The 536,285-nt window shown below is 39.5% G+C and overlaps 11 protein-coding genes and 1 pseudogene across 11 annotated transcripts; 8 read left to right on the top strand and 4 right to left on the bottom strand.

Moving 5' to 3' along the window:
- The first annotated feature begins 12,564 nt into the window (after positions 1-12,564).
- LOC135702452 (angiotensin-converting enzyme-like) lies at positions 12,565-15,369 on the top strand. The gene is made up of 9 exons (XM_065223489.1): positions 12,565-12,647; positions 12,781-13,071; positions 13,182-13,545; positions 13,612-13,832; positions 13,890-14,032; positions 14,090-14,441; positions 14,505-14,860; positions 14,928-15,100; positions 15,162-15,369. Exons 2-9 carry the CDS (start codon positions 12,808-12,810, stop codon positions 15,203-15,205), a joined length of 1,917 nt encoding a protein of 638 aa, XP_065079561.1. The 5' UTR covers positions 12,565-12,647; positions 12,781-12,807; the 3' UTR covers positions 15,206-15,369.
- A 10,959-nt stretch (positions 15,370-26,328) lies between these two features.
- On the top strand, positions 26,329-39,009 carry LOC135702464 (angiotensin-converting enzyme-like). The gene is made up of 5 exons (XM_065223499.1): positions 26,329-26,586; positions 37,151-37,514; positions 37,576-37,939; positions 37,999-38,879; positions 38,946-39,009. Exons 1-5 carry the CDS (start codon positions 26,347-26,349, stop codon positions 38,960-38,962), a joined length of 1,866 nt encoding a protein of 621 aa, XP_065079571.1. The 5' UTR covers positions 26,329-26,346; the 3' UTR covers positions 38,963-39,009.
- A 5,971-nt stretch (positions 39,010-44,980) lies between these two features.
- On the top strand, positions 44,981-51,154 carry LOC135702348 (uncharacterized). Its single transcript, XM_065223372.1, has one exon. It carries the CDS (start codon positions 44,981-44,983, stop codon positions 51,152-51,154), a length of 6,174 nt encoding a protein of 2,057 aa, XP_065079444.1.
- Positions 51,155-64,437: 13,283 nt separating this feature from the next.
- Ance-3 lies at positions 64,438-444,299 on the top strand. Its single transcript, XM_065223479.1, has 11 exons — positions 64,438-64,467; positions 80,499-81,224; positions 81,327-81,848; positions 88,979-89,137; positions 89,202-89,309; positions 89,374-89,506; positions 89,568-90,152; positions 90,234-90,477; positions 90,579-90,677; positions 436,326-436,466; positions 443,926-444,299. Exons 2-11 carry the CDS (start codon positions 80,895-80,897, stop codon positions 444,248-444,250), a joined length of 2,646 nt encoding a protein of 881 aa, XP_065079551.1. The 5' UTR covers positions 64,438-64,467; positions 80,499-80,894; the 3' UTR covers positions 444,251-444,299.
- Vajk1 lies at positions 103,796-109,178 on the bottom strand. The gene is made up of 2 exons (XM_065223157.1): positions 109,129-109,178; positions 103,796-105,106 (listed from the first exon to the last, which is right to left on the bottom strand). Exons 1-2 carry the CDS (start codon positions 109,138-109,140, stop codon positions 104,042-104,044), a joined length of 1,077 nt encoding a protein of 358 aa, XP_065079229.1. The 5' UTR covers positions 109,141-109,178; the 3' UTR covers positions 103,796-104,041.
- Positions 192,630-194,849, bottom strand: LOC135702148 (uncharacterized). The gene is made up of 2 exons (XM_065223141.1): positions 194,768-194,849; positions 192,630-194,294 (listed from the first exon to the last, which is right to left on the bottom strand). The coding sequence occupies exons 1-2, from the start codon at positions 194,777-194,779 to the stop codon at positions 193,200-193,202; spliced, it is 1,107 nt and encodes a 368-aa protein (XP_065079213.1). The 5' UTR covers positions 194,780-194,849; the 3' UTR covers positions 192,630-193,199.
- On the bottom strand, positions 330,551-343,820 carry LOC135702493 (uncharacterized). Its single transcript, XM_065223552.1, has 3 exons — positions 343,743-343,820; positions 342,588-343,553; positions 330,551-331,040 (listed from the first exon to the last, which is right to left on the bottom strand). The coding sequence occupies exons 1-3, from the start codon at positions 343,779-343,781 to the stop codon at positions 330,792-330,794; spliced, it is 1,254 nt and encodes a 417-aa protein (XP_065079624.1). The 5' UTR covers positions 343,782-343,820; the 3' UTR covers positions 330,551-330,791.
- On the top strand, positions 410,422-411,780 carry LOC135702142 (serine protease snake-like). The gene is made up of 4 exons (XM_065223138.1): positions 410,422-410,529; positions 410,590-410,628; positions 410,691-411,212; positions 411,271-411,780. The coding sequence occupies exons 1-4, from the start codon at positions 410,475-410,477 to the stop codon at positions 411,603-411,605; spliced, it is 951 nt and encodes a 316-aa protein (XP_065079210.1). The 5' UTR covers positions 410,422-410,474; the 3' UTR covers positions 411,606-411,780.
- A 667-nt stretch (positions 444,300-444,966) lies between the features above and the next one.
- On the top strand, positions 444,967-477,084 carry NimA (Nimrod A). The gene is made up of 6 exons (XM_065223512.1): positions 444,967-445,499; positions 456,307-456,433; positions 475,431-475,629; positions 475,684-475,801; positions 475,864-476,708; positions 476,768-477,084. The coding sequence occupies exons 1-6, from the start codon at positions 445,333-445,335 to the stop codon at positions 477,055-477,057; spliced, it is 1,746 nt and encodes a 581-aa protein (XP_065079584.1). The 5' UTR covers positions 444,967-445,332; the 3' UTR covers positions 477,058-477,084.
- Positions 458,768-472,631, top strand: LOC135702118 (multiple C2 and transmembrane domain-containing protein-like; annotated as a pseudogene).
- A 1,000-nt stretch (positions 477,085-478,084) lies between the features above and the next one.
- LOC135702337 (uncharacterized) lies at positions 478,085-517,711 on the top strand. Its single transcript, XM_065223365.1, has 9 exons — positions 478,085-478,500; positions 478,564-479,054; positions 490,746-490,931; positions 490,989-491,112; positions 502,403-502,601; positions 502,688-502,919; positions 514,551-514,736; positions 514,794-517,103; positions 517,164-517,711. The coding sequence occupies exons 1-9, from the start codon at positions 478,192-478,194 to the stop codon at positions 517,462-517,464; spliced, it is 4,338 nt and encodes a 1,445-aa protein (XP_065079437.1). The 5' UTR covers positions 478,085-478,191; the 3' UTR covers positions 517,465-517,711.
- Positions 517,603-533,965, bottom strand: LOC135702382 (fibrillin-1-like). Its single transcript, XM_065223420.1, has 8 exons — positions 533,783-533,965; positions 533,597-533,717; positions 533,359-533,519; positions 533,019-533,293; positions 520,249-520,851; positions 520,056-520,181; positions 517,789-519,991; positions 517,603-517,726 (listed from the first exon to the last, which is right to left on the bottom strand). Exons 1-7 carry the CDS (start codon positions 533,872-533,874, stop codon positions 517,824-517,826), a joined length of 3,546 nt encoding a protein of 1,181 aa, XP_065079492.1. The 5' UTR covers positions 533,875-533,965; the 3' UTR covers positions 517,603-517,726; positions 517,789-517,823.
- Positions 533,966-536,285: the final 2,320 nt, after the last annotated feature.

Here is a 536,285-nt window from a genome sequence, read left to right as displayed (position 1 = left end):
CCACTCAGCAGCAGCATTCCAATAATGGGCCAGTAGTTACACAATCCTTTCCTAAATATTATTGTTTTGCTGTTACACGAATAGATTGGTCCTTCCTGCTGCCAGAAGGATATTCTTTTCCTTGATGCACTATTCTCACTTGTAGGGCTTTCTTCGCGGAGTGACCTCAAAAATACACCGAAAACTCGCTCCTCCCGAAGGAAGACAACATGATCCAAAAGCGAAAACCTCTTCGACGAACTACTCGGCACAATCCAAAACTCTCCGCTTCCGTCACCCTTCTTGCACCTTCCTGTAACTCAAGACGATGTAATGCGGGGCTCGTCTTCCCTCTCGCTTTCGCTCACACACAATTTGCTTCACCTGTGGTGCGCTCGCTCTCCTACAACACAACAACAGCACCCGCTAACTTCTCGCTTCTTCCCTCTTTTTTCCCGATGAGAAAAGCCTACACCAACATCTTCGCCTTCAGAAAAATGCTCTTTTTCAGCTCACCAAAATCACCACCGAAGGAAAATCGGAAAGAACACTCTTCTTCCTCTCGACGGTGGAACCGTAATTCGATCAGAAATCAAACGCAAATTGCACACGTTTGACATACATTTCCGATTTTCTGCTGACCATCTTTTACCATTAATATTTTCACCGATTAAAACACAAAACAACGACGACGACGACGCGTTTGATGACACACGAAACGACGGGAGCCTTGTTTTCCGCTGGTAGTTGATTTAATTTTTTGGTCTGAAATGCTACCTTCGCTACAATTTCCACTCTCGCACGAACGATTGCACTGCACTGACTGACTGGCTGACGAACTGGAGGACCGCAAAAACCCGAACCGAGAGATACACATCCGAAGCAAGTGGTGACTCCGCTTTCGATGTGTGCGAGAACCGTAAGTTCCACTTTGGCCCCAGCGACTGTAGCGAAGTGGCAGTGGTGCCAATAATGTATGCAATGGCTTTACCAACAAAATAATGAAATTAATTTCTAAAGCAATATCATTTTCATCATTTTCTTGCAAACAATGTACTATGCAATAGCTTTAGGATTTGGCCTAAATAACAATAAGCTTTAGTAAATTGGGTAAAATTAAATAAAGACTAAATAAATTACAATTTCAATTAAATGTATTTATATGTAATTTGCATATGATTGGGCAACCCTAATAAAAAATAACCATAAAAGAGAGCTTAACCACGAGTTCGGGATATCATCCAAACCATTTATGGGTTAGTTTACCCATTCGGAATATAGTTCGTTTGTGGTATTTGCTTATTAGGGAAGGAAAAGTAAACACACTAATCCAGCATTTAGTTGCTCTATTGTTTAAACTAGGCTTGCACCATAAAACTTCAGATTTACTGAAATTTTAGTTCAAATCTGGTAAATAATTGACGTTGCCTAAAATACAAACTGAAAATCCAGGGAAACATTGAGATTTGGGCGTAATTGATTTTGTAAAAAACACGTCAATCACCGATTTCTCGTGAATAAAAGAACATTCTCGCAAACAAACTATACCAAATGATAGAGAAATCATTCCTCTACCTGTTTGCGTTGTTAGTTTTTTAGATTGAGCTTTAATTCGCGAGGAATCGGCAAATGACGTGTTTGTTTACAAAAGCAATTACGCCCTAATGTCGAAGTTCTCCGGAAATACTTTACACAAAATATATATCTTTAATTTCCAAATTTTTGGGCTTTCACTAGGGGCACCCCATTCTAGACTTTTGTTCTAATATCAATAAAATATTTTTAAGTATCCTTAAATATATTGAAGTATTTTTTAATCAGATTCTTGCCTTATTATCATCAGAGTGACCGGTTGCTAGTGTAGTTGTTTGTTGTTGTTGTATGCTCTGTCGATTTATTACTTTTCGTCGCGTATAAATTTAACAAAATGGCCACAACCTAACCAAACGACAAGTTGCAGGAGAATGAAAAGGGCAAGCTCATCATTATGGTCACATTAGGCTAGGATATCGTGGCTAGGATGGTGAATTACAGGTGGGCAACGATGTTTGAAGCGTTACTGGATAGATAGTTGGGTGAAAATTCTTAGTAGTCCTAACCAATGGATTCTTTAAAATTTAATATGTGTTTTTCACTTTAAGATTTTAAGAGATGAACTAGCCTATGGCTAAAAATCTCTTTAATAAAGGAGAAAAAAAAACTTTAAGGTTTCAGAACATCCATGGACCAGATGATGATTCTGTCCCATAGCGGAAACCAGACGAAACACGCGACACAGAGAAGGGAACCCAAGACTACCAAGACGAATCATATTTAGCATTGTCCCAATACGATTTTTTTTTAGGAAAGTGTTTATACTAAGTGTTTATCAATTTTCTAAACCACATTAATAAACAACCTAAAACATAACTATTAAAAATAGTTGATAAAATGAATGAGAATGTAGTTCCATAATAAAATAAAAGGATTCCTTTCGTATTTGCGATATTTTGCTTATAAAATCGTTTAGCAAAAGAGCGTTGAAAATTCCGAATTCGAGGATGTTTTGTCAACTTCTTGTTAAACACGTTAGACTGAAGCGAAAGTCCTTCAAATATATGGCTCAGTTTCGATCAGCATAAATAATTTCGGTTATCGACGCATGATCAATATCTGACTGAAAATAAGACAACGATCGAATTCAAATTGAACGAGCAATAGGTGGGATGATCTCGTGACTTATTACAGTAACTTGGCACGGTTAGGGAAATGTTTGAAAGAACAAACAAGATAAAAAATCATCGAACCACACAAATCGTAGCCATAATTGACGAAACATTCCCTACAGGCACTGTTGAGGCACACGTCCTAACACACTAATGGAATACAAGGAATAAAAATGAGAAACGAACTAAGTATAAAAGTTTTCTGGAAAAGGGCATCAAAATATTCACCCTAAATCCCAGACAACATCGGGTAAACAAAAAAAATTGTCTAGCAACGATGATAACGAACTAACGCTAAGTATTTTAAAGTATTTCTAGGTATCTTAGATATCAGTAGGGAGTTTTTGTGGACAATACAGTAAATGCACAGTTTAGAGTGGGATGCCCCTAGGGCTTTCGCGAAAGTCAGTAGAAATAATTACTGTTCACAAAGAAGTCTTTATTTTTTTGCCGACAGGTCAGCAAAATGGTCACCTTATTTTACTCACCACGAATTATAAACAAATTGGATGTTTGAATTGTTTGCATACACTGTCGCCACTCTTTTCCGGGTACGTCAAGGGATTAAGTCAGGGGATTTCGTGGAAGAACTTAATTATTCCTTTGCAATAGAATATCTTGAAATGTATGTAGAAATTCTGTGTAGTCCTTAAGTAAGTTTTTAAGACGGTGGAAAACATAACTATAAGGGCGAAAAGCTTTTTGGTATTATATATTGGTGGTTGCTGTTATTTTCTATCAATCTTGAAAAAATAAGAAAAATGTGATGCAAAAAGCTTTGAAACAAATGATTTTCTTCATGTGCATCTTATTATGTTTAAAATTAAATAAGCATTTTTCTTCTAAAAAAACTTTCAATATAACTGTAACACGGTACAAGAATGAACAAAATAACTGTCTTGTCAGTTAAATTTCAGCTATACAAACAAACAAACTTACTGGGTTTTCCAGTTAACATTGCTGAACGCAACCGAATGACGAGTTATTTTTGACAGATTGACTTTACGGATGTGATATTCAGACATGTGTAGGTGACGAGTCTTGGGTACAGAATGATTTATTTAACGTTCTCTCTTGATCGTGTATGTATGTGTGTCAATTGTAAAAGCAAGATGTTTATAAAGGTTATCTGGAATACACGTTAAACAAATGTTATACTACTTCCGTCACAACGGACAGTTTGTTAATGCAAATTATTGTAGTTATGATTACTGGGCGACCCGCTCAAAAACCCAGTAGAATTTTACTGACTCCAATAATCTTAATTGTGAAGTTTTGTATTCAAGTCAAATGTAATGAGAGAGAGAAGGATTAGTAATTTCCATTTAATTCCACTACCTTATTTGCTTATCCTTGACGGATACGCGTATTTCAGACTTCTTCAATGTCTTGTACTAATACTCGGCTATTAGTACAAGACACTGAAGAAGTCTGCACATTGTAGATTAAATACGCGTATCTGTCAAGGATAAGCAAATAAGGTAGTGGAATTAAATGAAAATTACTAATCCTTCTCTCTCTCATTATACAGGCATTCCACTAAGACGCCCACATTCATCAGGATGTGAAATGTGTTTTCCTACATTAATTTGATATAATAATGATCTAAATATAACTAGCTCACTGTAATGCTATAACTTATTATGTTTTCATTACTTCATGCGTACAGATAACGATTTACATAGTTGAAGATGCTTAACATCAATATTAGACTTGAAGTGAACAATTTATACGATAAATGAGGAGATGAGAGTATAGGCCTTTTCAATGCATTAGCAATGTAGAGGGCACAAGACGAGTTCGAGAGGAAACGTCAACCAAACCGTTTGTTTACATCATAATAAGGATTTTCACATCGCAAATTAAAGCATTTTTCATTAAACATCTTCCCAATTTCCATCGGTAGTTGTCTTATTTTACGATTTTCCACCGATCTGAACTAATTTCTACCTCAACTTCACACTCAATAAATTCGGAATATCATATCATGCAAAGGCACTATTTTAATTTTAAATTTTTCTCCACAAAAACATTTCTGAACATAAGCAGGATCCTTGCTTAAACGATAAAGAATTAAGTTTTCCAACTGTAGAGCAAGTTTTGGAGCATTTCAGATGAATTAATTTATCAGGAAAAGTGAAAAAGTGTCCCGCTTCCTATGTGATCACGGCAAAAGTTTCTGCTCATTACACTTTTTTTGATGTTCTCACATTCACCACCAGAACCTGCATCTATCGTTGATTTTGTATTAAAATGGCGTCTAAAATAGGCTCTTTTGATGCACCATCAATGTAGAGTGTGCTAGGCGATTTAGAGAGAAAATTTTATCCAAACCGTTTGTTTACATCATAACGACGATTATTAAAACTCAAAACAATGTATATTATATTGCACATCTTGCAAATTTCCATCGGAAGAGGGCTTATTTTTCGATTATCTACAGATCTGAACTGATTCACAGCTCGAATAACCATACATTAAAAATCCTGAAGATAATAACCGCTGGGACAGTTTTATAAATCTTCATTTTTCTCTTCAAAAATATATGGAAGCACCATCAAGGATCATTGCAAAATTGATACAGAACACAAAATATTCCACGTGGATGACGATTTCAAGTGGATAAATTAATCAGTAAAGGTGAAAATGTTTCCTATACTCCACGGTGAAAATTTTCCCCTCATCACTCTTTTGAGGGTTTCCTTATACACCACCAGAGGCTGAATTGATCGCTCAATTTCTATTGGACTCGCCTATTGATAGTTCCAGATAGAGCATAGACTGTGGTCTCGACTGTGGTAGAGGAAAAAAAAAAAGTTATAATTTTAAAACCATCGACAAGATGGTATCGTTACTGTTCTCACCCCAGCAGGCCTGGGTTCAATCCCAGTCGGTGCCGCCGGGATGTTCTGAGGCATAACATCTCTGATCACGCCTTCCTTCGGATGGGAAGTAAAGCCGTTGGTCCCCGGTTCATGAGTTGATGGGTCGATAAGTAGGGTCCAGGTGTGGGAGCTGCCTTCCTGGCACGTCGGTAGCATTGGTGCTCAGCACGGAAAACAAGATCGACGGAAAAAACAAACCAAAGGAAAAAAAAGGTGGTTACGTCAGGTGGCGACTTGAGAGTGTAAAAATCGATAGAACCGTTCCATCATTCCTTTTGCTAGTGGTGGCGGGGGGAAACCCCCCTCCCCCCTTCTCATCAACGGATAAATGAGAATGCTCGATCTGTTTCGTACACTCCTCAAAATCGTCCTTTACTCGTTTTCTGCTTTCTACACACAAACCAAAAATGTATTACAATGTATGTTAGTTCCATTTCCTATCATCCTCTGTTCATGAACATCGCAGCGAATGTTAGAAATTGACCTTGTACATCAATGGTTTTTTATCTTTTTTATTTCGTGTTCTATCTACGCTTTCGATTATACCAGAAAGCTTTTTATTTTTGACATTGTAGAACGACGCACTCATTTACCTTCAATCTCTCCAGCAGAAAAAGCATACGAAGTCGAGTATGAAAGGAAAGGAGCACTTCTTTTTTGCTTTTAGGCTATCCATATTCAGAAGTGACCGATTCCTTTTTTTGCCGTTCGACGACGACGGATGTGCTTTCGAGAGAGTGACGTTTATTTGATCCGTTTCTTTGCACGGGTGTGTTTTTTTTTGTAACTAGCGTAAGTGTGCCTGCGATTTGCATTGAGTGTCAGAGATTGTAAGTAATTTGAAGGATGCCTCGCTGGATACGCCCAAGACTGGACGGGCAGTAGCTGGTGGCTGTGAACGGTTCCTGGGGAAAGCACTAGATGCGACCATCCTCCCAGATGACCATGGCAATACAGGAAGTATTGGTATTGGAAGGTAATTGCTATTATATATTTTGCAAACAGTGACAGATAGCGGACATGAAGAACCAGTGGAGGTGCCGGGCAAAGGTGTTTATCCTAGACAAATGGTAAGTTACAAATTCGCTGTTGTCGTTGTCGTAGGCGGCGTCGTAGTCGCTGTCGTAATCACCGTCGTAGTTGTAGGCAGTACCGTTAGTATATTTAAAATTAACCACCAACCGCTGAAAATATGAATTATCTCGTATTTCTGTTGTTCATTACATGCCAAGTGAAATTCGAGAACGTAATTTCATTTGAATAGCTTGTTCAACCAGGTCTTAAACAATTGTCACGTCGGTCATAGCTTGTTATGATAACCTGAACCATGCGTAAAGAGAAAATCGAAACATTTAACGTTGCGTGAAAATGGATCTTAATGAAGGCCTCTTTCGTAGCTTTTAGTTTAAGGATTTCAAAGATCGTCGGTTTCAGTGGCTTGCTTACTGAGCAGAAAAACGCGGTCCCAGATCCTTTCATATTAAAAATGTATGGGTAGATCGCTTGTTTATCGTGTATTTCGTAAAACTTTTCATCGTCGTCGGTGCCGGGTCTGAATAGTCATAAAAACTTGAGTAACGCTATAATGTGATATGAGGGGCTCGGTGGCCTAAGCACAACCGGTTTTGCTTACTGAGCAGAACATCATGAGTCTAATCTCAAGCCCATCCACATTCAAGATTCGTCAATCGTTTTATTTGTTAACATGACTACATGGTAATAACAGCAACTCGATGATTAAAAGGAGCTCGTCTGCCTAGTGGCAAACGTTTTTGCTTACTGAGCAGAAGACCGTGGGTTCAATCCCAAGCTTCTTCGCGATATATGATTGTTAGGACATCAATTCAGCTTATCGTTTACCAAAACGAACCCTGCTGCAAACCCAATCCTATTACCCAATATCCCAGTGATTCCTCGTGGAAGTGCAGAGCTGTTCTCGGCTTCCATCAAAGCGAGTGTCACGTCAACACATTCCTACCCATTCCTTTCTTGACCTGTTTTCGGGCGCGGCCGGCGCTGGTATTGCCTAATTCGAGATCACCAGTATTTACACATTGAGAATGATTACTAGTCCCAAGCATCGTCTATTGGTTCTCTGTGTAATTACAGCTGGTCTGGCAATAACAGAGTAGCAACCGTGGGCGGTCAATCATGCTCATGCTCATGCTCATGCTTTAGGCTATCCATATTCAGAAGCATGAAGAGAGAAGTGGTAAAGCACAGGTCTGATAATCACAACGTTCGTGGTTCGAGTCCCTCGGTCCAGCATGATTCATTTCACTCAATGATACATTTAACATTTTTCTCTTTCCATTTTCTTCCATTGGAACGCAGCTAGGTATATCGCATCCTCGGTTCAAGTGGTCTCCACTTACATCCTCTGATGATGAATCCCACATAATTTTAAGCGAATCTCACATCCCCCGGTTGGGTGTATATACAATTTTCACACTACCGTACTATAACGGAACTATCAATGAATCATATCGTTAGGCCATCTTACACATAGATGGCACTGTTTCACTGGTAGGAAATTATAGAAATCTCCCTATAGAAATTGAGAGAAGTGGAAATAATTCGCTTACGATACATATTCCGGTCAAAAAGTGAACGGCAACCTAAAGAAATAAGTCATTGTCAGACTTTGTCGTTAAGTTTTTTTCCCGGATATTACTTAAAGTAATTAATGCGTTTTGAAGTAGTACTGACGTAAATAAAATTATCTTTCCGTAATTAATGGAGTTAAAAAGTAGTTAAAGTTCTACATTGTGTAATTAATGCTAAGCAGTAGTTAATGGAATTAATTTAATTACAGCCGTTGCCTGCGTTGGACTTAAAGGTAATTGCGTGCCCACGTAGTACTCTGATTGAATCAGTAAATATGTTTAAGTAAAACATATCTTAACTAAGTGAGTTTCAAAAACCGGGCGAGTTCCGAACGCCACGTGAAACAGCAGAAAAAAACAGCTTATTACTTAAAGAGTAACACCAAAATAAATGTGATAGCCTTTGTTGGCAAGTTGATACATGTTGGTTTCCTCCTTGAATATTCTACTAACTATACTATAGAGATTCTAAGATTTCACGTCCGTACCGACTAAATTCCAAAAACATACATAAACCCAGATCGTGTTTGCAAACCCTAATAAAAAATACCATAAACGAACGATAACTCAAATTGTCGAACTTTTCCACAAATGGTTTGGATGATACTCCAAACACGTCGTTAAGCAAAATAACCATACAAATTTTATTAGGGAAGCTCTATCGAATTGCGCACTACGAAAGCTCGTTCGCGATCAAAATGCACTTGATATAGAAAAAAAAACTTAGTGAAATACTACCATAGAATCAAAGCAAGATTAACTCTCCTCCCCAAATTGTTCGGGTAAGATAAAAAAAACTTCTCTTGATTAGTTTCGAAGTGTATATTTCTCTCTAAAACTTAATCAAACTATCCAGAATAAAATAAAAGTGACTCGCGGCCTATCCCACTCAAATTTATGGTTCAAATTTAATTTGAATCAATCTTCATTTAAAATTCCTAAAATTAAGGTGTATTAAATCTCCAATTGGAAGATTGGCGCAAAAGCTCAACGCAGATGTCGCAACTGCATGATGATGATAGTGTTGACAGACTGCATATAAAATTCGTGAACGTTAGCATTAAATCATAATTTTCATCAAGCCTGCGTGAAATCCTTCCAATATAACATTCGAATTGAAGAAGAAAACGTTTTTACAATCAGACTGATGTGCATCTTTGACTTTTCCAGGTGAACTTTCATAAGATATATTAATTTCATTTCACGGCTCCATCAATGCTGCATCGTAAATATTATGGTAAACAGAAGTAAAATGCTCAATTACTCAAAATAAAGATGATTTGTCATCTTGTTATCACTTTGAATACCATCTAGCACCATTTTATAGCATGGTGCGTGTTGAGTAAATCAAGTTCCGGTGCGTTTTCCGTCGAAAATTGTGAGTATCAATATGTTTGCTTAAAAAAGGCCAAAATGATCATTTATTGGATATTGGCGTCCTATACAACCAATTCTCTATTACCACCAGCATGATACAACCTTTCCTAAGTAAATTCATTTAATTTCAACTTTCATCTTAGTGAAAATCGCACATATTTACCATTTTCTGAAAAATGCAGCTGCGCAGGAGGTAGCCTCTCCCTGTGGGTGCAAACTTGTTATGCATAATTTGCCATGAAAACATCTCCGATCCATACCGAAATAATAACAAATAGTTTTCAAACACGTTTTCTTACACGATTCAAGCAAAAGTTTCCACCGGAAATTATTACTTTTTCTTTATAAACCAATTTGCCAGACGCTTTACTTGGAAAATTTGGAAACTATACTCCTTCTAGTAGTTCTCACTTCGAAATGTAGGTGGCGAAAGCTTGGAAAAGTTTCACTGCAAGACGCCAATATTGATAAACAATATTGGATCAATTAATTGCTACTCTGAAACATTCAATCCGGCCGAGATGGAAAATGACTCGCAATCCGGCAACCCTTCCGCAAACACCAACATTGCGCGCGATGGATGAAAAAAGCATGCAAACATGCAATGAGAAACGAGTAGCGAACATGATTGTGTTGTTTTATTTGTACATACAACCTCATCATCCTGAATGTACACACAGCATAGCTGTTATGTCGATCGAAAGCCGAAATCCATTCGTAGAAAACGGGACCTGGTTGCGAGGGTGTGGGAGCAAACTCCGTCCGTACAGGTTGATGTGTGGGTGTGATTCGCCGAAAATCAAAACAGCAGCAGCAGCAGCAGTGTGTGATGGAATGGCACTTACACAAATGCGAATCGTGGGCATGAATGAATGCACTACTACAGTGACGGCGAGGAATCAAAATAAAAGTATAATGAAAATACGGCGAGGGGCGACTGGAAGTGGTGATGTTTTTTGCGGATGTCACGCGCGCGTTGTAGCGTGACTTGTGGTGTGAAGCGTTATAGCGAAGCGGAATTCCGAAGTGGTGAGATGACGCTGTCTCGTTTGGGGTGAATTTGGAAACGAATACGTGCTGTTCAATTTAACGGTTGAAAACATGAGCTGTAAAATATCAATTTGTAATCAGGGTGCCTTCCATTCATTTTGACTAGAACAATGTTGTATGGAATTATGGGATCATCAGATATTATGATGATATTTTGTTTGTGTAATGCCGCGGATACACTTGGGTGACAAACTATGAGCATGAACATTATTTGTATAATAATTATGAGCACTATACAACAACTATACAAAAACTATACAAGTGTCACCATGGATATACTCATAATATATTATACACATAATAATCATGTTCATAGTTTGTCTTTCAAGTGTATCCGAGGCAAAAGTAACAAGAAAATTTTGTAAAGTTTGTGTTTGACACATAAACCTGACAAAATCCCTTATTGCGACTCTTATGTAGCTAAATTGGCAGGTATTATTTGTCAAACACAAACATTACAATCTTTTCTTGTTGCTTACACAAACAACATATGATCGCAGACAAACAAACGTAACACTTAATTGTGGGACATCGTTCACGCGTTTAACGATTGATTTGAATATTATCAATTTATCATTTGCGAAACTTCTCACCGCAGCGCTGGCATCGGAACTTTGACGTTTCCATATATTCTGTTTATCTTGTATGTAACATTGTTAGCGACATAGCGAGCAAGCTTATTTTCCGCGAGAAGCCCGAGAGATGTCGTTACTGATGGCCTATTTATTGAGGTACAATGTTTTCAAGAAAAACTTATTCAAAGAGTTACGTCTGTTTGTCTGTGATATCATCATAATATCTTAGTATTCCTTAATATCATAAAACATATGTTTAGCCAAAATGAATGGAAGGCACCCTGTTTGTAATTTGTATTTTGTATATTTAGGAAGCGGTTTCTGGACAAAAACATAACTGGATATTTAAATAAACAACACAAATTAAGTAGATTAAAATAATTAGAAGCAACTAGTTACTGGAAGCGGTACCGATGGTGTGATTACCTCTCACCCTAGCAGGCCTGGGTTCAATCCCAGTCGGCGCCACCGGGATGTTCTGAGGCTAAGGAAGGGAAGTAAAGCCGTTGGTCCCCGGTTCATGAGTTGATGGGTCGATAGGTAGGGTCCAGGTGCGGGAGCTGCCTCCCTGGCGTCGGTAGCATTGGTGCTCAGTACGGAAAACAAGATCGACGGAAAACAAATCACGGAAAAAAAGTTACTGGAAACTACTCTGCCTATAATCGCATATAAATTTACTGTGGTTTTTCAAATATATTTACTTGGGAATCGCACTTCGTAGCTTCGACTGCCATTTTCTCAATGTCTACTTTTTCCATATGAGACTGTATGGAAAGTATGGAATTACAATTATTCCGACTAGATTTTTAGTGTAACATCTGAAAGAAGCTAATGTTGGTTTCTGCTAGGCATCGATTAGTAGGCCATTTCAGCAAGTGGCTCCGTAAACCAGTACACTTTTTCCATTGAAGGTTGTGTGCAAGGAATGATGAAACGAGCGAGTTCGCTGCAGCTTCCCGCGTTGTAGATGTGGCTGGATGTATGCAGATAGATCTCCACAGTAGGCCTGTCTTATGAAGCTGCATATTCTCGGGCGGTAGTTGGATGGTAGATCGATGCAGTTCTGAACAGCTACAGTTGGATCGCCATACCGCCTGATATCATGCTTGCTAAGAATGTCAGTGTCGGAAGGGAAATTCAACGCTGAAGCAATATCTACTATAATATCAACTGACATTAGTTGATCTTCATAATTCATTTTATGTAATTTTGTTTTCAAAGAAATGACGTGACAGTAATGAACTACACAGTTGAAGTACTAAACTATGGTAATCTGTAATGGTAATAAATGAAAATTGAGAGTAGTTTATTCGTCACTAGATCACAATTTCTCCAAAATGAACACCCAGTTCGAAGAGGATCGAAAACATCGAATTGTTTTATACTGTTGCGGACCATGTACTCGATTGATCGATCAGTTCACATCCAGCATCCAAGTAAATCGCATCGTTAAGTGTTACAGTGGCAAGCGTAAGCATTATTTAAATAAAAAGAATTCAGTTGATAAGAGGAGTAGGAGTGTCAAGTATTATGCAACAGATAACCAGACTTCATGTCACTATCACTTTCTCGTGTTTGTCAACAAATTTAGTTCTAATTTCAGAGCACATCATCCAATGACCGCAAGAAGATGCCATCCAACTGCATCTCCATTTTGATCGTGTTGCTCACGATCGGCGTCCTCCATGCTGCAATTGTACGCCGAGCAACGTCCAACGACCTTCTGCCAAAAAATGAATCCAAAGCCCTGCAAGCTTTGGGGCGATGCGAAAGGCGCTTCCAGGAATCGCTGGCCAAGCAAACCCACGCAGCTTGGGCGTTTGGATCCAATTTGACCGAATATAACCAACGAAAAAAGATCGAAGCGGCAACCGAACATGCCGCGGTGGCAAAGGTAATTACTGACGATGATAATGATGGCGTGTGAGGTTGTTTGTGCTATCGATCTATTGATCAATCGTTTCATGACCTTTTGTGTTTTGATGTTTCGTTTTTGTTCGCTAGTCGGTAGCTCTGGAGCTGCAACAGTACGATTATCAGTCGTTTCGTAATGAGGACCTGAAGCGGCGCTTCAAGAAGTTGACGATGCTGGAAAAAGCGGCGCTACCGGAGGATAAGTTTACGGAGCTTTTCGAAGCGGTCGCCAGCATGGAGGCTAACTATGCGAAGGTCAAGCTCTGCTCGTACAAGGACAAGACCAATTGTAGGCTCACTTTGGATCCGGAAATCACGGAGGTAATGGCTACCAGTCGTGATCCGGAGGAGCTGAAGTACTACTGGACTGAATGGTTTGACAAGGCCGGAAAACCGACGAAGCCAGCTTTCCAGAAGTATCTGGATTTGACCAAGGAGCTTGCGAGACTGAATGGTAATCGATTTGCGTTAAGATGGAGATTTAAGGGAGTGATAAGAGATTTGACTTTTTGATTGAAAGGTTTCGATAACGGTGCCGAGCTTTGGTTGAAAGAGTACGATGATCGCACCTTTGAACAACAAGTCGAGAATGTGATCGTGCAGATCAGACCTCTGTATGAACAGATCCACGCCTACGTTCGGTTTAAGCTGCGAGAGAAATACGGACCGGATGTCGTTTCAGAGAAGGGACCAATTCCGATGCACTTACTTGGAAATATGTGGGGACAAGTTTGGGAAAATGTAGGTTTGACCCAGTTGATCGTTGTTCTGTATTTTGATCAAGTTTTTCCGTTGAAGATCGCCGACTTTACGACACCGTTCCCGGAAAGGAAGTTACTGGACGTGACCGGAGAGATGATTAAGCAGGGCTACACTCCACTCAAGATGTTCCACATGGGCGATGACTTCTTCCAATCCCTCAACATGACTAAACTACCTCAGTTCGTAGATTTTCAAGCGCTTTAAACTTCGCTCACTAATTTCTGCCATGATTTCAGGGACTTTTGGGACAAGAGCATCTTGGAGAAGCCAACCGATGGCCGTAATTTGGTATGCCACGCCAGCGCTTGGGACTTTTTCGCCACGGATGACGTCCGAATCAAGCAGTGTACTCGGGTTAACATGCGCGAGTTCTCCGTCGTTCACCATGAACTAGGACACATCCAGTACTATCTGCAGTATCAGCACCAACCGGTCGAGTACCGTCGAGGTGCCAATCCGGGATTCCACGAAGCCGTTGGTGATCTGTTGTCGCTGTCGGTTTCCACGCCAAAGCATTTGAAAAATATCGGACTGCTCAAGGACTACGAAGAGGATGAACATATGAAGATCAACCAATTTTATCGATCGGTATGCGAATGGTCAATTTTGCTACAAGATCTTCATACTGATCAGCGATTCAATTGATTTCAGGGTGTCACCAAGTTCGTCTTCCTGCCGTTTGCCTACACGATGGACAAGTATCGCTGGAGTCTGTTCCGCGGAGAAGTCGAACCGCACCAGTACAACTGTCGATTCTGGCAGCTGCGGAGCCAGTTTAGCGGAGTGGAACCACCGGTCCGGCGTACCGAGGAGGACTTTGACCCGCCGGCCAAGTACCACGTGTCAGCCGACGTTGAGTATCTGCGGTACTTTGTGTCGTACGTGATTCAGTTCCAGTTTCACAGGGCGGCTTGTCGGTTGGCTGGGCAGTACGTGCCGGGGGATGCAGAGAAGACGCTGAACAATTGCGACATCTACCAGAGCGTTGAGGCCGGAAATAAGATCAAGTGATTTTTGTTTGTTCGCAGAAAGCGAATTAGTGAGAAGTAGTTAATGTTTGATTTGAATTTCTAGGGAGATGCTATCGTTGGGTTCATCGAAGCAATGGCCGGATGCGATGGAGGTTTTGACCGGAGAGCGAGAGATGAGTGCCGACGCCATTTTGGAGTACTTCCAACCGCTGCACGATTGGTTGGTCGAGGAGAATAAACGTCTGGGGGCACACATTGGCTGGACTGCGTCTGATAGTTAGTATGCGAATTGATAGATTGAATTGGGATTATGATTGTTTTGTTTTTCTTTCCACAGAATGCGGAGGGACGAACTTTGACTTTATGCCGTCCAAGAAGTGAAGGTTTCATTGTTTTTGCTGATTTTAATCGTTGATTTTCTGTGCTTTTCTTTTTATAATTATAATTGAACAATGAGCTTCAGAAAACATGTCATTTTTGTCAATAAAATAGGGATGTAATTGAGGTTTAAACAGGTGTGAAATTCAATAAGGACGTTATTTCCAATTTACTCTTAGCACCGAATTTTGATGTATTAAACACGCAACAAGCAAAACCATAATGTTTAAAAATTATCTACAGAAAGTGATTCACTCTTATAGACAAGCCTGCAATTTTGACTTTTTCACAAATCTACTGCTGACCTTATAGAGAAGTTCCAGGCCAAATAGCGAAAAAATTTATTTATTTATTTATTTTAGATTTTACCTCTCAGAATTTCAATGAAGGTTCCGAGGGGGGGACTTTATCTAAGATGCAGGAATTTTTTTGCATTGCTGTTGTGAGATGCACTCGTGCTTAATAGATAGAAACATGATTGATTATGATTTTGAAGATTTCCTGCAAAAAGGTGGAGAGCGATGCGAGTAGATGGGTTTAGATAATAGAGCTAATATACTACAGAGGAAGAATAGCGCTGGTGTTCCCTTTGTTCCGATGTTGAATAATACCGGGTACAGAACTGTCAAACTGCGTAGTTATTTCTCGCTTTGACAGTTGTGTCCCTATTGGATGTAAGGAAAAGATGTTTCGACAGCGACGGCAGCGCTATTCTTCCTCTATAGTTTATTAGCTCTATTGTTTAGATGCAAGAGATGAAAAAAGATTTTTCGTAAATTGATTCGCTAGTGTGAGATTTTTCGACCATTTAAAAACGAGATTTAGATTGTCACACCCCTCGGAAGGTTCGCATAATTGTTCGCTAAGGGGTATGAACCAAGTAAATTAGAGCTGGAATTTTGACATGTTAACTAACGCCGAATTTTTTCAGAACGGCGTATTCGATATTTTTCAATAGATCAAGCATTTATGTGGCTCAACTAATCGAAAAGCAGTCTAAAACAAAGCTGTAGGAAACTGGAGCTTTTACAGACAAATAGATCAATATGTAAGCGTAAGTCCATTATGCCAATTATCTCAAGAACGAGTGATGATTTCGTAAAATAGACAAAATTTTCACCATACAGGGTCACAAAGTCACGTGGAAGAAGCATATGTTTTATTTGGAAAAGCTCATCGTTAGACATTTTGAACTTTGACCCTTTGCGCAACCTCTAAATGTCAAAGAAAGAAGATCAATTTTTGATATGTTACTTAATTAGTCTCAACAATCATTTTCCAGATGCGAAAATATAAGCTCTTGTGATCACAGGTACCTGCATTTCCAAAGGAATTAAGGAATTTTATAATGTCAATTTACACTAGGCACTATCAAAGAGTAAACATTATTGCAGCACCTCTAATCATAATTAAAAAAAAAAAAAAACAGTTGGTCGGTTGCAAATGTTTTTTACGTGGATCTTCAGGACAGTTTAAAAATTTCAGGAAAATTTCAGGAATTTAAAAGAAATTCTAAGAAATTTAGGGAAGTCCAGAAAAAAAAATCAGGGCATTAGGAGATTATAAGAGCAACTTCGAAATCTTTAGGGGTGTTCCATGAACTTTAGGGAATATCCAAAACATTCAGAGAAATATTAACAAGGTAACAGGTAAGTTCCGAGTACTAAAAAAAGTTCAGAACTAAGGGAAAATTCCGAAAACTGTAGGGCAGTTAAATGAACTTCAGGAAAATTTCGTAAACTGAGATGAAGAACAGAGAACTTTGCGACATTCTCATTAACTTAATAAAAATTTTAGGAACTTTTGAATTAATGGAACTTTGAGGAACTTCCGAAAACTTCGAAAAAATTTAAAACTTAAGGATCGTTCAATTAACTTCCGAATAAAATGCGGGAATTTTACAAATGTTCGGGATTCTTAATGAGGTTCCGAGAGCTTTAGGAAAATTTAGAAAACTTTATGTTAGTCGCACTAACATCAGGAAAAATGAGAATTTCTTGAATTTTCTAAGAATTTAAGGTAAGTTTCGAAACCTTGAGGGTAATCCCAAAAATTTCAAGAACGTCGAGAACTATGAGCAAGTTCAGATTAGTTCCGATAGCTTCAGGGCTGTTCGTTAGATTTCAGAAAAAAATATAAAAATTTAATGAAAATTAAAGAGTCACAGGGCAGTTCCATTAGCTTCAGGAAAGTTACAGAAACACAGAACAGAATATGCCACAACTTAAGTTGAGTTTAAAGATCTTAATGGGAGTTACGTAGCATCCAGCAGTGATTATCAGGGAAATTGCGGGATATTTAGCAAAGATCCAAGAGCTACAGGTAAATTTCGAGAACCTCAAGCACCAAGAAAGTTTAGGGAACTTGTGAAAAATTTTGAAAGCTTCACTGAAGTTGCGAGAAATTCACGGAGATTCAGACAACGTCGCACAGATGGACATGGCAATTTGGGACGAAACTATTGAGTGTAGCATTTTGATGTCTTCTAGAATGTTTCTTCAAGTTTTAAATACTTTATTGCAGTGGCTAAATCTTTAGCTAAAGGGGGCTATACACTAAGATAAAAAAAATAACTTTTTTATGTCTTGTTGAAATTGATGATTATCCATAGGAACATTGTAGATGAGATCATTTTAAGGAACTTTGTCCAAGACGTCGATTTTCCATCTCTCAAGTGGACGAAGCTATAGGGTTAAAATGGAGTACAAACGGTAGGACCCCCTTAAAAACCGGTTTTTTTATCATAACTTTTTAGTATGAATTTTACAATTTTTTCAATGTTTAACAAAGTAGTAAGTGATTTAAAACTACACATTTTTGCTGCAAAAATCAAATCGCTATCTCTTTGCTTTAAGGATTTGAGTCCCTTTTTATATTTTTTATGATATATGTAAAGGGGTGCATCTTGCATGTTAGCAGGTATTGGCAGCTAATCTCAACGTTATTTTGTTCAGCATCTTCTAGCTTACTGTTACATATAAAATTCATATGGGGATCCAAGCGGATGCCCATTGAATTTTCTTAAAAGGACCTCTGTTTTTTTGTTTTCATTAACATCTTTCCAAGTGGAGTTTCCCACTACTCTTACAATGCTTATTCTGGTCCCCAAAAACTGGGCAAAATTTGAACCAAATTAGTTATAATCTCGATATGCGGGAGAATTTTAAATTTTGTATGGTCAACGGAACGATCCTATTCATTTGCTTACCAAAAATCCAAACATTGCTCAAGTTTTACCAAACCTCGGACTTAGATTAAGAACACTATACCAAACAACTTTGTCGAAGCTACAACCCACTCTAATGTACATACTTTGAAAAATGGTCATGAAAACAGCCAAACGTAACAAAACATTGAGGTATTTTTTAGATAATTCATTAGGCATCCCCTTGGATTCCCCTATGAATTGTATATGTAACAGTAGGGTATAAGTTAATGAACGAAATTTCGTCGCTGTTAGTTAGTGTTGACAAATTATAAATACGTATGTAAATCCTTTACATGAAGAGATAGCGATTTGTTTCATTGAGCAAAAATGTGCATTTTTAGAGAACTAACAACTTTGTAGAACATTGAAAAAAATGAAAAATTCAAACTAAAAAGTTATGGTAAAAAAGGTTTTTAAGGGGGTACTAGCTTTAGTACTCCATTTTTACCCTATAACTTCGTCCACTTGACAGATAAAAAAATTGACGTTTTCGTCAAAGTTTCTTGAAACAACTTCATCTACAATGTTTCTATAGATGTTCATCAATTTCAACAAGACTTAAAAAGTATTTTGTTTTATCTTAGTGTATACCCCCCTTAATCAAAAATGTTTACTTCTCAATTAAAGTACTCAAAAAATGAAGTAACATTCTAAAAGACATCAAAATGCTACACTCAATAGTTTCGTATCAAATAGCCATGTCCCACTATTTTTGATTTCGTCCCACTGTGCGTCGGGAAGCTTAAAGACCTTTAGGGCAGTTTTAATAATTTCAGTGCAATTCCAGGAATATGATCAGAAGAGTAGCGAGAACTCCAGGAAAGATAAGAGAACTTAAAGAAGGTTCACAAAAGTTGTAATAAGAGGGTTCGAGAAATGAATGAAAATACCGAAGAACATGAACAGACTGCGGGATAATAAGGGTACTTCTGATTTTTTTTGGGTACATCAGTTTCAACTTCAAGGTGGAGCTATCAGCTTCAAGGAAACTGCAATAACTTTTATGACATTCTATGACTTCAGGGATATCCAGAAAACTTCAGAGATGTCAAAAAATCATCTGAGGAGAAGTCTGCAGAACTTTGGGAGAGTTGTGGAAACTTTCAAGAAAGCTAGCTCTAGAGATCTCCAGGGATGCTCAGAGATCTCAAGTTTTTGAGAGAGAATACTAAGTAGTACCAACATCTGTAAATGTAAAGTTCTATAAATTTAGGACAGCACCATGAGCTTCAGGAAAATTTGGAGAAACTGTAAGAAGTACCCGAAATTTCAGGTTAGTCCGGAGAACTGCCGTTTAATAATTTTCAGGGGAGTTCGAGTATTCTGATGATTAATTGCAGGAACATTCTAGAAGTACCGAGAATTTCAGAAATGTTCGAAAAGCTTCATGAGGACTGTGGGGTCTTCAGAGTAGTTCATATAAAATCTTGACAATATAGGAATGAAATCTTCAGACAAGTCCAAAGAAGCTCAGCTAATTTTATAGAGTTTTAAAGGAAGTATAGGGGAAATGGGTGTAATGTCGGCCTAAATGCCCCTAATTTGGGCCCATGCACAAATTCAGCAATAGACTAAATTTTCAATTGCGACCAAAAATATCCATTAGTATCCATTCATCTTGATAAAATTGCAAATTTTTTACGTTGGGCCCAATGTTAGATCCATAGGTCAACATTAGAGCCTATGGATTTATCCAATAAAATCGGGAGACCCAACATGGACCGAAAAATGTCAAGGCAGTTCAATTAACTTCAGTAAAATTGTGGGAACTTTAAAAAGTTCTGAGGAATTCAGGGATGTCTAGAGAACTTTATTGAAGACAGTTCGCTCTTAGCAGTCGGTACAAACAGCTGTGTGTTTTTTTTTATCGGTGCGTGTTACGCGATAGTCTGCTTTTCGATAGCAACTCATTGTTACAGTGCTTGCTCATTGTTTGAAGTTCGTTAGCTTTGCCGTTGCCCCATTGAAATCAAAAAAACTAGTGGATGCCGTAGGAAATAAAACTGACGATGAGATAAAGGTTCGCACTTACAACTGGGAAGCCATCTATCGAAGAAATGACGAATTTTGTGAAATCGCTGGACGTGGATCCCACTCAGATGATCGCGGTATCACATAGTGCACTTCAAACTAGAAGATTCGATGCTTCATTGTCTGCTGCACAACCGCGAACAATGAATTTTCCATTATGCCGATGGGAAGTCAGTCCAGGTATGACCTCCCAACAGAAGTCCCGGATAGCGATCTAGCACTGGTGCTAGGGAACACGGTGATGTGAAGCGAGTAGTTCGGGAGAAATTTCCTGCTGCCTTGGGCCTCGATATGCTTACAGGTGTGCGGAATCTATATGCAGCCATTTCCTAGCGAAACGATTTAGTGGGTTTCAGAATTTCGTAAAAATTGATAGGTTTGTTCCTTATTTCAAATTATTAGCCCCATATTATATTTTTCGATTTTTTTTTTCAAAATGTTTTATGATTTGAACCACTGAGGCGATTTCAAAGATCAAAATATCAAATGAAATACGTTTTAGAAAAAAAAAAAAGTAATGATATTCAAAAATTGGGCTTTTGTAATGAAGAACACTGATTGAATTGGTTTTTTTTTATGGATTTCATGGTTTGTACACACTGGGCGCAATATGTTTGTTTTATATTTCCTTGAAAATTTAGGCTTTTTTACACAACATATAAAAATATCAGCCATGTACTTGGTTTTCGTTCTTGAGTTATATTTTTTCGAAACTATCAAGTTTTGGGTTGTCGCTCAATACTCCTATGTGACTAGAAAATGGGAATAGATTATTGGAGTACGTTAGCTGAATGGAGTCACATGGTAGGTTCACTTGACATTTTGGTGTTTGAAGTCGGCCAGTGGTTCAAAAGTTATGAAGTCTTTTTGAGCAAAAACATTTTTTGGACCACCCTTACATGGAAATGACGAAATAAAAAAATATGGGTCTAATACTTTGCGATAACGAACAAAACTACCAATTTTTCCGAAATTCGGAGAACCACTATATCGTTTTGCTATCGAATGGCTGTATTGTGGGATATTTTGCCCTTACAGCCCTTCCCAACATTCGAAGTAGAATAAGAGCTTATTCAGTCAAAAATATGCTTCGTCAGCTAAAAGATTGATGATTCAGCTTTTAATCAGCACAAATTGTTTGTTGGGTTAAAGCACAGACAAACAGACATAACACTCACAATCACATTCATCGCAAATAATGTTTTAGTTGGGAATGCGCTTGCATTTGTCATGGTGGCGCCACTGAAGCATTGAGCAAGACACCACATTTCAAACTTATCAGTGATGCCTGTTCTTTTATACGTCTAGTTAGTAGATGTCAGCTCTTAAAAATGATAAGTGGTCAAGGCATCTCACTGGAGACACATACCACATCTGACAAATACAGAAAAAACATTGTTGAATATTACATCAAAACTGCTGTAACTGCATTAGTAATTCCCTTCCTAATATTACGCTGTACAATGTACACAGAATTCGAGAACAAATCAATTGGATGACTGTAATATTCTATCAACTTTTACCAGTTACTGATGTTCAATACTTCACCATGAATGACATTGATTGATACATATTATACTTTTTTGCTGTGTACACATTAAAGTGATAAGCGGTGGTAGAAAGGGCACTACTTAGTAACGAATAACCTCGTTTAAAAACTTGTTTCCAGCAAAAGAAAAAGCACACTAAACAAACAAAACAAATCCCTTAAAAAAAGTCTGAGCTTCTGTGAATTTTTCCTACGGATCCATATTTCAACAGAATTCAATCAATTCTATAGATCTACGGAAAATTTCGTAGAACCGACATCACCGACTTCCATCTGTTTTGTTTTTATTCAACGCGTTGACAGAACGAGGGAAAAGTAACTAGTGAAAAAAATGCATGAACGAGCGATGCTCCGGTTGCAAAACAATGCTTGGGAATGTGGATGATAGATGGTGCTAGTGCGCATGCAAAATACACTTGACGATATTTTTCGAAGAATTTTCTTCTAAGAGTTATGTCTGTTTGTCTGTGGTTAAAGCTTACATAGGAAGTTCATGTGTACACTAGTGCCACGTAGTGAGGAAGTTCTGTACTAATATGGCCACCATCTGAAAGAACATGTTCACCTGAACTACTTTTTTTTTTAATCTAGTTCCAATTAAGCTTCAATCGCGTTATCTTTACGGAGCCAATAATTCATTGTTAATTGTATAAGAAATTTCCATTTAATTCCTCTACCATATACTTGACAAATGCGCGTATTTCGTCTACAGTGTACAGTCTTCAACAAAGTTGTTTTGTATAGTAATTTTAATCTAAGTCAGAGATTTTGTGAAATTTATGCAATATTTCCCGAGTAGCACACTTTCACCACAATAAGTTACAGCAACTTGTTTATGACTGAAATAAATCGTATATAAGTTTCTACAATTGATTTGTGACAAGCGTGCTACTAGGGTTGGATTTTTGGCAAGCAAACGAATAGGATCGTTCCTTTTCCCATACATTCTCTCATACAAAATTCCCGTAAATCGAGATTAAACTAAATTTGTTTTATCTAGCTCGTTTATTTGGAAGGCTCAATCACGTTAGCTTTCCGGAGCCGATAATTCATTGTTCATTGTTTTTAACAAATTTCACTTATATCTACGTCTAGTAGGAGTTGGGCCGAATACTCGTGGTTTACCCGAGGTTAGAGGGGTTCATTGTTGAAGGATAGGATCAGGGGAGGAGCTTGAGAGTGGAGTTTCGTTGTCTCATCCGAGCGTTTAGTTAGTTTTATTTATTTTATAACGGGAGTGCGGTTCTAGCTTCGACTGGAGTTCGACCGGGTATGGTGACCTGTGAGCGACGATGAGACTCATCGAGACGGTGGGACAAGACAGACAAAAACGAATAAAGAGAGACAAAATACAAAGGAATTAAATTCTTATACTAGACATTTGTAGAAACACATTAACCGACTGCATATAGCAGATCGTGAACAACTTTGCTGAAGATAGTAACTTTTTAAATGGCATGGATCTCGAGATACAGCTTATACAAAAAGTTCATGTGTACATTGAAGCCACGTTGGGAGAGCAATCTGAACTAATAAGGGCAACATCTGAAAGAACTTGGTCAACTGAAAATTTTTGCTGATGATAGTAACCTTCTTTATGGCAAAGATCCCGCGATACAGCTTATACAGAAAGTCAATGTGCACACTAGCGCTGAACAACTTTGCTGACGACAGTAACCTTACATATGGCAAGGATCTCGAGATACAGCTTGTACAGGAAGTTCAACAGCACATTTACGCTGCTTAGTGAGCAAATTCTGAACTACTGTTCACCAACCCTTGGCCTAGATCCACTGAACAACTTTGTCCAAGACAGATATTCCAGGATCACGATGTATTTCATGTTGGAACCAATTAAGCCAAATCCCATATGGTACGCAGATTCCATATAGGGGAAGTGCATCAGTATTGGTCATAGGTTCCTATTTTGGCCTCACCTTAGATAACTGATCAAATTACAATATTCGTGCATTTTGTGGTTGAAATGTTTATGAACACGGGTGAATATGATTTGTGCCAACAAACTGAACGCAACTGAACGTATCAAAATCAGAGTCTAGCATTATGAGGGGCTTTATAACCTGAAAATTTTCTCGAAGATCTTATCTTATTACGCAGTCATTGATTTATAGCGACTGTAACATGATCACGACGCATGGTAGTCTAGTCGCATAGGAGTTTTGAGCGAAAACCCAAAACTTGATAACTTCAAAGAAAATATAACTCGAAAACGAAAAAAAAAATACATCACATCACTGATTTTTTATGCTATTCGCTAAAAAAGCCTAAATTTTCAAGGGAAAATATAAAAACATATTGCACAATCAATGAAAACTATAAAAAAAAAACAAATACATTCAATGTTTTTCAAAACAAAATCCAAATTTTTGAAACAAATCAGTTTTTTGGACCACCCTAACATGGAAATGGTAAAAACAGGTGTAATATTTTGCGATAAGGAATAAAACTACCAATTTTTACGAAATTCTGGGAACCACTATATCGTTTTGCTATGGAATGACTGAATACTGGTGTACCTATAGTTGCGGTATAGGGGTTCCCAAGCAACACACATGTTCTATAGCAGTTTATGTAACCTTTATATGACTGGTGTTGGTTGTAAAGCAGTTTACTCAACATATTTCTATGAATTTGTGTTACTTGGGTTATGCCGGAATAATGGTGGAAAACCAAATATATTTACATAGTTGGAGATGCTTAACGTCAGATATCTTAAAGATAGATGAGGAGATGAAAGTATAGAGTTGATAGTTCTGTTAGAGTACGGCAGTATATGTAGAGAGTAGAAAGCGAGCAAAGGTCAATTTTGAGGAAGGTTACGAATCGGGTTGATCATCTCCTTTACCAACACCTCTGTTGGGGAGGGATTGTGAGAGGTATCTCCCCCCCGCCACCACTGGCAAAAGAGATTATCGCCGAGGGGGAGTTTTTTAAAGGAGATGATCAACCCGATTTGTTTCTTCCTGAAAATTGACCTTTGCGTACTTTCTACTCTCTGTATTCAATTTTCACACTGCCGTACTATAATGGATCCATCAACTCTATGCTCTCATTTCCTCATCTGTCGTATATAATGACCACTTTAAGTTTGATATCTGACGATAAGCATCTCCAACTATGTAAATCGTTAACTTCACGCATGGAGTAATACAAACATGATTATTTAACACAGATAAATTTATTTTCATCGGTGATTCTGCAAAAATAAAGTACATTTGCATATTTTAAACTTTAAATTAGCCCAACACTTACAGAAAAACCATTAATCTTTCTTACGATGTTTACTCCATTCCACCTGTAGTGTTCCTATAATAGTGGAATCCATTAAAATCCAATACGTTCCACTATTATAGGAATCAATGTTAGCAACTACTGAAACAGTGTTCTTATTAAGGTGAATGTGACCAAGTAAGTAAATTAAAATTTCAAAAATGGTTTTCTCTGAGACATAATTTCAGATTGCAAAAAGCTCTCATCGATGTTTTCCTTTTATTATTAAACACAAAAAAACGAGAACTTTTTCCAATCTGAAGTGATGTCTCAGATAAAAACACGTTTGAAATTTTTATTTACTCACTAGGTCACTTTCACCTTAATGGAAGGCTAGTTAAAAAAGATGTTTACAATTTAATCGCATTGTAATATTTTTCTAGCTAAACAGAGATTGGAAACTATGGATTGACGTAAACAAATTGAATGCAGATCGGTTATTTATTTTTAAATATTTCCATTTCAGGGAAATGCTATTGAAGCTGATAATCTAACGGCAAAATATAAACTGTATCAGTTCCTTCACTACTGGCTCACCTACCCTACTGTAGGAATTAGGCATTCATTTTAATTATATAATCATATATAGAAAGAAATCCTACACCTGCATCGGGCGCAAAAAAATGGAATACAAAGATGGCCATTTTCTCGTCTTGATTATCATTTTTTTTTCATCTGTCACCACTCGTTTTTATCGGCTGTCACTGGTCCGTTATTGTTAACTAAACAATTCGCCCGAAAATAAGCTGCAAAGAAAGAAAAAAATCCTCATTAGCATACATGAGCCACCCCCGCACCTGCAGCAATCAATGACCCGCGAATACGACGACCAAGCAGAATCTCTCACAGGTACAAAGTTTGATGCCATCGCTCGTAAAGATACCAAACCAACTGCGCTGCTGAGACCGGTCTATCGTCCCTCGGTCTCTCAGAGATTGCGTTCTCTCATCGGCCACAGCAGGCGGAAGGCTATAAAAAACGGGCGGCACCGGGGCAGCGGCGTTTAGTACCGTGTCGATCGCGGTCCGGTGTGTTTAGCTCTTTCGATAACCTGCCCAAGTCGCCATGTTGTGGCACTTTCTAGTGCTGGTGCTGGCAGCCATCATCGCGGTGGCTGGTGCTGCCAATCAGGAGCTGGAGGAGAGCGAACTTGCCGCCCTCAAGTACGTCAACGATCTGGAACGGGAGATTCTGGCCAGGAACTATGAAGCCACCGAGGCTTCCTGGGCGTACGAGTCCAATCTGATCGAGGAAAATCTGAAGCAGCGCAACGAGATCCAGACGCGCAATGCCAACTATTTCAAGGTAGGTCGTGGTAGTTGAGATCGTGAGTGGGATGAGGGAAGTTCTAATTAATAATTGACCGATCGATACCAGAATACTTTAAGAGAACAAAGTGAACAAGTGCGCGCGTAATTAGCATTATGGAGAGGATGATTGAGCCGGTTCAATCGAATAATAGAGTTTTCCGTCGGGTGGAATTTTAAAGAGAATGCTGAGGAGAAGGATTTGACCTGTTAGTGGGTTGGTGTTGGATGTTGCTACCCAACTGGAAAGGAAGCAAGAAGGAAGATGAACCTGAATTTCTGGTTTTCTGAGATTAAATGAAATTTCGTTGCTTTAGTGTTTCGTTGCGGTGCAAGCGCGAGTGCGGTAATTGTTCTGGATGTTGCGAATTGGGTTGTACTTATACGGTTCGTTGGGCAGTGCTTGTTTGGGAGGAATTGAAAATAAATGTGGATATGTTCGCAGGAAATGGGTTGACGTACTAAATACTTGTAATATAGTAGGTATAATAGTGTATGCTAATACGGTATAATCAGTTCAACGGCAACAACTCAACAGCACTAATTGATTGGTTCAACTGGGCGGCTCTGTTTTGCTGTTTTCTCTCCCATGCCGCTAATGGAGTAAACTTCATCAATACCAGTATTCGGCGCGAGTTACTTGTACATTGTTTTCTTTACTATTTCCTATTTGCAGCTTCAAGCTTTATTTTGACTTTTTCTAACGGGTGAACGTGAGGCAGGCGTTGATTGTTCTTTTTTTTACTTTCCATGTGAGATAGGCAATAGTTTGTACTTAGTTAGGGGATCTGTGGAATTCATAGGGGATAATTTAGGTTTGTGCTGAAAAAATAGCAATAATTATCAATTAGAATGAATTGGCAGAAGTACCATTGTTTGATATATTCACCAAAATTTTGTAATTTTCTTTTGATCTTTTGTAAATGTGTATCCCTCTAAGTATACGATCATTTATTCACTCTTTGAAGTGAGTGAGTTGTATGTATCAGATGTTCAAGTAGTACGTAAAAAGAGTTGATGGGTTTTCAATCGACCAATAGACCTATTAAAAAACCAATCTTGATTAATCCTTTAAATTTGTCGAACCTCTTAACGGAATTCCTTTATGAAGAGCTTTGAGTGGGTTGGTTTATTTCCTTTTAATTCCGTTATAATTGCTTATCTTTTGACAGATACGCGTATTTCGTCTACTACTTTCAGACTTCATCAGTGCCAAGTACCCAACACCAACAGTGGTGTTGAGTACTTGGCACTGATGAAGTCTGCAAGTAGTAGACGAAATACGCGTATCTGTCAAAAGATAAGCAATTATAACGGAATTAAAAGGAAATAAACCAACCCACTCAAAGCTCTTCACAATCTTGATTTGTAAGCTCATTTCCCGGAAATTTTTGGCTACCTTGGAATCGGGAAATAACTGATGGCTGATGGGAATTCCTGGGCATCGGGGAATAATTTTGACCCGTGACCAGATCCCACTGCACGAGCTGAGTCAGATATCAAAATATTATTAAAATTGTATCAAATTATGTTTTTAAGATAATGTTGATAACAAATTTTGATAATATTTTTTTAAATTAAGGTTGAATTCATAATTTAATAATATTTCACTGTTTCTTAAAATTATATTGAAAACATAATTTGGTATTTGATGAAAAGAACATTTACACTTCGCACTAAAAGCTACTATTTTAAACTTTTACTTTCTTTTGAGTCAGAATAAACTTGTTATCTAATCAATTCTAGTAGTTACGACATAATGCAGTGAATTTTGTTAAAATAATAGCTCTGTGGATGTAAATCAGGATGCTTGCTGCTTATTTCATAAACATCACAAAGACAGTTATGATTTTTGCAGTAATTTTAAAACATTTTTTTATTATCGTTGATATTAATCTACCTGCGAGTTGAATTTACAAATTGATATAACATTGATGTCACCCTGTTCGTCTTTATTACTTTTACTAATGCATTGTCGAATATTGTTATTTATGTTGCGTAGGCTTGGTCGATTTCTCAGCTCATATTTAAACATGTTGTATTAAAACTTTTCAACATTCAGTTGTCTCTTAACATTGTCATTAATGTCTGTTAAAATATGTTCGATGCGAATATACAAACTTAGAAAAAAACACCGACTTCGGTAATTCATTTACCGAATTCTCAACAGCTTAACGGCCGGTAATGTTTTCGGTAATCGAGAACATTACCGAAAAATCTGTAAACTGGATGTACCGAACGATCGGTAACGTTTACCGATGTGCATTGCTCGATTTTTAGTCAACTTTACCCGAGAACTGTAATTTTGAGGACGATATGCAAATCGAAAATTACCGAGAGATATGTAATTTTTAAAAAAGGTTAACCGACTCAACTGTAATTTGCTTTAATATTGTCTCAAGGTGGCGGTCACTGCAACCCATGCAAAAATTTGGCTGCCGTCGGGATAAATGTGTTAGTGTTGCAAATTGCTCCACCAATGAACAAAAACAAGTTTTTGTCGGATGGATTCGGCGATACACTGAAAACAGGGAAGCATTGGATGAAGATTCCAAATGCTGTTTTCAGATCGTCGCCAACGGGAATGGAACTTGGACCGACAGAAAAAAACAAGCAACAACATCGGCCATCTGTAATTGGTATTTATTTAGATAACAAAAATTAATTACTTACGGAAAATATCTACGATTCGCTCATCTTGGTGTTGCATAACAGCCTCCATACTTTCACCTTTTTATTTTTCACAAACACGAACGTTTTCAAAGTCGATCGAAAATCACAATATGGTGGATTAGGCGTTTACCGAGACCGTTACCGAACTCAGTAATGGAACGCTTTGTTTACCGAAACTTCAGTAAAATATTTTACCAATGTCAGTGATGAAGCTGATTTACAGACCTGCCGGTAAAAATGTTTACCGTTTTTACTAAATTGAAATGAAATTACCGATATCCGATCATTTCATTTACAGTTTTCAGCAATAAAGCGAGAAAATATCGAAACATCTGTAATTTTTAGCATTACCGATCTAAAACGGATTTTTTTACCGAACTCAGGGTCTCTGTTTAAGTGTGTAGTAGAAATTTTTAATTTAGCAAATTATTAGATAGGAATAATAGTGTGCCCGGCCAGCCTCGGGATTCAATATTAGCTTGAATTTATGCGCCAATTAAAAATAAAGCATGCTATATTGTACGTACCCTCCCCCCCCCCTCTTATCTAAGTGGCTACCTCTTATGACCTATGACCTCCACATGCCAAATTTGGTTCCATTTGCTTGATTAGTTCTCGAGTTATGCAGAAATTTGTTTCATTTGCATAGGAGGTCGTCGTTTGCATAGGGGGTGTCGAACCATCATTGGGACCCTGTCCCAAAAACCCCTGCATACAAATTTTCACGCCGATCGGTTCAGTAGTTTCCGAATCTATAAGGGTCAGACAGACAGACAGACAGACAGACAGAAAGAAATTAATTTTTATATAGGGGAAATGGATGTAATGTCGGCCTAAATGTCCCTAATTTGGGCCCATACATAAATTCAGCAGTCGACTAAATTTTCAATAGCGATCAAAATTAAGTACCGTCCCTATGACGCGTTCATCTAGATAAATTTCATAAATAGTAGATTTTTAGCGATGAGCTTAGATCCATAGGCCAACATTAGAGCCATTTCCCCTATATAGATATTAAAATAATAGAGTTGGTTGGGAAATGCTAACATGAAGCTTTAGTGTGATAATTTATTAGCTAGAGGATGATCTTTTTTAGAAGAGGGTAGGTGGATAGTTCCGTTAGAGTACGGCAGTATGAAAATTAAATAGAAGTTGAAAATGAGCGAAAGGCCATTAATGCGACAGTTTTTAAAGATAGACGCACATTTTTGCCTAACCCGTACGATGTACGCGGAGACTTGAAGTATGGAGACAAGTCTACAGGCAAAAATGTGCGTCCCTCTTTTGCTCATAAACTGACTGCGGCTGTGGAATATTTCTAGCGACTTTTTCATCACTACCTAAAGCCCCACGTTGCGAGAGCATTTCCAGTTGATGGTGTGTTATAATGTAATTCTTCTTTACCCAACTATTGTGTTGCTCCTCTCGTCATGACCAACTTGGTCATCTCAGAGAGAAGGCAGTAGGGTGGTTGTTGCGTGCTGTACCATCATCAGCATTGTTGACGGTTACTTCCACCTAGAGTTGTTACATTCAAAGTGTTGTTATGTTACTTCATACGCGAAGTTAGCGATTTTCAGAGTTGGTTGGAAAATGCTAACATGAAGCTTTAGTGTGATAATTTATTAGCTAGAGAATGATCTTTTTTAGAAGAGGGTAGGTGGATAGTTCCGTTAGAGTACGGTAGTATGAAAATTTAATAGAAGTTGAAAATGTTTGTTTTTTGTGTGTTTCCTGCCATAGGAATATCGATTTCTTATATTTTTTATTACCACCGAAAATACTAATATCAATACGCAGACATTGATTTGTTATATTTTTTTTTATTCTTTATATAACATTTACATCTCCTTTTGTTATTATCTAGATTCTTATCTAGATTATCTAGAGTACTTATCTCGACCACACGATTAACTCGACCACACGGTTGTCAAAACATGCTATCAAGAACACTTAATAACACAAATTATCAAATTCTGTTTTAAGTTGGTTTCATTCTCTGCTCGGGTGTCTACTCATTTTGATGAATACAATTATCTGAGCTTTCCAGGTTTTGCTGGTCTACAACTGTAAATTTTCAGAATTTTCCGGGATGAAATGTAAAATTAACTGGTTATATAGGGCCTCCTTCAGCTGTTGGTAAAGACGCAACTACAAAGCAAGAGATGAGGTGTCTGCGTTCACTTCCCGGTCCGGTCTAGGAATTTTTCGGGTTGGAAAATTTCTCGACTTTCCTGGGCATAGAGTATGATTGTACTTGCCACACAATTAAACTAATGCAAAAATGGTACAGGCATCGAAAGTTCTCAATTGTGGAATGCTTATAGGCATTCGCTAAGCGCTCTTTCGAAGTTCCCATGAAGTTATCCTCCTTGAAATGCTCCTCTAAAGCCCCTTGAAACTCTCCTATTAATGCTCTTAAAATTATCACCGGAATTGCGTTGGAATACATCTAGGAATTCCGAAGTATTTTCTTTAAATTTTTCTTAAAATTTTATTCCCTTGAAATTTTCCGTGGAATTCCCATGAAAATGTCCTCAACATTTCGTTGAAATCATCCTCACAATGTTCATCGAATTCTTTTAAAAATTTCCTTCTTCTTCTTCCCTTGTAAGTACAGTCAAAACTATCTTGGGGTTTCCCCGTAGTTCTCCTCACAAATTCCTTACAATTTTCCTCAAAATAAGTTTAAAATTCTAGTCACAACTCTTCTCCGAATTCCTTTGAAGTACTCCTGGAACTCTTCTTACAAGTGTAAGTGATCTTCCTTAAGGATCCCTAAGGATTCTCCGAAAAATTCAAACGGCTGCTGAATCCAAAGCGTGATTACCTCTCACCCCAGCAGGCCTGGGTTCAATCCCAGTCGACGCCGCCGGGATGTTCTGAGGCATAACATCTCTGTTCACGCCTAGCTTCGGAAGGATAGTGAAGCCGTTGGTCCCCGGTTCATGAGTTGATGGGTCGATAGGTAGGGTCCAGGTGTGGGAACTGCCTCCCTGGCGTCGGTCGCATTGGTGCTCAGCACGGAAAACAAGATCGACGGAAAAGATATCAAAGGAAAAAAAAAGTTATAAAATACGTGTGTGTGAAAAATTTTTCGAAAAAAAATTGAGGGCACCACACAGGGGCTGAAATCGTAATTTTCGTGTGCCTAATTAGTAGCTCCTTTATTATGGCATTTAGAGATATGGTATCTTCAGTGAAGTTTTTCAATATGCTACTACGCTTCTTTGGAAAATTTATTTTTCAACTATTGAATATACTGGGTTGGTGTCTTCGACAAAGTTGTAGAAAATGCCTTTGCCAAAGACGCCTAATTGATACCTTTTTTATTTTTCAAATTAGGGGAAATGGATGTAATGTCGGCCTAAATGCCCCTAATTTGGGCCCATACATAAATTCAGCAATCGACTAAATTTTCAATAGCGACCAAAGATATCCATTAGCATTCATTAGTCCTAATGACGCGATAAAATTGATAAATAGCCAACAGTACCTCAAAAAATGGTTTTCTCATCAACTTTTTGGTCTCCATTTTACGGCTTTGCCATGTTCTAGTAAGTTTAACATAGTGACAAAATACACAATATTACAGTATCTTTTGTAGAAAAAAAGTTATTGAATTTTGTGTAGGCTTTTAGACCATAATTTACGAACTTGTAACTTAGCAATGGGAAAAATTGGGCACCAGGCGTAAATTTGAAAGTATAAGAAATTTACTTCAAAATTAAAAACTATATTTCATATTTATTCCTTCCTAGCCGTACAGAGCAGTACTTAGTATTTTTGTTCAGGGTGTGAACCCTCAGTATTGCGCCCCTCCCCTTGGCTCTTTCACATTCCATAAGGGTAGCGTAAAAGATAAAAAGAAATCTAGATAAACATTTCAAAAGCTCCTATCTGCATTGATTGATTCTCTTCATCGATTTCCTCTTTCGTTGATAACTCAGAAGCAAAACATTTTCCTGTTGTATTTGACGTTTTGGACGATAGATTAGAACCTCCTTTATCAAACTTCACACTTAGAAATACCTAATATTACACGTGACGGAATCCATCTTTGACATAAAGGATGAGACGTAAACAAACATGTCATGTAAAATTAAGTGCTCCGAGACTGAAAAGTTCGAAAGTACGTTTGATAGAGCTGAATTTCGCGTCTGTTATGACTCAATTTTATGTCAAAATTGACGCTCGTATATGTCAGTCTCAGAGCACTTAAATTTACATCAATTTTTATAAGTGTGTATGTGGTTAAAATAGCACGAAATCTGTTTGCATAGCAGTGGTTATCAAGAGAGAAAGTCGATGAAGAGAATCAATCAAATCGAGGAATCACAACAAAATTCTCACTAAATATTATACCCGTTTCTTCGGCTTGAAGTGGAAGTTATTCAACCCAGATATACCAGGTGTATTTAGAAAAAATCTTCACCTAAATCGACGAGATTTGGGCGGGAGAAGATGTTCAACATTACAGATTTGTAAAACTGAGTCTTCCCAGAAGGTCAGAGACCTTCTACGAAGTCTTGCTCTTGGCTTTTTTTTTCTTATCATAGTCACTTTAACGCTCTTGGGTCATTCGTGACTTGTCTGTGCATGTGAGGTAGCATCTATACCTCGCACGCCCAGACAAGTCACGAATGACCCACTACGCCGAGATCGTTCCAAAGAGCAATTCGTAAAAGTTATTAAAACTTCGTAGAAGCTCGGGGAACTTGTTAAAAGTAAAGAGAACTTTGTGGAATTTAAAAGAACTTCATGGATCTTCAATAATACTCGTGATACTTTTTAGTAGACATTCATTGAAGTTTATAGAATTTCTGAAAATTTACTAGAAGTGGCCGCATTTTATAGAAGTTTAGGCAAACTTTGTAAACGCTTCGCAAACTTTGCAAAAGCTCAGTGAACTTCATAGAGCTTCAAAGAATTGTGTGTTCAGAGCGTTCAGAGAATTAGTAGATCTTCATCAAACATTGTTGGAAATTATGGAACTTTAGAGAGATTTAGCAAATTTTGTAGAAATTCGAAGAGTTTCAAGGATTTTTCTTTAACTTCATTAAATTTTTTAAAACTTCAGAGGCTTTGCAGATGTTTAGGGGACATCGCAGGAATTTAGAAACTTCAATATAAATTTGGAGAAACTCGTAGAGCTTCAGAAAATTTCGTAGAATGGGGAACGTTAGTTTGCGAGACTTAGCTGAAGTTAATGGAAGTTTGTTTAATTTTTTTGAAATTTAATAAAAGTTTTTCTTGTGGCCAAGCATGGGGAAAATCGTTTCATTTTGCATTTAATACTCACCCACACGCATACAACATCAGAAACGAACAGCAGCTTGTGCGAGCCGCACTGATTTCGTTCGTATTCGCATTGCTTCTATTTTCTTCGATGAACGCAGAATTGAGCAAAACAGACAGCTGAGCTTAACATGAATTATTCTGAGTGTAGTAGTGTGGCTGATTTCTCACTTATTATTTTTTTCATGCTGAGTATTTTACGATTGCATTCTGATGAGTGAGCTAAATGAGAATTTTGCAGAAAGAATCACTTTTTATTTTCTAGCTTTAAACATAGGGAAAATGGCTCTAATGTTGGCCTATGGATCAGTTTTATCTAGCTGAACGAGTCATTGTGACGGTACTAATGGATATTTTTGGTCTCAATTGAAAATTTATTCCATTGCTGAATTTATGTACGGGCCCAAATTAGGGGCATTCGGGCCGACATTACATTCATTTCCCCTACATATACAAATTTTAATTTGCTATCAATATGGAGAAAACTGTTATCACATATATATAAGAGTCACGCAAATACCGTAAAACTCCTGTGGCCAATTCAACTGATTTAAATCAGTGAGCCAAAAACTATCAGACTCGGCTTTTTAAATAGTTAGCATTCGGATTTTACGCATTCAATATAATAGGGTTTCGTAGAACATTAGAAAAGATTTTCAAAAACGGGGCTGACAAAGTCGGGTTATTATTGTATTTCCACCAGGATCAGGCCCCATCTGCTACTGTAGCCAAAGATAATTCTGCGAAATAATTTTTGTGTATTCTGCATCAATATTTTCGTTCTCAATATTTGCATCAATATACGATATCAATATTTGCATTAATATTAATGCATCAAATTTACTGAGTGCTAGAGTAAATAGAGAATCGTAGCCAAAAAAACCCCAAAATACGAAACATTGACCGCTCTATTCATAGTAAACTGGTACACCGACATGGATGAGCGAAATTTGGAATGAACGAAATCTGCACATCGCTCTTATTTGCTGGAAATGGCATCCGAGTGACCCAGAGCGCCAATTTTGTATTCAAATTTATTCAAGATGTTCCATTTCTCAACAGACTGCGCAGCTAAGTTTCAAATGTATTATGTATGGCATGAAAACAAATGATATGGCATAACTCCCATCTTCTCCGATTGCCTAACATTTCCAATCAATCAAAAGACATTGACCAAATAGTTCTATTTTCGATGAAAGCCAATTGTTCTTGATTGTTGTTTACAATAAATAAGCCATCTTATCGATGTTTACGACATCGCAATTGTCTCCTCTCGAGTGGGCTATTTTTTTTTCAATCATCTGTCGCATATCACAATCGCTCAGTTAAAATAACGACGACTATCTGGATCTCACCTTGCATCCATCAAACTGGATTCACCTCAAACCGAAAGTGGTCGTGGTCATCACGTAGGTATATCTACAGTTTTGATCCGTATCTTAAAACCCGCAAATTAATAATTCAAACCGAGTGCACGTAAGCTCTGGGGCTACCAAGGCACGTTCCGGCGTGATTACTTTTGCGGAACTCTAAATCTTTCCCAAGATTTACCGCCGTGCGATAGTGCAACGGTCGGACGTCCCGGAAAGTCATCGTTCTTCATCCGAAGTGAGGAGCGTGTTCATGTTTACGACTTAATGCATGAGGCTGCAGCGAATTACAAATTAAGTGCGGGTGGGTTGCCGGTGCATGCAGATTAGGGGTTCACCTCGACTCAGCAATGCTCGTTTGGTTCCTACGCGATTGTTCTAAGCTCGGGACCATGCCGGTTGATATGTAATTTTGTTTGTTCTATTAGTAAGTTGTTAACTCATTCATGATCAGCATTTTCCCATAGCTTGACGGCACTGGTGGTTGTGTGGTATGAGTGAATGTGCTTAACTACCATAGGTGTGGGTTCAATCCCAGTCGTTGGAGCGATGGTAAAACATCTATCTGAAGGGGAAGCTGGTCACCACATAATTTCCCCTCGTCATTAGTTGTCCACAAGATAGCCGGGAGGTCGATTCAAGTATCTATTTGCTATTTGAAGTCAGCTTTCGATTGCATCGATTCCAAACAGAAGAGCCTCCCTCTCTTTCAAAACAGCACCGTCTGTAATATTTACCCTAATCCGCTATGTTTGAATAAGTTTTCGCACCGTGGGAGATTGCACTGTAGGTAGCCGTGATGATCAGTCGAATTCGTCAGTCATCGTTGAGATTTGGTCGTGTGAGCCCACCAAAAAGGAGCATGTGATCTTCAGGCTGTGATATTATTGATTAGGTTTTTTGTTTCTTCGGAGGCGATGAATCGATTATTGCTAGTGATATTGGTACTCTGCCATACGGCATTTGTGGCACCGTGGAATGTGAGATACGCGCAATTGAATGCGGCTGCCTTTCTAGACTCGGTGGAGCCGTTGGTAGTGCAGCGTACGAGTGATGAGAACGAGGCTGCCTGGAATTACGAATCCGATATCAATGACTATACTGCTCAAAGATCAGAGCAAGTGTCCGAAGACAATGCTCGGTTTTGGAAGGTTCATTCGGGGCTTAATTAAGCACAAACTGCATTAGCGCCTAATTAATTTCTCATTTTTCAATTCGCAGGAGGTCGCCCGTGAACTGCGAAAGTTCGACTACAAGAGTTTCAAGGATGCTGACCTGAAGCGCAAGATCGAAAAGATGACTGACCTGGGTTACGCTGCACTGTCCGAGGAGAAGTTCTCCCAGCTGTTGGATGCCATTTCAGGCATGTCGGAGAACTACGCCATGGCAAAGGTTTGTGATTACAAGATCCGCGAGAAGTGTGATCTCTCGTTGGAGCCGGAGTTGACCGAGATTCTTGCCACAAGCCGTGACCCGGAGGAACTGAAGCACTACTGGATCGAGTGGTACAATGCTGCTGGAGCTCCAACCCGAGAGGATTTCCAGAAGTACGTGTCACTGAATAAGGAGGCTGCTGAGTTGAACAGTTGAGTATTCTAGTACGCAGTTTTCCACATAATTCCCTCTAACCCACGTTCCATTTACAGACTTCACCTCCGGAGCTGAAGCCTGGTTGCATGCGTACGAGGATGAAAGTTTTGAGGAACAGGTTGATGCTGCTATCGAAGAAATCCGCCCACTGTACGAGCAGATCCATGCCTACGTTCGCCACAGGCTTCGGGAACGCTACGGAGAGGACGTAGTATCGGAGAAGGGACCCATCCCGATGCACCTGTTGGGTAACATGTGGGCTCAGACCTGGGATAACGTAGCGGACATCACTACTCCCTTCCCGGATAGCCGTCAGCTGGACGTCACCGAAGAGATGGTCCGCCAGGGCTACAACCCGATTCAGATGTTTGAGATGGGTGATGAGTTCTTCGTTTCGTTGAATATGACCAAGCTGCCTGAGTAAGTCCAAGTCACATTTCCTCCAATCCAAAAACCTCCAATCACCGCAACCTTTCCAGATCCTTCTGGCAGAAGAGCATCCTGGAGAAGCCAACCGACGGTCGCGAGCTGGTCTGCCACGCTAGTGCCTGGGACTTCTACCGCACGGACGATGTCCGCATCAAGCAGTGCAGCCGCGTCAACATGGAAGACTTCTTCACCGTTCACCACGAACTCGGACACATCCAGTACTTCCTCCAGTACCAACACCAACCGAGCATGTACCGCGAGGGAGCCAACCCCGGATTCCATGAAGCCGTCGGCGATGTTTTGTCTCTGTCCGTTTCGACTCCGAAGCACTTGCAAACCATCGGTCTCCTCAAGGACTTCACCCTGGACGAAGATGCCAAGGTCAACCAGTTCTACCGATCGGGCCTGTCCAAGTTGGTCTTCCTGCCATTTGCCTACACCATCGACAAGTACCGCTGGGGAATCTTCCGCGGCGAAATTCAACCCCACGAATACAACTGCAAGTTCTGGGAAATGCGCACCAAGTTCTCCGGTATTGAACCCCCGGTAGTCCGTACCGAGAAGGACTTTGACGCCCCGGCCAAGTACCACGTGTCGTCCGATGTTGAATACCTGCGCTACCTGGTTTCCTACATCGTCCAGTTCCAGTTCCACCGATCGGCTTGCGAGCTGGCCGGAGAGTACGTCAAGGGTGATCCGGAGAAGACGCTGAACAACTGTGATATCTACCAGAGTGTGAATGCTGGCAATGCAATCAAGGAGATGCTGGCCATGGGATCGTCCAAGCCGTGGCCCGATGCGATGGAGGTGCTGACCGGACAGCGCAAGATGAGTGCCAACGCCTTGCTGGAGTACTTCCAACCGCTGTATGATTGGCTGGTGGTGGAGAACAAGCGGATCGGTGCTTACATCGGCTGGAAGTCGTCCGATAGTGAGTTTTCCCGGGGAGTGGGAGTGTGTTGAATTTTGTCTAATACAAGTTTTCTCTTTTTTTCAGAATGCAAGCCCGAATAGGATGGATCCGTGTTTGGAAATTGAACGTTGATTTGACTCTTGAAAAATACTATTTTTAGAAATTTGTAAACTCTTTGTTTTTATTTATCCGAAAGTCTAGTTTAGTATTTTTTGAATCATTGAGACTAACACTTACATATAGGATTGAAGTAGCTTCTACCGATTATTTTTTAACATAAACTCGATTGAATGAGAAACCTTGCTTTGGTCTAAAAATTGAGAATCTGACAAAAATAGGGATTTTTTAAATAAATCTAACGGATTTCTCGTAGGTGCCCAATTCCATGTCATTGAGAACCATTTTTACTCTTACACCACCGATAGACATGATTGCACTTGCGCTTTATTCCTTTAATTTAGTACCTCGATTGAGGTACTAGCGAAAAGAAGTACAACCGCAGTACAATCATGACTGTCGATGGTTTTATAAGAGGATATGTGTACGCTTTCAAAAGATGAGTTACTTTTCAATCATTAAAGGGGTTACTCGTTTTTAGCGTGTACAGATACGGAAAACAGTTGAGTGAAATCTACCTTTAGGAGAATGTGAAACTTAGTAAATTGCACGGAAAGCTTCGTTCAAAAAGCGCACTTTTAATTATCTGATTGATTGCACATACCACCAGTAGGTACTTACCAGTTCAAGTCGGTTGGCTGCCAGAAAAATCAACTTCCTAGCTGTAGGTTAGAAATTCAAGATTTGACACAGCATGTGAGAAATCAATTTAATTTTGAAATCTACATGGAATTGAAAACAAAAATTAATTCAAACAAACTAAAATCCAGCCACAATTCAAACCAAATCCTGTGGACATTCATTCGAAATCCAGTCAAAATGCAGTCAACATTAAATTAAAATCATGTCAAATGCCAGTTGAAATCGTATCAGAATCATAATCCAGAAAAAAACCAGCTCCAATTTAGGCTAAATCCAGTCATAGTTCAATGAAAATTCAATAAAAATTAGAGTCCTGTCTAAATCTAGTGAGAAACTAGTAAAAATTCAGTCAAACTCATGTAAAATCCCAATCAAGCTCCTGTGTTAGTGCTGGATCGCGCTTTGCGGCTGGGTGATTTTTGGAAGCACTCATAGACAGGTCTCTAATGACCAAGATTTCAAGTTAATATCGGTGGAGAAGACACCCCAAGTATCGACATTCATGAAAACTTCTTCAAGCTCTTCACTTTATTAATAAATAACCCTTCTTTATTATCAGACAGCAGGGCTTGTCAAGCTGAATATAATAATCGTACGATGTGTTTGTAGGCATTTCAATTTTAATTTCTTCATGAAATATCGCAGCGCAATGCCGTTAAATTCCAGCCAAAATCTTGAACAATTCCAGTCAACAGATGCTTTCCATGGAAACTATGATAGTGAGGGGTTGATTTCCGAAGAAATTGTTGTTCTATAGCCGGTTATTCATTAACTATCATCAGTATCAGTAAATTCAATGGTTTAAATCTTTAGAAACCGTAGAAACGTATTTCGGGTTTTAAAAAAATGGTCACCAAAAATTATATTAAAAATGGATATTAATTTAATTCAAATTATAATTAAATCCGCAGAATCCAATCAAAAATCTGCCAAAATCCAAAACTAGTGAACTAGAGAACTAGCGAAAAACATGTCAAAATTCAAAATTAAAATCTCAGTCAATTAATCCTAAATAATTTCAAAATTCATCCGTAGCTCAATCAAAACCCAATACAGTCAACTTTCTCTAACTGGAAATTTAATGGGCTATTGAGTTAGGGTCGATATTGAATTACAGAAATAAACTTTGGAGTTTTGTATAGAAAAGCGGTCTACGTTGCCTGAATTTCATTCGAATTATAGAAAATATCGAGTTATGGAGAGATCGAGTAAGGGACAGATGACTGTCCAGTTAAAATATAGTCAAAATTTAGTTGAATCTCAGTTAAAATCTTGCTCATATCGTATGAAAATCCAATCAGAATCAAGCTTACACACTTAGAAATTATTTCCGACTCCGGTAAATTTTAGCTAAAATTTTAAAAGGTGAAGGTTTGTAAATTTTTGACATTGATTACAAAAGCTGTTACACTAAATTTTAATTTAAAAACACTGTTGCCCTTGTTTAAGTAATTGAGTTTTGCCATTGTGGTGAAGTTTTCCTTGTTTTGATGCTTTAGAACTGATTATACTATGTCTGATTTTTACTGAACAGTTCAGCTGTTGAAAGGTCGCTAAAAATGACCGAGGTCGGTAATCATTTCTAAGTGCGTAAATTAATTAAAATTCCAAGTATACTGAGTTTTACTTAAGTATAATCAAAAGTTACTGAATATCCCGTGTTTATTGTTAGTCCACCAAAAATGTGTTCAACTCCAGTGGAAATCCAGCCAAAAATTCATTACACTACAGTAACAATTCAGTGAAAATCCAGTAAAAATGTGTTAAAAAATCAGTGAATCAAATCCCAGTCCAACCTAAGCCAACGTTCAGTTACAATTTCATCAAAATCCTATCAAAAGATCTAATAATAAACTAGTCAGATTCTAGTCAAAACTCAGTCGAAATTCAATCAAAATTCACAACAAACCAATTCAATGGTCAAAAAATAGTTTTACAGGCTTCTACTATGATCCTTTCGATTGGTTTCCTGTAACTGTCCTAATAAAAAAAAATCAGTGAAAATCTGATAAAAGCCAGGTCAAATCCAGTCAAACCTTTGTAAAACTCATTTATTATTTTATCAACAAAACAGCGATAAGATTAATTGAATAACTAGTCAACATCAAGTCGACACCCAGTGGAAATTTGGTCAAAATTCAATTGATTTTCTATTCAATTGTTATTTAGTTTAAATCTAGTCAAATGCGGTCCATATCGGAGTCGGAGTCCAATTAACATTCAGTCAAAATGCAGCCTAAATTGAATCAAAATTAGCTGTAACTCTTTCCAAAATCTATTCAAAATTCAGTGAAGATTCAATTTAAAATAAGTAAAAATTCAGCTTTTAAAAGTGATAATCCAGATACAAATCTGTTCAAATTCAGTGCAAAGCAAGTGGGAAGAAAATTAATCAAAATCCAATAAAAAGTCAATGAAAATCTAGTAGTAATCCAGATAGGTTTATTCATAACCTATTCAAAAGGTCAAATGAAAAACTAGTCAACATTTTATCAAAACAAAGTCAAAATCCATTCAAAATTGTGTCAAAATCTCCAAAATGCAGTGAAAGCTCAGTCAAAGGATGTTTCTAATGGTTACTAAGATAGTTCTTTAATTAATTCCTACGGAATTATTATTCTATGATCAATGATTCTTTAACACGATGGTCTGTATATGATTAACCGTATATGATTTAAATTGAAAATTAAAATGCAAAAATGTATGATTCTTAAAGTTAAAGTAAAAACTAAAATAAATCAAACAAAATCAACAACAAATTAAGGAAAACTCGCACGAAACCCTAGCCAACATTTAGTCTAAATCCACTTGAATACAAAATAAAATCATAAACCAGTTAAAATCCAGGCAGAATCTGGTAAAAAACAACTCTAAAGACTAAATATGTATATCAGTCCAAAATCTGGTCGAAATCTATTGAAACCTATTCAAAAACTTAGCCAAACCCCAATCAAAAGCATATTGGTATTGACTAAAATTAAGTCAATATCAATTAAAAACTTGATAAGAATCAAATCTAGTCTAAATCTACTCAAAATCATGACACAATCAAGCAAAAATCTAATCAACGTCTAATCCATTTTGTGTTAAAATCCAATCCAAATTCTGTTAAAATCCAACCTAACTTCAGTCAAAATACAGTGTAAATCCGATTGAAATTCAGGGAAAATCCGGCGTAAATACAGTAAAAGCATTAAAACTCCAGTCGTTTGATCTTAGTGAAACATCAATCACAATTAAGTCACATGATCTGGTGAAAAACTAGTAAAAATCTGGCCAATTTTAAATTCTAAATCTAAACGTAAAAATCTACTTATTGTTAGTTTAGCAAATATGGTTTTCAAAAATTAAATTGAAAGCAAAAATCAAACCATATTCAATCAGCAAAAAATTTAGCAAAACACCAAACCAGCAAGTCCTGTAAAATTTGAATAAATCTTTTTGAACATTGAGTGAAAAACAAGTCTTAATTCTAGTGAAAATCTCAGCTAACATCTTGTTAAAACCCAATCAAAATCTTGTTCAAAAAAACTAATCTATATTGTGTTAAAATCTTATCTTAATCAAGTTAAAATAAAATCCATATTGTCGTGTAGAAACACACTCAAGAACCAATCAATATCCAGCCTAAATTGAGTCAAAATCTTATCAAAATACAGTCATACTTACCTTACCATTCCTGAAGATAGTACACCTCGGGTCTATCCTCGCTCTTCTGATCATACATTCCAAAGCAATGTAAACAACTTACCCTCTTCGAGATTCAAAGCGACTCGAGATTCCCCGACTTTCGTACAACGCAAATCACTCGATTCATTGTTGCCCTGACCAACCACGTCAGTTCATTTGAATGATAATTTACCAAAGCTGTTATAGAAATTCAGTCTTAAATCAGTGAAAATTCAGTCAGAATCTAGCGAAGTCCGGTGATGGCCTAGGCAAAATTTCTGTTCATGTCCAGTGAACATGTTGTATTTTTTTTAACCCGTTAAAAATTTAGTTAAAATCCAGTAAAAATCTGTGCAAGTCCAGTTCAAACCCATTCAAAACCATAGTCAAATTTCTGCCAAAATTTAATTGTAATCCAGTTAAAGGAAACCCCAGTCGAAACCCATTTAAATCCATTTAAATCCATTTTCATTTGTAATATCCGGGAAAATCCAAAAACTCCACCTTAAATTTCCGGAAACATATTACACCCCTAATTTTTCGATATTTTTTTTATTTTGTTCATTTAATCATAAACTTTACCAATAACGTTAATAAAATTCTGAGATGCGTCGGCCCAAACCTGACCGATAGCATAAAAAAATCACTAAAATTCAAACATAGATCGCTCAAAAGCTGTGTCTTCTTCAAGGTTTGATTAAAATGCTTTCTATGGAATTGATTTTCTATAATCTCTAAATCTACAAATCGATAGTCGAAAATATTTAGTTGAGGCTGTGTTGGCCGCACTGGCCTGAGCGCACCTACCGTGTCAGAACATCCCTGCAGTGGGTTTGACAGCGAAGTGACAGGTACCGATCTGACACCGGGGTGAGTAAGGAAGAGGATAAAAAGATAGAGCCAGACGATTGGAATCGAAAATTATAACATTCTCAGTCCTAAATGTTTCTTATGCATCTATTATTAAATTGAACTTAAATTAATCTTAAACTAGTGAACCTAGGTGCTAAATATTAAAATTAACCGTGAAATTGTTTGAGCCGGTAAGCTGAGATCACTTAAAACTATCTTAAACGAAACTTAATTGCTATTAGTTATAACTAGGTTACCCACAACAATAACACCAGCTTTGCAGTAGTGCCGCAATTCTATTAGACACTACAATCGGTGAGAAACTTAAACTACAGTGTTTCCTCGAAAATTACTATTAATCTACTTAATTATGTAGGATATTGCCGTCAATTGCGTTTCAAAGGTCACGAGAGGATTAAACCATATTAATCTTACCATACGAAAGCCAATCGGTAAGGTCATACATAGGTACAGTAATAAACACAACAAACGCTAAACTCTATTACCATTAGGACAACCACAATAATCAGGTCGAGAACCCACTTAAATCCCAGCCGGGAGTTATATGCTAAAGGAACTAAACGTAAGTCTTACCGGCTAAAATTACAATCTAAACTTACATCTATAAAGCACAAATACTGAATTTAATTGATACTTTTATGAAACACAAAATTGATAACTAATATTGATCACAAATGTCCTGCATCTTACAGGAAAATTATATTCTCCCAAAACCGAATATTGCGTTTTATTGCCGTCGGTGGAGAATTATAACATCGGAAAATTCCTATTGAAACGATTTTCAACAACATATAATTTTCGTTTATTGAAGTTATGTTATGTCGCGAAGTGGTAGTAAATCCGATGCAACGGATGCCTTTCGAAGTGGATCTAATGAAAGTGGAGTGATGAAAGGAGTAAATGCTACTGGTGGTGATGGTGGTGGTAATCCGGATGTGGTGACATTGGAGGAAACTGTGGAAGGACATACCTGCAGAACGTGTCAAGGTTCTGATACCGACGAAATGGTCCAGTGCGACGTATGTGATGGATGGCACCACTTTTCATGTGTAGGCGTATCGGAGGAAGTTGCCGACAAGAGCTGGAGTTGTACAAACTGCGTGACTGCGAAATGGATCCAGCGAACTAAGGCAGCTTCGGATGGAGCACCTATAAGGGATGACGTCATTCAACATCGGAGATCGCTGCAAGATCTAAGCATCGGGAAGATCGTGACAAGTACCCGTGGCAATCCAGTGATTCCTTCAGTTTCAGCATCACAAAAGTCAGCTAAGTCGTTGACAGTTCCGTCAACCAGTCAGCAGCCAGCGCCTTTAGACTCAGTGTTTTGTCAACCAAAGCAGAAGTCATCGTTGCCTGGCGTAGATGTGCCAGTAATCGTTGCAGAGGAGGCGTTTTCCGAGATTTCCATATCCTCTTCACAAAAATCTGCGAGAAACCACGCCAAGCTTCAGCTGATGAGATTGCAGGAAGAACGAGCATTTCAGCAGCAGCAAGAAGAGCGCCGAAGACTCGCTGAGGAAAAGGCAGCCCAGGAGTATAAGGAATATCTGGACAACAAGTATAAAATTCTGGAGGACCTGGCGAGCGAAAAAGGATCGAGTCGGAGCTCTAACTCCTCTCGTCGTCGGGTTGAAGAATGGGTGCAAACAACTAACCCTGCACCCTTAGAGATAGCCAAACCCGTCACTCAGGAACAAGCCCGTGAACATGACGGCTTGCAAGAACAGCTACGTCAAGAGCAGCTTCAGGAGAAACAACAGCACCAGGAAACAGCCTTTCAAGAGCAACAACGGCAACAACGGTCGCACGCAGAACAGCTACGAAAGCAGCAACAGAAGCAGTTGGAGAGAGAGCAAAAATTTCGGCAGTTTCAACAGCATCAGCGGCAGGAGCAAATACGCCAGGAGAATCTTTTGCGACAGCAACAGGAAGAGTTAAAGAAGGAAGCGGATGCCATCAATCGAATGTGGGAACAGCAGTTGGAAAAGGAGAAAATTCTACGCGATCAACAACAACAGCTAGCGGATGGTCAAAGGGTCATGCGACGACCGGGAAATATAATTCTGTCCAACCAGATGCCAGATCCACAACTCAACCCCCCACCGGAGAATCTGGAAGAAGGGTTCTGCAGAGAGTCGATACGTGGGCATCCTGGTCAATTCCTACCAGATGCCCTACCACAGTCGACGCAGCTTCATCCGATAGAATTGGATTACCCGCATAGGTCAGCTGCGAATCCTATCGATAGACAGAGTAGGAGGCATTCAATAAACTCTTCTATTGTGGATGATGATGACCAGTTCCAGCTTTCCCGCTCTCAAGTTGCAGCACGACAAGCAGTCTCCAAAGATTTACCTACGTTTTCGGGCGATCCCGAGGAGTGGCCAGTTTTCATATCCATGTACAATCGAACGACTACGATGTGCGGATTTACGGAGGATGAAAACATAGTTCGACTACAGAAAAGCCTGAAAGGAAGAGCTTATGATGCTGTCAAAAGTCGGCTGATGCATTCCGGAAACGTTCCTGGCATTTTATCAACATTGAAGATGCTGTTTGGTCAGCCCGAAGTAATCATACAATCGCTGATTCGTAAGGTGGGCTCTTTATCGCCAATCCGGGAAGACAAGCTGGAAACGCTAGTGGACTTTGCGGTGAACGTTCAAAACTTCTGTGCCTTTGTAGACGCGTGTGGACTGCAGGAGTACATGTATAATGTTACTTTACTACACCAGCTTGTCGGAAAGCTACCACCGTCGCTTAAACTCAACTGGGCACAGCATCGTCGAACACTGTCAACGGTCAACCTGGCGACCTTCAGTGAGTGGATTTATGGCTTGGCGGAAGCAGCGAGTGTTGTTGTATTCCCCTTGGCGGTTCAAGACGAGAAGCCAACTCGAAATGCACACGGGAATAAGAAAGGAAACACGTACCTTAACGCCCATTCTGAAACCTTTCATCCTAAAAAGAATTACAGCAGCGACTTCGAAGAACCACCAACGGCAGAATCAACATCGTACCAGGAAGCCTGCCCAATCTGCAGGAGAAGTTGCAAGTCGGCTGATAAGTGCAATCGTTTTCTGGAGCTCTCTAGAGAATCGCGCTGGGCCGCCGTAAGGGAATTTGGCTACTGCCGTACATGTCTGCGCATCCATAAAGGATACTGCAAAGCGAAACCGTGTGGCAAAGACGGATGCACCTACCGGCACCACGAGCTGCTGCACAACGATTCGAAGGACAAGCCGAAAAGCACCGAAACTACGGCCAGGCGTGAGCAATCTCCGCAACCCAGCACTAGCAAGTCTGGATGCAACACCCATCAGACAACCGTCAGCTCAGTATTGTTCCGTTATCTCCCAGTAGTGTTGTACGGAAACAAGAGAGCAATACGCACGTATGCATTCTTAGATGAAGGTTCTGCATTAACGCTGCTCGATCAGGAGCTTGCTAACGAGCTTCAGCTTGATGGCACTGTAAGCCCTCTGTGTCTCCGGTGGACTGGAGGAACTGAACGACACGAGGCGGATTCTCGCATCTACAATCTTCACATTGGTGGTGTTAAGAACGAAAGCAAGAAATTCCTCTTGAGTGACGTGAGGACGGTGAAAGAGCTACTGTTGCCCCAGCAAACGATGGACATGGCTGAGTTGTCACAGTTGTATCCACACCTCCAAGATCTGCCGATCGAATCTTATCGCGACGCTCGTCCACGCATTCTTATAGGGATGAAGCACGCCCAGCTCAGTCTTGGCCTGAAAAATCGTGAAGGGGGAATCGGTCAACCAATCGCTATAAAGACACGCCTCGGATGGACGGTATGCGGAGGATGGGGTTCCGGGAGCGACGCCAACCTACACCATTACACCTTCCACGTTTGCCCCTGTAGTGTGAAGTCAGACGAGGACTTGCATCAGGCTATGAAGGACTACTTTTCATTAGACAGTCTCGGGGTGGCTAAACCGGAGAAGGTGCTTTTATCCGTTGAAGATGAACGAGCATTTTTATTGCTTCAGTCGCTGACCCGTCGTAAAGATAATCGATACGAGTCCGGATTGCTGTGGCGATACGATGACACCCGATTGCCAGACAGTCGATCAATGGCGCTGCGTCGATTGCAGTGCCTAAAGAAACGGATGGAGAAAGACCCGGAAATGTCAAAGATCCTGCAATCAAAGATAACCGAGTATGTGGAGAAGGAGTACATCCGGAAGCTTACAGACGAAGAAATCAACCAGAAGATTCCACGACGCTGGTATTTGCCAATTTTTCCCGTAACCAACCCAAACAAACCTGGGAAGGTGCGAATTGTGTGGGACGCAGCAGCTATCGCTCACGGCATGTCCTTGAACTCAGCGCTGGTAAAAGGACCGGATCTGTTGAGCTCACTTCTCGCAATTCTACTTCAGTTTCGGGAACGCCGCATCGGACTGACTGGTGATATCCGTGAAATGTTCCACCAGGTACTGATCCGAGCCGAAGACCAGTTATGTCAGTGTTTCTTCTGGATAGACGACCATGGAGCCATAGTAGTGTACGTGATGCAGGTTATGACATTCGGGGCTTGCTGCTCCCCAAGCACTGCACAGTTCGTGAAAAATACCAATGCGGAAAGATTCGCGAACAAATATCCAGCTGCATGCGAAGCTATCATGAAGTCTCATTACGTAGATGACATGCTCGTCAGTGTGGATACAGAAGAGCAAGCGATCCAGTTGGCGAAAGACGTTAAGCATGTACACGAGCAGGGTGGCTTTGAGATCCGAAATTGGGTAAGTAACTCGAGAAAAGTACTTTCATCGCTACAGGAGGCAAACACCGACGAAAAATGTCTCGACTTATCTCCAGAGCTGGCCACTGAGAAGGTGTTAGGCATGTGGTGGAACACGAGCGACGACGTCTTTACCTACAAAGTCGGATGGAGCCGCTACGACCCGGCTCTGCTAGAAGGCCAACGACGTCCGACGAAGCGGGAAGTGCTGCGTGTTCTAATGACCATTTTCGATCCGCTCGGCTTGATTTCCCACTTTCTATCGTTCCTGAAGATCCTGCTCCAGCAAATCTGGCGGTCCGGTGTGCAATGGGACGAAGAAATCGACGACAATGCAAACGAAAAATGGAACACATGGCTGCAAGTTCTACCTAGAGTTGAACAGGTTCAAATCCCTCGATGCTATAACTCCAAATACCCCGCGGAAGAAGCCGACGATATCCAACTCCACACGATGGTGGATGCCAGCGAAAATGGCATGGCCGCCGTTTGCTATTTGCGTTTCGTCAAGACCGGAACGATCATCTGCTCCATCGTCGCCGCAAAAACAAGAGTCGCACCGCTTAAGTTTACGTCGATCCCAAGGATGGAACTAGCAGCTGCTGTCCTTGGCGCCCGTTTGGCTCGCGCTGTCGAAGGATCGCTGTCCATCCAGATCTGCAGGAAGGTGTACTGGTCAGATTCCCGAGACGTCCTATGCTGGATCAACTCGGACCATCGCCGCTATAGTCAATACGTTGGTCACAGGATCAGTGATATTGTAGAGATTTCGGAAGCACGTGAATGGCGGTGGGTCCCGAGCAAGCTAAACTGCGCTGACGACGCTACCAAGTGGAGTAGCCTACCAGATATGTCATCAGATCATAGATGGTTCAAAGGAGCAGACTTTCTCTGGCACGCTGAAGAAGATTGGCCGCCATCGCCAACACTTAGTGGATCTACCGAGACCGAACTTCGCCCTTCCTTTCTGGGTCATCACGCACCGTCGGAACCCGTCATCAGTGTCTGCAAATACTCAAGCTGGAAGAGGCTGGTTAAAGTTGCAGCACTCGTTCATCGTTTCGCGAATAACTGTCGCCTAAAGCACGCCAGGAGATCGATTAACACGGCACCACTTACAGCAAATGACATGCTGATCGCCGAGAGTTCGCTGATACGACTCGCGCAACGGGAAACGTATCCCGACGAAGTTGCTGCTCTTCAGAAAGCCAAAGCCGATTCTTCCACAAGTACTGTCCCTAAAACCAGCTCTCTATACCAGTTATCGCCATGGTTGGACGAATGTGGAGTCCTGCGCATGCGAACGCGGATTGCTGCTTGTCACTACGCCACCGATGATGCGAAGCAGCCAATCATTCTCAATCGAAATCACCACACCACCACCCTGATCGTAGCATACTACCACCACAAATACCACCACCAAAACCACGAAACCGTTATCAATGAAATACGGCAGAAGTTTCACATCCCTCATCTACGCGCCTGTTACGAGCGAGTACGGAAGGATTGCCAGTGGTGCAAGAACCAGCACACAACACCTAGCCCACCATATATGGCCGATCTTCCGCCAGCCCGCCTCGCTGCATTTTCACGACCATTTACGCATGTCGGAGTTGACTATTTCGGGCCGGTTGAAGTTGTCGTCGGAAGAAGGGTTGAGAAGCGGTGGGCAATGTTAGCCACTTGTCTGACGGTGCGGGCAATCCACATTGAAGTTGTACATTCGCTTAGCACAAGCTCCTGCATCATGGCGATCCGTAACTTCATTGCACGGCGTGGCACTCCCCAGAAGATTTACAGTGACCGTGGTACGAACTTCATCGGTGCAAATCGGGAACTGAAGCAAGCCAACGAAGCAGTAAACCAACACGAACTGATGAGAGAGTTCACGAGCTCTGGGATTGAGTGGGTGTTCAACCCACCTCTGTCACCACACATGAGCGGTAGCTGGGAGCGATTGATTCGCACCGTCAAGAACAACTTGATGGTTGTTTGTTCGTCGAAGAAGACGTCCGATGAAGTATTCCGCAATCTACTAACTGAAGTGGAGAATACAGTCAACTCGCGTCCACTAACTCACGTGCCGATTGATGAGGATTCGGCCCCAGCGTTGACTCCGAATCACTTTCTGCTTGGATCGTCCAGTGGTTCGAAACCGATCACAAGCCTCGATGATAGCGGCGCAGCCCTGAGACAGAACTGGTGTACGTCGCAAATTTAAGCGAACCAATATTGGAAGCGTTGGGTGTCGGACTACCTTCCAGAAATCACTCGCCGAACCAAGTGGTTTCGTCATACAAAACCGATCGCCGTGGGCGATATTGTAGTCATCGCTGATTGCAACATGCCCCGCAATTGTTGGCCGAAGGGTAAAGTCATCAGCACCAAAGTCAGCCAGGATGACCAGGTTCGGTCCGCAACCGTGAGGACAGCGAGTGGCGTATACGATCGCCCGGCGACGAAGCTTGCTGTTCTAGACATATGGTGCGACGGAGAGTAAGCCAACCAGGGGTTGTCGTACCCTGGGGGGAGTGTTGGCCGCACTGGCCTGAGCGCACCTACCGTGTCAGAACATCCCTGCAGTGGGTTTGACAGCGAAGTGACAGGTACCGATCTGACACCGGGGTGAGTAAGGAAGAGGATAAAAAGATAGAGCCAGACGATTGGAATCGAAAATTATAACATTCTCAGTCCTAAATGTTTCTTATGCATCTATTATTAAATTGAACTTAAATTAATCTTAAACTAGTGAACCTAGGTGCTAAATATTAAAATTAACCGTGAAATTGTTTGAGCCGGTAAGCTGAGATCACTTAAAACTATCTTAAACGAAACTTAATTGCTATTAGTTATAACTAGGTTACCCACAACAATAACACCAGCTTTGCAGTAGTGCCGCAATTCTATTAGACACTACAATCGGTGAGAAACTTAAACTACAGTGTTTCCTCGAAAATTACTATTAATCTACTTAATTATGTAGGATATTGCCGTCAATTGCGTTTCAAAGGTCACGAGAGGATTAAACCATATTAATCTTACCATACGAAAGCCAATCGGTAAGGTCATACATAGGTACAGTAATAAACACAACAAACGCTAAACTCTATTACCATTAGGACAACCACAATAATCAGGTCGAGAACCCACTTAAATCCCAGCCGGGAGTTATATGCTAAAGGAACTAAACGTAAGTCTTACCGGCTAAAATTACAATCTAAACTTACATCTATAAAGCACAAATACTGAATTTAATTGATACTTTTATGAAACACAAAATTGATAACTAATATTGATCACAAATGTCCTGCATCTTACAGGAAAATTATATTCTCCCAAAACCGAATATTGCGTTTTATTGCCGTCGGTGGAGAATTATAACATCGGAAAATTCCTATTGAAACGATTGGTATATATATGGATATATTTTAGATTCCAAATGAATATGTGAAAAATCTCAATGATTCGTTTTCATGTTAAGAAATGATAATAAACAAAAATAAAATACAAAAAATAATCAAATCATATCAAATCATCAATAAATCAAACTAAAATTCAATTAAAATCGTATCGAAAATCAGTAAAAATCTTATTCCAAAACCACAGCACTAATACAATCAATATTAATCAAAATCTTAAGAAAATTTGATTAAATTTTAGTTTGGATCTAGTTAGGATCTAGTCGCAATCTAGTTTGAACCCAGTAAAAATTCATTTGAAATCTTTTCAGAATGCAGTTAATATCCGGTAAAATATATCTTAAATCTAAGTCAAAATTCAATTTGCACTGGATTTTTTAAATGTTTTAAGACTCTCAATAACTTTCACAGATTATACTCATCACATCACATTCACATCACACCAGTCGGAGTCGGAAAGTGAGTGAGACTCCAATGAAACTCGAGTGTAGCAATGAATATCCCGACCAAATTCAGTTGTAAATCCAAACAAAAACCTGTAAATATCCAGTCAAAAGCTTGGAAAATCCCAGTAATATCCAGACAAAATCTTTTAAAAATTCAATTAAAATTCATTTAAACTCTTGTCAGGATGCAGTTTGAATCCAGTAAAAATATATCTTAAATCCAGTGAAAATTTAGTTTGCACTGTTTATATATTTTTTATTTATTTTTGGACTCTCATTAGGTTGGTTTTTAACATCACATTCACATCACATTCACAAATAGATTAAAATACATTAAAGACTCAGTGAAAATCCAGTAAAAACCAGTCGAAATCCAGTGAAAATCGAGTGAGACTCCATTGAAACTCGAGTGAAACAGCAGTGAAAACCTCTTTAAAAATTTAGTTGATAATCGAAATAAAAACCTATTCATATCCATTCTAAAACATGGGAAATTCCAGCGAAATCCAATCAAGATCTATTAATAATCCCGTTAAAATTAATTTAAAATCTAGTCAGAAGGCACTTAGGCCGTAACAAATTAAAAAAAAATATATGTATATGTCACCCCTTTCAAACCTGTCGGGAAATATCAAGAGACACAAAACATATTTATTTTCAAGTTTTCTATCGAAAAATTTCCTCGCTAAAACCAACAATACTCCTAAGTCACCTACAAAAGCTGTGGAAAAAGTGTCCGAAAGGGCTGCCAAAGAAAATCTAAAGTTAAATTTCATTAATTGAAGTGTATGTTTCAAAACCATCTAATAAACAAAACATGAATTCTTTGTTTTTGTTTCGATTTTTTTTGTAGTTTTTGCCCACCTCCCTTCATATGGTTTGTAGTGATAGGATATATCTTTTTTTTAAATATTTGTTACGGTCTTGAAATCCAGTGAAAATTATCTGAAATCCAGTGTATGTAACTTTCAATAGCATTGATTTTTTAGACTCTCATTAATTTTCAAAGATTTCATACACATTTTCATTACATTCACATAACATTTACACATGGATTCAAATGCATAAATAAAAATCATTGAAAATCCAGTTGAAATCCAGTGAATATCCTATGAAAATCGAGTAAAACACTAGTGAAAATCCTGTTAAAATCCTGTTATAAATCCAATCAAAATCCTGCTCAAATCCAGGGAAATCCCATTGAAAATCCTGTAATTGAAAATCCGAGCGAAAATTAGTTTACATTCTGCGAAAAATCAGAGCAAATCCCCAACAGGGATGCAAAATATCATGACACTCACTCGACACTCGTCAACGCATCAACCGACTATCACTGACAGAACGTTTTGTCACGCAGTTTGAGGTAGAGCCATGGCAAACAACAATCACCAGTGATGGTCGTTGCTCACAGGCAAAACGTAAGATGAATAAGAATTATTTTGTAGACAAACAACTTATCGAAAATTCAATCGAAGTGCAATTCAGAGAAAAAAATGAATTTGGCGTCAGATTATTTGACAACCGCAGCATTAATAACATGCTGCGGTTGTCAGTTTCGTTGAAACCTTTTCCCTGAAATGACAATATTTTTTCATCAAAGGCCCAAACGCAATGTGGGTGGAAGCGGAACTGAAACGGCAAGTTTGACATCTGTCACAAATGATAGCAAGTTGCCTAGCAGAAGTCGATTTGATTCTAACTAGTTTTCAATTTTGACAAGTAGGCTTACTCAGATCGGGCTTTTCCGCTGCCGCTTCTGCTATCAATGCGCTTGGGTCTTAAGGAAAATGCAGCTTCGTCCATACATTTACCTATTATCGTCAGGGGAGTAAATGAAGTCCATAAGCGCTTATTTTTGCAAGAAAATGCATTAGATGCTAATTATAGGATACTATTTACTCCTCTGATGATAATAGGTAAAGGTATTAACGAAATTGGCATTATTCAAAGCAAGAAGAAGTGTCGATTGTTAAACAAAAATCCGTCTGTATATTGAACAGGATTTCGTTGAACTTATAGAACATCAAGATTTGAACCCTAGGACGATTAGGAGAATCATAAATGTTTTTACTGGGACCAGAGAAAAGGAGCTTATTTAAAATCTTTTTTTCCTCAAATATGTCGCCTTCTGGAATGAACACCGGGTCCATTTTTTTGCCATCGGAAGCCACCAATCCAAACACCATAACGCTAGCAGGATGCTTGGTCAGATACACGTTCTTGTGCTCGTCGGCCACGTCTTTTACCGGAAGAGAACTAATATACCGGTCGGTTCTGGTATTTGATACGGGATTGACGGTAAACATGCTCTCGTCGGTAAACAGGATTATCGGATTTTTTCGCTTAAGGAAGTTCAAGATTTTCTGGCATCGTTCGACTCGTAGCTCCCGGATTTTTCCGTGCCCTCGACATCGCCCCGCAATCTTCCTTTACGATCTTCCGTGCCGTAAAGTCACTGATCCCGTGTTCCTTTGCCATTTTCCTTATTGAACGCACTGGATTCACCCGAATCTTCCTTTTGATAGCAGCGATAACCCTCGGAACCCGAGCTGACCTCGGACGACCTGTGGCCACCTTCGCGGATAGTTGTCCTTTCTTTTCTCGGTCTAAAACCCTTTTGACGGTCCACCGGGACACTTCCACGGCGATTGAAATGTCTTTTTGCGACATTTTCACGTGGGACAAATCGCGAATACGCTGCCACTTCGTCATGATGCAACTGTCAAACTAAGTAAATCATTTTCTTTTATACACAGCCTACTACGGTATGAGCTATAGGTTACGTGCATGCAAAGAAAACCAAGGCATTGTATGCACAGGTGAAACGGGAACCTTATTTGTACGATGGTGCAAACACTATACCATCACGCATACGGTAGTTTACAACGATCTTCATATCTAGGGAGATTATAGGGATCATGCCAAGGCAAACGCCGAAGAGCAAAGCGGACAAACTTATGTTGGATAGCTTCTACTAGCTGTGTGCTGTTTTGATAGCAAGGAGCCCAGACCAAAACTGCCTAATCCAATGTAGAGCGAACTAAGAAACAATACAGGGTCTTCAAACAGTGAATATCCGAGAATAATGTTGTGAAAAAATAAAGCCCAGGTATTTAGATATTAGATATGTGTAGATATATTAGAGCATGCACTTTAAACGTAAGATTCGAATCTAAGAGAATACTCAAAGGCTTAGCAGTATTTGCAATGGTGTAATCAAATGAAATGACAGAGCGTTTACGTCCAAAGGAAATTGCTGAGCATTTGTTGGCATTCAAACTCATGTGGAAAAAAAGGTTAAGTTCTTTCTGAAGGAAATGGCCTCACATGAGATTATGGGTCTTCATAAAGCTATAGGGTTCAGAAATTTAATCGGGAAATCCAGTAATGCTTTGTTCAACCTATATAGCTGAAATGAGTATTTGCATCCTTAGATCTTCAACATATTAGCTCCTGGATGATTTTAGGAACTTATGATATCACGTTTCTTCGGCTCAGGTCTGTTGAATTGAGATGTTCGAAAATACATTTGAGGTTGGTCATTTGAAGATTTTTTTTTTTGAATTTTGGCGAGTTCATAATGTGATGAGGTATTGGATCCAGGTTATCAACGAGTTCATGAAAATTGTAGAACAGTTATGACGAAGATAGTGTAAGTTTATCCCTAAGCGGTGAATTTTCGACAGTTGAGTTCGTGTAAGGGTCATGAACCTATGGGATCAAGTCGGTTAAAACACCAAAACAGTCTAACGAATTAAACATATAAGGCAATGAATCGTAGACATTTTTTACATCAAATGCCAACATCTCCTCAAAAAATTGTCTTGAAGCATCTAAAAGGCCTTAAAATGGTGAATATGGTTTATTTATTAGTTTACATAAACAGGCTGAGTGTAGCCCCAATAATGATGTTTAAGTGAATAACATTAAAATACATAGTCCAGCTTACTAAAATACACAATACAACAAAATACATGGTCATGCAACGGTTTACTGCGTCAGAGAAAATACGGGAAAAGCGCCGGCGTAGCATCTCTCGTGTCAGGTTGAAATCGAACACTGAAGAAACTCGATTGAACACACGTTGAAGGCCGTCTATAGCACCGTTCATGCTATAGTTAGTGCGATGCTGAGGCAATCTTAACATAGCGTTATTTCGCAGCGCTCGGGTTTGGACGTTCCAGGATTGTAGAACAATCAATTCTACCCTGTAAACTATCCGCGATGAGCAGGGCCCGCGAAATGTCTCTCCGAGTACGTAGAAGCTACAGATCAATCAGATGACATCGACTTTCATAACTGGGTAGACAAAAATTGTTTCTCCAAGGCAGCTTACTCAGAGCAAATCGAAGAAATCGACGCTGAACGGACTCAACTCTTGCAGCACCATTGTTATAGCTTGGGTTCCATACTGCAGAGCAATATTCCAGGGTGGACCGCACCAGGGAACAGTATAGCGATTTGAGACAATATATATCGGAAAAATTCTTTGCAATCCTGAAAATGAATCCCAAAGATCTTGACGCCTTGTCGACAATGAACGAGATGTGTTGCTTATTCGTTAACTGGGAATCCAGATAATCCCAGGTATTTTACGTGGTTGACACGGCTGATAGTTGTTTCTTGAAGTACATAATTGAACATGATCGGTTCCTTCTTGCGAGAGAAGGTGATAACTGAACACTTCGCGGAGTTGACCTCCATTCGGTTCAAGTTGCACCAGTTAGCAAACGCTTCGAGCTGGCATTGGAGAAAGTGACAGTCATCGATAGAACGGATCCGGATATAGATTTTAAGATCATCTGCATACGATAGAAAAGGGCCTTCGAGGACCAGTTTCACATCGTTAAAGTACAACAGGAAAATTAACGGGCCTAGGTGACTTCCTTGAGGTATCCCTGACGTGGCTGGGTAAGTAGCAGACTGACATTCACCAACGGTTACCATCAGCTGGCGATCACTGAGACAAGAGCGAAACCATCGCAGGAGGTTGTCATTTACCCCGAGTCTATCTAACTCAGTCTTCAAGGTGCAGCATCGCGCTTGTAGCAAATAGGTTTTCGTACTCACAAGAACATTCATTGTGTGCTCACGCATGCACCCAGCCAAATGAACATGAGCCCGAGCGTATGTTTAAAGTTCATGTGCGCACTTCGTTTTCTTCAGCGCTCGAACATCAATGTTTGCACCCAAGCGCAGACGCTGGTTTCTTTTTCAACATTTTGTTTTCGAGTAAACGTATGGTGTGTGTGACGAACGCGAAATATTTTAGTGGTGATTTAGTAGCGTTACCTATTCAGATATCCTTTAAATTTGTCGAACCTCTTAACGGAATCCCTTTATGAAGAGCTTTGAGTAGGTTGGTTTATTTCCTTTAAATTGCTTATATTTTGACAGATACGCGTATTTTGTCTACTACTTGCTGACTTCATCAGTGCCAAGTACTTAACAACAGTGGTGTTGAGTACTTGGCACTGATGAAGTCCGCAAGTAGTAGACGAAATACGCGCATCTGTCAAAAGATAAGCAATTATAACGGAATTTAAGTAATCGTTGGTAAGTAAGACTGTTAAGTTAAAAAAATATATGTTTCAGCAGAAGCATATTTAGTGTAGTGATCCGTGCACTACGTCGTATGGCAGCCATTTCCATCCAAAAATTCTCAAAGTAAATTGCAACTAAAAAAAAAGTTTTGTGTTGTATTGTTCGCACAATTTCTTGATGGGGGTGATTTCTGTAAGAATGCTTATTTATATAAGAAAGCTCTTTATAGGTCGTATTTGTATTTTGGTCAGACTTATTTGAAATTCACTATATATTTCTTGTGTGAATGGATATACTTATTTTAATGACATATACAACCATCGAGGTACGTAGGAACATCGATTTACGGAGGCAAACAGATAACATTCTTATGCGATACCAGTTGGGACACAGTGACTGCAGGGGCCTCAGATAGCCTAGTATTATTCTAAATGTTTTCAGCACCTGCTTACTTGTTTCCTTAGTTATAATTAATTTTACACTATATACGTTATGTTTATTTTATGGAAAGAACAGCATGTTATTTTAAGTTGCAAAAATTCTCGAAATGTTAGTGGGACTGGCATCTAAACCTCAAAATTAATAACTATAAAAATGCATCTAGAACACTAGGTTGCTTGGAATGCGAAAAAGAAGAAGAATTGTATGCACTATCAATGATTGTATTGTCCGCATCAGCTACGCAAGTTTCAGTTGAGCGGTGCTTCTCGACAATCAAGCTGGAGCAACATTGGCTGCGAATGTCCTCACAAATGCTGTTGATTCGGTTCAGTCGTTATTTGTTATTTTGATTTTCAATTGATAGATTCGATTTGTTGTTCTATTGTTTATGTGGTGAAATAAATAGAAACTATAAAATGAGCATATTACTTAGCAATAATAGAAAAAAAAAAAAACCCATCAACCATTTTACAAATTTGTGTGCAGCTTTTGTACGACATTCCTTTATTTCGGAATACTGCATCCACTTCCTTTATCAATCAATTTATTACTAAATTAAAATTGAATTGCATTATAAACATTGCGCAATGCTTGACTGACTTTACGTCTTTTAAAAGCAATCTTTAATTAATGGAATTACTGGCAACTGCGCGCAGTCAGAAAGATATTGGTGTTGACGATTGTCGCAAAACCGGACAAAATCTCTATTTAAATTACACACGTTAAACCCCAATTAACATCTAGTCACTCGCCAACACCAACCAACTATTCACGTAAAACCTCCGAGTGCAACCTCGATGTTCGAGCACAGGCGCAGGCACGAAACATCAAGCCTGAGTTCATTTACGCTGCGCTCATCCCCAGGTGTTGTTCATTTCTCTCAAGTTCGATGTGCGTGTGTAAACATGAGCCTGAGAGAGAACACGCGCTCTAAATGAACTTGTACTTCTGAAATTTGAACTCATCTAATGAAGACTGATCTAACTTAGCAATCGCAATTGCATGGTTCAGTTTATCGAATGCAACCGACAAGTCGGTGTAAATTACGTCTGTTTGAGCCCGTTCTGTCATGCTTTCTGTGACATACGATGTCAGACAAAGTAGATTAGTGGTAGTAAGGCTTGTACTCGAAAAAAATGCACCATTTTTATCCGTGTGTAACTTTTTTATCCGTGGGTAAAAATTGATGAAAATCTGCGTATAACTAGTTTGGAGTGAACTGGTTACATGTGCAAAATTTCATAACAATCGGTTCATTGGTTATTGAGATGTCATCGAAACAAGAAGAAAATCGCCGGAGAATTTTGCGCGCCGTCATGGAAAATCCGACTGCGACCATGAGATGGATCGGAAGACAACTGGGAATCACCCATACAACTGTGTCTCGGGTAGTAAAATCGTTTAAGGAGTCCTAGACGACCGAGCGGTAGGCTGGAAGTGGAAGAAAATCGAAGACAGCTGACCCTGTGAAGGCCCGGAAGGTGTTGAATTATTTCAAGCGTAATCCGAACCTTACGATTCGCGACGTGGCTCTGAAGGCAAAGTGTTCCGCCTGGTTCATTCAGCAAACCATGAAACGAGCTGAGCTTCGTGTATTCAAGGTCCGAAAGGCACCGAACCGGCGTGATCAACAAAACACGGCGGCCAAATCCCGCGCAAGGAAGCTGTATCGAGAGTGGTTAACAAAACCGATGTGTGTGGTTATGGATGACGAAACCTACATCAAGGCAGACGCAAAGCAGATACCGGGGCTGGAGTTCTACGTTCCCAAATCACGGTTTGATGTTCCGGAAGACATAAGGAAGAAGAAAGTGGACACATTCGCCAAAAAATACTTGCTCTGGCAGGCCATATGCCAATGCGGTAAACTGAGTAAACCGTACATCACAATGGGTATCATCAACAGCGAAATTTACCGCATCGAGTGTCTCCAGAAGCGTCTGTTGCCCTTCCTGCGGTTCCACGGAGGCGAAACATTATTTTGGCCAGACCTGGCATCAAGCCATTACGCGCGATCGACGTTGGATTGGTACAGAGACAATAACGTTGTTTTTGTACCAAAAACCGCCAACCCCCCAAATTCACCAGAGATTCGTTCGGTGGAAATATTTTGGGCAATAATAAAGGCCAAAGTTCGAAAATCGTCGAAGGTGTTTAAAAACGAGCTGGAGTTGAAGAAAGAATGGATGAAAGTGACCAAAAAGGTCGGCTCCACCATTGCACAAAATGTAATGAGGGGTCTTAAGGGAAAGGTGCGGGTTTTCAGCGATGAAAAGGAAATTGAATAAAGTACATTCAAAGTGTTTTTTATGTTACTTCATACGCGAAGTTAACGATTTTCAGAGTTGGTTGGAAATGCTAACATGAAGCTTTAGTGTGATGATTTATTAGCTAGAGAATGATCTTTAGAAGAATGTAGGTGGATAGTTCCGTTAGAGTACGGCAGTATGAAAATTGAATAGAAGTTGAAAATGAGCGAAGGGCCATTAAAGCGACAGTTTTCAAGATGACGCACATTTTTGCCTAGCCCGTACGATGTACGGGCCCTACTGCTTTCTCTCTGAGATGATCACGTTGGTCATGACGAGAGGAGCAACACAATAGTTGGGTAAAGAAGAACTGCATTATAACACACCATCGACTGGAAATGCTCTCGCGACGTGGGGCTTTAGGTAGTGATGAAAACATCGCTAGAACTATTCCACAGCCGCAGTCAGTTTATGAGCAACAAGAGGGACGCACATTTTTGCCTGTGGACTTGGAGACATACTTCAAGTCCCCGCGTACATCGTACGGGCTAGGCAAAAATGTGCGTCATCTTGAAAACTGTCGCTTTAATGGCCCTTCGCTCATTTTCAACTTCTATTCAATTTTCATACTGCCGTACTCTAACGGAACTATCCACCTACATTCTTCTAAAGATCATTCTCTAGCTAATAAATCATCACACTAAAGCTTCATGTTAGCATTTCCAACCAACTCTGAATAAAGTAATTATGCCGAAACATAATCCATACGTATTAGTTCATTCCCTAAAAGTTTCAAGAAAATCCGACTTAAAATAAATTTTTGGCGAACACTTTTGTCTGGTGCATTTTTTTTCGAGTACAGGCCTTAGAACGACCGGAAACGAAGCCGTGTTGATTACTACTTAGATACTGTTTACAATGAGAGAGGAGGGGCTCCATGATGAATAACTCGAATAACTTCGAAACTGAGCTCAACGATGTGATTCCACGGTAATTATCCACGTCCCGTTTGTTTCCCTTTTTGTGAACAGGAAAAATATGTGCAAATTTCCAACAAGATGGAAATATACCACTCGAGATGGACATGCGGAATAGATGCTGCAACAGTGTCAGCAAGCTGGCGATATGCTTCTTCAGAAATACTGATGGGACACCTTAAGTTGTTGTGCGGCAGTGGAAATCATCTCGACGCCGATGTCAATTGCACCCAACGCTTGACCGGAGAGTGGTACAAAAATGCATTGAACTATTTTCCCTAAGACTACACAACTGGTCTGGGTGTTTTTTTTATTATTCGAAAAAAAAAATTAAATTTTACACAAGTTTACAAGAGTTTATGATTAATGAACGAAAAAAAAGGGAGTGGTTAATTTTCCCGGCAAATTTTAGTTAAAGTCTACGAATTTTCCCGGACCTCACGGTTATGTGGAACATAATTTTATAATCATCAACATTGCTCTAAGAACACTAAATAAAAGGCAGTTGATGCCTGCCTGATGATTCCAAAGATTTAAACACCTTGCAAGATAATATTGAAGCAATTTGCGTGGTAGTTTTAGAAGAATTCATTTATATAATTACAGCATCATCATCGTCAATTCCTATGCAAATACCACTAATTGCACCGTCTACGAAAGTGACTCGCTCCGAAACTGTTACATTTTGCACGTGATCCATCAGCGATCACAGCTGCTAGGGCTAAACCAGAATGGTGATTCACTTTCATTCAGCGTGTGCAGTTCGTTTGGTTTAGACATCGTAGACAAATAGTGTGACGATAATCTTAGATTGTAGCTATAATTAGATGGATCGGTTCCCACGGTTTTGAGACGAATTTCCTTGATTTCATAACAATAGCCAATTTATGTCGAATGGAATCCGTCGGTATGGACCAACAATTTGCTCAGGATCTGTCATCCTTGAATGCTTGCGATTGTCCTAACCAATTATTTACCTAACGGAATTTTATGACCACCAGCGATGTGCCTCCCATTTCTGCGACACAATTGAAAGAAGGTCATAAAATAGGCAAACGTTATGTGACATATCGCACAAATGTCACATTATGCAGATGAATCCACGTGGTGATCACAAAACACGTAATATAGGTAAGGGTTGACAATGCGGAGAGCAGACAGCGTCGTGCGCCTCTGGTCAGAAAGAATCGCATTGTTTCGGTTTTGTGACTGGCTACCAATTTGAAGGAGTAGATATCGTGGTTTGCATGCCTAACCGTGTGAAGGTAGTAGGTAGGTAAGCAGCAGAAAGCATGTGACTTTGACTCATACCGAGTGGTATGAGTACTTATGAATGGCAGTTTAATTTTCATCAACCTGCTAAGTACGTGAATGCTTCTATTCTTAGCGCGTTGAAGTCTCTCCGGTGTGTTTTGCCGGACGAGGGGTCCGTCAAGTGCAATAATTTGATAGGGACTTCAATAGTTGCCTCGTGCTTAACGGTAAACTTATTAAGCTTAATGAATTTTTAATTTTCATCTTCTAGCCCCTCGCTTGGGAAAACCATCCATCCCCTTCGACAATCAACGAATACCAACCGGCGTGGTCTTTCTAGTGGCAGGCCATTTTGCCGAGGGAAAAACCGCGTCGTTCAAACACTTTCAATTGTAATTGTGATATGTTTTGATAAACGTAAGAAAAACATGTAACTTGTTGTTACTTGCACTTTGGGCTGCCCATTGCGGTTCCTTCCTACTAACCATATTTTGAGAGAGCCCCGGGTGTGTAAGTGAACTTGACTGCTGTGACTACGCTGGACGGATTCGTTGTTATATCTCTCTCTCTCTTACTCGCTGACACCGGGGTTAATTTGAATGTTTTTAACGCGGCCGGTGGCTCGGTGGACAGAGCGTTTTTGTTCCCGGGCCTAATCAACAACAACGGTTCACACATGTGCTGTAGGTTGTAGGTACGTCAAGTACCCGCATCTCTTTCTCTCTTTGCTGCTTCAGCAGTAGGTTAGAAGTTTTACATATGTGTATTATCTGTCTGCTGTACGATATGAGTTGATGATTGTTGGAAGCTAGGTAGAGTGTCTTAGTCACCAGGCAGCTAGCCCCCCCTGAGGCCGGAACCGATTCCCAGTTTACCTCGGAAGCTCGTCGCGAACGGTTACGAAAGTTTTGCGCCAAGATCCCGCGGGTTGATTGTTAAGTGAATTGTGAGAGCTTGGGTGCGGTATACAGAATGGACTAGGGATTGTCAAATTTGGAAGAATTCTAAGCGCATTGTTAAGTAAATTTAGTGAGGTGAAGAGAATTACTCTTGATGTGAAATAATTGTCGAAACAGTTTAACAGTGATATAGTGGAATAAGTGTTGGATAGATTAAACGTATGTTTTCGAATTGGAATTATGACTCATAGAATTCATCAGTTAAAGTCTCAACAGTCTCGAATAGTTTTACCTGCCCATGATAAGTGCGGTGCCTTCGCCTCCGGACATTTCGAACACTAACAGATTCAAATATATTAAATTTGTTAGACGATTAGAGGAACAAAGAGGTGAACAAATACCACGCTCCATAGCTCAGTTTGCATATTGAGAAGACGACTTTCTCCCCAAAATGCGGTGTTTTGGAGATGATAATTGAACTTGAAGGATGTCAAGTTCAAGTGTTTTCAGGGAGAGTGGACCTGCTTTGAACCTACACACTAAGATTATTTTACAGATTTCTGTAAAATTTTACCGAAATCTCAACAGCTGAACGTTCGGTAAACAATGTTACAGTTTTGCTGTAATTATTTACAGATATCTGTGAAAAATTCACAGATATTTGTGAAAAATTACAGGTAATCTGCGAAACTGTTTACCGAACGTTCAGCTGTTGAGATTTCGGTAAAATTTTACAGATTTCTGTAAAAATTCCTAAGTGTGTACCTATGGATTATCGACTAAGCAATATGACCGCCATCTGTCTTAATCTTCTTCTTGATTCCTTTATTTAACGTCGGTCTCTGTTTCTCAGTCGACGGACATCGATTGCCATCTATTGACGGCTTCCACACCTGGGTAGATATCGCACCCATCACCACATGGGCTGGGACCAACGACTTTACTTTCCTTCCGAAGGAAGACGTGGCCAGTGATTTTTTTTTTGCCTCAGAAAAATCCCAACGACCTCGGCTGGGATTGAACCCAGACCGAGATGGATGGATTGGAACGGCTAGAAGCCATACACCCTGGGGTGAGAAAGCAGTCACGCTTACCACTACACCATCGGCGCCCTAGGAGCTTCATTAAAGGTGACACACAAGGAAGAAGTGTTAGTTTGTTTACTAAAATGAACTATGCCCATTTTGTTATGGCAATTTTTACTATAAAAAATGCTACTCGTGTTTATTAGCGAAATTCACATCAAAGGTTGATTAATTGCGTAGGAAATCAGTTTGGCACGGCATTTGTGACCAGCATACACCTTTCAGTCGTATAAAACAGGTCAAAAACTGAGCAAATCCGCCCATACAATTTTTTGTTTTGAATTTCTGTATGGCAAAATAATGAACTTTTCGTGAACATTAACGGCAAAGAACTCACCAACATTGGGAGACCGTGAGCTCCTGCCCACCTGTCATAAAACCATCTCGATCGGCGCCGTCAGTCATCCACCTTTACATTCACTGCCTCATGAGAATCTGAATGATTGGGAAGTAAACATGTCACTCAGTCACTCATTCGGTAGCTCAATCAGCACATTTATTCTTCAGTGTTGCTATCCACTCTTTATTTTTATTGACTGAACATAGATTCTTTATAAGCGTCTAAATTTTTTTTTTCTTGATTTGTTTTCCGTCGATCTTGTTTTTCCGTACTGAGTACCAGTGCTACCAAAGCAGCTCCCACACCGGGACTCTACCTATCGGCCCGTCAACTCATGGACTGGGGAACAACGGGTTTGATAAGAGATTTTGTGTCTCAGAAAATCCCGACGGTGCCAACTGGGATTGAACCCAGGCTCTTTGGAGTGCGAGACAGTTACGCTTACTCGAAGTCTACCTATTTGAACCACTTTCATCAAACATAAAAAAAAACTTAAATATTTAATGTAATACGTCGTGCACATGAGTTCTTATCCACCGTAGAATCCTCAAAAAAATATAATAAAAGCTTCTGCTCTGATGTCAATTTTATCAAATATACCGTTTTCAAGTTAAGATTTTTTGAAAGTATAAAACCCACTTTTTACATACGCTCTAATAAAAATTTAGTCTCGAAAAATTGCAATTTTTAAAAAGAAAATTCCACCCAATCAATTTCGTTGAAAATATATATTTAATTTATAATAGCTATAAAATGAAAATGTCGTTAATGCAAATATGAGTGTTAAGAAAAAACGGCTCAAGGCTGGATCGAACTAGATCATATCAAATTCTGGGAATGACGTTAGACACATAGACGTTTGGCGTAAAAACGTTTTGTCGAATGAACGTTTGGTCGAAAATTATATTGACACATGTTTGTTATTCTGGTTTCTCGGTTATTTCTGAGATTTCTCGGAACTCGTCGAGAGCTTCCAGACGAAGTGATTTTTCAAGATTTTCAACACTTAAATATGTTTTCCAGACAAGTTAGACTTGGAAAAAGTGTTGAGGAAAAAGTGAAATATTTAAGAGTTCGTATGATTTGCAGTATTCTTGGAATAGATAAATATGATATGATATGACCCTGAGCTTTGGAAGATTCAGGTTGGTAATAGTTAAAATTTTGTTAATTTTTCCCAGAAAGAAATTATTTTTCTCTACTACTTTGTTTCAGACTTCATTGCGATCGGAAATGCCATTTCCGAGCTATAAATTTGTGAAAAGTTTCAAGGACGCCATTTTGAAAATTTGAGCAGATCCAAAATGGCTCCATTTAAGCAAAAATGAGAATGATTACCCATAACAAAAAATTACGCAAAGTTTCATACAAAGTAGAGCAGCTGCTCTATGGGTATTAGGGAGGTTCAAAATATCCATTCTGCTCCATCAGGCTCAATCAATTATAAATCAGGTCCTGACCCGAAATTTGAGTTTATTTGGATGCGAACTCATATTGAGAGGTCCAAGTTTTATTTTCTTTATTAAAGAGGCTTTCAGCCAGAGGCTGGTTCACTTCTTTAAAAAAGAACCAAGTTTGCATGGGAATTACTATGGGGAAAGTGAACATTATGTTCTCAACGTTCTAGCACATTACCATAATGATTTACGGAAAAGCTATATATCTGCTCTTGTGTGAAATATTTTTATTAGGATTCAAGGTAATTAGATATTAATTGACTTCGACGCCGATAAGTCTGATATGATTAATTGACTGTTTTCAGGGCTTCTTGCAAAATGACATAGTAGGCTGCATTTTTCAACCTATTCGAAGAACGATACAAGTACAAGTACATCAATTTTGCCTGCTGAGTAATTGATGGAGCATGTCAAAAAACACCTTCTTCGTAATCAATTAACGACTAATTACGCTGGAGTACAAAATGTGGTCTTGGCAAGGGGTAATTAACTCTGCAAACTGTGCCGAAACATATCGTGGCACACTCATCGGCACGTCATGTCACACGATGACAAGTATGCCACAAAATATAATTTAATACGGCATCACTGTGTTGATATTTTGCCACTCGTTGCTAAGGTTTACTTCTTTGATTACTTCAAAGTAAGCGGGAAAGGGAATTTTTTGTCGGTTCCAATTTTCCGGCGAAATTGTCCCCAATTATTGACGAGACTCTCTTTGCCTTAATGCCTTCTTGGAGATGAACCTCTACAAAAGTCCACATGGCTTTTGAGAGATGTCCATAGTTTCAAGGAAGTTCAAACTCCGGACCGAGAGTCAATCGCAGCTGTTTCTCCCACAGAATCACTCGGTACGATTGATGGTTCACCAATAAGTCATATGGACTAAACTCGGATTCAATTGAATGTGGAGGCTGGTGGAGTCAGTGGATCCCGTATTACCAGTTTGCAGCATCTCTACGCTCTTTCGCAACTGACTAGCACTGACGGCAATAGCAATATTAAGGAAGATACTGCTAACACGATTGTGAAGGTAACCACACCGGAAGTATCGAGATCCTGGGTCGAAATTTGGGTAATGTTGAAAATTATTCCATAGAATTTGAGAATATTGAGAAAGAAGTGGGGCCCAATGGTTTCTGGGTAGCCTGTTTATTTATTAAGTTTCAATTTACTTTGATGCATTTTTAAAAAATTCAAAAGCAGTTTTTTTCGACGCATTATTTTAGATCGAAAAAAAACTCGCGTCATTATGTGTAAAATATCAAAAGGAATCGAATAGTTCGAGCTTTTTGCAATCTGAAATAATGCGTCGGAAAAAACTGCTTTTGAAATTTTCCTAAAAGCATCAAAGTAAATTGAATCTTAAGGTATTCACATGTTCTGAACCATGGACGAAGTAGTTTGACCTCCCCCCATTAAAAAGGGGAGGCCAGTTAGACGGATTTAGTACCTAACCACTACTGCTGACATTGGAAAGCTACTGCTGGTCTAGCATTGCCCAAGTAGCATGATGATAATGCAGACAAGATGCATCTTCCACTGAACTGTATTCTATGATGATGATTCTTCTGGATGGACAACTATCAGTGACTCTTGGATGGACAGCTATCAGTGACCCTTCTCCTACTCGCGGAGGGGCTAAACATCGAGTACCACTTCCTTGAAGCGGATGACCGGTAACAAGCTCGTTGTATATTATCTTAGAATTGAGTTTCACAACTTTTTCCGTCCTTGACTTGATTACATTTTCACACACAATATCAAAAGTAATAAGTGCAGGGTTGCCAAGCTCATGGATTACTGAGACTGATACCTTGACTGCCACAGTTCGGCACGTTCGGCACAACGCTTGACCTAGCTTTCGGCACAGATAAAGTACTCGACACAGATTGGGATGTGCAGAGTTGAACACCCTTGGGCCTTGAGCAAAGTTGTAGCTGGGAATATTATACATTTGTACATACATGGAGTGATGAGTTTGCCTCATGTTTTCCAGGTTTGTCCAGGAAGAACTTCACGAATTTGAGAAATGTAAAGATTGGATTCACTCAGTCTATTGGTTCTACTCCTAGACTGAGTAAAATGTTTGAATATTTTCCTCATTTTCCGGCAGATTTTTTAGGTTTTCCACAGGAAACCATGGGGCAAATTTACTCATCGCTGAGTTCTTGCACTTTTGGCGATTATTAGTGAACTAAACTCAAATTTGGGTCGTTCTCATTCGCTGTGTACAGCAAACTTTTCCGGTTTTCCATTACGGTTAAGGGCTAGAACGATGCGAACAAAAAGTTCACCTTTCCCATAGTAATTCCCATATAAACTTCGGAGGACCAGTGTAGCATGAGTTCGCACCCAAATGAGCTCAAATTGTGGGAGAGTTACCAGCACCTGATTTGATTCGATCTCATTCATTCGATTGAGATCGGTGTGGCAATATTGATATGTTGAACCCCTCTTATAGGTTTTCCTCATGTAGGATGGGTGCAGCATTTTTAATGCCACCGTTTTATTCTTTGATTAATTTGTGAATTTTTGAAACAAGTTCTATTTAATTTGGTTTTAATTTGAGATTACTCGATCCAAAAAAAAAGCGAGAAAAAATAATATAAAAGCAGAATTGAGTGTAGTTGAATTTATTTCATACAATATTTGTATTAATTAAATATGAGCAAATGATTCAAAATATGAACAGTACAGAGCTTCTTTACAGAGTCAAAAGATGCTGAAAATGCAAATGAGCTAAATATGTATTGATAATAAAAAAATCAAAAATCCTTTTTTGTTATATTGTATGAAATTAACGATTAAAAATTGTTCATGTCAAATTGAGGTGTTGAAAAAATCTGCTAAACATCTATTAGGTCAATTGCCTTTATGTCAAAAGTACATTCGGCCAAGCTTTCGTATGCCAAACGAGGTTTAATCATACATTCCTGGAGGCCAAGGACCAAAACTATAATTTGGAGCAGCTGAAGATTGATCATGTAAACATGACGTAAAACACGTAAATGTGCTCTAAACGCCAAAAGGCTACAAGTCGCATAATGGCCTAAATACCGCCAAAATCATTGAACGCCAAAAGTTGCCAAAAATGCCACCACCTAAAAATATTTCTATTTTCCATCCAAATAATTATTACAGCTTGGAAAAAAACACTTCTTGCTTCATCCACAAGGCCGGAAATGACAAAAACAATAGAACTTGAAAGAACTGCTCATGTTTAAATAATGAACAAGGAAAAACATCAAATTTGGTTGGAATAAATTCAAATAAAAAAGCGAGCAGCTTTTGAAACAAGGAAAAAGAATATCTAAGCGAACTTTTAAATCCATGATTTAAAAAGTGATCACAATTAGAACGAATCTCGGAAGAGGGCTCAGGTTTAAAAGAAAGTTCAAAATCATAAGTAATTATATGTCATAAGATCTAGCAGCTTCTAAAATCTTAAAAATAAAAATATTATTTAATTGCAAGAATAGTAAATTTCGAACGAAATTTCATAAAATCAATCAATTTTGATTGAATAATTTAAAGAAAAGAACGGGCTGCTTTAAAAAAATTGGAAAAATAATCTTTTAAAACTGACAAATTCTGGGTCTCAAAAGGAATAGTAAATTTAGGAATAACTGCTCTTGTGAGGAAAAACTTGCAACGTGAAATTTCTCATGTAAGTCATCTTCTAGAGACTTTTAAAACTCTTTAAGACGAATGTTTTATAGCGAAATTTGTGGTCTATATCTCTTCTAATATAAAAGATATACCCAAATATAGTAAAAAAGATAAGGGTTGTGTCCAAAGCACGACCGCATTGTTGACGTAGAACTACGAGATTTTTTTAAGCTCCATTCCATAATATATTAATAACAAAATAAATGGTTTAGAAACTTAACTCCAAAATGAACAATTTATTATTCAATTTTTTTTAAACTGGGCGGTAATTGAAAAAAATCTAAAATTAGGATTACCTTTGGCCGCTTTCTTGTTGGCTCGACAAATTCGAACGCGTTCAGCAACGGTCCGCGTCTGTTTCACAGCTTTCCTTGCCTCCTACCCTAATAAACAAATACCATATACGAACTGTATCCCGGATGGGTAAACTATCCCACAAATGGTTTGGAGTAGTTTTTGCTATCAAGTAGCGACACTCTCCTTTTGCGTAGTTTGCCAATGTAAATACCTTGAAAGCAAAGTACGATTGAAGAGTTATTAACGAAAGATGAAAAGAATCGATGAAAATCATTTGCACCCCTGCCTCTAAGTTTGGTTACTAGATTACAACTTGTAGTAGATAGAGTTAATGTGGAATAGAAATGAGTAGAATCTAGTGAGCGTGAACAGTGATAGACCGTATGTAAACGGAATCTGATTGGTTCGGGAATTTTGATACAGCTAGAGGTATAAATATGAGGTACCTAAGCTCGTTGACGGCATCATTCGCTGCCAGACTGTTGAGCAGTTCAGTCGATTTGAATTCTCTCTAGTTTCGTTCGTTCGTTCGCAAGTCGAATTAGCTCCGCGTTGTATAGTGACGCTCTCGCTGACCCAACCATGGGTAAGAAATCGCGCGGTAACGCGAGTGCCGGCTTACCGGGAAAACAGACTCTCCCAGGAGACGGCGCGACCACCGAGCCAGCTCAGAAGAAGCAGAAGAAAACCCCATTGCCCGTCCCGACAGGCGTTGCGGACCCGCAGCCGGGGCCTCCCGGAACTAAACGACCCAGACCTGAAGACATCAGCGCCACCGCATCGGCAGCAAAAAAGCTGCTGAGCAACAATCCGTTCTCCGCCCTGCAGAACGGAGCCCAGCCGCAGTCGGACCCTGAGACGGTGCCTAAAAAAGTTAAGTTGCCACCCTTCTATGTGAAGGGCTTCCCTCCCGGGCTATGGGAGCAGCTGGATTTCTACATTAAGCAGGGCCTTCGCTGCACCATTCAACGGTGCACGGAAGGCTACAAACTGATGGTCTCGGCCGAAAATCACTACAACGCAGTCCAGGCCCTCTTGGACAGGATGAAGCTGGAGTACTTCTCCCACGACGTCGAGGCCACCAAGCCGCTGAAAGTGGTGCTGCGCGGGCTCCACGACATGGACACCACCACCTTAATGGACGAGATTAAGGCGAACGGCCTCAAGCCGGTCGAAATCCACAAGATGACCCGCAGCAAGGCCATCAAGTATCGTGACCAGCTCTACTTGGTCCATCTGCAGAAGAACTCCACAACCGTGAAGGATCTCCATACGACACGCACACTGTTCCACATCGTAGTGAAGTGGGAGCGGTATAAGCCAACCCACCGTGGCGTCACTCAGTGCTCGAACTGCCTATTGTTCGGGCACGGCACCAGGAACTGCCGCATGGCCAGCCGCTGCATCAAATGCGGCAAAAACCACAAGATCGACGACTGCGACAGCATCGAGGAAGCCGCTCCCACATGCGCCAACTGCGGTGCTGCCCACAAGGCCACGAGTAAGGCCTGTCCGAAGCGGGCCGAATACGCCGAGATCCGGAAGAAGGCCTCGTCCAACAACCAGCCCGGTCGCAAGAAGGTCCCGGAAAACAACGCGCAGAACTTTCCTCCGTTATCACCGGTCCAACCACGGCCAATTCCAGTGTTGGCGCCGCTCCCGCTCAACCAACAGTTGGCTGCTGCCCAGTCGGCTGCCGCTGCAGTACCCAGTCAAGCCTCCGGCCCATCGACGGATCCCCCTGCTCCGGGATTGGCCGGTACAACCGGTGAAGCTACAGAAGATTCTCCGCTGTCAACGGATGAGATCGTCACACTGTTGGCCCAGGCCATCATCATCAAGCGCACCTGCGCAACAAGAACACAACAGCTCCAAGCTATCATCTCCTTCGTCGCTAATTATGGACCGTGAACCCATAAAGATCGCCAACTGGAACGCTCGCTCCGTAGGGGCGAAAAACATTGAGCTTGCAGACTTCCTCCGCAAGCACGACATCGACGTGGGCCTTCTCACCGAGACTCACCTCAAGACCGGTGACAGCTTCTGGCTGCCCGACCACAGCATTGTCCGGCTTGATCGCACCAGCTCCAGGGGGGGCGGTGTCGCGGTCATCATCAAGAAAGGCATCAAGTACTGCACCCTACCCCACTACCGCACTTCCATCATCGAGGCCGTTGGCGTAGAGGTGGAAACATCGACCGGAAACGTCCGGTTCATCGCCGCCTACTGCCCCCGGCAATGTACCGTTAGCAATGGTACAGCACAGCAGTTCAAGAACGACCTTGCCATCATAACCCACACCAATGCCCGCTTTGTAATCGGAGGGGACCTGAACGCCCGGCACGAGGCCTGGCGGAACTACCAGCAGAACCAGAACGGCCGCCTGCTATTCGACCATTCCCAGCATGGTCTCTATTCCGTCTGGTTTCCGGACGAACCAACCTTCACATCACCGACGGGCAACCCATCGACGCTGGACCTGTTCTTGGCAAACACCAGATTAGCCAAGCCGGTTGCCGTCAACGACCTGAGTTCGGACCACCAACCGGTGCTGACCGAGCTGGGCTACAACGTGGCCCCTGCACCGTGCCAGCGGAAGGACTACCATCGAGTCAACTGGGTCCAGTTTCGACGCGTGGTCGACCGCCACATCGACGACAACCCACCGCTCGACACAGTGGATGACATCGACCGGGCCCTGGAGGGTCTGCATCAAGCCATATCCGTGGCTGACGAAGAGTGCGTTCGACGAGTTCCTGTGAGGGGTAAGTTTCAAGCAATTGATTCCCACACCAAACTCTTGATTCGGCTCAGAAATGTTCGTAGACGCCAGTTTCAGCGGACTGGGGATCTGCAGCGTAAATACGAAATGGTCGATCTGAATCGGCAGATCGCTTCCAGAATGGTCTCAATCCGGAACGAGAGTTTCGGGCGGCTCGTTCAGAACCTGGACGACCGTTCCAGACCATTCTGGAAGGTTGCCAAGGTGCTGAAGTCTCACCCCAAGCCCATTCCACCACTTAGAGTCAATGACGAACGGCTTATCACCAACGAAGAGAAGGCCAATGCGATTGGGGAGCACATTGCCCAGTCGCATTTGCTTGGCTCTAAAATCCCAAGTCCACTCGAGAACCAGGTTGCGCAGTGCGTCCTGACGTTAGATGCCTCCCCTTGTGCCGTCCCTCCAGAAGAACGGATTACAGAGGAACAAATTTGCTCAGCGCTGAAATACAGTAAGAACATGAAGGCTCCCGGGTTTGACGGAATATTCAACCTAGCGTTGAAAAATCTCAGCCCGAGGGTGCACTCGCTGCTAGCTGCCACCTTCAACAGATGCTTGGAGCTGCACTACTTTCCAAGCATCTGGAAGGTGGCAAAAATAATCCCGATCCGCAAACCTGGGAAAGACCCTTCACTACCGTCAAGCTACAGACCGATTAGCCTGCTCTCAGCGCTGAGCAAGCTGTTCGAAAAATTGATCTTCAGCCGACTAAACAAGTTTGTGGAGGAACATGACATTCTTCTTCCGGAACAGTTCGGGTTCCGTAAGGGGCATTCCACCAATCATCAGCTAGTGCGGGTGATGAATAACATCCGGAGTAACAAAGCTGTATCCAAGTCCACAGCCATGGCCTTGTTAGACGTCGAAAAGGCGTTTGACAATGTCTGGCACGACGGACTTATATACAAGCTTTGTAACTCCAACTTTCCACCATACCTTGTGAAAATCACCCGTAACTATCTCCAGCAAAGGTCGTTCAGGGTGTCGTTGAATAGTTCCCTTTCGGGACAATTTCCGATCCCAGCAGGTGTTCCGCAAGGGAGTCTGCTGGGACCACTGCTTTACAGCATCTACACGTCAGACATTCCTCCTCTAGGAGACGGTTGCGTGTTCTTTCTGTTTGCAGATGACACCGCGATAGCCGTCAAGGGTAGGATGCCTCGTGAAATTACGAACAAGCTCCAACGATGCCTTGACACCTTTACTGATTATGCCACCACGTGGAAAATCAAAATCAACGCCTCGAAAACCCAAGCGATCATGTTCCTTCACAGACAATCATTAAAACTTAAACCGTCTCCCTCCTGTACCGTAATAATGGATGGTACAAGGGTCGAGTGGTCCACTGATGTTACTTATCTCGGGATGTTGTTCGATGAGAAGCTCCTGTTCCGCTCGCACATAGAGAAAACCCTAGTTAAGTGCTCCGCCTTGGTTAGGTGTTTGTATCCGCTCATTTGCCGCAGATCCCGCCTCTCAAGGCAAAACAAACTGGCTGTTTACAAACAGATCATAGCCCCCGCGATCTTCTATGCCGCCCCGGTGTGGGAATCGTGCGCTCAGACCCACAGGAACAAAATCCAGGTTGCACAGAATAGAGTGTTGAGGATGATCCTAGATCGTCCATTCGACACAAGAATAGCAGACCTCCATCAAGAAGCAGAAATTCCCAAAGTAGATTCCAAAATTGAGGATATGACAACCAAATTTATCCAAAAATGCAATCTTTCTGAACATGCTTTAATAAGCAATTTGTACATAGCAGGTTAAGTGTATATAGTAGAGTAGGTTAGTTTTAAGCTGTAAATAGTAGTATTAAGTAGTTTCTCTTCAAATTCTAAAAACAAAACAAACCAATCCCACCAAGGTGGTCGACCGTGTACTAAGTCTAGGACTAATTCTGTAAAACAAATTTTGAATTTTGCCCATACCTAAAGATGAAGAAAGCAATTAAATCACTTAGTAAAAATTTATATGGTAATCGTCCAAGTTAAACTAAAATAAAGATCATTTAAACAAAAAAAAAAACTCGTTGACGGCATTCTTATGACGGACTGTGGAGAGTGCGAAAGACCAGCAAAGGACCACCAGCAAAAGGGATAGCGGCACTAGCTGACCAACAGAGGGAGCAGCAGATTCGTGGAACCGCTAGGCTGGAAACCTCGGTCCAGTCACGACACAACTCTGGGGAGCATTTTGTGTGGTCGTTGGGGGCGTGTGATTCTGAATATGAACAAACAGGCAGATAAATTCTATTCCTACTTTTTACTGTAATAAGCTTGGGACTTTGAAAAGGGCCGTTTTGTTGCCAAAGTTGGTGATGATTTAACCTCCGAATCCATACAGAGTGCGTCTCTTTCGCTTCAAAGCGTAGATGACATCTATGGCCGCTTACGTGCTCAGTGTAGGTGACAGCATCACGGATCACATTTTCCAGGAACACCTTCAGCACACCTCGTAGATCAGACCGGAGATACGTTTGACACCGCCACGGCAAGCCAGACGACGGATGGCGGTTATCACGAAGAACCTTGCGATGACGCTTGGCGCCTTCTTTACCAAGACCTTTTCCTCCTTTGCCACTACCACTCACTGTTGCTTTTTAGGTAGAAGAGTGGACCACCTAACCTGCAATTTGTATGTTGGACATTACCACTTTTTCAATAGTTTTTTTTTGTTGAAAATCAACAATTGGAAGCATTGCTATAGATACTTAGAAATTCTTTTGATCGATTGGTGATGAAATTATTGAAATTGGTCCAGGGGCAGCTGAGTTATTAATGTTCAAAATCTTTCATAATTTTGTTACATGTTCCATTTTCGGTTTTCACAAAGTGTACCCCCATATAGAAATCACAGACATAGTCCTACGTCAAAATATGTATAATTGATTTTATACGAGTTTTAAAAATAACATACCTCCAATTTTTCATATTATTGAGCATAACATACGCCCTTTCGAATGCTGTTTAAAAAACTTGATTATTAACCAGAGATATTAACATTTGAAAAGGGATATTTAAAAAACTTCAAAAAAATTTGCGCCTTATAAAGATCTAAGAGTTATTTGAAGACACCTTTGCCGAGAAATTTGAAATAAGAAAACTAGAGCAAAACAACTGTTTTGTTAGAGACACCCTAACTCAATTCAAGAAAATAACTCTTAATCGGTCAATTTAAGAGATATAAAAAAGTTTTTTCATACAAAGTTGCTTGAAATTAGCTAAGCTATACTTTTGCCGAAGAATGTATATCATAGTTTATTCAAACAAAAAAGTTAGAGTTTTGATTTTAATGATAATAAAAACCACCCTAGAGTTCATTGTCATAAAAATAAGGACCTAACTATTAGGAAAAACTTTGTAGAAGAGACTTTTAGTCTAAAGTTTCAATTTCAGGCTCAAAACATATCATTCTACCTAAATCTGCATTCTGACCACTGTGCATTGTGTAAAAAATTAGCTTGACAAGAAGTATTTTTGGTGTGCGAAATATCCTTCGGTGAAATGACCTATTCGGTGAATAATTTTTCGGCGAAATGACCTTTGGTGAAATATGCGTTTCCCTCGTTGGAGGAAACCTCAATTAGCATAAAGTCGTTTGACATAATGACGATTGGCATAAGGTAATTTGGCATTATATTTTTTTCCAAATAGCAAAGTCAATTGGCGTAACCCCGAAAAACAACAATATTAAATTAATGGCAAGTATCATTTGGTATAATGGTCATTTGGCATAATGAAGGTGGAGACCGTAGTAAACACGTCTGACAGGGGTGGGCTAATTTTACTTGCGCTACATATCAAGTATAAGAGCCCATTGGACGTTCATCCTGCTTTTAAACATTAGCAGCTCGTTAGAGTTTTAATGCTCAAACTATTCTTCACACTGGACAAAATAATCACAGACAAACAGACAAAGCACTGGGAACATTATTGATTTTAAAACATCCCATAAAAACTATTGCCATTAGGTAACCACCCTGTGGAGGGCACTGTGCTCAACAGATGGCGGTAGAGTGCAAACGCAGATAGCAGATGACTATGAGAGCCAAATAACCAAATTTTAAACCAACCGTCAAATGGGTGAATGATGAACAGCAAGTTATTGCCGTTGGTCCCGGCCCATGTGTGTTGAATGGGTGCGATATCCTACGCAGGTGTGGAAGCTGCCTTCCTGCACATTCGGTTGCCGTCAATGGATGGCAATCGATGTCCGTCGGTGATTGGCACTAGATTGCGGAACAGAGACCGACGTTAAATAAAGGAAAAGAAGAAAGAAAAGAAGAAGAACAGCAAGTTAAGCTTTATGTCTGTTTGTCTGTGAAATAATCACTTATCAGGTGTGTTTCCTTCATTTAATTATGAGCTGGTCTGTTTTTTTCTTTGAAGAATAGAAAATGTCAAAAATTAGTAATATTGTGTTTTTTAATATGATCATGATGGAATGAAGGAAAAATATTATTTATTGAAAATTTTCGCTGTTCATTAAGAAAAAATATTCACTTCATTATTTAAAATAAAAAAAAACCCTTCACTATAATAAAAATTTAATATATACCCCCCAAAGAATGTTTAATATATTCCTGCTATTTTTAGCATATTCCTATTGCAAATACTAAGAAACAGACGACAGTTAAACCAAATTGCATTTTATGTAGTTCAAGCTTTTGAGCAGTTCCAGATAGAGAAAAACAATGAATTGTTGAGTCGACCTTCTCTGATTTGCATGAAACTTTGCATAACTGATTTTATAGGCAATAACTCAGTCAATAACTCAGATTTTTGCTAACATTCGACCATTTTGAATCTTGTCAAATTTTTAAAAGGGCACCCTGGAAAGCTTTCAAAAAAAAAAAAAAATAGTTCAGAAACGGTACTTCTGTTCGAAATGACGTCTGAGACAAAATTGTAGTTAAACATAGTGAAAAAATAGACAAAAATATGTTAAAACCCCAAATATCTCAATGTCTTACAAAAACAATTAAAATGCTTGAATGGCTTGAACACATAATCGAAAAAATTGAATAGCAAAGTAAACTCTGAATGGCATTTAAACGATGAAAATGGTTTAAATCACTCAGAAATTGCTTAAAACAGGAGCTCCAAAATAACTTTAAATTCGCAAAAAACGAAAAAAAATAACCTTATAACTCCAAAAAAGTCTATGATCGCAAATTTAGTCTAAAAATGGCCAAAGTGATTCTAAAACGTCATAAAAGATCGGGTTCATACTGATTAGCTGATACATTTATTCATGTATTTGTTTATTTGGATGCAAATTGGCAGAAACGTTCCTTCTGCTGAAAAATGCCATTTTTCATCTTCAAATCGTAATTTTGAATCAAACCTTATTTTTAAAAAGGGCCTATAGAAAACATTAAGCTTATCTTCGGAAAACTGTTACTCGAAAATGGTTTGTCTGATCGGTTGGTGCCTTGAGCAATGACTGGGACAATTTGAAAAAAAAAAAGAAATATTTTCACTCTAAAAAAATGCACCATATAAAAATATCATCTACAAATATCTAATGATTTTTTAAAGAGCTGAAGTGTTTTGAAAAGTACCGAAAACATGGTCCAATTTTCCGTTCAATTTTATATAATGAAAAAACATAAAAATTTAAAATAAAAAAGTAACGGCGCCGGTGGTGTAGTGGTAAGCGTGATTACCTCTCACCCCAGCAGGCCTGGGTTCAATACCAGTCGGCGCCGCCGGGATGTTCTGAGGCATAACATCTCTGATCACGCCTTCCTTCGGATGGGTAGTAAAGCCGTTGGTCCCCGGTTCATGAGTTGATGGGTCGATAGGTAGGGTCCAGGTGTGGGAGCTGCCTTCCTGGCACGTCGGTAGCATTGGTGCTCAGCAAAACAAGATCGACGGAAAAAAACAAACCAAAGGAAAAAAAAAATAAAAAAGCGCTTGCATAACATATTTTTAAGTGGCACAATTTGGAGATGTAGTGGGTTGAATGGTATTTATTTTTTAATGTTGATAATATTTGGCACTCTTCGAATGTATTTCACGATTCTCCAGTTCCAAGAATATTTGTTTCCGAAAGATCAAACACCCCTTTTTGAGAAAAATGATTTATTTTTATATGGTGTAATTTTATGTAGTATACATTTTTTTTTCAAATAGTCTCAGCTATTACCTTCAACATTATCCTAGGCACCAAACCGATCGGAAAATCAATTTCGAGTAACAGTTTTTTGAAGATAAGCTTGATATTTTCCATAGGTTCTTGTCAAAAATAAGGCTTGATTCAAAACTGTGGTTTGATGACGAAAAATGGCACTTTTGGACAAAAGGAACATTTCTGCAAATTTTCATCCAAATTTAAAAAAAAAAATACAAGAAGAAATGGATCAATCAGCGAAGGAACTGCTCAAAATGGCTCCATTAAGCCAAGAATGGCCTTCGACTTCTTCCATTGCTTGCTCAGCTACCGTTTAGTTGGGAGGGTTAATCGTGTTGACATACATACTGCATATTGCATCCCTAATATTTCGATATGGATTTATCGATATAGAATTAAACTCGTCACCTAGCGTTTTTTGGTGATCTCAAAACTAACATTAGATAGATCTTCATCATAATCGAAAGCATCTTGATAGCATTCATTGTAGAATATATATTGAGATTAATTGATAAATTCTATGACAAGTAGTGAGAACTCTTAGAGTAACGCCAATTCATCTAAGACTTGAGCAGGAAGCTCATACGCCAATTAGTGAAAGCCATCGTCGGCCGTTTCGGCGCATGATCCAAAGAAAACAAGCAGAAAAAAGAATATTCAAAATTTGCAACATACACTACATGGATAAAACATCCGACCACCGGCAAATGAAAGTGAAACTGTAACAACAAGCATTCAAAACGGAAATAGTAGTGTCTCTGCGAAAAGTGAAACCATTCATCCGTTTGCTCGCGTTGAAAAACAAAAATGTTACCAAATATGAAATGACCCACATAGAATTTGCATAATTTCCGAAAGTGAGAGTTTCCCTGCAGACAGCAACAGTGCCGTGCAGTGTGTGTGTGGGTGCGTGTTACGTGATCTTCGACATCTGTCATAAAAGATCTGTTTCGGTTACGAAATGTCTGCGTCAGCAGCAACTGGTGCCCTTCTGAGGGCGGTATTGTGCGTGGTAGTGATTTCAAAGCATGTGTCGGCCGAAGCCGAGCCTCAGTTGAATTTGCCTCCGTTTGGACAGGTGGGACCCACCAGTAGACCACAGGTATTACCGAACAGCTATACGGGTCCTACGGGTGCAGGGTTGCAAAACGGCGATCCTCGAAAAGAAGGGGACAATTTTGATCAAAGCAGAAGCCAACGATTCGGACCACCGTATGATGATGGTGATGTCGATGAAGAAAATTACCCTCAAGGAAGGAACAATGACGACCGACAGGATCGGCAGAATAGGGTGAGTTTGACTATACAGCGAATGAGAATGACCCAAATTTGAGTTTAGTTAACTCATAAATCACAAAATTAACTAAAACACATTCAATTCTAACCATTCCAGCCATTTTCCTACGACGACCGGAACCAGTACAACAACGAAGACTACCGGAACCGGAATCAAAATCCATACGACCGGGATCGGAACCGGAACCGGTTCGTTTCCGATGTCGACAATCCGGAGCTCTACCAAAACCGTCAACCGTACAACCCGAACCAGGATGATCGTTTGCGCAATAATCCGGACGATGGTCGGTACGATCCGAACCGCCGCCCGTTCGTCAGCGATGTAGACAATCCAAATCTCTACCAGAATCGCAACCGGAACCAGAATGACGATCGCCTTGATCCGAATCGTAGACCACAGTTCGGACCTCTGAACGAGAACGACGATCGACCGAGGGATTCCCTCTTCCAAGGACCGTTCCGCAGTGCCGAAGAAGAACGTCGCTTTCGGGCGGAAACGGAGAAACTTCGCTCCTTTCTGGCCGATATCGATCGGAAAAGTTCGCTCGAGTGTTCGCTCAACGTCGGTGCCCAGTGGAACTTCGAGACGAACGTGAACGAGGCAACGCAGGTGGAAGCGGTAAGACTGTTTGAGACTTAATTTGTGGTTTCTTATTCTGAATTTAAGTTCACCGGTCGCCGCGGTATGTGTATGGCATGATAACATAGATTGGACCCTTCGAGATAATGACGCGCGGTGGCACAATTGTGGGAATTTTTTGCGGTGGGTTCGTGTATGGTTGTTTGACATTGACCCGCACGTCGCCGGGAAAGACTTGTGGGTTCTGGGTGGTTAGAATCGTATTGGATCTTTGTACCGAAGGCACGCATAAAAACTGAAATCTTCTTGTTTCGGATCGACTGCGGGTGGTGGGTTGGAAAATTAGCGTTTAGCAGTAGCAGCAGAATGGCTCGGCTTTGGTAACAACAATGAGTGCTTGGTTCGTGGAAGGTGATGAATAAGCCGTAAAAGTCAACGCTAAAAGACGGGGGGACGGGCGATTTTCATGACTGTGGGAAAAAAGGCGTGCTTTCGGTTTTTGTGACATGAACTGTTTTTCTTGAGCTACCACCATGGCCGGCGGTGTAGATGACAGCAACGGTTGAAATCGTATTAACATTGAACTTTGTCCCAGACACGAAGAAGACATTACCCAATTTTTTCGCTTGACATTGGGGTATTGAGTTTGTTTTTCGATTGTTTGTCGGGCTGCTGAACGTTCATTGAATAAGCTTATCGCGTGCCAAACATCACAGGAAGCTATTATTTAATATGATGATGTTTTAAAGTTAAGTGGTATTTATGCTTTATTCATCATTCTTGAATCGTTTTAAATTGATTTGTCATTTCTTGTGGTAAAATATCTTTAACCAATATATTTTCCTCATTACTTCTAGCTTATTTGTATTTATTTTTGTATGTGTTTAGTTTTCTTTTGTTCACGCTTTTTTTATTGTTATTTTTTGAGAGGTAATCACGCTTACCACTACACCACCGGCGCCACTATTGATTTCTATTCATGGCTGTATTATTTTCAATTGTTTTCGATGTCCTCGCTTATAAAGCAAGAGCTTATAGAAAGGGTTTATCAAAATAGATAATGAAAATGAAAGACATTGTGGGTTTTTACTCGCCCTTTTTCTCTCTCTCTCTTCATTACTTCTCATACATGACATATGCTTGTTTACAGGCAGCACAGTAGAGATGGGCAGAAGAGCTCATCTTACAGAGCGGATCTGACCCGTTCAGGTGAACTCATTCTTTGGAACAGCTCATCAGCTCATTTTAAAACAATGAACGCACTGAAAAAGAATTCGTAATGGCATTTGTGGTTCTGATCATGAGTGCAATAAAATTGGAAATTATGACATCCCTAGGAAGATTTTTTCGACTTCTCTACGCAGCTTATTATTGCTTCGTAAAAAGTCCATCGGTTTCCGGCCCCGTTGAATAAGTTTTTCGAGGTGCTTTCCAAAAGTAAATCATTAGTAAATTTCCCGGAAAATGTATGTTCAGCATAACTTCTTTAATCCAATCTTATATAATCTAATACAAACGTAGCCAGTACGAGAAAGCATCCTGGAAAATGATTAGGTTTGATAAGAACTAATCATTTTTCTTGTCATCATTGATGTTTGCAGCATATCTGAGATATGCCACAACCATCAATACGGCCAGGCCTACTGCGTTGCATTTACCGCAAATATGATTCTGTGAAATGATTCGAGTTTAAATAAATATATTTAAACAGCGATGCATTTCAAGAATCTTCAGGGATGGAAGAATGCGTGGACATCCCTAACAAACGCTCCAAGTTAGCTTAAGAGTGAATGTAACAGTAATATGTGATATAATGAATGGTATATAATATATAGTATAATGGAAGGATCTCACCAAATGCCTCCAATGTTAACCGAATTCCCGATTTGCATTTGACGTTTGTCAGCTGCAAGTTTCTGGCATTTGAAACACTTGAATGAAGTCCTTCCTCGACAACATGATCGCGCTAAACGATGGGACGATGAGGGTTCGGTGGCTTCAGGAACGAGTTATGGGATATTGCAGAGACGTAGAGGTTTTAGGTCCTGCGCACCTTCGATGTACGCGCATTCGCTGATATCCAAATGGAATGGCCATTTGCGCCAAGAATTGAGCTGCTCGTGAAAAATAACACCCTGAAGTTCGGTTTTGGTGGCGATCCAGAACCGGGAAATCCTATCCAGGTATGGTAGTTGTTGACCGAATCAACACCCAAGTTTAAATACAACATCGAACAACGCCATTTGATTTAAACAGAATTACAGGTCATCACTGGAACTTCGAATCGCGAAGAATGTGCTCCAATCACAAGACACATAAATTCTAGACCAACAAATGAAATAGGCGGAACAACCAAACCTAAACAATGGCTTTAAACACAAAATTATCGAGAATTAAACAATCTCACACAAACTAACAATGCCATTCTATAAAGGAAGTTTGTTCTATCAGATGATGGTATTAGATTGCTTGGATGTGCATTGATTCTCGTGGAATTTGCGTTTAAAGCCATTGTCTACGTTTGATTGTTCCACATATTTCAATTGTTGGTCTAGAATTATGCATATAAAATTTTCCAAAATTTTCAAACATTACAGAAAAAACAAACGTCACGTCCGTACGAATGCACAGCCTACTTTTTCGCATAACTTTTGTAAAAAAAGGTTTTTCGGGGAATCAAGCTAGTTTTCCTGGAATCACGAAATGAGAATTTTGGTGAATTTCAAGGTAGCCGGAAAAATTTTCATGATGCCTAGCCATTCACAAAATGGCTAGAAATTCTATCACCTTATAATGCGACACAAAAAATCATATGTTCACTTTCTAATTTTGGTTCAAAACTCATCATGCGACACATCAAATCAAATGAGAACTTTAAACTAAGATCATTACTCAAGTAACAATTTTGGTTTTATAAGGGTTCTGTAAACCCTGATTTAGACTTGTAGAATGCTATAAAACCTGTATAAATCTTGCAATGTTACTTTGGTGGTGGTCATATTGAGTAGAACCACATTGGTCACACCCAAAATTGTTCCGGATTACTGGAAGCGGTCAGTTTCAGACGTGGGCCAAATCAAAGTATGCAACGCTTCAAAACATATGAGCAGTATCAAGATCATGGGTGGCAAAATTATGAATCCTGGTTTACAAGAGTCACCCATTAACATACTCCGGGTACTCCAACGAAAGTGATTAGAAACTGACGAAATATTCGTAAGAAATGTATTTTCTTTTGTGGTGTATCATGATAAATTTTAGCACAAGTCAAAAATTGGCCACCTCCTTCGAGATACCCGGATCCGGATGTGGTCAATGGGTTCTTGGATACTTAATATGACCAACAAAAATCATATAAATTCGAGATTTTTTTTCTAGCGTCCTGGAGAAACCTTACCTTAATTCGTGATTCTGATTAATTGACAAGGTCTTGTGGTATTCGGTCATTGCGAGAACTTTTATGTACGTACCATTTCAATTCAATTATGTTTCGCTGGATACATTATCAAAGAGCATTGGGGGTGACATGTCTGGCAGAAAGGCGAGTGAACGTTCAATGAAAATTATCTCTTAAACAACAATAATTTATGGTGGTCTTGTAAAAAAACCGTTTTGACGTGATGGTTGAGTAATGCTGAGCTATTAGGGTGTTCAACACGGATCAGGCTGGCGAGCTGTATGTTGTTTGGATCGGGGGTGACGCGCTTGGCATAGATGGTCTATAGCGGATCACGACGAGCAACTGAATCCGATCAGTAGCGGCGTGGCTTCTTTCTCCTTCTTCGGTGAAAGAACGCTCATGTAGGCTGCAGCTCGTTGCTTGCGGGTAGCCTTTCGTTGTGTACTGGAGAACAATGATCAACGCCACGCACTGAAACTGGGCACCACCATACACGGTGATTGAGTAACCACCGTTCGGCGAGACGGGATGGTATTCGATTTTGAAATCTATGTTAGGGAAAGCGCTTTTTGCAGGTAATCGACGATAATTTTTATTACGATTTCAACCGTTGGAAATTTGTGTAATTTACAATAGTAACCTATTAAAAATTGATAAAATGTTCATTTTAGTAAATTTGTAGAAACATTTACAATCGATTGGCTTGTTTAGAATTAAAATCCATCCGCTATTGACAGATTTATAAGTGGTCAAAACCTGACCACTTTTCGTAACGCGGTAGATTTTGGTTTTCTTAAATTGCACCCCCAATATGTTGCCAAAAGACGTAATCCTACGTCAAAAACTTGTTATCAAAAAGTTCAATAATGTGACCAATAGTCAAGGGGTGCGACACATCTAAATATCGATTTTAAATGGTTGGAAAAATCTCACACTAGCGAATCAATCTACGAAAAAAAAAAAATTTCATCTCTTGCAGGAAATCTTCAAAATCATAATCAATCGTGTTTCTATCTATTAAGCGCGAGTGCATCTCACAACAGCAAAGCAAAAAAAAATCCTGAATCTTAGATAGAGTCGCTCCCCTCGCCAAAAGTTTTTGTTCTATGATTTTCTTAAATTTTTAAACATTCCAAAAGTTTGCCTTTTTCCTAGGGGTGAGCCAGCTTTTGATAATGAGTAATATTGGAGTAAATTTTGAGTAACTCTGAGTAACTCGAGTTGCTCAATATTCAATGCACGGTGACATAGCAACCTGTTAGTTCTGAGTGCATTCCACGATTGTCAAGCAAAGATGTTTGATGAGGAAAATCTACGTTCTCATTTAACAACATTACATACAGGATTGCCATCCGTGTCGCAGCCTGCAAAATCTGTGTATGCTTATCATTGGTTGACGATGATAATAATTGGATTTTCAAGTGAATATGGAGTTAACATAATTTAACGTATTTTGTTTATGCACATTTTGGCTGATTGCATAACCAAGATTAAAAATGTGTCAGTGCCTCTTACAAGTTTCACTGCACGTGGCATTAAAAACTACTGCTTTGTGATTCCAGGACTGTATTGCTGAATGAAAACTGAAGTTTTTGATGGCAGTTTTCCTCTTCCTTTGTATCGCGTTTCACTGACAACTTTGGAGAGAAATAATCATCGAGGAGTTGCAGTTTTCACAGTCACATATAACATATAAAAATTTACTGCTCTATCAGAACAATTCAAACTAGAATTCGCAACTCATTTTAACTGATTTATATAAGATGCTTAAATTAAATCACACATTTGAAGTGGATTAAACTCTTAATCGTCATTGATTGGTCAAATCTTGAACAGGTTTAAAACTAGGAATAGGTCTAATCAGAACTTTTCCAATGTATGATCATTATAAGAGCCAATGCCAGAACTGCTAATAGCTAAATGCTTAATTAACCATCGACAGAACACACCCTTTGCAACCCGTAATAAAGCACGCCAAATAACGGGTTCGTTTCTCCGGATCATATCGGAAATATCTTTTCCTGATTTGTAAACTTTATTGCCAACAATAGTAGAGACCACGCATATAATAGTAATTCATACTGAAAAGAAGTACACACGGATTAATGAGTATTTGATGCAAGAATACAAAAATAAAATACTGTTAGGATCACTCTGACACTCTGACATGTATGTATGTTTATACTGATATAATTTTTAATTTCTTGACGAATGTGGAACTACTTTGATCACTTTTTAGTAAATATGACTAACTCAAATTTGCTCGCTGTGAAAATATTAACTCTGAGTACAGCCGTCTAGCCCCTAGCCTTTTTCTTAAGCTTTAAAAAAAATGTGAACGTTTTGAGATTTTTATCATTTGTTTTTAACTTGTACTTGGAATTACTAAAAACAACTTTGTCTAAGACGTCATTTCTGTCAGAGATGCCGCTTCCATGCTACAATTAAAAAAAAATTTCGATGTCGCCATTTTGAAAGTTTTACAAGATCCAAAATGGTGGAATTTGAACAAAAATGTGAATCATTGCGCATAACAAACATTTATGTAAAATTCCATGCAAACCAGAAAAGGTCGAGTTTTCCGATTCTTTATTTGGCGTGAAGCTGCTAGAATGTGTCCTTAGTTTGACGTCAAAATTGTGTACATATTTTTCACGCAATATTTACTTTATTGGAGCATAGGAAACGATTTTCTGGACAGTTGAAAAAATCTGCTTAAAAAAACTTATATAAAAAAAGTTTAAAATGTATTCTGAAAGTTGATGTTTTTCGTTTTTGGTTAATTTGACAGTGTCCAGTGTGTTCAATATCTGAATAGTTAGAATTTTTCATATGCTCTCAAATAAACATAAGTTTAAAGATCTTAAAAAAATCACGTTTTTTGTTATTAAAGAAGTTTTTTTTTTACGAAAAATTGCGATTTTTTTTTCAGTGTGTATTGCTTTTAAGAAAAGAAAATATAGTTTCCTACTACTTTGTCGCAAACATCATTTCGATTAGATGAGTGTGCTATGATTTATGATAAATATTGGATACGCCATTTTGAAAAAAAAAAATAGGTGGGTGTCAAAATGGCTGAATTTAATGATGATGATGATATGCAACTACCACTCACAGTAACAAGACAACTGTCGGTAGACTGTAAACTATCCTCACAGTTCGACTTGATCAAGTTTATTAACCTCTAATTGTACTCAACCTGCCATTGTATGAAGGGCCAAAAACGGTTTGGGTGAATCCGTGGGCAACCTCGCAACGCATCGTAATCCAATAACAGGATTATACAACCTGTCAAAAAACAGGCCATCCAACAGAAGGATGTCCCAATAAGTGGGAAGAAGAGCCCGCCCTCTATTCACGAAATGTTGGCGTGGGAGTTGGCATTTCCACTCTGTGGAGGTCAAAATGACTGAATTTCAGAACAAACCTCACATCTTGTTTCATATTCTATTGCTTAACATTTGATGAAAAACACCGAGGTTCATGCAGATTCGATAATATTTAAGTTTCAATACACCGTGGGGCTTAAGCCATTCGTATCCCTTTACATTTTCAAAGCTTTTTTGTGTGTGTCTGGATTCTCTAAATGTTTAAGTGTCGAATTTTTAATTTTTCAGCATTAAATGTGATCAACCAACAATTTACCAATCATGATCCTTTCCCAGTGAATATTATAATCTATAGATAAAAATCTGCCTTCGTTGTTTGAAAATACTTTTCCCAGGTTGTTAAAACATCGTATATTCAAAAAACTTCTCTTTTCTCCCAGATTGCAGCCCAACAGCGTTACAATGACTTTCAGCGGCTCCTGTGGGACCAGATGAGTCGAGTCGATCAGTCCAAGATCTTCGACGAAAAACTGTACCGCCAAGTCCGGTTGATGTCCACCATCGGTCCCAGCGCACTGCCACCGGATCAGATCGATCGGGTAAGTACACTTAACACACATTAATTAGCCTATGATGATAACATCTATTCCAATTGCAAAACAGTACAACCGGATTGTGAACGACATGCTGGCAATCTTCAACGGAGCTGATATTTGTGCCTTCGAACGACCATTCGAGTGCGGTTTGCGGCTGCAGCCACATCTGAAAGATGTAAGGATTTATAACGGTTCAATTAATTTTTGCGGTTTGCTTACATGTGATTGATTTTGTTTAGATAATGGCCAAAAGCAGGGATTGGAATGAGCTTCAGTACACGTGGTTGGAGTGGCGACGCAAATCCGGTAGAATAATGCGCGAGCTGTTCGAACAGTTGGTAGATCTAACCAATGATGCTGCACAGGTTAACAGTGAGTATCTATTTGAATATGTGAAGACTTTATGGAGTTATCATTCCATTATTTACCACAGATTTTACCAATGCCGCTGCCTACTGGCAATTCCCGTACGAATCACGAAATTTCCGTGAAGAGATGGAACAAGTCTGGAATGAGATACTTCCGCTCTACGAAATGATTCATGCCTATGTCCGTCGAAAGCTCCGCGAGTTCTACGGTCCGGATAAGATCAACCGGAATGCTCCCCTCCCAGATCACATCCTGGGCGATATGTACGGTCAAAGTTGGAACAACATCCTGGACATTGTCATCCCCTACCCGGGTCGTAGCTTTCTGGAAGTCACACCGGAAATGAACAAACAAGGCTACAATCCGTTGGTGATGTTCCAGATCGCGGAGGAATTCTTCGTTTCAATGAACATGAGTGCACTTCCGCCGGACTTTTGGCTGACGTCGATCTTCACGCAACCCCCCGATAGGCCCGTGCTGTGCCAACCTTCCGCATGGGACTTTTGCAACGGAAAGGACTACCGCATCAAAATGTGCACCTCGGTGAACCACAAGGACTTTATTACCGTACATCACGAACTCGCTCACGTGCATTACTTCCTGAACTATCGCAACAATCCTAAAGTGTTCCGCGATGGTGCCAATCCGGGTACGAATGGCAACCCTCCAAATTAAGCGAAATCAATTAAGGATTGGTAACACTTTCCATTTTTTTTTATTTTTTCAACAGGATTTCACGAAGCCATCGGCGATGCCGTAACGCTGTCGGTTGCCTCACCGAAGCACCTGCAAAATCTCGGCCTGGTGCAGAAAAACGTGGACGACACGGCGCATGACATAAATTTCCTGTTTTCTCTGGCATTGGAAAAAGTGGTTTTCCTACCGTTTGCCCTTGCCCTTGAGGCCTGGCGGTACGACATCTTCGACAAGCGGGTCCGGAAGGAGCAGTACAACTGCCACTGGTGGCTGCTGAGGTACGGTGAATGGGTTTTCTGTTTTTGCTCTTTTGAGCCACTCATAATGGGGAGGTGGTTTGTTTTGATTGAGGTAATTCATGTTTGATTTTTTTTTGTAGGGAGCAATACGGAGGTGTAAAGCCACCGGTATTGAGATCCGAACTTGACTTTGACCCCGGAGCAAAGTACCACGTGGCGGCTAACATTCCGTATGTCAAGTAAGTGCAATTTTTGGGTTTGATTGTTAATTGCCTTTTCTTATATAACCTAATATTAAAAAAATGCATGCCGATGAAATTTTTTAGTTTGATTTTAAAGTTGACTTTAATAAACTGCGCTTGATTAGTTAATCAGGCCCACATATTTTTTTATTGGGTGAAATAATTTTGAATGGTCTACCGGTTTAAAAACCTTAGTCAAATTCTTCATTGATGTAATGCACCCAGAAATTCACTGAAATTCTTTGAAAACATCCTAGTAAATAGCTTCAGCATTCTCTGAAAATTCCCTAGGAACGCTCCCAGAAGTTCTATGATATTATTCTTTGAAATTGCTCAAACGTCATTTAGCACATGGAATGGAGAAAAGCGAAATCGATGCGAAACGGACAGCAGAACCAAAACAAAACAGCGAATGAGCCTATCAGAAACTCACTTTTCTGATGGTCATAGAGTTACTAGAAGTTCATATTAAAAAAATGATATGCCCCAAGCATCGTTCAGATTAACGGGGGTTCACGGTACTCCTTTTACATTGTTTTTGAAATTCTGTGAAGACTTTTATTTTCCGCAAACACAACACTGATATGCACAAGAATTTAAAATTTTGTATGGAAAATGATGGGAAACGAAGCGAACCTTTTAATTTGCTTTCCAAATGTCCAAATAGTACTCACCAAATCTCGGACTTAGATTGAGAATACTATACAAAACAACTTGTCCAAGACTACAAATCTCTTTGATCTTTGTACAAAAAGTTACTAATCTTTCTATTTATACCAAGCGTTCCACACGTACCTACAAGCTCATATATACGTCTGTAGGTTGCGCGAAGCATTATGCCTAAATTAATATAATAATAACTCTTTTCTCAGTAGTCTAATCGATTTGCATATTTAGTATTCTCAATCTATTTCCGATATTTGGTGAAAATTTAGCAATATATGAATTTTTGGCAAACAAATCAATAGTTTCGAAGAATAGATTCAGCCTTTTGACAACTGTAAACAATAGGATGCTGGATGATACATCTTTGGCAAGGGTCAGTCTCTTTCAATTAGCAAACGTTTACTGTAAAGCAGCTTCTTGGATATGGTAATTATTAACAAAGGCGTAACAAGAATTAAAATAGAAAAGACACAATTTCAAATGAAGTGATCATATTTCAAAGGAAGAGAAATCTACTTCAAAAAATCATTCATAGTCTTGAAGTCTTGAACAAAAATCTTCTAGTCTTCTAAAATATCAAAGTGCAACAGTTCTAAAATGCTAAGAAGCCTTTGTTTATTTTAATTTAGCATTGTTATACAGTCCAGCATTTCAAATATTTCGCTTAATCAATTAGTCGGAAGTTATCCTAAGTCTCAGAATCTAGTGTTTTTCCAAGTCAGATTTATTTTGGAACCCTTTACATGATTTATTTAGGATTTGTTCAAGAATTTATAAAAAAACCATGGTAAAACGCACATAATTGTCTTCAAACACTCTGGAAATTTTCTGCAGAAGACTATTGAAATTCACTCTGAACGTCGAATTTCTAATAATTGCAGTGGAACCTACTACTAAAAACTATTCAGAAAACATTTGATTCTTTTGAAATTATCTTTATCATTTTCACAGAATTCTTTCGAAACTTCAATGGAATTATTTCTTAAATTAGTTTTGAATTCTACTCGAGAATTCCTTAAAATATACATCAGAATTTTCATTGAATTTGGAATTCCTCCTTAGAATTCCCTTGCAAATCTCTTCAGAGATGCTTTGAAATACATCTTAGAATCATCGCGGAACTATGCTCAGAACTTCCATAGAATTCTCTACATAATTCACATGAAATTGTAGTCAGAACTCCTTTTACAATTCTCCTTAGAATTCACCTGTAATTTTCGTCACAATTCCTATTCAATATTCCAAGAAATTCCCAATGTTTTATCCTTAAGTTCGCGAAGAATCATACTTAGATCTCCCTTTGAATTTGTACTCAGAATTCTCTTAGAATGTTCTCATAATTCCTTAGGAATTATTCACACTTTTGCTTAGTAATTATGGTCAAACAATCTTCAATCACCTTGGAATTCTCCTGAGAATTAAATTGAAGCTCTTCTCGTTTGAATTCTCCTCCGAACTATCTAGGAATTTTTCTCCAAACTCCTCTGGAAATCTCCTGAGCATTTAGCAGGAAGAGAAGGTTCTTAGAACCACCCCGGAAACATTACATGGATTTGGCTTGCAGTGCTTCTCAAAACTAAACTAGAATTCCAGTCTGATCTCTCTTAGAATACGCCTCAGATTTTCTTTGGTGTTATCCTTTTTTTTCCTTGATTTGTTTTCCGTCGATCTTGTTTTTCGAAGGAAGGCGTAATCAGAGATGTTATGCCTCAGAACATCCCGGCTGTGCCGACTGGGATTGAACCCAGGCCTGCTGGGGTGAAAGGTAAGCACGCTTACCACTACACCATCGGCGCCGGTAGTGTTAACCTTAGAATTCCCTTTATGTTCGCTTGAAAATTCTTCAGAATTTCTAAAATTAATGCCACGAAATGCTGGAATCTTTAACGTTTTCTCCAGTCCGCATTGTTCTCTCATTATGCGGAGCTATTTGCTTTTTGCTGAAGGAAGTGTTTCTGCTACCAACAGCTACAACAAATTTAAACAGTACTTTCCTGTGCTCAATATTACGTAAAATTTCTACCTTCTTTGACTCTTATTGCTCTTCGATCCTTGTTTGGACCCTACCCGAGGTAATCCTGCTTGGTCGTCGACTCGAAAAATTCCTCTTCGATCCTTCGGATTCTGTCTGATAGTAATCTGCTTGGAAATCGATTTGGAAAAACGTTTTCCTGCCTCCATGGCGCCTAAACGCAAAAGAAAAGGGCAATCTCTGGGAAATTCGAAGAACTTCTGTATAATTCCTAGAACTTATGAAAAATTCGTAGAGCTTCTGAAGAGCTGGGAGAAATAAAAAATTGTAGATTTTAGAAAAAAAAAAATTGAACTGCTGGAAAGTTTTTAGAAATTCTTGGAAGCTTTTATTAGAGCTTCTGAATAATTAGTAGAACGTTTATGAATTTTGGGAATTACGTGGGAAATGACGGAAGTTCGCAGAGCTTCTGGGAAAATCGTTTAACGTCTGGGAAGTTCGTAAAACTTCTGAAAATATCATAAAACTTTTGAAAAAATAGAACTGTTGGGAAAAGTGAGAAAAATCTTGAAAGTTTGTAGAACTTCGGAGAACATCATTAAACTTCAGAGAAATATGCAGAGTTTTAGAGAAGTTCGCAAGGATGTTTTTTTTCGTAGACATTTAGAAAAATTTGCAGAACTTCAGGAAAATTCGTAGAGTTTCAGAGAAGTTCGTAGATCTTCATATAAATTTGTATAACTTCAGGGAGGTTCGTTAATCTTCAAAGGAATTTTAAGAATTTTTGGGAAGTTTGAGAATCATTATATACATTTTCAGAGCTGCAGGGAAGTCCGTATACCTTTAAAGATATTTGAAGGAAAGTTCATAGGCAAGATTGAAGAAGTTTACAGAACTTCTATGAAAATTGCGGAATTTCAGAGAAGCTGGCAGGGAAGTTTATAGATATTCAGAGAAATTTTAGGAACTTCAGGGAAATTCATACGACTTCAGAGAAATTTGAAGAACTTCAGGGAAGTCCGATAATCTTCAGGCAAATTTTCAGAACTTCAGGGAAATTCTCAGATTTCAGATAAAATTGCTGAACGTCAGGAAAGTTCATATGCAAGTTCGTAGAACTTCAGATAAATTAGTAGAACTTAAGAGAAGGCCATAGGGAAGGTAGTAGGTCTTCTGAGAAACTTTAGGGTAGTCTGTGAATTTTCAAAGAAATTTGACGAACTTCAGGGAAGTTTGTATCTCGAGAGAAGTTGGCAGAACTTCACTGCCCATAAATGAATATCTGTCCTATCCGGGAAACAGCAAGCCGACAAAAACCCTGTTGAAAATTTATGTATCCTTAGACTAGGTCAACCAAGTTTTGGTATTTTTCACCATATTCTCCTTTCAAAGGTAAGGGAGCACATGAGTTTGCTGGTCGAAAGATCATATATGATTACCTTTGTATGGGTCCCCTCACATTGCTCAATCCCAGGCAATGAGAAGACAGACTCTCTCGGAAAGGTGGGCGCACAACAAGGCGAGATTTATGATAGCAGAATAACAGATGATGATTTTTGCCCATTAGTACGTCAGAACTCTATTCTAAGTTGGCAAAACGATTGAACAAGTAATTCTCTTCGGCGGTGGTTACATTCCATTACTCCAAATGTTTCTTCGAGAGCGTGGTTCAAAGGTCTGGATGTAAGTTGGGGATTTATTCGCGTGATGTCAAGACTTTTGTCCAACCACTACTCACTAGACGCACATCTCTACAGAATAAACCTCGTTGACAGCAATATATGTAGGTGCAGAACCGGTTATGATGCCATCGATCACACAGTTTGGCATTGCCCGGGTAATGACGCCTCCAGAGCACGACTATTGGATACAGTAGTGGCCCGAGGTATACAACCCTTCCGTGAAGTAAGAGATGTATTGGGAACCCGTGATCTTCCCTACATGCAGGAAGCGATCTACGAATTCCTTTTTTTGTCTCATGTTAGAGTTTGATGTGACCATCCCCTCCTTTCCAAACAATTCCCAGCCATTGTACTCAGTTTTATTATTCTCCTGTTTCTGTACTACTTGCCCCTGCCCAGCCAGTATTTGGTCAAACATTCGAGAGTAGTATCTGAAGGAGGCTTCAGAAAACAGTTTCCTACCTAGCTCCTTCCAATCGAAATTGTTATCCATTAACCTCGAGCCCGCCACGAGTAATTGGCACCCAATACTAACCTAGATTTACTGCTGTTTAAGACGTAGGAAGGAATGTAACTTTGATCCAAATATTCCTTTGCAAAACAAAGATGATGTTAATTATGCTCTTGAATCTCTGATTACTTCTATAGATGAAGCAAGAACTGCCTCAGTACCAAAATACGTGGTTAAATTCGATTCAATTAAAATAGACGATGATCTTCAGCTCTTGACCCGTCTGAAAAATGTCCGTAGGAGGCAATATCAAAGAACACGCGATCATGCCATGAAAGTTATGTGGCGAGATTTGCAAAAACAAATTAAAAAGCGATTCTCTGTCCAGAGGAAAAAAAAACTTTTGTTAATAATGTTACGAAATTAGACCCAAGTTCCAAACCCTTTTGGAAGCTCTCAAAAATTTTGAAAAAAAAAACTCAATAGCCTATTCCAGTGCTTAAAGAAGGTGATAAACTGTTGATCACAAATTAAAAAAAAAAGCTCAGAAACTTGCTAAACAATTCGAGAATTCCCATAATTTCAGTTATGAGAATAATTTTTTTATTTCATAATGAGAATAAGGTTGCTCGGGATTATCGGAATATTTTCATTCAGGAAATTTTTTTGATGATCCGTGGGGAACTGATTTGGATAAAATAAGATCTATAACTAATTTTTTTTAAATGTGAAAGCTCCAGGTGATGATGGAATCTTCTATATCCTCATGAGTTATAGTGAGTCTCAGAATTTCATGAAAATTGGTATAGTTCTTCCTTATCAAAACATATTAGACTCGTATTTTTTATTCCGCCATTAAGGTGACCATTTCCGTGTTAGGGTGGTCTGAAAAATATATTTTTTTCAAAAATGCCTTTTTTCAAATAATTTATAACTTCTGAACCTATTGACCGATTTTTACGATTGACCCTTCAAATGAAAGATGTTTTAATGCTATTTTAAGAAAAATTATTAAACACTCAGAGATATTTGATTTTGTAGGAAAAAAAAACGTTACAAATGCTTTTTCTTGATTTTCACTGCTTCTTAGTTTAGTATGTTTAATTGAAAGATCATTTAATTTTACATTAGCATTAGCAGAATTCAGCATATCCAGGTTCTCCTTCATCCCAGACTACGTCGACGTACAGCTCCACTGTTTCGCTGACGCCTCCGATCTTGCGTACGGAGCCTGCTTATATGTGCGTTCCATGGATCAACAGGGCAACGTACGCATTGAGCTTTTGTCCTCGAAATCTCGGGTCGCTCCCTTAAAACGATTGACGATCCCGAGATTAGAACTATGCGCAGCTAGAGAAGCTGCGCATCTATATCAGACTGTTATTGGGGCCCTCGCACTAGATAGAGTGCAGGCATTTTACTGATCGGAATCAACTGTTGTTCTGCATTGGTTGAAAGCTCCGCCAAATTCGTGGAAAACCTTCATCGCAAACCGTGTTTCGATTATACAAACAACCACCTATGGACACCCATGGCTACATGTATCCGGTAAGGAGAATCCCGCAGATCTGGTTTCACGTGGAAAGACCATTGAGGATTTCTTGGAAAGTGATCGTTGGAAGCACGGACCGTCATGGTTGAAGTTGGCGCCGAAAGAATGGCTGACGGAATGTCCTGGATCCGTACCTGAAGAAGTAGATCTGGAACCCCGAGTCGTCGTTCAAGCAACCGCTGCCTCGAAAGAACCCAACATCTTCTTCATTCTTCGATCTTCTTTTCTACCGTTAGTCAGAATAGTCGCATTATGCTTACGGTTTGCTGCCAACTGCCGAAAATCCACCCAAAGAAACACTTCGTTATTTTTGAGTGTCCATGAGATAAACTCTGCAAAAATGGCCCTCGTGCGGCTGGTTCAAGAAGAATGTTTCTTGGAAGAAATCAAATCCTTGAAAAGGCGCTATCAAGTTCCACATAAATCACCGTTAAAGCTTTTATGTCCTTTCCTAGACAAGGGTGGCATTATCAGAGTTGGCGGACGACTACGACACTCGCTGGAGAACTATGCGACAATGCATCCAGCGGTATTACCAACATCACATGTCTTCACTCGCCTACTCATCGAATACTATCATTTTCAAACCCACCACGGAGGACATCAAGCTACGCTCGCTGCTACAAGGCAGGAATTCTGGCCAATTCATGGCAAAAGAGTCAGTTCTGTACTTCGAATGTGCCATTGGTGCTTCCGGTCGAGCCCCACATCGATTGAACAACCGATGGGACAGCTTCCATCTACGCGAGTACGCCCAGCTCGGCCGTTTATCATAACTGGCGTGGACTTTTGTGGACCCTTCTATTTAAAGCCCCCTCACCGTCGAGCAGCCCCACCGAAATGTTACATTGCAGTTTTCATATGCTTTACGACCAAAGCGATAGACCTGGAACTAGTCATGGACCTGTCAACTGCTGGATTCTTATTTGCACTTCGCCTTCACCTTCCATCGCAGATCCATTCAGATAACGCTACAAATTTCCAAAGCTCCAAGCACGAATTGTACGAGCTGTACAAGAGCATCAACAGCAAAGCTGCCCAACAAGCTATTGGATCTGAAATGTCACAGCAAGGAATATCCTGGCATTTAATTCCACCCCGTGCCCCCAATTTCGGTGGCTTGTGGGAGATTGCAGTACGCTCCGCCAAAAGCTGCCTGAAATGGAAGTCGGTATGAACCAATTGAGTCATGAAAACTTCTGCACCCTGCTCGTATAAATATCGGTCGCCCTTAACTCTAGACCTCTAGCCCCATTATCAGACAACCCTAGAGACCTACAAATAATGACGAGGTCGAAGAAAAATAAGTAAAACATAAAGCATTTATTTTCTTTAATTACAATTTCACACATTTTTTCTTCCGTTTGACAATAATATACTTTTCGTTTTGAGGCTTAAAAATATGGAATGACTGTGTCCCCGAAATTTGGTTCACACGTATATAACGGTTTTTTAATTTTCTTTCCATTTTATTGTAATCGGATTTCAAAAAAAAAAACTGATAGTGTATTTTTGAATCTGGCTTAGAAATAGCCCATGAATAAAGTTCTTGGGTCGTTACTATATGAGTACCTTGTCTTTCTTGGTAAAATTATTTAACAGATGTTTCCATTTGGCATATTTTCCTGATAAATGGTAAAATACAAAAGTTTTTCCAATTTTGAAGCCGAATAAAATTCCAGCTAAAGCTTCTAGCAACCATCCAATAAGTTTGCGTTCTTCAATAAGTAAACTTTTTGAAAAGATAATTTTGAATACAATGATGCTACACATCAATATGAACTAAATTTTTGCAGATGAGCAGTTTGGATTTCACCATGGGTATTCAACTACTCATCAACTCTTAAGAGTTAAGAATTTAACGAATTAAACAAATCTGAAGGCTGCTCAACTGGAGTTGCTCTTCTAGACATAGAAAAAAACATTCGACAGTGTTTGGAATGAAGGTTTGATTGCTAAATAAATCAAAAAAAAAAAAATCCACTCTATATTATGAAATTAGTTCAAAATTATTTAACTGTCAGAACTCTGCAGGTAAATTATCAAACTTCCAAATCTGAACGACTACCTGTTATAGCAGGAGTTTCTCAGGATAGCGTTCTTGGGCCAATATTGTATAACATTTTCACTTCAGACCTCCCTGATTTGCCTCAGGGTTGTCACAATTCTTTGTTCGCTGATAACACAGGCATTTCCGCTAAACGAAGAAGTCTTCGTACAAGACTAGAGCTTCATTTTTGAAACCTAGTAGTAGTACCATAGTCACTATGAACGGAGTTCCAATTTCTTGGTCAAGTGAAGTGAAATATCTTGGATTAGTACTTGAGCAAAAAGTAACTTTTAAAGATCACATTGAGGGCAGTCAAGCCGAATGTAATAAATATATAAAATTTTTGTATCCTACTATAAACAGGAAATCCAAGCTTTTCCTGACGAATAAACTTCTAATATTTAAACAAGTTTTTAGACCGGCCATGCTTTACGCTGTGCCAATATGGTCTAGTTGTTGCACTACCAGGAAAAAGCACTTCAAAGGATTCAGAACAAAGTTCTGAAGATGATTTTGAAGTTGCCTCCCTAAAGGGTGATACGGTCAAAATTTGGTCAATATCAACTTGACGTATTTCTTTCAATTTTGCATTTAAAAAACCTGAACACCCCTCATTTTGAAGGTGTGTGTGTGTAGAATGTTGCTCCTATTTTGATTTTGGAATTCACTTTTCAGTTGTCAAAATGCCGTCCAAGCAAGAAGAGCAGCGTATCAAAATTTTGCTCGCGCATCGCGAAAATCCGAGCTACTCGCACGCAAAGTTGGCAAAATCGCTAAAAGTTGCCAAATCAACCGTTACAAATGTAATTAAAGTGTTTGGGGAACGTTTGTCGGCAGCCAGGAAGTCTGGATCGGGGGGAAATCGAAAACCGGAAGCCGCTGAGACGACAAAGAGAGTTGCCGGTAGTTTCAAGCGAAACCCTAACCTCTCTCTCCGAGATGCCGCAAATAAGTTGGGTGTATCGTCTACAACCGTGCATCGAGCCAAAAAACGAGCCGGACTATCGACTTACAAGAAGGTAGTGACTCCAAATCGCGATGATAAACAAAATACGACGGCCAAAGCGCGATCCCGGAGGCTGTACACGACGATGCTGACGAAGTTTGACTGCGTGGTAATGGACGACGAAACCTACGTCAAAGCCGACTACAAGCAGCTTCCGGGACAGGAGTTTTATACGGCAAAAGGAAGGGGAAAGGTAGCAGATGTTTTCAAGCACATGAAACTGTCAAAGTTCGCAAAGAAATATCTGGTTTGGCAAGCCATCTGTACCTGTGGCTTGAAAAGCAGCATTTTCATAGCTTCCGGGACTGTCAACCAAGAAATTTACGTGAAAGAGTGTTTGAATAAACGTCTGCTGCCTTTCCTGAGGAAACACGGTTGTTCCGTACTGTTTTGGCCGGATTTGGCATCTTGCCATTACGGTAAAAAGGCCATGGAGTGGTACGCCACTAACAACGTGCAGGTGGTTCCCAAGGACAAGAACCCTCCCAACACGCCAGAGCTCCGCCCAATTGAGAAATACTGGGCTATTTTCAAGCGGAACCTAAAGAAGACCAAAAAACTGCTAAGGGCGAGCAGCAGTTCAAGGCAAACTGGCTTTCTGCGGCGAAGAAGGTGGACAAGGTGGCTGTACAAAATCTGATGGCAGGGGTCAAGCGTAAGGTCCGGCAATTCGGATTTGGAAAAGCGGAAGCCTAACTAAATATTTTTCCTGAATTTTATACTAATTGAACTTGAAAAAGAAATTTAATTTGATTTTTTAAATAAACGATTTCACCGATTTACACGCGTTTTCGATTGACCAAATTTTGACCGTATCACCCTTTAGTACAGTACTACCGAGGTACATAGAATTTCGAATGTTGAGACTTTCGAACAAATGTCCAACAAAATTATTAATAATTTCAGACAAAAATCACTGCAAACCTCAATTGTAACGATTAATTCCCTTTCCCTAATCTAAGTAAGATAAGATTAAGTTTTAGTTTTTAGTTTTAAGATATCAATTGTTATACTACCATGCAGGTATAGAAAACCTGTTTAAAATACTGAATTGCCAAGGCAGGAGCAATGTAAAATCACTTAGATATATTTCATAACAATTAAGGCTGGTAAGTTACTGTAGAAGCTGGAGCACCTAAAGGTTGAACACGAAAACATCTGGATCATTTAAAACACAGCTAAGGCAATTTTTTGAGTATTTTTTTTTCAAAATTTCACTCAAGAGTGTATTGCATCACAGTAGGCATTGAAACGAAAATCCCGGTCTATCCGTTCTTGGCAGTTTTCGATAAATTTCCTGGGCAGGAATTTTATACCTCGGTTGACCGGAACAGTGCCCCGGAAGAATTTAAAATCAAAAATAAGTCGAAATTCTCTAAAAAGTTTCTTGTATGGCAAGCAATCTGCAGTTGTGGGCTGAACAGTGAAACTTTCGTTACTTCTGGGACCATGAACCAGCAAATTTACGAGGTGGAGTGCCTACGGAAGAGACTACTGCCTGAGACTACTGATATGGATTGCCTATTCTGTCTGAAATTGGCAAGCTTGGACGATTTTTTAGTGTTCAACCTTTAGATTAAAAAGAAATGTAATTTAATTTGAATTAGGAGCAAATAAAAAGTAAAAAAAAAGAAATCCAGAAAAGAGAATTAAAGGTGAAACTGCATTCGCAAACATTCTCTAAGTTCGGTAATGTTTAAGTGGAACCCGAAATACAAGAAATTTACTCGCATGCTTTACTGTTATGAACCAACTAATGTTTGTAAGTTGAACCAACTAATCGTTTGTTAGTTCTTTTTTTGCTGATTGGAGGCCTTGGGACATAATTTAACTTTCAATATATCGTTGTTTAAAACTGGTCCGTACATCTACAAGAGAAAAAATAACACATAAACTGATATCTAAATCCACTTTTCAACACCATAAACACTGACTCAAAAGCACTTGTATCCACTGATCATTGATAACCACTTAATGCTCACAAACTCATCAACAATTGCCAAAAAGTACTTTCCTCCCTGTCGTCGTCCGTCGTCCATCGCCATCGTCCTCATATAAGCCTCTTTAGGCGGCTAATGAGAAGAAGCCCAATCATAACGATTGCACATCACTTGACTTGCCACCACCAGTTAATAGCCCGAAAGTGAGTGCTAGGCGAGAGAGTGCAACGTGTCTCTATCGACCTATAAGGAGCCACTTAGAGGGGGCTGCAACCTAGCTGTCAGTGCTGTTGTTGAAATGAATTATTGCAAGCTCATTTATTGAAATTGCAGCAGTCAGCCAACAGCATGTGCGTGTGTGTGAGAGAGTGTATTATGATGGCTATGATGCAAAGAGAAATAAGAGTGGTGCAACTTTTGTGTTGATCATATCGTGCGCGCGCTCGCTCGCTCGCTTGGCAATAGACCGGTGTAATTACAACGATGATGTGTGACACAAGCGACCGCGTCGCTCGAAGTTTCTTTGCGACCGCCTACCCCCAATAAAGTAAACAAGGAAGCGCTTTTCGCATTTTCGGGCCAACCAGTCAAGATTAGTCCGGTTTCGAAACCTTCGTAATCTCGTTTTACGTGCTCCAATTAGTTCTGCTTGAAGGTCCACTTTTGGAACCGCGCGCTTTCAAACGTAGGCGCGCGCTTACGAAACTGTTGCAGTACAATCATGTTGCGCCACCTAAGACGATTGATCAATAGAGAGCGTATGGTTTAAATGTGGCAATTTTCTTCAATGCTGGCGCCACTTGGCTGGCTCTGTTGTCACGATGACGTTCGGGTTTTTCAACTTTTTTTTTTGCGTAACTTTCACCGCTTGATCTTTCAATGGAAATTATGCAATTTTCACTTTTTTTTTCGATCTGCAGACTTGCTAATGGATTTTCGTTTCGATATCAGCACGAACGTAATCAGAGGACTCATTATACAAAAAAAAAATAAAAACTATTAATGGGTGTTTTTTTTTATCACAATTTTTTATTTCAATTTTTTTGGTTCGTTTTTTTCTTGAATATCTCGCTTGTTTTTATGTAAAAAAAATATAAACAGAACAATTCTCGCAAAAAAGAGTATAGTACACTAGATGAGTGGGGGTGAGGCATGATAACATTTTTGGGCAACATTCCCCGCTAGTAAATTTTTTTCTCGGGAAAACACAAAAAAAGTTTTTAAGGCAACAAAAAAAAAAATTAGGCAGCTCTTGTTTTTTTCCTCTTTGCGCTGGTGTCTTCATCGGTCTTCTTTTCTTGGGGTTAATATATGTACAACAACAATTGTAACAGTTATGTCTTAAATTTTTGTCTCTCTCTTTTCTTCTTTTCTTGGCTTGTTTCACTTATTAAAAATCTATGCAACAACAAAAAAAAAACTGGACTTTTGGTAACTGAGCATTGCAATTATCTGTTTTTTTCTTCTTTTGACTGACTGCGCCTTTGTGTTCTAGTTTAAGGAATTTGATTTATGGAAATTTTCTGGTTCGAACCGAGCCCAGTAGGATGGACGGAAGCACCATGGTTTGAGGTTGGTTGTCTGGCTCGGTTCGAAAAACTAAAATTTCTTACAATCTGAGTGCTGTAGGTTGCGTGCGATCCGCTTTTGGTAACGCCTCCTAATGACGTGTGCTTGACAGGAAGGCAGATGGACCTGTGGAGTTGTTGAGTAGGATCCCCATCGCTGTGGCGAGTAACAGTTCGTTAGCTGCTGGAAGTCTTACCTTGGGGGGGCAGGTCCTCGCTTCAACTGGTATTCGCTCGGTGACAAAAAAAGGGGCACTTCGAGCGGATCGCACGATGCTCATTAAGTGGTGGTCTTCTTGTAGAATGTAGTTTGATCAGTTTCTACATCATCAGTTTCTCAGGCTCTTAGTTGGTAGTAAGGTGTTGGTTTCGCATTTCGCTATTCTTGTTAGTAGTTTTGGGTGTTAGTCGTTTAGAAACTAAGATCACAAGTTTTGCGATATAAATAATGAAATGATGGGGGCTCTTCTTGACTTAGTGATGCTCATGGAATTCGTGATGACCTTCAGACGAACCGAAGTTGTGCTCCTCGTGTTGTTGGTGTTCTTCGTGGTGGACTGGAACATGGACTGGGACCTGGACATGGTATGGGACTGGCTTCTCAACGGTGTACGGCACGTGCTTCTCGATTTCGTATGGGACTGGGCGCTCGACTGGGACCTTGACTGGGTATGGGACTTGCTTCTCTACCGGGTATGGGACTTGCTTCTCAACTGGGTAAGGTTGTGGCACAGGGACCTTGACTGGGACTGGAACTGGCTTATCAACGTGCACGGGTACTGGACGGTCGACTGGGACATGGACTGGGTATGGGACATTCTTGATGACAGTGTATGGGACAGGCTTCTCAACTGGGACTGGCACTGGCTTGTCAACATGAACTGCGACTGGACGGTCAACTGGAACATGGACTGGGTAGTGCACAATCTTCTCAACTGGGTATGGCTTATCGACATGGACTGGAACCTTGACCGGGACATAGACCTTCTTCTCCACTGGGTACGGTGCTGGGACATGGACCTTGACTGGGTAATGGACCTTCTTCTCTACTGGGTATGGGGCTGGCACGTATACCTTGACTGGGACTGGACGGTCAACAGGGACATGGACTGGGTATGGGACCTTCTTTTCAACGGGATAAGGAGCTGGCACATTGTATGGCACCTTGACGATCTCCTTCACCGGGTAGTGAACGGTCTTGTACACTGGATAAGGCTTTGGCACTCCAACCTTGACGGGCACGGGGACGTGTTTCTCCACGGCCACTGGGATGTGCTTCTCCACTGGGTATGGGACCGGAATCTTCTTCACCACAGTCAAGGTCTTCTCCTCGTGGGTCTCGAAGTGCGGGATGTCATGCTTTTCCTCCCAGCCGCCGAAGCTGTGGGTCCAGTCCTGCAGGCCTCGTTTGTCCTGCTTCTTGTCCTCGAGGTTTGCACTTTCGGCCGCCTTGGTGTCATCTACCTTAGCTTCAGCCACTGGTTTCTTTTCATCTTCGGCGGATGCAAGAAGCACCAAGGCAAAAAGACAGACAACTCCCTGCGGTTGGCGCGGCGGGGGTGAGAAAGAGGAAAACAGTGGATTAGTATTTGTGACGGTTGTTTGGGGGAGGGGGGGGGGAGTGGATTTGAGTTTGGATCTGTGGTTCGGTATTAGAATAAGTTCGACCTGCTTGTCGTTGGGTGGTGTGCTGGATCTTGTCACTTTCTTATACTACTTGTTTCATCACATGTTCATCTAGTTGATGTGTGGAGCTGAAAATGCTGCAGATTATTTCTAGATGATGAAATTTGTGCATCAGAACACGTGATAAATGAGGCTTCGCTGGACTTAACCTTTAAGTAAATCGTATAATCATTGCAAGTTTATTAAAGGTAGTCGTTCTACTTGTTCTACATCATTTAATATGGAAGTTGACATGATGCACATCATAATAATGTAAATTTACATGGCCGACATGTAAACTTACATGACAAGTTTGTAAATTTGCATGCTTGAAGCAGTTACATACCTTAAGCTGTAAAATTAGATGAAACATGTCTTTACATGCTCAATTTTTTATCGTTTGTAAAAGATTACGTAGCACGTAATTTTTATTAGTTTTTACTATGTAGGGCTCATTGGTAAGAATTACTTTCACTGGTAAAATTTACTATGGAAATAAATGTCAAATATAGCTACATTAGGGTATACTAAATGAAATCAAATTGGGGTTTGTATTTATGGGAAAATTGCAGTCAAATTTCCATGCACTCAATTGATATTAACCCAATTATCATTCAAATTCAACCTAGTCTAGAAGCAACTTTAGAATATACCAAAGTTTGACATGTTTTTTTTTTCAAATCTGAGGGCTTGGCTTTACATTAGATCAATATTAAAATTGGCATAAGTAGCATTATTTATAAGTCTGTTGAAATAGTATAAGAAGCTCACATATATTTTTCACTGGGAATTAAATAATCTCCAATTAAATCAGGCTTACGAATCTTCATGCATCTCGGAAAAAAACTGAATAGAATCGAGCTTATTTGAATGGAGATTTGTAGAATTTAAATCGCCGCGTAAAATCACGTTCATGCAATTTTGAGCCAATTTTGACGTAAACATCACCACGGTTAACAACTTTTCTTGTAAGAAGCATACAGTATTATCAATATATTTTGGATTTCACGTTAATTTACACGAATTATAGGGTAAATATCCACAAAATCTGGCACCAACAACAGGTGCGCCTTAATCGTTGAAATTTTCGTGATCTTTTGAAATGGCATATACAATCCATACAGAACTAGCAGAATCAAATCCATTTATTACAAGCAACACGGTGATGTAAATTTACACAGCTATGTAAATATTCCCATAACCGGCAATCAAATTTTAATAAATTTATCAAAATGTGAGGACTCTTCGACAATCTCGCCATCTACCGCTCAAGGGAGGAAGCTCGGAGCAAATTTTCTGAGATTTGTTGCAGTTTAACATTGGTTTTTACAACCTCAATGCTGAGATTGTTAGGATCAGTCAAACAACGCGGTAGATCCTTCAATCGGGTTGCTAGTGTGGATCACTATAAATATGTTACCTGATTAAAATCTGAAATAGCTTATTGTAGCTGAATAAGCTACAATACCGCTCTTAATATCTAGGTAGGATCTTCGAAGCAGAAGCAGCCATGCGTCTGAGACTGATCTAAAGCGAGAATTGAAGGTGTTTGCAAGATTGTGTTTGGATTTACATGATCAGTAATTGTGTTACATATTGCGCATTTTTCACCAAACGAGCGAATTAAATTCTGATCGATGATTTTATTTTTTATGTTCTGTGTAATTTTACATAATTATTTATGTAAATCTACACCAGACAGCCACCAAAGCAGCATTACAGGTTTTATCGAGGTTTATAGCATTCTACAAGTGTCAGAACCGTCGTAAAACCAAAATTGTAACCTGGACAGTTTGTGCGCTTATTTTGGGGTGTTTTTGTTTTGTTTTTTCTGCATCAATTATGTTTAGACTCTTCAATAATCGGTCATAATTTTAGCTGCACTGAGAGATTTGTAGGCCAGTTGCAAATTCATCAATTACTATTCACTTTTCCGTGTGTTGAATACTTTCCAAGCTGCTAATCAAACAGATGGTGGTATATTATTTACTTTTGGCTGAATGAGCTTCTATTCAGCTTTTAATGTTTCCGCGTAGGATCTTAAGTAGATTTAGGAACAGCAGAGCAGCTAAGACTGATCTAATGAGTAAGTTGAAAGCAACTCCTAAATTTATTAATTTGTATACCACTCCTCATGAAATATTGGATGCAAGTCGAAGTCCAGAATAAACCTTTTTTGGAAACGTTTTTTAAGCTTATGAGTTTCCAAGCTTCAATCGGTAGAACAACTAACACAATTGTGAAGCTTTCATAAAATTTGGCTGCAAGTTGAAATGATAGATGATGTAAGTTTTTACAAGATCAGTGGTAATTCTCCAATCAGGCTGTTGTTGACATGATCTGCCTTAAAATCGTTTTACCTGGTTAAAAGCTGAACAAGCTTCTTTTAGCTGATTAAGCTAATATTCAGTATTCAATGTTTGACGCGTACGATCTTAGAATCCGAAACAGCAGAGCAGCTGAGACTGCTGATAAATGCGAATTGTATGTAACTTTTCATTCAATATTGCAATCATGTTTATGACCAGAATAAGTTTTCTGTAAAACATAAATAAACTAATTTACTTAAAGCTTCCCATCAAACATTGATGGCTGAATAACGACTTATTAAGGCAAAAATGAGCTTATCGAGTTTAAGAGAAGCTTATTCAGCTTTTATTCAGCTTTTATTCAGCTAATAATGTTTTTTCCTATTATATGTTGCACTACACAAGTTAATGTTAAGTGTAGCATTGAAAAAAAGCTCAGCTAACTTGAAGTTAATGAACCATCAACATTTAAGCAACCCAATGGGTTGCATCAAACATTTCATCAAACATTGCAACCAATTGCAACCAATTTACTAATTTTCACACGATGAATGATGTGCACTTATGGCAATTGAAATCGCACTGAAGATTCCAAAAGTGTTGCTGCAACTGATATGTAACAAATAGTGGTTGCTGAACAGTTGTATCGACTGCATTGGGACACGTTCGCTGTTTTTGTTCGTAAATCTAGCTTTCCGCTAAAAGTCTGATTTCAAATTAAAATCATGAAAAATTGCTTCTTGTCGATTTTCGTCGAGATTTGACGCCTTGGGAAGTTTGTAGTTCAGATCACAATTTGAAAGTTTAGTAACCAATGCTGAACCGCGCACAGTTCTTTGGAGAAGACTTGATGCACTTTAGCCATGAATCGTCACTATGGTCGTTCCAGTTGCATAAACCGTTTCGTATTCCATTGGATAGACTGTGGGCATCCTACTGCATCCAGCGGAGCTTGAAGCCACCAACCCCGAAATAGCACTTCCTTCAGCCGGGGAGTTTTGGTTTTCATCGTCGTTGTTAATCATTCATCAATTCGATTCGCTACGGTGCGCATTGATCGTTTCGAAAACTAAAAACCACATCCGGAAAATCCGAAATGAAATCTCATCACCCGTTGTCCACAAGCGATTGCGCGTCTCGCCAGGTAGTTTGCGTTCGTGTGTTTTCCCCCCGCATACATTCACTTTTCCCATTTATTTTGTTTTCATTTAAATACTTTTCACCACGGTGAATGACCAGCACTAAATTTTCCATTCGGTTGGAGAAATGGAAACTCCTGCACGCTCTCTCTCCCTTTTTCTATGACGGTCGGTTGAAAATGGTAAAAACCACAAAAAACTCGTTTTGTGTAACGTCTCTTGCACCAGTGCACTAAACTGTTCATTTAGGTCGTGCCCAAATCAAAACATCACTTTCAGTTCCAGCGAACGTCCTCTTTATTTCCACCAAAGTCCTTTTGCACACTTCCAGAACACCAACCGCACCAAAGCCGGGCAGCGGCTTGTTCTAACTCTCGAACCAGATCCTCCCCACAAATCGAACAACACTCTCTGTTTTCAAGAAACCGGGTCCGTTGCTGCTGCTTACCAACAATTTCATATTTAATCCGAGTGAAATGAAACTGTGAAACAAGCAAATAGGTACTGATGGTGAGTCTGCCGATGGCTGGAGCTTTTATACCGACAGCCGCTTTCTTGGGGCCCCCTTGGGTCTCTCTTCGGCATTGGCTTAGGCTTTGGATTTTCGCCTCCCCTCCCTCCCCGTTCCTGCCGAATGGGGCTCCGATCGCGAAACCGTCTTCACTGTTGCAGTGCTGCTGATTTGGGCTCGAAAAAGAGTCGCGACGCCACCGCGCCGCGGGAGACGGGGGCTGGGCTGTTGGGTGACGAAGATTTTCCTCGCGATGTGTGTAATCGGTGCCATGTGTAACAGCAGATTTTCTTTGCTCTTGAGTATGAACCACACAATTTCACCTTTGGCCGTTTGTTTGTTGCTGGTGTTGCTCTGGTTGATTTATGCCACTGCAAGTCAGTCGCTGTGAACCTTCGATTCGAACCGGACCGGCTGCTTATCTGCAGGTCGAGATTGGCAGATCGAACTTTTTTTTTCGCCTATTGCATTGTTGCATGACGACCAGGTCCCGGTTGTTGGATTTTCAGCCTGTTTCGGAGTTTCGTTCAACTTTGGTGCAGTTTTGCGATTATAAATTCTATTGTTTTCATTAGTAATGCTCCCGTGAGTTTTCCATTGGTCGAGCCTGTGCCGTGTGCCGTCTTTCTCCGCCACGCGAAAGTCAGCTGATCGTGGATCGGGGAAAATTCGCATTTCGCAATCAACGGCACTGTCGGAGCCGGTGCATGGTGTGTTCGATTTGGGAAGATTTTGTTTTTTTTTGCGGACTAGTGGAATCGGTTGCAGTTAATTAAGTGGAGTTTCATTGAACTAAGGCTTGGATAATGGACTTCGCTGCTGATAGTTTCCCTTGATCTTCGGAGCCAAATCTTTATTGGTTAGCACGATGCAGGTTTCTCTCTGCCGAAAACTTCATGATAGCCCCATTGAACTCTAAACAAACGATTACACTTGTTGATGTGATACCGTAAAATACTGAATACTGGACATTTTTTTTCGTCGATCTTGTTTTCCGTTCTGAGTACGCTACGCTACCGACACCAGAGAGGCAGCTCCCACACCTGGACCCTACTTATCTACCCATCAACTCATGAACCGGGAACCAACGGCTTTACTTCCCTGATAAGAGATGTTATGCCTCAGAAAATCCCGGCAGCGCCGACCGGGATTGAACCCAGACCCTTTGGGGTGAGAGGCAGTCAATACCGGACAGTTATTTTTAATTAAATATTACATATACTTGGGAACATAATGATCACGTAAGATGATCATGGACGACAGTACATAAAATGTATGTACAGGTGGATTATATTTGGTCTTGATAATCAACTTTTAAAAGTGTCCGGATCAATGGACTAAATGTCCAGATTTTAGTGCCTTACGGTATCATGGATTGTTTCAATAGTTCTATAATTCACATCACGAAAGTAGATTAGAAGCACAATCAGCGATTGTCATCAAGCTATTGAAAGCTTGTGTACAGGGTGATTCAGAATAACTATCACCGATTTCACAAATTTGCAATTCTCCATGTGTTAAAGTGTTTTTGTTTTTAAGTGTGTACAAATATCAGCTTGTATGACGCATTTGAAATTTCTTTCGCTTTTTATTTCAAGCAGCCATAGACGTGAAAATGGAGCATGTCATAAATCTGTATAACTTAGTGTGCTAAACATTTAAACATTTATTTTTCGTATCATTATAGAGGTAAAAAAGAACCATGTTTTGAAAATCTGTTCAACTAAACTTGGCTGAGCGTTGCTACACGTTAGTTGTACAGCACCGCATGCAACGGAGAGGAATTTGGTAATTTTCACTTAATTTACGTTACAGCACCACTTCTGTACTAACAAACACATTTTTAAAACGAAATTGTTAAAAATATACATTAATATTTTCACAAGCATGAAAAAACCATAGGATCAATTCCTAAGTTACTTGAAAATTATTTGCAAACATGGTAGCCACCCTCCAATTTGATTCTATCTTAAATCCAAATACAAGCCTGTGGAAAAATGGTGAAAATTGATGAAGGTTTCAGGGTCTCACAAAATCGTTTAAAGTTTGTGTGAAGATTACTATGGGAGATTTCAAAATGTATATAAGTTATATCTCTCTACCGGCTCTAGTATTTCAAGTAAAATATTGAATATGTGACTGCTATAAAAATAGTCAACAAGCCTATTTTTTTTATGATGACCGTAAATTTACCCTATTTGTCTTTTTTGATCACATTTATCGAGCAACATTAATGATAGAACGCCAAAGTAAACTAACTACACCATCTGAAGGAGAAAATTAATACGCGAAAAACATACGTTTAATGGCTTTTGGCACATTGGCCCTTTTCACGTGTTTCTCTAGATTTCTAACTCAAACAAACAAATTAAGAAGGTATAGCATTCACAATAATTAGGGTGAAGTATATTACTTGATTGTCATGGAAGGTGCTCGGTGGCCTAGCAGAAACCATTTTGGCGTATTGAGCAGAAGATCGTGGTTTAAATCCCAGGCACTTTCTTATTATAACAATTGGTTTTGTTAGCATGGAATGTAGATATCGTCTGGATCCAGTGTTGGATTTAGGATCCGGGGGCCCGCGACAGCTTTACTTAGGGGGCCTCCCATATTATCTGCTTTCGAAGTTTGAATTTCAAGTGTGCGATTGTAATTTTCCTCCTACCATCTTGATAAGAAAAATAAAACAATAGAAATCAAACAAAGGTTTGGCATCTATATTCTACAACAAAAAAAAAAAAAAATAAAAAAATTAGCAACTGTGATCCGGGACAAATCGATCACCGGGATATAATTGGTTGATTGGTGATAGATATCAAGATAAATATCAATAGCATTTTATTACGTGACTCCAATGGTAGCTTTAACGAGTTTCTCTAGAAAAGTAAACTTTTCTATATGCGTTTCAGTTTTATTTAATTGAAGGTCAATAGCATACAATATCAGTTTTCAAACATACGAATCAAAGTGTTGGAACGATTGTTGTCTTTAACATGAAAGTAACATATTTCATTAAACTAAGTGACAATCAATCTATTCTTTTAATATAGTATAATCACAGATGCACATACATACACAGCTCGAAAAAGTAGTGTAAATTTGTGTTCAATATGATCACTAGCGTGCACAGGAATCTTGCTAAGGAGGGGCAATTTTTTTTTTCTATGGTGCATTTTATCGGGGGATGGGGAGTACTCCAAAGTGCGCGGGAGATGGTGCTGTCCACCCACCACTGTTTCGCTACTGTTTAACTTAGCTAATTTAATTTATTTTGTTGCTCCGGTGGTGGTTCATCTTATTCAATGCAAACTACGGAAATTGGCAATTTAATCGCATCGGCGATGATGAACCGTCCCAAAGTACCGTCAGTCGGGGTGACAGAAAATGATGGCGAACATTCAACATGTTTTAAAGATGATATAAAAGACAAACCCGAATTTATTGCAACGCACATAAACAGCTGTAACTTTTTAACCACAGTAACAAATGACTTGAAATTTTCAGAGAAGATTCTTAGGCGATTTTTTAGTAAGACATTAATAGACCAAGGTTCAATGGCAAACTAATACCCACTTTTCGATTAGAGAATCCAAAAGCTGTCCTTAAACTTTGTAAAGTTGCGAAAAAGTCCATCTTCAGAATTCCTTGAGGTTCTTTTTGAAATTTTTGAACTCTATGAGCTCTTTTGAAATTCTTCTCAGAAGTCCTCTTGAATTATTTTTAGAACTCTTCTTGACTTTTACTCAGAAAACCTTGGAACTGAAATTCCCTTAGAGTTTCAGAAGAATCTCCTCAAAAAAATGTTCCTGAAATGAGCTAGAAATTATCGGTACTCCCTTGAATTTTTTTTAAAAATCCCTTTGGAATTTCACTCACAATTTATTATTTTTTTTTTTAATTATAGTCACTTTAACGCTCGTGGGTCATTCGTGACTTGTCCGGGGGTGAGATTAGAACTCGTGACTTTGGCGTGAGAGGTATGGATGCTAACCACTACGCCGGGGTCGCCCCCCACAATTTAATTTTCTCGGTATTCTTTTTGGAATTATCTGCAGGATTAACTAGAAATTACAGGCAGAATTTTCTTGGAATACTCTCAATAAATCCTTTGGAATTATCCTCAGAATTCAATATCTTTGAGGTTCTTCTCCTCTCCTAAGATTTCTTTTGAAATTCTTCTCAGAAGCCCACTGGAATTATATTAAGAACTCTTCATGATTTTTTCTCAGAACATATTGGAATTAAATGAGCTAAAAATTATCCTCGTAATTCACTTGAAATTTTGCTTAAAATCCCTTAGAAATTACACCCAATATTGGATTTTTTCGGTATTCTTTTCAAAATCGTCTTGGAACTATCTGCAAAATGCACTAAAAATTATCTGCAGAATTTTCTTTGAATTCTCCCAGAAATATTTGGGAAATGTCATTTCCTTGAAATTCTTCTCAGGATATTTTAGAGCTTTTTTTTCTCAGAACACCTTGGAACTGAAATTCCCCTAAAGTTCCAGAAATATTTCCTCTGCATTCTCCAGAAAGTCTTCCCAGAATGATCTTGAAAATATCCTCGGAACGCCATTGAAATTTTTCTCAACATTCCTTTGGAATTTCATTCAAAATTTGATTCTCTCGGTATTCTTTTCGACATTATCTTGGAACTATCTGCAGGTTTCACTAGAAATTATTTGCAAAATTTTCATGGAATCATCCCCAGAAATCTTTTCTTTTAGAACTGTCCTCAGAATTCAATACCCTTGAGATTCTTCTCGGAAAGCAAGTTTAAGTTGTCCGCCCATTCACCAAATCGTTGTAGTTTTTCTACCATAAATGTTCAATAAAGCTTGCCCCTCCATTCACCAGAACTGTGCAATTCTAACATTAGGCCTCTCGATACAGCAGATTGTTGCAAATCTTACACCAGAAATTTGCAATACAAACTTGCCACCAGAAAATTTCAATTGATCAGAACGATGCAAATTTACCACCGTTAATGTTCAATAAAAATTGCTTCTCCAATCTTCTGATTGGTGCAGATTTCCTTTTTCTATTTTTCACCAGACATTTTCAATATAGCTTGCTTCTCCTATCATCAGAATATTGCAGGTTTTCCGCCAAATAAAGCTTACCCCTATTTTTAGATTTTTCATCATAAATTTTCAGTAGAGCAGCATCCCTCCAATCATCAGAATGGTGCAAATTTTGCACCAGATATCATTATTAAAGTTTGTTTCTCTATTCAGAACAAGGATGCAAATTTAAGACCAAAATTTTTCCAAAAAGCTTGCCCATCCGTTCACCAGAACGGTGCAGATTTTCCACCAGAATTTTCAAATATAGCTTAAATTTAAATAAAGCTTGTGCCTTCATTTACCAAACCAGTGCAAGTTTTTCACCAGAAATTTTCCATTCATTTCATTTATAAGAGCGATGCAAATTTTGCATCAAAAATTGGCAGTGAAGTTTGTTTCACAATGCACCTTTGTGGTGCAATTTTCAAGCTTTGCCTCTTCATGCACTAGAATGCTGCAAATTTTCTACCATAAATTTTCAGTGAAGCTTGCATTCATCAGAACGATGCAAATTATGCACCAGAAAAATGAATAAACCTTGCTTCTACATTCACCACAGTGTAGCGAATTTTCCACCAGACATTTTCAGTTAAATGCACCTCCAAATTTTTAGCGTGATTCAATTTTTCCAATTTTCATTGAATTTCATCTCCGGAAGTTTTATCTGACTGCTCTGAAAGCTCCCCAACTAACATTTTCGCTATATGTAAATGCTTTATCGATTTCGATTTTACAGTCTCAAGTTGTATTGAAACATTATGCGATATGCGGCAAGTTTTATACAACCTCTATACTAGCAAATCTTACGAACTTAGGCAGCTAAGTTTTAGTCACATTAGACAGCTCTTAATCTCATATTCGTCAACGCTTCTACTCAGCCGATATTCAGCTGTATAAAACTGAGTATGAAGTTGAAAAGCGCTTATTCAACTTTTTCCAACTACTAAATAATCATTGTACAGCTTTGTCGCAAAGTAGAGATAAATATTGTGGGTAGAACAGCATTACAAGAATTGCCTAATTTACATTATTCTGAACGTTCATCATCGCCGGATTTAATTAAACACCTAACTAAATTATTACTATAAATATCTACATGTTATCGCTGAGTAGAGGCTTTAAAATAGTACATGTGCAACACTTTCTTGGCAATTCTATTTATAGATTTATGGAAGATGTAGCGTAAAAGATACAAAACCGCTGTAAAAGTACAAATAATAAATCCAAACCACGTTTGTTTCATAAATGCTTCCAAAAATCGATTATACAGCTTAGTGAAAGCTATTTAATAGTTCGAAAATGCGCTTTCGATGGTTATGTGATTCAGTATGAGTTGGTTGTGTAGATGCTATAGGATGAGTTATATACACTTGTTATCAGCTTTGAATTACAGCTATAAGTTGTATGTTGAGAAACATGTGTACTTAAATTTAGTCTCTACTGATTTTTAGTACCGTAAAACGGGGTAAAATCGATAGTATTTCAAAGTACATTCGAAATATTTTTTACAGCAATGAATTTTTTCAAATTTTATATTTTTAAAACAAGTACTGAGGATCCAAAAGTTAATTCGTTAGTAATATATTGAACGAAAATTTTTTTTTTTGGGGTTACTTTGATAATGCTCGATGAATGTAGAAAAATATGAGTGAAACTCAAACAATTTAGTTCTTTAAATATGAAACTTTGAATGAGTATATAATCAGAAAACTTCATAAGCAATAAGAATACAACAATGAATTTGTAATGGCTGTATCGGAAATACATTTCATAAGTGATGGTTTGAGTGCTTTTTCAAAAAGGCGAAAAACACGAAAATAGTTTTTAATATTTTTGTAAAATATTTAACACATACTAGATAAAAACTATATACGATATCAACGAAAATACCCTAAGCTACAATATGGAACCAATGTTTCTTATTTGGAAAAGCACAGCGAGTAAATTTAATCTTTATATAATACTTTCAAAGTTACCCGCGTAATCAATAATACCCCGTTTTACGGTACCTATTGATTAGTGTATAGCTCGTAGATAAAAGATGGATTCTTCAGTGGTGTTGAGTACTTGGCACTGATGAAGTCAGCAAGTAGTAGACGAAATACGCGTATCTGTCAAAAGATAAGCAATTATAACGGAATTTAAAGGAAACAACACACTCAAAGCTCTTCATAAAGGGATTCCGTTAAGAGGTTCGACAATTGACATAAAACCTGCAAATTTAGCTTTAACTGAGTCACAATGAGCGATTTTCTGATCGCGAAGAGTGAAGAGCGAAGATTGGATGAGATAAAAAACAAAATCGCTTATTACGACTCTCATGTAGCAAAATTGCCAGGTATTATGTGTCAAACACAAACTTCTCATTTTTTTTTGTAGCTTACGCAAACAAAATATTATCATTATATCTTATTATTTCATAATTTCATAGAACATTTTTTAGCCAACATGAATGGAAGGCACCCTGAGGAGAGGTAAGCTAAGTGAATCCAAAAACTGCTAAAAGGTCATTTTCGATAACAATGTGACTTATGTGGTTCCTCAAACAAATGATTCATTTATCAACTAAATAATTTTAAATCTTCTAGATCACATGGTCTGAAAATGTTGGCACCTGATTCCCATATTACTCGTGTAAACCTATGTTTGCCATGCAAGTCGCTCACTATTGTGTGTTTTCAAATACAGTACCCCATTTTACAAACAATGTTTTGATCGGTGGAAAATACTTTACTTCTGTACCTTCATCGCGGCTATATTTAATAAAATCCACGTGGAACAGTTTCTCCACAAAAGGTGAAATGAGTGTGGTACATCACACACCTCCACGCCACCGCCCCCAAACTAACATTGGTTGATGTTCCTACCGGCAATGTGTATGTGCAGAACGTAAATAAAAGTACACCTACTATAAACACATGGAGCGGTGAAGAAAAATCCAAAACTATTCCACGGACGGGTGGGGTGGATGGGATAACGACCCATTGTGGATGAGGTGGCTGATATAGTGGTTAACTCGCTTATTAGGCCTCCACGGTTCAGATTGAAAGATGCACACTTTTCTTTCGAGGAAGGTGGAACTGGTACACATTTTACGAGCTCCTGCTGTAAGTAATGCAAGTTGGTGTAGCTTCACGGTTGCAAGTCGATGGTGTATTGCAATTCGGAAGTGACCTCTGTATACAATATTAAAAGTTGGAATTGTTCCAAAGGAAATTGGCGAATTTCGTTTCAAAGTAGCATGCGAAATTGATAGAGTTGTTTTTTTTTGCAAATTGCGATGATGTTGTATGATTGAAATGAAAGTACAGATAACCTCCTAAGGTGAGGAGATTTCAATTTGGACGGTTGAACAACTTTCCTTTCCTCGAACTTATCAATTGGTATTCATTACAATGCACGGTACCAGAGAAAATTTTGTCGGACCATACCAAATTTAGGTTTTGATAATATTTTAAATAATTGATTTGGTAAGGTTGGCGAATGCGATCTCCACTGCACAGCGGTGATCATCTGCTCTTTTTGTCGAACAATTATCTAATTGCATTTAACTTTTGATCAACAGGTTAAGACAAGCATTCGCGCAACTATTCGGGGCGATGATTGGCACGCTTCGCTGAGGAGTGCAATTCACCGGTCGTCCATATAACACTCTAACCCGCCGACCGAAGAGGTTTAACTCGCCAGCTTCGTGGATTATAGATGCATCACGTAATGTCTGCGATTTGTGCACTTTGTTGCTGGTGTTGTTACTATTGCTGCACACTACTTTAATTGCGTTGCCACGGGTGGTGCATCGGGCAAGCGTAAATGGCAGAGTAGCAAACGGAGTAGACGATACATATTACTAACCGAATAAAGTTAGTATTGCAGCGTTCATTCTCGGCATAAATTCATCTTTATAAACTCAGTTTTGAAGCCGGAATGGGAAGACAATTTAATGACATTTCGACTAATCCAGATCATATGGAAAGCTCTCGTGTTTGGCAAATTAGTTCAGTTTAGTGAGACCTTTCAGATGGCAGATAGTTTGGTTCAAAAACGTATCACTAGGTAGCACTAGTGAGTAAAATATGTATCTGCCTCATTTCTAATGATCCTCACCACCTATATAAAAGGTTCCTCTTTTCGACAAAGTAGCTCATGTAGTTTAGAAGACCTTGAATTCCTGTACATCTTTGCTGATGGTATAAACATCTCTAGCATCAAAATGTCTTATATCTTGGGCTCATTTTTACAATGACGAGAGATCTGCCCTTTAAAACTTAAAGTATCCTCAGTTTGCTTTGCAAAACATTGGAAATTTCAGAAGCCCATTCGAACATCACTGATATAAAATTGATCACAAGGCTCAGACAACGTAGGTTTTTCAAGAAAATGGTTTGAAGAAAACAAAAATTGAAGAAATTTGAAGCAGATTTTATGTTGTATCACAAGTTTTCAGAGGAAGTGCCTAACCACGAAGTAATTAGACAAATTGCAAATTAGGCAATTTTAGTGTGTCAAAGTAGCTTCCCAGCCAAAGATTTTGTTTACATAACTCTGCTAATGGAATCTTTATTCGGTAAAAATAAATCGTCTAAAGTGCATAGATTTCAACTATACGTACAAATCTGGAGGCCATATACGTGCATGTGGAAAAATACTCCTAAATTATATGATTTCAAGTGATTCAATTGGGTATTTTATACAACTCCATGTTAAACTTTATCTTGCATCTAATATGATTTTGTATATGCGAATATATAATTTGAACTGTTATTCGCACGACTTTCAAATTACATCTCTAAAATTATGGCAATCCATATAGTCAAACCAAAAAGCAAAAAGCAAGAAAAAATATCTTTTAAATGAACTTTCAATTTTCTAAAGTTAGTAGTACCTGGTGATATTGGTTAGAATAGAAGTTGGAAATTGAAATATAATGAGTTATCTTTGGAAATTATGAACATATTTAAAGCCCTGCAATACCTAGCATTGGACCAAAGAGCTTTAGCTCCGCTAAGCTGCGATCCTCGCTGGCATATGAGCGCGTATATTCGGAGCAATAAATTTCAAATTATGATGCCTCGCGTGTATACGTGATTAAATCTAATTCGATTTGGTGGTGAAACTGCTTAGAGGAGTGCAGATTGCACTAAACAATCTTGTTCTGCATGATATATGACTTATTATCTTATATAATTTCAACTGTACATTTATGTGATTCGTAATGAACTATTTTAATTTGCAACAAACATGATTCCCAGAGAACCACCAATGAGTTAAAATTCGGGTTTGGTTGGTGTTTTCGAACAAATAAAAGGAAAGCCATGCTACAATGCAGTCATGGCCATGAAACATGTTAAAAGCTTATTTAATACCATTATTTATAGATATTTAAGAGTTCTCTTCAGTGTCCTAGGGTCTTTCGAAAGGTCACATTGCAAATGACTGTTGAGAATACCAGTCAATGATAATAATGCGGCCTGACATTTTCGGAATTGAGATGCCCACCCTCGGATTGCCGACGTTAGGTTTGCTGGAAAATGTTAAGACACGGTTGATACAACTATCATATTGTTGTTAATTGGTAAAATATATTCAGAAGGTTGATGATTATAGGTCATCAGGAAGCTCATCAAGTGTAGGCAAATCATCCCCAGGTTCGTAGAAACTAACTATCGAGTTGGAATCTGGCAGTGGCTGAGGTGAAAAATCGAGATTTTCCTTTTCTGTTAGTCTCGATTTTTTCTTGTGCTTTGCAGCAATCGGCTATTTTGTCCATTTTTTTTTCAAAAACGTATCAATTTATTTTTCATCACATAGGAATACATTTGGCTGTTACTTTTTCTTTTGCTACGGTCCAATATACCCAAGTAACAATGGGTTTATGATGGTTCTTTAGACCGTGTTTTAGACTTGTAGAACGCTTTAAAACCTCGATAAAACATGCAATGTTACTTGGGTATTGTTTTGAATCGTTAGTTGAAACTGATCTTATGTACACATTTTTATGATAATCAACATTTTTAAAATAGAACGCGTTAAATAATTCCTTATTGACATCAAACGAACTCATACAGTATGCAAAAAAAGTTTATCCACCCCCCTACCAATTCACATTTTTTTTTTTGTTTTTCTGGTGAAAATCAGTTTAATTTTATGAGTGTTCCTCCATGATTTATCAATTTATGTTTATTTATCACATTGCCATTGAAAATACGGCGTTTATATCTTTTCTTGAGATTTCATGTGATAAATTATGAAAAATGGTAAAAAATTACGCAAAAAAAGTTTATCCACCCCCAAACGGATATTACGATTTAAATGGGTTTTACAGAGTTTTAGTGTCTATTCTGAAATTTTATCGAATGTTAACATTGTGTCTATCTGTCATTTAGTGCTCTTGAAGTTTTCGTGCTCAAAATTTCAATTTTGTGTTCAAAATTGGAAGTTATTTGTTTCAAAATGCCAAAAAAAGACCAAATTTCGATCAGTATCCGAAATTTGATTATTGAACATCACAAAACTGGCAAAAGCTACCGTGATATTGCCGATATTGTCCAGTTTCACAAAGATACGGTCACTAGAATTGTGCAGATGTACAAAAAGCGTGGTTCTATCTCACCAGCTAAGCAATCGGGGCGTCCTTCAAAGACAACTGGCCGAATTGACCGAGTTATTGTTAAGAAGGTGGAGCTGGACCGGGGACTATCAGCTCCGAAAATTGCTAAACAGATTGAAAGCGAGTTTTCCACTCAACTGACATCACAATCCGTACGAAATCGTATTCATAAGAAAAGTCTTAAGGGCAGAGTAGCTCTTAAGAAGCCATGGTTGTCCGCAAAAAAGTTTAAAAAAAGATTGAAGTGGGCCCAGGACCACATTTCATGGACTAATGATGACTGGAATAAGGGGATCTAGTCAGACGAGACGAAAGTAATGCTATTTGGGTCACCATTGATACCATCAGGCCCAAATAGCATTACTTTCGTCTCGTCATGGTCCATGAAATGTGGTCCTGGGCCCACTTCAATCTTTTTTAAACTTTTTTGCGGACAACCATGGCTTCTTAAGAGCTACTCTGCCCTTAAGACTTTTCTTATGAATACGATTTCGTACGGATTGTGATGTCAGTTGAGTGGAAAACTCGCTTTCAATCTGTTTAGCAATTTTCGGAGCTGATAGTCCCCGGTCCAGCTCCGCCATCTTCACGATAGCTCGGTCAATTCGACCAGTTGTCTTTGAAGGACGCCCCGATCGCTTAGCTGGTGAGATAGAACCATGCTTTTTGTACATCTACACAATTCTAGCGACCGTATCTTTGTGAAGCTGGACAATATCGGCAATATCACGGTAGCTTTTGCCAGTTTTGTGATGTTCAATAATCAAATTTCGGATACTGATCGAAATTTGGTCTTTTTTGGGCATTTTGAAACAAATAACTTCCAATTTTGAACACAAAATTGAAATTTTGAGCACGAAAACTTCAAGAGCACTAAATGACAGATAGACACAATGTTTACATTCGAAAAAATTTCAGAATACACACTAAAACTCTGTAAAACACATTTAAATCATAATATCCGTTTGGGGGTGGATAAACTTTTTTTGCGTAATTTTTTACCATTTTTCATAATTTATCACATGAAATCTCAAAAAAAGATATAAACGCCGTATTTTCAATGGCAATGTGATAAATAAACATAAATTGATAAATCATGGAGGAACACTCATAAAATTAAACTGATTTTCACCAAAAAAATTAAAAAAAAAGTTAATTGGTAGGGGGGTGGATAAACTTTTTTTGCATACTGTATATCCGAAGCAATTTGAGATTTGGGCGTAAATCTCAATCTCCTAAACAAAATTTACTAAATGAAATTTACTCTCGAGAAATCGGCGATTGACGTGACAAATGCAATTATGCCCAAATCTCAAACAGCTTCGGATCTCACAGAGAGGATTATAATTGAATCATAATTTTTCATCTTAAAAAATTTCAACCAATTTGGAATTGCATCTTATGCAAGTTTAACTTGTTTGGATATTTATACGATTTTAAACGAACATTCTTATACGCTATGTGGTTGGCTGGGTTTGGATTAAATTGACCCCAAGGTTCAGAGACAGGCAAAGGGTCAACACACATCAATTCGTAACTATGTAAATTGTAAACTATTAGTCTTAAATCGTCTACTCTGTTGGTTCATCTACTTCTTTCAATTCGACCAAATTCTGTTCGGTCTTTTTAAGCCATGGTCAAGGTCATCTCCATGTACCGACTCTATGATATTTGCAGGAATCTTCAGTACGATTAAAAGGGTGGATACATATTCAGTTTAAAGGTATGACAAATAATTCTTTAAATAATAAATAAACAGAACTTTGAATTCATTTGTTATAAAATGACATCAATTGTGTCAACGGAATAGTTCCACGCCACAGAGCAAAAAAAAATTGTTCGAATCAACCTTCTCCGATTTGCATGATATTTTGCATAATTGTTTGCTATGTCCAACTGTTGCAATGGTGATCAAAATTATCATCGATTTCCTGCAAAAAGCGCTTTCCCTAACACAGATTTCAAAATAGAATTCCATGCGGTCGCAATGAACGGTGCTCATTCAATCACCGTGTGTGGTGGTGTCCAGTCGTCGGTGTCATCAGCAGCAGCAGTGCTTTCGACGTGTCGCGTTGAACATTGTACACAACGAAACGCTGCCAGCAAGCAGTGAGCTGCTGCCCACATGAGCATCCATTCACCGAAGAAGGAGGAAGAAGCCTCACCGCTACTGATCGGGATCCATCTTCGTGAGTCGCTGTGGGCCATCTATGCCAAGCGCGTCACCCTCGTTCCAAACAACATACAGCTCGCCAGCCTCATCCGTGTTGAACACCCTAATAGCTCAGCATTACTCAACCATCACGACAAAACGCGGTCCTTTTCAGGACCACCATATAAATGATAAAGAGTCTCTTTTGGACATGTTCAAACTGAACATTGCATTAGGTCCTAAGTAACATTGATCGCTTCTCTTCGTTGACTTTCTCTTTCGTTAATAACCTGAGCACATAACCGTTTCTTTTCGTGTTTGTTGTAATAGATGCTAGATAAAAGCTTCTTTGATAGATCTGTTAGCTGAAAATACCTGGGAATGTCATTACATGGCCGTGGGGATACAAAGAGAAAGTTGCCGAAGATAATCTGTCAATGTTACTTAGGACCTAATGCAATGTTAACCTTGATTTGTCAAGGTCATCAATCGAATGTCAGTTCCCATATGTTAAAATCTAACATACCATATATATTTTAGGCAACATTGGGGGTGCAATTTCAAAAACCAAAGTCGGTCGCGGCATGAAAGTGGTCTGATTTTGATCCAGAGATGATGGATGTTAATTCTGAATACGCAAATCGATAGGAAATTTTTCTACGAATCTGTTAAAATTAAGGAAAAATGTCACTATTGAAAATTGCACAAATGTGCAAGTGTTGCTATGATCGTAAAATGGTCACCGATTGCCGGCGAGAAACGCTTTCCCTAACACAGATTTCAAAATTGAATTTCATCCGATCTCAACAAACGCTGTTCATTCAATCACCGCTTGTGGTGAGTGGTGGTGTTCTCTAGTACCCAACGAAAGGCTCCCCGTAAGCAGCTAGCTATCATACAAAGAGGCAGCCCTCAACCGCTGATCGTATTCAGTTGCTCGTCGTGATTCTGTGATTGATGTGTTTTCTCTAATACATATTTCATTTCCGCACCGCTATCATCTCCAAGAACATCGAGGACAAATTTCTACAGCATTATTATATATTGGCTTTCAAGCTTCCAACCCATCGGCACTTTTCAGGACCACAAATGACTGTTAAAAGAGTTAACTAAAGAGTAAGAGTTTGTATCCAAGACATACCGTCCACTTGTACTACATGGACATCGATAGAGCACCTTACAAACAGAACTCTCAAATTGCTCGCGAATTTCAACCTATCGAACTTTTTCTCTGATAACGAGTTAAGAAATCAATTTAATATATACTATGCTTTTGGTGTGACATCAAACCTACCTTTCGTAATCCTACGTCAAATCTACAGTCGTGTCTTTGATACAACCTCTTACCGTTTCTCATTAATTTTGATATTAAAAGTAAAAAAGTGATATAAAACTGAGGGGGCGACACTATCTACGATGCAGAAAAGATTGTGTTTTGCTGTGGCTAGCTGCACGCACGCTGAGTAGATAGAAGGAAGATTTATGTCGATTTTGAAGATTTCCTGCAAAAAGATGAATCGCGATGAAGTAGATGCGAGAAATGAAAGATGATTTTTCGAAGATTGATTCGCAAGTGTGAGATTTTTTGAGCATCTAGAATTGAGATTTAGATGTGTCGCCCTCGCGTATAAAACAAAAAATGTTCATGTTCTATGTTTGGTTTTAAAACCTTGGGCACTTAAAAATTTGGCAAAATTCTTAGATAAAAATTTTTCCGTCTACTTTTTTTGTGCAATATTTTAGTACTTTTTGCACAGAAAACAATGGTTACACAAATAATGTTTGTTGTGCAAAATTAAAAAAAAGTTTACGAACAAAAGTTCAACAATTTGATTGAAAGTTATTGTTCTAAGATTTTTGTAATTCTTAAGTATCAGAGGTTTTCAATACTCCATAAGTTTGCTTTTTTAAAAAAAATCAAGAGTATTGTAAAAGAACATTTTTTGATACATAATTTGTTATAACTACTTTGGATTTTTTTCTTAAAATTACTTAAAATTACTTGTATATGGTTGGTTGTTTTTATTAAAGAAATTTGCAGCCAGATGCTGGTCCATCTTCACCCATGTATATTTTGAAAGACTATTTTTCCCTACAACTTTGTCTCCGACATATTTTTGCTAGCAGTACAGTTTTCTTTCAACGATTTATTAAAACATGTCTAAAACTCTTTTTTCAAAAAAAAAAAAAAAATAATAATAAGCAGAAATTTGAATAATTTCCCATAAAGGGCGAACACGAAATTATTGCGACACTGAAAATGTCATGCCAATTTTCTTATAATGTTTAGAATCAAACCAAAATTTTAAGGGTAGTTTTATACATATATTTACTTCAAAAATCAAAAGAAAAGTTAATCGATGGAGCCTTGAGTGTAAAATTGAACGCATTTTCGCTTGATGCCCTCCATCAAAGTCTTTACAGTGTCATCCGGTACCAGTTTCTCAGTTTTTTTTTCCATTTTCTTAACATGTCCTTCTCGTCTTTGACTGTCTTCTTGCTCTTCCGAAGTTCCCGCTTCATTATTGCCCAGTACTGCTCCACCGGGTGCAGCTCCGGACAGTTTGGTGGATTCATGTCAAAATGGACAGAATTGGCCTCATACCACTCCAGGACACTTTTAGAATAGTGGCATGTTGCCAAATCTGGCCAAAATAGCGGAGCTTCGTCGTGCTGCTGCAAGAACGGCAAAAGGCGCTTCTCGAGGCACTCAGATTTGTAGATCTCGCCATTTACTGTGCCCTTTGTCACGAAAGGCTCACTCCTCAGTCCGCAAGAGCAGATGGCCTGCCAAATGAGATATTTGGAGGCGAACTTCGACATTTTCTTCTTCTTAAATTTGTCGTCCACATCGAACTTGCTCTTGCCGGTGAAAAACTCCAACCCCGGAATTTGCTTAAAATCGGCTTTTATATACGTTTCGTCGTCCATCACACAGCAGCCATATTTTGTCAGCATCTTCTCGTAGAGCTTCCGTGCCCGAGTTTTAGCCGTCGATTGTTGCCGCTCATCGCGGTTTGGGAAGTTCTGTACCTTGTATGTATGTAGTCCAGCTCTCTTCTTTGCATTCTGGACGTAGCTCTGCGACATGCCGATCTTTTTAGCCAAATCACGGCTTGAGACGTTGGGATTTGCTTTAATCATCCGCTTCACCTTTCCCTCCGTCTTTTTGTTCTCCGGTCCCGGTTTTCTTCCAGCTCCTTTGCCGTGGTCCAACGTCAACCGCTCCTGGAACCGCTTCAACACTCTGGAGACGGTTGAATGGTGAATGTTCAACATTTTTCCCAACTGCCGGTGCAACAGGTCAGGAAATTCCAGGTGTTTGGAAAGAATTTGTTCTCTCAACTCGCGTTGGTTCATCTCCATTTTCGTTGAATCGCAAAACACGACTTCGAGTTTGACAGCATGTACACAATACACATCAATGAGAAAGTGTGCAAAATTTGGTTGATTTTTACCCAATGATAAAAAAGTTATGCCCTGTTGAATGTGTCGCAATAATTTCGTGTTCGCCCTTTAGCAAACAATTATGCAAAAGTTTCATGCAAATCGGGGGCGCTCGTCATTTGGGGGTGGAACTGCTCAATGGCTAAATTTTGCATTAACCACAAGTGACCATCAGAATGGTCTTACCTTAAAGTAATTATCATCAAAGGCTTTTCTTGATCGAGTCAATAATCGCTTTCATTGAGAATTAATTGCTCCCAATTAGCGAAATAATTCAAATGCATCGAGCAATTGATCAATTGAACATCATTGAGATTTCCTTCCAACCATCAATCAATTCGAAAGCCATTCTTCAATAGCACACGCGTACCTTCCCTAAACTGATTTTTTATTGTTCTGGTAAATTCCGCCTTACCCCACCGACCAAAAAAAAAACGTGGTGCGGTGCAATTTTGCGATCAATTGGTTCGTGCCGAAATCGGCGCAGCAGCAGCAGTAACGCTCAATCACCACACGTCCGATGAGATCGACTAAAAATTGAGTGGGTTTTCACTCAAAATCGCAAAAACTTAGGTTACTCATAGACTGAGTAAAATTTCCCTTGGTTTTCCTAAAAAATCTGCTCGAATATGAGGAAAATCGACACTCCAAAAAAATTTCTCTTACATCCAATGTAAGGTTGGATTTATGACATGCTCTGCATATGTTTCATACAAAAAATGTAATGGCAGTTCTTGCAATGGAATGCAGTGTTCAAGCAAGTTTTTGATTTCCAGAATGCCTATTTTTGTATAAATCCTTCACGAGTGGGTTTTCTAGACGCAATGAATTTGGGGAAACAAACTTTGCTCTAAAAATAAGTTAACATAAAAATAACAAAACTATTTTTAAAACCTTCCGGCAACCACATTGCACAATCTGTTCATAACGCGAAACATAGTAAATGTTGCACAATTTTCATGAAATTATGAAAAATAATCTTACACTTCCCGGTTGGGTGTACGTTTTTCCGATTTCGATTCAAAAACCATTCAATTTTGAGTCTATCTCATCGGCCGTGCACAATACGGCAGGTGCAACAAATTCCACCATGCCAATCAGCGCAGCATTTTCTTCGGCCATGGTTGCAATTTTTGTGTGTGATCATCCAACGTGTATATGTACATATAACTATTTAACTATTAACTGACCATGTATCTACAATGGTGAGGTTTTGATGTTACCTCTCTTGTCGTCGCGTATGTGCGCATTTTCTACGACCGACGGCCGATGGTTATGGTTGCTGCAGTACGCTGCTACGTTGACTGCGTTTGAGGCTAAATAAACATAAAAGAAATAATAAATTTAATTGCATCGTTACGTAAAAAATCGCCCCCCGGCTTGAAGAAGAAAACTGTGAGCGGTGTGGAAAATTATTACCCGAAAATCAGCTGCCGAGCAACCTCGAAAAAATTCGAACGCTGCTCAGTCCGAATGCACTCGTGTCGGAGCCGTCGATCAAACCGCTGAAAAGAGATTGTTAATTTATTTAGATTTAGGAGGATTTTCCCTGTCACACAGGATGCACGGTTAATCTGAAAATTTAGCAGAAACATTATCAGCACTGGAGAGCGTAGCAATTCACTGAAGTGAAGAACCGGTTGCAGTTTTGTTTTTCCTGTGATGAGTGGACGTTTTCATCTTGGTGTGACCTTCGGTCACATTAACACCTTCGACTGCAGTTTCTCTGTCATTGAGAATTTGGAAAACAATAGCTGCTGAGCTGCAATCATTTTAATTACATGACCACAATTATGAATCAGTTCAGCGACATTGAAACTGCTTGGACAGTCGAAGTTTGTGGATAGAAAGCCTCTAAAGTGGACTGGAATTTTCCACTAGGGGTGCCATAAGGTTTTTTTTCTTGAGGTTGTCTTTATTTGCTTGGATGTGATAAGAATTTATTTTTGAATGTAAATGCATTTCTTATTTAAGAATTTACACGACATTTTTTCAATTCTTAATAAAAAGTAAGTTTAAAATTCTTAAAAAAATGCACAAAAATACTAAATTTTAAAAAACTTGCAAAATTAACACTTATGCCGCGACATTTCATTTTGTTAGGCCTTTCGCAATGCTGTTGTATTTTATATGGACTGTTTCAATTTGAAACAAGATCAGAAACGCACCCCTCGCAATACTGAGTTGCAGTCTCATTATTCGAGCACTATTTTGCACCAGATTTGCAACTGCTCGCGGGTTTGAAACACGAATGGAACTCTTTTTCAAATTTCTTAGGATGTATATATAGATGTTTCTCGTAAATTTTCAGAGAACTTCATAATAGCGGAGAGGATTTAATAGAAATTTATGAAGAGCTTCACAAAAATTGGAGAACTTCGTAGAGAACAGTAAACTTCATTGAACTTGTATTTTTGAAAAACTCACTGAGTATCATTAAAGTTTAGGTAATTTCTTAGAAGAACATATTATAGAGTTTCATGGAAATGCATAGATCTTCACAGAATTTTATCAAAGCGCTTGCGTCTTTACATCAAACAGATTTTCTCTCATATGATACCAGTCTGCTCAGAAATTATTTTTTTAAATGATCTTGAGGTGTTCTAAGATCTCCATGAAGTCCCTTTAATATTTTTTCAAGACTTCAGATAGATCAGGTATTATTCTAAATATCTTCAATTATCCAACAATTCAAATCATGATTATTAGATGTTCTCTCATGATACCAGGTTGCTCAGAAATTATTCCGAAGACCATCACGTGATCAGATATCCCCATGATAACATTAGGCTACTTTTTCAAGACTTTTTTCCGTCGATCTTGTTTTCCGTGCTGAGCATGAAAAGGTACCGACGTCAGGGAGGCAGCTCCCACACCTGGACCCTACCTATCGACCCATCAACTCATGAACCGGGGACCAACGGCTTTACTTCCCATCCGAAGGAAGGCGTGATCAGAGATGTTATGCCTCATAACATCCCGGCGGCGCCGACTGGGATTGAACCCAGGCCAGCTGGGGTGAGAGGTAATCACGCTTACCACTACACCACTGGCGCTGCCAAGACTTCAGGTTGATCAGGCATCATTCCAAAGACCTTCATGTGTTTAAGATTGCCATAAAATCCTCTGAATACTTTTTTGAGGTTGATCAGGTACTATTCTGAAGATCTTAAACTGTCCAGCAATACAAATCACATCTTCTGGATATTCTCTCATGATACCAGGTGACTGAGAAAATATTTCAAAGGCCTTTAGGTGATCAGAGATCTCCATAAACTTCTCATGATATATTTTCAAGTTTTCTGATTGAAAGCGTTCAAGAATTGAGCCACGTTTCGCACAGGACAATTGCATCGTAGCAACGATCCGATAAATCATCGGCAACATCAGAATTCATTCCACCGGCGTTTTGGTAGAAGATCACGACGTCCTGATTACGGCAAGCAATCGAACGACTGTTCTCCCTGGAAATCATACATCAGGCAATAACTGACCATCATCAAGTCTTAAATACTCGCCATATTTAGTGAGTGGGTTGGAAGACCCCCTCTTCACATCCGACAGCAGGTCCGGAACGACTATGACGTACGAAGGCTACTTATGGTAGGGCTGAGACGGAGAGATTGGGGCTTTCTACGGCGCGTTTCGGTTTCGGGAAAATTTGATCGGCATCTGGCAGTGAATAGTCAATGTATTGATTGTACTTGCCTGTAGAAGCAAGGTGGAAGACTCCTGATTCATATCCAGCCATATCCAGGTCTAGGACGACTATGCTGACCGCTGGCAAGAATCGGCACGACTGGATTGGAGGAACCAGGAACTTCCAAAGAGCGGTCTATTGTGAGATGAATTAGGATTGTTCGAACAATAAAGCTGAAGGTTGTGAATGAGCGGTATCAGAAGTGCTTCTCAACTGAAAACAGCCGGCAGATGCTTGAGGCGTTGCACTGTAACACGGAAGCTGATCAGGAAAATTACTGTAACTAATGTATGCACACTCGCGTCAAGACGATGTTTGGGGGACCCCACCACCGAACTCGGCGGCAGGTCCAAAACGACGCTGATGGAAACAGCTAGCGCGACTGGGATCGAGTGCTTCAAGGTTTCCCATAATGCGACAGGCAGTGCGTTCTGCACGGGAAAAAATCCGATCTCCGAAATGAGAAAAATGACTCATGATTTCATGAACACAGCGTATTTTCATGTTATGAAAATACACCATGAATAATATTCATGATATCATGAGCAACTTTTGCGTAACGCAGCGAACATTCCCAAAATCATGAATCATCCGAGTTGAAATCATGAGCTAAATTCATGGGTTTAACTTGTAACCAAAACATGTAAAAAGAATAAAATAAAGCATCAGACTGGGTTCGAACCAAGAACCTTGAGATCATTAAACCCATACTTTGCCACTAGACTATCAGTACTTGTATAAGATGGAACACAAAAGGCGTATAAGAGATACATATGTGGTGTGGTTTATGAACACGGTTTGTCAAGTACGTGTAACGCTTGTAGCGGTCCTGATTCCACTGCATTATGAAATCATGAATTTCCATGACGATATCATGAATCATTGTTACGATTTCATGGGATGGCAAGTTTTTTCATTTCATGATTTTTTATTCATGAAAATGGAATCGGATTTGTTTCCGTGTGGTTCACAACGCGGCATCCAATTCTGAATCAGCATACTGGGTCTAGTCCGGAGATGGGCCACTTCCCTAGGACCCCAGATCTTGCCCGGGATGACCAAGGTGACCGTGAACCCTCAAAATGGTTTCTACTGGTTGAATTTTGCAAAATCATAAAGTTTGATGAGTCGGGACATGCCCGGGAAGGCTGAAAGCCTCTCTAATAAAGATAAATTAATTAATGAATGCCCGGGAAGGTCAGTGTAACCATGGTCCATCAGTTTTACCACCATCAGTGAGAAAACATGGTGTCTACCTTTAATGTTCAATTATAACAGAATTTTCAAGTTGAATGCCAAGTCAGTCTGACCCCACCGCAATCCGGAATAATACCGGAACCATGCACGGACGAAAATTATCATAATGCATTCGAAAACCTAACATAATTTCCGACAAAATACATTTTGTTGTGCAGCAAATGATGATTTTTTTTATCATTGCTTATTGAACTTTTTTACTAGTTCGTTTATTTACTAGGCTCAGTAGTGGTGACACTTTGCGGAGCCAAAAATCAGTAATGTTTGAATTTTCATTTTAAACAGCAGTAGGGTTAACTACCCCATTTCCGGCCTATTAAGCATAACCCGCACTTAGCCTTTCTTAATCTAGTTCAGTCTAGCACCAAACGGATTGTTATTATTACAGATGGCTTCCAACTTTATTTACCTTTCCGTACGTACCGTAAGATTTGAAAACGAGACACCAATCGTTGAGATATTGTCAAAAGTCCAACACTGCTTCTTGACGCCAAACTCGGCCTACGGATTTTAAACTCGGCCGAACGCATTGAAACGCAATTGAAACGCCATTGAATTTACTTCGGCCTATCGGATGAAGATAAAAATTGATTCGCGCTTCTCTTGTTTTTGGGAATAATGGGTGCAAACCTTCATACCACGCGTTTGCATTGACTTCGTTCGGTAACTTATTAACTAATGTATCGTACCAAACGCATAATTGACTGGTTAACTCTGTAATCATGGATTTATTTGAAGTTTTCTGCTCGATAGGCCCAAAATGGGCGATTAGGCCGAAGTAGTTCTCTACCCTAAATCTAGGTTTGGGAACCAATTACTCGTAGCGGGCTCGAGGTTAATATGGGTAACAATTTCGATTGGAAGGAGCTAGGTAGGAAACTGGTTTCTTAAGCCTCCTTCAAATACTACTTTCGAACGGTTGACCAAACACTGGCTGGCCAGGGGCAAGTAGAACAGAAACAGGAGGATAATAAGACTGGAACACAATGGCTGGAAAATGTGTGGAATTGAGGGGATGATCACATGAAACTCTAAGATCAGACAAACAAAGGAATTTGTAGATCGCCTGCATGTAGGGAAGATCACGGGTTCCCAATACATCTCTTACTTCACGGAAGGGTTGTCTACCTAGGGTCACTAAGGTATCCAATAGTCGTGCTCTGGAGGCGTCATTACCCGGGCAATGCCAAACTGCGTGTTCGATGTCATCATAAACGGTTCTGAATCTACATATATTGCTGTCAGCGAGTTTTATTCTGTAGAGATGTGCGTCTAGTGAGTAGTGGTTGGACATAAGTCTTGACATCCCGTGAATGAATCTCCGATTTACATCCAGACCTTTGAACCACACTCTCGAAGAAACATTTGGAATAATGGAATGTAACCACCGCCCAAGAGAATTGCTTGTCCAATCGTTTTGCCAACTTAAAAGAGAACCCTGACGTAACTGCACTAACTCAGCCGCAAAATATATATTTTTGATTTCATATATCGAGACAAAAGATTAAATATTTCATGTATCGAGACAACAGTTTAAACTAGTTTAACCACCTTTTGACAACTTTTTTAAAATGTTTATCTTTTACATTTGTTCGAGTTTCCGAATCAGATTGAAGTAAGATTCATTTTTTCAGTAAACTGAAAAAAAAGCAACAATATTTTTTTTATACATAATAACAGACTACGAAAATCCGCATGATTCTTGGTTTTTATTGAAGAAATAAGAATTATTATTCAGATCTTAAAATTTTAAAATATTTTGTTCTATAAATCCAATTTGTAGCTTTGATTTTTTTCTCTTGCATGAAACTCCAATGACTCTAAAACTTTCCCAAGAATCTGACATATTGGAATATTTTCAAAGTTCTTATAATTAGCTTGTTTTTCGACAGTCTGGTACTTCAAAGATTGGCAATGTTGGCTAGAATTCTAAAGAAATTTTTACCTCGAGAGATAATTTCAATGGGTTCGTAATAAATATTAGGGAATTTAAAGGAGAACCCTTGCTACATTCCAAGAAGAATTTAAACAAAGTTCTGAGGAAATTTTCAGGAGTGTTCTGAGGAAAGTTTTAAGAAAATTATTAGCAAACTTCAATAGCAGGTCGGAGGTGAATTTCAAAAGGTTTCTGAAAAATGCTTATAGGCAAATCTGAAGAAATTACCAAAGGAACTGTAATGAATATAACAAGAGTATTTTATACATAGAATAAACTGAAGAGCAAGGTTTCATGAGAATACCAACAATACTGTAGGGTGAATTTCAAAAAATTCAGTAGATGATAAAAGTTTAAAGGGAATTCCAATTAGAATCCAAATTGTTTCTAGCGTGTTAGAAATTTTACTTATGAATTTATATATTTTAAATCATCACAGTTGTTTGGAAAACAAAATAAAATTGTAAATTTTTGCGACTTTTGTGAACTTTGTTCGAGGATGGTCTTAAAGTAATCATAAGTGTTGGTTGGAAATGCTAACATGAAGCTTTAGTGTGATAATTTATTAGCTAGAGAATGATCTTTAGAAGAGAGTAGGTGGATAGTTCCGTTAGAGTACGGCAGTATGAAAATTGAATAGAAGTTGAAAATGAGCGAAGGGCCATTAATGCGACAGTTTTTAAAGATAGACGCACAATTTTGCCTAACCCGTACGATGTACGCGGAGACTTGAAGTATGTCTCCAAGTCTACAGGCAAAAATGTGCGTCCCTCTTTTTGCTCATAAACTGACTGCGGCTGTGGAATAGTTCTAGCGACGTTTTCATCACTACCTAAAGCCCCACGTTGCGAGAGCATTTCCAGGCGATGGTGTGTTATAATGCAATTCTTCTTTACCCAACTAAAGGGTGGTACGGTCAAAATTTGGTCAAGGTATAACGCGTGTAAATCGGTGAAATCGTTTATTTAAAAAATCAAATTAAATTTCTTTTTCAAGTTCAATTAGTATAAAATTCAGGAAAAATATTCAGTTAGGCTTCCGCTTTTCCAAATCCGAATTGCCGGGCCTTACGCTTGACCCCTGCCATCAGATTTTGTACAGCCACCTTGTCCACCTTCTTCGCCGCAGAAAGCCAGTTTGCCTTGAACTGCTGCTCGCCCTTAGCAGTTTTTTTGGTCTTCTTTAGGTTCCGCTTGACAATAGCCCAGTATTTCTCAATTGGGCGGAGCTCTGGCGTGTTGGGAGGGTTCTTGTCCTTGGGAACCACCTGCACGTTGTTGGCGACGTACCACTCCATGGCCTTTTTACCGTAATGGCAAGATGCCAAATCCGGCCAAAACAGTACGGAACAACCGTGTTTCTTCAGGAAAGGCAGCAGACGTTTATTCAAACACTCTTTCACGTAAATTTCTTGGTTGACAGTCCCGGAAGCTATGAAAATGCTGCTTTTCAAGCCACAGGTACAGATGGCTTGCCAAACCAGATATTTCTTTGCGAACTTTGACAGTTTCATGTGCTTGTAAACATCTGCTACCTTTCCCCTTCCTTTTGCCGTATAAAACTCCTGTCCCGGAAGCTGCTTGTAGTCGGCTTTGATGTAGGTTTCGTCGTCCATTACCACGCAGTCAAACTTCGTCAGCATCGTCGTGTACAGCCTCCGGGATCGCGCTTTGGCCGTCGTATTTTGTTTATCATCGCGATTTGGAGTCACTACCTTCTTGTAAGTCGATAGTCCGGCTCGTTTTTTGGCTCGATGCACGGTTGTAGACGATACACCCAGCTTATTTGCGGCATCTCGGAGAGAGAGGTTAGGGTTTCGCTTGAAACTACCGGCAACTCTCTTTGTCGTCTCAGCGGCTTCCGGTTTTCGATTTCCCCCCGATCCAGACTTCCTGGCTGTCGACAAACGTTCCCCAAACACTTTAATTACATTTGTAACGGTTGATTTGGCAACTTTTAGCGATTTTGCCAACTTTGCGTGCGAGTAACTCGGATTTTCGCGATGCGCGAGCAAAATTTTGATACGCTGCTCTTCTTGCTTGGACGGCATTTTGACAACTGAAGAGTGAATTCCAAAATCAAAATAGGAGCAACATTCTACACACACACACCTTCAAAATGAGGGGTGTTCAGGTTTTTTTAAATGCAAAATTGAAAGAAATACGTCAAGTTGATATTGACCAAATTTTGACCGTATCACCCTTTATTGTGTTGCTCCTCTCGTCATGACCAACGTGATCATCTCAGAGAGAAAGCAGTAGGGTGGTTGTTGCGTGCTGTACCATCATCAGCATTGTTGACGGCTACTCCCGCCTTGAGTTGTTACATTTAAAGTGTTTTTATGTTACTTAATACGCGAAGTAAGCGATTTTTAGAGTTGGTTGGAAATGCTTACATGAAGCTTTAGTGTGATAATTTATTAGCTATCTTTAAAAACTGTCGCATCAATGGCCCTTCGCTCATTTTCAACTTCTATTCAATTTTCATACTGCCGTACTCTAACGGAACTATCCACCTACTCTCTTATAAAGATCATTCACTAGCTAATAAATTATCACACTAAAGCTTCATGTTAGCATTTCCAACCAACTCTGAAAATCGCTAACTTCGCGTATGAAGTAATATAAAAACACTTTGAATGTAATCATAAGTGCCAATTATTAAAAAAAAAACCCGAATTTATCCACCTATGGTGTTATCAGACCCTTCTTACTTATTCAAGATTATTTATTTTATTGTCATTATCAGTGACCAAGCCCCCCACCCCCGTGTCATCCAGTGACGCTACGCCACTGCCTGGAAGTACCCGGAATATATCCGGGTGTAGTCTATTTGGTGAGGCTACCAATCACCTTATCATCGTATTTTAATGTGATTTAATGGGTTTTAATTCAATTCATATTCAAGCAACTTCCCTGGGGTACCCGGAACATGTCCAAGTGTGTCCAATGTGGTCTGGAACACTTAACACGACTTGCATTGATCTTATTTTTGAATTCTGTAGTAATTTAATGTGTCGCATGATGGTTTTGATACGTTTTCCGTTAAATCCAGTGTAAAGGCCCATATTCACCGGATATTATTCCGGCCATATCTCCGGAACCGGTTCACCGATTCCAAAACCGTTCAATGGGACCCCAAGACCTATCATTTGGCGCCGAGTTTGTCCAAATCGGTTGAGCGGTTGCTGAGAAACGTGAGCGCATTCATTTCGTTACATACACACACACATAAACACATACACACATACACACACACACACACACACACACACACACACACACACACACACACACACACACACACACACACACACACACACACACACACACACACACACACACACACACACACACACACACACACACACACACACACACACACACACACACACACACACACACACACACACACACACACACACACACACACACACACACACACACACACACACACACACACACACACACACACACACACACACACACACACACACACACACACACACACACACACACACACACACACACACACACACACACACACACACAGACATGTTCCGATCTCGTCGAGCTGAGTCAAATGGTATATGACGGATCGATAGTCGGTTTTTCAAGTGATATCTATACCCTTCTTTGTAAGAAGGGTAAAAATAAAAAATAAAAGTTAATGATGATTATTGAAAAACTGTTATCGAATAAAGTGGTAGATCTCTGCCAAGACTTAGTTTTCAAACATAATTTTGTAAGCTTTTAAAGATAAATAGATGAAACGAGATGAGGAATTTGGAATGTTTTCGATAAAATAAGAAACCTTTAAATATTGAACATTCACTAAATTGTGGAATATTAAAATCCTCTTCAAGCAAAAAAAAAACGCGCATAGTTATACGTTTATTGAAAACTTTAATAAATTAGGGATACTTAAGATGTTTTATTAACTGTCGGAGTCATAAAATATTGTAAAATTTTCTAAATGCTAATCGTTTAGAGTTGATTATATGGACAACATTAAAGGGACTATTATTGCAAGGTTATGATCCTTTTATAAGTCTTGGTTTATAAAAATTTCTGAAATGCTCAGCATTTACCGAAGCTGGACAAACTTAAAATTATATTAGACTCCGAATTTTAAAAATCTGTCCCTGTCTGGTGAAAATAAAATTCAGATATCGAGCAAAACATGAGTTCATAACCTTATAAATCTATTCTTTAGATCTTAATTTATTGTCAGCTTTAGATTCTTTAAACCATTCGTAAAACCAATTTATCGCTTTTCCACCCTGGGTAATTATTAATTCTGGTTTTCTTCCTAATGTTATTGAGCATGATTCTCGTCATCTTTATCAATAATTTGAATGAGATAACTTGAAACTTGTTACTGAGAAAATTCTTGGGAACATTAAAATAATATGTTGTTATGGGTTTCTAGGGAAATAAAAAAGATCTGGGAGTGGAAAATTAGAGAATTGTTAGACTTAAGACTAACTTAAATTTTTTTTCGATCGATCTTGTTTTCCGTGCTCAGCACCAATGTTACCGACGCCAGAGAGGCAGCTCCCACACCTGGACCGTACCTATCCGACACATCAAACTCATGAACCGGGGACCAACGGCTTTACTTCCCTTCCTAAGGAAGGCGTGATCAGAGATGTTATGCCTCAGAACATCCTGGCGGCGCCGACTGGGATTGAACCCAGGCTTGCTGGGGTGAGAGGTAATCACGCTTACCACTACACCACCGGCGCCGTTGACATTATTTATAATCATGTTGTATTTTTATGACATATGCCCAAAAATTCAATTTCGGTTAAACGAGGATCGACCTAGTATATAAATTCAGCAATCGACTAAATTTTCAGTAGTGACCAAAAATATCCATTATTACCGTCCCAATGTTCATCTTGATAAAATTGATAAATAGATGGGCAGATTTTTCCACAAGCAGAATTTCAATAATTCTGAAGATTCACAAGCTTTTTCGTTACGTGCGATGTTTTGTTTTTGCGGTCATTTATAGCACAAGTCACCAGCCCCTTTTTCAATCAACCAACAGAGCTGATTCTTGCAAAACCAACATACCGCGACAGAGAGCAACATGATATAACCGGTTTCATGGAAGAAAATATAATTAGCATTGATTTACCGACACTAATCGATATGTTTCTGCTAAAGGATTTACTATTTTCTAAACTGTTCGCGAAAGCCCGTCCCTACCCGACGACGATGGACGATGTTGCAATGCTGCTACAAGCGAACGGGGAGTCGGGAAGGGGGTATCTCAAGAAAGTTCGCTTTGATTATGATCACCACCACCGGTGCATAAAGAACGAATGTAGGCCCCCCTCTCGCCTTCTCGCTCCGTTGGGACGGTAGAAATGAGAACGAAGTAAGTCCTCATATTGCGGTGTCTCGGTGAATGTGCCTTTCATGCTAGACGGTATTGGGGGGGGGGGGGGTTCCTTTTAAGGTTAAGAATCTAGTTTTTCACATGCACGCTAAAGGGTTGTGGATCGAGGTAGGTGAGTCATGTGGTTTTGCGGTGACTATCCCCAAGACTTGTTGATCAACACAGAATGAGAGAGAAAAAGTAGTTCAATGAGGGTTAGATAATCTGCCGCTGCTGGTTCCAGAACGGTGGTGGTTGTTGCGTAACCATTCACTCACTGTTTGCCGACGCCTTTTTTTTGCAAGAAATGGATGCACATTGTGAAATGTCCAGGTGCAACAATCTGCTAGTCACACTCACGACTCAATTGCAGTCCGCTAAATCGATCATCGGACTGCCGCAGGAGGTGCCCACTGACTGCGGACGGACCTCTACGCGCCTTCATCGGCTGCGCTTGCAACATCTGCACAGCATAATACGAACAGCAAAGCGTCCTTGAAAGCACTTATAATTTGATTTGCCGGGTAATTCGTTGGATGTTTTTTTTCACACTTTGCACAGCTCTCAGTCACAATGTGTTTAGGGCAACGATAGAAGAAAGAGCAATATTAAAAGCTTCTGTTGGCAATGGTCAACAAAGCGAGCCAGAGGACATTGACTGTGTTGAACAACGCTCATACTGGCAGCCAGAGAGAGGTTCATTGCTTATGGGGCCCGAAATGATGGAGTGGATTAGGACAACGGGCACCTTTAGCACTACTGCAACGATTGTGTTTGTTCAACTACACGGTTCATGGTACTATTGGGGTGATTATACGGTGGTCTTTTTTACTGTTCGAATTAGATGGCTATTTTGCAGATACATTAACCAGATATGGGTTACACGGTCTTTAGGGTAGAGGTTGAGTTGCGAAATTCAATTTGACGGTGCTTGAGGTGCTGTGTGGCTGATGGTATAATGCAGATTTCAGTTCAAGGGTTTGTGTTTTTTATTAGGCCTAAGCTGCGTTCGGATGTGCAATATTTTTAATTCAAAAACTATTATTAACTCATGTAAATTGCAGTGTTGCAGACACAAAAGACAAAGGATTAAATTCAATTAATGTTGTTTCAACCAATGGATGTTTTGTTTACCTAATAACTTACCCCACTATCCGCAAGGACTTGCTCTCTTGAAGAATTTTTTGCCGAAGCTAGCAACATCAATTTGAAAACTGAAATCGAAAATTTGGTAGACCCGGTACCTTGAAAATTTTAAATTTTTGTCCAAAAACCTTAAATTTCGTTTTTTAATTTCAGATCTTTAAGGTCCATGTCCCCACAGCATTTTTTTACTATGCAATATAGCTCGAATTTTGTTTTAAGTTCTTTTATTTGGTAAGGTTAACCTATCCTAATAAAAGTTTACGGATCCAAAAGTAAAAAAAAAAAAAACAAACAAACAATTCTGCCATCAATAAAAACAATATTTCGAAGCAGTGTCAAATAAATACAAAAATAACAAAACGTACCAATAACAACTTAAATAGTTATTAGATTGGTTTAACAGGCCTTTCAAATAACAATTTATGATAATCTGGCATACAAAAATGCGTTGATTATCCGTCAGTTATTATAATAAATAAATCATTTATTAGTTTGTCATTCGTAGAATTTTTTTTACAGTTATGCTGTAATCATACTTGAATTTCGTATTCATATGTCGTTTTTTACTGCTCGGGTTCCAAGCAGGAACGAATATCTTTATACCTTAAATTGGTATGGATGAGCCTGATTGGTATGGATGAGCCCCTGATCTTCAACAAGCTGAAGAACAACTAAGCAACTGTGTGTAGATCAACTACCAAGTGAGCTATTAAAATACGGTGGTGAAGTGCAATCCAACTTGTCACCCTTTTGTAGATTGGGCATACGACACCTTCCATCCACTCCTCCGGTAATATCTCCTCATCCCAAATCTTGGCAATTACCCAGTGCAGCGCTCTAGCCAGTGCTGGCTAGAGCGCTGCACTGGGTAATTGCCAAGATTTGGGATGAGGAGATATTACCGGAGGAGTGGATGGAAGGTGTCGTATGCCCAATCTACAAAAGGGTGACAAGTTGGATTGCTGCAACTACCGCGCGATCACACTGCTGAGCGCCGCCTACAAGGTACTCTCCCAAATTCTATGCCGCCGCCTGTCACCATTTGCAAGAGAGGTTGTGGGGCAATACCAGGCGGGATTCATGGGTGCCCGCGCTACCACGGACCAAATTTTCGCGATTCGGCAGGTTCTGCAGAAATGCCGCGAATACAACGTGCCCACACATCATTTGTTCATCGATTTCAAATCCGCATACGACACAATCGATCGAGATCAGCTATGGCAGATTATGCATGAGTACGGATTTCCGGATAAACTGACGCGATTGGTCAAGGCGACGATGGATCGAGTGATGTGCGTTGTTCGAGTATCGGGGACACTCTCGAGTCCCTTTGAATCTCGAAGGGGGTTACGGTAAGGTTATGGACTTTCGTGTCTGCTATTCAACATCACGTGAGAAGGTGTGATCAGAAGAGCAGGGATAGACACGAGTGGCACGATGTTCAGGAAGTTTATACAGCTTCTTGGCTTCGCCGATGACATTGACATCATGGCACGGAACTTTGAGACGATGGCGGAAACGTACATCAGACTGAAGGCTGAAGCTAGACGGATTGGACTTGCCATCAACGCATCAAAGACAAAATACATGAAAGGAAGAGGTTTTATGGAAAACATTGTTAGCCTCCCACCCCGAGTTCAGATTGACGGTGACGAAATCGAGGTGGTCGATCAGTTCGTATATTTGGGCTCACTGATGACCACCGAAAATGATACCAGCAGAGAAATTCAAAGACGCATTATGGCAGGGAATCGTGCCTACTTTGGACTCCGGAGGACGCTCCGGTCGAATAAAATTCGCCGCCGCACGAAGTTGACTGTCTACAAGACGCTGATTAGACCGGTGGTCTTTTACGGCCACGAGACCTGGACTATGCTCGTGGAGGACCAACGCGCCCTTGGTGTTTTCGAACGGAAGGTGTTGCGTACCATCTACGGTGGAGTGCAGATGGATGACGGAACGTTGAGGAGGTGAAAGAATCACGAATTGCTGGGAGAACCATCCATCGTCCACATTGCAAAAATTGAGCGACTACGGTGAGCTGGGAACGTCGTAAGAATGCCGCATGACGACCCAGTGAAAACGGTTCTAGAAAGCGACCCAACAGGAACAAGAAGAAGAGGCGCGCAGCGGGCAAGGTGGATGGACCAAGTAGAAGGCGACTACGAGGCTGGCGAAGTGTGGCCATGGATCGAGTAGAGTGGAGACGACTTCTTCGAACAGCAGAGGACAACAAGGCCTTAGCCTGATTTGTAAGGTAAGTAAGAGCCTGGCATATTTTTTTTTGGTATTTTGCTGATCAATACCAAATTTTCGTGTCAGATCATAATTAGGTATTCATTTGTTATTGTCTCCTACTCGGGTTTCCGCCAATTAATATAATATCTGAATTATTTCTTCGTACGTTATTCAAAGACATTTGTTCAGGTATTTTTGGTGTTTTACCTCTTATAGTCAATACCATATTTAGAAAACCAGTTGTGCTGTAATCATATCTAAATTTGGTATTCATAAGTTATTTTCTCCTGGTCGGGTATCGATTCAACGAGATTGTAACTCTAGTCGTCTACATGACTGCCTTAAATGCTGACCACTCATTTATATCTACCTTTTGAAGATAGGAGGAAAAAGGACCAACAGTTTCTTGGATTGACCGTTCAGAAAAAAAAGCAAAACGCGTGTCACGTGCACTTAAGGGTGATTTTCAAAATGTTCATGCTAAAATTCGGAAATTTTCAACCAGGCATTTTTTATAAATCGAAATTTCCCAATAAATCGTTGCACAAAAACGTTAACTTGAAGTCGGAGACATAAATGTACGGAAACATAAAGTCTTTCTAGTATTTGGAAGTTGAGTGTCTATACAATGGTTGCTATGATGAGTTTTCCCCGTTTGCTCTCCAGTTTTCAAAATGACGTTCAAGCAAGAGGAGCAGCGTGTCAAAATTTTGCTCGCGCAGCAAGAGAATCCGACGTTCTCACACGCCAAATTGGGATGTGGCCAAATTGACCGTGACAAACGTTTTAAAAGTGTTCGGGGAGCGTCTGTCGACCGCCAGGAAGCCTGGAAGCGGCGGCAATCGTAATCCGGACGTGGCAGCGACAACGTAGAAGGTGGCGGTGAAATATAAGTGGAAACCTCTCCATCCAGGACGTCGCTGGCAAGCTCAATGTCTCCCATACTACTGTGCAGCGGGCCAAAAAAACGAGCCGGGTTGTCGACGTTTAAGAAGGTGAAGGTTGCAAACCGAGATTACAAACAAAACAAACACGCCGAGAAAGCAGCGATCCCGAAAACTTTCTACGAATCTGCTCGCAAAGTTCAACTGTGTCGTCATAGACGACGAAACTTATGTGAAGGCGGATTTCAAGCAGCTTCCGTGACAGGAGTTTTATACCTCATCAGGAAGAGGAAAGATGACTGAAATTTTCAAAACCATCAAACTATCGAAGTTCCCGAAAAAATATCTCGTCTGGCAGGTCATATGCATGTGTGGTCTAAAAGGTGGCATTTTCATTACTACGGGAACCATCAATCAAGAGATCTGCGTCCAGGAGTGCCTGGAAAAGCGGCTGCTACCATTCCTAAAGCAACATACTAGACCTGTGCTGTTATGGTCGGACTTGGTGAGCTGCCACTATGGGAAAAAGTCAATAGAGTGGTACGATGCAAACAACGTGGTTTTGGTACCCAAAGACCGCAATCCTCCCAACAGCCCAGAACTCCACCCTATCGAACGGTAGTGGGCCTTGGTCGATCGCAATATAAAAAAAAAAACTAATAAATCCATGGAAAACGAGCAGCAGTTTAAATCTAACTGGAGTTCGGCGTTGAATAAGGTCGTGCAAAATTTATTGGGAGGGGTTAAGCGGAAGGCAAGGCAGTTCGGATTTGGCAAACCAAAAGAATAAACGAACATTTTATTCCTTTAAATATATGAATTGAACTACCAAAAGAAAAATAAGAAGATTTTTGTGATATGAATTTTGCCTAAAAGAAACGATTTTTTTGTCGATCAATTTTTGCGCGTTCCAGTCTTTACAATATTTGAGAACTTTAAAATCGTTTTCATCTCGGGCCCGTTCCTTTTCTGTTTTTCGCTTCTTCTACTGTTATCTGTCATTCGGTGAGTTACCATCTTTTGCAATCAAGCAAGCGTCACTCATCAACACTCGAAAATTCATTCGGCGCATTTGACAGCAACTTGATTCGCAGCCGAATAATATTCGCAGGAGGAACTCAAGGTGTTTTCCTATTAAACATCCCATAAGGAACCCAAAGTGTTTTCCCATTAAAATTAAAGACAATAGTGAATATCATGTATTGCATAAATTCTCTAGCTTTATTAAGTTGTTTATATTCGCAACATACATGAAAAATTTGATAAAAAATCCTTAAAAAGTGATTTTAGAAAATGTTAAAATAATCTGAAAATACCGCTAATCGGGGCAAAATGCACCCATGCTGGGGTTAAATACACTGCAACAAAGAAGCAAGATGCACCATAATAATGAGGCAAAATGCACTCCAACAATGGGGCAAAATGTACTACAATAATGGGGCATTATTACTCTCCTTATCATGACCAATTGATGCAGAAGAACGTCTTCATTTTTGACTGCCTCCAGTTCCGATCGTAGTTGTTCTATGGTTCATTAATGTTGCGCACAATTTCTGAAGAAATAATTGAACGTAAACAAGCTTGGTTACTAAAGGATCATTTTCCCCGAACTTAGGAGTGCATTGTGCTCCGAGTCTATAAAGAAAATGTGTTTGATCTTTAAATAGAAATACATATTAAAACTTATTGGTATTTCATCTAAAAGATGTAGCTCTAACCTCAGGTAATATCTTTTGCCGACGCTTAATAATGTTTGAATCGCTCAAAAATCTTAACAATGCGGAGTACACAATTACACCAATGCAAACTAGTTTTTGTTTTTATTCACATTATCTGATAACATAGAGCTGCCAAATTTATACGGTGTCCAAAGCAAACATACCGTGTTCCAAGGAGCACATTTTGTCTGGTCGTTTCCACAAGCACTTTTAACCCAGATCTTGGTCGCCTTGCGGTGGTTTCTTCCCGGCTACTGCTCTTATTCACAAGTTCCATGCGGGTGGCAGCCGATGAAATGTCACTTGAAGTTAGCGGCATTGAACTTTGTTTGCACTTAGCAACACCTTCGTTCTGCATGTGATGTTCGCCAAACACCGATATTTGGTGCCAGACGAATCGCGAGTCACTTCCACCACGTCAGAAATTTTCTTTTCAAAGTTCCAGGTCGACGCTTAACACTTTCACTCATGGCTTACACTATTCAATAATATTCACGGCGAATATTAAAACTTCAGTGTTCACTCAGCTGTCGACAGAAGCAGGCCACGCAATCGTCTGTTTTCTCGGCAGCAACCATTGTGTGGTCCTCCTCATTGTTCTTCATCAGCAGTTCTTTCAGCCGATGCGTCGTTGATTTTGGAAAGCAACCGTTTCGTGATGAATGTGTGAGTGCTGACCACGTTTTGCATCCATTGGTGCAATAGAAGCGCTCTGACCCCCGTTGGCGTAACTGCCATACAATGAAACCACTGGATGACTATAGTTTTAAGATGTATTGTATAGTGAACAAGAATCCTCGGCTCTGTAAAGTTAATTCGGTTGAGCCTTATCAAATAAATAAGTTAACAATATTAAAACTATTCACGGTGAAGAATATTCACTGTCGTAAATAGAACAAGACGGAATGAAAGACAGCACGAACAGCACGAAAAGTCATCACTCACCGGTCACTCATAGAGGCTCTCATCACTGACAGTATTCGGTTCGCTCGTGAACGCGAGCCTTAAGCCCGTTACATTGAAAGCGTTCGGAGATGATAAACGCTTTCGAATAGTACGAGGCGAATATCAGTATTTTGGTAATTTGCATAAACTCTTTATTTTTTTTTTAATATTGAACTAGGACATATTTTGTTACTTAAGTTTTCAACACTTTACCGTGTATACTTTTCCATGGAAACAATTTATTTTCCAAGATAACTTTGGCTTGGACGTCATTTCGATATGAAGTGACGTTTACATGCGATATGTTGAAACATGTAAAACACGCCATTTTGAAAAATCTCCAATTATGTGGCGACCCCGGCTTAGTAGTCCATACCTCTCACGCCAAAGTCACGAGTTCAAATCTGACCCCGGACAAGTCACGAATGACCCAAGAGTGTAAAAGTGACTATAATAATAAAAAACAATCCAAGATTCAAAATGGCTGAATTTTAGCACAAATGTGAATGATTGCCCATAAGAAACGATTACGCGAAGTTTCATGCAAATCGGAAAAGTCAAACCTGATCGATTCGTCATTTGGCGTGGAACTGCTCAATGTCAAATCACAAAAAGACGAATGGCATCATAGTTATAACGAGAGCCAAAAAGTTCAATCATCCGTCCAATAATTTTCCATGCTGCCCATTTTGGTCGACCTAATCTGGGCCAGACTAATGGGCCTGTTGTTGTTGTTGTAGCGGGACCTTTCGGTAGCGAGACACCGGTTTCCCCCCGCGGCTCTGTTCGTGCGGGATTAGTGTTGTTTATGTTGCACTCATCAATAAATGTGTCGGCAGTAAACCGGTGCAGCACCGATGATCTGCAGTGGTGTTTGTCGTATGCGTGTGAATTTTCGCAATTATTGCCCGCGGCCAAGTCGGGATCGTCGTTTGGCTCTCAATAAAGTCTTTTGTTTCTTGGGGTCTAATACGGGCAAGCGTATGGTAGGATTGCACGCGTTGCGATCGATGTGATTGAATGTCGGTGCCGGTTGAGCAACTTGTCGACGCGCACATGTCAGTTGCTCCAGTTCATTGGATGATGAAGAGAAGGGAAAAAAAAAGATATGATGGATTGATGAAAAACATTAAAGATACAACCCAATGCCACCGCCGTCCGTCGTGGTGAACGGATGTGATTTCATTGACGATTTCGACATCTCGATTGAAATCTCACCGGACACAAAGCTTTCATCCTATTTTAGGTTCCATTTTGCGCGATTATTGTTCGGCACCGTGACGTACACCTTGACGTAAACGCATCGTTGGCAATTACCATATCTGATATTACAAAGTAAATAATTACGCTGCTGCTTTCGGATTCATGCACGTGCTCCGGAGTCATTCGCTTTTTTCTATTTACGGACGGGCGGACGGGCCGACAGACGGTTGGATATAGAGAGTAAAGCTGAAGGTTGGCCAATACCCGCCGGGGGTCTGTCGGTCGGCCGGTGAGCTTAAGCCCCATTCAGCCAAGCGATTCTTAATCCAATTACCAGCCGAGCGAGTGCAATTTCTTCCACGGATGAAGCAAGCGCAGCAGCTAGGACAGCATTCAGCAACGTTGAGTCTGTTGAAATTGAAGCCATGTTGAAGTGAAAACCGTGCAGGAAATTTGCAAACCCCTTACGGTCGTCAAAAGCACCACTACAATGTTTTACAGAACGTGTTTAGCGTCGCGTTTCGACAGTTGAAGAGTGGATATAATGTGAGAACATTGAAGAGCTTTCGTGACTTGCTTCCATGTTGGATGGTTCTGCTCATGTAGGCGATTTATATGCTCTAGTCCAATGCACTTGTAATTTTAAATTTTTACCTTCCTTCCATGTCAGAACTAAAATCCGATTCTGAAACCAGTTTATAAAATCCAGTACCATCGCGTATGCATGTAGAGCTCGTAAACCATCAATTACGAAGCTCCGTGTTGTTTCAAACACTGTTCATATTACGATTCATGTCCTATGCCTTCTATTACTGTCATTACACTGCGAGCGTCTATCGATGTTAGACTGATACTGGTTACTTGTGGCTGCACCTTTGTTACTCCCCAGCTTTGTGTACGTGTTTATAGCAATTCATCATGTTTTACATCGCTGTCTACATGTGGCTCATTACTCGCGTACATTTACCATGCTTGCATACGTTCGCGTTGTAATTTAGAAAATAGGCGCCTCCATTGCAGAGCTCGTTACCAGGTATGAAATGAATCCCTTTCGGGAAAGAAAATTCCCTTTCTTCCCCATGCACAGGGTTAATTAGAACGACTCAAATTTGAGTATAATTTACTCATAATCGCCAAGTGTGCCGGAAAATGAGAAAAATTGACGAAAATTTTACTCAGCCTAGGAGTAGTAGGGTTAACTACCCAATTTCCGGCCTATTAAACACAACACGAACTTAGTCTTTCTTAATCTAACGCAGTTTAGCACCAAACGGAATGGTATTATTACTGATGGCTTCCAAATTTATTTACCTTTCCATATGTAGCGTAAGATTTGATAAAGAGAAACCAATCGTTGAGATATTGTCAAATGTCTATGTTTCTTGACGCCTAACTAGGCCAACGGATTCTAAACTAGGCGTAACGCATTGAAACGCAAATGAATTCACTTCGGCCTATCGGATGAAGATAAAAATTGATTCGGTTGCAGCGCTTCTTTTGTTTTTGGGAATAATGGGTGCAAACATTCATATCACGCGTTCTCATTGACTTCGTTCCGTAGCTTATTAACTAAAGTATCGTACCAAACACATAATTGACTTGTTAATTCTGAAATCATGGATTTATTTGATGTTTTCTGCTCGATAGGCCCAAAATGGGCGATTAGGCCGAATTAGTTCTCTACCCTACCAATAGACTGAGTGAAACCAATCTTTAGTTTTCTCGTATTCGGAAATTTTTCCCTGGACAAACCTGGAAAAACATGAGGCAAATTTACTCATCGCTGAGTTCCTGCTCTTTATGTGATTTATGAGTAAACTAAACTCAAATTTGGATCGTTCTCATTGACCGTGCAGGGATATTTTGGAAAAGCAAATTTTACGATAGTTTCCTCAAAAGCAGAGAGCCAATTTACAATGATCACAGTAGAGCGAGGCCTCCTCGCTACTATTTAGACACCAAATACGCAGACACGAGCTTGTATGAAAGCTCTTCGCAAAGGAGTGGTAGCTAAACACTTACTGGAATAGTAGTGCAAAAGAACATCAATTGCGCGAGCATGCTCAGCTCACAAGGTATATTATGCTATTGCCCTCTTATTCGATTAGTTCACACACCGTACTCAGTCATTGGTGCACGGTCAACAATTACTGCACGTACGTTGATGGTAGCTCTGCTCAGCCTTACCCTACTGACTGACTAGCTCGCTGACTTTGCATAGCAGCAAATCCACGCCAAATAGAGAACAAATCTAAACCAATAATTGAAATAGGCGGAACAACCAAACGTCCACACCAAGAAATTCCTAATTTTACATGAGATGGAACCCATCTTTGACATAGAGGATAAGACGTAAACAAACATGTCATGTAAAATTAAGTGCTCTGAGATTGAGAAGTTCGAAAGTACGTTTGATTGAGCTGAATTTCGCGTCTATTATGACTCAATTTTATGTCAAAATTGACGCTCGTATGTGTCAGTCTCATAGCACCAATTTACATCATTTTTTCTAAGTGTGCATCATCTGTTAGAGCCAACTTCCTTTATCGAATTGCATTGTTAGTTTGCGTGGGAGTATTTCGATTCTCGAGAATGTTGTGTTTAAAGCCATTGTTTACGTTTGGTTGTTCCGCCTATTTCAATTGTTGGTCTAGAAATGAACAAATTTCAAATTTTACATCTCCGAAGTCTACAAATCTTCGCATAATTGTTTGCTAGTGCACACTTCATGTAAATTTAGGTGCTCTGAGAGTGACATATACGAGCGATAATTTTGACCTAAAATTGAGTAATAATAGACGCAAAATTCAGCTTAATCAAACGTACTTTTCGTCAAGTAACGAACTTTTCAGTTTCGGAGCACTTAATTTTACATGACATTTTTGTTTACGGCTCATCTTTTATGTCAAATATGGATTCCGTCACGTGTAAAATTAGGTATTTCTACACGGTTAGAAAAAAGTACCCAAAATTAAGTTCTTTTCACTCATCTCGGCACTATAGTGCAGGAACCCAAAATTAGGTAAAGCGGGTCAAGGTAATTTTCATTTACTTGTGTGCAGTTCGTATGGAATTTTCCACTAGCTTTTTAACCAAAAGTAAGTTAGTTGTACCCAACAGTAGGTAAATATGATTATACCCAACGTTGGGTTCCCACACTTTACTACCCCTGTTGGGTGGTTTTGCACCTTCTTTTTTGACAACATTAGAAGGAGAAAATGAGACAAACTAGTCAAAAGTAGGTAAAAGTGAACTGGCCGTTGGGTACTTTTTTCTTACCGTGTAAGTGTGTGACAATGAACCAAGTTGGTGCTGAAATTCGGCCATTTTGACTCTCGCTGAATTTTACAAAATGGCGTATTCGATATATTTTCAATAAATTCGCTTAACTAATGCAAATGACGACTTTAAAAAAATACACACTGAAAAAAATATCAACAAATTTTGTCAAACAATACAAACAACTTACAAAAGCACATTTAAAAGATTTTTAAAATTATGTTTATATGCCTTCAGTATCAAATATGCTAACTTTTCTGACATTGAACACAGTGGACACTAAAATTGAAGCACACCAGCTTTTAATACAAATTAATAAAAGCTTTTTTTTCGGAAATTTTTGTATTGATTCTTATGCAGATTTTTTTTTTAAATTCCAGTTAATCGTTTCCTTTGCACACATTACATAAATATTGCGTAAAAAATGTAAAAACTTTTAATAAAAGTTGATACTTTACGGTTTTGGTCAATTTTAAAAGTGTCTTTGAGGCATTCCACGAAGGCTCGCGAATCGATCCTGAACGATCATTTTCAATTTAGCTGAAATTTTGCACAGTCGATCCTTTTTAGTAAAAATGGCCTTTTTATTGTTATCAATTCTTCATATTGGGTCACGACTACTTTTTCAACAGGGCATGTGTAAACAAAGTACTAATGAGATAAAATTTAAATATTGTCGAAATGGTTTGTTCGATTGATATGGTATCTTCAGCAAAGTTATAGATATTAATTTGGTTATTCTGTATAAAATTATAAACCGTGATAATTTTTGTTTATTTCTAAGAAAAAAATGAGACTAATTATAAAATATTTAAAAGCTCATTTTTGAAAAATTGCATTTTTGTAGCAATGAAGTTCATACTGTTTGCAACTAACTCGCAAAATTTGTTAATGGTTAAATCATAAACCAAAAAATATGATTTCCATTTTTTCGTATTTATATTTATTTCATTAGCGCTTTTCTACAGAGGTCCTATTGGAAAAGTAGGGATTCCATTATTAAAGAAACGAAAATTCTCTCTTATGAATATTCAACTTAAACCTAAAATTTCGATCCATATCAGTGGCATTAACGATAATGAGTCCAATGCTCAACGCTGTAGTAGTGAACACCACATCTGTCTGTACCTAATGTAGAAATTGTACCTATTAATCTGATACTTTAAGGAGTTCAAATCGTCAAAAATAGCAGTTGGTCTCAAATATTGCTTACTACCGCATACATCTTGAAAGATTAAACGATTTTAAAGGAATTAAGTGTAACAGAAATAATGAAGATTTTCAAAAATGAGCTTTTAGAGGAATTAATGTTTTTGTAACTAATCTACAGTGTACATTTCTTACAGAATCGCCAAATTAATATCTACTACTTTGCTCAAGACACCACATCAATCGAACAAACCGTTTCGACAATATTTATATTTTAACTCATTAGTACTATTTTTACGCAGGCCCTGTTTGAAAAGCAGTCATGACTCAATTTGACATTATTAAAAAGGAACAACTGTGAAAAATTTCAGCAAAATAAAATTAAATACATCCTCAACAGAAATGGAATTGCTTTTGATCAATATCAGAAAAGTGATAATTTTTTACTAGATTTCTAATAAACTTTAGTTTAAAACTATATTTTATGTTTTTTTTACTTAAATTTGTATTTTTTTTTTCAAATGGTAAACCAGTTGCTACAACTTTGTCAAAGACGTCATTTCGATTAGATGAGCTGTTTCCGTGCTACATACTTAGAAAAATTTATGTAAATTTAGGTGCTCTGAGACTGGCATCCCAAGTAACAAATCTAGAGCTGCTTGGCTATATTCAAAATTATAAAGGTTTTATTGCAGCTGCAACCATTACCTATAGCTTTATGACGGTCATATACAATGCAAGTCATGGAACATTCTCATAGCTATCTACAAAACCTCTATAAAGCTAATAAAAAAAAAAAAAAACTGATGCTTATGCTATTTTCACTTTTGAAAGGTTTTATGATTGCCTTGAAGTATAAAAAACAATATGAATTTCCCTTATAAAACCCAAAAACAAATCCTTATATTGCTATATAAGTAAGTGCGATAAAACTAGTTGGCCATGAAAAAGTTATTTTAAAACAATTATAAGCATTCAGTTGCAACTTGCCAGAAGTGTAAATGGGAGGTTTATTTTGTAAGCATTAAGGAAAATCTCTCTAATAAAGCAAAAAAAAAGTAAGCCTTAGACATTTTAAGAAATTGCACTTGGTGTTTTTCTTGCCTGCTGTCCTCTGTCGCCATATTGTCATTATGAAAATCCCATTAGCCTTGGAATAAAATCCAAGAAATTTCAATAAAATAATGGCTAAATTAGAGATCCGAAATGATTTCCTGTGTGCATGGGTATGAATTTATTTATTGAGATCTATTTTCTGTGAAATTAAGATGATTCCATCAAATTAATTTGATTTCTAAAACAATCTTTTTGGTTAACTTGAATTATTTTTGAGGCGCATTTATTTAACGCTCATATTATCCCAATATACACGATAAAATTTCAAGCGCATATGTTTTGGAACTTCTAAAAAGTCATATATATTTCTTTAAGATTTTCACTAAAGTCGCCATGAAACAAAATTGATAGCATGGTGATATTGACACCAACACTCAAACCTATTTTTACAGCTAAAGATTACCATATGGAAAAAAAAAGTTTCAGCACAACAGAACAACAACAAGCTAATTTATGGCGGTTGCTTTGATGCAATATTACTCTTAAAGAGGCTATAAGATCCTTTTGTATGAGGCTTTCTTAAAAAAGGTTTTAAGACAGCTTTATTGTAATTCTCAAACATGCTTTATAAACCTTATCAAGAGTGATCCACTAAGCTGGAAGACGATCTTATAGCGGTTATCAAAAGGTTGTGCTGGAGCTATTAATTTTATTAACGGTTTTATAAAATTGATCTCAACAACCACTAATAGAGTGCAATAAATCAAGAAATGCTACTTGGGATATATGAGCGTCAATTTTGACATAAAATTGTGTCGTGATAGACGCAAAGTTTAGCTCAATCAAACGTAATTTCGAACTTTTCAGTCTTGGAGCACTTAATTTTACATGACATGTTTGTTTAAGGCATAAAAGCAAAGATGGATTCCGTTACGTGTAAGATTAGGTATATCTCAGTGTGTATTATTTTTTGAAAATATCGAATACGCCATTATGGAAAATCAGGCGAGAGCCAAAAGGGCCGAATTCCAGCACTAACTTGGTTTATTGCCCCTAGCGAACTAATATGCAAAGTTTCAAGGAATTCCGAGAGGGTTAAATCGATTCGTCAGATGGCGTGGATTTGCTCATAGGTGTTGTTATAGCTGACGGAGCTGCAACCATAAAGAAATTGTATGCTTCTAAAGTAGCTCTATAGGAGATGCCATCGTGCCCCCCGTGCGGGGTGGACTACAAGCCCACACAGTTGTTCATCATCATCATCATCATCATCATCATCGACGATTGGCGGTTGTATTTACTCTCATTCGAACTGTGGCTTTTTGAATTTTGCAAGCTGCTGCTGCTGCACTTGCCAATGAGAGGTGCCTGGCTGGCTAAAATTGCATAATTTATGGTTGTAGAAAGAAAAGTAAAAGCTCCTCCGGTATAATGCAAAAATCAATTGTACGATGCGGCCAGGGTAATGGTTTAAAATGTACATCTGTTGATCGGTTGTTGTTTTTTTTACGATTTATTTGATGAATGTAGGTCGATTTTGTAAGAACTGAGTGGTAATTAGCCGTTTCAGGAACAGCTTGCGTGGACTGTGGTTGTGTCTTTAAAATGGTTTGTTCAGTAATGCTATGCTATAATTTCTGAAAATTTTGGGTGATCGAGGAACTAATTCTGCTTGAATACTTTATCTAGCTTAGAGACCTTCAGATCGTGTCACAGTATTTAAAAATAGAACAACTTTCTGTTATAGATAATGCACATAAATGGAGCACCACTAATCACACATGGTATCCTTATATTATTTATGACTACTGGGACTTGAGTGGATATGCTTGGTTTAACGGCTTTCTCACTCTTAAACACTCTAACGACGACGATGTAATCTGCCCGACGTTTCGACCATGGGTTGTGGCCTTTTTCAAGGGAAAATATTGGCTATCGCTATTGTCCATAGTTTAATCGTTGTTGTGGCCGATTTTACATGTTTTGGTTTCATTGAATGATATTGAGGGGAAGGAAGTACTTGGTCACCATTTTGATTACCACTGAGGACAACGATAAATAAAAAAAAAATCGTCCTCAGTGGTGATCCAATATGTTACCAAGTATTTCTTTCTCTTAAATAAAATTAACCCGTAAAAGCCAAGGATAAACATTTTATCTTCAAAAAATTGTATCTCAGAGATGCCATGGTCGATTAAATTGAATTTTTCAACATCATTCCAGAGAGTGATTAATACATCTGTTGGGTGGTACTTCCCCCAGGCCCCTCCATCTTTCTTATTTATTCATGAATGTGTTAGCACGGGGGGTTATTCAATCTTTACCGTATATCTTACTTATAATTGCGACAACATATTATTTTTTACAGTGATGATAGAAAACAATCATCCCATCCCATGCCATCTTTATGGATGTTCCGGATTATTGTTCTGACCATATGGAATTTATTATCTATCATCACCATACGAAATATGACCAATGGCATTCAAAACGACAACAATAGAGTCATGTATAACAGGTTCTAGACATTCAGAATTATTATTCTTAATGGTCAAATTCTTTATTTATCTTAACCATATTATAGCGACATATCAACTCACATCCACTCGTCGAATTATGACCAATGAAACTCAAAACAACAACCATAACACCATGGGACCACCGTAGATACTCAGGATTATGGTTGCACATGACTATATTTGATATCTCTGATAACCATATTAAGTAACGTGCAACAATAATCCAGAAAATCTAGAACCGTTTCTACAGTGGCCATATGGTATTGCTATTGTTATTGTTTTGTTAGTGCTATTAGCCATATTTTGTCGTGTAGATGTGATTTGATATGTCACATGATATGGTTATCAGAGATATAACATTTAGTCATGTGCAACCATAATCCGGAGTGTTTACGGTGGCCACATGGTGCTATGGTTGTTGCTTTGAGTTCCATTGGTCATATTTCGTCGAGTAGATGTGATTTGATATGTCGCTTGATATGGTTATGACAGACATTGAATTTTACCATGTGGAACCATATTCCGGAATACACCGTTCGTAAAATTCATGTAAATTTTTACGAGATATAGCGCACATAAAATTAACGCTAGATTTGGTATAAATTTACGCGATATTTCGTGTAAATATTAGCGCAATAAGGCATAAATTAGCAATATTATGCATGCTTGTAAATTATTTCGCTGTTTATGCCAAGTATAGTTCAAAATTAAACAGTAAGTCTCTATAATAAAGAAATCAATCAATCAATCAAAATTAAACGAAGGGAGATTTTATGCGATACACAGATAAAAATTCTGAATTTTAATTGTGATGTAAACATTCATTCACGTAAACTTAAATTTAATTTCACACAACCGAGCAACTTGTAAACAATGTTGTTTACAAAGATGGGCTTTTGTATACAATATTTGCTACATTGCATGAATTATGCTAGAACTTTACATGATATATAATGTAAACTTATATGATATATGACGCTCCATTTGTGTGCATCATATTGAACAGAAATTTACACTACTTTTCGAACTGTGTAGCTAAAATTAAGAATTTTTTTCTGTGTGAGAGATATTAAATTTGACCATGTGAAACCATAATCTGGAATATCCAGAACTGTTTCTATGATGGCCATATGGCTCTATGGTTGTCGTTTTGAGTGCTATTGGTTATATTTCATCGAGTAGATGTGATTTGATGTGCCGTTTGATATGCACAGAAAAAATTCTGAATTTTAACTATCGCGTAAAATCTCCCTTCGTTTTTTTTTTTTTTAACTCTTTATTTGGTCCAAATTCAAAATAAATTACATTTCATTTTAACCTAGGTGCTCCAGTTACTGCAGTAACGTACCAGCCTTAATTGTTATGATATATATCTAAGTGTTTTTACATTGTTCTTGTCTTGGCAATTCAGTATTTTAAACAGGTTTTTTAACCTGCATGTCAGTATAACAATTGATATCTTAAAACTAAAAACTAAAACTAAATCTTATCTAAGTATAAAGGAAATTAATCGTTGCAATTAAGGATTGCAACGATTTTTGCCTGAAATTATTAATTATTTTGTTGGACATTTGTTCTAAAGTCTCAACATTCGAAATTCTATGTACTTCGGTAGTACTGTACCAGGGAGGTAACTTCAAAATCATTTTTAGAATTTTGTTCTGAATCCTTTGAAGTGCTTTTTTCCTAGTAGTGCAGCAACTAGACCATAATGGCACAGCGTAAAGCATGGCCGGTCTAAAAACTTGTTTAAATATTAGAAGTTTATTCGTCAGGCAAAGTTTGGATTTCCTGTTTATAAGAGGATACAAACATTTTATATATTTGTTACATTTGGCTTGAATGCCCTCAATGTGATCTTTAAAAGTAAATTAAACTTTTCTGCAGTCTGCTGCAAATAACACGAAGACTTCTTCCTTTAGCGGAAATGCCTGTGTCATCAGCGAACAAAGATTTGTGGCAACCCTGAGGCAAATCAGGTAGGTCCGAAGTGAAAATGTTGTACAATATAGGCCCAAGAATGCTACCTTGAGGAACTCCTGCTCTAACAGGTAGTCGATTAGATTTGGAATTTTGATAATTTACCTGCAGAGTTCTGTCAGTTAAATAATTTTGAACTAATTTCATAATATAAAGTGGAAAATTAAACTTTTTCAATTTAGCAATCAAACCTTCATGCCAAACACTGTCGAATGCTTTTTCTATGTCTAGAAGAGCAACTCCAGTTGAGTGGCCTTCCGATTTGTTTGAACGAATTAAATTGGTAACTCTTAAGTGTTGATGAGTAGTTGAATGCCCATGGCGAAATCCAAACTGCTCATATGCAAAAAATGAGTTCGTATTGATGTGAAGCATCATTCTATTCAAAATTATCTTTTCAAAAAGTTTACTTATTGAAGAAAGCAAACTTATTGGGCGGTAGCTAGAAGCTTCAGCTGGATTTTTATCCGGCTTCAAAATTGGAACAACTTTTGCATTTTTCCATTTATCAGGAAAGTATGCCAAATGGAAACATCTGTTAAATAATTTTACCAAGAAAGACAAGGTACTCTCTGGGAGTTTTTTGATGAGGATATAGAAAATTCCATCGTCACCTGGAGCTTTCATATTTTGAAACTTTTTAGTTATAGACCTTACTTCGTCCAAATCAGTCCCCCAGGAATCATCAAAAATATTTTCCCGAGAGAAAATATTCCGAAAATCCCGAGCAACCTGATTCTCAATAGGACTAGTAAGACCCAAACTGAAATTATGGGAACTCTCGAATTGCTTAGCAAGTTTCTGAGCTTTTTCCAAATTTGTGATCAAAATTTTACCACCTTCTTTAAGCGCTGGAATTGGCTTTTGAGGTTTTTTCAAAATTTTTGTGAGTTTCCAAAAGGGTTTGGAACTCGGGTCTAATTTAGAAACATTATTTTCAAAAGTTTTGTTCCTCAGGGCAGAGAATCGCTTTTTAATTTGTTTTTGCAAATCCCGCCAGATAACTTTCATGGCAGGATCGCGTGTTCTTTGAAATTGTCTCCTACGGACATTTTTAAGACGGATCAAGAGCTGAAGATCATCGTCTATTATAATTGAATCGAATTTAACCTCGCATTTTGGTACTGAGGCAGCTCTTGCTTCAACTTTAGAAGTAGTCAGAGATTCAAGAGCATAATTAATTTCATCTTTGGTTTGCAAAGGAATGTTTGGATCGAAGTTATATTCCATTAATGTTCGATACTGCTCCCAATCAGCTCTATGATAATTGAAAGTAGCACTGTTGGGATTACAAATTATTTCTTGGGATATTTCAAAAGTTACTGGAAGGTGATCAGAACCAAAGTCAGCATGGGTAACCAGTTGGCTACAAAGTTGACATGAATCAGTTAAGACCAAATCAATAGTGGAGGGATTTCTTGTAGAAGAAAAGCATGTTGGGCTGTTTGGATATTGAATAGTGTAATAACCTGCAGAACAATCATCAAACAGAATATTACCATTGGAATTGCTTTGAGCATTATTGTTTTGCATTAAAATCACCAATAATGAAGAATTTAGACCTATGACGGGTAAGTTTCTGGAGGTCACCCTTGAGAAAATTCTTTTGCTGGCCTACGCATTGGAATGGCAAATAGGCAGCTATAAACGTAAGTTGTCTAAATTTTGTTTCAACAGAAACTCCCAAAGTTTCAAAAACTTTGGTTTCAAATGAAGAAAGAATTTTATGTTTGATTCGTCTATGAATAATGATGGCCACGCCACCACATGGTCCATCAAGACGATCATTTCTATAAATCAAGTAATTTGCGTCCTTCTTGACCTTATGGTCAGGTTTAAGGAACGTTTCAGTTATAACGGCAATATGCACGTTATGAACTCTCAAAAAGTTAAATAGCTCGTCTTCATTATCTTTAAGAGATCGAGCATTCCAATTTACAATATTTAATGCTTTAAAATCCATTACTGAATTTTAAAGTCATGACAATATTATTTGCAAATTTTACTCCAGTTTGAATAGCATCAAACATGGAGTTAGATTTAAGCATATCAGAAACCATGTCAATTAATGATTTCTGTAAAAATTCCATTTTAGGGGCAGTAATGTCAAAATTGTCAAAATTTCCGTTAGAATTACTTTGGTTAGTATTTTGATTTCTACCTGCTGCAATAGCAGCATAGGTAACTCCATTAACTCGCTGAACATTGTTAGCAGCGAGGGGAGTAGGTACAGATGAAAAATTTGATGCAGGGGTGATATTTGTACCTACGGGTACGAATGTAGAATTTGTTCCTCGCTGACCGTTGTTAACAGCAGAGGAATTTGTACCTGGTCGGAAACGTGGAGCGTTTCCTACCTGTCGTTTAGAACGAGATTGTAGGATCGCTTTGCGAGTCTTACATTCCCAAAAATTGGATTTGTGGTTTTCACCACAATTTGAACATTTAAATTTCTTAGGATCTTCCTTCACAGGACAGTCGTCCTTTGCGTGAGAGGAATCACCACAATTCATGCATTTAGCTGGCATGTAGCAATTTTTAGTTCCGTGACCCCATCCCTGGCACTTACGGCACTGAGTGAGGTTTTGGAAATTTCCTCCAGTCTTCCTGAAGTGTTCCCACTTCACTCGGACATGGAGCATAAGGCTAGCTTTTTCTAAGGCCTTAAGGTTGTTTAGTTCACTAGACTTGAAGTGAACTAAATAAAAATCATTAGAAATCCCGTTGCGCGAATCGCCAGGACGGGATTTCATTTTCATTTTGATTACTTGGAGTGGCACAACTCCAAGTAATTTTGCCAGTTCATCTTTGATCTGATCCAGGGATTCACCACTGGGCAGTCCTTTCATGACAACCTTGAACACACGTTCAGTTTTGGTGTCGTAAGTGAAAAATTTGTGATGCTTCTCAGTAAGATACTTGAGAAGACATTTAAATCCGTCCAAGGTTTCAGCCAATACACGGCATTCACCCCGACGTCCAATTTGTAGAGAAAACTTAACTTTCACGAAGCTCAAAAGTTCCATGCGAAGAGCATGGAAATCGGAAGTGGTTATCACAATAGGGGGAATCTTTTCCTTCTTGGCATTAAGCCGGGAAAGTTTACTAGAATTTTTCTTGGATGATGGATCATTCTCATCATCCGTGAGCAAATCAAATTGATTACTCAAATTAATTTCATCAGAAGGGGGGTCAAGAGTTTGCCCCTTTCTTTTGCGTTTAGGTGCCATGGCGGCAGTAAATTTTTATCCAAATCGACTTCCAAGCAGATTACTATAAGAATCTGAAGGATCGAAGAGGAATTTTCCAAATCGATATCCAAGAAGGATTACCTCGGGTAGGGTCCAAACAAGGATCGAAGAGGAATAAGAGAAGTTGAACAAGGTAGAAATTTTTTACAGGTTGAGCACTGAAAAGTGCTGTTTAAATTTGTTGTAGCTTTAGGTAGTAGTAACACTTCCTTCAGCAAAAAGCAAATAGATCCGCACGGCAAGAGAGCACGATGCGGACTCGGATCTCCCTTCGTTTAATTTTGTGCTATACTTGGCATAAACAGTGAAATCATTTTCAAGCTTGCATACAATATTGCTCATTTATACGATATTGCGCTTAAATTTACACGAAATATCACGTAAATTTATGTCAAATCTAGCGTTAACTTTATGTGCGCTATATATCGCACAGATTTACAAGAATTTTTCGAACGGTGTAGTCCGGAATTTTCTTATGATTGTTCTCTATCATTTCTGGGAGTTCCACTAAAAAGATCAATTTGCAAAGATTGTTTTCATTACCATTCAAGTGGCATTTCTCACTAAACTAAGTGTCAATGTATCCTAATTATTAAATAAATTACGGTATAATGCTGTACATTTAAGACATCTTTTTTTGTCGTTCCTGCTGAAACTACTTTTACACAACGGTTTTTAGAATCTGAATCGGATTCAGGGAATCCACATTTAATAAGTACAATTACTATAAATACACTGGAAAGCCTATTGAGGGGTTGATCAATCTCACCCCAGATCGATATTTTCAAATTTAGGATTTCAAAAATTTCCTAAAATTTTACAAATGAACGATGAAGCCCTCATAGCTTCTGATTTAAATACCATTAGTTCTTCAATTTAGTTTATTGTAGAAATTTATTTAGATATTTGCTTTAAATAGTGATCAGTTTGCCACCGGATTACAGTACGTATGTTATATTTGAAGAACAATTTGACATGCTAGGTTTGCTCAGCCGAAAAAAAATATCATTTTAAAGCTGTAAGGCTAAGGAATCGTTTAAATGCATTCAGTGACGTGTTTTGGTGAGAAAATACAGCGAAATTAATGTTTTAATTTTGGTTGTCAAAAACAGTCAATGGGTCCCGAAGCCATCATTTACCCTAGTTTCCCTAGAGTTGGAAATAGTGATTTTTGGCAAATTTTTCGGGTTCCCTGGATGTTACTAGCAAGGTGAGTATGGATAGGTATAAAATTCGTGATTCAGTCATGTTTAAATTTTGCCTGCAGTTTACAATGAGTTTGTTTACAATTTACTCTTTGGCCGCACTTTTACTCCCACGCTTTCCCCCCTCATACACTGACAAAGCTGCAGCACCTGTATATATCCGCCATGAACATTAGTATGAAACATGTAACACAACTATTCCATCTTAAAATTTCAATAAACATTTGATTTTTTTATCGCGCAATTTTTACAAAACCCCCAGACAGGAATCCTGGCTGCACGACTGGAACGAAATGATAATTAGATTTCAATATCGATCTTAAAAAGATTATGCAATTTGTTCTGATGAAAGGTGTTTCAAAATCATATTCTCAGATAAGGGACCTAAACCCACACATCGTAGCATGCCTCTACCTGTTGAAGACTAAATTTTGTTACCAACCAAATTGGTTAGGTAAATATGACATGGCAATTGGAAACCTGCTAATTTTTAGTACCTAATGATTAGATGAATCTTCAGTGGTGTTAAGTATTTGGCACTGATGAAGTCTGCACGCAATTAAAAAATAATCAACCCACACAAAAAGTTCTTCATGAACAAATCTAATAATTCCTGACAGTTCTAATTGTATGTTTTGTCATAAGGGTATCATTTTTAGTCTACGCGTTGATATTGGATTGACGAAGATTGCCTGGTTTTTGTCCATTCATATAGTATTTATATTTATATATAGTATTTATTATACATATATATACACGCTAACTTGAAAGTACTCATTAATGAGTAAAAAAAGACCCATTTTGAAGAAAAGTGGCTTAACTCATTAATGATTAAACAATTTTACCCATTAATGAGTATCTGTTACCCATTAATGATTAACAATTACTCATTAATGGGTAACAGATACTCATTAATGGGTAAAAAATTTACTCATTTAATGAGTTAAGCCACTTTTCTTCAAAATGGGTCTTTTTCAACCATTAATGGGTACTTTCAAGTTAGCGTGTATATAGTTATTTTAGTTATGTTTCCCATCATACCCATCATGATTTGATTTCAACGTTTTGCAGCTGTTTAGCAATGCTCCACGAACACTAGTATAATATGATTTTTAATTAGATGCAATGGCTATTGCATACTGTTAGGCGTTGTGGTATGTTTTCATTTAGAGTCTTATACAAGCTTGTGCACTGTTGTGTGCAATATTTCACGCGGCATGTTGGAGCACGGTCGATGGAAGTAACCATCATTGGTTAAAATATACGCCTTTAGGAAGCAGTGAGGATAGTAATTATTAAGTGTGAATTTTAATTATTGTTGCATTATTTTTCAACTAATTATGATTTCAAAAACAATGCAAAAATGATTAAAGTTAGGGCTTGATAATGACTAACTCAACTTTTTTAAGAAAATGAATAAAATTGTACCATTATTGATAAGGTTTCGACGGCCGTGTCCAATTTTTGATCTTCCTTTCGAGCTTATTAGGGTTAACTACCCCATTTCCGGCCTATTAAACACAACCCGCACTTAGTCTTGCTTAATCTAGCGCAGTTTAGCACCAAACGGAATGTTATTATTACTGATGGCTTCCAAATTTATTTACCTTTCCGTATGTACCGTAAGATTTCATAAAGTGAAACCAATCGTTGAGATATTGTTAAAAGTCTATGCTTCTGGACGCCAAACTCGGTCTACGGATTCTAAACTAGGCCTTACGCATTGAAACGCCATTGAAACGCCAATGAATTCACTTCAGCCTATCAAATGAAGATAAAAATTGATTCTGTCGCAGCGCTTCTTTTGTTTTTGGGAATAATGGGTGCAAACCTTCATATCACGCGTTCTAATTGACTTCGTTCCGTAGCTTATTAGCTAAAGTATCGTATCAAACGCATAATTAACTAGTTAACTCTGAAATCATGGATTTATTTGAAGTTTCACTGATATCAATTCAAAATTCAGTAGAATTTCACTTGTTTTGGTAAAATCCGCAATTACTCTGCTCAGGGTAAATTGTGTTTTAGGTGTAACCAGGTAGGTGTGTAGAAGGGGGTTATCTATTTGGTTTATAAGTCCAATATTCTAGAAAAATTTAAAAGTCCCATCTCTTTGAATTCAAGATCTCCAAGCCTCGAAATTTGCATGAGTTGCAAAAGCATGAGGTTTTGCTTTTTTTTCAAGTATCTGGCACTTTAAAGAATTTACATCCATTTTCCCTATCACTTTATTCTATGTTTTTTTTTCACTACGGCCAAAAACTGGATCATTAGATCAGAGCTAATTGACACAAGGGTGCCTTCCATTCATTTTGACTAAAAAATGTTCAAAGAAATTGTGGAATAAATAAGATTTTATGAAAATATTTTGATTGTGCTGAATCATTACCACTTTATACGCAACCAAAGATATCTAATTGACAAGATATCCCGCTAATCAATTCCTCATACAAGGCATATAGTTACCACCCTTATGTGATCGCAGTGCTATCTGTTGAGTGCACATTGAAACTGTTGGGAGTTCCCTGCCAACTTTACCACCAGGGCTCAATAACTGACAGGTGTCAGCATGACAGATGTCAACGCGGACGTTGATGATCAGCCGAGGGAAGAGGACGATATCATCCTCGAAGTCATCATCATTATATTGCGATAGCAAGATTCTTACTTGTTTTTGATTGCTTCGATTTTCAATGATTACCACTTTATATGCAACATAAACACTTGAGAAGATAATCACACATCCAAGCGCGCATCATGATGTGCTTGTAATATGTTTTGCCTTCGAGCGAAATAGTTTCCAATGTATCACCGGAATCAGTAAAATGCAAATCTCTAACAGTAATTGATGATTTGCGAAGCTGTTCTTCAACATATGTAATCTTAATAAGCATATAAGTAAACATGGAAAAAATCCCTTCCCTCTCTCTAAAAAATTATTCCAACACCCCAGCCACTGGAAAAGCAAAGTATCGAAATCATTGCTAGACGTAATATAAAATGCCGTATTCTTTGGCCAACGCAGCACGCATTTCATTCAAAAATTACGTTAGAATACTCATTTCGTTCCTATTTTATAACGTAGGAAGTATTTGACAACACCGGTGAAAACAAACGCAAACGGTAGTAGCCGAAGCTGAATGATTACGATGAGTGATGACACCCCTAATAAAAATAACCATAAGAGAGAGCTTAACGACGTGTTCGGCATATCATCCAAACCATTTGTGGGATAGTTTACCCATCCGGCATACAGTTCGTTCATGATATTTATTTATTAGGGACCCCTTCGTGTTTTGATTTGCGCTATACCATCCGCTCAGATGTGTGGGTTCGTACATGTATAGATGTTGGTGTGCGTGTTTTCTTCCAACGCAGCAGCTCAACGTTGTCTCGTCAAAAACCGTTTGGCGCTGTTATCTGTCTCTATAAATTCCAAAGAGTGAAGGGGGTCTGCTATATACCTTGTATCAGGAATTGATTAGTGGGATATCTTGTTTATTAGATATCTTTGCTCTCATGTAGCAAAATTTGCAGGTTTGATGTGTCAAACAAAACTTAACAATCTCTTTTTATTATTTACACATACAAAATATCATCATATTTTATTACCCCATAATTTCATAAAACATTTTTTAGTCAAAATGAATGGAAGGCACCCTGATTGACACTAGTACGATAGCGTGCTTTTGACTGCGATAGTTGTTGATTTTTGCTATTTAGTATTTCATCGGTTCGGATTTCCTATTTTAATTTGAATTGGATCGTGTTTCAAGGCAAGGAAAAATAATGTTTTATTTACTATAATCCAATTTAGCAACAAAATTATAAAAATGTACCGCTCAATTTCTAAAGAATGAGCATTGTAATTCTACGAATTACCCATAAACATATTGCAAATGATTCATAAAACGTTCAACAATGAACCAGAAACTAACGAAATTGTTCCATAGAAAATCAAGTTTGCGCACTAAAAATTTTAGCAATGATCCATAAATTAGACATATAGGGGAAATGGCTCTAATGTTGGCCTATTGTTCTAAGATTGTGCCCATCGTTAAAAATCTGCTTTTTTTCAATTTTATCTAGATGAATGCGTTATCGGGACGGTAATGAGGGATATTTTTGATCACTATTGAGAATTTAGTCGATTGTTGAATTAATGTATGGGCCCAAATTAGGGGCATTTAGGCCGACATTGCACCCATTTCCCTTATTTTTCATGTTTTGGACATTACTTTTTAAATTTTGATCCATAAACCTTGGAAAATTGCTCCATTACTGCGTAGCTACTTAGATTTACTGTCCTGTCCGTGTTATTTTCCAGTCAGAGGAACGGAGCGACGGGCAAAGTCTAAAATAAACTTCTAGAATAAGCTTCTAAAAGATGTTTGTAATGATTCTGAATCAAGCGTCCAGAGGAAGCTTCTTAAGAAAATTATTATAGAAGCTTCTATAAGCAAAAGTATGTTTTCCTTAATCCTTCTTAAAATTTCTTTACCTTTTTTTTTGAAATTCAGAAATTCTCAAAATTTACTTCTGATTTCTCGTCTTCTCCTTAATTTTGTTTTTATTACAACCAGAATACGATTGCTTTGATTTTTTATCGGAATTCCTTTTGAAGTTATTTTAATCATCCTCAGTATTCCTTTGAAATTATCTGCAGGAAACACCCTTTACATTCTGCTAATAGGGGAATTTTCCCAGCGTCACTCATACTTATATCAAATCGACAGAATTTTCAAAACTGTTTGAAAACGTTTTTACAACGTTCCAAGCTTCTCAGGTGAGTGTGACTATTTTCGGCTGTTTTTTTCTTCGGCAACCTGTCCATTTGAACCGCGTGTTAACCAGCTTTTCTTTTATTGGCAAGTCAAAATCATCCGCATTTTGTGAAGCGTATATTTCATGATAAGAAAATTCTGGCTTAACAAGATTGCTCAGTCGTAATCAGATTGAAGCTCAAAGACCAAGGAATCGGTAGAATACATTCAGCGAAGTGTTTTTAAGAACTGTAAGAACTGTCAAAATCCTATGATTTATCACGCTAGTGTTCGTGAGATTCTGCTTGGGGAACTGAACTTTGATGATTGTTGGGCCGTTCCTGTGTTGAAGTAGGATCCAAAGGGACGGTAAAAAATCATTTACATCTTTAAGTAGAGCTTTACATTGTTGTTTGCTACAAATTCATAACCATTAGCGAGTTGCTGGGTGGTGCTGTGTTAAGTTCGGTCCAACAAAAATTAAACCTCTGAAAATGAGTTGGAGCGTCTTTGTGTAAATGCAAGAACATGACAAAAAGCTAAGAGATATATTTCTGAATACTTGTAGTTCTAGTTCCTCATTATGTGCTTAAGAGGGCGATACATCCTGCTTTGATGGACGAATTTTTGATTGCTTGAAGTAGCAAATTATGATTAAATATTGAACATGGACCAAACTTTCTAATTTTGTGAAAAAAACAACTCTGAATATCAAATTTTCGATTATGCTGATGGAAAGAAAGTGAGGGGGCAATCCCAAGTAATCAAAAGGCTGCTTACACGGAAACAAATCCGATTCCATTTTCATGAATAAAAAATCATGAAATGAAAAAACTTGCCATCCCATGAAATCGTAACAATGATTCATGATATCGTCATGGAAATTCATGATTTCATAATGCAGTGGAATCAGGACCGCTACAAGCGTTACACGTACTTGACAAACCGTGTTCATAAACCACACCACATATGTATCTCTTATACGCCTTTTGTGTTCCATCTTATACAAGTACTGATAGTCTAGTGGCAAAGTATGGGTTTAATGATCTCAAGGTTCTTGGTTCGAACCCAGTCTGATGCTTTATTTTATTCTTTTTACATGTTTTGGTTACAAGTTAAACCCATGAATTTAGCTCATGATTTCAACTCGGATGATTCATGATTTTGGGAATGTTCGCTGCGTTACGCAAAAGTTGCTCATGATATCATGAATATTATTCATGGTGTATTTTCATAACATGAAAATACGCTGTGTTCATGAAATCATGAGTCATTTTTCTCATTTCGGAGATCGGATTTTTTCCCGTGTATTAATGATCCAACTAATAATGCGCCAAAGCCCTGTATTAGTCGTATGTTAGCTTTATATAACAAAATCAATCCCAAGTAACAATTTGGGTTTTATGAGGGTACTTTAGACCATGATTAAGACGTGTAGAGTGCTTTAAAACCTCAATAAAACTTACAATGTTACTTGGGCTGGGATGTGCAATACATGCTTGTGAAGGATTTCCCAGCGGAGGTATCCCACTGCGATCAAGCGTTTGGTTAAACGTGTTATCCATAACAAATGTTCACCGGAGATGGGATGGGCATTGAAGTATATAACGGAGGATTAAAGACAAGTTTTTCATATGCGGAAATATCCCTAACGGAAAGTCCGGAAACAGTCAGAAAAGTAACTAATAAGGGTGAGGAAATTGACATGTCAAGGAGAGGAAATGGAGTAAATTGAGGAAATAAGTTACTTCTACTGTATTTTAAATCAATATCAAGAAAAATGCACGAGAAGTACACGGCGTAGTGGTTAACATCCATACCTCTCATGCCAAAGACACGAGTTCAAATCTCACTCCGGATAAGTCACGAATGAACCAAGAGTGTTAAAGTGACTATAATAATAATAATAATAATAATAATAATAAAAAAACATGCGGTCGTGTCCCCATCAATTTTTTTTCGACTACGGTATATTTTCTCACATAATAGAAAGCCAGACCCAGCTGGGTGGGCGACACAGTTTTGTATCGTTTGGGATTTTGCTGTTTCCTGGCTAATTAGGGCATATATTTGAAGTTTATATTGTAGAGTCAATAAAAGCAAAACATATAAACAAAGTTACGCTCTAGCGATCCCTGAGGGGAGTGAATTCTAAACTATGATGATTGCTATATAATTGTTTTAGATGATTTTAAAAAACTTGGCCGACAGCAGAAACTTTCTATCAAGGCAAGCTTTCAAGTGATACCAAAAAACGCGAAAGAACAAGAAGCAACAGTGCAAACTGATAAGTAAATTCTGCGCTAAACTGTTAGGGTCGAATAGGTCTAGTATATCTGAACAACTTTACTAAAGACGGGAGCCTTCTGTCAGATGTTAAGATGTTAAGTTAGGGCACAAAATTCAAAATGAATGTCATACTAGCGGTACCTGGTGAGTTAGTTCTGAACTAAACTCTTTACCCGTTCCACTTTGTTGAAGACGGGAACCATTTATATGCACAGGATCTGTAGATAGCGTTATATAATGTGTATTTAAGAAAGTACAATTTGATCATGTTTGTCTCACCGCCATCTAGTGAGTATATTATGTCATAAACTATCCATAGTTTTGAAAACTTTCTATTCTTAAATAACTTTGCACAAGGAAGTAACATCCTATGTGGTTGGGATTTCATGATATAAACATCTCTAACATCAAAACATACTACTAATTTATAACTTTGAAACTACCAGAATAAACAATACGGATACAATGTAAAATGAGAAACTTTCGTCCTTTCTTTGGTGTCCGTTTTATGAAGTGAACAGTTCTTATATGGCAATTCTAAGAAGAGTTCCAATGGTATTCTAAAACGATTTTTTTTAAAGGAATTCTGAGGAATAATCCAAGACATTAAAAAATAGATAATATCATTCAAGCGAGTTATTGCAAGAACGATTAAGTTTTGGTAAAAAGTTGTAGAGACAATTCCAAGAGTTTTCTGGGGAGAATTCCGAAGTCACAAGAACATTTTAAAAGAATCCAAAGATTATTCTTGTAAAATCTTAACAGGAACTCGAAGAAAACTGAGTGATACAGTGAGTTATGCAACAGGGTAAAATAGAAAATTGGATACGTTACAACCTATGGTAAATGTTCATTGTTTACAATCGATTGAGCATGCATAGATTCTAAAACCATTCGTTTCAACCGCTCAGCCATTGCCGCGCAGATCGTCTTTTTTACACTTCAGTAGTTTTTTTGCGCACCAAATGTATCACCTCCTTCTTATCCACTTTCCGATTGTGTCATCATGCTGGTTTAACAGACCTTGCGATGAGTACCGTTTTCCTCGTATGGACACTCCACCAACGCCAGGGAGATGATGCAATTCGGAAATTTTCTCTTTTTCCACCCATGGCAAGGTTCCGTACTTTTCGGTTCAGTAACTCCTTTTTCCACCGCCGTCGTCGTCGTCGGAGGAGGAGGAGGAACCCATTAAACACCGCGGAGCAGCGTTCCGACGAAGATGCAGGAAAAAAAAAAATCACACGCGTGGCTTAAGATTACTTTTTTTTTTGTCCTATCAAGGCAAGGTGCCTCTGCTTCTACTGCTGACGAACCACTACATAACATTGTGGAGATGATAGTGATCATCGCAATAATAATAATAATATAAAACGCTTGGGTGTGAGTGAGTATCTGGACGTGCGACGCGCGAACCATGCACGTGTAATTATAGATTTTTTTTTTAGATTGCCCCCCTCTCCCCTTGGATTGGTTTTCTGCGCTTATTGGCGCTTTTTGGGTGGCGTCGTTTTCCAAAAGCGTTTCTCAATGTCTGTTTTTTCTGCTCTGTGTTTTTCGGTGATCTTCGCGTTCGCTTTGAGATGTGCAAGCTCATGTAGCAGCAGCAGAAGCAGCGTTTGGACGAGAAAACTGGTCGACCTTGAAATTGAACTACTTTTTGGTTTATTTTTCACGTGTTTTTCCTTTTGTTGATGCTGCGCTCCGGTGGCATGCGAGGAATGTTGAGGTTGGAGGTGATGAATTGTTCAAGAGGTTGCTCAAGTGGAAAGCTCTTTAAATTAGTAAAAGACGGAAACGCGTTCGCGGTTGGGCTGCAAACATGATACGTTTTCAAGTTGGGAAACCTATTTTTCGTTTTGCCATTTGAACTTTTGGTTTCACTCGCGAATATTAATCGCCAGCGAGGCAAGAGTTCAGTTTGGTCTCATTTTTCAACAAAAATTTCAAATGAACACCAATAAATCAAGCCCTGGGCTAGCAACCCCTACAGCCAAATTATCATACCTCGGCTCGGCAAAGGAAAGGAAAGAACATGGAAACGACATTAGAATCGGCTATTGTTTTTGTTCGTAGAGTCCACTCGTGCACTCGGAGCACATGGGAGCAAAAGAGATGAGAATCTTGCCCCTGCACTAATGGCGGAGAATACGAACTTGTTCACAACAAAGTCGTGACTCCACGCTGAGGTCTCGTTGTGAATGATCTCTTCAGCCCGTGAGGGGGTTGCGAAATTCTATACCGGAGTGCCGTTTTTCTGCACCAGTTCTGTGTTGTGTGCTTGAGCTGGTGGATTTCCGAACGAGCTATGTAAAAATCTAGGGTTGGTTGTAGAGTCGGCGAACCAGAATACGGAGTTGTGCGGTAGGTACTAGGCTTGTTTACTCGCTTGACTCGCAGAGGTTAGTCAACGTTTAATTGCTGCTCAGCTGCGATGCTGCCTACATGTGCAAGGTTAGGCTGCTTTTCGACTGCGACAATGACGGCGAAGCATGGCTTACAGGGTTTTATTTATGTGGTACAGGGGTTAATACCGGGCTCTTGAGTTCCTGCATAATAGCCTGCCATTGAAAGAATCACCACAGTAAAACAAGTGTCAATATCACATTATGCCTCAAACTGAGACCCATTTTGAGAAATGCCAAAGGCTCGCGACACACCAGTATTTAATACAGATGATTTAAAATCAAAATGATATTAAAACTCCAAAATGGCCATAAAATACTGAGCAAAGCCTTCAAACTTCACAACTGCCTGAAACCAAAAATTATAATTAAATGGACATGTTGAAAATAATGTTTTTCGCCCAAATGCCAAAATAACTTAACAAATGTCTAGTTTTTTTTTTAAATTGAATTGAAAATTGTGCTATTAGTTTTTAAGACAAATTAGTTAAAAAACGACCTCAAATGAGAAAAATTGTCTAAAAACACATAAAACAACAAACTATTTATAAAACTAAACATTTCATAACATCGTAAAAATGGCCTCAATATGCTAGAGTGGGATTAAAAAACTTTGAAATGTCCTAAAAACTCTCAAAATAATATTAAAATCTCCGAAACAAGCTCAAAATCTTAAATTGTCAAAAATGGCCTTACATTCGCTAACTTACCTTTAAATCACCAAAATGGTCTAAAAAAGCTTTAAAATGCTAGACAACTCTCATAATGATCTTGAAACGTCCTTAGACGCTCAAAATGGCCCTTAACTTTGCATACTAGCTTTAAATGCTGGCATTGTCTTGACATATCTAAATCAACCTGAAAGCACTAAAATAGTCCTGAAATTCGAAAGAACAGCCCTGAATCCACCAACACCGTGATTTAGATGCTTCGATAAAGCTTGCAAATTTCGAATCAAGTCAATCGATTTTTGGATCGACAAATGGACATAGGACCTATTTAAAAAATAATCGAGATTGATTGAATAAGAAGTTAGAAGTGGTACTGCAAGACAGCCATCAAATCTATAATCATTTTAAGTTTCAGTTTATGCATTTTTCTTAGATGAGAGGGTGGTATTTTTAAAACAAGATGTTTAAAACATCTGGAAATATCTGGAACATATATTGAAAATCTGGAAATATCGTACTCTGAAAATTTCGATAAATTTGGAATACTGACAACGTTGGCCAGGTGGGACAGGGGCCAGGTTCTACTGACCCCGCCCAACCTTTCACCTTTCTAGTGCATTAGGGTCTTTTTTGACCCGGCTTAACTTTAAAAAAAGCTGAATTTTTTAGTGGATCTGGCCTCATCTGGATACCAAAAACCGGTTCCAGCACGGCTCAAAAAACAAACGCTTCCAAATCCTCACGTCTAGTACCAGTTATCGTCCAACGACTCAAAATGTATTATTTTTCATCAAGAAGTAAAGAGATATCATGTCATGGACCAATCTGGATACCCTGAACTGGTTCCGGCAGGGCTTCAAAAGGACACTTCCAAAACCTCATGTACTGGTACCGTCCGACGGCTCAAATTTATGATTTTTCATCCAGAAGTAAAAAGACATCATGCCTTGGACCAACAGGCGGAACTAACCCTATCGGGATTCGAAACTGGTTCTGGGTAGTCTAATGTGGCCAGATCCACCGTTTGGTTTATGATATGATGTCTATTTACTTCTGGATAAACAATCTTAAATTGTGAGCCGTCGGACGATACCAGTACATGAGGTTAAGAAATAGTTTTTGAGCCGTACCAGAGCCGGTTTTGTGTTTCTGGATGTAGCCAAATCCTCCTGTTGGTGCATGATATGATGTTTGAGCCGTCGGACGGTACCAGTACATGAGGTTTTGGAAGTGTCCTTTATGAGCACTATCTGGATATAGTCAGATCCACATGTTGGTCCATGGTATGATGTCTATTTACTTTTGGATGAAAAATCATCAATGTTGAGCCGTTGGACGGTACCAGTACATGAGGTTTTGAAAGTGTCCTTTTGAAGCCCTGTCGGAACCAGTTCAGGGTATCCAGATGTGGCCAGGTTCACAGGTTGGTTAATGGCATAATGTCTATTTGTTTCTGGATTATCCAGAACATGAAGATTGGGAAGTTTCCTTTTTGGGCCCTCCCAGAACCGATTCTGGGTATCCGGATATGGTCAAATGCTTCTGTTGGTCTATGGCATGACGTCTATTTACTACTGGTTAAAAAATCATACATTTTGAGCCGTCGGACGATACCAGTACATGAGGTTTTGGAAGTGTCCTTTTGTGCTCTATCGGAACCGGTTCCAGGTAGCCTAAATGGTCAAACTGGAGAAATCCTGGGTGCAATTCTAGGAACATTCATCTTTAATTTGAGGCCAATATATGAAGAATCGGTTCAAAAATTAAATTTTGGGAGCGAGTTGCAGTTTTGGTCTTTTTTGACCCGCTAATGCACAATGTGAAACTTTTTCCTAATGCATTGGGAAACTTAATCGATCACCAGCAGGTCTGCCATTGTGGTTACTTATCATTACCATGAGTAACGAACCCCGAAAACCAACTGGGCGTAGAAATATAGAACTAGGATGTACGAAGAATTTTCGAGAATATTTCCAAAATATTCAGTGAAGTTTCAAAACTTCGGTGAAGTTCCAAAAACTTCAAGAAAGTCCAGAACTCGTTGCTGAGCTAGCAACAATCAACTTCGCATTGGGGATGATTTTCGACTTGCCCATAGACCATTACTTGATCTTCTCCGATAGTCTCAGTTCGATTGAGGCTGTTCGATCGATGAAACAAGGTAGGCACTCATCTTATTTCCTTTCAAAGGTAAAGGAGCAGATGAGTTTGCAGGTCGAAAGATCATATATGATTACCTTTGTATGGGTCCTCTCATATTGCTCAATCCCAGGCAATTAGAAGGCAGACTCTCTCGCAAAAGTGGGCGCACAACAAGGCGAGATTTAGGATAGAAGAATTTCACATGATGATTTTTTTTCATTAGTACGTCAGAGTTCTCTTTGAAGTTGGCAAAATGATTGGACAAGTAATTCTCTTGGGCGATGGTTACATTCCATTATTCCAAATGTTTCTTCGAGAGCGTGGTTCAAAGGTCTGGATGTAAGTCGGGGCTTCATTCGCGTGATGTCAAGACTTATGTCCAACCACTACTCGCTAGACACACATCTCTACAGAATAACCCTCGTTGACAGCAATATATGTAGGTACCGGTTATGATGACATCCATTACGCAATTTGGTATTGCCCGGATAATGACGCCTCCCTCCAGAGCACGACTGTTGGATACCCTAGTGGCTCGAGGTAGACAACCCTTCCGTGAAAAAAGAGATTTATTGGGAACCCGTGATCTTCCCTATATGCAGGCGATCTACGTATTCCTTTGTTTGTAACCATCCCTTCCTTTCCAAACATTTTCCAGCCATTGTGTCCATGTCTTATTATCCTCCTGTTTCTGTGCTACTTGCACCTACCCAGCCAGGATTTGGTCAACCATCCGAGAGTAGTATTTGAAGGAGACTTAAAAAACCTGTTTCCTAACTAGCTCCTTCCAATCGAAATTGTTACCCATTAAACTCGAGCCCGCCACGAGTAATTGGTACCCAATACTAACCTAGAACTACTGCTGTTTAAAATGTAAATTCAAACATTACTGATCTTAGGCTCCGCAAAGTGTCACTCACGACTGAGCCTAGTAAATAAACGAACTAATTAAAAAAAAAGTTCAGAACTTTAGGAAAGTTTAAAGATCTTTAAGGTTAAATTTACATTGATGCATTTTCGAAAATTTCATAAGCAGTTTTTTATCTATACATAATTTTAGATAACGAAAAGCTCGTCTTCTTTTGTCTAAAATAGCAAAAAGGAATAGAATGACACGAGCTTTATGCAATCTGAAAAGATGCGTCGAAAAAACAACTGCTTTGAATTTTTCGAAAATGGATCAAAGTAAATTTAACCGTAAGGGTAAGTTCTGAGAACGTCAGAGCCGTTCCATAAACGTCAAGAAAATTGGGTGTACTTGATGAAGTTTGGAGAACTTCATGACAGATCCATTGACTTCATGAACATTTCAGGAACTTAGAAGAACTCCAAGAAAATTTCTGATAATTTTAAAGATCTTTAAAAAAGGTCACAGAGCTCCGGGAAAGTACTGAGAACTTTAGGCCACCATGGAACCACAGACAAACAGATGTGTGTATCTTCGTTCACGCATTTAACGGTTGATTTGAATATTATCAGTTCCGCGAACTACTCGCCGCAGCGCTGGCATCGGATCACTTTGCCGTTTCTATACATTCTATAGAACTTTAATGCAATATTGTTTGCGAGTTAGCGAGCAATCTTGTTTTCCGCGAGAAGCCAGAGAGATGTCGTTACTGAGGTCTTATGTTTTGAGATCCTATGTTTTCAAGAAAAACTTGTTCAAAGTGTTACGTCTGTTTGTCTGTGATGGAACCATGAACAATGTTCCGATAAATTGTGGGTACTTTGGGGATTTTTTTTAAACTTCACAAACAATTTGTGAATTTCATGGCCGTTCAGTTGATTTAAAAAAAAATGCCGGGACCTAACACATTTTCCGTGAAAAATGTCCAGAAAACTTCAAGGAATTCGAGAATGGCATCAGGAAAATTTTAGAAACTTTTTGTTAGTTCTGTTAATAGCAGCAACCTCCAAGAAGATCTGAGAATTCCGTGTGAATTCTCAGAATTTCTTGGAAATTCCGAAAGCGGACTTTTCATTAACATCAACACTAGAACTAGAACTAGAAGCCATGCTATTGATTTCCAAATAAAAAGTAAACAACTTAGCTCACTGCTGTTATAGTAATTGTAGAGCAAAAAACAAACTAATCCCTGCCCTTTAGTTCAGTGAGGGTTAGGCCGCGTTCTGTCAGGTTGGTCGAGGTACGCAAACCAAAAATTTATTACAATGAATGTTATTTAGTATCATCCTCTGTTCATGAACATCGCAGCGAATGTTAGAAGTTAACCTTGCAGACGATGCAATGATTTTTTATCTTTTTTTTTTATTTCGTGTGATGTATATTCTTCTTCTTCTTGTTCGCATTTCAAGCTTATTGCTTGGCGCATATTAGCTTATTGCGTGCTCTCAACTTAGTGTTCTAAATGCACTTCCACAGTTATTAATTGAGAGCTTTCGATGCCAACCCAAGTAACACATAAAACATCTTTTGAAAAAGAATTAGAACGGATTGTTGTATAAATGTATTATAAGAGATGCAGAAAATATCTTACGTTATATATGAGGATTAAAGATGTTTTCTTCATACTTCTTCGATTCAACATTTTCCAAAATAGTTTTCTTTTGCTTTTATCTTTAAATGTTATTTGAACGTGCATCTTACTGTTTTAATACCCCTATAAAACTTGTCGTATACAAAATCAATCCAGATTGACGTAAACATTGACGGTGCCATTGAGCCGGACTGTCTCTTCATGCAGTGATTGACAGTTTCTTATGAGGTATTCGGAGGTTTGTTATAAAGAAAGTTGAAAATACTTTGTTATGACATCTCATAAATTAATACAACTGAAAATGTGCAGGTTGTCTTATAAGGAGTTGAAAATACGTTTAAATAACATTCTGGCAATTAGATGTACGCTTTGCTACTAACAAAACGTCTTCATGACGGATCGAAGGCGTGTTAAACGAGAAAATAATTTTCATGCCATTGGCAAAAACATGATAGATACTTATAACAAACCTTTCATCAAGCGGTGTTGGTCTAGTTAGGTAGTAACAAGTCTACCACGCCAAGGACCAGAGATCGAATCCCATGCTCAAGATTTTTTTTTGTTTTTTTTTTGTCGCTGGTTTTAATGATGTTTCCAAAACATGTTATAAGACCAGTATTTAGTTGTATAAGCTCCGCGTCTTGCGCTTTTTAGGTTGTATAAATGTATTAAATGATGTATATTAAAGTATTAGTGATTCTTTGCGTTAGTCATTACAAAGTATTTTCGACTTCTTTATGACAAGCCGTGTTGCTTGGGAATACCAATGCATGAATTTGTATATTGTGTGGCAAGCACAATGATACTCTATGCCCAGGGAAGTCGAGAAAATTTCCAACCCGAAAGATTCCCTCGACCGGACTGGGAATCGAACCCGCCGCCTCTGGCTTGGTAATACCGTGCCTTTACTGATTAGGCTATGAGGCCCCAAGTGTGATGTATATGATCTCACCTACACAAGCACAAGTTAGTCAACACATTTAATGTTGCATTGAAATACTTTAAATCTTGTTAAATTTAAATGTTCCCTCATTTCACATCCGTTGAACCATTCTGAACTGCCATCCCGTTGTGGTCATATCACAGCATTGCTAATGATGTATACATCTATATCTTTTCTGGTACCATGGATTCAACAAAATAAAAGTGAAAGAAGAGCTTCAAAATGGAGCACATGTGATACGACAATGGAGTGATCCTCGTTGAGTAAATACGAGAAAATGTTACGATTTTATAAGACGCAACTAGGAACTCAAGATCATCATACAAATATAATGGACGTTAGCAGCGTCGTTGGTGTAGTTGGAAGCGTGATTACCTCTTACCCCAGCAGGCCTGCGTTCAATCCCAGTGGCGCCACTGGGATGTTCTGAGGCATAACATATCTGATCAAAGCCGTTGATCCCCGGTTCATGAGTTGATGGGTCGATAGGTTGGGTCCAGATGTGGGAGCTGCCTCACTGGCGTCGGTAGTATTGGTGCTCAGCATGGAAAACAAGATCGTCGGGAAACAAATCAAGGAAGAAAAGATAATGGACTATGGAAAAGATAAGGGAGACTAGTAGCGACTAGCAGTGATTTCAACTCCCTGTGGATTGGAGCATATTCCTGTCTGAGGGCTCATCTTTTTGACCAATTGTGCGATCATACCGTGGAATTACCTCGCTTGGGGTTGAATCTAAGGTGTCGCTGATAAATGAGAGATTGTTTGTTTCTTGCAAGGATTACAGTACCTGTCAACATGGCTTCTTTCCTGGCCGCTCCGTGGAAACGAATATCGTCAGTTTTAGTTCGTTGGGTAAGGAAAACGCATGCAAGAAACTTCAAGTGGATGCCATCTACACTGAGCTTGAAAAAATTGGATGTTCTGCTTCCTTCTACAGCTGGCTTAGATCGTACCTCATGCAACGTGAAGTTACTGTATGCATTGGAAACTACTCATCGCACTGTTTTTCAAACAGATCAGGAGTTTCACAGGGTAGCACTTTGGAACCACTGCTCTTATCATTATTTGGTAACGATGAAACGTTTATTCTACTACGTAGAGGTAAATTGTTTTTCGCCCATGGCTTGAAGATTTACCTAGTCGTTCGAGGCAATGCTGACTGTTTAGAACTACAAACCCTTCTGGAAATCTTCAAGGATTGGTGTGAACATAACGTTTTGGTCTTGTGCGTCTCAAAGTGCTGCGTAATTAGTTTCCGTCGAAATAGGATTGCCGTTTTGTTTGATTATAACGTTTCTGGGACTGCACTTCAACGTGTCGATCACGATAAAGACCTCGGTGCCATGTTGGATGGAAAGCTCACGTACACTCGCCATTTCTCAACCACGATCGACAAAGAAAATCGTCAGCTTGGATTCATGTTCAAGATCTCTAAGGAACTCCGCGATCCTCTGTGTTTTAAAGCCCTTTACTGTTCATTGGCACGCTCACTGCTCGAATTTACGTGTGTTGCCTGGAATCCCTACCAAGCAGTATGCAGTGCACGATTCGAAGCTGTTCAACGCAAATTCGTCAGATACGTACTGCGTTATCTTCCTTGGAGTGATTCGCTGAATTTACCACCGTCTGCAGTCCGCTGTCGTATGCTGGATTTGGATACTCTTGCTGAGCGACGAAACGTATCGCAGGCCGTCTTCGTTGCTAAAGTCTTGCTCGCTGAATATGATGTCCCTGAGTTACTGGCCAAAATTAATCTGTATGCTCCTGCCCGTACACTCCGTCCGAGAGCCTTGCTACATGAAGTAGTACATGCAACCAACTATGCTGCAAATAGTTCCTTTGTTGCCATGGTTCATCAATTCAACGAAGTATCTGACCTATTTGACTTTTACATCAATGCCTCCAGATGTCGTCATCGTTTTCTGTCGGTCAATTTTTAATTTTTAATGAATGACTACATTTAGAATTAAGTGTTTCATTGAGGCTACCAATTAACATGGACTATAATAATAATACTTCAAGCTCCCTGTTCCGTATACATTGCTGAGCTGGCGGCAATATACTACACGCTAGAAACGATCGTCTCACTTCCACCAGATCACTATTTTATTTTTACGGATAGTCTCAATTCTGTCGAGGCTATTCGCCCTATGAGACCGGTAAAGCACTCCTCGTATTTTCTCATGAAAATACGATAGCATCTAAGTGTTTTATCTTTAAGATCTTTTGTCAGTCCCTTTGCATGTGTCCCATCTCATTGCTCTATTCCGGGCAATGAGATGGCGAACTCACTTGCTAAGGTGGGCGCTATGGAAGCGATATTTACGATCGACAAATCGCCTACGATGAATTTTTCTTCATTTATTGTCAACAGTCACTCGTTTCTCTTGTCAAATATATTGATTTTGTTTCGTTTTTTCGTGTTTCGGTTGATTTCGGTTGGAGGTTAGTACGATTTTACACAGAACGTTCAATGTGGTCGCCAATGACGACCAAGACTTTTCTGCTAAATCTGGAAAATTTTGAAACTGACCCAACCCAATGGAATCCCATGAATTTACCATAAAGGAATCCAAATAGAACAAGAAGCAGCTTTCAACATCTCAAAATTGGTGAAAGCTATCCATTTTTATTTATTAAAACACTCACACAGACACATTTACTTTATTTTGACACATAAATATAACATAATCAATGCTATCGTAAATCTGCCAGCAACGTTTTCCGAACGTATGGCCTTACCCTCCCCAATAAGAAATCTCCAAACTCCTGTGACACTTATGAGCATCTCTCTTAAGTAAGTGTCCAACTAAAAATCCTTCCCATCCCCAGCAGTTGCAAGGACGTGGCCAGGACAGTTCTTGATTATTGGATATACTACTACTTTCATCCAAGAGGCCGTGATCAATCCCATATCTCAGTCAATACGGTAACGGACGGAGGTAGCAGTACTCACATAAAATGGTCTAGGACTTGTACCACCTACGAATTTGAGCAACTTGCTTAATGCTAATGCTAATGCTAATGCTAATTTATCGTCAATAGTCACTCGTTAGCTGGCAGAATAAATGGAGTGAAGGGAGTTTTTGACGATGGGTACATTCGATCATCCCTAAGGTGCCGAAGAGTCCTTGGTTCAACGTGGACGTCTCGCCTCATGTCCAATCACTACTGTTTAACGAGAAGTGATTGGACATGAGGCGAGTAGTGATTGGACATGAGGCAAGACATCATACGAATGAAGTCTCGACCCACATCCAACCCCTTGAACCATGCACTCTTCGACACCTTAGGATGTGTCCCACTTGTTCCGTGTTGGGCTGGGGGACAGCAATCTCTGTGAATGTGGACAAGGCTACCAGGACGAAGATCACATCATATGGCCTTATGCTGAGCATCGTGGAGTCAGATCTGAGCTGTACGATTCCCTTCGGGCTCGAGGTATACAACCTAATGTTCCAGTTCGGGATATTTTGGGTACACGCGATCTGGATTTTATGAAATTCAAATATGTTTTCTTGAAGAATATTTGTTTATTTGTTTATTTGTTTATTTGTTATGGTTGCATCAACAGACCAGAAATAGTCCCAATGATGTGTTGTAAAAAAAGTACAGATTATACAGACGACATACATATACTACAGTTACTACAGTTACAAACGAAAATAACTAGGAAAGCATTGTCAAGTTACTAAAAATTTATAAGTCTTACATTTTACACTTAGCTGTTGGGCATCAAGCGCCTTCGGTCAGCAAAAAAGGCAGAGAATCTTCGGCGAAGCATATTCCGTGTCAAGTGGAAATCGAACATCGACGCTACTCGTTTGAACACTAGCTGCAAGCCGTAAATAGCGCTCCCTATGCTATAATTAGTTCGAAGAAGTGGAAGTCTCAGCATAAGACTGTTGCGTAGTGATCGAGGTTGAACATTAATGTTCACTTGTTGCAGAATTGCTTCGCAGTCGATTCTTCCTTGCAGAGTATCGGTGACGGTTAAGGCTCTGAAAACATATCTTCGGATACGTAAGGGCTCGATATTGATCAATTCGCAGCGATTCTCGTAGCTTGGAAGACGAAGTGGGTATCTCCAAGGCAGCTTACGGAGCGCGAAGCAAAGAAAACGTCGTTGAACAGATTCAATTCGCTCGGCCCCATTATTGTAGTTCGGGCTCCAGACAGCAGAGCAGTATTCCAACGTAGATCGTACGAGAGAGCAATAGAGCGATTTCAAGCAGTAAATGTCCGTGAAGTTCTTAGTAATCTTGAAGACAAAGCCAAGAGTTCTGGACGCATAGTCGGCGAAATACGATATATGGTGTGAGTATGTCAGCTTTGAGTCTAGAAAAACGCCTAAGTCTTTCACGCAGTGCACTCGTTCGATAGTCGTGCCTAGTAGTTTGTAGTTGAAAATAATCAGTTGTTTCTTGCGTGAGAAAGTAATAACTGTACACTTAGCTGGGTTGACCACCGGTCGGTTTAGACTACACCAGTCAGCAAAGATGTCAATCTGATTTTGGAGAGAACGGCAGTCGGAGAGTGAGCGGATGCGCAGAAAAACTTTCAGATCGTCTGCAAACGATAATCGTGGCTCTGTGATAACATGGTGAACGTCGTCGAAGTAGAGGAGAAATACCAATGGTCCCAGATGGCTGCCCTGAGGTATACCGGACTTTGCGCAGAAGCTTGTTGAGCGACAAGTACCCAAAGTTACTGTCAATTGGCGCTCCGTGAGGTATGAACGATACCATCTCAAAAGATTTCCACCGATCCCTAGCCTATCAAGCTTAGCGATCGCAATTTCGTGGTTCAGTTTATCGAAGGCTGCCGTAAGATCTGTGTAGATAACGTCCGTTTGGGTCCGAGCAATCAAACTGTCTGTGATGTAAGACGTTAGGCACAGCAGGTTCGTAGTTGTGGAACGCCCAGTTATGAATCCGTGTTGATCTGTACTTAGATATTGCTTGCAATGCGCATTTAGGGACTCTATGACAACCAATTCAAAAAGTTTTGATACAGCACTCAGCGACGTGATTCCCTTTTTATGAACAGGAAACATATCCGCAGTCTTCCAGCAAGACGGAAAGATGCCGCTGGAAAGAGAGAGCTGGAATATGCGGCGCAGTGGATCTAAAAGACAAGTGATGTTCTTTTTAAGAATAATCGACGGAACACCATCGGGTCCAGCCTTAGTTGAAGTCTTAAGTTTAGATGCTGCTCTAGAAATCGTATCTGTAGTGGCTTTGACCATGCTGAGCGTTTGGTTGATCAAAGGAACATTACTGGCCGCGGAAGTAATGATATTAGCGGAGAGTTGCTCGGCTTCAAACACACTAGCAAATTTGGCTGAGAACAGGTTGCAAATGTCTTGTTGATTTCCAGCAGTTTCACCATTAAAAATCATGGAAGAGGGTAAGCCGACTTCCCTGCGTTGCTCATTTACGAAGTTCCAGAAGGATTTCGGGTGTGATTTTAGCCGCCGTTGAATCCTCCTTTGATAGCGTTGAAAACAGAGACGACTTAACCGCTTATACTCGTGGTTGAGTCTGACATAGTAGCATTTCAGTGGCAGTGTGCGGAGTTTAGTAAATCTTCTGAGAGCAGCCTTCTTAGTTCTTTTCAACGAGCGAAGATCTTTCGTCATCCACGGGATGCGAGAGTCGATATGGATGATCTTTTTGGAAACGTGTTTGTCAATGAGATATGCCAAAACGTGAGAAAAGGTTTGTGCAGCAATGTTGACGTCTACAGGATCTAGAATATGCTCCCAATCTAGGTTAGACAGTAGTTTTCCTACTATTATTCGTGTTTCGATCGCAGCGAAATATTTCGTAGCCAGCACCAAAGACATAGTTTGAAATGGTTCGATAATTGAGCCATGTTTCGGTCAAAACTAAAATGTCGTAGCAGTGATCCATGACGGCCAGATGATAATCTTCCACGAGGCCGTTCATACCGCCAACGTTCTGATAGTAAATCGTTATGTCCGACCTCCGCTGTTCGGGAACAATGGAAGGTTCAGCGTGTAGTTGCATTTGGGAGCTGGTAGATGTCACTTGGCGGAGGCAGGATGTTCGAGTAGGGCCGTTGCCAATAACAGGAATGTGGAAGATCCCTTCTCCCATCTCAAACGCAGGGCCGGGACGACTGCTGGTTGCTGGCAGGAGGGGCTCGACTGCGATGAGTGAAATAGGGGCTTCCTCAGGGCGGACGGCAAAAATGCGTGCCGGAGTGCAGTTGACTGTGGTGGCTCCATGTTGCCGACTGGCAGATGTTTGAGGTGAGTTGAAGGCACTGGAATTAAGATCATCATCAGGCAGTGAAAGTTCGCTAGTAAGTGTGTACTTGCCTAATATAGCAAGCTGGGAGACCCTCAATCCACATCTAAACTCAGGGCCAGGACACCTTGGATGAACGCTGGCTGCAATAGGCGCGACTGATTTAGAGGAACTGGGGACTCCCAAAATGCTTTCTACGTTGCGTCCTGGTTGAGAAGTAATTTGCCTCAATAGATTTTCAGAGGGCATCACCGAAAATTCGCTTTGGATCGGGGTCAGAATAACCTGAGTATGGGAGAACTCATCACGCAACGATAAACTTAAATTACAGAGGTACTTGCCTATGCAAGCATGGTGGAAGACCCCCTTTCCACCACCAACTACAGGGCCGAGACGACTATGTTGAACGAAGGCGGCGGTAGGCGGGACTGTGATATTAACCTTAGATTGTAAGTTTGACTAACCTTGTGTTTAGTTTGTACCTTGTTCGTGTGTGTGTGTGTGTGTGTTTTTTTTTTAATTTTTGTTTCTGTAATAATTAAATATTTGTATCGTAAATCATATTTCAGATTCTCCCTCACCCCATCCATAAAACTGTAAATCTCTACTAACCTAGAGACGACCGCAAGTAATCGGTTCAATTCCTTTAACTCTAAATTTAAGACATTAATTATGTATAAAGCAAATGATAACTTGGCTCTGTAAAGTTTTTTCGATTGAACCTGTACAAATAAAGGTAATACAAAAAAAAAACTTAATAATAATAGATAAATGATATACTAATATCATGTTGCTGGAAGGAGATTCTTGACTATCCCGTAGATGCGTATAGGCGACTTTTCCTATCGATCCACCCAATCCGTTTTTGGTTCTTCATTCAGCGACATGTTGAGGACAATCAGAGATTATTAAGCTTGAACAAGACAAATAGAGAAGAGAGCCCACTGCTATCAGACTTGGTTTCCGTGCTACAATGGGAAGACCACTATCATGCATCATCATGTATGCAGAATAAAAGCAAGCTAATTCATGGCGGTTGCTGTAAAGTAATAAAACATAAAATTTGATTTATAGCTGATTTTCAGCAGAGGGTTATAAAACTGCCTGAATTCAATATTACTATTAAAGAACCTATTGTAGAGTTTGGAGATTGTTTCCGCAGTATTTTAAAACAGCTTTATTGTTATTTTCAAGCATGCTTTAAAAATCTTATCAAGAGTGGTCTGGTTACATAACTCACTGCAAAACAGATTCTGGTCTAGTTTGCATTTTTTTGTTAACACCGCTTTGAATTGAGCAACTGTCCACACTAGCTTTGACAACTGCCATACACCATAGAAGTCGCTCAGGATTGAGGGCAATGAAGTTACACACGAAAAATAAAACTGAACCAACACAACCAATTGAAGCTTCTGGCACCCTGCATGAGAACATTTCCAGGCCAAATAGAAAAAATAAAATGAATTTTCGACTCGACTCTTTCCGATTTTCATGAAAATTTACACGGTTGAGCTATAATTCGTTCATTTTGAATCTTGCCAAAAAAATTCAAAATGGCGTATTCGATATTTTTCAATAAATCATAATACATTTTTCATAATCATAATCGTCATCGAGAAAAAGTTGTGGGAAAAGATAAATCCTCTACAGGAAAAATAAAGACAGTAATTTTAGGTAAAAGATAAAAAAAAAGGGACTCCCTTAGATCAGTCGGTAACGCCGCAGCTACAAAGCAAGGACTTGCCACACAATTATACCAATGCAAAAATGGTACAGGCATCGAAAGCTCTCAATTAATAACTGTGGAAGTGCATCTAGAACACTAAGTTGAGAGCACGCAATAAGCTAATATGCGATATGCAATAAGCTTGAAATGCGAAGAAGAAGAAGTTAAAAAAAATGTCCATACTCTGCAACGCGCAAAAATTGGTCAACTTCAAATTGGTGTTTTTCTGTTAAAAATGCTTTCAAAAACCTGAATTGCTGCATTTGGAAGTTGAGTGTATATACAATGGTTGCTATGATGAGTTTTCACCGTTTGCTCTCCATTTTTCAAAATGACGTTCAAGCAAGAGGAGCAGCGTGTCTAAATTTTGCTCGCGCAGCAAGAGAATCCGACGTTCTCACACGCCAAATTGGGATATGGCCAAATTGACCGTGACAAACGTTTTAAAAGTGTTCAGGGAGCGTCTGTCGACCGCCAGGAAGCCTGGAAGCGGCGGCAATCGTAATTCGGACGTGGCAGCGACGACGTAGAAGGTAGCGGTGAAATATAAGTGGAATCCTAACCTCCTAATCCGGGACGTCGCTGGAAAGCTCAATGTCTCCCATACTACTGTGCAGCGGGCCAAAAAAAACGAGCCGGGTTGTCGACGTTTAAGAAGGTGAAGGTTGCAAACCGAGATTACAAACAAAACAAACACGTCGGGAAAGCAGCGATCCCGAAAGCTTTCTACGAATCTGCTCACAAAGTTCAACTGTGTCGTCATGGACGACGAAACTTATGTGAAGGCGGATTTCAAGCAGCTTCCGTGATAGCGGCATTTTCATTACTACGGGAACCATGAATCAAGAGATCTACGTCCGGGAGTGCCTGGAAAAGCGGCTGCTACCATTCCTAAAACAACATAATAGACCTGTGCTGTTCTGGCCGGACTTGGCGAGCTGCCACTATGGGAAAAAGGCAATCGAGTGGTACGATGCGAACAACGTGTTTGTGGTACCCAAAGACCACAACCCTCCCAACCCTCCCAGAACTCCCAGAAGTCCTCGTCATGCAGTTGAACCGGAAACAAAAAATAAACAGGTAGCACACGTGTACATTAAATGGACAGCTACTCAACTTCTCAGGAGTCTGCGTTGAATACGGTGACGAAAGGTTTCCGCTGCACAGTTGAAGTCGAAAAACTCGTAAAACTCGTTGAAACGCCCAGACATGAACCGTATTGGGTCATGCAAGCTGTAGTTCGCAGCACGAGGTCCAAGATGCAGGAAACTCCTCGACCGAAGAGCTCGTTCGGGTGCGTAGATTTCGAATTCAGCCAAGATTCCTGGAGAGTCAATATCACCAATAAGTACTTTCGCTGCGAACACGGCCTGACTAATCGTCCGCTTATGTTCTAGTGTTTCAAGACCCAGGAGTTGACAACGATCTTCGTACGGCGGAATGTTCACAGGGTCATTCCAAGGAAGGTGACGAAAGGCATACCGAACAAATTTCCTTTGAACAGATTCAATCCTCGCTATCCAAACTGCTTGATACGGGCACCATACTACCGAGCTGAATTCGAAGATCGATCGCACTAGAGAGCAGTAAAGAGCTTTTAGACAGGCAGGATCGCGAAACTCGTCAGCGATCTTGAAAATGAACCCGAGTTGCCTGTTAGCTTTCACAACGATGCCCGAGTAATGAAGCTTGAATGTTAAGGCGCAGTCCAGCGTGATTCCTAGGTCACGAACATTGTCCACACGTTGCAGAAGTTGGTGATTTATCGTATAGTTGAATGCCATTGGTTTCAGCTTGCGATGAAATGAGATAATATTACATTTTTGTACATTCAACGTGAGATAATTTCTTGAGCACCACTCTTCGAAAGAATCGATTAGGTGCTGAAGACGCAAGCATTTGGCGAAGCTACGAACAATCACATAGATCTTCACATCATCCGCGTAGAACGATCGGCAACCAGTTGGGAGGATCAGTCCGGCCTCATTCACAAAAATCGAGAATAGCAATGGTCCCAAGTTGCTACCTTGAGGAACACCGGAGCTGTTTGTAAAATAGTCCGATTGCTCTGATCCGATTCTAACACAAAGTTCCCGATTGGTCAGATAGGACTTGAACCAACGAGTTAAACCCGAGGATACACCCACGGCTTTTTCAAATTAAGCTTGCAGTATGGAGTGGTCAACCCGGTCGAATGCAGCCTTAAGATCTGTATATACAACGTCCACCTGCGCTCCAGGTTCCATACTTCGAAGACATAAAGAAATAAACGGAGCTAGATTTGTTGAAACTAATCTCTTGGGATAATAACCGTATTGGGCCTTGGTCAAACGGAATCTCAAAAAAACTAATAAATCCATGGAAAACTAGCAGCAGTTTAAATCTAACTGGTGTTCGGCGGCGAATAAGGTCGATGAGACCAATGTGCAAAATGTAATGGAAGGGGTTAAGCGGAAGGCACGGCAGTTCGGATTTGGCAAACCAAAAGAATAAACGAACATTTTTCCTGTAAATAAATGAATTGAACTACCAAAAGAAAAAAATAAGAAGATTTTTGTGATATAAATTTTTGTCGACCAATTTTTGCGCGTTCCAGTCTTTAGGTTCTGTTATCACTTTTTAAACAGCTAACTTCTGAAAAAAAAAATCAATTTGGAATCATAAAAATTTTCAAAAAATAGATCAACAACTTTTGGTATTGTTTTTTTTTTTAAATTTTTGGTTTATGCCATTTTATGTAAATTTTTACACAAAAAAAAAATCAATTGCTGAGTCTTTCAAAATTAAATTCTGATGTATATTTTTTTTCCAGAAAATGATTTATTTTTTCTACAACTTTGTCTCAGACTGTATTGAAATGTATTAATTGTTTGAAAACGAATAAAGAACGAAAAATGAACTTGGACGTCAACCATGCCGCATTTAGTTTGGAATGTTTGCTTTATAAAAGACTTTTTGATCAGAAGAAAAGCAGCTTGCGTTTCAATAAATAGCAGCCAAGTTCCAGGAATGTGAATCAATTCGATTTTTTATACTTGAATATTGCGGGGTTGTCAACAAACTACGTAGAATTACGTCAGATTGTTGAGGAAAAAAGTCCTCTTTTAGTTTTCTTATCTGAAACTCATATTGTAGAAACTGAAGCTTTTGATCAGTATAGTATTCCGGGATATATTGTTGCTGCTTGTTTATCACATTCTAGACACACTGGCGGTGTTGCTATTTATGTCAATAATGTATTTATACCAACGAAGTTATTGATGGCAACTGGTTCTTGGGCATTACAGTTGTACGTGGCATGAAGATGGGTAATTATGGTGTTTTGTATCATTCTCCCAGTTCTAGTGACCAGCGTTTTGTTGAAGTTTTAGAGAACTGGCTTGAGACATTCCTTGATTCCAGTAAATTAAATATATTGGCTGGTGATTTTAATATTAATTGGCGTGATAACCATAATTCGAATCATTTGAAGCGTTTAGCTGAGTTTTTTTAATTTAAAGCAAACGGTAAATGAATATACGCGTATTTCCAGGCACAGTAGAACATTAATTGACCACGTTTATTCCAATTTTGATTCCATTTGTTCAGTTACGGATACTGATTTGAAAATAACCGATCATGAGACTTTAGTGATTAATGTCTTAGACCATGTTAACGATAACGATAATTTTGTAAAATTGAAGTGCTGGAGGATATATATTCGATGCAAGCTGTTTCGAATCTTGTTGAGAGAAGCCTGGATTTTCCATTCGCGGTCGGTAACTTAGATGAATCTACAGCTGTTCTTAATAACGCTTTGAAAACGTGTACTAATCAACTAGTTGAGCAAAAGTTTGTTTCTTTGAAAAACTCGTACAGCTGGTACAATTTGGATCTTTTGCGTCTTAAACGAAAAAGGGACAAATTGTACAAAAAGTTTTGCAGATCTAATAATGACAATCATTGGACTAGGTACACAATTGCGCGTAATAAGTATTCACAATCGATAAAGAAACCTCGTTGTGAATATGTTCAAAGGAAGATTGATCAGCATCAACACAACAGCAAAGAGTTATGGAAAATTTGAAATCTTTATTAAAACCTAGTAATTGCAAATCGCTGTCCATAATTTTTAATGGCACATTAGAACAGTCAGAACAAGTAATCGCAGCTAAGTTTAATGATTATTTCGTAGATAGCGTTTCATTGATTAATCAATCTATTGAATTGGTCGATGAACCTGACGAAATAAAACAGCCAGTTAATAGTAGTTGTAGATTTGAAGTTTTTCACCCAATCACATTAGATGAACTTAGAGTTATTTGTTTTTCATTAGGAAAATCGGCTGGAGTAGATAATGTTAATGCTAGAGTTATTCAAGATTGCTTTCATGTCATTGGCCACATCTTGCTGGACCTTATTAATGAATCATTACAAACTGGACATGTGCCACAAATTTGGAAGGAATCCTTAGTGGTTCCTATTCAAAAAGTTGCTGGAACGATTAAAGCCGAAGAGTTTCGTCCCATCAACATGTTGCACACATTAGAGAAAATTTTAGAACTTGTTGTTAAAGGCCAGCTGTTGGAGTATTTAATTAGTAATAGTTTGTTGATACCAGAACAATCGGGATATCGGGAAGGTCATTCTTGTGAAACCGCGTTGAATTTGGTATTAGCGAAGTGGAAAAATAACTTGGAGTGTAAAGATACGATTGTTGCTGTTTTTTTGGATCTTAAACGCGCTATTGAAACAATTTCTAGGACCTTATTGTTAAGATCAATCAAGCACTTGGGAATTACGAGTACTGCATATAAATGGTTTGAAAGCTATTTGTCTGACAGAACTCAACGGACTGTTTTTAATGATTCTGTTTCCAGTCCCGTGTGGAACACCCTTGGAGTGCCCCAGGGAAGTGTATTAGGGCCCCTGTTATATATTATGTATATTAATGACTTGCGACGTGTTTTACGATTTTGCGACATTAATCTTTTTGCATTGATACTGTGTTATTCATTGCAGCTAAGGATTTAGAAGTTGCCGTCTCACACTTGAATGAAGATTTGCAGTATCTAAGGAGATGGTTGAAGTGTAAGCAGTTAAAATTGAATACAAATAAATCCAAATTTATGGTTATTTCGCGGAATCGAGTAAATGAGAACGTCTCTGTTGTAATTGATGATGAGACTATTCGTCGCGTTCGGGAGATTAAATATCTTGGCGTGATTATTGATGACACACTTAAGTTCAACTCTCACATTGACAATGTCATCAAGAAAATTGCCAAGAAGTATGGAATTCTATGTCGACTGAAAAACGATTTAACTATTTCCAGTAAAATACAGCTATACAAATCAATCATCTCTCCTCATCTTGACTTTTGCCCTTTCATTTTATTTCTGTCCAATGCAACACAAATATCGAGATTACAGCGCTTGTAGAATAGAATAATGCGCTTGATTTTGAGATGTAATAGATTCACTTCCTCAAATTTGATGCTAGACGCCTTACAATGGTTGTCGATGAAGCAAAGAATTGTATATTTGACTATGGTGTTCATTTTTAAAGTATTTAACGGTTTGCTGCCTCGATATTTGTGTGATCGAATTGAAAGAGGAAGTGACTATCATAGATATAATACTAGAAACGCGGTTGAAATAAGAACACCACATTTCTTGACTTGTGCTTCACAAAATTCATTATATTATAAAGGAATAAATGTTTTCAATTCGATGCCTAGACATATCAAACGTTACAAAATTTAAAAGACACTGCATTTCACACGTTAAAACTGTCTTTTGAACAATTATCCAGTGATTTTTTTTATGAATTGACAAATTATGTATCTTGACGAAGTTATCTCTAACGGATTATTTTATATGGATAGCTGTCATAACAACTTTTTGATAATTATTGTAGCACTGCAAAAACTATTTCTGTTCACCACGAGGGTGATGATGGATTTTTAATATTTGATTTAATAGTATATTAATTAAAAAAAAAGTAGTCTACAAAGGTTTGAGCCTCGCGCGCGTATTACGGATATAGAGGACTGAATTTAACATTTGATAAAAAAATGCAATTTTGAAGCTTATTTGGAAGATACCTTGAGCTAGTAGTAAGTTTTCTGGAAAATGTTGGGGGTTCGTGAGCATTCCTGACATTGCTGAAAATTATGATAGCATCAGATTGCGGGGTTGCTAATGTAATAGGATGCTTTGTTGATTGTTCATTAACTCTTGATTGCTTGTAATACTTATGAATATTTTAGGTGGACTAAAAGGCGAACTAAGAGGTGGACGCCTGAGCTTTTCCACATTTATATCGCTATGAAGCAACTGTAAACTCTAGAGGGAATTTATATCTGTAACTGAAACCAGTTCGATTTTGTTTGCCAGCCTGGTTAAAATGTCATATTCAATTATATAAATCGTCCAGCTCAAACCTTTGTAAGGGTAAGAGGTGGGACCATCATCATCATAATCATCATCATTGCGATTAGAAGTGACGTTTTCGTGGTATGATTTCTGGAGGAATATAGAATTCACCATTTTTAATTTTTTTGCAAGATTCCAAATGGCTGAATCTTAGCTAAATTGTGATTGACCACAAACAATATAATTTCATGCAAACCGGAGAAGGTCGCGTCTAATCGATTCACCATTTTACGTGGAATTGTTCATGAGTCTCAAATGCGCAGCTTGCTGCTTCAAATGACGAAAGCAGTCCACACAATTGACTGACATCTGCTTCGATGCAGATCAATTAAATTCGCAAATTCGGCTGGATTGGATAATTATTCGATAACTTTTTTTTTCTGCAATCAATGCGACACACAAACAGTTCAACCCTGTTGTTATGAAGTGCATTCCTCAATTTCCCACGTGCATTATGAATTATGAGCACATTTCCTGCCGCAAATTGACCGACATTCGATTCGATTCGATTTGATCGGATCGGTCAGAAGAAAACCAGTCCAGTTCAGGTGACGCCATGCATCAGTCAATCAACCAGATGTGCGAACCGCGTTAATTTATGCATGTTTAGTGCGGGGAAGGTTGGAAGGTAGAGAGATCTAGGTCACTCGCTGGTTGGATTGACGATCAGAATGTACGCAATGGTTGGGTTTTGAAATGCGACATAAGAACCACGATAATGGACGATTTGCTATGTAGTTTAGAGTTTTTTTTTTTTATTTGACACGTTATACAAGTGCGATTAAATATGATGCAGCAAGTGGTTTTTTAATTTTAATTTTTCTTAATTATTTTTTTGCCAAAACTACTCCTGTACATTGCACTTATATCAACCGTGTTATGCAATGCAATCGTGCTGTTTTTAGGTTGTTCAAATGGTGGTGCAATGCACCCTTGATGTCGAGTAGTTTGACGCTTTCGATTAAACACGATCTACAGTGATCGTCACTCAGGTGGAACTACGACGATACGAGTTGGGTGATGAATAGTGGCTGCACTCCCAACCATGATCGTTAAATCGGGGGAGTTGCTTGTTGTTTCAATTACGATCAGACTAGGCAGAAAATTGCAAATCAATATTAATGGAAAACGGGGGAAATTTCTTCAAATTTATAGGTGGCAGTTAGGAAAGGCGGTTGATTTTAATTTTTTGGTTCATTTTTTTTTAATAAGTCTTTTTTAAATCATTTTTTTTTTCACTCTGTTCGGTCGATTGATCCAATGTGCATCAATCGTTAATAATTGATAAACAAATAACAATTCAGCCCGTTTCGCTGTTTCGGGCTTCGTATGGGGTGGAAAATTTATGAGAAACGTGCTAGCTTTCCTTCTGGCAAGCAGGGAAAGCCACTCACCGTTTCCGATCATGATTTTCCGGTCGGTTTTGACTTAATCTTGAAATAGTTGTTGTTGTTGCTTGGTGTATGATTGTTCCGGTGAGTATTTTCGCTTGTATGAAGCTCTTCTAATGTAAACTTACACAGGCAATTATGGTAACTTAGTCAATATCACGAACGTTTGAACGTTGTAGTTCATTGAAATTCAGGTCATTCTTACGGTCGAATACGAATGATCGGTTAGTTTCTTTGGGGGGCTTTTTTTTGTTTTTCGAGGGGGATTGGGTTTTGGGTTAGTATTTCAGGAACTAGGAGGTAACTATTTTCGATTAAGTGGGGGGGGGGGGGGGGGTTATCACAATATTATCTCTTTTTAGTGGTGATGTTCATGGTGGAAATCGTGGCCTTCAAATTGATGGGATTCTTCTTGATGTTCATGATGGTGTTCCTCGTGGTGGACTGGAACATGAACTGGGACCTGGACATGGTATGGTACTGGCTTCTCGACTTCATAAGGGATGTGCTTCTCGATAGTATATGGGACTGGGCGATCGACAGGGACCTTGACTGGATATGGGACGTGCTTCTCGACTGGGTACGGGATGTGCTTAACGACTGGGTAGGGTTGTGGTACTGGGACCTTGACTGGGACTGGCACTGGTTTATCAACGTGCACTGCAACTGGACGGTCATATGGGACATGGACTGGGTATGGGATGTTCTTGTAGACTGGGTATGGAACTGGCTTATCTACTGGGACTGCCACTGGCTTGCTGACATGGACTGGGACTGGACGGTCAACTGGAACATGGACTGGGTAGTGCACAACCTTCTCAACTGGGTATGGCTTTTCAACATGGACTGGGACCTTGACCGGGACATAGACCTTCTTCTCAACTGGGTATGGGGCTGGGACATGGACCTTGACTGGGTAATGGACCTTCTTCTCTACTGGGTATGGGGCTGGCACGTATACCTTGACTGGGACTGGACGGTCAACAGGGACATGGACTGGGTATGGGACCTTCTTTTCAACGGGGTAAGGAGCTGGCACATTGTATGGCACCTTGACGATCTCCTTCACTGGGTAGTGAACAGTCTTGTACACTGGGTAAGGCTTTGGCACACCAACCTTGACGGGCACTGCGATGTGCTTCTCTACTGGGTATGGAATGTGCTTCTCCACTGGGTATGGAACTGGGACCTTTTTGATGACGGTCAGGGTCTTCTCGTGATGTGGATGGTAGTCAACGTGATGATCATGATGTTCAATTTGTTCGTGATGGCCCCCGAAGTCATGTCCGCCGAAGTCATGTCCACCGAAGTCATGTCCACCAAAATCATGGTCGAAGATGCCACGCTTATCCTGCTTCTTGTCAGCCTGCTCGACTGGTTTCACTTCTTCGGCCTCTTTCTTGTCCTCGGCCGCTGAACTTAAAACCAACAGCGTGGCTAACCCTAACAACACCTGTAACGAAACCCAACCAAAAACAAAGAACCCATTAAAATTCAACCTCTCACAAAGCAGAATCACCCATAAAAAAAAAAAACTCGGAAGAGGAAGAGCTCGCCAAAGTCCTTCGCAGCTCGTTGCTCAAATTATGTTCACACACAAACACTATTGGCTTCAGACACGAAAGCGAAAGTCCACTTGTTGCTAAATCCTCATCAGCATATCGCAAACAAGTTGCACTGGATTAAAATGCAAATGCTTTTCCGCTGAACCAGTTAGTTAACTGCCCACTGGTTGACTGTATTGCATCATCGCACTTAATCCGCTTCCAAAGTCCATTTTAATCACTCTTGCTAATAGTCCATTTTTTGTTTGTATTTCACACTAGCCACTTTGCCATTTTCCGAAGAACACATTTTTTTTTTTTAATTCCATTGATTCCAAATGATTCTTTGATCGCAAAACAAACACTCAAGAATAGAACGTACCAATGTTTTCATTGTGATGCTCCTACTAGTTGGTTCGGTGAGAGATGGTGAACTGGGAAGACCAGACTACGAAAAGATACTGGATAGTGTTCGGTAGCGTGCCCTGGTCTTTTATACAGAAAACACTTTCCCCCTTTGGCGCGCGCATGAGGTCCAATTCCTCGCAAAGGGGGTGAGATTGAGACACTTCTGTAGTGCGCGCGCGTTTTTTCTTCTTTTGCTTTTCGACGACGTTGACCAACAACAACACGGGCGGCCCAGAGTGAGAGAGCGATCGCGAGCATGCGAAGGAGAGCGAGAGTCCAGTCACTCTCACTCTCCTTCGCTGGTGTGCGATCTCTGGCTTGGGTTGGAAAATGCAGGGGGTGATTTTTCCGAGCGAGAGAAAACTCCCGGCACGTTTTGATCTCTTGTTGGTGCACGTGGTTTGAGAGATGTTTGGTCAGAACCGGCTGGTGCGAGTGTGTGTTTGCAGTGGCTCACTGCAGGTACGATCGGGAGGTCGTTAAAGCTGGTGCCGTACACCTCTACGGGCAGGAGAGCGAGCTCAGCTAGGAAACTGGATCGATTGCAAACATGAAACCGTAATTGAGCTAGTCGGCAATGTTTTGGTTTATTACGCCGTTAACTGAAGTGTGATGTTACTGCTTAGGGAACCGGTTTGGGGTTCGATGGTGTTTCATTGATTGAAAATGACTTTTTCGTTTGGAATATTTGCTAAATTTATGTATTGTCGTCAATCATGTGTAGACCATTTTGTAACATTCTTTGTTTTTAATAGTAATAATGAATAATAAAAAAAAATAAAACAGCGTTCGCCTTAACAATATTGTATTTTTCGTGTTAAAATCACGAACTAAATTGAAGTGGTGTTTTAGTTTGGTTTTTGTCATTGTAAAGTCAATAGTTTCGCAGAGCTTGTTGTAAGTAGCCATCATTTGATTTAAGGGTCCAAATTTAGCAAGTACTCAACCCCACCTACTTGGCACTGATGAAGTCTGCAAGGAGTAGACGAAATGCGCGTATCTGTCAAAAGATAAGCAATTATAACGGAATCAAAAGTAAATAAACCAACATACTCAAAGCTCTAGGAAATTTAATTTAAATTGTTTTGCAGTTGAAGATCTTCAGAACAGCTGTTAATTTCCGATGCTCAATACTAGATGTTTATAATTCAGTCAAGTGTCTTTAAATTTAAATATTCCAAAAGTATGCATTTTCAGACGTTTGGTTTTTTTAAACATTTTTTTTAAATTTTTGTTTGAATCACTAAAAACATTTCTTGTATATTTTTTCTACAACTTTGTCCCGGATGTCATTTCAATCAGAAGTGCCGTTTCCATGCTACAATTTTTTGAGGTCTAGTTTTTCCAATTCGTCATTTGGCGTGGAGCTGCTCGATTCTTTGACGTGAAGCTGCTCAATTCTCTTCAATTCTTCTTCAACTTCAACCGTTTAAATTTGTCTCAGAACTCACATGATATTCTCTTTTAAATTTATTTGTGGTACACCTCAGAAGTTCGTTGGAATCATCCTCAGTATTTCAAATGAATTTTAATGAGAATAACTTTCTTTGGAATCCCTACAGAAGTTCCTTGAAATTCTCCTCAGGATGTCTTTGAAGCTCTTTTCAGAAATCGCCTGGATTCCTTTTCAGTATTCCTCTTGATTGTTTGATTGATGCATTAACTGGTAAATTTTCATCCATAGGCTGTTTCGTCTATGGAAAGGAGTGTTGCAGTAAAGCTCCGAATACCGGATGGTCTATTAATACGGACGTTTCATTTTTTATTAAATATAACGTCTATTTTGCAACATAGTAATTATGCGAAAGACAAAATTTACGAGCTGTTTTGAGCATCGTAGGCAGTGATAATCAACTTTAAAAAGCGTCCATCAATCTGGACTAAGTACTTGAATTTTTGAGCCTTTACGGTAATTGAGATCCTCATTGCACTGTAGTTCAAAGACCGTATTTAGGTGGAATAAACTGTTCGTGCCTAAATCATTAGTTTTAGTGTACATAGTGTCTTCGCGAAATTTTTTGCATATATTTTGGCCCATATTTTTACGTGCATTCAGTTGATGAGTTCAAAATATCAAATTTTTAGGTATTCAAGATCATGCAGAAATGTTCTATCTTCATTAGTTCATGATTTATACTGACTTTTAATAAGCAACTTAGGGTGACCCCTTAAAAAATGGGTTTTCAACAGTAACATTTTTTACATGGATATCTCGTAAAATGAATGACTTACTAGATACTAGTTGTAGAACAACTCATTTGAAGCAACTTTGTTGAAGGAAGCAATTTTCTATCTCTAATGGTTGACGATGTATGTATTCATGTTTTTAATATGTAATGTAGAGTGACTCGTGGGGCCTCCCTTAGCTCAGTCGGTAAAGGTGAAGCTACAAAGCAAGACCATGCTGGAGGTGGCTGGGTTCGATTCCAGGTTCGGTCTAGGAATTTTTCGGATTAGAAAATTTCTCGACTTCCCTGGGCATAGAAGTATGATTGGACTTGCCACACAATCACATCAATGCAAAAATGGTACAGGAATTGAAAGCTTTCAATTAATAACTGTGGAAGTGCATCTAGAACACTAAGTTGAGAGCACGCAATAAGCTAATATGCGATATGCAATAAGCTTGAAATGCAAAGAAGAAGAAGAGTGACTCAAAATAATAAGCTAAGGCGCTTTCCCTGTTTTTGTAATTTTATGAATAATTTTCAGCATAAAATTTACTCTGTTCAGAAGTGAATTAAATGAGCTTATCAAATGTACCTTTACAGTTTTTTTGCCATGTATAAATGCAACCATGGTCATTTATGTGAAGCCAATAGCATCATTTAAAAAAAAAATAATCAAAAATCCAATTGCGCCATTTTAAAAATTAAACAAGAAGAGATAGCAACAAAGTTGTTTCAGTATCTACAACATATATTTTACGATAAAACAATGTACAAAAGGTTACGTTTGAAAACCTGATTTGTTGGGCCACTCTAAGTTACTTAGTAAAATCAGAATAAATCGTGAACCATTAGACACAGAAAATTGTTTCACTATGTAAACTGCCGGTAATCGCAAGTCAGTCCCATCTGCATTTTTATCAACTTTGAGTTAGCATCATTATTCAATTTATCATTCTATGTTTTTTGAGATGTACTATTGAAAAAAGGTGGTTTGTTCAAGAAAAACGAAAAACAATACCAAGTCAAATTGTCCCACAGCGAAAAGTAACCGCAAGTCAGTCCCATTAGGAAAACATATGTTAGAAATGTTAGACAACGCATCGCATCATGAGATTTGTCTCGAGACAGATTTTGTCCACTTCCCCTAGGGTATCTGGATCATGTCCGGATTAGGCCAATATAGTGCTTACGATATTCAGTTTGACAGTTTCTCATGTGATTTGATGTATCGCCTGATGGATTTTGATTTAAAAAGGATTTACCACTTCCCCGGGGATACCCGGGGAACATGTCCGGGTGTGGCAAACATGGTGCTGGTCACTCATCATGACTCTTATTGATCTTATTTTTGAATTCTCGTGTGAAATGATTTATAGCATGGTGGGTTTGGCCTGTTTATGAAAAGCTCTGGTCTGATGAAGACCCATACTCACCAGAATATGTTCCGGCCATTGCTCTGGAACCAGCGGAACAAATCCAGAAACATTCAATAAGGTTCTATGGGACCATGGTATCGTTCTACTGTTCAATACTGTGCTAAACTAATGCAGCATCGTCATGGGATTGTGACTGATTTGCGGTTATTTTTCTCATTGACGTTAAATATAATCGCAAGTCCACCTCAGATTTTGACCATAAAATGAAAATTTCACGATATTTTTTTAATATGATTTGGTAAACATAGATGCATTCTATCGTCCCGTAACGTGGTTAGATCACCTTTTCGTGGTACGTTACGGGATGTAAGATCTACCATCGATTCCTATTCCGGACTACTTCAAACTAGGGGAACAGGATTTTTCCGTAATCCAAGGAACACATCTTAGTCCTTGTTACTTTTTATGGATTGTTAATAGTAACAAGACTCGGTTTTGTCTGCCGAGGATGATCTTGAAACAAGGAAAAAATGAGTTGGTTAGTCTTCATCTATGTGATTCCTAATCTTCTATTCGTTGTTCCTTAGTTTGAAGTGGTTAAGACTTGGGTCCTGATGCATGGTCATTATCGGTGTCATACCTTAATTTTGTTGCTAAGGGTGTTTCATAACTCCGGAGGGTATAAATAGCGGGACCTTTCTATTAGAGTCGGATCCTTGCGATAAATGCAAGAATGACAACAGGACAACTGTAAAAAAAAATCGAATACTTCATCATTTCTCAATAGTGATGGAGTAATACGAAATGCACTAAATTAAGGACACGGGATATACTACAATAGATCAAATTACTAGTCGCAGTGGTGTTATGTCCCGAACAGCGGAAAAAAAATCGCATTGTACTTTTATTTTTAAATTTGTAAAATCTTTGAATGCCATTTTTTCATTTTCAGATTTTTACAGATGGGACGGACTTGCGATTATGGGCAGTAAAATTGTTTCAAATTCTAAGTTCTATAAGTTTGTCGAACATTCCACTGGTCTATCTCGAATAGCTAAATTGCTGATTTTTTAACTCATCAAATATACAGACCACCCTAATGTCTTGCAAATGCAAAAACTTTCCCGAAGCCTCTATACACCCAAAACTAATGATTTAGGCACAGTCCGCATCGTGCTCTCTTGTCGTGCGAATATATTTGCTTTCTGCTGAAGGAAGTGTTACTTTTTGTATGTATGTATGTATGTACAATAAACAGTTTCGGCTTGGCAGTCCCCAACTTTAATATTCAGGATATACCGTTTTACCATGTCATGGATAATTTAGAAGCAATCATTAGGACAGAACCACAAAAGAACACACAGGATTCCAATAGATGTCAAGCAACAAATGTCATCCTCAACTACCTGCATGGTTTCAACGCACAACCCATCCGCAACCACCCGATAACCGTTTTTTGCCAAGATGCTGAAAAAACTACCAAAAAGTTCCTGAAATCAAATCCAGAACTATGTGTGCTGTCAGCTGACAAGGGCAACCGTACGGTAATCATGTACCAAGAAGACTACGAACAAAAGATGTCTAGGCTAGTCAGCGACCTCGAGAACGCAAACGAAGAACAACCAAATTGCCAACAGATTGCTAAACCTCAACCTAATCACCCATAAGGAACGCCGATAGATCACCACATACAACGCAACCTGTCCCAGAATATATGGTCAACCGAAATCACATAAAAATGATCTCCCACTCCGACCTGTTGTTCCAAATCACACAGCCCCGACCTACAACCTTTGCAAATTCGTTGCAAGCATCCTGAGCAGTTCACTCAAAAGTAATTACAACATCGCTAGCTCTTTCCAATTCAGCGAAGAAGTATGTACAATCACCATTCCAGCCAACCACATAATGGTATCCCTAGATGTGGTCTCCCTTTTCACCAATGTCCCGAGGATCCTTGTAAGCAGAACCATCATCGACCGATGGGATGAAATAGACACCGATATCTCCCTTGATCTGTTCCTAGAGATCGTCGATTTTTGTATGGAAGCAAGTTTTTTTCCGCTACAAAAACAAATTCTACAGCCAAACATACGGGACTCCCATGGGAAGTCCTTTATCACCTATATTAGCAGACATAGTCCTCGAGTCAGTCATCAAAAGGGCTTTGAACGATCTACCGTTCGAAATCCCCTTTTTACGAAAGTATGTAGACGACTTATTCGCTATCATACCAAAAAATGCACTGGACACCGTACTGGAAACGTTCAACAGACAAGAGACCAGACTACAATTCACCACCGAAACAGAAGTCAACGGCAAACTTCCCTATATGGACACCACCGTGATAAGAAATGAAGATTGTTCTCTTCGCACAACCTGGTACATCAAACCAATCGCATCAGGCAGAATACTCAACTACCAATCGTTCCACCAGTACAAGCAGAAGAGAAATGCAGCCACAAATATGATTCACTCACAACAGACGAAAAAGCGCAACAGGATGTCAACCACATCATACACAATCAACTGTCAGCAAACAGCTACCCAAAAGCATTAGTCAACAGACTCAGACAACAGAAGTGAACCATCAACATCCAGCCGACCATCTGCCAGCTTACCACCCCCAGCCAACTATCTGCCAGCACACAACCCTCCACTTCACCATCTGCCAATGCATCATCCATGAGCAACCCAATATGCAACATCGATAACCAACCGTCGAATGATCCATCTGTGACTGAGCCAACACCAAACCTGCAAACACCAACAACACCACAACTGGAATTCATCTACAGATCTTTCCCGTATGTATCTGGTCTCACCGAACGCATCACCAAACTACTCAAAAAAGACTACCCACAGGTAATAATAGCTGCTAGTCAACACAACACGGTAGAGAAATTTCACACCAAAGTCAAGGATCCTAAAAACAAAAAAGATATTGACAATATTATATACAACATGCCATGTAATAATTGTAATTCCTGTTACATAGGCATGACCCAAAACAAACTAGGTCAACGATTATCGGGACACCAATCACTTGTAAACAAACTAGAAACAATACTATCATCCGGCGCTGATGAAACACAATTAGCTGATCTAACAAACAAAACAGCTATGATCGAACACTGTATAATCCACGAACACAGATTCAATTTGGAGAAAACAGCAATAGTTGATCGAAGCAACAACACAAATACACTTGCATTCCTTGAAATGTGCCATATATATAGTACACCCCATACAGTCAATAGAAGAACAGGCGTAGACAATTTGAACACAGCTTACGCAGCAATCTTACACTCACTAAAAGCCAAATCAATCAATGCCCAACAGCAATACCAATTATGCCCACCTGAATCCAACTAAAAAGCTCAACTATAATACCCGTTCCCACCATTTCACCATAGCCACCATAACCCTCCAAGAGTGAACAACCGCAAAAATAAAAAAAAAACTTTGAATATTCAACTAAAAACCGCTATGTATAAAAACTTACCACCAGAAAAACAGACGTTAGACTTCAAACAGTATTTAGACAAAGAACAAATCCAACAATTGTGAGTGTTAAATATTTATTAAATGTGAATCCATTAATTCTAAAAATAAAATCCCCCCCAATTTCCCCTGAAGAAGGTCCTAATCAGAGCCGAAACGTAGGGACAAATTACAAAATTTATTGGTTCTGATTGAGTGATTGCCAGACTGCCAAGCCGAAACTGTTTATTGCAAAACCGCACAGTCGAACACTCCAACACAATATGTATGTATGTAAGTAGCCACCATCCTAGCTTGGGTCTTGCCCTACATGCGGCTCCACTCAACAGCAAAATCAAACTTCGTCATCATTCTGAATTCAACATACTGCTGTATGAAGAGCCAAAAGGGGTTGGACGGGCCCGTAAGCAGAGACACTTACGCGAAACCCGCGGGAATAAGAGAATCTCCTTCCAACAATATGATCCAACAAAACGGATAACGAAATTCGCAATACATGTTAAGCTTATTTTTGCTGAAGGAAGTGTTACTACTACCTAAAGCTACAACAAATTTAAACAGCACTTTTCAGTGCTCAACCTGAAAAATTTCTACCTTGTTCAACTCTTATTCCTCTTCGATCCTTGTTTGAACCCTACCCGGGGTAATCCTTCTTGGATATCGAGTTGGAAAATTCCTCTTCAATCCTTCAGATTCTTATAGTAATCTGCTTGGAAGTCGATTTGGATAAAAATTTACTGCTGCCATGGCGCCTAAGCGCAGAAGAAAAGGGCAAACTCTAGATCCTCCTTCTGATGAAATGAATTTGAGCAATCAAATTGATTTGCTCACGGATGATGAGAATGATCCATCATCCAATTCTAGTAAACTTTCCCGGCTTATTACCAAGAAGGAAAATATTCCCCCTACTGTGATAACCACTTCCGATTTCCATGCTCTTTGCATGGAACTTTGGAACTTTGTGAGAGTTAAGTTTTCACTACAAATTGGACGTTGGAGTGAATGCCGTGTATTGGCTGAAACCTTGGACGGATTTAAATGTCTTCTCAAGTATCTTACTGAGAAGCAGCACAAATTGTTTACTTACGACACCAAAACTGAACGTGTGTTCAAGGGTGTCATGAAAGGACTGCCCAGTGGTGAATTCCTGGATCAGATCAAAGATGAACTGGGATAATTACTTGCAGTTGTGCCACTTCAAGGCATCAAAATGAAAATTAAATCCCGTCCTGGCGATTCGCGCAACGGGATTTCTAATGATTTTTATTTAGTTCACTTCAAGTCCAGTGAATTAAACAACCTTAAGTCCTTGGAAAAAGCGAGCCTTATGCTCCTTGTCCGAGTGAAGTGGGAACACTTCAGGACGACTGGAGGCAATTTTCAAAACCTCACCCAGTGACATAAGTGCCAGGGATGGGGTCACGAAACTAAAAATTGCTACATGCCAGCTAAATGCATGAATTGTGGTGATTCCTCTCACGCAAAGGACGACTGTCCTGTGAAAGAAGATCCTAAGAAATTTAAATGTTCAAATTGTGGTGAAAACCACAAATCCAATTTTTGGGAATGTAAGACTCGCAAAGCGATCCTACAATCTCGTTCTAAGCAACAGGTTGGAAACGCTCCACGTTCACGATCAGGTACATATTTATCTGGTGTTAACAACGGTCAGCGAGGAACAAATTCTACATTCGTACTCGTAGGTAGAAATATTACCCCTGCTTCAAATTCTTCATTAGGTATTACTCCCCTCGCTGCTAACCATGTTCAGCGAGTAAATGGAGCTACCTATGCTGCTATTGCAGCGGGTAGAAATCAAGCTTCTAGCCAACGTAATTCTAACGGGAATTTTGAAAATTTTGACTTGGGAAGCATTACTGCTCCCAAAATGGATTTTTTATAGAAATCATTAATTGACATGATTACTGATATGCTTAAATCTAACTCCATGTTTGTTGCTTTTCAAACTGGAGTAAAATTTGCGAACAATATTATCATGACTTTGAAATTCAGTAATGGATTTTAAATCATTAAATATTTTAAATTGGAATGCTCGATCTCTTAAAGATACTGGAGACGTGCTATTTAACTTTTTGAGAGTTCTTAACGTGCATATTGACGTTATAACTTAAACGTCCCTTAAACCTGACCATAAGGTTAAGAGGGACGCAAATTATTTCATTTATAGAAATGATCGTCTTGATGGAGCCTGTGCTGGCGTGGCCATCATTGTTCATAGACGAATCAAACATAAAATTCTTTCTTCATATGAAACCAAGGTTTTTGAAACTTTGGGAGTTTTTGTTGAAATTTTTTTGGACAGCTTAAGTTTTTAGCTGCCAATTTGCAATTCCAATGCCTAGGCCAGCAAAAGAATTTTCTCAAGGGTGACCTTCAGAAACTTACCAGTCTTAGGTCTAAATTCTTCATTATTGGTGATTTTAATGCAAACACCGCTCATGGAATAATGCTCAAAGCAATTCCAATGGTAATATTTTGTTTGATGATTGTTCGGCAGGTTATTACACTATTCAATATCCAAACAGCCCAACATGCTTTTCTTCAGCACGAAATCCCTCAACTATTGATTTGGTCTTAACTGATTCATGTCATCTTTGTAGCCAATTGGTTACCCATGCTGACTTCGGTTCTGATCACCTTCCAGTAACTTTTGAAATATCGCAAGGAATAATTTCTAATCCCAACAGCTCTACTTGCAATTATCATAGAGCTGAATGGGAGCAATATCGAACATTTATGGAATATAACTTCGATCCAAATATTTCTTTGCAAACCAAAGATGAAATTAATTATGCTCTTGAAGCTCTGACTACTTCTATAGTTGAAGTAAGAGCTGCCTCAGTACCAAAATGTGAGGTTAAATTCGATTCAATTATAATAGACGACGATCTTTAGCTCTTGATCCATCATAAAAATGTCCATAGGAGACATTATCAAAGAACACGCGATCCTGCCATGAAAGTTATCTGGCGGGATTTGAAAAAAAAACAAATTAAAAAACGATTCTCTGCCCTGAGGAACACATTTGAAAATAATGTTTCTATATTAGACCCGAGTTCCAAACTCTTTTGGAAACTCACAAAAAATTGAAAAACCTCAAAAGCCTATTCCAGCACTTAAAGAAGGTGGTAAAATTTTGATCACAAATTTGGAAAAAAGCTCAGAAACTTGCTAAGCAACTCGAGAGTTCCCATAATTTCAGTTTGGGTCTTACTAGTCCTATTGAGAATCAGGTTGCTCGGGGTTATCTGAATATTTTCTCTCGAGAAAATATGTTTGATGATTCTTGGGGGACTGATTTGGACGAAGTAAGGTAAAAGTTTCATAATATGAAAGCTCCAGGTGATGATGGAATATTCTATATCCTCATAAAAAAAACTCCCAGAGAGTACCTTGTCTTTCTTGGTAAAATTATTTAACAGGTGTTTCCATTTGGCATACTTTCCTGATAAATGGAAAATGCAAAAGTTGTTCCTATTTTGAAGCCGGATAAAAATCCAGCTGAAGTTTCTAGCTACCGCCCAATAAGTTTGCTTTCTTCAATAATTTATTTTATTTATTTATTTATTTTATTTATTTATTGCAGGTTTAAAATAAAAAAGTTATTTTTTTTTCTTTATTTAAGAGGTTTTCAGCCTAAAGACTGGTTCGCTTTTCAAAGAATGATCAAATCAATATTAGCTCATTTTTTTTTCAGATGAGCAGTTTGGATTTCACCATGGGCATTCAACTACTCATCAACTTTTAAGAGCTACAAAATTAATTCGTTCAAACAAATCTGAAAGCTACGCAACTGGAGTTGCTCTTCTAGACATAGAAAAAGCATTCGACAGTGTTTGGCATGAAGGTTTGATTGCTAAATTGATAAAAGTTTAATTTTCCATTCAAAGTAAAAACACTTCACTGTTACTTCATACGCGAAGTTAACGATTTTCAGAGTTGGTTGGAAATGCTAACATGAAGCTTTAGTGTGATGATTTATTAGCTAGAGAATGATCTTTAGAAGAGGGTAGGTGGATAGTTCCGTTAGAGTACGGCAGTATGAAAATTGAATAGAAGTTGAAAATGAGCGAAGGGCCATTAATGCGACAGTTTTTAAGATAGACGCACATTTTTGCCTAACCCGTACGATGTACGCGGGGACTTGAAGTATGTCTCCAAGTCCACAGGCCTTAATTTTCCACTTCGTATTATGAAATTAGTTCAAAATTATTTAACTGACTGAACTCTGCAGGTAAATTATCAAAATTCTAAATCTAATCGACTACTTGTTAGAGCAGGAGTTCCTCAGGGTAGCATTCTTGGGCCTATATTGTATAACATTTTCACTTCGGACCTTCCTGATTAGCCTCAGGGTTGCCACAAATCTTTGTTCGCTGATGACACAGGCATTTCCGCTAAAGGAAGAAGTCTTCGTGTTATTTGCAGCAGATTGCAGAAAAGTTTAGATATTTTCTCTTCTTATTTACAAAAATGGAAGATTTCTCCCAACGCTTCCAAAACTCAACTTATAATATTTCCACATAAGCCTAGAGCTTCGTTTTTGAAACCTAGTAGTAGTCACATAGTCACTATGAGCGGAGTTCCAATTTCCTGGTCAAACCAAGTGAAATATCTTGGATTAGTACTTGACCAAAAATTAACTTTTAAGGATCACATTGAGGGCATTCAATCCAAATGTAACAAATATATAAAATGTTTGTATCCTCTTATAAACAGGAAATCCAAACTTTGCCTGACGAATAAACTTCTAATATTTAAACAAGTTTTTAGACCGGCCATGCTTTACGCTGTGCCAATATGGTCTAGTTGTTGCACTACCAGGAAAAAAGCACTTCAAAGGATTCAGAATAAAGTTCTGAAGATGATTTTGAAGTTGCCTCCCTGGTATATAGAATTTCGAATGTTGAGACTTTAGAACAAATGTCCAACAAAATAATTAATAATTTCAAGCAAAAATTGTTGTAATTCTAAATTGCAACGATTAATTCCCTTTCTACTTAGATAAGATTTAGTTCTAGTTTTTAGTTTTAAGATGTAAATTGTTATACTGACATGCAGATTTAAAAAATCTGTTTAAAATACTGAATTTCCAAGGCAGGAACAATGTAAAAACACTTAGATATAACAATTAAGGCTGGTAAATTACTGTACTAACTGGAGCACCTAGGTTGAAATGAAATGTATTTTTTTTTGAATTTGAAAGAAATAAACAGTTAAAAAAATACCCAGTGCCACCAGAATTTCTAAAAATGTCACGCTTTTTAATGTTCCGTCATTTATCCTTAGCTCTCAACATTAGCATGTCCCATGTACTCCATCATTTGTGCTCGTTTTATGACACACGATAGCTTACGAAATTTCATTCAACTCGCCTCCGTCTATCATGTTACACCGATGTATCTCCTTCTCTTCCTAGCTACAGTCGTCAAACACCCCCACATCGGTCGTCGTCGTCGTCGTCGTCGGTGCGCTCAAGAAGTGTCACAAACGTTAAGATCAGATCGCAATATTGTGCATCAGATCGAAACGATCTCTACACAATTACCTGCGCCTGCTCTGTGGTGCTTTGTGCTGCTCCGCGTCTTCATAGATGTAGGCACTAAGCAAGAGGATCGTAAATCGATCCGTACGTGCATAGGTTTTGCGGAATTTAAGCTGGAGTTGCCAAATCGAAATTTAGCTACACTTGGGGGAGTTCCAACCGGCAAGTGACAACGACGACGAACCACTGCCGGATTGAATACTAAACAGCTTCGTGACTGTGACCGACTGAGACACGCACTTTTGCAGCCGAGAGGTTCAAAAACGGGGCTATAAGCAATCCGTGATCTCTCCTCTATTTAGGAGTACGCTCATCCGAACACGGGAAACTTCTGTTAATTCTATAATGTTTTCCACTGCATTTAAAAATATCGACACATGTGTCGCAATACCAGCACCAGGAGGGCATTTTCCTCGACAAACACAAAGTAAAATAAATTGGCTTGAAGAACCGAGCCCGAAGGTAAAATGCAACGAGTTGTGCCATGCCATCCACAATAGCAATAACGACGAAGACGACGACGACGACGACGACGACGACGGTCCAAGATCGAAAACGCTGATGATTGATAGACCAATGTTCATATGCAATTAAAACAAATGTGGAAATTTAATGCGCCCCGGTACACGCATGTCAACACTAATTATGCCTGGGAATTGGAAAACCGCACTCTCCGATGAGATACCTTCAATATGAATGAGCAGCGAAGTTTACTTAGTCGCTCTTATGTATGTATGTATGTATGTATGTTAAGAGAGCACGGTTGTCCACCGGAGACCTACAACGGGTTCTATTGAGAGATTTACATCGACTAACACAAGGTTCCGAACTATCCACCCATCAGCCACACATAGATCACAAGGCTAATTCATGCCATCGAAATTACTTCATTCGCTCAAATGAAGCGGAAAAGTTACAATATTGAACGCATAAAAGTAATACACATTTTCGTACATCGCCGTCGTCGATGTGATGCAAAATGCCGTACGTCGTTCCGCGGTTAAGTTTTACACACTGTGTGTGAGTGTGCCGTTGTTCGTGCTCGTCATACGTGCCATCGTTCAAACCGTTTCATTCAGTTCGACAGTTTAGTAAGTCAGTCAGTCAGTCAACCCGTTTTGCATGCCGCACGGTTTTGGGTGGAAATCTTAATTCGTCCAACGAATTCGATTATGTCATACACGTAAGGCTGAAAAATTTGGCCATAGACATGGGTTGCGATTTTTATTTTCTTCAGCTGACCTTGATCGATGGCTGGATTGTTTTCGAAATTGATTGGAAACGGGTTGTTTGTTTTGCAGCGGGTCAGCTCGGTTCATGCGTTGATCGATTGGAGTTAGGATTTTTCTGGATATCTCATGATTGATTTCGCGCTTATCTTCCTGTTGAGTTTTTTGTTTGGTGGATAATTGATTTAACTGCAAAGCACAATGTTATTTCAATATTCAGTTCTCTATGGTATTCACACACTGAACCTGGATTCAGAGCCGAGAAGTATGTTTATTTATAGATTATAATGTTGGTCTATGGATCATATTTTTCTCTGTTTTTTTGGTTTCATCAGAATGGTACAAAGAGAATCCTTCAATTGATTTGTGCGATTTAAAAAAAAAACATGTGAAACTATCAACAATTTTTCAATATGCTGGTGAGAAAATCGCATTAGGATCACAGCTTTGCAATAATTAAAATTTGTATGCAATCTGTGGTTAACTGGGCGGGCATTAGAGGGTTAACCAAAACACTGACACTTTAGTTTGAACACAATATTAGTTAGATTGAAAATATGGACATCTTGCAGAAAGTGTTTCACATTGGAAATTTAATAAGGGGCACGAACGAAAGTTTGACGTAGGACCATCTACCATTTGACGTATGTATTATCTAAACTCTTTCCGTTTTTGAATTGCAGGCGTACCAAATTAGTAGTATTTTTTTTTCAAAGAGAAAGTTGATGAAGAGAATCGATCAAAATCACTTGCACTCCTGCTTCCAAGCTTGATCACAAGATTACAACTCTGGAGAGCATTTTGTGTTGTCTTTGGGGGCGTGTGGTTCTGAATATGGACAAACAGACACAGATAAATTCTATTCCAACTCTTTACTGTAATAAGCTTGTTGGCCCTGAAAAGAGTCGTTTTCTTGTCAAAGTTGGTGATGATGTATCCTCTGAAACCGTATAGAGTGCGTCTCTGTCGCTTCAAAGCGTAGATGATATCCAAGGGCGCTTACGCTTGGCGTGTTCAGTGTAGGTGACAGCATCACGGATCTCATTTTCCAGGAATACCTTCAGCACACCTCGTAGATCAGACCGGAGATACGTTTGACACCGCCACGGAAAACCAGACGAAGTACTTTGGCGCCTACTTTACCAAGTCCTTTTCTTCCTTTGCCACGTCCAGTCATTGTTGCTTGCTAAGTAGAAGAGTGGACTATCTAACCTGCAACCACCTTGCTGCTGCTGCTATTGATATTTCTGCTGCCTGTTCACCACGCCGTCTGAAGCGAAAAGTGAGTTGAAGCTAGACAGCAGCGCTCTTTTATTTCTTTTCAGGTTGAAGCAGAATGACCAAGTGGTACTCGATTATGACGACTGGGAATGGGAAGAACGTTTATTTCATGAAGAAACAGTGATAAAATTATCAATTTTTATTTATACATTGGACGATGTTTGACATTACCACTTTTTCAATAGTTTCTTGTTAAAAAATCATGAGTCAAAATAATTGCTATTGATGCATAGAAATATTTCTGATCGATTGATGATAAAATTATTGAAATTGGTGCAGGGGCACCTGAATTATCAATGCTCAAAATCTTTCATAATTTTGTTATATGTTCTATTTTCGGTTTTCACAAAGTGTTCCCCCATATAGAAATCACAGACGTAGTCCTACGTCAAAATTAGAGATTGGGATCTTTAGGAGGGCCACAGTCATATCAAGATCCAACATAGGTTAAGTGTTGATGATTGCCTATAAAAGGATGGGGTTTATTAACCGATGAAGATCTACAAAAAAAGTAGAAGTGGACGGAACAAATGTGAACATTTAGTTCTTTTGATTGATCAATCATCAATTATCTTAACTCTTCCCGTTTTTTTTATTTGTAAGCGTATCAAATTTGTAGTATTTATTTCAAAGAGAAAGTTGATGAAGATAATCCAAGGGACTGTCAACTTGAGTATTTTCGATTCATCTACCCGACGTTAAAAGGTGTATTTTGAATATTTTGTATTAATAATTTTTTAAGTTTTGTGCATTTTAGTTTTAGAGTGTATTCACAGGATTTCCTTCCGAATTATATGAATGGGGCGGGGCGGAAAGTATCGTTTGTGCAGAATATGTTAAAAAGGAGGGACTTCGAGAGATTGAATTCGTGAGAGCTAGTTTTCTCACAAATTTGATTTTATTGGCTTTCTGGGGACTGAATACCCAAGTAACATTGCAGGCTTTATCGAGGTTTTATAGCATTCTACAAGTCTAAATCATGGTCTACAGAACCCTTATAAAACCAAAATTGTTATTTGTTTTTGGCCTTTGGGGATTTTCCTTATTAGAGAGTTGTATAGATTTTTTCTCCTTTAGCTTACTTAAATCTTTGGTTTTTATTAGTTAGGTAGGTTCCGATTCAACACATTGTAGTTTCATTTTTATACCTATGATCTTGACTTTTTTTACCTAGGGGATGAGTACTTAAGGGAGTTAGATTTTGATAAGTTCTTTAGTGGGAATGACACTGATGAAGACTGCACATTGTAGTCGAAATACGTATCTGTCATGGATACCAAAAATAATTAAGTGGAATTAAATGGAAGATAACCTTTTTTGCTGTTTTTTACTCCAAAGCAATTTTGTGAAATATGAAGTAAAACAAATCCTAGCTAGTTCTGCATGATGATTTTGTTTTATTTTATTTATGTGTAAAGTCGCTGGGAAATACCAGCTGGGGATTTGTTTTTTTTATGATAACTCCTTACTAGAAAACAGGCAAAAACTCACAAACAGGCTGCTTTTTCATGGTATACAGTGTGATAATTCAATAATCAATAAATTATCTCAACATTTAGTGGCAAACCATTCATAAATTTTAGTAACATACAAAAAATTCTATAATGCACATTAAATTTCATATGTAAGCACCGATTGAAACAATTTCTTTCGACGTCACTACAAGGGTGATTGATTAAACGAAAGAAACGAATCGTGCGGAATGAAAGCCGAGGAAAAACTGCTCCAATATATTTAGGCCTACAATTCTACACCTTCTATAGACAGGTTGAGCCTTGATAGCTAAAGGGTGTCCACGATGAAATTGCCACACACAAAATTGATTCGCAAAATTCGAGTTTTCATCCGATTGCCATCAAATTTTCAGGGATTGAGAAATAACTATTAAACTTCATTTTACCATTTTACTCGTATTTTATTTACAGTCCATACGCAAATGCCCGCACCTTGGCCTTAACCCTGGCCATAAGATTCTGCACAACCTGTGAATCAACCGTTTTTTGCATGTAAACCCATACTTTCTTCAGTTCCTCGACTGTCTTCACTACCTTAGGTCGTTTAAGAAGGTGCTGCTTCATAATCGCCCAGTACTTCTCGATGGGGCGGAGCTCCGGAGTGTTGGGAGGGTTGAAAATTTTCGGCACGAAATTGACCTTATTGTCCGCATACCACTTCAGCACGTCCTTGGAGTAGTGGCATGAGGCCAAATCCGGCCAGAAGATTGTTGGGACGTTGTGGGTCTTCAGGAGAGGAAGCAGCCGCTTCTGGAGGCACTCTTTTATGTACACCTGTCCGTTCATCGTGTCCTGGGTCACGAAAGGTGCACTCCGCTTCCCGCACGTGCAGATGGCTTGCCAAACCAGGAATTTCTTCGCAAATTTGGACATCTTCTGAGTGCGGACATGCTCCGGAACGCTGAACTTATCCTTGGCCGTGAAAAACAGGTTGCCGGGGATCTGTTTGAAGTCGGCCTTCACATATGTTTCGTCGTCCATGATGCAGCATTCAACTTTCGTCAGCATGTTGAGGTACAACTTCCTGGCACGGGTTTTGGCGGACTTGTTCTGCTTCTCGTCGCGATTAGGGGCCTTTTGTACCTTGAACGTTCGAAGCCCAGCCTTAGTTTTGGCCTTCTGGACAAAACTTCGGCTTAGGTGCAGCTTCTTAGCCACATCCCTAACGGAGGCGTTCGGATTTCGGTTGAAGGCCCCAACTACGCGGTTGTGATTTTTGGTGTTGTACGGAATACTTTTTCCTTCACTTCTGGGCTTCCGATCGGTGGTCAACCGTTCCTCGAACCGCATAATCACTCGCGACACCGTGGAATTCGCGATTCCCAACGTTTTAGCGATGGAACGATGCGAGAGATCCTTGTTCTCGTGATGAATGCGCAAGATTTTATCACGCACGAGCTGTTCTTTCGACTCCATTTCCGCGAGTTTTGATCACAGGACTTTAAAACTTGCAGGATGTAAATAATGTACTATGAACTAAATCCACCCAAATTTTCATTAAATTCCAGCCAACGGTTAAAAAGTTAGAGCAATTTCATAGTGTGGCAATTTCATCGTGGACGCCCTTTAGCTGCTTGCGGGAACTGCTGACCTCGACCAATGTCCAAATAATACTCTTTAACAAATTTTTGGTGGCCCTGAAAAGGACCGTTTTGTAGTGATGGTTGAGTAATTCTGAGCTGGGTGTTCAACACGGATGAGGCTGTCGAGCTGTATGTCGTTTGGAGCGAGGGTGACACGTTTGGCATAGATGACCGACCCGCAGCGACTCACGAAGAGCTACTGATTCCGATCCATAGCATAGCGGTGCAGCTTCTTCCGTCTTTGATGGTAGCTTATGTGGGCTCGCTTCTTGCAGGCAGCCTTTCGTTGTTACTGGAGAACAATTTTCAACGCCACACGCCGAAAGCACTGCTACTGCTGCTACTAATTTCGACGACCGAACACCACCACACAGTGGTGTGGTCGTTGGGAGTGTGTGGTTCTGAGTATGGCGATGAGTGTGCAAAATATTGCGCAATTCCATCCTCCCTATTCGCAGGTGCCCGAGGATCGGAGGCGAATGCCACTTTGACTTGTTTCATCTACTTACTACTCTCTGACGACTGTGCAGGGGAAGCAGCATATGCATGCATTTGTTCTCTATGGAGCAGTTCCATACCAAATTACGAATCGGAAAATCACGACCTTCTTCGATTTTCATGAAATATGCATAATTGTTTGTTGTGGACAATGATTCACTTTTTTGATCCACGGCCATTTTGGATCTCTTAAATTCAAAGAAAAAATTGTAGCACGGAAACAGCACCTCTGATTGAAATATCATTCGAGCCAAAGTTCTAGAGAAAAATAATGTATTTCTGTAAAAAAAAACACAATAATTTCAGGTAGAAATTGCTTAAAAACCTAAATACGGTAAAGAATTACATATATCGGCCTAACCGCCCATTTTGGGCCTATCGAGCAGAAAAAATCAAATATTTATATCCATGATTTTGGTGTAATCGAGTCAATCATATGTTTGGTATCATATTTTAGTTCAGAAACTATGAAAACCCATACGATATAATCTATAATCTTTGGTAGTAGATAAACCCACCAATTCTAAATATGTTGTTGGTGTTGTGGTGTGAGTTGATTGTATGTGAATTCTTCAGCACGATTTACGGTTGATCGATTTGTATGCGGTTCCATTTCCTGTGCTCCTGGTTCCGTTGAACAACCCTAGTGTCCATGATGTGATGCATACTCTATATCCATCAGATTGTGTTGGCGAAGTACTTGGTGAACGTCCTTGTTAATGAGTATTGGAGAGGTTTGGTGGTTTACAATCATCCATGAGCAGTTCCCAGTGCTAGCGGTTAGCACTTTAGCGGTTAGCATTGGTTAGCGTGTTTACACCTCTAGTGTCTGGATGCTCTGGATGGTGAAATAACTGAAATTAGATAACGAACACTTGTTCATTGCCTGGATTATGAACACCCCTAGTGTTCTTATGGCGTACCTTGGATAATTGGAGCCATGCACCATTGCAGTAGGTAGTGGACACGGCCAGTGTCCTGGTCCATGAGTTTGACACCCTATACCCGTGGTCCGTTGGATGGGATCTCTTAGAACCATGGATTGATGTTGGAATCGATGGAACCGTCCATATAATGGCAAATATCCAAGATTGCCTTCTACGAAGCCGTTGGATGCTGAATGAACCGAGGGCTTAACCTTGCCAGTGTCTAATGAATTTGTTGATTGCATGACCTTGTTGTGTATTGGTGACCTTCCATTCTGATGAGTTACCCTGCACATCATCGTGAACCGTGCCTAATCTTGCCGTCGAAGTGTTGGAGTATAGGTGTTGGTGAATACCGTAGCTATGTTGAGCGTATGGTTCTTCGTCGAAACCTTCCGAAATTACGTGATGAAATTCCTCCTTTCCGTATTTTGTCCGATGTCTCCGATGGATGGCATAACAGCCGATTTGGTTGATATAGGAAAGAGAGGTACGAATGCAATATTCTGCCGAGTAGTTTCAGCTAGACATAAGTATACCGTGTAAAGCTGCTTACCTTATAGAGAGGCACAGCTGGCCAATTAAATTTTCCTCCGTACATTCGGGTTGAAATTGTGTTTTTTCCGTTACGTCATTCCGTTGTTCGATACTTCGTAGTGGATGAAGATAGTCTTTAATCCGATGTATGATCGTAGCTCGTGAGTGTCATTCCTTCCTATAGTTTATCGGTATCGTAGTTTGCGATCGTTTCAACCGATGAATGTACCATTTGTAGTCCGACGCGATAAAGCTGATCGGATGTGTTGAGTGCTCTATGTTCACCTTCCGAACCATACCGTAGTGCATGATCGAGTAATAGATTTCCATGTATCCAGTATGTTGACCGTCTTTCTTCCAATTTGGGGTGGGTTACTCTCCAACATCATCCGTATGTCAAAGTAAATTAAATGGTGTTTCAATGCGTTAAGCTGGAATCAGAATTCATAGGTCAAGTTTGGAGTCAAGAAAGAGGTTAGATTTTGGACAATATCTAGTCTCGACAAGTTGTGGCTTTTTAACAAATCTAACGGTATGTATGGAGAGGTAAATACATTTTGAAGACATCATGTAATTTATACTCAGACTCAAGGAATCAAAACTATCTCAAAATGACAAGCGATCATCGAGTCGAACGATAACGCCATGTCAGAAATGGGAAGCAATAATGATATACTCCTGTTCCCTTTAGGTCGCATGTCTTTATCTGGGATTTGTCTTTATCTAGTAATTATTTCCTATTTACTTTCTGTCCAGTAATCAGTGTTGGGAAAATATCAAAAAATCAAAACTCACCAGCTGCAAATATCAACAAACTGTGGTGAGATTGAGTTTCATAATTTTTGCTTAACACCCTAATGCAACCGAAACTTCCATAACGGCTGGCAGCAGTCACTTCGTGTCTGTCATCGGTGAAGAGTAAAAAGAGATAGCAAACTATACTATCTCTTTCTAAGAAAACGATGTGCAACGAAATCATTTATGTGTCGAGTCAACTCTCAGCTTGATTTTTGCATATTGTGAATAATCTCGCAATATCAAAGGAGCTTGTAAAATCAATATCAAGCATGATATTTTGTTCCAATATCACGCGTGATATTGAGAGCGCATGAGAGCGGAAAAATATCAATGGATCAATGAAAATGCTGAGGTTTTGACAGAACTATGCTGTGGCTACCACAGTATTTTACATTTGATCGTCCATATATAGTAGCGCCAAAAGCATGCTGTGGTGGGTTCAAAACTTGACCATCTAAAATGATCAATTGATTGCTGATTTTGCCAACACTGCCAGTAATAGATATCCGTCTTGTTCATAATTGTTTTGAATTCGTACCACCTACGATATTGTGCAGCTTGATCGATGATAATGCTAATCCTTCCTGACCAAAAGGTCATAAAAAAAATGCCTTTGCAATATTGCTCGCTCGGGCCGGTAGCAGGAAACGACCAAATTGCTGTTAAACTGCTTCACGAGAAACGCCGAAGATGATATTCGTAAGTAAAGGGGGATTTTTTCGGTACGTCGCAACATCATAGTTTCATGTTATGCGCTAACCGATGCTGCCAAACTACAGGACAAAGAGCATTTTTACAGTCAACTGAATGCCGTTGTGGATAAAGTCCCAAAGGGTGACATCAAGATCTACACTGACGACTTCAATACGTGGATCGGCTCCGACAACACGGATTTTTTTGGAAACAACGACGGTGATCGGGGATCACTCTTTCCCCATCGACCAGTGCGCATATCCATGTGGGGTTCTCTTGATGGACAAACCGAAAATCAAATCAACATTAACATCAGCCGAAAATGGAGACGGAGCCGAAAATGACGTCCGGCATCAACGCAGTGTCAACATCGCGTCAGACCATTATCTTCTAATCGGTGAGATCCGCCTTCGCATCGCATGGAGCTAACGGAGGGATGAGACGTCAATTCAACACACGCCGACTAGAAGATCAAGCTTTGAGAATATCGTTCGTTGAAGAGAGACTTGAGACCCGAGCAGCGGATTTTCCAGAAGGTGGCAGCGTAGAAAAACAATGGTTGATGGCCGTCCACATCATCACTGATGACACCTGGTGGAAGATTGAGGAGCGCAAAGAAGCAAAAGCCGCGATAGAGCGGTCGAGAACCAGAGGAGCTAAGAATGAAATCCGTCAACGGTATTCGGGTCTAGAGAAGGAAATCAAACGCTCCTGCAGGCGGGACAAGCGACCGTGGGTAGACTCACTGGCTGACGAAGTGGAGATAGCCGCAACAACTGGTGATATCCACCTCCTCCACGATATCTCACGACGTCTGAGTGGAGCAAGGATGAATCCGAAGATGCCAGTGAAAGATGCGACTGGAAAATTACTTACCGACCCCACTAAGCAGCTGAAACGTTGGTTTGTGCACTTCGAACAACTTCTTCAAGTTTCGACGCCCAACCAGCCATCAGCAGCTATCCGAAGTATGAAATCCAACAAGGCTCCCGGGATCGATCGCAAATCAGCAGAGATGCTCAAAGCTGATCCAATTCTATCCGCACAAATGTTCTGTAATATCTGCGACACCACGACTTTTCCAGCTGACTAGATTCAGGGCGCTTAGTGAAGGTCCCTAAGAAGGAAATTTAACTGTCTGCGACAACTGGTGAGGCATCATGTTACTGTGTGTTGTTCTCAAAGTTCTGTGAAAAGTTATCCTGAATCGGATACAGGAGAACATCGATGCGACTCTCTAGTGGCAGCAGGCAGGATTTTGGCAGCAGGCAGGAGTCAGCTCAACGACCTAGCTGAACGCTCCTCTACGGCGGGTCTCACCATCAACGTCAACAAGGCCACATCGTTGGATGTCAACACGGACAACCCCATTACGGTAGCGGGGCAAGCAGTGGAGAAAATCGAAATTTTCCAATATCTTGGCAGCCAGATAGCGTTAGACGGTGGGACCCAGAATATGTGCACTAATCAAGGCTAGGCCTGCTGTTGCGAGCTTACGAAATGTATGGAGTCTAACCAGATAAGTCAACCTACCAAAATTCGAAACATGTTCATTGAATTTTGCGCATCACGTGCAATCTATTTTGAGGTATAAATGATGGCCAAGATTATTCAAATGTTCCTGGAGTTCAATAAAATGATCTACCAAATACACAATGATTGATACGAGGCCCTTAGTTGCGAAAAATGTCCAAATAGCCCAACAAACAATTTTAGCTGCAGCTTAGCTTATACAGGCAAAAATTAGCTGCATAAGGCAAATTTTGGCTGTATAAGCTAATCTGCAGCCAAAATTGTTTGTTGGGAGGTTCACAGAGATTATGAACAATATTAACGTTTCAATTTAATGTGTTTAAGATGTTCTCGGTTCTAAAAAAGGTCCTGGAGTTCCGACTATTTGATATACTGGATCAACCAAGACCGGCACGATATCCTCTGTGACGACAACTGTTCAAAAAGTGTAACAAGGGCATTATTTCAGTCATTGTTGACTTCAGGATAATTTGAAGAACCTTGAGCATGTTATGTACATCAAAATATACATGTCATTCATCATTGAACATTACACTGATGCAAATTTTGACATTTTCGCTCCATAGTGCTCAAACGGTTCCAAAGCGAGTCCTGATTAGTCTCCCAAAATTTGAACTCATTCGATTAGAAACTGAGTTGGCACAAACCATTTGAAGTTTATATGGAAATTACTATAGGAAAACCAAATGTTTTGTTCATATCTATCTAACAATTTATCATATCGCTCTGCTTTAAAAAATGATAGCTGAGCTCGTAGAAAACTTTCTCAGCTACAACTTTGTGCTGAACCACTTTTCAATATAATGTAAGCATCAAAAGTTATCAATAATTCAAGCCACTAATGTCTTACGATTATGCTCAATCAACTGTTCAGCAGGCAACATTGGTGTTTCTGGCGCTTGGAATAGAGTACAAAAATCATGGCTACTATGTCACACTGCAAGATACAGTGTTGCTCACAAAACAGCTGCTTGATCATGTCATAAGATTATCAATCTCTTAAACAATTAATAACTATTTAATTTGACGTTTGGCTCAACAACTATATTCTGCTAAGTTGAAGCTGAGAATATTTTCCATAAGTATATCTTTTGAATTTTTTAACAGTGTAATATGGAAAAAGGTAAGAAGACAATGAACACAAAGTTTGGATTTCCCATAGTAATTTCCATAAAGGGTGATACGGTCAAAATTTGGTCAATATCAACTTGACGTATTTCTTTCAATTTTGCATTTTAAAAACCTGAACACCCCTCATTTTGAAGGTGTGTGTGTGTAGAATGTTGCTCCTATTTTGATTTTGGAATTCACTCTTCAGTTGTCAAAATGCCGTCCAAGCAAGAAGAGCAGCGTATCAAAATTTTGCTCGCGCATCGCGAAAATCCGAGCTACTCGCACGCAAAGTTGGTAAAATCGCTAAAAGTTGCCAAATCAACCGTTACAAATGTAATTAAAGTGTTTGGAGAACGTTTGTCGACAGCCAGGAAGTCTGGATCGGGGGGAAATCGAAAACCGGAAGCCGCTGAGACGACAAAGAGAGTTGCCGGTAGTTTCAAGCGAAACCCTAACCTCTCTCTCCGAGATGCCGCAAATAAGCTGGGTGTATCGTCTACAACCGTGCATCGAGCCAAAAAACGAGACGGACTATCGACTTACAAGAAGGTAGTGACTTCAAATCGCGATGATAAACAAAATACGACGGCCAAAGCGCGATCCCGGAGGCTGTACACGACGATGCTGACGAAGTTTGACTGCGTGGTAATGGACGACGAAACCTACGTCAAAGCCGACTACAAGCAGCTTCCGGGACAGGAGTTTTATACGGCAAAAGGAAGGGGAAAGGTAGCAGATGTTTTCAAGCACATGAAACTGTCAAAGTTCGCAAAGAAATATCTGGTTTGGCAAGCCATCTGTACCTGTGGCTTGAAAAGCAGCATTTTCATAGCTTCCGGGACTGTCACCCAAGAAATTTACGTGAAAGAGTGTTTGAATAAACGTCTGCTGCCTTTCCTGAAGAAACACGGTTGTTCCGTACTGTTTTGGCCGGATTTGGCATCTTGCCATTACGGTAAAAAGGCCATGGAGTGGTACGCCGCCAACAACGTGCAGGTGGTTCCCAAGGACAAGAACCCTCCCAACACGCCAGAGCTCCGCCCAATTGAGAAATACTGGGCTATTGTCAAGCGGAACCTAAAGAAGACCAAAAAAACTGCTAAGGGCGAGCAGCAGTTCAAGGCAAACTGGCTTTCTGAGGCGAAGAAGGTGGACAAGGTGGCTGTACAAAATCTGATGGCAGGGGTCAAGCGTAAGGCCCGGCAATTCGGATTTGGAAAAGCGGAAGCCTAACTGAATATTTTTCCTGAATTTTATACTAATTGAACTTGAAAAAGAAATTTAATTTGATTTTTTAAATAAACGATTTCACCGATTTACACGCGTTTTCCCTTGACCAAATTTTGACCGTATCACCCTTTATAAACTTCAAAAGGTTTGTGCCGAGTCAGTTTCTTTTCAAATGAGTTCAAATTTTGGGAGACTAATCAGGACCCGATTTGGAACCGTTTCAGCACTGTGGAGCGAAAGTGTCAAAATTTGCATCAGATTGAACATGTTTGGGTAGGTATCGGAGGATATCGCGCAGGCCTTGGTTGATCCAGTAGATCAAATAGTCTGAACTCCTGGACAATGTGGAGAACTTAGAACAACCAAGCAAATTCATCTAGAATTGTCAAATAGGGTTTAATTAGCATAGCAGTGCATGATCCGTTGCTAAAAATATCGTCACTGTCCAGATTAAAGTCTGTGTTTGTTAACATAATAACTTCATAAAGTTTTCAAAATCTTGGCCTTTAAGTAAGGCTGATGCTTTCATATTTTTCCTGAATAGTTTACACCCACAACTACAACTTTGCTGATTTTTCCCAACCAATCATGGAGCGTGGGCTCAATAGGATTGAATCAGATTTTGATCGTCAAAATAATCTCTGATCATCTTGATATGATGAGAGAATGTTTTAAGGACTTCGTTTGATTTTTTGATCAATTGTGCTGAAGTTGTAGTTCTTGAGCATAATTTCCAAAATAACTACATATAATGAGAGAATGTCTGAAGTCCTGAAGTTGTTCAGAATAAATCCTTACCAACGTAATATGATGAGAAAGTATCTCAACGGCGATAAATTGAGGCACGGTGTCTCTGTAAGTTAAATTTATTTAAAAAATACCAGTATCGCTGAAACACCCACCAAAGGAATGTTGACGGCTAAACCCCTTCCATATTAGACTAGTATGAAAATGTACTATCGTCTGGAACAGTATTAATTTTTCAGTGTAAATCACAAAAAAATTATGGAAAAACTACCACCGATAAAATATTTTGAAACTAGCCTCAAACGAAAGAAGGGGCACTTAAGATTTCGTGTGGTTGGTGGTTCAGCGATACTGATTTTCTTATAATAATTTTATCCTACCAGAGACACTGTGGAGGCTCTGCAGAATAAATACTGATCAAGATGATGGAATAAGAAAATATCTGATGGACTGAATGTCTACAGAATAGTTCCTGATCAAGCTGATATGATGCGAGAATATCAGAAGGTCTTCAATTAATCTTATCACCTTATTGATTTGGACAACCACGAAGATCTCTGAATGTGGTTAGTCTATCGTTACATCCAACCTAAGTAGCAAATGGTGTTTTTTGAGGGTTCTGTAAACTATGATTTAGACTTGTAGCATGTTTTAAAACCACGATAAAACTTGCAATGTTACTTGGGAATGATGTGATATGTTCTCATGGATTGGAGGCGAACCAGCCCAAGGCTGAAAGCCTCCCTAATAAAGATAAATAATAATGTTCTCATAAACTTCTATATATTCGAACAATCAACAGATCATCGTAGAAGAATTTGTTGAGCTAATAAAACATCAAGATCAGAACTTCTGGATGGTTGGCGATCCTTTGATATGATGTTAGTACAAATGTCCTAATTTCTGTGACGAGGATTCGTAAAATTCATCGAAACTAGGGGTTAGTGCTTTACCCAGAATTACTCGAAATTTGTTAACGTGTTTATTTTTGCTAAAACGAAATAGTTTTATCCTACAACTATGTCTCAGACGTCATTTGGACTGGACGTCACGTTTTCGGGTTATAATTTGTTAAAAATATCAAGTACGCCATTTAGATTTTTTTCAAGATTCAAGCAAATCGGAGAAGGTTGCGTGAGATCGATTCGTAATTTGGCATGGAACTTCTCAATACGAAGCTAAGAAAAATTCTTCAGTCTGAGATTTCGGAAATTATTCAGATTCATGAAATCGTCCAATACCTAACGTTTGAAATATTGAAAATTACTCACAGGATCAATTCGTGTCAGTCAATCTAATAGAGGATTGGCGATGAATGTTTCAAGACTTCGCACAAAACGTCAATGGCACGCGTCACCGGCTATCTCAATGCTGCGAATTTTTTTAAGTTGTATTTTTCGCATTTCACTTTCAGCCCACCTCCATGAACGTACAGGAATCCTCCGAATAGTGCGGTCCCGCCACCGCAATTTCTTAGCTGTCCTTTATCCAATTGAGCCTTTTTTATTTTGTATGTGATTAGAATCAACCATAGACTTGTCACCTACAGAAAAATTGGTTGGAGGACAGCTGAGACAGTGGGTGAACGGCACCACCCACCGCACTAACTATTAGAGGGATTCCTATAATTGAACATTGGTCCCTTCCTCTATATTTTACCCGATTTTATCATTGAACTGCGTGTCAGATGTTCATCAACCGAATTGCACTCCAAAGAAACGCTTTCAAAAAGCTCAGCAAAAATCGCCCATCTTTTGCTAATGAAACCGATTATATGACTGCAGCTGCCGGTAGGTGCAACGGTTCGAAAAATTAATTCACAAATTAGTTATCTAAGAAATTGTAACAATGATGCCGTAAAACAAAGCATCAATTTAGGCACGCACACCCCGCGATCATCGGCAGCTATCGCTCTGTGGACGGGATTGAACAAAAAAGAAAAAAATAGAGAGCATTAGTGGCGAAAAACGACGACGGCGACGGAGATGGGAAATCTCTGATTGTTGATTTCATCTCTTCTACTTCTTTATCGAGCCTAACCGTAGCGAAATGGCGTTGAACCTGCAAAGAGAGCTGCTTTTAGTCAATCAAGCAAAACATTATATAAATTAAACGGCTACTAACCATGGCTTAGTGCAAAGCTGCGATGGCGGAAATTCCATCATGGCTTAGCAGGTTGCTCATCAGGTGCCTTGTTGGTTAAACATTTTGAGACACATGTTTTTCAACTAATCGAGTTCGGTCCAAAAACTGAAATTAATCCGTTAAAAGCAATGATCTTTCACCTCCATCCATCGGCTTCAAGGTCCAATCGGAGTGTAATGATTATTGCTGAGTTTTAATGTAATTCACTTGAAGCACTTTCACGACATTGAGTAGCTCTCTGCGGCAGTGTCGGGAGCGCGCGCGGGTTATGCGCCAGTCTTTGTCGTGATGCCAGAATATGGATCAATAAATTCATTCCCCCGTGGAGGAATTTGTACACCAGCACAGGATTGGATGCTAATGGAGGGCGCCTTTCAATCCGGGTCCGGGGGCTCTAGATGCCGTTCGTGGCTGGCGAGTATGTAGTAGAATGTAAGTAGTTCAAAACTCAGAACAAACGAGATAATAAAATGCCAGGGTTAAACACGAGTCTCGCGTGATGGGATCGGAGATTCGGAGTAGAATGGCAGCGCAAGCGACGAACCCCGTCTCTTGGTGGATGCATGCAGAGCAAGCTGCTCATGTCCATTACAACCTGCAAGATCTTGTCAGTGCTGGAGAAGTGTGAGGAGTCTGTTTGCTTTTCATCATTCGTAATTAAAATATGTATCAATTAGAAGTCGAGAGATGCAAAAAGAAGCCGCTGGTGACTTCAAAATTGGGGGGATGGAACGTAGGTACGTGCACAAGAGCGCGAATTCCTAGCGGGCAGAACGTCAGGTAAAAGTTGCAAATCGTGAGAAACTGGTACCATTGAATGATGATGATGATGATAATTGTGGTGTCTGCAGTGGCTTACTGGGTCATTTATATGATTCGTTCTTGCCAATATAATTGGAACCGCCGTTGATGAATGGGGTCGTTTCGGATTGGATTGAACTACCTACGTGATTTGCACTTTATGAATCGTTCTAACGCCAATCAATTTATGGCAGTCTCATCCAGTGTCGCGTCACATCACCGTCGTCGTAAGGACAGGAGCGAGACCACCTCAGCGTGTCAGTAATTATCGTCATCCTACGCGCTGTGGAATCTAGTTCAACTGTATTAGAAACAATTGCACCGAGCGAGGGAGCGTTTAAATCAATTGCATGTTTGCCCACGAGAGTGCTGTTATGTAATAACACCAGTACTAAGCCAAAACCACTTTGCTCGCATAGGTTGGGGGTGCTGCCTTCGATCAGGATCTGTGGTTATGCTGAATTGAAGAATGTTTCGTTCTCAAACAGATCCAGGGGAGTTATAGAAAACACTGGTGTGCGCACCTGTTTAAGGTTTTAAGGGGCATGGAGGGGCCTCCCTTAGCTCAGTCGGTAAAGGCGCAGCTACAAAGCAAGACCATGCTGGAGGTGGCTGGGTTCGATTCCCGGTCCGGTCTAGGAATTTTTCGGGTTGGAAAATTTCTCGACTTCCCTGGGCATAGATTGATTGGACTTGCCACACAATTATACTAATGCAAAAATGGTACAGGCATCGAAAGCTCTCAATTAATAACTGTGGAAGTGCATCTAGAACACTAAGTTGAGAGCACGCAATACGCTAATATGCGATATGCAACGGTGGGTCCCATTTCTAGAACGGATCTAAGATGAGACCTGGCGTCTGCTGTAACTGTTCAGGGATGTCCTTCGATCTGACATTTGCACGACTCACAAATATTTTAGAAACCCGCACTATTTGCAAGTACCACCTCAAATATTTTCTAGAGAATCGTCTGAGATGGCTGACGTAGCATTTAAATCTTTTTAAAAAGTTTTGATGTTTCATGTATAAGATATAGCAAAATACGCTACGAGGGAAGAGGAGGGGGTCTAAAATTCGAAAATATGCTGCTGGTTCCTAAATGTAACCATTTGTGGGATGGTCATGACATAGATGCACAATTTGAAATGTCAGTAATTGAACCTTATTGGAGTTAGGAATGCATCCATTTACGCCGTACGTTTAATTCAATTAGACTTAACGTTGAGATTAGTTAACTCATATTCTTCAAAACGTAGTTAACTCATAGACTGAGTAAAACTGTCCAAGCTTCAACAGGAATTTGTTTTCTAATATGAGCAACACCCTGATGTACATATGAAATTAGTACGCGGAAAAAAGTTTTCGTGTCGTTTCCATTGGGAATGCACATAATATTTTTCCATTAACAAAACCAATAAAATCTATCTGAATTTCTCGTAATATTCATGTGATCACATAAGTTCTATATGATAAATCACTTAAATTTTAATTTGACACATAAGGTTCAAATTATGACATCACACGAAAGCTATGTGAAATTCTAACGAATATTTTCCATTGGATATGTGATTTATTCGATTTTTTTTTTCTTTTCTCTCTTTTTGGCGCAGACCTTTCGGTCCATTTCAGCCAAGTCTTGTGTTTGCATTCTGACAGCTTTAGTTGTCATTTACGTGAATTATTTGACGATCGAAAGAAATTCTAAAAAGCTCTTATTTTAGTAGCGGGAATAGTATGTTGCTCAGCCAAGTTAAGTTTGCTATATCATTTTTTGTTCCTGTTTATCGCACGATTTTATTTCAGATTTATTCTTTGAGTGTATACTTCTAGAATGAGTAAATTTTTCGTCGGATTTTGTCATATTCGAAAAGATTTATGAGGTTCGAAAAATTTCTCTCAGTCTACAAGTAAACTACCTTTTCTAGAGTTTGAGTAATTTAAACTTAAATTTGAGTTGATCTTATATGCCATGTAATGTGAAAATCCGTTAGTTACTTAGAACTGGTCCTTTTGCACGCCAGCAGCGGGGGAACGAGCACATCTAAGTGAGAGATTCATCTTTTCATCACCTGGAGAAATCGACAATCAAAAGAGCAATCTATACGATTCTAAACACTTCGTGCTCAAAAAGGGTTGATGAATCAGGTTCAGGGTTGCTGAAAAGATTCAGATAAGAAGAAATATCGAAATTAAGATCATCGAGAAATGGATATTACGTTGTACAGCAAAGTACGATGAATTGGCGCGAAACACTAACACTGTTGTAACGATTTTACAAATACAATTTTAAAATAAGATATATCAAGCAACATATTCATTGCATTTTGCAAAATAATTACACACCTGGGGGAGAAAAACTTGGCTTAATATGACACAATTTGCTGATCCCAACCTTTTTGCCTTTCTCGTACGCCAAGATGTACCGAAAGGCTATGATATCACTTGAAAAACACAATTTCGTGCCAAGACCCGGAGAGACGAATGGCAAATACCAATAGACTCATCTTAACGGGATCGAAAAATGTTTCTGTATATGTGTATATATGTATGTATGTATGTATGTATGTATGTAAGTTCGTATAAGTGTAACTTAATTTAAATTTTTGCAGAGATGGCTGGAACCATTTGAGTAAACATGTTCCAAAAGATGTGTTTCAGAATCCCATAGATCACTATTGATTTTTTTTTCCCGATCCAAATTATGGTTGCGAAGATATGAACAAAAATGTGGATTCTAGATTACACTGGGAAATTCGCAAAAGATTTATATACTGATCATGCGACACCTCAAATCACATTAGAATTTTACTATAAGATCAATGGTGGACATATTCAGACCCAATGATCATAATCGCCTCTTTTAGATGTACCAGGTACCCCCGGGAAGTGGACAGATTCTGACATGCGCCGAAATGCATCGTGTGATACCTCCAATCACATTGAACTCAACATAATGATTAGTGGAAGTATTTTTATTGATTTTCCATAAAACCTTATTGAAATTTATTTATGGAAGAGAAAAAGTGCCTAACGGCTGAAATCGAGGAACAAGCGGTGGATCGACTCAGATCATCGACGGATTGATTCTGATCAGCGGTTTTGGATGAAGCATCGGAACAATTTGGATCAGCAGTGCCTAGACAAATATAATACTAAGACTCAGAAATGAAACAAACAACTTATAGCCCACCTGATCTTTTAAATAATTTCGTTATGCAAACTTAGAAAAACTTATGTAAATTTAGGTGCTCTGAGAGCGACATATACGAGTTTCAATTTTGACATAAATTTGAGTCATAACAGACGCGGACCTTTTCGTTCGTCATTCGTAGTACTTTTGAACCATTTCAAATTGGCTCACAATGGACTAGCCCATCGGTCCCAAGTACATCGATGAACGTACCCTATTCTAGTCGAATTTCTAGTACTACACTATGTTTGTTTTGATTCGCTATGAAAGTTTGACAGATACAATGAGGGGTTCGTGGATTTTCCTATGTTTCGAGGGTTCGTATGGAAAATGTCCATTTTGGATACAACATGGCAGCGCATCGACAGGTCTTTAACGGTGACCGTCTATAACAGTGAAAGCTCGTTTGTGTGGTGGATTTGAAAAGAATCATAGAAATCATCGAAAGAAGTCATTGTTTACAAAAGCTATTACGCCCTAATTCCAGCTCTATCTAGAAATGTTCGCAGGTATGTAGTCGAATTTTGATATGCATTGGCAAGCCTTTCCGTGGCCAATAGTCAGGTTCAACGCTGCGACTCAACGAATGATGGAACTAATGATGGGACGAATGATGGGACGCCTCGTGGAGGTTCTACTTGGCTTCGGAACAGCTTCTCAGCGGCAAATAATAGGGACTGAGGAACTAGAAATTGTATCCTGGGCCTGGTTTTGGCCAGATCAGCAACTTATTATAGATAAAAAAAAACAACTCCACCGAAAAAAACAAACGTCAGGTTCGATCACACCCACAGCCTACTTTTATTACAAAAGGCTGTAAATATCTTTGAAAAACCTAAAAAGCATGTAAATGTCTGTAATGAAATAAATTCTGTGAAAAAAATAAAAGTCTGTAAATTCACAGACATGTCTGTTAATCTAGCATCTCTGCTGGAAACCAATATTTGACGCCATTTTGAAACCCAAGATGGTGGCTTCCGGTTGGAGAAAAACTGGAAAATACTGTCAAATACCCCACAATATGGGTATTTTTGGAATCGAGGTGACGTGTAGTGACCGGAAATCATGTCTGATACCATTTTGAAATCCAATATGGTGTCCCTTTTTTATGAAGTAAATCCCAAATAACGAGGCTCTTTTACGAAGTAAATTTCATACATCGAGTTTTGTTAATGCGATTCTGGGAATCTCTGGAATACCCCACAATATGGGTATTTATTAAATCAGGGTGACGTGTAGGGACTGGAAAGCCAGGTCTGATGCCATTTTGACGTAGGACTACGTCTTTGATTTCTATATGGGGGTACACTTTGTGAAAACCAAAAATGGAACATGTAACAAATTAAGAAAGATTTTGAACGTTAATAACTCAGCTGCCCCTGGTCCCCGTAACAAGTCGAAGTGGCATTTGCCTCCGATCCTCGGGCGCGTGCGAATAGGGAGGATGGAATTGCGTAATATTTTGCACACTAATCGCCATATTTAGAACCAAACGCAAATTCTTCAAGATAACCACCATCCGTCGTCTGGCTCGCCGTGGCGGTGTCTGACGTATCTCCGGTCTGATTTACGAGGTGTGCAGAAGGTGTTCCTGAAAAATGAGATCCGTGATTCTGTCACCTACACTAAACACGCCAAGCGTAAACGGCCATGGATGTCATCTACGTTTTGAAGTGACAGAGACGCACTCTGTTTGGTTTCGGAGGTTAAATCATCAACAACTTTGGCAACAAAACGGCTATTTTCAGGGCCACCAAGCTTATTACAGTAAAGAGTAGGAATAGAATTCATCTGCCTGTTTGTCCATATTCAGAACCAACGACCACACAAAATGCTCATGTAATCAAACTGGAAGCAGGGGTACAAATTATTTTGATCAACCTTGATCAACTTTGAATCACCACGGCCGGATATTTTCGATGGATGAAGCAACAATCTGGCATCTAATTCGACGAAGACGGCAGGAAACATTTGTGAAGCCGAGCTATTTACGAAAGAGAGTGTAGATGAAGAGAATTGATCAATGTAGATAGGACCTATTGAAAAGTGACGCGAGATTTGTTTTCCGTACTGAGCTCCAATGCTACCAATTTCAGGGAGGTAGCTCCCACACCTGGACCCTACCAATCGACCCCTCAACTCAACCGGGGACCAACGGCTTTACTTCCCGAAGGAATCAGAGATGTTATGCCTTAGAACATGCCGGTAGAGCCGACTGAGATTGGACCCAGGCCTGCTGGGGTGAGAGGTAATCACGCTAACCACCGGCGCCGATATCTTTCAAGGTGATATCACGGCGAATGAGAACGACCCAAATTTGAGTTTAGTTATTTCAGAAATAAGAAATAAAGTGCAGGAACTCAGCGATGAGTAAATTTGCCTCATGTTTTCCCAGGATTTTCCAGGGAAAAATTCCCGAATTTGAGAAAAGTACAGATTGGATTCACTCAGTCTATTGGTACTACTCCGAGACTGAATAAAATTTTCATCAATTTCCTCATTTTCTGTCAGATTTTTTAGGTTTTCCACAGGAAACCATGAGACAAATTTACTCATCGCTGAGTTCCTGCACTTTTGGCGATTATGAGTTAACTAAACTAAAATTTGGGTCGTTCTCATTCGCCGTGTACGCAAAAAGAAAATAGCCAGTGTCGCTACTTGATAGCAAACTACTCATAATGGGAGGAGTCTATGTAGCTTTTATACCACTTGGTTGCACATCATTCTGATCAACCTGAAAAGATATAAAAGAGCACCCCAGACAACCAGAAGTCGTATAACAATGTACAGAAAGTATCGTAAATTGCTACCGTTTATGTCAAAATCGCATATAACAATGGCATACCTCGCATTATGTTTAAGTGAAATCGTATAGAATGCAAATTTCCGACCTATATGGGATGGCTCAATTTTTCGTCGTACTGTATCACAAATCAAATCGGATTACATCGTAAGACTTTTCAAAATGAATTTGTTATTACAGATTAAATCGTATATGATGTTAAACCACCTCGTTTAAAGTTAAATTAAAATATGCACGTATATGGCCTCCACTTTTGTACGTATAAGCCATTTCTTTGCATTTTATACGAATTGTTGGCTTGTATATATGTTTGTATATCACAAAAACAACTTTGAATATACGTGCTTTCTGGTTGTCTGGGACTGCTGTATGGCATTAGCTCATTTTTGCTTCGGACGGCGTAGTGAACAGCAATATCAGCAGTAGGAAGCAGTGCGCTGAACAGTCAGGTTCATTGAGTCATTTTGATATGAATATGGACTGCCATCTGCCTCATCATTCACTACCTCGTGAGAGTCTGAATGATTGAAAGGTAAACGAGTCACTGACAGCCGGGCACTAAGTCAGTAGCTCAGTCAACACGTTTATTCTGCCGTGATGGTACCCAATATTTGTTTTGAATGACTGAGCGTACATTTTCTATGGAAAAATGACTCAATTGCATGCTGTGTGAGCGAACCCTAATAAAAATTGTATGGTTAATTTGCTTAACGACGTGTTCTGGGTATCATCCAAACCATTTGTGGAATAGTTCAATGATTTAGGTTATCGTTCGTTTATGGTTATTTTTTATTAGGGAAGGCAAGCGGTGTGCGTCGCCTGCTCGTGAGTGACTGAATGTTTTTGTTGGCTCTTTCATTGCCTCGTCCTTTACCGTTTGGTACAACCGGTCTGCACAGAGCAATGGATTGAATAGTGCAGTACTTTCACACTCAGTCTAGGCAGTCAATAATGTTAAGCTCTGGTAGGAAGGTGGTGGCTTGTCCACTCCTTCACACCTAACAAGCAACAATTGACTGGTCGTGTTAAAGGCGGAAAAGGTCTGATAAAGGAGGCGCCAAGCGTCATCGCAAAGTTCTTCGAGATAACCGCCATCGGTCCTCGGCCGTGGTGGTGTCAAACTGATCTACGAGGTGTGCTGAAGGTGTTCCTGGAAAATGAGGTCCGTGATGCTGTCACCTACACTAAACACGCCAACCGTAAGTGGTCATGGATTTCCTCTTCAATAAAACGGCCCTTTTCAGGGCCATCAAGCTTACATTAGCAAAGAGTTGGAATTGAATTTATCTCTGCTTGTTTGTCCATATTCAGAACCACAAGCCCCCAACGACCACACAAAATGCTCTCCAGAGTTGTAATCTTGTAACCAAACTTGGAAGCAGGGGTGCAAGTAATTTTGATTGATTCTCTTAATCAACTTTCTCTTTGAAAAAGATTACTACAAATTTGGTACGCCTACAATTCAAAAACGGAAAGAGTTGAGATAATAGATAATTGATCAATTAAAAGAACCAATTGCTCTTCACATTTATTCCGTCCACTAGCGGTCCTACGTCAAGCTTCCGTTCGTGCCCCTAGACACAGACCCTTCTACTTTTTAAGACCAAGATGGCTGTTTCCGGATAGTTAAAAAAATGTGAATATTGAAAAATACCCCACAATATGGGTATTTTTGGAACCGGGGTGAAAATTGTTCATAGAATGGGGAATTTGACAGTATTTTCTGAAACCGGACGCCACCATGTTGGATTTCGAAATGGCTTCAGGCATGGATTTCCGATACTAAACGTCTCCCTGATTTCAAAAATACCAATATTGTGAGGTATTCCACAGTATTTTCCAGTTTCCCAGGACCACAAAAAACCTCGTTATTTGGAATTTAATTAATAAAAAGATGGGCGTAAAAAAAGACATCGCAAACGGAGGTTTCAGTGTACTACAGTGATATAAAGTTCATATAACCTTTAAATGACTGGTTTTGGTTGTAAATAAGTTTACTCTACATAATTCCATGAATATGTGTTTCTTCGGTAGCTATTGGGCTTGATGGGGGTTTAAACTACATAATAAAGTGAGCCCATTTAGAATGGGAATGCCTGAAATTGCCTCTTTCTCAAGAACGTAAAAAATGTAATTTTGTCAGAATGAAGCTTATGTTTTGTTTTTTCATGAACAATCTATCTAAGATTCAGGACAAAATTGCATCGTTGGTGTGAGATGCTTGCACGGCTAGAAGATAGAAGGAAGATTGATGAAAATTTATAGATGAAACAAGATTTTTCGTAAATTGATTCGCTAGTGTGAGATTTTCCGACCATCTAAAATCGAGATTCAGATATGACGCACCCCCAGTTCCGAAGGGGTTCTTCTTCATAATACCTGACATCATCCGCTACATATGAGCCTAGTTGACCTCAGCGACCATTTAATGCCACTATCTGGACATGTCAACAGCATTCCACGTCACCTTTCTGGTCCTCTTGAGCTTTCGCTTGACTAATGTTCAACACTCTTCGCTCGGGCGGAATCGTGGGATTTTGGTAACAATAATGTCTTTCTCAATGATAGCACCCCCTGCCAGATCATCAGTTTCCAAGAGAATTTGTCGGTGAAAACAAACTTCTATTTTTTTTTTGTTTTAGCACTTTAACACACTTCAGGCCTCCTTTGCTATGCCGATGTAGAATGTTTGACCAGGAAACTGGTAAAAGATCATTTCTTGATACAGCTGGAATTAGGATGTAACAGCTTTTGTAAACAATGACTTCTTTCCATGATTTCTAGAAAGTCAAGGGCTAGTCAACGCAAATCAACATCACCATCGGGTAGAGGAAAACTTCCTCTACCCGTAGATTATGTTGGTTTGCGTGGGCGTGCCTTGAATTCCTATAAATCATCGAGAGAAGTCATTGTTTACAAAAGCTGTTACGCCCTTATTACAGCTCTATCTAGATTTGACATAAGTCTCAGCTTTTTGCAATCAGATTATGCTTGTGAGTCCGATTGGGATGCTTGCTACCCCAAACTAAAATGTCATATGACACTCTCTGCTCGCCGAAGACCGTCACGTTTTTATGTGTTCTAGTATTTCTCATAATAAGAGCTGCTAATATTGTGCTAGTGACAATTCTGAAAACAGCAAGCAGCGATATCTTAGAAATAAAATTTATGATCATCAATGGTTTTATTTACACAAATTTTCGGAATTTGAACAAAATCACAAACATTTGTATTTATAAGCAACGGCCAAATTACTTAGGCTGTGTTCCATTTAGTGAATTTTCACTTCAATTTGACACTTCGAACATAAATTAAGATGTTCGAAAATCCCTCTGTTGCTGATCTTTCTATTTTCGAGAAGGTGTTTGTCAAAATTGATTCCTGGTCTGTCAGAAATAAGTCTGGTACAATTGTAGGTTTATTTAATATATTTCCATGTATTAAATTTAAGTGAAAATTCACCAAATGGAAAACAGTCTTAGCATAGATTGTTCATAAATATATACACCCAACTGGAGCAAGCAGCCCTTATAGTTTAACCTTTCTGGAAAATATTGAATCAAATTTTCATTGCAATCCAATCAATTTAGAATTTTTGGGAATTTAACTTCTGAAGTTTGTGCAAGTAGTTGCAGAAAACTCGCACATGTTTAAACCTAGTTACACACCAACATTTATTTCCAAATTGCTACAAAATGATGATTCATAAGCAAGCGCAGTCTTGTTTATTTGGCAGTTTTGGTGCCAAACTCACCCCTCCCCCATCGAAATCCCTACACACGCGAGTGATTGCCAGCATACTGCTCTATAGTGTTATGTTGTTTTATGGTAAAACATGCTCCGAGTCAAGATCAACACGAGATGAAGGAGAACTCTTTGCTAGACTTCCAACAGCGGTGCACTAATACTCACCGTACTAACATGGTCAGCGAACCGTTTATTAATGATTTTTCATGGCAGCCATTGGGAAAAGCGAAAATTATTCTGCGCAACTTGCTGATGTGTTTTGTTGAGTGATTTTTAATGAGAGGATGAAATATATTTGACGTTAACAGCGGATTCGACTGCATGATCTAGCTTCAAGCATTTTATGCAGTCAGTGCTTTAGCAGAACGACTTCCTTGAGAAAAAATGGAGATTAGATTAATCTTGCACATAGCCATAGGATGTTAACTTAAAACAGGAATTCTGCATGAAAAACATAACAACTCTGATGTTATTCAAGTGGACAAATTGCAAATTTACAAAGTCCAACCCAGGCACCTAGGCAACGTCCATTTAAATTATACAACAATATTTTACGATCAACTCGAATTATACCAACACGAACCAGCTGGCTGAGGTTGGCAGTGTTCTACGATCATTTGTTGGATCACGCCACTCGCCAATGAGTTATGGCGTACCTTTTCGTTTTTCACTCTTGCTCTTCCACGCTGGCTTCATAGAGCACACACACGTGAGACATACGCCGCACTCTTATTACCTTCAATTACTGAGGCACGCGGATGCTCCTCACCTGGTAGGACGTTGCTCGACGAAAATATCGATCCAAGAATGATCAACCAGTTCATGGCTGTTGCTGTTATGCAGATTGGATGCGCTGCATCGGAACGTAGATATTCTCATCGAGTCACACAAAGAGTAATGTTCTTTTGCAATACACCAGAGACCCTATCAATCCACAGCACTAGCGAACGCATTTCCATCGAGTCATTGACACTTACCGACTGTTTAGGTCGGAAACGTATTCATATCGATAGGTTTTTTTTTTATTGCGATCGATTTCATTTCGCTGTCTTATACATGCATGCATGCAGGCCTTAGTACGGAAAGGCAAAGCAATCAGAGTACCCGTGCGAGACTTGACTTACAACAACCGTCCGTGTTAAGGTGAATCGCTGTGGAAACCTTATTTCTGATTGATCTTACTATCACCTCGAAATTTCGGGAGCAAAAATATAAGCTCCCACAAGACATACAACAATGAAACTGGAACTCCACGTTTGCTGCCGGGCAGCAAACAGGGAGTTCCAATTTCAGCAGTATCCGCGATATGTGCTCTATAAAACATGAAGCGATAGGGCATATCATCCATCATGACGGCCATTTTCGGACTCTTGAAGGAAGCACCTTAATGCTAACCTGTTTGAGAAATTATGAAATTGGTGTCTTTCAGGGCTAGGCAGAAGTTGATCCGCATATCCGCTGGCGGGTAATTTGAAGCTTGTTTACGATATGGATAACCAAAGGGTAGATACGTTTATTATGATGTGTAACACCCGGTGAATGCGACGAATGCGTGCTGCGAAAACGTGGGAATAGAATGTGGCGTGTTGGGTAGCTTAGTGCCGGGGTGTGAATTTTGGTTTGCATTATACAGATTCTGGGACATGTTTTTTTTTTCTATTCTGTAATGTTTACGGTACAGAAATTCCCCCAATACAACGGCTTATAAGCATATGGGCTCCATTATCGCTGATTTGTAGTTATTATTATGTGAAAATCAAAAATAAACGATGCGTCCAGAAAGCTCCAGATGCCACTTCGCAAAAAGCTATAGATGCCACTTCACAGAATTATGAACTAATAAGAAAGTCTCAACGAGATACTCAAGTAACACAAAATCATAGAATTATGTAGAATAAACTGCTTTTTAACCTAAACCAGTAATAGAAAGGTAATATAAACTGTTATAGAACATGTGTGTTGCTTGAGTAAATCTACTATGGAAACGTTATGAATTGATTCATACATCCAGAGGTTTTATGATATGAACTTCTTTCGATGCATAACAAGTTAACTCCAGAGGTCGTATGAATACAGACAACGTACTGAGTTTTATTTTCAAGGTCAATTTAACCATAGTCCCACTGCCATTTTATTATCACGCAGATCTGACTAACCCATAATAGGGTCATGTTTTTTTCGTACCACCGTTACCCAGAATTCCATTACCTCGAATACTCCATTACCCTGCTAGACATTTCCCCGAATTCCATTACCCCAAATATATTACAACCCCGAATTTCGAAAACATATTCTCTGGAGGAAATTTGTCCTTCTTTAATAATAACATTATTAAATTTGAAGAGATTTTATTCAACTTCTGATTTGATAATTTCCTTTCAAAATGTCAGAGAGTGCAGATCGGTTACTCAAAGTACAAAAAATCGAAATCGGAAAAAAAGGTCGGTAAGGTAATATAATGAGTAAAGCCATAAAATTTAACTCAAACGCAATTCAAGCAATCCAACATATTAAAATTAATCTCTCTTGGTGTTTACACCTTCTTTAAATCATGAGCAGGCACTTTGACCGAAGAATTTTATTGAACAATCTTACCGAAACGCTTAAAATTATTTTATTTCGCTTTGAGGTGAATTCTTCCATGAAATATGATTCTCTTTTTGAAAGACCTATTCTATATTGTACAATCTAACTAAACTAATCGAAAGCCATTTACCGCTGCTGGAGTTGACTCCTTCTTTAAAATATGAGCAGGAGTTTGTGTTTGGCTAATACTGTCACATTAATGGCCCTTCACTCTATTTCAACTTCTATTCAATATTCACACTGCCTTACTCTAGCGGAACTATCAATCTATCCTCTTTAGAACTAATTAATAATCGCGCTAAAGCTTCATTTTGATATTAATATTGCATTTCCAACCAACTTTTTAATTTCAATATTATCAATTATTTATAATGATTAATTTATTCAATAAATATTATTTTATTTTGGCTATTTTTCTTAATATTATTTTATTTTTCATGTGATTTTTTGTAAGAATTAAAAGAATTAAAAAGATGTATTGATTTTATTCGCAGTAATGAAATTTATTTGAAAATTTAATAGACCCAAAAAATGTGATTCCTGCTACTCCTTTAGTTACACCCGATAATTTTTTTTCTACCAAGGCTCAAATGCGGAATCTTAACGGAGCCGAAATACATTTAACTTTTTACTAACTTACCTTACCAATCAGGCTAAGGCCTTGTTGTCCTCTGCTGTCCGAAGAAGTCGTATCCACTCTACTCGATCCATGGCCACACTTCGCCAGCCTCGCAGTCTGCGAAGGGTCCACAGGTCGCCTTCTACTTGGTCGATCCACCTTGCCTGCTGCGCGCCTCTTCTTCTTGTTCCTGTTGGGTCGCTTTTTAGAACCAATTTCACTGGGTCGTCATGCGACATTCTTCCAACGTGCCCAACGCACCGTAGTCGCCCAATTTTTGCAATGTGGACGATGGATGGTTCTCCCAGCATATGGTGCAATTCGTGGTTCATTCGCCTCCTCCACGTTCCGTCATCCATCTGCACTCCATGGTAGATGGTACGCAACACCTTCCGTTCGAAAACACCACGACGACGAGTATTTATAGTCCAGGTATCGTGGTCGTAGAGGACCGGAGCGTCCTCCGGAGTCCAAAGTAGGCACGATTCCCTGCCATAATGCGTCTTTGAATTTCTCTGCTGGTATCATTTTCGGCGGTCACCAGTGAGCCCAAATATACGAACTCATCGACCACCTCGATTTCGTTACCGTCAATCTGAACTCGGGGTGGGAGGCTAACATTGTCTTCCCTAGAACCTCTTCCTTTCATGTATTTTGTCTTTGATGCGTTGATAGCAAATCCAACCCGCCTAGCTTCAGCCTTCTGTCTGATGTACGTTTCCGCCATCGTCTCAAAGTTTCGTGCCATGATGTCGATGTCATCAGCGAAGCCAAGAAGCTGGATGGACTTCCTGAAGATTGTGCCACTCGTGGCTATCGCTGCTCTTCTGATCACACCTTCTAACGCGTTGTTGAATAGCAGACATGAAAGTCCATCACCTTGCCGTAACCCCCTTCGAGATTCAAAGGAACTCAAGAGTGTCCCCGATACTCGAACAACACACATCAATCCGTACTCGTGCATAATCTGCCATAGCTGATCTCAATCGATTGTGTCGTATGCGGATTTGAAATCGATGAACAAATGATGTGTGGGCACGTCAGCATTCAGCATTTCTGCAGAACCTGCCGAATCGCGAAAATTTGGTCCGTGGTAGCGCGGGCACCCATGAATCCCGCCTGGTATTGCCCCACGAACTCTCTTGCATATGGTGACAGACGGCGGCATAGAATTTGGGAGAGTACCTTGTAGGCGGCGCTCAGCAGTGTGATCGCGCTTTAGTTGCAGCAATCCAACTTGTCACCCTTTTTGTAGATTGGGGATACGACCCCTTCCATTCACTCCTCCGGTAATATCTCATCCTCCCAAATCTTGGCAATTCCCCAGTACAGCGCTCTAGCCAGTGCTCTACCACCGTATTTCAATATCTCACTTGGTAGTTGATCTACACCAGTTGCTTTGTTGTTCTTCAGCCGAACTTTTTACAATGTTTCTTAATACTAGAGTTAGTACAAGAGGAGTCCGAATACTCGCGGTTTGCTCGAGGTTATGGGCTACAATATATTAACAGGTAGGGAAGGGGTTAAGGAAAAGGTACACAAGGATGAGATTGATATATTTATCTCCACCGCCGTTGAATGGTTGTTTTCGGTGATTGACCTCTCGAGATGACTGATGGTTTACAACCAAGAGGGGCTTGGGAGGCGACAACGATGAGAGAACAGATACTAAAATTGATACACGAACAGACAAAACTCTACCACACTCTCAAACGCTAGTATTTTAAACGTCAAAGTTGATGATCGACGAAAGCAATGGCCATTTAGATGCTAGCTGCTTCAAAAGAGTTTTCAACATTGGAATCATCAAAATAATAATGTTCCTCATGGAGTCAGACACATTCAATATTTCAAGAATGCCATCCACAATTCCAGAAAACGTGAACATGGCTTCATGTTGTCCTGGCTGTAGAACTGGAACATCTAGAACCTTGGAAGGACCTGGAAGTCGCGGAAAGTCCCTATCAAAATTAAATGATTTGAAAACCGGTGGAGGGGCTTTCGGAACATAACCGCTACTTCCTGGTTTCTTCAAGATAACACGAGGTTCAATACGAGACGCCTCCTGAGGCTGTTTAGTGGTAATTTTGGGTCGCTTCCTAGGTGGGGCTTTGAAAACGAAATGCATTCAATTGCCAACATTAGGGTCAGAGTCCTGGGCATCAACTGAGAGAAGGTTGCAGGTTTGGACATCGGACTTGTCCTATTTTAAGAATGGTAGATTGGAATTTTTCCAATCACCTCACTTTTGTCATACACTGTCATACACTGTTCACTTCTTTTTTTTTTCCTTGATTTTGTTTTCCGTCGATCTTGTTTTCCGTGCTGAGCACCAATGCTACCGACGCCAGGAAGGCAGCTCCCACACCTGGACCCTACCTATCGACCCATCAACTCATGAACCGGGGACCAACGGCTTTACTTCCCATCCGAAGGAAGGCGTGATCAGAGATGTTATGCCTCAGAACATCCCGGCGGCGCCGACTGGAATTGAACCCAGGCCTGCTGGGGTGAGAGGTAATCACGCTTACCACTACACCACCAGCGCCGTTAATTGTTCACTTCTTGTCTGAAGCCTTTTCTTCAGGAGCTGTCATCATTCTTTGAACATAATCACGACAAGTTTTCATCAAGACTCTCTGGTTTTCTTTATTTCAAACGGTTTTTATATTTACAATGGATTAGCTTATTCTAGTACTTCATTAAGGGAACGAAGAGGGAAATAGATCGGGGAGAGTAATGGGTCTCGATCCTAATTGGTTATTATTATGCATCTTTCTTTTGTGGGTGGCTTAAGCTCATGCTCGCGAAAGGGAGAAATGTATTGTCGCGTGGGTGAGTTTCCTATTCCGTGAGAATGTTTGTCGTCGGTCGCGTGCTTCGAGTGGATGTCAGCGTTTACGCTTTCGTTCGTTGTCAACCGTTCTGCTTTCTTCATGTGTGGTGGGAATATGATAGGTATGCAGTAAGGATGATCATAGTCACTTGTTCGTTCTAAAGGCAATAAAGTGTGAAATGATGATAGTTGTCTTTGGTGTTAGGAAATTGGTTCTGGAAAATGTTGTTTTACGCTGGGAGTGAAATGTTGGTAAAGTCTCGTATTGCAAACATGCATTTTGTGAATTTGGGTCGATCGTTAATGTCTTTTGAAATTCATCGTCGTGGGATAGTTTTGTCTGTTCATGTTGGTCGGTTTCGTGGGAACGTAGTTTGCATGTTGAAATGAAATTGGAAAAGATAAGGTTTGTACCTTACAAAGGGGTTACTACACGGAGGAACTCGGAAAGATGGAGTAACTAAACTTAGGATTTCTGCGAACCTTCAAAGACCGTTGAAGTTTTTCTCCCTGTTGTTTGTACGTTGGACAATCAGTGAGAGCATGCGGAATTTCAAAACAATATGGATATTTTGGGGTGGCACGAAAAGAACCCTCATCCGTATGTTTCTCCCCACATTGATCACAGTGTGGCTTGTTGCCACAGAAGGCCGCAGTGTTCCCTAGTCGCTTGCATTTTGTGCAATTCATTACCTTTGGTACAAACAAGCGCACTAGTAGTCAGATTATCCCAATAGCTACGTAGTCGAGTTGAACTGACCCGGTAAAAGTCATACGAAACAGGTCCGAAAGCGTGTAGATCTTCTTCGTTCCAACGAGTGATACTGAATGCATTTGAATGCAGTCTAGTATTTTAAATTTGGGGACGTTAGGGTTCTTGAAGACACCAACCCCGCCTTTCAGAATATCATCGCAAGTCGTACTCGTTGCGCTAACAACTCCCTCGATTTCAACTACGTACTTGGAATATACACTTAAAATTCCAGCAAACATAGCTCAAATGCAACAATCTTGTTTGCCTGCACACGGTCGGCTACGGTAACACGCAGTTTATTTGGCCTCACCTTCAAAATCTCGGTCACGGCTGTAAAATGTTTAATCCGATCCTTTGAAAACTGATGAACATTCAAAGCCTTTTGTTCGCATTGGAAAAGACCTTTCGAGTCTTCTGGGTAAGCCTTACAGTGGGGGGCAGGTGATGTTCTCTGTTGAACGGGTGGATCAGGGAGCAATTGAGGAGCTGGTGGAGAAGGGGGCTGTGGAAATCGTTTAACATTTGAATACGGTCCGGTGTACTTATTGGTGGATGAACCATCACCACCAGATGTATTCATTGCCTTCTAATCTTCCTTCAGCAGAGAATCATCGTCGGAGAATGAGATCCCCCCGCCATCACCGAAAATATTCATTGTGGGTCCTCAACTACCACAGCAACAGATTTATCGTAACACAGAGAAAAGGGATTGAAAATAAAACCAATGGCACAGGAAGAAGGGAATGAAAAAAATAAAAGAAAAACAAACACAAACACAAACACAAAACCGCAAGAAATTGCTATCTTCAACTTATCTCGGTATGCTAGTACGTGTGGTGATGGTGGTGACGACGATCTTGCTGTGCGGAGGATGGTGACGATATAGGTAATGGTGGAAACACATCGATGCGATGAGGCTTTTGAACGGCTGCTTTGAAGAACGTTGTTCGCTGCATGAAGCAGTAACACTTGATAACTTTGGAAATGAATACAGCTATCCCTCGAAGAACGCGTTACCCACTGAGTTGCACCCACCGCTTTTTCTCGGCGCAGTTTCAACCAGTCGGTCTGACTTTTTGCATGTGAGTAGTGTCAATGGAGAACTAGTTACTCGCAAAAAATCAAAGCGCTTGGTTAAAAACACACCGAGACAAAGCGGTGGGTAGAACTCAGTGGGTAACGCGTTCTTCGGGGGAAAGCTGTACGCTATAAACGTATTACTGCGTACGGAGCGAAAAAACACTGAACCGCCTTGGCCAAACGCTCTACTGAGAATCCTACACCCGATCATATCCGATCAGAATGAATTTTTATATTTTCATATGCAATTTTACGATCAATTCTCAATAAATTAGGAGGATTAATTGCACTAGTATTATCTATTGCTGTTTTAATAATTTTATCTCTAAGGGGCTGTTCATAAAATACATAGACAGTTTAGGGGGGGGGGGGTTGGTAATTGTAAAAAAAAATTGTATGGAATATTGTCTACGCAGGGGGAGGGGGGTCAATAATCCCAAAAATCTGTCTACGTAGCTAATGGACAGCCCCTTACTCATATTAGTGAACTTCGTGTTCTTCAATAATCAAATTTTATAAAGAAATATAGTAATTTTTTTGCATCTTTATTAATATGAATTGGAGCACGACCTGTAGAAGATCCTTTTGTTTTAACAGGACACATTTTAAGAATTCGTGGTTATACAGATGCTACAATTACCTTATTTCAAAACAAAATTTGATTATTGAAGATCACGGAGTTGACTAATATGAGTGAAAGGTAAAGTTTTTAAAATTTCAATAGATAATACTTGTATAATTACTCTTCCTAATTTATTAGGAAATGATCGTTAAGTTGAATAATGCAGTTGTATTAAGAAATTCTAAAAATGCGAAGATCTCAAGCATCCACCTAAAAGTTATCTAGAGATAAGAATTAATACGTAACGATCTCACAGTTGTCTTATCCGTTTAACCTGGAATAGTTTTAGGGTTTATTCAGATACACTCAGAAAATTGGGCTTCAAAATGGTTAGTTGACAACCTGAAAGGAGAGTGATTCCTAGCTCCGGTCATCACAAGTCCCTACCTCACGCCTCCACGCGTCATATGTTTACAAACGACTATCAGCTGAAACATGGACGCAGCTGGATGGCGTACCCTGAGCAATGTTGTCAATCCGACAATAGCAAAGTGAGGAGGTGCGAAGCGAACACTGGCGTGGTAACGATAGCACGGCGGTAGAGAAAATGCTTCGCCTCCGAGCGTCTGTCCACCACGGAGGTGCGGCTCAAAAAGCATGTGACTGCCATCCAGCTGCTGAATAAGAAATCTCAATTACTTTTTCAAAGGGACGTATCAGCTTTTGTAAACAATGCATTTGATCGTCGAGTTAGCGTAACTGGTAGCTCGCACACGCTTACTAACACCACTAGCAGGTAAGGGAAAATTTCCTCTATCTGATGGTAGTGTTAGCATGCGTAGGCGAGCTACCAGTTACGCCAAATCGACGATCAAATGTATTGTTTACAAAAGCTGATACGTCCCTTTGAAAAAGTAATCAAGAAATGCTGATGGGAAGGGGAGGGACCACCAGGGCACACAATAGAAGTTATTTGGATTGGGAGAGTGATCGTTATCGTTTTTAGACCAATTGTATGATCATGTGACTGGAAGGAGATTCTCTATCATCCCGTATAGGTGAATTTACCTATCGATCCAGCAAAACCGCTTTCGGCCCATACAGTGACATGTTGAGGACAATCAGAGGTTATTAAGCTTGATCAAATCAAACGGTGAGGAGCGCCCACTGCTATCGAACTTAGTTTCCGTGGTACAATGAGTGGAAGACAATTATCATACATCATACATATAGATACACTCAGAAATTTGAAGAGGAAATTTCAAACATGGTCTGTATATGGTACAAGGTATATGCAGTAATCTACAAGAAGTAGGTCAAATAGTGTCAATTTTACATGTTATTTAAATTCTTAAAGCTCGTACCCTGGATTTTTCTCGCGAAGTCATATTGACTCCCTACACTTCCCCTTTATGCTTGCAAATGAAGCATCAGTTTTCTGTACATACTTAAGACTTAAGCATCCTTTAAAGGCTCTCCAAACTAGCTCATTAATTATCCATAAATTTGATCTCGGAATATTATAGCTACAGCTTGAAGTCTTCTTTTATCAAGCGTCTAATTAAGAAAAAAAGTCAACATGCAAAGTCATCACGCTTGCCGCATCCACCCAGTAATTCTAAAAAAAAAATCAATTCATTTGACTTCCATCGCTCACGGTGTACTTGAACCATTCAAATAATACCCATATTAATCATGTGAGCTTATGGCAGCTAATTCCCGCACCGTTTGTCCACCTTCATTTTCTGCTTGACAAACGCTACACGCTCATAATTGGAAACCCCCTGATTACCTCGATTTAGCCGCTACAGCGACACCGATCTATGGCAATAGTCAACTTGCAAGCCGAATCTGAGCAAGTCCAAATACCGTACTTACCAGCACCAACCAAGCCAGCTCAAGGTCGCAGCATGACTTCCAACGCGCGCATTTGACCGTTAATTTTCCTGGCTGCCTCTCGGCAAACGTGCGTCTGACAGTCATTGGAAACCACGACGACGACGACGCACTGTGCTCTGCCTGCTGGCCACGGTAAATGGCAACTACCAAGTGAAGGTCGGAATCAGAGTGAAATTTAATGCGTCTCACTGCAAACTCGTCGCTCAAATGTGCGATCCCCGCTCAAGGATCCCACCTCCACCCACCATCGACAAAGACGAAGCTAATCGATCGGTACTTGTACTATTTGTAGCGCCTTGTCGCAGTTGTTTGGCCGGTTAGTGGCACTCAGGAACTGTTTTTTTCCATCAATTTCGAAACGTATTTTATTGCATTAAAATTTAGCAATGGCCGGATCGGTTCCACTTTCAGGATCCCCGGTTACAGTTGGACAGCGAAGGCTGCACCAGCTGCGAGGAGGCTCGACGGCTGTGATGACGGGGGAAAAGATAATGCTGTAAAGCGGCGTTTCCTCTTCCTCTGATGGAGGGGGGGTTATTGCTGTTGGTTTTTAGGCGGCCTTGCTTGCTAGCTTGCTCGCTACTGGTTGCATTGCAACACAAAGAAGAGGCGAATCAAATTTTTTGATTGTTTAATTTGGCTCAATTTCGGCGGTGGTGGGCAATTTATAGTGTTGTGTCTTACTAGGTACATGATGCGTTGTATTTTTCGGACGAAGATCGATGAATGCTGTATTTTTTTCAACAATCAAATGCATTTTTTTTCCGAATTACTTACCATATTTTTTTAAATTCTAGTTAGTTGGCCAGTTTTCGTTGCGGGGTGGAAATTACCGCATTAAATTAACACCCTAAGCTAGTGGGAATTACGAAATATGTAAGAATATGTCCGAAAGGATATTCTACAAAGATGAAGAACAATTTATTTGAATCATCTTTGCTGAAGAAATCAATTTTATATCTCTAATGGTTAACGTTTTATACTGATTTTAATAAGTTAGACCATACAATCCACTAACAACAATTATGTTTGAATATTAATTTTTTAAACATTCATTCATCGCAACTCATTTGTTCTAGGAACTTTTATTTTCACTAATGTTTGCTGAGGCAATAAAATTGCTTGTTATGTTTGAATTCTTTATTAGGGTGATTTGTAGACTACAAATTGTAGCAATTGCTGGGCTTGTTCATTACCATATTAAAATTGCTATCTGTTTTGTTTTAAAAGTTATAAACAATTATAAATTTAAAAAAAATATATGAATTTTTCAAAAGTAAATTAAATGATTCAACCGAAAATGTGTTGGAAGTTTTTTTTTATAATTTACCGTTTAAAAAAGTACAATCCTTTCAACGTAGTTAACATCATAAAAATCAGCTTGCTCCATTTTGGAGAAATAAATAAGGATATTTGATATATAGATTAATCCATTTATATCGCTTCAAAATGGAATTCTGTGGAATATTTTGAAGCTGTTTCTCTTATTTTGTGTTTAGTTTCGTTTTGAATAGAGCAGACAATATCGAGTTTAATTTTTCAATGATAATGGAATGTAACGGATTTCCGCGGAATTTCGTCTATTAACAATATCCCTACTTTAAAATAAAAATTCTGACACCAAGGATTATAACGGGCGTTCGATAGAAAATGAGATTTTTTTTTCAGTAATATAGCTAGTAAAAAAAAATAAGTTTTTAACGAATTCAGTATTTTGTATTAAAAACATAATGTTAAGTCTTCAAAAGGGGCCCTGGTCAGCCGTATGACGCAACTTAGTAGCGAGGCTGTCACAAGAGCGCTGGACGGCACTGAAATCATTCTCATTTTTAATTGAACACCCGTTAGAAAATGTTGTCTCTAAACCTAGTAGAGACATGGCCATCCAACTGAAATGTATGTTCTCCTTAGTAAATACAGTGCTTGCTCAATTTTGTCAGCCCACTTCACGTCAGTTTTACAATCTTCATCAAAATGTATGTTTTTGACATGCTTCATTGCAAATGAAACCATTGGAAAAGTGAAGGAATTTTAAATATAAATGTGACAGCGCCTGTCACAATCGGGAAAGCAGTCTTTATATATGTTGTGTCTGATTTATACGTGCTTACTTACATTATTTCAGTATTTTTTTCCTTTTTGTTGTAATAACTATGCTATTTGCCAACTCTCTCTTCTACTCTAAATGCTAACGATGTTATTGCTTGAACATTAGCAGTTAGTCTCATAATTTTCATGAAAAGCGGTAGAATCATGGTAGAATCTCCCGGGGATTTCATGGAAAAAAAAACTCGCAATGGCTTCCTTTATCCTGACATGGATCACTCTGTCATCCATTCCTACGCTTTGCTCCTTCTGGACAATTACAGCTCAGCCACTCTTTCTCAAATCAACCATGTTATTAACCAGAACAACCGCAGTTTGGATCTTTGTTTTGTAAGCGCCCAGGACATGGCTCCTTTCTTATGCGAGGCGCCCACTCCTCTGGTGAGACTGGATCGTCACCACCCGCCGCTACTGGTGACGTTAAGTACTAGGCTGATGCATGATTTTAATATTTCACCTGCCACCGTTTTCTACGATTTTCGCAACGCCGACCATAGTAGTATCGCCGAGTTACTCTCCAATTTAGATTGGGACGACTTATTGGACCGTTGACATTGAGTCCGCCGCTCAAACTATTTCCAATGTCTTGGCATATAACATTGACAGACACGTTCCGAAACAGATTCATCATGGGCCCACCATGGCATACGAGCGAATTTCGTCGACTAAAATCCAGAAAGAGAGCCGTTCTTAGGAAGTTTCAACGTCACTATGTCACGATCTATCACGCATACAAACGAGTTGCGAAACGGTGCTTTCTTCAGTATCGACGTGGATTGCAGAGAAAACTTAAGTCACGTCCCAAGCAGTTTTGGAAGTTTGTCAACGAACAACGTCATGAAGCTGGTCTGCCGTCGTCTATGACACATAATGGTAACGTGGCCTCATCTACGCAAGATATCTGTCAGCTGTTCTCTGAAAAATTTGCTAGTGTCTTCACGGACGAGAGACTGAGTGACGACCATGCCCGACTGGCTGCCAGTTACGTACCACTCTCTGGCCAAACCATGAGCAGAATTGACATCTATCCCGAGATTTTTTTCAGGGCTTCCTCGAAACTCAAGTCGTCGTACAATCCGGGTCCTGACGGAATTCCATCGGCGTTCCTCAAAACGCACTTGGACAGTTTGTTGTCTCCACTGCTGCACGTTTTTCAACGGTCTGTGGACGTCGGTGTTTTCCCATCCTGTTGGAAGCTAGAGCACATGTCTCCAGCACATAAAAAAGGCAACAAACAGAACGTTGGCAACTACCGTGGCATTACTTCGCTTAGCGCTGTTGCTAAATTGTTCGAACTCGTTGTTATGGAACCGTTACTCGCTCACTGTAAGCCGTATATTAGTATCGACCAGCATGGTTTCATGGCTGGTCGCTCCACTGCAACTAACTTGCTGTGCCTTACTTCCTACATCTCTAACAGTATGTCGAATCGTGCTCAGACGGATGTCATTTATACTGACTTATCTGCTGCCTTCGATAAATTGAATCACCGCATATCAATCACTAAACTGGACAGGCTTGGTATCCACAGCTGCCTTTTTGCAATGGTTTCAGTCGTACCGATCGCTATTTTACTGTTGTCATTGGTGATCACCAGTCCCGTACGTTCACTGCCACATCCGGCATACCCCAGGGTAGTCACCTGGGACCGCTGATTTTCCTGTTTTATTTCAACGACGTGAATCTGGTAATTGAGGGACCACGATTATCTTACGCAGATGACCTTAAACTCTACCTCCGAATTAACTCAATTGAAGACTATTGCTTCCTTCAACGTCAGCTGAATGCTTTTGCTGATTGGTGTATTCTGAATCGTATGGAGGTTAACCCGTCCAAATGCTCGGTTATCTCTTTTTCGCACAAGAAAGAGACTATTATGTTCAAGTATGTTTTGTTAGGCACTGAAATTGAGCGCGTCAGCCAAATTAAGGACCTAGGCGTGATACTGGATACAAAACTCTCTTTCAAGCAGCACATCTCGCACGCCGTCGACAAAGCTTCCAGAATTCTAGGGTTTATCTTCAGGATTGCCAAAGACTTCACGGATATCTACTGCCTTAAATCGTTGTACTGCTCCTTGTCTCGCTCCATATTAGAATACTGCTCGGATGTCTGGACTCCTCACTATAACAACGGTGTCGAAAGAGTTGAGTCTGCTCAGCGACGGTTCCTGAGATATGCGCTACGTAAACTGCCGTTGACGGATCCCTTCCGATTACTTAGCTACGAAAGTCGTTTGCAACTGATCCATCTGGAGCGTCTGAGATACAGCAAGGGCATTGCTAATTGCGGATATTTTGCAAGGACGCACCGATTGCCCTGTCCTCCTTGAGCAAATTTACATCAATGTTCAACCCCGAGCCCTACGGAATAATTCAATGCTGCGCCTGCCCATACAGCGAACTAATTATAGCATGTTCGGTGCAATCGGTGGTTTACAGAGATTTTGACCTGACTCGCCAGTTGCTTCGCCGGAGGTTTAGTTCGTTTTTTTCTAGATCAGTTTAGTTTGTTTAGTAATGTTCCTTTTTTTTACGAGATGACTATCTATGTACTTATTGATGTTTTGTTTAAGTACTTTTCATATTTAGTTTAAGTTACATCATTGGGGCAAATAACGCTGGGTTAATGTTCAGTGATAAATTAATAAATAAATAAATTAATAAATCCATCCTTCCATGGGAATCGAGAAAAACTGCATAGGTTCATGAGGTAGCAGGTAGCAATAAATACTCATCATTTGTTGTACCCTAATCTAAGACTACATGACTATGCAGAAATTTGTATGTTGTTGTATCTGATGCCAAAGGTACGTGTCGATGAAACGTTATTTCTTTACATTTAATAAATCTAATCGTTAATCTTTCTTGTGCACCTCTTCGAATTTGATAATCATTTGTTGTAGCAGGTCGCAATTCTGGATGCAATTTACGATTACGTATAACTTAACATCGTGCGCGTGGAAAAGACGACATCCCGGCGATATTAAATAGTTCCAATAACTCGTGGATAAAAATGGAGAATAGAAGTGGGCCTACGTTTCTCTCCTGTGGGTTACCAGATTTGTTGGAGAAACGTTCCGATGATTCAGATCCAATCTTTACACATAGACTGCGATTATTAAGGTACGATTCAAACCATCTGATGAGATCTCCGGAGATTCAGAGTTAATCCAGTTTTGATAGCAGCATTCGATCATCAACTCGGTCGAAGGCTGTTTTGGATCGGTGTATATCACGTCAACTTGTGAGCTGACATCTGAGTTTCCCAATAAAATGTATTAAACTGCACCAGATTTGTGGAAATAGATATCTTTGGGTAAAAACCTTGTTGATCAACTGATATAAAATGTTTGCAGCTCGCAAACAGCACCTCGATTTTTTCCTTGATTTGTTTTCCGGCGAGTATACCAATGCTACCAACCTACTAAACGCTGTGGGCGACTCCGGCGTAGTGGTTAGCAACCATACCTCTCACGCTAAAGTCACGAGTTCAAATCTCACCCCCGGACAAGTCATGAATGATCCAAGAGCGTTAAAGTGGCTGTTCACCATCTGGCTGCAGCTTCTTCTGTACGGAAACCCACTTTTTCTTCATGTCTTCCTCAGATTTCACCTCGTTGAGATGCTTCCGTAGTGCCTGCTCCATAAAAGCCCAGTATTTTTCGATGGGCTTTAGTTCCGGTGCGCTGGGGGGAGGGCTTCATGTCCTTGGGTACAAAAGTGACCCCGTTGACTTCGTACAACTCCAGGATAACATTTGAATAGTGGCACGAAGCTAAATCCGGCCAGAAGATCGTAGGGCCCTCGTGTTGCTTCAACAGAGGAAGCAGACGCTTCTGTAGACACAGAACAAACTTGTGCTGGGCGGTGAAAATGAACCTCAGATTCTGAAGGTGCGCTATTGGTACACTACATTGGTTAAGGTTTTGGAAGGTTTAATGGAGATTTTTGAAAAATCACCCGTCTAAAACAAGGAATTTGCGAGGTACGTTCAAAATCCTTGAAGGTACGCTATGGTACGCTGTTGGTACACAATGAAAAACATAGTTTTATCAACTTTTGTGAAAAGTGCCTGCTGCCCAGACAACCAGAATGCACGAATATTCAAAGTTGTTTACGTGATATACAAACATATATACAAACAAACAATTCGTATAGAATGCAAAGAATTGGCTTATACGTACAGAAGTGGAGGCGTACATATTTTAATTTAATTTTAAAGGAGTTGATTTAACATCATATGCGATTTAATCTGTAATAACAAATTCATTTTGAAAAGTCTTACGATGTAATCCGATTTAATTTGTGATACAGTACGACGGAAAAAAGAGTCATCGCATATAAGTCGGAAATTTGCATTCTATACGATTTAATTTAAACATAATGCGAGGTATGCCATTTTTATATGCGATTTTGACTTAAACTGTAGCAATTTACGATACTATCTGTACATTGTTATACGACTTCTGGTTGTCTGGGTGGATAGATTGACATGGGTGGTCAAGAACAGTAGCCCCGGAAGCTGCCGGAAGTCCGCCTTGATGTAAGTCTCATCATCCATGATGAGACAATGTGAGGCTTCGTCAGCATCTGGGAGTACAGTTTCCGGGCCCGTGACTTTTTGTCGTTCGTCACGATTTGGAGCCTTCTGTACTTTGTACGTATGCAGTCCCTCCCGGTCCTTGGCTCTCTGAACGAAAGACTTGGACAGATTCAACTTTTTGGCCACATTCCTGACCGAAGCATTGGGATTCCGCTTAAACACTTTCACGACACACTTGTGACCCTGATCACTAATAGAACATCCATTCTGATCGCATTTCTCCTACCGTTCGATGCTCAGAATTTTGTAGTAAGTTTTAATCACACGACTCACCGTTGACTGCACGATTTCGATCCCGATGAGAGAGTTGAGGATTTTCCAGGTGCTTGCGCAAAAATCAATTCGCGACGTTGCTTTTCGGGTGACGCCATTTTTTTCCAACTTTCGAAAAACTGACAGCGATAAAAATACAGTGTACACAGTACACTCTAAACTACTTCTACACAAATCTTCAAGAGAAAATACGCAATGGAGAATTTTCTACAGCGTTTTTGTGTTTGATGCAATTTGATGTGGGACACTCTTTAACACTCCGAATACGATGCCTCCGAAAAACGTGTAACGGCAAGTTTTCAATAGCATAGCTTAGCCAAAGATACCTCAATTTTTGAATTTCAAAAATGGAGGTATCTTTAGAATTCCTAAGGTCTGTAAATTATTCTGATTGTAAAAACATTAAAAATAATTAATTTCGCATTTCAAAATGCGAAAAGAGTCGTAACACGTTTTTTTTTAAAGTGTGTTTATGGGTTTTGCAAATGGCTTAAGATCTGTAATCTACATTAATGGGCACAAATGTTCATAATTAGTTAGAATACCTTCATGGTTCCTATACATGGATCCTGGAGACACCGAAACGGTCCTCCGGCAGATCCGGAACATCCGTAAAAGTGCTCAATCCACGAAGCTGAGCCTAGAGTTCCGCGTTTTTTTAGATATTAGGAACTGTGATGTAAGACAGAATTTGTGGTCGTGACAAAAACATGGACCTGGATGGCCATAGGACCGTCCTCTGGAAGATACGGAAAATCCGTTTCACAGATTGCTAAATTTACGGATGTTCCGAATCTTTTGGAGAACAGTCCCATGTCCATCCGGATCCATGTTAATGTCACGACCATAAATTCTATCTTGAATCGCAGTTCCAAGAGTTTTCGAAAAAAAAAATACGATTTATTCACAGTTTCATTGATGATCTACTTTTACGGATGATCCGAATCTTATGGAAAACTGTCCAATGGCCATCCAGGTTCATGTTGATATCTCGACCCTAAATTCTTTCATATATCACAGTGCGAAGTGTTTTAGAAAAAAACTACAGAGCTCTATGAATCAGTATCATGGATGGGCCACTTCTACGGATCTTCCAGAGGACGGTCCCATGTTTATGTTAAGACCCCAAATTCATTCTAATATCACAGTTCCACGTGTTTTCGGAAAAACCGTCGAACTCTTGGATCAATTTTATGGCTTGCTTGCTTGAAATCAGGCTAAGGCCTTGTTTCCCTGTGCTGTCCGAAGAAGTCGTCTCCACTCTACTCGATCCGTGGCCACACTTCGCCAGCTACGTAGTCTGCGAAGGGTCCGCAGGTCGCCTTCTACTTGATCCACCTTGCCCGCTGTGCGCCTCTTCTTCTTCTTGTTCTCCCAGCAACTGGTGCAATTCGTGGTACATTCACCTCCTCCACGTTCTGTCATCCATCTGCACTCTACCGTAGATGGTACGCAACACCTTCCGTTCGAAAACACCACGACGACGAGTATAGTCCAGGTCTCGTGGCCGTAGAGGACCACCGGTCTAATCAGCGTCTTGTAGATACCCAAGTAGCAATTCAGTAACCATTTAGCATCCACTCTGATTTATGATGGTTTTAGAACGGCAATGAACAATCCATTTAGTTTAAATATAGCATTTTAAAGTGTAAAACATTCCTGCTTAGTAATTCAGCTTTTTGCTGTTTTAAAAACCTTTTATAGTCTGGCAAGAAAGTCAAAAACTGTCTTGTTTTAAAAATAAATTTAAAACAGTTATCAATCCCTCCTTAAAACTGTTCTATAATTCAAGCATAAACGTTATTAGCAATTGTTTATTCACAGTCCGCATCGTGCTCTCTTGCCGTGCGGATCTATTTGCTTTTTGCTTAAGGAAGTGTTACTACTACCTAAAGCTACAACAAATTTAAACAGCACTTTTCAGTGCTCAACCTGTAAAAAATTTCTACCTTGTTCAACTCCTCTTATTCCTCTTCGATCCTTGTTTGGACCCTACCCGAGGTAATCCTTCTTGGATATCGATTTGGAAAATTCCTCTTCGATCCTTCAGATTCTTATAGTAATCTGCTTGGAAGTCGATTTGGATAAAAAATTTACTGCCGCCATGGCGCCTAAACGCAAAAGAAAGGGGCAAACTCTTGACCCCCCTTCTGATGAAATTAATTTGAGTAATCAATTTGATTTGCTCACGGATGATGAGAATGATCCATCATCCAAGAAAAATTCTAGTAAACTTTCCCGGCTTAATGCCAAGAAGGAAAAGATTCCCCCTATTGTGATAACCACTACCGATTTCCATGCTCTTCGCATGGAACTTTTGAATTTCGTGAAAGTTAAGTTTTCACTACAAATTGGACGTCGGGGTGAATGCCGTGTATTGGCTGAAACCTTGGACGGATTTAAATGTCTTCTCAAGTATCTTACTGAGAAGAAGCACAAATTTTTTACTTACGACACCAAAACTGAACGTGTGTTCAAGGTTGTCATGAAAGGACTGCCCAGTGGTGAATCCCTGGATCAGATCAAAGATGAACTGGCAAAATTACTTGGAGTTGTGCCACTCCAAGTAATCAAAATGAAAATGAAATCCCGTCCTGGCGATTCGCGCAACGGGATTTCTAATGATTTTTATTTAGTTCACTTCAAGTCTAGTGAACTAAACAACCTTAAGGCCTTAGAAAAAGCTAGCCTTATGCTCCATGTCCGAGTGAAGTGGGAACACTTCAGGAAGACTGGAGGAAATTTTCAAAACCTCACTCAGTGCCGTAAGTGCCAGGGATGGGGTCACGGAACTAAAAATTGCTACATGCCAGCTAAATGCATGAATTGTGGTGATTCCTCTCACGCAAAGGACGACTGTCCTGTGAAGGAAGATCCTAAGAAATTTAAATGTTCAAATTGTGGTGAAAACCACAAATCCAATTTTTGGGAATGTAAGACTCGCAAAGCGATCCTACAATCTCGTTCTAACCGACAGGTAGGAAACGCTCCACGTTTCCGACCAGGTACAAATTCCTCTGCTGTTAACAACGGTCAGCGAGGAACAAATTCTACATTCGTACCCGTAGGTACAAATATCACCCCTGCTTCAAATGTTTCATCTGTACCTACTCCCCTCGCTGCTAACAATGCTCAGCGAGTTAATGGAGCTACCTATGCTGCTATTGCAGCGGGTAGAAATCAAAATACTAACCAACGTTCTAACGGAAATTTTGACAATTTTGACTTAGGAAGCATTACTGCTCCTAAAATGGAATTTTTACAGAATTCATTAATTGACATGATTTCTGATATGCTTAAATCTAACTCCATGTTTGATGCTATTCAAACTGGAGTAAAATTTGCTAATAATATTGTCATGACTTTAAAATTCAGTAATGGATTTTAAAGCATTAAACATTTTAAATTGGAATGCTCGATCTCTTAAAGATAATGAAGACGAGCTATTTAATTTTTTGAGAGTTCATAACGTGCATATTGCCGTTATAACTGAAACGTTCCTTAAACCTGACCATAAGGTTAAGAAGGACGCAAATTACTTGATTTATAGAAATGATCGTCTTGATGGACCCTGTGGTGGCGTTGCCATCATTATTCATAGACGAATCAAGCATAAAATTCTTTCTTCATTTGAAACCAAAGTTTTTGAAACTTTGGGAGTTTCTGTTGAAACAAAATTTGGACAACTTACGTTTATAGCTGCCTATTTGCCGTTCCAATGCGTAGGCCAGCAAAAGAATTTTCTCAAGGGTGACCTCCAGAAACTTACCCGTCATAGGTCTAAATTCTTCATTATTGGTGATTTTAATGCTAAACACCGCTCATGGAATAATGCTCAAAGCAATTCCAATGGTAATATTCTGTTTGATGATTGTTCTGCAGGTTATTACACTATTCAATATCCAAACAGCCCAACATGCTTTTCTTCTGCAAGAAATCCCTCAACTATTGATTTGGTCTTAACTGATTCATGTCATCTTTGTAGCCAATTGGTTACCCATGCTGACTTCGGTTCTGATCACCTTCCAGTAACTTTTGAAATATCCCAAGAAATAATTTCTAATCCCAACAGCTTTACTTTCAATTACCATAGGGCTGATTGGGAGCAATATCGAACATTTATGGAATATAACTTCGATCCAAACATTCCTTTGCAAACCAAAGATGAAATTAATTATGCTCTTGAATCTCTGACTACTTCTATAGTTGAAGCAAGAGCTGCCTCAGTACCAAAATGCGAGGTTAAATTCGATTCAATTATAATAGACGATGATCTTCAGTTCTTGATCCGTCTTAAAAATGTCCGTAGGAGACAATTTCAAAGAACACGCGATCCTGCCATGAAAGTTATCTGGCGGGATTTGCAAAAACAAATTAAAAAGCGATTCTCTGCCCTGAGGAACAAAACTTTTGAAAATAATGTTTCTAAATTAGACCCGAGTTCCAAACCCTTTTGGAAACTCACAAAAATTTTGAAAAAACCTCAAAAGCCAATTCCAGCGCTTAAAGAAGGTGGTAAAATTTTGATCACAAATTTGGAAAAAGCTCAGAAACTTGCTAAGCAATTCGAGAGTTCCCATAATTTCAGTTTGGGTCTTACTAGTCCTATTGAGAATCAGGTTGCTCGGGATTTTCGGAATATTTTCTCTCGGGAAAATATTTTTGATGATTCCTGGGGGACTGATTTGGACGAAGTAAGGTCTATAACTAAAAAGTTTCAAAATATGAAAGCTCCAGGTGATGATGGAATTTTCTATATCCTCATCAAAAAACTCCCAAAGAGTACCTTGTCTTTCTTGGTAAAATTATTTAACAGATGTTTCCATTTGGCATACTTTCCTGATAAATGGAAAAATGCAAAAGTTGTTCCAATTTTGAAGCCGGATAAAAATCCAGCTGAAGCTTCTAGCTACCGTCCAATAAGTTTGCTTTCTTCAATAAGTAAACTTTTTGAAAAGATAATTTTGAATAGAATGATACTTCACATCAATACGAACTCAATTTTTGCAGATGAGCAGTTTGGATTTCGCCATGGGCATTCAACTACTCATCAACTCTTGAGAGTTACCAATTTAATTCGTTCAAACAAATCTGAAGGCCACTCAACTGGAGTTGCTCTTCTAGACATAGAAAAAGCATTCGACAGTGTTTGGCATGAAGGTTTGATTGCTAAATTGAAAAAGTTTAATTTTCCACTTTACATTATGAAATTAGTTCAAAATTATTTAACTGACAGAACTCTGCAGGTAAATTATCAAAATTCCAAATCTAATCGACTACCTGTTAGAGCAGGAGTTCCTCAGGGTAGCATTCTTGGGCCTATATTGTATAACATTTTCACTTCGGACCTCCCTGTTTTGCCTCAGGGTTGCCACAAATCTTTGTTCGCTGATGACACAGGCATTTCCGCTAAAGGAAGAAGTCTTCGTGTTATTTGCAGCAGACTGCAGAAAAGTTTAGATATTTTCTCTTCTTATTTACAAAAATGGAAGATTTCACCCAACGCTTCCAAAACTCAACTTATAATATTTCCACACAAGCCTAGAGCTTCGTTTTTGAAACCTAGTAGTAGTCACATAGTCACTATGAACGGAGTTCCAATTTCCTGGTCAAACCAAGTGAAATATCTTGGATTAATACTTGACCAAAAATTAACTTTTAAAGATCACATTGAGGGCATTCAAGCTAAATGTAACAAATATATTAAATGTTTGTATCCTCTTATAAACAGGAAATCCAAACTTTGCCTGACGAATAAACTTCTAATATTTAAACAAGTTTTTAGACCGGCCATGCTTTACGCTGTGCCAATATGGTCTAGTTGTTGCACTACCAGGAAAAAAGCACTTCAAAGGATTCAGAACAAAATTCTGAAGATGATTTTGAAGTTGCCTCCCTGGTACAGTACTACCGAAGTACATAGAATTTCGAATGTTGAGACTTTAGCACAAATGTCCAACAAAATAATTAATAATTTCCGGCAAAAATCTTTACAATCCTCAATTGCAACGATTAATTCCCTTTATACTTAGATAAGATTTAGTTTTAGTTATTTAGTTTTAAGCTATCAATTGTTATACTGACATGCAGGTTTAAAAAACCTGTTTAAAATACTGAATTGCCAAGACAGGAACAATGTAAAAACACTTAGATATATATCATAACAATTAAGGCTGGTAAGTTACTGTAGTAACTGGAGCACCTAGGTTAAAAATGAAATGTAATTTATTTTGAATTTGGAACAAATAAAGAGTTAAAAAAAAAAAAAAAAAAAAAAAAAAAAAGCAATTGTTTATTAATGTCATTATAAAATACTTTATAAACATGTTCTATCATTATAAAAGCAACCATAAAACTATTAGGTTTTGCATTAGAGAAAAAAGCATTTATTGTTGCGTTTTAGCCTTTTTAAAAAGCATCATTAACCCTCCAATTACTTTGTTTACAAATTGAGCTTAAAAGATGGTTCCTCATAGTTACTAAATGCCAAATCTATGACAAGAAAATCTCGAAGGATAGACGAAGTAGGATGAAAAAATCAAGTCAATTTCAGATAAATTTACTTCCCATTTTACACCACCAACGACTGACCATCTGTCGGAGAAGAGTAAAGTGAGCGGGGCCCTCGAACTCATAAAACATTGTCTAAAGTTGAAAAACATACCAGCCTTCTCCAGATCTTGCGATGACAATCGAAATAACAACCGACAGCAAACCACTGAAACTGTTAGTTAGCGGAGATCAGCTGGTTTCCGATCCAAAGCAGCGATTTTATTCGGCGAAAGACTCTTCGAAAATTTTATTCAACCGTACATCTCTGCATCATTGGATGGTGCTTTTCTGTAACCATCCGGAAGAAGGGGATCTTTTTCGGGAACGATTGCGCTTCCAGCTGTTCGAAATGCGAAATGTTGTAAAACATTATCGCAAACTATCTGAGTAACTGCTCACAATCCATCGGGAGAAAACCGCCTGGAATAATCCTGGATCTCACAGCGCAACTATCGAAAGATAAACAAACTTTGACGTTTAACTTTCTGCAGGCAACTTTGCCTCCATAAATGCTGCCATTAATCTGAATGGTTTAGGATCAAGCAAAATGGCTTTGGATAAATACAATTCAGCCTGCAAGTTTTCTTCATAAAAGCCATTTTAAAACCTTATTAATTTGTTAAGGAATTCTTGAAAGCAAAACAACTTTTTCACAAATGACCGATGAAAATAAACTTTTATGCCACCGCCATGTTACAATTAGTTTGCTTATTTTTTTACAATCTTCGATTTTCAATCTTTGTTGCCTTGGATATAACTATATTTTGGTAAATTTAGCAATGAGCAAACATTTAAATGCGAAAATCATTTAAAAAAATTGCGGCCAAGCTCGATCTGAAGAATATATTTTTTTTTTCAATGTTAAATAATTGGTCAAATTGACGTTTTACGAGGGTGGACTTAATTTTTTCGATGTTTTCACGTATATTTCACATAAAATTGAATATGGCACTTAAAACTAGGTCACTTAATGAAAACTATTGTAATAAATTTGGATATTCAACAATATTTTTATACCATCAGTTTCTATTTTAATTATTTTGATAAGATCGGATTCATAAATCCTTTTCTATCTTGATTGATGCTTTCCTAGTGGATTCAGCATGCGGCTAGGGGAAATGGCTCGAAAAGGGTTTTTATTGTTGCTAAATAGCTTTTATTGTAGCTTTCAAATGGTTCTGAATACGTTCGTCATACAACCTTTTGCAGTAAATCAATCTTGACGAGTTTCGAGAATACACCCTTCAGAACATTCTCCAGGGTGGGCCAACTAGACATATTCTAGTCTTAATGAGGTTTTGGTGGATGCATTAATGACAAAATAACCTTGACCAGGGTTTTATGAATGTTGTTTTATAGTTGCTTTGTAGTATTTCATAAAACTTAAAATGTTACTTGGGTAGTCAACTTCGTGCGGCGGCGAATTTTATTCGTCCTGTGGAGTCCAAAGTAGGCATGATTCCCTGCCATAATGCGTCATCTTTATCATATATCTTACATATCATCGCGACAACATATTAAGTTTTTTCGTGGAACTCCCGGAATTGATAGAGAACATTCATAATATCACATGCCTACCATGGAATCGGGTTTGGATGTTCCGGATTATGGTTCCATTTGGTCAAATTTATTGTCTGTCATAACAATATCAAGCAACATATAAAATCACATCTACTTGACGAAATATGACCAATGACACTTAGAACGACGTCCACAGAGCCATATGGCCACCGTAAAACCGGACCAGATCTTTCGGATTATGGTTCCACATGGTCAATTTTGAAATCTCACTTAATTATATCAAGCGACATATCAAATCATATCTTCTCAACGAACTATGATCAATGACACTCAAAACGACTATCACAAAGCCATATGGCCACCGTAAAACTCGTTCCGGATATTCCGGATTATGGTTCTGAATGGTCAAATTTAATATCGCTCATAACCATACCAAGCGACATATCAAATCACATCTACTCGGCGAAATATGACCAATGGCACTCAAAACAACAACAATAGAGCCATATGGCCACCGTAAAACCGGTTCCAGATATTCCGGATTACGGTTCTGTACGATCAAATTTGATATCGCTCATAACCATACCAAGCAACATATGAAATCACATCTTCTTGACGAAATATGACCAATGACACTCAAAACGACGTCCACAGAGCCATATGGCCACCGTAAAACCGGTCCAGATCTTCCGGATTATGGTTCCACATGGTCAAATTTGAAATCTCACTTAATTATTTCAAGCGACATATCAAATCACATCTACTTGATAAAATATGACCAATGGCACTCAAAACAACAACTAAAGGTGTCCACGATGAAATTGCCACACACAAAATTGATTCGCAAAATTCGAGTTTTCATCCGATTGCCATCATATTTTCAGGGATTGAGAAATAACTATTAAACTTCATTTTACCATTTTACTCGTATTTTATTTACAGTCCATACGCAAATGCCCGCACCTTGGCCTTAACCCCGGCCATAAGATTCTGCACAACCTGTGAATCAACCGTTTTTTGCATGTAAACCCATACTTTCTTCAGTTCCTCGACTGTCTTCACTACCTTAGGTCGTTTAAGAAGGTGCTGCTTCATAATCGAACAGTACTTCTCGATGGGGCGGAGCTCCGGAGTGTTGGGAGGGTTGAACATTTTCGGCACGAAATTGACCTTATTGTCCGCATACCACTTCAGCACGTCCTTGAAGTAGTGAGGCCAATGAGGCCAAATCCGGCGAGAAGATTGTTGGGACGTTGTGGGCCTTCAGGAGAGGAAGCAGCCGCTTCTGGAGGCACTATTTTATGTACACCTGTCCGTTCATCGTGTCCTGGGTCACGAAAGGTGCACTCCGCTTCCCGCACGTGCAGATGGCTTGCCAAACCAGGAATTTCTTCGCAAATTTGGACATCTTCTGAGTGCGGACCCAAGTAACCAAAAGTTCCGCATTCAACGATTAAAATCACTTTCAAGTTCCGTAAAGTTCAAATAAAGTTCCGACCGAACCTTCAAGTTCCATAAAGTTCAAATAAAGTTCCGACAGAACTTTCAAGTTCCATAAAGTTCAAATAAAGTTCCAACCGAACCATCAAGTTCCATAAAGTTCAAATAAAGTTCCGACTGAACTTTCAAGTTCCATAAAGTTCACATATAGTTCCAACAGAACTTTCAAGTTTCATAAAGTTGAAATAAAGTTCCGACAGAAGTTCCATATAGTTCAAATAAAGTTCCGACAGAACTTTCAAGTTTCATAAAGTTCAAATAAAGTTCCAACCAAACCTTCCAGTTCCATAAAGTTCAAATAAAGTTCCGACCGAACTTTCAAGTTCCATAAAGTTCACATATAGCTCCAACAGAACTTTCAAGTTCCATAAAGTTTAAATAAAGTTCCGACAGAAGTTCCATAAAGTTCAAATAAAGTTCCGACAGAACTTTCAAGTTCCATAAAGTTCAAATAAAGTTCCGACAGAACTTTCAAGTTCCATAAAGTTCAAATAAAGTTCCGACAGAACTTTCAAGCCACATGAAGCAATCCGCACAAGTCTTTATTAGTAACAAAATTTAATGTACGTAAATATTAAATGATCAGTGGCCCGAATAAATCATAATTCTTATATTTATGCAGTGCATCAACATTCTGTTAAAACATAAAAAAAAATTAAAAAGTAATTTCCTGGATTCGAACCCGTGTATTCGGCATGCGATCTACTAACGCTAACCACTGCGCCACAAATGGGTTGGAATACCATGCGGGCAAATACCAATTTCAAATTCATCAAGGTATTGTGTTTCGTATGCAAGTCAGTCAGCTGGCACTGAAAACTCCAACAGTAGGCGGGACAACAGCTCGCTTTAATATATTTCAGATGACGCAGCGGTTCGTGCTGGGGCTCTCACGCAGAAGGACTGGGTTTAATTCTTCAAACAGCTCCAAAACTACTAATGCTGATAAATCAATAAACAAAAATACCTGCCTTTAGAAAAAACTTTCATAAAAGTGCGAACTAAACACAGAATTGGTTTAGAGGGCAAAAACCTTTTTTTAATTTATTTTCTAAAAGTTCCGTTCAAGTTCCGCCAGAAGCTGCTTAGAATTCTCTTCAATTATGATACCGGAACTTTCAAGTTCTTATAACGACTTAAAAATGAGGCTGCTTAGAATTCTATAGACCATCACTAGCTAAGCTGCTTAAGCCACAAATGGCCTTTTATCAGAACTTTTGGTTACTTGGGGACATGCTCCGGAACGCTGAACTTATCCTTGGCCGTGAAAAACAGGTTGCCGGGGATCTGTTTGAAGTCGGCCTTCACATATGTTTCGTCGTCCATGATGCAGCATTCAACTTTCGTCAGCATGTTGAGGTACAACTTCCTGGCACGGGTTTTGGCGGACTTGTTCTGCTTCTCGTCGCGATTAGGGGCCTTTTGTACCTTGAACGTTCGAAGCCCAACCTTAGTTTTGGCCTTCTGGACAAAACTTCGGCTTAGGTGCAGCTTCTTAGCCACATCCCTAACGGAGGCGTTCGGATTTCGGTTGAAGGCCCCAACTACGCGGTTGTGATTTTTGGTGTTGTACGGAATACTTTTTCCTTCACTTCTGGGCTTCCGATCGGTGGTCAACCGTTCCTCGAACCGCTTAATCACTCGGGACACCGTGGAATTCGCGATTCCCAACGTTTTAGCGATGGAACGATGCGAGAGATCCTTGTTCTCGTGATGAATGCGCAAGATTTTATCACGCACGAGCTGTTCTTTCGACTCAATTTCCGCGGGTTTTGATCACAGGACTTTAAAACTTGCAGGATGTAAATAATGCACTATGAACTAAATCCACCCAAATTTTCATTAAATTCTACCCAACGGTTAAAAAGTTAGAGCAATTTCATAGTGTGGCAATTTCATCGTGGACACCCTTTATAGAGCCATAGGGTCACCGTGGAACCGGTTCCAGATATTCCAAATTATGGTTCAGTATGATCGAATTTTATATCTCATCCATTTTGAAAATAAAAAGTTTGTCCCGGGCTTTTACGGGTTAAACCAGTGCTTTTCCTAGGGTGAAAACCTAGGGCTTATAGAAGTAGTGATTAAACTGTTCCAACATTAACAAAAAGGCAATATGCCTATTCAATCTTATCCAGCCTTTATAACCTTTAAAACCGATCAATCTCACTCTACATCGCTTCTTAATGTGTGCTTTTTGTTTAGTGGGAATTCGCGAACCCCAGGTTCAAAAACTATGGTTAAGAAGAAGAGCGTCGAAGGTTCCAAATACGAGAAATTATTGTTCACTTTTAGATAGTCTTCGACAAAGTTGTTTTGCATAGTATGCTCAGTGATATATCCAAGATTGGAGGAAATTTGAGCAATAATTGAATTTTTGGCAAGAAAATGAATAGGTTCGTTTTGTTTCCCAAACATTTTCCCATACAAAATTTAAGATTATTCCGCAAATCCAGATCATAAACAAATTCGTTCCGTTGCTGGGGAACTCAATAAACATCCAAGGAGCAGTGGGGAACAGGGGATTGTAATCCACCATACAAACTTGACCCACCCTAATACTCATAGACTGAGTAAACATTTAATCGATTTTCCTCTTATTCATATTTTACACACTCACTGAGTCATCTTAATTTTGGACTGCTCTCATTGCATCGGCCGGGAAGGTGTGCTTAGAGAGGCGATTTGAAAATCTTTTTATCAATTGTAAATCATAGAATAATTTCCATGAATATCATGCAAAATAATGGATTACATTAATTCTGTATGATCTGCGGCTTAAATCTCGATAATAAAGACATAAAACAACATCTGTATGACTTAAAATTGCCTCCAATAAAGTGAAATAATGCTCAGCACCTGAAATTCCAAACCCATCCTTGAAGTTTAGTTTTTACCGACGCAACCTTCCATCGCATCGGTTGCATAAATTAGTGCATATTTTCCCATGATCGTCGTCATCGTCGCCATAACATGCCAATTTCACTTTCGTTTCGCTACTGACCACAAACTAGCAGTGGCCAAGTTCCACGCGGACATCTTTTTTATTTTTTCCCTCTGCATACTAAATTACCTAACATCAGAAGCGCACTAACAGTAGCCAACAGTATGTAGGTAGGTATGCTATTGCCTATTTTGTATGCAACTCGACACGGCTCCAAATGCACTGGAAAAAGACCAACTACCTATAGCTGCCATCATCAGGACATAGGCAAACACAACAGTGCAAAAAAAAAAATGATTAACCGAGTAATCGTTACAATGCACTTGACAGCCCGTTCGCGGTGCAGTTTGAACGAACTGAAAGCAGGTGCATCGTCATCGCCATCGAATCGGTGTTGTCGTTTGAGGTTGTCCAACCAAATGTGATGCAGCACTTGTTTGAGAAGGTGTAATGAAGGTATGCCGTCGGGTCCAGTTTTGTTTATTAAGTGGCACCTACTTTTGAACTGCAGCAGAAGATTGGCCGATCGCCTTTTCTGTGCAGCGCGACGACAACTGAATGGTGGTATTCGTGACATTCGGATCATCTGAGGCGCGCGAACCGATGGACAGGTCGCAGACAACCAAGGGTACCCTCTCAATCAAAGTAAAATGAAAAGCGATGTTTGACTTTTATGAAAATTCATGTGCGCAAAAATTGAAAATCGGTTCGGCAGCAGCAGCAGAAGGGGATGAGCAATGGGCTTGGTGATGCTTATTGTTTTATTTGACCAAATCAGGTACAAGCGCAACCAAAAACAGCAGCGGGCCAGGGTTGTGTTGTTGCAGCATCTAAAGGCCCATTGAAGGTAGAAACTAAAAGTGCATTAAGTTATTTATTTTTTTTATTTTTCTTCAACCCGTGGCTCATGGTCTCTTTTCCCCTGCTATGTCTCTGATTCGCTCTGCTGCTGCGCTCGATCACAAACTACTGATGCAACTGAATTGGCTGTGAAGGTCTCTTATTAACACGATTTACAATGATCATTGTTCGGTTTCGGCAGATTACCTTTCTCTGGGATTTGGACAGTGATGCGGTGGATGCGATGAAAGTGGTGAAAATTTGAGATGATTGATGGTACTGATTCCTAGTGCTGGCTGTGTGTAAAATTTATGACGATGAACCAAAAGCTTCAATAAATTTAAACAAAAGCTTTAAGTTTACCAGGAATGTTGCATTAGATAGAAAGTTAATTATAATATATAATGTGTGTACATATCTGTAACAAGTATCAAATAAGCCCAACACTGTATCAATAATTCATAAATTTATGATGATTCAGCAGCCAGAAATTCAAAAACGTATCTCATGTGCCTTTAAAGCTGTTTTTTCTCAAATTTAAGGACATCTGTACGCTCAATTTTGAGATACACTGTATATCAAATAGATAAGAAAAATGTTGGAGATTACAATTTGCTTGAAATCAGCTGAGTTAAAAGGGTAACCAACTCTGCACACTGTGCCGAAACACAGCACGGCAAACTGTTCGGCACGTTAAGGCACACGTTGAAAAAGAGAATACATAATATATATAATATAAAATGACATCACTGTCGAGCGTTGACGTTTTGCCAATCGTTGCTAAGGATGAATACTTTGTTCGTGCCATATTTCGAAAATCTATAAGTATTTTCTGCACCATGAATCCAACCAAACTAACAAAACTCAGTCCATCCAATATGATTCACGGCTAAAACCTCTGCGGCTTGTGGTTTTGTCAAGATGGCCACAACGGGTTACCTCCAACGAGGGTTGGTCAAATGCCTAAAAGATCTGGTTCGGAATGCGATCGGCGAGTTTTGAGTTTTCCCTTTGGTGTACACAGGTTGGTACATGGAGTTCAAACATAATCCGGTAGAAGTCTGTTTTCAACGGTATTCGATTGAAATCGATTCGATTGAAATCGATTCGATTGAAAGAGGGACTGTAAATAGATTCGATTCTTTCTTCCAAACAGCTGTGGCTTTTCATTGCAGTTAATTTCTTACAAGTGGAGATGTTGCTGACACATGCTGACACATGCTGACACAAAACGGCAGGAAACACATCCTGCATCATGCAATGGTCCAATTTACATTTGGAACGAATATTCTATGAGAGCCGAGCTACATTTATAGCTACTGACAGGAGCACATACCGTGGTAGAAGTAACAATAGCTGCAATTTACAAACCTACGACTAGATGCCTCCCTTCAGATAACAACTTGAGTGCGGTACAATCGATAGAATTGTTTCAAACACATCGTCGGTACATGAGAAAGTCGGTGATCATCTCTTTTTGGTAGCGGGGGGAGGGGATATCCCTCACCATCCCTCTCCAACGGGGGAGTTTGGTAAGGAGAGATGATCAAACCGATTTGTACCTTCCTAAAACGTTGTCCTTGTTCGCTTTATACTCTCTATATACAATTTTCGCACTACGGAACTATCAACTCTATACTTTAATCTCCTCATCTATCGTATAAAGATTACCACTATAGTCTGTTATTTGAAATTAGCATCTTCAACTATGTACATTTATAAGTTTGTTATGTTAAATAACAGATAAACGTACATCAGCCTATCTTCCTTCAGCCTAACGTACTTCGGTTTATCGATCCAGCACCGAATAAGCAATAAAGACAAAACGATTATGATAGGGGTTCTCGACCAGGTTCGAATATCGATTTTGCCGAGGATCTTTCAGTATAGTATTTTCCTCCCTGAGTGTTTCCTCATATATTATTGTTTGTCATTCAGGCCTATTCCTAGAATAGTGTGACTCTTTGTGACTCGTGAGATTATAAAAGTTACACGTGGGACGTGACTCTCCCAGGTCTATCCTTCTAGTCGTGTGACTCTCTGTGACTAGTGAGGTGACCCTCCATTTGAGAAGAGACCCCGGTGCGATGGGTGGCCTACCGATCGGTCAACTGTAAAGCCTTGCTGAATTTAGAGTGAGATTCGGTGCGTTCAGCGGTTCCCGCTTGACGACCCTAAGCATTACGATGTTCAGAAAGAGCATCGTAAGAGCCTATGGTGCAACACAGATTTCCAGATTCCAATCCGGCTCATCCAGAGATTACGAGTTATCTTCATGCAGGGATGGCTCTGAGTCCGCACTAGGTACTCGAATCGATTTCATGATCGTCGTTCATCTTTCCATCCGTGCAAGTGCATTGTTTGCTTCTGTTGTAGAGGATTACAAAGGATGCCGGTGGCATTTTATTTCTCCATCGATCGAGTTACGACTTCATTTCTGCACACCTGAAAGTAATCAGTAATTCAAATAGATATCGAGTCAGAATCTTGTGGATTGGTCAAGATTGCTTGAGCACCGTAAAGGTTTGATAACTTCCAGTTTCTTTTTCACCTCCCGCTCTGAAAATAAAAATTCTTACACAATCACACATGTCTTTATCACTACACAAAATATTGTAAATCTCCACTAACCTCGAGACAACCGCGAGTATTGGGTCCAGTTCCTTTACATTTAAATATAAGACAGTAATAATGTATAACAAAAATGATAACTCTGCTCTGTAAAGTTTATTCGATTGAGCCTGTGCAAATAAAGTAATTATTAAAAAAAAATATATCACTTCAGGGTTGTCAAACTCCTGGGATAGCACAGCTTTCGGCACAGATTAAGGTTTGCAGAGTTGAATACCCCTTGGCTGAGCTACAACTTTGCCGAAAAATGTATGGCATTATTTCTGCAAATAAAAATGTTCAATTTATGATTTCAACGGTAATAGTACTGTTTATTGGCTACAATATAAGGGCCTAATTATATGGAACAACTTTGTAGAAGACATTTTATATATAATATTTCAATTTCAAGCTCTAAATGCGACTTTCCTGCTACATTCCTATTCTGGGCCACTTTGCATTGATATACATAATAAATTAAATAAGCTCTAATACACTTCCCTGAACCAAAGTTGTTCCCCGTAGGACTAGCAATAGAATACAGTCAGCTCTCTATTATTCGATAATCTCTCTTTCTAAATCTTTCTCAACGTCGGTGGTCCCTAGAAAATATTCGGGAATAAATAATTCTCCATATGTTGATGGAAAGATTTAGTTCACTAGTTTTCCTACGTTTGAAGTAAGCGATCGAGTTTTGCATTCGATACGTGATAAACAAATACACTTTCTGAACCCGAAGTGCTTCTAGAATCATACTAGTAGACTAATACATAATCGATCCCTCCATATCTCGATGGTCCCTTCAATATCGGAGCAATGGAAAGTTGACTGTAAAGCGAGTTGTCACTACAGCCGGGAGGAAAACAATGGTGCAATGACAATGGAGTCCAGTTTGTTTCGAAAACCCTTAAATCCACCCAATTGTCCCCAGTTCAGGCCCATTGAAAACTACTGGGCAATTATGAACAGGAAACTGAAGGTAAAAGGTACAGTCATCCAAACGGCAGCTCAGGTGAAAAAATTGTGGGATAAAATCACCAAAAGTGGACTAGACCGTTGTGCGGCGCTTGATGGGTCGTATTAAGGGAAAAGTTTTTTTTTCTTAATATATAAAGAATAGTAGGGTAGAGAACTACTTCGGCCTAATCGCCCATTTTGGGCCTATCTAGCAGAAAATTTCAAATAAATCCTTGATTTCAGAGTTAACAAGTCAATTATGCGTTTGGTACGATACTTTAGTTAATAAGCTACCGAACGAAGTCAATGATAACGCGTGGTATGAAGGTTTGCACCCATAATTCCCAAAAACAAAAGAAGCGCTCCGATCGAATCAATTTTTATCTTCATCCGATAGGCCGAAGTGAATTCATTGGCGTTTCAATGGCCGAGTTTAGAATCCGTAGGCCAAGTTTGGCGTCAAGAAGCAGTGTTAGACATTTGACAATATCTCAACGATTGGTTTCTTTTTTTCAAATCTTACGGTACGTACGGAAAGGTAAATAAATTTGGAAGCCATGAGTAATAATAACATTCCGTCTGGTGCTAAACTGCGCTAGATTAAGAACGACTAAGTGCGGGTTGTGCTTAATAGGCCGGAAATGGGGTAGTTAACCCTATGCACTTGAGTGAAAACCGTTTTGAAATCGATTTATTCAAATCTGAAATAGATCCAAATGATGTTGTTTCATTACTAAGTGGGCCATGCTTTACGCCTTTGAAGTTGGTATAAGAGGATGTTATTATTTGAAATTGAAGCTGTTTCCCTAGATCTACTGGATTTTCATATAATTGACGTTACTTCAGATAGCTTATTAACTAGATTTCGAAATCTTGTGGGTACATCAATTATATGACAACATCTTCCTTATAAACAGAAAAATAGGGAAATATATTGACATATTTGTAGAATGGGAAAATAGCTCCGCTAGGTGAATCAAAGTTAACAATATGGGCCTTATTACGGGTGTCACTACACGGTGATAAGGAAGTGATACTCATAATAAGAGCCGTGATTGCCATACAAATCAAATGGGAATCACTTCACCGTGACGACAAGTGACAAGTTTTCACCATGAAGTGACAATCGTATTAAGCCCCTATTTCTCTCTCTGCTCAATACTATCAATTTAAGAAGAAATTCCGAAATTTAACATTCAAAAAACCAGAAGCGTGTTGTCAAAACCGTAACATGAATGTAATTGTATATTGTGTATGTTTGAGCATCTAACTAATGTATTATTTTTTCTCTCTTTACAGGTGAGTAAATGCAAATTTCTCGTTCAAATGTGTCATCCGAACCGAAGGTATAATATTTTGCCACCGATTTCTCATAATACTGTAATACATAAAACAAAAATATTTCAATTGTAATAATTCTAATTAATTAATTTAGCTTTATTTAGGAGGCTTTCAGCCTTAGGCTGGTTCGCCTCCGATGTAATAATTCTAGCCAGTGTTGGCAAAATCATCAATCAAAGGATATTTTTCCGCTCTCATATGCTCTCAATATCACGCGTGATATTGGAACAAAATATCATTCTTGATATTGATTTTACAAGCTCCTTTGATATTGCGAGACTTCTCACAACGTGCCAAAATCAAGCTGAGAGTTGACTCGACACAAAAATGATTCCGTTGCACATCGTTTTCTTAGAAAGAGAAAGAATAGTTTGCTCTATCTTTTTACTCTTCACCGATGGCAGACACGAAGTGACTGCTGCCAGCCGTTAAGGAAGTTCAGATTGCGTTCGGGTGTAGAGCAAACATCATGAAACTCAATCGCACCACAGTTTGGTGAGTTTTGCAGCTGGTGAGTTTTGTTAGCTTGATATTCCGAGCTGCGATATCACAGCTTTCAATATCAACTTCAGTTGTTTTATTACAACTGCGATACATACATGATGGAATCAACAATATCTCCAAATGACAAAATGACAAGCGATCAACGAACCGACTGATAACGCTATGACAGAAGTGGAAAGCAATGATGATATTATCTTCATTTTTTTTACGTAGACTACGTCTTACGGGAAGTTACTGGGGGTAAATCGAAAATCCAAAATTGCGACCGTCACGAAAAGGTGTAAGGTTTTGAACGCTTATAACTTTGTCATTTATAGATAAAATTAAAATCCAAATACACCAATCGATAGGAAATAACTCTCAATATTTGTCAAAATAAATGTTTTTCCAATTTTCCATAAAAAAAAAACAGTTGGAAAATGTCCAAATAAAAAGTGGTAATTTTATCACTTTTTTTTTTATGAAATAAACGATTTCCTCAAACCCAGTCGTCATAATTGAGTACCACTTGGTTGGACATCGTTCTGATTGAACCTGAAAAGTTATAAAACCGTGCTGCTGTTGTGGTTCAACTCATTTTTGCTTCGGACGGCGTGAGAGAAGGTAGCAGCAGTAGGAAGGCAGCGGTTCCAGTCAACCGCAGAGGGCATCAGTTTGAACCCCGAACCTTCCGCGACGGGAATGACGAGATCACTGGCTGCTGGCAGCGAGCCCTGTCGCCTCGATGGCGCAAGCACTTCGAAGTGGATCAACCTCGCCTGAGTGATGGGATAACGATCCTGCGTTCTACAAATACTTTTTGGGCTGTGTCCCAGTTGCCGAGTTAAAATTAACTCGGTTAACTCGAGTAAATTTAACCAACGGAATTTAGTAGCAGGGTTATTTGATAACTTTCCATCTGTCACTTTTAACCACGAGTTAAATTAAACTAGCCAATTGAGACCCAGGCTTGGTAGTAAAATAAGGGACCATCCATAAATAGAGTAGCATTTTTAGACCATTTAAATCCCCAAACCTTGACAACAACCTAAAGAAATTATTGATGAACTTTGTCGAGCACTTTTTCCAGGAAATTAGTGCAACAAGCTAGAATTAAATGAAAATGTTTTTTCTCGTACATTTTTATTATTTATTTTCGTCAACCAACGTATGCTAGTACATATTAGAATACGGTTTTGTTTTCTTAAATTTATTTATTTATTTCGTCAACTTTGGACAAAAGGTTAAAAGTTTAATTTTTTCTTTAATAAAAACTAAGCAGTGTCAGCTTTCCTATTTTTTATGAGTTATAATGCCTTATGGAGTAAAAATATTGTTTTAGTTTATGCCGAGACATTGTAAATTCAATAGTTTCGCAGTATTGATTGTAAGAGGTCATCATGCGGTTCATGTTTTGCATAATTTGTGCGATGATGTTTTATGGCAAATAAATTTCGATTTCGGAGTTGTCGAGTAGGTGCATGGAAATTTAATTTTGATAAAAATTCTGTGGAGTCAATGCGTTGCGAAACGATATCGTTTACAAATGAAACCATTGCATATTCACGACGCTCTTTTAATGTTTGTATGTTTATAAGCATGCAGCGTGCTTCATATGATGGAAGAGGAAATGATGTCCAACCTAATTTACGAAGAGCGTATAATAGAAATTGTTTTTGTACGGATTCTAATCTTTTTTCGTGCGTGATTGAAAAAGGAGACCATACAATGCTGCAATATTCCAGTATTGACCTCACATAGGCGATATATAGTGTTTTAATTGTGTATGGGTCCTGAAAGTTATAGCAAAAGTACTTGATAAAGCCTAGCATGTTATTTGCCCTGTGAATAATTGTGTTGTTATGGTCTATGAAAGTTAGTTTAGAGTCTAAGATAATTCCTAAATCCCTAACTCTTTCACATTTTTCTACATTTTGAATTCCTACTGCAATTGAAATATTTGAAATTGTTCTTTTCCTGCTAAATGATATTAAGTTACATTTTTTTACATTCAATTCTAGTAGACTTTTTTGCACCATATGTAGAATATGTGTATTTCATTCCAGAATATATTGATGTCTTCTTCATTTCTTATTTCCAAAAAAGAGCTTCATGTCGTCGGCATAAATAAGCAATTTAAGTTTTTTGAGAATGAAAGAAATGTCGTTTACGTATAGAATAAAAAGAAGAGGTCCCAAATGAGAGCCTTAGGGGACGCCTGAAGTGACTTGAATTGGACTCGATTTCTTTCCGTTGAATTTAATTATTTGTTGGCGGTTAGTTAAATATGATTCATTTTGGAGGCGAACCAGCCCAAGGCTGGAAGCCTCCCTAATAAAGATAAATAATAATAATTAAATATGATTCAAGCCATTGTAGGAGCCCTGACTCAATTCCAATTTTTTGCAATTTAAAAAGTAGCATTGGTATGTCTATGCGGTCAAATGCCTTGCTAAAGTCTGTATAGAGAGCTTCTACGTGGTTTCCATTATCCATTGCATTCAATGAATAGTCTATAAATTCAAGTAAATTTATCGAGGTCGAGCGACCCTTGAAAAAGCCGTGTTGCATGTCAGTAATTCTATTTTTGATTTGGAGAAATAATTTTTCGTTGACAATTGCCTCGAAAAGCTTAAGAATGCAAGAGATAATGGCTATACCACGATAATTACGTACGTCAGATTTTCGGCCAGATTTAAAGATAGCCACTAGAAATGAGCTTTTCCAAGTTTTGGGAAGGTTCCAGATTCCAGGGAGAACAATGGAGCAGTGAGTTCCATTGCTAGACATTTAATAATAGCTGGAGGAATTCCGTCAGGTCCAGGACCTTTTGAGGCGTCTAAATTAAAGCCTGCAAAATATCCTGCATTTGAAGTTGACTGAGGCCAATGTCCCTTGAAAATTCAGAAAATGTCGTATAGATTTCTTGAAAAAAATTTGCAAATAGATTGCAGTTTTTTTCCGAGCTATCACCGACATTTTCGTCGAGTTGCATTATTGAAGGAAAATTGTCAGATTTTAATTTGGTTTTTACGTAATTAAAGAAGTTCTTTGGACAGGACTTTATTTCATGTTCTGTTTTTGCATTATATTCTTCAAATGCAGTACTGATAGCTTAATTCAGTTGATCGCATATATCCAAATAAATTAATAAATTATTGCTACTATTGTGTTTTTTTATAAATTTTATGTGCTTTTTGCTTCCGATTTTTCAAGTTTTTTATTTGTCTGTTTTACCAGACTGGATTTTGTGTGTTTCTGTTGCGTCTTTTTTTCTTCAAAGGAATTTCTTCCGAAATTATTTCTGTTAAAATTTTGTTGGACACGTCTATACCAATTTCGACATTTCCTACATTCCTTAAAATTACTTGCCAATTGACACTGTTTAATTTAAATTTTATTTTTTCATAGTCCACAGAGAGCCAAAAAATTAAAGTTATGAGAGAAAATTCTATCTCGAGCTCAATCTCTCAACATGGCATGTATTCTGATGACACTCGATTTGTGATTTCCCTCTCACAGGTTACAAAATAGAGTACGTCACACTACTAAACATGTCTGGTACCTCTATATATGCATTCAGATTACCATCCATATACATATTTTGCATTATAGATACTTTCTGCCCCGCCTCATTTATAAAAAAACGGTGGAAAATCCTTTCAGGGGCGGGGCTTATAAAGTATGTAAAAAAGGAGGGACATACATGTTTTGCATTGCACTGCCTTCTATGAACAATTAACGGAAAACAGATTATGCGTAGCTTCCGATAGACGTCACCGCAAACAACAGCAGTGACATCTGATGGAAAATGAATGCATGAATGAGTGAATGATATTTTTTAGCGTTCTGAAGGAGAATCGCTGTGGAAAACTTATTTCTGATCAATCTCATTACCACATAAAAATTTCAAGAGCACAAATATCAGCTCTCACAAAGCTTATAATAATGAAAATTGAACTTTACGTTTGCTGTAGTGCAGTACTCAAGGAGTTCCAATTTCATGAGTGATGTCACAACAGCGTCTAAGATTTGTGCTTTCTTGAAGTGATACGGGATCTTGAACTGATAGGGGATAATAGCCATCATGACGGCCATTGTTGGACGCTTCAAGGAATCTCGTGAAGAAAGCCCTACTTTCATATGCTTCATATCTGATGGTAATTTAGGAACCAAAAGGAATTGAATGTGTGTTCGTATTTTTATGAGGTCCTGAATTTAACCAAGTTTGACTTAGTAGGAATTCCAAAATATCTACATACGACCGAAATCATAGGTTACTTCTACTGTATCAATATCTAGAAAAATGCACGAGAATTTCACTAAACAGCTTAACGTATTCTACATTGACCATGCGGTCGTGTCTTGTACACAACCCCATCAATTTTTTTTCATGACAAGTAGCCCGTTCGACACAGCTCACTTGGGACGGTAGAAGGAAACGAGCAAATTGTTGGCAAGCTGACTCATGAAGTAAAGCCGAAGATGATACACGTGTATTAAATAGAATTTTTTTGTTATGTCTTTTCTCGATTCAGATCAAGCTATGTCCTCATCCATGTACAGCTTTCCCCCGAAGAACGCGTTACCCACTGAGGTGCACCCACCACTTTTTCTCGGCGGGGTTTCAACCAGTCGGTCTGATTTTTTGCAGAAAATCAGAGCGCTTGGTTGAAAACTCACCGAGACAAAGCGGTGGGTAGAACTTAGTGGGTAACGGTGTTCTCCGGGGGAAAGCTGTATATCAATATCCTTCTACCACTCCGATCGAGCTATGTTACAGAGTGAGTTTGTCATGGAAGACGTAGCAACCGTTTTGTCTGTATCGTTGGTTGCTTTATGTGTTTGGATTCGTTGATAATATATGATATATTCATATCAGAAACACCGAGCTGACAAGATGCCTGTCGGAGGCAGCGTTGCCAGGTCATTTTCAGAAAAATCTGGAACAGTTAAAATATAAAATCTGGAAAAATATGGAATGCTTCAAAAAATCCCGTTTTTAATATAATGCTATTAAAATCAAAGTTATGTGCCAATCTCCCGTAAAAATCGGTCAGTATGATCACCTGGAATTTATTTAAAGTACTAGAATGGTTATGAATTACATGTTTAAATAAATTTTATTAAGCAAGTGTAATTAAAAAAATTAAATAAATTATATAAAGCACTTGTTAGCATTGCTGAAATCATCCAAAGGTTGAAAACTATTGACACAGTGTGCTCAAAAAGTTTAAATATCCATTACGCAGCATTTCAAAAATTTAGTCAAATGTGGGTAAAATACTGCAGAAAATATGTTTAGAATTGTTTTTTTTTAACTGTATCTTTTTTAAAAAGAATGAGAAGCAAAGAAGTAAGCATATTTGATGGGATGGATTTGTTTGAACTAATAATAATCGATGTCGTCCCTTACTATTTGATGCAATACCTGAATTTAAAGATTTTATTACTTCTAAATAATTCTAATATCACCCCGAGGTTGATCAGATTTACAATTTAATTCTTAACATCATACAACACGCAACACCCAGTAGACCAGTAGTCAATTTTATTTTGAATCAAAATTCACCTGGCTGAATTGGGAATCAAAGTCTTACATCGTGGTACTCACATACAGTTTACCTAAACTACGATTTACTCCACTATTCGAATGACCATTACGAATAATTTTATGCCAAAGAATAATTTTATTATATTACTCAAGTGTCATTTTTGAAGTCTCAGGATATTGAAATGATTATAAATTCCGGAACTTATATTTTTTTCTGGGTGATTATGATCATGAAATTTTTTGTTAGTCTGATTTTACTTGGAACTCTTCACAGGATATTTTCGCCCTTTTTTTTTAGTTCCACTTGAATCATCCTAGAATTCCATCATACTTCTTTTCTTTATTCCTCTAAAATAATCTTGATAATATCCAAACTTTTACAGTATCATTCTAATAGTTCTTAGCATTACCTATTTTAATCTCTTATAAATCACTCTCCAATTCCACAATTCCCTCAAACTGGTAATAAATCCCAATAATTGGCACAATTTTGTGTCCATTTTTCTCTATGACATTCTGACAAAAAGAATCATAATAACTTCCTTGGTACACTCTTCAGAATGACCGTCACGCTCTTCTCAGACTCATCCGATAAATCCCTTTGAACTGCGTGGTAGGTAAAGATTGTTTTGAAATCCTCTTCAGTATTTCCTAATTATTCCAGTACTTTGCCAAAATGGTTTTGAATGTTTCCCAGAAATCGCGCATAATTCCGTTGAAATGTCTTAAAATTAATCTTCATAGGACAGAATTTCATTGAAATTATTCTCACGATTCGTATCAGCATACTCCTTAAGTTTCATCATAAGAATTTTCTATGATTTCTCTTCCGGATTGTATTTCCTTTATTCACAAAATCTCCATGCAATTGTTATCAGAGTTGATAAGACAATTGACGCCGTCTTCAACCAGAGGTTGCACAGACTGTATATTTAACACTAGACAACGGACAACACACCACACCCAGTAGACCAGTAAGGACATTTGCAGGTAGTCCAAATTTACACCGACTGGATCGGGAATCCAATCCTCACTTCGTGGCACTCACAATACGCCTGAACGACGGGTGAAGTCACACGAACACGAAGCACACAAAGATGGATGGAACTCTACTCAGAATTAGCAGGAAATTCTTGTTTGATTTCACAAGGAATTCACCTTACACTTCACTGTGAACTATTTTCAGAATTACCTTAATTATGTAATGTCCAACGTTGATTGACAACGGCGCCGGTGGTGTAGTGGTAAGCGTGATAACCTCTCACCCCAGCAGGCCTGGGTTCAATCCCAGTCGGCGCCGCCGGGATGTTCTTGAGGCATAACATCGCTGATCACGCCTTCCTTCGGATGGGAAGTAAAGCCGTTGGTCCCCGGTTCATGAGTTGATGGGTCGATAGGTAGGGTCCAAGTGTAGGAGCTGCCTTCCTGGCACGTCGGTAGCATTGGTACTCAGCACGGAAAACAAGATCGACGGAAAAAACAAACCAAAGGAAAAAAAAAAACGTTGATAGACGTTGAGTAGCAAGTTTTGCTTTTTTTATTTTTTTATTAGATGGTTAATCAATTGCAGTAATATTTTTTAAAGCAAAAAAAATCTGGGAAAATCTGGAACATATTTAAAAAATCTAGAAATGTACGTGGTCTGTCTGTGTATCTGGCAAGACGACTAAAAATCTGGAAAATCCAGATAAACCTGGAATACTGGCAACGCTGGTTGGAGGACAGAAACTTTTCTTTTGTGCACGGTCTGAGGAACTTCACCGAATTTCATCGGCACAACGTAGGGCCCGGTCGACCCTAGACGAAACAACAGTTATGCCTCGATGTATCGTAGCTGTCACTTTTGACTTTGAATAAAAAGGTTTATACCGTGTTGCCAAAAACAAGATCTTACTGTTTTCAGTTGTTTAATTGAAGATATTAATGCTCAGCACATTTGATCCTACTATCGTTTGATTGATGATATGATACCTACACATAAATGTGAACTACTAAACACTTATTTTTTACTGTCGTGAATCGCAAAGTCGATTAGATATACAATTTATGGTGCTGAAATTCAGTAAAACAATAGTCAAGATTCAACAAACCATCAGAAATTTTGCCGCGATATAAGCCATGCTATTAAATAGGGTGTGTTATTTATTGACAACTGTGTTTTTATGTGTACGATTAGTATAAAAGTTCAATTCTGGTTCAATTTATTAAATTTGTTCTACACAGCTGAATTCTAAATAAGTTCCTAATCCCTACTACACAAAAACTTATAATATTAATCCCCATTTACCACCGGTTACGCAAATTGTCTCTGCAAAAAGATGGCTACAATGACCACCTATTCGAAACTTTGTCCATCAATTCTCACTGTGCACAATCAGCCGTGAGATGGCCCCGCGTGGCGTGGCGATCCACAGATGCCGAATGCGATACGGGAAAACCCGCAAACAAATAAAATCAAAACAAAAAAATCCGATTGATTATGAATGGCTCGAAAACGTGCAGGAAAATAAAAATTGCCACAACGGTGCGGAATATGTGTCGGCATTGCGGCAAAAATTAGTGCTATTATGTTGTTACACATTTATTACAATACATTTTTAATTCATTAGCTTGTTAAAACCATGTTTTTGCATTGTCATCGGCGCTACAGCGCGGTGTCTCACCTCCCATCGTCCACCTGCTTCGCATTCACCGCCGTTGATTTTTCTCCTCAGTTCAGCTGTTTCCAATATCATCCGATGGGTGGTGGCTTTTGTTTACGAGAGATCAACCAAACTCTACTAGAGACTCACAAAGCAAAAACGAAGCTTTTCCTCCAACCAACAAACGAACGACCGATTGCCCCAGGCCCCTGCCCAATCCATGAACGAGCCCGTTGACTCTGGGCGGTGTGCTATGTTTACATTATGATACCCCTCACGGATGATGTACTAATTTCATGCACATTTAACACGCGGTTTCATCAAATCCAATTACCTACCGACCGGCGTCGATGGCGATGGTGCGGCGGTGGCTCGTCGGGCTTGGCCAAAAGATTGCACACATTCGCATGAGGGTAGGTAGAGTGCCCTCAAGGCATTCATCGGCCTGGACGGACGGACGAGCTATTGCCAAAGGGCTCGGCGCCGGTGATGATCTAGTGCAGTGAAGGAAATATGCCACGATGATCTACTTAGCAGTGTTATTTGACTTAAAAGGGAAAACAAAAATCATAACCTATTTTCTTAAGCATAAGAAAAGTAACGATCGGTAGGAAGTCAGCATTTGCTAGTAACAAGTGGAAAACGCATAGTTCGTCATGTTTTTCGCAACTCAAACCAACCATGCCAATTGACAAGGCCGAGGGTTTTCCTCCGTTCAAGATTGGGCAAGTCAAACCTTGAATGGCTTCAAAAGGGCTTCGAGTTCTTCAGCTCTTCGTTTCTTGATTTCGGAAGAAAGAAGCCATCAAGCTATGCTTAGCTCAACGAGTAGTGGTTAGTGGTTCATTAAGTAGCAATCCATTTGGCCTTATGATGAGTAGCTTAGCTGCGACGGTCTCAACAAGCTTTCGACAGATGGTCTTCTCTAGATTTGGTCTTGGATTGAATGTTTACGAACTGGGTGTTGATTGGTGCCGTGTTCAATTGGTAAGGGAGGAGATTTTAATCCGCTAATGTCTAGAAGGGAAAATTAATGACCGATGAATAATGACGATCGATCGGCTGCGGGCGGTGGCGGTGGCTGGCTTACCACTAATTTGTTCGACTGCTGCAACCGCGAGCGCCGGTGGTGGTGGTGTTGGATATAATTAATTGTAGAATAGTAGCCCATTAATGGCAACAATGAACATGAGTTTTTCGATGTGTGGACACAGGGAACATATTAATTCGTGTATAATTTTGTAATAAAAAAGAAGCTGAAAATTTGTTTCTGATTGGTTTCGACACATGTCGCTGGTATTAAATGTTCATTATTTGTTTTTAGCGAAATACTCAAGGTTTATGCAATTATGTTGGTGGTAATCAGCCATTTGATCAAGTGGATTGCTTTTGAATTCCCAAAATTACTGTGGACTGTTCCCCATGTCTAGAAATATATTTTTTAATTAGAGTGACTTTTAGCCGTCACATTCATTGAAACATTGTCTTGTTTATCGTGGTAACACCATAATGAGAGTACTCTGCACAGTGAATAGGAATTTAGCAGGAAAAATGTATTTAGTGCCTGAAATTGAAATATTAGAAAAAAAACAGTGTCTTCTACAAAGTTGTTCCTTACAGTTAACCCAACTAATAATTTTAGCTGCAGATAAGCTTACCGTATGCGAGATAATGTTTGCACCATCCGAAGTAAATACGGAGGTGTGTATCGGCATTCTTAGAAAGTATCTTCTTCCGTGGATTACTGAGCATTATGAATATGTGGCCGTCATCCAGCCCCGATCTGAACCTCTTGGGTTATTCAGTGTGGCGCGTCATAAAGGCCAAGGCCTGTGCCAAGCACCAATCCAATACAGCAAGCCACAGACCCACGCCTGGAGATAAATGGATCCGGAATTATCAGAACCTGTCGCGCATTCCGGAAGCATGTTGAGGCCGTAATTGCGGCAAATGGAAAATCTATCGATGATTTATATGGGTTTTACTTCTTACAAACATATCCCTTTTGAATTGCCCGCAAGTGCCCCGTAACGTTGGTAGATCACCTTTTCGTGGTACGTTACGGGATGGAAGATCTACCACCGATTCCTAGTCTTTACTACTTCAAACTAGGGGATTTTTCAGTAATCCAAGGAACACATCTTAGTCCTTGTTACTTTTTATGCCTTGGTGATAGTGACAAGACTCGGGTTTTGTCTACCGAGGATGATCTTGAAACAAGGAAAAAAATGGGTTAGTCTTCATCTATGTGATTCCTAATCTTCTATTCGTTGTTCCCTAGTTTGAAGTGGTTAAGACTAGGGTTCTGATGCATGGTCATTATCGGTGTCATACCTTAATTTTGTTGCTAAGGAATCCAATTTTGACTGACAAAGGGGCGCGCCTTTGGAGGGTGTTTCAACACTCCGAAGGGTATAAATAGCGAGACCTTTCAATTAGAGTCGGATCCTTACGATAAATTCAAAAGTGGCAACTGTAAAAAAATCGAATACTTCATCATTTCTCAATAGTGATGGAGTAATACGACATGCACTAAACTAAGGACACGGGATATACTACAGTAGATCAATTTACTAGTCGCAGTAGTGTTAGGTCCCGAACAGAGGAAAAAAAATCCCTTTTGAATAGGATTGCGAGATGTAATGTCAGTCTAGCCCCTCACTTCGGCCTATCAAGTAAATGAATCATGGATTCTGCAATAATACACAATGGTAATGTTAATCTTATGCCACATCTGCTGCGAAATTGTAATCCGTAAATTAATTGCCTATTTAGGAACAATTTTGCTCCCTTTTAAAGAAAAAGTTGAGTGAAATTTCAAATTTTTCGATTTCAAGGCCGATTTTGACATATTATTGCACTAACGAAAATCTACACTGTGGTTGCCATAAAAAACCTGATGATTGCATTAATTGAATAGACTTACCTTTTTGTAACATGCTAGCGTAATAAGTGAATTTCATTTTCACTGTAATTGTTCATTTAGAAGATTCAACTCTATTTCCGCTTAATAATTATGGGCCGAACATTAGGGACGTCATTTAGAGACGTGTTCTTAGTTATGGCCTATGAACTTTATTTGATAACTTTGTATTGATATTGGTGAAATCATTCGCGTTGACGACGACTCTACAATTCATCATATCGTCCGGCCATTTCCACAGACATGGGGCCCCCTTATAGAAATTGATAGAAGTGGAAATAATTCGCTTTCGGTGCATATTCAGGTCAAAAAACTGAACGACAACCTAAAGAAACTAGTCAGGGACTTTGTCGTTCAGTTTTTTGCCGGAAATTATTGTTAAACAAGCTACAATTAAATAAAAATGATTTTTCTCCATACAGTTTTACCTGCTTTACTACCAGCCTCCAGAGAGCCAAAAAAATCAAATTTGAGAGAGAAAATTTGCTCTCACTAGTTCAATTTCTCTACATGCCATGTATTTTGATGACACTCTATTTGGTATTTCCCTCTCACAGACTACAACATAGAGTACCTGACCTTACAAAACATGTCTGGTACCTCTCCATATGCATTCTGATTAACATCCGAAGTCCCTTCTTTTTTACATATTATGTACAAAAGATACTTTCTGCCCCGCCCCATTCATGAAATCCAGCAAGAAATCCTGCGAGGAGTGAGCTATTTTGAATGCAGAATATGTAAACTAGGAGGGAATTCGGATGTTAATCAAAATGCATATATAGAGGTACAAGACATGTTTCGTACGGTCAGGCACTCTATGCTGTAGTCTGTGAGAGGGAAATACCAAATAGAGTGTCATCAAAATACATGGCATGTTGAGAAATTGAACTAGTGAGTGTAAATTTTCTCTCTCAAATACAATTTTTTTTTCGGCTCTCTGGAGGCTGGTAGTAAAGCAGGTAAAACTGTTTGGGGAAAAATCATTTTTATTTAATTGTAGCTTGTTTAACAATAATTTCTGGGAAAAAAAAACTGAACAACAAAGTCCCTGACTAATGTAAAATAGGAGGGACTTCGGATATTAATCTCAATGCATATAAATAGGTACCATACATGTTTTGCACTGCACTGTCCTCTGTGTACAATTAACGGTAAACAGATTATGTGTAGTTTTCGATAGATGTCAACACCAACAACAGCAGGGACGTCTGATGGAAAATTAATGCAGAAGCTTGACAAAATCATTAATTGTTTACTCCTATAGGAAAATTTCATAAGCAAATGTCAGTTTCATAAAACATACACTCAAAAATAAATGAAATAAAAAAGCTTAAAAAGTATGCAAATTTCCGCTTCACCTTATTGAGTCCGAGCCAAGATTACTTCGGCTGTAGCCATGCATGATTAAATTAGAAAGAATCACATTACATTTAATTCTTTTAGAATATTAATAGAGGAAATGGATGTAATGTCGGCTAAACTGCCCCTAATTTGGGCCCATACATAAATTCAGCAATCGACTAAATTTTCAATAGTGACCAAAAATATCCATTAGTATCGTCCCAATAACACGTTCATCTAGATAAAATTGATAAAAAGCAGATTTTTAGCAATGGGCCCAATCTTAGATCCATAGGTTAACATTAGAGTCATTTCCCCTACTCAAAAATGATTCAAAATCTATAAAAAAAACAGAATTCCAATTCCAAATTATTAAAATAGAATCAAAAATTATTCAGATTTATTCAAACAAGATAACTTTTTATTTAATCAGCCATGACTAAACTGGGTTCATTTCAAATTGATTTCATTTTTAAGCAAACTGAGAATAGTTTAATTTATCTGTGCAGTGCATCGTTTCTACTTTCTTCTTTATCAAGGACAGGTTTGTATGGTACGCACTCTATTTCTAAACAACCCAAATTTGAGTAGGATCTAATCATATCCGTCAAAAGTATAGCTACCCAAAATTGAGTAAACAAAGTTGGAACTGACAAGAAACGAATGGACAATATCGACCGGAATCCGAACGATGCTATCTTGTCAGCTCCTTGCCAACTTTGTCTACTCAATTTTGGGTAGCCCTACTTTTTACGGATATGAAAAGATCCTACTCAAATTTGGGTTGTTTCAAAAACAAACTTCACGACAAATGAATCTGACTCATAGTTGAGTACCGTTCACTTAAATTCGCTTGAAAACCCAACCTCCTTAAAAATAGGTAAACTATGTTGGGTGTGACAAGTTGGCAAACGAACAAAATCGATCGGATTCATGTCGATGTTGTCCATTTATCAACTTGTCACTTCCAACATAGTTTACCCATTTTTGGGTAGGTTCAGTTTGGACCGATCTGAGTGGTTTCTACCCAAATTTGGGTAGTGCAGGCCTAGGGGAAGTACAACTTGATCTGAAGTAATATTTGGTGTAAAAATTGCTCAAATTGGTAGATATTATAATTTTTAGTATAAAGTAAAAAAAAATAACAGTGAAACTTTAACCACAGACTAACAGACATAACGCCGGCGCCGGTGGTGTAGTGGTAAGCGTGACTGCTTTCTAACACCCCAATGGGTCTGGGTTCAATCCCAGCCGAGCTCGGTGGGATTTTTCTGAGGCATAAAAAATCTCTGGTCACGTCTTCCTTCGGAAGGGAAGTAAAGCCGTTGGTCCCGGCCAATGTATGTTGTGAATGGGTGCGATATCCTACGCAGGTGTGGAAGCTGCCTTCCTGCACATTCGATTGTCCTCAATGGATGGCAATCGATGTCCGTCGGTGATTGGCACTAGATTGCGGAACAGAGACCGGCGTTAAATAAAGGAAAGGTAACAGACATAAGACTCGCAAGTTGTTCATCGAACAAGCATTTAACGGTCAATTTAAACGTATCGTAGTTGGTAGTACCGCCACCTGTGGCGCGCATAGTCATTTCCCTTGAGTTTGACGTTTGCACACTACTGCCATCTGTTCAGCGTACTACCCACCACAGTGTACTCAACAGATGGCGGTAATGTTTTACGACGATGTTTTACAGTGAGAAATATTCAATGTATTATGTCTGTTTGTCTGTGCTTTAACGCATACACTCAATGACGTTTCACCGTCGTTGTTTATGTTTACTGCAGCTTTCTGTTTGTCATCATTTTTGCCTAGATTTTCGTTTTCGATAGCTCTGATCGATTTCGACTTCGTCTTTTCACGATAAATACGGTACTGGACGTTCCCCCAGCAGAAAATCTCTCCAAATTGCAGGCTCATGGTGAATCGAGCGTAATACGACCACGGAACCATCACTCTGGGACTCCGTTAACCGGGGCGGCGTAGTCAGTCGATTCCAGTTCCATCGGAGGACAGCACATTGGTTCGCAGACGATGAAGAATTCGTGGAAATTTATTTATTTATTTATTTATTTATTTCTTATTTCATCTGACTTTTTTCAGTCTTAATGAAATCTAGGATGGGGAAAAGCCTCTTTGAGTATACCATTCAGTTGGCTCAAAGAGGCGTAAAAACCCCATGTCTTTTCATAAATATAACAATAAATAAAATTACAAATAGTCAATACACAGAATACGTTGAATACAAATGAATACAAATGACAACCATATTAAAAGCTAAGTCAATAATCTAAAATAATTGAACACAACAATCTGCAAATGCGTCGCAGCTCACGCGTCGGAAGGTTGGAAACGCTGTGCATTGAGGCGGCGTTGAAAAGTGGCAGCAGAAACATTGAAGTCAAATTGTCCACTAACATCGTTAAACCGAGAAGACATTATCCTGATAGGATCGTGTTGACCATAACGGCTGTTCCGGGTAGCAAGGTGCAGGAAATTACGTTGCCTCAAAGGTCTTTGCGGCGCATATACGTGCAATTCAGCTAGAATATCTGGGGCATCGATTTCATTGGTCATTACCTTAGCGACGAAGATGGCTTGCAAATTGGATCTTCGCTTCTCCAGAGTATCGATGCCTAACAGCATACAACGATGTTCATATGGAGGAAGATTTGACGAATCACGCCAGGGTAAGTGGCGAAGAGCGAGGCGCACAAATTTTTTCTGCACCGCCTCGATACGGTCAATCCAGTTTCTGTTGTACGGGCACCATACCAGCACGGAAGATTCCAAAATAGATCGAACCAGTGCACAGAAAAGGGACTTCAGGCAGAGAGGATCACGAAAACCATCAGCAAACTTAAACATGAAGCCGAGCTGTTTATTGACTTTTGCAATCACGTCTTCGTAATGCGGTAAGAGATGAACTAGCCTCAGGCTAAAAATCTCTAAAATAAAGATTAAAAAAAAAAAAAAAAAAAATTCGTAATGCGGTCGGAAAGTGAGTTCGCGGTCCAATATCACACCGAGATCCCTAACCTGATACAAGCGCTCGAGAGTTTGTCCACACATGCTGTAGTTGAAATTGATTGGTTGCCGCTTCCTGCTGAATGATATTGAGTTGCATTTGGCTATGCATAAATCGAGTAGGTTTCGCTTGCTCCAGTCCTCGAACAAATCTAATAACCTCTGCAACTCCAGGCAATCCTCAGTGCACGTGATGATCATAAAGATCTTAACATCGTCGGCATAGAATATTCGCTGTCTACGTGGCAACACAAAGGCAATATCATTAATGAATAATGAGAAGAGCAGCGGTCCAAGATTACTCCCTTGTGGTACACCAGAAGGAATCATAAACGGCTCCGAATGTGACGAACCAATCCTTACTCTCACGGATCTTTCAGACAGATATGATCTAAAACAGCTAACAAGCGCGGAAGATACCCCCACTCGAGTTTTTGCAACAGGATATCATGATTCACACGATCGAATGCAGCCTTGAAGTCCGTGTATACGGCGTCCACTTGTGAACCAGCGTCCATAGAGCGTATGCAGAGTGAGGTGAACTGAGTGAGGTTAGTAGTAACAGATCGTTTCGGGTAGAATCCATGCTGGGCACATGAAATGTAGTTTTTGGTGGCTTCAAAGAGAGCGTTGTTTACAATTATTTCAAAAACCTTAGAGCAAGCGCTCAAGGACGTTATTCCACGGTAGTTGACGACGTTACATTTGTCACCCTTTTTGTGAATCGGTGACAGAAACGAAGTTTTCCATCCAGCAGGAAATTTTTGCTGTTGGAACGAGAGATTGAACAGTTTTACTAACGGTGTCATCAGAGAACTCGAGCAGTTTTTCAACACAGATGAAGGAATCCCATCAGGACCGGGTGACACGGAATGTTTCAGCTTACGTAATGCATTTTCGACATGCTCCTCGCTGATCTGGAAAATTCCAAAGTCGATGCTGTCTAGCGGCGTATCACGAACAGCAGCCTCTATCTGCGATGGCGTAGCAGGCGTATTTGAGAAGACATTCTTGAAGTGTTCAGCAAAGATCTCACATTTACTAGAGGCTGTGCTAGCAAATTGGTCGCCGAAATTAAAGACTATTTCCTGGGAATGGAAGTACGGCCGATTATGTGCACTGAGATCAGCTATCAAATAATGCCTTTTTATGAGAACAAGGAGCGGAATTTGGTGGCGGTGGCCAGCAATATCATCAATGACTTGCCTCTCGTGTGAAATCCATTTTTGATTAAATCATCGGTATTGATGCTGATACTTTTAGCTGTCCTAAACTAAACCACAATCGGGTAGAGGAGAATTTCTCCTACCTGTTCATTATGTTGGTTTGCCTTTGCGGACTTCGGTTCGCGAGAAAATGGCCTTACCAGGTTTGTTTACAAAATGGAGATGAGGCCATTTCAGTTGTTGGTCTTGAATTATTACATAAAATTGAAGACAACATATCAAGAAGACTGGCAACTCTTACATTTTCTCATACGAACGCTATGAGACAGGTACAATCGCGTCATCTGCCGCTCAAAGGTAAATGCTTCGAACGAATTTGATAGCAAAGATTCCATCCTCAGAAGAAAGGTTTGTGTATTTGCAAATTTTTCTATGCGTTGTTTCCACCTTCACTCAAGCGCAGCACTACTGTATCTGTCGCCTAGATTCTGGAAAAGTTGCCAGTGTTCTTCATATTTCAGACCGAGGTTGGTGACATATACCCTAAATGAGTTTTTCCACTCCGAAAATATTTAGATTTTGTTTTGTTTTAGCAGTGTTTAATCTCAGACAAGCAGACATAACTCTCACAATCACATTCATCGTAAATAATGGTTTAGTTGGGAATGTACTCGCATTTGTCATGGGGGCGCCACTGAAGCGTAAAGCAAGCTACCACATTTCGAACTTATCAGTGATGACAGTTCATTTTTAGGTAAATTTAGGCATCTCACTGGATACGCACCACATCTGTCGAATACAGAATAAAAAGTTGTTAAACATTTCATCCAAACTGCTGCACATTGTTCATTCCGCTTGTTTCCAGCAAGCGCAAAATGGCACTAAACAAACAAAACAAATCCCTTATAAAAGTCTGAGCTTATGTGAATATTTCCCACGGATCCGTATTTCTGCAAAATGCAATCAAACTGACATCACTGACTTGCATCTGTTTTGTTTTTATTCAACGCAGCTCAGATGGCAGATCGAAGGAAAAGCAACGAGTGAAAAAAAATGCATGAACGAGGGATGCTCCGGTTGCAAACCAATGCTTGGGAATGTGCATGATAGACGGTGCTAGTGTGCATGCAAAATACGCTTTACGATATTTTTTAAGAATTTTTTCCGAAGAGTTATGTCTGTTTGTCTCTAATTTAATGGTGTAATCAGTATCACGTAAACTGAATATATAGCAAAAATGGCTTACACAGCTAATGTTTACCTGTACAAGCTGTATTTGGTGTCAATTAATACAAAGGTTGTTTTTATAATCATTGAAATCACAAATCCGTAATTGCTTTTGTACACAAACACTTCATTCGCCGATTTCTCGTGAATTAAAGTTCAATCTCAAAAACTAACAACACAAACAGGTAGAGGAATGATTCCTCTATTATTTGGTATAGTATGTTCGCTAGATTGTGCTTTTATTCGCAAGAAATCGTTGAATGACGTGTTTGTTTACAAAAGCAATTACGTCCAAATCTCAAAATTCTCTGGAAATTTAACTTTTTTATTTGCAGAAATAAAGGTATACATTCTTTGGCAAAGTTGTAGCTCAGCTAATTTAAAGCATTTTTGTTCAGAAACACTTTGTTGTATCTCTTGAATTGACCAATTCAGAGCAATTGTCTTCAATCTTAGGGTATCTCTAAAAATAAGTTCTTATGCTCTATTGATTTTATTTAAAATTCTCAGCAAACTTGGTTTTAGTTAACTTTTAGAACATTTAAACTTTTTAAACTTGTTGATCTTTTAACGATCAAGACAGTGCCGTATTAACAGTAGGGAAATGGTCAACTAAAGTCAGGGCCCCCAATTTGGAGGGGGCCCCGGCTCAGAAGCATCAATCATATCCTTCTCAATAATATGTTTCAAGAAATTGATTGTCGATTAGTTTTGTATTTGTATCAAACACTTAAGCTTTATAAACTTGAAACAATAGATCATACAAGTTGATTACATGAAAATAGAAATAAAAACTCTCACATATACTACCAGATTATAAAACAACATTAGGGCAGTTAGGCCTGTGAGTGGCCTTATTTATTCATTTTTCCATACGTATCGTTGGAGCCGCAAATTGTTGAGATCTTGTTTAAAATCAAATACTGTTTCTTGGTTCTAAATTCGTTCTACGAGTTTCAATTCCGTCCTAACGCATTGAAACGCCATTAGATTTTCTTCGTCCTACTGATAAACGTAGAAAATGGGGACTCGCTAGGAGCGCTTATTTTGTTTTGAGAAGAATGAGCGAAAATATTCATACAATGCGCTCTAATAGGACTTATGTTGTAGCTAACGAACTAACGCATCGGAACAAACCTATTATTGAGTTGTGCATGGTGAAATCATTGATATTATTGATCTTTTCTGATCGATAGAACTGGGATAGGAAATGGGCGAAGACGACGATGAAATGCTCTATCGTTTACAGAATTGTCCGAGTTTTTAAAACCATCAGTACACGGAATGGATGATAGCGAAACGGAATGTTTAATCATAACAAAACAGCAAAACACTGCGAACAGAAACTCCCTTGTAGAGGAGCTACTAGAAGTTCATCAATCGATCCATTAATATGATGATCCATTAGCTGGGTATAGTACTATCATACTATGGTACAGTACTTAGCTGGAATAAGCTTAAAACAATATCAAACTTTATTTTAGTTCATCAAGAGGTGTTATATTCATCTTTCTTACGTAAAATCGAAGACTAAATATCAAGAAGTTTGGCAACTGTTCCCTACAAATGTCAAACTTCATTGATAACAGCGTCTCTGTCAATCAAAGGTGAAACTTTGAAGCCCAAGTGTTAGTTAGACTGCTCATAAACAGGGACCGTGTGTGTGATCTAATGTCACCGAAACGAATAATCATAACACGGTACTCGTTGTTGTTTTTGTTTTGCTCTACAAAATTTCACGGCAGTTTGTATCCTAATCACAGCAAGCCGGTGGTTTTCCAACTCCAAACCGAAAAACTTGTCATGGTGGATCAAGTAGAGTATTGAACCTCGGATCAATACCTAGTGAAAGTAACCCTTACTTGTGAACGAGGAACCGAAATATTGTTCATTTTGCCTGTTGGAAGCAATCAATTATAAGGAATTGGCAGCCTTCACCACCATTGAGTGAACTACCGTCATTCGGAAGCTGCTGAAAATTCAAGGATTCAAAAAGAAGAAACATCCGGTACCTACATCACGATCCAACGGAAGGCGTAGCAAGATCTAATGTTGGAGAAAATGAAAATGAAAGGTTGAAGGACTAAAATCCCAAACGGTACGTATTGATAAAGAATATATTTCCATTTTAGATGAACATGAAACCACCGGATAGTAATACTCTGTATGCTTTAATATTTCTTTGAATCGACCAACCCCTTCCAGAGAATGATAAAAACAGTATCGGATTGGCCAGTGACATTCAAATGGTCAGCGAGTACTGTGCCAAGTTTCCGAGCATCACAACTCCGCTGTGGCCAGGTGCCAAAGCCGTGCGGAACGGGCATGCATTTTACTAATGCACCATACGAATGCCCATAAATGCATCATTGAAGGGGTTAGGAAAAGTGGAAGATAATTCTGAGATAGCAAATTAACGATCGAAGAAGGACCAACCATAATTGTGAATGGCATCATTGCCATAGTTTTAATGTTCAAAATAAATTTACTAAAGCATCTGTTCAATTTCAGCTGAAATTTTACTCGTTGTCAGCATACGCAAAGAAAGAAACGTTTCACTTTTTACGACGATTGTAACAAAACCAATGACTGACAGCTATTTATTTCTACCTATGTGTGTAAATGCACTCGTGAATTAACACACCATCATATACTGGTTCCACTTTTGCTCAGAAGAACCTTTACTGTCTCCTGATTTTTGGCAGAGTTGCCGGTCTTCTTGGTTTGTAGTCTTCGGTAAAATGCTACCTGCCAAAGAACGCTTTTTAAGAGAAAATCTTGTAGACGCAGGATATATATATGAAATTTCCCCAAATACTTAAATAGATTCAAAAATTGGAAAACCATTTAGAATTGATTAAGAATCATTGACGTTTGGCACAATTAAAGCATTTCTTGTTTGGATAATCCCTTGAATATCTGAATTTTTCTAAAATGATTTTAAGATAAATGTCCTCATTTCCAGCAGGAACTTCTAAATAACTTTCATTATGTGCAAAACCACAGAAGAACTCCAAAACTTCTCAACTTAAGAAGTAGTTTCAAAGTTTGGCTTCAAATTTTAATACAATTTAATTATGTTGGATGCAAGGTAGACAACTACCACTGGTTTATACAAAATCCAGATTGGCCAAATCACTTCACCGAAATATCCTTTCTCATGAACTTTAGCTAGTATGCATTCCACTTTTGTTCGAGATCCTTAGCCTTTACCAATCAAAGTGGAAGACATTGAAAAAGGATCAGGCTCTGTTCCCTGCGAAACCTTCCCCCTAGCCACGCGAAGTCCTTTCACTTTCAAAACATCTTCAAAAAGACCACTAGCTTTCAATCACGGTCCGGTTCTGTATCAACACCAATCTAGTTTTCCGACCCTCGATCACTGCAAATGTCTATCTCTCTCTCTCTCTCTGTCCCCATCTGCCGAGGTCAATCTCCGATCACTTTTTTGACGCAAACCAGCTGCTTTTCCTATGAACCCAACATATCAGCACTGTAGGTTGCAACATGATCCAGCTCGGCTCCGGCTCACGTTCGATCGACTTTACGGTCCTCAAAGACTTTCGCACATAATTTCGTCTCCAACAAAGTGGCGGCGCAAACAACACACACTCGCCCAGGCGGCATCGACACATTGAATGTGATTGCATCAAAAGGTGCAGCAGCCAAACAGCAACACAACCCGTATGGCAGGAAAAACTGGTTCACTTTATTACTGGCCAGGGTTTCGAAAGGGGGAAGCCAATAATGAATCGAGACCTGGTCCCGAATGTACTGCTGTGTTCAACCTGCCGTCGGACTGCATTGGGAACCGATCTCCATATGCGCAGAAAACCGAAACAAGAACTATGTTAGTAGATCGCAGGGCCGTTGGGCTGCACTCCTCCCTATCTCTGCGCCGCTTCAACAGATCGAGGTCTTGCAGTTTTATGTAACAAACGTCGAATGGATAAACAAACTATCGTTTCGGTGACCGGAGAAACCGAAGAGGTGTCGCTCGAGGGACACCGACACATGATTTTCGATCCGAAACCTGATGGAAAAATTGCGCGCCAAATACCAACGAGGCGAGGAGGTGGGAGCATTTGGAATGGAACTCAGAGAACGGTGCGCAGACTCAGAAGAGAAAGAGAGTTGTTGAGGGCCACCACCCCAAAATCCGGGGGTGGGAATTTTCCTCTCCCTCTCGCTCTCGCTCTGGGTAGTCGGCAAATTTTCTCAGGAGCAACTACCACCACCCACTTTTCTCGCCGGGTGATTGCTTAGGTGTTAGAGGCACTAAGTATCGGAAAAGGCCTGAAGTTAGGCAAGTGAAATATTTCGCAGCGAACGACGAAGAGACGGCTTGCAATTTTCTAAAAAAAGTCGGACAATTGCTTTCAATTGACCTCAGGGTCAAACTGCATTTAGTGAAAGCCAAATTAGGCCCTAACTAGCGACGGCGGTGCTCGGCGGCGTCTCGTGCTCGAGCTTTGCTCGATCATAGTGTTTATTATTCTCTCAAATTGACGACTGGTAGGCCTTTTTATGGATTAGGTACTTGACTTACGCGGCGCGTCAATGGTAAGCAACACTTGTGTGGGTTGTTGTGGGTTGCCGCTGAAGGAGCTGGCAGGTAAAGGTTAATCGCAAATTAGGCTGGAATTCGCTGTGGACGCAAATTGCGGTACTTGTGTCGTTGTTTAAGATTATTGCTCCATAAAGCTGCCGGGTACGCGGGAGATTGTACGAGGGTGCTAATTTGACATAATTAGGGGCAGCGGTGAAGGGAGTGCGCCGTTGGGATAATTAAGGCAATCAAAAAGAATAAATCTAACTACTCTGAATGGAAACATGCGTTTGTGAGTGCTGATGAATGCTTGATCAACACTTTATAAGTTTAGGGTGTCTGTGTTTATTTTAGCAGATTTGTAGAAAAATTTCCAATCAATTGGCTTGTTTAGAATTGAGATCCATCCGCTATTGACAAAGTTATAAGTGGTCAAAACCTGACCACTTTTCGTAACGCGGTCGATTTTGGTTTTCTGAAATTTCACCCCCAATATTTTGCTGAAATACGTAATCCTACGTCAAAAATTGACTATATGTAGTTCATTTTCAACCTTTTCCATTTTCAATTTCCATTCGACTTTTTGTCCCTCTGAATTTCATTTGACATTTTGTTCCTTCGACCTTTTCTCCATTCAACCTTTTGTCCTTCGACCTTCTGTCCTTCGAACTTCTTTCAGATACAATATAATTCTTCAGGCGCAATTTACTTTGGAGTGCTATAGAAAAATTCCATCCCAGTTTTTTTTTTCGATGCATCATTTTGTATTGCAAAAAGCAGTTGTCGTCTTATGTTAAATAACAAGAGTTATAAAATGAAATTATTAATGCGTAAAAAAATAAGTTCAATTACGCAAAATTAACCAAAGTCAATTTGTTTATTTGTTTGTTTGTTTATTTGTCGTCAATCAGTGTAGACCGTTTTAAATAGTACTGTTGCCTTACATGGTATTTTAAAACATACGTTTTATTTGAAATTGTCAATAAATGTAGACTGCATTTACAAATATCTAAGAAATAAAAATTGTTTAAAACTCAACGAGATGAAAACCTAGCAGTTAGTGTTCTCCTTACTGTATCTTTAGACATCGTTAGATCTATACGCTCACAATAATTATTATTCACTCTCATCTCATTAATTGGTCCATTTTTACCATAATTCGTTATGTGAGGTGACAGTTGAAATACATTTCGAGTTCTTAACATGCGTGATCGTACGTAAAAAATTTTAGCTTGCTAATATTTTTTTCTGAATTTACGCGTTGTGAGATAATATCATTAACAAAGGAAATTTTTTCTTCGTTTCTAAAGTATTTCAATGTTTATTAACATGCAACGGGACTCATAATTAGGAAGAGGAAAAGAGGTCCAGCCTAGTTTTCTAAGAACAAATATCAAAAACTGTTTTTGAACTGATTCTATACGATTTATATAAGTTTCATGGTATGGAGCACCATACTGCAATATTCGAGAATTGATCTCACGTAAGCTATATAATGTGTTTTGATAGTATATGGGTCTTTAAAATGATAACTAAATTTTTTTATGAATCACAACACATTATTTTCTTTGTGAATTGTGGTATTCACATGATCTACAAATGTCAACTTCGAGTCAAGAATTACTACTTAGTCCCTAATTTTATCGCACCTTACAACCAGCTGGTTTCCTAGAATAATCAAAACTATTCCTATATGCAGAGACACATTGAATCAGAAAAAAGATATGATTAACCTTGTCAGAGATTAACCTAAAAGACTTGCCGCTTTCCAAACAACGAAATCTGTTTATTCGACGAACTTGCGGCCACTTTACTCAACGAGGTGGCCTGTGAAATATTTGTCCCTATCTTCTGTATTTTCAAATTATTTAGATTTAGTAGAATTTTTCACATCGTTGGCTGAAAAGGCCCTTCTGATGCTGGCTCTAAGGCATCTGGATTTTTGTCTTGAACGTCATGGTGAAGATTTTTGGATACGTTGATACAGTGAATACAGCCTTTTAAAAAAATCCCTGCGATTAGACGAAGCACAGCGGATGGTCAAAACGCTGAAAGCTACCCAAGAAGAAAAAAAATCCCAAGCGTTACGTAGCCGACGCTCCCACTATCAGAACCTCAATCGAAGAGACCCACGAGAAGCAGTACATAGAAATTATTGACAAAGTCCTGGAATCGCTCGCTTCGATACGGAATCTTTTTCGATTTTATTGGAAGTTGATACTGAGTGACAATAATAAAAAAAAACTATCAGCTTCTATGGTAATTACATACATCAATTCGGATCTGTTACTGGTGCAAAGAGAGATGATTTAACGATTTAATTTCCAACATCGTCAATTACATCTATCTTATGCACACTTGATAGAAGTTTTGCCGGAGTTTGTGAAGTTTTTTAAGAATTTACCTTATCATTCTAGGGGGCGACCCCGGCGTAGTGGTTAACATCCTTACCTCTCACGCCAAAGTCACGAGTTCAAATCTCACCCCCGGACAAGTCACGAATGACCCAAGAGTGTTAAAGTGACTATAATAAAAAAAAAACCTTATCATTCTCGTATTGTCAGCTACAGGCAGAGAGGTTGTTTTCAGATCTTGGTCGACTTAAGACCTATCTACGTTCAACCATGGGACAGTAAAAACTAAACTCCATGTCTTTATTACATTTTCATAAGGACATGGCTAAAGGTTTCGATTTGAATGTCATCATGAATGAATTCATCAATGAGAATATTCAAATGCAGCGCATGTTTTACGCATAAGATGATACATAAGGCATCATTTGAAATTTTTGTAAAAGGAATATTCTACAATAACAAAATCATGAATAAATCTATTGTTGCTTAACTAAAAATCCATGAGACATTTTTTTTTCTTCAAACATCTGCAGCTCTATCTCAAAGTAAATGTCATGAGGCAAATTAACTCATCGCTGAGTTCCTGCACTTTTGGCGATTATGAGTGAACTAAACTCAAATTTGAGTCGTTCTCATTCGCCGTGTAGCCAAATTTGACGTATGTTTCATCGTCCATAATAACACAAGCCAATTTACCACACAGCAGGCTATTATATAGCTTCCGAGCCTTCGGTTTGACAGATGCGGCTTGTTTCTGACTCCGTTTCGACTTCTTCTGCTTCTTGAACGAATTCAGTCCGTTTCTTACCTTGGCATGTTGGACGTTACTCTTCGGTGTTCTCAGTTTTTTGGCCAAATCTCTAAAGCACTTTTATTATTGATGAAAGCTTGGGTGATATTCTGATTCAGTTTTTGGTCCACCGGTCCTGGTTTACGGTGTGTTCTAGAAGGTAACTTCTTCACCGATCTTCCGGATGGCGGTTTGAACTGCTTCGATACTTACTTACTTCCATTTTCGCCAACTTCCATACTAATAGGTTGAGAATAGTGCACCATTTGTGCACGATCTGTTTGCGCTTTTCCGAGGAAATGCCTCACATTTTGGCGATAGACTACAACGCACATCGATGAACAGCTGATAGACTTCATCGGGGTAGAAATGACGGCGAGTTGAAAGTGCACTTATACTTTCTGGGACACCCTATAAGTTGAGACCAGGTAAAAATTCGCGAAAATCGTTGAATGTCAATACGGTGTGGAGATAGTTATAATTTGTGCTTGATAATCTTACAGCTGAATCTATCATGCTGAGCGCTATCGACAATATAATTTGAAGCCGACATTAACAGGAATTCGAGAACGAAGGGGAGCATGGACCACCAAAATTGAGCAATTCAACATAAATTTTATTTGGGCCCAGGCTAGGGGTTAAAGTAAGCGCATTCACCAAGGATGGCCTTATACATCTTTGGCATGCGTGAAAACGATGTATTTCGTTTCGTTGAATGTTTTATTTAACTTGTGAATTGCTTTTAACTGCAAGATAATTCAGAAAGAGGTTTCTTAATAGAGCATTTCATTGCATTTGCAATGGATAATATTGTGTACGCCCATTGTACTTATGGCATCTTTACAATTTTCATATTGATTGACAAACTGCTCGACGTCAATTTTAGCCGTACATTAATTAAACCGAAAAGCTTGACAAACAGTTTCCCATTGAAGGGACATTTGTCATGGGCCGCAATTAACCAAGTCCCTCCTGACTGAGATATTTCACAACCCACACGACGTTCGTTTCTGTTCAGTCACTAATCCAAATGGAAAGCACATCCATTCGGCCCAGAGAAGAAAACCGCACATTTGTATTTTGTAATAAATTAATTCACTTTCATTAGAAGTACACACTGCAATTACGCTGGAACGTATGAATAGCAGCAATAGCAAATGAAATCAGCCTATGGGCCGCTACAAGCCATTAGAACTCGATCCGCCTGTGCACTGTATGCTAGGTATGTCATCTGTAAAGCACAACCCTCAATCCCGTGGCGTCGTCGTCATCGGAATGAAATATGTTACAACAAGACCAAACCGAAACCGAAAGCCGCAAAAGACGGGCCTCTTTGTGACAACGGCAGCAATTACCTGCCGGCGTCAATCTAAATTCTAACCCCCCAATGATGGATGCGATTCCGAGCAACCGACCAACCGACCCATCCCCTTCCCCGTTCCTAATTATTCCGGCCCACACACAGGCATGTATTGGTCGATAGGTACGCGCCACCGAGTTGGGAAAGAAAAATGGCTCACTCATTACCGGTCCTCCGCCAAGTGTCTCTCTTATGCGGTGGCTTGGTTGCTGTTTTGGGATTGCTCAAGAGTGGCATCGGACCGAGACGTGGTGCCAACACATGCTGACGGAGACGACAAGGACCGTCCGTTTGATGGTAATGTGAGAAATTTGTACTGCGGTTGATTGGCTTCGATTTTTTTTTTGCATGAATAAATCATGCGAATTTGCTTCGAACTAGCAAAGTCTCGAAAGGAATCTGCGTGTGGTTTTAGAGCAACTGCTGCTGCTGCTGGAGTGTCCTTGGAAGTCTATTAAAGAGCAGAGCAGCAGCTCGTTTGCTCAAAGTTGACAGATTGGTGTTTTGAAACCGAAGCGAACGGCTTGCTATTTGGTCTTAATTGATGTAACTGTTTTGGTAGAAGACACATATGAGATGCTCACAACAAAGTTGCCAGGTTAATTGCTTCCATACCAAACGATTAACCAGTCGACTTCCATTACCCACGCCAATTATCAGCGCTGGTAGTTAGCCACTGCTAACCTACTGCTCGACGATCAAACATAAAATCAATTATTTACACTCGCGTAGCTCACGGTTGGATAATTCCTTTTTCATACCACCTCTGGTGGCGACAACAACCTCAGAAGGCCTCACCTCTGTCTGATTGATCGAACGAGATTGCCAGTGAAAAGTGCCACATATTTCACTCTCTTTTAGCTTAAACCTACGTGTACTTAACTTAATACACTAGTCCATGCCGGGGTTTTGATCTATCCAAAGAGATTAAACGAAAAACTCATATGTTGGATCATTCCCATAAGCCCCTCGTGCGAGATGCCGTTCTGTGGAAAATCTGCTGATCACAGGCGATGCTAGGAAAAGGGTCAATCTGGGGTTCGAGAGAAGTAGTTATTAGTCCCAAAATGGCGCTACAAAGTGAGTTCAAACTAGAGACGGTCTAGTATAAGAGAGAAGTGGATTCCTTGGCAACCTCATACCTAGGCGGTTTCTAGCGACACTGCCAATTAAATAAAGATAGGCACTGGTCGATTAGTTTTGGCTTTGGGAGTTAGTTTGGCTCAAAATCAGCCAGTTCTCTCTTATCCTAGACATTATAGAGCATTTCCAGCCTAAAACGAAAAAAACAATGATCATTTTGCTCCGATCTGCATGAAACTTTGCTTTCATGTTGGTTTCAAAACAATATGTTACATGCTTCATTTTAATATGATTATTTTCTCAAGAGTAACTTTTTAAAACGGCTTATCTAAAAATGGAATCTTATCTGATTTGATGGACTTATCTGATCAAAATGCCATCATTGGAAGTAGCAAACATATGAGTAATGTTTCATTCAAATCGGAAACATTCATGTCCAACGGGCTTTCGTTTTGAGCTGTAAATGCTCATAAGTTATTTGTAGTTTGATAGGTTATCGAATGTTTCAATTCGAACTAAATATGCCAGCGCATACCCCAAGTAACATTGCAAGTTTTATCGAGGTTTTGAAGCATGCTACAAGTCTAAATCATGGTTTACAGAATCCCCATAAAACCAAAATTGTTACTTGGGACTGCCTCTCATTCCAATAATGATGAATCGTATATAAAATACTGTCGATTCACTTATCTAGATTGGTGTAACTATGAAAGTATTACATCCCAACCCTTGAACACCCACCTAGCTGCGCCTTTGCCGCTAAGATGAAAAAGAAAAGCGTGCATTCACCTGGTTTGCGCCCGTCTATACACTCACTCTGGGCCACGGGGTGTAAGATCTGAGTTCAAATCACCCGTGCCGTCGAGAATTCGACGTTCAAACTGCATCGCGAAGGCCTATGGTTGCAGGAGGGTGATGCGAGGCGGCTCCGTATAATTGGTATGATCTTTTAAATCAGCTTTTATGTAACGTTTAACTCGCTCGCGCTAGCCTATAGTGGCTGCCTTTGGTTTAGCGTTCTTCCCGATACCGCCGCCGAGCTGAATTATCCGATACCGGTGGTCATTCAGATGACGGACGACGGGTGAATGGACAAACAACGTGAAATGGTTTTTCATTCGACCAAAAGCTACCCAAGATAAATAAAATGCCCACTTCAATTGGATCTCGAGCCGATGCACGAGTTTTACGATATGACAGATGAATTGCTTCACTGCACCGTCAACGGCGGCGGCGGTCGACAAGTGATAAATTGATTAATTTTTTACTCTCATGTAACGTCTGGAGGTCTGTCACTTCATCCCAATCACCAACATCTAGGCTCTATGACATGCGATGTTGCGACAGGCTGTATTTGAAGAAAATACGTTGGAAACAATTTTAATAAATTAACACGCACTGTCCACTATCAGAGGAGAAATAGAGTTGTTAATCCAATTGCAATGGGCAATAATCAGCAACTGTATGATTGAGCTACTCTGACTCGGTGGTGCACGCACTTGCTATGTGGTAGAGCGAGGGTGGGTGGTGGCATTGATGTTGATTGCTTAATTTATCGATTGGAAGCTGAAGGTTTAAGTAATTTTCTGGTACTCGATCAGTGCACGCCGTGTCTAAAGTGGTGGATTATTCAACTTTGATGTACCAAGGGGTTTACTTCACCGAAAGATAGTTTGGGCAGTCCTAAATCGGTTGATTTTAAAATATTCTGTCGGGGAAACATTTTGGGGAGGTTTTGGCTCGTCATAGCTGTCTCCTAAAATGTGAATGTGAATGTGAAATCTAACATGTGTATGGAAAATCATGATAAAATTGAAAAATTCAAATTTCCCTTGAATAGTCAAGTATTGACAGCACCCACACCAGACTTGGGTAGTGAACCAAGGCTACACTGGACACTTTTGAACACGGTTCACTTAAATGTGTGATTTTTTTTTCATGAATCTTATATTTATTCGACTGAAAGATGTTCAAGAACCAGCGTGACGAAGAAATTTGAACATTTGACCAAAACCGTGCTCTAAAAAGCCTTGGTGAACCACGTTCTAATTTCTTAGCCAAGTTAGTTCTTGAACATTTGTCAGTTCGATAAACATCGCCGCATCATAGAAATGTCATGACATTTTTTCCCAAGCTTTTTCATGCTGGCATTTATTTTTGTAATCACCTTACCACCTGAACATCGGATTCATGAATAAAATAATAATTTCAGTGAACTGTGACGAAATTTATCGCGTGACTTTCTCGGTTCACTACCCAAGCCTGGCCCAAACTAACTATAGTGGGGCAGTCAATCCCGAGCCACATGAAAGTTGAATAATCCCCTCCTTCGGTCAAGGCGTGCGGTGTAAACATGGAAATTAGCTAAATTCTCACCAACTTCTGCGGCAATGAAATTGGTTAACTTATGTGATTGCGTGTGCTAATGAAGCAACGGTGGCATATTAAAATAAATGATGTTGATGGAAAGAGATACAAAAACATTCTTAGGCGGCTCCCAATTGAGCACATGCGCAAAACAGTCGATTCCCGGGTTGGCCGAGAATCAACGTGACGCCATCTCACTCCTTGCCCTAGTTGAATCAGCTTTATGGCAGATAATCTAATAAATAATGTTAATCAATCCATTAAATAATGATTATTCTGATGAGATATTCAAGGAGAATAATTTCAAGGATATAACATTGTGAGGATAGTTTTAAAAGGATTCTGTGGACGATTTCGAGCATAAAAGTTGTCCGGGTGCAATTTTTTTATTAATTTATTTGATAAAACTCAACTGAATTAACTTTGCAGAGCTGAGGATTCTTGTTCACTTTACAATACATCTTAAAACTATAGTCAAAAGGTACAACACCATAAACATTTTATCTTCCGCTATCCAATAAGCCTCCTCCACCAGAACGGGAGCCGCTGCCAGTGGTTTCATTGTATGGCTGATTCGCCAACGGGGGTCAGAGTTCTTCTATTGCAGCAATGGACGCAAAACGTGGTCAGCACTCACACATTCATCACGAAACGGTTGCTTTCCAAAATCGACGACGTCTCGACTGAAAGAACTGCTGATGAAGAACAATGAGGAGGACCACACAATAGTTGCTGCCGAGTAAACAGACGATCGCGTGACACACATTGAGAATGGTCTGCTTCTGTCGACAGCCGATTGAACACTGTCCGGGTGCATTCCCAGACATTCCCTTACTTCTTTTTAAAATAAAAAAATAAGGTATAACAAGTACACCTTTAAAAAGGATTGGATCATACTTGACAGAAAGAATACAGATGGTCCGCTTTATAGGAAAAATGTCCTCGCCAGTTAATGTTACCTCGAGAGTTCCACAGGGATCTTATTTAGGTCTTTAATCATTTATTATATTTGTGGATTATTATTTATTTTATTTGTGCATTATTATTTATTTTATTTGTGGATTGTGGAAATTGATGTTTTCTACAATTGGTGCAACAGACTTTTTCTGCTGGATGTTAATGTTAAAAATGCAACATTATATCTTATTCCAGAAAACATACTACTCTAAATTTTACATGTATGTGTCTTGCGCAACCAATTTTAAATAATGAGCTAGACAATGGACAAAAAAAAGTTCTTTTTTCGTCGGCAAGTATTCTTGTCTGTACTCCGGTTTTCTTGCCAGACTTATTATTTGCCCCATCGTAGCACTTTCCTATACAACTTTAGATAGGCAGATCAAATAGAACGGGAACATCTTTAATAATAGAATGCAAAGACGATGAAGTAGTTGATTCAGATTCATAGAAACCAAGACAGAATTCCTCGACTTCAAAAGAAGGTGTAGAAATCCTTAAACAAAAAGAAAACTGTTCTTTTCTGCTAATGCCGTTTCGTCACAAATAATCGCATGAAAATCCGCTTGCTTCAATCGTCGAAAAAGATAATCACTTAGAAGATCCATCATTTCCTTTTGTACTGCATGGCTACACCATGCGTAACATTCTCGTTTTAGTCACATTTGCAACTCGCAAGAATCATCACCACACAAGTTCAGCAAATTAATGAAGTTGCTTGAGTCATAATGATGACCACAAAAAGTGAGACTTTGCATAGCCAAGTATAAGATTGATTAAAAAAATTTACTTTAGGCAGGCACGGTTCTCTTGACCTCTCGTGTGTTTTAAATTGTTCAAGTCCTTTCTTCCTATTGTACCCTGTTTCAATGAACACCATATCTTTCTGGTCGAAAAATGGAAAGTCAACTTTCACAAAAATTTCCTAGCAAGTAAAGCATAACACGACATCTTTCACAGGATCGTAGAAAATCCATGGGAAAGTGCCTCTCCAGCTAGGTATAAAACGCCGTTTGGAAGGTTTTTCTCCTTCAGATTGTTTAACTATCCAGATGGACCTTCTCCCGTTAATTTTAGCTTCCTCGATCTCTACGTTCGCAGGAATTTTGATAAAAAATTTATCCATCGCAGATGCTGAAATTGTAAGGTATATAAACTGACATTGATTGGGATTATTGACACTTTCCTTTGCTGGAAATCAAATACAGCTGCTTCACATGTATCATTTTTATAAAATCAATATGTTGAGAAATTCAACTATAATCTGGCTGGTATCAATTTAAAAAATCAGAATGGAACCATCACTAAAAACTTGTTTCGTTTTTCACAGTTTAAAAATGAACAGATCTTCACTCAAATCCATCGGGTCGTCAATGTTTCAGCAAGGGCAACGTAATGAATTGTATAGACGAGTGCATGGATGGATTTGAGTTCATTTACTCGATAAAAAGTGGCACAAGCTGGCGGCAATGTTTACTAATCATGAACACTAATGGCAGTAAGCTCCAACTCGGATTTACTTTTAATACAGTCCCTGTTTGGAGGATCTGCCAAATGATTGTTGAGAATAGTTTTTTTTTCTTTTTTAACATCGACATCAACAGCAAAACAGCCTGTCATTAGTGGTCGGGATCCGAGGATAATACCGGTTGGAGCTGAATAATGAACATTTAAGCTCCAACCAGTATTCGTTTCGGATTGAATCCCGATCAAGAATATACAGTTGCATTGACGTCAACATCAGAGTTAATTAACATAACTCTAAGCAAACACTTGGCAGATCATCCAAAAAGGATCGAAATTAAAAGATAATCCGAGGTGGAGCTTACCGCCATGGATGAGTGCACCGATGAATTTGAGTTCATGCACTTACAAAAATTTGACCGGAGAGCGGGGAAATGTTTACTAAAAATGAACACTAAATGTTCATTATTAATGAACATTACTCCGCTCTCCAGTCAAATTTCCATCAGTACATGAACTCAAATCCATCGGTGCAGTTGTCTATTAATGTGCATGATTAGTAAACATAGCCCGCAGTTTGTGCCACTTTTTCTCGAGGGAGTGAACTTAAATCCATCCGTTCACTCGTCTATGGCCACGAGCCACGACCAAAGCGAAACACTATTACTGGCAAGCCCGCTTACCAATCATTCACTTGCATGAATGAACGCACATGGCATGAATAATGGGCCCAATGAAAAATATACAATGCATCGTTGCAATAATAATAATTTGAACAGACTATGGAACTGAAAATTGATTAAAATAAAACAGCAAAAAAAAGGTTATCATCCATTTAATTCCACTTAATAAATTTTGGTATCGATGACAGATACGTATTTCGACTACAATTTTCAGTCTTCATCAGTGTCATTCCCACTAAAGACTTATCAAAAACCTTACACCCATTTAAGTACTCATCTCCTCCCTAGGTAAAAAAAATGTCAATTCAAGCATTCCGCTTACTTCCCAATTTCATTACTTCATGAAAATTGATTATTTATTATGACTGGATAATGTATTTAATGATCAGGTAGGGGAATTTACGTATTCTCGGCAACCTAAGCAGCGACCTTCTTTCTATAGCCTTTTTCTCTATGGAACGCACACATATGCAGAATTGGTTTGTTTACAATCTTTTGCTGCCAGCTGCTCTAACAATTTTAGTCGAAAGAGTTGTCAAAAACTGTTTTGAAACGCTTTTACAAAGCTCCAATCTTCTCTAGTGAGAGCGAGTATTGTCGGCAACCAGTTTTTCTTCGGCAACCGTTCCATTTGAACTGCATGTAAATCTGCTGTTCTATTATCGGCAACTCGAAATCAGCTACAATTTGTAGTGCGTGTGTTTCATTTCAAGAAAACCCTGCTAGATTGCTTTTTCTCAGTGGTAAAAATATAGTCAAATTAAAACTGAAAGCATTAAGAATCATTTGCATGCATTCAGCGAAGTGTTTTCTTAAGAAAATCCAGTGAAAATAGTGTTTCAATTTGGGTTGCCGAAAATAGTCTGTCATGCCGAAGCCGTCATTTCCCCTATTTAATTCGTCCATTAAAATAAAAAAAAAAAAATGAAAAGCGTCCAGAATTATTGGGGGCGGGGGGGTTATTTCTGAAAGGGGCAAAAAGGACTATGCCCCGCCTAAGTTGGCACCTATGACGAAGGCCATTCTTCCGAATGAGTCATCAGGCCAAAATAGATTGAACTCAGAATGTTCTTTAAAAAATAAATTCAACACTCTGAGACTGTAATAATGTTTTCAGATCTCTGTCGAAACTGTCTAGAACTATGAAGCATTTCCAAGAGTCTGAATCCTCATCATTCTATGTATTAAACAATACTTTAATATCTGATTTCAAGAGAAAAAAAAAAGTTGAAGGGTCTGTGCCTAGGGGCACGAACGGAAGCTTGACGTAGGACCGCTAGTGGACGGAATAAATGTGAAGAGCATTTAGTTCTTTTAATTGATCAATTATCTATTATCTAAACTCTTTCCGTTTTTGAATTGTAGGCGTACCAAATTTGTAGTAATCTTTTTCAAGGAGAAAGTTGATTAAGAGAATCAATCAAAATCACTTGCACCCCTGCTTCCAAGTTTGGTTACAAGATTACAACTCTGGAGAGCATTTTGTGTGGTCGTTGGGGGCTTGTGGTTCTGAATATGGACAAATAAGCACAGATAAATTCTATTCTAACTCTTTACTGATGTAAGCTTGATGGCCCTTGATTTATTGTAGAGGACATCCATGACCACTTACGCTTGGCGTGTTTAGTGTAGGTGACAGCATCACGGACCTTATTTTCCAGAAACACCTTCAGCACACCTCGTAGATCAGACCGGAGATACGTTTGACACCACCACGGCGAGCCAGACGACCGATGGCGGTTATCTCAAAGAACTTTGCGATGACGCTTGGCGCCTCCTTTACCAGACCTTTTCCTCCTTTGCCACGACCAGTCAATTGTTTGCTTGTTAGGTGTGAAGGAGTGGACTAGCCACTCCCTTCCTACTGCTGCTATTGCTGTTCACCACGCCGTCCGAAGCGAAAATGAGCTAATGTCATACAGCAGCACTCTTTTATATCTTTTCAGGTTAAAGCAGAATGATGTGCAACCAAGTGGTATAAAAGCTACAAAGACTCCTCCCATTATGAGTAGTTTGCTATCAAATAGCGACACTGGCTCTTTTCTTTTTGCGTACACGGTGAATGAGAACGACCCAAATTTGAGTTTAGTTCACTCATAATCGCCAAAAGTGCAGGACTCAGCGATGAGTAAATTTGTCTCATGGTCAAAACTTAAAAAATCTGCCGGAAAATAAGAAAATTGACGAAAATTTTATTCAGTCTCGGAGTAGTACCAATAGACTGAGTGAATCCAATCTTTACTTTTCTCAAATTCGGGAATTTTTCCCTGGAAAATACTGGAAAAACCTGGGAAAACATGAGGCAAATTTACTCATCGCTGAGTTCCTCCACTTTATTTCTTATTTCTGAGTTAACTAAACTTAAATTTGGGTCGTTCTCATTCGCCGTGATATCACCTTGAAAGATATCGGCGCCGGTGGTTAGCGTGATTACCTCTCACCCCAGCAGGCCTCAGTCGGCGCCACCGGCATGTTCTAAGGCATAACATCTCTGATCACGCCTTCCTTCGGGAAGTAAACCCGTTGGTCCCCGGTTGAGTTGATGGGTCGATTGGTAGGGTAGCATTGGAGCTCAGTACGGAAAACAAATCTCGCGTCACTTTTCAATAGGTCCTATCTACATTGATCGATTTTCTTCATCGACACTCTCTTTCGTAAATAACTCGGCTTCACAAATGTTTCCTGCTGTCTTCGTCGAATTAGATGCCAGATTGTTGCTTCTTCCATCGAAAATATCCGGTCGTGGCGATTCAAAGTTGATCAAGGTTGATCAAAATAATGTGTAACCCTGCTTCCAGTTTGATTACATGAGCATTTTGTGTGATCGTTGGTTCTGAATATGGACAAACAAGCAGATGAATTCTATTCCTACTCTTTACTGTAATAAGCTTGGTGGCCCTGAAAAGAGCCGTTTTGTTGCCAAAGTTGGTCATGATTTAACCTCCGAAACCAAACAGAGTGCGTCTCTGTCACTTCAAACGTAGATGACATCCATGGCCACTTACGCTTGGCGTGTTTAGTGTAGGTGACAGCATCACGGATCACATTTTTCAGGAACACCTTGAGCACACCTCGTAAATCAGACCGGAGATACGCCGCGAGCCAGACGACGGATGGTAGTTATCGCGAAGAATTTGCGTTTGGTTCTGAATATGGCGATGAGTGTGCAAAATATTACGCAATTCCATCATCCCTATTCGCACGCGCCCGAAGATCGGAGGCGAATGCCACTTCGACTTGTTTCGTCTACTTACTACTCTCTGACGACTGTGCTGGGGAAGCAGCATATGCATGTAGGTAATTGGTGGATTTGTTAGTTAATTCAACGCTTTTGGATAATGCTGGAAATTTACCAGTTTTTCAATAGTTTCTTGTTAAAAAATCAACATTCACATTGTTATCGATGCTTAGCGATATTTCTGACCGATTGGTGATAAAATTATTGAAATTGGACAAGGGGCAGCTGAGTTATTAACGTTCAAAATCTTTTTTAATTTGTTACATGTTCCATTTTCGGTTTTCACAAAGTGTACCCTCATATAGAAATCAAAGACGTAGTCCTACGTCAAAAAATGTATCAAGATCCTAATTATAAAAAAAAAACCGACTGTTGAAATAAGCTCCAACAAAGTCGTGCCTTCATTATGCTGTTATAGGAACAATACAGATGCCAGATGATGAAAAAGGAAAAAAATTTAAAATTGCAGACCCATTCGACCTGATGATCCATCACCCTTAAGGCGATTCCTGAAAAATTTGATTTTTGTCCGATTTTGTTTACAATTAACTTTTTATGCATTGATTTTTCGCAAATAATTTATTCTAGGCACTGCCAGAACTTCTGATGGCGCACAATTGGTGCCTCTTTTATTTGAAAACTTATTGACGATTATCATGAACATATACGCCCTTTTTTAAAGTAACTCTGAACTTTGATGCCAAATTGAAAAAAATGTACTCCTTCCTCTCTTTAAAAAATGTCATCACTCTTGGACTGAAACAGATTTTCAGGATTCAGTCACTTAGAAAAACTATTGAGATAGTTTTAAAATAATTTCCAAAACCTTTTTGAACTGATTTTAGATTAGATTCTAGAGATACATTACGATCAAATGTGTTTGTTCATATCCCTACCATTTTACGTCCAATTTTAATTCTGTAAAGATCTTTTGAAATGTGTTGAATGAAACTTATTTCGTAGCTATTTTGCTAAATATGTTTTTCAAATTATGTTTACTAAATCTTTACCTTTTTTATCAAGTTCGTTTCACGTTAGCTTTACGGAGCCGATAATTCATTGTTCTTTGTTTGTAACAAAATTCACCTAATTCTTTGTCTAGTAGGAGTTGAGCCGAATACTCGCGGCTTTCCCGAGATTAGAGGGGTACATTGTCGAAGGAGAGGATCAAGTGAGGAGCTTGGGGCTGGGGTTTCGTTGTCTCATCAGAGCGATGTCGCCATTATGAACGGAAGTGTGGTTCTAGATCCGTCTGGAGTTCGACCGGCTATGGTGGCCAGTGGGTGACGATGAGACTCATCGAGACGGGAGACAAGACAAACAAAAACTAATAAAGAAATACAGAAGACAAACGAATTAAATTCGAAATCGCGGGTACCCAACACGTCTCTGATAGGGATATAGGGTTGTCTTCCTTGGGCCTCGATGGTATTCAAAAGTCGCTCTCTGGCGGCGTCATTATCCGTACATTGGCAAACTACGTGATCGATGTCATCGTAACCGTTTCCACACCGACAAATGTTGCTGTCCACGAGGTTTATTCTATTGCGATGAGCATCTAGCGAGTAGTGGTTGGACATAAGTCTACTCATCACGCGAATGAAGTCACGACTTAAGCCAAAGCCTTTAAGCCACGCTCTCGAAGAAACATTAGCAATAACTGAATGTAACCACCGTCCAAGATTTCCAGTGTCCCAATCGGTTTGCCAACTCGAAAAGGTACTCTGACGCACTAAATGGTAAAATTCATCGTGTGAAATTTGCCTGTCATACAATTCGCCTTCCTGTGCGCCCAACTTTGCGAGAGAGTCCGCCTTCTCATTGCCTGGGATTGAGCAATGTGAGGGGACCCATACAAAGGTAATCATATATGATCTTTCGACCAGCACTCATCTCCCTCATGCCGCCTTACCTTTGAAAGGAAATAAAATGAGTGCCTACCTGGTTTCATCGACCGAATAGCCTCAATCGAACTGAGACTATCCGAGCAGATGAAGTAATGGTCTGTGGGCATGTTGGAAATCATCTCCAATGCGAAGTTGATTGCTGCCAGCTCAGCAACAAAAACGGAACAAGGTTCCTGAAGTTTGCGGATGGCGCTAGAGTTTTCATTGAAGACACCGAAGCCAGTGGATCCATTGAGACGTGACCCGTCTGTAAAATATCTTTTCACGCAATTGGCGTGTTGGTTCTTTTCAGTAAAAATACGTGGGATAATAATAGTCGATAGTTGATCTGGAATCCCATGAATCACTTGTTTCATGGTCATATCATATTCAATTGAGGAACTGCTAATCAGGGCTCTACATTTTCGAAGCTCTAAAATGAGCTCGAGTTTTGTTTCTCTCATAAAAACGTGTTCAATGCTTCATTTCTATAACGCCTAGCTAGACTATCAGCAAGAAATGATAATGAAAAAGAAGCACGCTTAGAAGGAAACGCTGGCTGTGGATCTTCTCGTCGTTGCTTTGCTCATCGCTTGCAATGTAAGTAACGTCGATTTTCTAGTTAAACGAAACCTTAGTATGGCTTTCAATCCCCTTTCACGAACACTCTATCACCGCTCTTTCAATTTATTTAAAATGCGTTATGTCCCGTTTTCGTTAATTTTTTTTTTAGATAAATATGTGGATGGAAGATAAATTAAACATATTACGTGTAATCTTAAAGTATTTTCACGTGCGAAATGCTTTAAATATGTAATTTTATTTTCCGCCATATACGTCATGAAACCTCTGTTGATGTGTTTCATGAAAGAGAAAACTATCAAAGTCGAGCGCTCTTTTGCTCATCCGTTTCACCGAAGTTTGAAAGGAAGACCAATGGAGCGACGGGAGAAAGAGAGACAAGCGATTGAACATTTGTTTGTGCACGCCGACTGAGGTTTTAGAATGCTGCGAAGCTGTTCGACTTTAAAGCTGGGTTTAGACTAGGCAAGTCAAATGATCAACTCAGTTGAATTCAATTGGCTTGAAAATTTGAGTCTGGTTCAACTTTTTTCAATTCAAGTGAGTTGATCAAGTCAGTTGAATGGCATGGTTTACACGTTCAATTCGCGTTCAAATCAGTTGAATTCAACTGACTTGATCAATTGACTTGCCCTGTCTAAACCCAGCTTAACAGAAAAAGAAAGCCAGCAGTCTCTTCGTCGCATCGATTTGGTCGATTGAAGCTGATATTGTGACGCCCTGCTGCTAATGGTGAAGTGAGCACGGTCTGGCGTATACCAACGAAGACACATATTCGAAGATATGTAGCAGTGGTGGATTCTCATAAATCGAGATTGTGCGTTCAGCCCAAGAATTTCTTCAAAATTTCCAATTATAAGTGTGTTCGTCACTCCTCATTTGATTAGTATCCTGAGAGAGAGAGCTCACATAAACGGTTCCGGAGGGGTGTTACTCCTGCCAGAACCTCGAGACTCATGTTTTACGTTGAGTGGATACAGCCGAGAGCAATACGCATACATTATTAGGTGAAATTTTCTTGCCTAGAGAAAGCAGAAAGAACCTACTCTAGAACAGAGAGAATAGTTGTTTCATACAGCGTTATGAGGTCTCCCGGATGAGCACCCCACCATGTGCCACAAATTGAACGGAGAAAGTTGATCCTCTGTTGACATTGTTGCTGCAAATACGTAATATGGGTATTCCAAGTGCACTTTCAATCAAACCAGGCCCCAAGTACTTGAAAGACATTGATTGAGTAATATTTCTGACCAAAAGATAAAGCTGCATTTGGGCTGGGTACCGCTTTCGAGTAAACACTACCAGTTCAGTTCGGCCAGAATTCGATCCCTAGACTCCTAGCCCAAGAAGACAAGTTATCTAAGGAAGTTTGCAATGATCCTTGCAAGTCCACGGCATGTGGACCTCTTACGGAAACCACACCGTCATCTGCAAGTTGTCTTAGCGTGCAGTTGTCGATATCTTTGACACAAAAGTTATAAAGACATGAGACATGAGCCTTGGTGCAGGCCCATGTAACTAATTCTGGAAGTTGTCAGTTGTCCAAGGGAAAAGTTCATTTGCTTTTCTGACAACAAATTGTACAAGAAATTGTTTAAAATTCCAGAAAGTCAACATCTGTGCAGATTTTCTGACATAAGTTCAATGAAAACTGATGGAAGCCCCCTTAATGTCCAAGAATATTGAAGCCAATTGCTCCTTGTACGAAAAGACCAGTTGAATTCTGTGGAAAGCAGCGCTAGACAATCGGTTGTTCCTTTGCGGAAGCCAAACTGTGTATTTGATAGCAAGTTATTTGTTTCGACCCACTGATCGAGTCTCCGAAGGATCATTTTCTCCAACAATTTACTAATGCACGAAAGTATCGCAATCGGACGGTATGAGTTATGGTCAGACGCTGGTTTGCCAGGTTTTTTAATGGCTATTACTTTGACCTGTCTTCATTCCGGTGGTACAATGTTGTTTTCTAGTAAATAATTGAATAAGTCTGGCAAGCGTCGATATCTGGGAGATTTTTCAGAAGATTGAATTTAATCATAACACTTCCCGGTGAGGAGTTGTTCGTTGAAAGAAGGGCCATAGAGAATTCCAGCATTGTGAATGGTCTATCCAGAGAGCCGCCGCTCGGAGACGCTTTTCGAAGAATGTGGTGTGCTGGAACTGAGTCCGGACAGACCTTTTTAGCGAAATCGAATATCCATCGGTTGGAGTATTCTTCACTCTCATTAGAAGATGAGCGATTACGCATGTTGCGAGTCACCCTCCACCGAGACGGCTAATAAAGGGTGATACGGTCAAAATTTGGTCAATATCAACTTGACGTATTTCTTTCAATTTTGCATTTAAAAAACCTGAACACCCCTCATTTTGAAGGTGTGTGTGTGTAGAATGTTGCTCCTATTTTGATTTTGGAATTCACTCTTCAGTTGTCAAAATGCCGTCCAAGCAAGAAGAGCAGCGTATCAAAATTTTGCTCGCGCATCGCGAAAATCCGAGCTACTCGCACGCAAAGTTGGCAAAATCGCTAAAAGTTGCCAAATCAACCGTTACAAATGTAATTAAAGTGTTTGGGGAACGTTTGTCGACAGCCAGGAAGTCTGGATCGGGGGGAAATCGAAAACCGGAAGCCGCTGAGACGACAAAGAGAGTTGCCGGTAGTTTCAAGCGAAACCCTAACCTCTCTCTCCGAGATGCCGCAAATAAGCTGGGTGTATCGTCTACAACCGTGCATCGAACCAAAAAACGAGCCGGACTATCGACTTACAAGAAGGTAGTGACTCCAAATCGCGATGATAAACAAAATACGACGGCCAAAGCGCGATCCCGGAGGCTGTACACGACGATGCTGACGAAGTTTGACTGCGTGGTAATGGACGACGAAACCTACGTCAAAGCCGACTACAAGCAGCTTCCGGGACAGGAGTTTTATACGGCAAAAGGAAGGGGAAAGGTAGCAGATGTTTTCAAGCACATGAAACTGTCAAAGTTTGCAAAGAAATATCTGGTTTGGCAAGCCATCTGTACCTGTGGCTTGAAAAGCAGCATTTTCATAGCTTCCGGGACTGTCAACCAAGAAATTTACGTGAAAGAGTGTTTGAATAAACGTCTGTTGCCTTTCCTGAAGAAACACGGTTGTTCCGTACTGTTTTGGCCGGATTTGGCATCTTGCCATTACGGTAAAAAGGCCATGGAGTGGTACGCCGCCAACAACGTGCAGGTGGTTCCCAAGGACAAGAACCCTCCCAACACGCCAGAGCTCCGCCCAATTGAGAAATACTGGGCTATTGTCAAGCGGAACCTAAAGAAGACCAAAAAAACTGCTAAGGGCGAGCAGCAGTTCAAGGCAAACTGGCTTTCTGCGGCGAAGAAGGTGGACAAGGTGGCTGTACAAAATCTGATGGCAGGGGTCAAGCGTAAAGCCCGGCAATTCGGATTTGGAAAAGCGGAAGCCTAACTGAATATTTTTCCTGAATTTTATACTAATTGAACTTGAAAAAGAAATTTAATTTGATTTTTTAAATAAACGATTTCACCGATTTACACGCGTTTTCCCTTGACCAAATTTTGACCGTATCACCCTTTACATAGGTGCCACAGTCGGAAGAAGTGTTAGTTTGTTTACTTAAATGAACCATGCCCATTTTGTTATGGCATGTTTGCTATAAGAAATGCGCCTCGTGTTTATTAGCGAATTTCACATCAAAGATTGATTAATTGAGTAGGAAATCAGTTTGGCACGGCATTTGTGACCAGCATACACCTTCCGGTAGTATGAAACAGGTCTAAAACTGTTCAAATCCGCAGATAAAATTTTTTGTTTTGAATTTCTGTATAGCAAAATAGTGAACTTTTCGTGAACATTAACGGCAAAAAACTCACCAACACTGGGAGACTTGAGTTCCTGCCCACCTGTCATTTCCCATCTCGACCCTCCACAAGGTGTTCATTGAGGTTTCTCGTGAGAGTCCCTCGACGAAGTTGCGCCAATAACCACGTTTTTCTACTTTAACTAATTGTTTCAGCCACGCTTGCTGAAACTCCTCAAACTCACTGGAGGTTTTAAAACACTCTTGTTCTACGAGTTTAGCCAGCCCTCACCTCGAGTGAGTGGCGGTAGGAATATGGAAGAAGTAAACAAAAACTCCTCGAGAGAGAGGGAGAGTGAACTTCAGCGAGAGGATGATTTGAAGTGAGGTGCGCTTTTCGAGACTCCGGATGACTTTTTTGTTCGACGCAAGAAGCTCAGCGTTTATGGGGTGTTTACACTTATGCTATTTCACTAGCGCTAATGAGCTAGCTGCTAGCAAAAAAGCTCACTAGCACAATGTAAGCAGGGCATCAGCGTCTACCAGCATGACATTTCAGGAGCAACTGAAATTCGTGCTAGTTGGCGAGTAAACTAGTGCGAGTAAATCCGCACAGATGTAAACACCCCATTACCCATAGTGAGTGTAAGATCGTGTGATAGAAAACATGAACACGAATGGCAGCAAACCTCACTCTCATTTTTCTCTCTTCGCTCACAAGCTCTGAAGCTCAGTAGAATGATTTGGCAGTAGGCATTCTACTCCTCAGAAAAAGGCTACGCTCGACTCATTTCTAACTCGCGAGTAAGGCTCCATCAAGCCTGGTTTCAGCTTTGTCTCAAGCTTTGAATATTCCTCGAAGTATGTGGAGGTTTTGTGTTTACGAAAAGCTTTGAAAGCATCAGACTTTTCTACATACAATTTTATGCATTCATCCAGGTGTTGCTGGTCTCCTTTTGAAGGGCGCATCTGGAACTTATCTTTTTTGTGCTTCCAGTGAGTTTTTGAATATCAAATCGGCGAGGAATCGATATTCTTCCAATGGTGGAAGCGTATCTATTGATTCAACACCGATTGTCACCGCCGTTGCATATTTCTGCCAGTCGATGTTCCTTGTAAGATCAAATGGTACTCGAGATGGTTCTGCAGATTGAGTTGATTGGCAAATGATCGCTACCATGGGTATCATTGATGACCTTCCACAGACAATCCAATGATAGTGATCTTAAACACAAAGATAGGTCGAGTCGGCTTTCTCGAGCCGGAGGTTTAGCTAATGTAAATTTTGGTTTCCTTAGACCGACACATGTAAGCGGTCCTTTGGGCTTAAGAATCAGTTGAAAGAAATGATAAAATCAATTCCATCAAACATTCTCTTCGTCGAATTTTTTATGTTTCGATTTGAGAACAATTAATTTTACATGAAATGTTTGTCTACTTTCCGTGATTTACGTTCAATATGGATTTTGTCTCGTGTAAAATTAGTTATTTCTAAGTGTGTTTAAACTATACACCGGGAAAATAGAGGGTCCGCCAAGTTTGTTGTTTTTCAAAGCTCAGTCGCCTATAGAGTTACACAAGATCAATAAATCCCTTCGGCAGTTTCACCATGACTCAATAGCTCCTTGCATATTCTCTCAACCGACAATCAAACTATAATGCACCCTTATAAAAATCTACTAACCCACTTCGACAGGTTATTAATTTGTCAACAAGTTGACCGATTACTGAAAATTTCGTCTTTCGCAACCGAAAGCGAAAGGGGCTTACGCGTGTAGTCCACACCATCAGAGAAGTCCAATCAGACCCAGCGGTAATAGATCCTCCAGCGTCTGAATGCATTCAAAACAACAACGCCAACAAGCATTTTAAATGTGATAGATTACAGGTTGTTAATCATGTAGTTCAAGCTCGACCTCAATTTATCAAAAGCTATCTCGATAATTGCTTTTCGAACAAAATAAACGCCAACACCGTCGCTCACCACACTGGTCCAATGAATTGCAGCCCGAAAAAAAAGCTTGATTATCTAAGAGCCTTTAATGACAGCCTAATAAAGGAGGAGCGACTCGTGCCACCGCCTGGATAAGTGCGGCACCAACAAGCGCCGGACTATCTTGATCCGTGAAAAAAGTTGTCCCCTGTCAGTTAAGTGGTAATTATCTGCCTCCTGCTTTGGTCCTCAATCAAGCGTTAAACCGCAAAGCAAAATGCCTCTCAGTTGAAGGTTGCCAAAAGAGTACAAGCTGAAAGTGTCAAAAACCTCAAGCTACTGTATTGTTTAGGCCGGGATCGTCGCTTTCAACACGAAACAGACTTCAATGAAAGTGAACGTGCCACCAGGAGGATGAGCGATATGACCGCGGGGTTGACTGTATTCATTCCGAAGGAATGATTCACATTTTTTTCGCCCACCTTAACCGGAACGACGACAGTCGGTAGCAAGCATCGCGGGGGGTCAGTGTCAAGTCTTTCACGATTGAATCGTATGACTAGCAACAGCAACAACAAAGCTGACCTCGCGCGCACTCAAGGCACGAGCCTCTGTCATATCGCTGACTGTGTGTAGTAATTCGAGGCCGCTCTGACATGGTGCAAATTATCACATCGGATAACATGGTGGGATCCATTGCGTGTTGGAGTGACTTACTCACCCGACTTACGCAGAAGGGTGTTCAAGGGCGCATTCATCGTACGGGTCTTGGATTGCCGGGGTGGACAGCAATTAATGGGCGGTGGTGAACGTGGACTTTGGCAGGTTGACAAGACTGGTAGTTGGGCTTACACATAACGGCAACGTTGATTGTTGAAAAATTCAGTCAAGGTTTTGATCCAATAAAAGATTGGTTTTGTTGTGAAAGTCTTAACTGCCGTACAAACTAAGACGTCTGACAAACAGGACAAGATCGTTTGCAGCACGTCAAACTCAAGGAAGCAGTTTGCGCGTAGCAAAATTGGAGCATCGCGTGCACGAGCTCAAACAAAACCACCGAAAAAGAAGCCCACCTAACAGGGAAGGAAGTGCGCAAACTAGTGTTCCGCGACGATCAAATGGCACCCCGATATGGACAGTTTAAAATGCAATTACATTACGGCAGCACATTCCACGCAAAGACAGACCCAGCTAGCCGCAGTGAATGTCGTTTTAATTACCCCTAGTCAGGCTACGTGGTATGACTCCGTGCTACAAAGTCGCAGTCAATTTGAATATCTCGACCAACCGACCGATCAACTAACCAAGCGTCGTCGATGTCAAAGCAGCCTGCATTGCAAGATGGGACGATTTGTAGAGCAAACCTTGAAGTTTTTGCTAGGCAGACTCTTTTTTTTTTTGCATCTCATCTCACGCACTTCCATCGTTCCGGATTGGTCTAAATAGTGACGTTCTTTCGTCTCGCTCACGCCAACCGGCCAACTGAAGCATGGGAAAATTGTGGCAGTTTTCCGCGATTGAATTTACTTGCCTTGTGCTCTACCGGCGGTGCAGTAGAGAGCTGGTGGTGAGAAAAATTTAAATTTTTTAAGCAAAAACTAAAAGATAATGGTAATTAAGCCACTATATGACTTCCTGGGTCGGTGCTGGTACAGAAGAAACATGCTGTCCGGAGCTGCAGGTCAACAAGTCAAACGGTGGCCTTGGTGTTAGTTTATGATCCGTAGTCGGGTTCTTGACATGCGGTGGTTGAGAAGGTTTTATGTTAAGGATTATGATTTGCCAATTTGAACGTGCGAGGGTCGTAAAGTTTGTGATATATTCTAGAGTAGAGCGGTGCTTCGTCTAAAACACCTATAAGAAACACTACGAATACAATGAATAATGGAAAAGTTATAGATAATTTTTGTTGTTCGTTTTATAAACGAAACAGATAGCGGCGCCTGGGTTATAACATCTCTGATCACGCCTTCCTTCGCAAGGGAATTAAAGCCGTTGGTCCCCCGGTTCATGAGTTGATGGGTCGATATGTAGGGCTCAGGTGTGGGAGCTGCCTCCCTGGCTTCGGTAGCATTGGTGCTCAGCACGGAAAACATGATCGACAGAAAACAAATCAAGGAAAAATACATTAACTGAACAGTCCGATTCTTTTATTTAGAGCTTACAAAATGTGATATCCCATGGACTTTCAAAGGGTTAACTCTGATTACAACTGACAGACCACCTGGTCAACCGAAACGTTTTTCAAGCTCGTAAAAAAAAAACTTGCTGTTTATCCATAATCAGAAATAAACATATTATTTAATTATCCCGTAAGCAACCACCGCCTATAGATGTTATCCCCCGCTTGAAACCGATTGTCAAGGTTGCGCACGATGTAAGATGCATTTGATAACAAGGTGATCCGTGTAGAACCTTCAATCAGTAGCGCGCATATGACGCAGTTGTTCCACAGAACTCTTACAGATCTCTCACCCATTAACTTTGTTGCCTTGATGCTGTCGGTTGTCACCGCTGCTGCTACCCTGGCACTGGGTGACCTTGTCGGTGGACCTGATCTACTTTAATATCATTCACGAACCGACCGCATCAGAAAGCCACAATAATTACAACCCCGGACAAAGTGGTGAATGCGGACGCTGGTTCTATCGCATCATGGGCAAGGCAATTAAAACAGGATTCTGTGCTCCTGCTTCTCTATCGGCATCTCCACCATCATCGGCATTGGTTTCTATTTTATTATGACCATTATTGTCAGGTGTTCAGAACATAGACACACATACAATCCGGTTCGTTACGTACATCGCTCGGTGCAGTTAGCAATTAGCGAGGCGGATTATGCAGAATTCACCTACTTGCGTTGGTCGGCGCAACACTGCAACTCTATCCCGGCGTGATGGATGTTTGTTCTCGCGGGATTGTCTAACCTCAACCTGCACGCTTCAGCAACGAAAGTGAAAGTATTTATTGGATCGCAATGAGATTTATACATCCTATTGCGCTAAAGTTTTCAATGCACCTCCCCGTGTACAACTCAATCGAACAAATTGGACGTCTTTATTCAAACGAACCAGAAATGGACTCGACAGTCACATCGGCACAGGAAAATAATACAACACATTAATGGGATCACCTTAATCAAAACTTCGACTTTATTGGGGACTTGGTTAAGCCAAACAAAAGAGCGCACTCATTCCAGCTATAATGGTATACGGCGTTGCGTCAATCGACTGACTTACACTGCTTACACACGTCCACTATTTTCGGTTACATAAATTTATGTTACAGCAGGACCCTCGTGGGGATCTACAAAGCCCCCGTTTGGCCAACATTAATCTCATCTACATGCTACCTACGGCAGAGCGCTACTACTTACACACGCTGCAACAGCGAGTACGGCGTGAAAAACCACGAATCTATTTCATCACACTCGGACTGCATTTCAGTGCATGCACCTCTGCATTTCGTTCTTTATTCCTTGGCAACCGGTCATCTTTATAGTTCTGCATATTGAAGTCATAGGAGGAGGGGGAGGAGAAAATCGGTTTTATAACCACGCAGTCGCGGCCAGAACAAGTTTTTGCCGATGCAGCTGCACCCAATCCAGTGCAGTGGGTAACGTTACTAAACTGCAACCAGCTGATGATGGTGGTTGGCATAATTATATTTTCTTCTTGCCGGCATCCAAACCTAACGACCAACGATGTTGTTGAAGCCATTTAACTTCCCTGATGTCGTACTCGTATGGGTTTACCAAGGGGCACCACATGAAAACAAAGTATCGGTTCGGGTTGTTCAGTAAAATTTCTTCTGTCCGTCTAATTTTTTTTTTTTTTGTAATCTCGTTCAGCAAGATCTTGGCGGGAAATCGTAACATACACAAACGAGACAGCGGTTGCTGCTGCTGCTGCAGCAACTTTAAACCATATCATGCGTTTTTAATTATTGTAGGTTTGTCAGTTGAAAATTGAATGTACGATTGCGTAATGTTATTGCATAGCTTGTGTTTGACTGGAGCATGAGGCTTTGGTTTATTCAGGGAAATACACGAGGACAAAGCCCCAAGACAAAAATTGTTGATATACTCAAGCAAATCATATCTCACCGAAACCCACAGATTCTCAGAATACCGTCATTAATTCAAATCCATCGAAAAATGAGCTTTGCGTAAAATATTCAAAGGACCGTTGGTGTCACTAGGAATATACTCTGGGAGATAATACGGTTAGATAAAAACTGTTTTAATGTGAGTTATCCTTATTAACATATTATATTGCATCAAAATTTGTTTTGCGGGTTCCTGAAATTTAATAACAAGTGGTGATTGTCTTATCCTAAAATAAAAATTAATGCAAAAAAAAACAATGTCTGGAATGCTGACATTATTTGCATGATTGATTGTGCATTCCGTTATTTTTAGTTTCCAAATAAATAAATAAAAAAAACCCAAACCTCAAGATCCAGGCTTTTTAAATTGACTTAATTTGTGAAAAGTTACATGTATTTCCAAAGTAGTGTGTCGGGCATTTTTTTATACAGTGCGTGTGGGAACAATAGAAGCAGCTAAAATGTTACCGTCATTTAAACTTTTGTATTTCTTTTGTGTACCAATCAGTATCACATCAAAGGGGATTCATTTCAATCGTGTCAAAAATATGATGTTATATAACTTGCCAAAAAGGTCAAAATTATCATTGATACAGTGCATGAACTGACATTACGCTGCTCTTACTGCATTTGTTTATTTTTGTGGCTATAAAAATTACATGAGATTTTCTTCTAACATTTGTGTGATTATGAAATAATGGGAATCTTCCAGTTAATAAGCTGTTATCTACGGGATATTAATATATTTACCATGCCATATTAATACATTTACCATAAACTACCACCACTACCTGAACATTAATTAACATAATCTAAAAAATGGTCTATTATTATTTCATACATTTTTTTTTAAACACCGGAAATTAACATTTTTTTAATTGCACCGACAAATTAAATATGGTATTCAATACTTTTTTCAGATCGTTTGGAATTTTTCAATTTTTGCTTTCAGATAAGAATAATATTTGACGAATACAAAAGTCTGAGTATATAAAAAAATGATTTTTTCTGGTAGATGTAGAAGAAGTTACTGTATTTTTTATAAACTTTCAGGAAGTCAAATCTAACTTTTTAACCAATCCCTGTGAAATTATGTGGTTGTATTAGGCAATGTTTTGATAATTCGTGAGTAAAAACTTTCCTAGTGAGCAACATTTAATTAAATATATTCTCTAATATTGCAGGTGCTTTATATTCAAATTACGTGTCATTCTGATAAAAGGTGGAATGTTTGTTATTTCATAAGCCCGGAAAATTTTTTGACGCGCACTGTATGGCGTAGAATTTTAATTATTGTTTATGTAACCCACAACAAGTTTGTAATGATTTCCTATGAAATTTTAAAGAACTTTCCAAGTAAAAATTCTGCAATCATTTGCAATCCACTCTGATTTATGGTGGTTTTATAATGGCAATAAATAATCCATTTAGTTCAATTACACACACTACTAAAAAGTCATGTAAATTTCGGTTCCCTGAGACCGACACATGTAAGCGGGCCTTTTGACATACGAATCAGTTGAAAGAAACGTAAAAATCAATTCAATCAAAAGTTCTCTTCGTGGACTAGCTGATGTTTCGGTTTGAGAACACTTAATTTTACATGAAATGTTTGTTTACGTTCTATGATTTACGTCCAATATGGATTACGTCTCGTGTAAAAGTAGTTATTTCTAAGTGTGCAGAATTTCACAGTGTAAAACATTTCTGCTTAGTAGTTCACCTTTTCGCTGTTTTAAAAACCGAAAAGTCAAAAACTGTCTTGTTTTAAAATTAAATTTAAAGTAGTTCTCAATCCCACCATAAAACTGTTAAACTTCGTTAGCAATTTTTTATTAATGTCTTGATAAAATACTCTTTAAAACTGTTCTATCATTATAAAAGCAATCATAAAACCATTAGGTTTTAAATGAGAGCAAAAGGCATATATTGTTAATATTGTTTATTGTTTTACATTTAAAAGTGTATCATAAAATCTCCTCTGTTTACAAATTGAACTCTAAGGATGGATCCTCATAGTGAATAAAAACCAAATTTATGACAAGGATATCTCGAAGGATAAACGAAGTTGAAGGAAAAATTCAAGCGATGCTAACGACCGAAGGGAAGTCGATTTCAGTAAAAATTAGTTCTTTAGAAGAAACAGCACGTCCGACGGGACGGGTACCATCAACGACTGAGCATCTGGTGCAGAAGAAGGAAGTCAACGTGGTCCTCAAATTCATAAAACATTGTCAAAACAGTTTGAAAACAGACCAGTCTTCTCCCGACCTTGCGAATAGATGAAGATCGGAATAATTTGCGTCATACAGCATACCACTTAAACTGTCAGTTAGCGGACACTAGTTGGTTTCCGATCCGTAGCTGCGATTTTATCCGGCAAAAGGGTCATCACTTGGAAAAAAAATTCATTCAACCGTACATTGCTGCATCGTTTGATGGTGCACTTCCAGAACCATCCGGAAGAAGGGGATCTTTTCGGGAATGATCGATGTTACAGCTGTGCGAAATGCGAAATGTTGTGAACACTTTCTGAGTAACTGCTTCCAAGCCATCGGGAGAGAATCGCCTGGAAGAACGCTGAATCGCACAGCTCAACTATCGAAAGATAAACAAACTTTGACGTTTAACATTTTGTAGGCAACATTGCTGCCATAAATGCTGCCATAAATCTGAACGGATTGGGATCAAGCAAAATTGCTTTAGATAAATACAATACAGTCTACAAGTTTTCTTCATAAAAGCCAATTTGAAACCTTATGAATTTGTTTAGGATTTATTGAAAGCAAAATAACTTTGTCACAAATAGCCCATGAAAATCAACTTTTATGCCTCCGCCATATTACAATTGATTTGTTTGTTTTTACAATCTTCGATTTTCAATCTATATTTCCTTGGATATAACTTTATTTTAGTTAATTTAGCAATGAGAAATATTTAGAATGAAAAATGATTAGAAACAAAAATCTCGGCTAAGCTTAATGATCGATCTGAAGAATATATTTTATTTTTTTACTGTAAAATAATTAGTAAAATCGATGTTTTCCGTGTACGGACTCAAGTTTTTCGATGTTTTCACGTACATTTCACATCAAATATTACATGAAACCTAAAACTAGGCCACTTCATGAGAACTATTTTATCATTTTCGAAATTCGGCAGGATTGTTATACGATCAGTTTTTATTTTAATTATTTTGATAAGATCGGATGGTATTTATGAATCCTTTTTTTTTTATCTTGATTGTTGTTTTTCTAGTGAACTTAGCAAGTGGCTAGGGTAAATGGCTCGGATAATGCTTTTAATTATTGCCAAATAGCTTTTATTGTAGCTTAAATACGGTTTTGAAATGGATTTCAATGCGTTTATCGTACAACCATTTTGCAGTAAATCAATCTTGAAGAGCTTCGAAAATACACCTTTCAGAACCTTCTCCAGGGTGGGCCAACTAGACAGATTTTAGCATCAATGAGGTTTTGGTGGATGCATCAATGGCAAAGCAGTCTTGGCCAGGGTTTTATGAATGTTGTTTTATAGTATCTTTGTAGTATTTTATAAAACTTAAAATGTTACTTGGGTTCTAAATTGAAAGTCTAAGAAAATATGATCTTATATTTGTTTCCACACTTTTTATTGCTTGAAAAACAGTAGGAAGCCATTTTGGATCCTCAATCGAGGTCGTTGAGGTTGAAAATCGAAGCTGTTACATACGAGTGAAATGAACCAATGAGTTCATTATACATCAACGAATACGCGTTTGTTGATATTCACCAGTGTTTGTTTATCCAACACAAAATTGTCAAAATCAGAATCGACCCTCAAAAGCAAAATAATCAATTTTTAATATTGTTGACACTAGATCCTTAAACCACGGTATTATTGATTCATCATGAAGCATTAATTTCACATTGATTGGTGTGTAAAAACCAATAAGGCACGGTCTTCAGCGTTATATTTGGATAAAATGAAAACGATAATTTTGCACTTCAAGACCAGCAATTGAAAAGACCTCAACTTTATTTTGTAAACAAACCATTTTCTCACGAACCGAAACCTATAAAGGGTGTCCCACATCAAAATGCATCACGGAAAAATAACGCTGTAGAAAATAATCTAGCTGGCCGATCCTTTTCAAACTTTCAGGGTGTACAGTTTCCGGGCCCGTAACTTTCCCACCTTATTTTGCCGTTCATCACGACTTGGAGCCTTCTGCACTTTGTACGTATGCAGTCCCTCCCGGTCCTTGGCTCTCTGAACGAAAGACTTGGACAGATTCAACTTTTTGGCCACATCTCGGACCGAAGCATTGGGATTCCGCTTAAACGCTTTCACGACACACTTATGATCCTGATCACTAATAAAAACATCCATTCTGACCGCATTTCCGTTTGATGCTCAGAGTTTCGTAGTAACGTTTAATCACACGACTCACCGTTGGCTGCACGATTCCGAGTTGTTTTCCGATGTTCCGATGAGAGAGTTGAAGATTTTCCAGATGCTTGCGCAAAATCAATTCGCGACGTTGCTTTTCCAGAACAACTGACAGCGATACAAATATAGTGTAAACAATACACTCTAAACTACTTCTACCCAAATTTTCAGGAGAAAATACCCAATAGGTAATTTTCTACAGTGCAATTTGATGTGGGACACCCTTGATTCGCAAACCTAAAACACCATCGGGTAGAGGATAATTTCCCCTACCTGGGTGAGGCCTTTTCAATTGTTGGTCTTGAAAATTTGATCCTCAAAATTATCCCCACCAAGATGAAGACGAAAATTAATATTGACAACAATAGAGGCGATCTTGCCACGAATGAAGAAAAACAAAAATTGACTTCGGTATTCAGAGGTTGCCTTGATCAAAATCTTGGGAGCCGAAATCTGGATCAACAATAGAAAAGGGCCCATCAGCAGTTGTAAACAAACCGTTCCAAAGCCCATTCCTCACAGATTGAAGGCTGCCCACATAAACCAACGCCATTATCGGGCAGGTAGAAGTTTCCCCAATCCGATGATGGTGTTGGTTTGCGTGGGTAGCCTTCGATTTGTGAGTAAAGGGCTTTGGAACGGTTTTTTTTTACAAATGCTGATGGGCCCTTTTCTATTGTTGATCCAGAAATGATTTCTTCATAATGACAACCAATAAAACATGTGAGCATTCCCAGGCCAAATGGCAAAAAAAAACTATTAATTTCAGACTCGACCATCTCCAATTTGCATGAAACTTTAAATTATTTTTGATTCTGGTCAATCATTCACATCTGAGAAAAAATTAGGCCATTTTCAATCTCGCCAAAAAACTTTGATATTTTTCTACAAATCTTAACTAGAAAAATTCACTTCAGATTCTAATAGTTATCTGCTTGGATGTCGATTTGGATGAAAAAAAATTACAATCTCTTGATCCCCCTTCTGATGAAATTAATTTGAGCAATCAATTTGATTTGCTCACGGATGATGAGAATGATCCATCATCCAGGAAAAATTCTAGTAAACTTTCCCGGCTTAATGCCAAGAAGGAAAAGATTACCCCTATTGTGATAACCACTTCCGATTTCCATGCTCTTCCACGGAACTTTTGAACTTCGTGAAATTTAAGTTTTCACTGCAAATTGGACGGGGTGAATGCCGTGTATTGGCTGAAAACTTTGACGGATTCAAATGTTTTCTAAAGTATCTTACTAAGAATCAGCATTTTTTTTTTTACTTACGACACCAAAACAGAACGTGTGTTCAAGGTTGTCATGAAAGGACTGCCCAGTGGTGAATCCTTGGATCAGATCAAAAATGAACTGGCAAAATTACTTGGAGTTGGGCCAGTCCAAGTAATCAAAATGAAAATGAAATCCCATCCTGGCGATTCGCGCAACGGGATTTCTAATGATTTTTATTTAGTTCAGTTCAAGTCTAGTGAACTAAACAACCTTAAGGCCTTGCAAAAAACGAGCCTTATGCTCCATGTCCAAGTGAAGTGGGAACACTTCAGGAAGACTGGAGAAAATTTCCAAAACCTCACTCAGTGTCGTAAGTGCCAGGGATGGGATCACGGAACAAAAACTGCTACATGCCAGCTAAATGCATTAATTGTGGTGATTCCTCTCACGCAAAGGACGACTGTCCTGTGAAGGAAGATCCTAAGAAATTTAAATGTTCAAATTGTGGTGAAAACCACAAATCCAATTTTTGGGAATGCAAGACTCGCAAAGCGATCCTACAATCTCGTTCTAACCGTCAGGTAGGAAACGCTCCACGTTTCCGACCAGGTACAAATTCCTCTGCTGTTAACAACGGTCAGCGAGGAACAACTTCTACATTCGTACCCGTAGGTACAAATATCACCCCTGCTTAAAATTTTTCATCTGTACCTACAATGTTCAGCGAGATAATGGAGCAACCTTTGCTGCTATTGCAGCGGGTAGAAATCAAAATACTAACCAACGTAATTCTAACGGGAATTTTGACAATTTTGACTTAGGAAGCATTACTGCCCCTAAAATGGAATTTTTACAGAATTCATTAATTGACATGATTTCTGATATGCTTTAATCTAACTCCATGTTTGATGCTATTCAAACTGGAGTAAAATTTGCAAATAATATTGTCATGACTTTAAAATTCAGTAATGGATTTTAAAGCTTTAAATATTTTAAATTGGAATGCTCGATCTCTTAAAGATAATAAAGACGAGCTATTTAACTTTTTGAGAGTTCAAACTGAAACGTTCCTTAAACCTGGCCATAAGGTTAAGAAGGACTCAAAATATTTCATTTATAGAAATGATCGTCTTGATGGGCTCTGTGGTGTCATTGCCATCATTGTTCATAGACGAATCAAATATAAAATTCTTTCTTCATTTGAAACCAAAGTTTTTGAAATTATGGGAGTTTCTGTTGAAACAAAATTTGAACAACTTACATTTATAGCTGCCTATTTGCCATTCCAATGCGTAGGCCAGCAAAAGAATTTTCTCAAGGGTGACCTTCAGAAACTTACCCGTCATAGGTCTAAATTCTTTATCATTGGTGATTTTAATGCAAAACACCGGTCATGGAATAATGCTCACAGCAATTCCTATGGCAATATTCTGTTTGATGATTGTTCTGCAGGTTATTACACTATTCAATATTCAAACAGCCCAACATGCTTTTCTTCAGCAAGAAATCCCTCAACTATTGATTTGGTCTTAACTGATTCATGTCAACTTTGTAGCCAATTGGTTACCCATGCTGACTTCGGTTCTGATCACCTTCCAGTAACTTTTGAAATATTACAAGAAATAATTTCTAATCCCAACATCTCTACTTTCAATTACCGTAGAGCTGATTGGGAGCAATATTGAACATTTATGGAATATAACTTCGATCCAAACATTCCTTTGCAAACCAAAGATGAAATTAATAATGCTCTTGAATCTCTGACTACTTCTATAGTTGAAGCAAGAGCTGCCTCAGTACCAAAATGCGAGGTTAAATTCGATTCGATTATAATAGACGACGATCTTCAACTCTTGATCCGTCTTAAAAATGTCCGTAGGAGACAATATCAAAGAACACGCGATCCTGCCATGAAAATTATCTGGCGGGAAATTAAAAAGCGATTCTCTGCCATGAGGAACATAATTCCAGCTTGGGTCTTACTAGTCCTATTGAGAATCAGGTTGCTCGGGATTATCTGAATATTTTCTCTCGGGAAAATATTTTTGATGATTCCTGGGGGGCTGATTTGGACGAAGAAAGATCTATAACTAAAAAGTTTCATGATATGAAAGCTCCAGATGATGATGGAATTTTCTATATCCTCACCAAAAAAACTCCCAGAGAGTACTTTGTCTTTCTTGGTAAAACTATTCAACAGATGTTTCCATTTAACATACTTTCATGATAAATACAAAAATGAAAAAGTTGTTCCAATTTTGAAGCCGGATAAATATCAAGCTGATGCTTCTAGCTACCATCCAATAAGTTTGCTTTCTTCAATAAGTAAATTTTTTGAAAAGGTAATTTTATATAGAATGAACTCGATTTTTACAGATCAGCAGTTTGGATTTTGCCATGGGCATTCAACTACTCATCAACTCTAAAGAGTTACAAATTTAATTCTTTCAAACAAATCGGAAGGCCACTCAACTGGAGTTGCTCTTCTAGACATAGAAAAAGCATTCGACAGTGTTTGGCATGAAGGTTTGATTGCTAAATTGAAAAAGTTTAATTTTCCACTTTACATTATGAAATTAGTTCAAAATTATTTAACTGACAGAACTCTGCAGGTAAATTATCAAAATTCCAAATCTAATCGACTACCTGTTAGAGCAGGAGTTCCTCAGGGTAGCATTCTTGGGCCTATATTGTATAACATTTTCACTTCGGACCTCCCTGATTTGCCTCAGGGTTGCCACAAATCTTTGTTCGCTGATGACACAGGCACTTCCTCTAAAGGAAGAAGCCTTCGTATTATTTGCAGCAGACTGCAGAAAAGTTTAGATATTTTCTTTTCTTATCTACAAAAATGGAAGATTTCTCTCAACTTTTCCAACACTTATAGTACTTCCGCATAAGCCTAGAGCTTCCTTTTTGAAACCCAGTAGTAGCATAGAGGTAACTCTAAGACCAGAAGGTCCCGAATAAACGTGCTCAACTTTTTAGCTCAGCTCTGGTACTATCTTCGGTCCCAACCTAATCGATTCACCCCTCGAAACATAGAAAAATCCACTAACCCCTCATTTTATCTGTCAAACTTTCATAGCGAATCAAAACAAACATTGTGTAGTACTAGAATTTTGACTAGAATGGGGTTCGTTAATCGATTTGCTTGGGACCAATAGGCTAGTCAAGTAGTGAGCCAATTTACAATCGTTAGTTTCGAATTGATTGTTGGTAGTAGTCACATAGTCACTATGGACGGAGTTCCAATTTCCTGGTCAAACCAAGTGAAATATCTTGGATTAGTTCTTGACCAAAAATTAACTTTTAAAGATCACATTGAGGGCATTCAAGCCAAATGTAACAAATATATAAAATGTTTGTATCCTCTTATAACCAGGAAATCCGAACTTTGCCTGACGAATAAACTTCTAATATTTAAACAAGTTTTTAGACCGGCCATGCTTTACGCTGTGCCAATATGGTCTAGTTGTTGCACTACCAGGAAAAATGCACTTCAAATGTTTCAGAACAAAGTTCTGAAGATGATTTTGAAGTTGCCTCCCTGGTACAGTAGGGACCGAAGTACATAGAATTTCGAATGTTGAGACTTTAGAACAAATGTCCAACAAAATAATTAATAATTTCAGGCAAAAATCGTTGCAATCCTCAATTGCAACGATTAATTCCCTTTATACCTAGATAAGATTTAGTTTTTAGTTTTAAGATGTATATTGTTATACTGACATCCAGGTTTTAAAAAAAACCTTTGTAAAATATTGAATTGCCCAGGCAGAAACAATGTAAAAACACTAAGATACATATCATAACAATTAAGGCTGGTTAGTTACTGTAGTAACTGGAGCACCTAGGTTAAAATAAAATGTAATTTATTTTGAATTTGGAACCAAAAATGGTGAAACCTTCGATAAACTGCACATCAACACAATGGTATATGCTTTTGTTGCAGGAACTTCAACTGGAAGAATAATAATGCCGAACTTTGAAAAGCGAAAAACTATTAAATTTAGGACTAGTAACCCAATCGGCTTAAAGACCCATCACCACAGAACAGAAATGAAACTTCGAATCAGAAAGTCACTCCACTATTCATTGGCGAGCACTAGCGCATAGTGTGAGTGCACATAGAAAGTCCGAGTAGAATGCTACCAGAACGCATCGCTTGTTGAGCACCCTTTCTTTGCTCAAGTTTAAGTAACTTTTTAAACAAATTAAATATAAATTACTTGATTCCAAAACCACCACTATTCCTAATTTGAACAAACGAAAATCTTTTCCAATGAATTTGTAATATTTTTTTTCTCATCAAAATTGACATTCACTGTAATCAGAATAATTAATTGTTCTTTGTAATAATAATTGTAATGTAAATTTTACAACCTTCCTGTACCGTTTCGTTATCGTCACTTCAACAAACTCTGACCATGAAAATGTACCGAAATTCCCCTCTACTATACTCACCCTAACTACTAGACTAGCTCAAGCATCAAACAAAGAGCATCTTTATTTAAAGCACTCTAACTGGACACCGAAAACACAAATTTTGCACAAACTCATCTTCACTTGGTATACAACAAGACCCCGGAGACCTTCCAGCAGCACTTTCGATTGCATAAAATCGACCTTCCCACAGAAGTGTCTACCGCAGGCAATCCGCCACCCCACTCCAGCACCATCGCCATGCATCAATTAGACCACCCTCGACAAAGAGCACAAGAAAATTATCCATTCAATGGAAACGTTCAGGTGCCGCACCTCCCACCACCGTCATTGCGTCGATTCCGATCTTCAAGCTGGATTATTGCACTGAATGAAAAAAAGCTCACGACTTGGATGGTGATGTTCTCGTTCTTGGGTAAGAACACTAGTAGGGTAGGTACGTGCACGTTTTGACCTTTTGGTAACATCTTCCCATGAGCCACCGGTCTTGCTTGGATTATCAAATAAGCATCAAGCAACAATCAGCATGATTGAACAAAGTTGAAACTATTCCATATATCGACGACCCGTAACTACTGATGTGCGCCGACCGACGGATTACAATTGGGTCTTACGTTGTTACTGCAGCCTCACACCACATTCAACGATGATGGATGGGACTCGAGGGGCGTTTTTCTCAGACAAGAACAAAAGCACAGAACAAGTTGTTGAACATTCAAACAAACCAGACACGTGAGACACGATGCGATGGATGATGGGAGGAAGTTGTGCATGGTCTGCTCCGTTACCTCGATTGTTATGCAAGATTTATGCACTACCGCGAATGGAACACACCTTCCTTTAGAGTCGCTATTGCTGTTGATGTTGTTGTTGTTGTTGCTTAGAACTGATGTCACCCTTGCAAACAAAGTATGACACAAATCGTGGGAACTGTCATATTAAGCTTCTTTACGAGCTGACTGTTCCCATTAAGAAAATTTGCCCTAGCCGCAATAGTTCTGAAATCATCATCTTGAAAAAAGAAACTCGCAACACCAAAAGCTTCATTATAAACATTAATTACAGATTTTTCTTTATTTTCCGTTTTCAACTTATATATACATAAAAATACACATTTATTAAAGTCAAGCAGCGCCTTCACGTAGCTTATCGTTCACTTCCACGCTCGTCGTTCATCGCCTTCGCTTTCTTTTTCAACAAAAATTGTTATCATAAAAAAGAATCACATTTCAGTTGTACACACTAAAAATAACTTAGACAAAAAAAGTCGGTGATGATTTTTGTTTGCTTCTTATGCGGGAATATCAGGAGGAACAGGGACCAACGGGTGGATCAAAATCTGAACTTTTTCGGGAGTGGGTCACGTTGCGGTAACTTTCGATTTCGTAATCGGTTTTGTGGTTTGTTTTACGTACATTTTTTGGTTCAGGTTGCTCGCTCAGGGTTCGGTGGCCAGTGGCCTTGAACGGGCGGGATTGATGCGAGAGGAATCGATAATCGCTTAACAATACATTTAACGAACGGGGTAGGAAGGGAAGCGGCGGCGATATATCGAAGCCCTCGCGGTAGCTATTCAAAACTATGAAAGAAAACTATGAAAGAATAGAGTTGCTTTGAAGAAAAATGAAAACTTTAAAAACTTGGTAACAAATTAAGGTGGCATTGTTTTGAGTTTCTTGTTTTCAGGTGCAGTTTTTGCTTGGTTTCACGGGATGGAGTGTTCCGCGATCGTTGGTGGTGGTGATGATGAGTGGTGGTTAACTTTTACTGGCAGTGACAGTTCCGTCCAATAATGGTGCTTAATGGTGATAGCTGTAATCGTGTCCGTAGCCGCTGAAGCTCGTGTAGCTGGTATCGTAATGGTGCTGCAGAGGTTCTTGGTGGTGGTGGTGGTATTTCGGAGAGTACACGGGAACGGCAACCGGAACCTTCACCGGCACTGGGACGGGTTTCTCCACTGGGATGTGCTTCTCGACGGTCACCGGGTATGGGCGATCAATGGGGAACTTGACCGGAACGGGGACGGGCTTCTCGACGGTGTATGGGACCTGGGTGCGGGGGAAAAATAATAGTTATAGTACTTAATTGTAAGTATGGCGTAACATTAATTCATTTCCTTTTCAGAATTAAATGCTCTCATAACAAGTAAATTGTTTCAACAATTGGCCAAATTACTCACACACTTACAAATAGCTAATTTTACACGTGACGGAATCCATCTTTGACATAAAGGATGAGACGTAAACAAACATGTCATGTAAAATTAAGTGCTTCGAGACTGAAAAGTTCAAAAGTACGTTTGATTGAGCTGAATTTCGCGTCTATTATGACTCAATTTTGTGTCAAAATTGACGCTCGTATATGTCAGTCTTAGAGCACCTAAATTTACATATTTTTTTCTAAGTGTGCAAGTAAGATTTCAAGTTTTATCGTGGTTTTAAAACATTCTGAAAATATGAATCATGGTCAACATAACCTTAATAAAACTAAAATTGTTACTTGGGTAAGTTTCACTTGTTTGTTTTTGCCACTTTTACACGTTAATCTTGAAATTAATTGACACATAAATGTCCTTAACTCAAGCTGTATGTGACTGTTGGATTCTTTCAGTACTGCTAATCACCCTTATTCAACATTGCTTAGAAGAATGATCACTCACACGGCCGATGAGGATGCCAGTAACTCAACATTGAGTTCAGAATGGGGTTACTCAGTGGAAGAGTAAAATAATTCGTCGATTTTCCAGATATTCGAACCGATTTTTGAGGAAAATCGTGTCACATTTAAGTAATTCACTGAGTAAAGCCACGTTTTGCAATTTTGAGTCGAATTCAACTCAAAATGGATGTATCACACCAAAAGACTGCATCGGCGGCATTGCTCGGATTCCAAATCAGGATTGAAGTGTAATAGCCTGAGGACATCCAATAGTGCACATTTTACAAGAGTTTCAGAATCTGAAAATTGATCACAAGCTGACATATTCTTTCGATTTAATTTCTAACAGGCTCCTTGATAAGTCAGAAAAGTTAAGTCAAATCTATCTGTGCAATAATCTATAGGCAAGAAGATTCGAAAAATTACTCTGATTAATCCACCTACCAGTTTCTTTCTCGTATAGTATTAAAAAGCTTCATTTCATATTCTGGAAACTATTGCAGAGGCACCTGGAGCATGTCTGAGTGGTGACATTATAAAACAAGCATTGGTGAAAACTGCAACTAGGAAGGAAATTAGTTCAAATGCAAACGTCAAATAGTCGACAAAGACAGACACAGAATCAAACTGCGTGCATGACCTTAGGGGCTATAAGTAGTTGTCAGAGCTCAAATGTAAGCAATGCACCTATTTTTGAGCTATTTTCGTCCAATTTTAACTTCAAACTACTTTATATTAAGTTTTGTTTAACCATTGACTAAACACTCAGGCACGTTTGATAGTGACCAGTAAAATTCAGTTATTTAAGCAGTTTGACACCCGTAATAAGGATTTTTGATCATATATACACAACCAAATGTGCGATCGGGATAAAATTCAATTGGATTTGACAAGAGATAAACACAATCAACATGGAACTGGTACTCAAATCGGTTCATCCATCTCCGAGAAAAGTGAGTGAGTATCAGTGTCATCCAAGGGGTAAGTTACTCAGCGCATTATACCGAAATTTAATTCAGAATAGCTTGGGCACATCAATCGGCACACCTTCGCCACAATTCCGTACGCATTGGATTGTTGTAAATAAAATGGGAGCACTGCTGTGCAACTTTAATTGAAGTTGTTCACAACATTACGTGCTCTTTGACTGTATATGCAGGAACATACTCTAATTGAATATACCAGAGGAACTCTGATCAGCAGTTTACTTATATATCTAAATACGAAATGTAGGGACACAAGAGAAAGAGGCAGTTAATCAGACCCCATTAGTACCTTTAATTCAAATAATGCTGCCACTCACACCAGACAAACTACAGAAGACTATTCATCATCCTCTAAAGTCGGTCTCCAGCAATGTTCCCCACCGGTTCCAACTCTTTCCGGTCGCTGATAGACCAATGCTTTCGCATCACGTAAGGCTAGGTTTCTGGTCTGCCTTTGAGGGCATTATAAAACCCTAAAACATAGGACTTTTATTATTTTGAGAAAACAAAACACCAAAATTTCGCACACCCGCCACTTTCCGCGTCATCCTCAATCCAATTTATCATTGCGATTTCAAACCAAACATTCAAGGTGTCAGAAATACCGAATTGCCGGGATGGGTATTTTACAAACAATCGCAGCTTGCTCTATGACCGGCACAATCGGCACACCTGCGGCACACTGACAAAAAAGATGACCCAAGATTGGTGTGTGGAGTGACCTGCCTCTTGGTGTCATTAGTCATGTTCCATCACATGCAATGACTAGTGCTTCAACCAAGTGTAGATTAATTGCGTCTGTTTTGAAAATCATACGAGTGAAATGATCAAATGAGTTCATTATCCATCGAAGAATACACGTTTGTTGATGCTTGAGTTTCCAATCAAACAAATCAAATTCATTTTTAATATACTACCGATCTCAGAGCCTCGAACCTCAAATTTATCATCAACTCTGCATAAGGCAATAATCTTCCATCGATCTGAGTGTGGACAGTAATAGCATATAGGTAACTCTAAGACCAGAAGGTCCCGAAGAAACGAGCTCAACTTTTTGGCTCAGCTCTGGTACTATCTTCGGTCCCAAGCTAGTCGATTCACCCCTCGAAACATAGGAAAATCCAATAACCCCTCATTTTATCTGTCAAAATTTCATAGCGAATCAAAACAAACATTGTGTAGTACTAGAATTTCGACTAGAATGGGATACGTTAATCGTTTGCTTGGGACCAATAGGTAGTCAAGTAGTGAGCCAATTTAAAACTTGCTCAAAAATCTATTATTAATTCTTAAACCGTATGTCCTGACCTATTTTGTGAGGTTCTGCGGATATCAAAGACCTCAAAGCATTTAACCATGAATGAATGTTTGAAAGTTTGAGAGTATCTGACCTGCTAGATAGCTTGATTACCAGCTTTGAACGTATTAAGTATAGCTGGATCGCTCTTACCATTTATCCGGTTTACCTTATTGGACTAGATTGCAGGCTAAAATCGAAGACAACAAATCAAGAAGCCTGGCAACTCTTTCATTTACTCATACGAACGCTATGAGACAGGTACAATCGCGTCATTTGCCGCTCAAAGGTAAATGCTTCGAACGAATTTGATAGCAAAGATTATATCCTCAGAATAAAGGTTTGTGTATTTGCTCATTTTTCTATGCGTTGCTTCCACCTTCACTCAAGCGCAGCGCTATTGTATCTGTCGCTTGGATTCTGGCAAAGTTTCCAGTCCTCTTGATATGATGTCTTCGCTAAAATGCAGGATGAACTTCCGGTGTATGTATAGGCATGATTGGTGGGTTGAACACGGTGACTGGTTTATCAGCTCGATTATCGACTACATCAATTTGTATTTAAAACGTTTTAGCTCTTTATTTCCTACTTTTTAACTGTTGAAAATCTGAGATGACACAGCTGTAAGGCTATAAATCCGCCCACAAACTAAATTTTCTCCGATTTTTACTCGAATTTCGGTTATTGTTGGTTTGCAAAGCTTTTCGCGTTGTCATGAGGACATGGCCTTCTGCGAATATTTTCAGTTCAGTGCTTCAAAGATTAAATCGTTTCAACAGCATTGGCTGTCAGTGACGATTGTCAATTTCGGTTGTCAAATCTGACGCCAAATGCTAATTATTCTCTGAATTCCGGAGTGATTTGAGATTTGGGCGTAATTGCATTTGTAAACAAACACGTCAATCACCGATTTCTCGCGAATAAAAGCTCAATCTCGAAAAGTAATAACACTATGAGGTAGAAGAATGATTCCTCTATCATTTGGTATAGTTTGTTTGTGAGATTGAGCTTTTCTTCAACAAAAATCAGCAATTGACGTGTTTGTTTACAAAAGCAATTACGCCCAAATCTTAAATCACTCCGGAATTGGCAACATTTGTGAAAAAGGAAATAATCATGTTGCATTTGATGCTCAAAATCATCCCTACCAAGTCGATTATCAATATTGATATGACAACAAAATAGCTGACGATGAACTAGGAGAGGGCGATCTTGGATCGATCTTTGGAAGATCGATATTTTTCATAGCGATTTCCGATTTTTTGGATCGATTCTTTGTCCACGAAAAAATCAAAAAAATCGATCTTTTCGATCTTTAAAAAAAATGGTGTTAAATTTTGTGAGGTATTAAATATTTAGATCGAAAGTGTTTTTAGATCGAAAATTAATTTACTCTCACCTCAGACTGCGTAATAAATTTAATCAGTAATCAGGATCGCTCCCTACAATGGCGTCCCTATTTGCGTTTCCGATATTAACGAATACAACAACATTTGAAGGTTTGTTCTACCTCCCTTCTGTGCTCATTGATCCTTACCGTCACGTCAAATTTAATTGAATATTATAGAGGAAATAATTTCTTAGGGTACCAACGTAAACAAAAGTATTAACAAAAAATCAAAAGATCGACCTACCAAAGATTGATTTTTTGGTACCGATTTAATCAGTGGATCGATTCTAAAGCCAAATTTAAAATCGATCCGTCAAGATTGATCTTTCTTTGAGGATCGCCCAATCCTACAATGCACATAAACAGATGTTGACTTCAAAACTCAGCGGTTGCCTTGATGACGGGAGTGTTGCAGATAGTTGGTTTATTTTTCCTAGGTTGCCTCGATTTTCAGCTATTTTGAATGTAGAGGAAATTCTGTTTATCAGCACTGGTTACTGTTACTGTTTTATTGCAAAATTTGACACTGTTGGTTGGAACCAGATATATATTTTTGTATATTCATTTTTATATTATTTTTTTTTATTTGCTGCATTCAAATCAGGAAAAGTCAGTGAGTAACGAACGTGCAGACACACATATATACAGAATTTTTCCAATCTCGTCGAGTCAAACTGAGCCATTTGGTATATGACCAAAGAGTCAAAAATATCTCAAAATGACAAAATGACAAGCGATCAACGAACCGAATAATAACGCTATGTCAGAAGTGGAAAGCAATAATAATATAATCTTCTTCGTTCTTTTTCATGACAAGCAGCCCATGCGACACAACTCACTCGGGGCGGTAGAAGTAAACGAGCAAATTGTTGGCAAGCTGCTTCACGAAGTAGAGCCGAAGATGATACACGTGTGTTAATGGGAAGTTTTTTGTTATGTCTTTTCTCGATTCATAGCAAGCTATGTCCTCATCCGTGTATATTGCAACAAAGCAGGCAAGCAATATATCATTATCCTTCTACCACTCGGATCGAGCTATGTTATAGAGCGAGTTTGTCATGGTAGTCGTAGCAACCGTTTTGTCTGTATCGTTGGTTGCTTTATGTGTTTGGATTCGCTGTATATGACACTAGACCTGCCGGGTTTTAGATCTAAAATGTGTTTTTGAAGTGAAATTATAGCCTAGGTGTACGAGAAAGGAAAAAAACAGGATCGATGTGAAGAAAAGAAGGTGGCTGTCGGACAGTTAATCACTTAGCCGAGAAGTTTTACAACGACCTTCTACCGAAGATTTTATAAAAATGAGTCGATAAATTTCAGATTTTTTGGCCCTAGCGTAAATGAAAACTTCTGTTCTAGAATGCCTTGAATAAACAATCTCAAAACTATGCTTCGAGGTATAGTTCGAGTGATAGGAACCCGACCAGAGTGAAATATCCAAACCATTACACACTGTGTTACTGAGATAGAAAATTCTTGGTAACATGGTCTGTTATAAGGTTTTTTAACGGAGATTTTTACAAACTAGCTAGTTCATCTTCAGACTGCTATTAAGCTTAAGTTAAAATAACAAAAAAAAACAATAACATAAATCTTCTATGTACTATCAAGAATATAACAACTGTCGTAAGGATTATATTATATTTCTAACACACCTTGTTACAAAATAACGCATTAGGATAAAAACTGAAAAGCGAATTAAGTGGAATTTTAGGGTTATTTTTTAGTGTCACTTTAAACAGCTCTAATAATTTGATTATTTGAGAATTGACCTCTTCTTCAAGCAGTTGTACCGTGACCTTCAACCAGCGATTTCACATATTGAACCAACAAATTACTATTTTATTATGAAACGCACCACTTTTGGCTACTTTTATCGTGGTTCTAGAAGAAAAAAATCTCAAACCATTGTCACTTTTAACTGCTCGAATGAAATGGTTAATTGGTTTGTTGACGCTGATTGAGGTGCAAGAATGATGCAAAGCTGCTCGATTTCATTGAAAGGACTTCAACTTACACATGACGTTTATGGATCGGAAGTGATGAGAGGAAGGTTGAGAGTCTTCTTCTTCTTATTCGCATTTTCAAGCTTATTGCTTAGCGCATATTAGCTTATTGCGTGCTCTCAACTTACTGTTCTAAATGCACTTCCACAGTTATTAATTGAGAGCTTTCGATGCCAATACCAATGCATGAATTTGTATATTGTGTGATACTTTATGCCCAAGGAAGTCGAGAAAATTTCCAACCCGAAAGATTCCCTCGACCCGACCGGGAATCGAACCCGCCGCCTCCGGCTTGGTAATACCGTGCTTTTACTGACTAGGCTATGAGGCCCCTGTTGAGAGTGGAAAGCGTGGTTGGGAGGTTGAGAGTGCAAAGCGTGAAAATCTGTACATTTTTTTCCAAAAAAATATTGTATAAGTCGGTAGTTTAATAAGATCTCAGTTATTACAGATAAATCTGTAAATATTTTATCATCATGTTTATGAGTAGCAATACGTCAATATTTTAACATACGATGCTATATTGCTGGCTACGGTCAAATGACAGCGAAAGATGAATTACCCACAGATACAGCAAAAAACCACCAGTTCAAGTCCCACAACCGGTGTTAATACCAGCTATGGCGGATGGGATTTAAATCGAGTAGTGACATAGCTGGTACCATTGCGTATATGGGATAGTACGATAACTTGTATATCTAACCTCGCCAAGGGTAGGACCCATTCAAAAATTATATAACGCAATAAGGGTGGAACGTCATGTATTAGCTATCGGAAAAATGCATGCCGAGTGGGCTGCGTGCAACGCTACATTTGCGAAAGAATATCTGAAGTGATGCCAGCCAAAACTTTGCATAGATGATCACTCCGTTGTCCGTTCAACAAGTATGAACAGTGATCTTCCATACCCGAGCAGGAGAAAATAACCAATGAATACCTAATTCTCATCTGATAGCAAAATTTTTGTGTTGATCAGCATGACATAAGATGTAAAATACCAAAGAATAATACCAAAAAATTGCACGCAAAATACTTTGTAAATATCTAAAATACCTGCGTGGTATTGTTTTGGCATTGCATTTGCAAAATTTGGTATTGGAATGATATTGTGGGAACATTTTTTGGTATTATTTTTTGGTATTTTACCTCTTATGTCATGCTCATCCATACTAATTTAAGGTATCGAGATATTCGTTCCTGCTCGGGTATAGACGAGAATATTACTGGTGATGCAAACATCTATGTCTGTAAACTTGTTAACATTGCTAACATAGGGGAAATGGATGCAATGTCGGCCTTAATGCCCCTAATTTGGGCCCATACATAAATTCAGCAATCGACTAAATTTTCAATAGCGACCAAAAATATCCATTAGCACCGTCCCAATGACGCGTTCATCTAGATAAAATTGATAAATAGCAGATGTTTAGCGATGGGCCCAATCTTAGATCCATAGGCCAACATTAGAGCCATTAGGTTGCATAAAATATATGTAATGTTTCATTATATGTATAATAGCCTTACATGATCTATAATGCAATATTGTATGATAAATAACGCGTTAATTTATGTGCATCATATTGAATAAAAATGTTAACAAATTACGGTTTGAGACCATTGCTTACAAAAGTACTTACGACCTTTTGACATTTCATCGGAGAATTGTTACCGATTGCGACTTAGGCCCGTATAAATTACCAATGTCTGTATGTTATGATACACAGTGTTGCTCACAAATGAGATTTTTTCATTTGTACACACTTAGAAAAAAATCATGTAAATTTAGGTGCTCTAAGACTGACATATACGGGCGTCAATTTTGACATAAAATTGAGTCATAAAAGACGCGTAATTCAACTCAATCAAACATACTTTTTGTCGAGTAACGAGCTTTTCAGTCTCGGAGCACTTATTTCTACATGAAATATTGGTTTACGTCTGATCGTTTATGTCAAAGATGGATTCCGTCACGTGTGAAATTATTTATTTATAAGTGTGTACTTGTGGGTAACATATACTCATTTTTTGTGATGCACCGAATAGTGCTATTCGAGCTGGTATTCGACGTTTACACCAAAATGTTATGTGGTATTCGGCCTTGTCTCAGCTAACAAGTGACCGACTAGGTGTCTGAGGAAAATTCCAAGCGTGCAGTACTTGTATATTTGGCCTAAGTATTGGGACGAATACTATGGTGGCCGAAAATTCGGTGCATCACTACTTATTTGTGGGTTGAAAATTGACCAACATGAATTTTCAACCTTAAAAATGGGTAATTAGTTTTTAGTATGCACTTTACTACCCCTATTAGAAAGTTTTTCTCATCTGTTTTTTGAAAACATTAGAAAGAGACAAGTAGACAAACCTCTCAAAATTAAGTAATACTGAGCTTGCCGCTAGGCTCTTTTTCGTACCTTGTATGACTAGGCGGTTAATTAAATAGAACCCATTTATCAAGATGACCTTGCTACCTAAAAAATGGACACCCCCCTCGATTTAAACGTGTTAAGATAATCAAAAAAAGTCTCACGGGTCATTAGAATTCAGAGCCCTTTCATTGCTAAATTTTTATGTAATTCTTGTGATTATGTGGCCAGTTTGAAAAATATATAACCATTATTTCATACATACCATTACATAAATACATCTACATCATACATCAGATCTACATCAAGATAAATTTAACTTATCTTGTGCAGTTTTAGTAAACAAGGGTTGATGTCCCTAATGGCAGTTTAAGCGTCTCTTATATTGAACCCATACATTGGTAAAGTATTGTTTGACAATTTTTCACAAAAATATCCATTCATATTGTCTAGATTACACATTGTTCTGTGAAAAATTTAATAACCAATGGGCCCAATCTTAGATCCATAGTCCAATATTTGAGACATTTCATTAGCTCAAAAGCTAAAATTCAAAAACAAGAATGGGTCAAAATTTCAAACTAAAACGTGGCTATGACGGCTTTAGTCTTCAAAAGTGAAGTGTGTTTTTTAAAATTGTGCTGAAAATCTCAAAGTTGATTTTCGAATGATTTTTGAATCGGACTTTTTTTTTAAGAAACCCGTAATATCTCGTGATCGTTAAGAGATATCCATTGGATATGTTGATAACTAATGTTCATAACAACATTTTTTAAAGTAATTCAACGAATTTGAAATAGAAAAGTTGGAGCAGAACAAAAAATATTTTTAGGTACACCCTAATTCAATTCAGAATCAATGCTCAAAAATGAGAACGTTAAGAGATACAAGAAATCTCGCGTAACTTTTCAATAGGCTTTTCTTCATTGATCGATACTCTCTATACACTTTTTCTTTGAATGACCACGGTCATGCCACCATTATAAATCGTTTTTATCGCCAGTGAAAATCTACTGTATCTGTTACAGTTCTGTAAATTCACCCAGTCAAAAGGTGGACAGTACAAGTTTCACCCTGTACTGCAAAAACCCGCCTTTAAAAAAAAGTGCCAATAATGGTTGGAAAGATACACTATTAATCAACCATTTACATGAAGATTTGGAATGAATCGGTAGCAAAATCATTCAATGTTAAACACAGATTTTCTGCAGATTTCGGAAAATAAAATATTTCATTAAAAAAATACTCAAAGTTTCAAAACGAAAACTCCAACGTAATGACATTTATACTTAACAGATTTTTTTTCAAATTATGGCCGTAATTTGCTCATAAGTTCTCGTTTCAGCTGGCCAAGTTTGGTTAAATAGATGCAACAGTTCGGGAGAAAATTATTCGAAAAAAAAATCACAAATACCGCTCTAGACAAGATAAATCGATCTAGATAAAAAAAAATCAATAATTTCAGCATATTGCCTTAAAGCATGCAGAATAGAAAACAAAATTGAGCAGTAGATGGTTAACTCATAGTCGAAATCAAAATTTTCCATTCCCTACCTTACAACATTCACATTTTAACAAAAGCAATTTAAAAAAAATTCAAATTAAATTTTAAAAAATGGACCAGGTTTTACTTATGGCCACATCATAAATTTGGTTAAAATAACTTAAAATATGTGAATGTGACGAGGAGAACACTTGGTTATGATCACAAAGTACATCGTATGTAAGGCTAAAGATCGCGTGTAACCCTCATATTTTCACATAAAACTGTGTCCAAACTTTTGTATGCCTATGATCATTTAAAAAACCATGTTTTTGCTTCTATTTATGACACTTAACTTTACATCACTATTTAAATAAAAAAAAAATGTTAATGACACTTTACTCCAGTAGTCATCCTAGTCATAATTTTTCGTATATTCAAGATATTTCCATTAATAAACACGTAACAATGTTGGCCCAATGTCATCCCCTAGATACAATGTCACCCCGTGCTACGGTATATTAAAATACGTAAAGCACAATGTTGAGTTTCCCTTGTTTAAAAGCTTCAAATCTAAGCAAGTGTAATGTAGTTTAATAAGGCTGATTAGTTTTTACCCAAAGCCCTTTGAACATCTTATGAGCGAATCTCCTCAGATACAAGTTTTGTTTTAACATCTGCAGAGCAAAAGAATCTTCAAAAATTGTATAATCTCATTTCATTTCCCTTGTATCAACAGCCACGAATTTGTTTCACTGTATGTGTTTATAGTTTTATATGCTTCATATAATTTAATAACATTGCGGCTCTACACTCATGCGATCACGTCTACCCTCAACTAAATTTTCTTTAAGCACAGAGTATAACTCAAGCTTAAATCGAAACTCCTATCACAGATTCGACCCTGATGATTTTGTAATGAGTGTCAATATACCATAAATTTTCATTGTTATGATTGAAACAAGCCTTATCGTAGCAATGATCAATTTAATCCTGCAGATGATATCAAACTCTTTTGCTTCAAAAAGATAGCTACCCAACTGTACATTATCAGTTGTTAAAGATATTCAAACGTAAAAATTTATGTAAGTTTCTGAATGGTAGATTGGGATTTACGCATAATTTACATGAAAGAGATTGAAAGATGTTCTTCAAGACCAAATCCAATAATTGCTTGGAATGGCTGCTAAGAAATACTCTATGAAAAATATCCCTCCCTTATACTAATTTGACCATCATACTTGATTTATCTGGAATTTCAGACTCAAACCTGACAAAAGATCAAACAATTAGAACAAGCTTTGAAACAATTGAAACAATTTCTGTTATCGACTTTTGTCGAATTTACACTCTAGTTACAATGCATAACATACGTATGACCCCACAACCCCTCCAAACCCCATACTTACGTGCTTCTCGACGTAGTAGGGCTGCGGATACGGGACCTTGACTGGGTATGGGACGGGCCTTTCAACCGGAACGGGATAGGGACGGTCAACGGGGACCTTCACCTCGACTGGGTAGGGCTTTTCGACGGTGTATGGAACGGGCTTCTCCACCGGGACTGGGTATGGGGCAGGGACATGGACTGGGTAGGGACGGTCAACCGGAACCTTAACTTCAACTGGAACCTTCCTTTCGACGGTGTACGGCACTGGCACTGGAACCTCGACCTTAACGGGCACTTGGACATGCTTGGTCACTTCGTACGGCTGTGGGACTGGCACCTTCACCGGGTATGGAATGTGCTTCTCGACGGTGTAGGGCTGAGGTACCAGCACCTTGACGGGGTATGGACGATCTACTGGAACATGCACTGGGTACGGAACCTTCTTCTCGACTGGGTACGGAGCTGGCACATGGACGGGGACCTTAACGTATTCCTTATAATGCACAGGAACGTGCTTCACAACCTCGTATGGCTGCGGGATTGGGACTTTCACTGGGTATGGCACATGCTTCTCAACGGTGTAAGGCACATGTTTCTCCACAGTGTATGGCACTGGCACTCCCTTCAGCAGGGTAATGGTTTTGGTTACATCGGTATGTCCTCCCAGCAAGAAACCCTGTCCATGTCCACCGTATCCATGGATGGCATTTCCATGACCGTATCCATGGACGGCATTTCCATGACCGTATCCATGGACGGCATGTCCATGACCGTATCCTTGGACGGGAGCCGAATGGTAGGCTCCTCCCAAATGGCCATGTCCACCAATGTACCCAACGTCAAGACCGTTGATTCCGTACCCGTAGCCCAGATTCAGCAAACCACGTTTGTCCAACTTTTTCTCCAATGGCACTGCATTGGCATCAGATTTCTTTTGATCTGATTCAGCGTTAGCTGAAACCAACAAAAGCGCTGACAGGCATATCTGCAGGAAACGAAAAAAACACATCATCAGTTAACACCACTTCCAAACACATTGCACACGATAAAGTCCATTTTCAGCCACCAACTATTAGCACACGACCATTTTCGAACAAAGTCCTTTTTTGGTCACCATCACTCGTCTTCTAGAACCAAACACATCAGAAGCAAAAAAAAATAAAATTCTACTCACAAACAACTTCATTGCGATTCCACTTATAATTGTTCGCATCGATCCCAGACAATGAACTGGATGCTGATTTGTACTAACTTGCCGCTTTTATACTACATAAAACTACAAAATTCACTTTCGTTCCATTCTGGGGTGGCTGGCTGCATCTGTTCCACCAAGTCCAAAACCACGCGTGCCCACTCTGCGGAGGTTCCTCTCTTCTCTCCCGCGCAAGTCTCTTTTTTTTTCTCTTTCAAGATCCGACCAAGTCTTTTGCCGGGCCGGTGTTGAACGCAACTTTGAACGGCGAGCACGAGAGACCACTACCGCTTCAACCCCTATTTCCGTAGTAGACATCTGTTTGCTCTCCAACGTAAAGCACGAGAGCAAGAGAGGGAGAGAGGGCTCACGACGACGCGACTCACCCTCCACTGCGGTGAGGTTGGAAAATTCGCGACAAAATTTTCCTCTCCCCCAAGGCGACGCAGAGAGATGGAACACCGCGCTTATTGAGCCGCGGTTGTGACGGCGGCTGCAGTTTCAGTTTATTATCGATCTCACGGCACAGCGGCGGCGGCTGCTGCTGCTGCTGCACCTACTTCATGACACTTCTTCAGAGCGCACAGCTACTTACCTACATACGGTTGCAACAACATGAGCTTGCTTTGGGTCGCCAGAGTGGTTCGAAGGGGGTGGTGTTTGTGAGAAAAAGATCAACATACTAAGAGGCCCATTGAATGCAGCAGCAACAGCAGCGGCGGCGGCGGCATTTTGGCTTGTGATTCACTTTTGTTTGCGGTGTTAAACCGAAAATCGGTCTGTGTTATACTATTATGCAGTGGTTCTGTGCTTTGTTTATTATATTTTCTGTTCGTTTGTTTGCTTGGCGTGCGATATATTCATGTGCATATTTTGCAACCCCGTGCTTTTGTGGTGAACCCATTTGGAACCTTGATCTCGTTCTGACGGTGCTCTCGGGTGTTGTTGGGAGGCATTTTATTGTCTGTTAGTGCTGTTGAACTTTGTTGTAGAGGCAAATTGCTGAGCATTTCCTCGACTGAGTGGCAGGCCGGTTGTAATCGATTTGTGTATTATTGTATTCAGAACTAAAGGAAATTACTTTTTTTTCCTTTGGCTTGTTTTCCGTCGATCTTGTTTTCCGTGCTACTGACGCCAGGGAGGCAGCTCCCACATCTGGACCCTACCTATCGACCTATAAACTCATGAACCGGGGACCAACGGCTTTACTATGATGCAACAAATTAAACGGTTAAGATTGAAAATTACTAAGGATGACAAGCTGTCTATTTTTTTGTGATTTACGTTTATTGAAAGCAGCTTCGATTCGTGTTTGAAACGATATAGCTGGGGTATGAGTAATTTCCATTGTTGAATCTTCATACAGCGTTATTGTGAATGCAAACTGGTACCTCAATTTGATATTGCTATTAAGTGGAGCTGCATACAAGACGTGATCTTCAATGCAGTGATGGATCGCTCTTTTGGGACTTTTTCAATAATTTTTGCCATCAGAACACTAACGTAAAATCCAGTTAAATTTTCAGTTAACCCATCGTAAAATAGATAGTTATAGCTGTTAATCTTCCTATCAAAATGCAAAATTTTCGCACCACACTAAAGGTTCACTCGAGAGCGCTTTCAAGTGCACCTTCAGTGAAAACACAGAGTGTGGCTCTGTGGTGAGGAAATTTTTAATTTTTATAAGGAGATTAATAACACTAAGCTATCTTCAAATAGATGAATGTGAAGGGTTAACTGAAAATTAAATTGGATTTATATAAAAACGTAAAGAAAAAGATGCAGGTGACGTCATAGCATAACGATTGAACTTCTCTTTGAATTTCCCTGGATCATGTCCGAGATTATCTTGATTTGAAGTTTACTAAATTTACTCAGAAAGTTTTTTAAACTTGCAGCTTGGGCGCTAATTTGAAGGTTATCTGGATTTGCTCTGGAGGTCGTATGAATTTGAAATTAAAGCTATTGTGAGTCTTTTCAATGTTTTCGTAATAATGTCTAAAAATTACAATCAACACTCACTTTTATATGCAAGGGTCTTATATGGTGTTGCCTAAGGATCCAACGAAATTGCTCCCAGAATTTATCAGTCTTCCAATGAGCTTATAAGTGCATTAAGATCTCTGATAGAAATTTCCTCGATTTATCCTTTGGAGCTGGCATTCACACTACGAAAAAGTCGTGTAAATTTGGGTTCCTTGAGACCGACACATGTAAGCGGCCCTTTTGACATACGAATCAGTTGAAAGAAATGAGAAAATCAGTTCAATCAAACGTTCTCTTCGTCTCGTTACTTACACACTTAAAAATAACTATATTTACACGAGACGTAAGCCATCTTTGACGTAAATTATGGAACGTAAACAAACATGTCATGTAAAATTAAGCGTTCTCAAACCAAAACATACGCAACTCGACGAAAAGAACGATTGATTGAATTTATTTTCTCGTTTCTTTCAACTGATTCTTAAACACTTAGAAATTCCCAATTTTACACGTGACGGAATCTATCTTTGACATAAAGCAAGAGACGTAAACAAACATGTCATATAAAATTAAGTGCTCCGAGACTGAAAAGTTCAAAATTACGTTTGATTGAGCTGAATTTCGCGTCTATTATGACTCAATTTTATGTCAAAATTGACGCTCGTATATGTCAGTCTCAGAGCACCTAAATTTACATGAATTTTTCTAAGTGTGTATGTCATTTGGGACGCTTGCATGTGTCGGTCTCGGTGCACGGAAATTTACATGACTTTTTGGTAGTGTGTATCTTTCGATTTGAGAACACTTAATTTTACATGAAATGTTTGTTTACGTTCCATGATTTACGTCCAATATGGATTACGTCTCGTGTAAAAGTAGTTATTTCTAAGTGTGTTCGAGATTCTTATTTTTAATTTGTCCTCGATTTTCCCTAGGTTAGCTGGACTTTTAAATAAATGACATGCATCCTGGTAGCTTATTATTATTTTGACACCGAAGTTCTATGGATAACTCACAATTCAATATGCACAGTTAAAATTATTTTGTAATTTTACACGAATTTCCATCCACATAAAAAGAGCATGCATATTCATGTAAAATTAAATAGGTTTTTTAATTTACACGACTTGAAATTTACATGCATGTAAAATTAAACGTCACTTAAATTTCACATAAATGGCTTGAGATGGGCTCGCTTTGTAATTCTACAGGACATTTAGAATTACACGCATTTGGCTTTTTGAACGAATTTGCATAAAATAGAACTGATTGTCAAGTACGCGGAATTATCACCCACGTGGAATAACCCACCTTCACGGCACAGTACATACCCTACACTTCCACCGCTGCATCAAAACAATCAGTCAGGGGAAAAAAGGAACCACGAGCGCATTTTTGAATGTTTTTCTATTTTTCCATATCCATTTTTCTGATTTTCTGCACGAACTAAAAGTGCTCTCTTTATACAACCGCCTTAATCAATATTTTGTCTGTCATCCATTTTCTATTTGTGAACGCGCGTATGCACGATAAAACCGTTCCACATAACCAAAACTTACCGCACAAAACAAAACAAACCGAGTGGAGAAAAAACTGATCGAATAATCGTCCATCCGCCATATTAGCTTTCTCAATGTTTGTTGATTTAAATTTACACGAGCATGTAAATTTTTAGGTTTTATCGTTGAAAATCCGATGTTCTTCGATAAGTTTTTACATCACGTGGTGATATTAATTTTATGAGTTTTATCATGCTTTTATTATGTGCATGATTTTAAATTTAAAATTGTATTAAAACATAGTTTAAAGCAATGTAGTTTTAAAATGGTTTTGGTTTACATGTCATGTTGTATTCCTTATTTTTTGCTGTGTGAATATCATATTAGCATCGCCTTGCTAGTGAATTCTGAACTAAACTTTTCAGCATAAAATATGTCTTGTCCATCTGAACAACTTTGCTGAAGTCGGGAACCTTCTATCTAGTACATACGTTTGGTTAGGGCAAACAATTCAATATGAATGTCACATTAAAGGGTGTCCACAGTTAAATTGAATCACTTTCAAAAAGCTGTAACATTTTGCCCTTTGGGTTAACGTTAATGAAATTTTACATTAGATGGCTTCAGTGTGTATTGTTTACACTGTGTGAGTTTGATTTTGAAATTTCTAGTAGTCGAAGGAACAGCGCACGCGCTGGAAAATATTGCACACTCACCTCAACAACCCACATCTTTCGCACCGAGCCATCGGAAAAGTTTCATGCAGAAAGCCAAGAAACGAGCAGTACTATGTTCATTCAAGGTTCAGAAATCACCAAACCGTAATGATAGACAGAATAGGACAGCTAGAACGTAAACTGTTCACACAAATGTTGACAAAACTACACTGCTGTATCATGGACGATGAAACATACACACTTAGATTATTTCACCGAAATCTGTGACATTTGACCGAAATCTCAACAGTTGAACGTTCGAATATCTGTGAAAAATTACAGGAAATCTGTGAAAAATCACCGAACTGTTTACCGAACGTTCAGCGGTTGAGATTTCGGTAAAATAATCTAAGTCTGTACGTTAAAGTGGACTTCAAACAAATTCCGGGAAACCAGTATGTGACTGCGAAAGACAAAGTCGATGTTTCAGAGTCCCTCAGGAAACAGAAAGTGTCGAAGTTCCTCAAGAAAAACATGATTTGGCAGGCGATTTGTTCGTGCGGAAAACCGAGCAAGTCTTTCGTAACAACTAAAACCGTAACTGGCCAAGTCTACATGAATGAGTACCTGAAGAAACGACTGCTTCCGTTTCTCAAATCACACAACGTTCCTACAATTTTTCTAGCCTCTTGTCACTACTCTAAGGACGTTCTGGAATGGTACAAGACGAATGGGGTCAATTTCATGCCGAAGGATCTCAATCCCCCAAACACACCGGAGTTGCAGCTGATCAAAAGATACTGGGCTATAATGTAGCACAATCTCCGTAAGCATCCTAAAGCTGTCACTACGGAGAAAGAAACGTTGGAATCATGGTTGAAAGCACATTCTAAGATAGTATATATTTCGGCTTGAAATACTGTCGGTCATTTTCCCATGGACACCGAGAAGTAAACCCCAGTGCCGGTAATACCAGCCCCGACCATATTATCTTGCTTCGATCCATCTGTATAGAAAATTACTGATCCAGGACTAATATTCAGTCTTCCTGCATCCCAGTCAACGCGAGTCACCAGCAATTTGGAAATTATGGTTGAAATAATGTTGCTTTAGCATACAATCTTCGTTCATCAATATTAATGGACTTATTTGAAACTCTTTTAGAATGCTCAAATGTCCAATAAGCTCTCCATCGAAGAAATTCATGGGCCGTTTGAGCCTTAGAGCACTCTTCACTGTATCCAGTTGAATAAATTGATGAAGAGGAAGGATATTGAGTAAAGCATCTAAGGCTGTAGAGGGAGTACAACGCATTGCTCCAGTTATGGAAATAGTAGCAAGCCTTTGTAGCTTGATTAGTTTGACTTGTGCCGTTTGTTGCTTAGTTTTCGACCACCATATAAGTGAGGCGTAGGTAATCCTGGGTTTAACTATGGCCGAGTATATCCAGTGTATCATATTTGAATTCAATCCCTTATCTTTGCACCACGATAGTGTGAATTTTAATGCTTTTTGCATTCTGTCGAAAACAAATTTATCGAATTTTCCACGGACTATAATGACAATGTCATCCGCAAACCTAATTATTTCGAATCCTTGATGTTTTAGTTTTAAAAGAAGGTCATCAGCAACTAGAGACCACAGAAGGGGAGAAAGAACTCCTCCTTGAGGACAGCCTTTTACAGCTGTTACTTTCACTACTGAATCTCCTAGATTAGCTGATATTTCTCTTTTGGATAGCATTTCTACAACCCAGTTGATTACGTTTTTATTAAAACCACGATTTCTCATGGCGCTTATCATCGACGTGAAAGATGCATTATCAAATGCACCTTCAATATCAAGAATTGTTGCTAGTAGAATGTCCTTAGCCGCAAAGGATTTTTCTATTTTATTAATAAGAGTACCATGAAGAGCTGTTATTGTTGACTTGCCTGACTGGTAAGCAAATTGTGTCTTACATAATGGTTTATTAAGAAGTATTTCTGATTTAACATATTCATCTATGAGTTTTGATATTGACGACAGGCAAGTTATTCTAAGTGGTGCAATTTAACTGTGGATAGTCTTTAGCACCACCTTGTGTGTAAATAACGAGCTAAACTTTTCACCATAAAACAGGTCCTTAGGAGACCTTCTATCTTGTCTAGTCTAATTAATGTTACAATAGCGCCGCCTGGGAAGTGAATTCTGAGCTGAACTCTTTACTATCTTGTCTTGTACATCTGAAAAACTTTACCCGAGATGGAAACCTTCTATCTAGTCAAGATAGCTGCTCCAGTGGTGTAGTGGTAAGCGTGATTACTAGACTGATGCAAAATTTGAAATTTTCGCTCCACAGTGCATAAACGGTTCCAAATTGGGTCCTGCTTAGTCTCCCAAAATTTGAACTAGTTTAGTAAGAAACTGACTTGGCACAAACCATTTCAAGTTTATATGGGAACTACTATGAGAAAACTTATGTTTTTGTTCATATCTATGTAACAATTCACCACATCACTATGCTTTTAAAAATGATAGCAGTGATTGTAGAAAATTTTCCCAGCTACAACTTTGTTGAAAACCACTTTTCAATCAAATGTAAGTAACAAAAGTTATTAATGATTTAAGTCACTGATGTCTTATGATTATGCTCATTCAACTGTTCAGCAGGCAACAATGGTGTTTCTGTTGCAAAAAATAGAGCACAAATATCATGGCTACTATGTCACACTGCAGAATACAGTGTTGCCTACAGAATAGCTGCTGGATCATGCCATAAGATTATCAATCTCTTAAACAATTGATAACAATTTAATTTGACATTTGGCTGAAAAACGATATTGGGCAAAGTTGTAGCTTAGAAAATTTCCCGTTATAATAGTTATAGAAATTTTCGAAAAAGTAATATGGAAAATGGGCAGAAGACAATGAACAAAAAGTTTTGTTTTCCCATAGTAATTTCCATATGAACTTCGAATGTTTTGTGCCAAGTCAGTTTTTAACCAAATGAGTTTAAATTTTGGTAGGCTAATCAGGACCTGATTTAAAACCGTTTGAGCACTGTGGAGCGAAAATTTCAAATTTTGCATCAGTCTAGTGATTACCTCTCACCCCTGCAGGCCTGTGTTCAATCCTAGTTGGCGCCACCGGGATGTTCTGAGGCATAACATCTCTGATCACGCCTTCCTTCTGAAGGGAAGTAAATTCGTTGGTACCCGGTTCATGAGTTGATGGGTCGATAGGTAGGGTCCAGGTGTGATAGCTGCCTCTCTGGCGTCGATAGCATTGGTGCTCAGTACGAAAAACAAGATCGAGGGAAAAACAAATCAAGAAAAACTACAAGGGACAGGCCTATGGGGTTGTACGCATTGGTGACGTAGGACTACGTAGTCTTAATATCATCCTCGCACAGCGGTGCGGTTTCTTCCTCCTTCTATGAATGCTCATGTGGGCTGCAGCTCGCTGCTTACAGGCTGCCTTTCGTTGTGTACTGGACCACCACCACTCACCACGCGGTGATTGAATAAACACCGATTGGTGAGACCGGATGGAATTCATATTTGAAATCTGTGTTAGGGAAATCGCGTTTCGCAGGCAATCGGTCATAAATTTAAGTATCATAGCAACAGTTGTACATTCGTGCAATTTTCAAAAGTGATATTTCGGAAAAATGATTAAGTCAGATGCGTAGATAAATTTCTGATCGATTGGTGATAAAACTATTGAAATTGGTCCAGGGGCAGCTGAGTTATTAACGTTCAAAGTCTTTCATAATTTTGTTAATATTCCATTTTAGATTTTCACAAAGTGTACCCCCATATAGAAATCACAGACGTAGTCCTACGTAAAAAAAACCTAGTCAAGGTGTTAAGTTAGTGCTAACAATAACAAATAAATTGCACACTAGTGCCGCCTCATGAGTGAGTTCTGAACTTAATGCTTTATCTCAGGATAGGTCTTGTCCATCTGAACAACTTTGCTCAAGTCGGGAACCACCCATACAAGCATGATCTGTAGATAGTGCTATTATGTGTATTGAAGACGGTGTAACTTGATAATTTTCATAAGAGCGTAAATTTTGTCATAAACTATACAAACCTTGCCTTTTTGAACTTTTTTGCAGCAAGAAGTAACATCCTATTTGGTTGGGATCTCGATATTTAAACATCTACAACATCAAATATACCACTTCATGGGTATATAATTACAATGACCCCACCCCTTTAAGAAAGTATGTTAATTTTAACTGAAAATACATTAAATTTACTTTACATGACATTCGAAGTTTCAAGAACCCGTAGAGCATTCGCTGAGATATGACAATTTGGATTTGGGATCAAATTGACCCCAAGATACAGAAAGTGAATGTTTTTTTTTTTTTTTTTGGTTCAGACGAAGGCTGAAACAAACACTTTTGGACGAATTTTTGGACTTATTTTGCAACATTTTTTAATATAAATTTTACATAGAAAACAATTTTTTAAGTCTAAAAAATGGTTTTATGGGCTAAATTTCCACTAAAGTGGATTATATAAAAAGTGTTCAACTTGAAAATTCTACAAAAGAGAGCATAAACTTTAGAAAAATGCTTCATTTTGTAAAATTATTAATTCTAATTAAAAATATTCTTGAATTATTGAAGAGAGTAATTGTTATTTTAGTTTAAACACTTATTTAGATTGTTTACCCAATATTACTTTAATTAGAGAAAGAGAAAAGGATAAGTAATATCCATTTACGCGTATTCCGTCTACAATGTGCAGAGCCGTAGCGTGCAATTGGCCGGGGCCCTTGGGGGGCGCCGAAAGCTTGATATACTTCATGAAATAAGAGTAGAGAAATACTGTTTAAGGGCGCCATACGAATCACAAATCATGATGTATAGCCAGAAATATTTATTTCCCTTTATGAAATAAGAGAAGAGAACCGTTACAAAGGGGCGCTTAGAGCACGGCTGGAAAAGAAAAACTGCAACCTATGTAAGGGAAACTTCATCAGCAATGTTTTTTCAGTTCATTTTAGGTAATATCCAACGAAATTTATAACAATTTTTCTAGAGTGCATGACTTAGAATTATTCAAAAACAAGCCGGTAAAGCAGTTTGAGTGTTTTCGAAAGTCAGATGGTTTTGAATTCATCTTCGCATGGGAAAGTTGATGCGTATTATTCATTTCGTTCAGAAGTGCTGCTCGATCAAATCAGAAAAAAATGGCTTCAAAAAAATTGTCAGGAAGTGCGAACAGAAAATTGAAATCAGACCGCGATAAAGTTGCAGCTTCACTTTCTGGTAAACTTGGAGGATGGTTGATTCATAGTAATAAGAGTGAAGTGGAATCGGAAAGAAATTGTGAAACAGGTAATAATTTCAAATCGTGTTGTGTGATGAATTGTGTGATGTTGAATTGTTCTAAGTTTTGTTTAACTATTTCATAGATTCAGATCTCGCTGAAAATGCTATTGAACACAGTAAACCAAACGTTGCAGCTGTGGATGCGAATAAAGGTAAATTTTAGGATAACATAAACTATCAAAACAAACCAAATATTCTATGCAGCGTCAAAGAACACTACTGAGTTCCTAGTTCCTAGTTCAGCCTAGTTCATCTTCGATTTTTCCTGACGATGAGGTGCTCAAAACAGGTAATTGAATCAGCACATCTTTTTACTCTTAAAGAATTTTTAATTCACAATTTTAAAACAGACAACGTGGCTAACTGCGATTTGTCACCTAGTTCAGTCTCAATTAAGGTAACATCAGAGAGTCAGGAAGAAATGTTTAATGTCAGAAATTCATATGAAATCATAACGTGGTTAAGTGGCCTGCGATTCCCGAAAGTTTGCACACTCTTCTAGTTAAACAGGGGCCAAAAACGGTTGACATTGAGTCATTTGTGTTCCCTGTCGCTAATGATGGAAGACATCTTGATAAAAAATGTTTTTTTTTTTTTTTAATTCTGAAGAATGGTGACCATGTGAAAAGGCACTGGATGCTGTACAACGAGTCAAGAAATGCCTTATTCTGTTTCCCTTGCTTGATTTTCCACAGGAGCTTTAAAGCAACACTATTCTCGGATTTGCAAAACGGATTTAGCGACTGGAAACATCTCAACCCGTGCATTCAGGTTCATGAAAGTTTTGAGAAATCTCTGCAACTAGGAAGGACGATCGACATTGAACTGCAATCTAGTATTCAGAGTGAAGTAAAAAAATGGCGGAACATTCTGAAGGTTGTTGTGGACGTTGTCATTTTGTGTGCTCGAAATAATTTGGCTTTTCGTGGCGATAGCCATAACGGGGAAAATTCTGAAGGTGGTTTATTTCTCAACACTTTGGATTTGCTAAGCCATAATCACCTACAGCTGGCAGCACATATGGCTCATGTGAAGGCAAATAAGTATGCACTGAGCTAATTTTCACCTCAAATCCAAAACGAAATCGTACAGTTGCTAGGAACTAACATAAAAAGGTAGATCATGAACGATCTTAAAGCTGCCAAATATTTCTCTATTATGTTCGATTGCACTCCCGATAAAAGTCGAAAGGAGCAAATGAGTCAGATTTTGCGATTTGTGAATGTCTCGGATGGAAATTGTAAAATCAAAGAGCATTTCATCAATTTCATTCATACTAATGAAAAGACAGGGAAAGGACTATCCAATGAAATTTTGAATAAACTCCAAGCCGATGATTTGAATTTCAAGAACTGCCGTGGCCAGTCTTACGATAATGGGAGCAATATGGATGGAAAGCACTGTGGAGTGCAACTCGTTTGTTAGAAATTAACGAGCTAGCCAGGTTTGTGCCATGCGCTGCACATAGTCTGAATTTAGTTGGAACTCACGCGGCAAGCCTCTCACCAATGATGACTACCTTTTTCGGAAACGTACAACAAATCTTCAATTTCTTTAGCGGATCAACTAGCCGATGGCAGCTTCTCATCAATAAATTAGGAGTTTTCCTGAAGGGCCATAGCGACACAAGGTGGTCATCCAAGGAGCGTGCAATAAGCACCCTCAGCAAAAATATTGTCCCGGTATGGTTTCTATTGAAAGATATGTCGAATAGGGATCAGTTCAATAATGATACAGTCTATGGCGCTACGACCTTAGTGAAGCAATTAAATTACAAATTTATTTGTCTTTTGTATCTATGGAGGCAAATTTTATCTGCAGTTGATAAAGTGAACCAAGCGCTTCAGAAACATAATAGAGGTATTCACAAAGCGCATCGTAAACGTATAAACCCTCGTAAATGCGTAAAGTTCCATTACACTCCAATTGACCCTGCTATTTTTACGATAGTGTATATGTTTACGATGCGCACAGTGAATACCCCTAATATGACAATCGATACTGCACACAAGTTGATCCAGGGACTGTTGTTGACATTGAATGAAATGCGTGAAGGTCTTATTGATGTGGTAACCTCCATGACTAAACCTCTTTGTAGTGAAATGGGAATCGATGACCGCTTTCCGGAAACAAGACAGCGGAAGGAAAAACGATTTGCAGACGAATTTAACGATGTACCCGTGAAGCAACAATCTCTTCACGAGCAATTTGGTTTGGAAATTGACAATGCCTTCGAAAAAATGATTAACGAATTAATTTCAAGGTTCGAAGGACTTGCGGAGATTTAAGAAGAGTTTTCATTTCTTTATGGAAACAACCTGAAATCAATGGAATGGAACGAAATGAAGAAATATGCTGCTGATTTTGCTTTAAAATATTCCTCAGATGTCGATGGAGCTAAACTTATTTCTGAATTGGAAGTGTTTAAATCCCAGATTCCACTACTTTTAAATGACGTCCAAGAAGAATCTCCTAGAGATCTACTAAAATGTGTTCAGCAGTACTCACTAGGTAGCTTATAACCAAATATAACGACAAGCTTGCGAATTTTTCTCACACTACCCGTCACCGTAGCATCTTGTGAACGAAGCTTCAGCAAACTCAAAGTCATCAAAAATGAATTGCGATCAGTTATGGGACAGGACCGACTCACCAATCTTGCTTTAATTTCGATTGAAAGTGAAATTATATCTAGAATTGATTTGGATGCAATTACAACGGAGTTTGCAAATGTAAAAGCGCGTAGAGTTAAGTTTTAGGCTTGGTAAATAAATGACATTTTTATGTATACATTCACTGTTGTTAAATTATTGTTCGAAAGTTAAAGGGCGCTAGGAGACCCCGCTACGGCTCTGACAATGTGCAGACTTATTCAGTGTCTAATACTCGATGAAAAACGCGTATTTGTCAAGGATAAGCAAATAAAGTAGTGGAGTTAAATGCAAATTACTAATCTTTCTCTTACCCTTTATACAGGCATTATTTATAATAAAACAATAAAAAAAAATATATTTTCCATTTAATTCCACTTAATTAATTTTATATCCATGACATATACGTACTTTGACTACAATGAAGATGAAAAACTGCACATTGTAGTCGAAATACATATCTAACAAAGATACCAAAATTAGTTACGTGGAATTAGATGGAACATTTTCTTGTTTTGCTTAAGCATTCCGCAACAAACCAATTTCCCAATTTCTTATTTGTTCCTACAACTCTGTCTCAGACATCATAAGATCGATGCGTCATTTGGCGTGGAACTGTTTATTGGGGTGAAAAAATCAAGTCCTAGAGTACTCAAATTTGCCAATTGGTGCTCTGAAACACGATGTATGCTCATGCAAAATTTGAAAACTCATGGACGTCATCAACGATAATAGGTAAAGGTATTGCCAAATCTGTTATTTCAGGCGTAACATTTGATAACGGCACAAAAGCATTTGTAAACAAACTTTTTAAGGGCCTTAACGCTAACCAAAGTACGCCTACGCAAACCAATACCACTTTCGGAAAGGTGAGAGTTGCCCCTATCCGATGATGTTGTTGGTTTGCGTGAGCGTACTTCGGTTCGCGTGTAAAGGGCCTTAAAAAGTTTGTTTACAAAAGCTTTTGTGCCGTTATCAAATGTAACGCCTGATTTATTTTTTACAACAAAAGTAAACTTGGAGTTAAGAGAAAACAAATGCGAAATCTGGCAAAATAAATATTCACGAGTTCTAAATTTAATTACTAAGGTTGAGCAATTGTGGTGCTTGACACTAATTATGACTAGCAATCGACTTTATATTTCATTATTGTGTGATTCGATGTCAAATGTAGGGTTTTGGTGACAAGAAGGGTCAAATATAGTTTTAGGTGGATGGATTCATTTCTTAATTTTTTTTCACGAAAAAACCCTCTTAAGAAGCAATTACTGATAAAGAAAAACTTATGTAATTTAATACTAGATATCAAATCATTTTATAAAATAAGGGATTCCTGGATCCCGGGCTGCTTTTCCAAATTTCTGAAAAATTGGTTACAGTTCACTAAACATAATTTTCTTTAACTGCTATGGTCATTAAAATATGCCTTAGTAACGACTCTTTGATTTGACATGGAATAAGATTGAATTTACACATTACTGGCTGAGATATTGAAACAAATTAAAATGAAGGGAGGACCCAGTGTCCTCACCTTTGCAATATAATAAAAAAAATTATGTTGGTTGCACATTACAAGGGGATGCTCAGTTAAAACAAAATCCAACTGTTGTAATTTTTTCTCGAAGCCAATGGATTTTAGGAAAATTTGAGGCCTATTTATAAAACTTCTATATTTTGACAATAAATGAGCATAATTTTCGATAATTTGGTTCATCTTACCTCTTCTACTCATAGCTATAAAGATGAGTTCAAATGGCTTTATTTTGAGATGTTTCGTTTTTTCGTGTACTATCACTGTATTGCTCTAAAAGGGCTATCTTCTTCCAGTCACGCTTCTAGTATTCTTTAAGTTCAATATTAGAATATAGACAAATTCAGCAACACATTCTATTTAAAAAGATTAATATTTGAATGTTCCATGTTTCTAGACACTTTATTTAGGAATTAATTTAAATTTTTCATTCAGAAGTCCAAATCTAAATTACTTTCGCAAAGAAAAAAATATCCTCAATCATAGAATTCTCAACCCAGAAACAAAGCATACCACGCCCACCCGCATGAATTCAATCTATCAATAAATCGCACTTAATTCTAACATGCATGCCACACTGCATAAGCAAGCCAACTCCATCTGATTTGCACAAAACCGAAAGACTAAGCTTTGAATTCGCTTCGTGAACGAGAGTGGTCTACCTTACGTTCATAGGAGGTCAAATGCTACCGCTACCGCGTATGTGGCCGGTCTTATCTCCCGTCAAGAATCAGAACACTTCATTCACTGCACTGCACTGCGCTGCTCTGGAAGAAATATTTGCGCGGATACATGAATGCTATAAATTAAACGGTGAGATAATTGCCTTTTGTTTGTTTATCCAACTGCCTCGATTGCGGTTGAGGGCAGGAACAAATTTAAGAGTGTGATGTTGCTTTACTGGAGCAGAATCGTAATTCCCACCCACTTGGGCATGAGGATCAGGTGGCACACACCATTAGTGTCAGTTTCAGTTTCATACGGATGATTAATCTCGATGGAAGTCAATGCGGTTGTGAAATGTGAGGTGTACCGTATTCTTTTATAGTAGCAGTAAAACAAGTTATTGGTATTCACTCCCGGTTCGTCGCAAGCCTCTTTCAAACCATAAATCGATGATTCAATTCGTTTTTGCGTACCGCGCGAATCCAACCACGATCACGTGTTTTATGGAACTTCTCTTCCGATGCGTTTTGTGTTTTCGGTGGCAGATAATTGCTTATGCAGTGGATGTCCATTTGAGTTGATAATGTATGCATTATAACTTGTTTATCAAAATCCGACGACGACGATGACAACGACGATGACCACGCTGTTTACGATGGATTAAGTAGGTCAATCCACAACGAAGCGGAAGGCGTCATAAATCTAACAGAATCGATGTATTGACATGCGTTAGAGACCAGAGCAGAGGAGTGATTTAATGGAATAATCCATTTTTATTCATTAAAATTACACAACACCCTTCATCGTCAACCGGGAAACAATGCCTTCATTAGCCAAAACCGATCGATCGTATGCGCGACCGACCGGTGATTTATTGAACTCCGAGTGGTTGCAATTGTTTCTCAACGGCCACTATCAGCGCCACCATATATTTGCAACACAATGTGACATTATGGTTGTTGGAAAAGTCAACCCCTCAGGCCGAAATGCATTAAAATTTTGCTTCAATTAAAGAAAGCTGTCCTAATCGGCCGGCTCATATCGGTTGGCCTGCTCAAAACTCTACCGGCATTAGCCGCTTTCGGTGGACATTAGTAATAAATGCTTTCTGCTGGGTGGTACGGGAAGGGGTGAGAGTTCTCTTGCATAACATCAGATGCTGGTGGGCAAAAAACCAGGTAGAGTGTAAGAATCGATCTAGACGGGCTACGTTTTGTGTTCAAGCGGGGAAGGACTCCACGAGTGCGGCTGTGGCACACTAAGCGGCATATGGGTTACTAGAACTAGGTAACAAGCACCATGATGTTGTCGGCTCATGCAGGGTTGTACGGTCGCAGAGTAATGCCGTCGTCGACGTCGGTGTAGTTGTTAGTTGATGATGCAATTTATTCAGATTCTCGACTTTTTGCTTTCCTTGTTTGTGGCCTCCTCCCGAAAATAGCAAGTCACGACCGCGGTGGCAACACGAGTGAATGTCTGCCGGCTTTGAGGAAGGTTCTGGTAAGATGTCTAAGGTTTGTTAGATGTGGTATTGTCGAATAAATGTTTCGCTACAACTTTGTTCTAGAATCTCTCACCGTACGGCACTAGTGTGCCATTTTATTCATTGTTGTAGTATTGCTTTGTGTGCACCTGCATTTAAGCTCAATTTACGCTTTATTAGATTAAAGCTGAATTTCAGTTTTTTTTCCTTGGTTTGTTTTCCGTCGATCTTGTTTTCCGTGATGAGCACCAATGCTACCGACGCCAAGTATGCAGCTCCCACACCTGGACCCTACCTATCGACCCATAAACTCATGAACCGGGTACCAACGACTTTACTTCCCTTCAGAAGGAAGGCGTGATCAGAGATATTATGCCTCAGAACATCCCGGTGGCGCCGACTAGGATTGAACACAGGCCTGCAGGGGTGAGAGGCAATCACGCTTACCACTACACCACCGGTGCCGTTTTGAATTTCAGTTTAGCATTGTTTGTTTGTTTGTTTGTAAGCATCAATAGGGTTAGTATAGACCCAAATGCACTGTGGTCTGAAATGGTAACATGAGAAAGTTAGAGCCTGACCTTTTCATTTTAGCTATAAAGTGTCTTCAGATGATTTTTTTGTATGAGCATCTTCCAGAATTTGAACGCAAGGAAAATTAATCATGTCATACTATGATACAAATGGGAAAAAAGAAAAGTTTCTCATTGCACAGTGGGGCAAAACCAATCGTAATTTCAATTTGTTATCATGAATTATTATTATTATAACATATTTTATCAGATAACGGCGCCGGTGGTGTAGTGGTAAGCGTGATTACCTCTCACCCCAGCAGGCCTGGGTTCAATCCCAGTCGGCGCCGCCGGGATGTTCTGAGGCATAACATCTCTGATCACGCCTTCCTTCGGATGGGAAGTAAAGCCGTTGGTCCCCGGTTCATGAGTTGATGGGTCGATAGGTAGGGTCCAGGTGTGGGAGCTGCCTTCCTAGCACGTCGGTAGCATTGGTGCTCAGCACGGAAAACAAGATCGACGGAAAAAACAAACCAAAGGAAAAAAAAATGTTTACTACCATCCGTTCATACACCGCGAGATGGGCACTTTTAAGGAAAAAAAGTTTTGTCTTACAAAAATTTGTTCATGTGTGAACTGATTTTTTTTAACGTACTATTTTCACACAAAACTAAACCAGTGAAGCTCAAAATCATCTCAGAACCCAATGAAGCTCCATTTGTGATTCAATTTTGTCTAATCAGCAACTAATCACTTGGATTAATCGAGAATTCCATATGAAAAGGGCTTATATCATAAGAAAATAATATAATTGAATATATTGTCTACTACTGAGGCAAAATCCGATACTCCTATAGCAACTTAGAATTCTAAGCTCAAATTATCCATAAAGAATTAGGTATGAATAAAATTTAAATTGAGATCTTCTTTCGAATCAACAACGATTTGGGAAGTCAACGTATCGCATCAAAATTCTATATGCCCTTCTGTTATTTATACCTAAACCATTAACATTATATACCTACCACTTCATTCTACCTATGAGCACTATAAAACTAAGGTTGATTTCATACAAGCAGCAGTCAATCTGATAACGAAAGTTGTGAAGACAAGTTGTAGTAAAATTATTATCATGGACCAAAGTAGTAAATTAAGGCTCAAAGGATTGAAATGTTGTGCAAATATAAATAATCCGAGATGCAACCGAAATAAGTTACGGGCCATATCGTCAACGATGGTAGAAAAAATACATTCTATGGGATATAACCACGAAATTGATAAAACGATGAGCATTTGTGAGTCATGCCGTAGCGTGCTATTAGAATCAAATGGCAAACAAGATGATGTGGCTGAATACTGATCGCTGTAATTTGGAAACGATTATCAAGCCTGTTAATGAATTTGTTCCGTATCTCATTGATAAAATTAACAAACTTATAACTCATGACTTTATTTACAAACAACAGTCATCTTTTCTAAGAAATAAAAAAGAATCATTAAAAGAAGGCGAAATTCTAGCAATTTGTGATTTTTCTGAAAATTATTCATTCATTATCCAAAACGCTGAAGGATATCACTGGAATAATTCTCAAGCAACAATACATCCATTTGAAGTTTGTTATAAGAAAGACAATAAACTTGAAAATGTTAGCTTCATTATCATATCAGAAGTAATGACTCACGATACAGTTGCAGTTCAGTTGTTCATCTCAAGGATGATAGATTTTATTAAACAATCGATAGATTTTTCTAAAATTACTTTTATGTCAGATGGGGCAGCATCACAAAACAAAAAAAAAAAAACTTTGCTAGTCTGTGTAGATTTCAGTCAAAGCATGGATTAGAAGCAGAATGGCATTTTTTTGCAACGTCTCATGGAAAAGGTCCCTGTGATGCCATTGGTGGCACTCTCAAGCGAATGGCAAAGAGAGCTAGTCTTGCTCGAGATTATGGAAACACCATAACAACTCCACGAGAATTATATAACTGGGCAGTTGAACAAACAGATAAAAATATCACAAAACTACGTTTACCCTGAACAGTACATCGAAATGTCAGAAGAACTCGAAGAACTATATAATAGCACAAAGACAATATCTGGCACACAGAAATTCCACAGTTTTGTGCCTATAACTGGTGACAAAGTAGCGGCAAAAAGGTATTCTAATTCAGAAGATGAACCAAAAATATTTAACTTGATTGGGAAAAGGAAAAACTAGCATGTATGAAAATAGGTTTAAAACATTGAAAATATATAAATAAATGATATATGAAAAATCTTGTCTGTCACATATTATCAAATTTTGCATCAGTAGTAGACAACAAAATAAGGGAATGATATTTTTTTGACAAGGTCTACATGTCCAAATAGTTTTATTGAACTCTGAGAGGGTGCTGCCAATTCCAAATACGATTTGGCGAGAAATGCATCATGAGCCCTTTTCATATGAAATTCTCGATTAATCAAAGTGAACTTAAGTGCTGATTAGACAAAATTGAATCGCAAATTGAGCTTCATTGGATTCTGAGATGATTTTGAGCTTCACTGGTTTAGTTGTGTATGAAAATGGCAAATCAAAGAAAAAAAATCAGTTCAGACATGAAAAAGTTTTTGTAAGAAAAACTTTTTTTCCTTAAAAGTGCCCGTCTCGCAATGTATGGACGGATGGTAGTAAACATAATTACCTATCTTGAGGCAAAGTTTCATCCAAATCAAACATGGCCATTTTTTTTAAATCGACTATAAAATTTAAAAATTGTTTTTTTTTCCAGTGTAGGTCTCCAATGAAATTTTTTCCAGTATTTTTTTTCGATAACTTGGACAATTTCCTAAAAGTCATCCATACAACACATTTTTGCAGGGGTTGTCATTTTTCCATTATATTTTTTTGAAAAAAATCGGCAGAAAAAGTTTGGCCCTTCTCAAATGTTAGGCTAGATAAATTTTGGAAAAACTAAGTATTCAAAGTTGCATATTTACTCAAGTTCCACATATCCAGAAAGTTTCATTGAAATCTGAGAGGGTGCTGCCAGCTCCGAATACGATTTGGCGCGAAATGCGTCTATTGTATTAAGTCTAGACACTATTGCTAGGTCGACAAGCAACTTCTGTTTAGGTTTAGAATATTCAATTGCTACGGGTCATTCCAGCTCAAGTGGGTACAGAATTTAAAAAGTTGCGGTCGATGTCACCGATTTGAGCCAAAGTTGGCCAAAACGCTTATTTTGGCATTCTGAACAAACGCCTTTTTTGATTTTGCTTTAAAGTTCCTAGATCCTTCTGGGCTACAACCCTGGATTTTCGAGATGGTTAAAAATTTCAACGTTCAGAAGAGATTACTCAACAACCAAATAAGTTATTCGTGATCTTAGAACGTCAATTTGAAGGTTTTTTTTTTAATGTAGATTCTTATGTATGTATCGGGTTATGTCAGCCTCACTAATACCATATTTAGGTTGCCAGTTATGCTATTTTCATACCTGAATTTGGTATTAATAAGTTATTTTTTCCTGCTCGGGTAAAAGAGAACTTGGGTTTTAATCAACCATGGTTTTTATTGCCACCAAAAGCCATTCCGTTTCCTGTTCATGTTTGGCTACTTTTATCCAGTGAGCAGAAACGTAAAAATATTTTTTTTTTAGATATTCATCAGTCTAAATATTCATTCGGTAGATATTCATCAGAATGTTCCCTTTATAACTTCTGATGAACGTCTCATGAAAAGAGAATAGTTTACATACTGTTAACTAAATGTTAATGACTTCCCCCAAAAGATACGTCTGGATTCCTTCCGGGAATGAGGCTTGTTTTAAAAAGTTTTGTTGCGAATATTCCTAAAGATTCTTCGGACTTCTTTCGCAAGATATTTGCAATTTTTTACGAAAGTTTCTGCCAAGCTTCCCCAAAAATGTCATCCAACTTGTTTTTATTTATTATAGGTTTTTGCTTCCACTGGATTTGATTTAACTTTCCTCGAGATTTTTTCCCTACCACTCCGGACTTATTCCGGAAGTTTCATCTGCCTTCACTGTTGTTTTGAACAGTTTTTTTTTTTTATGTTACTGATTACGTGAAGTTTACGTTTTTCAGAGTTGGTTGGAAATGGTATCTAACATGAAGCTTTAGTGTGATAATTTATTAGCTAGAGAATGGTCTGAAGAGGGTAGGTAGATGGTTCCACTAGAGGGTCATTAATGAGACAGTACTAGCACTAGTATGAAAATCTCTGGTCAAATTTAGGGAATTAAAGCCGTTGGTCCCGGCCCATGTGTGTTGAATTGAATTAGTGCGATATCCTACGCAGGTGTGGAAGCTGGTTTCCTGCACATTCGATTGCCGTCAATGGATGGCTATCGATGTCCGTCGATGATTGGCACTAGATTGCGGAACATAGACTGACGGTAAATAAAGGAAAGAAGAAAGGTTCATGTTAGATACCATTTTCAACCAACTCTTCTCCCTAAACATTCATCCTGTCAGATTTCTTTCAAGGTTTTTCTGACTTCAGCGATTATTTCAAATTATCCTATTGCTTTTTTCCCGACTCCTCTCAGAAGTCTATCAGGCTTTCCCTAATATTAAGTGTCTTCAGATTTCCGCTTAATAAGTGTCCACCTTTCTTCAGGAGTTTTTTTGACGTTGGATAACGTCTTTCGGCAACATACGGGGGTACAAAATTGAAAACAGTCATTTTGGATGCGTTACGAAAAATTAAAAGATTTTGAACGATAATAACTCAACCGTCTCTCGATAGATTTACGAGATAATGGCATCAATCGATTGGAAATATTTCTAGCAATTTGCTGAATGTTTTAAAACTATTGATTTCATTCTGTAAACTATTGAAAAATGGTTAAAAGTAAACCATTGTCTAAAGATGGTGAAAATCGATTGATTTTTCTATATTCTTATACTTTCTCCAACCGAGACATCAGAAGCGAGTATCTGACACCTCTGATATTTTCTGTTCTACTATATAAGCGTCCAACAAGGTCGCCCTTTCCATCATTGTCTATCCGATCGTCGACCCAGCAGCAGAGCAGCAGAGCAGCAGTACCAGAGCAGCGGCAGCAGAGCCTGGGGGCGAAAGGGCAACTACGCCGAGTGCGTTGGTGCCAGTGCTCCGGTATACTGGGCCGCCGTCATGGAATGCCCAGCTGCTGCAGTTTTCAGTCGGTCGTATTCACCGTCTGCTCCGCAAGGGCAACTACACAACATTATCAAGAAAGAGTTTAACGATTAATTTTCTAATGCCTTTCCGACACTTGAATATCGAAAGTTGAATCTTCGCAGAGCCATATTTTATCTCGAAAAATAATTTTAAAATTCTTAACAACGCGAATCTTGAAAACATAATAAAATTTACTCAGAAAGTATCATAAAATATATGTTATTTTCTAGTGGATTGGGGAAAGACCTTTTCATGAAAAATAAATAAAGTGAAATTTATTTCCAAATCATATACCGGACCCGCTGTGTTAGTTTTCAAAATCTCGAAAACAAACCCCCGTACACGTTTTACTTCGTTACTCAATCTGGACTAGAACGGAACGAGCGAATTAAAATTTTAAAAGTTCACTACAACTCTCTTGAATTATTGTGGTGGCCCTGAAAAGGGCCGGTTTTTCTTAAGATTTCGACGGGGTAATTAAGCGCGTTCTCCACGAATACGACGAGCCAGCTGGATGTCCTTCGGCATGATAGTGACACGCTTGGCGTGGATGACACACAGATTGGTATCCTCGAACAGACCGACCAGATAGGCCTCGCTAGCTTCCTGCAGAGCCATAACAGCTGAGCTCTGGAAGCGCAGATCGGTCTTGAAGTCCTGGGCAATTTCACGGACCAGACGTTGGAAAGGCAACTTTCGGATCAGCAGTTTGGTGGATTTCTGATAGCGACGGATCTCACGCAAGGTGACGGTGCCTGGTCGGTAGCGATGGGGCTTCTTTACACCTCCGGTGGCTGGAGCGCTCTTGCGAGCGGCCTTCGTTGCCAACTGCTTGCGAGGAGCCTTCCCTCCAGTAGACTTGCGAGCGGTCTGCTTAGTGCGAGCCATTTTCGTTGGTTGTGATGTGTATTCAATAAGAGCACAGAATTTAACCCTCAAGTAGGTATAAAAGAGCCAAAATTTGGAGTTTTGATCACTTTCGTTTCAACCTCCATCGACGATACTTTTACCATATTAGAAAATGACTGGACGCGGCAAGGGAGGAAAAGGCCTTGGCAAAAGAGGAGCCAAGCGTCATCGAAAAGTGTTGCGTGACAACATCCAGGGCATCACTAAACCTGCAATCCGTCGTTCGGCTCGTCGTGGCGGAGTGAAGAGAATATCCGGTCTCATATACGAAGAAACCAGAGGAGTGCTGAAGGTATTTCTGGAAAACGTTATTCGTGACGCCGTTACTTACACCGAACATGCGAAGAGGAAGACTGTCACCTTCATGGATGTCGTTTACGCTCTGAAGCGGCAGGGACGTACTCTGTACGGATTCGGGGGTTAATTTAGTATCATCGACTCAGAACAAAAAACCGGTCCTTTTCAGGGCCACCATATAAATTTAAAAGGTGTTTTAGAATTGACTTTCTTGGCAGAATGTGAAAGGTTGAAGTGATGTGATGGAGCGTTCATCAATCTGCGGGTGTTAAGCTTAAATCAACGTAGGTCCTGCTGGTTACCGCTACTAATCCAGTACCGACAATATTCTGCATACATTTTGGTGTGGTAGTTCCAGATACGTCGTGCACTTCCAGAATCGAGAGAAGAAATTATTGAAAACGCCTGAGTTGTCCGAACGCGCTTTGGGGAAAGATATCGCAAAAGAGTTATTAAAGAATATTCCTAAAATAAAATATACACAATTAAGTACAAAACATAACAGACGCTATCCAACGCCAACCCTGCGGTCGTATCTAGTATACAACCCTTCCAACTTTTTTTCAACTTCCTACTACTCATGGGAGGATTTTTTAATTTCTTCCGGAAAATATACATTCAAGTAAAGGGTGTATTCGATAAAAATGGCACACCGAAAATCTTCTGAAACTTTTGAACCACATGAGTAAAAAACCTGAAAATTTGTGCAAATCTTATTCAACGTGCATTGTTTACATCTGTCAAGTTTCATAGTTATTCATACAATAGTTCCAGTCATGTCGTCAAAACAATAAATTGTCCGTGAAAAAATGTTGTGCACTTACAATCAAAATCCAGAGGCGTCCCACCAATGGATTGCTAAAAAGCTTGGAATTGCAAATACAACTGTGTTTCGTGTGATAAGAACCTTCAAAAAATACGTGAGTGCCCGAAGAAAGGAAGGGAGTGGTCGTAAAAGTGGTCCAATATACAGTAAAATGACCAGGAAAGTAGTACAACAACCGTCCAAACATGTCAATTCGAGAGGTCGCCAAAAAGTCCAAGGTGTCAGTCGGTTTTGTGCAGAAAACCATTGAGCTTGCTGGGTTACATGTTCACAAGGTGCAAAAAGCTCCCGATCGTGATGGATGACGAAACTCACTTCCGGAACAATCATCGGTGCGATTTACATGGAAGAAAGCCAGAAGCGTCTCTTGCCATAAGGAAGCACAAATGATCAACTCTGTTTAGGTAAAAAAAAAACAACAAAACACAGGGAAAATCGGTTGTACAAAATTTTATATATGGAGTGAAAAGGAAGGTGCGGGCATTCGAGAAGGGAGACAAAATTAAATTAAACAAATTTTGTAAATCATAATTTCTAAGTAGTTTTTCATTCCCTGAAAATTTCATGAAAATCCGATAATCGGTTTAATTTTGGTGAATAAATATGTGTGTGCCATTTTTATCAAATACACCCTTTGAAACTTCTCCGAAGACACTATAAAGGTTTTAGAGTAATTCCACGCTTTTTTTCGCCGTTTGGATAACGGCTCGTACAAATATTAGAAAAGTTGATTTTTTTATGTTAATTACTTTATTTGTACAGGCTCAATTGAATAAAATTTACAGAGTCAAGTTATCATTTGCGTTATACATTATTACTGTCTTAAATCTAAAATTAATGGATTTGAGCTGAATATTCGCGTTCAATAGAAAAATTGAATGAGAAACACCATTTTTAATTAAGGTCCATCATATTGATTTGTAGAGCAACTACACAGGACGTCGATTTTGTTTAATGCTTTGTTTTTCAACATTTGTATCAAATTGACTTACGGTTTCTCAAATTAATGAACAATTGTATTAAGATTTATTTTGATGAATTTGTGACACGTTTTATTGAATTCGATAAATTCACAATCGCTTTTAAACGTGCGAGAGCTCAGTCGGAGAGGTGTGATATCATTAAAGCGATACTGTCAGTTAAATATTAGGTTCGTATGCTCAACCCAGGTTCAAAAATATAGTTGATTCCTGTCGAGAGAATATATTAGGATAAATCCGAACTGCTTCAGATTTATACCAAATTTGTTACTGATAGAACTTGGCTAGAACGGAACGTTAAAAGTAATATGAATAGAATAAAAAAAGACGTTTGCTTGCCAACTTCTCTCAGAAAAGTTATTTAATTTGAATAGTTTCTAGTACCTATCACTCGAAGTAATCTGTTGTGATATAAGCACGTTGACTTTAGAGCGATCTTTTTTGCATACTGAGCAGAACATCGTGGTTTCAATCAAAAGCCCTAACACCCATTACTCAGTTGATAGGGTCGCATAATTTACTTACCATTCTTTAAAAGATTGCATCACTTTTCTAAGTGAACCAAGATTGAATTCACTCTTCCTACTAGCAAAAACGTCTTTTCCGTGACAACCGTGGAGATGCACAGGTATTCTCTGGATTTAGTAAGTTTGCACACTGATAATGGATTGCTAATCCCAAGCCCCATTGATACTACTTTCCATAGGGGAAATGTCGGCTTCGGCAATACCTTAACCTATTATCGTCAGAGGGTAAACAAAGTCCTAGAGCACTCAAATTTGGCCAATAGATGCTCTGAAACACCATTTATCCACATGCCAAAATTGAGCTCTCAAGGGCGTTGTTTACCTCCTGACGATAATAGGTAAAGGTATTGTCGAAGCCGTCATTTACCATTTTGTGCAAATTTGCTGGATCTGGTCAATCATGGAGTAGCAATTAGAAATTTACGGTCATCAATGGTCATGATCCTGCTTGATCACTAGAAACGAGATGGTGCATTGAAACCAGCTTGCAAATTTATTTGAAACCAGACTTTGTGATTTAGATTTGAACTGAGTTGAGGTTGATTTTAAGCAGAATTTAAGTAATATTTGTGCAAAATTTTCAGCTTATTGTGAGCTACATTTGAGCTGACACACTCAATAATATATCCTGAAAATCTTTAGTAGTACATAGGACCACATGCAAGATTTCAATCCTGGGAGAATTGCTCGTCATTGGCATTGTGAGCAGAGCTCTGTATTTGAGCTTAAATTGAGAAGAACTTGAGCTCTACACACTTAGAAATTATCGCCGACTTCGGTAATTTTTACCGAAATTTGAACAGCTGAACTGTTCGGTAAAATTTATGCAATTCAATTCAATTGCTTTTCAGCTACTTTGAAACTAAATCTCCACTAAAATGACAAGATTTGATCATTTAAACAAGGTTGAAAATGAAGGTCAAAGTTTTTTTTTCAGCTGTTCTGATTTCGGTAAAATTTACCGAACACGAAAACAAAATCTTAGTGCGTATGATCCATCCATACTAAATAAATTTTATGTGAATTGGGTCTGAGCTTGAACTGGATTTGTTTTGAATTTAATTTCCATTAGAACTTAATTTCAGATCGCACTTCCGTTCATAGTAGCGACAATGCTCTGATGAGACAATAAAACCCCACCACAAGCACCTCCCCTGAACCCATCCTTCGACAGTGTACCGCTCTATCCTCGGGTAAGCTGCGAGTATTCGGCCCAAGTCTTACTAGACTAGAACTAAGAACAATTAACTATTGGCTTCGTAAAGCTAACTCAATTGAGCCTTCTAAATGAATGAAGTAGATTTAAAAACAAAAAACTTAATTTCAGCTGAATAAATTTGCGGTAAATTCCAGCAACAAAAATTTCGCAAATAATAATATTTTTCAATTTCCGCTACAAACTGGAGTACTTTTTATAAAATTACACGTTTGAAAATGAGCTATTGAATTATTAAAACCTGGAGCAATGAATTAAATCAATTTGAACTTATTAATGGCATGATAAAACACAGATAAATTTAGAAGTAGTTGAAAAAAAAATTAATTTCGCATGTAAAACCAAACTTTAATAGCTATGTGTTTCAACTAAGTCTCAGAAAAACATAAATTATTTTAGCTGTGTCGAACAGAATTTTTGATTTCCGAAGATTCAGAGTTAAACCTTATTTGAGCAGTATTTGTACTGAATTTCAGCACAAATTCATCTGAACTTCAAATGAATTTTAAAATACTATGTGATTTATTTGATACGAATTTCATCTGAATTTGATCTGAATGTCAGCAGAATTCAAGCTGAAGCAGCATATTAATTAAATAGGGGAAATGGCTCTAATGTTGCCCTATGGATCTAAGATTGGGCCCATCGCTAAAAATCTGCTATTTATCAATTGTATCTAGATGAAGGCGTCGTTGGGACGGTACTAATGGATATTTTTGGTCGCTATTGAAAATTTAGTCGATTACTGTATTTAGGTATGGGCCCAAATCAGTGGTATTTAGGCCGACATTACATTCATTTCGCCTATGTATTAAATTTTAGTTGAATACAGGTTGATGTATGAAAATTGTGTGCAGATCGTTTGTTGAGCTTAGTAATCAATAAATTATCTTAGTTCTTTTTGGCTTCAAAATTTGAATGCAAACATCCGAAATCATATGCAAAACAGTTGATTTGCACTTCATCACTTCACATACCATGGCACCGTCAAAGCAAATATTTTTGCTTATTCCAAACACATATGGAAACACACATGTGCGGAACATTGTCGCAATGGTACCAATTCGCACCTTCCTTTACGACGATGACATTATCGTGGGATTCCCGTATCTCGCAGCAGCGCTGCGTCATCCGTTCACTTGGACGTTGCCATAAGAGGTAGTGTGCGGAATCCAATTAGGCTCCCAAGACAATTTACTCATCTATTGTAACCTTGCGAAAGAAAACGAATGATAAAATTAAGACGCAGGTTCATCGCTGAAATCATTGAAGTCACCGCAAATTTTTCGCTACTTATCGATTGCATCAAATCAAATTTGTTTCGCCTGTGGGAAATTTTTCGTCTCTCAACCGACTTTAAGCCAAATTACCAGAATGAAGCTATCATAACTAAGCCGCTAATCGTTTTGACGGACAGTGATCTACTGCTCAGCTAGAAGAAGAAACGTAAGAAGCAATGAAGCAAAACGAACCATCCTCCAACCACCGTTTGATCCATCTGGGAAGCAACCAAGTGCCATAAATAAGCGGAAAAGATGTCCCCCTCAACCAGCTAAACAATCGACCATCGTCGCTTGTCTGGTACCCGAACAAGAGAGCTTTTTCTCTGAGCTGGCTCATCATAAAGTAGCAAAGTGCAGAGACGCGCGAAAGCAAAAGAAAAATCGTAAAACACCTGATGAAGATCTGCACCATTGCGGTCGGTTGGTCTCACAGATGTTTCTAACTTACCGTGTTGAGTGGGTGTGGGACAGAAGCGAAACATTTTCCCCGCCTTGTGTCTCCATCCTCTTTTAGCGGCTCGGGCTCGGTAGCAAACTGAGATAATCTGAATAAATTTATGAAACGATGAAGCATAATGATTATGGAACACAGAGTGCATATATTTCCTAGAGAGCACGGGGTTGAAGTTAATTAGATGCTAAATTATTTATGTGTTGTGCCGTTCTTTTCGACGGTTGTCGCTCTTGTTACTTTGAACGGCTTGGCTTGGGTATAGGAAGACCAACTCGAGCGGGGGCGTGTTTTGTTCGGTTTAGCAAGATCATTGTAATTGTTTCGGAAAGCCTTTATTTGCATATCTAATTGTATCGGTTGGGGTAATTTGGATCTGATAATATCTTTTGGGTGATGAAAGTAAAGCGGTATGACGAGAACAGAGATGAATGGCAGATCAAATCACTCTCAACTAGCTTTGACCTTTTCACGAATAGTGTAGATGCATTTTGCTGAAATTTCGACCATCAAGCAAAGTCCAGATTTTGAATATATTTCCAAACATAAAGGGCGAACACGAAATTATAGCGACACCGAAAATGTCATGCCAATTTTCTTATAATGTTTAGAATCAAACCAAAATTTTAGGGTAGTTTTATACATATACTTACTTCAAAACTCAAAAGAAAAGTTAATCGATGGAGCCTTGAGTGTAAAATTGAACGCGTTTTCGCTTGATGCCCTCCATCAAAGTCTTTACAGTGTCATCCGGTACCAGTTTCTCAGTTTTTTTTCCATTTCCAGCGCTTATCGAGGCACTCAGATTTGTTGATCTCGCCATTTACTGTGCCCTTTGTCACGAAAGGCTCACTCCTCAGTCCGCAAGAGCAGATGGCCTGCCAAATGAGATATTTGGAGGCGAACTTCGACATTTTCTTCTTCTTAAATTTATCGTCCACATCGAACTTGCTCTTGCCGGTGAAAAACTCCAACCCCAGAATATTCTTAAAATCGGCTTTTATATACGTTTCGTCGACCATCACACAGCAGCCATATTTTGTCAGCATCTTCTCGTAGAGCTTCCGTGCCCGAGTTTTAGCCGTCGATTGTTGCCGCTCATCGCGGTTTGGGAAGTTCTGTACCTTGTATGTATGTAGTCCAGCTCTCTTCTTTTCATTCTGGACGTAGCTCTGTGACATGCCGATCTTTTTAGCCAAATCACGGCTTGAGACGTTGGGATTTGCTTTAATCATGCGCTTCACCTTTCCCTCCGTCTTTTTGTTCTCCGGTCCCGGTTTTCTTCCAGCTCCTTTGCCGTGGTCCAACGTCAACCGCTCCTGGAACCGCTTCAACACTCTGGAGACGGTTGAATGGTGAATGTTCAACATTTTCCCAACTGCCGGTGCGACAGGTCAGGAAATTCCAGGTGTTTGGAAAGAATTTGTTCTCTCAACTCGCGTTGGTTCACCTCCATTTTCGTTGAATCGAAAAACACGACTTCGAGTTTGACAGCATGTACACAATACACATCAATGAGAAATTTGGTTGATTTTTACCCAATGGTAAAAAAGTTATGTCCTGTTGAATGTGTCGCAATAATTTCGTGTTCGCCCTTTACAACCCTAAGGGGAGGAAAATTAGTTTGCGTTTTTGGAACCCATTGTTTTAAAATCGGTTAACAGATAATGCCGATAATACAGGAATGCAACTCACATGATGTTAGCTGCTCTTGTCCAGTGAGTTTAGGTAGCATTTACCTTTAATTACTACAGAATTGCTAGAGCTTCATTGCAATTCCCATATTTTGTCTACGGAAACTTTCAAGAAGGCTCAGCGACTTTCTAGGAAATTCTGCAAACTATAGGGAACTGTAGTGAATTTTAGGAAAGTTAAAGATGTTCCTCAAAAAAATCAGAGAAGTTTAACAACCTTCAGAGAAGTTCTTTGACCTCAGTTCAGCAAAATTCTTCAAACTTTAAAGATGTGCTTCGATCTTCAGAGAAGCTCTATAAACTCCAGGAAAATTCTGCCAATTTCAGGGACGTTTTGTGAGCTTCAGAAAAGTTCAATGTCCTTCTGATAAGTTCTACGACTCACGAGACTCAGAGACGTTCTGAGAACTTAAAAAAAAGTGCTAAGAACATCAGAAAAAAATGAAGAATTTCATCGAAGTTCAACGAAATCAATGAAAAACCAAATGAATTGGAATGTATTTAACTTCTATAAGCTGTCGTTGGTGGAACAACTTCCACTCCATGTCTTAGAAAACAGGTATGACAGAGAGAATTTGTTGCGATATCACTTTCTCTTTTACACTTCCTTTACGACATGTGATCAACGGCATGAGCAGGGTGGCAGCAGGGGCGGGATGTGCTGCCAAATCGGAATACTGAAAGTCCATCAAAGAGATTTAAATATGTAAGGCTCAGTGAATTTGTTATCTCTTTCGTTCTCCCGCTATTTAAACGGCTGAAAGAGTGTGACGTCAAACTAACTTCATCCATTTAATCAGCCGGAGAACGAAAGAGACGACAAATTTACTGGGCCTCACCTGTTTACGCTCATTGATTTGCCATATGGGAATTTGGTTCCAAACATCAACAAACCATATCGTTGTTTATGGCTTTGTTGTCGTTTGGAACCATTTATGCGAGGTAGGCGATGATAGTTCGTATTTGACAGTCACCTCCCCCCAGGGTGGAAGGGCGTAAAAAATGAGAGTTCGCCACCTACAAAATATCCTGAGCACGGTTCACGCATGTTACATTGCCGTTTACCAGTATAAACAAATTGATCAGTTTATGAAAATTGAGGGTCACAAATATCCAGAAAAAGATGTTAACAAGACGTTTAAACCATGTTGACTGTCGAATTGTGCGAGTGTGTAGAAAAAAGCACCACATTAAAAAAAAAACAAATTCATAAAAATGTGTAAATCATGAAAGGGGTAGGTCACTCCAAACACCAATCTTGGGTCATCTTTTTTGTCAGTGTGCCGCAGGTGTGCCGATTTTTGCCGGTCATAGAGTAAGCTGTGATTGTTTGTAAAATACCTAGCCTGCCGTAAATGGTGGACTGAGATTCCCAAACAGTCCAACTTGGAGTAAAACCAAGCAACGAAAAACTACAACAACGAACGAAACGTGAGAAATTTCATCAGACCAGTGCACTCATTGACCGGGAAATTCTAACCTTACAATCAACACAATTATTAAGCAGAATTTAAAAAACAAACATTTTCTAACTGGCGCTTCATCCAGATTTAATGCATGCATGCGGACATTGTACGGTTCTACTCAGGCTTCTTCCTTACCGGCTGCTCCTCACCATCGTCTGTCGCCTCTGTGACGCTCGCTGCACGGAATACTATGTCTCGATTGACTAATTCACCAACTGCGTTGCGTGGCGATATCCCGGTGGGTGGGGAAAATTGCTCGCCTGGAGCGTGATATAGACGGCGCAGCTCCCTTCTAGCTCCGGCCGAAACTAGGTCCTTTAATGCAGACGCGTGGGGTCAGGGTAGTGGCAATAATGCGCGGTATGCCGAGCGGGAGGTGCGACGAAACTATTGACAAAAAGTCGTTAAACGGCTGTTCAACTGGATGAGCGCATTGTTGCAAAACTGCATAGCAATTAATTTACCTTTTTGTTGAAACTTAAATCGCACAAAGTATAGCATTAGCCTACTTTAATAGTAACTACACCTAATCAAAAGAAAATAACGAACAATTAATTACACTGAACTTAAAGACATTTCTCACATTTTAAATACCTCTACAAACACACCGCGAAACTATTTATAAAAACTTCACAGTCCTGCCTCTTCCACGGGTTGGATTAAAGTGGACGAGAAACAACTTGGGATTCCTCAGATAGGCCGCTAAAACCAATTCTTGGCCTTCGTTCCGGAAACCGAAAAAAACGATCTTATCAAAAGGCGATCTCCGATTACCTTCCGATTCGATCAGAGATACTATCTCTTTTCCTCCCAAGTATCCCACATCTGCCTAACTCATTCCAATCTTTAACTTAAAGTGTGTTTCTTATTATTAAATTTCCAACGACAAGTAATCCTACTGGGAGATTATACTCAATCCCACGGATCAAATATCATGCCACCTCAAATGAGAAAACTTACGCGCCTTGGGGAAAAAACAAATCTAAATTTTAACATCTAGGATCGATCCTAGATCAGTGGTGGTAAATATCACGGCCGTCATGTGACTATGAGAAAACAGGTTATCTCACTATCACGAGACGAAGCTACCTATCACGAGCTTTCTTGTCATCATCCAATGATCAAACACTCGTGAGATTAATTCTCATACGGGTTTGAAATCAAAAATTATAACTGATTTAGAGGATTTTATGCGAGCAACAGTGTGTAATCGGTAGAGTGAACATATTTTTAAAATTTCCAAGGTACAAGTAACAATAAAATCAATAAATGAACTAATAATTACAATGTTCACAACACTCTCACGTTCTGTCGATGAGACCGTGTAACCCGCCAGACTGTCGAGCTTTCTGTTCACAACATGGGTGATTTAAGTGCCACTCGCAAAGGGAGACCACCCAGCATATTGCAGGTTTGCCCGGCACGAGACCTTCCTGAGGATTGGGTTGATGTTTCCCGAATGCGGAGAGAATGCTCGCTCGCTGTTGGAAAGATTTGCCCAAGAAGATTTTCCGCAAAGTCCCTATAAATTACAGGTGCACAAGAACAACAATTTGTCCAGAACAGAAGTCACGTGAGCGGGGGTTTTCATCACGGGCCTAACCTAAACGATCTATCGTACCGACCGCTAAGATTTGAGAGAGTCCAGAGATCAGAATCGGGCTGATCATCCCAGTAAACTACAAAGCGAACGGAACGACATGAAAATCCCCGAAGACGTTAAACCTGAGAGGTTTTCATAATACGCTATCATAAAGAAAACCATGTAATTGGGAGTTCAACTGTATTTATTTAGGAGAAAATACCAATTTTCGCCCTTTGCACTTCACTAGCTAGAGTTTGCCTAACTTGTCACTAATGTGGTGTTTACACTTAGGCTAGTTCACTCAGTGTTGGGAAAATATCAAAAAATCAAATCTCACCAACGCCAAAGATCACGCTTGATTTTTGTAAACAAAAATCAACAAGCAAACAACTTCTGTTGATTTTGCAAGCTGTGATATTGCAGCTCGGAATATCAAGCTAACAAAACTCACCAGCTGCAAATCTCAACAAACTGTGCTGTGATTGAGTTTAATGATTTTTGCTTTACACCCGAATGCATCCGAAACTTCCATAATGGTTGGCAGCAGTCACTTCGTGTCTGCCATCGGTGAAAAGTAAAAACAGATAGAAAGCTATACTTTCTCTTTCTAAGAAAACGATGTGCAACAGAATCATTTTTGTGTCGAGTCTACTCTCAGCTTGATTTTTCCACGTTGTGAATAGTCTCGCAATATCAAAGGAGCTTGTAAAATCAATATCAAGCATGATATTTTGTTCCAATATCACGCGTGATATTGCGAGCGCATGAGAGCGGAAAAATATCAATTGATTGCTGATTTTGCCAACACTGGTTCACTAGCGCTAATGAGTTCGCTGCTAGCAAAAAAGCTCACTAGCATAATGTAAACAGGGCATCAGCGTCTACCAGCATGAAATTTCAGGAGCAACTGAAATTCGTGCTAGTTGGCGAGTACACTAGCGCGAGTAAATCCGCACAGATGTAAACACCCCATAAAGGAAAGGGAAATATTTTAACAATCTTACTGGGGATTCTCATGTCGCTGAATACCTGTTTTAACACACCACCAGTGCTGCAAAATTTCGATAATACACGGTGATACTCAAAATTCTGCTTTGGTCACTCGTTTGAGCTAACAGTCATCGTCAAGGCAAACCATGTCAATTGTCAGTAGCATTTTTGTCAGTGACGAACATGTGCTGATTTGTTTATCAGCTAAATTTGAAATGAAATTAAATGGCTTGAGCAAAACAATTGCATGGAGCCATTAAAGTGAATAAGCATCTACGTCCTGAACCGCTTGGATAACAATAATGTGTCTCAGAATGCAAGAAATTACACTTTCTGTTACCAGGTGAATCTTTGTCATTGACGAAAAAATGAATGAGATTTTGACCAAGATTTTTTTGAGGATCAAGTCTATCATTGACTATGTGAAAAACAATTTTGTCAATATCGCGCAAAAGTCTGTCAATGACAATGACAAATCTCAACACTGCACACCACACCACGATTCGAATTGAACGATCTAAGCTAGGACATTCCTCAGTTAGCCGCTATAGTACTGAACTTTGCCCCCGGAATCGTGGAATTGAACGAAGGCCAATTTAACGAACACCAAAATTCTCGCAATTGGGCACCTGATTGTTTATAGCTTCGCAGCATCTCTTTCTGACGGGCTTGTTCAAGTATCCAGACAATTTCTCTCCGAAATTCAGGGCGAGGGCGCAAAGTCGAACGGAAAACAAGGTCAACGCATTTTAAATGGAAATTTGCATCTGAACACAGGGAACTCATTTTGTATGACAGTTGCAACTCTCGAACCAATTTGGATTAAATGTGAAAAACGAAACTATCATGCAATTGAATTAAATGACTAAATTGTATAAGTGAACTCTGTACAAATAAATAAATAACTAAACAAATAACTAAATACATGGAGAGCGTACTTGTTACAATCGATGAGATCGATGAGATTTTAAAGAATAACTCTATCATCGTTTTCTCATCCGATGATAGTGACGGCAGTATCTCTGTAAAATTCGCGTGAGATCTTTCATTGAAAATGACATTTGCCAGCCCTGTCCTAGATGATTTCGGAGAGTTTGAAAAACACCAGAGGCTCGAATAGTGCCTCTACCTAAAGCTGAGGTTTTCTAAGTTCCAAAGCTTGGGCGTCTTCCAAATTGATATGCTTGTTCCTCCGTGTGTGGTATGAATTTTTTAGGTAAACCTGGGTGCTCTCGGTTTCGTCAACATCGTCATAGTAGAAATTTGAATTTTAATTTGGATTCACGTAATATGTGATAGTAATAGTGAAATGTAGAACATAAGTAATAGACTGATGCAAAATTTGAAATTTTCGCTCCACAGTGCTCACACGGATTCAAATCCTGATTCTGATTAGCCTCCAAAAATTTAAACTCATTTGGTAAGAAACTGACTTGGCACAAACTATTCGACGTTTATGGGAAAACCAAACTTCTTGGTCATTGTCTTCTACCCATTTTCCATATTGGTTTTGCGAAAATTTCAATAACTATTCTTACGGGAAATTTTCTAAGCTACAACTTAGTAGAATTGTTATTAATTGTTTAAGAGATTGATAATCTTATGGCATGACCAAGCAGCTGGTCTGTAGGCAACACTGTATTCTGGAGTGTGACATAGTAGCCATGATATTTGTGCTCTATTTTTCGGACCAGAAACACCAATGTTCCCTGCTGAAAAGTTGAATGAGCATAATCATAAGACATCAGTGACTTGAATCATTAATAACTTTTATTCCTTACATTTGATTGAAAAGTGGTTTCCAACAAAGTGGTAGCAGAGAAAATTTCCTACAATCACTGCTATTATTTTTAAAACCATAGTGATGCGGTGAATGTTTAGATAGATATGAACAAAAACATGGAATTACATTTCCCATATAAACTTGAAATGGTTTGTGCCAAGTCAGTTTCTTACTAAAGTAGTTCAAATTTTGGGAGGCTAAGCAGGACCCAATTTGGAACCGTTTAAGCACTGTGGAGCGAAAATTTCAAATTTTGCATCAGTCTAATAAGTAACCGCCGGTCTTCAGGGCTTGAAAAATTATATTTAGTGATGACATGAGCTCGGTGACCTAGCAGCGACCGTTTTTGCTTACTGGGCAGAACTTGATTTGCGGTTGGACACATGATCAGTCCAATCCACGAAACACTTCAGTTGAGTAAATGGTCACATCAAAGAGCTTAAAGTTTCAAGGATTTCGGAGAGGGACATTCTTTTTTTCCTTAATTTGTTTTCCGTCAATCTTATTTTCCATACTGAGTACCAATGCTACCGACGCTTAGTGGGCGGAGGCCGGACAAAACCCATAAAAATAAGGTTTTATTTTTATTATTTTATATATTTACTAAGCTTTTCACACATTAAGTAACGTTTTCTCTAAATGTCGTGATTGTTGGATAAGGTTTCCATTTTGGACAGCACTTTCAACGTTGCAGAGTTAGCTGATGTTGAGGATTTGTTGCCAGAAAACCAAGGTTCATTTAAAATACCTGTTACTTATCCAATTTTAAACCAATTTGAGCACAACAAGTTTCATTTTGAAGTAAAATAGAAAATAAGATACACACTACGAAAAAGTCATGTAAATTTCCGTGTCCTGAGACCGACACATGCAAGCAGCCTAAATGACATGTTTGTTTACGCTCCATAATTTACGTCAAAGATGGAATACGTCTCGTGCAGGGTTGCTTCCACTCACTTGCTATAAAAAAATAATTTACGGAATTATGCAATCATTAGATGTTATAATGATATGTTGTACTAGTAAGTAACAAGAAGAGGGGGTAAAGTATGTGTTTGACTCATAAAATCTGTCAATTTCGCTTTGAGAGCGTCACAATCAGCGATCATATGATTCGTGAGCGTTCACTCAGAGTGAGCGCTCACGAGTCGTAAAATCGCTGATTGTGACGCACTGAAAGCAATATTGACAGATTTTATGTGTCAAACATATACTTCATGACTTCTTATTGTAACTTACAAGTACTAATTAGCATTATACTATTTCATGATTTTATAATTCCGAAAAACATTTTTTTATAGCAAGTGAGTGGAAGTAACCCTGGTCTCGTGTAAAAATAGTTATTTCTAAGTGTGTCGATTTTTTACATTTCTATAGACTTGTCCAGATTACTCTAAATTATGAAAAAATAATGTTTATAATGTATGGTTAGTGGAACGAAAAAGCACTATTCTTTTTGTAAATGCATACCGTACAATCTACTGAAACAGTTCGAAAAGATCACATGCTATAGATTCTATGGGAAATCATCTATTCCTTTCGAATTTATGGGTTCTGGCTTGCCCTTCGTTGCCCAAAGGGGCTGAAAATCCTGTTTTTAAAAAATGACCTGCATGGAGGAGCATGGTGATTTGTTGGGGTTGGATTAGGCTTCATCAAATTAGTAGAATTAATAAGAGTGGTGTGATGGATTGTTTTTAATGTAACATTTTTCATGGACGGCCCGTTTTGGTTTTGCGTAAGGTGATCTCGATGGAAATTATGTTTTGATTTCATTTACAACGGTTATTCTTTTTGTTCGTTGGAAATGCTATATAACATGAAGATTTAGAGTGATAATTTCAACTTCTATTCAATTTTCATACTGCCGTACTCTAAAGGGACTTTCTTTTTCTTTCTTCTTCCTCGCATTTCAAGCTTATTTCGTGCTCTCAACTTAGTGTTCTAGATGCAATTCCACAGTTATTAATTGAGAGCTTTCGATGCATGTACCCTTTTTGCTTTAGTATAATTGTGTGACAAGCCCAGGGAGTTGAGAAATTTTCCAAACCGAAAAATTCCTAGACCGGACCGGGAATCGAACCCAGCCACCTTCAGCATGGTCTTACTTTGCAGCTGTGCCTTTACCGACAGAGCTAAGGGAGGCCCCAAAGGAACTTTAGAATGGGTAAAGAAGAATTGTATTATAACACACTATCGACTGGAAATGCTTTTGGCCACGTGGGGCTTTAGGTAGTGATGAAACGTCGCTAAAGCTTTTTCACAGTCACAGACATTATATGAGCAAGTCAAATGCGCACTTTTTTTGCCTGTAGATTTGAAGAAATACTTCAAGTCTCCTCATCCATTCATGTATGAGCTAGGTAAAGAAATGTACGTTTGACTAGTACTGTCGCATTAATGGCCCCTCACTCCATTTCATCTTCTATTCAATTCTCATATTGCCGTACCCTAACGGAACTATCAACCTACCCTCTTCAGACCTTAGATAGATAGCATTTCCAACCTACTCTGAAAATCGTAAACTTCACGTATGAAAAAAAAAAACACTTTGAATATAATTGACATCTTCATCATAGACTAACAAACCCTGCACCTGTTCACAAACTACGTTGATATTTTTTGAGAGATGAGTGATATTTGACCTTTCCTACCCCTGCATCGACAATCATCTATATGAATATTTACACAAATACAAAACGCACAAATGCACACAATGATTTACTGAACATTTCAGCTGATTTCATGGTACTTATTAACCTTTCTACAGCAGCTTTTCCGATGATATATGGTACAATTACACTTCAAAATGGTGCAAAGCGGTGCATACTAAGAAACATTTTCAAATGCTTAATGTACAGCTTTCTCTATTTTAGGGAACGTACTTTAAATATTTACTGAGCATTTTATTATTTTTAACGTATTTTGATCAATCATTTAAGGAGCATCCCGATCTATTTTAAGGAGATTTTTTTACTTATTAAGGAACATCGTCATTATTTAATGATTCATTTATCTTTTTACGATTCAAGAAGTACGGTGGCTTAGATCTGGAGAACGTGAATTCAGGGCGGTAGATCCTATCGCCAACACATCGTTCAAATACCATATCTACTACAGCGGTGGCGATAGAGCAGAACACGGAGTTGGTTTCGTAGTGATTGGGAAACAGATAAAGCGAGTTATGCGGTGGAAACCGGTTAGCGAGCGCATCTGCGTTTTGAGGATTCGTGGCAAATTCTTCAATTACAGCCTGATCAACATCTACGCACCGACTAACGATAAATCCGACGACGTGAAGGACGCGTTTTATGAAAGCCTGGATAAAACCTACACACTTAGAATTTTTTACAGGAGTCAGTATTTTTTTACTGGGTTTTTGAATTACTGAAAAACTCGGTTAAAATTCAAATGACCGTTATTCGTAAAGATTCGATAAAATCAACAAATTTTATTTTTCATCGTTAAACGGGGTTAACAGAAGTAAGTCTGTAAATTTTCGTAACACATTTACTCAACTTTGAATTTTTCACAGATTTTTTAAATTTTACCGAACTGTTCCGCAATTCAAAAACTCGGTAAAAAATACTGACTGGATAAGTGTGTATGATGAGTGCCCTGAACACGACGTGAAGATTGTCATCGGAGATGCAAACGCGCAGGTCGGAAGAGAGGAATTCTTTCGTCCAATCATTGGAACAGAAAGCCTTCACTCTGCAACGAATGATAATGGCCTGAAGCTGATAGACTTCGTTACTGCTCGTGATATGGCCATCAGTAGCACCCACTTTGCACGCAAGGATATCCGAAAGCACACCTGGAGACACCCTAATGGTGAAACTTGCTCCCAGATCGACCACGTGTTGGTGGATGGTCGGCATTTCTCGGATGTCCTAGATGTCAGGACCTTCAGGGGTCCCAATATCGACTCAGATCACTACCTCGTTGTCTCGAAAATTCGAGCGCGTCTTTCGACCGTTACGAGTTCGAGAAACCAGAGATCGATCCGTTTCAACATCCAGCGTTTGACAGTAAATGGTGTTGCTGCAGAGTACCACCAGAAGCTGAATGAGCGGATAGCGGAAATCAACGTGAACGAGAATCTCAACAATCTGTGGGAAGCTGTCCACGGAGCGGTGAGCACAACAGCACGAGAGGTGATAGGTACCGCTCAGAGGCTCCCCCGGAACGGGTGGTTTGACGAGGAGTGTCAGCGAGTGACAGAGGAGAAGAACGTCGCCAGAAGCCGGATGTTGGTGTCTGGTACCCGTCAGAACAGAGAGCGGTACAGGGTAGCAAGGTCAGCCGAGAAACGAACCCATCGCAGGAAAAAAGACAGTACGAGGAACGCGTTATTGCTGAGGCGCAAGAAAATATGGAGCAGAATGATATGCGAAGGTTTTACGCAACTGTCAATGGCTTGAGGAGTAAGACAGCGCCGTCTTCCGCCATGTGCTATGACCGTGAAGGTAATCTGCTGACAGATAAAACGATGGTGGCTGCCAGATGGAAGGAGTACTTCGAGACGTTGCTGAACGGAGAGAACGAGAGAGCATCTACAAACAGAACACACATCGACGACGATGATCAAGCTGTGGAACCACCAACGCTAGAAGAGGTGAAAAAGGCGATACGAGAGCTGAAAAACAGTAAGGCTGTGGGGAAGGACGAGCTCCCGGCCGAACTTCTCAAACACGGAAGTGAGCAGCTGCACCAGATGATCCACCGTATACTTCTCAAGATATGGGAGGAGGAAGAATTGCCCGCAAGTTGGTTGGATGGTCTCGTTTGTCCCCTCTACAAAAAGGGACACAGACTGTAGTGCACCAATTACAGAGGAATCACGCTTCTGAATTCGGCGTACAAAATATTATCACGTGTTCTGTTCAACAGATTGAGACCGCTTGAGGAATCTTTCGTCGGCGAATACCAGGCTGATTTTCGTGAGGGTCGATCAACGACGGATCAAATGTTTACCCTGCGTCAAGCCCTTGAGAAGTTCCGGGAATACAACTGGCAGACTCATCATCTGTTCATAGATTTCAAGGCAGCGTACGATTAAGTAAAGAAAAACGAGCTATGGCAGATAATGCAAGCAAACGGTTTTCCGACGAAACTAATTAGGCTGATTCGTGCAACGCTGGATGGTTCGAAATCATGTGTACGGGTTGCAGACGAAATTTCGGCCTCGTTCGTGACCTTAGATGGGTTGAAGCAGGGAGATGCTCTTTCGAACTTGCTATTCAACATCGCCCTCGAAGCAGCGATTAGGAGAGCTGGTGTGCAGAGGAACGGTACCATCATCACAAAGTCGCACATGCTCCTTGGTTTTGCGGACGACATCGACATCATCGGAATCGACCGTAGAGCAGTGGAAGAGGCGTTCGCGCCTTTTAAGAGGGAGACAGCGAGGATTGGTCTCACGATAAATTCTACCAAAACGAAGTACATGGTCGCCGGTAGAAAGCGTGGCAGCAATAGTTGTTGGTAGTGAAGTGGTGCTAGATGGCGAAACATTTGTGAACGAATGTGTTTATCTTGGTACTTTAGTGACGTGCGATAATGATGTTACCCGCGAGGTGAAAAAGCGTATTACAGCAGCGAACAGGGCTTTCTACCGGTTGCGTAGCCAGCTGAAGTCCCGCAGCTTGCGTACGAAAACGAAATTCGCGCTGTGCAAGTCGTTAATTCTGCCGGTAGCCCTTTATGGCCATGAATCGTGGGCATTGAAAGAGGCCGATCGGAGAGCTTTCGGTGTCTTCGAGCGTAAAGTGCTGCGAACAATACTCGGCAGTAAATTGGAAAATGGCATCTGGCGGCGTCGCATGAATCACGAGTTGTACCAAGTATATAACGGCATGGATATTGTGAAGCTTATAAATCACGGCAGGCTACAGTGGGCTGGGCATGTGGCACGAATGCCGGAAGAGCGTCAAGCGAAGTCAATATTCAGCAGGGAACCCGGAAGAGGAGAGCGCTTCGGGGAAGGTCACGCACGCGTTGGCTTTGTGCAGTTGAGGAGGACATTAGGTCCTTGAACGTCCAAGGCGACTGAAAGCGATTGGGTCAGGACCGAGACCAATGGAGACGGTTTCTTCGTTCGGCGCAGATTTGAATTCAACGAGTAGTCGCCCATCAGGTACTCAGGTACAGGTAGGTTTGTGCCCAGTCAGTTTCTGACTAAATGATTTCAAATTTTGGGAAGCTAATCAGGGCCCAATTTGGAAAGGTTGAGCACTGTGGAGTGAAAATTTAAATTTTGCATCAGTCTAACGGCCACTTACGATACTATTAATTGCTTTAAACAGTTATGTTTGAAGCTTGAATTTTATGTCATAAGTTTTTTTTTTTTTTTTTCTTTATTTTTGTGATTTTTAGCCGTAGGCTAGTTCATCACATTTGATAATCGAGGGTCAGGCTTAGGGCCTGCCTCGAAAGAAAGCGTTTCAGTCTATCATTACATAACGTACAACTGGCTCTGATTACCCACCAAAAGGGACAGACAACATTTTAAAAAACTTAATGTAAAGTGGGAGTTACATCGGGACTGTGGTGAGGAATGGATGCGCGAACAAGGTAGAGCTCCACCGTAAGAGACGTTATGTCATAAGTAATGCTCGAGTATATCGGTCTTAAAGTACCGAAAGTTACATGAGATGTTCGTAGTGTATGCTCAAAATACTCGGAGGAATAGATGGGTTGCAGAAAATTCAATTCAATTTGGCAGCAGAGTTTTCTATGTAAATTATCTTGCAATTGATTTTATCATTATTTTTATCACTGATGCCACTATATAGAGGGACGAATAAATCGATTCGTCAGTTAGCGTGGAACTGCTCAGCAGCCTATTTGCACACAAATTCAATGTGTATCTGTAACCGGTATCCATTGCAACTCCAAAAGAACAACCCATAGAATGTCACCCACTGCCACAACGGCATCAACGATGAAAACATTTCCAAACGTTTGCCCTGCTATTTTCCTATTATTAATATCGCAATTCTCAGCCAACATCCATAACGATCCACCACATTTTAGTCGCGGTACAAAGTCGTACCTACACATGCTCTTCTCATTCTCCAACAGAATGCATAAACTCTTGTCTTGCTACAGTGGCATCGCAAACCGTTTCGCTATGTCAGAAGCAGAAAGAAAAACATAACCTTCCACCTAAGCACCTTGCCTAAACCTATCACGCTTCTTGGGAAATCTCATTCTGCTGCTGCTGTGCTTAGTACGGTTGTCGACACAGCTCAGATCTTCGATGCGATCGACCGGATTCTCTGAAGAACGCGAGTGCACCAAATGCAATTAAATACGAATAACATGAATACTTGCATATGTAGCTAGGTACATGGCTTCGCCACAGCTATCTTCTTGACGATCGATGCTCCGACAGCAATGAAGGATGCCGTTGGCCTTGATTGACGAAGAAACTGAAGCAGACAGTTTGACTCGGTATCTCACCAAAACAAATGCTTAATGCTAATAGATATTTAATTTCACATGTCGTGACGGGTTGATCACCTGAAGCGATGATCTCTAGTCACGTGACGAGCGAGAATTTCAGGACGTCCCCAAAATCCACCTCCCTGGCTTGAAATGGTTAATTGCTACCACTTTGAAAGGCCAGTAATCAGAATAAGGTTAGCACAAATTGACTCGAAACGATTCGTACACGAAGCACGTGATTGCGCAACACTCCATAAAGCAGTTTTATAAACATATTAAAATAATTAGACTGCTGCTCACTACCTACTACATCCTTCATCCGAATAATGATCGATACCATTGCTGTTGAACATGTGCTGCAGGGTATAAAAATTGTACTAACGGCTCACATGCGCTCAAGTTTCATTTCATTCTGGTTAGACGCGAATGGACAGCTGAGATTTTCTTTTACTAAACGTACTTGAACTGCGCACCGGTAGATGTATGAAGAAATTTAACGACATTGTCGCACGACACCTTCCTTGACTCTGAATCATTAGCGACGAAAATTACGCGTCTCAGAACTACGCTACTTTGATCATTTGAGCAGCAAAAGTGGTTTTTATCCGAACCAGAAGTCGGCATTCATCAACATTCCTTTCTAGGCTGCACCGAACTGGACTGACGACTGGTTGATGATTGTGGGCGAACAGAAGGTAATCAACGCCATTAGGGAAGGACTCTGAATAGCAAATTATACCTACTTCGAGACCCACGGTTGACTTTGAATGCTGGAGCATATCTATACACGTTAGGTTCCACGAGTAAGATCGATGCTTTGCTGCGAGACTAATAGGGTTCATTAGGAAATTGGCGATTTGTTGGTGGTTCACGAATGCTCCGTCATTTGATGGTTATTAAGTGGTATGATAGATCAGCAAGCCTAGAGCTTTTTTTTTTCTTTGTTCCATTATTAAAAATCCTGCGAATGGCTATTCGGTTTGTTAAATGAAATAGCATGAGTGATTTTCAGCTATACACAGAATTCCAAACAAATATCTGAGGAAAAATATGGATTTGATCTAGAAAATTCATTTTAAAACTGGCTTGTTTATTCACATGTTGATGTTAAAATGTGTTAACATATGATGATGAAGCAACTTTCCAGGACAAGCAAATCTAGACGTAAGCCGAAATCTGGACCGGAAAATCATGCAAGCTTTCACTCGCAAGAAAAGTGCTTCAGTTCAAGACGTTACTAAAAAAAGTGGGATCCTCGAAAAGTAACATCCAGCAGGCCAAGGATAGAAGGGGTCTAAAGACGTATAAGAAGCAGAAGAATCCAACGCGGTGTGAAAAACAAGCCGCATCCGTCAAACCGAGGGCTCGGAAGTTATACGACCAATTTCTGTGCGGAAAATCGGTGTGCGTGATTATGGACGATGAAGAATCGTACATTAAATTTGATTACAAAACTCTTCCTGGTAAACAGTACTACACCGTTTGTAAAGGCCGAAGTAAGTTTTTTTTTTATTAAAGAGACTTTCAGCGTTGGGTTGGTTCGTCTCTGGGAATCCCAGATGGGGAATCCCCTATTTGAGGGGGGTGGGAATTCCAGAGGGAAATTACCCTAACAACATAAGGCTTGTACTCGAAAAAAAAGCACAATTTTTATCCGTGTGTAACTTTTTTATCCGTGGGTAAAATTGATGAAAATCTGGGTATAACTAGTTTGGAGTGAATTGTTTACATGTGCAAAATTTCATAACAATCGGTTCAGTGGTTATTGAGATGTCATCGAAACAAGAAGAAAATCGCCGGAGAATTTTGCGCGCCGTCATGGAAAATCCGACTGCGACCATGAGATGGATCGGAAGACAACTGGGAATCACCCATATAACTGTGTCTCGGGTGGTAAAATCGTTTAAGGAGTCCCAGACGACCGAGCGGCGGGCTGGAAGTGGAATAAAATCGAAGACAGCTGAAACTGTGAAGGCCCGGAAGGTGTTAAATTATTTCAAGCGTAATCCGATCCTTTCGATTCGCGACGCGGCTTTGAAGGCAAAGTGTTCCGCCTGGTTCGTTCAGCAAACCATGAAACGAGCTGGGCTTCGTGTATTCAAGGTCCGGAAGGCACCGAACCGGCGTGATCAACAAAAGACGGCGGCCAAATCCTGCGAAAGGAAACTGTATCGAGAGTGGTTAACGAAACCGATGTGTGTGGTTATGGATGACGAAACCAACATCAAGGCAGACGCAAAGCAGATACCGGGGCTGGAGTTCTACGTTGCCAAATCACGGTTTGATGGTCCGGACGACATAAGGAAGAACAAAGTGGACAAATTCGCCAAAAAATACTTGCTCTGGCAGGCCATATACCAATGCGGTAAACTGAGTAAACCGTACATCACAATGGGTACCATCAACAGCGAAATTCACCGCATCGAGTGCCTCCAGAAGCGTCTGTTGGCCTTCCTGCGGTCCCACGGAGGCGAGACATTATTTTGGCCGGACCTGGCATTATGCCATTACGCGCTATCGACGTTGGATTGGTACAGAGACAATAACGTTGTTTTTGTACCAAAAACCGCCAACCCCCAAATTCACCAGAGATTCGTCCGGTGGAAAGATTTTGAGCCATAATGAAGGCCAAAGTTCTAAAATCGTCCAAGGTGCTTAAGAACGAGCTGGAGTTGAAGAAAGAATGGATCAAAGTGACCAAAAAGGTCGGCTCCACCATTGCACAAAATGTAATGAGGGGTCTTAAGGGAAAGGTGCGGGCTTTCAGCGATGGAAAGGAAATTGAATAAAGTAATTATCCATATGTAGCCCCGTAACGTGGGTAGATCACCTTTTCGTGGTACGTTACGGGATGTAAGATCTACCACCGATTCCTAGTCCTAACTTCTTCAAACTAGGGGAACAGGATTTTTCAGTAATCAAAGGAACACATCTTAGTCCTTGTTACTTTTTATGCCTTGTTGATAGTGATAAGTCCTCGGGTTGCCTGGACCGAGGATGATCTTGAAACAAGGAGAAAATGAGTTAGTTAGTCTTCACCTATGTGATTCCTAATCTTCTAATAATGTTCCCTAGTTTGAAGTGGTTAAAACTAGGGTTCTGATGCATGGTCATTACCGGTGTCATAGCTTGTTTTTGTTGTTAAGGAATCCAATTTTGACTGACAAAGGGGCGCGCCTTTGGAGGGTGTTCCAACTCCGAAGGGTATAAATAGCGGAACCTTTCAGTTAGAATCGATTCCTTGCGATGAAGGCAAGAATGACAACTGTATCAAAACCGAATACTTCATCATTTCTCAATAGTGATGGAGTAATACGACATGCACTAAACTAAGGACACGGGATGTACTACAATAGATCAAATTACTGGTCGCAGTGGTGTTATGTCCCGAACAGAGGAAAAAAAAATCCATATGTATTTGTTCATTCCCTGAAAGTTTCAAGAAAATCCGACTTAAAATAAATTTTTGGCGAACACTTTTGTCTGGTGCATTTTTTTCGAGTACAGGCCATAGTTCGGATCCCAGAGGGGATTTCCGAAAAAGGGCGTGGGCCCCCAGAAACAGAGTTTTTAGCTACGGAGTTTTTAATTTGGTGGCCCTAGAAGGGAACCTCCGAGGGTGGGGCTCCGAAAGGGGTCCCTTAGTTGCTTAGTGGCGGTCTTAATACTGTCATTTTGTTGGAGGATTCTGTTTTCGTTGCGTTGGTCTGTATAGTTGCTGATGTGGGTGGTTAGTTGTGATATTCTGGTTCCGAGTGTGATCTGGTATGGTGGTGATGATGATGATGGTGAGTTAGGTGATCAGATTAGATCGAACAGCTCAGCTTCTCGCAGGAAAGCTAAAAGAGCTGTAATTCTGGTAGGACCGTTACCGAGGGCATCGCTGATGCTTCCCGGGATGTCGTAGCGGGTTCTTGGTGCTTCGTATTCGGGACAGTGGTAGATTCCACCGTTTGTGGAATTCGGCATAGATCACATATCCTATGGAAAGGTCCGTCTCCCTTGTAGTTGTGGGAGATGTTTGTATGATGTGTTCGAAGTCGGGATACTATGACCTGCTCTCGATGTATCGGTGGGTCCGCCCACCTGGAGATGTCTCTTTTAATTTTTCTGATGGCAGGGGTTTCACTGGCCGCCCAATCGCGAGCCCAACCTTCGTTGGTGATTTTTGATACCCATTTTTTGAGGCCCGGACCAGGTACAATTCACGTGTACTTGGCCATACGACGACCTGAGTTGGCTAGTTGGTCCACTTTTACGTTACCATGTACCCCGCAGTGTCCAGGTATCCACACAAAGACTGTGTTGTTTGGCGCGTGTTCCTGTATAACCTAGATCCAAGGGTGTTTGCTCGTATCGGCTTCCAGTGCGGCTACCACACTAGCGGAGTCGGTGAAGATGGCTATTGGTCGGTCGTCGGGAATGGTGGCTGCAATGAAGGCGGCAATGGTTTCCGCAGAGAAAAATGAGCACTGATCCGGGAGTCTATGGCATTCCACGAGGTTTGGACCAAAAATCCCGATTCCTACCTTTCCCTGGGCTACCGAGCCATCCGAGTACCGAATGGTGTATCCTCCGTATTTCCGGTTGTGGAGTTCGAGTACCGCTTGTGCCACCGCTGAAGGATTGGCACCAGCTCTGAATTGTTGTTTGATTGTGTGGTCGTTCAAAATCTTCGGCTTGTTCCAACCCCTCGCTCCGACCCAGTAAACCTTGGATATTGGGGGGAGAGTCGGGTTGGATGCTACCCTGACTGAATTGTTCGCCTCCGTGAGGAGGGAATCTTCCTTGTCGTCTCCTGATGTCTGCTGGTAAAGTTCGATGGCTCGTTGGCAGATAGTTTTGGAGATGAAGCGATCAAAGGGGAGCAGTCCTCCTTCGATGCAAACAGCTATTACGGGGGTACCTGGCAAAAGACCCGAACAGATTCGGAGAGGTTGTTGATAGACCGGCGCTAACTTTTCGATCAATCGGGGCTTGGCAAGGAACGTAGCTTCGATTCCGTAGGTTAGGTGTGAGCTGATGGCCGAAGTGTTGTGACAACGGAGACAATTACAACCGATGTTTACGTATGTGAATGTTTAAACAATCGTCTGTTACCCATGGTCTGCAAACACGACGCCTCAGCACTATTTTTACCGGATTTGGCGTCGGTTTATTACTCCAAGGACACGGTAACCTGGTATAAAGCCAACAAAGTCCGTACACAAGGAGATGGATCCACCAAATTGTCCCCAGGCCAGGCCAGGCCAGGCCAATCGAAACTTTTTTGGCCCTGATCAAAGCATATTTGCGGAAACATGTATAGGCAACGGATTCGTCACAAATTTTTTGAAAGACTGGGACAAAATTGTTGGAAAGGCATCTGTGCTGAAACTAATGAGTAGCGTGAGATCAACAATCCGCTCCCTGACTTACGACTCATAGGATCTTGGATTTTCTACGTTTAACTGTAAGAGAATACTTTAGAGAACATGAATACGAAATCAAACTCAAATTGTCTGTAAACAGAGTTACGTTATCGTTTTTTAAATCGTGCTTAGACCAAGGTTGCAAATACTCATTTCAGCTAAAATAATGTTTTTCGGAATATTAAAACCAAAAGATGGTATGTTGACATGTTTTACTTGTAACTAACAAGCAGAGGTAACAAAGTATGCGTTTGAAACATAAAACTTGTAAATTTTTCTTTCTATGAGTAACAATCAGCGATTTTCGGATCGCTGAGTGAGTGAGTGAGTGAGTGAGTGAGTGAGTGAGTGAGTGAGTGAGTGAGTGAGTGAGTGAGTGAGTGAGTGAGTAAGTGAGTGTGTGAAAAATCGCTGATTGTGACTCTCATGAAGTGAAATAAACAGGTTTAATATGTCAAACACATTCTTTGCAACCTCTTATTGTATTCTACCAATTTAAAATATGATCATGGCATGCAGTTATTTCATAATTAAACAAAAAACATTGTTTTATCTGAAATGAGAATTTGCAACCTTAGCTTAGACATTCTGAGACACCCTATATTAAGAGAAATTCCTAAAGTTTTCGATGTTTTCCTGAAGTTCTCGAAACTTTCCATAAGATTTCAGACCTCCTCTAGAGCTTCCGCAATTTCCCAGATGTTCATAAAGCAGCCCTTAAGATCCCTAAATTTTACTAAAGGTCTCGGAACTGCCTTGAAGTTCACGTAACATTCATAAAAATCTCCAAACTTCCTAACAATTCTCTAGCATCTTATATAGAAGTAGGCAGTTCTTGAAGTTCATTGGACTTCCCAGCCATTCTTTTGAAACTTTCCTAGAGATAACAAAATTTTCCTATAATTTCCTAAAATTCACTGGAGTTCTACAGACTTTTTTGAAGGTTCACCAGTTTTCTTAAAATTTCCTATATTTCACTAGAGTTCTAAGTACTTCCCTAAAATTTCAGGAACTTCTTTAAAGCTCCCATTATTTTCCTAAAGTTAAAACAAAAGCAGTTAATGCAGTTTTAAGATTTCCGCTACAGTACTTTATTTATTTATTTTTTCAAAGTTCATCAAGCTGCACTTAATTTATTAGAACTTATTCTTCACGATCTTTATAATTCCCCAAGAGTCCAGGCTTTTTTCCTGATGTTTTTGATGCCTCCCTGAAGCTACTGGAACTGCCCTAAAGTTCTCTTAACTTTCCTTAAGCTCTCTATAATTCCTTGAATTTCTCAGAACTTGTTAAAAGCTCGCACCTATTTCCTGAAGTTAATTGAAATTCTTTGATCTTCTCTGATGCTACCGGAATTTGTTTTAAACGTTTTCTAAATTTTCTTGATGCTCACGGTTCATATTTTAAACTTGCTGACATACAATTGATTAGGCTAAGAACAAAAGAAGTCTATTTTCAGATGCAAAAAGCAGATCTGCAGCTTGAATTGTTTGATGTGTTCTAAGACCTGCCCTAAAGTGTTTGGTGCTTTCCTGAAGATGTTCCTGAATTGTCGCCTAAGATCTCGGAACTTCATTAATATTCCGAAAATGTTCCACTAAGGAAGGCCCTGCCATATTCCGGATGTTTTCGGAAAATTCTTGATAGTTTTGGAATTTTACAAGATTCCTTGGAATTGCTCGATAGTTTTTACAAGTGCTGTGAAGTTTTTTGATCTTACGTGACGTACTCGGATCTTTCTTGAAGATAAAGAAACAGCTCAAAAATTTCAATACTTCTTTGAAGTTCTTTGAACTTTCCTGAAAATCTCTGAACTTTTTAAAAGTTTCTGTTGACTTTTTTCTTAAATAAATGGAAACTACTTTGAGTTTTCTTTGATCTTACATGAACTACTTGGAACTTTATTAGAGATAAAAAAGTAGAAGGGTCTGTGCCTAGGGGCACGAACGGAAGCCTGACGTAGGACCGCTAGTGGACGGAACAAATGTGAACATTTAGTTCTTTTAATTGATCAATCATCAATTATCTAACTAGTTCCGTTTTTTATTTGTGAGCGTATCAAATTTGTAGTATTTATTTCAAAGAGCAAGTTGATGAAGAGAATCCAAGGGACTGTCAAGAGAGAGAGGTGTATTTTGAATTTTTTGTTATTTATGAATTTTTAAGTTTTGTGCATTTTGGTATTAAAGTGTATTCAATACACCCCTCACAGGATTTCTTTCCGAATTATATGAATGGGACGGGGCGGAAAGTATCGTTTGTGCAGAATATGTAAAAAGGAGGGACTTCGAGAGATTGAGCTCGTGAGAGCTAATTTTCTCACAAATTTGATTTTATTGGCTTTCTGGGGACTGAATATACACCCAACCCCCTCTCAAATTCTATATGGATTTTTATCACTTCCTACCAGCGTGTTCTGGAAAATGGTCGGACGATGATTAATCTCACCAATACATTCGGGCCTACAATTCCACACCTTCTATAGAGACCAGGTTGTGCCTTGATAGCTAGCTGCTTGCGGGAACTGATGACCCTGACAAATGTCCAAATAATACTCTTAACAAATTTATGGTGGTCCTAAAAAGGACCGTTTTGTAGTGATGGTTCAGTAATGCTGAGCTGAGCACGACGAGCTACTGATTCCGATCCTAGCCTAGCGGTGGGACTTCTTCCTCCTTCTCTATGGTTGCTCATATGAGCTCTGCCGCTCGCTGCTTGCAGGCAGCCTTTCGTTGTTGTTGCTATTGAAAGCACTCCTGCTGCTGCTGCTGGACTGGACACCACCACTTACGGTGATTGAATGAGCACCGTTCAGTGGGACCGCATCGAATTCGATTTTTAAGTCTGTGTTAGGGAATGCGCTGTTTTCAGACATTCGGTGATAATTTTGATCACCATTGCAACAGTTGGACATTTGGTAGTTTTCAATAGTGACCTACTGAAAATTAACTAAGTGTTCATTTTAGCAGATTGGTAGATACATTTCCAATCGTTTGGCTTGTTTAGAATTAAAATCTATCTGCTATTGGTCGAAACCTGACCTCTTTTCGTAATGCTGTGCATTTTGGTTTTTTGAAATTGCGTGGATTCTATAGATCCTGTGGAGATCTATCTAGCCCTGATGTATGTGTTGGTAGAGGGAAAAATGTAAACTTTGTGGGAGACGATGTTTTAACACTCAAAAGCAATTTTGTGAAATATGAAGTAAAACAAATCCTAGCTAGTGCTGCATGATGATTTTGTTTGATTTTATTTATTTGTAAAGTCGCCGGGAAATACCAGCTGGCGATTTGTTTTTTATGATAACTCTTTACTTGAAAACAGGCAAAAACTCACAAACAGGCTGCTTTTTCATGGTATACAGTGTGATAATTCAATAATCAATAAATTATCTCAACATTTAGTGGCAAACCACTCATACATTTTGGTAACATACAAAACATTCTTAATCCACATTAAATTTCATATGTAAGCGCCAATTGAAACAATCTTTTCGACGTCACTACAAGGGTGATTGATTAAACGAAAGAAACGAATCGTGCGGAATGAAAGCCGAGGAAAAACTAATTGCACCAATATATTCAGGCCTACAATTCCACACCTTCTATAGACAGGTTGAGCCTTGATAGCTAGCAGCTTGCGGGAACTGATGACCTTGACCAATGTCCAAATAATACTCCTTAACAAATTTTTGGTGGCCCTGAAAAGAACCCTTTTGTAGTGATGGTTGAGTAATTCTGAGCTGGGCGTTCAACACGGATGAGGCTGTCGAGCTGTATGCCGTTTGAAGCGAGGGTGACACGCTTGGCATAGATGACCGACTCGCAGCGACTCACGAAGAGCTACTGATTCCGATCCATAGCATAGCGGTGCAGCTTTTTCCTCCTTTGATGGTTGCTTATGTGGGCTCTGCAGCTCGCTGCTTGCAGGCAGCCTTTCGTTGTTACTGGAGAACAATTTTCAACGCCACACGCCAAAAGCACTGCTACTGCTGCTACTAATTTCGACGACCGAACACCACCACACAGTGGTGTGGTCGTTGGGAGCGTGTGGTTCAGAGTATGGCGATGAGTGTGCAAAATATAACGCAATTCCATCCTCCCTATTCGCAGTCGCCCGAGGACCGAAGGCGAATGCCACTTCGACTTGTTTCGTCTACTTACTACTCTCTGACGACTGTGCTGGGGAAGCAGCATATACATGTAGGTAATTGGTGAATTTGTTAGTTAATTCGACGCTTTTGGACAATGCTGGACATTTACCAGTTTTTCAATAGTTTCTTGTTAAAAATCAACATTCGGAGTATTGTTATTGATGCGTAGCCATATTTCTGATCGATTGGTGATAAAATTATTGAAATTGGACCAGGGGCAGCTGAGTTATTAACGTTCAAAATCTTTCTTAATTTGTTACATGTTCCATTTTCGGTTTTCACAAAGTGTACCCCCATATAGAAATCAAAGACGTAGTCCTACGTCAAAAGATAAAAATAAAGAAAACTGCATAAAAATCCCTAAACTTTATGAAGTTCATTGGACTTCCATAGAGCCCGAGATTTAAAAAAAAAACCTTGATTTTTTTTTCTGAAATTAATTGAACCTCCTTAAAGTTTTCTGATCATCGTTGAAGTACCCGTAATTTATATAAAGCTATCAAAACTGCCATGAAATTATTGGAACTTCTCTTAAAATGTTTCCATATCTTCCCGATGTTGATGGAACTTACTCAAAGATTCCGAAATTTTCCAAAATCGCTCTGAACTTTGCGAAAGTTTTCGGAATTTCCTGAGTTACTCATAACTTCTTTGGTAGTCCTGTAATTCCATTGACGTCAATTGAACTGCCCTGAGGTTATCTGATCTTCTTTGTTGTTCTCGGAGCTTTCCTGTAGCTCCCCCAGTTTTCCCAAAGTGCTTCCCTGAAACTCTGAAATAAATGTAAATGACCAAAACATCTTAATAGTGTACTTACCTTACCAATCAGGCTAAGGCCTTGTTGTCCTCTGCTGTCCGAAGAACTCGTCTCCACTCTACTCGATCCATGGCCACATTTCGCCAGCCTCGTAGTCTGCGAAGGGTCCGCAGGCATAGATTAACCAATCGCAACCCAGGAAGCCGAGCGATTTGCAGTTCCATGTTCCGAGTTTCCAATCGTAGTCCTTATTTCGTCGCGTAGGTCTATGCCGATTGTTTCGATCCGTATTTCTTTCTTCGGTATTTGCAACTTTGTTTTTTTTTCAGGGCGGCTTGTTGGGCCTGCCCCAACCCCCTGTCTCGCCGGGGGACCATCGTGCACAGCTCTGTTTAGAGTCCCACGCTGGCACTAGGACGGTGATCAGCCGCTCCTAACATGGAGAACAGACGCCGTTTTGAGCCTCACCTCCATGGTGAACAGACGCTCGGGTTTGGAGAAGCATTTCCTCTATCACCGTACTATGGTTACCGCGCCAGTGTTCGCGTCGCACCTCTTCCTTTGCTATTGCCGGACTGGCAACATTGCCCAGGCTACGCCACCCAGCTGTGTCCATGTTTCAGCTGGTAGGCTTTTGTTTTCATATGACTCGAGGAGGCGTGAAGTAGGAACTTGTGAGGACCAGGACTAGGTACTCCGCTCCTTCCAGGTTGTCAACTCACCATTTTGTAGTGTACCTCCCCCAAAGTACCGGAACTTCTTAATGACAGTGGCATTGCACTAACCTCAATCTACCTGTGCATCGGCTCTCGAAACGTTCACAGACATCAAAATATTAGTTGTAACCGATGTATATCAGTGAAACTAGAAGATGCTGCGCATTTTACAATCAAATTGAATAAAATTATTGCTAGATAATACGATTTTAAAGTTGGTGCACATGTAAAAAGTGAGCTTACGCAACGTCACTACTTAAAGGTTATCAAAATGTTCCTGAAATTCCTGGAACTGTTCTGATTTTTTCGAAGCTTGCTCTTACAGATTATTAAACTTCCAAAAAGTCTAATCCATCCAAAAAATTTCGGAAAATTCCTGAAGTTATTGGATCTCTGAGCTTCCCTGAAAATCTCTAAACCTAGCTTCACTGGGCTTCTTGGAACTTCATTAAAGTTTTTACAATCTGGACGTCGTTGAGGTTCAATCTCTATAATAAAGTTAAAATAAAAGTCTTCGAGGTTCTTTTGACTTCTTGAAAGTTCTCCGAATATCCCAAAAGTGCTCCAAACTTTTTCGATTAGCTGATGGAATCACGTTTTCCTGAAGCTAATGTAATCACTTTGATGTGACAGTACATCATTGGTAGGCCAGTTCGGTAAAAATTAGCTCGATTCAGTGTAGGTACCAATTATTTTTTATCGAAAAAGGTTCATATTTTGCAAAAATAACATTTTTCTGTGTTTAACATACACAATTAAGCACCGTCAACCATGCTGGTTGTAGACAAACCATACGGAGAAGCAGCAGAAAGCGTACGTAGAGGAAGCGGCTGGCACTGTGGAAGGAAAAACGATTGGAAGAAGAAAAGGAGTTGTGAGCACGGCAGAAAGCTCTTCTCCCAGGAAAAGTAACTGATAAACAATGCTTCTGGCTCTCGGCTCCGTGGAGTCCGTTTTGACAACTGAGCCTTAATAAATAAACTAAATTTAAAAAAATTATCACCTTCAAAACAGAAGTGTTCTTTTAGTTGAATCTTAAATTTACTTTTTTTCAGTTTCTAATTTAGCCCAAAATTGATAAAGTAATATAAGCGGTGTGTTGTTCAGCAGTTTTGGGCCACCAAACCCTTTTAAAAAGTCTCTTTATTTGTGAACATTTGTGAATAAGGAATTTACGCTGAACGCCACACAATTGTCTCGATCCAGTTGATATAGCTGGAAACCTTTGTGTATATAGCAGGAGCACCACAGTATCCTCCGTTCGACGTTACGGCCACCACGTGCCACGTGCACCCTTTTTCATTAGTCATCACCTGTACGGGACCTCCGGAATCACCCTGGCAAGTATCCTTCAGCTGATCCTCCGGGGCAGCCATACAATACTGGCTGTCAATCATCCCCTGGGGGAATCTTCTCAAATATCTGAAAATGCCATCACACACATCTTTGCTGACGAACCTTAATGTCACCTTCTGCAAAATGGTTGCCATTTTTCCAGCTGGAAGCAAAGATTCAAAAATTTACATTCTTGAATTGAAACTCCATAAATGTACACCACGTACCATTTTCAGTGTATCCAAACCCGGTTGCAATCGCCGTTGTATAGTTTAACTCAGCTCCTGTCCACAAACAAGCCGGCCGAATTACCTTCGAAAGGATCACAGGCTGGTCGAATTTCACCAAAGCAATATCGTTATAAGCCAGCTTATGCCTATATCGTGGATGTTTGATGAACGCCTCTATGTAAAAATCCACGAGGTCATCATCTTCATAATCAGTATCGCGCAGATTAAGCGCTCCCAATCGCACTACGGTTGGCTTGCCACCCATACTTCCTAGATATCCACAATGCGCTGCTGTCAGAACGAACTGATCGCTGATCAACGTTCCTCCGCAGAGAAAATCGTACGTACGAACGCGATCTTTTGAAGGCCATCCTATCAGAGCTTGATGTGGAAATTCATCCCGTTTTGCATCCTCTCCGCCGACAATCAAACTGGCCGTTTTGTCACATTTTTCGCTGTCAAATAGGATCGGTTTTGGCTTGATTAGCAGCGCAATAATTCTCTGTTTGCTCTCTACGATCTTTCGATATTCACTACATTCTGAAATCCCAAGAAAATGCTTAAGGTACGTTCTTCTCAAAAACACAGCCTCAAATACTTACTTTGCTCGGCTATGCCTTCACCTGCAAGAAACAGAAGTATTAATTCAAAAAACAACAAAATCTAACCTCCATAAAGAACACAAACCTTGAACCACCAGGAAAACCGCCGAGAAAAGCACAATAAATCGACTATCCATTACTCGCGTTGACACTTTCCATCTGGAGACACTCCGAACACTTAGCTTACGATCGCTTGCCCATCGAACGTGTAACGAATGTGATATAAAATTTGTCAACCAATTCTACGAGAGCTTAAAAACCAGTCTAGTGTAAATTAACCACCCAAAAATATCCGAACAAAAATCCCCAATAACGTGATGGGAAATATGTAAAAGTGTTAAATTATCAAAATTTGGGAGAAACGCATGGGCGGGTTCACTATCCGTAGGCGTGCCCTTTTATTCCGATATGCTTTTTTATTTAGTAGTCTCAATTGTATGGCTCTTTTACAAATAGGCAGCGTGTAAACTAAACGAGCGGTTCATTATCACTTACAGAAGTTTGCCAAGTTGAATGAAAGTTTTAAATGACTCCTGCAAATATTAGTTGGAATTTCAAAGTATTCCGAGAATCCCGGAAAACGAGAGTTTTTTTTTTAGCACTGACACTAAACCACTGCGATCAGATCGATGATCTCCACCCCAGCAAGCTTACCCGACCAGAATGAAGTATCAGAATTATTACACACTGTGTTTCTGAAGTACCGTAAAACGGGGTATCTTTGATAATGCAAGTAATTTTGATAGGATAATATAAAGATTAAATTTACTCGTTAGGCTTTTCCAAATTAGAAATATTGGCTCCATATTGTAGCTTAGGGTATTTCCTTTGATATCGTATTTAGTTTTTATATAGTATGTGTTACATATTTTACAAACATATTGAAAAGCAATTTTCGTGTTTTCGCCTGTTTGAAAAAGCACTCAAACCATTACTTATGAAATGTATTTACGATATAGCCATCACAAATTCAATGTTGTATTCTCATTGCTTATGATGTTTTCTGATACTCATTCAAAATTTCATATTTAAAAAACTAAATTGTTTGAGTTTCACTCATTTTTTTCTACATTCATCGAGCATTATCAAAGTAACCCCAAATCAAAATACTGCAGTTCGGTCACAAAACTAAATAAAAAGTGCAAATGCTTTAATTCCAGTTAAAAATATTACTAACGAATAACCTCTTGGATCGACAGTACTTGTTTTAAAAATATAAAATTTGAAAAACATTGATTGCTGTAAAAAATATTTAGAATGTACTTTAAAAAACTATCAATGTAACCCCGTTTTACGGTACTTAAATTTTTCTTTATATGGTCTTTTTTTAAACATGTACCGTTTAGTAGTAAAAATGTCAAAAAATTAAAAAAAAATCTTCTCCGTACTATCAAGAATATAACAACTATTGTTAGGGTTATAACAAATTACTAGTGCACCTTATTTTAAAATAAGCCATTAGGGAAAACACTAAAAGAGGTATTCAATGGAATTATTACACAGTTTTAGGTGAATAATTTTTGAGTGTTTCTATTTTTAGATTGTCATTATAATATTTAAAAAATCACCTCCTTACCAGCTCTCTCTATTATATCAATTATCGATATAAGAATGAGAGATCGAGTAAGGGAGAATTTACTGCAATAATGTATTTAATTCTTTGCATCACTACTAGACTAGAATAAAGTAGGGTTAACTACCCCATTTCCGGCCTATTAAGCACAACCCGTACTTAGTCTTTCTTAATCTAGCGCAGTTTAGCACCAAACGGTATGTTATTATTACTGATGGCTTCCAAATTAATTTACCTTTCCGTATGTACCATAAGATTTGATAAAGAGAAACCAATCGTTGAGATATTTTCAAAAGTCCTACACCGCTTCTTGACGCCAAACTCGGCCTACGGATTCTAAACTTGGCCTAACGCATTGAAACGCCATTGAAACGCCACTGAATTCACTTCGGCCTATCGGATGAAAATAAAAATTGATTCGGTCGGAGCGCTTCTTTTGTTTTTGGGTATTATGGGTACAAACTTTCATATCACGCGTTCTCATTGACTTCGTTCGGTCACTTATTAACTAAAGTATCGTACCAAACGCATAATTGACTTGTTAACTCTGAAAGCATGGATTTATTTGAAGTTTTCTGCTCGATGGGCCCAAAATGGGCGATTAGGTCGAAGTAGTTCTCTACCCTATCTGAACAATAGCCAATTTTGATATTAAAAATATGAAATCTAAATTCGAGTAACCCGAGCAGGAACGAATATCTCGATACCTTGAATTGGTATTGATGAGCCTGACATAAAAGGTAAAATCCCAAAAATAATACAAAAAAAAATGTATCCACAATACTATTCAAATATCAAATTATGAAAATGATATACCAAACCCGAGCAGGAACAAATAACTTACTAATACCAAATTCAGGTATGAAAATAGCATAACTGGCAACCTAAATATGGTATTAGTGAGGCTGACATAAAAGGTAAAATACCAAAAACAATACCTCAAAAATGTTCTACGAATAACGAACTAATAAATAATTTAGTTATTACAATAACAAACGGATAACAGACGCTTTTTTGATGCCAGAATACCAAATTTTGTTATTTTGAAGGTCTTCTAATACCAATTCAATAACTCTTTAGGTGTTATTGTCTAAAAACTTAAACTGGTATCATACCACATTAAGATATTCATTTGTTATCGATTAGCTATCGGTTCCTGCTCGGGTAGCCAATGCTCCAGCAGGCATAAAACCTCCTCATTTTTTTCTTAAATTACAAAAATAAGTTCAATGTTATTTTCACATGACACGAGACATCTCCAGTGAGTTTGCACTCTTTCAAGAGTGCAAAAGTATATCGATAAAATAAAAACCAAAAAGCATTCTTCTCGGGCTGGAGAAAATAACTTATGAATACCAAATACAGGAATGATAATAGCATAACTGCGAAGACATCATATTAAGAAGACTGGCAACTTTGTTAAAATCCAAACGACAGTTAAAAAAGTGCTGTGCTTGAGCGAAACTGGAAGTAACCCTTAGTAAAATGAGTAAATACACAAACCTTTCTTCTGAGGTTGTAATCTTTGCTAACAAATTCGTTCGAAGTAAGGTATGCCTTGTTGTCCTCTGCTGTCCGTCTCCACTCTACTAGATCCATGGCCACAGTTCGCCAGCCTCGTAGTCTGCGAAGGGTCCGCAGGTCGCCTTCTACTTGGGCGATCCACTTAGCCCGCTGCGCGCCTCTTCTTCTTATTCCTGTTGGGTCGCTTTCTAGAACCATTTTCATTGAATTGTCGTGCGGCATTCTTACGACGTGCCCAGCCCACTGTAGACGCCCATTTTTTGCAATGTGGACGATGGATGGTTCTCCCAGCAGCTGGTGCAATTCGTGGTTCATTCGCCTCCTCCACGTTCCGTCATCCATCTGCACTCCACCGTAGATGGTACGCAACACCTTCCGTTCGAAAACACCAAGGGCGCGTTGGTCCTCCACGAGCATAGTCCAGGTCTCGTGGCCGTAGAGGACCACCGGTCTAATCAGCGTCTTTTAGACAGTCAACTTCGTGCGGCGGCGAATTTTATACGACCGGAGCGTCCTCCGGAGTCCAAAGTAGGCACGATTCCCTGCCATAATGCGTCTTTGAATTTCTCTGCTGGTATCATTTTCGGCGGTCACCAGTGAGCCCAAATACACGAATTCATTGACCACCTCGATTTCGTCAACGTCAATCTGAACTCGGGGTGGGAGGCTTACACTGTCTTCCCTAGAACCTCTTCCTTTCATGTATTTTGTCTTTGATGCGTTGATGGTCCAATCCGTCTAGCTTCAGCCTTCAGTCTGATGCACGTTTTCGCCATCATCTCAAAGTTCCGTGCATAATGTCAATGTCATCGGCGAAACCAAGGAGCTGGATGGATTTCCTGAATATCGTGCCACTCGTGTCTATCCCAGCTCTTCTGATCACACCTTCTAACGCGATGTTGAACAGCAGACACGAAAGTCCATCACCCTGCCGTAACCCCCTTCGAGATTCAAAGGGACTCGAGAGTGTCCCCGATACTCGAACAACGCACATCACTCGATCCATCGTCGCCTTGACCAATCGCGTCAGTTTATCCGGAAGTCCGTACTCGTGCATAATCTGCCATAGCTGATCTCGATCGATTGTGTCATATGCGGATTTGAAATCGATGAACAAATGATGTGTGGGCACGTTGTATTCGCGGCATTTCTGCAGAACCTGCCGAATCGCGAAAATTTGGTCCGTGGTATCGCGGGCACCCATGAATCCCGCCGGGTATTGCCCCACGAACTCTCTTGCAAATGGTGACAGGCGGTGGCATAGAATTTGGTAGAGTACCTTGTAGGCGGCGCTCAGCAGTGTTATCGCGCGGTAGTTGCAGCAATCCAACTTGTCGTCCTTTTTGTAGATTGGGCATACGACACCTTCCATCCACTCCTCCGGTATTACCTCCTCCTCCCAAATCTTGGCAATTACCCAGTGCAGCGCTCTAGCCAGTGCTTCACCACCGTATTTTAATAGCACACTTGGCAGTTGATCTACACCAGTTGCTTTGTTATTCCTCAGCCGACCGATCTCCCCCGATCAGGAGAAAATAACTAATGAATACCTAATTCGGACCTGATACCAAAATTTGGTATTGACCAGCATGACATAAGAGGTAAAATACCAAAGAATAATACCATAAAAATGCACGCAAAATACTTTGTAACCGATAGCTAATCGATAACAAATGAATATCTTAATGTGGTACGATACCATATTTTGGTATGTTTGTGGTATAAAACCTTGTTTTGATAATATTCAGTTATCGAAATATTTTGTAAAATATCAAATGAATACCAAAATAACAAGTTGTGTTCTTTCAGTTTTTAGACAATAACACCTAAAAGAGTTATTGAATTGGTATTAGAAGACCTTCAAAATAACAAACTATGGTGTTCTGACATCTAAAAAAGCGTCTGTTATGCATTTGTTATTGTAATAATTAAATAATTTATAAGCTCGTTATTCGTAGAAAATTTTTGTGGTATTATTTTTGGTATTTTACTTCTTATGTCAGCCTCCATAATACCATATTTTGGTTACCAGTTATGCTATTTTCATACCTGAATTTGGTATTAAAAAGTTATTTTTTCCTGCTCGGGAAAGAACAAAAATTTATATTTGAATGCCAAAAGAATACCTGTGTGGTATTTTTTCATTATCATAATTTGGTATTGGAATGGTATTGTGGGAATCTTTTTTTGGTATTTTACCTCTTATGTCAGGCTCATCCATACCAATTTAAGGTATCGAGATATTCGTTCCTGCTCGGGCCTCCTCAACTTCTTGAAGATCAGGGGTCGGTAGCCTGTTGTCTTCTGCGCGACCTCCAAGGTCTGTTGCCGTGCCACCTTCGTTTTCTGCTGCATCACCGTTGAGGTGCTCGTCATTGTACTGCTTCCACCTCTCAATCACCTCACACTCGTTCGTGAGAAGGTTACCGTCCAAGTCCTTGCACATATCGGCTTGCGGCACGTAGCCTTTGCGCGATCTATTTAGCTTCTCATAGAACTTCCGTGGGTGATACGGTCAAAATTTGGTCAAGGGAAAACGCGTGTAAATCGGTGAAATCGTTTATTTAAAAAATCAAATTAAATTTCTTTTTCAAGTTCAATTAGTATAAAATTCAGGAAAAATATTCAGTTAGGCTTCCGCTTTTCCAAATCCGAATTGCCGGGCCTTACGCTTGACCCCTGCCATCAGATTTTGTACAGCCACCTTGTCCACCTTCTTCGCCGCAGAAAGCCAGTTTGCCTTGAACTGCTGCTCGCCCTTAGCAGTTTTTTTGGTCTTCTTTAGGTTCCGCTTGACAATAGCCCAGTATTTCTCAATTGGGCGGAGCTCTGGCGTGTTGGGAGGGTTCTTGTCCTTGGGAACCACCTGCACGTTGTTGGGGGCGTACCACTCCATGGCCTTTTTACCGTAATGGCAAGATGCCAAATCCGGCCAAAACAGTACGGAACAACCGTGTTTCTTCAGGAAAGGCAGCAGACGTTTATTCAAACACTCTTTAACGTAAATTTCTTGATTGACAGTCCCGGAAGCTATGAAAATGCTGCTTTTCAAGCCACAGGTACAGATGGCTTGCCAAACCAGATATTTCTTTGCGAACTTTGACAGTTTCATGTGCTTGAAAACATCTGCTACCTTTCCCCTTCCTTTTGCCGTATAAAACTCCTGTCCCGGAAGCTGCTTGTAGTCGGCTTTGACGTAGGTTTCGTCGTCCATTACCACGCAGTCAAACTTCGTCAGCATCGTCGTGTACAGCCTCCGGGATCGCGCTTTGGCCGTCGTATTTTGTTTATCATCGCGATTTGGAGTCACTACCTTCTTGTAAGTCGATAGTCCGGCTCGTTTTTTGGCTCGATGCACGGTTGTAGACGATACACCCAGCTTATTTGCGGCATCTCGGAGAGAGAGATTAGGGTTTCGCTTGAAACTACCGGCAACTCTCTTTGTCGTCTCAGCGGCTTCCGGTTTTCGATTTCCCCCCGATCCAGACTTCCTGGCTGTCGACAAACGTTCCCCAAACACTTTAATTACATTTGTAACGGTTGATTTGGCAACTTTTAGCGATTTTGCCAACTTTGCGTGCGAGTAGCTCGGATTTTCGCGATGCGCGAGCAAAATTTTGATACGCTGCTCTTCTTGCTTGGACGGCATTTTGACAACTGAAGAGTGAATTCCAAAATCAAAATAGGAGCAACATTCTACACACACACACCTTCAAAATGAGGGGTGTTCAGGTTTTTTAAATGCAAAATTGAAAGAAATACGTCAAGTTGATATTGACCAAATTTTGACCGTATCACCCTTTACGCGGTACAGATTTTCCATCGCCTCCCGATCTCGGTCTTCCTGCTGGCGCTTCTTCCTTCGGAAAACCGAGTTTTGTATGTTCCGCGCTTGTCTGCATCGCTCCACATTCAATCTCGTGCGGTTTTGCAGCATTCTCGCCCGTGCTGCATTCTTCTCCTCTACTAACAGTTTGCATTCGCCGTCAAACCAGTCATTTCTTCGGTCCGGGATCGCAGTACCTAGTGCCGCTGCAGCAGTACTATCTGTGGAGGAATGGATGTCCCTCCAGCCGTCTTGAAGAGTAGCTGCGCCAAGCTGCTCTTCCGTGGTTAGCGTAACTTCCAGCTGCTGCGCGTAGTCCTGGGCAACTCCGGCGTCCCGTAGTTGCTCAATGTTGGGTCGCGGCGTTCGACTTCGACGTGTGTTATGCACCGTCGAGAGTTTTGAGCGCATGCATATTGTAACTAGGTAGTGGTCCGAATCTATGTTCGCACTGCGGTACGTGCGGACATTGATCATGTCGGAGAAGAATTTCCCGTCGATTAGAACGTGATCGATTTGGTTTTCTGTGTGTTGGTCAGGTGATCTCCAGGTGGCTTTGTGGATATCCTTGCGGGGGAAAAAGGTACGTCGAACTACCATACCCCGAGAGGCGGCAAAGTTCACGCATCGTTGGCCGTTGTCGTTCGATACGGCATGCAGGCTGTTTGGCCCGATTGCCGGTCTATACATTGCCTCCCGTCCTACCTGAGCGTTCCTGTCGCCGATGACGATTTTGACGTCCCGTTGCGAACAGCCGTCGTACACCAGCTCCAGCTGCGCATAGAACGCTTCTTTCTCGTCGTCGGATCTCCCTTCCTGTGGGCAGTGCACGTTGATGATGCTGTAGTTGAAGAAACGGCCCTTAATCCTCAACTTGCGCATCCTCGCGTTGATCGGCTGCCAACCAATCACGCGTTGGCGCTTCTTACCCAGCACTACAAAGCCGGTTCCCAGCTCGTTGGTGGTGCCACAGCTCTGGTAGAAAGTAGCCACTCGATGCCCGCTTTTCCATACCTTTTGTCCCGTCCGGCAAAGTTCATGCAGTGCTACGAGTTCGAAGTTGTGTGGTTGAAGTGCGTCATAGATTAACCTACCGAGCGATTTGCAGTTCCATGTTCCGAGTTTCCAATCGTAGTCCTTATTTCGATGCGTAGGTCTGTGTCGATTGCTCCGATACGTATTCCTTTCTTCAGTATTTGCAATGTATATGTTTTTTTCAGGGAGACTTGTTGGGCCTGTCCCAACCTCCTGTCTCTTCGGGGGACCATCGTGCACAGCTCTGTTTAGAGTCCCGCGCTGGCACTAGGACAGTGATCAGCCACTCCTAAAATGGATTACAGACGGCGCTTTGAGCCGCACCTCCATGGTGAAATGACGCTCGGGTTTAGTGAAGCATTTCCTCTATCACCGTACTATGGTTACCGCGCCAGTGTTCACGTCGCACCTCTTCACTTTGATATTGCCGGACTGGCAACATTGACCAGCTGTGTCCATGTTTAAGCTGGTAGTCTTTTGTTATCATATGACACGGGGAGGCGTGAAGTAGGAACTTGTGAGGACCAGAGCTAGGTATTCCGCTCCTTCCAGGTTGTCAGCTCACCATTTTGTAACCCAGTTTTTAGACAATAATTCGTAGAATATTTTTGATTTATTATTTTTGGTATTTTACCTCTTATGTCAGCCTCGCTTATACCATATTTAGGATGCCAGTTATGCTATTTACATACCTAAATTTGGTATTAATAAGTTATTTTTTCCTGCTCGGGTACATTGTAATGCTCTACTCCAGCTGGATTTTCACTGCTCTATAAAAAAAATAAATAAAAAAATAAATAAAAAGATCCATGTGTACAAATCCGTTCAATTTTCGCCGGCAGTATTAATTATATAATTCTTTTTCATTTCTGGGCCAATTGCTTTCCGACACCGTGCACGTTAAGTGGCCTAATGTCCTCCACAAACCCCGTCCCCAATCGCAAAAAGCGAATTTGTGCGCGGTTCGCTGCTGGGTCGATAACCTCGTCCAGGTTTTTACTGATTATTATTGATGTACGGATGCACTATGAAAATTCTTGTTTATAAATAATAAAGTATTTATGAGTCAAAGGAATCTTAAGATTTGTTGTTAGAAAGAAATAATTAATTAATCACTAAAAATCATGATATTACCGATTCATTCAGGAACATTAAGTACAGTCGATTCGGTAAAAATGATACCGAACGCTATTGTAATCTTTACCGATCATTGAGCAAAATGCACAGTCAATTTCGACAGCTCACAATGGAACAAAATTGTAAATAAAAAATTACCGATTATATTACGGAATGTTCAGCTGTTTCATATTCAGTAAAAAAAAAACTACGGTATACTGTAAAAAAATTCTTAGTGTGTAAATCACACACCACCGGTTGCCTCTTCCGATAACAATTTCGCCTTTTAAACGGCACACAATTTTAACTCCTGCCCTGCCACTGTACCGAATGTACTTATATCTTGCTTAATTACCGATTTATCCTTGTACGCCACTTTATGTTTTAACCGTGATACTATCTTGCGGGAAAGTAAATGCTGACTTATGTAAAAATCAACCGGTACTGATTAATTCAGACACTTTTATAGCTAGTCATTATAACACTTTTAAAATTTTGTCTTTCCTAATTAATGTGGTCGTCTTAGTACAATACCTGTACAAAGAGAGAAAGAAGGATTAGTAATTTCCATCTAATGCCTCTACCTTTTTAGCTTATCCTGACAGATACGTGTATTTCGTCTACAATGTGCAGACTTCTTCCGTGTCTTGTACTAATGCTCGACTACTTATATTTTATTCTTTGTTTATCTGCTTCATCTATCTCACTGGTGGGGTCGGCCTTCTCGATATAGAAATACTGAACTCCTTCAATGCCAAACAACTTATTTTAATATTATTCAGTTACTACTTCATAGATCTGAATTATTGATGATATATTATCTCTTGTATCATAAAACCAAAAGCAAAAAGCAGTCTTCAGCTTTGCTATTTTCAGTATTAAAATTTAAAATTGGTTACTTATTTCTTTCTACTCGGGATACGTCACTTATGGTGATAACAAATAACAATCTCCCGAACAGACATAAGTAGCGCACCACGTCGAAAAAACAGGTTTCTCATTTCAAACCGAACAATGCATTAGGTCCTAGGTAACATAGATCGATTCTCTTCGTCGACTGTCTCTTTCGTTAATAACTTGAAAATAGCTGTAAATGTCTATAACATAGCCGTGGGGATGCAAAGAGAATCTGACAACGTTCGTTAGGACTTAATGCATTGTCCGGCTTGAATTATGTTGTGCGGAACAAAAACCGGCCAAGCTAAATCGTCATTCAGAACCACCACCATCGTCGGGAAGCGTCAACAACAGCGGTGTGATGATGTCCGCTCATTGGAATAGCCATGCAAAAATCCAACCGGTTAGTCCGTCGCACATTGCTCTCTCACAGATCTCGCATTAATCCAGGGTGGACCTCCGACGGACACCATTGTCACTATGAACCCAACCAGCCTAACCACCTGTAAGTGTAGCCCTGCGATCGGGAATCTCCCACAGTCTTTAGAGTGAACAACATGCTGAGCCTTGAGCAGCAGTAGTACTCTAAGAAGATGTCTACGAGAATTATTGTGTTTCTGTTCGCTCTCGGATTGAGTGCAGTTGCAAGTAAGTTATTTTCTTCAGAATTTAAAAATTTTCGTATCTCAATCAAACCTTCCATTGTAGGTTTCGATTTTCCAACTGGAAAACGAATTTCAGAAAAGAGTAAGTATTCGATTATATGACGCAAAAAGATCCCATTACTTACATCTGTTCTCCCATCGCAGAATGTGACGAATATCGTAAGCTAACGGTAAAGACATCGACCCTGATAACGCTATCCATTCGTCCGACGGCAATCAAGTACGATGACTACAAGTGCCCGAACACGGTGGATTTGATTGTGGGGGGTGAAGAGGCACGACGAGGAGAATTTCCTCATCAAGCCCTGCTCGGGTACCCCTCTGAAAGTGATCCGCAAAAGATCGAATTCAACTGTGGTGGGTCGCTAATCAGCAAACGATTTGTGCTTACAGCTGCCCATTGTGGTGGTCGTGGCAGTCCTACAGTGGTGCGACTGGCTGAACTTGATTTGGTTATTGACGACGACGAACAGGTGGACTTCGATGTGGAGCAGTTTATCAAGCATCCGAAGTACTCGTCTCGCCGAGCGTATCACGATATCGCTCTGGTCAAATTAGTACAAGATGTCTACTTTACGAGAATGCTGCGACCGGCTTGCTTGTGGACAGGAAGTTACTTGAATATGAGCACTGCATTGGCAACCGGCTTTGGAAAAACGGAGTTCAGTAAGATTACGTCATTAGATGAATCATAGGCAAACTTAAACATTCGGAATCATTACAGCTGGAAGCACTTCGGACATCTTGCTGAAGGTACAGTTGGACATTTTCGATAAGATTAATTGCAGTATCTACAACACAAATCGAAAGCTGCCACAGGGTATCATCGACAGTCAGATTTGTGTGGGAAGCCTTCGCGGTCCGCAGGATACCTGTCAGGGCGATTCCGGTGGACCGTTGGAAATTGTGACGGACCAGCAGGGTTGCACGTACCATTTAATCGGCATAACCTCCCTTGGGGCAGCCTGTGGGCTAGGATCACCGTCGATCTACACCAGGGTGTCGAGTTATATCGATTGGATCGAAACAACCGTTTGGGGTTCCGACGGGGGTGATTGAAGGACACGCACGATAAACTGAATGGCTGCTGGTTCATAGGTAGGGCAAGATGGGACAAGATGGATTAAAGGGGGAAGATGGGTCAGCTATTAAATTTATTAATTTATGGTTTGCTTTTTCAAACCAGCATTGGGGCTACATTGAGCCTGTTGAAGTTGACAATCAAAAAATATAATCACCCATCTTGCCCCACCTTCACCTTACCCAACTATATGTATTGATTAGTGTGTGGAAATATTTTCTAATGAATAAATTACAAGTTTCCAAACAAAAAATCTTTTATTTTGAACCCACGCGCTGCCATTGTTTGGATTTAAGGTGATACGATGCAGTTTCCACAAATCATAGGCACTTGCATTGCCACTTTGAGTTTTCTAGGGAGTTAATCTCGGGCAGTATTGTGATTTCGGCCATTAAATTTACATCACCAGAAAGCAGTTTTGTTATTGTATATTTCCCGGTGGCAGATAATTGACCCCTGTAAAATTCAAAGTGGCACCAGGGCCCGGGCTTCTGGATCGTATCACCTCAATGCCAAGGAACAGAACGGCTGCTATCTTTGATGAACATAGAAAGCAGAACCTAACATAAAAGCTTGCTACCGAAATAAGGTGCACACGGGACAAGTCAGCAAACGGGGCTAGTAGTATCGGCCAATAGAGGTCTCTTTGTATGAGTGTGGAACATGACGGAACATGGCTCTATGAAGTTTTCCGATGTATTGCTCTCACACTTAAGCATTCAAAGATGGCCGATCCTAATTATTCCACACTCTCTCTTTCCCCGGTGTACCTTATATTTGTTGCCTACACCAACTCAGTGAATTCCTATTTGTACAACACATTAACACGGTGAACAAACGGATAAGGATTCGTGCACATATTACGTAACACATGGATGGGGGAGATTCAGTATTTTTCCGAACATTTCTGAAGTGATTCAGTGGATCCCTAAATGATTCAAATATTTTCGAAGTGATTCCGCTCTTGCGGAAATGATTACAAACTTTCTGGAATGATTCAGTACTTTTCAAAGTGAAAGCGAAATTTTCTGAGGTGATTCCATACTTTCTGGTATGATTTAAAACTTTTCTAGAGTGATTTAGTTCTTTCCAAAGTGATTCAGTACTTGCAGAAGTGATTACAAACTATCTGAAATGTTTCTGTACTTTCCGGAGTAATCCCAAACTTTTATGAAGTGATTCAGTACTTTTTGAAATGATTACGATTTGTTCAGAACTTTCCGAAATTATTCAGTACTTTGTGAAATTATTCAGTACTTTCCTATATGATTGCGACTTTTTTTGAAGCAATTCAGTTCTTCCGAAATAAATTCATTTCTGAAACGGTTCAGTGCAGTACTAAGTGATTCAATTCTTTTCGAAGTGATTCCAAAGTATTCTGTGGTGATTCAGTGCTTTCGGAAGTGATTCAGTACTTTCCAAAGTGAGCATGTACTTTTCTAAAACGATTCAGTACTTCCGAAGTGATTCCGAACATTCATGAAGTTATTCAGTATTTCCCTAAGTGATTCCGAACATTTCAGAAGTGATTCATAATTGATTCAATTAGGTATTTTAGAAGTGATTCAGTTCTTGCGGAAATGAAAACAAATTTTCTTTAATGATTCAGTGCTTCCCAAAGTGATTTAATTTTTTTCTGAAGTAATTCTGATCTTCTCTGAAGTTATTCAGTACTTTGTGAAGTGGTTCCTAACAGTTCTAAAGTGATTCCAAACTGCTCTGAATCGATTCAGTAAGTTCAGAAATAATTCCGAACAGTTCTAAAGTGAAACAATACATCCCGAAGTGATTCAGTACTTTCCGAAGTGATTGAAAATATTTCTGAAGTGATTCAGCACCTTCTGAAGTGAGTTCAATGTGAAGTGATTCAGTACCTTTTTAAGTGATTTCGAATTTTTTATAAATTATTCAGTGCTTCTCAAAGTAACTGCCCTTTTATGAAGCGATGCAGTTGATCCCGAATTTTTAAGAAATGATTTAGTATTTTCCGAAATGATCCCGAGCATGTCTGAAGTGAGTAACTACTTTCCGAGGGATTCCATTATTTTCTTAAGTGATTCTGTTCTTTCCGAAGTGGTTTCAAGCTGTAATGGTACTTTTTGAAGTAATTCCGAAGCATTCTCAAGTGATACAGTTTTGAAGTGAGTCAGTGCTTTCTAAAGTAATTCAAAACACTTTGACCCAATTTCTTTGAGTGATGCTAAACTTTTCTTCTTCTTCTTCTTCGCATACCAAGCTTATTGCATATCGCATATTAGCTTATTGTGTGCTCTCAACTTAGTGTTCTAGATGCACTTCCATTGAGAGCTTTCGATGCCTGTACCATTTATGCATTGGTATAATTGTGTGGCAAGTACAATCATAACGGCGCCGGTGGTGTAGTGGTAAGCGTAATTACCTCTCACCCCAGCAGATCTGGGTTCAATCCCAGTTGGCGCCGCCGGGATGTTCTGAGGCATAACATCTCTGATCACGCCTTCCTTCGGATGGGAAGTAAAGCCGTTGGTCCCCGGTTCATTAGTTGATAGGTCGATAGGTAGGGTCCAGGTGTGGGAGCAGCCTTCCTGGCACGTCGGTAGCATTGGTGCTCAGCACGGAAAACAAGATCGACGGAAAAACAAACCAAAGGAAAAAAAAAAGAAGTACAATCATACTTCTATGCCCAGGGAAGTCGAGATATTTTCCATCCCGAAAAATTCCTAGACCGGACCGGGGAATTGAACCCAGCCACCTCCAGCATGGTCTTGCTTTTTAGCTGCGCCTTTACCGACTGAGCTAAGGGAGGCCCCAGCTAAACTTTTCAAGGTGATGCAATATTCAAATGAGAGTTGCGATACTTTTCTACGCGAGTCCATACTTATGACGGGAACAGACCTATTTATTATTAGCTTGTACAAGCTAAGGTTCGATAAGACATACACGGCTAAGCAAAACAACCCAACAACGGTTGAGTTCTTTAAATTTACCATTGAGTTGGTGCCTATCATTCGATCTCACGTTTATTGCCAAAAACAAAAAGAGCAAAACAACCTTACAGGAGTCTTCCGTGCGCCAAATTAACGTTGAGTAAATGGTGTATAACTTAATACTGAGTAGTTTGAAGTTTGACGTTGTGTTAAAACAATTTACAATTAAGTAGTATGTTTACATGTAAGGGAATGAAAACAACTTCAATCGTCAACTCCAGATTAAGATGGTGCACTGATCTGTCAACCTGTGTGAATGGAACTCAATATTAGGTACATTTTCTATCCGTGAGTAACGGGTGTTTAATACAAAATGAAAATTTTTTCAGTCATATAGCTAGTAAACTATTTTTTTTTTTCAACGAAATTAGTATTTTTTATTAAAAACATAATGTTTATTTTTCAAAAAACCGTCAATGAATATTGGAGAAGGGGCCCTGGTCAGCAGTACGACGCAACTTAGTCGCGATGGTCTCACAAGAGTGCTGGACGGTATTGAAATCATTCTCATTTTTTATTGAACACCCGTTATATAGATTGAGTTTACCCGCATAAATGCGAACCATTACTTGACCTTACCAAAAATGGTTAAAAATTGTGTATAATCCCTGCTAAACTTTAACTGATTTTTTTCTAAAGTTTTAACCTTATGTATAAGGTTTTTTGGAAGTGAACCTTACAAATAATGGATTGTTAAGAACCATTACCATTCCAATTTTTTGTTTTCTCCATACATATTTGGGAAAGGAATTATATTGAAACCATTTTATTTATGATTTGAGAACATTAATGGTAATGGATATGGAAGTCGGTAAGGTTCATAGATGGGTTTGTAACATCCATCAACTTTATGTGGAATATATCGCGAATTGGCTACCTGTAAATTACTGATTACCAATTCGCGATATATACCATAAACATTACCATTAAAGTTCTCAAATCATAAGTAAAAACTACAAGGGACATCTCTATGGGGTTGTACGCAATGGTGACGGAGGACTTCATGGTCTTATATAATAAATCTTATTTGTTAACTGCAACAGGAGCTCGTGTTTTGTGTAGGAATAGGAATTTGAGCAGTGTTCTCTCTATTTATACTCTTTAGTATGACGCTCTTTACATAGCTGGCCCACAGCGACTCCCGACTCACGAAGAGCTACTGATTACGATCAATAGCTGTACGGCTTCTTCCTCCTTCTCATGGTCATGTGGTCATGTCATGGTCATGTGGGTTGCAGCTCGCTGCTTGCAGGCAGCCTTTCGTTGTGAACTGGAGAACACAACCGCTCACAACGCGGTGATTGAATAAACACCGTTTTGTGAGACCGGAAGGAATTCAACCTTGAAATCCGTGTTAGGGAAATCGCTTTTCGCAGGAAATCGGTGATTATTTTAATGATAAAGTCTTAATTTTAACAGATTCGTAGAAAAAATTCCTATCGATTGCGTACTGAGAATTAAAATCCATCATCTCTTGATCAAAATCAGACCACTTTCATGTCGCGACCGACTTTGGTTTATGAAATTGCACACCCAATGTGGCCTTAAATTACATGGTATGTTAGATTTAAACATATCTAGATAGAGCTGGAATTAGGCGTAGCAGCTTTTGTAAGCAATGACTTCTCTCGATGATTTTTAGGAATCCAAGGCGCCCACGCAAACCCACATTACCGTAGGGTAGAGGAAATTTTACCCCACCTAATGGTGACCCGATTGATGACCTTGACAAATGTCCAAAAAATACTCTTTTACAAATTTATGGTGGTCCTGAAAAGGACCGTTTTGTCGTGATGGTTGAGTAATGTTGAGCTATTAGGGTGTTAAACACAGATGAGGCTGGTGAGCTGTATGTTGTTTGGAATGAGGGTGACGCGCTTGGCATAGATGGCCCACAGCGACTCACGAAGAGCTACTGATTCCGATCAATAGCGGTGCGGCTTCTTCCTCCTTCTATGGATGCTCATGTGGGCTCCAGCTCGCTGCTTTCAGGAAGCCTTTCGTTGTGTACTGGAGAACAATGTTCAACACCACGTGCCGAAAGCACTACTGCTGCTTCTGCTGCTGTTCTTTGAAACATATATTGCCCATCAGTTTATGTGGGAGAATTTGGGCAAGCAGAAAAGATTAATTTCAGGCCTGATTTTCACCTCCCTTATCCACCAAATAATGCACTCAAACCATAAATTACATTTACAATGGAAAATATCCATTAGACTTTCACATAAATTTCATGCTATCGCATCACAACAACAAATCACATGAATCTTATGTGTCCAATGATGTTTTTGTGATTTATCACATAGAATTCATGTGATCATATGAATATTATTTGAATTTCACATAAAAATAATTAATTATGTTATTGGAAAAATATCATGTGCCTTCCCAATAGGAACTATATGAAAACTTTTTCAGTGTGGAACACGGGTTTCAACTGTACACTGAACGAAAACATCCGCAATACTTCGAATGATTATAGCATGGCTCAAGCCCTTTAAAAATATGCTTTTATATTTCTGACGGTTACCTTATGGTTGAATTCGTCGTCAGCTCTGCCGTTTGACAGCAATGTGGCGTAAGCGCCAAAATCAAAAATTTTCAGAAGAAGATTTTTTTTTCTCCTCAGGCATTTTAAATAGGCACATTTGCACCACAGTTTAATCGATAGTTATAATCCTAATGGACATCCTGATGCAAGAAAATGTCAGGAAAATAATAATTTAATTTTTAGAATTGTTGTTCTTCAACATCACTTTGCTGCAAAAACGAGATAACAAATCAACATTTTGCGACAAAGTGACGATCGTAGTACACAATTCCCTATGATGAATAATGGTCCAAATTCAGGTTTTGTGGCATCAAAAGATGCATAGTGGCGTTTACGTCACTTTGCTGTCACACGGTGAGCTGATGAGCGTCCATGCGACTGTCATCCAAATAAAGGATGATTTTTATTTTAGAATGTGTTGTAAAACATAAAGCGATCGAAGAACAAACATTTACAAATAGCAAAAGCTACAGATTTGATTAATAGGGGAAAATGGATGTAATGTCGGCGTTAGTGCCTCTAATTTGGGCCCATACATAAATTCAGCAATCGACTAAATTTTCAATAGCGACCAAAAATATCCAATGACGATAAAATTGCTAAAAAGCAGATTTTTAGCGATGGGCCCAATCTTAGAGGGGGAGCAACATTAGAGCCATTTCCCCTGATTCAATTGTTTATTCTCTAACATATTTTCGTAATTAATAGCCATATTCTATCATGGATACAAAATGTTCGGTACCACCTGTGATAGCGATGGCTATGTTTTCCGCTCAGATCAGCAAATGACGTACGATTTAATTATTTGCAACATCGTTTTGACGGATTTGTGTATAGTGTTAATGCACTGAAGACAACGCGAGAAGAGTTCTACAGTGCATATTTACGAAAGCGAGACCTCAAGCTGAGACACATAGGATTGGATTCTGACCATCAAAGCGCGGAAATTCAAGTCGGCGGCACTACACCTCAAGAAGGCGGGTAAGCTGGCATCGGTGTACAGCAAGCAAGGAGTCGTCCATGTGAAGCCTGCAGCTGGTGGACCTACAATCGTGATACAGGCTGGAGATGAGCTGGACAAATACTCGTAGCTATGTTTTTCGTTCACTTTTGAAGTTATGTCTATGTAGTAGTGTTTCAATTTATGTATTTTTGTGTTGAAGATTGTGTGACAGAGATATTTGTTTTATTTTCCTCCGTAAAAATGCAGCCCTCTAGAAATTGCTTCCCCCACTATACTTAATGCTTCCGACACACAACCACACGTCTACGAACATTCCAGGAGCAGTGCTGAATGCTGTCCTTTTCGCTGGAATGCTTAATATCTGCCACGGAAATGCCCAGAGTCTTTGCGCTCGTAATTCCAGTAAGCTCGATGAAGTTCGGAACGTCTTGTCGGACTCCAAGGTCGAGGTAGCGTGTTTCACCGAATCATGGCTAATTTCGAAGAACAGTGATCGCAGCATCGGCATCTCCGGCTACTCTGTTGTAAGGAACGACAGGGCGTGTAGGCGCGGCGGAGGAATCGCTGCTCACTACAAGGAACATCTTGCCCGCTCCAAGGTTTTCGGCACGGTACTTACAGCAGAATCGACGGACAAAACTGAATGTTTGGTGTTAGAGTTTCGAGTGGACGGCAGCAAGATTCTGCTGATGACCATGTACAACCCTCCCGATAACGACTGCTCATCTTTTTTGTCAGAGAAGTTGGCCGATTTCGCTGTTCACTATGAACACATGTTTCTTGTGGGAGACTTTAATAATGACATGCTCCGCCCTAACTACAAGCGCACGCAATTTGAATCGATACTCCGCAGCTAACCAACATTTTTCCATGGAGGCCGATGTTCACAACTTGATCTCTTCCTAACAAATAGCAACGAAAAAGTTATGCGGTTCCGTCAGGTCAGTTTTCCTGGGTTGTCCCATCATGATCTTATCTTTGCGTCGGTAGATCTCGACATCTCACGGCCCTCCAGGCAATGCACTTATCGTGACTATGTGAATTTCGATCCGCATGCTCTGGATAATGCTTTGCTGTCTATTCCATGGAACCACTTTTACGAGATCGCAAACCCGAATGACTCTATGGAATTCTTCAATGAGCATATCAAAACTGTGCATGATTCGTGCATCCCTCTTCGAGCCAGTACCAATCGCCGGCGGCATAACCCGTAGTTCTCTGATAGTGTACGTCAGTCCCTGCTCGAACGAGACTTGGCGTACAAGGACCAGTGCTGAGATTTGTCATTGTCATTGACAGACTTTCGCGCGATATTGACAAAATTGTTCGTCACATAGTTACTGACAGACTTGATCCTCAAAAAAACCTTCGTCAAAAACTCATTCATTTTTTCGTCAATGACAAAGATTCACCTGGTAACAAAAAGTGTAATTTAGTACATTCTGTGTCACATTATTGTTATCCAAGTAGCTCAGGACGTAGATACTTGTTCACTAAAATGGATCCATGTAATTGTTTTGCTCAAGTCATTTAATTTTGCTACAAATTTAGCTAATAAACAAATCTGCACATGTTCGTCACTGACACCATTGTCATTGACAATTGACATGGTTTGCCTTGAATATGACTGTTAGCTAAAATGAGTGACCAAAGCAGAATTGTCAATATCACCGTGTACTGTCGAGATTTTGCAGCACTGACAAGGACTCGTTGCAAGCTACAACGCAATTGAAGGACGTAAAGCGACAGCGGTATAAGGTGCTGAGGAACCGTGCTAACATGAAAATTGTTCAAGCCAAACAGTTTCTTGGACAGCAGAACTCCATCGAAAACCCTTTGGAAACGGGTAAAGAGCCTTGGAGTCGGCAAGGATAAATCGTCACCTCCATGTGAGTTTGATCCGGACGAAGTGAATCAAACATTCGCAGCCAACTTTGCAAACAGCACCCGAGTAGCAAGAACTTCGAGATCAGCACCTCCTTCACCGTATAGCTTCTTTTTCCAACCTGTGCGGGACTGGGAAGTTGTCAATGCTATCTGGGATATTAAATCAAACGCTATTGGGATGGATGGTTTACCGATTACCTTCGTTAAGATCATCCTACCGTTTGTCCTGCAACACATTACTCATCTGTTCAATATGTTCATAGAAACAGCTACCTTTCCCGATTGCTGGAAGCACGCGAAAATTTTGCCTCTGAAAAAGAAAGCGCATTTAAACGATATTACCAATCTGCGCACAATCAGCATACTTTGCGCGTTGTCGAAGGCTTTTGAGAAGCCGTGGAGGCCAGAGTATCAAAACTTCGGCACGACGACTTAGGAGCTTTCGTTGATAAAAAAAAAGATGCTGGTATACTGCTACTTCTGGACTTCTCCAAGGCTTTCGATACTATCCCTCATAGCAAACTATTAGCAAAGCTGGAAGTACAGTTTAACTTTTCCTTTGGTGCTGTAAACCTGATGGAGTCGTACCTTCGTGGAAGAAGACAGACGGTATTCTGTGGTGATCGCTACTCCAGCAGCGCCGAGGTGCCGTCCGGCGTACCTCAAGGCTCAGTCCTTGGTCCTCTACTTTTCTGCTGCCATATTAACGACCTACCGACGGTGCTGCAGTTCTGTTCTATTCAGATTTTTGCCGATGATGTGGAACTTTACGTCAGCCGGCTCGGTCCTTGTGCTCGTGAGTTGGTCAGGATGGTGAATGCAGATCTCGAACGAGTTGTGGATTGGTCGCGGCGAAACGACCTTCACGTGAATCCAGCAAAGAGTAAGGCGTCGCAGAGCCAGCGGCTCGGACGGTCAGAGCATCGGATGGTCGGAAATTGCGAGCAACCTAGGGTTCATCTTCCAAAGTGACCTGCAGTGGGATGGCCTGATAATGCAACAGTGTGGAAAGATCTATGCTTGTCTTTGCTCGCTATACTGCTGTACGTCCACCGCGCCGACCGAAACCAGATTGAAACTCTTCAAATCCTTGATCCTACCACATTTCTTGTTCGACGATGTTCTACATATCCGTCCTAGCGCAAGCTGCTTCGATCGATTACGTGTGGCGCTAAACTGCTGTGTGAGATATGTCTATGGATTGAGCCGCTACGACCATGTGAGTCACCTGCAACAGAACCTCATTGGATGTTCGTTACAAAACTTCTACGCATATCGCTCTTGCATTTTCCTGAGAAAACTGCTATCAACACAGTCCCCAGCTATACTTCATGGCAGACTCATCCTAGCTCGAGGTCGTCGCTTACAGAACCTAGTAATACCAGCTAACAACACCGCAGGTTACGCCAGTTCACTGTTCGTTCGAGGTGTGGTAAACTACAGCTCGTTACCACCCGCAGTAAAACGCTCTTCGTCGGAAGCAATTTTCAAGAGTGGCTGCATCAATTTTTGGTCCCAAATGAATTAGAGAGTTTTATAAATTGAATAGGCTAGGTAGTAATAATTAATTTAATTAGTAATATTTTTGATATTTGTATCCATTGCTAAACCGGAGGTAGTAATTTGAAAAGATATGTATCTTACGGTACTGGATAATAAACAAACAAAAAAAAAAAGGCTGAAGCAATATCATATGCATTTCAACTTGGGATGACAATCATTCTGCAGCTAGCATTGCCTGATTTCAAACAACCGTCATCCGGTTACAGTTATCATTCGCAAAAGCAATTTCGATGTTTCGATATGAATAGATAGTTTTGGTACAGAGTGTATGCTATGCTCGTAAAATCCTTAAATCCGACATCGTAAAAATTACATTAGTAAGCAGTACCTAACTCTGTAATAATTAGGCTAAATATACATATTCTGTTTATATATTACAAATGTGACTGATTATAACTTCATCAAAACAAATCCCAACGCTGCTAGATAGTTGTTCCAAAGTTTCAATTTATTGAACGTCATTAAGAGACATGTATGGTATAAGCATCAAAATTATCATGATATTGGAACCCCAACAAGCTCCCTGCTCCGGTTAAGCCAGGTATGTCAAAAGCAAAAGCATACACAAACACCAAAAGTTCACTAGATCATCAGGTTCAAGTGCATCGAAGACTCCTCCGACGAAAAACAAATCCATCAAATTACCGCTTCTAGGTTATGACAAAACATCGATCACGTTTAGAGGGTACACGAAACCTCAACAAATCATACCATCAATCCCTCTCAAGGCGGCGGTGCACACAACGGGTGAGGGCGGTCATAATTAAAAATAACAATCAAGTAGTTCGGATCTTTTGACATTTTTCCCATAATACCTATTCATTAAATTACATTGGGAAATCCAATTTTTCAGACCAATCGTTAGTGAAAAGTATTTTTGGTAGAATTCCAAAGAACAAAAATGCTCAAATTATATTCTTTATGCTTAGACATATAATTAATCTAGCTTTTATTTTTATTTCAAGTGAACATCAAATCCTAAACATAAAATATGTGTAAGCTTTTTCACCTTATAATAGAATAGAGATGGGCTCTTTGGTAATTTTTCTTAAATGTTCAGTCATGAATTAAAACAAAAATCCAATTTAGTCTCTACCAATTTGGCACTATCTAAAAGGATTGTTTATAAGTTTTTTGAAAAATCACACCATAAACACTTAGAAATATATAATCTGTGACGGAATCCATCTTTGACATAAAGGATGAGACGTAAACATGTAAAATTAAGTGCTCCGAAACTGAAAAGTTCAAAATTACGTTTGATTGAGCTGAATTTGGCTCCTAAATTTACATTGATTTTTCTAAGTGTGTATGTTTCGGAATCTTTCGGAAGTTAGCGCAAAATTATGCAAGTCTGATAAGCAGCACAAACAGATTCAACACCAAAACAAGCGTGGTGCCAAATTAGGCTTAGAATATCAATAAGTAACTAAGTTTTTAAACAAATTATGACAATAGAAATGTCGAAGGATGAATATTTCACTCGAAATAGATGTTGGCCCTTCCATTGGTACCTGTTCCGGTTCCATTTCCGAATTTAGCCATTTTGGCTAAAAATGCTTCTTAGTTTTGAAATTAATCAAAGGAAACCCTGGTGGGTCATTTTGAAGGTATTTCAGAATGTTGCCCACGTTATGCTAGGAGTCGCCCCACTGTGCGCTGGTGGCAGTGTGAAGCTCTCGATTGACCCTTTCGCCTCGATCATCGTCGGATGCAAAGTGCCGGACAGGCCATTTCATTCAAGTGAGTGCAACGGCCCTCCATCCATGTTTCAACATTTATTGATCAGCTTCGCTCCAAAGGTCAGCCCTCTGTGTCCGTCCGTCGGTTGATGTGATCCAATTTCCGTCCGCTTTTTGGTTCACCCCCGCACCACGACCTCTGCTGCATCGGTGTTGATCGTGACCGTTCACTTTTCGTTCGAATCTTGGAGATCATTGCTCACCATCACAACGCAATTCCAATTGACTGTTTACATTTTTACAACCTCGCACACACTAATTATGGTAATTGAAAACAAGCCCATCCATTATATATCTCCGTCACTTTTGGAGGGGTTTTAAAATTAATTTATGGATCATTTTATTGTAAATGTCCCCCGCGCCGGTAGCGTTCACAGTCAGCGGGGAGGACGCTTCAATTAAAGCAAAACTCTTGTAATTAAGATTACCAATGTTTTTTTTTTTTGGGGTGACCTTTAGGTATCGTTTGGCTTAAAACACTTTCAGGAGATGGGCTTTGGCCGAAAACAATAGACGGAGGAATTTTGACCGGTTCAGTCAAGGTTGAGAATGTGAATTATGCGTTTGAATTCAGTGACCACCTTCATTTAGAGTGGCAATCTTGATGGAGACGTCCGATAGCTAGACGGTGGTGGCCATGGCTCAGTAAAAATCATAGGCTAAAACCCGGAATGGGGTTAGAATGGTTCCGCTCCAAACGCCACAAATATAAGTTTTCTTTGGGTTCCAAAACTCACATGGAACCGTACGCAAAAACAACCGCCGCCACCACCTCGATGTTATGCAACAGTAGCACTTAAAGGGGTGAAGCATACGGACAGCTCACGTTCCCCATCGGTCGGTGGTTCCACCCACACCAGATGCACACACATAACGCATTTTTGCGCATTGATAGTTTTACCGCGTGAGATGCATGTAATGAACTAAGGTTTGCCTTGCTTTGGAGTTCGCACTCATATAGATGGAAGAAAACCATATCAATAATTGTGCGACTTTTCTTGGGCTCACAAGACTGCATTTGGATCGGTTAGGGTATTTACCTTTTAAATTACGTGCCACAGATCACGCAAATGGACGGCGGCTTGTGGGTACCTATTATGGCTAATAACGCATATCTAAATGTACTGTTTGAATCGCACGAGAATTAATTGTTTCATGCTCGTGTCGTGTGAAACATTCTGGTTCAGAACATGAGGAAATACATATGTTTGCTAGACGTGGAATTTGACCTTAGACTGGTCGACGATTGTTCAATTGTGTGGAACTGTGACAAGGCCACCAAGGACGGACTACTGGTACGTAGCGAGTGTTTGACTTTTTAATACGTTCGTTGTTTTGATTCATTTGCCACAAATTGTAATTAAGTATACTGTTTTGCTTTTCCGAAACATTCTTTTTTTTTTTCTTTGATTTGTTTTTCGTTGATCTTATTTTCCGCACATAGTATTGACCCAACAAGTTGCCCAAAATTCCAAATTTATCAGAGTTGGTTGTAAATGCTATCTAATATGAAGCTTTAGTATGATAATTTATTAGCTAGAGAATGATCGTAGAAGAGAGTAGGTAGTTGGTCAGAAAATCGTATTGTACTGTCATTCTACAACTATCGAATTGCGTATTTAAGTTTTATCAAACCGTTTTTTCATAAGTTCAGAACTAACTGATGAAAACCATGTTCCAATCCAACATAACCTTCATCAGTCTTGGTCTGAATCTACAGTAGTTACGCAAAATATCGTCTAATTACCCATTTAATGAGTCTCCACCGCGTCTCAACCGCGTGACCAAGGAGACAACTTACGCATGACGGATTGCACCGACAGCACCGTGGTTCTAGGGCTTCCACTATAGACTCTACCGATCGTCGTCAATCACCTGCTACTCGAATTCACCGATGTTGCGCCTTCGCCCCTGCTACATGCATTTCCGTTCGGCAAAGGAATGCAAGTGCATCCGCATAACTATAAGTTGCAATCTCGTCTCGATGTTCGTCTCATAAACTCGTAGCACATTATTGGATGCAAGGCAGTTGACTTTCAATTTCAATGCTTGAATGACCCACTTTTGGATTTCAGCAATCGCACCGAGTCGTCAGTTTAGAACATAATTAACGGAGCTCCAATGTTTCCGACCCGTTCATAAATCATCTCTTATTTTGGCAAAAGTACTACTCTGCCAGCAGTTTGCTCAACACCTTAATTAACTATTTCGCAACGAAGATACGCATCAAGTCCAGCGGAAAAGAGGTGTTTGCGCTGTTATTGCCATAAACAGTACACCTTGTTTTGCTCTCAATTACCCGATGAACAAACCACTCTTGAACTTCGGAGCTCTCCATGGAAGTGGCCCAATGAATCGTAAAATGCCACCAGCTTGCGAGAAGCATCACTCCGGGGCTGCATTCAATTCAGCGTGGCACATTGTAAACACATAAAAATCTAAAAGAAGTCATCTGGCAAGATACCGATCACGACGACCGACGACGACGACGACGACATTGAGAAGAACGACATTTCTGTGGACAAAGCTTATGCAATCGCGAAGTGAAATCATTACAGCATCGAGATCGGAACTGGAATAAGAATGGAGGCACGTGTTGCTGACAATCACGAAAGTGTCATTTCACGAGCATCGGTGAAGTCGTTGGTCGGTAGGGGGAAACAGTCCAAAATGCTGAAATGGGAAAGGTATGAAAAACCGCATTTTACCCCAAGGGAGTTACGAGATTACCGATTTGATGACTGAGTTCATTAGATGAATTTGCTACTATGATAAAATCTTATAACTTAAATACACACTTAGAAATAACTAATTTTACACGTGACGGAAACCATCTTTGACATAAAATATGAGACGTAAACAAACATGTCATGTAATATTAAGTGCTCCGAGACTGAAAAGTTCGTTGCTCGACGAAAAGTACGTTTGATTAAGCTGAATTTCACGTTTGTTATGACTCAAATTTATGTCAAAATTGACGCTCGTATAAGTCACTCTCAAAGCACCTAAATTTACATGATTTTTTCTAAGCGTGTGGTTATCTTCACACTGCTACTGATATGGGGGTAGTTTTGCAACTGTTCGTATTTTTATTTTAAAATAAAAGCTTAAACACTTAAACACTCAAATGAGGTTGGAAGTGAGTGGGACTGATATATAAAGTAAGCTACACACTTGGAAAAAATCATGTAAATTTAGGTGCTCTGAGAGTGACGTATACGAGTGTCAATTTTGACATAAATTTGAGTCATAACCGACGCGAAATATAGCTCAATCAAACGTACTTTTCATCGAGCAACACACTTTTCAGTCTCGGAGCACTTAAAATTACATGACATGTTTGTTTACGTCTCATCTTTTATGTCAAAGATGGATTCCGTTACGTGTAAAATTAGTGATTTCTAAGTGTGTATCAATTGGATCATGGGGCCTCCCTTAGCTCAGTCGGTAAAGGCGCAGCTACAAAGCAAGACCATGCTGGAGGTGGCTGGGTTCGATTCCCGGTCCGGTCTAGGAATTTTTCGGGTTGGAAAATTTCTCGACTTCCCTGGGCATAGAAGTATGATTGGACTTGCCACACAATTATACCAATGCAAAATAGTACAGGCATCGAAAGCTCTCAATTAATAACTGTGGAAGTACATCTAGAACACTAAGTTGAGAGCACGCAATAAGCTAATATGCGATATGCAATAAGCTTGAAATGCGAAGAAGAAGAAGATCGATTGGATCTGGTCAATTGGGTCTGCTATGCTTCAAATTTCATTTGATATTACCGGATGAAACCCCTACTACTGATCGAATTGAATGATCATCATTCACATGATAAATACCTTACAATCCAAAACAAATTAAAAAAAAACAAGCAACATTAATTTAAATTTTCAAGCCTCCACTCAACAAAGTGTCAAATGGCGCTTATCATCTGAGGCCCGACGACCTGTCTTGGATAAGATTTATGATTTTCGCACATTAAATCCACCGGGCCGTGGGGTTTGGGCACCCAAGTCTCGCCTCTTCAGCGATACACGATTTTTATTGCTGCCTCATTTTGGGTTGGTAGACTGACATAATTAAATAACACTTGGTATTGATTGTACGAAAACTGGTTCATTTTGGTTTTATGTTCCGCTGATTATGTCAAGGAAGAGTAGAAACGAACCAGGGCGTCCGTGGCCGTTCGTAAGATAGCAAAATTTCGTCAGGTGGACCTTTTGCTTTGTTTTGCGGTTTTCCATCATTTCGCCTTTCGACGGCCCTGCGGGATTGTGTTTCAAGGTCCCGCTGCTCGTTGTTTTACATTTCTTTCACTTTCAATTTCAATTTTAAGTTGCTCTCGATTGTTCGTCGGGGCGCTGTAAATCAAACCTGCTCTAGGGTTGATTCGACGGGAAGATCTTGGTCAGTCGTGACGGTGGTGGCGGTGGCTCCCGGTGCCATCAAGGTCGCATGTGAACAAATAGCCATTGTGATTAAGTTTGCAAAATATTGAGTAGACTGTAAATCGATGCTGCTGAGCTGCTGTTTGTCGGAATCGATCCTCTAGAGATGCCTTTTGAATGATTGCATTATGAAGATGTTGAAAACCAATTGAGAGGAGATCCAAAGAATGCTTTGCGAGCAAGTATACAAAAGAAATAGATTTATTGCATCCACACAGTAATTGTGGACTCGTGATTGGAATTATAAACATTGACTTGTTTCTGCAAAGTAGCTGATTTATGTATTGTTTGTAAAGAAAAGTAATAGCACGTGAAAAGAGTTGTTTTTTTAACAAGGCTTTGACAGAACATTAACAATGTACCGGTGTAGCTTATTTCACCTCATCTCATTATTTGAATTCATCATGCAACTTTGCTTGAGATGCTTTTTATTCCGTGTTGGGTAGGTAGGAGTTTAGTTCAGTTGAAAAATATTCCTACCAGTGATGCCATCAAGTGGGAGTCTGTTAATGAGAGGATAATCGTTGCCAGATTTAGAACACGGGTTCGTAACCTTACCATAATGCAATGTTATGCGCCAACCGATGCTGCCGAGCTACAGGACAAGGAGAATTTTTACAGTCAACTGAATGCCGTCATGGATAAGGTTCCAAATAGTGACATCAAGATCTACACTGGCGACTTCAATGCGAAGATCGGCTCCGACAACACGGACTATGAGCGTGTCATGGGACGCCATGGTCTCGGCGAAATGAGCGAGAACGTTTCAGCCTTCATGTTAAAAGTTAGGGTATAGGATGGTTCAAAACGCACCCCTGGGGTAAAATGGCCATGCGCTGTTTTTCATAGCTTTCCGATTGTCAATTCGTTAATTTAACAATCAGCATTGCTAGTTCAGTGCTTGAACTAACATTCTGGCACATGATATTTTCAGAATTAGTAATGGGAAAGCAACGAAAAACCTCACGGGGCCATTTTACCCCAGGGGTCCATTATGGACTGTTCTCCCCTACCGATGGTCATCCCCTATCTGCTGATGCTGGCTTATAGCGAATTTGTTTATTATCCAGTTCCAACCTGGATTGGGTATCAAGTTAGGGTCTGCTTGTTTTCTAGCAAACGTCAGTTTGATCGTTTGTTTTTATAACCTGGCACGGGTCGACTTTCGCATTGACAAAAAGTTCGGGTTTGCACTGGATTGGAACTGGTTCCAAACTGGGAATAAACAAATCCGCTATTGCTCTGTAACCCCAAACTGCCGAAGAATGCTACTCACAGAGAGACACTCACTCTCGTCTCGTGAAATAAGAACAAGTTGCGATTTGTGGAGGGATATAATGAGCGAAAAGGGTAACTCACTTCGCTGAGCTTAACTCAGTCTAACAATGTATTTGTAATCTGTGAGTTGCCTATGCAAAAACGTATTTTCAAGGTGGAAGAGGACTAATTAATCATTTTGTTCGACCATTTACCACAGAGATGGCGCTGTTCCCCTGGTAGGAAGTGATAAAAATCCCCACATAGAAATTGAGAAAAGTGGGAATAATTCGCTTTCGGTGCGAATTCAGGTGAAAAAAGTGAACGACAACCTAAAGAAATTTATTAGGGACTTTGTCGTTCAGTTTTTCCCGGAAATTATAGTTAATCAAGCTACAATTAATTAAAAATGATTTTTCCCCATACAATTTTACCCGCTTTACTACCAGTCCCCAGAGAGCCAAAAAAAATCAAATTTGAGAGAGAAATTCTCTCTCACGAGCTCAATCTCTCAACATGTCATGTATTTTGTTGACACTCGATTTGTGATTTCTCTTTCACAGATTACAAAATAGAGTACCTGACACTACAAAACATGTCTGGTACCTCTATATATGCATTTGCTTTAACATTTGAAGTCCCTCCTTTTTTACATATTCTGCGCAAAAGATACTTTATGCCCCGCCCCATACATAAAATTCGGCGGGAAATTCTGTGAGGGGTGAGCTATTTTGTGTGCAGAATGTGTAAAAAAGGAGGGACTTCGAATAATAATCTAAATGCATATATAGAGGTACCAGACATGTTTTGCACTGCAGTGTCCTCTGTGAACAATTATAGGAAAACAGATTGTGTGTAGTTTCCGATAGATGTCACCGCAAACAACAGCTGTGACATCTGATGGAACATGAATGCAGAAGCTTGACAAAATGATCAATTGTTGGTCGTAGTTTGTACAGATCATGATCTGTACAGTTCACGACAAACTGGAAATCGGATCATGCTCGCTTGATTTACATCACTGATTCCTACATATTTTTATGTTATTTTCATTGTTATTGATTCCCATTTGCTACTCGGTGGGGTAATGCCGATTGTTCAGTTGGAACGCTTGAGTAGGGGAAAGTGGGGCAATTTCACCAATGGGACAATATGGCCACCCAAAAAATCTGTAGAGGCTTAAAGGGGTAGTCCACTCTGGAAATTTAAAAAAAAAAATTTTTTTAGCTTAAAAAATACTTTGGAATGTCTACTTTGACATAGACTTGACCGAAAGTCCGCAAGTGACATCGTTCCAAAGTTATAGGCCGATTAGTGGACTCGTGTCCAGACGCTCCAAGCGCGCTCAGGTGAGCGCTCGGAGTACCCGCCCGTTACCGGCGAAACGGCGTGTCTTAGTAGTTCCAACTGCTGCCGCGATTATCTCTAAACGTTGTTTTTAAAATTGGCAGGCGCTGTATTTTAGAAACGGCTCATTCGATTTAAACGGCGATTGAATTTTCGAGTTAAGTACTTTTTTTTCTAGTCTTGTACGTAGCCGATTTTCAAAAGAATCAAAAATGGATTTTTGGTGCAGCTTTTATCTCCAATTTTAGGGTACAAAAACGGACTGTTTTTTCAAAACGTCGCCAAATTTTTATTTTTCAACCAAATCAAAAACGGCTACGTACAAGACTGGTCATCTATCAGAGAATAACCACAAAAAAATTCGTTGTTGCAGCTCCAGTGGTGTGACCGCCAGACGTCCCGCCCCGCAACGACTCAGACGGGAGGTCTCCTGGGGAACCTGATGCAGCGGCTACAGGAGACATCCAATCGCGCCAAAAAAAAATCTCAATTAAAGAGGACATTTCAATTGACAAAACAATGCATTCCTTTTTTGAATTGATCGTTATTTACCCTCAAAAAAAAATCGTGAAAATGACATATTTTTCATGCCGCCAGAGTGGACTACCCCCTTAATACTTGAACTATCCATTTAATTTTAGTCTGAAAAAATATTTTTCTCTAGGGCGAATATTTAAAAAATGTTAGGCTAGCTCAAAATTTCAAACCTTTTATAAGATTTCTGATTAAGAAAATCAGGTGTATTAGTAGCTTCTTATAGCTTATCGTTAATATTCCTTCAGCGACTATATAAATGGTCACTGGTTTCTTATATGACACGATGTTTTTCTAGTTATCAGTAAACATAAAACAAATTCTGAACAAAATATTACTTAAGTCCATTCGGGGCAATAAGAATGCCACTTTGCTTATTTTTTCAATTTTGTACACGCAGGCAAAAAGAACGTGAGAATTCCATAAGAAACACTTATGAATTTTAGCCATAAGAAATGAGTATGAATTTCATTGATTTGCCTTATAAAAATAATGCTGACAAAAAAATAATAAATCGGAGCAGACTGGAACCGGAAAATGGACGTTGAGGTTAGGGGCCCGTGTGTTTACCACTCGTCTTTCAACGCTTAGGAAAATGAAATGGTTAAAGGCGTATAATAGCTACCTCATCTTACCCGACAATCATTCATAAGTCACGCTTATGAAATTCATGTATGTTGTTCATAAGTCGAGACTTATGAAATTCTTAGGTCTATTTGCCTCAGTTTATTATTCTTTTTATAAATATCACTGTTTCATATGAAATCACGTTTTGTAGCTTTTGATTTAGTAAAAAATCAGTCAGTTACAAGACTGAAGAAATCCAGTCTTAAATAGGCAGTACTTCTTAAAATTCATTTATTCTACAGAAAATAATGGTTTCCTTTAAATCTCTTTATGCTTAAACTGTTCATTGTTGAAACTTCATAAAGACTCAAGAGCACAGAATATTCTTACCGGTTGTTTTCAAGGGCGTTCATATCACCCCGAGAGGGTGCCCATTTTACCCCAACGGTTTTATTTCGGTTACAAAATGAACATTTTTGAAATCTTCTTTTAATAGATCAGCCATTCCATAGCAAAACGATACTGGGGTTCTCATAATTTCGTTAAAATTGGTATTTTTGTTCCGTATTTGGGTGACCATTTCCAAGTTAAGGTGGTCATAAGAACCATTTTTTTTTTCAAAAATGGAATTTTTCAAAAACTCATAACTTTTGAAGTACTGAGCTGATTTTAAAGATCAAAATATCAAAGGAAAGGTAACGAAAAGTTAAGTGGTAATAAACACTGTCATCAAAGAGTCGTTATCAGACGAAACTAGTCGAAGTGGCATTCGCGTCCGATCTTTGGGCGTGTGCAAATAGGGAGGATGCAATTGCGTAACATTTTGAACACTGATCGTCATATTCAGAACCACACGCCCCCAACGACCACACAAAATGCTCTCAAGTGTTGCAATCTTGTAACCAAACTTAGAAGCAGAGGTGCAAGTGATTTTGATCGATTCTCTTCATCGACTTTCTGTTTCGTTAATAACTCGACGGCAAACACATTCATTGATACGTTTGTTTTTCTGAATGATGGAGAGCATAGCAAAATATTGAAGCCATATGATCATCAAAAGACGAAATCGATGAAGAGAATTGACTTTCACCCCTCTGGTTCTAAGCCCCTCAATACAATCGTCGTCATAGCAATGAAAACTAGCATCGCATCGCACCGCTTTTGATTCTTGGGTTACAGTTGCTGGTTGCAATTCTGCTGTTCGACATTTTCGAAGGACCACCAAAAAAAAAACATGAGATCACACTATTAGGGATAGTGAAAAAGTTCAATTATTCGATTAACGATTGATCGTAAAGATTTTTCCAGCTATTATATTAGATATTTATTGAATTTTCAATTATTGGAGCGCATAACCGACATCTTTTCTTATTTCAACTAGTTTAATTTAGCGCAATAGAGAAAATAGATAAAAGTACTAATTCATCTGATGAGGCATAGAGAAGAACCATGCTGTGAAACAGGATCATAAATTCGCCGAAAAAAGACTTAAGCGTATTTCTTCTAAAGGCTGATTTACCAACTTTTTGATAGAAGGAGTTTTACGAGAAAAACTAGGAGGAGCTTTAGCTGGATGGACATTGATATTCTGCGGCCTTTCAACCTGTCGCAAACACCAGTTTAACCTCTATCCAGCAGCAAACGGGCCGAGACTCTTGCGAGTGCCCTATCATTGAACCGAAGAATATGGGATTGTCCGGTCCGATGATAAATTGATAATCGGTGATAAAATTACCTACAAATTATCACCGATTGCCTGCGAAAAGCGATATCCCTAACACAGATTTCCAAGTTGAATTCCTTCCGGTCTCACCAAACGGTGTTTATTCAATCACCGCGTGGTGAGTGGTGGTGTTCTCCAGTTCACAACGAAAGGCTGCCTGCAAGCAGCGAGCTGCAGCCCACAAGATCATCCACAGAAGAAAGAAGAAGCCGCACAACTATTAATCGGAATCAGTAGCTGTTCGTGAGTCGGTGCGGGCCATGTCAAGCGCGTCATACTAAAGAGTATAAACAGAGAGAACCCCGCTCAAATTCCTATTCCTACACACAACATAAGCTCCTGCTGCAATTAACAAATAAGAATTATTATATAAGACTACGTAGTCCTACGTCACCATTGCAAACCCTTGTAGTCCCTTGTAGTTTTTAATGGCAATGGTCACCCTAATAACGAAATAAATAAAAAAAAAAACCCGGGTCTAATATTTCGCAATAATTGTGATCGTGATTGTGTAGTATAGAAGGGGGTCAAGGGCCAGGCGTCCGATACTTTTATGCACCGTACATGCTATACCAGTAGACAGGAAGTGGCATCACAGCATCTTTGCCAGCAGGTTAAATAAGTTCTGTGTAATCCACGAATGTGAAACAGGGCAAGCCAATAGTAACATCACCGGTAGGGTAACGTATCGGCAAGACCCCATCTCAACATTAATGTATTAGCTGCCATAGAGAGGGGGGGGGGGGGGTATGTGTCGATTCATAGATAGCTGTAACTTAAGGTGGTTAATTCGAGTATAAGTAAAATATAGGTAAAATTTGTTAGAAATTACCTGATTGTTTATGATGCCTGACTTTTCTGTGATGTTGTTGTCGGCGCACACCCATTTTTATTCGCTGGAATCCAGCAACATTCTGCTGGATTTTGCCGAGTTTTGGCTGAACGGCCAGAAAATTGAGACAGAGCTAATTTGACAGCACTTGACTGAAACACCAGCAAAATGTACCTATTATCCAGCAATCGTTTAGCTGGAAGAACAGTTTGTTTTTTAAAGAAATCACATTTTTATCAGAATACACAGTTTATTATATGATAATATGTTCGTACATTATGTGCTGGATTTCGGTTGCGCACATTTATACCGAAAATCGATGCATCTGTATGCACTTTTGATGCGTTACCGATGAAATTTCACCTGACTGTAAATATAAAAAGGAGGCTTAGTACAAAATCGCTTAAAGTTTGAATTTTACGCATACTTCATGACTTCCGCAGCATTATTGATTTCCTAGTGATATATTTATAGTGTGCAGTTATAAATTATTCAATCGACTGAAAAATTATCTCATAGCTCGCAGCAGCCAACGATAGAACCGAGCTTGATTTTGACATTTAATTCTGTTAACTGGAACAGTTAGCAAAATAATACAGATTACTGATTTTACAACAAAACTTGCTTTTGCTGGATACACTTCAGCAATTCATTTTGCTGGAAATTGAACTCAAAATTTGGTGTGTACGGACATGGCGTTTTCTCGAACTGGGTGAAAAGAAAGCGTGGAGAGGTAAACTTCCACCTGACGCAATCCTTATGTAATAAGGGTTGCTTCAGACAGTACCTACATCGGTTCGGACACGTAAGGCCACCCCTCTGTGGTCATCCCAGAGTGAGGAAATGTCGAGGAAACACCAGAGCACGTGGTCTTCAAATGCGGATGGGTTTCGAACCATCTGTTTATGTTGATAGATGGGCCGCATTATAATAACAAACATTTCTGAAGACACCAAGTCTCAGAAAGGTTTTGTTTTGGAGTTGTTAATTACGTTCAGCTAGATTCCATTGCTGGCCCATTGTACAATTTTTAAGCGAGTAGATCATGAAAACTCACATAATTCTAGAGGGAGCTTGATCCTTTAAGCATCCCCATTAGCTTAAGCTAATGCACAGCATGGTGTGCTTTATAAGCACGTGCCTAAAAATATTGTGAAATCAACACTCACTATTTTATGCTATAGTAAACTATTTCAGGAATCTTGAAATATAGTTGAACTTTCCTTTCTCTTAACCGTGCATTTTTGTTTTGTTCCAACTAAGAAACATTGTAACTCAACACCCCAATGGCAATAGGCCTCCGACTCGATCCCATAATCCAGTCGAAACCCATAAATCGTTACCTAATGAGCACCTGATCCAAAGCGCAGATAGCCACCCTCTACATTATATGCGCCAACGTCGTTCGATCCCAGTCCACAATTACTGACTGCCATGCAAAAATTCAGGAAGCGTTTCGAACCACCAAATCAGCGTCAGCACCACTCGATTCACCTCAAGATCTCAAGAGACAGACCTTTCGCCCAATCAGCCATCAATCACTGCATTCCGTCAGTTAGCTCCAGTCTAACCGATTGCACACACATTAAAATCTGTAGCAAAGCCTATCATTACCTGAGTGTATGGCAATGTTTCGGATTAGTTTACCTACGTCGACTAACCGCTTGAACTGCACCACGAATGTATGCCAAAACACCCTGCCCAAGGTAAAGCTTTCCGACTTCTGCTGCTGCTACATTTTGATTTATGCTCGTCCGAAGTGGCTGCTGCTCTTTCCAAATCACTCACTCCTCAACTACGCGTGCGGAGTCTGCTGCACTTCACATGCCCCTGCAGTACTTCATCTTAGCACCTCCCGAAAGAGTGAGCGGTGGCGAAAACCTAGCGCTTAATTAGTGCACTCTGCTGAAGCTGATTTGTACATATACCAACCATAGCGTCTCGATTCATTTGTTATGTTCTCGCCACAATTTGAACTTCCAAGCAAATTTAAATACATCATATGTTCTTTACGAAACCCCCGCAGTAAAACGATTTGTTTCGCATATTGTTGTTTTTGGCGACGACTCATTCGTCGTTTTGGACAGCGGTACCTAGCTAGTGTGTGAAAATGCAGACTGCGTGAAGCAAAATAAACGATGAAGCAAATGCGAACAACCTGCAAATTGAGAAATCATCCTGCAAAACAAAGTCGTTTAAGAAATTTCCATACCCAAAGTAGGGCCTCGTATGGCCACTTTCAAGATCAATTGCGCAAACATTTGCATTTGTACAGCGAGGGCCGAAGTGACTAATGTATTGTGTCATTTTCTCTCCATTGTAGGTACTTCTTCTCCAACGTACTTCAGTTCCAGATCCACAGGGCAATGTGTACGGCCTCGCGTCAGTATGATCCACTCGATTCGAGCAAGCCACTGCACAAGTGCGACATCTATCGGCAACCGGCGGCGGGGAATATCCTCAAGTAAGTTAGATTCTGGTGGACATTAAAATAGAGAAAGGTTCTTTGGTCGAATTTTGATATCACAACTCAACGATGATTTGTAACTAAACATGAAGCAGTAATCAAAATTTTGCAGTCGCACTTATTTGTGTTTTACAGTCATTTTAACACATTTTCGGTAGGGGAAGTGCAGGTAAGCCCGTCACTGTGGGTAAGCCCGTCACCCCATCACTTTTTACTAGAAAACAGTTTTAGTGCAACTAAATAAACACAGGTCATTTTTCAGGACGCACAATGATCTGTTCAATTCTAAGAAAATAAACAAAACATACCCATGCATCTATTGTGTGCTGCTGAATGTTATTTTTTACCAGCCGAGTTTAAGGTTTTGACGGTACTAAAAGATTAGAATACTGTTGTTTTGCAAAAAAATATTGCCATTTTCATAATTTATTAGGATCCTTGTGCGATTATCGATATTGTTGTTTATTTCTTTATTTGATAAGGCTCAATCGAATTAACTTTACAGAGCCGACGATTCTTGTTCACTATACAATACATGTTAAAACTATAGTCAAAAGTTACAACACAACAAAGACATTATCTTCCGCTATCCAATTAGCCTCCTCCATCAGAACGGGAGCCGCTTCCAGTGCACAGTGGTGCCAAGGGTATCAAAACACGCGCTTTTTTATTCACGCTGAAATGGTTGATTAAAGGTACTAGGTGTCTTGGGAAAAGTTTCTCGAATTACAACACTCCTTCTTATGGTAAAAGAAAATTAAAGATTAATTAATGAGATGCAATTTTTTTTTTTTAATATGATGAAATACAAAATAATTGTGTTCAGAAAGGCTGTAGAGAACCATAATGTGAACAACTTTGTTCAAGATTATAACTTTCTAGCTCTTATAACTGATGAGATATAAAGGTTTTTTGTGGAGACATCGTTAAAATCAGTTTTGTATCTGTAACTTTTTCTGCAATATTTCTCATGTTTGGCATGTTCTACAAGGATGTTAGAAATATCAAATTCAGAAGACTACAAATTTGGAGTTTCCTCTTCGTCGATATTACTGTTCTCGCCGTTGTCATCCGTGATGGCCAACAGTTGCAGAGCATTCCCGGAGCACACCTTACTTTTGTTTTTCGGTAGTTCCCTCATGTTGGAAATTAACGGATCGGAGGATTCCAGAAGACGGTGAAGAAGATCTGTATTGGTGGCTTCTCTGGAAAACTTTCTGGAGTGGTGGTTTTTGTATTGCTTGGTACCTTTGTTTCTGCTTTCCTGGGCCATTTCAGATAGTTGCCCAATGGGTATTAGAAACAAAGAAATCACTTTCGCCCCGTGTATGAGCACTTTATGATCAAACACGGGGAGATAGTACCATGGATATGGATCGACTAGCCATTTCTATACCGTAGCTTTCGAACCTCTCGCAGTTAATTTCGTAGCCTGATGATAGTATAAGAGTTATTAGTTGAATACACATTTATCCAAGTATTCATATGATTTATACATGATGCCATCCCCTCCAATATTGTTTTGTATCGATAGATTGACGTATTGGCTATGTGTTATTCCACGTTTTGATCCCGAATCATTTTGGTATTCTCTAGAAATAACCCGGGTTGCTTGGTTATCCATTTGTATGCCTCTTTACACACCTACTCGATAGCAGTCCCGTGGTTTCACAAAATCGCCATTTCAAATTCTGAAAAGTGACAAGTGCAACTTGCATTGAACTTTTAGGTTAAGGGTCACGTGGTTTCTTCATAATTTTATTGCATTTTCTTGTACTTTTAATTGTCCAAATAATGGCCTGCTCATTTTTGCCCGTTTAGAAGTTATTGGTATTGGAATTTGGGTAATTTTCAACCAAAAAATGTAAATAACTTTTCAAATATTAATGATAGAAATTTGCAATCTTCTAAAGAGATATGTAATTTGATATTTCTAACATCTTTGTAAAACATGCCAAACATGTAAAAATATTGTAAAAAAAGTTACAGATACAAAACTGATTTTAATGATGTCTCCACAAAATAACCTTTATATCTCATCAGTTATAAGAGCTAGAAAGTCATAATTTTCCACAAAGTCGTTCACAGTAATGTTTTATACAGCCTTGTTGAACACAATTATTTTGTATCTCATTATATTAAAAAAAAATTGCATCTCTCTTATAGGTGGATTAACCTTTAATTTTATTTTACCATAAGAAGGAGTATTATAACTCGAGAAATTTTTCCCAAGACACCTAATACCTTTAATCAACCATTTCAGCGTAAATAAAAAGCACCTGTTTTAATACCCTTGGCACCACTGTGCAGTGGTTTCATTGTATGGCAGTATCGCCAACGGGGGGCAGAGCGCTTCCATTGCAGCAATGGACGCAAAACGTGGTCAGCACTCATAACTAAACGGTTGCTTTCCAAAGTCGACGACGCATCGACCGAAAGCGCTGCTGATGAAGAACAATGAGGAGGACCACACAAATGGTTGCTGCCAAGTAAACAGACGATCGCGTGACACACACCGAGAGTGGCCTGCTTCTGTCGACAACCGAGTGAACACTGAGATTATCGATATGTTGATCAATAATATGTGGTTAATCATGATTTTGAAAAAAATATGCCCTGTTGGGGTAATACCGCCCTATTTGGAGTGCCGTTTATAAGGGTGAGTCACCAATATTCACTCTTTATGGCTCTTTAGATTTGTCTTGAAGCCTCCAACAGCTGTGCAAAATTTGAAAGAATTTGGTCGCGATCTGAAATTGCACCAGGGCATTAAAGAGAGCCTGTGATCATAAAGGGAAACGGAATGAAAATATTGATTTGTGTTGTGTTGCGTTGCGTTTATAACGGAGTGATTCGTAGATTACATACTGACGACTTTCTGGAAAACTATTTGGGAGTGAATAGCTCTCCAATCAGAATTCAGAGCAGGAAAAGCATGACAATTACCAATGCCGACCATGCCCATCTTCTCCGTCACTGGGAAAGGAAGAATATTGTTGATGCAACATCTACTTAACGGAAAGCCAGCGACTCACCGATGCCACAGACCCACCGATGCTACGGAGTTGGATAGTTGGGTAGGAGATGGGTCAGGATTAGCTTCAGCAGGCGATCATTAATGAAAGTAGACACCTGTTTCTCAAAGGAAAATATTTATTTTCGAACAAATTCATAACATTCAAAGTGTTTTTATGTTACTTCATACGCGAATTTAGCAATTTTCAGAGTTGGTTGGAAATGCTAACACGAAGCTTTAGTGTGATAATTTATTAGCTCGGGAATGATCTTTAGAAGAGGGTAGGTGGGTAGTTCCGTTAGAATACGGCAGTATGAAAATTGAATAGAAGCTGAATATAAGCGAAGGGCCATTAATGCGACAGTTTTTGAAGACAAACGCACATCTTTTGCCTAACCCGTACGATGTACGCGAAGACTTGAAGTATGTCCCTTCGCTCATTTTCAACTTCTATTCAATTTTCATACTGCCGTACTCTAACGGAACTATCCACCAACCCTCTTCTAAAGATCATTCCCCAGCTAATAAATTATCACACTAAAGCTTCATGTAAGCATTTCCAACCTTTTCTTTCGATAGGACCAGGGGCCTAACTGGCGGCCATGTTTTTGATGCCATCATCTGCTTTTGTCTTTCTGCTTACAACACGGTTTTCCGTCCCTTTCCACCATGTATACGTCAGGTGGACCGTATTTAAATAAGGCCCATGATGTTGCCTACTGTCAAACGTATAGGATTGATAAAGGGTTGCCAGCCCCTTGGATAGGACGCAGTTCAGGTCAGTTTGGGGGATTTTGGAATTTTTCGACAAGATCAACTTGTTCCTTCTTGAGCATCTCCAACATAGCAGAAGCATAGTGAGCAGATGCCAGATCCGGCCAAAACAATGGAGGATCCGTATGCTTTCGGTAGATGGGTAGAAGCCGTTTTTTGATGCATTCTTTTCTATAATTTTCATCATTGATTGTGCCCGTTGTGAAATACAAAGAACTCTTCAAGCCACCGGAGTAAATGGCTTGCCACACCAAAACCATTTTTTCCAAATTTTTCGGTTCGCATGTATCGCACATCATCAGGCACATCTGTTCTCTGCTCAGCGTTGAACAATTGAGGCTGGAAGTGTACTGGTATCAAATTTGACGTGCGTCTCGTCGCCCATCAAAATGCACCGGTTTGGCTTTTGAAGGAGAACGTCATAAGTTCTGTGAACGTATTTTCGAAGAAGCTTTCTGTGAATCCGTCCTTTTGGGTGCCTTTTGCTTCTTGAAGGTTCTGATATTGTTACGTTTTTTGATATTCTGCACAGTTCCGACGCTAATGTCACGAACGAAACACGGTTTGTGCGATTTCAAAAAGCTTACTGCTGCCAGCTCCTTTTTCTGATCCGATGCCTCCTTTTTGCGCCGAGATTTCGGTGAATCTTCAAGAGAACACGTTTCTCCAAACTTCTTAACAATCTTGAACACTGTAGATTTACTGCACTTCACGCTTTTTGCCAATTCTCGAAATGACAACTTTTCGGATAACCATTTGTGCAGAATTAATCTGCGAGTTGATAAGCTGATCCGACCCATCGTTCGAAATTTCTCACTTTTTTATTTTTCAGGTGTGTTGCCAAAATAAACAATGTTTTTACACACTGAGCGAAAATTCACAATTTTTCGTTACGTTTTAACCCTAACCCATTGATAAACAGGTGTCCACTTTCTTTAATGAACAGCCCTTATTATTTTGGAGGAGCTTGGGAGTAAACCTATGACCTTCTACTCAGTAAGCAAAAGCGTTAGCTACCAAGCTAGCTGAGCTCTTCAATTTATGTGCTGGGACATAATTTGGTAAAGTTTTTATGAATACTGATAGAAATATAATGTAAACAAATAAAAAGGAAAGGGATCACCCGAATGATCTGTAATTAGCAAGCCTCCCAAATGGAGCTCCATCTTCTTGATCCTGATGATGATAAAAGCAGTTTTCCCATGCCGACCTCGGGAAGTGCATCGGAATAAACGCACAGTCATTGCAGCATTATCAATATGAACTTCCGGATGTTGGCCCGCTTGACCCACTATCCTTTTCAGTTCCTCGTTTTCGATCAGCTCTAACTGCTCCCACTTTTAATTCACTATCAGATCCAATAATTCAAATACTCACAAACACATATTTGCAAGAAACAATTTGTTAATTTCAATCACGGAAGCAAAATTCAAACTCGTCGGAATGAAAGTATTAATTTGCTTGTCACTAATTCACTCTTTTCTAAACATCCGGTATGTTTGAGATTTAGATCAGGCAAAGCAACTGTGCAAAAAGTTAACTAACCAATTAACCCTCCGTTACTCGCGCCAACTTTTGTAACACGAGTACTCGCGCGTTGTACTTTGTACAACAGTGTGAGTTTTCCATTGCCATTTTGTAAACTTGTATTTAACTAAACAAGCTAAACTTTTATCACAGTTAACCCCCCAAAATGCGGATAATAGAGAAAATGTGACAGGAAACAGCGTAAACGGTGTCCGTACTGCGTGGGATTTGACTTAATTGGTTACAACATAAAAAAAATCTCGAGATCCTGACCAGATAGAAAGTTACTGCCTTGGGCAAAGTTGTTCTAGAGATCATCAACTTTTTGCTGGTGGAGAGTAGTTCAGAATTTTCTCACTACGTAGCGCTAGAATACATGTGAAATTATCGCATGTGATATATCTCGAGAGCATGACCAGATAGAAAGTTATTGTCGTCGACAAAGTTGTTCAGGAGGTTAAAGCCTTTTTGGCTGGTAAACGTTAGTTAAGAATTTTCTCACCACGTGGCGTTAGTATACATGTACACTTCTCACATATGATATATCTCGAGATCCTGACCACATAGAAAGCTACTGTCTGCGACAAAGTTGTTCAGGAGGTCAAGGTCTTTTGGCTGGTAAACAGTAGTTCAGAATTTTCTCACAAACTCTAGGCAAACTCAAAACACTTCAAATCCATCTGTTTTGAACAGTAGTGTGATTCAATGTGCAATACACTTGAATTGATAGAGAAAGATTATCAACATTTCAAAGATTGAAACACTAGAAACCAACGTGTAGAATGCATTGAACCATGGTGGAATGCACTTAAAATAAATGTGATTGTGCATATGAAAAATCAAGTGTTTAAACACTTCAATCAGACGTGTGAACTTTTTTGAGTGTAGGTACGGCCCGGTTGCCACTGTGAATAAATAGAATAGTTACTTTTTTCCTCTGTTGGTACTTAAATCCACTTCGACCATTAGTTTGATCTATTGCGGTAATTACCCAATTAGGGTCGCTAAAAATCAGCTATTTATTAATTTTATCTAGATAAACGCGTCATTGAGACGGTACTAATGGATATTTTTGGTCGCTATTGAAAATTTAGTCGATTGCTTACTTTATGTATGGGTCCAAATTAGGGGCATTTAGGCCGACATTACATCCATTTCCCCTACTTAATAACTATGGAATTGCTCAAAGAACGCTTACCTGGAGGCAGGCATAAAACTCCAGCTGGAACGTACTAGCCAAGAAAGACAAAAAGGCAGAGGGCTGGATATTTTTAAATTTCAATGAGGCCAATTCATATGGCACTACAAAGCATTTGTACTCTCTCTCTCTCTTCTTTAAACCCAACAATGCATCCATTCTACTACGGCTGCCATATTCATATTCACCGACGCCAGTTGCATTTTAGGAATCAAAATAAAAGAAGTCGCAATCCATACACTGCATACAAATCATATCCAACCCGTTTAAAAGAAGACAAAAAAAATAAGTGCACCATGCATGCACCTTACCCATTCGCCATTCGATGACAGTCCATGGCACGGGGTGACACAATTGCAATCGAATGAGAAGAGTGCCCTGTAGTACCATCATGACAGAAAAATTGCAGTGAAGAAAGAAAAATATGACTACTATTGATCGCAAATGTCTACCGCTTTCCGCTTGAAACTCCCACTGCTGCGGTTGTTGGCCATTGGCCATCAGGTGGACGGTTGGAGGTGCACTGATTCTCATCGAATTGAATCCATTGCACCATCCATCAAGCGAGGGATGGTCATATCCTTTGAATTCTTAATTGCAGTAACGAATCAAATTTTGATTGATGATTTCCGCCTCTTGAAGTGAAAATGACTGTCAGTTGTAGGAATAGGAATTTGGAGCTTTAGAACCTCTTGGCCACCCCTCGGCAGAGCCCATTTCTTCACCGTCATTTCACGAGGCTACTCATCATGATGGGTATTCAACGTGACATTACGCAACCTTTCAACGACGACGACGACACTTCAGTGGACAGTCCAGAGCGTTGCGAAAATTTCATAACCGCGCGAAGAAATAATTTTGACATGATCTATTGCAGCGTTTCATCGGTTTAGCACATTTCTAACGTTTCGATTTCATTCTGTCTCTCTTTCGGTCTGCAGACAACTGATGGAACGAGGTGCATCGCAACCGTGGCAGCAGGTTCTTCAGGAGGTAATTGGCGAAGGCCGGCTCGATGGGACGGCACTGCGGGAGTACTTTAGGCCACTGGAGGAGTGGCTGCGGAATGAGAATCTCCGTACGAACGAGTTCGTTGGCTGGATCTACGACGGGGACTACTGCAAGCACAGTATTGAGACGGCCAATCTACAGGTGTACGGTGGTTTCTACAATGCTGGAGTCCAGCTGCAGCTCAGTGTGGCACTGGTAATTGGATTGTATATGTTTGTCCAAGCGAACGTGCACCAGTTGAGGCTGCTAGCTTAGCGGTTCAGAGAAATGTGAAATGGTGGCATTTTATTTTCAGATGAGTACATTTAGTCATTACGTGTAGAATTAGAACTCCTCTTCCAAATATATGCTTAATTTCAAATCACAATGAAACAACATCTTCAGAGTTCATTGTCGTTCGTCAGGAAACACACTCTCCATCACGCAATCCATGAGTAAGAATATAAATGTGCAGCTATATGGATTAAATCTAATAAAATCATATCTCGTGACAAGTTGTGTCTCCCTCCCTCTGTAGGTATATCACCGCCAATCTGATTCAATTTATCCCAGCGAAGTAAATCTCGAGACGGCAGGCGAAAAACAAAACACGCCACTCAGCCTTAAATTGAACATCTCCTTTTTTCGTACGCACAACTTCCTGATATTATCACGGCGTCGTGTCGGTCGTCGCTCGTGTGACCGATGATGCTTAAACCGACTCCAATCTCGTCCAGTGGTGATGCGGCGCTGACGTCTCGTAATGCCCATAAGTGCAATCTTGATTGACTGTAATGCTGATGCTCTGGCCCTAACATTGCCACATTGAGAAGGAACCGGGGAGATGCAGTCGTGCGTTGTCGTCCGTCTCTGCCCAGATGCGACACTACACAAGCGCATGATAATGACCTCTAGCAACAACAACAACAACAACAACACCGACGTTGACGATGAAGATCAAGTGTAATGTATGTATCGGTATCATTCTACTTAGATCGTTAGGTGAAATCCTTTGTGCTATGTTGCGTCTGGTTGGATATCAGTTAGTTTGCGATCGGATTTCACCAGCGACGATACGGTGCGCGATTGTTCGAAAGTGAAACTCGGTGTATGTAGTCTGTGGGAACGGCGACGATCATAATCGAATATGTACTAGATATCAAAAGTGTTGCGCAACTTGAGCATAACAATTCAATTAATTACATGTGATATTGATTAACATTTATGATCCAATGATTACCAAGTTTTTAGGATAAGTGCTCTATTTAAAACCGGGCCAGGGAAATTGTGAAACCAAGAAACCGACCCAAGTGAAAAACAGGATTGCGATTCGATCGTAGAAAAGAAATGTGCCAACGATGATAAGTATCCGTGATGGTTGGTGTTCCAGTGGTGTTCGTCGAAGCCGCCATGGGACCAGTTTTTTTACGACCCCGCAACGATTGGCAATCGCGAGCTTAATTGTTCTGTTGGCTGATCGATCTTGTGCAAGCCCGGAGGATCATGTGTGCTTTCGATATGAGAGGTAAAATCGGTTTTGGGTGGAAATATGTTTGAATTACATATTACAATTACAGTATTTCACTCTGGCGTAGGTAGAATTGCTGCACATTTATCCCAATTGGGAAGAATTAGAAAACAAAGATTAAACATTATTTTGTTTTCCTCTGTTAGGGACATAAAGCCACTGCAACCAGTAGTTAGATCTATTGTAGTATATCCCGTGTCCTTAGTTTTTTTTTAATTAGTAAATCAATTGTATGTTACAAGCTTCTGACCAGAGACAGCAAGACCTGCCAGTTATTTTTTATGGCAGACCAAATGAAATCAAAAACAAAAAAATACCGGAACCCCCACCCCCTACCTCTCCTTTCAATAATGAGCAAGAGAATCTTAAAAAATCTTATATTAACTTAGTTATTAGAAAATTTCAAGCTCCATTAAAAATTGTTTTACGGTTGATCGCCTACCAACTCTTTTTCTTTGTTTACTACATGATTATAAATTTATAAGTAGTGTTTGCATTTACCGGCCATTTTTGGCTACCTAAGACAGCTGATTACTCGTTCCGGGAGTCCTCGAGAATCGTTATTTTTATCGGCAATAATTTTAATATTTTGATTTCTCCTAGAAAATTTGCAGGTATCCCCTTATGCTGGCTACTCTGGATTTGTTTTCGAAATCCTCTGGAAGTTTCCACCAAGATCTTCTAGAAGTTTATTCCAGATTTTTCTAAAAGATTCTTATAGTTTTTCCCGGAAGATTCGTACAACATTAAACGAATTTTCGGCCCCTTAATCTAATCTAATCTCATCTAATCTAATCAAATCTAATCTAATCTAACACCAACACAGCCAACATCGGAGAAAATGATAGATTTACCATACGGCCAGGCCTGCTGTGCAGCATTTAAGGTTCAATTTACTTTGATGCTTTTTGGAAAATTTCAAAGCAGTTTTTTCCGATGCATTATTTCAGATTGCAAAAAGCTCACACTATTCGATTCCTTTTGATATTTTACACAAAATGACGCAAGCTTTTTGCAATCTAAAATACTGCGTCGAGAAAAACTGCTTTTGAATTTTTAAAAAATGCATCAAAGTAAATTGAACCTTAAAGGACAAGATCATTCAAAAACATCGTGCCTGTTTAAATCAAAGATTTGAACACAATGCTTCAGAACCCAATAAATGGATGACACGTGCACATTTCGTACCGTACGTTCCGTTGTATTGTTATTTACAAATGATCAGTCGTTGAGAGCATCTAGTTTAAAAAGGTTAAGTGATGCACCATTTTCCTCTAGTGGTCGGGACATGAGCACTAACTCTTGTCCTAGTCCTATATGACTTATGGTTATAGCACAGACAAGCAGACATAACACTCGCAAGTTGTGCATCGAACAAGCATTTAACGGTCAATTAAAAAGTATTTTAGTTGGTAGTACCGCCACCTTTGGCACGCATGGTTGATTTCCTTGCGTTTGACGTTTACACACTACCGCCATCTGTTCAGCGTTCTGTGGTAGTGCACTCAACAGATGGCGGTAATGTTTTAGCGACGATGTTTTACAGTGAGAAATATTCAATATGTTACGTCTGTTTGTCTGTGGTTATAGTGAAATTACTAACTTTCTGAAAAGGAAGGGAAAAAGAGGAAGGAACCCTAGTTCTAATCTGTCTTATATGAAAACTGAGAAAAAGGATGCTGATAAGCAAACACTTTGGAATGCAATTCACCCGATCACGTGCACTTGCTTTGTACTAATGTTCTTTTCTAGAACTACACAGATAAAAATTCTGAATTTTAATTGTGATGTAAACATTCATTCACGTAGACTTGTAGTTCATTTTACGCAAACGAGCAACTTGCAAACAATGTTGTTTACAAAGATGGACTGTTGTATACAAAATTTGCTACATTGCATGAAATGTGTCAGAACTTTACATGATATATAATGTAAATGTATATGATATGTGAGCATTGGGCGATCTTGAGGCAAGAATCAATCTTAGTGAATCGATTCATTTTTTTTTGAAAATCTTCAATCATTTTGAATCGATCTTTTTAATCGATTCATTTTTCAAAATGGCACAAAAATGGTTTCAAATATAACGGATCATAGGAAAGTTGGTGCAAATTAAGCCAAGTTCAGTCTAGAGTTGATATTACGTTACATAAGCTATCTTGTTATGACATTTCACCTACAATAGTCATTTAGTGTGATGATTGATATCATTTAGAAATAAATTGTGTAGTACGTACGCAGAGAATGTTGTGATTGCTGGTCATTAAAATATGTGTAGGCAAAATAAATACTAAATTTTAGGTTATGTTCATTCAACTTCATTTTATTCGAATTTAAAGTAGAGCATTTGATAGTGTAATAGTGTGTTTTGAGCTGACCTTGCATCGTTCCATTAGCAATAATTTTGCAAGCAGGGTGATAAACTAAATCGAGCGATTATCGATACCTGTAATACCCCAGATTTCAACACTCCCTATGTTTCTCAATTGCCGTCAATTGAAGGTTTCTTCTCAAATCCCAACACAAAGAACTATTCCAATTACTTTGTAACAAAACCCGTGGTAAGGTTGACCCTGGTTGATCGAAACGGCAAAGGGCAAGACACTTTTTTCGACCAATATGGCTAAGGTCCTAGGGTGGGACTCACAGCAAGGTGTATGAAAGCTAAGCACTATTTACAAACGGAACAATCGTTTGGTTCTATTGGAAGTTGTTTCGTTTGTGTTTTTTTTTTAGAAAAAAAAATGCCTTTTTTAATGTAAACGTTAATATGCATCAACAGGTGTTTCGTGATGTAATCATAAGTTGACTCACTAAAAGCACAATTAACAATATTTCAACATACCACAGACAAAATAGTAGCTTTACATCTATTCAACGTAAACATCAAATCTTCGAGTTATTTGCATTAAATTTCATTCAATTAACATAATTTCCGTAATCAATCCAATGTAATTAGATCAAATAGCCGAAGAAATATTACATCTGTAAATAGGCAATACTGATTAACAACGCTCTTTATTGGCTTCTGACTGACTGAAATTACTAGTTAAAAAAAACCTCCGAAAAGCCCCCTGTCGAGCTAGTCGAAAAAAGAATACCCACACGTCAAACTCCGTCAAGCATTCAAACAGCAGACAAACAAAATAGACGTCAAATTATCTGGGCCTCAATTGTTTACATCTCATTGTACATTATCTTGACTTTTGACAAGTCGCCTTTTCGGTCACTCTGTAAATCCTTGCTTCAATGATTAAAATCCCATAAACAAACATCAGTCTGTGTGTGAAAAGACGTCGGCTGGCTGGTACCATGGTGACAAAGTTCGCTAGATTCCATGCACAGATTGTCAGATGCTTATGGAAGGATGCTCTTTACCGGGAATAAAGAGCTGCAGAGTCGCCGTCAACGTCATTGCTTACTGAGCATACTACCATATAGGGGAAATGGCTCTAATGTTGGCCTATTGGTCTAAGCTTGGGCCCATCGCTAAAAATCTGCTATTTATCAATTGTATCTAGATGAACGTGACATTGGGACGGTACTATGGTTATTTTGGTCGCTATTGAAAATTTAGTCGATTGCCCAAATTAGGGACATTTAGGCCAACATTACATCAATTTCCCCTATCTGCTCTTTCGTAATGGCCAATGCCGCAAACTTAAACAATTACTTTTTGCGTGAATTTATCGAAAATGAAAACTCACTCCAGTAAACCACCATGATGATTGTGTAGAGAAAGAGTCCTTCTATCCGATAAAATTGGTGACTTACATGGATTGATTTTGACATACGAGAAATTTACGAAAGACGCCATTATTTATGTTTTTGACATTGAACGCTCAGTGTAGATATCACGAAAATTTTATTTTGACAGATCGATGCCAGTTAACCATGCCAGTTATACCACTGAGGCAACACAAAAAAGGGGTCAACTTTTAGTCAGCTATTTTGAATGAAGTTCCACATATGTTATGTGATACAACTATAGTATAGAAAGCTTGAAAATAATCGTATAAATTTTATTAGACTAATGACGTTTAGTAACCGCTGTGCCCTTAATTGTTAAGTAAAATCTTGTTCAATCTTCTTGACATTTACTCAACCAAGCACTGACAAGTTTCTTTTGGTATAGCATACCATTCTTTTTGAACTGTGGTCCATAGTTGATCCTTATTTGAAAATGCTTGACCAGATAACTTTCTTTTAAGCTCGTTCCATAAATTTTCGATGGGGTTTATGTCAGGAGATTGGCTAGGCCATGAAATAACCGACACTTTGTTTGCACAAAACCATTTCTTTACATACTTAGAAGAGGCATGTTCTCTTCTGCATAAGGGAGCATAACCTCCTCCATGATTTCTTTGTATTCAAATCTGGTCATGATGGAATTAATACTGAAAATGGGACCTACTCCATACCAAGAAAAACAGCCCCAAACCATGATGCTACCACTGGAAAAGGAAACTGTATTATGTTTCACTCAGAAGTTCCTTAAGACTTTACCCAGAAGACTATTCTGACTTCTTCTAGAAGTTTCTTCTTACTTCCCCAGTAGTCTTCCTGAAATCATTTAGTAGTGACGGCTGTCTTCTAAGGATATTTTTTCAGAGCGCCATTGGAAATTCCTGCCGAAATCCCGGTCTCTTCAAACTTTCACCGGAAATTTCTTCCCTCCCCTCCCTACAACTTACTATTAACTGGCTGCTTTATTTCGTCAGGTTCATCGACCAATTCAATGGATTGATTAATCAATGAAACATTGTTGACAAAATAATCAATAAATTTATATGCAATTGCTTGCTCAGACTGTTCTAACTATGTCATGGATTGTTATGGATTGTGGTTTACAATTACTAAATTTTAATAAAGATTTCAAAATGTTACATAACTCTTTGTTGTTGTTTTGGTGCTGATCACTCTTCCTCTGGCCATATTCACAACGTTTTTTTTTTGTTGTTGAGTGTGCATATTTATTACTACCGATTCCAATGAGCATCACTCAGCTTAGAATTCTCTTTGCATTTTTTAACATTCTAGAAAAAAAAGCTTTAACTTCTCTCCATATTTCAATTTTAAATTCATTTGAAAAATTCCACCGAATTTTCTTCTGGATTTCCATGAAATTCTGCTCAGCATACGTTCACATGTATCCTCAGAAAATGAGAATCAAATTCATCTAGGAATTAACTTGGAGCTATTCTTAGAATTTCCTCAAAGATCGTTTAAAAATTGTCTAACAATAATCTTGAGTTTTTCTATGCAGAAATTTCCTCAACATATAAGGATTGCAAAAATCAAGAAAATGTATCCACTCTACAATTCTCTTGGAATAATTTATATTTCTTGCCACAATAACCTAATTTTGTCACTATAACGGAATTTGGAATATTCCTCAGCTATTCGCTCAAGAATGCACCTGACGAAATAAAACGGCCAGATAATAGTAGTTGTAAATTTGAATTCCAATTACAGTAGATGAACTTAGAGTTATTTGTTTTTCATTAGGAAAATCGGCTGGAGTAGGTAATGTTAATGCTGGAGTTATTCAAGATTGCTTTCATGTCATTGGCCACATCTTGCTGGACCTTATTAATGAATCATTACAAACTGGACATGCGCCAAAAATTTGGAAGGAATCCTTAGTGGTCCCTATTCAAAAAGTTTCTGGAACGATTAAAGCCGAAGAGTTTCGTCCCATCAAAGAAAAAGAGAAAATTTTAGAACTCGTTAAAGGCCAGCTGTTGGAGTATTTAAATAATAATAGTTTGTTGATACCAGAACAATCAGAATATCGGGAGGGTCACTCTTATGAAACCGCGTTGAATTTGGTATTAGCGAAGTTGAACAATAACTTGGAGTGTAAAGATACGATTGTTGCAGTTTTTTTGGATCTTAAACGTGCTTTTGAAACAATTTCTAGGCCCTTATTGTTAAGATCAATCAAGCGCTTTGGAATTACGAGTACTGTATATAAATGGTTTGAAAGGTATATGTCTGACAGAACTCAACGGACTGTTTTTAATGATTCTGTTTCCAGTCCCGTGGGGAATAACCTTGGAGTGTCCCAGGGAAGTGTATTAGAGCCCCTGTTATTTATTATGTATATTAATGACTTGCGACGTGTTTTACGATTTAGATGATGCCGTTTACACTTGAATGAAGATTTGCGTTCTCTAACTAGATGGTTGAAGTATAAGCTTTTGAAATTGAATACAAGTAAAACTAAATTTATGGTAATTTCGCGGAATCGAGTAAATGAGAACGTCTTTCTTGTAATTGATGATGAGACTATTGATTGCGTTCGGGAGATTAAATATCTTGACGTGATTATTCTTGGCACACTCAACATTGACAATGTCATCAAGAAAATTGCCAAGAAGTATGGAATTCTATGTCGACTGATAAACGATTTAACTATTGCCAGTAAAATACAGCTATACAAATCAATCATCTCTCCTCATCTAGACTTTTACCCTTCCATTTTATTTCTGTCCAATGAAACACAAATATCGAGATTACAGCGCTTGCAGAATAAAATAATGCGTTTGATTTTGAGATGTAATAGATTCACTTCCTCTAATGATGCTAGACGCCTTACAATGGTTGTCGGTGAAGCAAAGAATTGTATACTTGACTATGGTGTTCATTTTTAAAGTAGTTAACGGTTTACTGCCTCGATATTTGTGTGATCGAATTGAAAGAGGAAGTGATTTTCATAGATATAATACTAGAAACGCGGTTGAAATAAGAACACCACCATTATATTATAAAGGAATAAATGTTTTCAATTTGATGTCTAGACAAATAAAACGTTCAGTAACCCTTACATAATTTAAAAGACACTGCATTTCACACGTTAAAACTGTCTTTTGACCAGTTATCCAGTGATTTTTTTATGAATTGAGAAATTATATATCTTGACGAAGTTATCTCTAACGGATTATTTTATATGGATAAGCATAACGACTTTTTTTTAATAATTATTGTAGCACTGCAAAAACTAATTCTGTTCGCCACGATGGTGATGATGGATTTTTAATATTTGATTTAATAGTAGATTAATTTGAAACAAAAGTCTACAAAGGTTTGAACCTCGCGCGCGTATTACGGATATAGAGGACTGAATTTAATATTTGATAAAAAAAATGCAATTTTGAAGCTTATTTGGAAGATACCTTGAGTTAGTAGTAAGTTTTATGGCAAATGTTGGGGGTTCATGAGCATTCCTGAGATTGCTGAAAATTATGATAGCATCAGATTGCGGGGTTGCTAGTGTAATAGGATGCTTTGTTGATCGCTTGTAATACTTCTGAATATTTTAGGTGGACAAAAAGGCGAACTAAGACGTGGACGCCTAAGCTTTTTCACATTTATATCGCTGCTGTGAAGCAACTGTAAACTCTATAGGGAATTTATATCTGTAAATGTAACCAGCTCGTTTGTTTGCAAACCTGGTTGAAACGTCATATTTAATTATCTTAAAGATAAATCGTCCAGCTCAAACCTTAAAAGGGGTAAGAGGTGGGACCATCATCATCATCATTAGAAGCCGGTCAAACTTCAGGCGAATCGAGAACCAAACTACAGTTCATACTGGCGACAACACTCTGATAAGAAAACGACACCCCACCCTCATGCACCTCCCCTAATGTGTCCGGGATGAGATTTAAACTCGTGACTCTGGCGTGAGAGGTATGGATGTTAACCACTTTGCCAGCGCCGTCTCCCCTGCACATTTCAAAAACGTGCAATGGTTCACCTTCATTTTAAGCTGTGTCCTAATTGCCAAGTTAAATTCTACTCGTAGGTAAAGTGACTGATAGAGTGTTATCGTTATTTAGCGTTAGCGTAAGCGTCGTTATGATATAGGTACTTCGTAGATTTGATACTAGCGACACACACGACCTTTTTGAACTTTCAGGAATTATTCTGGGGAGTAAACATTGATTCCAATCTAAATAGGAATACCAGAAGCATGACTGTCGCTATTCCGGGCTACGCCCATCTTTACCATAACTAGGGATATGGAAGTACTTACTTCACGAGAGACCACCGACTTAGCGACACCCTCATAAGTGCTATGGAGTTGGAGGGTGGGCGCCTTAAGTTGGCGATGCAACCAAAAGTATATATTGTTTATGTGTTGCTCATTTAATCTCTCGATATCCGGCTAGCGAAAAAATAGGTCAATTTTAGTTAGTGATCATACATTTTAAGAGTCATGATAGACCGTCCGAGGGTAGTATCTGAAGGAGGCTTCAGAAACCAGTTTCCTACCTAGCTCCTTCCAATCGAAATTGTTACCCATTAACCTCGAGCCCACCACGAGTAATTGGTACCCAATACTAACCTAGAACTACTGCTATTTAAAATGTAAATTCAAACATTACTGATTTTGGCTCCGCAAAGTGTCACACACGACTGAGCCTAGTAAATAAACGAACTAGTTAAAAAAAAGAGTCATGATAGAGAGCTTGGGATTAAACCCATGATTTTCTGCTCAGCAAGCACAACCGATTCCTCCAGGGTCATCGAGCATCTCACAATCCACAGTCAAAGTACGATTAAGTTCTCTTTTTAGCAGCGCCGGTGTTGTAGTGGTAAGCGTGATTATCTCTCACCCCAGCAGGCCTGGGTTCAATCCCAGTCGGCGCCGCCGGGATGTTCTGAGGCATAACATCTCTGATCACGCCTTTCTTCGGAAAGGAAGTAAAGCCGTCGGTCCCCGGTTCATGAGTTGATGGGTCGATAGGTAGGGTCCAGGTGTGGGAGCTGCCTACCTGGCGTCGGTAGCATTGGTGCTCAACACGGGAAACAAGATCGACGAAAAACAAATCAAGGAAAAAAAAGGTCTCTTTTGGTATGTAACGAACGATTAAGATACGCGATAATTCATGTATCTTCTACGGTCGATGGTTAAACCGTAAAATTTACGAATAGTACTGCCAACGGTGACGATAATAGCGAATTTGGAGCTTACCTTTTGCCTAGGATAAAAACACCTTGGTACCTGCACATCTTCATGTGCGTCTAGTTCCAATTCTTGTTCTTTGTTTTGCGCGAAAAGTCCTTTCCGTAAAGTCGATTTGTTATCTTTCTCTGTTGGTTTATGTCTTCCGTGATGGACGCTCGAGTTGGCAAAGTATTTTCTTTAACGCCGTGTTACGGTTATCGTGCCAGTGTTCGCTCCGCACCTCCTCACTTCGCTATTGTCGGATTGACAACATTGCCCAGGCTACGCCACCCAGCTGTGTCCATGTTTCAGCTGGTAGCCGTTTGTAATGACTCGTGGAGGCGTGAGGTAGGGACTTGTGAGGACTGGAGCTAGGTACCACATTCCTTCCAGGTTGTCAACTCACTATTTTGTAGTCCTATCGAACAACTCTGCTATTTTATCGCCATTATTTTTGCTGTTTGAAAATCGGTCCATCGACAACACAGGGACTGTCGAAGATGGAAAATAATGTTCGAACTATCTCTCGCCAAATGTTACAAAACCTTATTCATTGGTCATTAGTCCAAATGACCAAATCAATACTGACGAAATGTGTTCGAGAAGAGAGCCTTAATTATGTTATGTTGTATAATTTATAATTTGAAAAAAAATCCAAAAGTTTATTTCATGTCATTTTCGTAACCTCAGCGAAGTAATAATTTTAAAATTTAAATGAGCTTATCGTGTCGGTATGCTGTAAACCATATCGAGTGTATAACCCAAAAATTTGCACGAAGCAGGTCGGTCGAAAAATTGCATTTCGCTTATGTCGGAACGCAACGGAAAAGTCACGCAAATCCAATTTAGAAACGACCCAAAATTATGACAAAAAGCGAAGCTACCGACCAAAACTAAAACCCCTAGCACACGGTAATCAACCAATAAAAATCGTTTTACCCTTTGGTGGTTCTCCAAATGCCAGCCAATTGCGAGTTCAGATCACACGACCCGTAGCGTATCATGTCAGTTATGCTGTGCGAGCAAGAGCAAGCTCAACCAACGAAACCAAATAAAAGATCATGGTAGAAAACCGTGAAAATTAGCGTACACAGCAAACAAAGAAGCGAGCACCGGCAGTAAGTATGGCAATAGAAAAATCGCTCACCGTCTCACCAACCGACGCCGGTCTCAGTCATTACCATTATGTGTCATTATTGTATTATCGAATTAATAAACTTGATATTGACACTTGCGATTAAAATTGACAGTGAAAAATGGAATGCACAAGTGCAATGTTAATGTTTGGCGGAATGAAAAAGTGATTTCTCAATTTTCCCCATTATAACAAAAGGATTCGATTGAATGAAGTGTATTTTGAGAAAGGAAATGTCCGGGAGGGATTGAAACGGGTGCTGTCGGTTTGTGTGGAGTGACAATCAGCGATTATTGTCGCGCCGGAGGGTTCACCTGAATGCAAGCCGTTCCAAAGCGTGACGACGTGATGGCGATGGGTGGATTCGTCACTACCTGTCGTTGATTATGTGTATGATATAATGCTTCTTTGGGTGGAATAATTAACTATTATGGTTGGTAACTGAGTTTGTTTTGGCATGTTTTTCTTTCTCCTGTTTCGTGATCCACCGAGTGACATTGGCCTTATTTTTTGTTGCGCTGGACGTCGTGATCGATTTATGTAGGTTAAAAGACAAATGAGTGATTAATGGTTATTTTGATCGCGAATTAGGTAAAGTTTTAATTTCAAATTAATTTATAAGGTTATTGAACGCCTCAACAATTACATAACCATCAAACAGCTATGGCGATCTCATTCCGTACTAATGTTTTGCTTTATCGCCACCGAACCAGCTACACCGAACTCGAGATGGTTCCCCGCAACCAAACCGTGCAGGTACTTACCAGGGAATGGTGCCTGGAGATCCCACCTCGCTGTACCTCCTACCGACCGGAGATCAAGGAAGTCTACGTGAAACAGGTTCGTACTTGTGTACATGTTACAGTAAGTATACTTTTGTTGAATGCCTACCAATAGTCTATGTTTAAAAACTTTGTAACTGATGGTGGCCAGAAGGGGAGCCGATGTATCACGAGAGTAGAAAACACACGACACGATCTTATTTCAATAGCCACGGGGCACTTTGACGTAAAGATAGAGAGAGGAGTTGGCGGGATTACACCGATAAAGCAATCCAGTTTGTGATATGCAACCGTCTGTCTGTCGGATTTAGATGCAATAAAATGAATCACGTAATCGGGAAAAAGGTGTGAACATTGCGGTTGGACATTGAATTAAATGCAGTGGCAAAAGCTGTTCGAGGCAGTTGAATGTATTTACTAACTTTTCCTGAGGTAGCAGGATTTTAGCGAACGCAAGTGACACCCACGATTATCAAAGAATGAACAAATCACATGAGAATTAAAAAAAAAAAACAGATATTTGAGTGATTTGATCAGCCTTGGGTGGTCACTCAACTTCAAATCTGACTCAGTGGCACAGTGAAAGGGGGTTAGGATTCAAATGTTACCTTTCCTCCCAGAGCCATGAGACATATATAAAATTATCTGTTTATACAGAATTTGAGTAAAATTTTACACTTTTTCATGTGCACAAAATGTGAGTCAATTAGAGCAATTTTTGTTATGGGTCAGTTTAAGCTCAACCCAACAAACAATTTGAGTTGATTAACAGCTGAATAAGCAATTTTTTAGCTGAAGACGCTTATTGTTGCCTGAATAAGCTCTCATTCAACATTCAATGTTTGTTGGGAATCCTTTTGGGGGCTGTTCATAAACTACGTAGACAGTTTATGGGGGGTGGTTGGCTATTATCCACGGCCCATACAAATTAAAAAAATTTATGGACAATTGTCTACGGGGGAGGAGGGGGGAGGTCAAGAATCCAAAAAAAAAGTCTACGTAGTTAATGAACAGCCCCTTGCATAAAACATATCGTTGAACAATTTTTTGAAAAAATAACAAATTTCCCCCGAAAATTTCTTCAGACTTCAGTTTAATCCAACTACTCCAGAACATGTCATACAACTTCTCTAGATTGTTTTCCTAATTTCCTCGGTTTCTACTGATCTACCAGGAGCTTCTTCTAACTACATCCAGAAGTTTCTCTTGATTTCCTTTGAAAGATTCTCAAGACGTCCAGACGTTTTACGGAATACGTGTAGACTACCCAAGTAACAATCCAGTAACCATTTAGCATCCACTCTGATTTATGATGGCTTTATAACGGCAATGAACAATCCAATTAGTTTAAATATAGCATTTCAAAGTGTAAAACATTCCTGCTTAGTAATTCAGCTTTTTGCTGCTTTAAAAACCTTTTATAGTCTGGCAAGAAAGTCAGAAACTGTCTTGTTTTAAAAATAATGTTAAAACAGTTATCAATCCCTCCTTAAAACTGTTCTGTAATTCAAGCATAAACGTCATTAACAATTGTTTATTAATGTCTTGATAAAATACTGTATAAACGTGTTCTATCATTATAAAAGCAACTGAGTGTTCACTCGGCTGTCGACAAAAGCAGGCCACTCTCGATGTGTGCTACGCGATCGTCTGTTTTCTCGGCAGCAACCATTGTGTGGTCCTCCTCATTGTTCTTCATCAGCAGTTCTTTCGGTCGATGCGTCGTCGACTTTGGAAAGCAACCGCTTCGTGATGAGTGTGTGAGTGCTGACCACGTTTTGCGTCCATTGCTGCAATGGACGCGCTCTGACCATCGTTGGCGTACAACAATTTGCCATACAATGAAACTACTGGAAGCGGCTCCAGTTCTGATGGAGGAGGCTTTTTGGATAGCGGAAGATAAAGTGTTTATTGTGTTGTACCTTTTGACTATAGTTTTAAAATGTATTGTATAGTGACCAAGAAACCTCGGCTCTGTAAAGTTAATTCGGTTGAGCCTTATCAAATAAATTAATAAACAAAAAAAAAATTATAAAAGCAACCATAAAACCATTAGGTTTTGAATTAGAGCAAAAATCATTTATTGTTGCTTTTTAGGCTTTTTGAAGTGCATCATTAACTCCCCAATTACTCTGTTTACAAATTGAGCTTAGAAGATGGTTCCTCATAGTTAATAAATGCCAAATTTATGACAAGGAAATCTCGAAGGATAGACGAAGTAGGATGAAAAATTCAAGTCGATTTCAGCAAAATTTACTTCTTTAGAAGAACCAGCACACCATCAACGACTGACCATCTGGCGGAGAAGAGTAAAGTGAGCGTGGCCCGCGAAATCATAAAACATTGTCGAAAGTATTAAAACATACCAGCTTTCTCCAGATCTTGTGAAAAGATGACAATCGAAATAACAACCGACAGCAAACCACTGAACTGTTAGTTAGCGGAGATTAGCTGGTTTTCGATCCATAGCAGCGATTTTATTCGACGAAAGAATCAACTCTTCGAAAATTTCAGTGCACCACAGCGAAGGTCATCCACGCTGCGCGTCGCTTCCCAGCCATCTGTGTAAACGCCTACACATATAACGCTCGGTGGTAGTAGTATAGGATTATCAGATAAGTTTTTGTTTTTTTCTTGTTTCTTTTACTCCCCCATTAGTTAAATTTTCATTTTGTATTTCTGTGTTTGTAGTGTTTTCTGTGTATTTTGTCTGTGCGTTCAGTGGGAGAGCGTTTTGCGCTCCCACTAGTTGAACAAAATGGATGTTTTGTCAGAAGACGACATGGATGACCATTCATCTCAGAAAAATGGTGATGTCATCCCTGGTTCGTCGTCTCAGTCTGTCAATGGGCAGGCTGAGAAAAGCTCCAGATTGCGGGCCTACCCGAATGACTCGACTGGCCCATGGGTTGTCTATTTTCAGCCCAAAAACAAACCCTTGAATGTTTTTCAGATATCTGATGATCTGACAAAGCGATTCTCTGCCGTGACCGAAATAACGAAGGTTAGGCACAACAAACTTCGTGTGACCGTCGCTAACCTGAAACAGGCCAATGAAATTGCTGTTTCCCAATTTTTCACACTGGAATATAGGGTGTACATTCCAGCCTCTGATGTGGAGATCGAAGGCGTGGTCACTGAGGCGAGTCTGAACCCCGAGATATTGGAGAAGCAAGCGGTTGGCCGATTCAAGAACCCCTTGCTTCCTCCGGTAAATATACTGGCCGTTCATAGAATGAAGTCAGTATCGCTCTGCGAGGGTAAAAAGAGTTTTACCCCCCCACAGACTCGTTTCGGGTGACCTTTTCTGGATCTGCCCTTCCTCAATACATCGAGCTGGGAAAACTTCGTCTTCCTGTGCGGTTGTTTGTACCTCGGGTCATGAACTGCAAGAATTGCAAGCGGTTTGGACATACGGCCTCCCACTGCGGCAACAAGGCACGCTGCTCCACATGCGGGGAGAAGCATGAGGATGGCGCCTGCGCAGCTACTGCACCAAAATGCGTGTACTGCAATGGAACTCCTCCTCATGCTCTCTCGTCATGCCCGGCGTACAAACAGCTCGGGGACAAAATGAAACGCTCCCTTAAGGAACGTTCCAGGCGGTCTTTTGCAGAAATGCTTAAGACAGCCACGCCATCGACCACTGACAAAAATCGCTTTTCTCTTTTGTCAGATGACGAGACTGACTCTGACTTGGCTGAGGAGGGAACTTCTTTCAGTTTTCCGGAAGGTTCTGCACGGAAACGAAAGCGCATCCGTTCGCGGATTGTTGCAAATAAAGAACCCCAAATCAGCTTGCCCAAATCAAGGAGTGGTGGAAAAAAGGAGACTTCTACTCCTCCTGGATTCCGCAGAACTGATTATACCCAGGATTTTCCACCTCTCCCGGGGACATCCAAAACCCCCGATGGCCCAATTTTCAGAACACAAGCCCCTTCTTCATCTGGGTTGTTCTCATTTGATGACATTGTGGACGGTATTCTCAAATACCTCAACATTTCTGATCCTCTGAAGAGCATTGTCCTCACATTGCTTCCCACTGTGAAATCCTTCTTGAAGCAATTGACTTCAAAATGGCCCCTTCTTGCAGCTATCATCTCCTTCGATGGATAATTTTCCAAACGAGGTCGGGGATTTGATCACTATTCTACAGTGGAATTGTCGAAGTCTTATTCCGAAATTAGATTCGTTCAAGTATTTAGTCCATAACAATAATTGCGATGCATTTGCCCTCTGTGAAACATGGCTCTCTTCAGAAATTGATCTCCCTTTTTATGATTTTAACATTATTCGATTGGATCGTGAGGATTCACGTGGAGGAGGGGTACTTTTGGGGATCAAAAAGTGCCATTCCTTCTATAGAGTGAATCTTCCCGAATTCCCCGGTATTGAAGTTGTTGCATGTCAGGCTACCATTAAAGGTAAGAGCCTTTGTATTGCTTCTGTATATATTGCTCCTAGAGCCTCTGTTAATCGCAAACAACTTTTCGACATATGTGCGGTACTTCCCGCTCCATGGTTGATCATGTGAGATTTTAACTCCCACGGTACAGGCTGGGGGGAGCTGTACGATGATAACCGTTCTACTTTGATTTATGATCTCTGCGACAACTTCAACATGACAATCCTTAACAATGGAGAAGTAACACGTTTGGCTGGTCCATCCTCTAATGGTAGCAGATTAGACCTCACCTTTTGCTCCAATTCACTATCGTTGGATTGCACTTGGCATGTAATCCAGGATCCGCACGGTAGTGATCATCTGCCGATCAAAATTTCGATTGCCAGTGGGTTCAACTCGTCAGAATCCGTTAACGTCGCGTATGATCTAACCCGTAACATCGATTGGACTAAGTTCCAATCCGCGATAGACGATACAGTATCGTCAGTGGAAGAGCTTCCGCCGTTGGAGGAATATAATTTCCTCTCTAATCTCATCGTCGACAGCGCACTTCAAGCTCAAACACGACCGGTGCCGCGATTGTCTATTCGTAAGAAAACACCATCGCTCTGGTGGGATCAACAATGCACGGAGGTTTACCGTAAAAAGTCCGACGCGTTTAAACTTTTTCGGAAACGCGGAACACGCGAGCATTTCGACGCATACACATTTCTTGAACGCGAACTCAAGAGCCTCATCAAGGCCAAAAAACGGGGTTACTGGTGGCAGTTTGTAGACGGATTGTCGCGCGAAACGTCTATGAATACGCTTTGGAGTACGGCGCGAAGAATGCGTAACCGGTCTACTAACAACGAAAGCGAGGAATGCTCGGATCAATGGATTCTTAAATTCGCGCGAAAAGTGTGTCCGGATTCCGTGCCGTCGCAGTTGACTCCTAGCGAAACCGCAAATTCGGTAGACGAAATCAGTTAGCCTTTTTCAATGGTGGAACTTTCACTCGCTCTCCTTTCGTGTGGCAATTCTGCCCCGGGATCTGATAGAATCAAGTTCAACTTGCTGAAAAACCTCCCAGACGCCGCTAAGAGGCGCATGTTGAACTTGTACAATCAGTTCTTGGAGCTCAATATTGTTCCCGACGATTGGAGACGAGTAAGGGTGATAGCCATTAAAAAGCCTGATAAACCCGCGTCGGATCACAGTTCGTATCGGCCCATCGCGATGCTGTCGTGCATTCGGAAATTGATGGAGAAAATGATCCTTTTTCGCCTCGACAAATGGGTTGAGACGAACCACCTTCTTTCAGATACTCAATTTGGTTTCCGTAGGGGTAAGGGAACGAACGACTGTCTCGCGTTGCTTTCCTCGGAAATTCAGTTGGCTTTTGCTAAGAAAGAGCAAATGGCTTCTGTGTTCTTGGATATCAAGGGGGCTTTTGATTCAGTATCCGTTGAAGTTCTTTCAGAGAAACTCCACGCTTGTGGATTGTCTCCATTAATGAATAATTTTTTGTACAATTTGCTGTCAGAAAAACATATGAGCTTTTCTCATGGAAACTCTACAGCTTTTCGATTTAGCTACATGGGTCTCCCCCAAGGCTCATGTTTAAGCCCCCTTTTGTACAATTTCTACGTTAAAGAAATTGACAATTGTCTTAGTAACAATTGCACGTTGAGACAACTTGCAGATGATGGCGTAGTGTCTATCACAGGGCCAAAAGAGGTTGACCTGCAAGGACCCTTACAGGATACCTTGGACAATTTGTCTACTTGGGCTATTCAGCTAGGTATCGGATTCTCCACGGAGAAAACTGAGTTGGTCGTTTTTTCTAGGAAGCATAGCCCAGCACAACCGAAGCTTCAACTTTTGGGTAAACCGATCACTCATTCCATGTCTTTCAAATATCTTGGGGTCTGGTTCGATTCCAAATGCACCTGGAGATCCCACATTGAGTATCTGAGACGAAAATGCCAACTAAGGATCAATTTCCTTCGATCAATTACCGGAACGTGGTGGGGAGCCCATCCACAAGATCTTCTGACGTTGTACCGGACAACGATTTTATCGGTTTTAGAGTACGGTAGTTTTTGCTTCCAGTCGGCAGCTAAAACGCACATCATCAAGCTGGAACGGATCCAGTATCGCTGTCTTCGTATCGCGTTAGGATGCATGCACTCGACTCATACTATGAGTCTCGAAGTGCTGGCGGGCATGCTGCCACTATCCGTCCGTTTTTTCAGAGTTATCTCTTAGGCTCCTCACCCGTTGCGAAGTAATGAACCCACTGGTGATCGAAAATTTTGAGAAGCTTCTGGAGCTAAATCCTCAAACATGTTTTATGACTTTGTACTACCTGTATTTAACACAGGATGTCAGCCCTTCAAGAAATATTCCCAATCGTGTAGTCTTCTCCGATTTCGGCAATTCAGTGAATTTTGATTTATCTATGACGCAGGAAATCCGCGGAATTCCAGAGCATCATCGTCCTATGATTGCTCCGTCATTATACTCTGCAAAGTTTGGCCATGTTGATTCTGCAAGAACGTTTTTCACAGATGGATCTCTAATAGAGGAGTCCGCTGGTTTTGGTGTATTTAATGAATTTCATAGCGCCTCTCGAAAACTTGAAGCTCCTTGTTCTGTGTATGTGGCTGAACTGGCAGCAATTCACTACACCTTGGAAACTATTGCTTCACTTCTTCCAGACCACTACTTTATCTTTACGGATAGTCTCAGTTCTGTCGAGGCTATCCGTTCCATTAGGCCGGTAAAGCACTTCTCGTATTTTCTCTTGAAAATACGAGAACTGCTTAGTACTTTATCCGTGCGCTCTTTCATCATCACCTTCGCGTGGGTCCCTTCGCATTGCTCAATTTTGGGCAATGAGAAGGCGGATTCACTTGCGAAGGTGGGCGCTATGGAAGGCGACATTTATGATCGACAGATCGCCTATAGTGAATTTTTATCTATTTATCCTCAGCAGTCGCTCGTTAGCTGGCAACATCAATGGAGTGAAGGGAGCTTGGGACGATGGCTACATTCAATTATCCCTAAGGTGTCGAAGTTTGCATGGTTCAAAGGGTTGGACTTGAGTCGAGACTTCATACGCGTGATGTCTCGTCTCATGTCCAATCACTATTGTCTAAACGCTCACTTGTTCCGTGTGGGGTTGGGAGACAGCAATCTCTGTGAATGTGGACAAGGTTACCAGGACGCTGATCACATCCTCTGGTCTTGTGCGGAGTATCGTGGAGTCAGATCACATTTTTATGATTCCCTTCGGGCTCGAGGTAGACAACCTAATGTTCCAGTTCGGGATATTTTGGCTAGACGCGACCTGGAGTTTATGAAACTCATATATGTTTACTTTAAGGATATTAACCTTAGATTGTAAGTTTGATTAACCTTGTGTTTAGTTTGTGTTTTGTATGTCTGGGGTTTTTTTTCAATGTTTGTTTTCAAGATGAATAGAAATAATTTCATGCTTTAGGATTAATTAAATAGTTGTATCGTAAACCACATTTAAAACCTCCTTCTTCCCTTTTCCCATCCAAAAAATTGTAAATCTCCACTAACCTCGAGACGACCGCGAGTACTCGGTCCAGTTTCTTTAACTTTAAATATAAGACAGTAATTAATGTATAACGCAAAGGATAACTCGGCTCTGTAAAGTTTATTCGATTGAGCCTGTACAAATAAAGTAATTACAAAAAAAAAGTGTTACTCGAGTCATAACATCAATTAATAAAATAACGAACATTTTGGATGGCTCGAGTGACACTTGCCATTGAAAAAAAAACACGACTACTGAGGATTCATATTTCTAAAAAAATCATCTATCAATGAAACAGTCATCGGTCGTCATTGAAAAGCAATGCAACTATGTTCTGTCCAAGGGGTAAGACAGCTTTACTCTGAGTTGCATTTTTGCAGCGAGTAACTGGTGAGTAACTCAATGCACCTCAAAATTAATCATTTCTAAAATTCTTCACTTATTAGATATCTTCGAGCATGAAACTAAGTCAAACTTCAATAAAATCACTTTGAATAGTCAACCTTTGGTCACAAAGTTAGTAGATTAACATTAAGCTTTGCTATGAAAGTTGTTACAGCAGTTTTCGTTATTTCAGTCTCAAGATACAAATATTATAAGCCGTAAATTACCTTAAAAACATAAAATTAACTTGAAGCACCTCTAACTCATCACCTATTTTGCTGAAAATTTGACATGACGAGCAGTAATCACGGTTGATCCGGTGCATTCCGAACATTTCTGTTTAAATGAACAGGTCTAGTACATATAGTGATAACCAAAAATGCAAGTGTTTTTACTAAATTTTCGTTGCCTTTTGTTCCATATTCGTAAAATGTACGCATTTTCAATTTTAAGTTTACGAAAGATTCGTACTTTTTTTTCTATAAACACGAACATTTCGTATTTATTTTACGAAACATTCGTTTCAACATAAAGTAAAATCAGTAGCGAGTGTGACAGTTTTAACGAATTTAGTTTCGTAAAATGTACGAATCACTTTCGTTGCAGATAACTACGAATGGATCCGTAGAACTAACGAGCAATTTTGTTGTATAAACGAAATAATGTTTTCCGTATTCTTTTACTCTCTCTTCCTCTCTCTTTAGAACTCTGCTAATGCAATCAAATCACGCAACAGTTCTTACGTCCCCTCGAACGCATTAAAGCAAGTGATCACAACAGGAAAAAGATAGTCAAACTTAATTATCATCCAATTGCTCGCACTGCTGCAGCAGTCATGGCATGTCCTGTGTAGATTCAATTGATTGCCTGTCGATTTCCTGAGCATATGTTTATGCATATTCCACCGATAAAAACCCTTCTTCACCGACAGAGCTCTTCTTCCATCTCGTTCCATCGTCAATCATGTTTATTACATAGTTTAGATCATAAAAATAATGATGATGTCAGAGCCACCACGAGCTGTAGCTCGTTGAGACAGTAGAAAAATTATCCACTTAAAATTCGGTACTCCCCACGCGTTGGCCATCCCCCTAAGATGATCCATCCATCCGTCCTTTGTTCTCCGGAGCACCATTCATTTGCGTGTGGTGCGCGCTTCCTCATCGTCGTTGGTTCCACTGTCAGAGTATCATAATCTCTTCATTTTCGTTTGAATTGTTTCGGGCTCGTTAGTTTCCATAGATAGAATGAGCATTAAACAAACAAAACAAAAAAAATCACATTGATGTCTTGTTTTTTGCTTGCGCATTTGACCGGAAGTCTGTGGACTTGCCTGTCGCGCTTGCCTTGAATTATTATCACAAGTTTTTTAACGCGAAATTCGTTCCTTGAGATTGGCGTCGACTAAAATGCATATCGGAGAATTATTATCAACTGTAGCACTGTTTGTCGTTTCAGAGCTTGTGGGCACAAGGCACAATTCCAATAAAATTTAAACAAACAATCATTCATGTTCCTGAATTATATTCGCACCATCTTCATCACTATGCTTGAGAAAGGAAGCTTGTGTTGCTCCTTCATTTTGCCAGAGCGGTATGAATGGAAGCGAAGATTTATAATGTGTATGATTTATTATACGGGCGATAAAGAAGTCGTAAATGTTTGTTAATGTTGTGATTTTACGATTGGTTGAACATTTGCGGAATCGATAATTAATACGATGCACTTATTATGACCTATTGTTGTTGTTAATTATTTTCTACTAGCTCGAGGCTATCAGCAAAAGACGTAACCAGGTTTCGAGATAGGGGGGCCTTTAGGCCAAAGATTACTAGGACGGACGCTATTAGTCCAATTGCTATTCGGTCTGTGAGAGTGACCTCTAGTTCAAATGGAACCAACGAAAAATGTCTCTTATCATCTCTTTTTTGTCCCGTACCCATTTGTCTTAATTAAACGTCTAATGTGCAGCTGATCACATCAGCACTATTTTAGGCCCAGTTTCATGCCGATGTCGCTGCTTAAGCTTTCTATCGTTCTGATGGCTATGCTTTGTCTTTCCACACCATCAGGGTTAGTAAATGTTAAGAGATCATGCTAAACATATTTTTGACGTAAGACTACGTCTTTGTGGACCAGTCTTGTAAACGGTAATCGTAGTCGACACATTTTCTGTCGTAATCGACTGCCCTGTCGCCGAAGACCGTCACGAATGTATGTATTTTAGTTTTTCTCATAATAAGAGTTACTGATGTTGTGCTTGTGTGAATTCTGAAAATAGCAAGCAACGATGTCCTAGTAATAATATTTCTGATCAGAAATGGTTTAATTTACACCAAATTGAGGAATTATTTAGAACGGAATGACACATGTCATATGATAGTTATTTGATAATTTTCTTTTTGCTCGAACATTTTTCTACCGTTTGTGTTGTGTAGGAGAGACGACGGTAGAGCATAAGAATACGAATACAAAGAGACTGTCACGCGCGACAACGAAGCGAGTGTAGTAAAACATATCAACCGGTTAAACCCCTGTTGTGGATTATACTGGGGGGCAAATTTATTAGATTTTGAACGCTTATAACATGGTCATTCATGAATTAATTTCAATATTTATTACTCCATTTGATTCAAATTGAATGAAAGATTTGTCTGGTATAAAGATGATAGTTATTTATCAATGGTTAAATAATCAAAAATTTCAAACTTATACGCCGCAATTAACCAATCACGTGCTTCACGCTATGACTATCGAGAGAACTGAGAGACGAGCCGATTGCGCGAGGTTATAAAACAGCGTACCAGTACGATTTGTGATAGAACTGGGATGAATGATCTTTAGGGTTAAAATCCCATCAACAACAAAAACAACAACAAGGAAATGGAGGCCATTTGGCTTCCTATTGCTTGCTTTAAATTAACATTTCCAGTAGATAGAAGATTGTGGTCTTTGGCAAATTGGCTCAGATGGATGGAATTCATAGGTTTCATGCAATATTGCCCCAACAAACCAAAAACTTACAAAATTTAAACGCCGTTCACACTTAGATTGTATTGCCGCGATTGGCTACGCTGACTAGCTAGGTATTTATTTTTACTGAGATCTCAGCAATACTCACGTTTATTAGCTGAATCTCGGCATGTTTTTTACTGAGACCCTGTAACATAAAATGCCATGCTACAATGCATTATAAACTAAGTGTTTGCAATCCTCCAACTGTGGATTGTCAAAACATTGGAATTCAGGCACAATATCTACTATTAATGCGCATGATCATGAGCATAATTGACCGCCCGCGGTTTGCTACTCCATTATTGCCAGATCAGCTGTAATTGCACAGAGAACCAATAGACGATGCTTCGAGGCTAGCATTCATCCTCAATGTGTAAAACCTAGTGATCTCAAACTAGATCAAGAAAGGAATGGGTAGGAATGTGTTGACGTGACAGATATAAACCTCAGGCACAAAATCTACAATTATTCAAAAACTAACCGCTTGAAACCGACACAATAGCTATTGGAAGATTCATTTCAGTTTAGAATTCACTCACTAAATGACACTAGTGTGAACTTTGAGTTCAAATTACTTGCTTAACATGACTTCTTCTCAATTAAAGGTAGAAAGAAGGTATCTTCGAATAAGATGTTAAAATTAGTAGTAGTTATTGGATGATGAACAACTCAGTTCAGAATTCGCTCACTAGGCACTGCTAGTGTTTGCTCAACTTGACATCTCGGTTAGAAAACAAAAAAGGATTCAGATGCATAAGGCCAAGCTCAGTGTGCAATTGGCATATAATTCCATGTTTTAACTTGACAGCACGACCAGAAAGCAGGTCTCTGTCTTCAGTAAAGTTATTCAGATGGACAAGACCCCAGATTTAATTCACCATGGCTTGTGTAATTTGATTCTAAATGCATGCTTAAGCAATCTACATTTCGATTAGATCGGAGGTTGCTCTCTTTAGTAAAGTTATTCAGATGGATAAGACCTATTGTATACTCGTTAGCTCCGATTGGAATTCTTATATCTGTCGGATCTAATGTACCATCTGACTTCTGATTGCTTGCTTTACTTTGACTGCTCGGCTCATATAAGTTTGCTGTCTTTGAAAAAGTTGTGCAAATGAATACAGCAAATTTCGAATTTTATTGTTACGCTCCAACTGAAATAATGCGTCTGTCTTCAGCTTTCATTTTATTTGCCGTTACTTAGGAAATGGAGACTACACAAACACAAATAATGTTGTTGTCAATATCTCACGATACACGCAATTTGCGTGGCATAAGGACAGAGGATAATGAAACTATAACAGGGATGGGCTAGAAACTCAGAGTGGTGCAAAAAATACTTGTGCAGCTCTCAAATACGGGAGCGTGTCTTTTACCTTTGGTAGGAGAAAGAGACAAAGGAGAGAGAGAATCCATACCTGGGTGAGAGCAGTTTGACTACACGGGTGTTACATAGCACAATCGAGTAGTGCACTATGTGTTGACGGGAGCAGCACTTTTCAATCGGGGGAGACGTGTTTTAGAGATTTACAGAAATTACTACGAACGATAGGCTGACTGCATAATATAGACACTCATGTCAAATATGTTACTGCGGCTGTATGGTGTACAACACCGTTTGAAAAATTCATGTAAATTTCTGCGAGATATAGCGCACATAAAATTAACACTAGATTTGGCATAAATTTACGCGATATTTCGTGTAAATTTAAGTGCAAAATCGCATAAATTAGCAATATTTTATACTAGCTTGTAAACGATTTCGTTGTTTATGCCAAGTATAGCTCAAAAGTAAACGAAGGGAGATTTTACGCGATAGTTAAAATTCAGAATTTGTTTTCAGTGAATAGTGTCTCAAAATATCAAAACCTACTATTGTGCTATATTTATAAAGTCGATGTGTAGCTCACTTAATTCTTGCTATGTAGCTAGTTTAGGTCCTTGCTGTAAATAAAATAGCAGAGAACTTCAAACCAACTACCCAATACCATTTGAAAGTTGGGACGCTTTTGAAGTTGTCAAACTGTAGTTTTGCATACAGAATAGCATCAGCAATTTTATCATAGGTTGTCAACTTTAAATTTCAGCTTGTTTTACACAATTTCACCTATAATGACTATGCTATCTGAGGCTCCACTGCACACGTTTTCGAAGTAATGAATTAATCAACTTTCATGTAACTCGTTTTTTCATCACAAAAAGTTAATATGGATGCCAACATTCCTAAATCGATTTGTTTTAAAATATTCAAATGACGATAATTTGAATTTTTTGGTGTTATCATAATTTTCCAAACAAATATTAGAAAACGGCTCCCTATGTAAAAATTCTTCAATTATTTCCCGATAGAATATTTTAAAACTATCCGATTAAGGAATGCAAGCACCCAAGCTAACTTTAAGTAAAGAAATCCCCGAGGTACATGAAAGCTGGGTAATCCGCTACTTTTAACACTGCGTGCTGTGTTTGGATATTATACCAGTTTTAGTTGACCTTGGTTTACAAGTTTAGCATAAATCGGTTCTTAGCCAATAAAAAAATAATGCAGGCAATCTTGCTACATTTTTCTTTATCAACATTGAACAAATCAAATGAGTCGAAATAGTTTAAGTTCTCCATATGAAAAGCACGAGAGAGTTTACTTTCATTACTCGTACGGCCCAATGTTAGATTTACATGTCTTGCTTTTACTACCTTTCAGCTTGAAAAGAACCTACCGTATCTAGCCGAACTCTACTACAGCCATGCTTGGCATGCACAGTTTTGGTCACGAACTGTTCATTTGCTAATAACTTTGCACACAGTTGACGAAACATAGTTCTTTTTGAAGCAGTAGATAGAATAGAGTTTAAACCTGTTATAAATACCTGAAAGTATGTAGATATTAATTCTATTCATGGACTGTATTTATTTTTGCGTTTTAAAAATGAAATGAGAAATGCTCGCTGCACATCTCGGACTTTAAGTGTAAAAATTAATTGGTGTTGATTCAAATGTTAAGATTTACCTACTCTTTGCATATTTATAGTAAACTGTGATCCTAATCTATCAATTACTTCAAAGAAAAGCAAATTTCAACAACTGAGTGAAACGTTATTAATAAATGAGCAGTTGGTGTGTACAACTGTGCATGCCAAGCATGACTACAGCTATAGCAAAAGCACACTCTCAGAAAAATCAAAAGAAAGATAGATAGGGAGATAGGGATAAATAGACTTTACACCGTTGCACAAAAAATATGATATGTACTGCCCGTTTCAAAATGCGCTTTCACGAAATGAAAGTGCTGTCTTCTAACACCATGTGTTTTGCTCACAGAAATTTGAGTAGCACCCGATCTCTGACTATAACTATAACTAGAATTATATGTTGTATATATGGGGTTTGATCCATTCTATTGGCAGTTCAATATGCTACTATGAAACAATCAAATTGAAATTCCATTCATTCAATTACAACATTTGCTATTTGATTGATTTTTAATAACTGACTTATTTAAGTTAAGTTAAGCTGCATCTAACCTCGCTGTTCAGCTCCAGCGGAAGAGCTCACCATCAAGCTGGAAGATGCACAACGGGCCTCCAAGGATCTCGGGGAAATCAAGCTCAGTGTGACTCTGTGGCCCAAGACGCAGGAGGATAAGGAGCAACGTAATCTCAAACTGGCCAACGCATCCCGTTGGCTCAAGTCGCAGATCTGGTCCTCCGTTGTGAAGATAGTGCAAATCGAAGCCACAGGAGTCCCACCGGACGCCGAGAATGTCCTGAAGGATGTGTACGTTAGATTTAGGTTAGGCAATGACAAATACAAAAGTAAAACATACTACCGGGCTCGGTGGTTGGAACAGTTCGACCTGCACCAGTTCGACGATGACCAACTGCTGGAGCTGATAGTATGCAGGAAGTACAATACGTACGGCAAATGCACAATCGATTTGCGAAATCTTCCACGGGAACGCACTCACGGCATGTGGCATCCACTGGAGGAGTGTCATACCGGGAGGATCCCAAGGAGCGGACGCAGCAGCAGAAACGATACATATGGCACCGTTCACTGCATAACTTGCGAGACGTGAGCCACCTGACGGTGAAGGTGTTCGGTACGACCGGCCTCGCCGCGGTGGATATCGGAGGCAAGCATTCGTAGTGATAGAGCTAATCAACGCTAGATTGCAATCCCAAACCGAGTATAAAACGTTAACACCCAATTGGAACAAAATCTTCACTTTTAATGTAAAATACATGCCAACGGTGCTGGATATAACCGTCTTCGACGACGACAAGGTGGAGTTCCTAGGCCGGGTGATGATTCCACTGCTGCAAATAAAAAACGGCGAGAAGCGGTGGTACGCACTGAAGGATAAGAAAATGTACTCCCGAGCGAAGGGAACGCACCCTCAGATCCTTCTCGAGATGACGGTCGCATGGAGCAAGGTTCGTGAGGCGCTGCGAGTCCTCGAACCGAAGGAGGAAAAACTAGTGCAACAGGAGGCGAAATTCAAACGTCAGCTGTTCCTGAGGAACGTAACCAGACTGAAAGCCGTGATTATGTATTTTATAGAAGTAGGACAATTTGTTCAGAGTTGCTTCGAATGGGAATCGCCGGTGCGGTCGTTTATGGCATTGGTGTTATAGATCTGTGGATGCATTTGGTTCGATATTTCCGCCATCCCAGCGGAATTCCTTCTGTACTTGCTAAAAAAACTGGGTGATACGGTGGCTGACGGGTTCGTCTTCGACATCCACTGCGGACGAGTACGATGTGGCCAGTACGATGTGGCGAAGTGGCGAAGTGGCGAAATTATCATGTGGCGGGAGCTGCCACTCCACTCGACGCCCGAAATGGCTCGGCGAGATCCAAGGAAGAAACACAAAACCTCGTAATGCTACCAAATCACCCTGAAGCGGTACTTTAGGGAGAACCTGCGGAGGCACTAAATATCAAAAAGGACATTAAATGCGCTCCAAACGTTAGAATTGTTAGCGCACCAAAAACGATCAAATCGAACAAGGGAGGAGGAAACTTTTACCATGATTAACGATTCTAGTCTCTTACTAGTAGTGGTGTAATCGTTATCGTAATCGTGTAAAATCGTTAAAGAACTACCATTTTCTACGTTGTACGTTTGTTTGTATGATTTGCCGGTTTTTGTCCTCGACTATCACTCTCTAATTCTTACAAGCGCAGTAAGATGTACACGTTTTCGCGTTCAAAACACGATTTATTCCAAATGAAATGAACCTTAACAATCCAAACTTTTACAAACCAAACCAACCATACATACATACATACATTTATTTGTACAACATCAACAGATTTATCTCGATTTGAAGATTTCCTGCAACAAGATGATGCGCGATGCAAGTAGATGCGAGAAATGAAAGAAGATTTTTCGAAGATTTATTCACTAGTGTGAGATTTTATGAGCATCTAGAATTGAGATTTAGATGTGTCGCCCCCCTCGGTTGGGACCTGGTATTCACTGCATTTCTGGAGGATTTGCCGTACGGTGAAGATCTGGTCCGTTTTCGATCGGCCGTCGATGAAGCCGGCTTGATAACTTCCCACGAACTCGCAAACCAACCAATAAGTATTTAGATAGTTCTATGCAGTGCGCAAAACAGTCAGGTTCATTGAGTTATTTTGATATGAATATGAACTGCCATCTGCCTCATCATTCACTGCCTCGTGAGAGTCTGAATGATTCAAAGGTAAACGAGTCACTGACAGCCGAGCACTCAGTCAACCCGTTTATTCTGCCGTGATGGTACCCAATATTTGTTTTGAATGACTGAGCGTACATTTTCTATGGAAAAATGACTCAATTACATGCTGTGTGAGCGAAGGCAAGCGGTGTGCGTCCGAGACGGCTAACACATAGCTGCCACAGTCGGAAGAAGTGTTAGTTTGTTTACTTAAATGAACCATGCCCATTTTGTTATGGCATGTTTGCTATAAGAAATGCGCCTCGTATTTATTAGCGAATTTCACATCAAAGATTGATTAATTGAGTAGGAAATCAGTTTGGCACGGCATTTTTACCAGCATACACCTTCCGGTAGTATGAAACAGGTCAAAAACTGTTCAAATCCGCAGATAAAATTTTTTGTTTTGAATTTCTGCATAGCAAAATAGTGAACTTTTCGTGAACATTAACGGCAAAGAACTCACCAACACTGGGAGACTGTGAGTTCCTGCCCACCTGTCATTTCCCATCTCGGTGTGCGTCGCCTGCCCGTGAGTGACTGAATGTTTTTGACTCTTTCATTGCCTCGTACTTTACCGTTTGGTACAAACGGTCTGCACAGAGCAATGGATTGAATAGTGCAGTGCTTTCAAACTCAGCCTAGCCAGTCAATAATTTTAAGCTCTGGTTCTATGTAAATGCTATTGTTATTTGGAAACAAAACAAACAATCGATATTTAGCAAGTAATATATCATTTAATTTAATTAACAAAATAGAAAAAAAAGTTAGTTGAAAGCAACTTGTCTGTCATGAAGATGTGTGATGTCAGGTGCACTTTGATTTCTAAAGTTATTTTGCCATGACTATCATTAAATTTTTTCCGAAAGTTGGGTGAACGTGTTTGGAATCAAATGATTAATAATAAAGGAACTGATTTTCTAATTGCAAAAAATAATCTTAACTTTTGGTTTTAATCAATATTCTTACAATTTCATTTTGCAGTTAAATGTCTAAACCATTTATTTTATTATTAATACATATATTATTTTATGCTGCAGCAAAAATAATCTCGTGGCCCTACGTCAACGACGGTCGTGCTTTGAACACAATTCTTATGTGTAAATTTACTTATTTGATTTTCTTGGAAAAATTGAAAGAATCTATCCAGAGGAACCAGTAGACACTTCCAATAGAAGGTGAAAGAACTTTGCGGGGGACGTTGAAAGAAACTGCTGGGAAAAGCTTAACGTATTTTTAAAGGGAACCCTCCATAAGCTTCCCGTGCAAAATTGGAAGACACTTCCAGGGGAATACAGAAGATCTTTTGGGAAAGTAGGAGTAATTTACGAGTTGCAGTCGGAAGAGTCTTCCTGGGGAGATCAGATAAAATTTCGGTGAACGATGGAAGAAAGTTTCAGAGAAATTTGGAAGATTCTTCCAGGGCAAGTTGAAAAAAAATACTTCCGGAGATGTTGGAAGAAACTTCCGTGCAAAGTCGGTAGAGGAATCATAAGCCGGTCAAAATCTTCAAGGAGTAGTTGGAAGAAACTTTCAGAAGATATCAGAAAAATATTCCGGGAAAAAATCAGTGAAATTCGTTTTAAAGCAAGGTGAACTAAATTTATGTTATGAGTGGGTGGTGAAATATAGTACACTTACCATATATTAAGTGTATTTATCAGTTTTTTTTTTTTAGAAATTAGTATGGGGATTACTACGAGAAAAATGAACTCTACTTTCATTTCATTCCAGTCTGTCAAAAATATGACGACTCTATGCATAAACTTGAAAATTAATTGAGCTCGATAAATTATGGTATTTTTTAATAAACGTCAATTGAATTTATTACCAAATAGTTAGTGAGCTTCCTTTATAAGGCTAAAGACTGATTCGGCTTGGAAATCAGTAAACAATTAATTGTGAAGCTGTTATACTACACAGTTGATCATTCAATGTAAATGTTGGAAATTATACTTGTTTATAATAAAGCAATCAAATCTATATTTTTTCCCAGAACGTCACCAGAATGCGAAAAATCGAATACTGCTGCGAAGGCTACGAGCAGATTCTCGCAGAGGAAGCCACCACCCCCACCGTTGCTACAACCCTTTCCTGTCGCCCCGTCTGCCGCGGTGGCTGTGGACGTGGCCTGTGTGAATTGCCCAACAGTTGCACTTGCGAGGCCGGCTTCACCGGAAAACACTGTACCCAAAGTGAGCTACGATGGTTTTTATTTTGAGTCGTAAAAACAGTCGTTCTTATTACAGGATGTCGCACCGGAACTTGGGGCGAGAATTGCAAACACCGATGTCACTGTCAGAACTATTCGTTGTGCGACAGCAAATCAGGTCATTGCCGGTGTACGGATGGATGGATCGGGAATCAGTTGAGTTGAACGTTTTTTTGTTTTAAGCTTGTGATAACTTATTGGATTTCTATTCTTTCAGCTGTGAGACGTCTTGCCCCAGTGGATTCTATGGAACATTGTGCAAGAGTCAATGTAACTGCAGTACCAGCAGATGTGACCCGGAAAGTGGTAAATGTTTAGCGGAGGACGGTCTCGTCATGTTCGAAAATATCACTCGAACCGTGGAAAAAGACTATTCGGGTGAAAGCACAGAGCGAATTTTGATGAGTCAGTGGGTCAAAGTGGACAGTACTTCCAGTACAACTCCGCAAGTCACAACTGACAACGGTGATATCGATTCGATCAATTCAACCTATGCTCAATCTTATCAGGAATACTTACCATTAAATACAAACATCACCTTAATTCCGATGGAGAATTCAACGACCACGACTGAGGAATCGAAACATGATACCGTATATGAGATTGTGGCATCTACGACCAAAGTTGAAATCACCTTCATTGTATCATCAGAATCGTCCACCACCGAACACAGTAAAAGTTCTAAAGGACCGGAACTGGTCTTTGTCGAATCGGATGACCGTACGGATTTAGTCGAAGTTGTAGATGATAAGAAAGATTCAAACAACGAAGATCCAGATGAGCAAGTCAATCACACACAGGCCGTAGTTACCATTTCGAGCCTGCTGTTGGCTCTAGTGTTACTCCTGTCGGTAGTGGCTTATATGAAAAAAATCAATCGGAAAACTATGATGAAGCAGCAACAGATGATTCATCAGCATCAGCAGCATCAACGGCAAACATCTGTCAACGGAGAACGGGGTCCCGACAGTCCAAGAATATTGGAACCACTACCGGACATACCGAAAGTTATCTACACCAGAGTGAAAGCAAAGAACCATCGGGAGGGAAATGGCGAACTTGGTCAGTATAATATTTCATAGAATTTAGAAATTATTCTAATTATTGAATTACAATTTCAGAACACTACGATGTCCCGATCAACAACACCTCGGTGAACAAATCATCCCCGTACAATTACAATTTCACCCTGAGTAAACCGCCTCCGGGTCATCATCACCTGCCGGCGCGGAAGTACAGTCTGGAGCACATCTACGATGAAATTCAATATCCTCCGATGACGGATTTGAATAGTTCGACGACGTCGGCGACTGGGGAAAATACAGACGAAGACCACTTTTCGAAATCAATCCTCGCCGATACGAAGATGGCACCGGTGAAGGTTATCGATGAGATTAAAGGAAAGCAGTAATAAATTATGAGTGTTGTTAATATTGTACTGAGCAAATTCGTTATTTCTTGATGACACTCAAACCACAGACAAACAGACGTAACTCTTTGAAAAACTTGTTCTTGAAAACATAGTATCTCAAAACATATAACTTCAGTAACGACATCTCTCTGGCTTCTCGCGGAAAACAAGCTTGCTCGCTAACTCGTAAACAATATTGCATAAAAGTTCTATAGAATGTATAGAAACGTCAAAGTGATCTGATGCCAGCGCTGCGGCGAGTAGTTCGCGGAACTGATAATATTCAAATCAACCGTTAAATGCATGAACGAAGATACACAATGAAGAGTTACGTCTGTTTGTCTGTGCTCAAACGAACATTTAGCATAAAGACGTCTATCTCTCAGACAGCATTACTATTTAGACGGCTCTTTTTCATACTATGATGATTTATTGAAAATTTTGACAAATAAGACGTGAATCAAATTCAATGATTCCCCATTACGAACAATTTTGCATAATTTCATAGGAACCGGGGAGAGTATAAAGTCTGATCGATTCGTCAGTTGTCGTTAGAGCTGTCCAATCTGGCCAATCAGGTACCCAACTAGGAATTAAACGTATTGTAGCTACCTGAGAGCGATGCTTGAACCAGAACATTATTGCCCCTTAAATCAATCAACCCGATTGTCATTCAATCAGCTTCACTTGTGTCAAGAGCTTGTAAACTTGAATCGTTCCATCAGCTTATTATTAATATAATCATCACATTAGAATAGCTTTCCAAGAACCGATGACGACTCCCCTACCATGATGTTTGAATCACAGTTTTTTTTTTGATCGACCAGTACCGCCACATTCAAAAGCAGCTTCTCTACCGCGACTGCCAGCAGCCATTCATCCGTCAAGTAAATCATTTATCAAATTAAATATCACACGCGCTGTGCTGCTGAACTAAACCGCCATCAGGAGCGATAGGCGTCCCGTTTTTATTTTATCCACATACACTTGAAGTTCCGTCTTCTAAGTAAAGTACATACAGTGCCATAGTGGTCAAGTAATAACCTTCCTCTGCGAATGCGATAATAATTGTTTTTAATCCGAAGCGAACAGCAGTACAAGACGGACGCTCTCCGTTGAGAAATTAGAACGAAAATGTTTAGAACCGTAGTCCCGCTTCTCCTGGTAGCACTTTGCTACTGGGAAACTGCTTTCGGTCAAAGTTGGCAGAAAGGTGGCGTCAAAAGTGGCCACATGGTAGCCCTCAACCAAACCGTGTTGGAAGATCACCCCGTAGGAACCGTGGATATGGCGAACCTGCATCGGGCTAACGAGTCGCAAGGTGCCCTGGATAAGTTCATGAACAAAACCAAGACTATGATCTCGAAGGGCATCTGCTTCGACGAAGTCCCAACCATAACGCTGGTGAAACCTCAAAATGGACAGATTCCCGCTGGGAATGGAGTAAGTATAGCCGCACATCTGTTTGCAGTGTTCAAATTCTAATCTGGATAATCCGGTTTGCAGTCGGACCCGTCACTCAGTCGCATCCAAGTATGTTGCAAGGGCTACGAACGAAACGTTCACAACTTCCACAAGTGCGACCCAATCTGTGACGAACCTTGCTATAATGGACTGTGCGTCGGACCGAACACTTGTGCCTGCTATCCGGAATACGTAAACAACCACCAGGGAAGATGCGTCCCAACGTGTCCAATTGGCTGTGACAATGGAGAGTGCAATTTGGAGCTGAAAATGTGTGTGTGCAAAGATGGACACGAACTGGACGAGACGCACAAGTTTTGCGTTCCCAGCTGTACCGGAGGTTGTGGCGCCGGCCGGTGTGTTGGGGTGGAAAAGTGTGAATGTGACGTAGGCTACGGACAGGATGAAGATGGCAAGTGCGTACCGAGCTGCGAGGGAGGATGCGGAAGTGGGGTGTGCATTGCGCCGGGAGTTTGCCAGTGTAAGCCGGGATACGAGAAGACGGAAGCGGGATGTGAACCGATTTGCTCGGAGTAAGTATAGGGAAAGAATCAATTCTTTGAACGATTCACTCCTTCAATTTTGCTTTGAAAATGAACAATCTCTTTGAATATTCGTAAAAATCAAGCCTGGGGAAATCCAAACACTCGTGCCAGCACCATAGGAACAAAAAGATCGCTGAACGAATGTAATTTGCAATGTAGAATCAGTACGCCGTTAGAAAGAAACTTGTGAGAAACTGAAGGAATGTGAAAAACTTTCTCCGTTGAGTGCAACCGCGATTACTTACGTAAATACTGAACGGATAGTGGCTAGCGTTTATTTTGATGTTATGTTTTGTGTTGTGCGCCATTTATGATACCATTATCCATTTGATAAAGGTAGAGTGAACATGCGGGGCTTATTGTAAGTAAAAGTGACCTCGGAGTGGTCGTGAATTACCAGGCATTCTGAAATGGGTCACTGGAGCTGCAATAGAGCTAACACCTTTTAACTCCCAGCCTAAACCTGCTTTAATTTAAGGGTAATAAAAAGCAGTTTTCTTCCATAATAACACTGCCGGACAGTGGGGGTTAGATTGTACACACACACACACACACAAACATGTTTTGTGCTGTGCGCCTTATGTACTTGATCTTGTAGTTGTTTTAGTTGACTTTAAACCCTTTAAAGAGAGTGGAATTAGGCTTAGTAGCACGAGGCTGAATGGCCTAATAAGCAATTTTTGCATTATTATACATCAACAGCATTCATATGTACTAGGGGAAATGGCTCTAATGTTGGCCTATGGATCTATGATTGGGCCCATTGCTAAAAATCTGAAATTTATCAATTTATCAATTTATCTAGATGAACGCGTCATTGGGACGGCACTAATGGTTATTTATGATCGCTATTGAAAATTTAGTCGATTGCTGAATTTATGTATGGGCCCAAATTAGGGGCATTTAGGCCGACATTACATCCATTTCCCCTATTGTAATTTCCAGAAGTTACCTGAATTTGCTCCGAAGGTTTCGTGAGCTCATCTTTGATATGGAAACCGCAAGTTATCTGAATTGACCTCCTGAAGTCCACCTAAGTTTTCCTCGAAAGCTTATTGTACTTGTCTATGAAATATCTCTGAATTTGGCAGCAGTAGTTCTCTAAACCTCACTCCATAAATTTCCCGAACTTTCCTCAAAACATCCCAATCTTTTTCTGGTGTGCTATGGAGATTGAATTAAGAATATGTTTAAGAATCTTACTCGATACAAATGAGACCTAGGGAAATTTTTAGAAAATCTCGGATGATGAGGCTACTTTGAAGCGATGTCATAAACATTTGAAGTAACGGACCGGTTCCACTATCACAGTATCTTCAAATCGGATAAAGGAAAGTTGTTTTAGCTGAATCTGAATTCAATTCATGGCATACTTTGAGTTATTTTGGAAACCTGGGGTGTGTATGCACCCCACACCATGCAAATATTCTGTACTGCTGTATCCCAAAATCCTGATTATTCAGAAGTATGATGCCTTCGGCAAAGTCGGTCAAAGGCTGCTGCATAGTGGACAGCTCAATATGATATTCTCCCGCTAGGCGGTGCTAGTGAACATCCCACATGCACATATTCTGTATTGTTGTATCTCAAGATCCTGATTATTTAGACGGGTGATGTTGATCAGAAGGCGAAAGACTACAGGGTGGTGAACAAATCAATTCAGAATTTTGCCGCTAGACAGTGCTAGTGAGCATGCAAGTATTATATACTGCTACATTTCCAGATCCTGATTATATAGAAGGGTGATGTCTTTGGCAAAGTCGATCAATACGTCAAGGGCTGTTTGGTGGTGGACAGATTTATTTGGAATTGCCACTAGGCGGTGCTAGTGAGCAAGCAAAGGTTCTGTAAGTACTGCTTTACCTCAAGATTCTGATTATTTAGAAAGATGATGTCTTCGACAAAGTTGATCGGGAGTTCAAGGGCTGCTGGGAGATGAACAGATAAATTCGAAATTCTCCCAGTAGGCGGAACTAGTGAGCATCAATTATATATGAGTGAATTGAATCTTCTTATTTCTTTGCCAGTTTCGATTCTAAAGTCACCACGCTTTACTCCAAACCTACCACATGATCGGTAGCTTTCTCAAAACTAAGAAAATTCCAAATATATCGTCAACAAAATTCCAATCACTCATTTTCAAATTCTGTTCAAACTTCACACTGCCGTTCTCTAACGGAACAATCAATTCTAACATTGCGTCCCTTTCACTATCTCTAGCTAGTTGTAAACTTACGTCAGATTTTGACCATAAACCATCTTTTTCAAAACTTAAAAAAATGATGAACATTGTCGTTGATGGTCAAAATTCATGGGCTTTATGACTACTCTGCCGTGAGATGACAAAGTGCCGTAGACGCCAGCATGGACAATTTTTATTTTTTACCATATTCGATTTCTGTATCCTAAATGACATCCAGAAACACTTCAAACATGAACAAAATTGGATTTTGAAGCATGTAGACAAAGTGACGGAAACCATACATTTTTGGAGAAACAGTGAATTTTTCACTGTTTCTACACATAAGTGACGTCCACCATGTCCACGTCCAAGTGCTGAAAATTAAAAAAAAAAAACTATTTTAAACTTCAAGGTTGATGTTTTATCTTCGTTTAGATCGTATTTCGCTAATTTTCTTAATCATTACGAGGTTAAACAAAAATATCAGGTTTCTGAACAATTCACTAAAAGGATTTACGTCACTCACGGCAGTACTGTATCTATTCCATATCAATCAAGGTTTTGTATCTAGTGATCAACTGTGCAAATAGAATCTATGGCTAATACACTAGTTTACAAACAAACGTTAAAAAAAGAACTTCAATGTTTGACCTATGATGTTTATGTAAAATTGTGCGCTGAATTCAAATATATGGTCAGAAAAATCTCAGTGGGATAGTTTTCTAGATACAGCTAAAAAATGAAATTTCTATAAAAAAAAAGTTTAATAAAATAGTATCAGTATCTGGAGATACCGTACGTTCAGATCTGAATTCGAAGTGTATTGGCAACAGCGCACGCACGAAAAAATGAAAGCTGTATTAGAACAGTCGCATCTATACCCGCTTTGCAAAAATCATCGTGCTTGAAACGTAGTGAACCGAATGGGCTGTATTTACACATTTCTTTGACGTCATGACAGCCTTCACAAACCGACGACAAACGTCAGCTTACCCAAGTGGCTGTAACGAAAAGGCTGCCACGAGACATTATATACAATTGATACACGGCAGTGGAGTATGGAAGAAACCCAAAAGTATGATCCCGAATAGACATGTCGGCCCGATGTCGGTTCAATGTAAGGTCAATTTATGATCGACGTCGGCCAAATGTCGGGTCAATGCTGTGTTTATGTCAGGTCAATGTCGGGCCAACATAGGGTTGGGGTTTGGTAGAAGTCAGGTTGGTGTCGGGTTGGCTTATATTTTTCGCCGGTATGTCGGAATGTCTAATCTGCTCAAGACCGCGCGTTTTCAAAAAATATCTGATGCAAATTTTGCAGTACACGACAGCAACGTTGCATGTCGTATAACAGCGTCACTGTGGGCTGTCGCTTATAGCTCAATCTCAAGGCTGTCGTAGGAAAAAGAAAGCGACAGAAATACTGTCATGAAGCGATATTTTTGGTATGCCTGCACCCAGCAACCCTTGATCTCCTGATCAACTTTGCCGAAGACATTATCCTTCAATTTAATCACGATCTGGACATACAGAAGAAAAGATTTTTTGCATGCTTACTACTGGCACCTAGCGAGAAAATTCTGAATTGATCTGTCCACCACCCAACAGCCCAACTTGGTCGAAGATATACCCCGTCTAAATAATCCGGTTCTTGAGATACAGCAATACATAATATTTGCGTGTGGGATGCCCATTAGTGGCAGAATACGGAATTAATCTGTCAACCTCTCAGCAGTCTTTGGCCTCCTGATCAACTTTGCCGAAGACATCACCCGTCTAAATAATCAGAGTCTTAACATACAGCAGTACACAATATTTGCATGTAAGACGCTCTTTAGCACCACCATGTGGCAGAAAACAGAATTGATAAGAACATTGCTGTTTTAAGAACACCTCCCATCAGCTCTTGCCAACCTGATCAACTTTTCCGGAAACATAACGCCTTCTATATAGGGGAAATGGATGTAATGTCAGCGTAATTGCCCCTAATTTGGGCCCATACATAAATTCAGCAATCGACTAAATTTTCAATAGTGACCAAAAATATCCATAAGTACCGTCCCAAGGACGCGTTCACCGAGATAAAATTGATAAATAGCAGATTTTTAGCGATGGGCCCAATCTTAGATCCATAGGCCAACATTAGAGCCATTTCCCCTAATCAGGATCTGGAGAAACAACAGTACAACATATGTGCATGTTCACTAGTCTAGTGGCAGAATTCTGTATTGATCTGTCCATCTCACAGCAGTCTTTGGCTTCCTGATCAACTTTGCCGAAGACATTACCACTCTAAATAATCAGAGTTTTAAGATACAGCAGTACACAATATTCGCATGCAAGATGCTTACTAACGCCACCACGTGGCAGCATTCAGAAATTTCTAGGATTGACAATTTTTTGGGACTTAGAAAACTTAATATGTGCAGTTTTTTCACCCTGATTAATTTTCTGAATTTAAACAATTTAAAGTTTTTTATGGAATTCTGTAGAGAATACCTATGGAATTTTGGGGAGGATTAAAAACGAATTAAATTGGTTATTACAAAAAAATCCTGAGCAGGAATCCTAAGAAATGGAAAAAAAGAATAAATCCAAAAGGACATTCTAACGGCGCCGGTGGTGTAGTGGTAAGCGTGATTACCTCTTACCCCAGCAGGCCTGGGTTCAATACCAGTCGGCGCCGCCGGGATGTTCTTGAGGCATAACATCTCTGATCACGCCTTCCTTCGGATGGGAAGTAAAGCCGTTGGTCCCCGGTTCATGAGTTGATGGGTCGATAGGTAGGGTCCAGGTGTGGGAGCTGCCTTCCTGGCACGTCGGTAGCATTGATGCTCAGCACGGAAAACAAGATCGATGGAAAAAAAAAACAAACCAAAGGAAAAAAAAGGACATTCTAAAGGGAGTTTTGACCAGAATCGCATGATGATTTTGAGATAAAGTTCTAAGAAATTCTGTGATGAATTTCAAGGAATTTTTGCGGAGAAAAACTAAAGGACTGAATTGAATTCCAAAAGCAGATAAATTTTAAAAAGAATTCCAAGATAATTCTAATGAAAGATTGAAGATTATTCAAAAAATAATTTAAAGGGTGTACTGAGAATAACTTTAAATAAAATTTGAGGATAGTTCAGAAAAGAACTTCAAAAGAATACCGAGAGAAACATAAAAAGAATCAAATCCTGAGGACATTTAAAAAAAATATGAGTAGAATTTAAAAGAAATTCCTAAAAAAGCTTCAAGAATATTAAGATGAGAATTCCAAAAGTTTTGTGGAGAATTCAGAATTTTCATAGGAGAGCTATGAGTTCGTAGAATATGTTGTGAAGAATTTCTATGCAATTTTTTTCTGTGAATAAGGAATAAGAGATTTTAAGGAGGTTTTTAAAGGAATTCCAAAAGATTATTACGAACAGAACTCCAAGAGAATCAAAGAAAATTCCATGGTAATTCTGAATATGTAATTGTTGTGGCATTTCATATCAAAATAACAGATTCCCATCTTAATATCAAAATAACGTAATATTAACCTGTGTAACAATTGTTCGTGTATCAGCTTATAATACATAACATCTCACTAGTTCGAACATGACATTAGGGAACATCCTAAAAATGACGTAGCATATTTTTGACCAATTTTAGACCCACCCCAACTCGTAGCGTATTTTGCTATATATTATACATGGAATATCACAACTTTTGAAAACCACCCCTCCTCGATCAAATGCTACGTCATTTATGAATGTTCCCTTAGAGCAGATCCACGCCAAATGATGAATCGGAAAAAAAACTCGACCTTCTTCGATTTGCATGACACTTTGCATAATGCTTTGTATTATTGCCCATCACATTTTTGCTAAAATTCGGCCATTTGGATCTTTTAAAATTTTAAAAATTATGCCTGGAATTTTTCAAAAATTGTGGCACAGAAGCGACACTTCTTATCGAAATAACGTCTGAGACAAAGTTGTAGAGAAAAACAATGTTTTTCTGGGATAAAATGACAAATATCTTTGACTATATGTTTTTAGTATTACTTCTACGTGAAGTCAACGATTTACATAGTTGAAGATGCTAATTTCAAATAACAGACTGTAGTGGTAATTTTTATACGATAGACGGCAGCCGACAACCGATTTGTACCTTCCTTAAAAGTTGTCCTAGCTTGCTATTCTAATATCTATATACAATCTTCACACTGCCGTACTCTAACGAAACTATCAACTCTATGCTTTCATCTACTCCATCTATCGTATAAAAATAACCACTACAGTCTGTTATTTGAAATTAGCATCTTCAACTAAGACAAATATCTATTTTAATTAATTTGAAGTAAAAATAATAAAAAAAAAAATTTAACTCAAATATTTCAAAATGTTTTAGTCCAATTTTTGAATAGCACATGTTAAGCTCACGAATAATGTAAATGTTTGATATGTTTAAAATTAAGGACACTTAACAATTGACAAAAATCATAGAACAAACACTTTTGGTAGTTTTTATTAACTTGTTGTTAAAACTTTTTTTCATAAAATTTATGCTCAGAAAATGATATTTAAATTATTTTAAATCATTTTTAGTAAATAAAAATTACACGAAAAAGCGTTCTAACAAAAAGGTTCCAGAACTTGACCAAAAGTTCTTGTTCTATTTCATGTTTCCATGGTTCTAAATATTCCAAATGCTTGCATTTTTCAAAAGCTTTTTTTAGAAAATCAAATCAAAAATCGATCAAAAACATTTTGAAAAATTTGTGTTTTGACTTTTTTTTATTAATTTTTACTTGAAATAAAAAAAAACATATTTTTGGCTTATTTTCCCCAGAAGGAAATTATTTTCCTCTACAAATTTGTCTCGGACGTCATTTCGATCAGAAATACCGTTACCATGCCAAAATGGTTTGAAAACTTTCAAAGACGCCATTTTGTAAAAACCTACAAGATCCAAAATGGCGCATTTAAAACAAAATGGTGCATTTTAGAAAAGAACAAGATCCAAAATGGTGCATTTTAGAATTCCAAAATGCATTTTAGAATCGTTGCCCATAACAAACAATAACGTAAATCGGAGAAAATCGATTCAAAAATTCATTTCCGCTTTTTAGCCTTGAACTGCCTCTTTTCTTACTTATTTAAATTCCGGCAAAATTGACCAAGTCCGCTATCCTAATAGGGAAGAGAAGTGAGATAATTTATGAATGATATGTGGGTTTGTGTTTGAATTTCCATGCGATAAATTTTTACTCATGGCAGATTTAGGAGCAATCGGATCATGCCCAGCACAAATGATCATGAGGAAAAAAAATACTTTTACAGTTTCGAAAATGGCCGAATTTTAGGAAAAATGTGAATCACTACCAATCATAAAAAAAAGTACGCAAAGAATCATACAAATAGGAGAAAGTCGATTCAAAAGTTCATTTTTTGTTTTCCCTATTTTGCCTGGAACAGCTCAGTCGCCTTATCTAAGTTATCACCTTAACCTAAGTTTAGATGAAACTATTTTTAATTTAACTCATTTTGATTAGAAGCAATAAATCAATTCTTTACAGCTTTGCAAGGCTTGATCTAAGTGTCATAGAGAGTAGTTGTGGTCCTCAAATTGATTAATATTGAAAAACTAACTTTCTTATTTTTGAAATTATAGGCACATGTTTTTCGGTCAAGTTGTAGCTGAAATGATTTCAAGATACTTTGCATAAGAACAAAAATTCTTTAGAGCATTTTTATCATAATTGACTCAGGTTGTTCCTGAAGTTGTTTTTAAATGAGAACGTTGAAATCATTTCAGCTAAAACTTTCCGAGGAACATGTGTCTTTATCTTCAAAAATAAGAAAGCCAGTGTTCAAACTTACTCCTACGTTGTGTCTCACTTTTCTAATTGTGGCCACAGCACGGCCCAGTGTGCGCACAGAGAAGAAAGTGCATATGATGCACTTCAGAATAGCAGAGATGCCAGTACTCCGAATGTCACTGACAAGACGACCAGAGCGATACACACACTTGCAGTTTTTGGATTGCACAAAATTGAATAAACAAGAGTTCTTCCACACCTTTTACTTCACCAGAAAAATCTTTTATTTAATTTAGTTTAGGTTTATTCACTTCGAGCTACTGATAATGACTGACTGATCTAAACAAATGATGATGGGAGGAAATGATGATCATGACGAAAAAACCCCGAACACAAGTAACCGAAGACATAAGGTTGCCATTATAACTAGGGGAATTTACGTATTCTCATCAATCTAAGCAGCGTCTGCACTTCTACTAGCATTTTCTCAGCGTCACGCACATATATGATGTGTCTGTTTGTTTACATTCATCTGCTGCTTGCTTCTCTATCCATTCCAATCGACAGAATTTTTCAAAACGTTTTGAAAGCGTTTTTACAACGCTCCAAACTTCTCAGGTGAGTGTGACTATTGTCGGCAGTCTCTTTTTCTTCGGCAACCTTCCCATTAGAACTGCGTGTTAACCAGCTGTTCTATTATCGGCAACTCGAAATCAACCTGTAGTGCGTATGCTTTATTTGAAGAAAAATGTAGCATTACTGGATTGCTCGATCGTTCAAATATAATCAGATTGAAGCTGAAAGGCTAAACAATCGTTTGGACACATTCAGGGAAGTGCGTTGATGGGAAAACATAGTGAATTAAAGAAAAGTAACAAAAGATAAATAACAAAAAGGTTCAACCGGGATTCGAAGCACGGCCTCTGGGATCCAGTACATAACCAGTTAATTCAGTGACGCTTACTGGAACACTGCGATAAAAACCAAATAAGAAGCCTGTATTTCTTGACTTATCGGCTCAACGGATTCAATCAAGCTAACAAGTTTCTCAAAGAGGAACAATATGTGGTTTTCTCAGTGTTTTTCACATTGAAGAGAGGCCATCTGAACAGTTGTCCTGAACAGTGTAACGGGAAATTGACACTGTTCGAAAAATCATAGGTCAGAAATTTATCAATATATTTTAAATCTGTTCATACCGAATAAGTCTTTGAAGTATGCAGTTTTAAATGACATCAATAGATTTCAAATTCGTCAATAAATGGCTGAGCTATGATATTTCAAACAGAGTCAATTTGCCGTTGCACAGAGGAAAGTCGAAGCATAGAGTAGAAAAGCAGAGAAGAGAAGTTGGAATTTTACTTTTATCTTTTCCTGCTGTGAGGTGGATCTATCCCTGCCTCTACATACTTAATTTTTTTCGCCGAGATTCCAACAGCCCAGTAGTTCGGCAATTTATTTTGCTGGATTCTTTAAAACAATTGCCGAGACTCAGCTAACAAATATCATTTTGCTGAGATATCAGCTAACAAACAGATATTTTGCAGATATATCAGCAAAAGTAAATGCCGAGGTAATCGGCTGTTGGAGATTTTACCAAGCTAAGGTGATACTCTAAGGAAGCCTTAGCGTGAAACTTTAAAGGCACAAATGTCAGCTTCCACTAAACATACAAATTTGAAATTGCTACTCCTTGTTTGCTGTGCTACTAAAAACAGAGAGTTGCAATTTCAAATTTGTATGTTTTGTGGAAGCTGACATTTGTGCCTTTGAAGTTTCACGCTAAGGCTTCCTTAGAGTATCAGTGTGTAGGACTTAAGACAAAAGCACTAGGACTTTTCTCTTGCAAGATTCCCATCCTGTGCACTGAGCAAGGTGACAACGCGACCTAAAAGTAGCATTTTTTCCTGCTCTAACTTTAGTTTAATAGAAATTTTTGGTAGTTAAAAATGATTTGATATTTGTTCAGAAAATTTCAAACATAATTTTCAAGCTTTCTCTGAAGTAAACCTGAATTGAGGGGGTTAGAAGGAGAGGGGTGTAAGTGGCTTTGATCGATTCTCTTCATCGACTTTCTCTTTCGTTAAGGGGAGGTTTACTTGGATTTGGCTGAAAAACAGTTGAACTTTGGAATTTTTTTTCAGGAGAATGAAAAGACATACGAACTTCCGGTTTCGATAATTATATTTGTCCACTATTCCTGAATACTTGGAAATTTTTTGAAGGTAAAAAAACAAAATGCCGGCTCAAAATGGCGGCTCGCGTGGAGGAGTGTCAGTCAGGTTTTGCTGCAGAACTTCGAGTGCACACCCTCTGGTGAACTGAAATGAAAATTTTTTATTGTGGTTAAAGTTGATAATATTCCCTATGGCTTATACCTAACTAGAACGAAATCCGACAAAAATTGACCAAATTATGGACATTTGAAAATTTAGTGCTGTTTTTACCCCTTTTTTTCTCACTTTGACCTTGCTTAAAAAATAGTAACTAACATTTTTTTTCATTTTAGGTATAAGCCATACAAAAAATAGTATCCTTCAAAGCGCAATTTTCCGATTGTAAATCGGATCATTTGTTCAAGCCCTATGCTCTAAGTTGTTATAAAAAATATGGTTTCGAGAAAAACGCGTTTAAAGTTTTTGTAGCGTCCCTCAGCGTGCATGACAAAGGTTCACTCAAAGCGCCATAACTCGCTAAATATGTTTCGGATCGTAAAATCCTTTTGGCCACATATTCTACACACTTGTAGCTTTCATTTTATGCAAAAAAAATCATTTTTTTGAAATATCCAAGTAAACCTCCCCTTAATAATTCAGCTGCAAACACATTCCTTGATTCGTGTGCCATTCTGGATGCTAGATGAGAACCTCCTTTATCAAACTATGTGGCAGAAGTAGCGCAAAATCTGTTTATAAAGCTGTGGCTATCAAAAGAGAAAGTCGATAAAGAGAATCGATCAAAGCAGTGGCGGCACGAGTACTGGAGTTTAACGTTTTTTTCCTTAACATTTGATACTTTGCGCAATGACCATAGAGAAGACGCACAAACACAAACTGGCAAGCAGACAAAATGTCATGACATTTCTAAAATGTTTTCTGCAGGCGACAGAAAAATTGCGCACAATGAAGCAGACAAGACCAGACATAAATTTATGTTATGTAGAATTTTGCTGATTTCTGGCTAATTATAGTATTTATTTGATGTTTATTGTATGGAATTATAAAAATAAGAACGAATACTAGCCACTCATAAGCTTAGATGTTAAATTATGCGTAAATAGGGGAGTTAATAATTAACTGTCACACGCAAGCTTGCAGCTAAAATGTAATTTCAATCAACTGTTTAAAAAATTATGGGCTACGACATTTTTCCTATTCTTTATCTCCACCGTTTGCTTGTAATGTAAAAATACACGACCACCCGTGTGCTGGCTGTTTTGTTTTGCTCTGGACGATGGTTTTGCAAAAAATGTACTGTTGCCACCTCTGGATCAAATTCCTGTACACCCTTTCCTTCTAACCCACTTAATTTAAGGTAATAACAGCACAAAAAATAATAAAGCCAGGTAAAATGTCACGGCGAAGAATTTCATAGAATGGGTAAAATTACCTTAATTTACATAAATCTATATAGGGAACCAATTGACCCAAAGAAGCTAACGTTCGAAATCTTTTCCTAACAAATCATCCCCTATTCTTCACAGCGGATGCTTCAACGGTGTCTGCAGCGCCCCGGAAACGTGCACCTGCAAGCCAGGCTACAAGATGGGACCATCGGGGAACAAATGTGACGCCACTTGCGATAAACCTTGCCTCAATGGCTTTTGTACCGGCCCGAACACGTGCTCCTGCCATCGAGGATACCTTCTGGATGATATTAATATCTTCAAGTATAACATCTAACTTCCCGTGTTTGTAAAGGTTTAATGAAAATGTTTCCTCCTCAGATGCCTCCCGCACTGCCCCAACGGATGCCCGAATGGAGTCTGCTCGGGACCGAACATGTGCCTGTGCAACGCCGGCTTCATCAAGGATCGCAGCCTCAAGGGAAGTCAAGTTTGCGTTAAACGAGTTTGAATGGAATCATATGCAATTGTTCGCTAACTAAATAAACTATTAAATGAATCAGAAGCAAAATTGCACTTGTTTTCGTTCAAAGCAAAAACCGAAAAGCCATCTGGTATATATCAGAACGAACCATACTCACAAAGAACGCAGTTTCGGCATGCAAAGTATATAGTTTCCATGTGATAAATACGATCGTCGACTTCGTCCTCGACTACACAAGCGTTCAAAACCGCAATCCCCTCGCCCACCATCGCTTTCTTATCAAAATAAAATAAAAAAAATCACTTTCTGCTTTTAACTCGCGCTTCATAGAATGCTAATTATCAAACCCATTACACACAACAACACTGTACAAGGCACAATGGGAGAGGCCATCCAGCAAGTGAAAAACTCGACTATCGAAGGCAATAAAACAAACAACGTCAATTGAAGAGTGGGAAAGAAGAAAAGAACTGAACTACTCTCGTCTTTCACCATCCATCTCGTAAAACTGTAATTAGTAAGCATACATGCTAGCAATACGATCGGTTGGTTGATTGGTTGGTTACGACATCTTCCAAGTAGATACAGCTGCTGTGGTTTTTGAAATCGAAATCGTGTTAAAGAAGGGTGAGATTTTATGTATTCTTTACGAGTGTGTTTTCGGGTCCGGGTGGTGTCAAGAAGAAGCGCGACAAGCACCGAAAAGTGATCAAGAAGTGAGTAAGATTAAGATTAGTCTAATCGTAATGGGTGAAATGAAACGAAATGCGGAACAATCTTGAAGAATGTGAACACGGAACGGAACGGACAAGTTGTTTTTGAGTAATACTGTAATGCTGATGAGAACTACACTGTCGGTTAGGAAAAGATGATGTTCGAAAGGTCACACGATTGGTCATGGGAAAGAAATGGAGCAATTTGATTTAAAACCTCTCGTATGTACTTGGAAAACTGTGTCACGCTGCTACTCCGCAACATGATGGTTAGCGTTTTAAGAGGGTGACCAACGAGTGGTGATGGTGCGGGATTACATTTAAATTTTCCCTACCGTTGACAGTATTGATTTTCAGATCCTGAGGCATTCTAGTCTAAAGCTCAAGATCTTCCCATTTTCAAATAGCTCAGACGACTAAGATAACAGCCGATAACTGCATTGTAAAAAAACAGTTTACGGTGTGGACCTTTGCCGTCCACTAGAACTTAGTACAGGCTTCCTCATTCTAGATTATTTGTTCTGGGAGGTAAGTCTCTCCCTGGCAATGCTTAATAGGGTGGATCCGAATTCTTAAACCCATGCAATATGGATATCTACGAAATGGACGGAATAGCAGAAGTGGAAAATCGATGCATGTCACCATTTTGAAATCTAAGATGGCAGACCAAGTTTCAAGATAGCGGCCACCGGACAACGAATGAACATCTGAAACCATTTTTTTTCCCTTGATTTGTTTTCCGTCGATCTTGTTTTCCGTGCTAAGCACCAATGCTACCGACGCCAGAAAGGCAGCTCCCACACCTGGACCCTACCTATCGACCCATCAACTCATGAACCGGGGACCAACGGCTTTACTTCCCTTCCGAAGGAAAGCGTGATCAGAGATGTTATGCCTCAGGCGCCGACTGGGATTGAACCTAGGCCTGCTGGGGTGAGAGGTAATCACGCTTACCACTACACCACCTATCTGAAACCATGAAAAATCTATTTGTCACCGTCCAGTTTGATTCATGTATGTATGTATGTACTTACAATCAAACTTCCACTATCTGGTAGTGGCGTTATGGATAAAATCTCCCTGCCATCTTATGTCTGCAAGAAGCTTGAATCCGGGACCTGGAAGAGTGCAATAGCCCATTTCATGAATGCACACACGGTAAGCCCCGCCCCAATACATAATCGATGCAAATTTACCATTGATAATGTATTGAAACTTTCATCCAAGTAGTAGGGTAAAACCTGATTGACGCGTATTTAGTGAGCTTCGAATTAATTTTTGATTTTTCGTACAAAACCTACACTATACCAAACCACCGTCCTCTGTTCGCATGAAACCTCAGATTATTGAAATCGAAAAATCGAAATAGCCTCTTCGAATGATAACTACAACCGGATGACGGTTGTTTTGAAATTAGATCATTTTCCTCACGAATACAGGATGAACATTGTTATGAGAAGGGATAGGGCCTTCAGTTGGAATGCGTAATGCTCTCTGCAGAATGATAGTGATCTTAAATTGAAATGCATTTGGTTCAGCCCCTTTACGCAAATCATTCAAAACGATGATGTAAATAATTATATCGAACGTCATTTGGTGCTCTGAGCAGACAAAGGAGGTGGAAGCATAGCCATCGCTATCAGAGGTTGTACGAACATTTATAAAGCGTGGAAACCGAAGATTGTCTATTTCGTGGTGGAGAAAGTTTCCTCTTCCAACAAGTAATTTTTATATCGATGATGAATGGCTGTTGATGGCTATTCAATATGTTTTTATTATTAAGTTTATTTGTACAGGCTCAATCGAATAAACTTTACAGAGCCAAGTTATCATTTGCGTTATACATAATTGATGTCTTAAATCTAGAGTTAAAGGAACTGAACCGATTACTCGCGGTCGTCTCGAGGTTAGTAGAGATGTACAGTTTTATGGATGGGGAGAGAGAGGAGGAGGTTTGAGTTATGATTTACGATACAAATATTTCATTATTCCTAAAACATGAACTTATTCCTATTCAATTTGGTATCCACAGTGTAATTATACAATTATTACAGAAACAATCATTAAAAAAACCCACACGAACAAAACAAAAACTAAACACAAAACATATATAAGTTTTATAAACTCCAGATCGCGTCTACCCAAATTATCCCGAACTGGAACATTAGGTTGTCTACCTCGAGCCCGAAGGGAATCATAAAAATGTGATCTGACTCCACGATACTCCGCACTATACCAAAGGATGTGTTCAGCGTCCTAGTAACCTTGTCCACATTCACAGAGATTGCTGTCCCCGAGCCCAACACGGAACAAGTGAGCGTTTAACGAGTAGTGATTGGACATGAGGCGAGACATCATACGAATGATGTCTCGACTCACATCCAACCCCTTGAACCAAGGACTCTTCGACACCTTAGGGATGATCGAATTTAGCCATCGTCCCAAACTTCCTTCGCTCCATTTATTCTGCCAGCTGACGAGTGACTGTTGACGATAAATTAAGAAAAATTCATCGTAGGCTATTTGTCGATCGTAAATATCGCGTTCCGCTATGGCCACCTTAGCAAGTGAGTCCGCCATCTCATTGCCCGGAATCGAGCAATGAGATGGGACCCATGCAAAGGTGATGGCAAAAGATCTTAAAGATAAAGCACTTAGAAGCTCTCGTATTTTCATGAGAAAATACGAGGAGTGCTTTACCAGCCTCATAGAGCGAATAGCCTTGACAGAACTGAGACTATCCGTAAAAATAAAATAGTGATCTGGTGGAAGTGAGGCGATCGTGGCTATTCAATATGGAAATGTAAACAATCGAATTAATAATCTAATTTAAAGCATTTGCAAGTCATCCTATCCTTATATTATTGTCCTCTGAGCACTGTTTAGTTTACAGCCAATGTTCAAATAAATACCATCCTTTATTTAGAGGACAGTCATATTGATGCTCATCAGTTGATGGCGAATTCAACCATAAGGAAATCTAGGATTGGGCTATCTTCAGAGAAAAATCGATCTTGACGGATCGATCTTATATTTGGCTCTAGAATCGATCCACTGATTAAATCGGTACCAAAGAATCGATTGTTGGTAGATCGACCTTATGGTTTTTATTTTTATTGACCTTTCTTGACGTTTATAACTTGCACACTTGTGTAATCCCATTTTCAAGTGCTTAGTATGCTATCCTCACTTTCGCTTTAGCCAAGTTTTTCTTATTGTTATCCTCACTTTCGGTCCATCAATACTCTTACATATAGAATGGACTATACGCTGGTTTACGCGAGGGGGGCGACACTTCTAAATCTCAAGTATAGATGCTCAACAAATCTCCCACTAGCGAATCAATCTTCGAACAATCTTCTTTCCTTTCTTACATCTACTTGCATCGCGCACAGTGTTGGCAAAATCAGAAATCAATTGATATTTTTCCGCTCTCATGCGCTCGCAATATCATGCGTGATATTGGAACAAAATATCATGCTTGATATTGATTTTACAAGCTTCTTTGATATTGCGAGACTATTCACAACGTGCAAAAATCAAGCTGAGAGTTGACTCGACATAAAAATGATTCCATTGCACATCGTTTTCTTAGAAAGAGAAAGCATCGTTTGCTATCTCTCTTTAATCTTCACCGATGGCAGACGCAAAGGGACTGCTGCAAACCGTTATGGAAGTTTCGGCTGCATTCGGGTGTAAAGCAAAAATCATCAAACTCAATCTCACCACAGTTTGGTGAGATTTGCAGTTGGTGAGTTTTGTTAGCTTGATATTCCGAGCTGGGATATCACAGCTTGCAAAATCAACCGCAGTTGCTTGCTTGTTGATTTCTGTCTACGAAAATCAAGCGTGATCTTGAGCGTTGGTGAGATTTGATTTTTTGATATTTTACCTACACTCATCGCGCATCATATTTTTGCAGGAAATCTTCAGAATCATCGTCAATCTTCTTTCTATCTACTCAGCGTGCACACAGCTAGCCACAGCAAAACACAATCTTTCCTGCATCGTAGATAGAGTCGTCCCCCTCGGGTTTATGTTGGTACCCCAAGAAATTCTTTCCTTTATAATATTCAATTCAATTAAAAATTGTCGTGGCGGTAAGGAGAAATCAGCACAGATGGAGGGAGGTAGCCAAAACCTTCAAATGTTGCTGTATTCGAAGATATCGGAACTGAAAATAGTGACGTTATTGTAGGGATCGATGTTTGTTTTGTTTTTTCGATGTCAATACAATTACAAAATTTAAAAACCTATTTTTATTAAGCTCGAAAAGATCGAAAGAAGAAATCGATTTTTTCGATCTTTTCGTGGGTAAAGAATCGATCCGAAAAATCTAAAATCGGTATCAAAAGATCGATCTTCCAAAAATCGATCCAAGATCGCCCAATCCTAGAAATCATCCGAAATTCGACAGCTTATTAGTAACAATCAATTCGAAACTAACGATTTTAAATTGGCTCACTACTTGACTAGCCTATTGGTCCCAAGCAAATCGATTAACGTACCCCATTCTAGTCAAAATTCTAGTACTACACTATGTTTGTTTTGATTCGCTATGAAAGTTCGACAGATAAAATGAGGGGTTCGTGGATTTTCTTATGTTTCGAGGGGTGCATCGATAAGCTTGGGACCGAAGATAGTACCAGAGCTGAGCCAAAAAGTTGAGCTCGTTTCTTCGGGACCTTCTGGTCTTAGAGTTACCTCTATGTTATTAGGTTGTATGAATAAAAGCGTTTACTTTACTTTTCCCGTAAGAAAAGCACGGGTAAGTAAAGTAAACTCTTTTTATTCATATGGCCCAATGTTAAAGGGCTAGAGCAATACAATAATCAGTCGAAGTATTCGGTATGTTTTCGTTCAGTGTACACCCAACCGGGGGATGTAAGATTCGCTTACAATTATGTGGGATTCATCATCAGAGGATGTTAGTGGAGACCGCATGAACCGAGGATGCGATATACCTAGCTGCGGTCCAATGCAAGAAAATTGGAGACCGAAAAATGTAGAGTGTATTAGCGAGGTAAATTAGTTATGTCGAAAAAAATAGGAATCCGATTGCCGACTGGACTTGAACCAAGAACGCTTCGATTATCAGACCTGTGCTTTCTCCACTGCTCTCTCCATGCTCCTGAATATGGATAGCCTAAAAGTAAACATGAAGCGCTCATTTTCTCGCATACTCGATTTCGTATGCTTTTTCTGCTGGAGAGATTCGAGGCAAGTGTGTGCGTCGTTCTACAATGTTCTACAATGTGCGTCGTTCTGCAAGCTTACTGGTATAGTCGAAAGCGTAGATAGAACACGAAATGAAAAAGACAAAAAACCATTACATCGCCTGTAAGGTCAACTTCTAACATTCGCTGCGATGTTCATGAACAGAGGATGATAGGAAACGGAACTAACATTCATTGTAATAGATTTTTTCTTTGCGTGTAGAGAAACGAAAGCCAAAAAAATAACTTGGCTGAGCGCCGGCTGAAACAACTGCTCCCAACAAACAAGTTTATCAACTGCTGAATAAGCTATTTTTTAGCTGAAGAAGCATGTTTTTACCTGAATAAGCACTTATTCAACATTCAATGTTTGTTGGGCTGTCTCTCATACATAAAACTCCACAATTTGCCATTGCCAATTGCTAAAGCAACGAAAACGAATGGACATCCATTTGGTCATAGTTACGCAATCCACTAACAGTTCCACTTCGCAATTTTTACAATTTAAAATTTAACTTTTCACGAGAAAATCACGTAGAAAAAATATTAAAACGGAAATTCAGCAGCACTTCGATCCTCACCTTCCCAACATTGATTCATAGCCCCAAAATATGAGCCTATGCAAAAAATGGTAAAGAATGATGAAGGTTTAGGGATTTGTACTAGTCTACGTTGGTTGACGAAATAAACAATTTTGAAAATCTGAAATCGATAAGCTTGAAATGTGAAGATGAAGAATAAGAAGAGCGATCGCTCTATCTTTTGTCGTTTTCGTTTTTGCGGTGTAATACCGAAAAAATTCAGGGTGTAGCTATCGGTTGCACCTTTGTTTACAAACAAATGTTGATCAGCTGTCAATGACTCGCGCTTATTGCTGCTTACACTACACCGGTGTAGTTTTGTTCCTCAGGGCAGCAAATCGCGTTTTAATTTGTTATTGCAAATCTCACCAGATAACTTTCTTGGCAGGATCACGTGTTCTTTAACCTTATGGTCAGGTTTAAGGAACGTTTCAGTTATAACAGTGATATGCTAGTTATGAACACTTGAAAAGTTAAATAGCTCGTCTTCATTATCTTCAATAGATCGAGCATTCCAAATCAAAATATTTAATGATTTAAAGTCCATTACTGAATTTCAAAGTCATGACGATATTGTTCAATTTTACTCCATTTTGAATAGCATTAAACATGGTGTAAGTTTTCAGCATACCAGTAATGATGTCGATCAATGATTTCGGTGAAAATTCCATTTTAAGAGCAGTGATGCTTCCTAAGTCAAAATCCGTTAGAATTATGATGGCTAGAATATTGAATTCGATTTGTACCAGCTGCAATAGCAACATAGGTTGCTCCACTTGCTGAACATTGTTAACACCAGGTATAGATGAAGAATTTGTACCTACGGGTACGAATGTAGAATTTGTTCCTCGCTGACCGTTGTTAACAGCAGAGAAATTAGTACTTGACCGGGAACGTGGATTGTGTCCTACCTGGCGCTTAGAACGAGATTGTAGGATCGTTTTGCGCTTTGGATTTGTGGTTTTCACCACAATTTTAAAATTTAAATTTGTTATGATCTTCCTTCACAGAACAGTCGTCCTTTACGTGAGGGGAATCTCCACAATTCATGCATTTTGCTAGCATGTAACAATTTTTTGTTCCGTAACCCCATTCCTGGCACTTACGGCACTGGGTGAGGTTTTAGAAATTTCCTCCAGTCTTCCTGAAGTGTTCCCACTTCACTCGGACATGAAGCATAAGGCTAGCTTTTTCTAAGACCTTAAGGTTGTTTAGTTCACTACACTTGAAGTCTGAATCACGTTGCGCAAATCGTCAGGACGGGATTGCATTTTCATTTTGATAACTTGAAATGTTCCGTGCGAAGAGCATGGAAATCGGAAATGGTTATCACAATAGGGGGACCTTATCCTTCTTGGCATTGAGCCGGGAATGTATAATCGAATTTTGCCTGGATGATGGATCATTATCATTATCCGTGAACATATCAAATTGATTTCTCAAATAAATGTCATCAGAGGGGGGTCAAAAGATTGCCCTTTCTTTTGCATTTGGGCGCCATGGCGGCGGTAAAACGTTTCTCCAAATCGATTTCCAAGCGGATTACTATCAGAATCTGAAAGATCGAAGAAAAATTTTCCAAGTCTATGTCCAAGCAGGATTACTTCGGGTAGGGTCCAAACAAGGATCTAAGAGGAATATTTAAGAGTCGAACAAGGTAGAAAATTTGCAGGTAATATTGAGCACTGAAAAGTGTTTTTTAAATTTGTTGTAGCTTTAAGTGGCAGTAACACTTCCTTCAGCAAAAAGCAAATAGATCCACACGGCAAGAGAGTACGATACGGACTGATGCAATGATCTTCATATTATTAATAATTCGAGCAATTCCCCGAAAAATACTCCTAAAAAATCATTTGGGAGTTCTCCTCAGCATGCATTTTATTATTTTCCTGAAATTTCCATGGAATTACCATAGGAATCCTTTTTAGTTCTGCGCAAAATTCCTTGAAACTCTCTTCTGAATTTTCTTGAAACTCTCTTTTGAATTTTCTAAAATTAACACCGGAATATCCTTGGCTGACTCAGAATCCCTCAAAAAATTTCCTCAAACTGTCCTTGGTATTCAGAATTCAATTCCCTAGGAATTTTTCTTGGCATTTCCTTAAAATTTTCCTTACAACTCTTTTGGAATACTTATAAAAAGAATTATTTTCAGTATTATTGTCCTTAAAAATTAAATCTCAATTTCAAATGAAAATACATTATTTTTTTTTTTAAATAACATATCAGAAAATCTAGGTCTCTTTTATTCAATAAAATGTTATGATGTAAGAGTGTATTATTACGTTCATTAAATACTCAGAATTTATACTACCAAGAACATAAATAACTGAAAATGATACCTACATTGAATTTATTTTTTTCAAATGGTACAAAATGGCAGCTCTATGCAAGTCCATGCAGGAGGCGGCTGGGTTCGATTCCCGTCATAACTATACATTTTTCGGGTTTCTCGACTTCCTTGGACAGAGGATGATACAGACATAGAAATCTCTTAATTAAAATGTGAAATTGTTTCAAAGAACACTAAGTTGACAGACAAAAAGCTAATATGCTATAAGAAATAAGTTTGATGCTATAAGCAATAAGTTTTAAATGCCATAAAAACAAGTTTTTTATTTATCGTGGATTAATATTTGAAGTCGTGTATTTCTTTTGAGAAATCGCAGATTTCGTGGATCATATTTTGAAAATCTTGTAACAGCCTTGAAAATCTGAGTTCAGATTCAGAGTAATTTCACCAAACACAGCACCAGAATATATGTTGATTCTGACGGGATGTTTAGGAACAGTTAAAAGTTGTATAGGTCATCACTTCCACGAAATTGTACATTTTGAGTATTAGAATGCATCGTTTGTTAGCGAAAACGTTTCAAAATTACTATTTAAAACTACCTAATGGAATACTACACAAATTATCTTATAATAATATCATGAAAAATGATTGTTGAGAAACGAAAATTAAATGGTGTAGTGATCAACTTTATAGGAAAGTTTGAACATACTGAGAGGTAAGCACATATCATCGGTAAGAGACGTGTGTGTGAGAAAATTTGCGAAAAAATCTAAGGGCACCGGTGCTTACCTCTCAGTATGTTCAAACTTTCCTATAAACAATTAAATTGACTGCAAAGTCGCTAAACCGTGAATCAAAAAGTAGTGATCAACTTTACCCCGTTTTACTGTAGTGAAAATCGATCATTTCCTTAGGGGCTGCGTATTACCCCACGTTTCACTATGAACGAAAGAAATAAGGAAGCAATTACTTCGGACTTGTCACGTTTGTACGTAGGTTGGGTTACATGCGAATTATGTGGCGAGCGTATGAGAAGTGTTCATGTTTTCTGTAAACTATGCTTGTATAATTGAACTGCAATTCAAGGTGCAAAGAACTAATACTGCAATACATACCCAGACAATACTCTAGAATATCATTGGAAGTTCTCTGAACATACACTAGAAACGATTGGGGCCTAGCCATGAGCTCATCTTGATTTTCCGGGAAGTCTTCAGTCAACAGTACCCTAAAGATCTTCTAGTATTAAATTGGAATTACTATGGACTACTCTTCCCCGTCCTCTAGGAAATCACCGGAAGTTCTCTGGATTCAAGTTGTAAACATGTAAACATCCCAGCGAAAACTATACACATATACCTTATCCAGTTAAAAAACGATAAACGTAAATCATACTGCTGACGCAACTAAACTGTTGAATCACTTTTTATCAGCGCATTCTGTAATTCAGTAAACAATTCCTGGATTTATTTTTTTGGGATTGCTCCAAAAGCATGCTTGAATTCGCACATTCGCTCAAGCACATATTCCAGAACAATTTGAGTGACTCATCAGATGCAAAACAACGTGGTTTACTTCGATGGCAGCTATTTTTACTCAAATGGTAACGATATATAACTGATAAGCACTGCTACCCCTTATATGATTGAGTTTTGTGTGGGATTTTTGCTTTCTCGCATACATATTTGTATTGCAAGCCAAGCAATAGGTGATTGCAATGCACGCCGCCAGTGAACTTGCAACAATCGGATGTATTATCCTTATCGGGCATCCTGCGGTAGCGTTCGAACGATTCTTCACACCAGACCAGTATTGGGATGACCCTTTATTCGTACCGCATTCCTCCGATCTACGGATAGATTTTTTTTCCGTTGCCATCCACCGCCAATTAGGACTTACCCACAAAGACGAGGCAAATTGACGTGCCCAGAATGCGTAATGATTCTAATCAATGGTGTCAACCGTCGTTGTTGGTCTGTCGCCACCGTCTTGCATGCCTTCTACGGGCCGGCGTCATCTACTTTAAACCGAAAATTAACTCCAAAAGAATTAAACGAAACGCTTTCCTCGCCCATTTAATAGCGGACAAACAATAATCGTTAGCATTAACAAAGTTTGGGGTGTTCCTTCTTGGTGTCAATTAACACACTCTATTGCTGCGGATTGCCATCCCTTTTCGCAGCTCGTTCTGTGAGTTCCAAGCCATGGCCACTTTTGGATTGTTCCGTTCTACGTTTCCCAACTCTTGAGTACTTTGCGGGCACGGAGCTCATTCAAATTTTTGTCTTTTCTTTTGATAGCCTCTCGTTCTTCAATTTCTAGATTACAAGCATCGCCCGGGAGTTGGAGTTGTGCATATTGATAACTTTCGACATTCTAGCATGTCATATTGCAGTGCAGCGTGCTCATAAACAAATGACTCTCAGCAACAACTACTTTGGAGGCCCCCCCGAGCAACATAATCGCTTCTACCACTTGATGTGAGCGTGTGTACACTATTACAAGCCAGTGCGATTGGGTGGCCGACCGCTGACTGCTAGAGAACGGACATATGCATACGCACAGAAACGATTGGGCTGGCACAGAATATCAATCAGCAGTCGTAGTAGCAGGGAACAACTACACCGGACGAGAACGGAAGACACAGGCAAGCCGGATCCTGATCGAGGGAAGCGCCTCGGATTGAACTTGATCGAACTCTTCAGTCAGTCAGAACGCAATCAACGCCCGTGACAGACGCGGATCAAAACGCGCGACGCGACGGCGATCGACTCTTTTTTTCCGGTTGAGTGATATGTGCTGAAACGGTGGTTGGAAATAGAAGTGGGAAGTTAAGTGATAGCGAAAAAAAAAAGCAGAAACAAGTGATCGAAGTTCGAAGACTTTGCCGTGACTCCGAGCGGGCGAAAGTGACGAAGACAGTCGTGATGCTCTACTTGAAGATTATCGCCGCTGTGGGGCTGTGCACGGTGCTCTTCTGGGATGCTGCGGAAGCTGCTGAGCCGTGCTCCAATACTACCGTGTAAATATCCGCGGGGTGATCTGGGGGGAATTGGATATAGTGAATAAACCCGGAAAAATGGGTATAGTGGCGAGATATAATAAGACGTTCAAAAGCGTATTAGTATTTAGTAGGAATGAATAAGGGTGGTTCAAATTTGTCAGGTTCTAATCATCTCCCAAAATGCGAGCTCATTTGGTTGGGACCGCTTACTGCACTTTATTTGGAAATTTCTATAGGAATATACTTTCTGTACACCACGTCCCAATTTTTGACATGTTCTTCCTATTTGTTTAGACGATCATAAAATTAGCGTTTAATTAAACACTAGGACGATAGAAATTAAAAGTTCAATTTTGCCATGGGAAAATCCCATTTAAAAGGATTCTTTGAAGCGTCCTTTTTCGCGTGCATTGCAAATTTCGCAATTTCGCAAGTCAAAATATGAAGGTTTTTATAAGTGGACGTAGCTGAATCAACTTGTTGTTGAATGCTTGTTGTTTGTAGTTTGAGGAGAAGCAAACAATGTCTCAAATTTACAGATTTAAAAACCTCGTTAATCTTGAGAATTTGGCTTTTGAAGAAAAAGGACTCAACTAGGAAAATTCCCTAACTTCCAAGCAACAGTGCAGTATGGGATCGTAATAAAATAAGCTAAACAAAATGCAGTATAATTAAGACCTGATTTGGTATAATTTAGTATAATTGATTAAAATGAAAATTTTAACCACCTTGGTAAGATTAAATTTCCGTCATAGTAAATAAAATCAGCACTTAACTTTTATGTTTTAACGGGTTGGTAAAACAAAGTTTCTACTTAAAGTGACTTCCATAATAAGTGTCAAATTGATAAAATTTTATGAAACATATACCTCTGCTTCTTGATTCTAAGTTCCTCGTAAGAATTTAAAATTCACCATAACACACTGAACCGTTATTTGAATTACTTCGTCTTTCGCATGAAGGCAGGAAAAATGGTACCGTAAAATGGGGTATCTTTGATAGTAGAATATGGGTGCATGACGTTAGGCATAAATACGATAGACATAATGGATGGTTGGCATAATGAACGTTAGGCATAATGGACGATAGGCATAATTCATATTTATATTTAGAATTAAAAAATGTTCTATTCTTTTTCTCATGAGCTTTTCTTTGCAAATAATCTAAATCTTCTTTGTACATTTATGATTTCTGTTATTTTCAGATGAGAGGCAAATGCTTACTTGGGTTTTGATATAAGCGATTTTTTATGATGGGTCATTTGACCAAATGACAAGCCAACAAACAATCGCCTATTGAAGAAACGACTTGTTGACGATTTTATTCAACTGCATACCCAATAATACTTGTACTGAGCTATCCTAGAATACATCATATGGGCTGCTCAATATTCAATAAAAGCTTGCTTGAAACTGAATACCTATCAGCACTCCCGATCGTCCCAAGGTCCAGTGGGAATGATTGCTTCATTCATAGTTGTTTTACATGAGACCAATTCTACATCTTCACCTCTCCAATTTCCAAGGAAAGGATGCTGGGACAGAACAAAAGTGGAACTTCGGATCAGAAAGTGGCTCCAGTTTTCATTGGAGAACACTAGCACACCTAGCGTTAGAAGGCATCTTCTGCCTGCAGTTAAGTGGGCAGCATGCTATATAGTGTGAGTGCGAATAGAAAGCCCGTGTGGAACGCTACCACAACGCATCGCTTGTTGAGCAGACAAACGTACCACTTTTTGATTCACCGATTTGTTTGAACTTCCCCTTCTGTTATGTGATGCTGGGTTATCCATTAAACTAAATCAGTGAATTTGTTGTCGTGAATGATGTGATTGATGATTAAGATTTAGAACAGAAAAAGGGTTGAGCTAAGGATTGAACTCGCGACCTTCTACTTGGAAAGCGGAAACGGTAACCACCCAAGTAACAATTCAGTAACCATTTGGCATCCACTCTAATTAATGATGGTTTTAAAACGGCAATTTTTGTTTTAAAAAACTTTTATAATCCGGCAAGAAAGTCAAAAACTGTCTTGTTTTAAAAATAAATTTAAAATTGTTCTCAATCCCTCCTTAAAACTGTTCTGTAATTCAAGCATAAACGTCAATAGCAAATGTTTATTAATGTCTTGATAAAATACTTCATAAACGTGTTCTTTTATTATAAAAGCAGCCATAGAAACATTGGGTTTTGCATTAGGGCAAAAAGCATTTATTGCTGCTTTTTAGGCTTTTTAAAGTGCATCATAAACTCACCAATTCCTCTGTTTACAAATTGAGCTTAAAAGATGGTTCCTCATCGTTAATAAAAGCCAAATTTATGACAAGTAAATTTCGAAGGATAGACGAAATAGAATGACAAATTCAAGTCGATTTCAGAAAAATTAACTTCTTTAGAAGAACCAGCACACCATCAATGCCTGACCATCTGGCGGAGAAGAGTAAAGTTAGCGTGGCCCCCAAATTCATAAAACATTGTCGAAAGTTTAAAAGCATACCAGCCTTCTCCAGATCGTTCGAATAGATGGCAGTCGAAATAACAACCGACAGCAAACCACTGAAACTGTTAGTTAGCGGAGATAAGCGGGTTTCCGATCCAGCGATTTTATTCGGCGAAAGAATCAAATCTTCGAAAATTGCATTCAAGCGTATATCCCTGCGTCGTTGGATGGTGCACTTCTGAAACCATCCGGAAGAAGGGGATCTTTTTCGGGAACGATTGCGCTTTCAGCTGTTCGAAATGCGAAATGTTGTAAAACAGTTTCGCAAACTATCTGACTAACTGCTCACAATCCATCGGGAGGAAACCGCCTGGAAGAACCCTGGATCCCACAGCGCAACTATCGAAAGATAAACAAACTTTGACGTTTAACTTTTTGTAGGCAACTTTGCCTTCATAAAAGCTGCCATAAATCTGAATGGGTTAGGATCAAGCAAAATGACTTTGGATAAATACAATTCAGCCTGCAAGTTTTCTTCATAAAAGCCATTTTAAAACCTTATGAATTTGTTAACGATTTCTTGAAAGCAAAACAACTTTTTCGCAAATGACCCATGAAAATTAACTTTTATGCCACCGCCATGTTACAATTAGTTTGCTTGTTTTTTACAATCTTCGATTTTCAATCAATATTTCCTTGGATACAACTCTACTCTACTGATTTCGTCTTGCTGTTAGACTAAACCAGTGTTGTGGAATAATGAATCTAATACGTCGTTTATAAAGCATTTACAAAGCATGCAATTAAAACATGGACGCATAGTGGTATAAGAGCTATTTTACTGACTGTATTCACCTTTATACAGCAATAGTGTAAAGCAATGCAATGAAATTTAATAAGTAAAGGAGCTACAAAACATTTATAAGACGTCTAATGGATTATTTTATTAAATCAATTGAAAACAGTCGATTTAAAGCGTCAATGTATGTGCAAATTACACTTATTCAGTTTGTTATAAGATCAAACTTCTGGTTCTGAATCAGAAAGACAGTCAACGTTTATAAAGCTTTTAATAAGTCAATTGATCATATCAAAGCAACCGGCGGAATAAAGGCGCATCTACCGATCTCAATGAGCTTTTTTCAGCACATAATTCGACATCCTGTTTTATTCTGCATTGTACACTGTCATACAGCATTTATTCAATGTGTATGCTTATTTGTGACTTTGAATTGTTTGTTGGGAAAATTTACCATTCTTTTTCTCATGAGCTGTTCTTTTAGAATAATAGTATTGATCTTCTTTAACTACGGGCCTCCCTTAGCTCAGTAGGTAAAGGCGCAGCTACAAAGCAAGACCATGCTGGAGGTGGCTGGGTTCGATTCCCGGTTCGGTCTAGGAATTTGTCGGGTTGGAAAATTTCTCGACTTCCCTGGGCATAGAAGTATGATTGGACTTGCCACACAATCACATCAATGCAAAAATGGTACAGGCATCGAAAGCTCTCAATTAATAACTGTGGAAGTGCATCTAGAACACTAAGTTGAGAACATGCAATAAGCTAATATGCGATATGCAATAAGCTTGAAATGCGAATAAGAAGAAGAACTACGAACGAACTAAATCCCATGAATTTATTATTTTCAGATGTGATTGATATCACACCCAAGGACGTAGTCTGTTTTTGGTGTTGAGCATTAAGCCATTGAACGACATGGCATTATGCTTATCGAATGTGGTTAGATTGTTCGGGTTCCTCCACAATGCCAATAATCTTTATACATTACTACCAGAATCATAAGAATATCATCAGGTCTAGGAATTTACTTTCTCTATTTTAATTATCTATCTTGAAATATTTATATAGGCTCAGTCGTGTGTGACACTTTGCGGAGCCAAAAATTAGTTATGTTTGAATTTACATTTTAAACAGTAGTAGTTCTAGGCTAGTATTGGGTACCAATTACTCGTGGTGGGCTCGAAGTTAATGGGTAACAATTTCGATTGGAAGGAGCTAGGTAGGAAACTGGTTTCTGAAGCCTCCTTCAGATACTACTCTCGGACGGTTGACCAAATCCTGGCTGGGCAGGGGCAAGTAACACAGAAATAGGAGGATAATAAGACTGGGACACCAATGGCTGGAAATTGTTTGGAAAGGAGGGGATGATCACATCAAACTCTAACATCAGACAAACAAAAAAAAAATCGTAGATCGCCTGCATGTAGGGACGATCACGGGTTCCCAATACATCTCTTACTTCACGGAAGGGTTGTCTACCTCGGGCCATTAGGGTATTCAACAGTCGTGCTCTGGAGGCGTCATTACCCGAGCAATACGATGCGTGATCGATGTCATCATAACCGGTTCTGGGCCTACATATATTGCTGTCAACGAGATTTATTCTGTAGAGAGGTGCCTCTAGCGAGTAGTGGTTGGACATAAGTCTTGACATAACGCGAATGAAGCCCCGACTTACATCCAGACCTTTGGTTCACGCTCTCGAAGAAACGTTTGGAATAATGGGATGTAACCACCGCCCAAGAGAATTAGTTGTCCAATCGCCAACTTAAAAGAGAACTCTGACGTACTAATGGGAAAAATTCATCATGTGAAATTCTTCTATCATAAATCTCGCCTTTTTGTGCGCCCACCTTTGCGAGAGAGTCTGCCTTCTCATTGCCTGGTATTGAGCAATGTGAGGGGACCCATACAATGGTAATCATATATGATCTCTCGACCAGCAAACTCATCTGCACCTTTGAAAGGAAATGAGATGAGTGCCTAACTTGTTTCATCGACCGAATAGCCTCAATCGAACTGAGACTATCCGAGGGGGGCATGTTAGAAATCATCCCCAATGCGAAGTTGATCGCTGCTAGCTCAGCAACATAAATGGAGCAAGGTTCCTGAAGTTTCCGGAAGGCGGTTGAGTAGTCATTGAAGACACCAAAGCCAGTGGATCCATCAATGCGTGGTCCATCAATGCGTGATCCATCAGTGAAAAATCTTCTATAGCTATTGACTTGTTGGTAATTTTCAGCAAAAATACGGGGAATTGAGATACGGGGAATTGAGATAGGTCGCACGTCTAAAGCTAGATGCTCAATTGGAGCCTTTCTTCGAAGTTTTCAATCACGAGTTTGTTACTGACTCTACATTTAATCAATATTCTTAATGAGAGCACCCAGAAACGGTTTGTCTGATATCTTGGAAATTCATAATTTCTGAATTATTTCTCAATTTTCCAAATTTAAGATTTCAAGGATTCATCGACTCATTTTCCTAGTTAGTTATTTGATTCTTTAAATCATAAAAAAAAAGTTAAGGGTTCTGTCCAAATCACGACCACATTGTTAACGTAAAACTTTGAGATTATGTTTGCTGCTCCATTCAGTACTATAAATATATTATTAATTAATATCAAAATAAATGATTAATAAATTCAACTTCAAAATGAATAATTAATTTTTTTTAAATTAGGTTGTTGAATAGATCCTAAAATTAAGATTTAATTTTTGAAAATAGAAAATGAGTTTTATTCATAGTTAGGTTCCAAACATGTTCACTCAACTTTCGGAAACTTCTAATGTAAAGACATGAAAAAAAACTTTAGAAATCAAAGTGCACGTGACGTCACAAATCTTTATGTTTCAGAACAATGACAGACAAGTGGCTTTCAACTAAAACTATTTAAGTTTTAAGTTAAATCAAAGAAACGAAGCTCGTCTCTGCTTCGAAAAGTGAAAAAAATCGATGTGCTTCAGAGTGTCACCTAGCGGTGGAAAGTACGATTTGTACACGGAAAACTGTTGGTAGCATTATACCAGTTTTAATGACAGGTACAAGTACAGCTTGACTGCTTTAGAGCGGTTTTATAAAAAAATGAAATATTTTCTACCGATACAATTCATTTGTATAAATAGTAACGTGTACGGTAAAGATAACCGGAAATTCCGTCACGGGTCAATTGATTTTACTCTAGATTTGTATGTAAAACATAACGTCGGACAAAATGCGCTGCACGTTCATCTAGATAAAATGGATAACTAGCAGATTTTTAGCGATGGGCTCAATCTTAGATCCATAGGCCAACATTAAAGCCATTTCCCTTATGTTCCAAAAAGCTGATGGTATCTTGGATTTGTGGATAAAATTAATACCATGCTGGAGATGGTTGGAAAACTTCTCGACTTCCTTGGGAATAGGGTATGATTGTGCTTGCAACACAATATACGAAAGCAAAAATGGTGCAGGCTATGAAAGCTATCCATTAACAGCAGTGGAAGTGCTTAAAGAATACTAAGTTGAGGGGGTTAGAGGCAAAGGGGTAAAAGTGATTTTGATCGATTCTCTTCATCGACTTTCTCTTTTGATAATCATGGCCTTACCAACTGATTTTACACTATTTCTGCTACATTGTTTGATAAAGAGGTTTTCAACTGTCATGCAGGATAGCAACCGCATCAAGGAATATGTTTGCCGCAGAGTTATTAACGAAAAACAACGTCGGCGAAGAGAATCAATTAAAATCACTTACCTTTAATCCCCTCTGTTGAGAGCAAGCGTAAAGTTTCTAGTTGGGGCATAATAGCCAAAGAAGAAAAATAAGAAGATTAAATTATTTTGGTTTAATTATTACTCAATTAGAATATCGAATGAATCCTGAAATTAATAGATAAATGCAGATAGAACCTCTTAAACCTTTAATCTAGTGGACATATCTAAACATCTAAACATTTGTGCATAAACACAAAAAAACTAGTTTTTTGCGCTTTAAAGCAACAGTTCGTATTAAGCAGGATGAACTGTTAAGCTAACGGTCATGTCAAAACGTAATCAGAAATTATACCATTTTATACCAAATTGAACTGACATAAACGAACACGCTAAGAATAAAATTATTAGAGGAAGAAAAAATCGGTGTTGATTTTTCAATCGTCAGAGTAAACACTTTCTGGATCAGCATTTGCCTGAAGTTGCTGTTCCTTTCTTTGGTTAAATTCAACCTGTGCTCAATTAAAAATCTATAAAATTTTAAACGCATTTGTAGTCTCACTGAAAATCGATCAATACCACCGATTTATCCCAGAAATTTAACTCTTTCTGTAAAAAGTGTAGTCCTGAGAAGGACCGTTGTCCGATGCAAAAATGAGCTTCGGTAGGACATCTAATCTAATCTAATCTAACACCAACACAGCCAGTTCATGAAAGCATCCTGGAAAATCATAGATATACCTCCATCCTTTTTCTTGTCTATTTGGTATATTTTATACATCAGAGATGCGCAAAATATATCAAAACGGCCAGGCCTACTGTACATCATTTAAGGGGCAAGATGATTCAGAAACATCGGGCCTGATTAAATCAAAGATTTAAACACGATGCTTCAGAATCCAATAAATGGATGAAACCTGGACATCTCGTACCGTACGTTCCGTTGTTATAAATGATTGGTCGTTGGGAGCATCTAATCTAAAAAGGATAAATGATGCTCCATTTCAGTGCTGATAAAAATCCTTTCTTCTACACTCAATTTAGCTGAAAATGAAGAAAATCTTAACAGATAGACCAACTACCTGCATGAATTTGAATTTTGATATAAACAAATTCCCTTGATCTAGGCAACCTCTGAGTATCAAAAATAACATTTGTTTTTCTTCATTCGTGGCTGGATTCTCATTATCGCCTCTGTTGTTGTAAATATTGATATTCGTCTTCATCTTGGTCGGGATGATATTGAGGATCAAATGCAAAATGATTATTCTCATTTTAAACAATTATAGCGCTGAAGAACGTGGTTTTTAGACATAAGTAGACGGCAAATTATTGCCTCAAGCTGAACTGATGATAATATCAATGAATTAGGCAGTGTGGTCGACAGTATTCAAAATAATCATTTTGCCCAACATGTCGTTGATTATTTTGCTTTTGAGGATAACTTCTGATTTTGACAATTTTGGGTTTGATAATCGAGCACTGGTGAATATCAACAAACGCGTATTCGTTGATGTATAATAAACTCATTTGTTCATTTCGCTCGTTTCGTAACTACGAAGATTTTCAAAACAAACGCAATTCATCGACAGTGGGTTGAAGCGATACTCCTTGCATGTGATGGTAAATGATAAAAACAGACACTGCTCCATTTTCCTCGAGTGGTTGGGGCATGAGCACTAGCTCTTGTCTTAGCCCTATATGGCTTAGGGTTATAGCGCCATTACTCGCTTCCTGACAAGAAAATGTGTATAAACTAAAAAAAAACGGGTATCTAATCAATCTACAGGAGAAGTTCGCTAAAACTCACAATGACTCGCGAACTTTTTCTTTTGTGTGCCTATATTTACCGTAGCTAGGGATAGGAGAGGAAATGTTGATGTAGTACTTACTCAACGAGAGGCCACCGAATTAGTGACACCCTCATAAGTACTACAATATTAGGTCAGGATACGCCTCAACCAGGCGATACAACCAAAAGCATATGATTGTTTTTTTTTTTAGGAATTTGATAATAAACCCACGATCTTATGCACAGTAAGCAAACCCAGCAGCCGCTAAGCTAGCCGAGTTCCTCAATTTGTTTTCTTAGTACTGTATTAGTGAAATTTATATGGAACATAATGTTACGAGCTAAATAAATAAAAAGGAAGGATCTCACCCGAATAATCCTTGAAGCTTCCGAATAAAGTTCAGAAAAGTCTCTTGGATCTTGATTTTGGAAAACCACAACTCGTTGCCAGCCCTCGGAAAGAGATGCATCAAATGCAACAGTCCAGCATCTATCGGTATCACTATAAGCTTGCTGGATTCACACCATCGTGATCATCTTGGGATCTTCGTTGCCCATCAGCTAAGACAGCTCCCAACAAACACCGCTCCTGGATCTTCCTTTTTCACTTATCATCCGCCATGGTCTGATCTATTTCGATCCCGTCCATGAGATTTTGAACAATTGAACAATCGGAAGTTTGTTAACATGATTAAAATGGTTAAAATCACCAAATGAAAATCAGCAGCAAAATTAAAAACGTGTCAACTTTCCAGCGCGACCTACTTCGATCCAAAAAAATGAGCATCGCCAAAATGAGCTTCGGTACGACTTAACTTAAAGCTCATCCCACACCAGCCCGATATCATCCGGTTGACTCTCCACAAAAAGAGAGATAAATATGAGAGCGAGATAAATATGAAATACCGCCAGTTGGATCGGAGGATATAGTTTAATGTAAAAGCAGCTCGTTGAAGAGGTGTATCTCCTTCCGCCCCATTGCTGGTTGTCAAGGTGATCACACCGTCCGCTGCGAGGAAAAAGTTTCTGAACGACGGCAGAGTGCTTCCCACGCCGTCCGTAGCGGAAATATTGTATGTATAACTTTTCAGGTTCAAGCAGAACGATGTGCAACCAAGTGGTACTCGATTATGACGACTGGGTTTGGGGAAAACGTTTATTTCATGGAAACAGAGATAAAATTATCATTTGTACATTCTCCTAAGTTTATTTTTTGGAAAATAGAAAAGTTTTTATTTTAGCATATTCGTGGAGTTATTTCCGATCGATTGGTGTATTTGGATTTTAATTTCATTTATAAATGGTAAAGTTACAAGCGTTCAAAACCTAACACTATTTTTCCCGAGGGGTGCGACACATCTAAATCTCGATTTTAAATGGTCGAAAAATCTCACACTAGCGAATCAACCTACGAAAAATCTTTTTCCATCTCTCGCATCTAAACCCATCGACTCGCAGCGCTCTCGACCTTTTTGCAGGAAATCTTCAAAATCATAATCAATCGTGTTTCTATCTATTAGGCGCGAGTGCATCTCACAACAGTAAAGCAAAAAATTTCCTGCATCTTAGATAGAGTCGCCTCCCTCGATTTTGCCACACTTCTTTTAATTTGCACCCCAGTAAAGTCCACAATGACGTAGTTTTACGTTAAAAATATTCACGGGTTTTGAACAGCTTCAAAAGCTTGGACTTAAAAAGTTATCAAAACTGGAAGACTTGCGAATATTTGTAGATTGAGGCTACCCATGAACTTAATAGATAGTTTTAATAGATTTTTCGACTGGTACGTATGGAGATTTCTAGAGTAATCCCGTTAGGGAGAAATGCAAAACTAACTGTTTGGATTACCCTAGACTGAGAAAACCATATAAAATAAATCTAAATAGATGCAAGATGATTGTTTAAAGTTTCAACAACTGTTAAAAAAAAATCATTCCATCGATTGTCTACATAGTATGTGAACAACACCACTATGCTAACAATGGATTTCATAATTCTTCATTTGTTTTCTGTTAATATATTAATCGGGTAAATGGCCCCTCAGATATCCCTATCGACATCTATCGAACCAGCATATATCAGAAGCTAGATGTTCAAGAAGGCTCTGATAAAGACAATGCAAGCTGAATCTCCAGATCCAAGTTTGAAGTTGCAGAACGTATATGAAAAATATACTTAACAGCATGAGCTTTTATGTTTAACGTCCATTATGCCTATCTTATATAATGCTTAACGTCCATTAAGTCTATCGTCCGTATGCCTACCGCATTTATGCCTAATGGGGTGGACTCGTAGAATATAATCATTAAATGTACTCTCTCCACTATTTTCAAATTGGAAACATTGGTTCCATTTTGTAGCTTGGAGCATTACATTTGATTCGTATAGAGTGGTGTTGTTGGTCAAATTGCCGGAAACAGTGAGATATAGGAAACATTTAAGTTCAGCAATCTTGGTAAAAATTTAGTTGTAGTTTGTGACAGGTATAATCAAATCGTATAAGCTCAGCAAACTTCGTAGAAGTGGACGCAACATTCCAGCAATACGCAGCAACTTTCCACTTTAGGGAACTTCATAGAGACTCAGGTATAAGTTGAATGGGAAGAAGTTCAGGGACCTTTATTAGTTTAATTAAAGAAACTTTGTAGAATTCTGAGAAGTTCTTAGTTCTATTATTTGATTTCCATGCGTTTTCAAAACGATTTCAATAAAGTTCACTAAATATTTTTTGAAAAATCAAAGGCTTATTAACTATTATGATGAAGATCAGAAACACTTCTTCACAGATTTTCAAATGATTTCAAAACTAATACATATCTTCAAAACGAACGAACGAATTAAAATTGAACTTTTCAAAAATCATAAATCAATCTTGTACCTACGTTCAGTGCTTCATAACCCTGACCCATCCGTCCCATTCCAGCAAGATAGAATACGTGAGACGAAACAACAAAAACGTTATGGTAGCCCGCAGCAAATGCTGCAAAGGCTACGTCCGCAACAAGAACAAATGTAACCCGGTATGTTCGACGCCATGCGAAAACTCCAAATGTACGGAACCGAACTTTTGCACCTGCGACGATGGCTTCGAACGGTTGTCAAACTTCCGGTAATGTGCTGCTTTTAGATCGTCCAAAAATTGAACATAATGGAATTTTCGTTTCAGATGCATCCCACACTGCGAGGGATGTGACAATGGATTCTGCATCAAACCGGGCTACTGTCAGTGTTATTCCGGGTTCTACCACGCGGAGAACGGTAGCTGCTTGCCGGAATGTAACAACTGCGGTGGAGAAGGGTACTGCCTGGAACCGAACGTTTGTCTCTGTCCGGAAGGCTATCAAATGCAAACCGTGAACGGTAAGCGAAGGTGCGAACCGATTTGTGAGGATGAGTGTCCCAACGGGAGATGCGTGGGTCCGAACGATTGCAGCTGTGACGAAGGATTTTCGAAGAACGATTCGGGGAATTGCATCGCTGAGAGAGTGAGTACGACAACTCCGGAACCGTGCGAGCTGGGTTATGAGGAGACGAATGGAACGTGCGTTCCGATTTGCGAGGAACAGTGTGTGAATGGAGATTGCACTGCTCCGAATGAGTGCGAATGCTACGATGATTACTCGAACGAGAACTCTACGGCGTATCATCTGTGTCAGCCGGTATGCTCCAACGGATGCCAGAATGGCAACTGTATCGCTCCGGGAAAATGTATCTGTCACAAAGGTTACGGGAAGATAGCGGATGAGTGCATTCCACTGTGTGAGAAGTGTTCGCTAGGGCACTGCGTTCGTCCGGAGGAGTGCGTCTGCGATCGAGGCTACGATCTTATCGACGGGGATTGCGTTCCGATATGCGAGGAGGAATGCAAGAATGCGAAGTGTACAGGGCCAAATTCATGCACTTGTTTGCCGGGATACAACTACACGGACATCAACTCATTGTTCGAGTGCTTGCCGGTTTGCGAAGATGACTGCGAAAATGGAGAATGCGTTGCGCCGAATACGTGTGAGTGCATTCTGGGGTACATCAAGGATGACGATGTCTGCGTGCATCCAATGGAACTGTGTCGGTCGAGATGCATACACGGGCACTGCGACAAGAATGCCAGATGCAACTGCAACCGAGGCTACATTATGAATGCGATCGGACTTTGCGAGAAGACATGCCCGGATGGCTGCATCAACGGGGATTGCGTTGGAGGTGAGTGTCTGTGCTACGAGAACTACAGACTATCGCTGGGGAACGCTTCGCTGTGTGAACCTACCTGCGAAGAAGACTACGACTACGAAAGTGGTTGTGTGAATGGAAGGTGCGTAGAGCCGAACGTTTGCCAATGCGATGATGGGTACGACTTCGTAGATGGGAGCCGGACCAAGTGTCAATCGGTGGAGGAAATTCGGGCAGAGAAGGAACGGCAGCTGAAAGAGAAGAAGTGTGCCAAGTGGTGTAGCAATGGAGAATGTGAGCAGGGGTACTGTCAGTGCACGATGGGTTATATCAATCCGGAAGGAGAGAACCATCGATGCGTAGCGTTGTGTGAACCGGCTTGTAGGAACGGCACGTGTGTTCTGCCAAATCGATGCGAGTGCGCTCAAGGCTACGAATTTTACAATGGAAGTGCTCACATTTGCCTGCGTGAGGAGGATGTGAAGCGGTTCCGGATGCAGTTGAAACAGAATTATTGTGAGGAGAACTGCCACAATGGGAACTGTGAAGAAGGCAAGTGCTTCTGCAATTTGGGTTTTCGACCTTCGGTGAATGACGAGTTCAACTGTCAGCCGTATTGTGAGAAGCCTTGTCTCAACGGAGTCTGTGCCGGAGGCAATCGATGCCGATGCTTCGAGGGTTATGGTAATCTAATTGATCCAAGCAAGTGCGATCCGGTCTGTGAGCCGGAGTGTTTGAATGGACAGTGTGTTGGTCCGAACGAGTGCAGGTGTAACATTGGGTATGGGTTCGAGGAGGGAAGCTTGCACCGATGTGAAAGTGAGTCATCCAAAATGGAGGCTATTGTTAAAGAAAGACAAAAGGCATGTAAGGCCAAGTGTACCAATGGTATGTGCGTGGATGGAGTTTGCAAGTGCGTGGAAGGGTACTTCAACGTCGATAAAACGAAGATGACATGCGAACCGTGGTGCACTGAGGGATGTCCCAATGGACAGTGTACAGCTCCGGGAGAGTGCACATGTGACGCAGGATATGAACTTACTTCGGAACATGGGTGTAAGGCAACCTGTACGCAAGACTGCATCAACAGTTTCTGCGGTGCTCCGGGAAGGTGTGACTGCTTCCCAGGGTACAAGCGAACGGAGGATGTCAACATGTGTGAACCGGACTGTGGCGAAGAAGGCTGCCTCCATGGACACTGCGTGGTTCCGGGAGTTTGCGAGTGCTTCGCTGGATACCAGCAAAACGAGGAAGGCGACATCCAGTGTCAGTTGATTCCGGAGATCATCTATAAGGTTGATAGCCATAGGTAAGAGCTCAAAGCGGTTTGAACTTCGAACGAGTTACTAACAATCCTTCACATTAACAGCAACAGCTTGATCTACAACGTAGCCTACATAAAGTACCTGGTGCCGTTGATTGTCGTCGCCGTGCTCATCACCGCTGCCTTCGTCACCATGATCGTCCTTCGCAATAAGCGCAAGGATTACCACGTCGGCAAGCTCGGTAACGTACGCCGGTCGTCGGGCCGGGCATCGCGTACCACCGATTACAATGATTATAACCTGGTCGTTCTTTTCCCCACAGAGACGAAAGAAAATTGCGTCTACTTTATGCCCCAAACGCCGGACGTGGAGGGAAAGGACGAAGAGGATAAGTTTAACGTGTGAGATGTATTGTAGTGTTCCCAAGTCTTCTTTGCTTTCAACCTGCAGAGGATGGAACTTGTATGTATGTGAGTAAATGAGTATATTCAAAAGAAACCCGCTTGAAGGATGTCATCGTAAATCATTGTAAATAGAGAAGAATTTCAAAGCCGAACTAGTTTTAGGTAACGAACGCCTTTTAACTTTTATTTATTTCCCCTAAGCGGATACGAAACCATTGAATAAATATAACGACGATTTATAAGGATAATGGCACTGATGAATACTGAAAGAAATTCACTCTTTGAATGATAATATCTTGGATTGATATTTAGTTTTGAAACTTACCTTTGGTAGAATGATTGGTCTTATTGGTGAAACTGTTAATCGATCATCGTTTCGTTAGGAATTGAATTCACCCTATTCAGATAGCTACAGACCCAGTATGAGACTAGCATTAAAGCTAGGGCTACTGCTGATGCCACTGCTGCCATCAAAAAATGACTACGATTGAAAATGGACAGGAAGTTAAATGCTTCACCCTTATGGATGATCTCAACCTGTTCTGCCGCCTGCCATTCCGCTAGCTCTGCTTTTGTAGTTTCCTCTAACAGAGGTTCACTAATTTCCTCCACCTCGAGCTCACAGGACCCCACCCCGTCGATGTACGACCGAATGAATCCTTCGTGGCAATCACACTCACCCGGAGCTACGCAGTCTCCATGTTCACAACCCTCACAAACCGGAACACAATCGCTGTAGCCATCCAACATCTCATACCCATCATCGCAATCCATGCCCAACCTGCTCTGAATCCTTCCAGCGTAATTACTCTCAATCTTCCTGACATCTTCTTCAACAAAGTCTATCAGGTCCATCTCTACACAGACATTTTCCGAGTTAAGCTCATACCCCTCATCACAAACGCATTCTCCATCTACGCAAATCCCATTGTGGCACTCCGGTTCGCACTTTTTTCGACACATCCCATCCCATTCCTCTTCGTACCCGACTAAACAACGGCAAACATCTGGTGCAACACATTCCCCATTCACACAAGGCTCCTCACAGAGCGGCTGGCACAATCCATGGCCATCATCCGCATAGCCAACGAAGCATTCGCAAACGTCCGGAGCCACGCAGACTCCATTCATACAAGCTTGCTTGCATACTGGTTCGCACACGATCAATTCCTGTTCGTCAATGGCCTTTCGATAGCCCGGATTGCACTCGCAGATGTTGCTCCCCAGACACGTTCCATGACTGCAGTCTACGTAACTGTCGTCGCAACTGTACTGTATGATTTCGTCCGATTTCGAGTCCTGCTCCGGCAAAGAGCACTCTTCAACGACCGGTGGAGGACACTCGAAATCTGGACAAGGTGCTTGAACAGGGCATTCACATGGCTGGTAGGTTTCTGTTGTAGTCGGAGGAATTGTCGGACATTGTAGTTCAGGACACACTGGAGGATCTGGGCAGGTAAAATCACAGCTAGGTGCTGTCGTTGTCTCTACTACAGGTGGGCAAGTTACTACTGGACAAGGTTCTGCAGATTCACAATAGCATTCCTGTTCCGGAGTAATCGTAGTCGTACTGGGTACATCACACTGCAGAACAATTGCCTCTGGAACGGGTAAACACGTGCTAACTCCATTCGCGGTAAAGCTCGAATAGTATCCTTCATGACAACGGCAAAGATTATTGGCACCACAGTACCCCTCACTACAATCCACCACGCTCGGATCACAATATGGAACACATAAATGGTTCGCCTCAAACACGTCCTCATTATCTGGCACGAACCCTTCGTAGCACATGCAAAGATCTGGTTCCACACACTCACCATTGACGCAGGGTGGATTACAAATCGGTTCGCAAACTGCCAACGTCTCATCCAGCTGGAATCCTTCGTCACATTCACAGCGTCCCGGAGCTGCACACCGACCGTTTACGCAACTCGTCGAACACACCGGAACACACTCCATTACCCCAACCGAATTCCTCCTCGATTGGAATCCCTCATGACACTGACACTGATTAGCTCCCATGCAAACTCCGTTCGTACAATCCACCTCTGCAACACTACAAAGCGGCTCGCACGTCCCCTCTGCGCCAGCGTAGAACCCGTCCTTGCAAACACACATGCCCGGAGCGATGCACACCCCGTTAACACATCTAGCGTCACATATCGGCTCACAGATGTAATCATACTTGACCGATTTCCTATACCCTTCCAGACAAACGCAGTGATCATCACCAACGCAGAACCCGTTCACGCAAACTCGTTCGCATGGTTTCGGATCACAAACCATTCTGCCATTCCGAATCGCCAGCATGAAACCCTCATCGCATTCGCAGACATTCGGCTGAGTGCAACGCCCATTGGTACAATCCACCAGCTCCTCATCGCAGATTGGCTCGCACACGCTAGTGCTATTCTCCCCGAATCGATAACCCGCAATGCACTGGCAGACGTTCGGCTTGATACAGTACGCGTTGACGCATCTGTTCTTGCAGTACGGTGTACAGATCGACTTCTTGGAGCTGATCGCTACAATACAGATTCATGAACTTAAAATCTTACGCCAGAACTATTCTCTAAAAAAAATACTTACCACTCGTAGTCGCAAAGTAGCCCGGAAGACATTCGCAGCGTTCTGGACCGACGCATTTCCCATTTGAGCATCCGTTGGTGCATTTGGCTTCACATACGTTGCGGCTGTTCTCCAATTTCACGTATCCTAACAATGAAGGAATCCTTCCATTAAACCAAAGCCCTCACAAATCCTCCTGTCTGAAATCGCTCACCTTTACTACACTCGCAAACATCGGGTGCAACGCACCTCCCGTGAACGCACGGTTTATCGCACTTCGGTACACACTTGCCCACGTCCTTCCGATCCAACTGATAGCCTTCGTTACAAACACACCTCTCCGGTCCCGCACAAACACCATTCTCGCAGGGTCTACTGCACCGAGGCTCGCACAGTCCGCTCTCCTCGCCAGCCTCAAAACCTTCCCTGCAACGACAAAACCCGGGACCCACGCAATCACCGTTGAAACACCCGTCCGGACAGTACGGTTCACATGTTACATTCTTTCCCTGTCGATACAGCTCATCGCATACGCAGACTCCCGGTGCAACGCACTCCCCGTTGACGCAATCTGCACTGCACACCGGAACGCATTCACCTTCCTCATATCGATAGCCATCGTTACACTGGCAGACTTCCGGTTGCGCGCAAAATCCATTGGTGCAATCTACGCTCTCGCAGATCGGTTCACATTCCTTTTGATCATTCAGTTGGTAGCCTTCTTCGCACTGACACGTCTCCGGGGCAATGCAGTTTTGGCAGCTTCTGGTGCAGACGGGTTCGCACAGAAACGGGAACACCGGGGATAGGGTGTATCCTGGAAAGAAGAAACGGAAGAATGAAGTTACAAATTTTGAGAAATTGGTCCAGGTTCTCGGTGGAAATTCTTAGGCATCTAGGAGTTTTGATCCCGAATAACTCGTTCATATCTCAATTATTTTTTTCGCAGGGTTGTATCAGCTATTGTAAACAATGCATTTCAACAGTGAGCGTTCATAAGGGCCTATTTGCAATGATTGATTTTCTTCGTCAATTTTCATTTTGTTAATAACTCACTTGGATTAACTTTTCTCGGTGCGTTTTGCTGTTGCTTATGAGATCCAATACAACCTTGTTCAGCACTGCATTGGACAAATTTCATAAAACTGTTTCGTTTAGCTGTAGCCATTTGATCGCTGTCGATTTGATCGTCGGTTTGGCGTAACTAGGGGCAAATTTCCAGATCGAAAATAAATTCTGACAATCATGACGAAATTCTGATCGAAAACCGTTTGATCGATAATGCCGATAATATAGAAATCAAACCGAACATGCATAAGGCCTAAGTAACAGTGATCGATTATCTTCGTCGACTTTACCTTTTGTTAATAACAAGGCTATCAAAACCGTTTCTCGTCGTTTTTGCCATAGCTATTAGATGCTGGATATTGTATCCATGAGAAGTAATTTATGAAAATCATGCAAATACATTGCTTCTAGTCTTCACGAAACTATACACCATGTTGTGCTTGTGTACGAAAATCAAAGCGAATGTTCAGCTTGAACTTTCGTGCAATTTTGTATACAGGTACATTTCATACAATACACTCGGGTGTATCGATGTTCACAAGTGTATTCGCAGATGGGTGCATTGCGAGAATTAAGCGGATTTTAGCAAAATTAAAGCATTTTCAATTAAACTCTGCAAATTACAGGAAAGTTCTACAAAAATAAGAAAAGTTTCAATCCTTTAAATTTGTCGAACCTCTTAACGGAATCCCTTTATGAAGAGCTTTGAGTGGTTGGTTTATTTCCTTTAAATTCCGTTAAAATTGCTTATCTTTTGACAGATACGCGTATTTCGTCTACTACTTGCAGACTTCATCAAGATGTTGAGTACTTGGCACTGATGAAGTCTGCAAGTAGTAGACGAAATACGCGTATCTGTCAATAGATAAGCAATTATAACGGAATTTAAAGGAAATAAACCAACCCACTCAAAGCTCTTCATAAAGAAAAGTTTCTTATTAAGTTGTTTTTCCTTTTGTTTCTACTACTATTGTATCACTTTCACATTCACTAATTTATTTTTACTTTTTACTTTGACTTTAAAAAATCTATAACAGATACGCATTTCGTTTACTACTATCAAGTCAAGTCACTAGACCCTGAAAAAGTTTGCAAGTAGTAAACGAAATACATATCTGTTATAGTTTTTTTAAGGGATAGTGAAAGTAAATAGTGAAAGTGATACAATAGAATTAGAATTAAAAGGAAAAACAACGAAACAAGGTATACAATTACTCCACTAGCTCGCTCATCAATCAATTTAGAAGAAAAAGTCATCAAACTTCAGGAAAATTTTGCATAAAAGTTTTGCAAAATACAAAAAAAAAATATGACCTTTTTTTATTTACACACCCTCTTTATCACGTACTTCATATATCTTATGCGTTGCTTGTCACAGATTTGTAAATATGCCCCGCCCTTAATCTTAAGACTTGCATAATGTATTAACCATTAGAGTAAATCATATTTTTCTTTATAGAACATGACACACAGACAGGACAGACAGACAGGACAGACAGACAGACAGGACAGACAGACAGGACAGACAGACAGGACAGACAGACAGGACAGACAGACAGGACAGACAGACAGGACAGACAGACAGGACAGACAGACAGGACAGACAGACAGGACAGACAGACAGGACAGACAGACAGGACAGACAGACAGGACAGACAGACAGGACAGACAGACAGGACAGACAGACAGGACAGACAGACAGGACAGACAGACAGGACAGACAGACAGGACAGACAGACAGGACAGACAGACAGGACAGACAGACAGGACAGACAGACAGGACAGACAGACAGGACAGACAGACAGGACAGACAGACAGGACAGACAGACAGGACAGACAGACAGGACAGACAGACAGGACAGACAGACAGGACAGACAGACAGGACAGACAGACAGGACAGACAGACAGGACAGACAGACAGGACAGACAGACAGGACAGACAGACAGGACAGACAGACAGGACAGACAGACAGGACAGACAGACAGGACAGACAGACAGGACAGACAGACAGGACAGACAGACAGGACAGACAGACAGGACAGACAGACAGGACAGACAGACAGGACAGACAGACAGGACAGACAGACAGGACAGACAGACAGGACAGACAGACAGGACAGACAGACAGGACAGACAGACAGGACAGACAGACAGGACAGACAGACAGGACAGACAGACAGGACAGACAGACAGGACAGACAGACAGACAGACAGACAGACAGGACAGACATGTTGAGATGGCAACCACTGCCGGCTGCGGCCGTTTTATTTATTTCCATTTCGTCAAGCCAGTGTAGACTACATACAATGATTATTACAATGTTTACTTACATACTATGCATTAATTCTATTCTGTTTTAGCTTAGTTTGTATTTGCTGCTTGGACATAGTGATGTCAATAGTTCCGCAATGCAAATTATATAGACGCATCATTCGATTGATTGGGCTATTTTTTGCATAGTTTGTTCTGTACGATGTTTCTGAAAATAAATTCCGTGTTCTAAGATATCGACAAGGTGTGTTTTGACAGTTGCATTTCCGTTTTTATTACAACCAAATCAAACCAAGTGAATAAACGTTGTTTTTATTTTCTCTCTATCAATCCGTGAGTTTTTCCTTTGTTTGCCCATCCGAAAACCTCTTCAGGTTATGGGCCCAGGTTACATTTCGCGTGTTTGTTGTCCGAAAGTAATTATCGGTTTCGTCGGGCGTTATGACGGAGGAAAAATCGGTGTTGCTGTTGCCGCTGTTCGATGGCTCTAATTTCGCGGCATGGAAATTCCACATGACGATACTCCTAGAAGAGCACGAGCTTTTGGAGTGTGTGCGGACTGATGTCGCGGATTTGGACGAGCTGCAGGAGCAGCAGGGCGACACGCCGCAGAGGAAGGAAGAAAGGAAAAAGGCCCTGGAAAAGCGAATTAAGAAAGATCGCCGCTGCAAATCGCTGCTCGTTTCGAGGATACACGACTCGCAGCTAGAGTATATCCACGACAAGCAATTACCGAAAGACATCTGGGATGCACTCCACCGGGTGTTCGAGTGTCGCAGCATCGCCAGCCGGATGCACTTGAAGCGACAAATGCTGACGATGCGGTTCGAAGGAGGTAAACTGCAGGATCACTTCCTCTTGTTTGACAAGTTGGTCCGAGAGTACCGTGCCACTGGTGCTGCTTTGGATGACTTGGACGTTGTGTGTCACCTGCTCCTCACGCTGGGATCGTCGTACGCCGGTGTTGTGACGGCATTGGAGACCATGCCCGAGGAGAACTTGTCTCTCGAATTCTTCAAATGTCGCCTGCTTGACGAAGAGACGAAGCGGAAAGGCATGGATATGTCTTCCCATTCCGAATCGGATGCAGCGTTCTACGGATCGAAGCCGGCAAGGAAGCTGAAATGTTTTAGCTGCAAAAAGGAAGGCCACAAGCTGGCCGAGTATCCAGAGAAGAAGAACAAGTCCACTCGGAAGCAGAAGCAGAACTCGAAGGCGAATATGGCGGAGTCTGGCGAACGGAAGAGTGTTTGTTTCGTAAGTGTCAACAGAGTGAACCTTTCCGAGGAGAACCGAACGCAGTGGTTCATCGACTCGGGAGCTACGGATCATCTTGTGCGTGACAAAGGATTATTCTGTGAGTTGCATCGTTTGAAGAAGCCCATCGAGATTGCGGTGGCTAAGGATGGCGAAACGATTCGAGCGGTGGTTCAAGGTAAGCCAGTAGACTGTACAATTAAAAACGCTCTGTACGTTCCGCAGCTGCGTTGCAATTTGTTTTCGGTGTTTCGCGTCGAGCAGGCTGAAATGCGCGTCGTTTTTGAGACTGGAAAAGTAAACATTTACAGTGGTTCGGAAATCGTCGCGTGCGGTTCGTTGAAGAATAAATTGTATGGACTAGATCTTTACTCCGAATGGCACAGTGCGGATGATGCCTCGTTGTTGACGTGTGGTCGAGTGCAGAAAGGTTTCGAACTGTGGCACCGTCGGTATGGACATTTAAATGAAAGAAGCTTGAAGTGTTTGGTGCAGAACAAAATGGTATCGGGACTGAAGTTGAATGCAACTGGTGCGACCAGTGATACCATTGTTTGTGAACCGTGCGTAGTGGGTAAACAAACGCGGAAGCCTTTCTCGTCGCGTGAAGAACGAAGATCGTCGCGAGTGCTCGAGCTTGTGCATACGGACGTTTGTGGGCCGGTGACGCCGGTTGGACTTGACGGAATGAAATACTTCGTGACGTTCATCGATGACTGGAGCCACTTCACGGTGGTGTATCTGATAAAGTCGAAAGACGAGGTAGCGGAGTGTTTCGAGGAGTACGAGGCATTCGTCACGGTGAAGTTTGAGCGACTGATCACGCGGCTGAAGTGCGATAACGGCGGCGAATATCGAGGCAAGCGATTCCAAATGTTTTGCAAACGCAAAGGCATCAAAATCGAGTGGACGGTGCCATACACGCCGGAGCAGAACGGGCTGAGCGAGCGAATGAATCGGACGCTCGTTGAAACGGTGCGGGCCATGATGGACGATTCGGCGGTGGACAAGAGGTTCTGGGGGCAAGCTGTGTTGACCGCGGCCTACCTAGTCAATAGGAGTCCGACTGCAGCGCTCGAGAAGAAGCAAACTCCGTTCGAGCTGTGGGAATCGAGAAAGCCTGATGTGTCGAACATTCGGGTTTTCGGCTGTGATGTGTTCGTTCACGTGCCGAAGGAACTACGGCGGAAGCTCGATCCCAAGGCGTGGAAAGGACTCCTCGTCGGCTATGCGCACAATGGGTATCGTGTTTGGGATCCTGTAAAGAAGACAATCGTGACAGTGCACGATGTAGACTTCGTCGAAACAGGGCGTCCGCAGCGGAAGCAGATCAATGCCGACAAGCAGTTGATTGAAGAGGCACCGGCGAGCGTCGAGGAGACCGACGACGACTGCGACGTTGGTCCTGAGGAAGAAGAGGTTTCAGACGATGAATACAACTCCGCTGATGGTGAAGAAGCTGATGATGACAACTTGGGTGATGAAGCCCCTGGTCAAACTGGAGACGGACGGCCTCAACGAGTACAGTCGGCACCCGCATGGCATAAGGATTTCGACGTGGAATACGCCAGTTTTGCTTTGAACGCCATGAACTTCATTGAGGACATTCCGAATTCGATCGCCGAGTTGAAGCAGCGTGATGACTGGCCAAAGTGGAAGACTGCGATGAACGAGGAGATGAGTTCCATGAAGCGGAATAAAACTTGGACGCTGGTCAAGCTGCCACCTGGGCGGAAGGCGATCACCTGTAAATGGGTCTTCAAGGTAAAGCGTGGCGGCGACGGGAAGGCGGATCGGTTCAAGGCGAGGCTCGTTGCGAGAGGCTTTACACAGAAGCAAGGCTTCGATTATACAGATACGTATTCTCCAGTAGTGAAGCTCGACACGCTGCGGGCTGTACTTGTGTTGGCCAACGAGAACCGGATGTTCGTTCACACCATCGATGTCAAGACCGCGTTTTTGAACGGCAAGTTAACAGAGGAGATTTATATGACCCAGCCGGAAGAGTTCCAGCAAGGGAGTGAACTGGTCTGTCGACTAAACCGCTCTATATACGGGTTAAAACAAGCGTCCCGAGCGTGGAACGACAGGTTCCATAGTTTTATCAGCAAGCTGGAATTTGTTCGGAGCGCCAACGATATGTGCCTCTACACGCGTGGAACTGGGAAGGAGAAGATGATCCTTGTGATCTACGTTGACGATATTTTGCTGGCCAGCTCGTCGTTGCAGATGCTGGAGTCGGTGAAACGCAATTTGGCGGAGGAGTTTAAGATGACCGACGAAGGTGAGATCAAACAATTCCTTGGTATGCAAGTCGATCGTGACCGGAAGGCAGGAGTTCTGAAGATCAGTCAGCGGGACTACTTCGAAGGGATGTTGCGACGCTTTGGCATGGCGGATTGCAAACCCGTTTCGACGCCGATGGACAACCGGCTGAGACTGAAGAAGGGAGACGAGAAGCAGAGAACGTCGAAGCCCTACCGCGAACTGGTGGGGTGTTTGACGTACGCGTCGATCACAACGAGACCGGATCTGGCGGCGGTTGTGAACTTTTTCAGCCAGTTCCAGTCGTGCCCGAATGAAGAACACTGGATCCACCTGAAACGGATTCTCCGCTACATCAAGGGAACGACGGACGTTGGTCTAGTGTTTAAGGTAGAAGAAAATGTACCGTTGTTGCAGGTCTTCTGTGACGCGGACTGGGCGAACGATCCGAATGATCGCCGTTCGGTTTCCGGCTGCGTGATGAAGCTGTATGGGAGTACCGTCAGTTGGCTTACGAGGAAACAGCAGACCGTATGATTGTCATCGACGGAGGCGGAGCTAGCGGCGTTATGCACAGCTGCGTGTCACACCATGTGGATGATGCGGTTGCTGGCAGATTTGGGGAAGCCGTTGAACGGAGCTGTCCCAATCTATGAGGACAACCAGTCCACGATCAAGATCGCCGAGGATTCTAAGGACTACAAGCGGCTGGAACACGTCGATACCAAGTTCCACTTCCTGCGTGAGTTGGTACAACAAGGTAAGATCGAAATCAAGTTCGTGCGATCGACAGAGCAACAGGCGGACCTTATAACTAAGGGTCTACCGGCAGCTGTCTTCAAGGTTCTTCGGTCCAAGCTAGGATTGGAGACGTGTTGTGCTTGAGCAGGGGTGTTGAGATGGCAATCACTGCACTCCATGTGCCCCCACTGTTTTTCCACACCACTGGGGTATTTTCGGCTGCGGCCGTTTTGACAGTTGCATTTCCGTTTTTATTACAACCAAATCAAACCAAGTGAATACACGTTGTTTTTTATTTTCTCTCTATCAATCGTTTTTCCTTTGTTTGCCCATCCGAAAACCTCTTCAGTAGGGTAGAGAACTAATCGCCAATTTTGGGCCTATCGAGCAGAATAAATCCATGATTTCAAAGTTAACAAGTCAATTATGCGTTTGGTACGATACTTTAGTTAATTAGCTTCTGAACGAAGTCAATGAGAACGCGTGATATGGAGGTTTGCACCCATTATTCCCAAAAACAAAAGAAGCACTCCGACCGAATCATGTTTTATCTTCATCCGATAGGCCGAAGTGAATTCATTGGCGTTTCAATGCGCCAATAGGCCAAGTTTAGAATCCGTAGGCCGAGTTTGGCGTCAAGAAGCAGTGTTAGATTTTTGACAACAATTGGTTTCTTTTTATCGAATCTTACGGTACGTACAGAAAGGTTAATTAATTTGCTTGCCATCAGTAATAATAACATTCCGTTTGGTGCTAAACTGCGCTAGATTACGAAAGACTAAGTGCGGGTTGTGCTTAATAGGCCGGAAATGGGGTAGTTAACCCTAATTAACAAATTTGTAATCGATTATTTCACGCCAAGTAAGCATTGGCTTCTCCAGATGATCATCACCAACACCGTTTCAAATATGTTCTGAACTCTCATTGATGGAAAAATGACAGCTCATCGTACAAAAACTAATCGATTAGTTGTTAATCGAATAATTAAAAAAACGGGACATCACTGATTTTTGGTGAGATTTTTTATATAAAAAAAGCGCTAACTGTCAACTCTTCCGAGGGGCAGTATAACCACAAAACACCATGCAAATGAATGAAAGGGACCGTGAAAAAGGACACTAAAATAGAAAGTTATTTCTTCCGACTGTTACTAGTCATCTTAGTATTCTTCTTTGGTTATACTCTCTCTATAGCGACATTAAAAGTTTATGTCGTTATATAACTACTTTCTTTGAGGTTTTTTTTTTTTTTTTTCTTTATTAAAGAGATTTTTAGCCTTAGGCTAGTTCATCTCTAAACTTTCTTTGAGGGAATTTACGTATTCTCAGCAATCTAAGCAGCGTCCATGCCTATATGGGCTTTTTCAAATAGCTGCTACCTGGTGGTTAATCCATTTAAATCGATAGAATTGTCCACAACGGTAAAAGCACTTTTACAACGCTTCAAGCTTCTCAGGTGAGTGTGACTATTGTTAAGTCCTTAGTTCACAGAACCCATGACCGTGATATATCGGTTTCAAACGAAACGTCGTGTTTGATCGTTGGATCGTAATTAATTCATTTGCTTTTTCATTTTTCTTACAGAGTCCTAGTTGGAGACACTTGAAGCACCGAATATATAAATTACTATTTACTCGAACACCAGTTAGTGATCGGCGGCCATGCGAAAGAGGGAATGGAAAAGTATCAGAAAATCCATGACTGTACTTTTGGTAACAGTATGGTTCAATAAATTGTTATACGACACTTCTGTTTGTCGCAATGAATGCTGACAGGGTTTGACCAGGCATTGAACTGAAGGTTCGATGCCGGGTGTAATTAAGCTTCGCAGCATATTCCCACTAGAAAAGAAAAGTAGCAATGACATGTGGTATGCACATGTCACACTATTGTCGGCAGCCTCTTTTTTTGTGGCAACCTTTACATTTGATCTGGTTGTTAATCTGCTGTTCTATTATCGATAACTCGAAATCAGCAGTATTTTGTAGTGCGTGTGTTTTATTTCAAGAAAAAAAACTGTAAAATTGCGTTTGGTCAGCCATAAAAACATTTTTAGATTGAAGCTGGAAGTCTAAGGAAACCAGAATACATCCAGCGAATTGGTTTAGTGATCCGACGTTTACCCTATAACAATTCTCTATATGTATAAAGTTACCAACGGCCCGATTATATCACCCACCACATCAGTCATAATACAAGCTATAGCACAGTCACCAATTGCACCAGTCTACACGGTCAGAATCTGGCCAATCACCCGAGCATCGATATCACACCCGGTCAGCACATACATAGTCCACTGTAAACCGCCAGCGTAAGCAGCTACGGGAACTAACACAAAACTCCTAGTAAACAGCAACAGGATATGCAGTAGACTGATGCAAAATTTTAAATCTTCGCTCCACAGTGCTTTAATGATTCCAAGCCGGGTCCTGATTAGCCACCTAAAATTTGAACTCGATTGGTTGGAAACTGAATGTGCACAAACCATTTGAAGTTTGTATGAGAATTACTATGGGAAATCCAAACTTTTTGATCATTGGCTTCTACACTTTTTTTAAATTGCTCTGAGAGAATGTTCGATAGCTTTTATTCTAGAAAATTATCTCTGCTACAACTTTGCTCAAGATTGTGTTTTAGTCAAACGACATATGAAAAATGTATTACCTAATTATTTAACAGATTGGTAATCTTATGACATGATCAAGTGCAGTGTCACATAGTAGCCATGATTTTTGTGCTCTATTCCAAGCGCCAGAGACACCAACTATTGAGCAGTTGATTGAGCATGATCATAAGATATCAGCGTCTTAAAACCATTGATAACTTTTATTCCGTTCATTTAAGATCATCAGCAAAGTTGTCGCGGAGAAAAATAGAAAAATATAGAAGAACAGCTATCCAAATTGTATGTATGAATATGGTGAATTGTTAGAATGATAAGAATCCAAACGTTGTTGTTCCCATAGTAATTCCGATATTAACTTCAAATGGTTTGTAAACAGTCAGTTTTTAACTAAATGAGTTCCAATTTTCGGAGCCGTTTAAGCACTGTGGAGCGACAATTTCAAATTTGACATCAGTCTAATATGCAGCCTTAGGCAATAAATCAGGTAGAACCAATTTAATAATGATTAATTTGAATAAAGCTTAGTTGATGTTTAACGGTAAGAGCGATAGTCTTTTTAAATGCTACGATGCGAAGCTCCCGTTTGAAATTTATGTAACAAATTGTGCCAAATTTGAATCTTCAAACCAGATGATGGCTACTTAAAATAAGCATTGGGAAACTAGTGACCTTACGGAATATTTTCAAGCTTGTGAATATATCACATCGTTCGGGCAGTTTAAAATGACGTTTCCTTTCACTCGGACTTAAAGTCTGAAAAATCTTAAATCAATTGCTCGATCAAGTGATGAATTTTTTGAGCAGTTTGAAAAAAACACGATTCTCTTGGGAACGTTTGTAGAACATTTCTGCAAATTCTAGAATCATTCCGAGGAATTCCCAAGGGGGGCGACTCTATCTACGATGCACGAAAAATTTTGTTTTGCTGTGGTTAGCTGTGCGCATGCTGAGTATATAGAAAGAAGATTGATGATGATTCTGAAGATTTTCTGCAAAAAGATGATGCGCGATGCAAGTAGATGTGAGAAATGAAAGAAGATTTTCCTAAGATTGATTCGCTAGTGTGAGATTTGTTAAGAATTTAGAATTCATATTTAGATGTGTCGCCCCCTCGGGAATTCCTATAGAAAATGGCACAACAAATTTGCGAAAGTTCCAATGAAATTATTTCGATAATTCAAACATACATATTTTTCAAGATATCAGATATTCAAAAACCCGGGTTTGGTTAAAAAATCAAGATACTACCATAGAGGTATCTCTAAGACTAAGGTCCCGAAATAACGTACTCAACTTTTTGGCTCAGCACTGGTACTCTCTTCGGTCCCAAGCTTATCGATTCACCCCTCGAAACATACGAAAATCCACTAATCCCTCATTTTATCTATAAAACTTTCATAGTGAATCAAAACAAACATTGTGTAGTAGTAGAATTTCGACAAGAATGGGGTACGTTAATCGTTTGCTTGGGCCAATAGGCTAGTCATGTAATGAGCCAATTTAAAATCGTTAGTTTCGTATTGATTGTTGATACTACCACCGACAAACCGACATGACACTTAATTCTAACTTATGCCCGAAAATCGTAAACGGCCGATTTAAATGGCCAGTGATCCGAGCTGTCAAAACCATAGGAGTTTTTGATCTAGATAAAAATAATTTGTCCAGAATAGATCAGACACGAACCAATTCATAACTTTTGCATGCGGGTTCATGGTTTAGCTAAATATTTCTGGCGAACATGGAGCCAGATGCTAGTAGTGTGCTTTGGTTAGAAATTTTATTGTTTTTGCTATGGTCATTCATGTCGGTTTGTCGGTGATACTACCGTCAACACGCTAGAAACACTCTACTTCCAGACTCCTCTCCCAATCCTATCCACAAACAAAAATGTAGCCCCGGCCGCTAAGCTCGAACAAACCGTAATTATCCGGTCTTACTCTTACTAGTCCTAGATTTAAGAAGTTTTGTAAAGCCACAAAGAAGAAATCACGGCTCTCGTGATTAAGCCTTATCAAATAAACAAAATGAAAAAAATGCATTCCATGACATATTCTATACATAGATTAGAGAATGAAATTACGCTTCAAGTAATTAGGCTAAATACTTTGTGTTTCAACTCCTAGACACATTGATAACTGAAACAATTTGATTCAAAACTGCCGAAACAACATACCGGCTTAAGATTGTTATATCCGCACTACCCGGCCAATGAGATCAACCCAAATTTGAATTCAGTTTATTTATAAGTGCAGGAACTCAGTGATGAGTAAATATGAGAAAAGTAAAGATTGGATTCTCTCAGTCTATTGGTACTACTCCTAAGCTGAGTAAAGTTTTCGTCAATTTCCCTCATTTTCCAGCAGATTTTTTTAGTTTTTCCACAGGAAAACATGAAGCAAATTAATTTCTTTTTTTTTCCGTACTGAGTACCAATGCTATCGTCGCGAGGGAGGTGTTTCTTACAACTGGACCCTACCTATCGACCCATCCAGCGGCTTTACTACCCTTCCGAAGGAAGGCGTGATCAGAGATTTTATGCCTCAGAAAATCCCGATGGCGCCGACTAGGATTGAACCCAGGCCCTTAGGGTTGAGAGGAAATTACGTTTACGACTACACCACCGTGCGCCGCTGGGCAAATTTACTCATCGCTAAGTTCCTGCACTTTTTGCGCTTATGATTAAACTGAACTCAAATATGGCTTGATCTCATGGGCCCTGTATAAAGTTCAAATAAATACATCACACCAACCTGCTGCACACTGGCAAACGTTCGTCTGAACGCAGTTCCCATTCTGGCATTCCGGTTCGCACTGCGGCACACAGCGGCCATCGTTTTCCGGATCCAACGCGTATCCCTCATAACACCGACACTGATTTTCCTCACACCGCCCAAATTGACATTCCTTTTCACATTTCCTCGCACACTCCCCGTGCTCATCCTTCTCGAAACCTTCATCACAGACGCAGGAATTTGGCGCTACGCAACGACCATTATCACATGGCGATTCACAGATCGGCTCACAACTGCGGAGAAACGTAAAATCACATTTCAATCATTCTTCATGGATGTGGATGAAACCTTCACTTACAGAAATTCATTCACTTTCCGATAGCCACCATAGCAGCTGCACGCTTCCGGTGCAGTGCATTCGCCGAAGATACACTTGTGCTTGCAGGTAGGTAAGCATTCACTCCCGTAACGGTGATATCCTTCGCAGCAGACCTGCTTCTGGTGGGTTTCGTATTCCAACTATAATTTGAAAGGAAAAGTCACTACTTTTAGTCATCCATTTTATGTTTAATCATTCACAAAACCGGGCAACTCACAGCACACGACATCTTCTCAATGGGCACCGGTACCGTGAAACTATGCTCCGAGAACATGCAGTAGTAGTTGCACACTCCATATTCCACTCCTTTGTTCACAGTTTGCACTAACTTCGGTACTCTGAAATCAATTTTCAAAATTTTAGCAACACTTCTGTAAATGGGGCACATTTTGCGTGGCACTACTTTTCAACTTCGTTGCAGAATTTTCCCACAGCCAAACAGCTACCGGCTACCAGCAAAAGGAAATGCACTGAAATCCGTTGAACACTCCACATCGCTAAAGCGTTACATAACTCGATCAACCACTTGAGAAAATTGAAACGGTTCTAGGAAATCTTCCAGAATTCAGAATGCAACAGCGTGAGAGCTAAGTAGTGAGCACGTTATTCCGGCCGGAGCGTCGATCGGCAACTGGCTGATCTTTTCCTATAGAGTGAAAGCGAACGGGAACGGGATGATTGTGATGCCGGAATTCCACAACCCAAAAAAAAATAATCGAATCTTATCATATCAGCCCAGTAAACGACTAATTGTGAAATGCGTCCCGAAACAACATGGAAGTTCAGGAGAACTAATACCTACTTATCAAGTGAAACGAGATGAAACAGAACAATGTTGTGACTTTTGGGTAATCGTATGTTTTATTGGTTTCGAGATTACGGTCGACCTCCGCGGGGAAAAGAGTGATTGGGTTGAATAGGATTTCGGTGAATGATTGCTTTTACGTTCTGTCGACTGGAGGGGGTTCTAGTTTCGAGAATGGCAAGGAACTCTTAATGATGGAGTGATGAAAAAATTGCACCGGATTCGGAAGTTGCGGTTCAGAATTAGACATGACGGAATGATGGAGAACGATGACCTTCGTTCTGTCCTGGTGATTAATTTGGTTCAGGAAGGTTGATAAGAAGGGTAACTTTTAATTTTCTCTAGGAGTTTTGTCTCGGTCTATGTACAACAATTATTCAAACTAAGGATGATTTGAAAGCTATTGAACAACACTTTATGCATCATTGCGTAGTAAAATTAACCAATGCGTAAGTTAATGCATCAATGCATAAATGCACCATCCAATCATAAAGGTAACTCTAAGACTAGAAGGTCCCGAAATAACGTGCTCAACTTTTTGGCTCAGCTCTGGTACTCTCTTCGGTCGCAATCTAATCGATTCACCCCTCGAAACATAGGAAAAACCAATAACCCCTCATTTTATCTGTCAAACTTTCATAGCGAATCAAATCAAATGCGTAGTACTAGAATTTCGACTAGAATGGGATACGTTAATCGTTTGCTTTGGACCAATAGGCTAGTCAAGTAGTGAGCCAATTTAAAATCGTTAGTTTCGTATTGATTGTTGCTATTGTTGATATAATTCCCTTGCAAACCCAAATAAATCTATCTGCGTAAAAATAAATAAAATAAGAGTGATTTGCGGCAAAACCCGCCAGTATAGACTGTTCCAGAAAGTATAAGCACACCTTATTTTAACGGTCACTTTGAAAATAATGAAATATTTCAACATGTTTTGGCTGCGTCCTTTTGTTTGCCCATTTCTGAATTACATAGCATCAAAAATGTGCTCAGTTTTGTGTTTCCTGTCAAAATGCGTGGTCTTACGGTCTTACCATAGAGGTAACTCTAAGACTAGAAGGTCCCGAAGAAACGTGCCCAACTTTTTGGTTCAGCTCTGGTACTCTCTTCGGCCCCAAGCTAATCGATTCACCCCTCGAAACATAGGAAAATCCACTAGCCCCTCATTTTATCTGTCAAACTTTCATAGCAAATCAAAACAAACATTGTGTAGTACTAGAAGTTCGACTAGAATGGGGTACGTTAATCGTTTGCTTGGGACCAATAGGCTAGTCAAGTAGTGAGCCAATTTAAAATCGTTAGTTTCGTATTGATTGTTGGTCTTACTCCGGAACAACGAAAAAGTATCGTGCACAAATGGTGCACTGTGAGCGGACCCTCCTTGAGAAAATTGGCCAAGGAAGAGTGTGTAAGCGTCGGACCGGTACGAACTGCGATTTAAAAATATAGAGAACAGTGTACGTTTGAAGATGCGCCGAAGTGTGGCCGGAAATCCGGTCCTGTAAGTCCGGATATCGATAAAAAGATCAGGGATGCCTACAAACGAAAACCAGCGACTTCCGTTCGGGATGTTGCGAAAAAACTAGGGACCTCGTCGAGTAACGTCATGCGTGCCAAAGAAAGACTTGGGCTAAAAACATACCGGAAGCAGAAAAAACCCAAAAGGAACCCAAACAGGCCGCGTCCGTGCAACCACGGGCCCGCAAACTCTTCGATTCGTTATTGTGTCGAAACTCTGGGTGTATAATAATGGACGACGAAACGTACGTGAAACTAGATTACAAAACGCTTCCCGGACCACAATTCTATACTGTAAGCGAAGGCAAGGACATCCCCGAAACGGAGAAGGCAATTTTTACCGAAAAATTCGGTAAGAAGGTTATGGTTTGGCAGGCAATATGCGAGTGTGGTAAAAAATCTAGTCCGTACATCACAACGGAGACGATGAACACTCAGAAATACGTTAAGGAATGTCTCCAGAAGCGATTGTTGCCGATGGCAGCACGAAGGTCAAGTAGTATTTTGGCCTGATTTGGCGTCATGTCATTACGCAAAGGACACTTTAGAATGGTACAAAAGTCAAAATGTATGTTTCGTG

Source organism: Ochlerotatus camptorhynchus, unplaced genomic scaffold, assembly GCF_037179485.1.
Source record: "Ochlerotatus camptorhynchus isolate MF236.1 unplaced genomic scaffold, CSIRO-AGI_Acam_v1.1 ptg000017l, whole genome shotgun sequence".
In the NCBI taxonomy this organism is placed as follows: Eukaryota; Metazoa; Arthropoda; class Insecta; order Diptera; family Culicidae; genus Ochlerotatus; species Ochlerotatus camptorhynchus.
This window is presented reverse-complemented; position numbering and strand designations above follow the sequence as displayed.

Bases quoted from the DNA above. Each gene is read 5' to 3' on its own strand.
- LOC135702452 (XM_065223489.1), top strand. From the start codon at position 12,808: ATGCCATCCAACTGCATCTCCATTTTGATCGTGTTGCTCACGATCGGC. The intron at 13,072-13,181 runs GTAATTACTGAC...TTTGTTCGCTAG, and splicing joins AACATGCCGCGGTGGCAAAG to TCGGTAGCTCTGGAGCTGCA. The intron at 14,033-14,089 runs GTTCGTAGATTT...CCATGATTTCAG, and splicing joins AACATGACTAAACTACCTCA to GGACTTTTGGGACAAGAGCA.
- LOC135702464 (XM_065223499.1), top strand. From the start codon at position 26,347: ATGTTGTGGCACTTTCTAGTGCTGGTGCTGGCAGCCATCATCGCGGTG. The intron at 37,515-37,575 runs GTTGAGTATTCT...TTCCATTTACAG, and splicing joins GGAGGCTGCTGAGTTGAACA to ACTTCACCTCCGGAGCTGAA. The intron at 37,940-37,998 runs GTAAGTCCAAGT...CAACCTTTCCAG, and splicing joins AATATGACCAAGCTGCCTGA to ATCCTTCTGGCAGAAGAGCA.
- LOC135702348 (XM_065223372.1), top strand. From the start codon at position 44,981: ATGTCGCGAAGTGGTAGTAAATCCGATGCAACGGATGCCTTTCGAAGT.
- Ance-3 (XM_065223479.1), top strand. From the start codon at position 80,895: ATGTCTGCGTCAGCAGCAACTGGTGCCCTTCTGAGGGCGGTATTGTGC. The intron at 81,849-88,978 runs GTAAGACTGTTT...CTTTTCTCCCAG, and splicing joins AGGCAACGCAGGTGGAAGCG to ATTGCAGCCCAACAGCGTTA. The intron at 89,310-89,373 runs GTAAGGATTTAT...GATTTTGTTTAG, and splicing joins TGCAGCCACATCTGAAAGAT to ATAATGGCCAAAAGCAGGGA.
- LOC135702493 (XM_065223552.1), bottom strand. From the start codon at position 343,781: ATGCGAACAATTATAAGTGGAATCGCAATGAAGTTGTTT. The intron at 343,554-343,742 runs GTGAGTAGAATT...CGTTTCCTGCAG, and splicing joins GAATCGCAATGAAGTTGTTT to ATATGCCTGTCAGCGCTTTT. The intron at 331,041-342,587 runs GTAAGTATGGGG...CCCCGCACCCAG, and splicing joins CCTACTACGTCGAGAAGCAC to GTCCCATACACCGTCGAGAA.
- LOC135702142 (XM_065223138.1), top strand. From the start codon at position 410,475: ATGTCTACGAGAATTATTGTGTTTCTGTTCGCTCTCGGATTGAGTGCA. The intron at 410,530-410,589 runs GTAAGTTATTTT...CTTCCATTGTAG, and splicing joins CGGATTGAGTGCAGTTGCAA to GTTTCGATTTTCCAACTGGA. The intron at 411,213-411,270 runs GTAAGATTACGT...GAATCATTACAG, and splicing joins CTTTGGAAAAACGGAGTTCA to CTGGAAGCACTTCGGACATC.
- NimA (XM_065223512.1), top strand. From the start codon at position 445,333: ATGATAAGTATCCGTGATGGTTGGTGTTCCAGTGGTGTTCGTCGAAGC. The intron at 445,500-456,306 runs GTAAAATCGGTT...CCACCGAACCAG, and splicing joins GTGTGCTTTCGATATGAGAG to CTACACCGAACTCGAGATGG. The intron at 476,709-476,767 runs GTCAGTATAATA...TTACAATTTCAG, and splicing joins GGAGGGAAATGGCGAACTTG to AACACTACGATGTCCCGATC.
- LOC135702337 (XM_065223365.1), top strand. From the start codon at position 478,192: ATGTTTAGAACCGTAGTCCCGCTTCTCCTGGTAGCACTTTGCTACTGG. The intron at 514,737-514,793 runs GTAATGTGCTGC...TTTTCGTTTCAG, and splicing joins GAACGGTTGTCAAACTTCCG to ATGCATCCCACACTGCGAGG. The intron at 517,104-517,163 runs GTAAGAGCTCAA...TCACATTAACAG, and splicing joins TATAAGGTTGATAGCCATAG to CAACAGCTTGATCTACAACG.
- LOC135702382 (XM_065223420.1), bottom strand. From the start codon at position 533,874: ATGTGGAGTGTTCAACGGATTTCAGTGCATTTCCTTTTGCTGGTAGCC. The intron at 533,718-533,782 runs GTAGTGCCACGC...AATTGATTTCAG, and splicing joins TTCTGCAACGAAGTTGAAAA to AGTACCGAAGTTAGTGCAAA. The intron at 533,294-533,358 runs GTAAGTGAAGGT...GTTTCTCCGCAG, and splicing joins CGGAAAGTGAATGAATTTCT to TTGTGAGCCGATCTGTGAAT.